The 565,279-nt window shown below is 44.2% G+C and overlaps 7 protein-coding genes across 25 annotated transcripts; 2 read left to right on the forward strand and 5 right to left on the reverse strand.

Moving 5' to 3' along the window:
• The first annotated feature begins 29,649 nt into the window (after nt 1–29,649).
• FGGY (FGGY carbohydrate kinase domain containing) lies at nt 29,650–348,273 on the forward strand. Of its 11 annotated transcripts, XR_012905873.1 has the most exons (19): nt 134,247–134,370; nt 140,703–140,799; nt 150,356–150,567; nt 156,642–156,753; nt 159,216–159,367; nt 178,295–178,383; nt 225,221–225,336; nt 242,417–242,545; nt 248,366–248,469; nt 274,465–274,572; nt 278,333–278,394; nt 283,035–283,182; nt 286,711–286,785; nt 291,902–292,022; nt 299,380–299,474; nt 316,151–316,813; nt 317,126–317,400; nt 320,880–320,993; nt 345,961–345,985. XR_012905873.1 is itself a non-coding variant. In XM_075936090.1 (16 exons), the coding sequence occupies exons 2-16, from the start codon at nt 150,367–150,369 to the stop codon at nt 347,582–347,584; spliced, it is 1,656 nt and encodes a 551-aa protein (XP_075792205.1). In that variant the 5' UTR covers nt 134,232–134,370; nt 150,356–150,366; the 3' UTR covers nt 347,585–348,273. The 11 variants fall into 11 exon arrangements, 2 of the variants coding, with proteins under 2 accessions (XP_075792205.1, XP_075792206.1); XR_012905874.1 differs by lacking the exons at nt 134,247–134,370; nt 140,703–140,799 and adding an exon at nt 29,650–29,671; XR_012905871.1 differs by lacking the exon at nt 140,703–140,799 and having other exon boundaries at nt 134,232–134,370.
• Nucleotides 348,274–350,594: 2,321 nt separating this feature from the next.
• Nucleotides 350,595–366,990, reverse strand: LOC102455665 (E3 ubiquitin-protein ligase RNF170-like). The gene is made up of 6 exons (XM_006133506.4): nt 366,858–366,990; nt 359,974–360,049; nt 355,887–355,995; nt 352,605–352,678; nt 351,984–352,094; nt 350,595–350,917 (listed from the first exon to the last, which is right to left on the reverse strand). The coding sequence occupies exons 1-6, from the start codon at nt 366,893–366,895 to the stop codon at nt 350,612–350,614; spliced, it is 714 nt and encodes a 237-aa protein (XP_006133568.1). The 5' UTR covers nt 366,896–366,990; the 3' UTR covers nt 350,595–350,611.
• Nucleotides 366,991–384,523: 17,533 nt separating this feature from the next.
• Nucleotides 384,524–438,644, forward strand: HOOK1 (hook microtubule tethering protein 1). 3 transcript variants are annotated; one of them, XM_075936094.1, is made up of 22 exons: nt 384,524–384,565; nt 395,993–396,078; nt 397,200–397,272; nt 398,385–398,435; nt 401,652–401,784; nt 403,729–403,796; nt 405,509–405,571; nt 406,926–407,009; nt 410,729–410,895; nt 411,530–411,670; nt 412,983–413,184; nt 415,185–415,295; nt 415,698–415,785; nt 417,634–417,694; nt 419,622–419,762; nt 421,340–421,427; nt 422,551–422,585; nt 430,006–430,088; nt 430,469–430,569; nt 430,899–431,000; nt 432,348–432,416; nt 435,314–438,644. In XM_075936094.1, exons 2-22 carry the CDS (start codon nt 396,056–396,058, stop codon nt 435,479–435,481), a joined length of 2,052 nt encoding a protein of 683 aa, XP_075792209.1. In that variant the 5' UTR covers nt 384,524–384,565; nt 395,993–396,055; the 3' UTR covers nt 435,482–438,644. The 3 variants fall into 3 exon arrangements, with proteins under 3 accessions (XP_075792209.1, XP_075792207.1, XP_075792208.1); XM_075936092.1 differs by lacking the exon at nt 384,524–384,565 and adding an exon at nt 384,585–384,778; XM_075936093.1 differs by lacking the exon at nt 384,524–384,565 and adding an exon at nt 384,623–384,778 and having other exon boundaries at nt 395,959–396,078.
• Nucleotides 438,645–449,602: 10,958 nt separating this feature from the next.
• LOC102460777 (cytochrome P450 2J2-like) lies at nt 449,603–476,897 on the reverse strand. Of its 2 annotated transcripts, XM_075936103.1 has the most exons (10): nt 476,768–476,897; nt 475,837–476,073; nt 469,643–469,805; nt 468,062–468,211; nt 466,893–467,053; nt 464,697–464,873; nt 463,146–463,281; nt 457,799–457,986; nt 455,599–455,737; nt 449,603–452,947 (listed from the first exon to the last, which is right to left on the reverse strand). In XM_075936103.1, the coding sequence occupies exons 2-10, from the start codon at nt 476,044–476,046 to the stop codon at nt 452,772–452,774; spliced, it is 1,500 nt and encodes a 499-aa protein (XP_075792218.1). In that variant the 5' UTR covers nt 476,047–476,073; nt 476,768–476,897; the 3' UTR covers nt 449,603–452,771. The 2 variants fall into 2 exon arrangements, with proteins under 2 accessions (XP_075792218.1, XP_075792217.1); XM_075936102.1 differs by lacking the exon at nt 476,768–476,897 and having other exon boundaries at nt 475,837–476,328.
• Nucleotides 476,898–481,938: 5,041 nt separating this feature from the next.
• Nucleotides 481,939–497,211, reverse strand: LOC142830554 (cytochrome P450 2J2-like). The gene is made up of 9 exons (XM_075936101.1): nt 496,975–497,211; nt 493,910–494,072; nt 491,873–492,022; nt 490,790–490,950; nt 488,350–488,526; nt 487,653–487,788; nt 486,457–486,644; nt 484,502–484,640; nt 481,939–482,505 (listed from the first exon to the last, which is right to left on the reverse strand). Exons 1-9 carry the CDS (start codon nt 497,182–497,184, stop codon nt 482,330–482,332), a joined length of 1,500 nt encoding a protein of 499 aa, XP_075792216.1. The 5' UTR covers nt 497,185–497,211; the 3' UTR covers nt 481,939–482,329.
• A 3,975-nt stretch (nt 497,212–501,186) lies between these two features.
• On the reverse strand, nt 501,187–516,648 carry LOC102446167 (cytochrome P450 2J2-like). Of its 3 annotated transcripts, none has more exons than XM_075936096.1 (10): nt 516,309–516,648; nt 515,552–515,648; nt 513,243–513,405; nt 511,751–511,900; nt 510,485–510,645; nt 508,713–508,889; nt 507,991–508,126; nt 506,703–506,890; nt 503,937–504,075; nt 501,187–501,724 (listed from the first exon to the last, which is right to left on the reverse strand). In XM_075936096.1, the coding sequence occupies exons 1-10, from the start codon at nt 516,338–516,340 to the stop codon at nt 501,549–501,551; spliced, it is 1,419 nt and encodes a 472-aa protein (XP_075792211.1). In that variant the 5' UTR covers nt 516,341–516,648; the 3' UTR covers nt 501,187–501,548. The 3 variants fall into 3 exon arrangements, 2 of the variants coding, with proteins under 2 accessions (XP_075792211.1, XP_075792210.1); XR_012905880.1 differs by lacking the exon at nt 515,552–515,648 and adding an exon at nt 504,246–504,301 and having other exon boundaries at nt 501,588–501,724; nt 516,309–516,611; XM_075936095.1 differs by lacking the exon at nt 515,552–515,648 and having other exon boundaries at nt 501,190–501,724; nt 516,309–516,607.
• Nucleotides 516,649–520,675: 4,027 nt separating this feature from the next.
• Nucleotides 520,676–558,066, reverse strand: LOC102449417 (cytochrome P450 2J2-like). Of its 4 annotated transcripts, none has more exons than XM_075936097.1 (9): nt 557,785–558,057; nt 555,141–555,303; nt 553,200–553,349; nt 552,367–552,527; nt 547,289–547,465; nt 546,566–546,701; nt 544,973–545,160; nt 522,912–523,050; nt 520,676–521,156 (listed from the first exon to the last, which is right to left on the reverse strand). In XM_075936097.1, the coding sequence occupies exons 1-9, from the start codon at nt 557,992–557,994 to the stop codon at nt 520,981–520,983; spliced, it is 1,500 nt and encodes a 499-aa protein (XP_075792212.1). In that variant the 5' UTR covers nt 557,995–558,057; the 3' UTR covers nt 520,676–520,980. The 4 variants fall into 4 exon arrangements, with proteins under 4 accessions (XP_075792212.1, XP_075792213.1, XP_075792214.1 ...); XM_075936098.1 differs by lacking the exons at nt 544,973–545,160; nt 546,566–546,701; nt 547,289–547,465; ... (2 more) ...; nt 555,141–555,303; nt 557,785–558,057 and adding exons at nt 524,843–525,030; nt 527,112–527,247; nt 527,816–527,992; ... (2 more) ...; nt 533,004–533,166; nt 535,350–535,600; XM_075936099.1 differs by lacking the exons at nt 520,676–521,156; nt 522,912–523,050 and adding an exon at nt 523,080–523,442 and having other exon boundaries at nt 557,785–558,066.
• Between the last annotated feature and the right edge of the window lie 7,213 nt (nt 558,067–565,279).

Here is a 565,279-nt window from a genome sequence, read left to right on the forward strand (position 1 = left end):
TCATATACTTTGGAACAATCCAGAAAGTGTACAATCTCTTCAGTAGCAGTCCTTGAAAGTGGGAAATTCTGAAGCAGCATCTGCCTGTTTCCCTGTGGCATGTCAACAACGAGATGGTCATTATGAATTGATGGCATTAAACCAATTGCACAGCATTTGGACTCTGTGAGCAAGGCTTTAAGTGAGCTTGAATCTCTTACTCTCACTGCACAGGCTCGTGCTAAACTTAAGTCAGTTTAGAAGTATACATCCAAATTTGAATGGATTTTAATGTTGTTCATGTGGATGAAGCTGCTAAAAATTATCTACGAAATTAATCTTGTAATTGAAACACACAATGCTACATTAGCTGTTGAGTAGGATAAGATTGAATGACTTCTTAAAGATATTCAAAAGATTTGTGATCAATGGGATGCAATCTTTTCTGTGTCCAAATCAGTAGCATAGGGTATCGACATTTCATCTGAATTTTCCATCAATCACAGCCTAACATCTCAATCTGATGCAGAAAGGCACTTTTGAATCAATGGTTTCTTTGGTTATTGTTGATTCCATCAGATCTGGTCTTACACGTCCATTTGGGTCACTGCAACAAATGTGTACCCTTTTGGATTCCTTTGCGAGTTCAAAGTGATGAAGATCTATATTCAGCAGCTGAACAGTTTCAACAAAGGTACAATGAAATTTCAAGAGATCTCTGGGACAAGATTGTCTTCCTGAAACGTATACATTCCTTCAACTTTAAATTGGACTGCAAGTCAAAAGAACTGCTTCAAGAAATATTCTATCACAGCCTGTTGACTGTATTTCTTAATATCACAATTGCATTACATATTTTTGCCAGTCTCCCTGCATCAGTGGCTTCAGGAGATCTGTCATAATGCCACACCAGTGAATCCTGAATTTACTATATCGCTGTCCTAAACTTCTAAAAAAAAAAAAAAAAAAAAAAAGTAAAGAACTATCATCATTCTACAATGGGACAAGAGTGTTTGAATGGGCTCACAATGCTTAACGTTAACAGCGATGTTGCACATAAATTAGATTTTTCTTCAATTATAAATGAGTTTGCACGCAACAAAGCCAGAATAGCATTCCTAAAATGAAGAGTTTTACTTGCAGTGGAAATTCACAATTAAAGTTACATTTTTAATATATGTGCTATTGGTATAATAACTTAATTGTTAATAAATAAATGTCTCAAATGTTCATTTTCATATATTCTTTGGTTTTAGTATGACCCTGCGGGTGAGAAGCTAGATACGTCAGAGCTGGAGTTGGGCTTCTAAACTCACAGTGGCCCAGGCCTTTGTCGTTCTCTGAGAGGGCCTGGGGACAATATCTGAACTGTCATGCTTTCATGCATAACCATTTGCCTAACAGGAAGGAGTTTCATTCAGGAAACAGAAATACCATACCATGGAGAGGCAGCTTCCTTCTATGAGTACCTAGCTTCTAAGGCAGCTGGTGCCCACCATAAGTGCTTGGTCTGCAGGTAGCAAACAGGTGCAGAGGCCGTAGGGATCCTTATGTGGTGCCTTGGAAGTGAACCCAAATAGCCTGTAATCTTGGCTCCAGAACACACGGGAAGGAGGCACAAAGTACATCCACCTCTTGTGGCAGACAACTGTGGCAGTCTCTAGGATACTGTCAATGGCATCAGGAGGTACCGCAGCCCTCTATACAAGACATACCCTTCACTAGTGGTTCTCAAACAGGGGCATGTGTACCCTTAGGCATACACAGAGCTTTCCAGTAGGTACATAAATTAAGCTAGATGTGTGTCTAGATTTACTGCAGGCTTTATAAAAAGCACTGGTGAAGTTAGTACAGATGAAAACATCACACCATGACTTGTTTATCCTGCTCAATATACTGTATCAGGTCTCAAACTGTGGGAGAATTCATTTTATTGGGGTTGCTGGAGCCAGCGTTAAACTCTCAGGGGCCAAGGGAAGAAAGCTGAAGCCTGAGTACCTAAGAGCAGGTCTACACTGGCAGAGAAAATTGATGCAAGATAGGCAACTCCCGTGCCCCCATAGCAGGAGGTCAACAGGAGAAATGCTCTCCTCAACTTCCCTTGCTCTTGTGACAGTGAGGAATACTGGCACCAATGGGGGCACCCTCAGCATTCAATTTAGCAGGTCTTTATTAGACATGCTAAATCGACTCCCAGAGAATCGATTGCCAGAGCATTGATCCTCCAGCAAGTGGAGATGTGGCCTAAATGAAGAGCAACTTGGGGTACACAAGATGAATCAGACTAATTTTTAATTAGAAATTTCAAATGAAAAGAAATGTGTGACATTTCTGCTGCACATTCCCAAACTGACTGTCTCCCATTGTAATAAATGCTGCTACAATAACACTGTTTGAGGGGATTGCTCCCTACTCTGCCAAACAGTTTTGGAGCCAGATCTTGTATCCATTATTACTCTTCTATCTGATCCTTCCTTTTTAAGTGTAGACCCACGGACTGCAAAGGGACTACTCACATGAGTAAAGTTTACTTCTATGAGTACTACATTCTGGGCAAGAAATAAAATGTTTGCTGCTAGAAAATTTTGCTTGCATCTGTGTGAAATCCTAAATCATAAGGCCCCCACGTCAGTTTGCTTGAACATAGATAGGCATAATAAATCCCATATTGCTTAATGCCCTTAAAACCCCCACCCCTTTTTCATCTTTTTATCTTAATCACACCTCGTCTCTTATTGACGGGCCTGATCCCGCTCCTGTGGGGAATTTTTGTGCATCAGGTACATGAGGAGGGGGGCTAACAGAGATTTAATGGTTTTCTGATTTTGAAATGGAGGTTCTAGCCTTAAAGGCAAATCTTCAGAAACAGCAGCATGAGATTGCATATCTATAATATTTTCTAACTACTTGCCCTGAGCACTTATTTAGGGTCTGAAAGTCCAACTTGGCTCTTTCTAGCGTACGTGTAACACGCTGGTCAGTGTGTGCTATGCATGTGGGCAGAGGATATGTGTCTGCAGTAGCTCTTTGGAGACTCATACTTTTAATTCTGGAAATCCTTGGCTCAAACCCTTGTGTTCACTGTCCTGTCCATAAGGGCTGTAACAGACACTGCTTGTGCATTGTGCTCATAATGGACTCAGCAGAGGGTGACAAAACTCATCCCAAGCACCTGTGGCCCAGAGCCATTCAAATCTACAGATGAACCCCCACTTATGTGATGGCATCCATCACGGCTAACAGCCAGGGCCATCCCGAGGGGAGCACAGAGTTTGGGGCAACGTCCCCGCAGGTTTTGCCCCGCTCTGCCCCTTCCCCAAGCCCTGTCCCAGCTCTACCCCTTTGACCCCTCTCTCAAGCAATGCAATCTGGGGGATTACAGAGAGTGATCTGACCCCTCCCCCATACTCATTATACGGGTGGTGGTTCCATCCCACTGTGCTACTTTCTCCTGGCCAGCTGCATTCTGCTTCCCTGTGGTGGTGGGAAATAGAGCACCCTCGGGCTGGGGCACTCTGTGTCCTGCCACCATGGAGAAGGGGAGCCCAGGAGGGCAGCACAGCGAGCTGATCCGGTTTCTGCTGCCTGCGTGGTGAGTATGGGGTGGGACGGTCCCTGCTGCTGCCCTGCACTTGGCCCCCATAATACCCCAGGCCCCCTTCATCCATAGGATGGTTGGGTTGGCTGCTGCAAGGCCCGCAATAGGTCAGGGCCTGGGGCAGCCATCCCAATTTGTCCTACGGATGGGACGGCTCTACTGACAGGGGAGATTGAACTGGGGACCTCCAGAGCTGAAAATACAAGCCTCCCTAGGAGAAGCTAAAGAGCCAAAGAGCTGGGACTGAAACAGATCTATATGCTTGGAGAGGTACACCCTAATATACACTGGTCAGTGAATTGCATAAGCACTGTCACTAGTGAAGGAATTTGCAGGCTCCCTGACTGAGAAACAGAAAGACACTCCCCACATTCCCCTTGCACACCAGAGGCTAGTGTGGTACAAGCTAGTAGACTCTGTGTGCCCCAGCCCTGTGGGAGAGCTGTAACACCAGTGCAAGCTTCCCAATGCTGGGGGGGGGAGTCCCAGGCCTTAGAGGCCAGATCCAACAGGTTCCCCTACTCTGTTAGATGGCATAATTTAAAGGTGATCGACACTGTTGTTCTCAGAGGAAAACGAAGTCTGCAGAATCCTTTCCTGCTGACTGATGGATAAGCCAGAAACACAACTCGGCTTTCAGATGGCAAGGAGAGTTTACAGGGTTAACCATCCGAAAAAATATCCTTGACTTGAGGACTGAACAAGTTTAGAATGAAATCACTGAGTCACAGGGATGGTGCTAGTTCACGGTTGCCTTTTCATCTCAAACCTTTCTTTAAAGCCACTGAGTAGCTCACTCTCTCACCTGATGTCACCTCCATTTAAAAAAGTGACGTATGACCGAGCCTGAGAATTGTAAAAGTAACAAAAGCAAAACACGTAGGTGTTATGAATAAAGTCATTTAACGTGGTATTTGTTTTGCACATTGAGTTCTGGAAAAAATGAGATTGTGGCTTTTGCCTCTCATTGGTACAGAACTGCAGATTTCTCACAGAACACATTCTATTCCTCACCTCAAATCAAATTGTGACTCAGTGAAAATACATGTCATTGAGATGTAGGATGAAGTGAGAATAAATGACAATGTCCAAATAAGAATCAATGACAATTGTTCCAATCCGTTGCAGAGATGTGACTGAGGGCAGAATTCTATGATCAGAATTTTTCTGTTGATGATGGACAGCAGCTGCAGAGACTATAGACAAAAAAAGTATTAAAATCTCCTTAAGTTAGATCCTCAAAAATCATGTGTACACTATATAATTTAGTTGGCCTAACTTACAACGGTATATAGCTGCCACATTCATTATGTCATTTGCATGTGTCTACACTTTGCTCCTTGTATTGGTGGTGCATGTTCTCACCTGGAGCACTTGCACCAACTGAACTGTCAGTGTGGCCTTGTCTGCATTTACCGATAGATCAGCACTGTTGCGATCAATGCCGCAGTGTCGATTGAGCGAGTCTAGAGAAGACCCACTAAATCGATGGCAAAGCACTCTCTGGTTAACTCTGGTACTTCAGATCCCTGAGAAGAGTAAGAGAAATTTGAGGGAGAGCATCTCCCATTGACCCTGCATAGTGAAACCACTGCGATAAGTTGACTTAAGCTACAACACATGTATCACATTAGAGGATGTACAGTTGTATGAACCCTTTATGTTGTGGCTTGGACCTAACCACATAAGCTACAATATCCGGAACTCATACAGTTGCACAACCTCTAATGTGATATATTCCATGAAATCCAGCAATACCCCTCTGCCATGTATATTAGCCAAACTGGACAGTCTCTATGACAAAGGATAAATGGACACAAATCATACATCAGAAATAACACACATAAACTTATAGGGGAACATTTTAACCTTCCTGGCACTCAGTCATGGATTTAAAAGTAGCTATTCTTCTACAAAGGAATTTCACTAACCAATTACAGAGAGAGTCTGCAGAACAAGAATTCATCTTCAGATTTGACACTGCTACCCTGGGCTTTAAGAAAGACATTAACTGGTTGGTGCATTACAAAGCCAATTTCTCCTGCCTCTAACATGCTCATTTTCACATCAAAAACTTTGAATGGGACATATCCAGCCCACTTAATTAACCTCATTAACACAGGTCTTAGCATTGACCGGTTCTGTTGTTTTATAGTTTTCTGTTATTTCCACTCCAATTCATCTGATGAAGTGGGTTTTACCCACAAAAGCTCATGATTCTATATATTTTTGTTAGTCTCTAAGGTGCCACATGACTACTTGTTGTTTTCATCCTCTTTGTGTTTAAATGTTGACACTCTGAATCACTCTTCTCCTACAGGAAGAGAGACAGGTGAGAAAGTGATGGGGGAGAGGGGATGTGGGAGGGTACACAGAACTCCTGACATGGGGAAAGTGAGAGAATGGGAAGATATAGAGCTCCTGACACAGGAAAAGCAGAATGGGGGAGGGGAAAGAGGAGATTGGGGAATAGAAGGGGAAGGGAAGCACATGGCCCCTGGCATGGGAGGTTGGGGGTAACATGCAGGCTGCTTAAAATGCAAGGACCTCCTGCTGTGGGTAATGATCTGTCTTCAGCTGTAATGAAGTGGATGAATGTAGAAGGAACTGTTACCTCTTGAGCACTCCCTTATATCAAAATGTGTCTCTGCTGTGGCCTGCCTCAGTTTCCATCTCTTAAATAGCCTCATTCTTACTTCATTAAATAGCATCCTCAAAGAGAAGCCAAACACTCCACAGCACTGTGTCTCCCTTTAATAAAGCTTGGTGAAACGAGTGCTCCTACAGTGGTTCAAAGGCTCTTGTCAAAGAGCCCAGATACAATTTAAATGGCCAAACAAAAGTCTTTCTTCTGCTATGGCCTCAGGTCTGTCTGCTTCCTGGAAATCTCTGCTGTCTTCCCCCTGTTTTCTCAGGGTCTCTCTGACCTCCCTGTCTGGAGAGCTTTCGCCAAATTCAGGCTTCCTAGGAGTTTCTCTCCTCTGGAGCTTCTGTTCTCAGGAGATTTCTTTCAACCGAGTTCTCTTAAGCCAGTGGTCCCCAACGCGGTGCCCACGGGCCATTTCTGTGCACCCGCCGAGTGAACGGGGCCGCCCCCGCCCCCGGGTGCATGGTGCATGGGCGGTGCCGGCCCCCTGGGTGCATGGCATATGGGCGGTGCCGGCCCCAGGCATGCACCACATGGGCGGCCCCGCCCCCCGGTTCACAGCGTTTGGGTGGCCCTGCCCCTGGGTGCGTGGTGCAAGGGCTGTGCCGGCCCCGGGCATGCGGCATATGGGTGGTGCCAGCCCTAGGTTCACGGCACAGAGGCGGCCCTGGCTGCGGGTGTGTGGCACAGGAGCAGCACTGGCCCCAGGCGCACAACACATGGGCAGTGCCGGCCCCGGGCGTGCAGCATTTGGGCGGCCCCGCCTCCGGGTGCACGGCGCAAGGGCTGTGCCGGCCCCGTGCGTGCGGCATATGGGCGGTGTCAGGCCCTTGGCGAGCGGCATAGGGGTGGAACTGGCCCTGGGTGCGCAGCACATGAGCGGTGTTGGCCCCGCCCCTGGGCATGTGGCGCATGGGCTGTTCCGGCCCCGGTGCACGGCATATGGGCAGCCCCACCCCTGGATGCGTGGCACAGGAGCGGCACTGGCGCCGGCCCTGGGAGTGGGGCGCATGGGTGGTGCCAGCACTGGGCGCGCGCCATGTGAGTGGCCTTGCCCCCAGGCATGTGTATGGCTCTGCCCCCGGGTGTGTGTGTGGCCCCGCCCCCGGGTGCCCGGTGCGTGAGTAGCCCCGCCCCTGGGTGCCCGGCAGCCCCAAAAGGTTGGGGACCACTGTCTTAAGCGTTTTACTAGGTGCAGGTGGTCCTTCCTTAACTGTCTGCTTGCCTGTCTGCTCCATAGGTAGTTATTAAATTTCCCCCATAGACCTAGGTTGACAGGCCTCATGAAAGGGAATGAGCCGCAGGTAGCCTTGGCAACAGACTCCAAGGACCAGCTCTGGGACACTGCCTCTCTAGTATATTATGTTTCAGCCCTGAAACATTCTGATAGTTTCAAGAAAAGAAAAAGTGGATTTTTCGTATGCAGCCCATTTAGGTTCTGTATTCTGATTTGTAATGAAAATGAATGTCAGAATATTGAATTTTCTTGCAGAACAGAAATTCTGGTTTCTAACTAGCTCCAGTAGATAGGACTAAATATGCACATGTCGGCCAAAGAAGTAAATGGTATCTTTTGGCTATCTCTTCTCCAGTCAAGGAGCTGATAGCAAAAGATTGAAGAGACAAAGCTTTCAGGAGATAAAAGAGCAGGGAAAAGGGGTGTGTGTGTGTGTGTGTGTGTGTGTGTGTGTGTTAAAGCTGTTTTTGAAACAGAAATAACACTGGTCATCACAGTTGCTGATCCCAATTGTTCAAAAATCATGATTTGGGCTCCCAAAATCATGATATGGTTTAAAAATTAGACTTTTTTAAAATGGTGAGTGTTCCCTCTGGTTGCAAATCTTTTAGGGTGCAGTTGGATCATGTTTTTATGCTTTGTCACTACAATACAGGGTATGTCTACGTTGCATAGTTTTTTCGGAAAAAGGGGTGTTTTTCTGAAAAAACTTCACTTACGTCTACACTTCAATCGTGTTTATTAGAAAAAAATCAAAAGCACAGAGTTTTTTCTGACATTGGTAAACCTCTTTCTACAAGGAAGAAGCCTTTGGAAAAAGGCATGTGTGGGCGGGAAAGAGGGAGTTCTTTCAGAAGAAGAGGAAAGAGGAAAAAGCACAGGTGCCTGGTGGCCACTCTGTCCATAGTAATCACAGCTTAAATGCAAGATAGCGTCCATTCAGTGTGGCTACTTTCTTTCGAAAAAGCAGATAACTTTTTCAACGTGCTTGGGCAGTGTGGAAGCTCTCTTTCAGAAGAAGTTTTTTCAGAAGATCTCTTCCAGAAAAGCTTCTTCCAAAAGGAGCATGCAGTCTAGACATAGCCACAGTCTAGAATCTTAATTTTATGGTGGTTAATGAAAGCTGAGGTTCTCACATAATCGTTAGCTTACAGAAGTTGTGTTTTTTTTTAAAGACACGACAAATATTACAGAGTTGGCAACATTGCCTCCAACCTGAAAATGTCAATCTCAGAAGTCAAACAAGAAGGCAAATCTTTTATGGTCATGTTTATAAAATGTCTCCATGGGGCTTTTTGCCCTTTTTATTAATTTATTTTTTAGAATAAATGCACTTTGTGCAAACTGTTTTGTGTAGATAAAATCAGCTTATGGTTATTCCTTACTAAGGGTGAGAAAACCAAATGAGCTCTGGTTGATACGCTTGCTGTAATTCTGAGCACCTTCACAGTGTTCTAAAAGACACTTTTGGGGCGGATGAGAGTAGGAGAATAAACCTGCGTTTCGTCATGCAACAAAGCTGGAAACTAGCCAAAATGCAATAGAAGTTACAGGAGGCCTCTGAACTATAGTCTGTCTGCTTCTCTGCCTATGATACATTGCAGGCACTGAGAAAGAGTGTTATATGGCAGCATCTGAAGAGTTCAGACCCCAAGGAACTTCACAGTTTAACTGTTTAACTCCTGGTTTGAATTGTCCTTCCTGAAAAAATACCTGAATATCTGTTTCCAAATATCACCTGAGAATGAACACTCTTCGACCGTCTTTTCCACGAGTTGTTAGGGAAGTCTTGATATGTTCACAGAACTACCAGTGTTTCAAAGAGCAACAACAGTGATCGAATCACTAAGCACTAAAACCAAAAACAAACGAGCAAGCCATATGGTCTGTGGAGGAGTTCAGACTCCTACATTCCTGATCTCGGGACTAACGTACAGCATCTGTGTGGGTTTGGGAATGGCAGTGATGTTGAAATGGGGAGAGGGGAGCCCCTAGCAAAACAGAGAAATGGTACTTGCATATTATAGGTAGGGACCTTTAGAGAAATACTTCTGATGGGCAGCTTTCCTAAGGCTGTAATGGTATGTCTACACTGAAATAAAGAACCTGCAGCAACTCGTCTCAGCACTCAGGTCAATAGACTTGGGCTCACAGGGGGGGCTAAAAATGTTCCTAATTCTGGGATAGGGGCTGGTTTGTCCCTCAGCACAGGCGGGGATGATCCAGATTTATAGAGAGGGGCTATTGAGGAAAATCGCCATCAAGCATGAGATTAGAGAAAAAGGTCATGAGTTCAGAATACTGTAGTTTTCAGACAATACCTCTAAGGGCTTATAGAGGTTATTTAACTACTCAATGTTTCACTTCACCTGCAGAATGGGGGTAATGCTACTAACTTATCTACCTCATGGAGGTATCAGCAGTTATATTTGGTTTGATATTTGTAGCAGGGTGTGAAGATGAAAATGCTATATAGTTGGAAGTATTATTATTTATTATTACCAGCAACTTTGGGAAGGTGTATCCAGGGTTGTGTGGGATGTGAGGTGATGAAGAGAATTAATTAGCCTATTTATTGTACAGTTCAGTAGAAAAATGAAGTTCCTATAGCAACCACCATATCATAAAGATATTTACTGTGCTGTACTATGAAGCATCTTCAGTGACCACTTTCCCATAAATAGGACTCTAGTATTTGCCACCTTAGGTAGCATGATAAGGTAATATTTGTGGTTGAAGAGAAGGTACTATATATGTGAGAAATATTGTTTGTTATTGCCACATAAGGCCACTGATCCATTAAATGTGGTATTTGCCTCTGGCAGTATATGGAACCTGATGGCACAGAGGAGACCAAACAGTCCCATAAATAATACGTGTTGAGAAAATAATTCCTTTTTGACTACTATGACGATCGGTATTGACCACAAACCATGAGATTAGATCTAAGACTTTGAGTTTTTAGGGGCCATTTCTATGATTTCTTAGAAAATAAGTAAGATTCTGGTTTGTCTTAGACAAATCTTGCCTGAAAAGTATCAATGCCAGGTGCGAGTATAGCTAGCATTTAGATTTCTGTTATTCATACCTATCCTTTGTGAATGTCTTTAAGCTCCCCAGATGGAAGACACTAAAAAGAATAAAATACGATTAATATTTTGTAGCAGTAATAAACAAAAATGGATTTCATTGTGGTTCAGGACTGGGAGGGGAGACAAATGTAGAGTGGAAAGTTTTGAGTTTAAGAGATGGATGATCAGGACTTCATCCATATTCAGCCCCATGCCATCATTTTCAAAGAACAGATGAAGGGCTCAGAATTATAAACAGTAAGCGTGCTGGCTCCCATTGTAGTAAATAAGATTATACCTTGTGGGAAGCACTACAGCAAGTGGGAGGTGTATACAGGATATAGCCCATTGCTTTTAAGAAATTCAGACTGATACTGTGCTGCACAATGGAAATGCTGGGGACCCAATGGAATCCAAATTCTGGTTCAACCCTTACTCTACTATTTATTACTATCCAATGGTAATAGTGCAGTTTCCTGCCTTTGTGAAGGAAAATACTGGAATAGATTATCAGTCCTGCCCCAGTCAGAGACCAAAAATCCCCAGCTGAGGTTTTCCTTGGTGTGGAGTCCCTATGGAAAGATTAATGCCACATATCAATAATATTTGACAAATCTGTAACCACCCGTGCTTCTTGATACCCAAAAAGTCTCCAGCTCACGGTTGCAGGCACTGTCAAATCATATAAGAGCAAATTGGTCATGAAAGAAGCCCTAGCTGCAGCAGCATAACCACAGGAATATAACCATTTAGGTCAATATGTTGCCATACAACCCCCAAAATGAAAAACAACTGGGGAAAGACATGACTTCCTAACTCTGTTGTTCTTTCCAGCTCTGTTTTCTGTGAGGTGATGGATTCCAGTTCTTTAATAGCAATGACTGTATGTGCTCTCTGTTGACCTACGTGCTGAACATGGAGTCTTTCTCATGCCCTTCTTTTTCTATGCACGGCTAGGATCTCTCATAAACTTTGCATATGGTACATGCTAATATGCATCCTAGCAAGGTAGTGAATTGCCCAGTCTTTTGTTTCAAGCACACAGCATGCACCCAGACTTGCTCATAAAATATCCATAGTAAAATCGTGTGATGCCTATCCCCCTTATGCATTTTTAAGAGCTATGCCCTAAATCCATGAAAAGACTGTGAAGCATGAATAGGGAGGAATAATCCCTTCTAACATATGGGATTGTAACAAAGGAGTCGGGATCAAGTGACTGCACATATAAAATGTACTATAGTGAATTAATTTCCCTCAGCTTCTGCTATGGAAGTTCAATACCTCTGACAGTGCAGCACTTTAGTCTCAATTATCAACAAGGCATTTTACCTTGTGGGAAGAAAATCCAGAAAGAGAGGGGATGGTTCGAAAAGAGGAAGAGGGGAAAGAGAAACAAAATTTTAGAAGTCCAAAGTCTGAGGCCTTAACATAGAATCAGTATAAACGTACTGTGGTATAATGAGCCATTACTTTCGAGCATAGGCTTGCTGCTTTTATTCTGGGAAGTAATCTGCAGAACTGGGCTGGATTTGCACAGATTTTTTTTAAATAGCTTTTGTTATTTTGCTGATGGTGAAAAATGCAGGAAATGTATCCATATCTCAGGTAAACAAGACTGGGATTTTTCAAGGGGCCCTAAGGAGGTAAGCATTCTCTTTCAATGGGAGGTGATTAATCCCCTCAGGCTTTGAAAATCACAGCCTCCAGCTCTCACTAAGCATTTGTTTATTTGTGTAGCTCCCAGCACAGTCACTAAATGGTTGTTCTTACCTCACTGAAATCAATGGCTACTGATTTCAGTGCATGCAAGATTGGTTATTAAATTCCTTTTCTTCTGTCAGCTACCATCATTATGGAAATGTGCACTCTGTAGTTGTGTAAGTTACTGGAAGAAATTGTCTTAATAGCCACATTAGTTATTAAAATCGGTTTAGCTGCACCGATGCGTAGGTCCTTAGAGTAGACATGTCCCCACTGAAATCTATTCAACAGTCTACCCTTCCATCTGCCTACTCCATCACCATTCTTGAATCCCTCTACAAAATAAAAACACTTGTGGAAGACAAAGCATGCTTGAACTTGTGTGCTGACTGCAGGATTGAGCCCAGGAGAAGAGGTAACATTTTCAAAAGAGCCTTAAGTCCCATTTTCAAAAGTGCCTTAAGTTCTTAGGAGTCTAAATCCCTCTGAGTTATGCTCCTACATTTTCAAGACACTTTTGAAAATAGGACTTGGGGAGACTAAGTCGCTTAGGTGTATGTGCAAATATTACTTAAAGACACTGCTTCCAGCTCATCTGTTGAATTGGGGTTTGCCCACGGAAGCTCAGGATATTATATATATTTTTGTTAGCCTCTAAAGAGCCACAGGGACTAATTGTTGTACTTAAAGACAGAGGCAATATGTATGTATAAGATGCAGACAGCCAACTGTATGACACATTTGACAACAGAGACAAATGTCCAGTTTTACACTTGTGAATGCATATCAGTTCAGCAATAGATTCTGCAAATTAAATTGGTTTGCTTGGGTTCTCATTTTTACATTGGTACCCCTCAGCTGAGTCTAGCAGAGCTAGCCCTGCTTTACACCAGGGCAGAATCAGTGCCTTTAGTTAAAAAATACACTGAGGAATAGACCGCTTCACATTCAATAAGGCTTTTTTCTAAAAACCAATCCCTTTCATTGAGGTGTCAGTACTTAATTGACGACAACTTTCAAAGCAAATTTACTGTAAACATTAATATGGGGATTTTTGTGTGTGTGTGATCCCCTTTTAAAGGGACTGGTGTGCTAGAACTCCCTGCTCAGTGTGTGACTCCCTTTCCTACTTTCTGTTTCTCTTTATGACTGCTCTCGCTGAAAGTCAGCTGGGGTTTTCTGCAGAAATAACCACAGTGTTTACCATCAAATATACAAGACCTTTTAAAGAAAGCTGACTGGAAGCAAATGTTTCTTTCCATTGTGTATCTGGGTTACTACTGTTGAGACAGGTTTGACAGATATAGTATATTTGCTTCAGGAGGGTAATCTGCATTGGCACCATAGTCTGGGCAGATGACAAATCATATTTAAGTTTTTTATTTTATACAGAAAATAATCTGTAACATTATTATTGACACACATTCCTATTGGAGGCTGTTATATGTACAGATCAACACATTGGCTACGTCTAGACTGGCATGATTTTCCGCAAATGCTTTTAATGGAAAAGTTTTCTGTTAAAAGCATTTTCGGAAAAGAGCATCTAGATTGGCACAGACGCTTTTCCGCAAAAGCACTTTTTGCGGAAAAGCGTCCGTGGCCAATCTAGACGTGCTTTTCCGCAAAAAAAACCCTGATCGCCGTTTTTGCGATCGGAGCTTTTTTGCTGAAAACAAATCTCAGCTGTCTTTGGTCCTTTCGGGCAAAAGTTTTGCGCAAAAGGGACTTTTGCCCGAACGGGAGCAGCATAGTATTTCCACAAAAAGCACTGATTTCTTGCAGTAGGAAGTCAGTGCTTTTGCGGAAATTCAAGCGGCCAGTGTAGACAGCGGGCAAGTTTTTCCGGAAAAGCAGCTGATTTTCTGGAAAAACTGGCCAGTCTAGACACAGCCATACTGTCTTATCTGCAGATGGTGAAGACCACATAATCAGCTAGGATTGGTTTGGCTTTTACAAGGTCCTGGCAGATCTGACCTCAGGAGAGAGTTGTAGTAGGACCATGGAAATGTTATGATTTTGGAGATCTATCCTACAAAGGAGCAAACCTCATTGTTATATTCTGTTCTATCACATATCCAAAGGGTGGGTAGGTGGCTGTTTTGGGGGTTTTTTTTTTGCTTCTTTTTTGCTTAGTGGTTTGCACAGTAAACTTCATTTTTCCATTCATTTTTAAAGTACTGTAGTTTACATCGGAGACTAAAGTTCTGTCAAGGCCAAGGCAGCAGGTGATCTCAGGTGCTTTTATCATGAACTTTTACCAAACCTAGCAGTTGACACTTTGTAGGCATTTAGGCTGGGATTTTCACATGTGCCAAAGGAACTCGAGTGTCCAAATTCCCATTGAAAATCCAGGGAGAATTGGATGCCTAAGTCCCTGAGGCTCCTGTGTGCTCACTTCTGCTGTTAGGTCTAGGTGTGTAATCCCCACTGAGAGCAATAGGAGTTGTGTGCATATATAAGGGGAGGGAGGTAGAATGTGACCCTTCATTTGATTCCTGCCATTAGTGTAACACACAGTCTCATTGAAATCAATGGAATCACTCACCTGAGACACGACAGCAGGATTGGACTCTTTGTTTGCAACTTGGGGAGTTTTAAAAACTGGTTTTGAGACAGATTATAGGGAGCTGGTACAATTAGGTGCCAAAGCTTAAAACCTAGCCCTGGTTGTCTTGTTAAGAGACCTCTTTTTGTCGGGTTTGAAGATGCAGTGTGAGTCCTGAAACATATTAAGACATTCAGTAGAAAAGGTTGTGCCTCTCTTATTCATGCTGAGTAATAAGTTACTTTGTGGGAAGTTTCACTGGTTTTGCTTGCTGTATGTTTGGGACAGAGCAGCCCTAAGTAAGTTGTGCCCTTAACATTTTTTTCCATTAAAATTGCTTTTGTTTTGGTTTTCATACAGTGTCATCATTGTCACTCTCAGCCCAGCAGCTATTCAGAATGGAGTGTTCTCAGGTTTTGTCTGTAACAATTTTTAACTTGTTGACCGGCAGGCCTATTAATTATGGATAGGCTGCTGCATTATTTAGGCTTGTTTCAGCAGATGGGTACTTATTACTAGACTGACATTTGCTAGACAGGTTGACAGATCGTGTTCTTTAAAAAAAAAAAAAAAAAATCTCACATTGCATTTGTACAGTCCAGGAGGGTAACTTCATCACCTCTTTCTGAACATGCAGAATTACTGGCACAGTAGTTTTGAGCATTAATATCTAACACAAATGTCAGAATCTTTGTTTCCTTAGGTTGTGGACAGAACCTTGATTATGTTGGAATTATGATTCTGGCAGCATTCAGTCCTCTGAAATACAGACGTCCTACTTAGTTGATCTACCCAAATCTTGTTTCTTAAGGTGCAAGGAATTGTTTTGTGTTTGTTTTTCCAAAACCTTCCCATTAAAAAGGAGCTCAATTCTTTACTGCTTGCTGTGCACTGTATTTCAGCACTTCAGAGACACAAGCATTTTTCAATTTGCATCTCTCAAAGAAGCATCCTTTTGATTCCAAAAGACCTACTGCAGTCATCTTGCCTCTAGATCCAAGATGAGACAAATCTAAACAAATTAGCTATTATTTAAAACATGCTTGTTGAGCATTGCTAACCCTTTACAACAGAAGAGTGTAAATTTAGTTGAGGCAAGACAAGAATTCATGCAGTTCTTCATTGCAATCCTATCAAACCCACAAGGGACAATGTGCAGTCACAGTTCAGGAACAAAGTCTGGAATATGACAATCTTATTTCTGTCTGCAGGCTGCCCTCTTCCTTTTTCCCAGTCTATTGTGTCTCGCTGTCACAATCAATTTACCTCTCATGTCAACAGCCCCACCATTCAATGAGCTGTTTATTGGACAGCAGCAAAGAGAGAAGAGAGGAAGGGAAGCAGAAGATGGAAAGAGGAGTCAACCATTTCAACAATCCATTAATGTGGATAAGCATTAGTTACTAACATCTAGGGAGAGGAGAGATTCAGCATACTACTTAAAAGCTCCATTTTTCAAAAGTGGCTTGTGGTCAGATTTTCAAAGTCGTTTCTCAAGATGCAGATTGGTGCCCAATGGGATTTTCAAAAAACTCGTAAGTGCCTTTTTAACAAGAACAGTGCTGAGGCAGGTGAAATCACAAAGAATTTTAATTGGGTTGTCACCCATGAAGATGGTAGAGCCCACAGCATGTTCCAAATGGTTGACTGGAAGAATTTTGGTTTTAACACCCCCCCCCCCCTCCCCGCCATTAATTTTCCAGCTGATTTTTGTTTTGTTTTGTTTTGTTTTGTTTTGTTACGGAGTTTTTCAGGTCTTTAAGTGGCACAACTCGCTTGGCCCTGGATTCAGTAACTACCATTTTGTCAGTGGTGAAAGGCAATGTGGGTGAGGTTCTTTTCATCAGGACATCAACCTAAACTGTATTTACTTAGAGAGATGGCATTGTGGAGTTCTGCAGGGGCAACGCATCCTTGTCAAATGCTGGACCTCATTCAGGAGAAGGTAGTTCTCTTCCCATTTACAGGACTCCAGCTTGAAGAGTGGTTGTATAGAAGACCCAACATTCTACAGGGCTTGTCAAGGAAGCCTGTGAGTTTCTAGATCAGCATAAGACATTCCCGGTGAACAGAGTCATATACAGCTTAGAATAGTGATAGAAATGTAGCCGTGTTAGCTTAGACATGCAATGTCCTTAATCTTATTCCTTATGATGTCAGCAGCCTAGGCCAACAAGACAGAATCAAAATCTTTCTCTGGCATGAATAGAAGAGTAATGTTATGATTGTTACAACCATTTCATTCGTTGCCTCTATGTTTCCAAAGTGGTAAAACAATGTATTTTCGTAATCAGATGGGACTGACTCTACTTGTGTTTTCCAGACGATAATGAACAGCTCTTGCAGCCAGAAAGACAAAGGGTCAGTGCTTTTTATCAGTTCTGCAGAACCCCACAGATTCCTGATAGAGATGTAGCCGTGTTTGTCTGGGGTAGCTGAAGCAAAATGCAGGACAATGTAGCACTTTAAAGATTAACAAGATGGTTTATTAGATGATGAGCTTTCGTGGGCCAGACCCACTTCCTCAGATCAAATAGTGGAAGAAAGTAGTCACAACCATATATACCAAAGGATACAATTTAAAAAAAATGAACAAATATGAAAAGGACAAATCACATTGCAGAACAGGAGGGGGATGCGGGGGGGGGGGGGGAAGGAAGGAAGGTAAGTGTCTGTGAATTGATGATATTAGAGGTAGGGAGAGTGGGATGCTTGTGAGTTAATGATATTAGAGGTGATAATTGGGGAAACTATCTTGGTAATGGGTGAGATAGTTCAAATGTTTGTTGAGTCCTTTTTGGAAAGTGTCGAATTTTAACATGAATGACAGTTCAGAGGATTCCCTTTCAAGTGCAGATGTAAAAGGTCTTTGTAGCAGAATGCAGGTGGTTAAGTCATTGAGAGAGTGTCCTTTCTGGTTAAAATGGCAAGAAACTGTTTTCTCTTTGTGATCTTGTCTGATATCTGTTTTGTGGGCATTAATCCTTTGGCGAAGTGTCTGAGATGTTTGTCCAATGTACATAGCAGACGGACACTTTCGGCACATGATAGCATAGATTATATTTCTGGATGCGCAGGAATATGTGTTCTTGATCTTATAACTCACTTGGTTAGGTCCAATAATGGTATCAGCAGAATGAATATGTGGACAAAGCTGGCAACGGGGTTTGTTGCAAGGGAAGGTACCAGGGTTGGTATTAGTGTGGTATGTCCTGTGGTGGTTGGTAAGAATCATCTTGAGGTTAGGTGGTTGTCTATAGGAGACTATGGGCCTGTCTCCCAGAGCCTCTTTGAGTATGGTATCCTGTTCCAATATAGGCTGTAGTTTATTGATAATGTGTTGGACAGGTTTAAGTTGGGGGTTGTAGGTGATGACAAGTGGTGTTCTATTGTTGGTTTTCTTGGGTCTGTCTTGAAGTAGATGGTTTCTAGGTATTCGTCTGGCTCTTTCAATTTGCTTTTTTATTTCTCTGGGTGGGTAGTTGAGGTTTATAAATGCTTGGTAGAGATCCTGAAGCTTCTGGTCTCTGTCAGTGGGATTAGAGCAGATGCGGTTGTATCGAAGGGCTTGGCTATAGACGATGGATCGTGTGGTGTGTTCTGGATGGGAGCTGGAAGCATGTAGGTAACTGTATGAGTCGGTGGGTTTTCTGTAGAGAGTGGTGTCTAATTTTCCATTGTTGATTTGTACGGTGGTGTCCAGGAAGTGGATCTCTCGTGTAGAATGGTCCAGGCTGAGGTTGATGGTGGGGTGTAGGTTGTTGAAATCTCTGTGGAATATCTCCAGTGTTTCTTGGCCATGCGTCCAGATCATAAAGATGTCATCGATGTACCGTAGGTAGAGGAGGGGTGAAAGGGGACGGGAGTTGAGGAAACGTTGTTCTAGGTCAGCCATAAAGATGTTAGCATACTGTGGGGCCATGCGTGTACCCATGGCTGTGCCGCTGATCTGGAGGTATAAGTTGTTCTCAAACTGGAAATAATTGTGGGTGAGAACAAAGTTACATAGGTCTGCTATCAGGTTGGCAGTAGTGTCCTCTGGGATAGTGTTTCTAATTGCTTGTAATCCGTCTTCATGTGGGATGTTGGTATCTCTCCCTACCTCTAATATCATCAATTCACAGACACTTACCTTCCTTCCTCCCCCCCCCCCCCCCCCCGCATCCTCCTCCTGTTCTGCAATGTGATTTGTCCTTTTCATATTTGTTCATTTTTTTTAATTGTATCCTTTGGTATATATGGTTGTGACTACTTTCTTCCACTATTTGATCTGAGGAAGTGGGTCTGGCCCACGAAAGCTCATCATCTAATAAACCATCTTGTTAGTCTTTAAAGTGCTACATTGTCCTGCATTTTGCTTCCACAGATTCCTGTCACTTATTTCACTTTCATTTCTTTACGGCTCTGTGGAGTTCATTGACAATGTATTCTCCAGAAGTGTGTGGGCAGAATGGGTCATCTCAGCAGCAGACTTATTATCAGAGTTCCCAAAAATTGGGTGCACATTTAACGGCTGGTGAAAATGTTCACTCCAGGATGCCACTTCTGCATGAATAAGCTGACCAGAATGGGAATAGATTGCACTAGATTGCACTGAGCAAATGACCTTTCTTGTCAGTGAGATCAATGTTGCCAATACCCTGGATGGCAATAATAAAGAACAAGCCTACCAAGCGTTGACAGTAATGAGGGGTCTCATTAAGAATGTCTTTAGCACACTGAACACCCTGGTAAATAGAGGGACAACACTAAGGGTAGATAAAAACTTTATCACTCAGCATTCTGACCTTGATTCATAGATTCTAAGGCCGCAAGGGAATATTGTGATCATTTAGTCTGAGCATCTGTGTAACACATTGACATAGACTCACAGGTCATGCTCACGCTTGGCCCATACCGTCTCTGTGGGGAATCTCCTTCAGTGTGACAGTCCTTCTCGGCATCCACTCTCTCTCGGGGGTTAAACCCCTCCTTCTCCTGGGACCACCCCTCTCAGAGTCTTCAGCATGCCTATCTCTTGCTGTGGGACATTTTCTATGCAAGGTTATGCAAAAGAAGTGCAGTAATCTCAACTCTTCTATACCAAAACACTACCCATGCTTTTTTGTTCAGGGCCATGCCTGGGAATTTGAAAACAAAGTGGAAACCAGTTGACTATTTCTTTCACTTTTTTACCTTCTCCCTCCTGCCCCCAATCCGCTCTTTATTTTGAAACCAGACCTTTAATAATTTCATTCATCTGAAGAAGTGGGTTGTGCCTACAAAAGTTCATGATACCATCTACATGTTTTGTTAGTCTTTAAGGTGTTGTTTTTAAAGTTTTGCCAGTTATAGACTAACTTGGCTACGCCTCTGAAGTTACAGAACGTCTATCTGCATTATAATGCAAAATGTAGACCATATCTGGCTATCTCAAAAGTATGTCTTTTAAACTTTTTGGTGCTGTGGATACTGACTTATAATGTGCAATACGTGCACATTTGTGTTTGCATTACAAAACCAAATCATGCTATCAGCTAGTGTCTTAGGAATTCATTATTGTAACACAAGTGTAGCTGAATTCTGGGTTCTTCTGCTGACTCCGTAAGAATATAAGAACAGCCATAGTAGGTCAGACCAAAGGTCCATCTAGCTCACTATCCTGTCTGCTGACAGTGGCCAATGCCAGATAGCCCAAAGGGAATGAACACAACAGGTACTCATGTCATGATCCTTCTCCTGTCATCCATTTCCAGACAAACAGGGGCTAGAGACACCATTCCTCCCCATCCTGGCTAATAGCCATTGATGGACCTAACTTCCAGGAATGTATCTAGCTCTTCTTTGAACCCTGTTAAAGTCCTGGTCTTCACAACATCCTCTGGTAAGGAGTTCCACAGGTTGGCTGTGCACTGCATGAAGAAAAACTTTCTTTTGTTTGTTTTAAACCTGCTTCCAATTAATTTAATTTGATGACCCCTAGTTCTTATATTATGGGAACAAGGAAATAACTTTTCCTTATTCACTTTCTCCATGCCAGTCATGATTTTATAGACCTCTATCATATCCCTCCTCAGTCTCCTCTGTTCTAAGCTGAAAAGTCCCAGTCTTTTTAATCTCTCTTCATATGGGACCAGTTCCAAACCCCTCATCATTTTTTGTTGCCCCTTTCTGAACCTTTTCTAATGCCAGTATATCTTTTTTTAGATGGGGAGACCATATCTGTAGGATGGTTTTATATAGAGGCAATAAGATATTCTCTGTCTTAGTTTCTATCTCTTTTTTTAATGATTCCTAACATTCCGGGTATTCGGTTTTTTTGTTTTTTGTTTTTTGTTTTTTTACTGCCGCTGCACATTGAGTAGATGTTTTCAGAGAGTACTTGAGTACTTGTGGCTAAATTAGTCCCCACCATATTGTATGTATAGCTGGGATTATTTTTTTCCAATGTACATTACTTTACATTTATCAACATTACATTTAATTTAATTTAATTTTCAGTGAGTGTTGGAGGCCTGCAGAGCGATGTCAAGTGAGTCCTGCTGACTCACAATAGCAGATGTAGCTTGATATTTTACTCTGGATACATGGAAGGTCAGAGAAGCACGCTAAATACAGGGATCTAAGGTATGCACTTCAGAAATATTAAGGCAGGGTCAGCCAGGAGACCAGCCAAGTCTACATGGGTTTAGGCTGAGATTTGCATAGTTTCCTTTTGAGTTACTTTGGTTTTTAAAAAAGTCAAATCTGAGGAAGTGGGTACATTTCATCCTGTACCGTGTATACAAGTTAGATTCTGGAGAATGCCAGTTTTTTTCTCACAACCATGCTAAAAATGCTATCCTGCTACTTATCAACCATAAATGCATTATCCTGCTGTACAGTGTTTTGACAATTGTGTCAGTATTAACCAAGGGCGTTGTGAGAACATTACTTTCTAAGTACTTAATGTACAGAGACATATGTTGCTTGTTAATGATAAATGGAATGTAAGAGAATTGAATTTGCAGGCTGGATGGTATTAACTGGTTGAGCACCATGCTTTTAGGTTCTGGTTATAATCAATGTGCTTCCATGGAGCCTCGTATGGACTTCTTTGTTGGTTTGACATTGCTGTCCCTGAATAGCTAAGTAATTGTATCTCTTGTAGCTTGATTGTCATTGTCCACAAAGCTTTTTCTAATACTGTACAGGAGAACAGCATAATATGAAAGCGTACTCGGGATCCCACCGTAACGACTATATTGATTGCAAATACCAGCTACTGTTGCATTCACAAAAACCAACGAGCTGTCCTGTGTCACCTTAAAGACTAACAAATTAAGTTTATTTCGGCATAATTCTTAAAGACTAAGCTTATTTGGGCATAGGCTTTTATGGGTAAAGCTGACTTCAGCAGATACACTGAAGCAACAAACTCTTCTTTCAGTACATTTAAATATAAATGTACCGAGCTGTTTAATGCAGTTCCAGTTTTCTTTAATGTTCTGTAATTTTGCTTTGACACAAATATCTTGATTTTTTTTTTAATGTTGGCATTTGATGCTTTGACACTGGATTCCCAAAGTGCTGAATGTTTTCAGAATGAGATAACATTTTCTGGTATTAGAATGTTTTATGATTTAGATATATATCATCTAGATCTCAGAGATACTTGCTTGATTCTAAAGAAGACTCCCCTCTTCTTTGGGGTTAACTGTATTTCAAAACCTCTCTTCATTGATATCAGGCTAATTTTTAATTGATACATTTAAATCAACATTTATGGTCAGACATCTATTCATTATGAACTCGTTTTTACACACAGCTTCCCTCCGTGAAAGCAAGCTAATATCATTCCCATCAGCAGTCAGGTACATTAGAGAAACACTTGCAATATGTCTTTCTCTGATGTGTTGTGATAGCACTCATTTCTTTGGGCATGCTTTTAGGTCTCAGTGATTTAGAGGTGTCAGCTATATAGCTGTAAGAAAACATTTATGATGGATTAACATTTATGATGGATTTATAACACTTGGGCTTTAACTTAGCATCCTGAAAAGAACTAAGAATTTGCTTTGGGGACAAAACTAGTTTATGTTGGGCTTAAAAAGTGCTTAAATTCTATCCTCTATATTTTAGTCAAACATTTTAGCTTGAATACAACTGTCTGGCTGCTGTTTATAAAATCTACAGGGCAGGGGTAGCTATTAAATTGGAGGGGAGAATACAGCTAACAGTGAAGTTCTTTTCTAAGATGTCATTAGAATTGTTGCATATAGAAGTTCAAAAGATGTCAGCATCTGTACCTATAAGGAATGTACAACAGGAGTTCCCTTATTAGGAAGTGCTAGAGATGTGTCAGGCAGTTCAGGAAAGATCACTGCTGATACTCTTCTTGATAGCAAATCAGAATTGTTATTATTCGGTTTGGTGTTATCGTTACTTCTGGATCTGGGCCCCAGACACTGGGCACTCTTCAGACATCTAGGAAGAGACACGCCCTACTCCAAAGAACTGACCATCTAAACAGAGAGTACTGACAAAGGATGGGAGCCCAGAAGGATCAATGAAAACATAAGAATAAATGAAAGTGGAATTCCGTAGATGAATCGCAACTCTGAGATCAAACGCTGGGGGCTCAGTCCTATTGTCCTCACTCCATCAAAAATTCCATTGTGCTTCTGACCACACTGCTCCCAGCATAAAGCTAATTAGGGTTTGTAAATACTTTATTGGACATGGATGTAGCTAAACATTATTTTCTACTGAAATTCTTTCCAAGTGGGGCAGCTTGTTCAATGGGACCCTTCACAGTCAGATCCTTAGTTCTGCAAAATGCCCTTATGCAACTAGAGCAGGGGTGGGCAATAATTTTTGCAAGGGGGGGCACTTAATGAATTTTGTTATGTGGTCACAGGCCAGCTTCAGGGCCCCTGGAAGGGGCAGGGCCTCAGGTGGAAGGGGTGGGGCTGTGGCCTACAGAAAGAAAGTGTGTGTGTGTGAGAGAGACACTGGGAGAGACAGACTTTGTGACACAGACTGAGTGTGTGACACAGAGATGGGCGAGTGTGTGAATGTGGCACAGAGACAGTATGACACAGAATGGGTATATAGATGCAAAGTGTGTGTGTTGGCTGCTGCTGAGTAAGTTTCTGAGAAAAGTCATGGGCTGTCTCTTTAAGACAGGGAAAGCTCCGGGGTGAGGAAGCGTGTGTGTGTGTGTGCGCGCGCGAGAGAGAGAGAGAGAGTGCGCACTGGACAGGCACTGCTCTGAGTGTGTGTGTGTGTGTGTGTGTGTGTGTGTGTGTGTATATGAGTGAGTGTGCGCGCGCGCGCGAGAGAGAGAGCGTGCACTGGACAGGCACTGCTCTGAGTCTCTTACCATCAATGCTTCAGACTGGAGCAGCTCCGCTATGTGTCTCCCTCTCCATGCTGTGCAGGAATGGGGCTATATGGACAGCGGGACACCTTAACTTCTGCACTCCATTCCCCTCTGTATAACTAGCAGGAGAATCTGCAAGCTGCTCAGCTGCAGGACTGAGCAAGGTGGAGGGAAGGGCAGCTGAACACACGCTGCCCAGCTGTAACTACAGCCGGTCCCCGAGTTGCGAACGGTCAACTTACGACCGTTCACAGTTATGACCAAAGCTGTCGTAAATGGTGGACCCCGAGTTACGAACGCAATCCGCGCTTATGAACAGCGCGGTCGCGTGTAACTCAATGGGATCCGACTTACGAACAAACCGAGTTACGACCAATTGCTTGGTCTGTAACCGGTTCGTAAATCGGATAGAGGCTGTATACAAGCTCTGCTAATCACCTGGGAAGTCCTGAGAGAACTGCATGGTGGGTTGGATCCAGCTGCAAAGCCTGATTTTTCCACCCCCTGAACTAGAACCATGAGAAATATCTGCAGTAAGCACTGAACAGTGGAATGCTCCATTTTTGCTTAGCAACTTGAAACTTGTTCTGCATTCATAGAAAGGTTTCCTGCATTTCCCTAGAGAATTGATGAGGTTGTGGTGAAAGCCATGCTGGACTGGGTTTCATACTATTTGGATTCACTTCTTAGCTTCACCACAGACTTCCTGTGTCTCTTTGGGCTAGTCATTAAACCTACCCCTCCCTTTCCTAGTTCCCTTTCTCTAATAATAGGGAAAACAGTACTTCCTTCTCAGGCAAGGGTGTTGTGAACATTTTATTCAATGAAGTTGAGTCGTGCTCAGATGCTGTGGTGAAAGGAGCTATAATAGACAGATCTGAGCAGATCTGGGATGAATTTCTGGACTGATCTCCCCCCAGTAAGTGCGGCTTCATGCACATGACTATCTCAAATGGGGTTTTGTACAGAGGTGAAATTATACATGCATGCGTTTGCAGGCTCGGCTCCTTCATTTGAGGACATTTTAAAATTTCTGAATTTGGTGCTGGCAAGTCAGAGGAACTATGGTTGGTGCAAGGCTTATCTGTCGGGGTCTGGAATGCCCATGATTGAGAGAACCCGGATTTTACTAATCAAAATCAGCCAAAAGCCTTTCTCATCCTCTTTGGTTTCTGTAACCTCTTCTATCTCATAAGAAAGATTTAGCTCCTAATGCAGGCTACACCCCAAACATCTCAAAGTACATCTCTTACTGTGCCCTGGGGAATTTACTGGTATATAATTAATTAATTAAGAACCAGATATGCTTCTCTTATGCAGAGCTGTCCCAAGGGGAGATGGGGAGAGGTGCAGGGCTGTTCCAAGGGGGGTGCAGGGCCTGGGGCAAACACCACTCAGTGCCCCTGATCCAGGACCAGGGCAACCCCCTTTCCACTGCAGGCCCTGCCCCTTCCCTCTCCAACCCTTGCCCCGGCTCTACCTGCTTCCCCCCTTGCCTCAGCAATACAGCCTGGGGATTATAGGGGGCCTAGTGTGGCAGCAGCAGGGTTTGCCTCCCTCCACACATCCCTGCCCACTCACTCGCTATGGACAGGACAACTCTGCCCTTATGAGCAAGTTCTCTGGTAAGCTCTGGACGAAGGGTGTGCAGCTGTGGTTTCCTGTCTCTTCAGAGAGACTGTGGCAGCCTATTTTCTGCTGGTAACTGTCTCCTCACAGGTGCCAAGTTCCCGAGGGCATGTCTACACAGCAGGGCAAAAGCTGAATTAAACTCTACAACTTGAGCTACGTCAGTTGCGTAGCTTAAGTCGAAATAGCTTAACTCGGCTTTTGGCTCTGTAAACAGCAGGGAGTTGAAGAAAGAACACTCTTCCTTTGACTTCCCTTACTCCTTGTGAAATGAGAGTTACAGGAGTCTGAGTAAGAAATCCTCCATCTTAACATTATTTTGAAATAATGGCTTGCTGTGTAGACACACTCTTTGTTATTTTGGAATAATACCAAAATATTCTGAAAAATTATTCTGAAATAACGCTGCTGTGTAGACATAGCCCCCTAGTTCATTAGCCTTAAGATGACAATACCTGTCTCATTTTGGCCAGGACAGCCCTCTGGTTAAGCCCAGTTCCAGACATGCTGACTTTTTTGGCAATACTGAGAGTTTGTCTCCAGGGGAGATGGGTGGCGCTCCCTGTGGAGGAGACTAGCCCACAGCTCTGCCCCGTGTCCTGAGCTTCCTCACTCCCGGAGGGACCCTAAGAGCCCACCTACCTCATCTGGAGGAGCCCTGAGCTGGCTGAAGGCCCAAGCCCCCTCCTATCTGCCCAGAGGAGGCTCAGGCCAACTGCAGTTGTGCTTCACCACCCTTCTCCTGACCTCAGTTGTCAAGAGCAAATGGGACAAAATCCAGTTTTTCCAAAAAAGTGAGGTGTGCTTCCTTCTGGGGGCCCAGGAGAAATGTTTGAGGTGGGGAGGGGAGCAGTGATGCCAGGCAGATCAAGCCATCCCCATGCGGGGTGCCATTTTCACTTGGGAAAATACAGTCACCCTACAACTAGTGTAGAAACTAGAGATTTTTTTCAAAAAGCACTAACACTTCCATTTTTCATTAACGTTTCAATGAAAATATTGTGGACATTCCTAAAGTTTTTTCAGTCTGTTTTAATTAATTACATAAAAGCTAAAGGCCTAGAATTTCTGGAGTAGCGGCTGTAGAACCACTCCTGTAGTGCAGAAATGCCATGTTAACATAGCTCTCCCATCAACCCCTCTCTGGTGTCTCCAAATGATGTATTATTACTGTCTTGTTTTTAACTTCCAGAAATTAAAAAGGCTTTGCTTCAGGGGAGAGACAGCCTAAAAGCTTGTGCTAATAAATGTATACAGGTTTAGTAGAGCTCAATGAAGATTCTGCTTCAAGTGCTTTTTAAAGGCATTATCACCTTTAAGTAAATACAATGGAAAACTGCCAAATGTCTCGTTGCTATTCAGTGTAAATTTATGCATTTATGTCTTTAATGCAATAAAACGTTTTAACTTTCATTGGATTTTGCTAACTGATTTGCAGATTGAACGGCAGTAATTTTATGCATTTATCAATTACCTTTTAAGTGGTTACTATAATATTTCTGTTTAGACAGGCAAAGCACATTCACTAAAACACTTCTCATATAAATTAGATTTTGTATGAAATCTTCAAGAAATCACACGAGTTGCCATATCCATACAATAAAGCTTATAGAGTTCCAGTAGCTTTTTGCTGAATTGAAAAATAATATGAATGTTAGAAATGTTTCTTGAGAATCTCTCAGTGTATTTATATATGTTAGGCCTACTTTTCCAAGGTAGTACACAGAGAAAGCTTTGTTATCCAGTACTCACTTAACCAGAAAACTTTAACTGGCATTGCCCCCAGCTACAACTTTGCCGTGTCTCAGGGACCTGTGCATGCCAGAATGGCAAGGGGATGGGCGGGGGCAGAGAGCAAGAGGGGAACAGACTGAGGACGGAGGCTTCAGCAGTGTTACTGAGCATGCTCAGTAGAAGCCAAGCACCAAATGGCGGGGGGGGGGCGCACCAACCAACCCCATGCGCCCTTCCTCCCCACACACACACCATCTCTATCCAGGGGATATTAAGGCACAGGAAAACTCTACTTTTTTGGCAGGCAACTTAGCAGTTAGTTGACAGGAGCACTATATCTAATTCCTATATAAAATAAAGAAAATTAATTAAATATTAGACCCACTTAGCTCTGACACTAGCATATTCTGACATCTTGAGGCAAGTCACTTATGGGACACTGTTTACCCTTAAAATGTTAATATATATTCTTACTTTGTTACTAGTTCTATATATATATATATATATATAGAGAGAGAGAGAGAGAGAGAGAGAGAGAGAGAGAGAGAGAGAGAGAGAGAGAGAGAATCCCCATCAGGATTCCTGGGCTCTATTTCAGCTCTGGAAGAGGAGTGGGGTCTAGTGGATTACAGCAGGGGGCAGATACATTTCAGCTTTATAGAAGAACATCAGAACAGCCATACTGGGTCAGACCAATGGTCCCTCTAGCTCTGTATCCTGTCTTCCAAGAGTGGCCAATGCCAGATACTTCAGAAGGAATAAACAGAAGAGGTAATCATCACGATCCATCTCTTGTTGCTTCTTTTCTGTGTTTTAAATCTGTTGCCTATAGATTTAATTGGGTCATCTTCTTGTGTTATTAGTGAAGGAATGAATAATATTTCCTTATTCTATTTTTCCACACCATTCATAATTTTCTAGACCTCTAATGTATCCCTCCACTGACATTTTTTTCCCAAGCTAAAAAGTTTCAGTCTTGTTAATCTCCTCTTATATGAATTTCTGTTGCCCTTTCTGTACCTTTTCCAAATCTAATATAACTTTTGTAGACTGGGTGACCAGATCTACATACAGTATTCAAGATGTGGGTGTACAATGACTTTATATAGAGCAATATGGTATTTTGTCTTATTGTCTATTTCTTTCCTAATGATTCCCAGTATTCTATTAGCTTTTTAGTTTTTAGACTTCCACTGTACATTGAACAGATGTTTTCAGGGAACTGTGCACAAGGTTCCAAGATCTCTTTCTTGAGTGGTAACAGATATTTTAGAACCCATAACTTTTGTATCTATAGTTAGGATTATATTTTCCCATGTACATTACTTTGCATTTATCAACACTGAATTCCATTGGCCCTTATGTTGCCCAATCACCCAGTTTTGTGATATCCCTTTGTAACTCTTTGCAGTCAGCTTTGGATTACTGTTTACTCCCTTTTCAAGAACATTTATGAGAAGTTTAACAGCAGAGGTCCAAATGCAAATTCCAGCAGCACAACACTCATTTCTGCTCCTCCCCCCCCCATCTTTTAAGTGGAGGACCCGGCAATGTTTTCATGATGATCTAGTGATCCTGCAATTGCTTGAATATCCAGCCTTTTGTTAGTCTTAATCACCCCACCTTCCTCTTTTTATAACAAACTCCCTGCTCTAAAGGCAAAGCTGCAAGCAGCTCAAACTCTGTGGCATTTAAGAACTGTCACTGGAGTCAAGACATGGGCTTTAAGCAGACCTCAAGTATGAAATCCAGGGGTTCAAACTTGGGGGTGTGGGCTACTGTCTATCCAGCCCCCCAAAAATGGCACCCTTGCCATGCTTTCAGGTACACAAACCTGACTCATGCCTGTCCAGCCCACCAGTGCGGGGCTTCTGATGACTGGTGCTGACAGCTGACATCATCACCAGGCACCTCCTTCCCACTCAGCCTGCCCTGAGCTGCTGGGAGCCAGATCTATTAGTAGGGGCAAGGGCAGAACAATAAGCTTTGTTATCCAGCAAATTCAATTACCCAGCAACCCTCCATTCCCCATGAGTGCCGGATAACAAAACTTTCACTGTACTTCACACGCTCATGCACACTTTTGCAAAGTGGTCATCAAATGCTGCCAAATCAGAATTCTTATGATATTTTTTATTTCTATTGCAGTTACACCAAAAGATGCCAGACTGATTGTACAAGGTAATGTACAAACATAAAATACAAAGAACAGCCCCTGCCCTGAACAGTTTTCAGTCTAAGAATGTTTATGTTTGAACTGAATTTTACTCAGGTGCAAAGAGCTCAACAAGGTGTAATGTTGGTTGGTCCCATGTACACCAAAGTAACTCCGGAGTAACTGCACTAAAGAGAGTGGGACTAGAGCAATGTAAATAGGTGAAAGATCAGCCTCATACCCAGTATGCTGACATCATCATGCCCATTCTCCATCAGTCAAGTGTTAGTGGATCAGATGGTCTATTCTAAACAAGTTGGCAGACTGAAGAGGAGGAGCTTTGCTCAAGTGTCAATGGCACTTTTTAATAGGATAAAGAATAGATTAAGCAGTAGTGATACTGAAGTATTGACAAGATCCTGAACAAACAGTATCTGGGTTTAAGAATAACTTTATAGAAAGTTCATTGTATTAAAATGGAAATGCTTATGTACTGTTGCGTGCTTGTGCAGAACTTCTTTAGCACAAAGACAAGATTAATACAGTCTCTGGAAGGTATAAAGAAGTTCCAAGGTCTTTTTAGAACAATAGGCATGAAGTGGATTTCCTAGGAAATAGCCTGAGGTGAAAGCAATGCAAATTCTCCCCCTACAAAGCCAACTTTTTGGAGATATGTCCTAGAACAGCTATGGGCAACCTAGGCTAGTGAGTGGGCCATATAAGTGGCCTTCCTTCATTTCAGCGGGCCGCAAGATTGTCATAACCAAGACGTTCTCCCAGAATAGAGTAGTTTTTGCTAAGTGAGTGCGCATACCTAGAATTTGCAGGTTGTGCCGATCGAATCATATAGGCACTTTGACTGGATGCAGAAGAAGTGCATGGCTCCTAGACTGCCATCAGCACACAACTCGCTCCATGTACCTTTGCTTTATGTGCATGTCATTTTTAGTAACACTACTAGGGAAAAAACTGCATGGACGGAAATCTGGCAACAGTGGGCAACAGTAAACAAAATGTCTCATGGGCCACACATCAAACCCCAGTGGGCTATATGTGGTCCACAGGCTGCAGTTTGCCCACCACTGACCTAGAAAGAGATGTCTTTATATACTAACTATCTTCTCCTGAAAACTCCCATTCAGAGTTCCCTGAACTGCATACAGAGGGTACTGAGCAAGTTATGAGTGTGCTTGTTTGGAGCTGAAGCTGTGATGAACAAGGTTGCTTCTGTAGGAGTGTGTGTTTCTGTGGGGGAAGCAGGAGGAGAGGTATTAAAAACCTTCACCTGCCAGAGCCCATGTGAGAATTGGGATGACCCTCTGGTAAGTTAATTAGCCCATGTGTATGTTCTTTTATTGGTTTTCATGTTTTCCTTATAGTGCATTATGCCTTAAGACTAAAGTAGACTTGCTGATAAAGAAATGTGTGGTATAACTTATATCTGTTATCGCATTGCTACCTGTTTCTGACGAGAAAGCTAGCAGGTGTCCAAGGCAAATTCGCTGCCAGGGAATGACACAGTGAAATCGGGGGAACTGTCCAAGTAGAGAATATTCTAGTCAGAAGGGAGAGAGATGTGTCTCACTCAAGAGAGGACAGCTGAGGAGCTGAAAGCCAGGAGTGGATGCCTTTGCTGATAAGTGACAGTGTGGGGCCATGGGCCAGGCAGCTGGGCACACCTTGGTGCCAATAGCTGGGGCAGAGTGAGGCAGGGGTTGGGCTCGCCCTAGGCAGCGCTGAGGGGCTGGAGGTGAGGGTGGGGACAGCTTGGGGGCCAGTGTCCAGGGGCTGTGGGGATGTTCCTGAAGTGAAAGGAATGAGGCGGGAGGGATGACCCTCATAAAGCGGGCAAACTTGCGGAAGTGGTGGGTTATTCATTGTGTGCCTACAGATGCAATGCAAAAGAACATGTGACCATGTGCCAAAAGTTTTTGAATGAGTTTGCTGGTTTGCAGTATAAAAAAAGTGGTTGGGAATCACTGGGGTAGGGCACCCAAAAATGTGAGGCACCACTGGATCTTATTGTCCACCCATCTGCCGCCGCCTTTGCCTGTTCTGTGGATCTGCTTCCTCTGGAGAGGGTCTAGTTAACTTACAAGTGAAAAAGCCTGACAGACCTGTTAGCAGAACACCAAACCTGTGAAAGAGCCATTCACACGGTAATGAAATTACTTATCAGGCATTTGCCAACCCCAGGTATATACTGACAGTTTCTGAATTTACTGCGTTAGTCGACTGTTGAAATTTTGTTTAAAAAAATATTTCATTCCTGTGTTGCTGAAGATGATAAATTCACATCTCTAAAGTATCATTGTCCTTCCCAGGCTGCCATTAGACATAGGGGCATCAGTTTAATAGTACTGTGTAGGCCCCCATAAATCCTAAGGATGGTCCCGATCCAGCTGGACTCTTTCAATGAAATGTATCGGCAATTATACAAAGCCAATTCTGGCATGATTTACCGCTCAGCGAGGTGGAATCAAAACAGGAATGTGATGCTTTATATAGGTATTTAAAGTTTTCAGTGTCTGTTTGAACCTAGATGTTGTTGAGTAGTTTCTACCATGATCCACCTACACTTGCACTGAGTCGCACCTTACTCTACACGCCGTCCTGCTACTTTCAGTGGCGCTTTTCGCACGAGTGAATTAGGAGGGCAGAATCTGCCCCATCAACAGGGCTGGTGGAACAATTAGTATTGTGGGGGTGCTGAGAGCGATGGAACCAAACTGTAAACACTGTCTATGATGGAAAGAATGTCAAGCAATGGGTGTGGCAGCACTCCTAATTCCAGCACCTGGGCCTGTCAGGAATGGTCCATCATTAAATGCCACATGTGTAAGTGAGACTGGTATTTGACACCATATTGGTTTGCTGCTCACTCAGACCTAGAAGAGAGAGTAGCTCACCCCCAGGGGCTAGTTTAGAAATCGCTCGGGTTTAGAGAGTGAGGTGGGACACCTGAAAGTGCTTTGGTTTCCAAAGCTATGCAGTTCCTGCTCTTATAGGTAAGGCTGTGAGTGAGAAAGAGAAAGGAAGTGTAAAACCAGTAGCTGGAGGTGTATCTTTACTAGCTCTTACATGCAAACCAGACTGTAAACCACTGTTTACAAATTGTAGTAAAATATTCTCACAGATCAAATGACTCACTAAAACTGAGATTATTTTTTAAAAAATTAGGTTTCTGATACACATCAGTAAAATCAGAAAATTCAGAGTGAAAGGTGAACATAATACACCTTCTCTAGGCTTGGCATACTACACTGTGTGCATGGTTCAAGTACTGCTCTTAGAGGCAGAGCTGCATCAGGGACGTGGGATCTCAGGCTTGTTTAGCGTTTTCCAAGTTAATGCTTTTCCATCGGAAAATGCCTTTTCATTAACACTGAAACAAATGGTGGGCACCTGGAGATTACAACAACATTTTATTAGGTCAAATTCAGTTTTGACACATTCAGAAAGGAACATTCTGTTTTATTTTTTTCATTTCAAACAGACTTATTAAAAAAATTAGTTTAAAAATAAAAGATTTTAAATGAAATGAAACCTTTCAGGGAGGGTTTTTTATTTTGTTTTGATTCGGAAGAGAATCCTTAGTGTGGCATTTCTCACAAAAATGGAAATTCCAGTTCCTGCACTGGTCTAATGAGAAGCAAGAAAGTGTGTTCACTTTTGAACAGTGATATCTGCCTTTGGACATGACCAACTGCACAGCCAAGGGGATTGTACATTTAGGGCCTGCTTTAGGCCAATTCGACCGATTCCCCTGAATCAGGACCCGTGCCTAAGAGGGCCCCACGCCCTGGCGTGCCGGGCACGCTGCAGGAGGGGGTGGCGGCCCCAGAGGAGGAGTGCAGTGGCTTCCCTGACCCACAGGAGGGGTGAGAAGAACGCAGGGGTTTCCCTGCACCGTGGGAGGTGGGGTTGGCCCTGGGGCTTGGTGGGACATGACTCTGCCCTGTAGCTGGAGATTTAAAGGGGCTGTGACTCTTTTTTTGTATGCAGTGGGGGTTTTTTCTGTTTTTTGTTTTGTTTTTGTTGGGCAAACAAAAACATCCTGGCTGTCGGGGCCCCGTCGAAACTGTTTGAATTGGGCCCTGCACTTCCTAAAGCCGGCCCTGTATACACTTAGCTATTGGGGAGGCATGAGCAACATACATAGCAAAATTAGCTTATCTAGAACTGAAGAGCTATCCTACACTCAGCTGAATTTAGGAGATCTGGGTTCAGTTCTTGTTTCTGCCATAAATTTCCTGCATTATATAAGGGCCGTCTCCATAGGTGTTCCACCCTTGGAGAACCCATGCAAAATAATTAGCAGGCACTTAACATCTACCAGGATTCAGCATCCCCCCCTCCCACACACACACAGGGTCTCCTGCCTGCTATGAGCAACTCTTTAGTGGCATGTAGGAGGTGCTAGAAGATGAGGTGGAGGAGCAGGAATGGGGTATACTTGAGGAAGGAGCAGAACTGAGTGGGAAGAGAGAGGATGGGTGTGGAGGAGGAGCAGGAAGAGGTGGGTCTTGGGTGGAGTCTTGGGAGGAAAGTCTGGAGTGGAGGCAGACCCTGGTGCTGAGTGGGGATTGAGCATTCCCAGGGAGAGGAGGAAGCTGGTGCTTGTGTTGTGTGATGCTGGGCAGGTCATTTAACATTAGAACATAAGAACGGCCATACTGGGTCAGACCAAAGGTCCATCTAGCCCAGTATCCTGTCTACCGACAGTGGCCAGCACCAGGTACCCCAGAGAGGGTGGACCGAAGACAATGATCAAGCGATTTGTCTCCTGCCATCCCTCTCCAGCCTCTGACAAACAGAGGTCAAGGACACCATTTTATCCCCTGGCTAATAGCCTTTTATGGACCTAACCTCCATGAATTTATCCAGCTTCTCTTTAAACTCTATTATAGTCCTAGCCTTCACAGCCTCCTCTGGCAAGGAGTTCCACAGGTTGACTACACGCTGTGTGAAGAAGAACTTTCTTTTATTAGTTTTAAACCTGCTACCCATTAATTTCATTTGGTGTCCTCTAGTTCTTCTATTATGGGAACTAATAAATAACTTTTCTTTATCAGCCCTCTCCACACCACTCATGATTTTATAGACCTCTATCATATCCCCCCTCAGTCTCCTCTTTTCTAAACTGAAAAGAGGTTTAGGGTTTGATTTTCAGATGTGTGGAGTACCTATAATTCCAGATGACAGCAGTGGGCTCTGAAGATGTAGGTGGCTAGGGCTACAGGGGGTTCAACCCCCCAACCAATCTTGGCTTGCCATTTTCTGAGCCACCACACTTCTTCCACACATGCCCTGTTTGGCCAGTGAAGTCCTGTGTCCAAGTTAAAAAAGCCAGGAACAGGGCAGGTCAGGCTGTGGAGCTAAGAAGTCCCTACCTGTGTGCTGGAATCCCAGTAGCTGGAGCTAGACTCCTCAGTTCCAGAAGAAGCACGGTCTCCGAAGCAGTGGTTTCTGGGAAGGCTGAAGTCTGAAAAGTGTGGTTGCAGGAGGCTCCACTGGGCAGGAAGGCTGGAGAACCATGTCTGGAGCAGGTCACAGAGGAAGGCGCGCAGTGATATCCACGAACCCCAGCAGATGAGTAAGAAGGACCTGTCGAGGGGCTTCCTGGGAGTGGGTTAAGATGGAGCTGGAGCTGGAACAGTACAGAGTAGAGGATGAGGTTCATTGTGACAGTCCTGGGAGAAGGGTAAAGAGTGTGTGTGAGGGGAAAGAATCGGTTCCTGATGGCAGGTAGGGAAGGGAGAGCTCGAGACTTGGCCTGCTGGCACCCAGATCAGGAAGGGGGCAAGGTGATGTGGGGAATGGCTCTGGTTTATGCAGCTCTGCTCCTCTAAATCTGGAAGAGGTGAGAGCAGGGAGACAGGCCCAGCTCCCTGGGAAAGAAGCTACTGTTGTAGGATGAGTGTGAGGAACTTGCTCCACAAGCCACCTATGGTTTACAGGTGCTCAGACACTTTGAAAGCAAAGCCCCTAATCTCTCCCTCCCTTAGATTCCACATCTGTGAAAAGGGTATGGTCATGCTTTGTTTCTCCCACGCCTTTGTCTGTCATGTATTAGAATGAATGCGCTTCCGGACAAAGGCTGTTTCTTATTATGTGCATGTACAGAACCTGGCAGAATGGGGTCCAGTCTCAGTTGGGATTTGTAGGTGCTACTAAGTTCATATGGTTTTGCAGCGAAAACCTAGCAAAACCAGGAAAAATTCTGGGCTACATCAAATGGTGTAAATCTATGGCGCTATGCTGATTGTCACCAGCTGTTGATCTGACCTAGCACCTTTCACTATCCTTTCGGAACCCTTTTTGTACTCTAGGCAGTCTTACATTTGAAAAACAGAGGTCTGCAAGGGTCATCATCAGTGATTTAATAGCCAATGTTTGGGTTTTGCCAAAAATAAAAATGTTTCACATATTAATAGTGTGGCAATGTCATGATGAAGGTTTTAAAATGAAAATTTCAGATTTCGTCTTGCATTTCCTTGCAGGACAGGAAAGCCACCACTTGAAATTTGTCACCACCTTGGGACAGAGATTCATTAAAAGGACTCTGATCAGAAAGTGAAAGTGATTCATTTCATTTCACCTGCTGGCCATGCTGAGTGAAATGCAATACTTCAAAAGTACCCATGGGGTTTTTTTGAAAACCCACGTGTTTTTTTTTTCTCAGATGTGAAAATTTCACTTTTAATAATCATTGTGGATTCCATAGTTGGAATGGAATGTGCATAGTTTGGATCTGTTTTCTGTCAACTGCACCTTGATTATTGAATCAAACTTATTTGTTTTGTAAGTGGATGCTCCAATGTGGGTATTTTACACAGGTGTCTTAAAAAAAAGAAACCCTCCTACCAAATACTCAGATCATCACATTGTCAGATATGATTTTTAAAAAGCCCCATTACTGTCCTAAAATGTAGTAAAATAATAAAGCCAATACTGAAGCACTTTCTAAAGCGATTTTATGTGGCTCTGCATTTTAATAATGTAAAATGTAACAAATTGGGCACAACAGATCTTCCTGATCTCTGGGCAATGGCAAGTCACTACCAAAGGGATCAAATATTCGCACTGAAAAGTACTTTATTAACATCAAGTTTTGCTCCAAGAAATGCTCATATTTAATTTTTTTGTTGATTTTATAAAGTGACACAATTGTCCGTTGAGGTCTAAACTTCCTAATTAAATGTAATTAAGTAAATGGATGCAGAGGAGAGGCTTCCAATTTGTTTTTAAAGAGCTAAAGGCCCACATTTTTAGGGCAAACCCCCTTGTCAGTGGATCACATGTAGATTCTGACCTTTCTTTGCTTGTCTGTGCAGGATGCACAATTTTAGAAGCAGTGATGGAAGCTGGGGGAAAGCAAAGCTCTTCTATATGCCCCAAATTCCACACATTAGAGAGCTGGGTTGCAGGGCCCATGGCAAAATAATTTTCCAGCTGTGTTTCCATACTAAATTAGCACCTCTGCTGCTGGAGCGATTCAGAGCCTTGTTGTGTAGCTGCAGCACTACCAAAATTTGACTCCATTCAGATGGAGGATTGGCTGCAGGCCCAACCTTAAGGCAAGGCGAGAAAGGTGGTTGCCTTGAGCCCCGCACCTTCAGGGCCCCATGCTGCCCAGTGCCCACCCGCCCAGCTGCTCGCTCGCTGCCCTGGCCACCCGGCCACGCGGTGCAGCCAACCACAACATGCCGCCTTGGGCCCCGCAAACTCTTTGGCTGGGCCTGGTTGGCTGGGTCAAATGAATTGGCCTACTGGAAGTCTGTTCCTGTGTGGAGTGCAGGATATTTTGCCAACTGCTTGACTCCAAGCATCACCAGCTTAATACTAGGTGGGCTAGACAAAGGGGAGACTCTCTAGCTAAGGAAGACCCGGGAACCCTATCAGCATGGGGAAAGTGGGAACCAGAATTTGCCTCCCTCCCCCAAGAAATATCTGAATTGGCATCATTGTGAGTCTCTTGTAAATACTTCCCTGAGATTTCTAATCTTACTTAAATTCAATTTACTTCTTTCTTCCATGAGCAGTGATAGCATCTTCTATACCAGCTTTAAGGGTATTTGCTATTTGAATGCAATCATGTATTCAAATAGCAGTCTGCTAGAACATAGTATCCCTAGGGGCTTACAGAGGAATTTGGTCTTAGAGCCCTATGAAAGTAGACCCTATGACCTCTGCAGAGGGGTTAATCTGATGAAAACCTCAGCATGAGCCCCAGCTCTGCTCTGTGTGCACTGAGGCTGAGCCAGGGAAGGCCCAAGCCAGTGAAGATATTCTGGCGTCAATTCTTGGAGGTTACAAGAACTGTATGTATCATTTTATATATTTTTCTTTTCATGTGCATATAATCACTTCCAGTGGCTGGGCTTGTGTTTTGGTTCGTACAGCCAAGCTAGGCAATTGACTTGGCTCTCTTTTCAAACCCTGTGGCTTGCTGGATGCCAGAACCTAAAACACTGAGTCGGGCTCCTCTTTGTACTCTCGTCCCATACAACTGGCTCGAACAATGTAGAGTTTCCCTGAACGTACACGTACAGCCATTAATCCAAATCAAATGCCTCTCGGAGTCAGGCATGAAGGTCAACAATGCAAATTGTTTGGTTCCCTAAACTGCCTTTCCTCCTACCTGGAAAAATTTTGTGGTACCCAAGTTTGATAAGTGAAGATCCAATAAAGCAAGAAATTTTAAAAAATGACACCAGCATTGGCAGGCCCTTACTGAAGTTCCAAGCTGACCTGCTTGGGACCTTGTTGGCCTCGCGTGATGGGGAAATGCCTTCATTGGAGGTAAGGGATTTGATGTCTTTCCTGGTGGATTTCCTTGAGGCTGCAGCCAGCTTCGCATTTCCAGGGAAGCTGGAGGGGCACTGCCAGTTGACAGCATTCATAAAGGAGTCTTGAGGGACTTTCTAATGCCAGCTCAGCCCTAGAGAGCAGCAGGGCAGAAAGAGACACATGAGCACTCATGGAATTAAAAAAAAAAATTGACGTCTTCAGACTCTGAGTTTTGTCTGGCATGGCATAGTGCAGAATTTTGCATCGGGAACAGCATGTGGACCAGCTGTACTCTTGCCCTAATTCTGTTACTTATACAATACTTACATTTCCTAATAGAAAAATCCTCGGATCTAAGAGGATATTGCTGTCCAAGGTCATATAAGCTCTGAGAAGCACTTTGTCCTAGCATGTATGCATTCCATAACCATGTGTATTGAATGAACATTCAGTACTCTGCAGCTCCAGCACATAGTGTTGGCTCTGATCCCTGCTTTAGCCAAACTGGTTGGCGTACAGTATGTTCTAAACAGCACATCTTGCTGTGTAAGCCTCTAGTTTACATCTGGGGTAGAGTATCTATGAAGTCCATCTAGAATTAGTTATCTATCCTTCCAGATTTAAGTCTGTGTCCCATGTGGTTTTGTTTTCTGAATCTACGTGTCTTGGGGCTTGTCCCATCCTCTCCCTAGCTTACTGCAATCTTCCCATCTAGATTTCCCTGATCCACACACAACACCCCTCCCGCCTGCCATATCTGTCCTCACTCCTGTTTCATCAGTGAAACCAAGTCCCTCCCTTCTGGAATCATCTTTTATCTTGTGCTGTGCTGAGCACACTGCAACTGACAAAAACCGGTAATAAATGGGTCAGCGTGATCCAGATAAGAAACCCATAGCACCAAGGGCCGCTGTGAACAAATAAGCACTCTGCTTCTCTGAAAGGCCACAGGGAGATTGCTGCCTCAGGAGGCTTGCATTCTGGGCAGGGCTTCGCTTTGAGTGGAAGTATATTGTTGAGAATGTTCCCAGGAGGACTGGGGGAAAGACTATGGGCAGGGAAGCAGAAGAAAAGGCCCAGCCACCCTAGAAGAAAAAAAGGGGAGAGCCTGGAATTGGCAGTGCTAACCCCTGGGTTATTCTGGATTTACCACACTGTCAGAGAAAGTTTCGGCTCAATGTTATGAAGGCTTTGTTTTCTTCTTTCCCTTCCCGAAGAGGAGAGAAACACAGAGAAGAAACCTAGTACTGTGGATTATTCTGAGTCTTTCATAGACCATATATGAGGCTCTCTGGAGGAGGGATTATCTCTTGCTATCTGTATAGCTGCTAGCAGCGCTGATCTCTGTTGGGACAGGCGGTTGCCCCTGCAAGGCAAAAGACCTAGATTTTCTCCTGGAGAACCGCACACACAAGGTTCTAAGAGCTAAGGTTCTAAGATAATACCTCTAAGAGACTTTCTAAGTAAAACTCTCTGGAGGAGAGCTAGAGCCCCTTCTTCGTGCTACATATGCTTGTGACAGCCTTTGAAGTGGAGGAGGAGCAGGGGAGCCAACAGGATCGCAAGATTCCTGGGCAATGGGTGGGTGGGGGGATGGCTCCACACTCCCGGAAGGGGCAGGGCTGGGGCAGCCAGCCTACAACTCCTCTCCCCCCCGGAGCACTCAGCATGGGGCTCCGGCATGTGTCACTTGTTGCTCCGGTGATTCTAAAGGACCCAGGGCTCTGGCAGCCACCACTGCCACAGTAGTAGCAGCCAGGAGCCCTGGGCTCTTTAAAATCACCAGGCCGCAGAGTAACTGACCCCTTTTCCACCCCCCTTGGCAGGCCTGAAGAGGAGAGTTGTCGTTTCTGTATTATTGGCCCCCTCCCGTTTCTCCCACTCAACACCCACCCCCTCGAGGATGCTCCTGACCAAGAGTACGGCAGATTTCTGGAGTAACTGGCTGCGGGTGGGAGAAGACGGAGCAAGAGGTGCCTCCCTCAACACATTGCCTCTTTGTCTCATCTGGATTTCCACATGGAGGCAGTTATGCTGGGAGCTGGTTAGCCTCCCTCTGAGTCCCCTGTAGGTCTGCTACTGAGGTGCATTAGCATAGCTACATGAAAAGGAGGCTGGCACACTGGGGAGCTCCCTGCCATAGCTCCTGGCTCACTGCAGAACAGGGTTCCCATCCCTGTGGCAATCTACAGTCTGCAGAGCAGAGATGCAGCACTGCCTCCACACTGTAGCCTCTCAAGCCCCTCCACTGTAGCCCCCTTCTGTTTTCCCCTTGTAAGAGAGGGCTGGTAAGACAGCTCTAGGAATTTCCTTTCTAATGGCTCCCCACCACTCCCATTACACCTTGACATGGATGTTCATCATCCCTGAGTACTGGAGCCAAGGGAAAGCAACTGGAAAGAATTAGAAGTATATGTTCAATTAGGGTTAGCAGGACCAGGCCAACTCCAGTCTCATGAACGTGACTTGAAGGCAGCCAGCTATCACTCTGATCCTGTTCTCAATGAAGACTGTGGAAGTTCTGGCAGAGGCTGCAGTGGGAAGAGGATCAGGATGTCTATTTGCTACATAAATATTAATAGACAAACATGCCTGGAGAGGAAGCTGAGGACTGTCTGCTGACACTGAGCAGCTATCTTGCCAAGATGCCACCTGGCAAGGTGCACGTACCACCCCCGGAATAGCATTTCACTTCTTAACTTGTAAATAAACCCACAAATAGATGAGGCAGAGCTGTGGCTTTTCATGCACAGCTGGTACAAGGTCGTACGTTTTCCCTTGTAAGCATGCTTTAACTAAATTTGTTCTTCATTTTCTGTGTCCAGGGTTTGAAGTATTATTAGGCTTTACACTACAAGTAGCAGCACTGTGAAATGCCACAGACCTTTTTCTGTCAGTGAGTGTCATGTGACCGTTTTACTGGGTGCGATCGCCCCCTCCCGGTGGGGCAGGGGAGTTCAGAGGATCCACCATCTACGTCTGACGTACATTTGTCCTGGGGCCTGCTCCCCGGGACGGGGTACGTGAGTGCGATCACCTGGAACTATGTCAGTGCTGGGGTTCGGCGGACTCACTGCCCCGCCCCTGTCAGGGATCCATGGGTCCTGTACGGAAGGGGAGATTCCGGGGGCCTGTTCCTAGGAAAGGTCCTCCCCGGAAGGGGGTAAGGGATGCCAAGCGTCTGGTTCGCGTTCGTGGTCACCCGGTTCCCCGGGAGTTGTGGGGTGACGTATCTACGGGGTAGGTTGAAGCGGCGGGGACAATGGGGGTGTGTGGGGGACCCAGGCCCACCCTCTCCACCGGGTCCCAGCCCGGGGCCTTAAGTGGGGGGTAACCAACACGTTCCCTCCACGACAGGTGGGGATAATCCCCGAAACTCACCTGCCCACGGGCGCCAAAAGCACTCTGCCCCGGGCTTCTTCCACTCCCCGCTCCCTGCCGCCCTGCTGGGGGGTCCGCCCAGGCCACTTACCATGCCCGAGCCATCGGCCCCGTCTGGCCAGTGTCCTGGATGCTCCGACGTCGCTCCTCTTGCCCTCCAGCGGGGCTGGATGCTCGTCCTTCTGGGGGGCGTTCGGTAGCTCCTCCCTGAGCCTCCCCCAGCTGTCTCACCCGTCTGCTTTTCAAACAGCCCGGGCAAGGATGCCGGGGGCACCAGCCCCACCCCTCCGGCATCTACATGCCCCATTGTGCAATGGCCGGGGCTCGGAGCTCTGCCCTCTGCCCTGCACGGCCCCGCGCAGCTGGCACGGTCGCCGGGCTCCCGGCCTGCCTGCTGCGGCCGCGTCTGGCCCCACCCTCTTTGCCACGGGGCCATGCATGTTCCCCCGTGCCAGGTCTCAGCCCGACCAGGGCTATTCTGGCTGTTCGGGCCATCTGCCTGCCCTCTCCGTGCCGGGGGAATGGTGATCCCCCAACCCGGGTTAGTGCGGACCCCGCTGGGTCCGTCACATGTCACCTAACAGATGACAATAATCAAAGAAGGCAGACAGTAAGAGACAGATCTGTCCATTCAGCCCATCCCCCTTTCAGTGCTAGAGTATTTCCTGCCATGTCTTGTTCAGCATGGTTTTGACTGGAGGTGATTCTGAGTTGGAAAGTCTGGATCGAGATTAGAATTTCCCCCTAGTTTACCCTGCTTCTTGAATCTTGGTTCGGTTTCTGGTAGGTTCTGAGAAATTATCCAGTCTCACCTCCTGTATAATCCAGGTCATAAAATTTCATCCGGTTACTCCTCTGTTGACTCCCTTTTGTTTGATTAAAGCATGTCTTCAAAGAAAGGCATCCAGTTTTGTTCTGAAGTCTTCAAGAGAATCCATCACTTCCTTTGTAGCTTGATTCTATGATTGCCCCTCCTCACTGCTAAAATGTTGATATTTTAGACTACTTGGGTGCATCTACACTACAACGCTATTTCAGGATACCGAAGTATCCCGAAATACCTATCCTGCATCTTCATAGTCAAGCCTTTATTTCAGGCTTGCTATTCCGATGTCCCTGTAAACCTCATTCTACAAGGAGTAAGGGACATTTCGGAATAGCACTTTATTTCAAAATTTGGCACTGTGTAGACAGCACCAAATGACAAAATAAGCAGTTTTGAAATAGCACTGAAATAAGAAATGCAATTTGTGTAGTTCAAATTGCATATCTTATTTCAAGTTACAGTGCAGTAACCTTCTGATTTCTTTTCAGCTCTGCTTCTCTTATTCCATGTGCTCCTCTTTAATGTTCTTCCTCCCTTAAACTTTTTTTTTAATTTTAAATCAGTGGCTGGCTTCTCTACTATGTATCTTCAATGGCATCAAGTTCACCTTCAAGTTGGCCTGGTTCACCTTCCATGCCTGTAAGACTGATTTCAATGGTGCCTTTACATGTGGGCACATCAAAGTGTTTTTAACCACTCATGGAGATGATTATGCCCTTCTATAAAATGGGTTATTTACTAAGGCCAAGTCTACATTGGCACTTTATAGCATTGCCACTTTCCGTCTCAGGGGTGTGAAAAAACACACCTCTCCCTCCAGCAAATCAAGTGACAGCACTTTAAACTGTTACCTGTAGACAAAGCCTAAGTCATGTACTGGTCTTTAAGGCACTGATTTTTGCCTTCCTCCTCCATCTCTGTTGCACAGGGGAACTCTCAAGATCCTCAATCTTAGTCTTCCGGTCTCTCACTTCAGCACTACACATTGTGAAGAAATATCCCTTTCTGTGCCGTGTAAGGTCACCAAAGCTGGCCACATGGCTGTAGAATTCTTTCAAATGCTGTCAGGTTTGTGTTGGGGGGAGAAATTTCACATCTGTATTGTCTCAGGTCCAATTGATGAAATTACACACAAGTTCCTAGGTTTGCTGTGAAGTTATTATGGGTAACCTGATAGGCACATTGTGGACTATGGAAGAATGATGAACACGAGCTTGCCCTGGCTGCCGTGCTCCTGTGTGTCGCAGCCGCCTTGGATTAGGTGCTGTATCATGTACACGCTGAAAGTTTCATTTGAAAATGACCTGATCGACTTGAAGTTGTGAGCTGGCGAATTCCTAGCCTACTGCCAAAACTAGCGATGGGCGAAATTTAAAAAGAATTTGGAGGATTGGTTGAGAATTCAGAACTCAGGTGCTTAAATTAAATGCCTTTGTAATGGGTGAAAGTAATTTAAATTTCTTATAGATACTGTCCTATCACAACTGTCCCTGGTGGGGGGAGGAGGGCTCAGGGCAAGGGGTTGGAGTGTTGCTATACAACAGTACCTGTAAAAATTTTAAATGTGGGGTGCAGTGTGGGGGAACTCAGGCAGAGGATTCAGCTGTGGAGTGTGCAAGAGTAAGGGCAGGGGGTTGGGAGTGGGGGGGGAGGCTTAGGGCAGGAGATGTGGGGGCGCGGGAGTCAGGGCAGGAGATGTGGGGGAGATGCTCAGGCTGGGGGCATGTGGAGGGGTGCAGGAGCTGAGGCAGGAGGCTGGGGGTGTGAGGTGAGGCTCAGGGCAGGGGGCTGGGCTGTGTATGTAGGTGGGAGTGAGGAGGCCTGGGGAAGTAGGCGGTGGCAGGGGCAATCCTGGTTCCCGCCGGGTTACCTATATCTGGCTGGTGGATGGGTCCCTGTTTTGCTGCTTCTGTTTACTGCATTGCCACAGGGGAGCTCGGGGCCAGCTGTGTGGGGGGCACTGTTGCAGAGAAACCAGCAGCAGCATGAGAAACCCTCCCGACCTGCCACTCCCATTCCCTGGCTTCTTTCCACAGGCCTCCCTTACAGCGCACCCCACGCCAGCCCCTTTCACACCTGCCTGCCTCACCTGGCTGCATGCATGGGGCCGTCAGAGCCAGCCTGCAGCAGGAGCCCCAGGAGCCCGGCTAAGAGAGCACACTACAGGCAGCCCTGCCCCCCACAGCCCGCTCTTATCGAAGTGGCGCACCAAGGCACACCACTTTACTTTCACCTCTGACTCGGGCACAGCTTCAGAGAGGGCATGGCTCCTCCACTTCAGGCCTCCATCTTTCATTCTGCGACACACGTGCCTGATCAGCAGGCAGCACTTGAATCTGCCATTCCCATCTGGCAGGTTCTTTGCTGATCACTGGACCGAGTTCTTCACGTTCCCTGCACTTCAGGGCTCTCCGGCGATGGTTAACCACAAAGTGCATTGCATGTTAGAATTGTACAACAGGGCAACCTGCCCCTTTAAACAGCTTGCCAGCCCCTTCAGTTACCCCTGCTCCACCATGCCTGGGCAGGGTGTGGGACTTAAAAAAGGAAGAAAGCCCAGCAGATGGGGATTGAATAACTGGAGAGAACTGGGGAAGGAGATAACTGGGGCCACTTGCATTTCCCTGAAGGCTAGACTTGTTTATCAAGGACTGGCTGAGGAAGAGACGCAGGGAAGAGCAGGGAGTCTCTCCACTGGAAGACCTGATGGAAAACAGGTGCAGTAAAAGAACTAGGTCTGTTTTGGCAGGGACTGGGGAAGAAGTCCAAGTAAGCCCAGAGCCAGAGGCCAGTGAGAGGGCCAGTGTATGGCCTGGCTACTGTGAACCCTTGGAACTAAGGTTGGGAGGGCAGAGGATTTCTCACAAACATTAGTGAAAGAGCTGCAGGGCAGAGCTGGAGTCAAGGGGACGCAAGGTGTGGTGTGTTCCAATGTGGGAGAGAACATAGAATTGACAGGGCCTGTGGCCTCCTTGCTCAGTGATTGACAGTGAGAAATAAAGGTACAATGTGAAATGCTACCAAGTACATGCTCCGGAGAGGGTGGGACTAGCTGTGACTTAGCCAGAGCACTAAATAACTGAAGCAGCCGGGAGGGTAATGGCAGCTGAACAGAGGTGTAGACTGGAGGACCAGGGGGAACTAAGGCAAAGCTGCTGCAGTGCCCCACTGTATAATGATGGGGCTGGTGAGTCTTGTAATGCCTGTAAAGCTGGAAGAGTGAATTGTCCAGGGTTTGTAGAGCAGCTGCTCAATCTGCTGAGCCAGAAGTGCGTGAGTGCCCTGTGAGGCTATACGGGCAGCTTATGTGTGCTGCTGTGAGGTTGCTAGTGTTGTCATGGCCTTAACCTAGAAGTGGGGAACCTGTTTTGGATCTAGGGCTGCTGATTCACAGAAAAATGAGTTGGGGGCTGCACAAAAGGAAGAAAGGGGAAAAAACCCATCTCACTGCCGTGGCCCCTGACTGAGAAGCAGAAAGACACTCCCCACATCCCCCTCGCATACCAGAGCCTAGGTGGGCCCATGCTTAGTAGATTTTGTCGTGTCCTCCCCCCCCCCCAAGCTCTGGGGTGGGGCCAAAAATGGGGCTAAAAATGCTGTGCTTCCGTTTTCTTGGCTAGGGGAAGGAAAAAGGGGAGCGGAAGCACTTCTGGCCCCAGCTTGCCCGATTCTGGCCTGCAAGACTTGGGTTGCCAGGTGTCTGGTTTTCGCCCGACTGTCCATTATTTGGGTCCCCGGTCTGGTAAAAAAAAAAAATGAAAAGTACTAGACATGTGAAATGTCTGATATTTCCTGTTCCTGCCGGATGGAAGCCCGGTAGGGACAATTTTTCCCTGCCGCATCTTTGCAACTTTGGTCTCCCCCCCTCTTTTTGGGAAGGCTTAACAACTTTGGTCTCCCCCCTTTTTTTTTCCCCAACAGAATTTTTTCCCATTTTTTGGGGGGGGGGGAGGTGTTGTTCAGTATTCTTTGTTAAACCATCTGGCAACCCTAGTTCCTCCCCCCACTCAAAGTGGGGAGCTAGTGATGGTGCTCCAGACCTACAGGGGCAGGGCTGGTGCTCCTGCACTGAATCCCCAGTGCTCTGTGGGGGAGGAATCCCAAACCTCAGGGGCCAGATACAGGCAAGCCGGTGCAACCTCACCTCGTGCTGTACTAGCCACCCTGACATTGGTGTCAGGGGAGCAATAGGTGTGTTACAGCGTTCCAGGGACCGGTTGAAATGTATCTCTTTTCCTTCCAGTTCTGCACTGCCATAAGGTCCACGTGGTTGCGCCAGTGATGTATGCTAGAGGTGCTCTCTGGCAGCTTAGGCTGGGGTCAGGTGTGTGTGTGAGAGAGAGGCAATCTACCCCAAAATGTGGGAAATTAAAAAGTGTCTCTTGTGGGGATCTAGTAATTGTTTTAATTTGATTAACAATCAGCAGAAGAGAGGTGATAATTATTGGCAGATAACAAACTTCCATCAATCTATCTCATGTTTATGGTTGCTGCAGTGTGAAGATTTGATGCTGAGGGACAAATTCTTCAAGATCTACTCTGGCAGCACAATGACATTGTAATAGACATCAGGCCTCCTGAGCAGCAAACTTCACTTTTGGATCTGACTTGAGCCCAAATTCCTGGAGTATTCTGAGCTGGAGCCTTGATTAGCTGCTGGACTGGAATCTTAGGGTTTATCTCAGGCCCAATATCTGCTCCAGAACATATTTCAGGGACTCTTTGTGTCCTGCAACACCAATTTTAGTGACATAGGGCCACCCCTGTGGTGCTAGTTTGTTTTTCATTGAGCGGTTTCTCATGGAGGGGAAAAAAGGCCCAGCAGTTGTGAAAGAAATTGCCTAACATCTGCTGGGAAGATGGTCAGTTAAGACATCCGACTGCTTTTTCTCTGCAAGAATTTATGAAGCAGAACCAGTTCCCATCAAGTTTAACATCTTGAAAAAATGGGTATTCTTGGTTCCAGACCCCAGATCTGTAATATGGGCTGCTAGTTTCCGACAATACACTATGTATAGGGACACACATTCTCTACTTCCAAAATGCAGCTAGAATAGAAGAGCTTTCCTGATTAATAATAATACATACTTGAGAGGGTTAAACGTTTCACTGATGCTGAGGTGGGTCATATTTGATGCAGATTGCCTAGATGGTAGATATGCATTCTGAAATCTCAGTTTGCAGTGGGGGATTCTAAAATCTAGAATCCAAACCAGATGTGCAACCAAGAAGAGCAATGTGTATTACAAAGTGTTGTGAAATAGCCCCAGGGACGCAAATAAGCAAAAACAGCCCTGTTCCTTAGCAACCTACACAACAAAAACAAACAGCCTGGTTGGCATTGATAGGGCAGGTTTTGCTCTCTGCTATGGAAAGGAAGGATGGGGGATTGCTTTGATCCAGTTGGGAGTTTTAGGTGACCAGGAAACCCCTTCCTGATTAGCATTACCGTTATCTGGTTCTTCTGTCTTGATCAGACCATCTCCTGTGCTTTTTATGTGGTTTCTAATTCTCATGCGAAAGTATAGGAGTTGGATAATAATGATGCACTCTGTTCATTTCCGCTGCATGCCTACATTCTAACCCAGTTGGTGTCCTTGAATCTCCAGTGATTAATAATAATAATCACACCTGCAGAGTCACTGAAAGTGAAAAATAAAGGCAAAATGGGTGTGAAATGCTACCAAGTCAAGACTTTCAATTGGTGTGAAAAACTAGACCAGATGCAATGGAGAATCGAGCCTCAGATTTCTAAGATTCATGGAAAATGAAGTGTTTAAAAAAGCAAGGAAAATAAAAAGTTGAAATATTTATTAATAGATAGTTTCAAGGCTAAACTCAAACTAATTTGCAGATAGCTTTCCCCTTGAGCACATACAGAATCTCCTTTTAAAATATTGTCAAGATATCCCAAGATAGACAAGATTTTTAAAAATAACGAGGTTAGGGTTCTTTTTACCTTCTGGTATTTCAGTCATGATTCATGTTTTCCAGTGTTTCTTCCCCAAATGGGGCTAAAAATGTATTTCTTTACATAAGACCCTGAAGCCTGGTGTACATTAGAAAGTGTTACTGACTTAGGAAGGTTAGTTGAGAGCATGGGAGAAAAAGCTCCAACACATCCTTATACTACACCACTTTTACTGATACAGCCATGTCAACTTAGGCTGGGATGGGTAAAAGGGCCTCCACAAGCTGGATCTGGCCTGCCAAGCGGGTGGATTCGGCCCATGGAGGCCCTGCTGCTCTCCCGCCCCAGGCTAGTTAAGGCCTGGGAGCAGGAGAGCGCATGAAGCCTCCTCCCGCCCTGCCATGAGCACATGATGCTTTGAAGCGCTGTGTGCTGCTCGCAGGGCTGGGGGGGGGGGGGGGGGGGAGAGAGTGGAGGAGGCTTCCCACACTCCCCTGCCCCCAGGCCCTGATTGGCCTGGGGGTGAGGGAGCATGCCAAGCCTCTTCCAGGGCATGAGTGCCTAGTGGGATGGGGGGCAAAGGGGCTCCCCCATCTCCAGACCAATCATGGTCTGGGGATGAGGTAGCCCCGCCCCTTCCTGTTTAGGCCACACCCCTTCTGGGCGGCCCAGGGCTACTTCAAACATTTTTGGTCTGACCTTTGGTCTGACCCAGTATGGCCATTCTTATGATTCGCCTCCTTGCCCAGGGGCCCACGGAGGCTGTTGGTGCCCCTGAGGAGGGAAGTGCAATGTTGGAATAAAGGCACACAGACAATATTTCAATGTTATAGGTGATTATAGTGCCGTCTGTGTCTCCTTCTCCTGCTCTCCCAATGCCTAGTCCCTAAATCTGATTTGCATGGAATTCCAGGTTCCTTCCATAGGCCGGCTACATTCATGTTCCTTGGAGCTAGCAAAATCTGGTGTGGTGGATAGCATGCAGCAAATGAGGCAGAGACAACTATTGCAAAGATGGTTTTCATTTCATTCATGGACCCATACAAGGATTTGGTTCTTTGAATACTTGAATAACTGTAAGACTGAATAAGGACTTAGAATAGTTCGCTCACTACAAAGGCAATTTCCCTCCTCTGCTATTCATTCCTCCCCTTCAGCTGCTGGGAGGCCCTTTTCAAACCAAAAAGCATCTGTACACACTCATGCTTCACACTCTTCACTTCCCCACCCTCATGTCCCGCCTAGATACAAAGTGGCAGGACCAATAGAGGGTGGGGAGCCCGGGGGGCCAGTCTTTTCTCCACCGTGGTTCCATGACCCACTGGGGACATTAGCTGGAGAATTCTCCACAGCACTGCGAGCACGGGCATGTACTTGGTGCAGTTCACCCCTGTTCCCGACACTTGCTCCTTCTGTGGTGTGAGGTAAACCCTGGTACACTTTTATCTTGAGTGCACCAGGTTACAGCCCCTCTTTCAGCTCCTCCAGAACCTTTTGTTGAGATTCTGGCTGCACTTCTCCCCTCACCTACTAATCTATGCACACCCCACCTGTGGCCCCACAATGTGTCGGGACCTCCTGGTCAACCTCCTCCTGGCTATGCCCAAGATGGCAATTTACAAGACCAAGGAGCAGAAGTTGGCTAAAGTAGGGGCCTATTTCCACTCCTGTGTCTGTTCACACATCCGTGCAGAGTTCCACTGGGCCATATCCACTGACTCTCTTAAGGCCTTTGAAGGGCAGTGGGCACTGTCCACGGTTCTCTGCTCGGTGTGTGGATGGCCCTTTGACTTCTACATCCATCCCTGTTTTTTTTTATTTGTCCCCCGGAATCAGTTGGAGTCTGGGCTTTTTGGATCCTCCCTGTAGGCCTGCCCACGTCCCAGACCCCAACAGGAGCTGTTGAGAGTAAGCCACATTCACCCTGACTGAATTGATCTCATTAAGCTATTAGTCTTTAAGGTGCCACAGGACTCCTCATTGTTTTTGCATATACAGACTAACACAACTACCCCTCTGAAACAATGGTTGATTTCGCTCTTTATATCAGGGTGGTTCCTATTACCAATGTGGGTGCAAGCTGACCTGCAGCCATACCTGTTTAAGAGCTTGTCTACTCATAAAAATGTTACCACTTTAACTATGTCAGGATTTTTAAAGTGGTACAGTCTCTCAAAAGTATACAGCTATAAAAGTGCCATATCCCAGTACAGCTGTCCCTGAAGATGCCAAACCCACATCGTTTATATCGGTACCTTTTAATTGTAGACCAGACCTAAGTTGTCTGATGCTGCAGGTGATGTTGCCATGAATACTTCCTTATAATTGGAAAATGTAATGAAAAATGAGTGTTTTCTCCATTACTGGTGCCTCTGACCCACAATGGTTTAAAGTAATTGACAGTGGCAGAAATAGAATTATTCCTTTTCAAATTGCCAAGGCTTTTACCATAAGCCTTGCACGTGCGGAAGAGGTCCATTACCATCTGAGTAAGTGGCAATTGGGGGTGAGAGTCACAGTCATAAGTGAAACAGAAGACAGCACTATGCAGTACTATTCTAGTCATAAGTGTTTCTTAGATCTGTTTGTAATTCACAACAGGCAGCTGTAGAATCCTGGGCCAGTATCTGTGGCAGGAAGAGGGGGACTGTGCAGCAGTAAGTTCTGAAGTACTTACATCCAGCAGCCTTTTCACAGCGTTTGGAATGGGCAAGGCATTTGCAACGAGCAATTCACCTGACAAATAGAGTCCATTGTTTGTGAACTAGCCTTAAGTTTCTGTTATCATAATAGCCCATTGAATAAGCCATGTGGACAGCCATACACACTCACATGTGTTTGCCTAAATCACATGGTATTATTTCTCTTCATTGATTGGATTGCCTAAGTTTGTAAAGAGGAGGCCCCTTTGAGGAAATCACTGGGGTGCTGAATCTTTCAGAGAGGGAGAACTTTAGAGGGAGCCAAATTGCTTAGTGAATTCTGGGATATTTTGTATCCTGTTCCTTTTTTGATCAAAAAAAGTATTATATTTGCCATTGTCAGTGCAAAGAAGGTATAAACATGTTTGGCTTTTCTTTCATGCTGAGTGAGGGAAATTGATACAGTAGAACCTCTCAGAGGTATGAACATCAGAGCTACCAATGGACTGGTCAATCTCTTTTGGAACTGGAAGTACACAATCAGACAGCAGAGATTTGAAAAAAAGCGAACACAGAATTGTATTAAACAAACTACTAAAAATAAAGGGAAAGTGTTAAAAAAAGATTTGGCAAGGTAAGGAAACTGTTTCTGTGCTTGTTTCATTTAAAATAAGGTGGTTAAAAGCAAAGTAAAGTAAAGTTTCAAAGCTGTATTATTAAGTCAATGTTCCGCTGTAAACTTGTAAAAGAACAACTATAATGTTTTGCTCGGTTACAAAAATTTCAGTTATGAACAGCCTCCATTCCCAAAGTGATGGTAACTCAGAGGTTTTACTGTATACAGATTTATTGGCTGTTTAACAGACAGCGTTTTCAGTTTTCTCTTCATCATTGATACCATGGCATTTCCATGCTCCCAGACCTTATCTTCTCTGATTGGGGCTACAGTCTACTAGATTGCCATTTCTTTCTCAGGCTTTAAGATTTTCTTCTTAGTAGCTCTTTGAGGAGAGCATCATGGTTGGAACTGTAGGAGAAATTGGTGGACAAGACTGACATGGTATGCAGAATAGAAGACGTGGATATTGATCCAATAAGAAAATACTCCAGTAGGAAGGACTAAAGTGATGAAAGGCATAAAAAATGAGGACAAGAAGCTATAAACTTAATGGAAGGTGAAGCAGGGGAAATGGATGAGGGATTGAGATGGGAAGGATGTGATCAAAGCAATGGGTGAGGAAGATGATCCCAATAGCCATGTTCCGAATGGATTAGCAAAGGTTAATAAGTGAATAAAAAAAAACCCAAAATGAGGACAATGTTATAGTTAAGGGTAGGTATGTTAAAATGTATTTAATGAAGTAATCATGTAGCTGCTGAAAAATTTAGCAGTTACGTAGGTTACATGCGGGGCAGACGGGGGCATTGGCAGCAGTGCTGGGGGGCAGGCTGGGTTCCAGGAGTCAATTCACATAGGAAGTCAGCTTTTGAACTGGCTCACCGTATGTACTAACTCCTGCCTGCCCTTCCACACTGCTGCCTCTGAATCAGAGGCAGCAGTGTTGGGGGAAGGCGACTCCTCAGGAGCTGGTACATGTTGGGAGCCAGCTTTTAAGCCAGCTTCCAACACATAGTGGGAGCATGTGTGTGTAATGGGACTGTTAGCCCCTTACTAAAACTCCGTGGGAGTTTTTGGTTCACCAGCTCCCAGTATCAAAAGGAGAAGGGTCCATGAGAAATCAGGGTCCTGAGACTGACAGACCCCAGAGACAATGGAAAGCAGCCAACACTCCAGCTCGGCCTGATTGACAGGTTGGACAGGCCAGTGAGGAAAGTACGAGGCCAGGCCCCATCCTCCGTGTGAGCTGGGATTTTCTGGGTCTCTCTGAGCAAGGAGAGAGAGCTGAGAGGAGCAAGCTGTGTGATGAGGCAGTCCTGCAGCAACAGAGCCAGGCACACACAGCCTAAGGAGCGCAGACCCTGTGTTGAGCAGCAGACTGGCAGTGCTCAGAGAACCAAAGGGGACAGAGAAGCAACACAAGGAGCTGGAGACTGGCAAAGCAGCACAGACTGCAGCTGGGTGTGGTGAGCACCTGGGACCAGCAAAGTGAGGGGAGAGGCTCTGGGCAGGGAGACACCACCATCCAAGACGCCCTGCAGGCCAGACTGGGAGAGGGGTCTGGCCACTTAGAGCCTGAGGCCGTGTGGTCACTGCCAGAGCAAGCGTGTCCAGCCTGCAGCCCCCCTGCAGCACAGCCAGAACCTATAAGGAACAGACTGTGAACTGTCCTTACACTCTGCAGACTGCTGTTTGTGATGTCCCCACGCTACACAGCAGGACTGTGTGTTCTCATTTAACCATTTTCATTTTTTCTTATTCTTTTCTCTTTGATCGGTTGACATTTAATAAATTGTATTTGCTTAGAACTTTATGAAATGATCACTGGGCCAAGAAAGCACGCAGTGTGAAGAGAGCATCCTGCCTAGCCTCTGCCCCAAGTGACTACAAGGTCAGGGATTAAGCCCCAGGAAACCTGGGCCCAGCCTTGTTGGGGTTTCGAGGACTCTGCTACTCAGGAGAGTGGAAGGGGAGCCCTCAGGGTCAGGGAGGCCGTGGGGTAAAGGAAGTGGGAGCGGGGACTCAGATCCTTTCGCTGGTCCATTTAACCGGGTGATATAGAAGCCAGGAAAGTTCCCCACAATAGCGGGACCATTCCCCCGCTTACACGTGTAACCGCGAAGGTTAAGTGATGCACCCAGGCTCATCAGTTAACCCTGTACACAGTTACACTTTCATATCTTTAGTCAAGAGAGGACATGACAAGGACTTGAATTAGAATATCCTGCACTGAAGGTTGGCAGCTTGGATTCAGCTAACCTCTAGATCTGGCATGCTTGTTTCTGCTTTCATGTAACCTGTGTTGACATGCAGTTGACTTTTGTCAGAACTAGATGCCGAATAAGCACTGTAAGTCCTGCCTATTAAAACCCATGCTTTGTGATCTAGGTTATACACATCTCTCACACCTAAATGAAGACTTCTCACTACCCAGGATATGAAATCGGGTCTTACCATTGGAGCGCCTTCTTTTTGGTTAGACTTGCTGTGGAAATTCTCCCCATCTGGAGCCTCCTGCCAATGGCTGCTGCTCTATCCCTTCAGTAATCCACTTCTTCCCTTGACGTGACCTTCTGCCAAATCACAAATTAGTCCACCCCTTCTGAGGTAAAAACAGAACTAAATAGTCCAGTGCCAATATAACAAGGCCGTCAGCCCTACCTTTTGGCCTGGTTGTTCTCACATGCGTCTGGCAGGGCTCTTTGTCATCCTTGTCCCCCTTCTCTAGACTTGCCAGTAGCTGGTGGAGGAACCCAGGCCCTCCCGCAACATCAGGTTTCAGCCTAGAGACCTTAAAATCAGCAGCCAAAGTTTGCTTCTTCAGATTCCTTGCTATTTCTAAGGACTTCTTCCTATGGTGCCTTTCTTGGGACTCCAGTTCTCCCCTGCAGCCTCTGTAGTTCACCTTTCTTTCAGGACTTTCTCAGAGCATGTCTACGCTGCAGAGTTATTTTGAAATAACTCCCCTTGGTTCAAAATAAAAGGCAAGTGTTCACACTATCAAGCCTGTTATTTTGAAGTAATAGGCTTGTTATTTCAAAATAATAACTCCTGCTTGGGAAGAGGAATAAACTTATTTTGAAATAGTTTTACTTCCGGAGTAATTATTTCAAAATCCCCTGGTAGTGTAGACATGGACATAAGAACATAACAATGGCCATACTGGGTCAGAACAAAGGTCCATCCAGCCCAGTATCCTGTCTGCCAACAGTGGCCAATGCCAGGTATCCCAGAGGGAGTGAAATGAGCAGATAATGATCAAGCGAACTCTCTCCTGCCATCCATCTCCACCTTCTGACAAACAGAGGCCAGGGACACCATTCCTTACCCATACTGGCTAATAGCCATTAATGGACTTAACCTCCATGAATTTATCTAGTTCTCTTTTAAACCCTGTTATTGTCCTAGCCTTCACAACCTCCTCAGGCAAGGAGTTCCACAGATTGACTGTGCACTGTGTGAAGAACTTCCTTTTATTTGTTTTAAGCCTGATGCCCATTAGGTTAATTTGGAGGCCCCTAGTTCTTATATTATGGGAACATGTAAATAACTTTTCCTTATTCACTTTCTCCACACCACTCATGATTTTATAGACCTCTATCATATCCCCCCTTAGTCTCCTCTTTTCCAAGCTTAAAAGTCCCAGTCTCTTTAATCTCTCCTCATATGGGACCCGTTCCAAACCCCTAATAATTTTAGTTGCCCTTTTTTGAACCTTTTCTAATGGCAGTATATCTTTATGGCCTTGGGGTCCTCCCATCAGGAGTCTCGTAGCAAAAACCCCAGGCTAAAAGAAGTATAAACTCAGACCCATGTCCAAATCCTGCACTTTTATCGAAACTTACCACTGGAGCAGGCTCTGTTCTTAGTGGCTGCTTTATCTCTCTTGGCCACTTGCCAGCATGTTCTATTGAATTAAGGATCCCAGGGCTAACTCAGTCTCCCGGCTTCCTACTCACAGACCCTGTGTTCCTAGGGTTTTGACTGCAGACTTTCTCTCTGCAGTCCTTTCTGCTACAACTTCCATCTCTTTCTACTAACCATCCTCTTTCTACACAGCTGGGCTTCGTGATCAGAGATGCCTGGCTCTCCCTCTGTGTGCAGTATGTGACTTGGCCTCTCAGGCCCCATTAATCAATTTACACACCCCATCACACAAGGAAATAGGCAGATTTGTGGATTCTCACCTCAAATTCATTTTCTCAAAGTGGAAAGTGGAATTTCTCTAATGTTGATAGTTTGAAACATTGCAAAGCCAGAAGAGACCATTGTATTATCAAACTGACCTCATATATAACATTAGATGATGACCATTACCCTTATATTAAGTCTATAATTTAACTACATTGTATGACTAAAGTGCATCCATCCAGTGTAGAAATCAAGAGCTGGAGAATCCACCGTTTCCCTTGGAAATTTTTTCCAGTGGTTAATACCCATCACCATAAAAAAACCAAACCCTCATTTGATTCTGTCTGGTCTCATTGATTTTTATTATATCGTTCTCTGCTAGATTAAAGAGCCCCAAATTCTCTTTCATATGTGTGTTCTACATGAGGCCAGGCTAGATGATCACAGTTGTCCCTTCTAGCTCTGGAGTCACTGCACATATCCCAGGATCGCATTTGCTCTTTTTGCCCCAAGATCACATGGGGCTGCTTGTCCACTGTGACTCCATTTCAGAGTCATGGCTTTCCAGGCTACAGGTAGGCTATTTTGGTAGGCAATCACTTTGCATGTGGTAGTCTAGTATTTCATTGATTCCAAAGCCAAAAGAGACCAGTGTGATCACCCACTCTCAGCTTCTTTATAGTATAGGCCCTAGAACTTACCCCAAAATATTTTTTAGAGCAGATCTTACACAAAAGCATCCAATTTTGATTTTAAAATGGTCTGATGGCTAGATGGTAAATCATCATAACCCTTGGTAAATTGTTCTAAGGTCTAATTACTCTCATTTTGCCTTATTAATTTACAGTCTGAATTTATGTTGTTTCAATTCCTAGCCATTCAGTTGTGTTATGTATTTCTCTGCTAGGCTGAATAGCCCACTGTTAAATATTTCTTGCCCATGTAGGTACTTACAGTCACACTTGAACCTTCTTCTTAAACTAAGCAGATTCAAAGAGCTCAGGCTCCATAAGTTTTTTTTCCCTAATCCCCTAATTGCTCTTGTGGCGTTTCTCTGAATCTTGTCCCATTTATCAATATCATCCTTGAACAGTGAGCACTGGAAATTGAACACAGTATTCTAAAGGTCATCAGTGCCAAAGATATAGGTATTAAAAAGCCTTTTCTTTGAGTGGGTCCTCTGAGCAAATCATCCATAAGAACATAAGAATGCCCATACTGGGTCAGCCCAAAGGATGGCTTAGAGTCCAGTGGTTCACAAACTTTTTGGCATCACGCCCCCTTTTTGATTTTTGAAAAACCCTCACTTCCTCCCCTGCCCAATAACAGCAAAACTTATTGAGTGCAAAAAAAAAAAAAAGAAAAGAAAAAAGGAACTGACCGGAGCGGAAAAACAAAAATAGCATCAGAACTTAGGGCGGGATTTAAAGGCGGGGAATGGATCTCCTCGCATCCCCCCTGGAATTTCTTCATGCCCCCCAGTTTGGGAACCCATAGCTTAGACCAACTATCCTGTCTTCCAACAGTGGCCAATGCCAAGTGCCCCAGAGGGAATGTAAAGTACAGGTAATAATCAAGTCCATCCCCTGTTGTCCATTCCCTGATCATTCCACCTGATTGTCTTTTCCAGATTGTTACGATTGTTATATTTACTTTCCAGATTAACAATAAAAGGAATAGGAGTGGGGCTAGAACTGAACCCCAGAACAACCCCAGTGGTAACACACCTAATCCGTTATGGTTCCCCTTTGATAACTATTGGTGGAATATGAATTCTGATGGAGTAAAAACTGTTAATTTCATATCGTGGTGATAACTGTGATATTCCCTGTCATACAATTTGCCTTCCACAGAAGAAGAAGAAGAAAGAAAGAGGCCAACTTTATTATTATCTTATCTCTGTCACAGGTTTTACCTATTGCATTTACCTCACCACGATCTCCTTTGATTTGCCTAGCCAGCCCTACAACTGTATATTCATTTCTGTCTTGGATTCACCTTCCCCTAAAAAATGGGTGAGCATAGTTCCAGTGTGGAACTGCAGGGCATTTCCAAACACCGCTGCCAGCCAATGGAGGAGGACAGTGTATGCATTTACATTAATCCAACCTCTGATGTTCCAGAAGCAACTTGACCTAAATGGAGGCATTAACATGCACATTTTCTATGGGTTGCTTCTTCTACCAACTGTCTCTGTAATGACAATACATCAAATTCTTTGTGGCTCAGGCAAAAAGAAACTTTAAACTGCCTTTCTTGGTTGTCTCTCGGGAGCCGAGGAAGACGTGTTATACATTTCATTTGTGGAGATGCATGTGGCCCCGGAGCCCAAAGGTCAAAGTACACATGCGTCTGCAAATAGGGCATGGGACGCTGGTTGTCAGGACAGGAGAGAACACAGCTCTATGTTGTCTTTCACATGCAGCTGCGAGGCATTGGTGGCGGTTGTCCTCAAACTTTGTCACTGCTTTTCTTGTAAGGGAACGCCAGTTAGTCCTGTCTTCAGCAGCTAGTTCAAATTGTCGAGGTTGAAGGCCTGTCCACTGCAAGTTGGTCTTCAGGTTATCCTTATACCTCTTCCTCGGGCATCCCTGTTTGCGAATACCACGTACCAGCTCCCCGTAGGACAGCTGCCTCGGGATCCTGCTTTCATCCATGTGGAGAACATGGCCAGACCATCGAAGCTGGATCTGAAGGATCTTTGCTTCGATGCTTGTGGAACTAGTTCTATCAAGTACTTCTTGGTTAGTAATTCGGTCCTGCCAGTGTACTCGCATGATTGATCGTAGGGAGCGCATGTGGAACTGCTCCATCCACTTGATGTGCCTACAGTACAGGGTCCATGATTCACAACCATACAGGAGAGAGGTGAGGACCACGGCATTATATACCTTGAATTTAGTTGACAGGCGAATATCTTTGTGCTGAAGAACTTTAATATGCAATCTCCCAAGTGCCTGACTGGCTTGCTGGATCCTCGCTGTACTCTTTTTGTCAAGGGATCCATCACTTAATATTGTGCTGTCCAGATACTTAGAGCTGTCTGCTACCTTCAGTTGTGTACCATCAATAGTGATACATGGGTGTGGAGAAGCATTGTTTGGTGCAGGCTGAAAGAGGACTTCTGTGTTTCCGAAGCTAATTGTGAGACCGAATAGTTTAGATGCTTCAGAGAAACTGTCAATGATGGTCGGCAAGTGGTCCTCTTGGTGTGCCATAAGGGCGCAGTCATCAGCAAACAACGCTTCGGTGATAAGCCTCTCCAGTGTCTTGGTCTTTGCAGTAAGGCGTCTCAAATCAAACAGTGAACCATCCAAACGGTATCTGATGTAAATACCAAACGGTATCTGATGTAAATCTAAGTCTCTGACAGCATGCACGAGGACTTGAGCAAAGAATGGGTTAAAAAGCACCGGGGCGAGTATGCAGCCCTGCTTCACGCCATTGGAGATGTTGAATTTCTCAGATGGCACACCATCCGAGAGTACCTCTCCTGTCATGTCGTCGTGAAACAGCTTGATGAGTGAGATGAACTTAGTTGGGCAACCCAGCTTCCTGAGGATGATCCACAATGCATCTCTGTTAACCGTGTCAAATGCCTTCGTCAGATCAGTGAAGACAGAGTAGAGGTTCATATTCTGCCCAAGGCACTTCTCTTGCACCTGTCTCATTACGAAGATCATATCGACAGTACTGCGATTAGCAGGGATTGATGAATCGTGGCGAAAGCCACTCGCCAGCATCCCACCACGCATGTGCAAGAGCCGCATTGCGAATGCGTGTGCCGCTGGTAAACAGAGTGCTGGACTAAAATCGACTCACCACGGGCGATACAATAGATTGTAGAGCCCTGTCGATTAGGAAGGAAACCACATTGTGACTCAGGGAGACTCACTTCTGAAACTGTCAAAATCAGCCTGTTCAGGATGATGCGGGCGAAGATTTTCCCAGCAATGGAAAGCAGCGAGATACCTCTGTAGTTCCCGCAATTGGCTCTTGTACCCTTATTCTTGTACAGAGCAACTATCACGGCATCATGGAGGTCAGATGGCATTTCTTCCTCTTCCCAAATACTGGTCAAGACATTATGAAAAATCTTAAGTGACTCCTCATTAAATGCCTTGTACAGTTCTGCAGGAATTCCATCCTTGCCAGATGCCTTGCCGCAACTCATCTGCCTGATGGCCTTTCTAACATTGTCAATAAATGGAGGATCTCCCAGGTCTTCAAGGGTTGGCTTCTGAGGAATTTGTTCCAGTGCTGACTGATGGACTGATGATGGACCATTTGGGAGCTGACTGAAATACTCTTTCCATCAGTTATTAATGCCAGCCTTATCCCTAATCAATGTGGTTCCATCTGCAGACAACAAAGGAGCAAAGCCAGACTTGGAAGGACCAAAGACTGACTTGATGGAGCTGAAGAACTCCCTTGAGTTATTTAAGTCAGCATAGTTTTGCACCTCTTCAGCTTTCTTCTCCCACCACTGATCGTGCATTTTGCGGATTTCTCACTGAGCCTGAGCCTGGAGGAACTTAAACCTGTCTTTCTTAGAGATGGAGCCCGGCTCATTCTGGCACTCCATAAATGCCTTGTTCTTCTTGGCAAGCAGGTCCTCCATAGCACTGTTATTCTCATCAAACCAGTCTTGATGATTGCGTTTCTTGGGGCCCGGCACTGACTTCGCTGTCTCCATCACCATTTCTCTAAACTGGCTCCACTTCTGAATTGGACCTCCAATCAATAGTCTGTTGGCAGTCAAGGTTTCATAAAGGTTTGACTGGAACTTGCGCAGATGAGAAGGCTGCTGGAGTCTGGCAATGTTAAAGGCTGTTCGAATGAGCTTTGGGTGCTTTGGGTGATGCTGAGCAATGTGCATTTTGAAAATAGCGCAGACAAGCCTATGGTCAGTCCAGCACTCTGCTCCTCACATGGCTCTGGTGATAAGGACATCCCGAATATCACACTGATGAACAATGACATAATCTATCATGTGCCATTGTTTCGATCTAGGGTGCATCCAGGTAGTCTTGTATTTGTTTGCCGTCTTGAACACTGTGTTTGTAATGAGAAAGTCATATTCTGCACATTTGCTCAACAGCAATAAGCCATTGCTGTTCATCTTACCAACACCATGTTTGCCTAACACTCCCTCCCATCGACTGTGGTCACAGCCAACTCGGGCGTTGAAATCTCCCAACAAGATCAACTTGTCGTTGGCCAGCACCGAGCACAGAATGGAACTGAGATCGATGTAGAACTGTTCAATTGTCTCCTCTGTGCAGTTCATGGTGGGAAAAAAATTGTTACTTCTGGAGACTACCTAGACTGCATTGGATGGCCATGTCATCTTAAATGCTCTGACATGCCCCTCGTACTCCACAGTGCACTGCTGTAACGCCTTCTCAGCCATTGAATCATAAGGATTTCCTTTGCCTGATCTGTCGAAGCAGTCTTCGCATACTGGGGTGAGCAAGTCCCTAGCTCACCGAGGGTTTCAGTCCCATCGGTTACCCTCACCGATGGTTTAGCCGGTCTGTCACAGCCATTGCCCGGGATGTGGCCATTGCTGCATGCAAAGCAACTACGTGGAGCCACAGGTAAGAGCTGGGTGCCGGTAAAAATCGATACTACCATGCAACCCCATACACCCCACAATGCATTGACCACTATGGGTCAGCTATCAGGGCTCAATGCTGTTCTCACATCAATGGAAATGTTGTCCATCTCTTTGAAGCAGACTTTATATGACCAATTTGTGTCTGTGTTTTAATAAAACGGTTACGAATCTTCAGGTGCACTGACTGCTATTATCTGTCTGTTCAGCTGTCCTCATTTACATCTGCTGGGGGAAGGGGGTCTGACCTTTCCGCATCCAAAGTAACGTATTGGGTACAATCTATTTGTTTTCCTGGAGCTGAGGTTGAGGGAAGGTGTAGAGAATCTTCTACTTACAGGACGTGTCTTGCTTTTTCAAGCTGTGAGATTTTAAGTGCCTAAATGCAGTGCTGCATCAGCAATTTTGAGCAAGGTTTTGTGTGTTTATTTGTCAGAGGGGTAGCCGTGTTAGTCTGAATCTGCAAAAGCGGTGAGGAGTCCTGTGGCACCGTATAGACTAACTGAAGTGTAGGAGCATAAGCTTTTGTGGGCAAAGACCCACGAACACCACTGGCCATCACCTACAGTCCCCAGCTAAAACCTCTCCAATGCATCATTAGTGATCTACAACCCATCCTGGACAATGATCCCTCGCTTTCACAGGCCTTGGGAGGTAGGCCGGTCCTTGCCCACAGACAACCCGCCAACCTGAAGCATATTCTCACCAGCAACTACACACCACACCATAATAACTTGAACTCAGGAACCAATCCTTGCAACAAACCTCGGTGCCAGCTCTGCCCACATATATACACCAGCAACACCATCACAGGACCTAACCAGATCAGCCATACTGTCACTGGTACATTCTCCTGCACATCTACCAACGTAATATATGCCATCATGTGCCAACAATGCCCCACTGCTATATACATCAGCCAAACTGGACAGTCCCTACGTAAAAGAATCAATGGATACAAATCTGATATTAGGAATGGCAACGTACAAAAACCTGTAGGGGAACACTTCAATCTCCCTGGACACACAATTGCAGATCTAAAAGTAGCCATCCGGCAGCAAAAAAACTTCAGGACCAGACTACAAAGAGAAACTGCTGAGCTACAGTTCATCTTCAAGTTTGACACAATCAACTCTGGATTAAACAAAGACTGTGAATGGCTTGCTAACTACAAAAGCAGCTTCTGATCTCTTGGAATTCACACCTCCAGATCAGCTGCTAGAAGTGGGCCTCATCCTCCTTGATTGGATTCACCTTGTCATCTCCAGCCTGATCCTGGCCTGCATATTTATACCTGCCTCTGGAAATTTCCACTACATGCATCTGACGAAGTGGGTCTTTGCCCACGAAAGCTTATGCTCCTACACTTCAGTTAGTCTATAAGGTGCCACAGGACTCCTCGCTGCTTTTGTGTTTATTTGAGCACTCTGCCAAAGCACAAGTTAGCAAACAAAAATTATTAATTTGTGCTTCTCAACACCACAGGAATAAAGTCACTTTATCGTATCAGAGGCTTTTGCACAACAAGAAAATACATCATCTTATTGCACAGAATAGTTCAACACACAACTTTATTTTTCAAAATATAAGAGCATTAAAGTTAGCTGGGCATGTGGGTCTGATCAATACCATTGGTTAACTATCCTGATACCACAGGAGAAAAAGAAATGCTTCTGAAGGCTAGGATTTAAAAAAAAAAAAAAAAAGTATACCAAAGGGAGTTCAATGAGTTTGTCTAATCCATCAAGAACCTCTGTGGTTCAAGTCTGTTTCTGACATATGTCCACATCACAGAACCAGAGTTAAAAGCTGCCCTACATACTGTTTTTTTGAGAAGCTTGGTAAAAAATGCTCCAACGTGGTCCCATTTACTTCAGTGGGTACACTTGCACAGTTGCCAATGAGAGCAAAATTCAGTCCTTTGTACTTTATATGTTGCTTTCATCTGCAAACTTGAGAAGGCCGTCTATCAAATCTTTATAAAATTCATGTGAAAAAAGCCAATACAGATGGAGAAGATGAGATGCAAGTGAAATCAAGTGTCCCGAGCAAGAGCACATGGTCAGATTAGAATTCAAGTCACGAGTCTGTTTTGTTCCCCTGATCTAACTAGTAGGCATACTGACTTTCATCCTCTTTGAAGGAAGAGCAAGAAATTGTATCAGAATCTCTGTTCTTGGGATTGTGAGCAAAAACATTTGTTTGAATAGCTTGAATATAGGCCCCTTGAAAAGTTGTTGAAATCTCATGGCTCTTCCTTTCTCATGTAGAATAGTGATAGAAATGTAGCCGTGTTAGTCTGGGGTAGTTGAAGCAAAATGCAGGACAATGTAGCACTTTAAAGACTAACAAGATGGTTTATTAGATGATGAGCTTTCGTGGGCCAGACCCACTTCCTCAGGTCTGGCCCACGAAAGCTCATCATCTAATAAACCATCTTGTTAGTCTTTAAAGTGCTACATTGTCCTGCATTTTGCTTCAACTTCCTTTCTCAGTGAGGCAGATGTTGCATCCAAACTAAACATGGCTGGATTCTCCTCCTCTGAGTTTTAAACACTGACAAGGATCCATGTTAAAATTGCCTCAGAAGGTCTCCTTTTCATCAGAAGAATTATTTTACCTGTGCTGCTTTGGCTGTTTAAAAAACACAGTAGATGAAGACGAGTTGAAATGAAGTCTTTTACCCCCATGAAACAATTACATTATTGCTGTTTGTCATACTCTTTAAATCAGTATTAATAATATTTGGTAAATTGAGTTGGCAACTTGGCCAAATCCCTAACTGCTAGTGTTGGTGTATTATAGCTATAGTTAGTATTTTACATTGACCTAGCTAACAGCTGTCTTGGATTTCTTCCCCACTAAAACAACTGCTGCTTTGCAAAGAATATAGGTAATTTTATCTTCTTTGACAGTAACAGATCAAGAGAGTCCTTTGCCAATACAAACTCATTTTTAATTTGTACAGTTTAAGTGAGAGTCCCTGTAAAATTTGTTGTTCTCTTTCACTGAATGCTTTGCAACTATCTAGTCTTTTTATTTTAACTGAAGCCTACTGGGTGGGATGTTTAGAAGGCAGGTATAAACAAACCCTCACAAAAGAACTGAAGTCAAAGGGAAGCCATAATGCAAAACAAAAGGGCAACAAAAACAAAGTATTTAAGATCACTAGAACAGTAAGAGTAGGAGTAAAGTGCCTCTGGAACAATGGATTGAAAAAAGCAACTGGATGCCAGGTACTAGATTCTCACTGTATTCCAAATTAATCTCATTGTCTATTGTCTCCATGACTCAGTATGGGAAGTGGTGTCCTATTGAAAGTGGAATATGTGATGTTGTGCTTGCTTTAAAGGCACAATGCCATTCCTGGGCAAGGACCTGAATCTTAGATGAGCAGTAGTTCCTGGTCCAACATGGAAGACATTTAAGAACCTAGTGCATTGAGATGTTTGGATGGGATGGGCGTTCATAAAATAAGAAGATATGAGTCTAATTTGAGAGTCCACAGAACATCTAAGTTGTAGAGCTACCACATTAGCTCATGTTATCCCTCTTGATGTACGTCTAATGGTTTCCTTGGAGTATAGGGCCATAGGCAGGGAAAATGTAGGTAACAGGAGAGAGTTCATGGGAACATGAAGAAGAGGGGCAGGGTAGGTTTGTTTTAGAATGCAACTGCTTACTTCTGCAATTGTTAAAAAGCAGAAGTGTTTTTAGTAAAATATTAACCGTTTTTAAGCAAAAAATGGCCCATTCCTAGTTCAAAATGGAACCTTTCTCTACAGAAAAAATTATTTAGTTGGAAATGTCAATAAAGCAAAATTTGGGAAATGTGAAACTGTGACAGTGTTTGTGTGAAATTCCTTTAAAAAAATCAACCAACCACCCAACCCCGTGAGTTACATATTGCTCAAGAGCTATTTTTTTAAAATTATGAAATGTATGTTAGATGAGGAAACAACTGAAATGCATATACCCTGAATAATCTAAAAACACTGTTCAAACAGTTTGAAGACTTAGCTTCCAGTGCTTTATATGCTGTTCATTTCCATCAGGTTAGTCTTTAAAATCCTTTAGCGAAGTAATGTGTTAATCTACCATCCAGAACTTTTGCCAGTTCCAAAGCATTTTTATGTTCATATTTTAGTTCTTGTATCATCGTAACTATCTTGACGGTTGGAGTCAAGACAATCTGACATTGGTTATTTTTTAATTAGTTCCCTTTATGGCTGTTCATCTCTTCATAGATATTACATGCATTGTGTATGTGTGTTCAGAAAAGCTTTCTTTAAAACATGCTGAGCAGGCTCTCAACCACCAATCTATAAGATTTTATGTTCTAATTTAAAAGGAAGAAGAAAAATGTAACTTTCGGTACTCTGTCAGGTATCATGGCAGTTTTAAAGGGAATTTATTGCAAATTGCACAGCTCAGCAGATTGGTAGTGGCAGAATAAGGAGTCTTACAGCAGGGAGGGTAAAATCCTGGCCCTCTTTGAAGTCAATGGAAGTTCTCCCTTTTACTTAAAAGAAATCAAGATTTCACTCTAAATCTCTGGTTTAAACGTGGCATTCCAGGTTCTGATCTTGCAAAGATTTATTCACCTGCTTATCTTAAATTCCCATGGAACTACTCACCTGTGTAAATTTAAGCATGTGTCTGAATCTTTTCAGGATTGAGCATTAGATGTTACTCCTGGATACACACCTTAAGACACTCAAAATCACTTTAATCAAAGAAGGACACTAACCAGAAACGTAGCTCACATCATGGAACAGGCCATTCAAATACTCTAAGGGGACATTTTCACTCGCAGTGCTGGAGATCAACATTCTGGCATTCGATTTAGCGGGTCTAGTATAGACCCATAAATCAAATGCTGAGGGCAGTTCTGGACAGTGCTTGTATGCAGTTGTGAGGAGTAAAGGAAGCTCATGGGAGCATTTTCTCATGTTGGTTCCCCAGTGTGGATGGTGCCACACTTGCCTTAAGGTAAGCTGACTCCAACTGCGTATTCTGCATAGCTGGAGTTGCGTACCTTAAGCTGACCTTCCATGTCTAGTGTAGACCTGGCCTAAGAGAACCTGCTTCAATACAGAAATAAAACCCAGTTCAACTACACACCTTACTTGTCACCTACCTCCCCACACTGGACCCCATACTCCATATTCAACGGGTAAACTCCTGAAAGAAATCTTTCCTGAATCCCCTCTTCTGGCCTTCAACCAACTCCCAAGCTCGTTCTCATAAGCAAGCTCCTCAAGGACCAGGACACACCAATTCAAAATGGCACCAGACCCTGCCAGAAAAACAGATGCAAACCCTACAGATGTACATCCACTAATACAGTGATCAACACACTCCCCACCTCAGCACACCTTTCAAGATCCCTGGTTCCTACACCTGTCTGTCACATGTGGTGGACCTCATCCAGTGAACTACCCTAACAGCAACTCTGTGGATGGAACCAATCAAAGCTCTTGAATGAACTCTCTCAGGAAAACAAGACAAAATCACCACATTATTTGTAGGTGAACACGTCTTACAAAGTGGTCTTTCTATCATAGAGTCATAGAATCATAGAGATGGAAGAGACCTCAGGAGATCATCAAGTCCAGCCCCCTGGCCAAGGCAGTACTAAATCAACCCCAACTATCCTTCCTTTCAGTCCTCATCCTCAAAGGAAACCCACACAGTACATTCAAAAACGTATGTCTGGGAGCTTACATTCATAACTTTGCTAGATACCAATAATCATGGCCTGAATAGAAATGTTGAGTTTATACCTTATTACAACACTCTGTAACCCACTAACAACCCAGCTCCCCTAGCTGCTTTGTTCCCCCTTCTTTTTTTCCCGATGATTGAAGAGGTGGTAACTGGCCATTACACCTTGAATTGTCTCTTGAAATATTGTTAACTTCTTATGCTCAGCAATCTGTTCCACCTTGTATTTAGCTCTGACACTCTTGACTTAGGCTATGTCTATGCAAGCACTTTTGTTGATAAAACATATGTTGCTCAGGAGAGTGAAAAAAGCACACACATACCCTGACTTACAAAAGTTATACTGACAGAGCCCTGGTCTACATGCTCTTCACTGATGTAGCTACCACTACATTCAGGCTTGTATGCAGGAATTTCGGGGGGAGGGGGATGGTGGCTGCCCCAGCTTCACCCCCACAGCTCAGCTCCACCCTCAGCCTCTCTCTTGAGGGAGGTAGGGGGGAATCAGCCCCAGGCTACCCCAGATTGGCCAGAGCACCAGGGAAGGAGGTTGGCAGCGTGCACCTCTGCTTTCCCAGACCGGCCGGAATCAGCCCCATGACAGACCATGAAGGACCATGGGAAGGAGGGCGTGTTTGCACCCTTCGCACCCCTCTGTATACCAGCCTGACTCTCTGAGAGTGGTTTAATTATGTTGATGGGGTTCTCTCTCCCTTCAGCATAGAGCAGCTACACTTGAGATCTTATAGCAGCACAGCTGTGTCGGCTTAGTATAGATATTGCTGTAGTTTCCCAGACCTAAACAAGAACTCTGTATTGCTCAAAAGCATGTCTTTCTCAACAATAGAAGTTGGTTTAATAAAAGATGTTACCTCATGCACCTCATTTCTATAGTATCCTGAGACCAACACAGCTACATCAACACTGCAACTTAAATTTTAAAACATCTAAGGCTGGGTACAGATGTAGTCATAGCACAATATGTTGACAACAAACAGAAAGAGATACTTATGAGTTTTTGAGCTTGAGTTCATAGTTGAGTTTAAGTGGAGTTCTTTACATACAATCACTTGTCTATCTGTTGCTTCTTAAGATGTCTTTAAATTGATAGCATGTTTCACCCACAAGTGTTTGTATTTGTCTTATATTGCCAAAAAGCATATTTGCACCTTAACCTGTGTCAGCTGGTTTATTTTCCAGTGCTTCAGCAGCTGAACATTACGGTTGAAAGTCTGGCTCCACTGGAGACAATAGAATTTAGATGAGTTTTTTAATGGGGCTAGGATTTCACCATGATTGGTCTTACAGCTTCATTCACCTTATTGCCTCTCCAGCTATGTCCCCACAAAAGAATTAGGATGAATAAGGGTATAATAGTGTAGAAAATGGAACATTTTCTGGAGGAGGAGGGCTTAGTCCAAACCCGAGGAAAAAATTTCCAGAGGAATGAAAGATGATCACAAACATACCATCTTTCACTCCAAGTACTAGGCACGCTCCTGTGACCTGCCTTGTCTAACAAACATGCAACAGTGCATACATTCAAACACACCCCAACTGTACAAACCCAAATATCATGTGGCACACATAATTGTCCCTTTGAGAAGAAGATGAGAGGAAAAAGCATGAATCCCACATCAGCTGTTTTTCTTGTCACTAAGGTATGGTCTACACTGTTGCGTAAGTTGATTTAGATTACGCTGCTTGGGAGTATGAAAAAAGTCACTCCTTTGAGTGATTTAACTTACATCAACTTAATGTTGTATCTACACCGCACTATGTTGGCAGGTGCATCGACTTACCTTCCATCTCTCAGGGAAGTAGATGGAGTACTACAGGTGACAGAAGAGCACTCTCCGTTGACTTATCATGTCTTTACCAGACCCCCTAAATCATCACCACTGTGATACCATAGTATAGACCAGCCCTTAATGTGTGAAGGCACTAAGGTAGTATCGTGTTGAGCACAGAACAAGAGCCTACTGAGGATAGAAATAATTTCAGACCCTCAACATCTATGAAACAAGTTACACACTCTAACTCAGTCAACCATGATGGCTTCAGATTTCGTAAGTTCTCCCAAACTCTTATCAATTGTACGATCAAAAAAATCGACCAGATATTTTGGTCTGCTTCATATTAAGCCTGTGGGCTGTGCAGTGAATTATTTCAGTTTGTTTTAGCTGGACCTTTGCATGTAGTCAGGAGCGGCCCGAGGCTGGCTGTGGCAGCTGGCGCCCTAGGCGGAAGGCGTAATCATGGAGTGCCTAGTTTGCCTAGGTCCACGGGCCGCCCCTGCATGTAGTTGGGCAATGGCAGGCTGTTTCATCAGAAAGTCATCTCCCACTGTAATCACTAAAGCTAGCTGTGGGTGTAACTGTAAGGAAGAGACAACTGGAACTAGGGCCAGATCTACACTACCACTTACTTCTGTATAACTTATGTCACTCGGGGGCACCTCCCTGAAAAACATAAATTACCCTGACCTAAGTGCTGGTGTGAAGAACTCGATGTAGGCAGGGTAGCTACCACCTCTTGAGGAGGTGGATTCATGATGCTGGCAGGAGAGCTTTCTCCTGTTGGCTTGGAGCATCTTCACCGGACATGTTGCAGGAGCACAGCTGCAGCAGTGCAGTATTTCTAGTGTAGACTAGCCTTGTATCATACAGAGGGTGTTTTGTTAGTAACCTACATCTGGTCTCACCAGGGCTACCAAAAGACTTGCTGGGACCCTAGGCAAAGTGTGGGGACCTGGTTCTAGGCCCCAAAAAGGGGTGGGGCCTCAGATGGAAGGAACAGGGCTAGGGGCTAGCCTCCCCCCAGCCAGCCCTTCAGAGCTGCCTGCCCCAGCCCCTGGCAGAGGTTTAAAAGTCTCAGGGCTCCAGCTACTGCTGAACTAACAGTGGCTGCATTTGGGAGCCCTTGGCCCTTTTAAATTTCTGGTGCTCTGGGACATCTGCCCCTTTCCACCCCTGTCCCCCACTGGCAGCCTTGAGTCTTGCTTATGTCATTTGCCTTTTCCATTTGTTTACTGCCTTCCCTGTTGTATTTCTAACTCTCCACAGCCCATTCTTCTAAGATATAGCAGTTGGTCAAACTCTTTGCTTTGTGCCAATCCCCAAATGTCCCTTCCAAGAAATGTATTGGGTACTGTATTATGTACCAGAGAGACATTTTGTTCTCTCATGTAAACATGTAATTAACTTGTTTCTTTACATTGGGTACCATTTCTATGTGCTTGGGAGGGTGCCAAGCTATCAGGTAAATATATAATTAGGCAACATTTTAATAACCAGTATTAGGTAGCAAATGTGTGGTTGTTGTGTAGCACCTGTAATGTAATAAGTGCAATGGATATTATATTGTCTCTGATTAATAAGCCTTTTGGGACTCTGTTCACTGGCCACCATTAGAAAGTCACCATCTGCCAATGGTTACCATGCAATGATACCAGAGATATCACAGTAGTTTTCTTATACTTGTCACAGCTGTTTCTTGTTCTTCCTTGGGCACCATCATTGCCAAATCATACCAGATGATTACTTAATTAAGACAACTGCATTATAACTCCTTCTGCAATTCATTATTATTATTTATTAAACCAGAGCTGCAGGCCCCACTGTAGGGTTTAGAAAATAACAAAGTTACTAAGGCTACTTCATAGACTGCTTGCAAAAAAAAAAAAAAAAAATCCATGCTGGAAAAAACAAGGGCTCAAATTCTTCCCCTGCTGCTCTGTGGGTGTTGAGTCTGGCTATAGCCCAACTACCTGGTCATGCTTGTTGCTTGTGGAATGCTGTTCCAGACCAGAAGAGAGAAGGCTGTCTGGCAATTGCTCACTGGGTGCTTTTCTGTGACTTTCTAGTCACCATAAAATAACTCAATTTCGGCTCCCTTTTCCCCATATTACAAACACACGTCTGTGTATTGCAGGGGGTTGGAACTTCAGGGGCTGGTTGTGGGGAGGGTTTTTCCCAGGAGACAAATTGTTATAATCTCTTCCTCTCCGGATGGAGCTGATAGCGCTAACAGGGAGCTGATATCCAGCAAGGAAGTGGGGTTCTGGGACTGTGCCACACTGGCAGGAATCAAGAAATGGAACAAGCTGATTTAATATTCTTTCTTACACCATCACCAATGAATATTCGAATTCTTTGAACGTACTAATTGCTCTAGATAACCCCAGGACAGCCTGCATGAATCATTCTTTTATACAGAGTGGGGGGAAAGGAGACTTGTTTCTGAGCTACCTTAAATAGATTAACCTGGATAATCTTCCAAGCAGCAGATACAGATTCACTTATATCATTTTCTCTTACAGACATTTTGTACATGCGAAATGTATTCAGTGCTTGTCAGTAGACACGGAGATCTAAATTGGGCAATTTGTGTCTATGGTGTAATACAGCACAAGTCCACTGCAATCAACATAGCTATGACAATTCACATTAGCTGAGGATTTCTGTGTGACTGCATCTCTTACACCACAGGACTCACTTTGGCCCATCATGTGAGATCTGTTATCAAATGTGAATTTCAAAGTGTGACCTTTTTATTCCATTGAGATTTAGGTAACACTGTTATAGAAGCATCTTTTATTCCCATAGGGTGGAAGCGCTGATCTCTAAATTTCTTCTGGCCACGTCTACACTACAGATAAGATCGAAGCAGCCTCAGTCGATCTTCTGGGGTTCGAATTAGTGGGTCTAGTGAAGACACACCGATTCAGACTGAGAGGGGTGCTCCTGTCGATGCCGGTAGTCCTGCTTCTATGAGGAGTAAGGGAAGTTGAAGGGTGAGTCTGCTCCCTTCGATTTTCCATAGTGTGGATGGTGCCAAAATTCAATTTAAGATACTTTGATTTAAGCTACGCAATTAAGGTAGCTGAAGTTGCGTATCTATTCAAACTTACCCCCTAGCGTAGACCAGGGGTTCCTGTACTGTGTGACTTGTACTTAAAAATGATAATTACTGAAGAGCACTGATTGCTTTTTGCTCGCAGAACCCTCACCTCCAGGGCATCTATGCTCTGGAAACAAGTGTTAATCTATTAAATTATTTGCTTATAAGCTTATTTGGTCTGACTCTCACAGGCTCCTGATTGCATGGGCAGCCAGGCTATTGGGAAAACAAATCCTGAGGAGACTGGGAATTAATTATAAAAAAAATTATAACTTTATTAATTTTCCCACCGCCCTCCCAGCATCAGTTATAAAACTCAGCCTCAGAAAGTAGCTAATTAATAGAGGATCGGCACACGGGGTAAATCTGTTGGAGCTGGGCTCTTGTGGAAGGAATTGTTCCAGTGTGCTGCCTTGTCCATTGGAGAGGTTTCCTGCTTAGAAAGCTGATACAGGAATGCAGTTTGGTTATGTCATTGTTCTCTCGGGCATGGAACGTCTTCATTGCCGTCCTCGCCCATGTCTGCGGAGGAAGCTCAGAGCCAGAGGGGAGGAATGCACAGTTTCCATTGATAGACAGGGTTTATCCTGGGAGCTCGAGCTAAATGAATGAAGACTCTTCCTTGCAGTAGGATGGGTGGGAGAGAGCATAGGAAACAGCTCAGTGAGAAACACCTTGGGAGACAACATTCTGTGATATGCCTGTGATATCCCTGGTAGTTTTATTCATCACCTTCCTAACAGTGTGGGGGGAGGAGGAAGAACTGGTGCCTGCTCCCTGGCCCCACCCCACCCTCATCAACCCCTTTCCCATGAGGCCTCACTCTTGCATCACATCTTCCCTTCCCCAACCTCTACCACTCGTCCTTATGGCTGATAAAAAGTGAGGGACTCATAGTCTTCTGTGCCCCCTGTTCCATTGCCCCTGCTTCCAAAATAGCTCCCGCCCTCTTTTTTTTTTTTTTTTTGGAGTCATTAAACACCGGACTTGGAAAAGCTTGTCCTTTCCACTCTGCCAAATACTTGCGGTGAAACCAACAGTTGTCATATTTATTTAAAAAAATGCCCATGGTATGAAATGGTAAAATAAATTAAAGTCTCTCTCTGAATAAGTACGCGGAAGCTGAAACTCAACCCCTTACCAGTGCTTCCTCTGCTGCTATGCCCCAAAATGATAAGGCATGCTCTTTCCCCCATATGCCTCTCAGTTATGCCTGTGCATCACTCATTTCTTCTGCACTGGCTGTTGTTTCTTCCATCCCTAATAGGAGCCTAATAGACCACCATGACTCACTGTACAGGAACTGAATGTCAAAGTTGAAAGAAAGTTTACTGCCACAGTTGGTGTGAACATGAATATCACCAGTGCAATCAGTGGTGTTGCTCTTGCAGCATGTATGTCTGGGGATGGGGGACGGAGAGAGGTTGTTCTGTTCTTTGGGGCGGGGGGAGGAGGCTCGATGTGGAAAATTTAGTAATGTCACAAAAAGCAGGATGGAATGTGTGTCTGTGTGGGGGTTTTATTTTAAGCTATTCCATTTGGGTGACAGAATTATCACTGACAGAAATCTGACTTTTTAACACTGGCATCATGCCCATTCTCCTTTATGGTAGTAGAGAGGTAGCCGTGTTAGTCTGATCTTGCTAAAACAAAAGGAAAAACTATGTAGCACTTGAAAGACTAACAAGATGGTTTAATAGGAGATGAGCTTTCATGGGCCAGACCCACTTCCTCAGATCACCTCAGATCTCCTTTATGGGGGAGTCATGGAAAGGTACCACTGAACTGATATGAACAATTCATTCCGAAGGGCATGCCTGTGGAAGATCTTCAGAGTCTATTGGAAAGAGTGTTTTCCCACACCAGGAATTCTAAGTAGAGGAAATCCGTCTAATAATGCATCAAAAATAGCAAGATGAGAATGCATATATTTAGAATGTACTTTAAGGGTGCAACCAACATGACTTCTACAGCAAGGAATAATATGAACACCACCTGGAAAGAGGAAAAAAAGGGCAAACTAAAGAAACATTACACAGAGCAATAAAGAGACTGGATTTAGACTTCTGAGTATCTTGTTGATGAACAGACCAGCCCAAGAAATACATGGTGGAAACTGGTGGATGCCCTATGCACCTGTGGTGACTGGAGGATTAAAAATACAAGGACGACATGGGATTCACTCAAAAGCCCTTTCTCCTCGAAGAACAAATGCAGTTAAAAGTTCAGATACACAGGACAAAGAGCTTTCACTCTATGCCCTCCGTGCTCTGGCACCTCCTGTAGTCAGGCTCTTATGCCGAGAGCAGAGCTTCCTTCCAGATACAATGAGGTGAACCTTGCCATTGTTCACACAGGTTGTAAAAGGGCCAGTTAAGTGAGATATAATACTTGCCCATAATTTGAAAGTTCCCACAATCATTCTGATTTTAAAACATTTATTTCTCAGGCCTCATTAGACCAGGATCCCCCCTAAGAGCTGTTGATGGATGTATACTTCTTGCAACACTCAGGTTTTTGGTACCAAGCAGACTCCATTGATCAGCCCTGATGTTGTTCCAGAAACCCTGTCAGTGAGACAGCCGTGCCCTTACTAGTAGCAGAGGTTACATCCTGAATGTTTGGAAAGCATCTAACACCTAGCGAGCACTATTGTAAATAACCGATAATACCGATGCTGTGATATGCTGAGTACCCTACTTCCGTGGGAGAACCGTGAATGGAGAGTGCTAAGGACTTTTTCTTCTCAGTTTGGTCTAAAGCTCCAGGCCCATCATCAGAGCCCCCTAAATAAAAGACTCACATTTGAAGAGGCCTCTTCTTGATAGTATTTATAGATCTTGACATGCTCCCCAGCTAACCTGAGTTCTGCAGCAAATACTTGTACTATTGTAGAAAGCAATAATTTCCTTTTAATGTGACAGCATTTCAGCAAGGACATGCTGGGTGCATGACCCAGCATAGGAAGTATGTAATGTCTTACATCAGCTGATATTGCTAAGGCTGTTACAGTCCATAAGTTCTCTCTAATTTTGCAATGTGTTACGTGAAGGCATCTATCTGTATGCCCTGCAGAAGCCATGGTAGTAGATAACAGAGCTAGGAGCAGTCCATTAATAGAAGACCACAAAGATAAAGAGCACAAAAGAGGTCCCTCAGCTGCTGCTCTAATTAGAATTAATTAAGCAAATGCTTCTGAATATAGTGGCCAACATTTTAAATACTCAGACTGGGACACATCTTGAGCTTGGGATGGGATAGGGGTATGTAAGAGTGGCACATGGGAGCATTTTATATTTGAACTGAAAGCATGTTGATGGGAGTGAATGGGAAGGTGCAGGTGATGCAGATTTAAGATTCCATATCTAATCCAAATATGACCTTCCCCAACATGGTCAAGTTTGGTGTCCGTATACTTCAAGAGAGAGAATAGCTTGATTTGTGATGTTCAGAACCAGAGCCCAACTTTACTTCCCCAAATTTTGTGGGGGGGAAAGGAATTTACAGCTGGTGTTCTGGGTCAGTTTCATCTCAAGTGAAGGTGTAGTTTTACTTCTCTTAGCTATTTCCAGCTTTCAGTCCACTTCCAGAAGAAAGTGAAACCATATCAGTCTTGAGATACAATGTGGATACTGCTCTTACCTTTCTTTTAACCACTTCTTAATCTCTGTTTTTCATGAGAGCTTAATAATAACCAATTCGTGTATCAAAACGTTGGAAACTAGAATTGTTTCCAGACTGTGCTGTATTGCTTTTGAATATCCAACCCTTGTGTGCAGGGTTCCCTCTAATTTTTCCATACATATGTGGAATAAATTTAATGTGCATGTGTGGATGTGCACCACCAGTAGAAACACATGCAGCTGGCTGTGAGCATTGTGGGCACTCTGCTGATCAGCTGGATGGCATTTGAGTCTCTCCAGGCTGGTCTCCCAAGTGCTCAGTTTACAGGGAACACTACTGATGAGTCATAACTGCAAATTACATGAGCTGGATTTCATTGGTGACTATGTGAAATTGCTTGGACATTTAAGGTGAAAAATGCACCATGAACTGGTGCTTTTTTCACTTAATAGATGACATGTGTGTGATTTTTTTCCCTCTCCCTCCTTTTGATAGTTTCAGGACATCCCCGTGTTCACTATGGGGGTCCTGGTAATATGAGCAAACCCCCCTGCTCGTCTCGATTTTATTTGCACGGTTACATATAAAAATATTCTGGCAACAATGTTTAGTTTCATGATTTTTGATACACCTAAACCAGTTAAAGGGAAGGGTAGGGAATTAATTTATCCGTATAACAGGAAGTTGGCAAGCAGAATGGCAGTGGGTCAGCATGGCACTGCTGAGCAATGATGGTGGGTGAGTCCTGACATGCACAAGTTGTGAGAGGCATGTAGCTGCCATCAGGAGTTTCCATGGATGCTGATTCAGGACACACATGTCGAAAGGAACACAACATAGGACATGTTACATTATCCACAACAATGGAAGGGTAGAATACTGTGAACAAGATCATATTTAAAGAAGACAAACACTTGATCTTTTGTAACATCTGACATACGCAGGGATGCTTGCTCATTTCTGCATTAAAAAATCAAACCAGAAAGTTCATTCCATGGGCAAGCAGCTACTCTTACTACTGTGAAGGGTTCTTCCAGATTCCAATAGAGGAGAATTCATGCCACATTGAAACAGTGCTTCTTCCTTCACTGCTGTAGCTGGCCTTTTTATGCTCTCTTTAACATTGTGGTGTTCCAAAGCAGACAGAGGCACCGCTAATGCTTCTTGTCTGGAAGATATGAATGTAATGTAAGACAGCTATTCAAAGGCTACGGCAGTCTGGCGAGTGATTTACGGTACACAGGAAAGGTTCTGATGTGTCATGCTGCAGGGGGAAAAGAAAGTAGGACCGGGGTCATGAACAAAAAGGAATTTGCTTATCCAATTTCCGTCTCTTTCTGAATTTGATTGGAACTTATAGTTGTCAGACTGTGTTTAAGCCTGGTCTTTACCAACGCCTCTTGAACTGTGGAAGGTCAAAACCAATTATTGTTTTGCCTCCAGGGACTTTCCTTCTTAAGAGAGACCTTACAGTGGATATTCTTTAAACCTTTTTCCTTTCAATTAAGACAGCAAAATCCATTTTCACAGGGTTTCTTTTTTTGATAGATTTATCAATAGCCTTGAAAAATCTCATATGACTCAGGAAGCTCGAAATCTAATTCCTTTCAAGGACTTTTTCACTCTGAAGTTTAAATCTGCCATTATATTACAGCAGGACTGGAAAGCCCCTAGTTTTCCCAGGCTAGAGTTTTTCTCCATTTTTTAACCCTCAAATATCTTTTTTTTTTAGAGTGCCTGATGTTTCACATTATTTCTCCATTTAAAGAATAAAAATAAATTGATTGTTGGTTTTGATATGAATAATACACCTTAAGCCAGAGGTGGGGAATCTTTTTCGGGTTGGGGACCACTGACCCAGAAAAAAATCAGTCAGGGGATGCACACAAGTGAGAAGCGGGGGAAAAACCCTCACTGTGGCCCCCAACTGAGAAAGATAAAGATGCTCCCCACATTCCCCTTGCACACCAGAGCCTAGAGGGGCCCAGCCTAGTAGATTTTGTGTGCTCCATCCTCCAGGCTGGCAGCAGGGGAGCTGTAGCACCGGTGCAGGCTCCCCAGTGCTGGGGGGAGAGAGGGAGTTGAATCTAGGGGCTGGATCCAGGCAAGCCAAGGGCCACATCTGGCCCCTAAGCCTGAGGTTCCCCTCCCCTGCCTTAAGCAGGGAGGGACTAGTGAGGGGCTGTTTGCACATGGAGCTTCTTAGCTTTGAAAAGTAATTAAGAGGCATTCCAGAGTTTCAGGGCTCATGGGGAGAATGCTTAGAGATGCCTCTTAGATTTTTTTTCTCTTTTTTTCACTCTTATTCTGTACAGTCTTATTGTTAGAGTTTAAAAACAGATAAATGGAAAACATCCAAGTAGGAACCCTGTTTGCTGCCATGCACTGGTACTTAGCTAGGAGTAGGCCAATTGATGGCATTATTTGTTTGTTTATATATATATTTATTTTTTCTTTGTCACTGATGCCCCTCTGATTATGCTGGTGGCAGATAATGAAGAGGTTAAAATGTTGCTTCCTCTCTTGTTCAAACATGCCATTTGCTTTGGGAGAAATGAACCACAAAGCAGATGGAAAATAATCTGTCCTGATGGAGAAAATCCACGGGGAGGTGAGGGTGGAAGGAATTTTAAATATAGGAAACAATACTTTGGTATTTTAAAAGGTATTGTTATTTCTAATATCAACATGGACTGAAGCCATAATGCTCCATATGAGACGTAACTCACTCAGACACTCAAATAGTACAGTGAATTCATACATGGGAAATAATGGGGCCTTCATTAGCTGTTACCACTCAAAAAGGGATCTTGGCATTATTGTGGATAGTTCTCTGAAAACTTCCACTCAACAGCCAAAAAGGAAACCGAATGTTGGGGATCATTAGAAGAAAGGGATAGATAATAAGACAGAAAATATCATATTGCCTCTATATAAATCCATGGATTGCCCACATCTTGAATACTCCAGGCAAATGTGGTTGCCCCATCTCAAAAAGATATACTGGGATTGGAAAAGGTTCAGAAAAGGGCAACAGAAATGATTAGGAGTATGGAATGGCTTTTGTATGAGGAGAGATTAATAAAACTGGTACTTTTCAGTTTGGAAAAGAGATGAGTAAGGGGGGGATATGATTGAGGGCTATAAAATCATGACTGGTATAGAGAAAGTTGATAAGGGAGTATTATTTACTCATAATACAAGAACAAGGGGTCATCCAATGAAATTAATAGGAAACAGGTTTAAAACAAAGAAAAGGAAGAATTTCTTTATACAACACACAGTCAACCTGTGGAACTCTTTGCCAGAGAATGTTGTGAAGACCAAGACTCTAACAGGGTTCAAAAAAGAGCTAGATAAATTCGGGGAGGATAGGTCCATCAATGGCTATTAGTTGGGATGGGCGGGGATGGTGTCCCTAGCTCCTATTTGCCAGAAGCTGGGAATAAGTGACAGAGAATGGATCACTGGATGATTACCTTTTCTGTTCATTGTCTCTGGGGCACAAGGTACTGGCCACTGTCAGAAGACAGGATAAATGGGCCTTTGGTCTGATCCAGTGTAGCCATTCTTATGTTCCTATGATTTTATGAATATACCTGGAGAGATGGCAGTGGATTATGCTGGCTCTGTGTTCCGAAAATGTTGCCTGCGTAGAACTCTAAAAGTAGTTTGTTTTTTCCCTAGAGGCTGGTGGAACATTTAATAACCTTAAATGGCATATATTAACTACTTATCTGAAGGAAGGCAGGAATATATCACTGTGTGTATATAGGGCAGCAGTGCGCTAAAGGACTAAAAATGGGGAAAGGAGTCAGGAGTGTTGGATTCTCATTCTTGCTCTGCCACTTTTTAGTTGTGTGAATTTAGGAAAGTTTCTTAAACTCTCTGTGCCTTAGTATCTCCACCTGTATATTACGGATAGTGGTCACACTTTTGTATTTGGTACCATTTGTAAATATTTGGTAAAGGGTTAATAAATGTTTTTAAAATGTCAGTTGTTGTAAATTATTCTAAAAAACAAGTCAATAATGTTTATTATAAACATCACATTGCTCATGTCTGTAATGTGTTTATCAGAATTCATTAATTATCCCTTTGTAAACAATGTATAAATAAATCTTGACTATAAAGTGAATAGGATAATAGTCTCCAACCTTTGCAAAGCATTCTGAGATCAAGAAGGAAAAAAAAGGCAGTGAAAATGCAGTTTTATTTAGTTGTGTTATGACATTAGCATACAGTCCTGAGTTCATGTCTGTGCTGTCACAGCTGTGATGTTAATGCTGAGAAGCTAAAGAAATATGTAACCATTCTAATAAGAAAAAACAGTGGTTAAAATTATTTTTCCTCCTTTTACCCAAGACAAGGACAAATTAGAAAATAGCACTGAGATCGGTTAGTGCCTGGATATTTTCACCTAGCTAGCCAAGAACAAATAGCTCACAGTAACTTTCCCTTTGAGCAGCTAATAGAGTGTGTCCCTAAAGGGGAGGGGGCATTTTTCTTTTGATAAGGTGTCTCTTGTGTCCCTTGCTGCTTAAGCTGTCTGAGTCAGCTCGGCACCATGTGACTGCAGGAAGATCCCGGTTTCAGCCGCTGAGTCACATGAATAACTGGAATAGTTCTTTAGAGCAGAATTAATTCCTAGAATCTCTACAGGCATATACCAGCAGCCATGTGCTTTACCTCCAGCAGTACTTTACCGTTTTATGATTTAGTGGAATGACTACAAACTGATATTGTTCATTGTGATTAAACCGGATTACCTGCTGTTACAGTCTTAAACCTTGTAGGTTTGTTGTTGACTCTTTCTTGCCTCCAAGAAGCTTTAAGAATAAGCCAGGGCATGACATAGCTATTAGGGTTATGCTCAAATTGACTATACTGACTCAGCGATTGTGGTGCTTTCAAACCAACTGTTGAGAAAACAAATCTTGTTATTAAATTAACCCTTCAAGAAACTAGTAATTCACCGAGAGTGCTTAGACACGAAGGGTAGCAAATAAGACTGTTTGCAATTTTTCTACCTCATTTATCATACTTAAGCTGCTGTAGAAATAAAATAACAGCGAGGAACACAAGAAGGGTGGTTTGTAGGGCAGCCCAGATTTCCTATTCTGCATGAGAGGGAAGCAGAGGGATTTGACCTTAAATACTAGTTTTTGGTTCAGAGACTCGTGAGGGCTGAATGTATGTCAGAAGAGATGGCTTTGCTTGGGAGAGGGAAATGAGGCAAGAAGGCCCAATAGCTCAATGAGACCCCAGGTACTGCTCCTGCAAGCTAATTGAAAGTATGCTCTAGAAGCTGAAATCCCAGCTGCAAAGGGAGAGGACGTACAAGGCTAGGGAAACAATGCAGAGTGTTAGTGGCAAGGATTTTGGTGAGAGAATATAGATGAGATGGCCACAGAGACACAAAGGAGAACAGGATGGCAAGGATACTGGTACTTCCACCTGTCACTCTTGAAGACACTGTACATTTAATGCAGGATTTGAGCAGGAATATGACCCGAAACCAGTTTGATAGAAGTCATTTTCATGGCCTCTATTTCTACTTTACCTCCATGACCCAGAGGATTAAGAGACATGACTAATTCAATCTCTCCTCCAAATACTTGCTGCAAGTAACCTTGAATGTGCCTGTCTTGCCATCTTACATGAAACCCACAGTTTTTCCTTCTTTTAATTAATCCAGTTTTGATAAATCCACCAGAACAAACTGAAATTACTGGTTAGCCATGAGGGACTCTGGATGTATGATAATATCTTTGCTTCTGTGATTGGAAGATGGATTGCAGTTGGTTTTTCTATATAACCAATTTCCTCCTACTTTCCCCCATCTTTTCTAGGAGACACTGGAATAAATTCCAGCCCCTTTTATGCTACATTGGCAGAGACACTGGAATGGCCTCTCGGGAAATCCCCAGGTGCAAACAGCCCTTTGTAGCCTTGGGTTCAGCCCTGCACTTGCCCAATTACCTGTAGTACCTTAAAATTCTACCAATCACATCTTATATGTCCTCTATCCCATATGGCTCTCTTCAATCCACAGCCCTCTGATTCCACCACTAATTATAGGATCATAGCATGGAAGTCCCCTGCACTCATGACAAGACTCAATGTTATCTAGACCAACCCAGACAGGTGTTTGTCTAACCTGCTCTTCAGAATCTTCAGAGATGGAGATTCCACAACCTCCCTTGGCAATTTATTCTAGTACTTAACCGCCCTGACAGAAAGTTTTTTTGGTTTAACCCAAACCTGTCTTACTGCAGTTTAAGCCCATTGCTGCTTGTCCTATCATCACAGGTGAAGAAGGACATTTTAAACTCTCCTACTTGTAATAATCTTTTATGTACCTGAAAACTGTTAACTCGTCCCCTCTGAGACGTCTCTTTTCCAGACTAAACAAACCCAATAATACATAATAATGATACATTTTTTCAATCTTCCTTCATAGGTCATGTTTTATAGACCTTTAATCATTTTTTTCCAGTTCTCTGGATTTTTTTTTTCAATTTGTTCACATCTTTCTTCAAATTTGGTGCCCAGAACTGGGCACAGTGCTCCAACTGAGGCCTAATCAGCATGGAATAGAGTAAAAGAATGACTTCTCTTGTCTTTCTTACAACACTCCAGCTAGCATATCCCAGAATGATGTTTGCTTTTTCTGCAACAGTGTTACACTGTTGACTCACTTTTAGCTTGTGGTCCAATATGGTCCCCAGATCTCTTTCTACAGTATTCCTTCCTAGACAGTCATTTCCCACTTTGTATATGTGCAACTGATTGCCCCTGCCCAAGTGGAGCATTTGTCCTTATTGAATTGTACATAAGAATGACCGTACTGGGTCAGACCAAAGGTCCATCTAGCCCAGTATCCCGTCTTCTAGCAGTGGCCAATGGAGTGAACAGAACAGGTAATCATCAAGTGATCCCTCTCCTGTCATCCATTTCCAGCCCCTGACAAACAGAGGCTAGGGACACCATTGCTATCCATTTTGGCTAATAAATATTGATTGACCTAACCTCCATAAATTTATCTAGTTCTTTCTTGAACCTTGTTAAAGTCCTGGTCTTCACAACATCCTCTGGCAAGGAGTTCCACAGGTTGACTGTATGCTGCATGAAGAAAAACTTCCTGCTGTTTGTTTTAAACCTGCTACCCACTAATTTCATCTGGTGACCCCCTAGTTCTTATGTTATGGAAACAAGTAAATAACGTTTCCTTATTCACTTTCTCTATACCTGTCATGATTTTATAGACCTCTATCATATCCCCCTTAGTCTCCTCTTTTCTAAGCTGAAAAGTCCAAGTCTTTTTAATCTCTCTTCATATGGGACCGATTCCAAGCCCCTTAATCATCATGTTTGTTAAATTTTATCCTATTTACTTCAGACCATTTCTCTGATTTGTTCAGATCATTTTAAATTATAATCCTATCCTCCGAAGCACTTGCATCCCTTCCCAGTTTGGTATTGTTGACAAACTTTGTAAGTGTAGTATTGATGCCATTATCTAATTCATTGATTAATATATTGAACAGAACAGATCCCTGCATGACCCCACCACTTATGCACTTCTAGTGTGACAGTGAACCATTGATAACTACTCTCTGGGAACAGTTTTCCAACCAGTTATGCACCCATCTTTTAGTAGTTCCATCGAGGTTCTCGTTCCCTAGTTTGTTTATGGGAAGGTCATGAAAAACAGTATCAAAAGCCCTACAAACGTCTTGATTATACTACATCTACCACTTCCTCTCCATCCACAAGGCATGTTATCTTATCAAAGAAAACTACCAGATTGGTTTGACATGATTTGTTCTTGACAAATCCATCCAAACTGTTACTTATACGCTTATTTTCTCCTAGACGTTTGCAAATTCATAGTTTAATTATTTGTGCCATTATCTTTCCAGATATAGCAGTTAAGCTGACTGGTCTGTAATTCCCTGAGTTGTTCCTATTTCCCTTTTTATAGATGGGTATTATATTTGCCCTTTTCTAGTTTTCTGGAATCTCTCCCATCTTCTATCACTTTTCAAACATAATAGCTAATGTCTCATATATCTCCACTTGGAGTATTCTAGGATTCATTACATCAGGCCCTGGTGACTCAAAGACATCTAACTTGTCTAAGTAATTTTTAAGTTGTTCGTTCCCTATATTAGCTTTTGATCTGACCTAATTTTCAGTGACATTTGCTATGCAAGATGTCCAATCATCATCAACCTTCCTGGTAAAAATCCAAACAAAGAAGTCATTAAGCTCCTCTGCTATTTCCACATTTTTTGTTATTATTTCCCCCTCCCCCCCCTCATTGAGTAAGGCCCTATCCTGCCCTGGTCATCCTCTTGCTTCTAATGTATTTGTGAAATTTTTTTGTTACGCTTTATATCTCTAGATAGTTTGATTTTGTGTGTAGAGTCCTGCAAATCTGCAGGTATCTGCTGTTCATTTTTCCAAATATACATGTGGATATAAATTTTTTATTGAGAGCCCTGCAAATGTGCAGATATCCGCTTTATATCCATGGATGTGGATGCAGATATCTGTGCCTCATTTTTTGTGGATATAGGATGTGGATGCAGGTACAAAATTTTGTATCCATGCATGGCTCAACTTGTGTGCATTTGTTTTTTCATTTTGTCCCTACCTATTTGTATTATTTGATTGTATTCATCCTTTGTAATTTGACCTAGTTTCTACTTTTTATAGGATTTCAAAAATTATTTTTAGATCATTGAAGATCTCCTGATTAAGCCAGGGTGGTCTTTTGCCATACTTTCTATTTTGCCTACACAGTGAGATAGTATGCTCTTGTGCCCTGTGGCAGGGTGTCTAGCCCTGCGCAGCTCGGACCTGGGGTCAAGTCCTTTACAAACAGGCCCAGCGGCCTAGTCCCTTAAACACAGGCCCTGAGGCCTAGTCCTTTATAGTATCCATGCTTACTCTGGAGTCTGGAAAGAAGGGGTAGGGGGGCCCGGGCCTGCCATCTGGTGCATCCACAGCTGGTGTGGCAACACCGGATAGATGGGCTGTATGGCGTGGCCAGCGTTGCGGACGCGCTCGGCCCGGGGATGGTAGTGGTGGGGGCAGCTGGCCCAGTGGCTCTTGCTCCATCTGCAGCAACTGTGGCTGTGACTCGTGCAATATTTCCTTCCGCTTCGGAGGTCAGCCCACACTGAGCTGCTTTGCGGGCTTTTATACCTAGGTTTCCCTGGGAACATGCCCAGCAGGGCCATGGGGGAGGGGCGTACTCCACCCAATAGGCTTGCCGCCCCCCCATGCAGTGCGGGGTGGGAAGACCCCGTCACATGCCCTTAATAATATCTTTTTGAAAAACTGCCAACTGTCTTCAGTTATTTTTCCTCTTAGATTAGCTTCTTATGGGATCTTATTTACCAACTCTCTGAGGGTACCTCCACACTACACAGCTATTTTGAGATACCAGAAGTATCCCAAAATAGCTACCCCCCATCCACACACGCCACTCATTATTTCAAAATATTCTTCAAAATAACGGGCGTGCTATTTCGCCATCCCGATAAACTTTGTTTCATGAGGGATAAGGGATGGCTCAAAATAGCGTGTTATGTCAAAATTTGGCATTATATAGAGGTGCCAAATTTCAAAATAAACTATTTCGAAATAGATTCGAGATAAAATAAGCAATTTGCATAGTGCGGATTGCATATATTATTTCAAGTTTAGGGTGCTGTGTAGATGCACTCTGAGTTTGCTAAAGTTTGCCTTCTTGAAATCCATTGTCTTTATTTTGCTGTTGTCCCTCCTACTGTTCCTTAGAATCATGGACTCTACCATTTCATGGCCACTTTCACCCAAGCTGCCTTCTTCTTTCAATTCTCAACCATTTCCTCCCTATTTGTTAAAATCAAATGGGGTATGTCTACACTGCAAAGTTAATTCAGAATAACAGCCGTTATTCCGAATTAACTTCCATAGCATCTACACAACCAAACTGGTACTTCGAATTAAATTCAAAATAGTGGGGTGCCTAATTTAGTTTGGTAAACCTCATTCTACGAGGAGTAATGCCAAACTCAAATTAGCTAATTCGGAATAAGCGTTGTATAGACGCTTAGTCCAAATTAGCTGGCCTCCGGCCTTCCCAGTTTCCCCTGGTGGCCACTCTGGGCCAAACCAGGAAAACTCTTCTCCCTCCTGCCAGCCCTGGAGCTCTTAAAGGGGCAGACTCTGGCCACAGTGCCTGTGCCAGCTCCAAGCCTGCTGGCCCACAGCCAGTAGTCACTGCCCCAACCCAGGGGCCTCAAAACATGAGCCAGCAAGCCACTGGCAACCAGCCCTCCACTACGCCCCAGGAGCAGTCTGCCAGCTCCCAGGAACCTGCCAGATCCCGGAGAAGGCGGGTGCCTTCCTGGTCCAGGGCGGAGATCAGGGTGGACCATACTCAGGTTTGTGCGGATGCCCCCAATGTCCATGATCTCCACACTAGACAGAGGAACGCAGCCATCTATGGCAGGATAGCTGTCAGCCTGGCCACCAAAGGCCGCATGAGAACCCAGGAGCAGGTTTCCATGAAAATCAAGTGTCCAGCAAGACCCCCAACCCTGAGTTTCTCCTCCCCCTTCCTCCCCTTGCTTCCCCCTTCCAGCTCCCTCCTCCCAAGTTTCCCCCTCCCCTCTCCCACCCTCATTCCCACCCCATTTTAGGTCAATAAAGAGAGTTTGTTTTTGGCAAGCAATGTGTTTTTATTTGACACCTGGAAAGGGGGGGAGGAGTTAGGAGGGGTAAGTGGAAGGAGGAAGGAATGAGGCACAAGTCCCCAGTGGGGTACACCAGGGAGGCTCTTAGTGCTCCTCAGGGAGGAAGCTCTCGTGCAGGGCCTCCTGGATACTGACAGCCCCCCGATGGACCTCTGGGATGGCAGTCTGCAGCAAGTGCAGCCAGGCTCGCAGCAACACATCCATGAGAAGCACCAGAGTACCCAGGGGCAGCTCCGGCTCCATGTTGGAGAGTGCTGTGGTGTCCCGAGTGAGGGTAACCAGAGCACACAGAGACACAAATGCTTTCCTGTTCCTTATCAAGACAGGCAAGCAAGAAGGGACACCTGAGAACCGGCTGCCCAGGGGGCGGGTGTGTGTGTGTGTGTGTGTGTGTGTGAGACTTTAAGCACAGGCATCAGATAGCCTCAGGCAACAGTCACACATACAGACACTCCTGAGCTGATGCCCTGTCTGACCTGGTTCTGGCTGGCCTTAAATCCGAGTCTGTGTCTAGTCAGTGTGGATGCAGTATTTTGAATTAGCAAAATGCTAATTTGAACCGCTTTTTGTGTGTAGACGCGTTAATTCGAATTAGCTTAATTTGAATTAACTACTTTGAATTAAGATAACTCGAATTAACGCGGTAGTGTAGACATACCCATGTAGAACAATGTCCACCCAATTGGTTTCTGCCACCTTCTGAAATAAAATAATGTTCTTAATACATTCCAAGAAAGTTGTTGAATAATCTGTTTCTATATATGCTTCTCTTACAGCAGAGCCTCCATTTTACAAATACCAATGTTATAACTAGCTGTTCCTATGAACAGTTTAATTCCCAACAGAAAAAAGACATGAGATAGGTGACGTCAATGAAGAACATGTCAACATCTTTAACATTTTGATGCCTACGCTGCATTGGCAGTTGCTTTGCAATGGTTTGAAGGGCAAGCAGAAAGTGATGCAGAGCAACATATTCCAGGGACAGATTAAGGTTGAATCGAGTGTGGGATGTTATAGTACTGGGAGGCCCTTACTGCATATTTAATTCCACCCTTTTACTGTTTTATGAGAACTCGTGCCTGATGCCAAACACTTTATGATCAAATTTCCTTGGTTATTTTAGTTCTGTTTTTTTTAAATGTGATCTCCCAATTGTAAAGCTGAATGAACATGAAAGAAAACAAAACCATGTAGATATTGACACAGAACTGGGAGTAATATGCATGGTGATGCTATGGTTTTCATTACCCAATTACCAGGGCGTACATTCACAGAGATTATTTCTTAGTCCCCCATCCCCTATGTATTCCTGCCCTCACACTGGATCAGGGCTTCTGGCTTTGGGGTGGGGATGCCAGGGCTTGGGCTTTCAGCCCCATGGGAGGAGATGGGGTTTCCATGGGTTTGAAAATATTTACCAGAGCTCCGCTCCTGAGGGCTCAGTTTGAATTTAAGCCCTGCTAATTACTTATAGCAGTAGTATTGAGTTACATTACTATAAAGGCAATGTCCAAATCTTGGAGGGCCAATGGGCACTTCAGGTGTTTGCTCTCTTGTGAGGCTGTCACCGGCCATGGATCACCTTTCAAGAGTGGTATGCCAGGTTTTATTGATTAATCTCAATATCGGCCACAGGCAGCCTGACTAGCTGGTGGCTAGAACAGTACGACTGGCATGTTTGTGATCAGCACTCCTTCTGTGAGGGCCAAAGGACCTATTGACTGTGGTGAATCTCAAAATATAGTTTGCGTGTTCTGGTAGATAATATTCCATCAGGCAAATAATTATAATTATACACAGTAACGCTATTAAATCAGCATGTTGATGTAAGCCGGGGCTGAATTACTGCATGCTATCACCCAGCTAAAGGGAGAGAGCTGCCCTGGGGGGTGGGTATGCTCACTCCAATTGTTTAACTCTGCATGATAATTAACTGTTACCTGTTGATATGTAAATACAGCTCATGCCAGGAAGGGGAAGGAATCCGAGGTGTGGCTAGGTAAATCCAATTCAGCCAGGGCTGATGGAGGATCAGTGTTGGAATGGAATGTGGTGTATTGTAACTAAGTTGGGGCTGTTGTGGAGGGTCACAAATCATGCTACCCCTAAATGTGGGAACTGTAAAATATGACACCATCATTGGTTGCCGGAGAGACACCATCACTGTAATAGGTCTCAGAGGAATAAGCCTCCCCCCTGCCAGAGTTGAGTGAATTGAGTTGGGGGGGAAAATGCTTGAGGTCTTGAGGCAGCCTGCTTCATGCATGCCAGGTGTCATACCTGTAAGACTGGCTCAACCTGCCCTTTTCCCCCTGGTTTTAAGGACAGACCTAAAGCAGACTTCATGAGGAGTCTTTTTGCTAGTTCAGTAAAAGCTGGACTCTTTGGCCAGTGTAGGTGGTGACTAAAGAGCTGAAATCACTGGTTTGGCTGGCAGCTAGACCCATTGCAGCCAGCGGTGTGACTGGCGGGTGGCTGGTGGCAGGCGGCCAGTGTTGCGGCTGGCGGGGACGCCCGGTAGGAGCGGCGGCAGGCAGCCAGTGGAGTGGCTGGCGGGGACGCCCGGTGGGCAGCTGGTAGGAGCAGCATGAAGGTGGCATAGCCTCAGGCTCAAGGAGTAGAGTCATCAGGATGATGTGTCAGGGTCTGCACTGACTGGACAGAGCTGTAAGTGAGGCGTTTGATGTGGGGTACAGAGAAAGTTTGGGTAAGTGAACGGAACCCTTACCTTGTTGGACTGGTGAGCCTGAGAGGCAAAAGACATTGCTCAATCCTTTTGAGCTGGGACAGTTACTCGTGGGGGAGGGGCCTAAGAACTCTGTGGTATTTTCCCAAGATAATGCCATGTGACTTCTCTCTCTCTTTTTCATTAAAAGTTTCTTTTTGATACTCAGACTCTGTGCTTGTGAGTGGGGAAGCATTGCCTCTCAGAGGCGCCAAGGCTGTGTGAATTTCTACTACTGGCTGGGGGCTCAAGCCGGTTCTGTGAGAGATGGACCCCAAGATATTGAACCTGGTCCTGGTTGCTGCCAGACCTACCTGGCGGAAGGGTTACATTAATATGAATTTGATTAAAACTCTAAATTTAAAATTAGAAGTTAAACACACAAGAAGTCAACAGACATGTTATTTCCCATTTCTCATTGCCTGACATTTTCTTACTTGCTTGCGCTTTCTCCCCTCTGCCCCCAAAAAGCCCTGCACAGTACACAATGAAGTGAACAAACAGAAGCACATCAATTACTGATCACTTTATGCTGCATGAATATGTGATTACACACATGATTAAAAGGCTCCTGCTGTAAATCAAACTATATCAATGCAGCTCAGCTCCAGTGTGTTAAAGCAAATGAAAAGTTTCTAAGTGAAATAAAGGGCATGACAGGAAGGAAAATGAATTGAAGTGCATCTTACCAGCTCCCTGGTCCCATCACTTTTGCCCTCTAGCCCTACTCCCCCATCTGCCCAGTTCAGCCAACTCTCAGCTATGATACCCCCAGCCTACTGGAGTTCTTCAACCCTTCTCCCAGGTCCGAGGAAGGGTCTGCAATAGGGGTAGGATCCTCCATCTGCCTTTCGGATGGGGGAGGGGGCAGCTCCTGGGGGTCTTCACTTCCTTCCCAGGCAACAGAGGGAGGGGGGAGGGTAGAGCCATTCCTGCTCACAGGAGGGAAATGGGGGAAGAGGAAGTGAGGCCACATGGAGCTGCTTTCTCCTCCTCCCTCCCTTGTTGTGATCAGGGATGGGTCCTCCCCTTTCTCTTCCTATAAGAATAGGCTAGGTTCCTGAAGGGTAGCGGGAGAGCACTGCTGCTCCCTGAGCAGCTCTGATTGGCTTCTGCTTCCCAGGAGTTGTGAAGGAATAGCTGAAGGTAGGGGTGCCATAGGGAAGATCCTCAGGGGATAAATCTGGCTTGCATGCCACCAGGTATGCCTAGGTATCAGGCTACAATGCCTAAAGTCCTTGCATGAATTTGTCCTGCCAGAGACTGCAACTTACTCACTGTATCTACACCCATGGTGAGATGTTTATTTTTTAAAACGTCTGGATTTTATGAAGTCCTCAATTCCCAGTGAGTTTGTAAGATGGGGTTCTGCTCTATCCTATTTTTATTATCTATCTGTCCCTCAGGAAAAATGACTCTGTTGTTAATCAAACTTGCTTTTTACAACCATCAGTCCTGAAAAGCCAGAGACAATAAAGGAACATAATCCCCCAAAGTTCAACGTAATTGGGAAATACTGAAACAAGAACTAAAAGCAAACCCCGTCTGAACTAGTGCCAACATGTTCAGACTTGGGTGTTTAAATTTTGTGCTCTGCCGGCAGATGAATCCATGCCACTTAACTGGGCTTAAAGGCAACATCTTTCACTGTGATGTATCCAAAATGAACACTCACTAACAACAATTATTATTTCAGAGCTGACATCTGCTGCTTGTTTGGATGGCAAATTGGCGAGGATTGAAATTTGTCATATTGGTCAGAAACAGAATAAACAGTCAAGTGGCCATGGAAACCATATACAGTTTTTTCCTGTTTCTTTCTTTCTACATTTTTAGTGAATTCATTGCTGGTGAATGAAGCCAGATTGGCAGCCCAGGAAACTGAGGCCCTCTGCTTAACCACAGGACAGGAGAAACATGGTGTAAAAGCAAATGGGCACTCTCTCACCAAAGTGCCATAAGGCTGCCCGGGAGTGGCCAGATTTAGTGGTGAGGAGGTGGTTCAATGGCCATGGTCAGTCAGTGTCTGGCTTCTCTGCAGAGGCTGCAGACAAAGATGCAATTAATGCCAGTTGTCTTTTTGGCTTGTGTTATGGACATCAGCTGACCAGGAACTAGACCGATACCAGGATGTCAATATAACTGCTTATAGTTTCAGTGATATAATCCTATTAATCTTTCCTCTTCCAGTATTCCAAAAACCAGATCACTGTGGAAGACCCAGGGCATGTATGCTGGCTGGTTTACAAGATGTTTGTTTTAAGGCTATGAGCATTTTGTTTGTCCAGTAGCTAGCACAATAGGGCTCATGACTGGGACTCTTAATACAAATAATACTGTGCTACTGTAATACAAATAATAAAATGTAGCATGCTTTCCAGCATGGACATGCCTGGCATACTACTTTATGCCAGAACCAAATCTACTACAGTCTATTTACATGAGGACATGGTGTTCCTTTGTATCGTGTAACAGTAATAACAAGTTGTATTTCTCTCCAAAGAGGACACAGACCATACAGTGTGTTGTCACATGAATCTGATGTACAACATCTTATTTTTCAATAACATGCTTTGTTAAATAATAGGCTGTCAAAAAATCTGGTGATAGGGCGTAATCCAAAGATGATGAATGCCAAAGGAAGTCTTTGGATCAGGTCCATAGTTATACACAAAATACATACATATATCCCCATCTCTGTAATTTCCACTCCAGTGCATCTGACAAAGTGCTTTTACCCACAAATGCTTATGCTCGGCTAAATCTATTAGTCTTTAATGTGCCACAGGACTCCTCGTTGTTATAGTAACAATGTTGCTCAAGGGATTGAGCATTCTCAAATTCCATTAAAATTGGTGGGCGCTTAAGCCATCTTCTAGGAGCTACTCAGTGCTTTGCAGGCTTGGTCCAATATTGTTCACAAAACATAGGCCCTGATACTGCAGCCAGTGAAATCAGTGTCAGTTTTTTGCCATTGACTTCAGTAGCACCAGGATTGGCCCTCAGATTTATACTCTCACCTTGTATGTTGTTAAAACCTCTACTTCATAAATGGAGAGGGACAAGAAGGAGGCTAAACTAGTGTGAAGTATTTTTTCCAAGCTCTTGCCCCTATTTTTTCTTTCTGATGCAGCAAAATTATAAAATGTGCATTTGGGTCTCTAATTAGAACTGGACGGGGATTGAATTAGTTAACCCACCTGTTTGCCTTCAGGAACTGCCAAAGTGCTCAGGAAGGGGAATCAGGTGAAAGTATGCAAATAGAAGCTCTATTTATTTATGAGTAGGATAAATCTACCTCATTGGAAAGTCCTTCAGAATTTAGGAGACAGTGAAATGTATTTTTTATAGTATTTTAAAATCAATTTAGAGGATACTCTGGGATGGATTATCTGAGCACCTCCCAATCTTTAATGCATTTAACCTCACAACTCCCCTGTGACGTAGGGGAAGTGCTATTATTGCCAATGTAGAGAGAGAGAACTGAGTCACAAAAAAACTTGCTCAAGGTCACATAGGTAGCATGCAATGGAGCAGAGAACTAAATCCATGATTCCTAAATTTTAGGATAGCAATCTAACCACTGGATTATCTCTCTCTCAGTTCTGTTAATGTTTGTGGTGACCTGTGAAATTTTCAGATGAAAGTCTTGAAGGGCCAAATATTAAGCTCTCAATTCATTTATTAATTGGGCAAATTCCCATTGCAAGTTTGCTTGAGTAAGAATTGAGAAAGCCAGTGTAGTTGCTGAGTAAGGATGTCAAGATTTGGCCTTACAGTCCCTAGAAATGTGCAGGGTCTGGAGTATAAGTGATGAATGTCACTTCTGGGACCGAACTGTCACTTCTGGGGCAGACCACACAGGCCAATCAGACTGGCACATGGGGATCCCCAAAGCGTGGGGGCCTGAGTGGTCACCCCAGTTCATCTTACCATAGGGATGGCTCTGTGTACAATATTGGATAGGAAGGAAAACTCAAAAGCAATTTTGATTTCTCTATATAAACTTGATGTGTGCACTCCAAATACTTTAATTAGATATGTAACACCCAAGGCTTGGATTTTCAGAGAATCTTAAAAAAATTAGACACCCAACTTCCATTGAATTTTCATGGGATCTGAGCACCTAACAATCCAGAGTTCTTTGGAAAATCCTTTCCTAGAATTTCTAGCATGCTGTTCTCTCAGCTGACACAGAGCTGGCCAGTTTCTGAATTCTCCCAACAGCGAGTCGACCAACTGCTCACAGGCAATCTTTGAAAAGCATCTCCTCCTCTCTGGCTTCAGCTCCCTTGACATCTGTTAGCAAGAGGGAGTTCACCACTCCCACACCTCACTCGAGTACTGAAAGCACTTGGCTCTCGGCAGCAGACTCACAAAAGGAGGCAGTGTTTTTCTTCTTATTTGTAGGGAAGAAATTTTTAGTGCAAAGATCAACAAGTGAAAAAATAATTGAAAGGTTGTAAGCAAGGCAGCAGGCAGCAGATGACTGCATTCAGACTGTAGTACACAGGAGAACTTTCCGATAGGTTTGTACATTCTGTTCTGCCACTATCTGCAATCCTGGGTAATTACTTGGGCTGAGATGACTTCACAACTCCGATACCAGAGCTAGCCAGTTTTAAAGCTAGCTCTGGTATGTCTGAAGCTATGTCACTAAACAGAAGATCGCCGCTGCCGCAATCAATCTTTCAGAGTTTGAGTTAGCGAGTCTAGTTAGACTCGCTAAATCAAACTCAGAGGGCATCCCCACCAGCTGCCAGTACTCCTGTTTGTATAATGGCGGGGAAACGCGAAACAAGGTATATCGACTCCAGCTACATAATTAACATAGCTGGAATAACATATCTTGCTGCGACGTTCCCTATGAGTGTAGACCTGGCTTAAGTGAGCTGCAGTTACACTCTGCCTTAGTGTTTCAATATATAAAGTGCCATCTTGGTTATACTTGCTCACTACTTATAAGGCCAATCCTAACCCACATTTAGACAGCCATGCAGGTGATGTAAACCCCATAGAGCTGAATAAAGAAGGTGTATGAGCCTGGAAATAATCCCATCTTGGGTTGGAAGGGTTCTTCACCTGCTGTGTGGACAGAAAGTATGGAAATGCCTGTGGGAATGGATATGGAAATGCCAGTGGGCTGGGAATTTACAGATGACATCACCCCAAACAGCATTAGATGATGCTCTACCATCTCTCCCTTTACTGTTGGTGCCCTTTTAGCCTTTTCCCCACTTATCAATCAGCAGGGGATGAACCCTTCTTATCCCAACCACTGGGAAGTTGGAGGCACTTTAATATATAGGAAGTCAGGTGACTCAGTCAGACTCTGTCCTTGAGGATGTAGTGGAATTGGGCAGCAACACAGGTGTTCTGTATCTGTTCAGAAGCGCGTTTCTTTCAGGGAGGAATTGATAGCTGCAAGTCCAGCCACTCTATAGAGCTGCTGAGTACTCCATGATGCACATGTTGCTAGGACCAGGGTTTGTGGAGAAGGGGGTGCTGTTGCATTTACCAGAAAGGGTGGAGGATGACCAAGTTGATGCATCCACCTGTAACCCACACATCTGCTGGGTGCGGTTCACTGACCCATGCAGTGGCACTGAGCCCACTTACAGCAAGAGAAAGAATGAGTTTGCTCTACAGCCTTAGCAGCGAGCCAGCTGGCTTTGAGCTCAAGCAGCAGAGGCTCATTCACTAAACTCCAGAGGGTCCAGGTTCAGCTCCACTTGTTGGAGTTACACACACACAAACATTTTCTTTTCAGTGCCATAATTAAGGATGTGTATTAATACTAACATACTCTTGCCATGTAGTGAACGTAACTCTAGAGCACACTGAAAAAGCAGCATCACGCTGCATCCATGCTTTAGCTAGGGTGGTGCAGCGCACCGCGAATATACGATACCGTGACTAGCAAATCCACGAATAGCAATGGCTTCCTGTATTTGCCATTGCACATACCCATTGTTTTCATATCAGGCTTTGCAACACATCTTATAATTGAAAGTGCTGGGTGGTTGTGCAGGACAGAACAGAGCTGACGTATGCCGTGGGAAATGGTGGCAGTCACAGATCTTAACATGTCATTCTCTCCATCAGCCACCCCCAGATCCAAAGGTATGATTATGACTCCTCATTTGAAAACAGCTCAAGGATGCAGTGAAATATTTTTTAAAGTAACTGTGCCTGACAGAACCTCTATTATTTTTTTTAACTGTGATAATGTACTTAGAGAACAGCAGAAGATTTGAGCTGAGTGTAACTGTGGGGAGTCAAATATTAAAGATGACTAATACCTACAAGGCATCTGACGTAAGCATACATCTATGAGAAAAACACTTCCCATACAGTTCTTACGCTACCGCTTTAGTTAAATATATTGGCCATGTACTCAAAATGTAAAACGTTTTGACAACATTGTCCTGATTTTTAATGTCAGAAAACTGGATATGTTATGAATATTGCTGGCTGTGCGATGAATAATATTGAGGCTAGAGCCAGAGGCACTAGTCCCACAAGAGAAATCACCCAGTATGACTAAGGACTGTAGGATGATAACCAGAGTGCTTTCAAGCTTTCAAAGCTTCAGAGTGTGCTGGTCTGTAACTGAATAAACTTAAGAAACAACAGTCTTGCAACACCTTAGAGACTAACCAAAAAATGTAGATGGTATCATGAGCTTTTGTGGGCACAACCCACTTCTTGTGCCCACGGAAGCTCATGATACTATCTACATTTTTTGTAAGTCTCTAAGGTGCTGCAAGACTATTTGTTGTTTTTTAAGTTTATTCAATCTTCAAAACACTGTACAAATATTAATCTGTGCCTCATCCCTGAAAAGTAAGATGGACAGAGAGCGATTCTGCCCCACTGAAGTCAAGGGGAGCTTTGTTACTGACTTCACTGAGTGCAGGATCAAGTCCTAACTTACTTGTACAGGGCTACACAGTGAGGGTATGTCTACACTACAGAAGAAGATCAAAGCTGCTGCTGTTGATCTTCCAGGGTTCAAATTAGTAGTCTAGTTAAGACAGCTAACTTGAAGTGATGCAGGTAACCTTGCTCCAGTTGATGCAGGTAACCTTGCTTTCACAAAGAGTAAGTAAGGGAAGTTGAAGGAAGAGTATTCTTCCTTCAACTTCCTAGTATGTAGACAGTACCAAAAGCCAAGTTAATCTACTTTGATTTCAGCTATGCAATTAACATAGCTGAAGTTGCGTATCTTAATTTGACTTTGTCTTGCAGTGTAGAGGTGCTCTGATCAGTGGAGAGCCAAAAGGAGAGCTCAGGAGTCTCTGGATTCCAGCCCAGTGGTCCATCCACCCGAGCACACCCCCCCCCACAAAGTGTATCACATGGTGTTCTGGAGAGAGTGTCAATCACTCAACAGTTCTAGTCTCTTGATGCACTCTAGAACTACTTGATAGCATTATAGCTTTAATGTGCTGCCTTGGGGCTAAAGAGTTTTAAATTATTTTCTTCAGCCTCTAGCCATAGTCAAGTGTCTGAGCAATTTCATCCTATATAGTGGTTGGGGAACCTCTGACCTTAATGAATGTATGGATGAGTTCTGCCCCCTGGAGGTTGGTACCCTGCAACACTCTGGGGTGGCAACTCCTCCTCCCCACCCTAAAGCTTGGTGCATCAGATCCCTTGGATATTCCTACAATTATGTTGGTGATCCACTATCACCATGGGGGTGTGGCTAGGAAAAGGGAGTGTGACTGGAAAACTACAGCACTCATCACTCCCATTGGCCATGGTTTGCTGTTCTTAGCCAATGGGAGCTATAAGAAGTGGTAGCCTGGCCCATGCCACTTTCCTTGGCTCCTAGTGGCTGGGAACAGAGAACCACAGCCAATAGGAGCTTTGAGCAGCCATTCCTGTGGATGCACAGGGAAATAAACTGCCCAACTAACCCTGGCAAACTGTGTCTGACCCACATCTCATTTCTTGCCCACCGCTGCTGTAGACATTTCCTATGAGGGTAGGGACTCCCAAAAACTTTATTCTGAAAAATATCAATCCATTAGCGGACAGCGGATAACTGTACATGCTTTCAGCCCTCATGACTGACATTACTTAATTTTAATCAGCCATACGATTTTGTGGTTCTGCACTTGAATAAAAGTGGCTCAGTCCACTCTTTTACACACATACATAATTCCCATTGTTGTTAATTACACAAGTTTCCACAAAGAGGCGACTTAATGAACTCCAAAGTTATTTCAGTCATAAGCGAATCGTTGTGTTCATTAAGGGCCTGATCCAAAGCTGATTGAAGCCTTTGGAAATCTTTCTGCTGACTTCAAAGGACTTTGGATCAGGCCCCAATGAATAGATTTTTATGTTCGGTTTAGTTTTGTATTACAATATGTCTCAAGTTGTTGGTTTATTGTTGAGCAATACTTGGCTTTCGAAACTATTCTTTTTCCTGCTGCGTCAGGACGGACAAGAAGACACTAGGAAAATCGTTAGTTTGCTGGGACTGAAACACAGCACATACTGTTGTTTCCTTTTTAGAAAAATTCTATTGACTAACCAAACCAAACCAGAGGGTAATCCAGTAAAATTGGAAGTCTGCTATGTAGGATACGCTGCCAGCCTTCGCAGGCTCCTGGGGAAGGTGAGGTCGGAAGGAATGGGGCAGGGGCAGCCAGCCCTCAGTGCTTCCCAGAGTGTGGCACAGCCCCACACAGCCCTTTGAGCCACACAAAGTGTGCAGCATGGAGTTCCAACAGTAATTTAAAGGATTTGGGGCTTTGGCCACCGTTTTGGGAACCCCAGGCCCCTTTGAAGCACTAGGCCCCGAGCAACTGCTCCCTTCTCCCCCACCCCTCTCCAGCTGGCCTGCTTCTAAGTAATAGGTCGACTTGGTCCTTTGATTGGCTCAGTTTGTCTCTTTCGCTAGTTACAGTTACTATGTGAAGAAAGAATGAATAAAGCAAATTGCCTTGGAAACACTCAGCTGTTTCAAAGCAACATCGTCCGGGACAAAGGCTGAACTGCTTCTTAGGTTAGTAGTATTATTTTTTTAAACATGTCTGAGTTACTCCAAAAAGGAGGTCCGTGTCATGGTGTTCACCACAGCGTCTGCTTTCCTGAAGAAACGTGTTCTGAAGGGGGATGGAGAGGAGAAGAAAGTGCGACTCCACACTGATGAGGGCATTCTTAGTGGGAAAGGCTGCAGGCCAGCTGTGAGCAGGGAAAAGACACAAGGGGAAGTGCCCCGGTGAGGGGGTGGTAAGCAGTCAGAGGGAGGGTTATTGAGGGGTGGTAACTGGATGTGCAGGCTGGGGCGGGGTTGTTGAAAGTCAGGATGGGGAGCCTGACTTTGATTCTCAGACGGTGAGAATCAGCCAAAGGGCAACGCAGGAGGGCTGTCACGTCCAGAACAAGGGGTAAGGAAGATGATCTTAGCAGCAGCATTTTTGGACATATGCTATGCCCTTTTAAGGCCCTCATACTGTAAAGCTGTAACCTGAGAGCCCCAGCACTGTAGTGTTGACAGGAGCAGTCACTAGAGTAGGAGCTGGTACAGAATGTGAAATGGACTGCTGGAAATCAGCCAGTAAAACTAGCTTGACCTGTTTTTCCAGGCAAGTACCTTGGATTTGCTTCCCACAAAATAATGCAGTCTCCTTTCCCTCTTCCTGACATCATGGGCAGATCCTGCGGCTACTTAATCAATGGCAATTTCACTCCTCTTTCCATGCTATTTATCTCTATGTAACACTTGCAACTGCTTGCTCCATTACCTATACCAAGGCTTGTTTCTTAGCAAGGATATTTATCAGAACACACTTGCTAGTGTCCAAATGGTTACTCTCTGAATAGTTGGTATTACCTAGTTATGGATATCTTTCTAATCAGACCACCATTTCATCTGTGTCGCACCATTTCATCTGTTTCTTCAAGCCTCGTCAAAGTAGTGGTCTTGCTGTTACTTTTAAATTTTAGGACCTGCTCCTGCTCCCATTAACAGCTCTGACTGAATTCCCATGGTAGCAAGATTGAAGCCAACCTTTAAACATCATTGTTAAAGTTTTAACACCCAAGGGATTTCCTTGAACACTTTATAGTTAGATTCCCAGCTTTGTCTTTGTTTCGCTGTCCATTGTTTACTGTTTTCCCTAATCCTCTCAGAGTTTTCTGGAGGTTTATCTTTGCCTTCCATTGACAGATACAAATTTATTGTTAGTCCCTTTAATGTACTCTACATATTGAGTTCTCTCTTCTTTCATGTTAGTAAATGTTCGGGCTTTTTTTATCCTTACAAAGTCTGAAGAAGCCACTCAACCAGTTACCCCAGTTCACAGCAGCTGCATTAAGTCTGAACTTCTAATTATTCTGTCATGTTGCTTAATTAGTTAATGTGTATTTAGAACCTTTAAAATGTAAAATGCTATATAAATACACATATAATTATTATGTTTTATTATTTCTGAACTCAGGTTTTTTTTTAGATCCAGACGACTTTTGACCCTTTTATGTCTCTCCAATGATATAATTCTAGTGTTCCTCACTTTTCTTCAGAAACCAAAACAATAGCCAAAATCATCCCTGGAAGTAACTTTATTTTAATCAGTGTAGTTCTGCCAGGAATTAACTTAACTCTGTACTATTAATCTCTGTTTGCACCTGAATTTTCACCCACTCTGACTCTCCTCTTGCTGTGACAATTTCATTTTAATTGGTTTGTTAAATGGAATTATATGAGACTTGTGCTTAATATGATTTATGCAGTCGACCCTAGTACAACCTACCATACATGCTACAAAAGTATTTACGATACACTTAATCTGATTTACACAATGAGAGGCTTGAAATCCAATGGACATTGATTGACTATCACTAGAGGATTATAGTTCCTGTGCTTTATCAGAAGATGTGGAAACATCTTTCTGTGAGGTAGACTTTATATGGGGTGGGGGGAGAGGCAGTTATTTAGTTTTACCAGGAGAGCTGATGAACTATTTCAATGAACAATTTATTCAGTTAATTTAGTCCCTGTTTCTTAATGCAAAAATAGTGAAAAAATATTCATTCTTATTCACATTCACTGTAAAGTAATAGACAAGTCTATGAATATGTTTGAAGCAATTTCAATTTCCCTTCAAAAGTTTTTTGCAATATTTGACCATAGTTTCTCACAAATGTAAATCATCTAGTTAACAGAAATATTCAGTCGTATGTGTATTCAGGGTACTCTAACTCTGAAATGTGGCAGAATGACAGTAGTCTTATTATATATTTTAGAAATGTGTGTCTATCTGTGAGTCCGTTTGTTCAAGAATTCCTCCTAAATGATAAAAGATAGGCTCACCAAATTTGGTATGCAGCTTCATCTTATCATAACTTAAAGCACAGTAAGGTTTTGGTTGTGCGAAGACAATGGGATGTTCTTGGAATTTGATAGTATCTCATAAAGTACAAAGAGAGGGGTCTGGTAGGAAGGAGTTGTATTGTAAAATGACCTAAGGGGGGGGGCAGCAATAGGCCAGAAATGGGGGCCAGGACAACTATAACCCCATTGGGTCAGCAGGGGTGAAGAAAGGGCCAGCTACCTATTATATATTCCAGTGAGTTTTTCTGTTTGTGTGTCCATCTGTGTGTTTGTCTCTCCCCACAACCAGGGGACATGGACCCCTCCCCTAGCTGTGCCTGCTGCAACTGCAGCGACCATGGACAGGCACTGTTCACGTGGTCCCAAGCTGTTGTGCTGAGAGCGGTCTGGGGTTGTCCTCTATGCCTGGGGCAGCCTGCATCCTGAACCCTGCATTCTGAACCCCTCATCTGCAGCCCCACCCAGAACAATTATTTTAATGAGGAAAAACAAAACTTTTTTGAGTTAAAGACCTGAGCAACACCGGGTAAATCTTCTAGTAATAAAATAAATAGTGGTGGTGATGGTATCCGGACTATTTCCAAGAATTCTCATGAAACAAAGAAAGTACGAGTCTTCTGATCTGTCTTTTGTGTGGGTTTCTTTTTCCTATGATATAGATCTAATGGCTTGACTCAAAGAACCCTCCTCCCAGCTAGGTCAATGGAACTTTGAATGAGTATTGAATATGGATGTCACAAGAAGTAAAATGAACATGTCTGACTGTTTATAATATGCATTAGAAGCAGTTACAAGTTCTCTGTCCCTAGTCTTGCTTGAAAAATTCACATTAAATCCCGCAATACATTTAATTAAATATATGTGTGTATATATATAACCTTCTCTTTCTAGCCAAAGTCCTTCAGTCATCTGCAATAAATTCATATTGCCTTCACCTCATTACCACTAACCCCTTTGAATAGTTTCAATTAAGTTTCTGATTACATTATAGCACAGAGGTAAGAACTCTCCCTGACCATTAATAGAATATGGGTAATGGAGCACCTCCTCCACCTCACATTCTTCTTTGATATCACAGCCCCTCTTCTGTAAAATAAGCCCTGAAATCCATTATCTGCTGGAGTTGCATGTTGAGTTAAGAAATGCTGTTCTGTGGCAATGCATGTTCACGTGTATCAAATTGCTACCAATTTGCCATGACAGCAAAATTATTTGTTAGGATTACTAAACTACATTGAAGCTAGATGGACATTTTTTTTTTTGGAGCCTCTGAGATTGGACAAGGCTAAATGGTATCACTATTCTGTAGTATGGCAGTCACCAAGAGAAGATTCCAAGTGACGCTTAGTGTACAATAAAAACATACAACTGATCATTGCCATATGGCAAGAAATGCTTCTCCTCGTGTGAACTTTTTGGAGTGTGCTGAAAAACAGAGGGTGTCGTTTCTCATAAAAGATTAGTGCCGTATCAAGTTCATTCAGATGCTGACATTCTAGGACACCACACAGGACAATCAGTTAATGAAACAGAATTTTAAGGACTGTTTATGATCCTATCAAATCCAAATAGTTTCTGGGTGGGAACAATATGTTTGGCAGTTGGCCAGATTTTTGTCAATCTGAATATTTAAGCCAGCTGGTTTTCTTTTCCTTCTTGCATGGTTGAGTCCATTTGTTCTTCTAATAATCTGTAGCTCTTTAGAATTTTATAGCTCTAGGCGTATATCATATGTCTCCCTCATGAAAGGTGCTTATTATATTACTTTAACGAGTGTGAAGGACCCATGCTCACATACCTCTTGGGCTCCATTCTTTGTGTACTCAAATCAGCATGTTCTTATAGTATAACTAATGGTACAATCAGATTTAGATAATAGTTGCCAAAACAAGTAGTTGGGAGAGATGGGGACAGTAGTTTGAGACTTCTGAAGGAGACATATCTCTATCTTGATTCTTGTCAATATTGCTGTCTCCATGGAGGTCTGAATGTTTCATGAATCCTCAACTGCCCCCTCCAGATTAAGAGGGTCCATAGATCAAAGCAATCAGTTAGACACAGATTATCTAAGGCTTTATATTTCAGTAGCAGAACTTGATCTATGCGAATGCTGACTGGAAGCCGAACCAGAATGGACTTAATGGACTAAATTCAAAGCAGATGTAAAATGGGTGCCACTCCACTGAAGATAACAGTGCAAAACACTTACACTGGGATAGAATTTGTCCTATTTACTTGATTCTATTTTTACATGAAGGCCTGGTAGAACCTCTTGGCTAATCTGCTACTGTTAAATGGATTCACAGAACAACTGTTATTCTCTCACTTATTCCTTTAACTGATGCTGGTACTTGGCTCTAGACACTGCTTTTAGAAGCAGTTGAGATCCATAGATAATGCACTGAGCCTGCATTATTTCTAGGGAGATGCTTTGATTTAGCTGCAATGGTCAGTTCCTCTCTTGCCTTCACCTATTTTTGTTTCTGTTAGAGCTCTGCAGGCAACTGTTTCAAGGGGACTTTTAAGAAAGTGTAGTTCTGGCCCCCAAGGGGGCTATGGACTATGGAGAGGACTTCAATAGAGTCTGTTGTTGTTTCACTCTTAGGCAGCAGAACTCAGGCTTCATCACTTTGCAAACTAAGCATTTATTTAACCTAATAGTAATTTGTATTTACATACTTCATATTGCCTCCATAGCCTCTCTGATCCTCCATTGTTCCCAGCCAGGTCCCCTCATTTATCAGCTTCCCCCATAGTCTTCTCCATGCCTTTCCTCCCGGGTTCCTTCTGCTTGATGCATTCTTACGTAAGTTGTCTATTGTAGCCCTCCCCACCCTCCACTTTGTCTATTTTTCTATCCCTCCTTAGATTAAGAGCTCAGGAATTGTCCCTTCCTGAATATTTGGAAAGGTCCCAGATTGTCCTGGCTGCAACCACAAACAAATATCAGAAAACCTCAGAGTGGTTTATTGTTGGTGCATCTATTATGCCATTTCAAAAATGGAGAAGCAGACACAGAGAAGTTAAGAATATGACCAACTCTTAAACAGCCTAGAAGTAAGGTTTCCTAGCTCTGTGTTCAAAACTGAGCATTTGGCTGTACACTGAGGCTTTCCCACAAAAGCTCTTTTTAGGACAGTTGCACCTCTTGAGTTTTTAGACTCTATGGCAGAGGTTTGCAAACTGTGGGCTGTGGACCAGTGTTTATTTACTGGCAGCTGGTGCTGTTTCTTCTCCTGCTTGATTGCAATAAAAGAAAGTTAAATATATGATAAATATTTTCCTAAGATTATTTTTCCTGTCAGAAATTATGCTGTCATTGCCATAGGGCTATTAGAATTAGGAGGAGAGTGGACCAGGAGAGAATTCCTGAACATGTGGTCCATGCTATGGAAAATGTCTTGCACCCCTTACCCATGGTGCCTCCATTCTAATCTATGGCAACTACAGCACAATTGCTAACAGGAAAAGTAATGTTAGGAAAATATTTAACGTTTATTTAGCTTTCTTTTTATGCAATTTAGCATGGGAAGAACCAGCGCCAACTCCTGGTAAATAAACACCGGTCCATGGCCCATGGTGTTTCCACTCTAATCTGTTTCAAGGGAACTTTTAAGAAAGTGTAACGTCACAGGCAGAATTCTCCTGTAGGAACGGTGTAGGAGAAGCAGGCCAGGCTCAGAAGAGTTGTGATGTGTCACTGTGGTACTCTCAAGTTCTGCCCCTCTTCCTCTCCTCACCCCTCCTATGGGGCTCCACTCAGCAGCACAGAGAGGGTGTGTCTAGACTACATGCCTCCGTCGACGGAGGCATGTAGATTAGACAGATCGGCAGAGGGACATGAAGCCGTGATTAAAATAATCGCGGCTTCATTTAAATTGAAATGGCTGCCCCGCTCTGCCAATCAGCTGTTTGTCGGCAGATCGGCGCAGTCTGGACGCGCTGCATCGACAAAGAAGCCTTTCTTGATCGGCACAGGTATGCCTCGTGAAACCAGGTTTACCTGTGCCGATCAAGAAAGGCTTCTTTGTCGACGCGGCGCGTCCAGACTGCCCCGATCTGCCGACAAACAGCTGATCGGCAGAGCAGGGCAGCCATTTAAATTTAAATAAAGCCGCGATTATTTTAATCGCGGCTTCATTTCCTTCTGCCGATCTGTCTAATCTACATGCCTCCGTCGACGGAGGCATGTAGTTTAGACGTACCCAGAGTGTCAGACTCAGTCCTCCAGGGGAAAGCAAAGGCAAAAGTGTCACCTGGCAGTGCTGGCTCCCACAACATGCATGGACCAAGTGGGCAGAAGGAGAGTATACCCATCAGCCCCTTCTAATCCAGGGCTGTAAACATAGTGTTGTGAGAGGGGCAGCCCAGAGGCAGTCTTGCATGGAGACACAGGTGAAATCGGGCACCTCCTTAGACCCTGCCCCCATCTAGCAGCACCAGCCCGCCCCTCTTTTTGGGCTATGCCTCATAAAAATGGCCATAAATTTCCTTTTGACCCCATGGGTGTAGTTTTAGGAAGAATGTGAAGGAGCCACCTCCCCCCTCCCAACTTTCAGCTTGAGGAGGACAATGCTGAATTTCTCCTCTCCTCCCTCACCTCCTGCCCCCCCCATCTCCTTGGAGGGGCCGATGGAAGGATAGGAGGGGACGGAGGAGAGTGCAGTCTCAGGCTATGTCTACGGTACAAAGATCTATCTGGAAAAGGTAAGCGCTCTGCAATTTGTGTACCTTTTTCTGATAGTTTTTTCAGAAGAGGCTTTTCCAAAATTTGGCCCATCTACACTGGGCCAAATTTTGGGAAAGCCTCCTCTTTCAGAAGAGCCCTTCTTCCTCATGGGAGGAGGAAGACAGGCTTCCGAAAGAGCATGCAAAAAAAAGTGGAAAAGCAAATGCGTCCCCTGGATGTGGCAGAATTTTTCCTGGATACCTCTGGTATCCTGGAAAACCCCTGTAGTATAGACATAGCCTCAGTCTTAGCTCACACTGTGTCCCCCACCTCACCCACTGATCAGTGCCAGGGAAGGGGCAGCTACAGTGGCAGCCCCCTGCCTCTAAGGGCTGCTCTGGCCCCTGTTCTGAAGAAACGGCAGACTGCTTGCCTGAGGGCAGAGCACGGGTGGGCGGGAGGGAGGGGAAGCTTGGCAGAACAGAGCTAGTTGGCCAGAGGAGAGACTGAGCTTTGGCCCCCTGCACCAACACTACCTCCTCCTTCCCCCACCATAAAAGTGTGAGGTATGTGGGGACGCTGGAAACATGACAGCCTTGTTAGGGACATGCCCTTCCAGCATGAAGGGCACAACAAGTGGGGTTCCGCAGGGGTATGTTTTGAGATTGGTTCAGTTCAATATCTTCATCAATGATTTAGATGACAGCATAGAGAGTACAATATTAAGTTTGCAGATGGTACCGAGCTGGGAGGGGTTGCAAGTGCTTTGGAGGATAGGGTCAAAATTCAAAATGATCTGGACAAACTGGAGAAATGGTCTGAGGTAAACAGGATGAAGTTTAATAAGGACAAATGCAAAGTACTGCACTTAGGAAGGAACAGTCCATTTCGCACATTCAGAATAGGATGTGACTGTCTAGGAAGGAGTAGTGCAGAAAGGGATCTAGGGGTCATAGTAGGTGACAAGTTAAACATGACTCAACAGTGTGATGCTGTTGGGGGAAAAAAAGCAAATGTGATTCTGGGATGCATTAACAAGAGTGTTGTGAGCAAAACACAAGAAATCATTCTTCCGCTCTACTCTGCGCTGATTAGGCCCCAATTGGAGTATTGTGTCCAGTTCTGGACACCACATTTCAAGAAAGATGTGGAGAAGGTCCAAAGAAGAGCAACAAAACTGATTAAAGGTCTAGAAAACATGACCTATGAGGGAAGACTGAAAGAACTGGGTTTGTTTAATTTAGAAAAGAGAAGACTGAGAGGGGACGTGATAGCGGTTTTCCAGTATTTAAAAGGATGTTACAAGGAGGAGAGAGAAAAATTATTCTCCTTGGCCTCTGATGATAGGACAAGAAGCAATAGGCTTAAACTGCAGCAGGGAGGTTTAGGTTGGACATTAAGAAAAACTTCCTTACTGTCAGGGTGGTTAAACACTGGAATAAATTGCGTAGGGAGATTGTGGAATCTCCATCACTGGGGATATTTAAGAGCAGATTGGGGATGATCTAGACAATGCTTGGTCCTGCCATGAAGGCAGGGGACTGGACTCGATTATCTCTTGAGGTCCCTTCCAATTCTAGGAGTCCATGATTCTGTGAAATGGGAGGGAACCGAAGGTGGCACAGGCTTGTGGTGGGGTGGCATGGCGAGCTAAGGAGGAATGCAGAGCCAGGGAGAGCCTTTGTGGCAGGAAGTTGGGGAGAGAGACAGATTTTGAGGAGGGAAGATGGGTTTTTTGAGGGAGAGGAGGTGAGGTGAGGGACAATAAGAGGGGTTTGGTGGGACAGCGAGGAATAACTGAACATTTGGAAGAAGGAGTCAACACAATGCTGTCAACTCTTGTGATTTTATCCCTGAGCCTTTAATGTTCTCCTGAAAGCCTTTGCTCTGGGAGTCATGTGATTACATGAGACTCTTAGCCCTCTTTTTTTTTAAACTAAGTTTCTAGCCTTATAATTGCAGAAAAAAACTTTAAAACAGTCATCCATGTTCATCTGAATTTCTTAGATCAGCGTTCTCCAACTACCAGTTGTGCCTCCCTAGACAGGCACAGGAATGTGTCAAGGGAGGTGTGAGTTGTGTGCTATTTTTTTTTCATTGAAAAGCTCTGCCTGCCGGCCCCGGATGGCTGGGGTTCATGCAGAAAGGCTCTGCACACTCCGGAGGTGGGATAAATGACACAGCTGGAGTCCTGCTACTTAGGCTTTCCTTTCCCTTCTTCCCTCAGTCCCTCACTAGGGGTGTGTCTAGACTACATGCCTCCTTCGACGGAGGCATGTAGATTAGCCAGATCGGAAGAGGGAAATGAAGCCGCGATTAAAATAATCGCGGCTTCATTTAAATTTAAATGGCTGCCCCGATCTGCCGATCAGCTGTTTGTCGGCAGATCGGGGCAGTCTGGACGCGACGCGCCGACAAAGAAGCCTTTCTTCATCGGCACAGGTAAGCCTCGTGAAACCAGGTTTACCTGTGCCGATGAAGAAAGGCTTCTTTGTCGGCGCATCGCGTCCAGACTGCCCCGATCTGCCGACAAACAGCTGATCGGCAGATCGGGGCAGCCATTTAAATTTAAATGAAGCCGCGATTATTTTAATCGCGGCTTCATTTCCCTCTTCCGATCTGGCTAATCTACATGCCTCCGTCGAAGGAGGCATGTAGTCTAGACACACCCTAGGAGGCAGCCTAGGCTCTTGCTCTACTTCCCCTTTTCTCCCCAATCCCCGGGCTTATGTCAATCGGGGAGTGCTTTTCTCCCATCCCTGACTGACAAAACTTTTACCAACACAAGCAATCAAAGCCTAAGTCTGCTGTGAGAAGTGAAATTGATGAATACCAGTTTCAATATAGCCAGGGCAGCCAAGAGAATTGTCTGGCCTTTGGTCAAAGTGGGAGGGCCCCAGAAGAGGTGGAGCCTCAGGAAGAAGAGACGGGTCTGAAAACTAGTCTCCCTCAGCCAGCCCTTAAGCACAGCCTGGCCTGCACCACCCAGGGCTCTGCCATGGGCATCTGGTAGCCTAGGTGGGGGAAGGCTTTGCCTTCCCAAACTGCCAGCCATGGCCCCGCCTATACTCTGCCCCCAGAACACTGTGGTAGGCATTCTGGGGGTGGAGTGTTGCCGCCCCCCCAGTGCCTGGCCTCCCCATGCTCTGGGGTGGGGAGGCTGGAACTGCGCAGCCTCCTCCTTCCCTGGTGCTATGGGGCTGCATCACGTGCACTCCTCCCTCCTCCGGTGCTCTGGGGCTGGGGAGTCTGGGGTGAACCCACGCCCACCTGCTCCACTCCCCTCCCCGTGCGGGGTGGGTGAGAGAGGGCAGGACCTCAGGAGAAGGGGCAGGGCTGGAGGTGGGGCTGAGGGCTTGCCTCCTCCAGCCCTCCCTTCACCAATCCCCATGGCTCTGGTGGCAATTTAAAGGGCCCAGGGCCCAGGGCTCCCATGGTAGCAGTGGCCAGGAGTCCCAGTCGTTTCAAATTGCTGGGCCCCAAGGCAGCTGCCCCTTTTGTCCTTGTGACAACCCTTACTTCTGTGCTGCAGTGGGCACATGCTGCCTTCAGAGCAGGGTGGTGGTCTGTGTACCTTGAGGGGAGGCTTAAATGACGAACGGCACACAGAAAGGGGGTTTCCAATCAAATAAGTTCAATAACCACTGGCTTAGCTCTTAGAAGGCTGATAGTATCCCTTTAAAAAATTTGTGAGCCCTGTGGTGGGGCTCACTACCAGTCGGCTAGGTCTTGCATTTGACGCCAAGTCTGCTGTGTCTGTGGGAGGAGGAAGGAATGCCAAGGAAATAGTTCCACTTTGACTCACCTTGAACACTGATTTAAGTATTTCTCAGCTTCGAAGATTGCTTCAGATACGCAGTTTGTAAAATGTTCCGCTGCATTTAAACAAGCCAGTTGCCTCTGTGGGTTCAGCCCCCTGCCTACCGTTATCCCACCTGACACTAACTCTTCCCTGCATGGCAGCTGCCACAGAGGCCACAAAGAATGAGTCAGCCTGTAGATGAAGCACCTTCTTGTTCATTGCAGCAGTCCCTCCAAGTAGGTCAGGAATGAGGCACAGGCAGTGTGTGGGAAGTGCTAATTGTCACTGCCTGAGCTGGGCCTCTTCTGGTATTAATGAGAGGGTTTCGACTCTACCAGCACTTTTTATTAGCACTGAGTTGACCTGAATAATTTAAACAAACCCAATACACAACCAATATACTTTCCGCTGAGGAAGTGCAATGCGCACCAAAAGTGTCAATGTTGCATCGTTTAATGTAGTGTCTGGTGAGGACGGGGGGGAAGCTGATGTACAACAAACCCATTGCAACAAAGCCCTATAGCAGGGAACAAATGACAGGCAAGCGACACATACTGTAACAACTCCTGCTAACTCTCTTGCACAGGATGCTTCCTAATCCCATTCACAAAGGGAAAAGCTGGCCAGTATTCCAAACCTCCTTCAGCTTGTGTAAGTGCAGCCTTTGGAGGGGATAGGACTTATTGCTGTACTTGGCCCTTCCTCAGTGGTTTACCTCAACATTGCTCAGTATGTGCGTTCCATAAATCAACTCGGGAGCAACTCTGTCAGTTCATGCTGCTGCTCTGCAGACATGCAGAAAGTGTTATTAAAGGAACAAATGCATAGCAGGGCCGATGTGCATTTAATTTTCTCTTGGCTTCAAAGATGGTCCCAAACCAGCCCCCCTGGATCCAATCCCTCCCCCCAAACTAGGAGCTTTCGGAATCCCAACTCAGATCTGAATCCAAATTCCTCTGCTGGCCCTTGTAAGAAGTGGTCTCATGTTGCAAGTGTAGGAGTAACTGCAAATGAAAAGACATAACGCTAATTTAGGAGTAGCTTATCCAAACAAATGTGTTAAGCCTCTGAGCTTGTGCAGCGTGTGTTAGACGTTGTCAGACCCCTGAGCAGACTCAGTGCGAGATGGATGCTTATACATTCAATATGGGTATTTTGCTTTCTTTCCCACAAACCTGACTCCTCAGTGTTAAGCATTACTGCCCAATTGTCTATAATGAGCCAATCCAGAATCCTAAATCTTAACTCATTTGGAATGAGGGGGTTAGAATTCTGGGTCCAAATTTTGTAGCTTAGCGTATTTCCAATATGCTTTTGCTTAATGTTCTTAATTAATGGTCTCTGAATGTCATGGCTTTTGTCAGAAGAGATAACAGTATTGTTACATGACCTGGCAGTGTAATTATTGATGGTCTACCCCTAATGGGTACAAAGTTCATTGAAACGAAGAATCACACCTTGTATATTGCTAAAAGGGAGCACACAGGAAGCTTCCCTCCAGTTGCAGCTGCTGCATTCATAGTTTCTATGTTCTTTATATTATTCAACACAGGTTTTATACTACCCTCATCAGGATCGTGTTTGAGAGCCTCCCCGTCATGCATGAAGTCATATGACTAATATCTGTCACATGCGGTTTGTTCTCTCCAAGGAGAAGGCGCACAGTGGCATGTTTGGCTGTGGGAGGGTTTGGGTTTGTTTGGTTTTTAAATGTACTGACTCACTTTTGTTAGTGAAGGCAAGACGAAGTGTGTTTTTAATTCAGCATGGAAGGGGGGTCTTGCTCTCTGTGGGAGCTTGTTGCACAGTCTTTGATAGCCTTCTGAAAATTCTCAACCTTTCTTGCTCAAATGAGCATTAGCCTATGGTATGTCTGAGAAATGGAATTGTTGACCATGGTCTCCATGTTGCAGTGTTTGATGCTCTTGTACATCTCCTGCGCTCAAGCCATTGAGACCCTTGAAGAAACATCCAATTCTGGGTGGTAAAATAGACAGGAGATTATGATGTCTAACAGCTTATGAGGTAAAAAGAGAGATCAGTTAGCCATGGGCCTGAATCAAAATCCTAGACCTATACAGATCAGCTTGGCATCCAAACTCTGCAGCCCAGTCCAATGTCTGATATTTACACAAACAAGCGCAGCAAGTTTAAGATGATACTTCAACATACAAAAAGTTGCAGTATCCACCAGTTTCCTCAATCTGACGCTGTGTCTAGACTGGCCAGTTTTTCCAGAAAATCAGCCGCTTTTCCAGAAAAACTTGCCATCTGTCTACACTGGCCTCTTGAATTTCCGCAAAAGCACTGACTTCCTACTGTAAGAAATCAGTGCTTCTTGCGGAAATACTATTCTGCTCCTGTTCGGGCAAAAGTCCCTTTTGTGCAAAGCTTTTGCACCAAAGGGCCAGTGTAGACAGCTCAGATTTGTTTTCCGCAAAAAAGCCCTGATCGTGAAAATGGCGAGCGGGGCTTTTTTGCGGAAAAGTACGTCTAGATTGGCACGGATGCTTTTCCGCAAAAAGTGCTTTTGCAGAAAAGCATCCGTGCCAATCTAGACACTCTGTTCCAAAAATGCTTTTAACGGAAAACTTTTCCATTAAAAGCATTTCTGGAAAATCATGCCAATCTAGACGCAGCCTGAGTGTATAAACCAAACACTAGCTGGTTTTACTGTTGTGAGTCCCTCAAGGACAGGGAGAAAAGACCCAGGTTTGATGCTATTTGTATGTTGTTTAGGGTAATATGCACACTATGGGTGCATCTACACTTGCTCTCTATCTCAAGATCAGACAGCTGATTCGAACCAGGAGTGCGCGCCGGGATGCATTAGTTCGAACCAAAGCCCTTGGTTCGAACTAACGTTATTCCTCAAAAAATGAGATTATGATGAAAAATGAGGAGCAACGTTAGTTCGAACCAAGGGCTTTGGTTCGAACCAACGCGTCCCGGTGCGCACTTCCTGGTTCGAATCAGCTGCGATTCGAACTAGCGTGCTGGGTGAGATCTTGCTAATGAAGCATGGGATATTTAAATCTCCATTTCATTAGCAATTTCGGTACACTACATTTGCATCCCTATCTTGATATAGGGAGCAAGTGTAGATGTACCCTATAATATCAACACACATAAGCAGTAGGTAACGTAATGCAGGCATAGAACAAGCACAACACTGTACGTGAGCCATGTGAGCTGACATGTTGGATCAGTGACACTGCAACATAAATCTCTTCCTTTTTACATTTCTGCTCTATTTCTATATTGTCAGTAGTTGAGAATGAATGACAGGGGATGGATCACTTGATGATTCCCTGTTCTGTTCACTCCCTCTGGGGTACCTGGCATTGGCCACTGCCAGAAGACAGAATAATGAACTCCATGGACATTTGGTCTGACACAGTATGGCCGTTCTTATGCTCTCCCAAGATACATTCTCCTACCAGCATGCAAAGGATTTTGTACTTCACTTCTGTTCACATGACTAGGAGAGATGCTTCGCACTCAGGCTATGTCTACACAGCAGTGTTATTTCCGAATAAAGGACGTTATCCCAAAATAACTTTGTGAGTGTCTACACAGCAAGCTCGTTATTTCAAAATAATTTTCAAATGGCCTCTCATTCTGAAATCTGTAACCCTCATTGTGCAAGGAATAACGCCTATTCCGAAATAGCTATTTCAGAACAGGGCATGTGTAGACAGGGCGGGTGCAGTTATTTCAGACTAGGGGGCCTTCAGGCCTTCCCACAGGTGTCCTGCTGGCCACTCTGGCCACACTCATCAAAACACTGTAGTTCCCCATCCCCGGCAGCCCTTCAAGCTGCAGCTACAGGGGAAAGGGCTTGTGGCTCATGGCAGGACCTGACAGTCATGAGCCATGCAGCAGCTGCCAGACTAGCATCTTTGGGTGACATGAGCTACCCTGTTGCTCCCACTGAGGCTTCCATGGCTACAAGGGAGCCAGCAACCAGTTTCCAGGACCCTGCCTGGGGACGGAAAAGGCACACACCTTTCTGGTCTGGTGCAGAGATCCTGGACTTCAATGAGCTCTGGAAAGAGGAGGCAAAACTCCAGGATCTCCACATCGGGTGCAGGAATTTGGACGTCTGTGTGTGGATGGCTGACAGCCTGGCCACCAAGGACCACATACGTACCCAGGAGCAGGTGTGCATGAAGGTCAAGGAGCTAAGGCAGACCTATGCCAAAGCCAGGGAGCACAGCTCCTGCTCTGGGGTGGTACCGCAGGCCTGCCGATACTACACACAGCTTAAAGCAGTCCCTTCTGCCCTCATTGGGGACTCAGGGTTGGAGATAACTATTGTTGCCCTCCTGGGGGGCACAGCCAGTGGGGAGGAGGAGCAGCTGGATGAGGCCAGCACAAGCTCAATGCCTGCCAGCCAGGAGGTCATGCGCATCCTGGATGTCTCATGTGAGGTGGGGGAATGCCCCTCAAGTGAGTGGAATTGCTGTCCCTAGACACACAGGTGGAGGTGACGGGCAGCGAGGGGCAGCTGCACGCTCCTTGCTCAGCCTTCTCAAGGATCTCTGGGGATCACGCAGCAGCCTGTGCATGTGGAGCACCACTCCAGTGCACGCAGCCCCAGGAGGCAGCAACAGAGGACCCCTGTGCTCTAGCTCACAGGGTGTCTGGAGAGACCTGCCTTACTCCCGACACCGTCCCACCACAATTCACCACACACACACACACACACACACACACACACCCTCTCTCAGGAGTGCCGCACATGGCACACAGACATGCCCACACTCTCGGGGCAGCATCTGCTACTGGGGACAGCTCAGTGAGGTGCCTCCCCTACACTCTGCCCCCCTCTCCTTCAGTGGCCAGGGATACAAGTCCTCTCCCTATGGAACACTGCCACTGCTGGACCCAGAGTGTGTGTGGCATGGAGGGAAGGCCAGCCGCCCCATGGTCCCCTCCTATCTGCAGGCTCCTGGTCTGGCTGGCACCTTCTCTTGCCTGCTTGTTCCTGGGACGTTGGGGATAGTGAGGCTCCCCATGGGGACATCTGTGCTGCCTGTGCAGGAAAGGGCCCACTGTCTAGGTCACAGATGGCTTGGCTTGAAGCACATCACCTTTGTCTGACCCGGGGCCTTTGGTCTTGGCTCTGAGATGAGGGCCAGGCTTCCTGCACAGTGTCTGCTGGGATGACTGCCCTTCTCTTTGTTCTCCACAGCTGGACTGGTTGTGAGTGGGGAGCGGTTGACATCTCCCGGGCCATCCTCCCGACCCCCTGTGATCCACCAGTGCAGGAGAGCCCACGAGGACCTCCGAAAGAGAAGCATAACACTGCCCTGCAAGCCCTACAGCGCTCCATGCACTGGCAGGACTGGAGACTCAAGGAGGACTTCCAGCTGCACCACAACACCTGGTGGGAGCTGCTTCAGCAAGGCTGAAGCGTCTGCGCAGCCTTCCACACAGTCATTGACCCTCCTGGTGGCGGCTCCTGTGCCAGCTCCCGCCTCTCCTGTTTATCCCTCTCCTCCCACCCCTCGGCTGCCAAGGGGCCAGCAAAAGAGGTGTTGGGATTCCCAGTCCCCAGTCCTGAGCCTCTCCTCCTCCTAGGGAACCCCACTCTGGCAGTTCAGTTCACCCACCTCCTTGGACAATAGCATGAGAGCATCTTACCTGCATGATCACGGCCCTGTCGGTCGATCTCCCCATGCCGAACTGGTTCCCGATGGATTGGTAGCTGTCCAGTGTAGTGAGCTTCCAGATGGCAATGACTACCTGCTTCTGAAGGGGGGATGGCAGGTCTCATATGGGTGTCCCATCACCGGAGGGCAGGGGCAAGCCACTCACACAGCTCCAGAAAGGTGTCCTTCCACATATGGAAATTCTGGAGCCATTGTTGGTTGTCCCACCGCTGCAGGACAATCTCGTCCCACTAGTCAGAGCTGGTGTCCAGTCGCCAGAAGCAGCAGTGCACAGTGTGCAGGGGAGGGCAGGTGGGGTCGAGCTGCATGAGCAGTGGCTAGAGAGTGGAGAGGAATTGCCCCACAAGGAGCTGGGGGGGCCTGTTCCTGCAGGGCCAGAAAGGCAGCCCACAGAAACTGCAGCAGGAGGTGCACCAGGACATATAAGTGCTGTCGATTGCTGGGAGGCAGGTTTGGCTCCATGGCTAGAGAGCTGAGGTGTCTGCAAGGGCAACCACAGCAGGCAAAGGAAAGGCTTTGCTGTCCCTCAAGGAGGTAGGCAAAAGAGAAGAGCCTGAGACACGGCTGTACAGGGAGGTCCCTTTAAGCTCAAGCCTCTGATCATCTCAGGCAGCAGCTCCAGGAAGAGAGGGCTGTCCTGATGCCCTGCCTGAAGTTCTGGCATGAAATGCAAGTCAGTGTCCAATGAGTGTGGAGGCTCTATTTCGAAATAGCTCAATGCTATTTCAATGGGCATTTGTTGTATAGACACGCTATTTCTAAATAAGCGATTTCCAAGTATTTCTTCTGAAATAGCTTATTCCAAAATAAGCAGGCACTTACAGAGCACGTCTACGCTAGGAAATTATTTCAAAATAACTAAATTCGAAATAATGATTCCCGAAATAACAACATCGAAATAGTGAGTTTCCCTCTACGGGAGAGCCTCGAAATTAGTCTGAGTCAGGCTCCGTTAATGCAGATGCACTCCCTCAACTTAGAACCCCAGGATGCAATGGGGAGTAATTAGTTCAAACTGGGGAGTTGTTATTTTGAAATAGCAGCGGTGGAGCATTCACACTAACCTTATTTCAAAATAGCTATTTCAAAAGAAGTGTTATTCCCAGAGGAAAGCACGAGTGCAGATTTTGAAATACCCAGCTCATTATTTCGAAATAACAGACTTAGTAGTGTGGCGACTCTGCTTATTATTTCAAAATAAGGGGGTGGGGGGCATTTTAAAATAACGCCCTAGTGTAGACCATGGCACAGACTTGTCATCCAATGCTAATGGGAATTATGTGAATGGGAATCAAGTGGAGAGTAGATCAGGCCAAACCATAGGCATTAGAAACTGCTTCAGGGCTTGCAGCTCTGTGCTCCTTTGGTACCTAACAGGCCAACTAAATCTTACCCTTTAGAAGCTGGAAGAAAAGGGAAATGGGAGGCTGTCATCCCTTTCTCATCAAGAATAGAATCAGCTGGACCAAATGGAGAAGCAGCTTACAGGTCTCTTTTCCCACAGCCTCTTGCGGTCTGGGTGTCTTCAAATGACAAATTCAGGAAAGAGTAATAGAATCCTACAACTGGAAAGGACCTTGAGAGGTCATCAAGTCCAGGCCCCTGACCTCATGGCAGAACAAAGCACCATCTTCTAGATCATCCCTGACAGATGTCTGTTAACCTGCTTTTAAATACCTCCAGTGATGGAGATTCCAAAACCTCCCCAGGCAACTTATTCCAATGTTTAACTACCCTGATGGTTAGGAAGTTTTTTCCTAGTGTCCAACCTAAACCTCCCTTGCTGCAATTTAATCCCATTGCTTCTTTCCCTATCATCAGAGGCCAAAGAAAACAATTTTTCTCCCTCCTCCTCGTAACATCCTTTTAGATACTGGAAAACCGCTATCATGTCCCCTCTCAGTCTTCTCTTTTCTAAACTAAACAAGCCCAGTTCTTTCAGCCTTCCCTCATAGGTCATATTTTCTAGACCTTTAATCAGTTTTGTTGCTATTCTCTGGACCTTCTCCACATCTTTCTTGAAATGTGGTGCTCAGAACTGGATGCAGAGAAATTGTGTGTATGTGGTGGGTTGAAAAAGAGGACAAACAACTAAAGAGAAAAGTCTGAGTATTATATGCGTTATCAACACCAGACAATAAAGTACTGAGATGAGCATTAAATATTGTACAGCAATAACCTGGGAAGCGCAGGCTGTGTGCAATGTCCTTTGAGGGTTAATTGTAAACTAAAAGTGGAACACCGAAGAGAAATGAAAATGTTGTTAGGAAACATGACAATGACTTGAGCCCTTAATTAAATGTCAATGGTATCTCAAAGTAAGCAATTTCCCATCGGATTATTGGAGAGATGTGAAATGAATGCTAAGAACTGCTTCACAGGCATTCATGGGCACACACACCTGCTTACAGAAAGGCAAAAGACAGTGCATAAATGTCTGGAATATCACATAAAATCTGTCTGGTAGAGCAAGCGGCGCAATTAAAATCCATCTCGCTTAAACGAACCCTGAGTGCAGGTCAAACAAATCTAATTTTTATAGTTCCTTAAGGAGATGTCTGTATAGGAGACAAAAGAGGAATACAGCAGCCAGGTTAAAAATCAAGATGCCTTAAAAATTAAATGTTCACAACAGTGCTACGGCAGGCTAGATAAATGATATATTGTGGGGGTGGTTTAAAACTAATTGATGAGTAATGGTGTAATGCATTCATAGCTACACTGATCTGTGATACATCTCGGTCCTGCTGAAGGGACACTTCAAGGAGAAAAATTGCTAACTCTTTTAACCTGATGGAACTTGGGGAAAAAATAGTTACTTCAAGTGATAAATTGGAAGGTTGTGACCCCCTAATGTACAGCTGGGTCTTGCGATGCAAAATCAAATGACCATTAACAGAATGGAATCCATGAAGGAATTAAAACAAGCATGATCCAGAGCAAAGGTTTCTGTGGTGAAAGGCAATGACACAGTCGCTGTCTGACTAGGGTTCATCAGCTAACCAGCAGTTTAATAGTGACATGATCAAATTTCTGAAAAACACCGAGCCATGGGGACAGCCTGGCTGTAGAACTGTTGTAATGAGCTGCTATGGATTTATATGACTTTAGAATGAAAGTTCATTCCATTTGGGACTGCAGGGAAAGTGTAATAATTCTTAGCATTTATACAGCAATTTGCCATCTATGTAGCAATTTACAAGTGCAATGCATTCTACAAACATTAACTAGTTCATAAATAATTCAGTGCTGAACATAATGTGGTTCTTGGGGGATTGGATGAACTTTTCCTCCTTAGTTTTGTCTCAGGCCCTCCTGGATTTTGTTCCCCTAGCTTTCCCTCTCCTAGTTTGGGGACTCAAAGCAAAAGTCAGCCAAGATTTGCTTGCTTTGCATGTCTAATTCATGAACAAACATGGAGGCCATACACTGGTGCAGCTTTGCTCCAGAACTTGGCTCGGGTTCAGTGAAGGACTCCTGTTACTGGGATATAACCACACTCCCGTCTGAGATAGAGTAGGTAGGATCCTCAGCAGACAGGAGGTGTCAAAGAGCAGAATATGTACAAGCTAGGGCAGGGGTGGGCAAAAGCTTCTCAGTGGGCTTTGATCCAGCCCTCAAGGCAATTACAGGCCCCGCCAGGGGGAAGTAGCTCAGTCCCACCCCCCATGCTGCTGCTGGAAAGAAGGCAGTGATGAGGCAGAGGTAGCAGCGCTTCCAGGCCTGCTCCAGGCTGCAGTAGCGGTGGCTTCTGGGGCTGGCCCCAGGCCACATGGCCATGGTGTTGGCGCCTCTGGGGCCAGCCCCAGGCCATGGTAGCGGCGCCCCTAAGGCTGGCACTGGACCGCTTGGCTACAGTAGCGGCACCTCCGGAACCAGCCGCATGGCTACAGTAGTGGTGCGTCTGTAGCTGGCTCTGGACCACAGTGCCTCTGGAGCACCCTGGAGCCACATGGCTGCGGTGCCTCCGGGGCCAGCTCCAAGCTGCATGGTTGTGGTGCCTCTGGGGGTGGCCTGTGACCATGGCACCTCTGGGCCAGTCCCAGATTGCATGGCCACAGCAGCGGTGTTTCCAGCCTCCAGGGTGGCCAGGACCTTGTGGTGGCAGCCGTTGCTTCAAGGGGGCACAAATCCAGGTACAGTTTTCCCTCATGTCCAGATCCCCGACCCCCACACCAATCCCATCACAGCAGCGTTATTTCAGAATAATGGATGTTATTCCAAAGAGCGTGTTTACACTATAAGCCTTAATTTTGAAATAATGCCCAGCTGGAGGACTTCTTACTCCAACTCCTGTAACCCTCATTTCATGGGGTATGTCTACACTACCCTCCTATTTCGAAATAGGAGGTTAATGTAGGCATACCGCAATTGCAAATGAAGCCCGGGATTTGAATTTCCCGGGCTTCATTTGCATAAGCGGGGCGCCGCCATTTTTAAATCCCTCGTGGAATGAGGAGTAACGGTAGTTCGAACTAGGAAGCCTAGTTCGAACTACCTAGTTCGTGCCGCGTGTAGCCGCGTGGCACAGGGTTCGAACGAGCGGGGATTTAAAAATGGCGGTGCCCCGCTTATGCAAATGAAGCCCGGGAAATTCAAATCCCGGGCTTCATTTGCAATTGCGGTATGCCTACATTACCCTGCTAGTTCGAACTAGCCGGGTAGTGTAGACATACCCATGAGGAGTAAGGGAAGCCGAAGGAAGAGTGTTCTTCCTTCAATTTCTTGTGGTATAGACAGCCATAAGCTGAATTAAGCTATTTCAAGTTAAGCCATGCAACTGACGTAACTCAAGTTGCATTACTTAATCCTTAATTCAACTTTAGCCCTGCTGTGTAGATATACCCGAAGTGACTGAAATGGAGTACTGGAAGCCCTACTGTGGGAAATGTTAGTAATGTAGCCCTCATGGTCACAGAGCTATTTATTGTTGTTGCAAGGTCATTACAAAATTAAGCTGGCCTTACCATAAAGCGAACTGAAGCGGCCGCCTCAGGTGCCAGACTGGGGGGGTGGGAGGGCACTACTAGGACCCAGAGTGTAGAAAACTGTGTCTGCTGCTGGTGCATATGTATTCTCTTTGCTCTAGATGCTTAGAGATGGTGGAGTGCCATGAGAGGAGTAGAACAGGAAGAAGGCAGAATTGAGACTTTTCAAAGTTTTGGCCCAAGCGAGGGGGCCTCATCTGAGCTCCCCTCCTCAGGTACCAAAATGTTGTGGGCCAGCCCTGTACAAAATAAATGTGACAACAACCTGCAACTGGAAATAACACTGTGTGCCATAATTGATACATAGGCTTCCCAGGAAAAGCTGTGATTAAAAAATTAAAACCACCACCGAAGTCCTTAGCTTTGCTCACTATCGCTGAACAGGTTCTTTTAATAAGCAGGAACATGATGACAGAGATAGCAATCTCACAATGGTGACCTCCACCCATTAGCAAGGCTTCTGTTTTCCCAGGTTTGAGGATGTGTATCTATAGCAAGAGCACATCGATTGGGTAGTAGCCAAGAGAAATTCCTCTAAGATAAAATAACCTTACAATGTGAAGGAAAATATGTGAAATTTGTATTTTTATGTTTTTCTTCTTGTAGTCTGTGGTAATTACTCTAGACAAGTATCTATATAGAATCTGCTGTTCAGTGTGTTTTATGCTTCCCCCACTGTGCCTAATCCAAAGTGATTCTGAGCCTGCTACAGCTGCTTCTCAGAAGACATAGGTGTTCAGCTCAAGGCTGTAGAGGCTAAAACTTTAGCTCTGGAAACCCTTGGTTCAGCTCTTTAAGGGGGCAGAAGACATTTTTCTGGTTTTCAAAATTCTGAAAATTGAAATTTTGTTTAAATTTCAAAATGTAAAAAATTCCAAGGAGGTGTGGTGGTTGTTACACATGCTAGAAATTCACGATCACAAGTCTGTCTGGTTAATTAGTAAATATTTATACATGAAGTGATACATGAAAAATAATGCCAATGGCTCTGAAAGGAGAATGTGGATGGAGTGCTTTTATTCAAATATTGCAACAAGACTAGCATAACATCTCCCCTGCCTCCTCAATAAAAGGTGGGTAAGGTGGTCTTTTTGTAAAGCTTAGCGTTGACCAAATGCTTCTTGGATGTTCATTGTTTTTAAGCGGAAAGTGCAAACAACATAGCTTTAGTTGAAATTGTTATCTCACAGTTGATTTAAGAGCCAAACCATACATACACAGAGAGGAGAAACTGAGTAATCTCCAGTGGTGGACACATCCAGTTACGCTAACTCTACCATCCGCTGGAAGAGATTACGGTAGTATTTTATGAAACTCAAGTTGTTCAGTGAAAATGTTTGTTCTGAACATCTCAATTACATATGAAATACCCAGTTGGAGGTCTCTTGAAGGACTGACAAGAACAGGCAAGATAAAGTACCAGGATATACATCGGGCTAAAAGGGAAACCGATATTCTTCTTCAGTGGAGGGAAGGATAGTGAGCGAAAGAAAGAGAGAGAGAGAGAGACTCTCTCCTCTATTGCTTTACCTTACTCAGTATTTCTTTTGTGGATCAATACAATCCAGATGTGTAATAGATCAGGTTCTGGATTTTCAGATACAGTCCAACAAAATTACACAACCTAAAACAGATTAGCACTCTATTGAATTTCTAAGCAATGCACCATTAGTGTTGTTTTGGGCTTCTTCTTTTTTTACCTGTTGCCAAATATTAGTTGTGGTGGTGTTTTCAATCCAAGGAACACGCTTTCTTCCTTTACTTCTTCAAGTTTTCTGCTATGATATTTTCTCCCTTCCTTAATAATATTAAGTTTATTGATGTCTGTAGTCTGCATTTGAATCAGGGATGTTCCATACTGTTCTTTTCTACATCCTTTGAAGTACTGCTGAAGCTGATAGAAAGCCAAGTGGAGTTCATTTGAGTCCCAAAGTTGCTGGCTACAGCTGCTCAGAAAAAAACCCAACCAACTATGAAGATAGTAAACCAGGGGAAAGAGAGAGAGGAGGTGATATGTGGAAGGGAAGCTCATCCCCTTAAAAATCCAGACATGAGAAGTGTGAAGGAAGTACTGATCAGTGACAGTTAACTTGTGAAAGTAGAAGTTTGTTCTTTTCTTTTCTTAATTAATCAACTTAGATTGAGAGCTCTTAGGGGCAGCAGTTCTCTTTGTTCTGCATTTGTACAGCACCGACCACAATGGGATCCTGTCAAGACTCAGGATGCCACACGCTACTGCAAAACAATAAATAAATAATGTAATACATGCACATGTGTGCACACACTATATTCACTGGAATTTTTAAAGAAATCCCTTTTCCCTTGACTTACAAAAGGAAGCTCTAGTGGAATGTAACTAATGCTCCCTGTCTGTGATTTTGTGCACTATGTTCCATTGTTGAACATTTTTGCAAGTTATAGGGCCATAATTTTCTATTTCTGATCTAGAAGTCTTATATATACGAATATATTTTGTAACCCATATAATTAATCTGTTATGAGGAAGGGTGATGGTAAGTTAAATAATTCCCATGTTATTTTGTTGCTTGACAAGAACCGTAATCAAGGAAAATGCTCAAATACTTATAATTTGTGTAAACAGCAATTACGGCAATTCTTTATAATGATGAAGTTGCCATTCTCCCTATTTCCAAAATTAATCAGATTTAAAGTCTCCTAAAATAAGAAAGGCTGCAATTTATTTTCTTCCTCGACATATTTTTCCTCCTTCATTACCACACTTCCCAGTTAAGGTTAAAATAAAAACACTGCAAAAAATATTTTTGGTATTTATGACATTTTTGTCTGCACTATTTATTTCACTTTCATTTTTTCAGACTGATTATTGCATTAAGGGGCTGAGTAAAGCCATTAGGGTTTATCATTGCTTCAGAAAGAAAAGCTTTATGATCCAAAGATTAGCTTCTGGAATGTGATTCTGAAGAATGCTTAAAGCATTTCTCTTCTGCTGCTTGTGCCTGACGCTGGAAGGAGCTCTGAATCTGTGACTGCCTTGTATGTCAAAATGCCTTTAATTTTTGCACATATCATGTAGTTTATTTTTCATAACTAAAATATTTTAAATTGTTGATTGCATTTGCTCCACATTGATTTGTAAAATGACTGCTTGCTTGTTATCTCAAAGCAAGAATGTGAGTGGGAAAGAATCAATTGTGTGTAGGCTGGTCAGTTTGAGGCCGATTACCATAACTGTGCTGATCAATAAATGTTCTTGATGTTAATACAAAGTGAAGAAGCTAAAAAAGATCACAATTCTTATAATGGAGCTCAGCAATGAGCTTGAGCAGATGCAGCATTCACCAGTTAACTTCTTGTCTTATTTTTCCTTCCCCTGCCTGAAGCCACTTTATAATATCAGAATATTTGCTCAGAGAAGGTGTTGAACTAGAATTGATATCTTTATCGTTCTAGGACACCAGATCCTGGACCCTCACTACAGTCACTTTGCACTTCTCTGACAACTGTAAAACTAGCAGAATCAGCTCCCTGAAACCTTTGCTGGTTTATATACCATAGGGCATGTCTACTCTCCAGGGAAGATAGATGCTGCCGTGGTCGATCTCCCGGGGTTTGATTTAGTAGGTCTAGAGAAGACATTCTAGATCGAACTCAGAGGGCACTCCTATTGGCACCGATACTCCTACTCCTTGTGAGGGGTTAGGAAAGCTGATGGGAGCTTTTGCTCCCATTGACCTCCCACTGTGTGAATAGAGATTTAAGATACATCAACTCCAGCTATTCAATAAACATAGCTGGTGTTGCATATCTTAAGTAGACCTTCCCCTCCGATGTAAACCAGGCCATAGTGCACAAATGCCTCTTCCCAGGACAGGGAATGTTCTCTGGTAAAAGCAAGCATAGCTACTGAGTTTTCTATATCATTACAGTCCCTGGTTTTTAGATCAGGCCGTTGAGGCCATAGACATTTGAATTTTAGCATAATCATAAGGTTGTCATATTAACACCAGAGATCAGTCTAGCCCTAAGTTTAAGTTAGTTTTACGATAGCTTACAACTGCAAGTGTCTCCTTTCACCTGGTCTTGCAGCAAGACCAGAGGATCTGGTGCTGTGTTTTTAGTTTCTTTCCCATATATAAGTTGTGATTCTTATCTCTTGTGCAACAGTGTAAATGCAATGAAGATTCACTCTATACGTGAGATCAGAATTGAGCCCATAGCATTTAAAATTGTTTTTTTTAAAGCCCTTGAATTAACATTCAATATTGTCTTCCAGGCTCCTAAGCAATACATTCAAGCTGGAAAACAGGTGGTGTTAAATTCATTACAGATTAAGCAGAATTTGCTGGATCCATACAATACTTCTTACTAGCCTTTCTGTAATTGTTGTATTAATGTCCTTGGGACTGTAGTATTTTCTGTGACCTCTTACCTATAATGTATATCTAAATAAGAGAGAAATAGCAACAGGTTATAAAATTTGAATACACACAGAACAGATTTCTAATGAATATCTGAATATTCTTAAATGCAATCATAAAATACAATTTAAAAAAACCAAAGCCTTTAGCTCTTTCTCTTACAGCCTTTCCCTTGACATGTTTTGGGGAAATCTTGGCCTAATTTAGGAGGAAACCCCATAATTGTCCCTTAAAAGTTGAGTTAAGTCAGTGTAGATAAAGACACAGGGCCAAATTCTGCACTGGTGTAATTCCATCAGCTTCAGTGATGTTACATCACAAATGTATTTGGCCTGTGGTATACAACTTGTTCCCTTGAGTCAGGCCTCTTGGAAGCAGTACTGTATTTTAATTATAAACAGACAATTTGTTTTGGATTGAATACAGAGCATGAAAACTTAACTTCTATGCTGTAGGAACTCACTACGTACATGGTGATTTTATTCCTATGTCTTCACTGCTTTTTAGTTTAATTGTCCAGGATTTGCAGGTGGCTAAGTGACCTTACAAGCTTCTTTTTTTATGTCTGAATGAGCCCCAGTTGTATTTAAGATTTCAGAAAATTATAGTGCTGGCAGAAACCATTTGCTGTACGTCTTGCAAACAATTTAGCCAAATGGCAGTTTATTATTTGCAAGGATGCTTTATATTTCAGTTAATCACCTAATCACTAGAAGAATTTTTTTTTTATAAGCTAACAGATGTTGTCGAAACTCTAACTTGAGACTCTGTTCACAAGTGCCCGAATACAAAAAGTCATCACAGGAAATGCATGATCTTCCCTGAAGGGGGAAAAAAAAGTCCCCCAGTCACTAAAGCAGTTAGAATGCTGTTTGAAATGCATCAAAGCCTTTTTCAGCCTCTTTTCTGTTTAACCAGATTTTGCAATCAAACAGTGGACAAATGGGAAATATGTGTTAAGTAGCTCTGATGTAGGAAACTTCCTGTAAAAAGTTAGAAATATATATCATTTATAGAGGGTATGTTTGAGGCAGATGGCAAGATCTTTGGATCATTCTTCATTACTGACAGGTTATTATGTTAGTACATTGTATGGTACATCAAAACCAAAATGACTGTTCTTCTTAGTGTATATACTATGGCTACGTCTACACTGCAGGCTTCTTGCGCAAAAAACATTTTGTGCAAGAGTTCTTGTGCAAAAGGTCTTCCACAAGAGTACATCCACACTGCCATGTGCTTTTGTGGAAGAGATGTGCTTTTGCACAAGAGCGTCCATGGCAGTGTGGACGCTCTTTTGCGCAAGAAAGCTTTGATGGCCATTTTAGCCATGGGCTTTCTTGCGCAAGAAACCCTGTTGCCTGTCTACACTGCCTTCTCGTGGAAAAGCTCTTGCACGAGAGGGCTTATTCCTCGTGGGGAGAGGAATAACTCTTGCGCTAGAAAGCCCTGTTTTCCAATGTTTTACTGTAAATTTACTTGCGCAGGAACGTGTGTGGTGTAGATGCTCTGCAAGTTTTTGCACAAGAACAACTGTTCTTGTGCAAAAAGCCTGCAGTATAGACATAGCCCATGTGTCTCAGATGGCATGTGGCCAGGATTCATCACCAAATTTGGTCTACTGATTGGATCATTAGCTTCCCTGCCCCAGGTATGGTACTTGGTCCATCAGGGATGGTACTCGGTCCTGCTGAGAAGGCAGGGGACTGGGCTCGATGACCTTTCAAGGTCCTTTCCCGTTCTAGGAGATAGGCAATCTCCATTATTAAAAAAAAAGGTAAGGAGGGGAGTGTGACATGATCACTGATCCATGCCCCACCCCGATAAATGTACCGACATGAGCTAGACATAATTTGTGATAACGGCCTGGGAAAATTTTGGATGAAAGTATTTTCCACCTTTTGTTGGTTTTAGTGCATTATGCAATTTAAAGAACTCAATCGATTTTCACAGCGTGGTTTGTGAAATCCATTCCCAGCTCAACAGCTTGGAAAACTGTAAAATCAGAGCCACATGCAAATATATAATATGATGTCAGCTGGTCCCCGAGTTACGAATGGTCAATTTACGACCGTTCGCATTTACGACCAAACCTCCCATTAAGCAGTCATAAAGGCAGTCCCGAGTTACAAATGCGACCCGCGCATATGAACAGCGTGGTCGTAATGTAACTCAATGGGGTCTGACTTACGAACATTTCGAGTTATGGCCAAGAGTTTGGTCTGTAACCTGTTCGTAACTTGGGGACCGGCTGTATAAAGCGACACAAACCAGGTGACTTGCGATTGAAGTGGCTAGAAGTTGCATGCAAATCTGTAGATTCACCATCCCATGGTTCATCTAGCATTGAGAAACAAGCTGAGACACCAAACTGCTGACAGCACTAGGTGGACAGCAAATGCTAGATCTTTCCATTGAACAAGAACATGTGGGGACCCACATGACTCAATTTTCCTTTAGATATGCTCTTACTGCACACTGGTGGACTATGATCAGGCCCTGTTTACTCAGCAAGAGATGATGGGTCATTTTGCTTCTGTGCAGCAAAAGCTGAATGAAGTTGGTTAGGTGACCACGTGTATGGAGATCGACAACCATGAATATGCATAAGGAGACAGTCAATCAAAGCATTAGTTCTACCTCCTGACGAGCAATGAGATCCTTCTCTGGTCTTGTGCTGTGATCTCTTCTTCCCTTTCCACAGTGCATGATGATGTAGCAGGCTTCCAAGAGGAGAACTAGCTGAGGAAAAAAATTCTAGCAGTTTTGAGGGCTCAGAAAGAAGGAATGGTGGTTGGTTTTCACTGGTGTTTTTAAGCCAGCCTGTTTGCTATCAAGAGCACTGGTTCTTGTAGCCTTTATACTGTGACTTGAATTTAAAAAAAAAGTCCCTTTGAATCCTTAGGTTTTGCATTCCATGGTCAGAGGAGGCCTGAAAACACACGTCGGTCAACACCTGGACCATGCATCATTGAGTAATGTGCCATCCGGCTACTGGTTAGGCTCCTCCCTAGAGGGTGGGGTGTAACAGTGAACAAGTGTCTGTCCAGGGAGACAGGTAGAGACAGACCATGTGTAAGATCTCATTGTTTTGGAGGATCTAGACATTTGTTGGATCAGTGCTCTGTTTATATCAGTTTGTGGTCTTTATATTCAAACTTGTAAATTCAGATAACTGAGCAGATGGATCTCACGTGTAGGTACTTAATCCTTATTTCCTCGGATAGAATTAAAACTGCATAAAGCGTTGGGGTTTCCCTTCTTTGTACCTTTAGTGTCTAAGAGCAAGTTAGATACATCTCTGAAAAATCCCTACAGGAAATGCCCTTTTTTCCCTGTGGTGCATTCCTACTATCTTACCATTCCACTCAAAATTCCTCTAGTTGTCTGACCTAAAGCCGTCAGGTGTTACTTCTCTCTTTTTTGCCTGTCTGCATGAATAGTTCAATGCTACTGATCCAGGAGGTGTATCATGCTAGATGCTCCCCAACCTATCCCTTGTGTATCAGGACTAGCCCACTTCCTGGGATTAAGTCCATAATAACCCCAGTCTCTGCTGGTAGTTTCACAAACTGCCTGAGTATGCAATTCTCAATGAGCCTTTATAAATTCTTTCTTCTCTTTAATTTTTGCCTGATTGTTATCCCAATCAATAGCTAAGTAATTGAAATTCTTCATGATCAAAGACCTAAGCTTTTTACAGGCATAACTTACCAGTAAAAGGGTTTTCTTAACTGCTTCCCTTCTGTTTGTAATTGCATTGGTTTTATGTCAGTTGCTCATGTGCATAAAAAGGCACAGCAAAGCTGCAGATAGTTATGGATACAAAGCCAAACAGCAAAAGTTGCACAGAGCAAACAAGATACTTATTTTCTGTATATGCAGAACTTGGAGTATTCACTTCCCTGCTAGATCTGGAAAGACAACGGGACACATGCTTAGCATCACTACCTGCTTTGAACACTGCCAAGCAATTCTATAGCCACTTTTACCAACCCCTTGAAGCTTCCACATCTGTAGAGGAATATATGGTTAGTGTAGAGTTGTGTTGCTGGTACTGTCACCCTGCTGCAGGGACGTGACTGAGGGAAATGGGCATGGTCGTGTGAAGGTTTGTGTGCCTTGACAATCCCTGATTGCTGGAACAGCTCTCAAACTGCTTTGGTTTGTATTGAAATTCTGACAAATGGAGATGAGTTCTAGGATGTGGGAGTCTGTGATGAGGTTTGCCGACCCCCTCTAACATTGGAGTAGGGATGGGAAAGACTAGCTTATTGGATAGTCGACATGCTAGTCAACTAGTCTGTCAGAAAGAGGCAGCAAGGGAGGTGGGGAAACAGAAGGGGATACTTCGAAGTGGCAGTGCTGCCTGGAGCCGGACTCTGGGCTCCACCCTGTGCTGTTGCTTTGAAACGCTGTGTGCAGCCCGGGACCCAGCAGGTGTGTCTCCAAACTGTACGCAGCGTTTCAAAGCAGAAGCACCGTGTGGAGCCTGGGATCAGCTGGGGACTCCCTCATTGACCCCGGGCCTCATGTGGCACTGCCGCTTTGAAACACCACGCTTCAGGCTCCTCACAGTGTTTCAAAGCAGCAGCGCCGCATGGAGCCTGGGATTAGCTGGAGACTCCCCCACTGACCCCAGGATCAGCTGGAGTCCCCTAGGGCTGTTGCTACACTTCAAAGGCAGAATTGCCCTACTGACTATTCAATTAGTCAATAAGTCGATATTTAACATCCTTACATGAAAGGAGAGGTGGAGGAGCATCGGGCCAAGAAGTCTCTGCAGCTGCCAGATGTATTCCCTACAGAAAATCTGCTTCAAAAGGGAGCTCTGGCAGTCAGGTGGGGGAAAGAGTGAGGGGGTGTTGCGTAAATTGCTAGTTTCGTCCCCTGGAGGCTAGTTCAATTTGCCTCAAGAAGAGAGTCATACTTTCAGGCTGGGTCCTACTCTATTTTATTGTTTGCAAACAAGTTCGGCCGAGGAGCTCAGTGCTCAAAGCAAGGTCGACCTTGAGCATCGCCTGAGCTGAAACTTTTATAGATTTCACATTCTTTCTGGTCAGCGTGTCGCAACGTGATTGGTCACTGCAAGTTTACTCAGTTCCCTGGCAGAAAGTTTAGCAGCTTCTAAGACATGCGCAATCAGCTAAATGATACGTGCTGTTTCGAGCTTAAGCAATGGAGGGGAAGAAGCACGTTTAGTTTTTACTACAGGGGCACTGGCTGCAGGAAGGCAGGCTGGCAGTAGCTGCTGAAGCAGAACAATCGAGGGGGAGAAGACCAGGATTGTGAGCAGGACTTGTCTAGAAGAGTGGAGGGCTGACCCACTTAGCAGATGCCCGTTCCCTCCTTTCATGTGGGGCTCTAAATTACTGAGCCTGTTCCAGGAGGCTGGGGCAACATCCCCAAACTGAAGGGAAACAGGGAAGTTAGAAAGAGGCCTAGGGAAGGCTGATCTGGAATAGCAACCAAAGGGGTCTGAGCCACATTTTGCCTCTCCCCCCTTGGCCCTGGGCCAGGACCCAATGCAGAGAAGGGCTCAGGTCTCCCTACTCTCCCTCCCCCCCCCCAGGCACAGCGATCCAGGAAGACTCCAATGTGGAAGTGATAAACAGGGCGTTGGCGTCCAGGTCCACTGAAATGCCCTAAAGAGCTGGCCCACGACTTGGAGAGACTGTCTGGATGTAGCCTGACCACTTGACTTGCTGGCCCTAGAGTGAAGCCTGCCACTGGGCCATAAAAGTGTCTGAAAGCCTCCATGCACATCCCCACCTATCCTTTGGTCTTGCAGTGAGTACAGTCTGGTCAGATTGCATGATCTTGCCTAGTGCCTGCATTGGAGAATTGTGGACTTGAGTGGCTGGTTAGTTAGAAGGTGTAGTTCCTGCCTATATGCCTAAATGTTGATAATTTTTCAAGGGATTTGTTTGTGATAAAGGGTCAGATCCTGCAAGCAGTCCCTCCAATGTAGCTCCCATTTACTCTTGAGGTGGGTCCCCTTAATCAGCCTTTCCATCGGCGCTTCTGTGGGCAATTTTGCTCAGCCAGTCTGCAGATGATTTTATTACTGATACATAAATAAATCTGTATGCACATATGTAGTCTTGCAGTGGTAGTCTCCACTGACAATGAACTGCAGCACTAACGGGCTACATCTACACTGGCATGAATTTCCGGAACTGCTTAAAACGGAATAGTATTCCGTTTTAAGTTTTTCCGGAAAAGGAGCATCTACATTGGCAGGCTGCTTTTCCGGAAAAGCGTCCGTAGCCAATGTAGACGCGCTTTTCCGGAAAAGAGCCCCGAGCGTCATTTTCGCGATCGGGGCTTTTTTCCAGAAAAGACTACTGGGCTGTCTACACTGGCCCTTTTCCGGAACAGTGTTCCAGAATAAGGACTTATGCCCGAGTGGGAGCAGAATAGTTTTTCCGGAATAGCGGCTGATTTTGTACAGTAGAGCATCGTTGCTTTTCCGGAAATTCAAGGGCCAGTGTAGACAGCTCGTAGCTTATTCCGGAAAAGCGGCTGATTTTCCGGAATAAGTGGCCCAGTGTAGACACAGCCATGGTGTGATTTTACACATACGTAGTGGGATTTTTAGTTCTGATTTCAGGATTGGACCTTTAATCCCCAACTTTTCCTCAGGCACACTAGGGAGTTTTCATTTTTCCTTTTTCTTCTAGACTAAGTCATTTATCTCTATGCCACCTTTGACCTTCCTCTTTGATTGCAGTTAATGGAACTGTCACCTTTATGTCCTCATGTTCCATTTCTCAGCCTGTCTGGACTTTGGCCTCTAAAGGTTACCACTGTTAGTGAAGTAATATGATTAAGTGAGTCCTTTTAGACAGATTTATGCAGAGTTTCTTCTCCAGCAAATGTCACATCTAGTCTAGTTCTATAAGAGAGTATTTCAAAGATGCCAAATGCCGCTGAAAAGCACTAAATTGTTCTTTAGAACTGGTTAAAATGACTAGGGGGCAAGATGACAGCAAGCCTGATTTACACGAGGATCTGCCCCCACTACTTTGCAAGAGTGGTTTTCTTTTAATAAAGAAACAAAGAAAACAGAACTTTTCTTCTATATTAGAAAGAAGAGATTTCATTTGTAACCATGAACTTGAAAGGAACAGTGATGTATTTCAAGAGTGCCTATCCATGGGTGCATGGATCGGCATTCACATTGTACTCCCTGCTAGTATCTGGACTGGACTGGGAAAGCTAATGATCTAACCAGCAGACCAAATTTGGTGATGTAACCTGGTCATGTTGTGCATATGCTCTGAAGTGCTTATCCATAATCCACCGAGGTTGGCAAGATTTTGAAAAATAAAGGGTAAAACAGATCTCATTACTGGTTTTCCTGAGTTATACCAGGTGTAACAATCAAAATAAAACAAAATTCAGTTGTCGTGCATGTCTTGCAGTACATTAAATGCCATCTTGCATAACAGAGGCAAATATCTATAGTATATTTTATGATTGGATAGTTACATTTTGAGATTCTGGAAGGTTCAGTGCACACACACCTGTGCTTGCTGGATTTGACATAAAACAAAAATATAATAATATTATGCACTGATTCCACCTCCCAACCTCGGATAGAATGGTCTTTTTAAAACCGTAATTCCTTCAGTTTCATAGAGCACTTGGTGTTGTCAACTTTTGTGATTTTATTGTGAACCTCACAAAAATTGGTGTTTTACTTAAAGCTGTAGAACTGGAGTTCTATGACTATGTGAGAAGCTTAACTTTCATTAAAAATGTTTCTAGCCTCCTAATTTTGAAGAAAAGCTTGAAAATGTGGCTCAAATGCACCCTACAGGTATGAAAATCGGAAGACAAATAAACCCAGATATTTTTATAAAAATCACGATTTGTAAGACAATCTCATAATATTGTTAGATTTGGTTCATGATGGTTGAATGTGTGATGTTGGTAACACTAAAGATATTGTTATCTCTATTTTATATATGGGCTTACAGTCAAACTTTCAAAGGTGGCCCCTAATTCTGGGCGTCTCCATTTTGTGGGTGCCCAACTTGACTTTCCTGGATATGTGAAACTGGGCACTCAGCAAATGAAGACACCAGGAGTGAGCGGTGACTCTTGAAAATATTAGTCTTAGTTTTATTACCAGTGAGTAATTCAGCAGTCAGAGTTGAAGGAGAGAGATCTTTATTAACAACACTGAAAATCCAATATTCTATGGAGAGCAAAAGAGAGAGAGGGAGACCTTGGTGGCACATTAAACTCATTGGATAGTTTCAAGATTTGTTCTCATTTGCAGAATGAAATAAATAAATTAAAAGTATAGAAATATTGATTTGTTCCCCAATAGTTTGATCGAAACATATTTTAACATAATGAAAATGTTTAGTTTTTGTTTGTCAGACTGGCCTTATTTATGTTGAATTAATTTGGCATTAAACTGAATTTAACAACTTGGCACATTGCTGCATTTCAGGACTCTGGCAGCCCCATTCTTCCCTCTGGGGTAGATGCCCTGGCTGTCCTACATCTCCCATGAGCTCCAAACAGAACTTGAGCAGAGTGAAGTCTGCATTGCATTATGGGAGATGCAATCTTTCAGACAGCATAGTTTGTAGGCACTAATGGGGATAAAAATCCCACAGTTCCTATAAGGCAATGTATTGATAAGGAAATGCAGTTTTATTGAACTTACTCAAAGTCAAAACACAGGGGCTGTGTCTAGAGTGGCCAGTTTTTCTGGAAAATCAGCCTCTTTTCCGGAAAAACTTGCCAGCTGTCTATACTGGCCATTTGAATTTCCGCAAAAGCACTAACTTCCTACCGTCTTTTGCGCAAAAGAGCCAGTGTAGACAGCTGAGATTTGTTTTCTGCAAAAAAGCCCCGATCGTGAAAATGGCGATCGGGGCTTTTTTGCAGAAAAGCGTGTGTAGATTGGCATGGACGCTTTTCTGCAAAAAGTGCTTTTGCGGAAAAGCGTCCGTGCCAATCTAGATGCTCTTTTCTGAAAACTTTTCCATTAAAAGCATTTCCGTAAAATCATGCTAGTCTAGACGTAGCCAGGCTGTGTCTAGACTGGCCAGTTTTTCCGGAAAATCAGCCGCTTTTCTGGAAAAACTTGCCAGCTGCCTACACTGGCCGCTTGAATTTCTGCAAAAGCACTGACTTCCTACTGTAAGAAATCAGTGCTTCTTGCGAAAATACTATTCTGCTCCCGTTCGGGCAAAAGTCCCTTTTGCGCAAAGCTTTTGCGCAAAAGGGCCAGTGTAGACAGCTTTTTTGCGGAAAAGCGCGTCTAGATTGGCACGGACGCTTTTCCGCAAAAAGTGCTTTTGCGGAAAAGCGTCCGTGCCAATCTAGACGCTCTTTTCTGAAAATGCTTTTAACGGAAAACTTTTCCGTTAAAAGCATTTCCGGAAAATCATTCCAATCTAGACACAGCCACAATGTTTTTGGCCAGTTCAAATTAAATATTTAAATTTTAGTCATACTGATCCAAAATGAAATAATCCATTTAGAGCTGCCTAGGAAAGTCCAAGCTCCAACCCCAATCCCCAGCTCCCCAGCCCTAAGACCCTGCTACACCCCCAAACCTCTCATCCCTGACCTCGCCCAAAGCCCACACACCCAGCTAGAGCCCATTTCTGTAGTGGTCTTATGAGGTTACAGTATTGTAGCTGATGGTAGAATTTGGGCTGCGTTATAATTTTATCAGTATTTTAAAGCCTACTTCTCCTCTTTCAATTTTTAAATAAAAGAGAAATATGTCTGTCCTAGTGACACAAAAATACTTATATCATTTGAATCCTTGACAAGGCATAACACACACCTGTGCTTCACCCAGGAGTGTAGCTTGACAGCTATATCTAACAACCAGCAGCAGATCCTTGTAAAAGAGTTCAAAACGAAGTACTATAACCAGCTCCGGAAGGAAAAACACACAGCACGGATCTTGCTGAGTGCTCAGCTGATTCAAAGACAGAAGGGAGAAAATTTCAACCAGTTGTGGCTGACGTTCAATGCACCAATCAGAAAATGCATTACAACTGTGCTCCAGCCAAGAGAAGAACATGAGGCTTTCCGGCAACTGCTAGCAGTCAGGAAATTGCCCTGTCAGGAAAACTGTGGTTTCTTTAAACTGCTGTCTGCGTCCCCACTGCTAGCTAATATCATATTTCAATTTGGACACGTAAGTGACCACTGTTCTCCAATTCAAACAATAATTAGCTGTGCAGCAAAGTTATAGATCACTAATGCAAACAACTCAGGATTTTTTTGGGGGGGCAAACATGTGCTGCAGGCTTTTTGCTGTTGTTCTGCTCTTAGTTCAAACCAGTGAGTTTTCAGCTCTGCAAAACAGAGGGCCCCTGGGGTACTTTTAAAGGCTTCTCGGTAAAAATGCGGTGATGATTTTTCTTTTGTAAAAAGTCAAAATGTTAATTGTGTGATGCTTAGAGAGAAAATCCAATGTCACTGCAAACTCTGATAATGTTTTCTACCTGGTCTGTGCATTTACTCCACCTTCTTTTACAACACCGCCTTCAGTGTAATATGGAGCACCTGCTTGATGTCCTCTGAATGCAGTGTGACAGTCTGTTTTAGTGAATGACTCTGTGGACTGTGAGATTTAATTAAAAAAAACAACCCTCAGATTGTTTTATGCCTTCCTCATATAAGATGTTTAAGTTTAAACCAGTATACAATATAAAATTCAAATACTAACAAGGGTTGGGGAGAGATTGCTTATCTGTCTGCATAACTGGAAATTATTCAAAGTGAAAAGATTTTTGAAATCATGGATGTGAGCTGTTTATTTCTTGCATGTATATTACTCAGGTTGGACTGTAAAATTAAACTAGATTGTTCTTAGCCAGTTTCAACATCCTGATGTCGTGCACCTAGCAAGATGAGTCAAGATGATTCAGGTTGTCATTTCCCCAAAAATTGTTTTTATTGACATTTGCTTAAAACACAGCCTCCTTACTGGGTGTAAGCTAATTGACAGTAGGCCTGATTCTGATATTTACTGAGCACCCTCATCTCCAATTGATTGATTTCAGTCAGAATCAATAATGATAGGAACCCCAGAGGAAGTCCTCCACATTTGGGGTGTGTGTGTATGGGGGATTTGGCTCAGTATGTCTTTAACCTTCACAATTATTTCTGTTAACAAAATCTGATATCCGAATAGTACTTCATATTAAGTTATCCTCAACTTGTTCCTGGTGTGTAAGTTGTGGCAGTTAGTTTTCAGCAGATATTAATTTCTTTGCAATGTTGCTTAGTAGATCCTTCTGATTTTGGGGGAAACTCCCAGCAATATGTTGCTTGTATATTGGTTCTAGTAGGATTTTCTTCTGAAAAGTGGAAACAGTCTGACACCTGGTTATAGGCATAGGAGCTGACGGCTATTTCATAAAATTAACCTGATAAGCCTGTAGCTGGAGACAGTTTAGAAGAAGGAAAATCTAAGGGAGTAGGATGAGAGAGTGCGAGATCTTGCTGAAAAGCTTAGAAAGGGCTGGGGTCCAAGATTTCTCCTAACTCTTAAAAGAGGTTAGTTGTTCCATCAGACTTCAATTTTCCTTCCTCCTGCATTTCCATCCTGTACGACCAGTCCTCATAATTTAGTAAAATATATGATTAAAACAATGCTTAAAAAGGGCTTTCCAAACACTTACTAGTTTCCTCCCTGACATAACACACCCTGGGATATGGGACAGAGCCCTTCTATTTCCCCGAAGCTTGGAGGTAACCCTCTATTGGATAGCTCCCACTAGTTTGGGATCTAAGATTTTGAGCTGAAATTAGTTGTCAGGATCAAAGGAGAGGAAACTAGAGCAATATGATGCCCATTGGATATGGAGCCTCACTTGCTTCTACGGTCCATGGCAGTGTTCTGTAGAACCTGGCCAGAGGAGACATGCCTGCGTGTTTTTGAAGAGCTGATCTTTTAGAAAATTATGGTCGCTTTGGACAAATATCCATCTTCTCTCCCAATGAGTGGCAGGTCCTCATTCTTGTGGCTTCTCTGTAATTCCTTTGCTTCCTTGTCCTTTTTAACAACCCTTCCATACAAATCTACCACTATTGGACCCATGTTCTCTCAGTGTTAGAGATGGAGCTCTGATTCTGGCCTACTTCTGAGCACCTAAAATTTTATCGCAGAAGAGAATTATTATATTCTGGATCCTCGTTTTACACTTGGGTCCTTCTGTGTATTTTAGGGTGGTATGCTACTGCCCATCACCATAGTTTCTGGGGTATAGATTTGCAAAGGTATTTAAGCATTATAACACTCAGCTTCAAATTAGGTCTCCAGGCTCCAGTGCATTGCCTGGGAGATGTAGGTGCCTAATAAGTCTCAGAAGCCAGCAAACTCATCTGGGAGCCTCATAAGTTAACCAGCTGTGACATGCAGAGAGGTGATCTAGAACGATCTTCGAAGCTATGTAGGTGCTGGACTGACTGGTTAAGTGAAGGTGCATCCCTCCACTCAGGAGTCTCAGCTGTGAATGTCTCCTGGGCTATGTCTACACTGGTGCAAGAAACGTCCACACTGCCATGTGTGAGCTGTGCTTTTGTGCAAGAGCACTCATAGCAGTGTGGACGCTCTCTTGTGCAAGAAAGCTCCGATGGCCATTTTAGCCATAGGCCTTTTTTGCACAAGAAACCCCTGCCGAGCGTACACACTGCCCTATTTTATAATGATTTGCTGATGTAATTAAACTTATGAGGCAAATTCATCCCTGATCTAACTACGTTATTTTCACTGGAGTTATGCCAAGAATGAATTTAGCCCATGCGTTGTCTGTTTTCTCGCTCCTCTTGTTACTGAGAAGGGAATAAGAACAACGAACACATTAAAATTCAGGAATCTGTCTATTTTGTAACTGTTTCATTGACTTTGTTTTATCCCTCCCCCTGTATAGATAAATTAGTCATCACAAAGCACCATCCTTTTCAAAACTGGTCCTTACTACCAGTAGGCTGCCCCCTGTGGAGCTGTGTTACTTAGGGTTTCTTCTCACCTCTTGGCCAATCTACAGGTTGCATGGAGCATTCAGACTGTAACATATCTTTTCACACAATAACCATTAAACCAGCATCTCCGATCTTGGTTCCAAATACACCATCATATCGCATAGAATAGGTTTGATTGCCAGCCACACTGCAACAGCTTTCCTAAGCATGAAGTGATATTTCATAGAATCATAGAATCATAGAATAATAGGACATAGAATAATTTGCCTTCCCCTTTCCTCCTGGCTCCTGGCCACAGCTCCTTAGATAGTGGCTTCATGCCGCTTTTGAGATTACAGGGGAACAGGAAAAGAGATGTACTTAACACAGCAGCCAGTGGAGCAGGGCTAAGGCTGAGTGTGTTATTTCTTCCTTGGGAGACAGTGATGGAGAAAGAACCAGGGGCATGCAAGGCCAGATCAGTACACACCCATAGCTCTAAAATATAGTATCCTCTCTCTGGTCTTCATCATTTAGTCTCAAAGAACTGATGTTGCACTGCGATTGAAGATTACAAATCCCTTTCTTTTTCCAGAGTTCTCCTTAGCCAGCTCTGTAGTTCACTTTTTTGAGAGCTACCTCCCCTGCTACAAATGGGACAGAAGGTAAAAATTAGGATGTAAGAGACTCATCAACTATCCGATAAGCATATGCTTATTGGATAGTTGACTAGTGACTCTACTACTTGCTTCCCCCCCTTGCTGCCTGTGTCAGAGAGAGGCAGCAAGGGGGGGAGCAGGAGCTGGTGCTGGGGGCTGGTGGGCTTAAAAGCCAGTTCCCCCCAGTACCCTCTCCATGGGGGGAAATGGGGTAGCAGGGAACTAGCAGTGCTTCCAGCTATGAAATGTAGCAAGAGTGTGCTACATTTCAAAAGCAGAAGTTCCACGGGAGCGGGGGGGGGGGAGGCGGCAAGTGGGGGACTCAAGCGGTCCCCACTCACCCCATGCTCCGTACTTTTGAAATGTATGGCTCTCCTACATTTCAAAAGTAGGGAGCATGGGGCTGGCCAGGGACTACTTGAGTCCCCTGCTCACCCCGTGCTCCCTGCGGTGCGTCTGCCTTTGAAATGTAGCAAGAGCCAGTAGGGCTCTTGCTACATTTCAGAGGCAGAGGTGCCCTTATCGACAAATCGAATAGTCGATGCAAATTTCATCCACTATTCGATTAGTTGATTAAACTAAATTTAACATCCTTGGGTACAAAAGGGGAAACCTTGGCCTTCCTAATTTGCTTACCAAGTAATACCACTAATTACTAAATCCTATTCCCGGTTAACTTAACTTTACTTCCAGGATGCTGCAAGAAAGGTGAACAAATTTACCAGGCCTACACCAATTTGCCCTTTCCCCAATGAAAAAATTCCTTCTTGACTCCTAAAATGGGCGATCAGTCAGATCTTCAGCATCTGCAAACACAGCACCACAGTTACCAGTATGGGACAGAAGCTGCTGAAATGGAACAACAAAAGACTCCATGGGACTTAAATTAATGAAAAGGGGAAGTGAGGGACCATTCTATTCCTTCTTCATCAGGTTGGCCATATCTGTCAGGGCTGACAAGAGTCTTCACTGGGCCACGGGGAAGCTGGCTGTGAGCCCCCAGAAAGGCTGGGGCCTTGGGCAGAAGAGGTGAGGACTGCAATTCAGTGCCACCAAAGTTCCAGGGCATGTCAGGTGCTCTGGCAGTGATCTAAAGAGCCCAGGATGTCTGCTGCTGCTGCTGCCGCCGAGGTAGCAACAGCTGGGCGCTCCAGGCCCTTTTAAATCACCGGGCCCCAGGACAGTTTCTCCTATTGGCCCCGATACCCAATGGTTAGATTAGAAATTTTGAGGCTGCATAGTTGTGTGGATAGAATATGAGACTCAGAGTTTGGAGGCTTAGGTCTATGTACAACTTTGCCATGGCAAATCTCTCTTTGCAACTTGGTTTTTCCATCCCTGAGGAAGTGCCTGGCTCACCCATGGAGCTTTACACATGGCTAAGCATTTGCAGTGAAAGAAAAAAGTTACGTTGAAGTGGAAGCTTCTATTTTAAAATAAATGAACAATACTGTGATAGAGAGTAATGGAAGAGTAAATGTGTTATCTCTTCCAGTTGTTTTTATTGTTAGCGCTCAGGCAGTCCCCAGAACTAAAGAGTTTATTGTGTATCCCATCTTTCTTTTGACACTGCATAGCTACGTGTACACTGGCATGATTTTCCGGAAATGCTTTTAACAGAAAAGTTTTCCGTTAAAAGCATTTTCGGAAAAGCGCATCTAGATTGGCAGGACGCTTTTCCGCAAAAGCACTTTTTGCAGAAAAGCGTCCGGGGCCAATTTAGACACGCTTTTCCGCAAAAAAGCCCCGATAGCCATTTTCGCGATCGGGGCTTTTTTGCGGAAAACAAATCTCTGCTGTCTACACTGGCCCTTCTGCACAAAAGTCTTTCGGAAAAAGACTTTTTCCCGAATGGGAGCAGCATAGTATTTCCGCAAAAGCACTGACAATCTTACATGAGATCGTCAGTGCTTTTGCGGAAATTCAAGTGGCCAGTGTAGACAGCTGGCAAGTTTTTCCGCAAAAGCAGATGATTTTTTGCGGAAAAATTTGCCAGTCTAGACACAGCCCATAAGTGGGAAGTAAGCCATTGGTGATAGCACGGCCCCTTGGGCATTCAACACATTGTGTAAAAACAGCAGTAGGTGTCCTGTGGTTTATCCCTCTCCTGCCCCATACGCGACTTTTACTCTGTCCTAGAACAGGGACTGAAGTAATTGCCGTTAAGAAGAAATCGTGATTACTCTGCCACCATAAATTGTTTTGTTGTTAGCTTTTTGTATCACTAAAAGGCCAACATAGAGTAGGGATGTTAATTAACGTTCAAAACGTTAACTGTTTGAACTCTAGGTTTAGCCAGGTAACCCTGGAATTGCCCCTGGATGCTCCACCCCAGCCTCGCTGCAGCCAACAGGGGCTGCTCTGGCTCTGGCCCTGGCCCTGTGATGGACTTGGGTGGCAGGCGCCCAGACACAAGCCATAGGACACAAGCTTTCTCCGCTGAAGCCTAGGGCAGGTAGGGGCTGTCCCAACCCTTCTGCAGCCCTGGACAGAGTCCAGCCAGCGAAGCCGGTTAACTGGTTATCTGGTAAGCAGGCCAATAAGCCACCTGCTTACCAGAAAACTGGTTAACCTGTTACATTCCTAACATAGAATTGCACTTTTGCCAGGTACAATATTGTCAAAGATACTCCTTCCATTTTATCTCCCTTTCATAAAGACTGTGACATTACCATGCAACTTTTGTTTAATCCCAGGGTTTACGACAGGTCCTTTCATATTTAGATTATGAAGCCTAATATGTTGCCCTGCTAATCTTTCCCCCTGTAATCCCTAGAAAAAGCACAGCTGCACTGCAAGCACTAAAATCATGCTATTTATACAGGATCTGTTGTTTTGGGCAGCCTGCTTAGTTCCAAAGATCAACTTTTTGACAGTCCTTTATAATCCGTATTTATAGCTGAAAGATATTTCTGCTGAGCCTTGGACTGTGTAGGTGCAGAATTTTCTGGTACGATGGCTTTCACCTAAGGGCAGTCTGATAACCGTAAAGAAAGGTAAGACAAGCAGAGCTCACGTCTTAATTGTAATTAAACATTTGTCTGGTTTCTTGGTCATTCCTTTTAAGTTTAAATAAACGGTTCAGGATTTTCTTTTTATTGAATGAAATGTTTTTGCGAAGGGCAGTTTGTTTATTTTTTTGACTGCCTATGTGGGAAAACGAGCACATTTGTTTAAGGACAAACTGAGAAGTGCATGCTGAAAACCACAGACATTTTGAATAATATTTGTACAGACTATTATTTAATAGACCGTATAAATATTTCTGATGTGCGGTAGCTCTTTGATCATAAGTACTTGTTTCAAAAGCTGTCCTGTCCCTGCTGCGACTCCTGAAAAAGGAGGCCTTATTACTCTGAAAGGATGTTGGCTCCAGGGCCTGTGTTTGAGTGACTGTGTGGCAGAGTGACACTCAGTTTGGTAGGTTCCCCCCTACCCCATAGCTGGTGTTTCGATGTTTCTGCTTGCAAAGTCCAAGTACTAACAACATCATTACAAAAACCAAAGGCCTTGATTCTCTGTGGCAAAGCTCCACTGAAGCTGAGGCTGTCCCATACAGCAGCAGGAAGCTGCCTGTTTGAAGTCTATTGAAGGATGGGAGGCTTGGGGTAGGGGGGTTAGATACCCCAGGCATCCTCTGTTCATAGTGAAGCAGGGGTTAATTTCAGCTCTGCTTATCTATCTCCGTGTGCTCAAGCAAGAACCCTACAATTGGGGGGATGGTAAAAAGTGAGTCTGTGGCCTTTGGAGGAAAGCAGGGCTCCATTCCCAGCGGTCATAGCAGTGGGTTGAACATCAAGAGGAGCAGTTTTGTTTCCTTTTCAGCTTGTATTTTATTTTGCTTCTTATTATAAACATTATTCCTGAGGAAAAGCTGTTGCTGACTGTGTCTGTTTTTCTGCTGTATCATTCTACACTGCTTTCCTCAGAATCAGGGATAAAATATAGGGCTGTCGATTACTTGCCATTAACTCATGCGATTAACACAAATGAATTGCAATTAAAAAAGTTAATTGTGATTAATCACACTATTAAATAATAGAATACCAGCTGACATTTATTAAGTAGTTGTGGATTTTTTCCTGCATTTTCAATTTTGATTTCAATGAGAACACAGAAAACAGCGTGTACAGTTCTCGCTTTATATTACTTTTATTACCAATTACCAATATATGCATTATAAAATGATAAATAATAAAAATAACGAATAAGTAGTTTGTAATTAAAAAAATAAACTGAGCTCTGTACACTGTATTCTGTGCTGTAATCATAGAACCCATGTCTTGTTCTATTATCAGGAGGTAAGGAGAAGGGAAAAATTGTAATAACAGCTTTCAAGTACCTAAGGTTATCAAGTTCCCTCTCAGGGTACGTCTAGACTACATGCCTCCGTCGACGGAGGCATGTAGATTAGACAGATCGGCAGAGGGAAATGAAGCCGCGATTAAAATAATCGCGGCTTCATTTAAATTTAAATGGCTGCCCCGCTCTGCCGATCAGCTGTTTGTCGGCAGATCGGGGCAGTCTGGACGTTCCCCTGTCGCCAGAAAACCCTTTTGTCGACCGCCCCGTTATGCCTCATCCCACAAGGCATAACGGGGCGGTCGACAAAAGGGTTTTCTGGCGACAGGGGAACGTCCAGACTGCCCCGATCTGCCGACAAACAGCTGATCGGCAGAGGGGGGCAGCCATTTAAATTTAAATGAAGCCGCGATTATTTTAATCGCGGCTTCATTTCCCTCTGCCGATCTGTCTAATCTACATGCCTCCATCGACGGAGGCATGTAGTCTAGACGTACCCTCAGTCTTCTCTTTTCTAGACTAAACAAATCCAGTTCTTTCATTCTCCCCTCATAGGACATGTTTTCTCGTTTTTAATTATTTTTGTTGCCCTTCTTTGGACTTTTACCAGTTTGTCCCCATGCTTCCTGAAATATGGCACCCAGAACTGGGCACAGTACTCCAGTTGAGGCCTAATTAGCTTGAGTAGCGTGGAAGAACTACTTCTCCTGTCCTGCTTATAACACTCCTTCTAGTACATCCCAGAATGATGTTTCCTTTTTTTTAAACAGTGTTACACTGTCGACTCCTTTTACCTTGTGGTCCACTATAACCTCTAGATTCCTTTCTGTAATACTCCTTCCTTTGTGGTCTCTTGCCATACTTCCTATCTTTCCTATTCAGTGGAATAGTTTGCTCTTGTGTCCTTAATGGTGTCTCATTGAAAAACTGTCAACTGCGCTCAGTTGTTTTTCCTCTTAGATTTGCTTCCCATGGGATCTTACTTACCAGCTCCTTGAGTTTGTTATTGAAGTCTATTGTCTTTATTTTGCTGCTCTCCCATCTATTGCTCCTTAAAATCATGACAGCTGCTCATTCATGATGACTTTCATCCAAGTTGCCTTCCACGTTCAAATTCTCAACCACTTCCTCCCTATTTGTCAAAATCAAATCCAGCTTTTGAATAAAAGGACATGTCTCCAATACATCTCACTAGAATTTGTTGGATAATCTGTGTCCCACTGTGTTATATTCCCAGCAGATGTCTGGGTAGCTGAAGTCTCCCATCACCACCAAATCTGTGCTTTGGATGATTTTGTTAGTAATTAAAACAAACAAACAAACCGCCTCATCTTCCTGGGTAGGAGGTCTGTAGTAAATCCCTACCATGGCCTCACCCTTGTTTTTGTCTTTTTACATCATTTTTTCTTACCCAGAGTTTCTCAACAAGTCTATCTCCTATTTCCTTCCCAACGTCAGTCCAAGTGTATATATTTTTAATATGCCAGGCAACCACTCTCTTGTGTCCTGCCTTTCCTTGCTGAGCAAACTGTACTCTTCTGTACCAATATTCCAAGGATGCGTATCATTCCACCAAGTCTCTGTGAGGCCAACTGTGTCATAGTTGAGTTTATTTACTAGCATTTCGAGTTCTTCCAGTTTATGCCCCATGCTTCTCACATTAGTATACAGACATCTAAGATCTTGATTTGATCTCATCCCCCAGTTCTGTCTTGTCTTCTTTATCCCTACTAATGCAGCCCATGCTGTCTCCAATTTCTCACCCTTTTCCTAGGTCTTCATGTTTCTGACTTATTTGTGGGCGTTGGTAACCTTCCCCCACAGAACCTAGTTTAAAGCCCTCCTTACTATGTTAGCCAGTCCGTATTAATGTATGCTCTTCCTCAAGAGGTGCTAAGAGAAATCAGCATATTGGAAAATATAGAAAACACTCAAATATATTTAAAATAAACGGTATTTTATTATTGTTTAACAGTGCGATGAATCAAGTTTAATTTTGAATTGCTTAACAGCCCTAATAAAAATTGATTTTTCAAATAAAAATTGGACTCTTTATTTTACATGAGATTCTTTAAACAAAATGCGGGTTTATTTATTAATGAAAAACTTCTTAAAATTAAATTTTAAATGACAGTCAGGACCTGAACCAAATTGTCCGCAGATCACATTCCAGTCAGCCCTGCTACTCCACCCTGTCTCCCCCGTGGACCCCACATGGTGTGGACACTGCAGTAACTTGATCTAAAGCATGAGCTTCTCCAATTATCACCTCTAATATCATTAGCTCACAGACATTTACCTTCCCTCCACCCCCCGCATCCCCTTTCTGTTCTGAAATTTGATTTGTCCTTTTCATATGTGTTCTTTTTTTTTTTTTTTAAATTGTATCATTTGGTATATATGGTTGTGACAATTTTCTTCCACTATTTGATCTGAGGAAGTGGGTCTGGCCCACAAAAGCTCATCATCTAATAAACCATCTTGTTAGTCTTTAAAGTGCTACATAGTCTGGTGTAGCTGAAGGAAAATACAGGACTAACACGGCTACATTTCTATCACAATTCCAGCTATGTTATTCATAGAGCTGGAGTTGCATTCCTTAGGTCTATTTACTGTGATAGTGGAGACCTATTCTCAGAGGGTATGTCTACACTAGCCCCCTACATCGATCTAGGGTGGCTAATGAGGGCGACCGAAATTGCAAACGAAGCGTGGGATTTAAATATCCCGTGCTTGATTTGCATATTCCCGGCCGGTCGCCATTTTAGAAATTGACTAGCCCGAAGTAACTGCCCGCGTCTGTACGCGGCAGCGAAATGGGATTCCTAAATAAAGCCCTAACTCGAATTAGCTGGTATTCCTCGTTCAGTGAGGTTTACCAGCTAATTCAAGATATGGGTTTATTTCGGAATCCCGTTTTGCTACCGCGTATAGACGCGGGCAGTTACTTCGGGCTAGTCAATTTCTAAAAGGGCGACTGGCCGGGAACATGCAAATCAAGCGCGGGATATTTAAATCCCGCGCTTCGTTTGCAATTTCGGTCGCCCTCATTAGCCTCCCTAGATCGATGTAGGGGGCTAGTGTAGACATACCCAAAGAGATAAGGAATTTGACTTTCAAGAGTCTGCTAATTGACTTACTCTAGGGCTGTGTCTAAACTACATCCTTTTATCGATAAAGGGATGTAGATTAGGCACGTCAATATTGCAAATGAAGCCGGGATTTAAATATCCCGCATTTTATTTGTATAATGGCGGCAGCTGCTTTTTTTCTAAACAGGGCTTTTTTGAAACCCTCTCCCCCCCAGCAGTTTAGATGGGGCATTTTCGACAGAAATGCCCCGTTTCTAAAGATCCTCTGTGCCTCACTTTTTTTAGGATCCTGTACTCCTCATTTTTTGAGGAGTACAGGATCTTTCGAAACGGGGCATTTCTGTCGAAAATGCCCCATCTAAACTGCTGGTGGTTTTTTTTTTTTTTAAAAAGCCCCGTTTTGAAAAAAAGCTGCAGCTGCCATTATGCAAATGAAGCGCAGGATATTTAAATCCCAGCTTCATTTGCAATATACACGTGCCTAATCTACATTCCTTTATCGAAAAAGGGATGTATTTTAGACACAGCTTAGGTGGCTGTCAATCAAATTGGAGAAGTCAAATAGTATTTGGTCATAGACTGTAATCTATATTGTATAGATAACTGAATAATCTGTTATTCACATGGCCACACGCATGTACTTTGTTTTGTTGCTTAGTAAGGGAAAAAGGTAAGTAAGACATTATATGGGTTGATTGGGTTCCATTTTTCAAATGCTTGTGGTGAGGATCCTTTGCAAAGCTATAATTTTAAGTGCTGAGTAGTGATGTATGATATAGCTTAATTTTCTAACATCTGTTAAAGTTGTCTTCATTGTAGCAAAAAAAAGTTAAAGATCTAAAATCAAGGCTGCCATATATGGAAGAGGAATAAAAATGATAAATAGTGGTAGAGTGTGTGAATTTCCATATTCTGTAAAAGACCTTAAAACACCATTTATCTATGTTAAAAGTAAAATCCAATTAGTTTTCTCATGGTTTTTACCCTTTTTTTTTTTTTTAAATGAGTCAGCAGTCAGAGACAATGCCAAAATAAGGCGGGGGGAGGGGGGGAATCCATGAGATAATATCAAGAATAATATAGTTAGTGATTTTTGTTAACAAGTACTTATGAACATGTGCTGCTAACTTTCTAAACTTTGTTTTAAGAAAGCAAGTGGGAACATTATCTTTTGCAGATGATGCCTAACAATCTGATCAACAGTCAAGGAATAAGTTGCAGAGCAAGATGCAGATTCTTGTAATGGGCATCCCACAATTGGTGTAGCTGTAGTAATAATTACTAGAATCAGTGAATATGACTTCCGTAATCAGAGATATTAATCTTTGTCATGTGGCTAGGGCCAGGAAGTAAAATCAGGTTTCTTCCAGTATGCTTAGGTATCAGATGGTTGTAAGAGTAGACCAAAGGCGTATCGTTACCATTATTGTGGTTTACCAGTCTTCACCTGAACAACTGTTTTGCATAGGAAGATCACTGTTCAGTAGAGCCTGTGTTCCTCCTGACCAGAAGAATTTGAAAACCAGCTGCAGATAGTGGGGCAGATGGTTCCCAGTCATTTATTTGAAGTCTTAGCGACTTTTCTTTGGGCATTTGTAAGGCATTAGTAAGGCATTTGATACGGTCTCGCATGATGACTTTAGTAAGGCATTTGATACGGTCTCGCATGATATTCTTATTGATAAACTAGGCAAATATAACTTAGATAGGGCCACGATAAGGTGGGTGCATAATTGGCTGGATAACCGTAGTCAGAGAGTTGTTGTTAACGGTTCTAAATCCTGCTGGAAAGGGATAACAAGTGGAGTTCCTCAAGGGTCTGTTTTGGGACCCGTACTATTCAATATCTTCATCAATGATGTAGATATTGGGATAGAGAGTACTCTTATTAAGTTTGCAGATGATACCAAACTGGGTGGGGTTGCGACTTCTTTGGAGGATAGGGACATAATTCAAAATGACCTTAGCAAGTTAGAGAAATGGTCAGAGGTAAACAGGATGAGGTTTAATAAAGAGAAATGCAAAGTGCTCCACTTAGGAAGGAACAATCAGTTCCATACATACAAGATGGGAAGCGACTGTCTAGGAAGGAGCATGGCGGAAAGGGATCTAGGGGTCATAGTGGACCACAAGTTGAATATGAGTCAACAGTGTGATGCTGTTGCAAAAAAAGCAAATATGATTCTAGGTTGTATCAACAGGTGTGTTGTAAGCAAAACTCGTGAAGTCATTCTGCCGCTCTATTCTGCACTAGTTAGGCCTCAGCTGGAGTACTGTGTCCAGTTCTGGGCGCCACATTTCAAGAAAGATGTGGAGAAATTGGAAAGGGTGCAGAGAAGAGCGACAAGAATGATTAAAGGTCTAGAGAACATGACCTATGAAGCCAGGCTTCATGAACTGGGCTTGTTTAGTTTGGAAAAAAGAAGATTAAGGGGGGACATGATAGCGGTTTTCAAATATCTAAAAGGGTGTCACAAGGAGGAAGGCGAAAATTTGTTCCTCTTGGTTTCTGAGGACAGGACAAGGAGTAATGGGCTTAAAGTGCAGCAGGGGAGGTTTAGATTGGACATTAGGAAAAAATTCCTAACTGTCAGGGTGGTCAAATATTGGAATAAATTGCCAAGGGAGGTGGTGGAATCTCCCTCTCTGGAGATATTTAAGAACAGGTTAGATAGACATCTGTCAGGGATGGTGTAGACGGAGCTTGATCCTGCCTTGAGGGCGGGGGGCTGGACTCGATGACCTCTCGAGGTCCCTTCCAGTCCTATTATTCTATGATTCTATGATTCTATGTCCTCACTTGCCACACCAGAGATTGACATTCTCGCATTTGATTTAGCGGGTCTAGTATAGGCACATAAATCGAATGCTGAGGGCAGCTCTGGCTGGCGCCAGGGAGTAAAGGAAGCCAATGGGAGTGTTTGCTTCCATTGTCCTTCTGCAGTGGGGACGGGACCAAGCTCGGCTTAAGGTAAGCCAACTCCAACTATGCATTCTACATAGCTGGAGTTGTGTACCTTAAGCCGACCTTCCAGGTCTAGTGTAGACCTGGCCTTCGAAACCAAGCACGCTGATTGGTGGGGCCCTACCAAATCCATGGTCCATTTTGATCAATTTCACGGTCAAAGGTTTTTTAAAAACCATCATTTCATGTTTAAAGTTTTTTTCAATCTGAAATTTCAGTGTTGTAATTGTGCTACTGGCCGAAAGGGAGTTGAGGGGGGTCAGAAGGTTATTTGTTCATAGGGAGGTTTCAGTATCAATACCTTTGCTTCTGCACTGAAGTTGGTGGCGAAACTCTCTTCAGAGCTGGGCAGCTGGAAACTCTTGGCTGTTAGCTGGGATCTCTGCCTTAAAGGCAGAGCCACCTCCAGCACACAGAAGTAAGGATGTTCTGTTATGGTATTGCCACCCTTACTTCTGCACTGCTGCAGCTGGGGCAGCGCCTTCAGAGCTGGGTGCAGAGAATTTTATTGAAAGCAAATGAAAACTAATCATCTATGATGGTCCACTTTGTGTTTGGATGGATTTTAAGATGTTGATTTTAATTGATAGAGCCTTAAATGCCTGGGACTTGCGGATTGCCTCTTCTTTATGCCAAATTGCCTCATCTGAGTTCTGAGGGGTGGTCAGACTTCTCACCTCAAGGGGAGCTAGATATGCAGCTCACTCTGCCAGCAGCATTACTTCTTAAGGTTGCTTTCCTACACTCCAAGATCATTGATCGGTTGACTTGCTGTGCATACTGCAAGGTAGGGATGTTAAATATCGGTTAATTTAATAGTTGAGTAACCTCATGAATTTTTATAGGTTAGTTGACTATTTTACAGTCCCTGGGGCGGGGCTGGCAGCTGCTGTATCAGAGGCAGCAGTACAGGGTGCCAAGAAGGACCTGGTCCACAAGGGGGAGCCCAGTTTAAAAATCAGCTCCCCTTCTGGACCAACTGGCCATTGCCCCATGCTGCTGCCTCTGAAAAAGAGGCAGCAGCGTGAGGTGGCAGCAGCCCCTGTCTAAGGGGGGGCGGTCTAAGCTCCTGGACCCCGCATGAACTGGAACCGATCCAGGCGGCCTGCCCACCTGGCTCATAATACACTTTAAATGCAGAGCTGCAGCAGGGGTAGGTTCTGGACCTGGCAGAAGCCAGAACTGAGCCGGGCCACTGGCCAACCAGCAAAAAATTTACTGGGAAGGGAAATGTGTGTAGTTTATAGCATTAACCTATAAGCTTTTGCTTATTGGTTAATCGACTACACTATTACATCCCTACTGCAAGGTTAATCTGTTTCGTTGGGCATCTGCGGAGCATGGGGGAATAATAATCTCAGGTGGATTGGCCTGGTGCTTTGTGGCTGGCTTGTTCTTAAAGGGTCTTGTTCTCTGTATTTATAAAACTGGTGGTGTAGTTCAGTGACAGCAGGATAACGGGAGGTGTTGAGTAGGAGGCATTTGTGAAAGGGAGTGGAGCCAGATGAATACGGGCTGGACAAGCAGGCAAGACATGTTTTTGTGGGGAAAATGCACAACACCAAACAAACAACAAAACCATGATTGCTAAAATGTGGCAAATGTATGAGGAGAATTTTTTTGAGCTGATTTTCTTTTTGTGGTGTGTACGTGTAACTTTTTGGTATTTTATTGTGACTGTACATGTGACTAGTAGTTTTGTTTTCTGCAAAATGAAAAATTTCACTCTTAATCATGAAGGTTTCTCTGGTGTGATACATTATTCAAATAGGCAACTAAAAATTCAGCTGCCTATCTGAACCTTGGAGCCATTTAGTTTAAACTATTATTTGCAATTCTGTCAGCTTGGCTGAGATAAGTGCTTGCCAAATTGGAGGAGTGGTCACGTTCCTTTCATGCACACTTTTGTTTGCAAAGTTAAAGGCTCCTTTCCAATGCCACTAAAGCTCAAGTACAGGAATGTCTGCAGAAGAACAACACAAGCCTTATGAGGACTGAAGAGCCAAATTCATTTAAAAATTATAGCGAAGACTTTCAAAAATTGTTCTGCTTTAATACCAAGCAGTCAAAATACCTACTACCCAGGATCTGCAGTTTGTTTTATGGGGCATAGCTTTTCTTCATCACTGTAAACATCATCACCACAATTATTCATGTGTAAAATGCCAGTTTGTTTTTCTTCTTCCTTTACAGACTTGTTGAAAATGCAGAGTAAGAAGCAGGATCCAGTAAATTATTATGTTGGGATTGATGTTGGAACAGCAAGTGTTCGTGCGGCTTTGATAGACCAGTTTGGGATGATACTGGCACATGCAGATCAGCCAATTCAAATGTGGGAACCTCAAACTGACCACTATGAGCAATCCTCTGATGACATCTGGGCTGCCTGTTGCACAGTCACAAAGGTATATGCAGTGGATTAAAAACTTGAAGGAATGTATGCTGCAGGCAGTATTTAAACTTCTACAGGTTGGACCTGTCTAGTCCAGCACCCTTGGGACCTGACAGGTACCAAATGAGAAAATTTGTTGAACCACAGGAGGTCAATATTTCCTCGCAACATTACCAACATTTCCATTGCTTACGGGGCTCTTAGGGGTAAATTGGAGCTAAATAACAGCACAGAACACTGAGAGCCAGGACTGGTGACTGTAAACCAACTTTATGGAACAGTGGGAAACCTGGTCACACCCATGCTAAGTGGACATCTGGCTCACTAAAATCATGCCGGACCATGGATGTTTGCGTGCCAGACTTGAGGGGTTCAACCTGTATAATGAGAGTCAGTCTTAATGGTCAGTGCCATCTACCTCCCCTTCGGTGTGTGTGCTCTACTGTAAAAAAACCCAAACAAAACCTTTTTGCACCAAAGTACTTGCTAGATACAGATGATGTAGCCTCTTCGACACTATCCTTATTTCACAAGGGAACTGGAAGACTGGAGAGGTTGCATGACTTATCCAATGTCACCCATGAATCTGTGAAACATTTGGTAATAGAACCAAGTGCCCTGATCCTGCGCTATTTTAAATCAGTGGGAGCTTCACCACTGACTCACTTCAGTGAGCATACGATCAAGTCCCAGATTTACTGATTCATTGGTCAAACCCTTGGGTGGGGAACCTAAGGCCCCCTGGTTTGCCTGGATCCAGTCCCTGAGACATGGGGCTCCCCTCCCAGCCGGTTCATGTGTTCTTCCTTCTGGCCAGACCCCACACCCTAAGCCTGCTTCCTGGCAACTTCCTCCCACACACTGAATTCCTCATTTTTGGCCCCACCCCAGAGCCTAGGGGAAGGCCACAAAATCTATTAGCCACCCTAGGGCATGTCTATGTAGGAAATTATTTTGCAATAACTAAATTCAGTGTAATAAGTCCCAATTTAACAAAATTGAAATAGCATGTCTCCACTGCAAGGAAGCATCAAAATTAGCCGGAATTATTTCAGAATAGCACGTCAGCACTGATAGGAGCTGCTTCAGTCTTAGAGCTCCCGGAAACATTCCTGGGAGGGCACTAGGTGGGTGGAGATTTCCTGTGGCTGCTTGGTCAGGCAAGCTGTGACGTGCTTTCAAGGGCTCCTCTCTAAGGCTGCTTCTCACATGCCCCTCCTCCACTGCCTCCCTCCTTGTGGGACACAAAAGGGACGCAGTGTGCTCTGGTTGCACTTGCAGAGGCCACAGCACTCACACTATGAAGCTAGGCTCATCGGTCTTGTGCTGCACCATTCATTCAAACTGCCTACATGCTGCTCCAACAGAACGAGGACCAGCCTGGACCACCGGTCCTATTCACCCAGGTCCTAGTGCGCCTGCTGCTGTGCATGCCCCTCAAGCCGCTAGACACCATGGAACGCCACTTCTAGTTGCAGAAGATGAGTTTGGCCTGGGGACCACATTGTCCTGCAGGTATGGGATGACCATCAGTGGCTGCAGAACCTCGACATGCAGAAGGCCACCTTCCTCGAGCTCTGAAGGTGGGTCAGCAGCAGCCCCTGACCCAAAAAAGATTCCTTATCTCTGGTCTAAGCCTTATCCACAATTATTTGAAGTGTTGGAGTAACCAGGATATGAAAGAGAAAGTTGACGTGACAAACTTTTTTTTTAATGTATTGGCCCAGCTTCTGTTGGTGAAAGACACCAACTTCCAGTCTCCACAGAGTAGTTCTTCAGGTCTTGTGGAGCTTGAACTCTTCTCTCTTTTACCAGCACATGTTTGTTCAATAAAAGATTACCTCACCCCCTTGTCTCACCTTATGCAAAAGACCATCCTCCCTTTTGAAGCCAAGAGTGCTCCAAACCTACTAGCATATGCAAGTGCCAGAGGAAGTTGTGAAAACGAGGACATGAACAGGGTTCAAGACAGAACTGGGTCGGGTCAGCAACCTTTCTGAAGTTGCGTGCCAAGATTTAACTCTCTTGCTGCTCTCAGAGAAGGGGGCAGGAGTTATCTCCACCTCACACCCCAGCGACCACCTGGGTCAACGCAAACCTTTCCATGGCCCATCAGTTGCTAAAGGAAACTCACCATTAATTACATAATTATGCCTGAGCCATTTTGCTAGTGCAGCAGCTAGGGAGAATGGTTTAATTTTAAATTATTAAAGAGATTAAGCGTTTTAACTTTCTCATGTTAGTTTATCAAACTTCATTTTAAATAAAGTAAAATATTATTTTTTGTCCAACATAAAAGATTTTAATGTTTTCTTCGTTTATGGCGGGGGTGGGGGAACTTTTTTGGGTCAGGAGCCACTGGCCCACAGAAAAATCAGTTGGTCATCACACAAGTGAGAAGAAAAAATATTCCTCCAAAACCCCCCAACCCTCACTGATGTGGCCTCCAACTGAGACACCTCACTCTTCTGGCACTCCAGCCCTCATGGGGTGAGGGGAAGAGGCAGGGAGGACTGAGGTTCAGGGCTTCCCATAGGCCAGATTTACTTTTCTGGGGTTCCAGAGTGAGTGGATTTTGTGGATCCCCTTAGGCTCTGGGGTGGGGACAAAAATGAGGGGTTCAGTGTGTAGGACAGGGTTACCAGCGAGTGGGACAGGGATGTGGGTACAGGATCTGGGTGGGAGGTAGAGTGCAGGAGGGGGTGAGGATGGATGGGTGGTGGGGTTCAGAAGCAGGCCGGGAGTAGTGTGTCTGGCCAGGAGGGAGGGCGCAGGAGCAAGGGAGGGTAAGAGGAGCAAGCTGGGGGTGCTGGGTCTTGGCATGGGGACAGAAAATAAGTGAAGGGGGGATTGAGGTGTGGGGGTCTGGGCATGGGGAGGGGCACTTACCTGGCTTTGTGCCCTAGCCACTCCCATTGGCAGTGCCTTCTCATGCAGGCTGAGCACCAGGCTCTTGGCCAGCTCTTGCAGCTCCTCGGGCCACAGGCGATAGTGCTATAGGCCTCCTGGGGCTAGACCACGTATCCGGTGCGGGTGAGCACGTCCCCCCAGGCACAGGCAGAGGCCTTGCTCGGCCTCCGCCCGCTTGGCCAGCTGTGAGCCGTAGATCTCAGCCACCAGTTTGAAGTTGCCGCTGCCATAGGCCACCTCGGCGACCTGCAGCATCTCGGCTCAGGGCCCTGCGTTCGGCTCCATGCCATCCGCTCCGTTCGCTGGCAGTTCCAAGGCACGGATGTCCGGGAGCAGCTCTACCAGCTTTTCCTTCAGAGCTGCCTGCTCTCCCCTACCCTGGCAGCAGTGGCGGCAGCCACTGTACCAAGCGGCCTATAGGAGAAGGTGGCGGTGTGGCCGGACTGGGGGCCCCACACGCCAGAGGCAGCCCAGCAGAAGGAGGGAAGGGACTGTGTGATGCGCGGTGTTAAGACAGTGGGTGGCAGAGTGGCTAGAAAACGCGTGCCACTGGAAGCTGGCCTGGCTGCCCACCCGCAAAGCTCCATTGGAGCCTCCTATACACTCTGCGGGGGGGCAGAAGGAGGCTGCTGGACCACACGAGGGGCAATGTCAGTGCACGGAGCCATTTCTCAATCGCTTCTTCCCTGCAAGTAGTGAAATATCCAGCGGGGCTTGCTGGGGCGTATGGTTGGCATACAACCGGCAGGGAGGCTCACGTGCCAGTGAAAATTGGCTCGTGTGTCACTTATGGGACACATGCCATAGGTTGCTGACCCCTGAATTAGATAAATTCATGGAGGTTAGGTCCATCAAGGGCTATTAGCCAGTATGGGTAGGAATGGTGTCCCTAGTCTCTATCAGAGGCTGGGAATGGGTGATGGGAGAGGGATTACGTGATAATTCTCTGTTCTGTTCACTCCCTTTGGGGCAGGTCATTGATTTACATGTTATGAAACTTGAATAAACTTTACTATGCTGAATATGTAAGAGATCATCTCTCCCACTCTTCTTTTGTATCTAGCAGGCAGGAATCTGAATTTATACCTCCCCTTGGCAAAAGTGACCTTAATTGGCAGTGAATGTAAAAAGGCACTTTTGTCCTTCTTAAAACGGCCACAATCGTAGACTGCTCTGTGTTCCAAGGTTGGCTCTTTAAATATTCATAAGATGCCTGGTAATTTCCAGATGGACAGTTCACCGTTCTCTTGTTATTGATCAGCCTTTTCAAACATTAATGAGCCTGGCTCTGCCTCAAGTGCCCTAAGATAAATAATGGAGGGAGAGAGGGAAGAGTGGCTAGTGGGATAAGCAATGCAGCCTTTTTTTTTCCTGCTTGCTTAATTTTCTCTGTCTTTATGAATTATTTTGCTGTTCCCCTCAGTCTTCCTTTTATCCCTAAAATATAATCTCTTAGCACTAAAGACCTTGGAGAGCCAGTTAAAGGGGAGGAGGTGTGATTCTTTACTACCAAGCAGCACTAAAGAAAATATTTTTCAATATAGTGTTAATTAAACAGTGGGTTTTTTTTATTGTTGCTGTGCAGGATCACTGTGTACGTCCACAAAGCATTTCAACTCCCACAGCTGATCTAAGTCTGCTTCCCCAGGCTAGGGCTGCAGAACTGCTTTGTGGACGTTTAGGCTATGGTTAGAGCCCAGGATCTGAGACCTTCCCTCCCCCCTTACATCATCCCAGAGCCTGAGCCCCAGTGTCCACAAAGGAGTTTTGCAGCCTTAGCCCTACAAGCCCAAGCCAGCTGAGCTGGGCCAGTCTCTTAATTGCTATGTTGGCGTACAGGCCATTCTCACTGTAAGTCCAAGATACTTTCCAGAAAACTTGGATTTATAGCAAAACAACTTAAAGCGGGGACTATTCTTCCCACGGCTGACTTCCATGTTGCAAATTGGGGTTTTTGCGGGGTTTTTTTGCATGACATAAGAGCGGGGAATGGGAGGACTTATAATGCATCAGTTCCTACAAGCATCAACAAGTTTAGTGTGGAACGGATCTATTACAGGGCGAGGATGCTCTGTTCCCATAAATTACCTCCTCTGAGGCTTCGCATCCTCACTTGTCATTTAGTCAGCGGGGGTGTCTTTTTTTTTTTTCCCCTTCTTTTTCTCTTTGCAATTCCACAAGCAAGCCACAAAGTTCAGTGTTCTCATAAGGCCAGGGGTCAGTGAGTTCCAGGGCTTTACCTGAAGCCTATTTGCTGGTAGCCTTTTGAAGGATCTGTGCAGAGCAGTGATATGAGTCCTAGTATACACTCAGGACCAATTTTACAGGCAGTCTTCTTCTAAGACAGTGTTTCCCAAAGGGGTCCATGAAACCACTTTCAGAAACCTGTTAACTAGCTGCTGCTGTATGTTTACTTACTGGCGCCGCGGCCACGGAGCCTCCTGGCTCCTATTGGCTCCGGATCACCGTTTGCAGCCAACGGGAGCTGTGGGAAGCGGTGGCTCAGCCCACACCACTTCCCGTGGCTCCCCTTGGCTGAAAATAGTGAACCGGTGCCAATGGGAGCCGTGTGGCTCTGTGGCCATGGCGCCGGTAAGTAAACATACAGAAGCGGCTAGTTAACAGGTTTCTGAAAGTGGTTTCATGGACCGCTTTGTGAAACACTGTACTAGGATATTCAACGGTGGTACGAAGCTAAGTGGAGTTAAAAACAAACACTGTGACATGTTTGGACCCCAAAATGGCACAGAGAATCAGGGCGCTAGTGGCCATGGTCTAGATGAAATAGGCACCCCCAACCTGCTTTTGAATCTCACCCAGTTCAGAATAAACCTTTCAGAAAGAAGATAAAATTAACATAACACGTTTCCCATTCTGTTTCCTTTTTGTGCATGCCTGCGCTTCCTGCTTCCAGCCAAGAGCGTAAAAAGCAGGTCTAAGAGCCTGCAAAAGAGGCTTTCATGAAACTGAGTCTAATTTTGCAGACCAAAGGAGTTTGCATATTTTGCATACATTTTGGGTTAGCATCCAGATTTTCAGGTGCTTAAGCAGACTGAATTTCAGAAGCTTTTTGAGCGTGCTTGTAATTCTGGTTTATAAACCCTTGTCTGTAAAGCTCTCGACTGTGCGTGCATTTGGGCATATTTGTGTCTAAGTATTTCTTGTGTATGTTCGCAGAAAGTCGTCCGAGGAGTAGACGTTGCTTGGATTCGAGGGCTTGGTTTTGATGCTACATGTTCACTTGTTGTGATGGATAAGCAGTTTCGGCCCTTGGCAGTTAATTATGAAGGTAAAGCTGCATCACAGAGTCTGAGTTTAGCACGAGTGTTTGGCCGCTGCCTTTAGCGGAGCCAGAATTTTACAACAGAATTCTCCTGTGTAAAGGCCGAATCCCATAGACATGGGTCTATATGAAAAGCCCCCTTGAATCACACAGATCTTTGTAGAATATTAGTTCTTTCTAGGGATGTAAATATTGTTTAAAATAGTACATGTTCAAGCTATTAAAATTGTATTGGTTAACCAGTTAGTCATTAACAAGTTCACAATCTACCCCCGCTTGGGTTGGGCACGCTGCTGTCTCTCCACAGAGGTGGAGTATAGAGAACTGGGAGGATCGTTTGCATGTGGATGGCTGGGAGCTGTGTGTCTTGCTCTGATCCTGCCCCTCGCTCTCCCTGCTACTAGGCATTGCCTAGAATAGCGAGTTTGTTCCTGGGAGAGCAGTGGTGTTAGGGCAGATCCAAGTATTTTGGCAGATTCAGGAGTTTCTGGGCAGACTCCGCGCTGCAGCCAGCCACAAAAGAAGCAGAGCTGGTGGAGGTACGGGGGGGCAGGAGGGTTGCCCCCAGTGGTGCCCTGTCTGTTGGGCATGGGCTGACCCAATGGTGCCCTAAGTATCCCCTGAGTAATGTGGCGGCATTGTTAAAGTGCACGTTAGATATTAATTACAAAGGTCACAATTATTTTGCCAGGCTGTTTGAAATGTTAACTGCAGTATATTAATGGTAAGATTAATGCTTGTCAGTTAATAATTCAACTGTTTAATATTTTACATTGCTAGCTCTCCCCAGATTTTCATCGTTTCACTTATAAAGCTAGATACAAACTAAGCTGGGTGTGCTTAGACAGCGAAAACACCCTCAGAGCTGGCCCAGGCCGGCTGACTTGGGCTCATAGGGTTCAGGCTACGGGGCTGGTTCATTGCTGTGTAGACTTCTGAGTTTGGGCTTAGAGCCTAGGCTCTGACCCCTTCCCTTACTCCAGAGCCCTGTAGAGTACAGGAGCAGCCCGAGCCCAGAGCTGGCTAGCTTGGGCCAGCCACAGGAGTCTAGTTGCTGTGTAAACGTGCCCTTACGGTTTGGATAAATACCTGATGTAGCATTCACTCATCTCACTTCTGATTAGGGATGTGAAGGACTAGTTGACTAGTCACTTCCCCACCCTTGCTGCCTCTATCAGATAGAAATGGGGGAGGAAGGAGAAGAGGAGGGTACTTCAATGTGTCAGCGCTGCATGGAGCCCAGGGTCAGCTGCTCTGTGTGGTGCTGCTGCGTTGAATGCTGCGTAGAGCCCAGCGTCAGGCTCCCTGCGGCATTTCAAAGTGGCAGTGCTGCGTAGAGCCCGAATCAGCTGGGGACTCCAGAGCTGATCCTGGGCTCCGTGCGGTGCTGCCTCTTTGAATGCTTTGAAATTGGCAGCGCTGCACGGAGCCCAGAGTCAGCAGGGGAGTCCCCAGCTGACCCCGGGCTTTGGCGCTTTCAGCTTTGAAGTCTAGCAACAGCCCTAGGGCTGTTGCTCCACTTCAGAGGCAGAGGCGCCTTATTAAATAATCGAATATTCAGCCCGGCTCTTGCTACATTTAAACTGCAGAGCCACAGCGGGGATAGTTCCTGTACCCAGCACAAACCAGGACTGAGCTGGGCTTGCTCAGTCCTGGCTCACACTAGGTCCAGCAGCCTGTCTGCCACTGTCAGTAGGAATTGGGGGTGTTAGATTGGTATCTTCTGCTTACTTAATGTGCCCCTGTTTGATTTAGAGAAGGCATTTTTCACTTCTGTTAGCCGTCTTCAAAGTGAATGCATGTCAGCAAATTATCTCTCATTTTTGGGGGGGGGGTGTTGAGTGATGCTTCTCATGGTAATGAAACATTGGGTAAGAGTCTGTGTAGGTGTCTAGCTGAGTTATAGAATCATAGAAATGTAGGGCTAGAAGGGACTTTGAGAAGTTATCTTGCACATACTTTGTTATGTGATTTGGGTTCTTGGGGTGAAAGGTTATATATTACAGCTTGATTTTTTTCAGAGCTCCTGAGCACCTGTTGCATCCATTGACTTCAACTTAGGTTGTGGTTGCTCAGCATGTCTGAACATTGGTTTCAGTGGAGCCAAGAATTCACCCTTTATGTCTATTATTTGGTGTTATTTCAGTGAGCTGTACCCAAATTCAGTACTCCTAAGTGACATTGCCAAGTGCAGGCCCGGCCTTAGGGCAAGGCGAGCAAGGCAGTTGCTTTGGACCCTGCACCTTCAGGGCCCTGTGCTGACCAGCACCCGGCCACTCGCTCACTGCCCTGGCTGGGAGCCGCCCGGCCACGTGGTGCAGGCAACCACAACATGCCACCTTGGGCCCCGCAAACTCTGTGGCCGGGCCTGGCCAAGTGGCTTGGCACCTGGGAGTTTATAATATTGAGGAAGAATTGAACCAAAATTAAAATAATTGTTTGTTTATGTTTTGTTTTTTGTTGTCAAGGGGAATGTAAAAGAAACATCATTATGTGGATGGACCATCGTGCAGTCAGTCAAGTGGACAGAATCAATGGAACTCAACATGGTGTTTTGAGCTATGTTGGGGGAGTGATGTCTGTAGAAATGCAGCCGCCTAAATTGCTGTGGCTGAAAGAAGTGAGTATGTTTTAAATTGTGACAGTTTTCTGGCTGATAGTTAAAGGCTTTGACACTGTTCATATCCTTAAGAATGAGATTTAAAAAAAAAACCATTCAGCATTGGGCAAACACTGCTTCTGGGAAGGCAGTAGGTGTTTCACCATTAAGTAGGGTAGGAGCTGAGGGAAGCAAATCTGGAATATTTTTGAAAATCCCACCCTAAGAGCTTCCTTTTTTTTTTTTTTTTTTTTTAAACTGACTGCTTCTAAATTTCTGTTTAATTCAATATTTTCTGTTTAGAACACATAATATAATTGTGTTACTGCCATTTTGGGATCAGATATTTTGTATATGCACTTTGTAAAAGGAAGACAGGATTACTGATAAATAAGGTATGGAAATAGATGAGACTTTAATTACCTGGGTATCCTGCCTATCCTACTTACTCTCAGGAGGTGTCAGTGATATTTCTGGGAGGGATCAGCAGTCCTCGTTATCTCAAAATTGATGTGTCTTGCCAGAAGGATGGTGTCAGATGCATTGCATCCAGGAGTGAAATGATTCAAGATGGCTTTGGTCACTAGTACAGAAATGGCTCAGTCAAAATCCTTAACACACTTGCAGGCCTCCAGAAAAGCACCTAACCTGTTCAGTCCCATCTGTAGGAACTAGCCCATATATTGGAAGAAGACACTCTATTGATAATGTAGAATTCTAATGCTATCTCTTATGCTTGAATTTTATATGTTGTAGGTTGACTTATGGCTTCTTAATAATAACTGTTAGATAAAAGAAAGAATGCTTGCCACTTGAATGTTACATAACCTCCACCAGTCTGGCTTTTACATTTGGTGTCAGTGATGCTTACTGTAGTCGTAATGAAGGCTAAATGTAAATTACATTGTCAGCTGTGAACAGCTGACTTTTCTTCTCCTTACAAACATGAAACATTGTATAGTAACAAGGTGCAGATTGGGGAAGATCAAGGGAGTTCCTGGCAGAAGCAGATACTGACAGATTAATATTAATAGAAGATAATTAATGTTTGTGGATGCTGTAGTAAAATATGAATATCCATCTATTAAATACTTTCCATTTCTGAGCCATGAGTAGCATGAAGCTAGTCATTTTATAGTTTGATATTTGCATTATTCTTTATGAAATTCTTAAAGAAGCACCCTAACACATTAGCCAGTGAGGACTGTGCAGCATGTGGTAAAAGGGTGATGTAAATTCACATTCTCTCTCTCATTGTGGGAGTATGGAAGAAATTGTAATTGAATTCACAGGGCAGTTTGCAGTGACACTGCTATGTACCGCTGCGGGTTTGGGGCTAGAAGCAAAAGCTCATTTTAGCCTGCAGTAAAAGTGAAATTAATCCCTCTTCAATGGACCTGCACCAATTAAGATCCATGGTAACCCTTATACTAGTGGAGACCTTTGTGCAGGCCTGCTGTAGTAGTATTAATAGTTTATAGATGAGTAAACTGGCACAGAGAAAATGAAATGCAATTATATTCAGAAAAATACCTATGGAATGGTATGAATCTGCAAGTTTCACAGTCACATCCACTTTTCTGATTAAAGATAAGGGCTTTTTTTAAACTCCTGTTAGCATGGCAGAAATAAGACAGAAATGGCAGAGTTAGCTAGATTCCAGCGGAGCTTATGCATGAAGTATGGTATTAAGTCCTGATTGCAGGCTTTTTCTTTTTTTTTTTTTTAACTATGAATGATGTACATTCCAAAAAGCTTGACTTTCAGATTCTAAAGCAGGGATGGGCAACGAAGGCTTGTGAGAAGGCTGCTTGATATGGATTTAAATGGTTAACCGGTTAATCAGTAAGCCCCACCCTCAATGGGTGAGGCTTACAGGTTCAAGTTAACTAGTAGGGGCTGGAGCAGCTCCTCGCCCACCGAAGGCAGGGGGCTGCTCCAGCCTCGCAGGGACCACTGCAGGCAGGGGCTGTTTTGGCTGGCAGGCCTGGCTCTCCCACACAGGTTACACACTGGATGGCCCCGCTCCTGGGGAGCTTCACTGCTGGTTCTGCAGTCTACAGCTTATATGTATTGTGACAGACAGCTGGCTAAGCCAGAGCTCTGCTACTACAGCCTGACTGAAAAGGGCAATGGAAGCCAGCTGAGCAAGCCCAGGCCTGAGGGGTTAATAGGAAGCAGCTGTGGGCCTCATTAGCCAGCGGGCTAGATAAGGCAGCCAGAGGGGAAGTGAAAAGGGAGGAGCCAGAGAGTGGCTGAGTGTGCTTCCCTGCTAACTAGAGAGGCTAGCTGATCTGGCTGCAAACATAAAAGCTCTGTAAATAGAAGGGGGTGGGAAATCAGCATGGACAATAAAAGGCACAGGTGATTGCACCAGAAAGGGGCTCCAGTTGATTTGTGACCAAAGAAGGGGTCCCAGGGCAAGGGCCTTGAACAAGGACCTTGCCACGGTATATAAGCTTTATAGCCTGTGGACCCTATCTTGCCCACTCCTGATTTGCTCTGACCTTCTCTGTATAACAGGACACCAGCACCACCCAACCACCAGCCTACTTAACCCAACAGCCAGAAGTAGACCAAAGTATTATGGCCTTCAGGCAACAAATCTGTGTGCTGCTGGTGGAGAGTAGGAGGAACCAAGCCCCACTAGTGCCCAAGGGCCCTGACATGGCAGGGAACTGATTAAGTGAGAGATACCCAGATGATCTTGGCAAGCAACCTGTGTCCCATGCTGTAGAGGAAGGCAAAAAAACTCCAAGATCACTGCCAGTCTGACCTAGAGGAATATTCTTTCCCAACCCTACATATGGGGATCAGACCCTGACCACATGAGCGAGACTATCCAGCCAAGCAGAGAGAGGAAAAAAAAGTCAGAACACCAGCCTAGTCCATCTAGCGTGCTGTCTCCAACTATGGTTATCTCTGTTGTCAGAAATAATAGAATGAAGTTATCATTAGAGAGAAAGCAAATACGTGTGGAAAGAGGGAAATAAATAAATAAAAACAAGAGTAAGCATGAAAGCAAAGTTCTTTCATCTAAGTATTCCTGCAAGCCAGCCTGTGTTCTTGGCTAGCTCTGTAAAAAGGGATTTATAGGGATTTTTTTTACGTTAAAAATTACACAATACATCAATTGTTCTCTTGATTCAAGCATCAAAACCATCTTTACTAAAGGCCATTGCTGTTCCTTCTCTGAGCTTATTTTCCATTTTGTGTTTCTTTGTAACTGCTAAGGTCTGTGCATAGCTGTTCATTCTTTGTTCTCCCTGAGAGTCTTCTCTCAGCAAGCATATTTCTTTAGAATATTTGCTAGATAACCTGGCGCTGTACATTAATCCAAATGATGTTGTCTCTGTGTAAGATCATTTGGGACACAACCCAGGGTACGTCTACACTACAACGTTAATTCGAACTAACTTAGTTCGAATTAGTTAATTCGAACTAAGCTAATTCGAACTAACGTGTCTAGAACTAAAAACTAGTTCGAATTAGCGTTTTGCTAATTCGAACTAGCAAGTCCACATTGAGTGGACCCTGAACAGGGCTTAAGGATGACCGGAAGCAGTGCCGGCAGGGCATCAGAGGAGGACTTAGAGCGTGGAGATGCTGTCTCAGGCTAGCCGAGGGCTGCGCTTAAAGGGTCCTGACCCCCACCCCGGACAGACAGTTCTAAGGGGTGCCCCGCTTGCAAAGCAGTCCTGGCTTGGATTGCCCGGAGTACCCACACTGGGCACATCACACCACTCGGACATCAGCCCGGCTGCACTTGCCGCAGGCTGCGATCTGGGGAGAGGGGGCAATCGGGGGGCTGCAGGAGAGCTTCCACCCCCAGAAGCCTGCAGAGCCAGCCCAGTCCTCCCCATCGGGGGCTCTTACCCCAATCCTCCCTCACCTCCTTCCACTTACCCTTCCCTAGCCCCCCTTCTTATTGATGTACAAAATAAAGATAACGTTTCTTCCAAGATTGACTCTGTCTTTATTGAACAAAACTGGGGGAGACTGGGAAAAGGAGGTGGGAGAGGGGAAGAGAAAGGCTGGGAGAGGGGAGGGCAACTAACATGATCAGGGGTTGGGAACAGGTCCCAGATGAAGAGAGGCTACAGAGACTGGGACTGTTCAGCTTAGAAAAGAGGAGATGGAGCGGGGACAGGATAGAGGTCTCTAAAAGCAGGGGTTGGGTGGAGAGGGTGCATTCATAAAAGTTCTTCATGAGTTCCCATAAAGAAGGACTAGAGGACACCAAAGGAAAGGAATGGGTAGCAGGCTTCAAACTAGTAAGAGAAAGTTGTTCTTCAGAAAGCAAAGAGTCAACCTGTGGAACTCCTTGCTGCAGGAGGCTGTGAAGGCTACAACTAGAACAGAGTTTAAAAGGAAGTGAGATCAAGTCATGGAGGTTGGGTCCATGGAGTAGTCTTAGCCAGGGGGTAGGAGTGGTGTCTCTGCCCAAAGTTTGTGGAAGGCTGGAGAGGGATGGCACGAGACAAATGGCTTGGTCACTGTCTTCGGTCCATCCCCTCCAGGGTCCCTAGGGTTGGCCGCTGTCGGCAGACAGGCTACTGGGCTAGATGGACCTTTGGTCTGACCCAGGACGGCCATTGTAAGCTCAGGGCTCAGGGTCGGGGGTCTCAGTGAACCCCCTTGATTTTCATGCACACCTGCTCCTGGGTGGCCAGGCTGGCAGCTCTCCTGCCCTAGACGGCCACTTTCCTGTGCCTAGTGCGGAGATCGTGGACGAGGTCCACGATGTCCCCACTAGCCCAGGAAGGTGCCCGCCTCTTGCGGTCCAGGGCAAGCTCCCGGGAGCCGCCAGCCTGGTCCCGGGAAGAGGGGGTGGGCTGGGGGACATCGGGTGGGTGGCTCTGTGCTGTGCCAGGTGCAGGGTCTGCTGGCTGGGTGCTGGCAGGCTTGCACCTGGCACGGGCACCGTAGCCAGCCCGTGCCCCTTTAAGGGGTCCGGGGCCGGGAGGGGGGCATAGAGTTTCCCTGGTGTTGGCCAGAGTGGCCACTAGGGAAACCTGGGGAGGGCTAGCCTCCCACTAGTTCGAATTAAGGGGTTACACACCCCTTAATTTGAATTAGTAAATTCGAACTAGGATTAATCCTCGTAAAATGAGGTTTTCCTAGTTCGAACTAAGCGCTCCGCTAGTTCGATTCAAATTCGAACTAGCGGAGCGCTAGTGTAGCGGCTATGAATGTTAGTTCGAACTAACGTCCGTTAGTTCGAACTAACATTGTAGTGTAGACATACCCCCCAGTCACTAACCATGAAAGAACAGACTATAAGTAGCACATGACTTTGTCAGACATCTACTAAAAAATTAGATGCTAAAATCTTGTAGGTGATCTTCTCTGGAGTGCAGTAACACCGGACTTTCTCTCTGTGGTGGCAAGATAAACAAGTCTCCAAAGTTCTTTACAACTTTAGAGCTCCTTTACCTGTTGCATTAGCAGTTAGATGTCTCTGTAAGGTGGAACTCTGTTCATTATTAGCCAAGGGCTGGGAAGCTCCATCTAGTTCACCTAATAATACGGGCCACATGGAGCCATGCAACCCTGGGATGCTGCAGAATGAATGCCTTCTTGAGTGCCAGGATGTTCACAGAATGAGAGAACTGCAAGGACGCTCGAGAGGTCATCAAGTCTGGTTCCCTGCCCTCAGGGCATTAACAGGCACTGTCTAGATCATTCCTGACAGATATTTTGTCTCGCCTGCCCTTAGGAATCCACAATCTTCCTGGGCAATTTATCCCAGTGTTTAACCATGCTAACAGGTAAGAAATTTTTCCTAATGTCCAACCTAAACCTCCCTTGCTGCAATGTAAGCCCATTGCTGTTTGTCCTATCATCAGTGTTTAAGAAGAGTAATTTTCTCCTTCTTCTTTGTAACACCCTTTTAGGTACTTGAAAGCTGTTATCAAGTCCTCTCTGTTTTCTCTTTTCCAGACTAAACAAACCCAGTTCTTTCAGTCTTCCCTCCTAGCTCGTGTTTTCTAGAGCTTTAATCATTTTTGATGCACGTCTCCGGACTTTATCCAGTTTGTCCACATCTTTCCTGAAATGTGGCACTCGCATGTTGCTACATCCATTTATCAGTTCTGATTAATTTATTCCCCCAAGTGGTGGCTGCTGGACAGTGCATAAGGAGGCAGAGAGTTGCGTCTGCGTCCTTCTCCTTGTCTTTCCGTGTCCTATGGGCGTAGGTGAAGGTAGGGCTGGGGGAGGCAAGCCCTCAACCCCTCCCCCAGCCTCGTATCTCTGTAAAGCCCCTCCCCCCACATCATGGGGTGATGGGTTGGAGCACGGCCCCAGTCTTCCTGGCACGTGGCGTCAGCCTCCCCAGCCCCAGAGCATGTGGAGGGGGCAGGCACTTGGGAGCAGCAACACTCCACCCCCAGGATGCCTACAGTAGGTGTTCTGGGGGCAGAGGGTGGTGGGGCTAGCCTGGCAGTTTGGGAAGGTAGTGTCTTTCCCCGCCTAGCATTCCTGCTACACTGCCCTATCCCTTTGTGGTTCATGCGGTGCACCACCAGAAGGAGGGGGAAGGAGCAGTCTCTGTGCTCCTCTGAGCAGTTTGACAATCTGCCTAGCTACTACTAGGGTGCTTCAGTGATGAAACAGGCCAGGTATAATTTTGTCTTGATAGAGGGTCAATGGCAAAGCTCACATCCACTTCAGCAGGACAAGGATTTTGCACCAAATTTTTGTGTTTCAATGTAGATACTGTACTTTTTTTGCAATCTTAGCAGAGCATTGCACAGAACATATACTGGCAATCCATAAGGTTAGTCACTGGGGAAATGTTTCTATTGGCTGGACTTTCAGCATAAGGAAACATTTTCTTTCGGATTTCTAATTTTTGTAGCTCATGCCCTCTTTCAGATTGTGTTTTTGGATGTGTTTTCTATTACTGATGCCAGTGCATTCCCATGTCTCCCATGTTTTATTTTTTTGCCCTGGAATACTGAGAGACCCGAACCACTTATCAAAATCAAGACTTTAAATATATTCTATTGTGCGGTATAATAGATTAAGGGAAAGAATCTTTTCTGGCTGACATAGGTATATATAGTTGTCTTTGAAAAATACTGAAGTGGCATATTGTAATGGGGCGGAACTCACCTCTTGTGAGCACCCCTCTTCTGACCGAGCGTGTGTGTCTGCGCTCTCTGTTTAAAAGCCTTCTTCAGCAGCTGAGCCCTCCATCTGAATCACATACATCTGGGGTGCAATCAAACACAAAACCCCTTCCGGGGTACACCATTAACAGGGGCCTGTCTTGGTACTCTCTCAGTAGTGCCTCTTAGTCTGTTCCCCTCGGTCTGGCCCCATTCCAGAGCAATGTGGGGCTGCCAGGACTTCCCCTCCTGGAGGCAGCATCCTTGTCCTTATCTCAGGCCTTTATCTTAGAGTCCCATAGTGACCTTCGGTCTCCAATGTGCTCTCCACCTGGAGCTATCCACAGTGCTGCTGCTCTCTCAGCCAGGCAGTCTCCTGCTCTGCCCACCTGGAGATCTCCAGAGGAACTGACTGCTGTCTGGTCCTACAGCTCCTTTTATAGGTCCTTCCTGGCCTGTGATTGGCTGCTTCTCCTACAGCCACTCTAGCTTCCTTGGAGGACTCCCCTATGGCTTATCTTCTGGGATGGGGCATGGCAAGGCCACAAGCCTCCAGGAGGGAGCTTCAGAGCCTGGTCCACCCTGTCAGACATAGATTCTTTTTTTTTTCTGTCAGTGTTATCCCATGCCGTGTCCCCATGTTATTTAAGATAGGAAGTATGAACATTGGCATGCCAACATTGCCAACTCTTCCAATAGGAAGTATTTTTCATAAAGTGCTAGATCTTGAATTTTTGATTTGTAAGGATTTCATCTTTCATTTTTTAAAATAAAGTAAGTGTAGTAAGTAGGTGTAGGATTAAAATCTTGAAAACATGACACACAAACACTTCAATTCCTGAAGATAATATATAAAATGAAGCCAAAAGTTATTTTTCTAAGAAACCTCCAAAAAACCAAAAATCCTCTTTCTTTTTATCACCATTCCCATGATTTTGTGAGCCTGACTCATGGTTTTTGATTGCTTTGGATTGGAAATACTGAACATATCAAAGGAAAGCAAACCCTGCCAAGGTTGAGATGCAGATTATCCCATTCATATCCAGTAGAGCAAACATATTTAGGAGGGATGATTAAATCAGTTAAATGATTTTGTATTAATCTTTTAACTCCAAAAAGAAAGATTAATAAATAAAAAGTTTGCTCTCGAGCATTAAGGGTATATCTACACAGCAGCGTTATTTTGGAATAACGTTATTTCGAAATAACAAAATGTGCGTCTACACAGCCATTATTTTGAAATAATGTCGAGATGGAGGACTTCTTGTTCTGATTCTTGCTCTGATTCCTGTAACTCAAGGAGTAAGGAAAGTTGAAGAAAAAGTGTTCTTCCTTCAACTTCCTGCTGTGAAGACAGTGCCAAAAGCCGAATTAAGCTATTTTGACTTCAGCCATGCAATTGACATAGCTGAAGTTGCGTATCTTAATTTGACTTTTCCCTTGCTGTGTAGACGTACCCTAAGAGAATAAATGCCTTGGAAGGCTGTTGTGTTGTATCACGGGTCAGATCAACACTACTTTTGTTACATTTGTTAACATCTGTGCCCTAAATACTTGTAGCAAAATACTAACTCACTGGTTCCAGCATGTACATATTCCATGCCTGCACAAGTCTTTGATGTTTAGTAGTATACTGGAATGCTATAACACCAACCTCTGGGCAACATACCAATCTTGGCTTTAATTAGAACATTTTCTGGGGCTGTAAAAATACTGGTATTTAGCAGTGTAAGAGGTGATGGCTTTGTAATAGTATGCATTTCCCAAAGAGCTGTCTGTTTAGGATTAGGATTCTAAAGCCAGTATTGTATTGTATCTGCCTATACTATTTAACTTTTGTGCATTTTAGAATTCTATCAGACTTCTTTTGGCACAAGAATGAATAGATGGAGCATAAATTCATTGGCAAAGTACATCTTGTATGTCATGGAAGCATAAAAGGATGTTATAAGAATATCTAGTGGAAGGTACAGTATAACCTCTAATCAAAACCAGGAAGTATTAGAACTGAAAAAGATTTGCTGTCTTGACTAACATTCTAGATGGTCTGTTGACTTTTCCCTGGTTCCATATAAGAGATGCTAGTTCAGCTCTGATATAGCACATGATCCTCTGCATTCCAATGCTTTTGCTCTACCACTGGTCCAAAACATTAGCAGCTGTGACCATTGACCATTTGCTTGCCAATACCAGAAGGACAAATTGGTTGGACACAATTGTCAGCAAAGTAATTCTGTTCAGATGATGAATTGGGGAGATAAGTGTACATTAGGTATGTAAAGGGGTAACCGGTTACCCAGGTGATGCTTACCAGTAACTGGATAACCAGTGGCCTGGCTAGAGTAGCCCCCCCCCTCCTGTGTTGTGCTACTGTTGGGGGGGGCTACTCCAGCCCAGCTGAGCCTGCCACATTGCAGCATGTGGAGGGGCCTGCTTTATGATTATGTGGGTTTTTTTTTTATAATGGAGATTGCCTATCTCCTAGAACTGGAAGGGACCTTGCAAGGTCATTGAATCCAGTCCCCTGCCTTCACAGTAGGACCAAGTACCATCCCTGATGAATTTTTGCCCCAAATCCCTCAATGGCCTCTGCAAGGATTGAACTCACAACCCTGGGTTTAGGAGGCCAATGCTCAAACCACCGAGCTATCCCTCCCCCCAAACTGGTGTTTAACCAGTTAACTTTTTAAACAACAGTTTACATCTTTAGTGTACTTGAGATATTTTAAGTAGAATTGGGTTAAAAGCTTGATGTTGAATCAAGTTCTGGGCCAACATCATCTTACTGCATATAAACTGCAGATTCATTGTGTACATTATACAGTAGTCCAAACTGTTCACCTTTTCCTTTCTGTTATGTTAATCTGACCACCTTGAGAAGCCATAGGAGCAAATCCTGTCTGCAGACTCCAGAGAACCCGTGGCAGACTTCTTTATTGTTGCTGGCCTGCCACCTCCTGACTGTAGACTTAAAAAAATGAATGTCCCTGGCTAGGAGACGTTCAAAGCAAGTAATTTTGAGTGACATTGCTAGCCTTCAGCTGGTGATGATATTTCCCAAAAGAAGGGGTGTCAATCCCATCATTTCCATAATTTAAAATTAAACCAGAAAAAAGCACCACTCAAGATTATACCTTAGGAAATTAGTCCTGTATTGGTTAGCAGTGGGGAGGGGGGAGGAGAGAGGCAAGATGACCTAATGGAACTTTTCTGCATGCAGTCTCTGACTCAGAAAAGGTGAAGTGGAAGATGACCTAATGCACCCGGAGGAATGAGATGACTGTATGGTTTGGGAAGTAGATGATGATTCCTACTTCTTGCTGGTTTCCCATTACTTTCAGGGTTGCTGTTTCTAGGGTGATGTTCTATTCTTCTCTCCAAACCTTAATTGGCTCATCTCCTTTTTACTTTGTGGTCTTTTGTTTTCTTTTCTTTTCTGAGATTTGTTTTCTTCTCCTTAAACTTCCATTTTCATATTCACAATCTTTGTGGCCCTTGCTCCCACTCCTACAGTATTACATGCTTTCACTTGGAACAAAGAAAAAGAGGAAAACAAGAGAGAGGACTAACAAGTTGAATCAGTGATGATCCGGGTGAGTCTGGTAATACTGTATAGGACTTCTTACTTCTGCATCACAGGTTCAAATGCAGTCTATTTAAGTAGCAGCTGAATGACTTGACTATCTGATAGCTGATAGTCTGGAATAGGGTTGCCAGGTGTCCGGTATTGACCCAGACAGTCCAGTATTTTCGCCTCCCGTCCGGTAAAATAAAAATTCAGAACATATCGGACACCTATAATGTCCAGTATTTTCTGATTATTTTCCCTTCCAGGAGGCAAAAATACTGGACACCTGGCAACCCTACAACACACTCAGCAACCGGGCCCACCTCCTGGTGCCCCCCCGACCTCCTGCCAGCCCCCCCCCCCCCCCCCCCCCGCTCTGCTTACCTGGTTCCGCAGGGGCTTGTCTTGTGGCTGGAACAAAAACAAAATGGCTGCAGGCAAAAAAGCCTCTTCTTAAAGGGCCATGCTGTCTTTTATTTTTGCTCAACAAATTTGGTCCCCCCCCTTTTTTACCCGGTGGCTTTTTTTTGAGGGGTGGGGGTAGGGGTGTGCTCAGTATTTTTGGTTAAACCATTTGGCAACCCTAGTCTGGAATTATTTGTTAGGGGTCTTGACCAAGTTTCCAGCAAGCAGGTATCCATGTCATAAAATTGACACCAACTATGGGTTAAAATAGAACTTTTGTTTCCGTCTCAGCTGCCTGTCCAAGGAATGACTGGCTAATCAGACTGAAATACTCCAAACCCATAGAAAGGCCTTGTTAAAACACGGTGAAAGCAAATTTGTGGGGGATTGCGGGGCACTGCGCTTGTCTCTTGCTTGTTCACTTCCTAGGGTTTTCATGGAATTTTAAAGAATTTGGTTTCCATAAATACTTGCATATATAACTTTGAAATTTGCTTGCTGTGAGCATTAGGGATGAGATAGAAATGGGAATCATGAGTAATTTTCTTTTCACATATAGGAATTTTCTTCTCCTCATATAGGGTTGCCAGGTGTCCGGTATTGAACCGGACAGTCCAGTTTTTGGGCCCTCTGGTAAAAAATTTCAGAAAATACAGGACATGTGCAATGTCCAGTATTTTCTGGTTTTCAGGATGGGCGCCCGAGGAAAGCTTGGCGGAGGTGGGGGAATGGCTGGGAGGCGGGGCGCGATCAGCGCTGGGAGCCTCTGGTTGCATGTGACGCCTTGGGGAGGAGAAGAAGCCCCGTATGTGCTCCTGAGCCCTGTTCAAGCATGTTGTGGAGCCACACCTGGACTCACTCGTGCTTCGCCGGGACCGTGCGCAGGACATGCAGCGTCTTGGGATATGCACGTGGTCGGGTAAGTCCTGCTCCCTGCCGGCCGATTCGCTCCTCCCTCCTCACCGCCCGACCCCCTCCTAGCGGCCGGTTCTTCCCCACTTCTCCTCCTGATCTTCCCCAGCCAGCCCCGCCGGTATTTTTTTTTTAACTCACCTGGTAACCCTATTCTCATGTACAAGAATGCTTTTTTACATGATGGATAAACAAGGCAAACAAATAAACCCTTCTGATTAAGTCACTAATATAACTCTAAATGTAAACCTCATTGGAAGTACTTTAAATATTCCTGGATTATATTCCAAATTCATATGAAAGATTAAAATAGGTTCTTTTTCTCCTTGTAGACAGTCTGAAAACAGACTCTTTCCTCAATTTACTCATTATTCAAAAGGATTTGACAAATGTTCTTGCACTATTTAACTCTGCAGTGGTCACAAATAGTACTCTGAGATGATGCTGTTTTATTTGTGGTTGTTCAGCTAAATTGCATGGTATTGTTTTTGTTCTCTAATTGGATGAGTGCAGAGGTGCTTATGGGACGGACATGCATGCATGGAAATTTAAAATTTGTTTTCTATGAATACTTACACATGCAACTTTGAATTTCACTTGCTTCAAATATTTATGTCAGCGCAACTCAACAGAATAAATGTTTGTGGAAGTGAACAAAACAAAAAAATGAGTATGAGCAAAATAAATTAATGCAATAGTTTGAGTGAGATTTGTTTGCAATGTTTATCTGGCTACCAAACTCTTATATTATGCATTTATTCTTTTCAGAGGTCGCAGAATAATGTTCCATATTTATTTTCTGCCTGAAAATTTTGCTGTGGACTGTGCCAAAACCCAAAGAATGGTGGTTACATTTTTCTTTAGATTAATGACCTTTCATTTCAGTTATTTTGTAAAAAATATTTTCCCAATTAAATCAGTGGTGCTGGAGCACATTTGGGTTCAGAGTAGGGGTGCACCGGGAATAGGTGTTTCTTCTGTAATTGTGTCCAAATGAAATGCATGTATTCTAAGGTGTTTCTTTCACACCTCATTTATTGTATAGGGAACAGAAGCAAAGAAGATACTCCTTTTAGCAATAATCTCTTAATAGAGCAAACTGCCAGGGTATAATTCCTTTGCAATTAATAGCTAAAGATGGATGTTTCTTGAATCATATTTCTTTTTCTTTTTCTGGATCATTGCCCAAGGCTCTCACTATATGCAACTGTTCAGTTTTTTCTTTTTATTCCTATTATTCCATCTTCCCATCCTTGGCTAGCAATAACCAGGAGAAAAGCACAACATCCGCCATTACAAATATGCTTGTTGGTCATGGAGTGAAGGCAAATGGCTGATGTGCTGATGGTCACAGAGCCAGCGACTACTTTATCCCATAGTCTCTGAGTTGCTCTCTTTACAGATGGCTTTTTGTTCTCCCTGTTTTAGATGGCTGAAAAGGTTATGTTTTTGCCAGAAAGTAAGCCAACTTCTGTACTGTAAGGGCGTGCCCAAGCTACGGAATTCTGATTTGACAGCTAGATTTCATGAACTTCACATTTTTGGAGAAGTTTGAACTTGGGTGTTTGATTCAGCCCACTTTTAGAGAAGATGGGCAGCCAAGGAAATTAGATCAATCACCTGGTTTGAACTAGGGTTATTTGCTTCTGGCCCACGGTGCCATTGGGGTTCTGATGGCACTGGCGGCTGGTTATGGGATATGAAATATAAAGCCTTTCACCGCTAGATCACTTAACCATTTTGGCAATGGGCCAGAGTCAGTGCCATCCACTAAGTATTTGGTAGCCTATTATATTGTTTTAGGCTAAAGTAACAATATAAAAAGATGCCTTTGCAAGAGCTCTAAGTCTCCCAATGCTTGTTTAATACTCGTATTATACAGGCAGTCCCCGACTTACGCGGATCCGACTTACGTCGGATCTGCACTTACGAACGGAGTTTCTCGCCCCGGAAGTCGGGGTGAGAAAGCCCCGTTAGTAAGCTGCTCCGGTGCCCCTGGTCTGCTGGAGACCGTCTCCAGCAGACCAGGGGCACCGGGCGGGTTCCCGCGCTTCTGAGGCTTTGCCAGAGCAAAGCCTCAGAAGCGCGGGAACTGCTGCTGCTGCCCCTTGAGACCCGGTGCCTGTGGTCTGCTGGGGACGGTCCCCAGCAGACCACAGGCCCCCGGACTGAAGCCGCAGCCGCGGGGGGGTCCCGCGCCTCTGAGGCTTTGCCAGAGCAAAGCCTCAGAGGCGCGGGGAACCGCCGCTGCTGCCGCTTCAGTCAAAGCGGCAGCAGCGGCGGTTCCCCGCGCCTCTGAGGCTTTGCTCTGGCAAAGCCTCAGAGGCGCGGGACCCCCCCGCGGCTGCGGCTTCAGTCCGGGTGCCTGTGGTCTGCTGGGGACCGTCCCCAGCAGACCACAGGCACCCAGACTGAAGCCGCAGTCGTGGCGGGGTCCCTCGCCTCTGAGGCTTTGCCAGAGCAAAGCCTCAGAGGCGCGGCACCCCGCTGCCGCTGCGGCTCTGCTCCCCATGTCCCTGGTCTGCTGGGGGGGGCGCAGCTAGTGTGCTCCCCCCCCCCCAGCAGACCAGGCTTTTGTTTTGGACTCTGGGGCAGAGCAGCTGGGGCGCTGTCGATTGGTCCTGCAGCGCCCGTGGGTACTACTGGACCAACCCGGCAGCACCCCAGCTGCTCTGCCCCAGGTCCTGATTCAGCCGCTGCTGGTCAGTTTCAGCAGCGGCTGAATCAGGACGTCTGGGGCAGAGCAGATGGGGTGCTGCTGGGTTGGTCCAGTAGCACCCCAGCTGCTCTGCCCCAGGCGTCCCCAAGTCAGCTTCTGCTGAAACTGACCAGCGCTGACTACAGGAAGCCCCAGGCAGAGTTGCTCTGCCCCGGGCTTCCTGGAATCAGCTGCTGATCAGTTTCAGCAGCAGCTGACTTGGGGACGCCTGGGGTTCTTAAGTTGATTCTGTATGTAAGTCAGAACTGGCGGTCAGTTTCAGCAGTGTCTGAATCTGGACGCCAGTTCCGACTTACATACAGATTCAACTTAAGAACAAACCTACAGTCCCTATCTTGTACGTAACCCGGGGACTGCCTGTACTCATCAACATTAAAAAGCAAACTTTCACCAGGAACAAATTAACTCAACTCAGCTATCCATGCAACTGTACAGGCAAACCCTGCAGGTCAAGGTGGAAGCATGCTGACAAGGCAGTGAGAGGAAAAAGCTTTGACTTCTGCACTTGTTCTGTGGACAAATAGTGGACTGTAGTCTTTGGTGTCATGGATATCAGCCAATCATTTTCCATGTGGAAAAACTGTTCGTTTTTGTTTTTTAAGAAAGAGACTCATAGGACTCTTGTTTCAAGACAGAAGCTGGTGTGTAGACACAGTGGCAGGGTAATATTGCTGTGCCAAAGAGCTAGGTTTGATTTGTGTTCCCAATCTTTCTTTCCTACTCTACTGGCCATAAGGTGCTAAGAATGCTGCAGAGGCAGTAAAATAAACACCCGAGGGAGGAGATAGCTTGCTAGTGTTCAAATGTGTCACCCCAAGCTGTTTCAGGAATGGTGTTTATAGGCTCCTCAGTGACAGTGTCGGAAAGAGGATTAACTGTGGCTTATGGTTTGGGTATGAAGAAAGGAAAAATGAATGGAGGAGAGACTAGAGGGGCCCCAGGAAAGCACAGGGACTGAATTTATTTTCTTTAAACATGAGTTTGGAGGATGAGTCGCAGGATATGAATATGGCATTGAGAATGTTCTTTGGACTTTTCCACAATGCTTTTAATGTGGTTGTGGATTCCTTCACTGTGACCGAAAATCAAATAGTGAACTTCAGCAAATGTAGAGAATATGGAGATGTTTATACTCATATGAAAAATGCATCAAGGAATTACAGTATATGATTTTTGTTGGTGCTAGCTAATACTGTAGTGACAGAGTTTCAACATGACAAAAGGATGAATCATTTGGACACTCAATGAGACACCGTATCATAGAGTTGCTAACCTGTAACTTTGTTGGGATTCATGAAATAATGAAATCAGGGCTCAGTGACGTTCTTTACTGAATAGTGAGGTTTGAGTTACATGATTCATCCTAGCCTAGTGTTTAGACAGAAATCCTACTTGTACCAGTAGCTTATGGTATGTATTGTCAAAATAGCCAGGCTGACTGACCTTCTGAATTAAAATGTAAAGGGCCAAACTCTCACAGGGAGCTAGGGCACGTCTACACAGGAACTAAACTCGAAATAAGCTACGCAACCTGAGTTACACTAATTGTGTAGCTAAGTTGAAATAGCTTATTTTGACTTTTGGCGCTGTCTACACAGCAGATATTTTGAAATGGAGCACTCTTCCCTGACTTCCCTTACTCCTCATACAATGAGGGTTACAGGAGTTGGAATAAGAAGCCCATTATTTCAAATTTATTTCAAAATAACAGGCTTGTTGTGTAGATGTGCACTGTGTTATTTTCAGAATGACTAATGATCATACATGTCTGGGAGCAAAGTGGTCTGAATAGACATCCAACTAGTGCTTTTTAGGATTAAAGACTGTGATTAAAGTTTTTGTTTTCAGACTTCATTAGAAGTACAGTCCTTTCTGTGAGCCCTAAAGGCTTGAAACCAGAGAAAACATGGAGATGTGTTCTTTGGATGTCCAAAGCCAAAATTATGCTCTTTTTTTCATTCTTTACCTGGCTATGTCTGTCTTTTTAACATTACATTTTTGCCATATTATTGGCTTTATAGATGCCACTCCAGTAACTTTCTGGGATTTTAAATTTGCCGTCACATAACAAACGTAGTCAAAAGATTATTGTAGTGTTCTGTGTTAAACACAAAGTTCAGCTGGAAGTACTTTTTATATTTATTTAGAATCAGGCAGTCCCCGAGTTACACGGATCCGACTTACGAATGGGGTTTTTCTCGCCCCTGCAGTCCCGCCGCCCGCGTCCTCCAGAGGGAGACGCGGAGCAGCTTTTCCTCACTGGTCTGCTGGGGGTGGGGCTGGAGACAGCAGACCAGGGAGACGTGGAGCAAAGCCGCAGAGGACCCGGGCGGCGGGACCACGGTGCGTCTCGGTCCGCCGCCCGCGTCTCCCTGGTCTGCTGGGGGGGGGCGGGGTGTGCAGCTAGTCCAGATTCAGCCTGTTGAAACTGATCAGCGGCTGATTCCAGGAAGCCTGGGGCAGAGCAACTCTGCCTCGGGCTTCCTGTAGTCAGCCGTGGTCAGTTTCAGCAGCGGCTGAATCTGGATGCCAGTTCCAACTTACATACAGATTCAACTTAAGAACAAACCTACAGTCCCTATCTTGTATGTAACCCGGGGACTGCCTGTATAGGCTTTCTGGACATTTACTATGTTTGTACATTTTTAGCACAATGGGGCCCTGATACTGGTTGGGGAACCTGGTAGCTACTGTAATACAAATAATAAAATGGTAATTATATGTATTACTATTAGTATTTAAGCTTTACTACATTTTAAGACACATGGCACTCCTAAAAGTTAACGCAGCTCTGCCAAAGCACCTCTGTCGAACCTGGAGCACCTTAAGCCTTCTATTCTACCTACATATGACTATTCTTCATCATTATCACTTTTTTCTAGGTGTCATGATTTTATTGCGAGTCTCCTAATATTTTGTCAAGTATCAGAGGGGTAGCCATGTTAATCTGGATCTGCAAAAGCGACAAGGAATCCTATGGCATCTTATAGACTTAACAGATGTATTGGAGAATAAGCTTTGTGGGCAAAGACCCACTTCGTGAGATGCATGTTTGATATTTTGTATAACTTTCAGTCACAATTTCTGAAGTCATGTAATTACATGAGAATCTCAGCTGTCATTTTTAAAAAAAGTAATTTTTGAGTCCATCTGGTTTTTGAGGGGGAAAAAGGCTCAAAAAGCAAGATGTGAATAAAAAGATACCCAATTTAATTTAAAAAATGTTGTGTGGGTTTTTTGTTGTTTAACACCACCTCATCATTTTGGAAAGCCTGGCTCATGAATTTTGAAAATTTGTGTTTGGCAGCACTAAGTTATGGTAATGATTTTGTTCCTACGATACTTAGAATTTGATAGATTGATAAGTAGCTGCTCGTGTGGGCCATTATATATTGTAGGCCAATGATCCTTGCACTTTTTTTCATAGTATATACCATAACTTAATGGAGAACAACGCTTGGAAAACTTCATTCCCATTCACAATTGTCCAGACCACATCCTCTCCCATTCTTTATCATTTGACATCTTGATGGCAAGTACAATGATTGCTTACATGGAAAAGTAATATTGAGAAAATATTTATTTAATTTTAGCTGTCATCTTCTTAAATTTAGAAACTGGTAACAAGGAGAAGAGCCAGCCTTACATGAACTGCCATCTTTATGCAGATTACCAGCAAGAGTTTATGGACCACCAGTGCTCCTTACACTGCACTTTGGGGCTCTCTGTAGATTATTGAGCCTGGGTCTTTAGGAATTTGGCAATGCTGTGCAACAGTCCTAGGCTTGTAGGGACCATACTCCTGCTGAGGTGATTTTGCTAGAACTGGCCTAGGTTATTGCACTTGATTGATTTTTATATTTCTTCTTGCATTTTGAAGTAAATGCAGCAGAGTTCCAAAGTGGAAACTGGTGCTGTTAATTATAACAGGTTAATCTTAAAGGGCTTCACACTGTCATTTTGAAAAGGATGCTTCTGTAAACCCAAATTTGGGGAAACTATTCTCATTAGCACCATCCAGCAAGTGAAAGACCCAACAACATAGTGATTTAATCATCTAAAGTCAGTGGAGTAGCTGCAGTCTGAAGAGCTGCATGATCAGAGTTTTAAATTAGGGGAAAAAATTGTAATTTTTTTTAGGTAACTGGCAGCTAACTTTGAATTTGTTTTTAAAAATAAAGGCAGACCATGATTGCAACTCACGTCTCTCTCTTTTTAAATTTTGTCAGAACTTGAGAGAGTCTTGCTGGGAAAAGGCAGGCTACTTCTTTGATCTACCAGATTTCTTATCATGGAAAGCAACAGGTGTCACTGCAAGGTATGTTAATTATAACTGCATGATTTGTTTTTCTTCATCTATTTTTCCTGTGCATGTTTCTGCCTTAAATCATTTTGACTGGACATGCTGTATGTACATCTGTATGTGATTTAGCCTATTCAGAAACATCTTGAACCTATCTCCGACTTCCAGCGTGCATTCCTGAACACAATCATTCCTGTGAGTGCTGTAATTCTCAAATACAGTATGTTGCTACAGCCATTAGTTAATTGATCTTGTGCTCCATTTTTTTGAACATAAGCAAGATTGCGTTACCCATTTCTCATTGTAGTCCACTGAAATTTGTTCTCGTTGACAAATGAAATTGCTTCAGTTTTGACAAAAATAATCTTCCCCCAACAAAACATTGTTTTCAGTCTTGAGTAAGATACAATAAGCTTTGTTTAAAAATGAACAATGGATATAAAATTGCAGTGGCCACATAACACCCCAAAAACATCTCAGCAAAGCACATATTTTGTTATATTAACCTCAAATATCAGCATATGTTCTGTGTACCCTAAGCGGCAATTAATAGTGTTGCCTTGAGATAATCTCTCTATATATACAAAATGTTTTCCTGCGGGGTGAAAGAGTGCCATCGTCATGTCACTCTGTGTTGCTCTGCCCCCCAGCTCGAGCTGAAACCCCAGAAGGGAAAGCAGAGCCCATGGCTTGGAGTTCCTCCAGCTCCTCCTTGGGGGCCACCCTGGGTTCCCCGCTGGTCCCTGGCTCCCCTGCAGGAGGACCAGGGGGTGGCAGAGCATAGCAAAGTGCCACTTCTAAGGCCCTGATGCTCTGGGACCCAGCGGGAACCGACACTGCCACCTGGCCTGCACTCAGGCTGCCACCTGCCTGGCTCTGCAGCCTCGAATCTCCCCTCCCTCCCTGCAAGATGACAGCACTAGCGCCAGCTTCCTGTGGGAGATGGGGAAGAGGAGGAAGCCCTGAGGCGCCACACTGGATTCCGCTTGTGGGGAAGGCGTGCGCTGCTGTGCTTTAATCTCGTGGGGGTAGGGCAGGAGAGGATTCGAGGCTGCAGTGCCAGGCAGGAGTCATAACTGTGCAAAACTAGTGCAAGAGGAGAATGAGGCCTGGCAAAGTTTTAGTGTATGTCTACACTGCAGAACAAGACTACAACAGTGAGCCTCCGAGCCTGTGTCAAATGACTTGGGCTGATGCTATAGGGCTAAAAATACCAGAGTTGATGTTCTGACTCAGGCTGTACCCTGTGCTCTGAAACCTAGTTTGGGTGAGAGCCTGGGCACCAGCCCAAGCTGGAACATCAGGATGTTCTTATCCCTGTAGTGCAAACCGGAGTCATTGGATCTAGGCTCTGAGACTCACTGCCCCAGCCTTTTTTTGCAGAATAGTTGCACCCACAGCTTCCCCAGGAATATAGGACTGGTCTCTTTATGTTCAACGTAGACTTTTGGTCTATCCATTTACTTCAGAAGAACCGCTAGTGGTCAAGAATCTCACTTCCAGGAGTGAGCCCGTCCTGGTTTGTTTAAAACCAGCCAACCAACCCCTGGCAACAAGCATTATTTACTGTAAGAACTAAGTGTTGTTACTTGTGATGCGGTAGCTCTGGTGAGCCCCGGTCACAGACAGGACCCCGGTTGCGATACAAGCAAAAAGATTCCCTTCCCCAAAGAGCTTGTCATCTGAAGTGTTCCTCTACGCTGTCCCACAGCATGTCTGACCCGCACGAGTGTCAAGAATGTGAACTCTAAGGTTTCAAACAGGGGTATCATGCCTTGTGAAATACGTGTGGCTTTTTCAGTTCTGCTCATTGACTTTCTGGCTGAAGACTGGACGAAGGGAGACACTGCTATTCTTTTCCATCTGCTCTACAGAATGCTGAAAATTATGGTCTTGGTTGTGCTTTATTGGCACATCCATGGGTGTGGCTTAGGGCAGGAGCCACCATCCCATAGACCACACAGTGAGACAGGCTTCCTCCTAGTGCTTTGGGATGCACAGAGTCTATATGTCTGTTGCCATCTCTCCCCTTATCCGGCTATAAATCCTTTCAGTCTTCCAGTGATTTTACCAAGCAAGCACGAGAGGATCATTTTGGTCTGCTTTTCACTGGGGTAGGAGCGCCCTCTGTAGCATTTCACCCCTGCTAACCCGGGGAGTAAGACAGCAGAGTGGGAATCAACCCCTCTTCCCCCAAATACCCTGGGCTCTACAACTAGACCACGGGGCCAGATGGTGAATGTTTTCAAAAAGACATGGGTAAAACATGAAATGTTCTTAGTGTCTTGAAGATTAAGGAAGTGAAGGAGACTGCGCTCCCTGTATTATCTGAACGTTGTGTGTAACCCTAACCCAGGGAAATTCTTGAAACACGGGATTTCCAGATAATTGTTAAAGAAGGGAGATGGTTTTAAATGGGGGTGGGTGTTAAGAAATCTATTTTTTACCTAGTTAGACCGAGAAATCCATAGCAGTGATGCATCAAATTACAGTACTCTCCAGTGTCTTCTTCCTCCCTCCCCTCTTTCAGAGTTGGCAAACACACTATGTGTAAAAGAAGTCTCTCTCTTTTTTTTTTTTAATGTTCTCTTCCTCTGAGGAACAACAGCCCTCGCTGTCTGGCACATTCAGACCCAGAAACTAGCTGCTTGTGCTGTAATTCAATCTTAACCTGACCCCACTAGGATACAGACTAACAGCTCTGAAAGTAGGAGGATCAAGTAACTGGTGTTCAGTATGTTGAGCCAGCAGTCATATCCCTTAATGACAGTCGTGTCTCCAGTTTAGGGATACGCAAGTTGGGCCACTCACCCTCCTCTTGGATAAACTCAGCAGAAAGTTGTTAAAGAAAATATTTCCATCCTCCCTTTCCCTCCCCTCCTTTGGTAACAGAATCGCTTAACCTCTAACCTTCTGCAACTTGGGAGAGCAGATGGAAAAGAACAGCAGTCTTCCTCCAGACTTAAAAGGAAAACTTCATGGTCATGCTGACTAATCCTTAAGTCTGTTGGGGAAACAAATGCTCTGATTAAATTGCAAGAGTTACACTGTGTATGCATCTAGCCATCCTGGTTGCAATACCTGATGGATCCAAGTGTTTAGCATCAACTGCTGCTGCAGTAGTGAGGAAGATTGAAGGAAAACAAGATAATGAGATGACAAAGATGCCATTACGTGTTAAAGCTTCTTACTGTGTCTTCCTTCAAATCACTCCTTAAAATTCACCTTTACTGTGATTTACACATAACATTAGACTGTGGATAGGCTGGTGGTTTGTTATGACAACTGCTTAAGGTTAGTATAGATAACCTTAGTCCTCTCACTTCTTTGTTCCAGCTACCTGTTATCTTTTGTTGGATAAGAAGTCTTTGTACTTGGACAGTCTTTCTGTGATCAGTGTCTTCCCCCTCATCCCACCCCACTCCAGACATTACTGCAATACAAATAATACTGCAAAGGGAGAGGGTTCTTATAAATAAACTACAGTATTCCACGCCAATGGGCCAAGCACTGCAGTAATGTTGTTATAAACTCACTGGGTGAAATTTTCAGCCTCCTCTCCAGCTTCTGTGCTCCAGGTAAAGAGGCTGGAAGAGGCAGGAAAGGAGTCTAACCCCGCCGAGTCCTATAGGAGAATTCTCCAGGTGCAAAAAGGAAGGAGGACAACATCACATAATAAATGGAACCTGGATGACAACCCAGTCATAAGAGGCACGGTAGGAACAGGGCTTGTGAGTGGGGATGTAATGTCAGGGGTGATGCTGTCGAATTTGTCAGCCCTAATATGCTGGCCACAGGCTGCCATAACATAAGTTAACTGGTGCTCTAAAGCTCGATTCTTCAGTCGTGGGAAGGCCCACTGGTGACTTAAAGCCGCTTTAGTCCCGTCTTTTCCTGGGTGGTGAATTCTGTACTAGGCTGCTTAAAGGCCCAGCACAGGATCTCACCATTTGTTAAGAAAGATACCATAGAATTTTGGTGTATACCCCAATATCCTGTGTATTTCTTATGTTCAAAGTGCTGTGCAAGGGCGAACAAAGCAAGGGCCAGATTCTAGCACCATTTTCAGTAGGACTAATTAGTGAGGCATGGTACTAGCCAGTTTGAATAAAAGTGGTAGAAAGCAGCTAGAATAAAGGAAGAATCTTGTAATTTTTTGCTGATGGATACCCTGGGAGAGTAACACTGATTCTGAAGGTATTTTTGTTGTGAAATGTTTCCATTTCTATTTATCCCACTGCTCCTGCTTTGTTACTCACACAGTTTTCCTTATCCCTTCCACACTTTAGGGACACCCACCCTTACCCAGTTCCTAGGGCTCAGGATGTGACTGCCTGCGAGTGTGCAGGATCTTTTGCCACTGAAGGAGCCTTACACAGTAATATTTTTATTCTCTATTTATTGACAGTTACCAAGCAAGCAGAATATACATGCTAAGCACACAGTGTCATACTCACCAATCCTGATAAAGGCAGGCAAACTTCCCCTGTTGGCCAGGCAAGGTCAGTCTCTTGGGATCCTAGCCTGGCAGCTCTGATCTTAGGCTGTGTCTTGGAGGTGAATTCTTCTTTTAGGTCTTTCCCCTTCTTCTTCTTGTTCCTTTCTTGCTTTTCCTTCTGGTCTTCTTGGACCCCAGTTTATATGGTGAAACTTGAGTCCTGCTTAGCCTATACTTTTAACCAATTATTTGAGTATAATTTTACTAACCAATCATAACATATGTAACGGAATTACCTAACCAATCACACCCCACCACCTTAGTTGATTTACACCTAGCAAAACTGATTATACAGCAGACTGAAACAGTTACCAGGCAGACAAAGTTCACACAAACAATAGGAAAGTGAGGACAAAAATAATAGAATGAGGATTCCACAACTTCAACTACAGGCAGTCCCCGAGTTATGCGGATCCAACTTACGTCGGATCCGCAGTTACGAACGGGGTTTGCTCCGCGTCTCCCTGGTCTGCTGGAGACCAGCAGACCAGGGAGACGGGGAGCAAAGCCTCTGAGGACGCCGGCAGCAGGACAGCCGCAGCGCGTCTGGGCTGTCCCGCTGCCCGCGTGCTCCGCGGCTTTGCTCCCCATCCCTAGCAGACAAGCAGACCAGGGAGACGCGGAGCAAAGCCACGGAGGACCTGGGCGGCGGGACCCCGGTGCGTCTCGGTCCACCGCCCGCGTCTCCCTGGTCTGTTGGGGGGCGCAGCTAGTACGTCCCCCCAGCAGACCAGGCTTTTCTCCGGACACCTGTGGTGGAGCAGCTGGGGCGCTGCCGGTTGGTCCCGCAGCGCTGCTCTGGGCGCTACTGGACCAACTCGGCAGCACCCCAGCTGCTTAGCCCCAGGCGTCCTGATTCAGCTGCTGCTGGTCAGTTTCAGCAGCGGCTGAATCAGGATGCCTGGGGCAGAGCAGCTGGGGTGCTGCTGGGTTGGTCCAGTAGCGCCGAGGAGCAGCGCTACTGGAGCAACCCAGCAGCACCTCAGCTGCTCTGCCCCAGGCATCCCCAAGTCAGCCGCTGCTAAAACTGATCAGCGGCTGATTCCAGGAAGCCCGGGGCAGAGCAACTCTGCCTCGGGCTTCCTGTAGTTAGCTGCTGGTCAGTTTCAGCAGCAGCTGAATCTGGACGCCAGTTCCAAATTACATACAGATTTAACTTAAGAACAAACCTACAGTCCCTATCTTGTACGTAACCCGGGGACTGCCTGTACTGATAAAGTTTCTTGCTTGTTAAGCTAAGTTTTCCCTACCCATCTTGATATCTCTTTACCTGGTAACAGTGGGTGCTGTCAGAACAGGATATCCTTCTAAACAGCCTGGTGTGGCAGTATTTTAATGCAATGTAGATGGAATGTGAGTATGTGACTTCAAACTTTACAGCTAATGGCTGCTGCTCTTTAATCTGGCTGCAGAGGAAGGCTTTATGCCTTCAGTTATGGCTACAGGCCTTCCAGTATGGCTATAGAAAACCCATATTGTTACAACTTCCTTAGCATTTGTGTAGTCTGAGGCCCTTCAGAGACTTTCACATGTATGTTATATACTGTGAGTAGCTCCTTTGGCTTCAGTGTGGCTACTCCCAGTATGTAGAGTTAAGCACATGTATAAAGTTTTTGCGGGATCAGGGAACTGTGTTCTTAAACAGTTCTTAGTGCATGTGTTTGTAATAGGCAGGGCTCAAAAAATCAGTGAATCTACTCGCCCATGGCGAGTAGATTTCAGCCCGTCACCCCACCCCGTTCACTGGTGGCGTGCGAATGCACAATGTGGGTCTTGCTCATGCGCGGTGCGGGGCTGGCGAGTAGATTTTGCCGCCATTTGTCAAGCCCTGGTAATAGAGATGTAAAATTTTGATTAATTGGCTAATCGAATAGCAATTTGCATCGACTATTCAGTTAGTCAGTAAGGGTGCCTCCACCTTTGAAGTGTAGCCACAATCCCAGGGCTGTTGCTACACTTCAAAGGTGAAAGCGCTGCGGGGAGCACACGGTGCTCTCCGCAGCATTTCAAAGCAGCAGCACCACATGGAGCCTGGGGTCAACAGGGCAGTCCCCAGCTGACCCTGGGCTCCGTGTGGTGCTACCATTTTGAAATGCCAGGTGCAGCCTGGCTGCACGCGGCATTTCAAAGTGGCAGTGCTGCGTGGAGCCCAGGGTCTGGTCCCAGGCTCCATGCGGCGCTGCTGCTTTGAAGCACCCCCTTCGCTTCCTCTCCCACTTGCTGCCTCTTTCTGATAAAGGAAGTAAGGGCCAGGAGCAACTAGTCAACTAGTTGTTCACATTCCTAGTTTGTAAGTTTGTTTGTATCTCTTTGGCCTTTGAGTAGTCTTTAATGGTTTGAATCCTCCCTCACTTCCTGTCTATGAGTTGTACTATGGACCTACATAAAATCCACAGAAATGTCATTATATGCTCCATACCTGAAGGTAGGCAGTTCAGGCATTTTCTTAGATTTGAACAACTACCTTTTGTCACTAGTTGTCTTGTTGATAAATACCATTCATCCAGTAGCTGCATAGAACTAGTTCAAAATTGTTGTAGAGATTTCCAGTAAACTCCAGCTGTTCACAGAGAATTATTGTCTGGGATCTTCCTTATACAAAAATTTATTCATTTTCTAAGATTCCTTCTTAGGAACAATGAAAAATAAGGCCTTTGTTCTAAATGGTGTGTAGCACTGCTTTTCTTAGGGTTGATGTGTTTTACCATCTGAGTTCTACCACCTTAAAAACTGGTGTGGATGCTTTTTTAATATAGAAAGGACAGCACCAGTCTTGACATTTAGATTTTCACCTGGCTTGTTTCAACAAAGCTATTGTGGGGGGAGAGGGAGGAAGAAGGAGAGAGTTGTTTTTCTCAGATGTGTCAGTAATGCTCTTCAAAGGCTCAGCATTTTACTCATGGTGAGTCTGACTCACCACCCTCCTCCTCCTCCTCCTATTACCTCTAACTTTTTCTTTATATGGTGGTTTGAGTAATGGTAGCTTAAAAATAATCTTCCATGAACAATTGGTCCAGCTACAGGTAAAATGTATTATGATAGAGAACTCTTGTTGGAGATACACCCCTCTTCTGCATGCTTGTGAAATCTTGTTAAGAATGCAACACAAACAAAAATGAGGCTGGGCAGCAAAGTCATATCTGGAGCCACATCCAGACTTCCCCAACGGGGGAATCATGATCCAGGATTTTGCTTCGGGGCCTTCTCTAATTACAAGCAGTTTGCTCATTAGAAAGATAGTTTGAGGTTCCACTGGGTTTGGTTTGCTTAAGATGAACTATTTAAAAAAAACTCTCTGGAAGAGGATTTGGAATCTTAGTTCAGAGTATCAACTAATCCATAATAGAAGTGGAGCAGGTCCAGTGTGGAACTGGGAGTGCTTTTAAAAGCAAGAATGCTGTTGTCTACTGTACATAGCAAGGTAGAAATGCTGGGAAAGTAAAAGTAAAAACTTGAGGAGTCTGGAATGGGATGAACAGACCAAAGGTTCAGACCCCATTTAAAAGTCTGCATGGTTCACTGAAGCAAAAAGATTGCCATGAAATTTGATCAGCTTTTTTTTTTTTTTTTTTTTTTTTTTTTTTAAAGACAGAGGAAGTGTTTTTAACCTACACAATACATTAATAGTTGTTTTGTTTTATGGATGTTGACCCATTTCCTACAGAAATACCCTGTTTACTTACTCTCTAGCTCTTCGCCTCTTGGAGTCTCTGGAAGAGAAAAATGGTGCCATGGAGGCATTTGGTACTTTCCCTTCTGTATAGGGTATGAGAGAGCTTCTGTAAATAGCTTGCTCACATGCTTCTCAGAATCTGAACCTGGCCCAAATTAAATATTTTCTAAAAGAAGCTGACTCATACATTTATGGGCATTGTCTACTTTACACAGTCCCAAAGGCAGATGTTTGTGGTCTTTTAATGTTGGGCGGTAGATCTTTCCAGTCATTATTTATATACAATCATGAGGGGTATGGAGAAAATTAATGAAGAGTTATTTATTCCTTTCTGGAACACAAGAACTAGGGGGTCACCAAATAATATTAATAGGTAGCAGGTTTAAAACAAACAAAAGGAAGTACTTCACACAATGCGTAGTCAACCTGTGGAACTCCTTACCAGAGGATGTTGTGAAGGCCAAGGCTATAACAGGATTTTAAAAAGAGTTAGATAAATTTATGGAGGATAGTTCCATCAATGGCTATTAGCCAAGATGGACACGGATGGTGTCCCTAGCCTCTGGGAATGGGTACTGTGGGGTGGGATGCCTGATGATTGCCTGTTCTGTTCATTCCCTCTGAGCCACCTCACATTGGCCAGTATCAGAAGACAGAATACTGGGCTAGATGGACCTTTGATCTGATCCAGTATGGCTGTTCTTATGTTCTTTCTTAACAAACATTGGTGATACATGGACAACTAATACTAGATTTCCAATTCGTAAAACAGACCAGGCTGAAAGAAGACAGATTTTCTTTTTCTACTAAACACCTGAATTTAGTTCCTCGTTTGGTATAAATTGAAAGAGATGCCAGTTTACACCGATGAGGATCTGGCCGTTTTATAAATTTCATCATTTTGCACATTAGGGTCAGATTTTGCTTCGTTACACAGCAGTAACTCCAAAGTAGCTCCTTTGGCGTTACTGGCGTTAATTCAGAGGTGCACCGGTGTAACAGAAGGCAATAGCTATCCCCTAATTTATTTGGAATAATGGAAGCTGTTAGTGAAACAGTAGAGGAAAGATGATCCAGTAATTATGGTACTAGCCAGTGACTTAGAAGAGCTTGGGTGTGGGTGTCCAGTCCCTTCTCTGCAACTGCCTTCTCATGTGACCTTGGGTAAGTTACTTATTTAATGCCTTAATCCCTCCTCTGTGAAATGTGGATAATGACACTGCTTTACCTCACAGACACATTGTGTGGATATGTTGATCCCAAGGGATGAGAGGCTGAGACTTATAGTCGTGGGTGACTATATACTGAGTACCACATCTAGGTAGGTAGATCAGTGCTGGAAAGTTGGAAAAAGAGAATTTGTGGGGAGAAATTGGTGCTTGTTAGAGAAATTGCTTAGTAAGAAGGGGTAGTGGAAGGTAAATGATTCTGAGAGGAGTTTGTGCTTTTTTTCAGGGGGTTAATAAGACGTATTCATTGGATCAGCTCAGAGACTTTTGGTCAACTCCCCTCCCCCTCCTTCCCAGCACTGCCATGATGAGTAATGAATACTCCTTGGCTGGGTTCTGGTATTTGGCTGCTCCTTGTTTGCATTTGGTGCCAGCTTCGAAAGGTGCCTGGTCTAAAAGCCAGACTTCTCTCTGAAAAGAAAAGGGCCTGGGCATCTTTCAGAAGGCTGCTCTGATTAGTATCGTGGTCTGTACCGCGGAGCCAGTACACTGCTCTGTGAAATGAATTTGGTGTCCTGTGTATACAATGAAACCCAAGACCTCCGATACTGACTCCTTTGGGAGAAGCTGCCAAAGAGGGGAATTTATTTTGGGGAGCAAGGGATAGTATTTTAATTTCATAGGCAGAACAGACAAAGTGCTGTGTACTTCCTTTGCCAGAGCCGACTGTATACGGCATATAGCCGAACCTTTTCCAGATGAAGAGAGAGCTTCCCTCTCTGTTGTGACGGTCTCAGTTCTCCTCACTTGCAGTGAATTCAGAGCATGGTCATTACAAACTAGCTCAATTGACCTTTTCATCACTGTGGAAAGCGGGACATGTTTCATATGGACGTGCTAGGGACCTAAAGTACAAAGCATACAACCCTGAAATGTGAGAAGACTGCCCCCCATTATCGAGGAAAGGGGTTTTGGTGACTCCTTTTTTTTGTGTGCATCTTTCTCTTCTTTTTCTTTCCATGAGCCTCTATTTTATAATTTATTTTTATGGCGGCATGTAAGATAATTATGTCCATAATGTAACTGCATGTGTAATGTGACATGCTGAATCTATACCTGTATAATGTGCACTGATGGATAGAGCACTAGCACGGGATTCAGAGGGCCTGTGTTTTACTGCTGTCTCTGCCACTAGCCTGCTGGGTGACTTGGGGCAAGTCACTTTCCCTCTCTGTGCTTTACTTTTCCCATCTGTATAATGGGAATAATACCAACCTTCTTTTTAAAGAAACATTGTGATCTGACAAAAAGCATGATATAATAGCAAGTGATGTTAAATTATTATTAGTGCTAGGAGAAGAGCTCTGTCTCCATGTCCAGTCTGCCCTTGGTCTGTCCATATTCAGGAAGTCTTTCATGGTGGCTTTTGGATGAGTTGGTGAACTGGATGCACCCCTGAAATTCTTTGCTTCTGTTGCATTTGTGGGATAATATAATCCCCCTCTCCCGAATGTCGAACTATTCACCTTAAGTTCTCATTAGTATTAATCAAAATCTGTGTAACTGGCAAACCAGACTAGGAAATTCCATTTTCAAATAAGGAAATTAAAGTACCAAAAATCCTTAGAGTAGTGATCATAAAGATATAGCCCTATTGTATTTCAAGACACTTATTACCCTGGCACTAAATGTCTATTTTATGGTCCCAATCTTTTTTATCAGCAACAGCATTTGAGATTTTTGTCACTGGTTTTAGCAAGAGCAGAATTCAGACCTTCCTGCAGAGGGGTTTTGTTGTTCTCTGTATTCCAAACTTTTCCCTCATCTTTTAAAAAGTTTATTTTCAGGTCGTTTCCCCCTCTTTCTTTCTATGCCAGTATCATGGCTGTTTGGAAAAAAAATCAAAATTAAAAGGAAATTGTCAACTTAAAAATTACACTGTATCCATACTGAATTTATTACAATTGCAACTAATATCTAAGATGTCTGAAAGAAATTAGAGAAGAATATTTATTACTAGTTATTTCAGCTTCTTTACTTTGTGCATTTGACACCAATTGGTATATAATCAGTTTCACTGTTTTCTCCTTTCATAGGCAGTTTCTTTCCACCTCCTTTTGTAAGCCCAGCAAGGGGGAAGATAAACATGTTTTAAAATATGCTTCTGTGTACACCAGTGGCATAGGTAGTCTGGGACCCTTGGATGGGCCCTGGTTTAGGGTGGGTGGGTAATGACAGGAGGGTGGGGGCAGGAGCCATCGGGGCCACCCTGGCAATAGATGCTCTTGCAAGGGCCCAGAATAAATGGGTGGGGATTGAAGAAAAATGCATCTCTACCTGTGCTGCTCCAGCACTCTTCTTGGGGAGCGGGATCAGAGCAGTGGGGCTCGCCCATTTCCAGAGGGGGAGAGGCATTCAGGGAGTGGGGTCCGAGAGCCGGGTCCTGCTGCAGGGGTATGTCCCGATTCCTCCTCCACGCGGCACTCATGCTGCAAAGTGGGGTTGGGCCTCAGGGGGTTGCGCCATTCCCCCCACCCAGCTTGGACCACCAGGACTTGCCTTGCTCCGGTGCTCCAGCTGGTAATGGCCCGCAAGCTCCCATACCCCAATTCCGCTCCATGGCAAGAGCACCAGGTGGGAGGAGCAGGCGAAGTCCCTGATCCATCTGCCGGTCCAGTGCTCCAGCCACGGAGAGTGTAGTAAGCCCCATGTCCTGACCCCAAACCTCAGCAGGAGCACAGGGTGGGTGGAATGGGGCGCGTCCCTGCAGCTCGGCTCCCTCTCCCCATCTGGAGCTGAGCAAGTCCCCACCCTGACCCCTCTCTCCGGCAAGAGGGCTGGACAAGCAAGGCAGAGCGAACGCTGGGCCAGGAGTAGAGCTGGGACGGGGATGGGCCTGGATAATAAGTGGGTGGGCCAGGGCTCTCTCAGGCCCACTCATGGCTATGCCCCGGGTGCACACACATTTGGCAGGGGACTCAAGGGCAAGTGCAGTATATGACACAACTTAATTTATTTTTCAGAACTGACTAGATTTCAATTGCGGCATATCCCTTTAAAAGACTGCGTCCTACTTTCCTTACTAAGTAGTCTGGAGGAGTTTTGTTTGTGTCTTGGCTATGAAAATTGTCAGCATGGATTGTGAAAGTTTGCCAGGAAGCGTGCAGGCAGACAGAAAACGCTAGCTATTGTTGTTGTACAAATGTTCTTTACAAAACATTAGCAAGAGAAACTGATGTCTTCAGATCTTTCCTCTTAGTAGGGCCTTAGTAATGTCTCCTTATATCTATGCACTGGAATGAAATTGCATTGCAGGTTTTTAACACCTTTTAAATACACCCTCTCAATATGTTCCACGGGTTTATATTCACGTCTTATGTAAATAGTTACTTCTATAAAGATTTTTTTTAAAAGGTGTTTGAGCTCACAATTAACAGTGACAGCATCAGGCCTTTAATTTTGTATTGTGCTTGTTTGCCTTTAGGAAAAACACGGCTAGGTCAGTCTAGAAAAGAAGTGGGGGCGGGAGCTGTAGTAGATGTATTACTGGCAGCTTGCCCTGGAGACACTGAACTCTGAGCCAAGCATGAAGTCATTTTGAACTCAAGGAGTCGCACTAATCCGAGGCAATGTGTCTTAATTTGACAAAGTAAAGACTGCTCGATAAGCAGCCCTGCTACAAATTCTGTTCAACAAGGGTGTGTGTAAGTTTAGATAGCAAATGAGAAATGTGGTGATGTGAAAGAATCCTCTTGTTTTCTGATGCTTACTCCCCTAAGCCTGAAGGCAGGCTTGGCTCTGCTATTCCCTGCAGTTTGGGCGATGCAGTGGCTTGATGTGAAATTTGAGAAACATATGTAGTTTTCTATTTCAGGAAAATGATCTCAGGGATTGAATGTGTGTTGTGTTGGCTGTTAAGCTCTGATCTTGCACAGTGTGATAGTGGTGTGTTCTTTCTTTCTAATGATGGGTAAGAAGTTACTAAGCACTTTCTAACTGAATTCATGTATTCACTTTTTGTTTATCATATTATTCCTTTCTCTTGGAAATGAAACCTCCTACATCATAGAAAGCATCCGAAGAAAGAAATTACTGCACCCCAGAAAATGACCGGATTCCTCTCATTTTCCCCCAATAGTCGTTTTGCATTTATTTCAGCTGAGTAGAAGATACTGTTTTCCATCAAGGAAAAGGAGCCCATATTTAAACAGCCCTTTCCTTGTTTATCATGTGCTGGAGCAATATATAGTCACACAACCATTTTAGCTCAGGGCCTGCTGCCTGGCCGATCACCTGGCCCTGCTGAGGCCACCACCGTGATGTCTTGCCGTGGCCACAGGGTTCTGCCACCTGCCAGCCCCTCCAAAGCCATGGTTGCTCCAGTCCAGCACGGCTGGCTGATGCTGGAGTTCACTGGCAAGGGCCGATTAACCAGTTAATTGGTAAGCAAGCCTCATGCGTGCCATTTAGCTGCTTAACATCCCTATTATCTGAAGATGAGTGACCAGGAAACTCCTATATTTACCTGACTAGGTTTCTCACCAGTGGGAGTGGGTGGGATTGGGGTTCTGGTGGGTGGTTGCCAAACCCCACACATTCTGGGGACTGGCAGGGAATGGCAGATCCAACCCAGTCAAGGGGTTGTGTTTTCACAGTGCTCTCTTCCCCCGGTGCTTGGGCTCCTTAGACAATGGGGCAGGAAGCAGAGATCACATAATTATTGTTACTGATTTCTTCTGCAGTACAGGCAGTCCCCGGGTTACATGGATCCGACTTGCATCGGATCCGTACTTAAAAACGGGGTGAGGCAACCCCGCACTAGCTGCTTCCCCCCAGCAGACCAGGGAGACACAAAGCTAGCGCCGCCCCCCCAGCAGACCAGGGAGACACGGAGCGACTTTTCTCAGCAGACACTTCAGCTTGAGAATAAAGGACTGAGGGAAGTGAGGTGTGGGAGAATAAAACTGAGCTCTGGAGAAATGTTTGGCTAGAGTTTCCCCTACAATATGTACCAGATCCGACTTACATACAAATTCAACTTAAGAACAAACCTACAGTCCCTATCTTGTACGTAACCCAGGGACTGCCTGTATTACCTGAGGACTCCATCATGGATCACATACTCGCTGTCCCTAGGCGCTGTACAAACCCTTGGCCAGCACATGGCTATGGCATCTTCTCTGAACCCCCGTTTGTACACACAGTTTGTACACAAATTTTATGGGTGGATAATTTGCATACACCCATCTTCATTTGTGAGCCCTCTTCTCCTTCAACAAGAGCAGAAGTACTGGTGTTGTGGCAGCTATTCTTGTATAGATTTAAAATAGAATAGAAAACAACTTTTTTTATATTTCTCCAGGAGCATTTTCAGTAACAATAATATGTTTATTTTGTTTATGTGTATACAATGCAAATACTCAGTAAATTCCTAAACTTAGGTTTCTAAGTATGATAAACCATATTCCAAAAGCATTTCCATCAATAAAACAAAAATATACTATAAAGTATTGTGTGTGTTCGCATGCATGCGCACGCTTGGCCATAATGTTTAAAGCAGGGGTGGGGATCCTTTTTTGGTCGGGTGCCACTGACCTACAGAAAAATCAGTCAGGGGCTGCACATAAAGTGGAAAGCAAAGTGAGAAGCCTTTGACTGAGAAGAAGAAAAACACTCCCCACATTCCCTTTCACACCAGAGCCTGGGGGGGGAGGTACAAGCTAGTAGATTTTGTGTGCTCCAGCCCTGCAGATGGGTGGACTGCAGGGGGACTGGAGTGCCAATGCGGGCTCCCCAATGTTGAGACTCTGGGGCCAGATCCAGGCAAGCCGAGGGCCGCATCTAGCACCCAGGCGTGAGGTTCCCCACCCTGGCTTTTAAAGCATTACCGGCTGCATGCATTAATTAAGAGATGATCACAAGTTCCAAATAAACCTAAAAGTAAATCCCTATTCCTTTTGTTCTTGCTATTTTTAAACCACGATCTTCTACAGGACCTTCTATATGAGTAAGTCTCACTGAATTAGGCCTTAAAATATCCATCTGAGTAGAGAAGAATTGCCCTGATTTTACAGTTGGGGAAAACGAGGCATAGCATTTCAAGGGTGAAATTTTCAAATATGCCTGAAGGAGCTGGCCATCCAAGTCTCACAGGCTTCCAGAGGGAATCGGATATTAGCTCCTGTAGGTATTTTTGAAAATCCCATTCCATGTGGCTTGTGCTACTTCACAAAGCAAGTCTGTGCCAAAGATTGGATTATGGCCTACTCTTGACCCCAAACCTATGCTTTTGCTGCTAATCCTTTCTCCTGTGTCTTATTGTAACACTGCATGGTTGTAACAATAGCCTTATCCTAGCATGCCATTTTGTAGCTGTTCTTTTCATGGCTAGCTGTCCAAAATCTGTTAATTTTAGTTAATTTTAGTCACTTTCCTTAGACTACGTTGGGGTTGTTGGGGTTAATTTCTGTTATCCCCTTAAAACAGCATTCCTTTTTTGCTTATTTATTTTTACATTCACTTTGCCCATAGAGGGCCTTTTAGCTGGTAACTATTCTAACAGCTCAAACTTCAAAGGCAGATCCCTCTTTGCCCACAATAGTGATAGCAGTTTTGCCAGTTCTGTGACCTTTAAAATAACATACTTTTATGTTTGACCTGTCATCTGCCTGTAAAAGTCATCATAGATCAAGGGCACATTGCTTTCAAGAATACATCTAACGAACACAGACATTTCAACTTATATGTTCTGTCATTTCTTGATTATGGTAGACCATCTGCCACCTGAAGTTCAAGTAAAATATAGTTATTGATTTGATGTAAGTGTCTGACTATAGCTTCTACTTACATTATGATTCTTCACGCTTTTACTGTATGATGCAAATTGATGCTCTCAGATAGTGAGGCCAGCATTATATAAATATATAATGTATTCTGTGAAATCATTGAGGATTGGCTTTTCTCCCTCCTTTATTCCTATGCCATTCCATTAATTTGCTCATTAGATGAAAGGTTGAAATTCATTTTTCAGAAGGTGAAATTTGTTTGCACTCGTGGAATCAAAGAAGTTTGGTGTTTATTTTTTATTCCTTGCTGCATACAATTATATATTAATTGTAAGGTCCGTCTGAGGTCATCCCCTGGAGATCAGTGAAGATAGTAGGGCAAGGCAGTAAAGAATAGAAGTTGTGTTCATTAGTGTTAACATGCACTGTCTGTAAAAGCAAAAACATTCTTCTGTGTGTGAGATGTTCAAAGGTTCATCTTATTGCCGAAGACTTACATAATCATAGAAGATTAAGGATGCCACTGCTTGAAGCAGGACAAGTCCCAACTATATCATTCCAGTCGGTGTTTTGTCAAGCAGGGATATCCACAAAGTGGTTGTTAAACACTTAACCCCTCCTCTCCCCCCCACGCCCACGCATGGTCTACATTTAAAACTCGTATCAGCAGGCTGTCTGTCACAGCCCACTGGTCCAAGTTTTACATGAAGACCATACAGGAGAGCCGCCTGCCACTTTGCAGCAGGCAGGAGCCGGTTTGTGTGGGGAGCGGGTTTAAAAACCCGCACCCGCCTCCTGCCCCATTCTTCTGCCTCTGGCATCCCACAGAGCAGCCTCTATTTGCCGCAAGTCCAGCTCACTGCAGACAGGGGAGTGCAGGTAGCAGGGGACTCCCTGGGAGTGGAGCTGGAAGTGCACCGGCTGCTGGCCCACTCGCAGGGAGGTGGGGAACACAGAATAATTGTGTAACTGCTAAGAATTTTCGCAGTTACATGATAATTGAAATATACTGTTTCTAACATACCTGTTGTCAACCCTGATCTTCAAAACCTCTAAAACGGAGATTTTAGCACCTCCCTAGGTAAACCATTCCAGTGCTTCATCACCCTCTTAGTGAGAGAACTTCTTCTAATACTCGATCTAAACCTCCCCTCACTGCAACTTGAGGCCCTTGTCATCTGCCACCACTGAGAATAATCTAGCCCCATACTCTTTGGAACCCCCTTCAGGTAGTTTAAGGCTGCTATCAAATCCCCTCTCATTCTTCTCTCTTGCTGACTAAGTAAGCCCAGTTCCCTCCTCCTTTCCTCATAAGTCTCACAGCCCAGCCGTGTAATTGTTTTTGTTTCTTCCACTGGTTTCTCTCCAATTTCTCCATGTCCTTTTTGTTGCGGGAGCCCCAAAACTGGACACAGTACTCCAGATGTGGCCTCAACAGTGCCAGATAGAAGGGAATAATCACGTCTATTGATATGTTGGCAGTGTTCATACTAATATAGCCCAACATGCCATTAGTCTTCCTGGCAACAAGGTCATACTGTTGACTCATAGCTTCTTGTCTAATCCCCAGGTCCTTTTCTGCAGAACTGCTGCTTTAGCCAGTCACTTCCAAGCCTCTAGAAGTGCATGGGATTCTTCCATGCCAAGTGCAGGATGCAGGACTCTCGCTTATCCTTGTTGAAAGTCATCAGATTTCTTTTAGCCTAGTCCTCCAGTTGATCTAGGTCATGCTGGACCCCATCCCAACCCTGCAGCATATCTACCTCTCCTTCCAACTTAGTGCAATGTGCGAGCTTGCTGAGGGTGCAGTCCATCCCCTCTTCCAGATCGTTAATGAAAATGCTGAACAAAACCAGCCCCAGGACCAGTGTTCACTCCAATGCTTTTCATCCATGTGTGGAATACATTTTGTTATGTGCTATGAGGCATGTGTGGATGTGCACCACCAGTAGAAAAACACATGCTGCCAGCTGTGGGCGCTCTGCTAATCAGCTGGGTGGCACCTGAATCTCTCCTGGGTGGCCACCTAAGTGCACAGCTTACAGGAAACATTGCCCAGGGCCAACCCCTGGGGCACTTCTGTTGATACCGGCTGTGAACTAGACATCACATTGTTGATCGCAACCCATTGAGCCCGACAATCTAGCCAGCTTTTTATCCACCTTGTAGTCCATTCATCCAAGCCGTAAATATTTAACTCATTGGAAAAAGTACGGTCAGAGACTGTATCAAAAGCTAAAGTCAAGGTATATCCTGTCCACCTCTTTCCCCATCTCCACAGAGCTTGTTATCATAGAAGGCAATTAGGTTGGTGAGGCGTGACTTGCCTTTGGTGACTGTACCCCGATCACCTTCCTCTCTTCCAAGTGTTTCAAAATGGATTCCTTGAGGATCTGCTCCATGATTTTTCCAGAGATTGAGTTGAGGCTTACTGGTCTGTAGTTTCCCTGGTTCTGACTAGGGATGTGAAAGGTTAACTGGTAGGGCTGGAGCAGAGCAGCCCCTGTCGCCAGAGCAACCTCTGCCTGCAGGGCGCCTGGGTCTACTGTGGACAGGGACTGCTCCGGTAGAGACTGGGAGCCAGGAGCCAGCAGCCAGACCCAGTGCAGGGCTGGGGGTGGGAGCCCTGGAGGCTGCTCCAACCAGGCTGGAACGGTCCCCAGCCTGGATCCCGCTTAATTGGTTAACTGGTTAATTGTTAGGACAGCCTAACATTGACTGGCTAACTCACCATTTGAATTTTACATCCCTATTCCACACCTCGTAACTCCAGCTCTAATCCTTGGCTCTGACCACTAGGCCTGAATTCAGCTCTAACCATGTCCCAGTCACTTGACAAAGGCATGCATACTGGTAATCAGAAAATAGGTTTAATAGAAGGAAGGGGTGAACATATTCAGCTTAAGCAAGAACTAACTCCATCTTTCTCTCAAAATGTTAACCCAGAGCTGATCTCAACTTCTGTAGAGGTTTTAAAAAAATTCAGAACTTCCCCCCCCCCCTTTATGGTATTTTCACTTTGACAGTGCACTCTCTGCTTTTACAGATTCGGGCTGGGTCTGTAAGAAGTTCTACTGTCATACTACATGCAAAGTGATGAGAAGGGTTAGGAAGTAGCAGTCCTCCCTTGAGAGGGAACCTGTTCACATGTGACATTCATCCCGCTCTTGCAGGAACAAGTAATTGGTTGAGATTCCAAACAGTGAGTCCCTTCAGTTAAACCTGAGCTTGAGCTCTGTCCTTTTGAAGTTGGCTTATCACTGGTGCCTGGCATGTAGTGAATGTAGTGATAGAATGTAGTGAGTGATTCTGGAAAAGTACCACTGTAGCGGGATCTTACTTGAATGAAAAACTTGGTGTGAGCATTTCCTGTCTTTGTCAGGTAACAGGGATCCCCATGGAGAGACTGGGCATGATGTGTTTTGTACATGGTTTTCAACACAAGGATTACACCAGAGTAGGGGTTCTGCTAGCATTAGCGGCTCTCTGCCAGTACTGCCCTCTCCACACTGGGCAAGGAAGGGTGCGATGGTAGCCCAGCCATGCTAGTGATCCCCTTTCTGCCTGACATTGCTGCCCACACGCACACAGGACAGAACACCACTGAGCAGGTGCAGAATGGAGTTGCGGCTCTGCCCTTTTTAAAGCATGATATTTGGAGAGGGGGTCTCATTGGGGTGTGTTTGTCCCAGGGATGTAAATCCCAGTTCCAGCCTGGCTGCTTTCAACTTCTTGCGGGGATGCTGACTGCCAGCCTCCATGGGCTGGGAGCTGGCAGCCCTGCACAAGGGCCTGGCAGTGCTGGAGCAGCCTTATACCTGCAGTGGTCTGCAAGCAGGGGTCTGCTCCCCAGGTATAGGTTAACCATTACCTAGGAGGCATCACCTGTTAGCAGCCCTAGGTTATCCCCAGCAAAATGAAGTTCTTTATCCTTCTCCCTATACATACTGACCCGATAACAGCAGATTTGGGTACAACCATAGAGCTCTTTAGATAAGAATCTCAGGCCACTGTTCTTGGTGTGCTTTCCACATTCAGTTCTATAGGAACTCTTCTTTTTGAATGCAAAGACAATTGACAAATACAGACCTAGAAATTCGCAGTGGGTCTTGAAGTTGTGGAAGCAGGCTCTTTGCTGGCCAGGCCTCTCGCGCGTATTGCCATCCAAGCAAAAGGTCAACTTCCCCTTGATGAAAACCCTTACACTATGTAACTTAAAGGTCAGCGACGAACAGGAACCAAAACCAGACCTAAAAAGTTCATGTAAAGTTCATGCTGGTTGTGCTGACTGTGCCATGCCCAATAAGGCAGAAAAGGAAAAACAGGAAACCATCTCACCCCCTTACCCCTGTCACTTAGCAGACCGGGTCTGCTAGCCTATCACAAAAAGCGCGCAAAAGCTCTCTCTATAAAACAGCTTCCCCTCCTGTATCAAATGGAGGAATCCCGAATAAACATTGGATGGCGGAATATGAGCCAGGTCCGAGGACTGATCACCCGAGGGCCAGCTCCCGCTCACTGAACCAAATGAGTTCCTGTAGAGCGTAACGTATACCAAACATAATGAATAGCAAATATGTTGTTGTTGTAGTTTGTGTGTCTGTTAAATGTAAGTATTGTTATTTGAAATTGTTTAGAGGTATTGTTAAGTAGTAGTGTTAAAAGTTTTAGATAAATGATTAGTCTTATAAGTAAGACTAATGTAACTGTTAATAATCCCTAGTCCCTTAACAACAACTATTGGGATTTAGAGAAACCTCAAGGAATTTTCTTTACTGTATTGCATTTTGCTTATTGGACATTCTAATAATTATTTGGTGCCTACGTATGTAAGAAATTGATAAAATCATAATTTATACATAGAAGCCCTTTAATAAAAGTTTAAAAGATATTTAGTAATAGTTTGCCTGTTTCTGCGCCTTCCTGGGACTAGCCACATTTCCGAACCTTCTACTTTAAACCACAGAAGTGCAGTGTTACTTCTGAGCCTCCTGTTGTAATAGCATAGGCCCCGATACAGCCAACCCTTACTCAATGCAAGAGTCTCACTGACAACAGTAAGGAGGGGTTTGCAAATCTGGACCTTTCATATCTCCTAAAATGCCAAGAAATACAATTTTATTCAAGGTTTTGTCCCTGTAAATGTCAAAGTAAAGCTCTTCATATGAAACACCAAACGTTAAAGAACATATCAAGTGCTTTTACTCATACTGAGTTGTGGGGAGGCAGAGAGAAGTGAAAACATAAATAGACACAACACAAATTAACCTATGAATATGATATTCACAACATTGATAGAAGTTACTCTAGGCAATTCTGTAAGGCATCATCTTCAGCTCTTTAACTTGTCAGTTTATTAAAGTGTGTGGTGTAAGTAGTATAATTTCACATTATGAAGTAAACCTGAAACCCTTCTTGAAGGAATACTGCTTCAAGGAAACCTCAGTGGGCTAACCTTTTGAAAGTGCAAACTAATTCAGAAAGTATTTAATATGTCAAAGCCTTAAGCCATCCATCTCTCAGTCCCTCAGAGCCATACCTAAAAAATTTACACAGTTGAATAATTGAGAGTTTTTAAAAAATATCTCTAAGAAATGCTAGTCTGAGGTTTTATTTTCTTAAAGTCTGAACTCCACATAACTTCTTTTTTTCAGAACTGTTTATCCTCACTCCAGACATGAACCTTGGAAAGGTAGCAGAAAAAACAAACAGCTGCTGTGTTTTTGGGCAGTCTGCATTCCTTTAAACGTTCTGAGATCAGACTTATGCCTAGCTTTTCAAGTTATTTGTCCTAGGGCTTAACCACTTTGACTCCTGCTTAAAAATGAGCTAGTTTGCCATTCCAGCGCTGGTGAGAGCTGTCGTGCAGAGCTTTAATGATTCAAGAACTAAGAATATATGAAGTGCTCTTGGGAACTTCTGTTATTTTTTAACTCTACCCACCTCCCCAGTCTTAGTATTTCCATGTTGGTGCCCTTTCCCCAGTCTTTTTACAAGGTCAACATTTAGATATCAGATCTTGTGATTCTGTTCCTTGATGAAGTTATTTCTTTTTAGTTTTCAGGGTAAATTAGGTGCTCATGAAATAAGGTAGTAGTGGACCAGGTTAGAGCCATTTAATGCATTCCTCAGAGTTTGTCTACACAGCAAAGTTATTTCGAAATAACTTTACTAGCATCTACACAGCCAAACCGCTATTTCTAAATTAATTCAAAATAGCGAAGCGCTTATTTTGAATTCGGTAAACCTCATTCCACAAGGAATAATGCCAAAGTTGAAATAGCTATTTCAAAATAAGTGCTGTGTAGACACTTATTTCAAAATAGGGGGCCTCCAGCCTTCCCAGAATGCCCTGGTGGCCATTCCAGCCTCAACCAAGAACACTCCTCCCCCTCCCCCCCTCCCCGGAGCTCTTAAAGGGATTGAGTCTGGCTACAGTGCCTGTGCCAGCTCCAAGCCTGCCAGCCCAGAGCCAGCAGTGGCCACCAGGGCCCCTGACCCAGTGGCCCCAAAACATGAGCCAGCAAGCCACTGGCAGCCAGCCCTCCACCGCTCCCCAGGACGAGTCTGCCAACTCCCAGGAGCCTGCCAGGGTCCGGAGAAGGCGGGCGCTTTTCTGGTCCAGGGTGGAGATCATGGACGTTATTCAGGTGTGGGGGGGATGCCCCCAAAGTCCACGATCTCCGCACTAGACAGAGGAATGCGGCCGTCTATGGCAGGATAGCTGTCAGCCTGGCCACCAAAGACCACATGCAAACCCAGAAGCAGGTTTGCATGAAAATCAAGTTGGTCCAGTGAGACTCCCAACCCTGAGTCCTGAGCTTCCTTTCTCCCTTCTTCCCCTTGCTTCCTCCTTCAATCTCCCTCCTCCCAGGTTTCCCCCTCCCCTCTTCCACCCTCTCTCTTCTCCTTTCCCCAGTCTCACCAGAGTTTCATCCCTCCTCCCACCCCCAGTTTTGTTAAATAAAGAGCATTTGTGTTCATGAAAATACGTGTATTTCATTTGACATCAGGAAGGGGGGTTTGGGGGGGGTAAGTGGAAGGACATGAGGGAGGAATGAGGCACAAGCCCCTAGTGGGGCAGAGCAGGGAGGTTCTTAGTGCTCCTCAGGGCATCCAGGAGAAGCACCAGAGTGCTCAGGGGCAGATCTGGCTCCATGTTGCAGAATGCTGTGGTGTCCCGAGGGAGAGCAATCAGATCACGCAGAGACAAAATGCTTTGCTGTCCCTCATCAAGGTAGGCAAGCAAGCAGGGAATCCTGAGAACTGGCTGTCCGGGGGGGGGGGGGGTCCCTTTAAGCTCAGACCTCAAATAGCCACACAAAGTAACTTCTGATCTGATGCCCTACTGGACCTGGTTCCGGCTGGCCTTAAATGTGATTCAGCGTCCACTCAGTGTGGACGCACTATTTCGAAATAGCAAAAAGCTATTTCGAAATGCATTTTGTGTGTAGACGTGTTATTTCGAAAGAAGCTATTTCAAAATAACGCTGTAGTATAGACAAACCCAAAGATCCACACTCTTAGGATCCCTACCGTACTTGTGTCTCCCATACAGAAAAGTAGGAGGGTCAGGCAACTCTCATGGCATCATTCGCTGGCTTCCTCCTGAGACCATGCAAACTAGGGTGATTGGGGCTTTGTTCCAAGAGGAGGAGGAAGCAGTAACTAGGCACACTGATGGGGGAGGAATTCTAAGGGATTTGTGAAGGGTGTAGTCCCCGCCTACGGATTTTCACAGAGGTGGGGGATTCAGTCCAATGTGTAGGGGTACAACATTAGTTTGCTACTCTGTCCCATCTTCCTCAAACCTGGCCTGCAGCACCTTGACTTTTTCATTCTTGGGACTGTCCTGAGCAAAGATCTCACTGACACCAAAGTAATTGGTATGTTTGTGATATGGGTGGCAGCTTTATGGGCCCCAAACTGAGATAAATGTGTCTTTGCTAGTATCTAGAGCTGATGTAAAAACAAAGCCAGCCATCCAGTTTAGACTTGCTGTTCAGTTTGCGTGTGTTCATGCCTCTCTTTAGAACCTTATCCAATAAAACATTTAAGCATGTGCTTAAAGTTAAAGCATGCGCCTCCTTTATTTTGTAGTTAAGTTCATTGGTCTAAACAGCCTTTGGGTTGTTTGAATGTGTGGGGGTCTGTGGCTCTTTTTATGTATACCTGCATGCAAACAAAAGTATTTGCTGTGCTTTGCTATGTACCTCATTCATTCTTTCTTTCCGTTGTCACCGAGTCACAGCAGAAATGATACCAGGTGACCTAGCTAGCCATTTGCCCAATACAAATAATAAGCAGTGCGTAGTTAAAGTGGAAAAGTTAGCAAACAACCTGTAAGCTGAAAATGGTTCAGCCAAATTAGTTATGGAAAATGGGAGCAGTTCATGAGCAACTCTCAAAAAGAGAACATTACACTCTGATGGTTTTGCTCATGATGACTATTCCAACCATCTCTCCAAACAGAGTACTTAAGGACATAGAGCCTTACTAGCCTATCCCTCTAATTTATCCAACTTCCTCTGGAAATTTTGAGTTTATTGAGTTCTTAATAGGTTCCACACCAGTGTCTTTTTTTTTAATTTTAGCATAGATCGGTATTGGCAATTGATAGATTGTTTATTTGCATACTTCCAATCACTGCACTGCTGTGATCCTTCTGCCTGCCTGTTCTCCTTATCCTCCCCGCACCCACCCATGGCAAGTCAGGACATGAAAACTCTCTCAGTAAAAGTAGGATCTAAGGATTTCTGCCTCCATTTTGCAGCAGTAGGGATGGGACATTAGTCTCCAGAGCCCTGTTAGAACATCAGTGTACTAGCTTTCTTTACATGTTATCTTCATTTCTGCATTAGCCTCAAGACGATGGATGAAGTATGCAAAACATTGAAGTATTGTGTCTGACTTTGATTATTGGGGGCGTGTGGTGCCTGTACACATATAATAAGATTTGCAAGACTCGGCCCAACCCTGCAATTGTTTACACTAACTATTTCTTCCATAAATGATTGCATTGACATCAAGAGAGGACTACTCAACTGAAATGACTCATTTGTGTAAGTAAATGTAAGATAGTACAATTATAGGCAGCCTTGAGCAAAGTTTTGAATTGCCTTGAAAAATAGTCTGTGGTCTTTTTTAATGCCCCCACTTCCCTGGAAATGCATGTGTGGAAATTCTCATGTTGTACATTGTTTGTTTAAAGGCTTTTCTTATCTTTTTCTCCCATTTAAAAAAGGGAATTTAAAATCGATGTTAGTGCCACATTCCTTTGCTTTTCCACTACTTGATTTTAATTAAGGTTTCAAGAACGGGGAAGAAAATGCTGTAAGTGATGTGATTAGAGCTGCCTTATAGAGGCACAAGAGGTTAGAATAGTGATGAACTCCACCCTTCTGGTTCATGCCTCTGACAGCACTTCGAATGAGACAAGTACAGGTATTACTTAACTCACCTGGGAGGCTCAGACCAGAGAGCACGGTGCATACACACTCCCCCTAGGCCACTAAATTGTTTTCAACATTAAAATTAAAAACCCTGATAATTATGTTTCTCATTAGCCAAGCTCCAAACACACAATTATTTTCACAACGTGTCTTCCAGATGTCCACCCATCAGAGAACCCATGGGTAGATGAATGGGATAATTATAGCGGAGCAGCCAGTGGCCCGCCAATCCAGTATCTTTTCTCTGACAGCAACAGAAGAAAGCACAAAAATCCGATTATGTACAATGATGAATTAACCTTCCAGTAGTGGAAGTTTTTTTCTAACCCCAGTCATTTGAAGGTTAGTTTACAGACGTATTCTATGGCCTCTTTAGGCTGTGTCTGCCCTATGCTGTGTGAGATTTCTTGTGTAGCTGCTCTATGCCAAAGGGAAAGAGATCTCCTGTCAACATAATTAAACCATCCTCAATGAGCAGCAGTAGCTATGTCTGCAGCAGAGTATCCTAGCTGACATAGTGCTGTCTATCCTAGCGCTTCTGTCGGTGTAACTTTTTGTTGTTCGGAACAGTGGGGATTTTTTCACATCCCGAGTGACATAAGTCATAGCAACAAAAGTGCTAGTGCAGACATAGTCAGGGCTGTTCTTAGGATTTATGGGACCCCACTCAGTACTATAAACTGGTGCCCCTATGCCTGATGGCATCTGGGAGGACGTGACGATTTTTTAGAGATGTGATTTTATAATCTTCAGCAACACACTATTGAAATATTTTAAAGCAAACTTTAAACTGTGCTCCTGCAGATTAATACAGTAAATTCAGAAACTGAAAGTATATAGCTGCGGTTGGCAAATGTCTGCTAAATGACTTCATTACCACTAGAATGCGTCTTTCAGAGGTTTGATGATCTGCTAATAGTTTTGGCAGGCCTTTTCACTTTGAAGTTAACTAGCTCTATCCAGAGAAAGCTGAGACACAGAACAGGGATAGGAAGAGGTGGGTGGTTGGACACTAAGACCCCAAATTTTCAGGTGCCCTGTGCAACTGCATATTCTGTGTGTGGGTAAGAATGGCCCTGGACATAGCCTCGCCTTATTTTAGTGGGCATGTTCACCTGTTTTAATCCTTCTTTGGTTTCTGCATAAGTCGTAGCTTCAATGAGATCTTGTGGCAGAAAGAGCCACACGTTGACTAGTTATTTTACACAATACTTTTTTTTCCTTTTCTCAATACTAAATATATTGACTGGATTCCATGGCTCTGTTCTGAACTCCTGCTTCTGTTTTATGAGAAATGTAAACATGAGCACCTGATTTGCCTTCTTGATAGCTTTCATTGTATTATGTCACCCCTTATTCTCTCTCCTGTGTTCGAATCATTTGCAAGTCTCTCTGTGCCACTAGTGGCTTTTGCCACCCATGTCTGTACCCCTTCTGCTATGTTTTGGCTCATTTATTTTTTGATTAAGTAGTGAGAAATTAATCCAGCAAACCAAGAAGGGGCACACTATTGATTTAACGACTTTACAAACAGTACAGTATAGTAGGATCTTACTAACCTACATATTTTATAATTCATCCTAAAGGTGTTTCTCTCCTTTCTTCTTAGCATAAATGTCATGTCCCAAGGGGCTATAAACTAAACTACATCAGTATTATGAAATGCATTATATAGCACTGGCATATCTGTTATGGATTGTTTATACATTGAACTAATCTACATACGTTGAACCCAATACATTATGGGTATGTCTACACTAGCCCCCTAGTTCGAACTAGTTAGGCTAATGAGGGCAACCGAAATTGCAAATGAAGCGCAGGATTTAAATATCCCACGCTTCATTAACATGTTCCCAGGTGGTCGCCATTTTGGAAATTGACTAGCCAGGAATAACTGCCCTCGTCTACACGCGGCAGAGAAGGGCAATTCCAAAATAAACCCCTTACTTCGAATTACCAGTTAAACCTCATGGAATGAGTAAGGAGATTTTCACCTAGCCCTTTAGCACACTGATAATGCAAGTGGATCTTGTGATGTAAGCAAATTGTTTCAAGTCTTTAGTTCTACAAAGTATCCTGATTTATACAACCTCCGATTTTTACATCAGAGTTTTGAAACAAGGAACAGATGAAAATCTGTCAATGGCTTTCATTTTCAGATTCTTAGAATAGGCATAACAAATGGGAGGAGAAGCTGATGCAATTCAATGAAATGTCTTGAAAATGAAAAAAGTTATGCACAGATTTTTGTTTTCTGGGAACTTTTAAACTGTTTTCCCCTCCTGTCTCATATTCAAATTCCAAAGTGCTGTTTAAAATGGCTAATGATGAGTATAACATTTTGAAGTTCTTATCAAGTGCATCTTGAGGGTTTCAGTTGTTTCCAAAAGGAAGAGACAAAATGCCACACTCACTTTGTGTTCCAGGAACCTTTGATACATATCTTTGACAGCTCTCATTGGCCTGGAGGCCAAACGCTGCCATCCTAAACTGAAATAAACCTTCCACAGACTTCACAACAGACATATATTTGCCTGAGCAAGGATTCAGTCCCATTTCCAGGTGTTTTAATGTTCATAAAGAATGCAGGATTGGGCCGATCTGCAACAAAATTTATAGAACTATTAAAACCTTCTGTTCTCTTTTTTTCACTCTAAATGTATGCACTGCTGATGGCATTTTTTCTGCTTCTACAAGTTCTGACTCCCTGGTGAGGCACCTGGCTGGTCCCAAACCAGGGAATTTGCCGGACCAGGGGAAGTCAATGCTGGTTCTTTGACTGCCACTGGCTACCAGGCTCCACTGGCAGCAGAGGGGCCGGCATTGACGAAGCGGTACTGGAAGGGGGGCGCTCAGGGAACGAGGCAGTGTGGCTGGAGAGTCCTGTGGAGCTGCACTGTTGTCCCCCAGCCATGGGGCTCCACAGCCACCCTGCTTCTTCCCCCCAGGCATTCTCTGTCCCCACTTCTCCCCACTCCCGCCTCGGGTTTGCAGTGCACCAGAAGCTCTGGAAGGGTGGGGAGGAGTTGCTGAGTAGGGGCTGTTTTTTCCCAGTGAGTGCTCCAGCCCAGGAGCACCTATGGGGATGCCGGCCCACAGATGCTGCTGAACTATAGAAATCCAGACAATAGAGATCAAACTCGTATTCAGGATTCCTTCCATTTTTGTTAGGCTGTCACTACATGATAACCGAGGCTCCGATTCAGCAAAGTAATTAAACACATGCCTAATGTTAAGTATGTGAGTAGTAGTCCCATTGACTTTAATGAGATTGCTCCATGTGCTGAAAGTTAGGTGTGTACTCAGCTTACAGAATAAATTCACTGTCTTGGAACATATACATTGTTCTCCTTTGAACATTTACCATCTTAGATTCCCTAAATCTTGGTAGCATAAAAAGTGTATTGATGTAGAGACTGTATTAAAAGAACTCTAATGAATAAATAAGTAATTTTTCTTACTTCTAGAATGGTGGTAATGGAGTTGGGGTTACGATGTCTTTACCTAATGTTACAGTCAACATTTAATTTACGAGCTCTTAGTATGAATTACCTCAAGGCAATCAGACAAGGGAACCTATCATCTATCTCTGATTATTTCAATGTTTTGGACAAGCTTGTGCATGTTGTAACACCCTGAAGAATGTCAGTTTTCTTGTTTTTGAGGAGCTCAGGGCTTTTCCTTCGTTTTTGTTTTAATGCATATTTTTAAAAAATCCTCTCTTTAGACATAAGCTTATATATATGCTTACAAAATTCTGCAATGCAAAAGAACCAATCACTTTTTTAAAAGAGTGCTCTAAAAGGACCTACATCTAAAATGTTGGCTGCCACCACACAATGGCCTCCCAGGTCATGGCTCTGGGTAGTAAGAACATATCTGCAGTTCTGTATTGGTCTTATGCTGGTGGATCAGGCAGCACAAACTTTTTCTCTGGTGGTACGTTGGCCATGGGAGAACCATGTCCGATACATATTTTATTGTTTTTATTTTTGTTTTTAAGTGAGAGTCACATGGTGAGAAGTAGCATACCTCATGTAGAGGGGAATCTTGCTTCTTAGCATTCACTGTTCCTATCAAACCAAGCACTGCCACTGTTGGAGAGACACCATCAGCACCAAGAGCACATCCACAGTGGTTCATTAGAAAACCACTCTTTGCAAGCAAGGGAGGAAGTTCTAATAATGACTCCAACGCTTAAGGAATGTTGCCTATGCAAAGGTACTCTCGTCCCTTTCTGTGTGCAAGATGGAGGTTTTAAGGAACTACTGGCCTCAGCTGCTCTACTAGATGTCTTCAAGCCATTGTGTTCCCCTCTCACCTTCTGCCATCCTCAAAGGGTATGCTGCTTCTACTTCTCACCATGTAGCTCTCGCTTAAAAACAAAAATAAAAGCAATGAACCCTTTATCTGATTGATTGGGCTTAAGATGAAATTAACAAACTAGGACTTAGCATGTAATGAAATATAAACCGAGATAATTTTGGTCGGGTCTGTGGTCTGCTAAACCAAGATTTGCCCAGCCTCTAACAGTGACACCCTCCCCCCACCCCCCCGCATTGGATATGAGTAGAGAACATTGCTACTGCCGTTCTGGTGTACAGCATTACATATTAGACCAGCTTCACTGAGGTATAGATGACAAAATCAGGCTAAGCAATTACTCTTCTTGGAGAGTGAAATGCATGCTTGGTGGGCCCCATTTAAATGAACGCAGTTACAGGAGCGATGAATTTGGCCCATTAATTAAGATATACAGAAGTTTTATAGTAGTCCGAGGCGACATTTTCAGCTTTAATTATTGAATAGTTTTAGCTGGCTAAAGACGGTGACAAGAGAATATATTTTTTTAAATGAGCCCTTTCATTAAAATGCATATTGGGCTCTTTAGTCCAGTCGGGAACAGATGAAATATGGAGCTTGAAAGAGTGCTTTTTTTTTTAATTAATTGAACTGAAGTGCTGCTGAAGTTGCATGTTGGGAGATAGTGTTCAGGATACTGGATTGGAAATCATGATACAGTACATGGACTTGTTGCCAGCTGTTTCATTCGTTTGCTGAGTAATCTTAGGCAAATAACACAGCGGAGCACAGACTATCGAATAAGTTTTCTTGGACTGAATTGGAGACAACTTTTTATTTCAGAAGGTTGAAAAAGCTACCAGGAGGGAAGCTGTTCTAGATTTGATCCTAACAAATAGGGAGGAACTAGTTGACAATTTGAAAGTGGAAGGCACATGGAAAGTTATCATGAAATCATAGAGTTCACAATTCTAAGGAAGGATAAAAGGGAGACCAGCAAAATAGAGACAATGGATTTCAGGAAGGCAGATTTTGGTAAGCTCAGAGAGCTGATAGATTAGGTCCCATGGGAATCAAGACTGGGGGGAAAACCAGCTGAGGAGAGTTGGCAGTTTTTCAAAGAGACATTATTAAGGGCCCAAAAGCAAGCTATTCCGCTGTGTCAGTGTGACGACGCGTTGGGGTCCCCCGTCTCCTGCACCCCCAAATGGCATGAACAGACTCCCCCAGCCAGTAGAATGGAGGTAGTTTATTGTTTCTCCAGCATATAGCACAGCACAGATGTAATCTGGTTACAGGAACAGGGGCTAAGAGGCCTAAAAAAAGAACAAGTTAAAAATCACCTAGAAAAGTTAGATACCTGCAAGTCACCAGGGCCTGATGAAATGCATCCTAGAATACTCAAGGAGTTGATAGAGGAGGTATCTGAGCCTCTAGCTATCATCTTTGGAAAATCATGGGAGACAGGAGAGATTCCAGAAGACTGGAAAAGGGCAAATATAGTGCCCATTTATAAAAAGGGAAATTAGAACAACCCAGGAAACTACAGACCAGTTAGTTTAACTTCTGTGCCAAGGAAGATAAAGGAGCAAGTAAGTAAGGAAATCATCTGCAAACACTTGGAAGGTGGCAAGATGATAGGGAACAGCCAACATGGATTTGTAAAGAATAAATCATGTCAAACCAATCTGATAGCTTTCTTTGTTAGGATAACGAGTCTTGTGGATAAGGGAGAAGCGGTGGATGTGGTATACCTAGACTTAAGTAAGGCGTTTGATACGGTCTCGCATGATATTCTTATCAATAAACTAGGCAAATACCACTTAGATGCGGCTACTATAAGATGGGTGAATAACTGGCTGGATAACAGTACTCAGAGAGTAGTTATTAATGGTTCACGATCCTGCTGGAAAAGGACAAAAAGTGGGGTTCCGCAAGGGTCTGTTTTGGGACCGGCTCTGTACAGTATCTTCATCAAGTATTTAGATATTGGCATAGAAAGTACGCTTATTAAGTTTACAGATAATACCAAGCCAGGAGGGTTTGCGACTAATCTGGAGGATAGGGTTGTAATTCAAAATGATCTGGACAAATTGGAGAAATGGTCTGAGGTAAACAGGATGAAGTTTAATAAAGACAAATGCAAAGTGCTCCACTTAGGAAGGAACAATCAGTTTCACACATACAGAATGGGAAGCGACTGTCTAGCAAGGAGTACGGCAGAAAGGGATCTAGGGGTTATAGTGGACCACAAGCTGAATGTGAGTCAGCAGTGTGATGCTGTTGCAAAAAAAGCAAACAAGATTCTGGGATGCATCAACAGTTGTGTTGTGAGCAAGACACGAGAAGTCATCCTTCCGCTCTACTCTGTGCTAGTTAGGCCTCAGTTGGAGTATTGTGTCCAGTTCTGGGCACCAAATTTCAAGAAAGATGTGGAGAAATTGGAGAGGGTCCAGAGAAGAGCAACAAGAATGATTAAAGGTCTAGAGAATGTGACCTATGAAGGAAGGCTGAAAGAATTAGGTTTGTTTAGTTTAGAAAGAGAAGACTGAGGGGGAACATGATAGCAGTTTTCAGGTATGTAAAAGGATGTCTTAAGGAGGAGGGTGAAAATTTGTTCATCTTGGCCTCTGAGGATAGAACAAGAAGCAATGGGCTTAAACTTCAGCAAGGGGGGGTTAGGTTGGACATTAGGAAAAAGTTCCTAACTGTCAGGGTAGTCAAACACTGGAATAAATTGCCCAGGGAGGTTGTGGAATCTCCATCTGTGGAGATATTTAAGAGTAGGTTAGATAAATGTCTGTCAGGAATGGTCTAGACAGTATTTGGTCCTGCCATGAGGGCAGGGGACTGGACTCGATGACCTCTCAAGGTCCCTTCCAGTCCTAGTATTCTATGATTCTAATATTCTTAACTTCTCTGTGCTTCTGGTTCACCTTTTGTAAAACGGGGATGGAACAGTAATACTTAATTGCCCTAGCAGGCATTTTTAAAATGTACAATGGAAAAGTACTATAATTTTATATACAAGGCTAATATTTTATTTGATGTTTCAAAGATTTCATTAACTTTTTTTTAAAACTTTCAAATGTTTAAACCTGATCAGCCCATATAGGCATTTGTAACCTGTCCATTGTCATGGTACTGTCATCAGCTTTAGAAACTCATAAGTTTATGATAAAGGATATAAGAGAAGACTATAAAATCATGACTGGCATAGAAAAGTGAATAAAGAAGAATTATTTATTCTTTCTTATAGCATAAGACCTTGGGGTCACCAAATGATATTAACAGGTAGCAGGTTTAAAGCAAACCAAAGGAAGTACTACTTCACACAGCACACAGTCAACCCGTGGAACTCCTTGACAGAGGATGTTGTGAAAGTCAACACTATAACAAGATTCAAAATAAAAACCTAAATAAATTCATGGAAGATAGGTCCATCAATGGCTGTTGGTCAGGATGGGCATGGATGGTGCCCCTCCCCTTTGTTTGTCAGAATCTGGAAATGGAGAACAGGATGGATCACCTCTTCTGTTTATTCCTTCTAGGGCACCTGCATTGGCCACTGTCAGAAGACAGAATACTGGGCTAAATGGACCTTTGGTCTGACCCAGTATGGCCGTTCTTATGTTCAATGATTTTGTGGTTAAGGCACTAGGCTAGGTCCCAGGAGCTCAAAGTTTGGTTTAGGACCCTGCCTAAGACGACTTCTTTGAAGTTCTGTGTGCCTCAAATCCCCTTCTTCTCAATAACAATAGTATTTCCTTCCTTCCATGCTTTGTCTTCTTTTTCTGTCTAGACTATAAATTCTCCATATCAGGGACTCGTCTTTTTTTGTGTTCGGACGGTGCCTAGAACCATGGGGTGGTAATCTTGTCTGCTTGTCTACAATACAGTACTGTAATATCAATAGTAAGTAACAAGCAAACAGATAACTATCTCTCCTTGCTTCATGACATGCCATCAGGGTATTTATTATTATTTATTTATTACTTTTCTGGTCTGATTGAACATGTTTAGCCAAGTTCATGGGCATAATGGCAATAATATCATTGAAGATCCACAGGGGGTTAATTTGACTTTTTATCTGGCACTTGAGATGGGTGTTTCCCTTCAGGAGTGTTGACATAATTTTTTCTAGGAAAACTGAAGAATTGTCTAGAATTGACTGTTTTGTTTTTGTGTTTTTGAAGGCTTCTCCCTGCAGAGAAACACTTTTTATTAGACATCACTGCAACTGACAGGGGAAGCAGCTTCTTGGCTCAGTGGAAGTGTGGCATATTTTCTTGTTGTATGAGTAGTTTGACACTTGCCCTATTCAACTTTTTTTTTTGACAGTTTTTAACTAGCAACAGCCACACCTCAAAAATACACCCTTTCTCCCCCACATACAGTGCTGTATGTTAGATGTGTACTGAAAGATGCATAGATGACTGTAAACACCGCTCACGCTAAGCCAGCGTTTTTATCTGTGTGGGTGGGACTCTTGCAGCCTTTTGGAGTGTCATTGAAGTTCTCTTGCGTGAAGTCTTACTGATGTCAGGGTACATCTGTGCAAATCCAGTAACAGGCTCACGACCCTCCTTGATTTAACACAGCATTTCTCAGCCTGTGGCTTGTGGACTGCATATGGCCCAGTTAGCGCACAGACGTGGCCTGGGTGTGTATTAAAAGAATTCGAAAATTGCCGCTTCGCTCTGACAGCGAGTGGGTCTGGCTCAGGTGGAGATCGTGTCTGACAGTCTGTTGGAGTGCTCCTGACAGCCTGGTACAGGAAAGTGAAACTCTCAGGTTTGCAGGTTGGGGCTCTGTGCAATGAGGGAGTCAGGGATTCTGGGAACTAGGAGTTTGCGGGCATGTTGCAGCACCAGCAAGTTATAGGTGGAGCTCTGCTCCTTGCCTGGTGCTCAGGATCCAGCTGTCCAAACCCATATGGCGGTGTCCTGGCGCCAGCTGTCCAACCCTCCACGGTGTAGTCTGGGGTCTGGCTGCCAGGCTCTGAGCTTATGGGTCTGCTCCTGGACCACACTCTGGAGAGGTCACTAGGTGGGGGGCACTGGGGCAGAGGGAATTGTCAGAATTTTTTTCTGGGGGGGGGCAGGCGCTTGTAATTCTCAACCTGAGGTCCATGTAACACACTGTGGGCTGCACACAAAGCCCATAATGATAAATAGGTTGAGAACCACTGTTTTAAGATTGTTTCGTGTCTAATTTCTGCGGTAGGAACATAGGAATCCCATACCTCTGGTCCATCTAGTCTATCAGTGTCCCTGAAAGTGGCTAACACTTGGAAGAGAGGTATAAGAACCCACACAATTTTTCAAATGCGAAATAATCTCCCTCCCCTCCCACCCCCCGGCACCACACACGCACTGAAGTATCTTGAACTCTAATAGTTAGCAATCCTCTTATACCATGAATTACAAGTATTCTGATATTTAGGAAATTGATTTCTGTAAATTGTGTGTTGCCTCTAAATTATATTTTAATAGAGTTATGTGGCAAATTTGATAGTAAACAAAGGTCACTTCCAACTTTGGGGTGATGGGCTACGAGAAACGTACTAAAGATCAAAGGATTGTATTTTTTCTAAACCTTATCTTGTTCTGTAGCTTTTGAAAACAACCCTGTTGGTCTCTTTCCATTTTTGAAGTGGTGTCCAGTGTAAAATATAGTATGGATCCGTGCCAGGGAGTGGCTACAATCAGAGAAGATTAATTATGTGTGTGGGTGTGGAAAATTGCAGATGGTAACTTATTCATACAATAAAATTCTTTCCTATTAAGTAAACAGCACACGCGCTTAGAAAATTGTCAATTTAATAAATAAATAAATAGATAAAAGCAACCTCCCCAAGAGTTGCAATATCAAAAGTAAGTAGGGCTCACAGTGTAGAGTTAGCTATTTTCCCCCCCTATTCACGGAAATAACTTAGTGTTTCAATTTTCGTAATGAAAGATTTTACTTCTATGCCATTAAAACAAGTTTTTTTTTTTTTTTTTTAAATCATGTTCAATGTAAGGGCTGTGTGGAGATTGTAGACCATCTTTACAGAGATATCCAGGGGCAGGGCTTATCTAAGTTTGTTACCTTAGGTGTAAACCCTGGAGCTCAGTATGGCAAGTCCAGGCCACTGCTTGAGTCGGCCTCTTGCCCCCTTCCCCAGGGGTCGGGGCTTGCAACTGGTGTCTGGGGTAGGGAACCCAGCTACTCCTCCTCGTACCCTGCCCCACGGTTCCTGTTCTAAAGTTGTTCTGGTTTACTGACAAACTCTCTCTCTCCTTCCGTCCTTTCACTCTCCCCCTCACCTTCCAACTGTGGAGGCTTTTAAAGGCAAGCCAGCAGTGGAGTCAACTGGCCCCAATCTGCCTAAGCCAGCTCGCTACCAGCTGCTTCTTAATGTCCTGCCGCCCTCTACTTCTGTGTAGCAGGTCTTTTACCCTTTTTGGGCTGCCTTTCTCCCACTCTGCAGCAGCCCTATGGCCTGACTCTGCCACATCAGAAACCATGATGATATGCTCTTTATGGCTTGTCTACACAAACATTCATTTTGTGGCCTGCTAAAGTGTCCCACGCTTAGATATAACTGACAGAGGCAATTCCAGGCCCAAGAAAATCTGCCAGGAGACTAGTTTATGATGGCAGTGTGGTTGAGGGAGGCTAGTATTGTAGAAAATTGTGTGGCACTGGCTGGTAAAATAGCAGGTGGGCAAGATAGCTTTGGAATGTATCAACATTTTGCTCTTTTGATGCAGCTTCTGTCAGAGTTAGACCCAGAGTTAGAAGTAGAGGTGTGGGGGGAGCTCCCAGGTTTTGCACCTGACATCCTTGCTGCCGGCTTGCACCCTTGCCATCTAAAGTCCCTGCCACCGGCCCTGCACCCATGCTGTCTGGAGTCCCAGCCACTGGGCCTTCCACTGCCTGGGGGCTCAAGTGCTGGTCCCAGGTCATGCTGGGCTGCAGGTCACCCTCAGGCACAACTTGTGCTCAGCTGCTGGCCCCAAAGTGCTGGCTGCCAGCCTGGGGTCTCACCAAGCCACTGGCCCCTTGGTCCCGCTTGTTGGCCCTAGCTCCAGCAGGTGGAGAGGGGTGCAGGCAGGGTAAGCAGGGGGTGCAGCTCAGCATCCCCACTACAAAAACTGTCCCAGCACCACTGGTTATAACTTCTCCTCTTCACAGTGGAAGACTAATTAAGGCTGTTCTTAGCAGAATCACCTGTCTGAGGATTGCTATCCTTTGAGGTATGTGGAGCATGCTGGTGCAGAGAGTGGAAATGTGAACCTTCCTGAACAAGCATAGTGCCTGATCCACTGAAGTCTACAAACTCTCCATTTACTTCAGTGAAAATTGGACTCAGCCTTAATGAATATGGTCTCACGCATTGACTCCTTTGATACTGACATTGGGAAACATTAGTGGAGTGCCTCTGTTAGTCCAAACCAGATATACGGTGAAGTAAACCCCTCAAGAATTATGCTGTAACTGCTGTAATAATCCAATAATACCAACTCCAGTAATCCAATAATTTTATCCTTTGTGGGCTTACCTTTGAATGCACTCTAATGGGACCTAAGAGGAAAAATTGTTCTACATTTTCAAGAAAAACTATGCTACTAAGTGATTGAGGGATTTCAGACTTTTCCAGATGTAGGACGAACAGAACTGGTAAAACAAAAGTTCACAGTTTCCATCAAGATTTAGTTTTGTTGAGTGAGAAGTGATCTCTTAGGGCCAGACAAGTTCACTGCATCAGCGAGACTAGAAAGAAGCAAAGAGAAAAGAAGCATGGTAGAAACTCAAACCAACCCTTAAAATACATTTACTTGAAGGGTTGTGAAATCTCTGTAAAATGCAGCACTTCATCATGTTTTTATTTGCCAGCATATAACAGAGAAAATCATACCATGGTGAAAGAAAAAGACCTATTGGTCTGAAAGGTAAAGAGACCATTGCCTTGTATTATCTATTCAAATTTAATTAATCTTCATTACATTTTGTGTACCTGAACTGTAGTTTACAAACTGTGCATGTTAATGAGCTAGTTAGATGGCAGCTTGTGCCAGATTCTCGCATCTTAATCCAGAGCTGCTCATTTGATATAGTTTTGGTATGTCTAGACTACAAAGTTAATTCGAAATAACAGCTGTTATTTCGAATTAACTTTAATAGCGTCTATATGTGCAAACTGCTATTTCGAAATTAATTTGAAATAGCGGAGCACTTAATTCGAATTTAGTGCTGTGTAGACACTTAGTTTGAAATAGGGGGCCTTCAGCCCTTCCCAGGGAGCCCTGGTGGCCACTCTGGGCACAACCAGGAAAACTTACTCTTCTCTCCCCCACCCCCGGAGCCATTAAAGGGGTAGACTCTGGACACAGTACCTGTGCCAGCTCCAAGCCTGCCAGCCCAGAGCCAGCAGTGGCCACCAGGGCCCCTGAGCCAGTGGCCCCAAAACATGAACCAGCAAGCCACTGGCAGCCAGCCCGCCGCTGCTCCCCAGGAGCAGTCTGCCAGCTCACAGGAGCCTCACAGGGGCTGGAGAAGGTGGGCGCCTTCTTGGTCCAGGGTGGAGATCATGGACCTTATTCAGGTTTGGGAGGGATGCCCCCAATGTCCATGATCTCCGCACTAGACAGAGGAATGCGGCCATCTATGGCAGGATAGCTGCCAGCTTGGCCACCAAAGGCCACATGCAAACCCAGGAGCTGGTTAGCATGAAAATCAAGTTGGTCCGGCGAGACCCCCAACCCTGGGCCCTGAGCTTCCCCTCCCCCTTCTTCCCCTTACTTCCCCCTTCCAGCTCCCTCCTCCCAGGTTTCCCCCTCTCCCACCTCCTTTTCCCAGTCTCCCCAGAGGTTCATCTCTCCCCCCCCCCCGTTTTGTTCAATAAACCCAGTTTCTATTTTTGAACATACATGTCTTTTATTTGACATCAGGAAGCGGGGCTAGGGAGGGGTAAGTGGAAGGACATGAGGGAGGAATGGGGCAAGAGCCCCCGGTGGGGAGAACCGGGGTGGCTCTGAGGGCTCCTCAGGGTGGAAGCTCTCCCACTGGGCCTCCTGGATCCTGACAGCCCCCCGATGGACCTCCCGGATGGCAGCCTGCAACAAGTGCAGCCGGGCTGATGGCAACGACCCCATGAGATGCACCGGCGTGCCCAGGGGCAGTTCTGGCTCCATGTGGCCGGGTACTGTGGTGTCCTGACAAAGACAGGACTGCTTTGCTGTCCCTCATTGAGGTAGACAAGCAAGCGGGGAACTCTGAGAACTGTCTGTCTGGGGTCGGGGTAGGGTCCCTTTAAGCATGGAGCTCAGTTAGACTCAGGCAGCAGCCCCACACATTAATTCCTAACCTGATGCCCTGCCAGCACTGGTTCCGGCCAGCCTTAACTTCGGTTCAGGGTCCGCTCAGTGTGGATGCGCTATTTCGAAATAGCAAAACGCTTTTTTGAAATAGGTTTTGTGTGTAGATGCATTAATTGGAATTAGCTTAATTCGAATTAACTTAATTTGAAATAGTTAACTCGAATTAATGCTGTAGTGTAGTCGTACCCTTTGAGACTTGTGGCCCAATCTTACTTCAGGGATCAAGGTCTTAATCACCATATGCAAATAGAAGGAAATCCAAGGGATACTCATATTTTTTGCCATCCAGAGTTTCTAAGGATTCTTATAGTCAGGGAGCAAACATTGATGTTGCTTTGCTATTAACTTTTTAAAAACCTAAACTTTAGGATGATTTTTTTTTATTCCGGCGGAGATAAATATAAAGGTTACACAGAGCTGTGGTAGAGAATTCCTGAAAATATTGGCTGTGCCAATACAGGCTACAGCAATTCCTATGCCGCCTTTCATTGGCTTCATTTAAAGCCTTAGAGCTGCAAAAGATTTGAACTAGGACCCCAGCATGCAATAGGAATGCACCTGCTATTTGTCCCAGTCTTCCCCACATGTCCTTTTTTTATTTGGTATATTTAAGGCATGACAAAAAAAAATATTTCAGGTTAAAGTCACATCTGTGGTAAGACAATGAGTTCAGACAAGCGGGGTTTTCTTTTTTTATGTCTTTTTTTTTTTTTTTGGCAAAGGGAACTAAATCTCCCTCCCTCAGATAACATGGTCTAAATATTCAAAATTTGGGGTTTAGACAGTTTAATATAGGAGTGGGGAACCTTTTTTTGCGTCGGGGGCCACGCATAAGTGAGAAGCAGAAAACAAAAACAAACCCTCACTGACGTGGCCCCTGACTAAGAAGCAACTCCCCCCATTTCCTTTGCATACCAGAGGCTAGGAGGGGCTGGATCCAGGCAAGATTGTGGTTGGGGTAGGGGGAGCTGCAACTGGCCCCTGGACCTTAGATTCCCTACCCCTGAATTAATGGATGGAACTGATGCTATTTGGAGAGCCTGCCATCTTTCAGTTTGTATAAATGCGATTAAAGAAATGGATTGGACCCAGACTTGTCTGGCCCTGTGGTTTAAAACTAATCTGCCTCAGAGATCTAAAGTAGCAACAGAATGACAACAGGTGCAGCTCTTCTTACATTGCTGTGAACTTAACCCACAGTTCTTTCTTTGATTCTCTTCACCAAACATCCCGCATGGGCAGCAGCTCATAAATTTTATAGCAGTGTGATACTGTTTCAAGGCTAAATGACTGAGTGCCAGATTTTCTCTCCTTCTGACAAAGAAATGTCACCTCAGGGTAAACCTACCCCCTTTTCCCACTCCCCACGAAGAGGATAATATGCAGTGTAGGCAAAGACATTGCTGTGTCAAGTGTAAACTATGTCTGTGTACGTAGCACTAATAATTTGGTTCCATTTCAGAGAGGTCATGAATTAACACGTATCATCATTGCCATTAAGAGGAACATATAACTATGTGTTCTCTTATTGCCTTCTGATAACCTGTACTGCCTTCTCTACCACCAACGCCCAGTACTTTTGACTACAAAGTATTGCTGGAGGGGATACATGTTCTGTATCTCTGTGTTCTGTCCAGGACATTTTTGTAAAAGCGAGTCAGTTTTATGACTGTATCAGAGCAGCAATGTTCTTGTTTCTGTAGAAAGCACTTAAGACTATGAGTTGGACTGTTTTTTGGGGGGAGAATACTAATAACTTTTACAGGTGACAGACCATGGAGAAGTTCAACTGAGCAGAGCCTCAGCCCTTGGTTTTTAGTTTGAATTAATCTATTTAATTTTCTAGTTTGCAAAATTAAGGGAAAACATGTTTTGATGTGGCAGTCACGCTTCACAGTCACAGGCTTTCAGAAGCTCGCACAGCTTGCTTTGTTCTTGAGCATTTGTGGCTTTAAAAATGCTTGCTTACAAACCACAGAAAGCTACTTTGTTCATCTGCACGCTACCTGTTTGGTACCTAACTGCAGTCTGCCGTAACTAGTATAGCAATTGAACGGTGGATGAAATCTTCACCAGGTGTATGTGAATGCAGCTACAGTTACCTCAGTGGAGGTACACCTATTCATATCCGCTTAGGGCTTGGCTCTATGTGTCTGTGTAGAACCTCTGCTTCAGAGTGTCTAAAGCACGGCTACTCAACTTTGGAAGCCCAGGGGGCCACAATGATACTCACAGCATATGCTGAGGGCCACAACTTAAGTGTGGCTGCATATACATGCAAATATATGCAAATAGCTTATTTCACACTGACAGGCATGAATATAAAGATTAAGGAAAGACTGTACAACACACAGGCCCCATTTAAGTCAGTTCTGCTGATATTAGTGAAATGCAATATTTATCCGATTTCCACCTATATGACAGCATGTTTAATGAGCGTCCAGGAATTTAGCTACTAAAACACACATCAACAGAAGACCATTATATTGACTACTTTTTTGTTTTGGCTCCCAGCCACGAGCCGCATGTAAACCCAAATTGCACTGCGGGCCGCAAACAAACGGGTCGCAGGCCGCATACGGGCCACGTGCTGAGTAGCCCTGGTCTAAAGGGTCATCCTTATCCTTATATAAATTGTTAAAATTGAGAGAGAATTCTGTTCATAGTTTTTTATTGCGACCTAGGGAGCAGTTGTGACATATTTACTCTGAAATTGTTGGCTACAGAATACATGTTTTGCACAGGTTTTAAGTTTCTCTTTGACTCCTTAGAACTGTGTTTCTCAAAGAGCTCTGTGGACCCACTATGAGAGAGCTGACTAGGCAGCTCCGGTTTGTTTACTTACCAGCTCTGCAACCATGGAGCCTCGCAGCTCCCATTGGCTACGGTTTCATGTTTGCAGCCAAGGGGAGTTGCAAGCCTGTGTGCCTGCGGAGCTGGTAAATAAACAAACGGGAGCGGCCCACTAGCTTTTGCAGACCACTTTGAGAAATGCTGCCTTAGAGCCATTGAACGAGATCCTTGTCCCATTAAAATCGGAGGCAAAACTTCCATTGGCTCATGGGATTTAAAGCTGACAGCTGATTTTCCATGCATGTTAGTTTTCTCTCAAACCCCAAACCATCTAGCGCTGGGGATGAACATGAAATACAGTAGAGGCCTGATCCTGCAAGTCATCTAGCTCAGGAATGCCACACATGGACGACTGATGGGTTCACGCCCTAGATCACTGTCCGTAGGAGGTTAGGCTTGGTGCCGTAGAGGTACCTTCAGGCACCACCCTTGTTTATAGGATAGGATGGGTCTGCATTACCCCACAAGCAGCACCAGGAAACAAACTTTGTATCCGTATCCAATCTGCAAACATGGTCTGTGGTTACAAAGTAGATATTCACAGATTTTCAGGATTGACTCTTGCCTCTTAAACTATTACATCTGGCATCTCAGTTGACCATAGCTACCATGGTAACATCCAGCAAGAGGGATTCTGAGATTGCCTTCACCCAAACTGTTTAAAGCTTTATGATTCGGTTAACTTGTTAACATTTACCTCGAGATGAATTGGTAACAAATAAAGACTGAGATGCACTTTACACTCTGGAGAACTTTGATTCTCAGCTGCATGTAGACCTTCCCAGCCTTGAGCTTTCCCCTATAAGTAAGCACTTCAGGATGTGCACTGCCATTGTGGCCCTTTGATGCCAGCACAATGCAGGTTGAGAAACTGCTTTGATGCTCTACCTAAAATTAGAGACTAGTCTTCGTGAGAAAAGCAAAACAGTACAATATTTAAGCATGTCGTCTGGTTTCCTGAGAAGAAAGGTTACTTTATCATTTGAAACCTGTATGTTTAGTTACTTAAAATGGTAAATTGCTTTGCACTGTCTTAGAAATGCATCATATAAATATTGTATTCTATCCTTAGCTTACATGTCATAAAGTACACATAAAGATTCAGTAGGAAATGCATTGGGTTCCTAGAGAGTTCAAAGCCTTATTACTTAGCTCCTATATAGCCCTCTAATCCCCGTTATGCTAGGTGCTGTGCAAAATGACAGTCCCTGCATCATAGAGCTTCCAATCTAAGTACAATACTAATAGACAGTAGATGGATACAGACAGACATAGATGAAGCAATGCAGATCAACAATGAAACAAAATTGGTCAGCATGATAGGCAGTGATCCCAGGACATTAGCAACAGCATATAGATCTCAAAGCATTTGTCAAAGTAGCACTTAAATAAAGAGATGTCATAATAATTAATAGCACAGAGAACTAGTTAAATCCTTAGTCATTTGCAATGATTGCGTGCTATGATTTGGTAATTACCATATTTGAGAAAGTCCTGCAATATTTGTTATTTGTTTACTTTCTATGTAAAATCTTCCTAAGATGGTGCGTAAGCAGGATCTGAAGGAATTCTCCCTGACAGTTAGCTGGAAGTGGGGAGAGACCCTGGGTTTCTCTGGTTGCCAAATTAATGCCAAATGACCTTCCTAGTTTTTAATAAAAGTTTCTTTTCTAGAGTCTATGCTTGTGAATTGGGAAGTACTGTCTCTCAGTGGCACTAAGGGGAGGGGTGTGAATTTCCAGGTTACTGGGTGGAGGTTCAAACCAGTTCTATGTTGGATGGGTGAAGAGGAACTCCAAGATACTGAACCCAGCCCTGGCTGCTGTTGGCACAAGGTTTAAAAGTGAGTCTTTTACTTAATTGGAAGGATCAGGCTAATTTTGGAGGAAAATATTTGGCTTTATTCATTATGCGCCTATGCAGAGAATTTTGTTTGTTTATACCATTTCTGACAACTAGTGTCAAGGAGGCTAACTCAACTTTGTCTTTTAAACCCGTGGAAATTGGAGTTCCTTATACCAAGAGTGTCATAGCTGTAGTTACATGTCATATACTTTCTGTTTTGGGGCATGTGTGTTTTCGTATCAAGGTGAATGGTAAAAGAGGGCAGATGCACAACTCACATGTACAGGCAGAATCTCGTTTGAACTAGCTTGTGTGGCAAGTAGTTTGAGGAAAGCTGGAGAACTCTAATCCCAAAGTGATCGGTGTCTCTCAATGTTTATGAGTATGTAATTAGTCATTCCAATTTCATTTTCTCCAGATGGCTAAAACACTTCATGTCATTTGTTGCAAACTATTGTACAAAAATAGAATGGAAACCATACATATGGGAAATGTCACTAAAACTAGAGTGATGTACCATTTTTTTACAGATCTGTTTTGTAAATAAGCATCATCGAGTCACTCAATTATAAAAACGTTATGGGAATGCTAAATAAATGGAATAAAATGTAACGTGATATTCTTCAGATGTGCTTTGGCTCTCTGCATAAGAAACCATACAAGGTCTGAGTAATAGGGACGTAAGGGAGTAGTCAGCTGGTTAACTATCTCATAAGCCTATGCTTATCGGGTAGTCGAGTCGACTACTATCTTCCCCCGCCCTTGCTGCCTCTGTGTCAGAGGCAGCAAGGGGGAGGAGCAGGAGCAAGAAGAGGCAGGGGGAATGGAGAAAAGGGTAGGCAGAGCTGCAGCAGTCCTGGAGCTGACGCAAGCTGGGACTGTTCAGTCCTGGCTCGTGCCACCCCCGGGAGCTAACCCCGCTGTAGTACTGCAGTTTAAACCCGGCTCCTACTACATTTAAACTGGAAAGCCGCAGCAGAGGTAGCAAGCACCCCTCTCCCACCCCTTATCAACTAATTGAGTAGTCGATAGAAATTCCATCTACTACTCCATTAGCTAATTAATCGCAACTTAACATCCCTACTGAGTAGGTTGTACTGTAGTTTTTCAGCAAAAGAGGGAAAATAACTTTGGCATTTATTTGCCTTAATCATTTATATTATAGCACATCTAAAAAACCAAGAATTTGATTTGTGTTTGGGAATGAGTAAAAAGTTGCCTCAATATTTGTTTCTTCAAATGTTTTTGAGAAAAAAAGGAAAACTCTCAGTTCCATTCCATTTGGGCCTATTACAATGCAGAATCTTATTAAATAGCCAGAGATTATTCTTAAATCCCACTTTGAAATGACTACACTTATTTTAGGAACTAAGCATGGTGGTAGGATCAGTTCAGATAGATTAAATCCATATCCATATCGGATGGACAGATAGACAGACAGATACACATTTCTAAAATATGTAGTAAGATTATATATAGTTTTAACTCCCCTTGCTAGAATGATAGGAACTTTTTGGGAGGAAGGAGTTGAAGAGAGAGGTTTGGGGGACGTTTATAACTTTTTTTTTTGTTTGTTTGCAAGGAGATACAGCAAAACATGCCATGATAAGTTGTATAAAATAGGAAAGGAGCACTTGTATTTTTTAACATTTCTTTAAATAATAGCATCACAATAAAAGTAATATTTCAACAGCAAATCTAAGCTAAAACACATGTATTCATAATTCATAAAATAAAATCTAAACAAAATATAATTCCCAAGTATGCATCTCTTGAAACTAATCACAGTGAACATGTAACATTTCATGAGACTTGGCACAACCCACTGGCACATAGCACTGCAATGGCACCTTCAGATCTACAGGTGGTTGACTTTTTCAATAGCACTTAGAATTATTAATGCCGTTTGGGTTAGCTGACTTTACAGAGCATAATAAAATATTATCTCGTAAAATGCCTTAATTTTCAGAAAGACAGCAGTCTGTTTGTTGCATGGCATCTTGTTGTGCTTAGTTATTCATGTTTTCTTGCTAGAAGGAAAGTTAGGGGAGGGGGAAAATCTATTTTACAGTAGATTATTAATTCTTCTTTATACCTATACTGTGTCCTTGTGACTGTGCCAACACACTGTCTCAAATAGTTTTCTCATCAATGTTAATTGAAACAGTAACTTAACATTGCACTGGATTGCATCACAGTGTATGTTATTTCAATATGTCACGAAACTGGCATCAAGGGTACGTCTAGACTACATGCCTCTGGCGACAGAGGCATGTAGATTAGGCTACCCGACAGAGGAAAATGAAGCGGCGATTTAAATAATCGCCGCTTCATTTAAATTTACATGGCTGCCGCGTTGAGCCGACAAACAGCTGATCAGCTGTTTGTCGGCTCAGCGCGATAGTCTGGACGCTCCCCTGCCGACATCAAAGGGAGTTGTCGACAACCCAGGTATGCCTGGGATGAGGCATACCTGGGTTGTCGACAACTCCCTTTGATGTCGGCAGGGGAGCGTCCAGACTATCGCGCTGAGCCGACAAACAGCTGATCAGCTGTTTGTCGGCTCAACGCGGCAGCCATGTAAATTTAAATGAAGCGGCGATTATTTAAATCGCCGCTTCATTTTCCTCTGTCGGGTAGCCTAATCTACATGCCTCTGTCGCCAGAGGCATGTAGTCTAGACGTACCCTAAGTTCTGATGAAATAGAATCAGTGGCACTGACACTTGAATACACACTATACAGAAGTGTTCCTAGTTGAGTCGGTCACTCAGTGGTCACTTTTGAAAATTTTGGCCCAAGCACTCTGTAGCCAGTCAGCTATCATGTTCCTCCCTGAAAACTTCCTAAGTTTCATGAACTAGTGTAAAAAGTATCCTGACTCTGGATTTATGTCTTTTCTCCTTAGGTCTCTCTGTCCATTGGTGTGCAAATGGACATATTCCCCAGACAAGGGCTGGGATGAGAGTTTCTGGAAGGTGATTGGTTTAGAAGATTTGGTGGCATATAAGTATGAAAAAATAGGTAAATGAAGTTATTTAAAAAAAATTAAATCCGTATGTTGTATTACTATTTAAGTATCAGTCCTTACTGAATCTGGAGAAAAATCTATACGATTGGATTCTCCCTTGAGCGGTATCTCTCCCAAGTATTGGCTGTACCTGTGGATGCCTTGAAATGTGGTGGAAGAAACCTTTTGATACAGAATTATTAACATTGCTAGAAGAATCACTGTGGAAAAGCTATTCTTAAAAACATGGGATCATCATGGACAGTCAGTCAGCCTTGTTGAATGGTTTGGTATCATTTACTGGTGTACCTGAATAGATTGTTGGGGAGCTGAGGAGAAGCACAGACACAGAAATTGGTAACTCCTGTAAACTCTAGCACTGATATCAACTTCTTTGTGGCTTTAGCAAAATCATTTAGGTCAAAAAGTTCAGATGTGTCCACTAATTTTTAAGTGTGGCAGAGTTTCTTATTCTCATCTTGACACACAAGTTGTCAGGACTTGGTTTTCTTCAAATGTGGTCATTCCTAACATCTCCCATCCACTTCACCTAGAGTTGTGGGTTAGCTGCACTCCTGAAAATCAGACCCAAATGGTTTCAAAATGGCCGCCCCAAAATTGAGCGATTTTTACAGCAGACACAGATGAAAACGAGAACCTAAGCACTTGAATTTTTTCAGTACATTTCTGACACTGGGACACCAGCGATTGGGCGATGAAGATAACGATAGTGGCTTTAGCAACTGTTATCATACTTGTGACATGCACCTACCATGTTGATGACAGATTTTGAGAGAACTTTTTTTGCTTTGTTAGGGTGTGTCTAAACTACACCCTTCTGCTGACAGAGGGATGTAGATTAGGCACATCGCTATTGCAAATGAAGCGGGGATTTAAATATCCTGTGCTTCATTTGAATAGAAATGACCGCCATTTTTTGCCGCCGCAGCACTTTGCCCGCAAAAAGCGTCAGTCTAGATGGGGATTGGTTGACAAGGAAAGCCTTTTCCGACTGATCCCTTATGCCCCACTTCATTTGCAATAGCGATGCGCCTAGTCTATATCCCTCTGTCGGCAGAGGGGTGTAGTTTAGACACACCCATAGTGTCTTCAAAGGGGCTGTTTTACTTATTTAGGGCCAAAATTTAATTTGAATGTTAACCATGTAACAATACCTACAGCAAATATTCATTAAAAATCCATAATGTTAATTTACCAGAAAATTTCCAAAGTAACTTTATTAGACTTTCTCTGTTAAGTTAATGGATTTTTAATGGATGTCCTAAGCAGACATGTCATTAACAAGAATATTATGGTACATGAATTAAAATGTGTACATTCATCAAAGTTAATCATCTGAAATTTCCTCTAGATTTTTTTAAACATCTGGCACTTTGAACAAGTTTCTACAACAGTTTCAGTGTAGTAACATGAAATAGAAATAATTTAGGAATGATTTGATATCATCAATTCAATATATAAATCTTTCCAATAGTCAGAAATGGATGCTTTAAGTAATTTTCAGGCCTCTTTGAAAACCTCCCCTGTATGGCTTTCAACATCTAGACTACTCATTAAAACATTTATATTCTGGTATAAACCCTGTTAACAGATTTGAGCATTTAGTATTTTGCAATTTTTAGCATAAATACAATTCCTATAACTCCAACCAGATGTAGCTTTTAGCAGATCATTACTAAGCTAAAAGAACACATGATGTAAATAAATGTTTGACCAGAAAATTGAACACCTCAGCAGCTGATGGTCTCCGGGAAGAATATTTTTTAAATAAATTATTTATGACGTGTAAGCTAAGGATTGAATACAATATTTATATGGTGCATTTCAAGGACAGTGTAAAGCAATTTACCATTTTAAGTAACTAAACATACAAGTTTCAGTTGATGAAGTAACTTTCAATAAAAAGGAAGGTTTGTAATGATGGAAACCACATAAAACTGAGCAGTAGTAGTACCAGAACTTAGGTTAAATTCTTAAATTTTCAATTAAATAATGTATACATGTCTCTTTTCTTTAAACCAGGTTGTTCACAGATGCACTAGATAGGGAATTGGAATCTGTTTTCTTAAAAAGAGTAGCACATCACTCTCCAAATGGTCCCCTTGGTTTCAGGAGGATGGCTGCCGGAGTCATGTGCTACTCCGTGGGAAGCAGACACACAAAATCTGGCCCAGATCATTTATAAGAAACTGTGGAATGGAAATCAATGCTTGTACCTACCACATATCAGGTGCAAATGTAAGAGTTCTTTTGTGCCAAATTCTTACCCTGTTGTTCATGTTGCATAGTGTTTGACTTCTTATGCAGTTACCTCGATTTTAGTGGGGGTATCCAAAGAGTAAAATGCTATTTAGCTTGATTAATAGTATCAGAACCCTACCTGAAGTGATCAGGAAGGCATGGCCACTCCCACAAGGTTTATCTAAATTATCTTTTAAACAAACAAGCAAGCAAACAAAAACTGTTGACCTTATTGAATTTAGCCCCATGTTAAAATCTAAGGGCTAGATACTGGCTTTCCCCATGAGTGCATGAAGGGAGGAAGTGGGATTCAGGAGCCCTCTGTGTTAAAAGAAACATGGAGGAAGGAATCCACCGCTCCTCTGCAACTGAAGGAAATTAATCGTATGGTCTGTGCTCATTAGATCTTAATGGATGGTTTCAGCTCAGTGCTTCAGGGCAGGTCACTGACAGTGTGGAAGGTGCAGGAGTCAGGGCAGGGCCTTGGGGATATGGGGGGCAGGGCAGGAAGCTGAGGGGGTTGAGGGGTGAGAATGAGGGTTGGGGGGTGAGGAGGGACTCAGGGCTGGGAGTCCCATCCAGCAGAGCTCCCACTCCAGCCAGAAGGGACCTTCTCTTTCCCCCACAGCCGCACCACTGGCAGGGGCTTTCTCTCCCCCTGTGCCCCTGGCTGGCAAGGGCCTTCTATCTCCCCCTGCCAGCTGACAGGGGCTTTCTCTTTCCGAGGCTGAGAGTGTGGCTCCTGTTGTCAGAATAGCAGTGGAAGCCTAATATTGAGGAATCTGCAATTTCCGCAGTATCACAAGTTAAGCAAGGCCTTACTTGTATGTATATAATAAAAGTTTCGCTTCACCCAAACAGGGGTGCAGAGAATAGGTCAAAGTATGCGTGCAAATTCAGGAGCTCTGGAGTTTGTCAACCAAGCTAGAAAGCAATAAGGATGGGACACGGTCAAATTCTAATTCAATCAATCAATCAATCGAATGCCTCTGCTCGAATTTCACATTTGCCCCAGAGCACAATTTAGCCAACATACCTCTGTTCAAGGTTTGTTTATCCCAAATTCTTATGTGAACTTATTTTAGTGCCTGTACTTTCCCACTGACAGGGAGATACTGGCACTTTACTGAGATACCTTTAATGCAGTGTGCTCAAAGTCTTAGCAACACTAAACTGTAATAATCATTTTGTTGTCAAAGAAAGAAAAAAAAATCAGAAGAAAATTAGCTGAGCCTTTTTTATTGTTTACAGAAGCATATATTTGTTACTGAAGCTGGAATAGGCAAACACAACATGTATTTCTAGTCTTTGATGAGAACAATATTACATCCTTTGAGAGGAAACTGTAGCTGGATAGTTATGATAGGAATATAAAATAAGGTTTTAGGAATATAAAACAGGGGTTTTATAAAGTGCCCTTAAGTTTCAGGACCTTAAAAAGAATTGGGAGAAATTACAAGAGAATAGTTACTGTATGTTCTGAAGTAGTGCATATTCTACAATGTGTTTTGAAAGGGCAAGGCATTTAATGTATCCACAGTGTTGTTTGTGGTTTCATGTAATACACTCTTTTTAGTTTCACTCTAGATTGACGTGACCTTGTTGATAAGGGACCCTCTTCTGTTGGCCTTTACGATCTCCCCTGAACTGTTCACACATCAAATGGTGGTTTCTGCTGTGAAAGTACCAGCCTTCTGACCTTTTACATTACACAGAGCGGTTGACTTTGCAGGGAATCCACACAGTAGGCTGCTGGGGTCCTTTCTGCATGTCTAGAATTTGCTGATCATATTCTTGAAGGTATAGATTCATGCTTAGAGTTGCTGCAAACTTTATTGACCCCATTAATGTAACCACTGCGAACAAAGAGTAGAAGCAAGCTTGCATTGAAAACCCCCGCAGGCAGTAACACTTAGCTGCTGTGGTGAGATTGCATGATGAGCATGTTTTTGCGGCATTATAAAACCTAGAAAGCCATCAGCAATTCTATGAAAAGGACTGTAATACGTGAACATTTAGATATTGAATTGTACAGTCTGTTGGGGGTGAGGGGTGGGCCTGATAAATTTTCACCACCATCTCCTACTTCAGGGGCTACTTAAGGGACTAAATAATTTTATATTGTAATAATTTATGTCTAACCTCCTCCCCCCACCTTTTATCCCTAGAAGATGGTGTATTTATCTCAGAGTTTTGGTACTGTAGGACAGTGTTTCTCCACCAGTGGTACGAGTACCCGTAGGGGTACTTGAGAGTAGTTGGGGGAGTATGTCAACACAACTGAAATTTGGAGAAAACTGAATTTCTGTTTTAAGTTTGACAGCGTTTTATTATTTTTGTATTTTTTACTCCCAAAAATTTCATTTCCCTCCTGGCTATGATTAAGTTGTTTAAATGAATGTGTTGCAATGGTAGAAAAAAAATTGTGTGTCTGAACACTGTAGGTACAGTGGATACTTATAATTTTTTTAAAGGGGTACTTTATAAAAAAAAAGGTGGAGAAACACTGCTGTATGTCTGCTGGTGTAATAACACATGTGTTTTGATGTTGACATTGCAGTTATACTTCATAAATAGACATTTATTGTCTTTTCATCTGTGATGGAGCTGCATGCTAATTTTACTATATTTATATTCAAACCAAACTTAATACTCTGAGACACAGTCCTTATGCCTGCTGAAAGATTATAAAATCCTATTTACCAATATGTTCAGAACCAGCTCTAAATAGGAACTTGTGGTCAGATATTCAAAGGTGCATAGGCACCTTGAGGCTATGTCTAGACTGCAGGCTTCTTTCGAAAGAAAAATCCGCTTTTTCGAAAGAGAGCACCCAGCGAGTCTGGATGCTCTCTTTCGAAGACGGCCTCTTTACATTGAAGAACGCCTTCCTTCGAAAGAGGAACTTTCAAAGGAAGGCGTTCTTCCTCGTGAAACGAGGTTTACCGCCATCGAAAGAAAAGCCGCGTTCTTTCGAAATAATTTCGAAAGAACGCGGCTTGAGTCTGGATGCAGGGGAAGTTTTTTCGGGAAAAGGCTACTTTTCCCGAAAAAACCCCTGAGTCTGGACACGGCCAAAGATTCACATTAGCACCTTGTGAGATTTTCAAGCAGGTTAGGCTCCGAAGTCTGATTTCAGTGTTAAGTGTCTAACCTGCTCAGAGCTCTTTGAAAAATCTAATAGGTGCTTAAGTGCCTTGGAAAATCTGGACTTTGCACAAATCACGGAACTGCCTTTCAGCCCAACTACAGAATAACATGAAGGGCAGGACTTTACTGAAAACTGATTTTCCAAGAAAGCTAACTTCACATCACTGGGGAAGACGAGTGGATAGAGAGGGATAACAGTAGCTGCTGGAATCAAGGGATACTGAGCCATGACACGTACAGAATCATTTATAAAAATGATTGTTGCATAATGCCAATGTCATCATCTAGGCAGGATATTATGAAAGGAATAAGGTTTTAGGATTAAAACATAAGACTGGGGAATCTGGAGATTTTAGCTTTATTCTTGAATTTATTCTTGATTTTACCCCCAGCTTTATATGGACAAGTTACTTAACTTCTTCTCTCCACCTCTGTTTCCTCATCTCTAAATAGAATAGTCCTACTTCTACAAAGGGTTCATCCTGGATTTCTCCAGTCGAGACTGAGACTGGCAGAATTCATTCATCTTAGATTTTTGACCCTATAGAGTATAGTATGAGCCAGAATACTGGCCCTTATGCTTTCCTGTATGTAAATGCCATCCTCCAAGTGCTCCACCCAGTGCCTTCTTGGCTGTGGTCAGCAAAGGAACGCTGTACACGGTTACACTTTCACTCCCCCAGTAACCATCTGTTCGTATTTGTTCACCGTTGCCTGTATTTTCTTAGATGCTTTTGTTTACATGCTTTTGTTTAAAAAGGTAGCCCTTTGGATTTTCAGTTTGCTTGTGGACACGTAGGAAGTAGTACACAGCTAACATCAGTACCAGCAGTGGTACCGTAACAAAAGAACCATAAATACGGAAAAGACTGATACTACCGAGGAAAAAATGGAGAACCACATGCTTCCTTGAATTTTTTCCCCCTCTCCCCAAAAGGGCAAGGACACTATCAGTTTGTATTTGCAGAGTCTTCTGTTCAGTCTTAGGTCTGGGGGAGAAGTAGTTCTGTTCTTACCTCCCATCCTCAAAGAGAGAAGGTGTTCAGCCTATCGGACCTTCCCTCCTCGGGCTAGTATTCAGTAGAGGACAGGGGCCATCTGTGCAAAGCCACTCTGTCTTCTCACTGCTTCCTGCTCACATCCTCACCCTGAGCCACCTCCTATTCCATAGGGGCTTTCTTTAGGAGTTGAGCTCTCCTAGCTCCTTTGCTGGCAGGCGACCTGACTTTCTTTTCCTCCGGAAAAGAAGTTTCCATTCTGAGCTGGGTGAATTGAACCATTTTATAATTGATGCTCCAGAGAGTTGCCATTCCATTGGCCCTGCCCCTTTCCACCCTTTTGAAGGCTACGAAGGCCAAACAGCACAGAACATACTGAGGACTGGTTTACGCTTCATGGGAAGGTCAAAGTAAAAGATACATTTCCAGCTAAGTAAACGATGTAGCTGGAGTCCACGTATCTGAAATCCCCGTCCGCACAGCAGGAGGAGCAGAAGTACCAGTGCCGACAGGTGCACTCTTTGAGTTTGATCTATATTACACCCACTAAAGGGAATCCCCAGAAGATCGACTGTGGCAAGGTTGATCTTCCATGTAATGTAGCCATGCCCTGAGGGTCTTCCTTGAAGGCCGAGAGAAGAGGAGCACATTCCTTTGTTCCAAGCATGTCTGATACCAAGCTCCTGGATTCAGCCATCTGCATACAGAACCAAAAAAAGAGAGCCTTAAATACAGAGCTTTTGCAAATGACAAAGAACAGAGAGTAAAAAAACGTTTTCTCAAAATAGATGGTCCTATTTACATTTCCCCCAATTAAGGTGTAATTAGCTGCAATTTCAAAAATATGTTAAAGGCTTGACTCACAGGATACTCAAGTCTTTTTACTGTCAAAATCCACTGAATTTACAAGTGAGTAGAGCTCCAAAAATGTCAACGTTTCTTTGGCTTCCTGCCGTTTCAGTCCATCCCTCTAGGAGTTGTAACAACTAGAAAGGGGATGAAGTTGGCACTATATAAAGGGGTACTTTCTGGTGACTCTTCCCTGAAAGCCTCAGGCACCTCTTTGTAGTCTGTGAGTCAGCAGGAACAAGTTGAGGAGAGAATTCTTCAGAGAAGACAGTGAGGGCTGATATCTCCTGGTAGGTGCTGTCATGCTGATGAATACACTGGAAGCAGAGAAGGAAGATTTAACTTAGTGTCGTGCTCTCATGAGCCTGAATCAACAGAAAATAGGGAAGCTCTGCCTAGCTGTTTGGAACTAGGCTGAACAGACTTTCCCTTGGAGTCCAAGCAAACAACTTAATTCATAAGAACATATGCTGTATTTAAACCGCTGTCTTGGAATTGCTTGTCTATAGATGGTGTCTTCATTTTTTATTTTTTGGAAGTATTTGTTCCTTCTGTATCTGACAGGCATGATTACTTTCTTTCTTTTCTCATGCAGTCACTTTAAGTGGTGTTTTTGCTCATATCATGCCAACTTAAACTTTCTCTTCCTGTTCAAAATGAAATCCAGGAGCTTTCTATACTTCTCATTTTCATATTTAGTAGACAGTGAAAGTTTAAATCAACGCTCTTAGCAAAACCTTGCTTAAAGCAGTTACTGCAGTAGTATTTTAACGTCGAACGATGTATGGAAGGTATAGAACGTGAGAGAATAGCGGGGAGAGTGTTTCTGGGGAAAGACTTCTCTTTGAGGAGAATAAGGTAATTGAGTGGAGTAGTTTATCTCTTGTTGCAATCTTAGTCCTTCCTGTTTCAACCCCTTTCTGTGGTGGTGGTCCGCTTTTATTGTCATGTCAGAAATCAGCCCCGATCCCGCACTTGCTGCTCCCATCTAGAGTCCTTATGAATTCAGTGGGACTCCATGTGGATGCAGCATCAGCTTATCTGTTATCAGGTATTTTCATAGGGCCTCAATTTGTTGGATGCCATTTGAGACAGGAATGTTTGCTGTTAGAAATGTGCCATATACCTCATATATGTGCTGTGAAATAAATATCAGGTGTCTCAAACTCCCAGCCTGCGGGCCAGTCCTGGCTAGAGTGTTTGTACCATCCATCCAGGGACTTCCAGCAGGCTGGGGTGGGGGGGGGGAGTGTATCAGTTACCTGCCCCAAAGCCCTGTCCCTTCCCACCATCACCCCACTCTCCCCCCCCCCCCCGTCCCCCAGCACTCAATCCCTGATCAACAGGGGGGGCCTGATGCTACATGATGGCATTGGTTGTGTCTCCCCTCCCCGCATTCTTGGAACCACATAGAAAGCTGATCGCACTGGAGTGAGGCACCGTGTAGGAGGCGCGACCACTTCCTCTGTGTGGTGCCAGGATCACCCTCCTCTCAGAGGGGTAGCCATGTTAGTGTGTACAGGCAGTCCCCGAGTTATGCGGATCCGACTCATGTCGGATCCGTACTTACGAACGGGGCTTTTCTCGCCCCAGAGGACGCGGGCGGCAGGACCGCCCAGACGCGCTGAGGTCCCGCCGCCCGCGTCCTCCGGGGCGGGAGAAGCTGTTCCATGTCTCCCTGGTCTGCTGGGGGGAGCCCCCCCAGCAGACCAGGGAGACGCGGAGCAAAGCCGCGGAGGACCCGGGCGGGACCATGGCGCGTCTGGGCGGTCCCGCCGCCCGCGTCCTCCGCAGCTTTGCTCCACGTCCCCCAGGTCTGCTGGGGGCCCCCCCCCAGCAGACCAAGGAGACGGGGAGCAAAGCCGCGGAGGACCCGGGCGGCGGCATCGCGGCACATCTCGGTCCCGCCGCCCACGTCTCCATGGTCTGCTGGGGGGGGGGGCACAGCTAAACCCCCCCCCCCCTCCCCCAGCAGACCAGGCTTTTCTCGCGGACGCCTGTGGTAGAGCAGCTGGGGTGCTGCTGGGTTGGTCCAGTAGCGCCGCTCCTCGGCACTACTGGACCAACCCAGCAGCACCCCAGCTGCTCTGCCCCAGGCATCCCCAAGTCAGCCGCTGCTGAAACTGACCAGCGGCTGACTACAGGAAGCCCCAGGCAGAGTTTCTGGAATCAGCCGCTGATCAGTTTCAGCAGCAGCTGACTTGGGGACACCTGGGGTAGAGCACCTGGGGTGCTGCCGGGTTGGTCCCCACAGCACTGAGGTGCGGCGCTGCAGAGACCTACTCGGCAGCGCCCCAGCTGCTCTGTCCCAGGCGTCCAGATTCAGCTGCTGTTGAAACTGATCAGCGGCTGATTCCAGGAAGCCCGGGGCAGAGCAACTCTGCCTCGGGCTTCCTGTAGTCAGCTGCTGGTCAGTTTCAGCAGCGGCTGAATCTGGATGGCAGTTCTGACTTAAGTACAAACCTACAGTCCCTATCTTGTACGTAACCCGGGGACTGCCTGTATCTGCAAAAACAACAAGGAGTCCTGTGGCACCTTAGAGACTAACAGATTTATTAGGACATAAGCTTTCGTGGGTCTTATTCATTTAAGCTTATGCCCTTATAAATCTGTTAGTCTTGAAGGTAGCACAGAACGCCTCATTCCAATAGTTGCAGTGGACTCCATGTAAATAGAAGGTCCTCCTTCCTTTGACACTGTACTTATGCATGTAGCTTTCCTAATTGTTCAGTCATTAGGGCTCTAGCCTTGCACTTTGGGGACCTGGATTTAATTCCCTGCTCCACCACCATTTTCCCGTGTGACCTTAACCATTTAGTTTCCTTTTTTCCTGTGTCCCCTATCTGCAAAAATAAATAAAGATGGGTATAAGAATACTTCCCTACCTCACGGTGTTGTAGTAAGGATAAATACATTAAAGAGTGTGAAGCACTTTTAGACTATTTATTAAAAGCTTTGGGTAAGAGAGATGTATTATTATTTAAAGGAGAAATCATTGTATTTTGATGATTTTTTAATGAATATAATTGGGAAATTTCAGTCTATGAGGGTCAAAAGATGGGATAGAACATCCTTTGGCCGGATTCATCTCTGAGGTCAGTGGAGTTAACACCAGAGATTAAATTAGTTTTCTGGTGTAAAGTTAATGGAGAAAGGAAACTTCTCCTGTGGGTTTTTTGCTCTTGTGTTTTTTTTTCTCAGTTATGCAGCCAAATACGATTAAGCATACAATGCACGACAGGTTAAAGGCTGCTCTTAAATGAGTGAATGTGTAATAGCTGAGTCAGCTGAGGCCCCCTGCTGTGCTTTCTTTTTGTTATTGAAAAAAAAAAGACTGGTAAGCAATAAAAAAGTCTGTTTCTGTTCAATATTAGTAAGATACTGTACTGTGCATTTTGCTTATGGAAGTGGACTAAAGACGTATTGTTGTCTGCTTCAAGTATTACGTCTGGTAAATAAGTGGTTGCTGTGGCAACTGCCAAAAAAGGGTGGTGGGTCATTGGTACCGCAAACATACTTTAAACAAAACTAGATCATAGCAGATTCCAGAGTCCGTCTTCAAGGACGGATGAAAGAGGAGGAAAGGCTTCAAACTGCGCTTTTTCCTTTTGAAAACTTTCTGCTCTACAGCAGGAAAAAGCCTTGCTAAAAATGAGTTATCTTGTTAAAAATAAAAATGTTGTGAATCAAGGCAGTGCATTGAGAAGGGGTCTGTGTGTCTCAGTGGAACAGTTGTATGAATTAGGGATGTTAAATATTGGTTAATTAACTAATTGAATAGTTGATGAGATTTCCATCGACTATTTGATTAGTCGGTAAGGACTAGCACATGTTCTGCTTTTGAAAAGTACAAGAGCCCCAGCTGAAGCTCTTGTGCATTTCAAAGCGAAATGCCGCTTCGAGCCCGGAGTCAGCGGGGGACTTCCTGCTGGCCCTGGGTTCCATGTGGTGTTTCAGTCTTTGAAATGCTCAAGAGCTCCTGTTGGGGCTCTTGTACATTTCAAAGAGGAAGTGCCACTTACACCCCTGCTCTGTCCCACAGAGCTGGAGTAGGGGTAGGCCCACTGGTCAGTGAGGAGGGAGAAACAGTAACAGGAAACTTGGAAATGGCAGAGATGCTTAATGACTTCTTTGTTTCGGTCTTCACCGAGAAGTCTGAAGGAATGCCTAACATAGTGAATGCTAGTGGGAAGGGGAGAGGTTTAGAAGATAAAATAAAAAAAGAACAAGTTAAAAATCACCTAGAAAAGTTAGATGCCTGCAAGTCACCAGGGCCTGATGAAATGCATCCTAGAATACTCAAGGAGTTGATAGAGGAGGTATCTGAGCCTCTAGCTATCATCTTTGGAAAATCATGGGAGACAGGAGAGATTCCAGAAGACTGGAAAAGGGCAAATATAGTGCCCATTTATAAAAAGGGAAATTAGAACAACCCAGGAAACTACAGACCAATTAGTTTAACTTCTGTGCCAAGGAAGATAATGGAGCAAGTAATTAAGGAAATCATCAGTAAACACTTGGAAGGTGGCAAGATGATAGAGAACAGCCAGCATGGATTTGTAAAGAATAAATCATTTCAAACCAATCTGATAGCTTTCTTTGTTAGGATAATGAGTCTTGTGGATAAGGGAGAAGCAGTGGATGTGGTATACTTAAGTAAGGTGTTTGATACGGTCTCGCATGATATTCTTATCAATAAACCAGGCAAATACAACTTAGATGGGGCTACTATAAGGTGGATGCATAACTGGCTGGATAACCATACTCAGAGAGATGGTTCACAATCCTGCTGGAAAGGTATAAAAAGTGGGGTTTCGCAGGGGTCTGTTTTGGGACTGGCTCTGTTCAATATCTTCATCAACGATTTAGATATTGGCATAGAAAGTACACTCATTAAGTTTACAGATAATACCAAGCCAGGAGGGGTTGAGACTAATCTGGAGGATAGGGTCATAATTCAAAATGATCTCAACAAATTGGAGAAATGGTCTGAGGTAAACAGGATGAAATTTAATAAAGACAAATGCAAAGTGCTCCACTTAGGAAGGAACAATCAGTTTCACACATACAGAATGGGAAGCTACTGTCTAGCAAGGAGTACGGTAGAAAGGGATCTAGGGGTTATAGTGGACCACAAGCTGAATATGAGTCAGCAGTGTGATGCTGTTGCAAAAAAAGCAAACATGATTCTGGGATGAATTAACAGGTGTGTTGTGAGCAAGACACTAGACGTTATTTTTCTGCTCTACTCTGTGCTAGTTAGTCCTCAGTTGGAGTATTGCGTCCAGTTCTGGGCACTGCATTTCAAGAAGGATGTGGAGAAATTGGAGAGGGTCCAGAGAAGAGCAACAAGAATGATTAAAGGTCTAGAGAACATGACCTATGAAGGAAGGCTGAAAGAACTGTGTTTGTTTAGTTAAGTAAAGAGAAGATTGAGGGGGGCACATGATAGCAGTTTTCAGATATCTAAAAGGGTGTCATAAAGAGGAGGGAGAAAATTTGTTCATCTTGGTCTCTGAGGATAGAACAAGAAGCAATGGGCTGAAACTGCAACATCAGAGGTTTAGGTTGGACGTTAGGAAAAAGTTCCTAACTGTCAGGGTAGTCAAACACTGGAATAAATTACCCAGGGAGGTTGTGGAATCTCCATCTGTGGAGATATTTAAGAGTAGGTTAGATAAATGCCCACGAGACATTTTGTTTACCATTGCCCATGCATAGGGTAGCCAGAATCTGCTGGTTTCCATCTGTGCAGTTTTTTTTTTCCTACCAGTATTGCTAAAGTGACATGCACGTAAAGCAAGGGCACATGAAGTGTGGTGTGTGTTGTTTGCACACAACATTGACTGTGAGAGCTGTGTGCTCCTTCTGGATACAATCAACGTGCTGCGACGGTTCAGTTGGCACACCCCGCAAATTCTAGATATGCAAGTGTAGTTAGCAAAACTACCGTATTTAATAAGACCATCTTGATTATGACAGTCATGTGGCCTACTAAGACAGAGGGCCACTCATGCAGCCCAGTCATTAGGCTAGGTTGCTCATTGCTTCTTTATAGACCGAAGACTGCAAACATTCTTTTTGAAAAGACTGTAAGAAGACTTAGTACTCCCACTGCTTGCCTCTATTTGCAGGGTTCTCATCTCTCTCTCTTCTACTCTGACAATTTGCTTCCCTTGCCTTGCTGAAAATATGAACTGTTACCTTTTGTTGGACCGGAAGTGTACGGTTGTTTAGAAGCTTTACTTGGGCTGTGATACGTTTTTGCCTCCTAAGCCAGTGTGTACCTTGTTGCTGTATTGCTCTTATAGGAGCCAACGTCATTCCTCAGTGTGGCTAGTGTCTTTATTTCAGTGGAAAGCCCATACTAATCATAGTGATAGAAATGTAGCCGTGTTAGTCTGGGGTAGCTGAAGCAAAATGCAGGACAATGTAGCACTTTAAAGACTAACAAGATGGTTTATTAGATGATGAGCTTTCGTGGGCCAGACCCACTTCCTCAGATCAAATAGTGGAAGAAAGTAGTCACAACCATATATACCAAAGGATACAATTAAAAAAAATGAACAAATATGAAAAGGACAAATCACATTGTGCTACATTGTCCTGCATTTTGCTTCATACTAATCATGTGTGCTATGCACATTTACAACCTTTGAAAGAATCCGTATTTTCAACAGTTATCCCACACTGGCAAGGTCTGACATCTCTCTCCCACCCCCTGTGCTCAGAATAGGAGATAAGCAGTTAATTGTGACCATTATGTTCCTATTCATTGTGTGTTTTACTTCACCATTATGGATTCTTGCCATACCAAATTCTATATACATTGAGGCTGTAGGAGCTAGGTTCTGGCTTCTCGCTTCCGGTGATTCTCAGCATGTGGATCACAATTCCTTCTCACCTTCCTGCACTTTGGGGATAGAGGCAAGGTTCTGCCCTTTCCACACCTCGTTACAGGTGTGTAGGTGGAAGAGCGAATTTCACTATGAGGGATAAAGTCATGTCCCTGTGGAGCCTGTTTCCCTTGCACCCAGACTCACTCTGCAGACAGGGTCCTGTGTGTGTGCAGCTCATGAATCTTCACTGATCTCTGTGGCCCAGTAGTTGAGGTAGAGGGGAAAATACAGCTTTCCCTCATTACTACTTTCACGGTCACCCAGCTACTGGATGACTAGGGGGGTGCTTTCTTTTTCGCCCATTATCCTTCTTGCTGTTCTGAAAGAAGTGGCTTTCCCCTCTTGTTTTCTCTTCAGCCTGTTTCATGTCACCCTTGCCTCAGCCTTCTTTGTCTTCTCCGAGCTGCTGGATCAGGAAAAGGAGACTTTCTTCTCGCAGCTGATGGAGAGGGAGAAAATTCATCTGATTCCTGTAGGTCCTGAGCACGCAGTTATCTTTTTTTCCCAAAGGGGGGTTGGTGTGTGCTTCTGAATGGCTTCTCGTTGCCTTTTCCCATAGGAGCGGGAGCAGCATTTCTGGATACATTTGCTCAGTGTTCCCCACAGTATTAGATTTAAAATGGGATTGCTTTTCAAGTTGGTCTTTCACTTGTTCTTCCTAGGTCAAGTGCAGGAAATCAGGATAGGCCTGAAATCAGGCTCCAGCAGAACTTGTAACATGGAAGTGATATAGAATCATAGAATACTAGAATTGGAAGGGACTTCAAGTGGACATCAAGTCCAGTCCCCTGCCCTCACAGCAGGATCAAGCACCAAGAACAGACCTCTCATGCTGTCAGGAAGTGGCTTCAGTTAGGGAAGAATTACTCATTCTTACTGTGACGACTTCTAAAACCACCTGAGAATGCTGTGGATTTAGTGCATTTTTCTAAAGCACAAAATGACGGTATCTGAAAGTCACAACACACCTATCTCCACACACTCAACTCCAAAAGGGAAAACCACAATGTAGACCAGATTTACGAGCTTTCTGTTTCAAAGAAATATATATGATCATTTTCTACTGTTTGCTTCAGGTAAGAGGAATATCTGTATGTCTAAAATTGTTCCCTAAAAGTACTTTAGTCATAGACTTTGTAATTGAATAACTATTAAGAAAATATATTGTTTAATAGTAGCCCAAATCTTTCTAATGGACTCTAACCAGTTAATAATTATGTCTCACAATGCCTGACCATTCAGACTGAAAAAACAAATGTGCAGTGGGGGTGAGTGGTGAAAGATTTTCCATCAGAATAATTTCATTGTACAGCTGTGCACGCTAAGGAGGTACAGCTGATTCTGAAGCAAAAGCTGTGGTTGTAGCTGTATGAACTTTCTTGAACCTCCTAGCTACAAGGTCTTTCAGTGTTGGGAGAAGCACACAACTGTCTTGCTCTAGTCTTACTTTCTCATATCTTTATGTTTTTAACTACACAGTTCTGAAAGAAAATCATCTTGCTGTCTAAGCTTATTAAAAGAGGTGAACAAGTGATATACTTGGAAAGTCAAGCATGATTTTTCTGTGCCTAAAAGCAATAACACATTGGCACTTGTCTTCTAGGAAGTGGAGGAGACCCACTATTCATTTCACATAAATCACTGAAAATAGTCACTTTTGGTTATTTGAATGAGCTAATTGGAAACCTTTGAGTAATCCATATGTGTGGATTTTAAATTCACAATATGATATTCAGACCAACTCAAGCATGAAACTTTGAAGGGAAGAGCATGGGGACCCTTGTCCCTGAGTGTTTTACAGCTTGGGTGATGATTTAACACCCAGAAGTTATGTGTTTGGAAGTGGGGGAAGCCTGTTTAATCTCACAGTACATTACATGTTTGATTTGTAGGTGAATTCTGATAAAGCATCCATAGATTCCAGGAGCTGTCAGTCCGGTCTCACTGATTTGTATCTACGTATGCTCCAGTTTATCCTAAGGAAAAATCTTTTATGTGAGATGGGGCTGAACCAAATCCCTGTTCCAAAAACACCTGAACTCCGAAGTGTCGGGGCCTGGATCCCACCATAGCTTGGGCCTTTCCTTACCTTTATTGTATTTGATTCGTTGTTAAAATAATCTTTCCATTTGAGGGGGGAAAAACAGCTGCATGTCCAAATTCCCCCCCCTGTGGTGTCAAAGAACATGGCAGAAAAGGCCCTGTTGCAGAATGCCAGATGAGTGGAGGAGGCTAGTTTGTGATGGTTAAATGTACCCTGCACAGCAACTAGACAACGTAGACTCAAAAGTGGGTGGTCCCAACTAGGTAAGAAATGTGGGTAGAAGGATTTAGTTGATTTAATGGTTCTCCTGAATGGCTGCTACTGGCTCTTATAAAGGCCTAAGGGACATTAAAGCCATCACTTGTCTGGTGGAACCCCTGAAGGACATTGGAGATGGAAACACCTCAGGGCCAACCATTCCTTGCTAGTGCAGGATGTGCAGTTTTTGCTTATTTGCCACAGTACAAGTGAATCTTCCCCTAAAAAAAATCTAATTTCTAAAGTACCGTACCTTTATTTTTTGCAGATATGTAGTCAGTGGCTACAATATAAAGTGTGAGCCGGAGAGTCTATTTACATGCCTAATAAAAAGATCACGCTGTGTTAAATTGAATTTTTATGGCTTACGGTAAAATTTGTTCTACGTGGCTATACTGGACTTTGAATAGTTATCTGTTTTTAAACAGTTATGAGCAGCATAATACAGAACAGTTATAGTTTAATATACATATAGTGCAATTGGTATTTGGTAAGTAAATGGAGTTAATGCACTTTTTTGATGGGCTACTACATAAAACAGTGGTGGGGGGAAATCCACTTTTTCAGGAAAAATCACGTTTGTTCTTCTGTTTATCAGACTGATGGGTGTTGGGTTTTTCTTGTGTCTGCTCAGGAAACCAAGTCCTGTCTCCTGGAGCTTCTGTTGGAAAAGGCCTAACGCCAGAGGCTGCAAAAGACCTCGGTCTTGTTGAAGGGACTGCAGTAGCAGCATCTCTTATTGACGCACATGCTGGAGGACTAGGTATTTGTATATAATTACTGTTCTCAGATACAGGGACGTTATTGAAATTAAAGTTTTGTGTGAAATATCCTTCACCCAGAGCCCCATTTTTTACAAACACTACTAACCAAGTAGCATGTTGCCCTCCTGCTGAAAGACCTGTTCTTACCAAGTAGCACCCTTGACAAAAATCTTTACGTCTTACTTATAGACAAGAGCGGGTGTCAACATCTCTAAAATCAATCTCAGATTTTCAAAAGTGTCCCCTTATTTTTGTTGCCTCCATTTTCAGGTTTTTAATTTGAGACACCAACGAACTTATTCTGAAAGGCTGAGCAGCTGGAACTCCCATTGAGCTTCCTAGTTCTCAACGCATTAGGAAAAAAAAATCCCAAGTACAAAATCAAGTAATCAGCCAAAAGTCATGGACCTGATGCAGGAATCATTCATGAAGTTCTCTGGCCTGTGCTATGCAGCGGGTCAGACTAGGGAGTCATAAGGCTTCCTTTTAACCTTAACATTTATGAATCTTTATAATTTTTTTTTAATTACATGGTTATACGCAGATCCCCGCCCCTGGCACTGCTGCCTCTGTATGGCTTTCGCTCCCTGCCCACATATATGGGATCCTGCTGCGCCATCCCCTCTGCACTTCTGGACCTCATTTTCATGTAAACACACATGCTTTTATCTTCTGTTACTGCGAGGGACAGATTTTCAGAAAATAAATGGCATTTTTGCAAGCTTCAGTTGTCAGTGTTTTTTTGTCCCCACAATTATTAGCACCTATAACTCAAGTCATTTAAATATCTCAGGTGATGGAAATCAGTGCTTTAGCTGGCTCAGTGAGACATGCTAAAATTATGTGTAAATGGTTCCTTGTCCGTGTGCTTTTGAAAATGGAGGCGCAGGTAAGGGTGGATTGAAAATTTGGCCTTAAATATAAGTAAAATTGTACCAGGGAAAATTAGAGACCACTTTTCAAATTCAGGTCTGTAATCTTGAATTTTACTTTACATTTGCTTAGGTTGATTAAAATGTATACTATTCTCTAAATATAGACAGGTAACAAAATATCCTTTCTTTATGGAGATAAAATACACACCTTGATTTTATGTGTAAACATGTATCTCTGAAGGCCTTTGTAAGAATTAAATCATGAACATTTAACCAGTAAATTTCTCCTTCTCTTCATCATCTCTTCATATTGTATATGCTAAACTAAAGCATTTATTTAAACATGGAGAATAATTTGCTGTACTCAAACTCTTTATGGTTTGTAGTTTGAATCTTAACAAAACTGCAGTAAAGGCCCAGCCTTTCCAGTATTAAGTATTGAAATCAGCAAGGTATCGATTATGTGTGGGGAATTATACTGATAGCTGAAAAACTGTGGGGAAAAATTATACTGATGACAGGGCTAATTCATATTCAGAGAAATGCACAGCTCTTGTTATCTTCACTGCCAGCAACTGTGAATACATGAGAATGGGAGCTAACTTCTCTGTTCAGACACCATTTTCCACAATGCTCCCATAGTCCCATAAAGGAGCTCTACCGATCACAGATTCCCTGTTAGGGCTCTATACGTTTAACAGAAACAGGGAAATCTAGTGGGCGGTGCTTGATTGTTTGTGCAGGGAAGCCAGTCACGTGGATGTCCCTTTATGTTAGTGCTGTAAAGCCCTGTTACACGTTACAAAATATGATGGCTTGAAAAAGCGTTGTCTCTCTGCGATAGAAGCTGATGTGTGGTAGTAGCAAAGAGTAATTACAACACTGGGACAAATTGAGTGCATATTGAGGAGAGTTCAAAGGAGTTTGTAAGAGGAGAGGATTTGTGAGAGATAAATCTACTGTGGTTGCCAAATATTGGGGCTGGTAGAGGAGAAGATGAAATAAGAAAAATGTGGATTGAAGAGAGAGTGCAGAGGGAAGAATGGGGAAGAGAAGGAGGGTATAGGAGAGCATGTGAGAAGAAGGTAATCAGAGAAGAGAGCTGTCTCTAACGTCGAGCTGCTCCTTTCTTCATTGCTGGTAGGGTGACTCCTGCCTCATTTCCACGTCTTCTTTAATCATAAAGTACAGGAAAAATAGTGGTGGAAGGACAGTATAGGAAATAAGAAACTAAGGGGGGAGGTGGAGGGTTTCCTCTGAAAATAAGTTCTAGTGAAAATGCAGAAGAAACTATTAAAACATACAGCTCTTATTTTAAAAGTACAAAAATATTGAAGAAAATATACAGAGGAAAGAAAATGCTGGGAGAAGAGAGAAAGCATCTGCACCAACATGATAAATGTAAATCAAGAAAATAATGAGAATAATTAACTGTTCTTTTTAATGAAAAATTACCATGTATTAAAAATGTGATGTGACGTATTTGGGGCATTTTCCCCATGCACTGACTTGTTGAGAGGAACAGCGTGTATATAGAAGATATGCTCCACAATACCTGCATATTATAGGTAACCCAGTTGTACATTATTTCTGTAGGATATCATAATTGTTCCACTGAAATATATTCTTCTGAGTGTATCAAAAATGGTCCACAAAGATGGAACAGTAAAAACAGCCCTGCAGACTGAGCCAAGGTGACAGGGTGGATGTTTAGTTTTTTCTAGCTAGTACATTTTGACACACAATCCATTTCTGCATTTGGCTAGGTATAAAATAGTTTTGGGTGTTGTGAGCCCTGGAATGTATGACAGCTTTGAAGTCTGTGAGCAGGGTAGGAAGGAGATGAAGAGTTATTTGATATTTACTGCTGCAGAGGTCTTGAGTAGCTTCCAATCTACTGCATCTGAAATCTGTTACTGAAAAACTGAAAACTGGAAGCTGAATAGATATATGCCCTTCATTCGACCTAGTCTATTAATTTAAACTGCCTAGAGTTAAAGCTGAGTGTGGGAGGTCTAGCTCTTCAGGCTGTGACCTCAAAAAGCTGGAATAAACTACCTGCTCCATTAAAACAGGCACAGCATTGTGTATCTCTTATTGTACAGTATTTTAAATTCTTTGTTTCTGTGCAAAAAACCTGAAATTAGACAGCTACGTGTTTTCTACCCTTTGATACTGTCTTAGGGTTTTGTATGGTAGTAAAGTTTGCTGTTTTAAGTTTGTCCTTTGGGAACTTTCACAGAAGAAATTGTGCAGAAAATGCAGGGAGAAGAGAGAAAGCATCTGTACCAACATGATAAATAAAAATCAAGAAATACTGAGAATAATTAACTGCTCTTGTTAATGAAGAGTTGCCATGTATTAAAAATGTGATATCACGTGTTTGGGGCATTTTCCCCATGCACTGACTTGTTGAGAGGAACAGTGTGTATATACAGGATGAGGCCCATGAGGCTATCCCAGTATACTACAGATTCTGACAAAAATAAACATCAAACTATTCTTAGTAGTACTTGTCCTAAGAACTGAATTAAATAACTTGACATCTATTTATAATTCCATGTTGTAGTTAATGTAGCTTATTCGTTATCATTTAATACTATTTTGCTTCAGTCAATCACAAATAAGATTTTCACTGACTAAAGTTGGCATAAACACTATGGCTACATCTAGACTGGCATGATTTTCCGGAAATGCTTTTAATGGAAAAGTTTTCTGTTAAAAGCATTTTCGGAAAAGAGCATCTATATTGGCACGGACGGTTTTCCGCAAAAGCACTTTTTGCGGAAAAGTGTCCGTGGCCAATCTAGATGCTCTTTTGCACAAAAAAGCCCCGATCGCCATTTTCGCGTTCTGGGTTTTTTGCGCAAAACAAATTTCAGCTGTCTACACTGGCCCTTTTGCGCAAAAGTTTTGCGCAAAAGGGACTTTTGCCTGAACAGGAGCAGCCTAGTATTTCCGCAAAACGCACTGATTTCTTACAGTAGGAAGTCAGTGTTCTTGCGGAAATTCAAGCGGCCAGTGTAGACAGCTGATTTTCCGGAAAAACAGGACAGTCTAGACACACCAAAGGGTCAAATTATGGTCCCACTGAAATCAATGGAAAAATTCCTAGTGACATCAACAGGGCCAATAATTCTCCTGAAGTGATGCAGGTTTCCTTAATGATTAACATTTCTTGAACTATGAAACTTAGTAACATTACGGGCAACATACAAAAAAATTTCTACCAGTCGCATTGACAATTCACACCTGAGTAGATTTGTATTCTGTAGTGGGTGAATAGTATTTTGAATGACCTGTAGTGGATCTAACTATGGTATTTCTTCATTCAGGACATTACCTGCTAGATTAAACTATGCAAAATCTTTAACCTGTAGTGGAGCATATCTCTGTCTGGAGTATTAAAAAAAATAAAATAAAATCAAGCATGATAGATAGCACCAACATTTTAAGGAGTCTGTTTATCCTTACCAATAATTGAATTCTGTATATGTGCAGAATAGCACACATAATCTCAGTCTTGTCTCCTGACATGTATATTTCTTGATTCAAATGGGATTCTGCATTTACACTGTGTACATAAAATGATTTAGGGTCACTTCTTGAAGGTAGTTAGGTGCCTAAAGATGCAGATTGGCACTTAGTTGATTGACCAGCGCTGTTGGGACACACACACACAGACACACACACACACACACACACACACACACACACACACCCCGATGCTGCAGTGGGGGACAAAGCTGTTGGGACACACACACACACACACACACACACCCCGATGCTGCAGTGGGGGACAAAGCAAGAAAACATTAAGGCACGTCTCTGTTCTTCAGGAGATTAAGGGACAATTACCAGCCCTTTCACAGGCTTCCTGTATGACCTTAATCAAGTCTCTTAGCCTATGTCCACACAGGAGCATTATTTTGGAATAACTGGAGTTATTTCGAAATAACATAGTGCAAGTCTACACACAAGCAGTTATTTCGACATAATGTCAAAATAATGTTGAGCTGGAGGACTGCTTACTCTGACTCCTGTAACCCTCATTGTATGAGAAGTAAGGGAAGTCGGGGGAAAAGTGCTCTGTCTCGAAATAACTGCTGTGTAGGCAGTGCCAAAAGTCAAAATAAGCTATTTTAACTTAAGCTACTCAATTAGCGTAGCTCAAGTTGCGAAGCTTATTTCAAGTTTAGCCCGGCAGTGTAGTCGTGCCCTTAGTCTCTTTGCAATTCAGCTCTTCATCTGTAAAATAAGGATAATGGGAATCTTAGAAGCATAGAATACTAGAACTGGAAGGGACTTTGAGAGATCATCAAGTCCAGTCCCCTGCCCTCGCGGCAGGACCAAGCACCATCTAGATAATTCCTGATAGATGTCTGTCTAACCTGCTCTTAAATATCTCCAGCGATGGAGATTCTACAACATCCCTAGGCAATTTTTTCCTGTGTTTAACCACCCTGACAGTTAGGAAGTTTTTCCTAATGTCCAACCTAAACCTCCCTTGCTGAAGTTTAAGCCCATTGCTGCTTTTCCTAATATTTCCTCCCCCCATAACTTTTCTCTATTTAGACTGTTTTAACTGTAAACTCATCAGTACGGGGCTGTCTTTTTCTACTCATTAGTTTGATGCCTGGTACAATGGGGCCAGGATTACTGTTGAGGTCTTCAGGCGCTGCTGAAATATAAACAAAATAATATTGTGTATAGAGTAGCATAAATGCGTAATGCCCTATGAATGGAAACAAGAGTGCATCCTTATCTTGTCAATGAAACAGTATCCACAGACACCAGCCTGGAATAGACTTTCTGATGGTGAAACTGGTCTGACCTATGTATAGAATGGGATCCTTTGCAACAATTTAAATGGTAAAGAACTCTGTTTTATGGAAGATTGGGTTATTTTTTAAGGTAAATTGTTTTTTGTTTTTTTTTTTAAAGGAGTAATTGGAGCAGATGTGAAAGGACATAATCTGCCCTGTGAAAATCAGCCAATTACATCCCGACTAGCTCTGATCTGTGGAACATCTTCCTGTCACATGGGGGTAGGTTGGATACATAGTCATGATGCCAGTTTTGTATAATAGCTAATGTCTCTGAAGAGACATTACACTTTTTCCCCCCATTTCACCCTCTTTTGTGTTACCATAGTGTGTGTGTGTGTGTGTGTGTGTTTATTCCTCCCTTCAGATATTAATCACACATTATGCATTTGCTAGCAACCAGGAGCTTTCATAGTAGTGGAAATCAATACTGGAAGAAAAAAACTGACATGAAGTGCAGAAGCAAAGTCGAACACAATGCTACAGAAGCTTAAAGAGAGCAGCATGAAATCGGAGCCGAAGACTCTGAATTTGAGTTATCCATGACAAACATGTCACTAATGTGTTCCTAAGTAGCGTCTTCAGAGAAGTAGTGTGTGTTCTCCAGCAGCCCTTCTCCCCCACCTCATCACTCAATCAATATAAATCCATCTCCCTCTGAGAGCTGCAGTGATCTATATAGAATTATGATAAGTCTGATGACTTGAAAAAAACCCTGATAAGCAATTTTTGCTTTGTTAATTTTTCCCAGTGAATTAACGAAAAAGCTTTTCCTTAGCTTGCAATTAAAATTTAGTGTCTGCTTTGGAAATTTATACCTAATTAAAATGTATGAGTCTGAAAGCATTCCATTTAGATAAGTACCCTTTTCTGCCGTATTTTTTATTTAAAACTCATTATGCTCTTAAATTTAGACTGATTATAACTTGGATTTTTCCCAAGTGAGCAAATTGGGGCGGGAGTGGGTAGAGGTTTTGCTCTCAAGGAAAGGCATCTCAGATCGTGAAAAGAGGGAGCTACTTAAATTACGTCTTTACTAAACTTAATAGAAGTGACTGTATCTTGTCGTCATGCTGTGTATTCATGGGTAGAGGCCATGTTAATAGCTCAATGACCTTGCCAGACATGCCACAGTTCAGCAAAAGACTTAAGTATGAGCTTAATTTTCAGCATATCAGTAATCCTGTCCTATGAAGCCAAAGCATTAATCTTATACTTTGTCAGTGGGATTTAATTATGTACTTAAGCATATGTTTAAACTTCTTGTTAAATCAGGATTTTAGGCCTAAAATTCTACCATCCTTAGCCCTGGTCTACACCTGAAAAGCTATTCTGGGATGACTGTGTTGGCCAGGGTGTTGTTTTGTTTTGTTTTTTTTATTGACTGCTATAGTTATATAGGTATATGTCTTTAGAGATGGTTACATTGATATCAAAGTGCCAAAATAAAGCTTCTTTTGCTTCCCAAATTTGTATACTGGTATAAATGCATCCACACCAGAGGTGGGGTACAGGGAGCGGGTTTGTCATAGCAATATCCTTAAAGCAGTAGAATTTTTTAGTGCCAACAAGTTGTAATTGGCATTGATTAGTACCCCGCTCTGTGAGTACAGTCTCTGTATAGTCCCCCCATACGCCTCGAGGAAAGCGAGGTAGCAGTTTAAGACTCTTAATGGTTTGAGCCCCAACTAGGAGAGAAGCATTTTCTGTGGTTCTTAAAGAAATTTAAACTGTTGGGTTTTTTTTTCATTCAACTCAGCATTTATTAAGTATTTCCCCCCTTCTCCCGTTTTGTTTTGTTTTGTTTTTGGAGGGGGGTGGGCTTAAAGGTTTGCTAGTGTGTGTTTTTACATTTGTTTCATTTTTAAAGGCACCACAAATTCCAATCAACAGACAACGAGCAAATTCAAAACTGTTCTGGAACAAATCTATGGAAGGCCTTTGGTTTAAGTGATCTTTATCTCTATCTGCTTATATTGTACTAAGTAAATATAAAAGACATAGGGCAACTGTGTGTGTGTTTTTAATGAGACGTATATGCAGCTGCAGTTGGTTGAAATTAGCTGTACCTTTTTTAAATTAGGGCTATAAAATGAAAGTTTATTATACTCATGTTTTGTTAGACATATATATTTTCTCTCTCTTGCTTCTTTGTACTGAGGGACCCTCAGGGCAATAGAGATTAATCATCGGGTTTAATTTAATGCAGTGGGAGAGAGACCTGTGTGGTCAGGCTGGTATTATAAAGTGCCTTTGATCTGCCTCAGGTGCATGGAGTCCCAGTGAGCCAGAAACAATAATACCTTTGTGAGATGATCAGAGAAGAGAGAGAGAGAGAAAATAGTCTGTGTGGAAACTCAGCGCTGTTCTTTGTTGTGGTTCTGGTGAACTAAAGAGCCAAATGTCAGGAGGAATTCAGAAAGCAGAAAGCAGGGTTAAAGTGCGGCGACTGGGCAGTGGATTTCTTTTAGGTCTCTTGCATGAAACTGTTCAGAATCATTTGCAGGATTATTAGTTTTTCTTTTGGCACTGGTATGAATGTTCTGGGTGATATATGTGTACGGCTATAATATTGCCATTATCAAGGCTGAACGCTCCTTGTGTCACAGAATTAGAAACTGCTTGAGAAGAGCATTTACTTTAAACTTACAAAGAAGCTCCATGACCCAGTTTTCATTACTGCAAGGAGTATAAAGAATTTGAACAAAAGACTTTGCTAATCACACCTTTGATACTTTACAAATTACAAGTTTTGCATATACTTTTTTCCTGGTGGCTCTAATAGTGGTAAAATTCCCATTTTTTTTTTCAAATTAGGTTTCTTTTTTTTAAATTAACCAATGGGTTTCTTAGGCATTCAGACTCCCAGGCCACTTTGTAAGACTGTTTCCACTGACAGGTTCGGATGGCTGGAGCCATGGGCCAAAGAGAGTTTCATAACTAATTAGTGTATTAGTTCGAATCCAGTTCTAGGTGAGTCATCACCAATAGTCACTATCATTTAAAGTCTGGTCTGTGGCTTTTGTAAACAAAGATTTTGGTCAGTCTGACCAATTATACACATCATGCAAGCCACCTACTCTGAAAGTAGTCTAATCAGAAGCCCATTCTCAGTCTGTTTGGCAAATGAGTTCTCTTTTTCAGAGGGGGTTTCGTCATGTCAGGATTGCTACTTGTTGCTTCGTGCTACAGTTACAGGATTAACTGCATTTTTTTCATCTGTCTCTGTCCAATTTGGCTACCTATAAGGACCAACAGGTCTTGAACTTGAATTGCTAAGTAGAGACACCTCCATGTTGCCACTCAGCAGCAGATATAACTACCTAATACTTCACTTACCCACTGTGAACAGAAAGTCCTCCTGCAAGGTCTGATAGGCAGCTTCTTTATGGCTTCTGATTGGCTCACCACCCATTTCAAGTGATAGACACAGCACCTGCACGTCTCTTTGGGCAGGTTCCCACAAATCACCCACTTTCAGACAAGGTCTCCCGGCTACCACAAGAGACTTCCCTTCAGCAACTGCAGGATCTCAGGAAAGCTTCTTCAAATCAAAATACTGTTTGTTTATTTGTAGGAAAATAGCAGTCAGTCAGAAAAGGTTTAAAACAACAAAAGGACTACCCAAAGATGGGAATGGAATACATTTGGCTTCCTCCAGACACGGTCTCTTCCCCTTTGACTTCTGGGGCTCAGTTTTTGAACAGTTCCAAAAGTCCTTTGTGGCAGTCATTCCCCCTGAAGCCCCAATGTTGTCAGGCATAGACAACTCAACTTGTTTCAGTCCACAGGCCACCAGGCCAATCAAAATTTTTTCGTGGACTTTGGACAATGTTCCTGTGGACTGCCGAAAAAGTCACCATGGACCCCTAGGTGAGAACCACAGCCTTAAGTCCTGGTGACTGGGGTTATCTAAGGCCAATGTCTGCTTTTCTGTAGACAAGTAAAACCAGGATAAAATTAACTCTTTGATCCTTGGTGGCCATCAGTGCAAAGCTAATCAAGTAAACAGAGACACACAAGACAGTCATCAAAATAAATAACATATTTCCAATGGTTTTCACAGCAGAGCTGTGTGAAGAGGCTTGAACAGCTGCTGCTTCAGTCCAGTGGATAACAGTAATGCAGTCTCCAGGGCTGTCAAACTGACATTTTTCACAAGCACCAAATTTATTCAAAGAAAACATGATAAACAACCTTTTCCAGGAAGTAAAAAATGTTTCTTAGATGGTAAACTATTTGGGATAGAAACCACACTTTCAGTTCTGTTTCTATAGTGTCAACACAGTGGGATCCTAGTCCCACCTGGGACCTCTGTCACCAGTGCTATAAAAATAATAATGCTGCCTTTTTTCACTATGATTTATTGGGGAAAACTGATTGTGTAATGGACAGTCAGACACATTCATTCAAAAGCTATACAGAGAAAAGATGCTATAAACTTGACATCTTTAAAACTGTTCACTATTGTTTTTAACAATGTTTGCACATGGCCAGAGGTTTCATTAATACAGAATATGCATCATATAGACATATTAAATGAAGGTCTTGAGATATTTGCATAAAACACTAGGGATGTGAAGGACTAGTTGACTATCTGATAAGCAAATGCTTATCAGAAAGTCAACAGGATAGTCTCCTAGTTGCTTTCCCCCCCTTGCTGCTTCTCTTGGATAGAGGCAACAAAGGGGGGAAACGGGGTACTTCAAAGCGGCAGTGCCGCTTGAAGCCTGGGGCCAGACCCTGGGCTCCATGTGGCGCTTTTGCCTTTGAAGTGTAGCAACAGCCCTAGGACTGTTGCTACACTTCAAAGGCGGAGGCGATCCTATTGACTAATCGAATAGTCGATGCAAAATGTATCGACTATTCTATTAGTCAATTACCTGATACTTAACATCCTTATAAAACACCTCATTCATAAAATATGTATAGGCTATTTCATAGATTCGTAGAACTGGAAGGGACCTCGAGGTCATCAAGTCCAGTCACCAGCCCTCATGGCAGGACCAAGTACTGTCTAGATCATCCCTGACAAGTGTCTGTCTAACCTGCTCTTAAATATCTCCAGAGAGAGAGATTCCATAACCTCCCTAGGCAATTATTCCAGTATTTAACCACCATGACAGGAATTTTTTCCGAATATCCAACCTAAACTTTCCTTGCTGCAATTTAAGCCCATTGCTTCTTGTCCTACCTCAGAGGCCAAGGAGAACATTTTTTCTCCCTCTTCCTTGTGACATCCTTTTAGATACCTGAAAACCCCTATCATGTCCCCCGCTCAGTCTTATCTTTTCTAAATTAGACAAGCTCAATTCTTCCAGTCTTCCCTCATAAGTCATGTTTTCTAGACCTTTAATCATTGTTGTTGCTCTTCTCTGGACCTTCTCCAGTTTCTCCATATCTTACTTGAAATGTGGTACCCAGAACTGGACACAATACTGCAATTGAGGCCTAATCAGTGCAGAGAATAGCAGTAGATTTCTACTTTTCGTTGTGAGCAAAGTTTAGCCAGAAGGCAGTGTACTGCCTTTCCTGTTTCCCAACAGCTTTTCCACTGTGCTTCCCACTTGTCATCCTTGTCCTAACATCTTTGGGAATTCACAACTAAAGAGAGTTTCCAGGGATGTTTTTATTAGGAGGCATTTTCTGGCCTCTAATTCATCTTAATGTGGGTTGGGAGCAGTTTGAATTTTCTAGCAGGTTGAATCTGGAATACGCAAGGTGTGGTGACCCTTTCGATTCAGGTTTTCCTTATTTTCCCTACATTAAATGACTTGACCCTCATGAAGTTTCTGTCATTTCCTGTCCCCCATGGTGTTGGCTCTTCAGGAGACAGTGCTTCTGATTTGTGGTGGTCAAGAAGTTTCCTCTCTGGCTTAGATGGGTTTTTTTCTCTCTCTTTTTGCCTGTCTGTTACTCCTGTGTAAGTTTTGATTCCTCTATCTTAAATAAGTAAATGGTACACACACAAGTTGGTAGTTAGGTACCAAGTCACCTGACTTGCACAAACATGAATGAACTTGTTTTGCGGAGTAGTATGTGTGCGCAGTGTACAGCCTGACTCTGATAATTTGGCCACTTTAATCCTGAATAGTCTGCAATAATGTATCTCTTGGGGGATTATTTTTTTCTCTCTTATGAGACTGTCTCCCATCAGGGATAGGAGTGAGTTTCTCTTGAGATGTCACTGAGCAGCTATATACATAGTAAAATGGGAGCTGTCTAAAGCCTTTCATTTTGCTGTCTTATCATTTACTATGTGCTATTTTAAAGTAATTTACTATGCTTATTTTTACTAAGCAGGGTAATTCTTTGTCTTCTGCTGTTAAAGGAATGTCAGTGTAATTAGCTTATTCTAAATTTGTTCATCTGATTCTCTGTGAAACACAATAGAGTTTCTTTGCTCCACAATATCCACACAGGCTGCCAGCTTTGTTCACACAAATAGAGTCGAAAGCACATTTCCAGCCCCAGAGCATGCACAGTACGTGTCCTTTGCAGTACATCCTGGGGTGGAGACTGCAGAGACACGCTGGCTCAAAGTGTTCTTGTAGCCTGATCTCTGTAATCTCAGTGGGAGCCAGACCAGCAAGTGGATTCAGTGTATTTTGGCTCTGGTACGAGAGCCTCCTCTTTAGAACATGCCACGTTGTTAAAGCAGCAGACTTTTGAATAGTTACTACAGAGGGACTCCTCAGCTGTTTGAAACTGTCTCCAAGAAGAAAACTTGCAGGAATCAAAGAGCATTATGCTCAACTTGCCAGCTCTAATTAATCTAGCCGGGTGGCACTAGGCAATTCCTTTCTGGCAAGTAGATCTATGGACTGTGCGCCAGATTTCAACCTTTCACTCTTCAGTCACTGCTGCTCTCATATTACCACGATGGAACGTGCAGTCTCTGAGGGGACACGGTTTGAAACCTTGGCCCATGAATCTGGATGCCAGCTGGCTGGGGTCCAGTATTTAGCACAGGCAACAATTTGTCCTCCTAACCAGAGGAGAGGTGCTGAGATGGGGAGGGGAAGGAACAGGCGAGTGCAGTAAAAAGTAAAAACAAAAGCAAAACTATTGAAACTAAAGCAGCTTGGGAAAGTTTTGAAAGGAGCTGTGAAACTGAGAGCATCCGCCCAATAAACCTCTGCCCTCCCTGCTTTTTAATATTCTTCTCTGCTAAAAGGCCTCTCCTCTGAATATGAATGACAAATCTAGTGTCTTTTGAGTGAGGGAAATAAATCAGTAGCACAGGAACCTCTCCCTTACTCTGTCCTCGTTCTGTTCAGTTTTGCTGCTTTATATATTGCATTTGGCAGCAGTCACAATGATGACTTCCCAGCTAATGAAGACATTTTAGATTCAGGGAGGGCTGCATGAAATGAAAACCACATTTATTTTACCACCCTGTCAGAGGTTGCCCATCCTAGCTATACCCATGACTCAGGCACTGCAGCTGAAGAAGGTCACAGAGCGTATTTGGATGCCATGGTACTATTTCTGTTCAGCACATGGCCTTACAGGGGTCACATTTTTACATACTTGAGGGAGTGAAGAGAGCACAACTCCTCAAGTATTTCTCTTATTTGGTTTCTTTCTTGAAACTTTCCCCCCTCTCTCTTGGCAAGAAGATCCTGGGTTGGCGTTAATTTGTCTGATTTATTTTTTGGAGAAGTGGAATATTTTCAGTAGACGGATGTATAAAAAGATTGGTTTTGAGCCCACTTAATTTTATTAATAAAGGTTAGCAAGATATTGGTGAGGCTTGGAGATCTCATGCAGGCTGTCTCCCAAATCCCAAGCACTTGCAGAACTAGAAAACCACAAAGTTTAAGATCTTGAAATGTAAATAGGAAGTGGAAGAGTTTACTTTAGAGCCAGCAGTGCTGAGCCTCCTGTGTAATGTTTACTTCAGCTTGCCTTCCAGCCTTTCCTACAGACTGGCAGAGATGAAAGGAAGGTACTCTGACTAAATTAGTTGCTAAGCTTTTGTGAGGAGCAAGGGTCCTTTGCTCATGGCCTGACATAATTCTACTCAGGTACCTCTTGGATTGAGAGAGTGGGAAGTTTCTCGTTAGCCCATCTGTCACCGAAATCCTGGTTTTACTCCCCAGTTCTTGGCCAGAACTCCACCTGTGCCTGAGAATGCAGGCGAAAACAGTATAATGTCTGTATTATATATAAGTAGATAATGAGTAATAACATTCACAGAAAACTCCCCTTGGGAACTCCTCTTGGGATTGGGCCATTCAAATTCCAAGTGAGAGTCCTGATACAGGTATGGACCTCTAAAACTGGTGAAAATGCATATCAGTGAAAATGCTTTGCTTTGAAAATTCTGTCAGATGCAGTAGTTTTCATTATGTGATTGATTGCAAGTTACCCTTATGTGACATAAAGCCATATATTGGGATATCTGATATATAATGCCATGTACATCTGCAATACCATCTATCTAAATGTCTCAAGGAACTATGAATGAATTAAGCCTCCTAGTTTCTCTGTGTAAGAGAGATAAGATTTATTCCAAATGTATATAAGGGAAACGGAGGTATGAAGAGTTTAGTGACTTTTTAAATGTTTGCCTCTTGAGATTTACAAGTTGCAAATACCTTGCTCTCTGGGAGCATATGAAACATAAATGATAAATGTTTCCCCCCAACCAGCAAGCATGTTTAAACATGACAGTCCTTATCCACAGTGAAAGCAAATGGTATTGAACATGGTATGTGTTAAATTTCTACTCAAAGAAGTATAGACAGGGCCTGACTCTGTGTCCAAAATTCATCTATTTCCTGAGCATTTCCTATAGACTTCAGGCTGAGCTTCCTACACAGCTAATTGTAGGATTTTTCCCTGCAAGACTCCTCCCACACTCCATATCCCATCTCTTTGCCTTAGAAAGAGACTCCACTTCTTATCCTCCAATGGTGAGACCGCTGAGAATCTAAACTGAAGGACAGTGCCTTGAGAGATAATTGTGTAGCTCTGGTTTCCTTAGGTTTGGAGCAAACGGGGAAGCAGAGGTGTTTAAGGAGGGAGAGGATGAGAGGAAAATGTAAATCGGATTGCTGCTAAGTTCTGAACTGTGTTTATATAGGTTCACCAAAGCACATAATTAGTGAGGGTATCCCATTGTAACTGGATATACTTAAGATCTAATAATTCACTATTAAATTCCTGTTTCTATGACATAAGCCAGAATTTTAGCTTCTTTTTTAAAATATTGTTTTTAAGGTGATTTTCCTTTGTTTCCTTTTAAGTATATTTTTGAAATGATTATCAGACTTGACAGGTACAACATTTCATCCAACCTCAAAGTATCGAGTTTTGTTACTCTTCTGATTTAGAAAAACCTATTAGTCTGAGGTCCACCATGTTGATAAAATCCCAGCTTCTTATCAGAATGGCTTAATACAATTGGGTAGAGGATTTCCTTCAGATCACAAGCAGATTTGTGTGTGTTTGTCCTTTCCTCCCCTGCTGGCCTTTTCTTCATGTGACTGGGCAGGAGATTATTAAGCAGTTCATTTTTTCCCCATGTGTCTAGACTTCCTGGTAGAGAGAAGAGGAGAGGTTACAATGACCTTAATATTAACTCCTTGAATATTGACTTAAACTATAATGAAGTGGCTAACATGTAGCTGACACAGATTTTGCTAAGATGGCTTTTTGACTCAAGACAGTCTAATAGATTTTCTTAAATGAATTTTTTAAAATTTCAATGAAATAAAAAATGCTTTAATTTTGTGTTGGTGGAATTTAAAATCTCAATGTTTGTAAGTCAGTGGTGTAAGATATGATATAGTGGTTACAATATACAACTTTTATACAGAACTCCTGGGTTTTGTTTATGACCATATCACTTACTTGCCATATGACCTCGTCAAACAAGTGCACATATTGCACCGTCCCGGTGTGTAATCATAGCATCCTGGTGAAGACTAGGATCCAGGAGTCTTAGAAGAAGACAGCCAGAACACTGAGAGGCAGGCAAGTTGGGTGGGGAGAGTGGAGAATGGAAAGAGCTACGTCAGAGAAGGAGAGAGGGAGATGGAAGAAAACAGAGGACAAGAGCAGATGAATAATTGAAAATGGTATGGAAACATATAAAGAATGTAAGTGTCAGATATGGAGAGATAGTGATGACAATAAAGAAATGAAGTGGGGGGAGGGAGGATGCAGGAGAATGCACAGCTATTCCTATTCCTGTTTCCCTAACAGAAAGGGGCATAGGAGACTAGTGCCCACGAGGGGTTGGGGATGCAGGGAGGGCCACACAGAGGAACAGGGAGAGAGCCTGAGGGAGCACCCCATTTAGCAATTCACATTTTGGCAGAGACAAGGGGTGGTACACCTCCTGGGTGCTACCACGAGTTGCCTATGGAAACTGGGGAGATAAGGGGCTTGGGAGCAGTCAGTTAGGATTCTGGAGTTGTGAAGAGAAGGCATTTGAAAAGGATTTTGAGACAAATAGTTATAGCAATACTCATAGCTGCTGGAATTATGTATGCTGGGGGTGCTGCCATGTATCCCCTGGCTTGAAGTGGTTTCCATTAAATATAGTATTTGCAGTTTGATTCAGTGGTTCTCAGCATCCCCACTACACATGTTATTTTATCTCTCCCTCCCCCCCCCCTTAATACTGCTGTCTCAGGAATGCTGGGAAGTTGCATTAATTGTCTATGAAGTGGATTGAGATCCTGGAGTGAAAGGTGCTATATATAGTAAGAGCAAAGTATTAAGGACTCTCTGCCCTACAGTATGATACAAATAATACATTTTAAATTTCTATCAACAGCAACAAACCACTAAATAAAGGAAAATTCCATTGATATGTGGCCAGGGGGTTTCCCACAAAGGACTTTCATTCTCCACTTAGTCTCATGCAGCCCTCGTGAAGCAATAGTTGTTTATCTGAGTTTCCTCTTCCTCTGCTGATATGTGTGGGGCTAAGGAAAGCACTAGCTGGGACAGGATTTATTAGGGAGAATGTATACTAGTTGTGTAGCCAAAGAACAATGACACATTAGCTGCTGTCTTTCTCTCCCTGTCAGCAGAGAATCACAGTTCACTCTGAGCTTGTTGTGGGGGAAATCCTGTGTATATGCAGTCACTGGAGGTTTGTCTCCATAATTAAGGAGCAAGTAAACACTGAATAAGGCACTCGGTATTTTGCCTGTTTTATTTTTCAGATAACAGCATCTTTAAAACACAGTGTGGGATGGCACTTCCTGTGTATTGTTGAATGCCCTTGCAATAACACTTACTGGGTGCAGTTAAAGTTTCCTCAAAAGCGGCGAGGAGTCCTGTGGCACCTTATAGACTTAACAGGAGTGCCACAGGACTTCTCGCCACTTTTGCAGATTCAGACTAATAGGGCTACGCCTCTCATACTTAAAGTTTCCTGTTACCTGTAGGTCAGATATTGCCAGTACTAGTGACATTCCCCATTACAAATATAGGGTGTGCCATCTCAAAACACTGATAGCTTACCTGGCTATCTTTTGAACTGTACTCCACTGTGCAGTCATTAGGCACATGGGACATTCACACGGGCTGAAGGAAACAAACCAGCCCCAATCCTGAGAGAGATTTTCCTTGCTATGTTTCTAATGGATTTCAATAGGAGTTGTGGGTGGTCACACACAAAGGCAATGTTTATTTTATCCTTGCAGCTTTGTGGAGTTTTTTCCTTCGGGGAGCTACATTTTCAGGGCACTTTATTCAGCATCTAAACTCCAGTTCATGCAGGAGTTTCGCCCTTCTCTGGGTGTCCTTCTGATCTGATGGTTTTCCCTGAGAGAGAACCTCAGGCTTTGGCTAGAACTAGAGGAACTACAAAGACAATTGGCAGCAGAAAGCCAGCTTCTATGGCAGGGATGGGCAGCCAAGAAATTTGATCTGGCCCATAGCCCACCGTGGGGTGGGACAGGGCAGGGATGAGACACTTTGTGAGCTCCCCCACCCCCAGGTCTGATTGGCTTGCGAGTGGGGTAGTATAAGAAGTCTCCTCCTCCTCATGCCCCCGCCAAGGGTGCACTGCACATGGATGGAGCCGTGAGCTGTGCAAAACAGCTGGCAGTTCCCTCTATGCACCGTGCCCTCCTGGCAGCAGGGAGGAGATTTTGTGCATTTCCCTGCCCCCAGGCCAGTCATCGCAGCTGAGGCAGGAGAGTGCGTGAAGTTTCTCACTCCCCGCTAGACACGCATGGTGCGTAGACAGAGCCGCCAGCTGTTTTGAACAACTGGCAGTTCCCTCTGGGCGCCGCGTGACCCTAGTAGGGGCCAAAAGACTTTGTGCGTTCCCCTGCCCGCAGGACCTGATTGGCCTGGGGAGGGGAGAGCCCATGAAATCTCTTCCCCCCCCCCCCCCAGGGGGACATGGCCCTGAGCAGCACATGGAGGGAACCCATGTGGCTGGGGCTGCTGCAGGAGGAAGCCTGCCTCAGGGACCCTGTTGGACTGCTGGCTAGGCGCCGCCTGAGGTGAGTGACTGCCAGCCAGAGCCTGCCTCTGGCACCTCAGCCCCTGCCTCTTCTTAACTCCCTGCTCCAGGTCATCACCCATCTCTGCCCTAGGTCACCACCCAATCTGCTACACACCGCCCTAGATCACAATTGCCTCCCAGACCGTGCGCCACTGGCCACACCCTTCTCACAGGTCAAAATTCACTTTCCCTCCTTCACCTAAACTCCCTCTCAGACCCCACACCTTCTCCTGACTAGGGATGTTAAATTTCATTTACTCAACTAGTCGACTAGACAATACATTTTCCATTGACTAGTCAATTCGTTGATAAGCAGGGAGCTGTAGCGGGGTTAGCTTCTGGTCCTGGGAGCTAACCCCACTGCAGTTCTGCCTTTTAAATGTATTAAGAGCCTATTGGCTCTTAATACATTTAAAAGGCTAACACGCAGTAGGTGGGACCTTTGGCAAGCTAAGCCAGCTGATTCCCATCTCACGCCGGTTCTCCTGCTGTGCACCAGCCTTAAGTGTGAAAAGGCTGGAGCCTAGCAGAGACCATGCATGAGCCAGGAATCAGCTGTCCCGGCTCACATTGGGTCCTTCGTCCCCCGCTGCATTTCAACCTTGCAAGCTCTTACTATATTTAAAAGGCTAAAGGGTAGCGAGGGGACCTGGCACAAGCCTGGCCAGCTGATTCCTGGCTCATGCAGCACCTGGGACTAGGTGTGGGCTCGCGCTCGGTCCCTGCTATCCCCTGCCCCCACGGAGATGGTGCTGGGGGGAACTGGCTTTTAAACTGGCTCCCCCCAGCACCATCTCCTGCTCTCTCCCTCCCTCTCCCTCCCCCCCCCCCCCCCGCTGCCTCTGTCAGGGACTAGTTAAAGGACTAGTCAACTATCCGATAAACTTTTGCTTATTGGATAGTTGACTACTCGATTAGTCACATCCCTACTGCTGACCCAGTCCTCTACTCCGAGCTTCCTTCTGCACCCAGCCTCCATCCCAAGCCCTGCACCCTCTCCATAGAGAAGTGTGGCCCTTGACCACTTTCCAAAATCTTGGAGTGGCCCCCGATTAAAATGTATTGCCCATCCTGTCTGTGGCATAACCTCCAGGAAGGGACAGGATGGCCTAGTGAGTCTCAGAGCCCAGGTGGACAGGGCTCGCTCTGTGGCACTAAAAATAATGATGTAGAGATACTGCTGCTCAGCCTGGCTCTCCGGCCCTGAAGCCCACTTTGCACCATAGGGTTCAGAGACCGAGCTCCAGCCTGAGCCACAACGCTGGCAGTTGTCACAAGCCACGTCTGCCAACCTGAGCTCTGAGTGTTGCAGGATACCCCTTGCTGAGTAGACAAACCTATGGAGAGGCCGTGTCCCTGTGCTGGCTCTGGCTCCTGGCATCACACCCCTGCTTTCAGGCAACACAGTTCCACAGCAGCCAGGCTGACCAATATTGTTCCTGTCTGGGGCTGCTCCAGAACCTGCGATGAGGAGGGGTCTGTGGAAAAGATAAGGTGCCCTGAGGTTCTGCTATCTTCTTCGCTCCTCCAGCCACACACATTTCCAAGTGTGTTCAAGAGACACGCATTCAAGCCCAGCCATTCGGCCTCTACTCCTCCCTTATTCCTAGACAAGTGGAGAGGCCTCCGTGAGGTCTAGGAGGGGTACGGTGCTGCTGACAGTCTGCTCTTTGGTTGTGTCTACATTGCACAGGGCAAGAGTGTGACCTTAACTCACTTTAGCAAAACTACATTAATTAATTCTGCTTAAAATAGCAGGTCATGGCTTTTAACTTGTGTTAGCAGCTCAAGTACAATCTCAGATTGCTGTATAGATGTTAACTCCAGCCGCAAACCCAAGCTGAATTTCAAGATACCATATTATTACTAACAAACCATGTAGATTGTTAGTCTTTAAGGTGCTACTAGATTATTTGGTTGGTTTTTTTTTAAGTTTTTCCTGTTACAGATTAACTTGGCTACCCCTCTGAGGCATATTATTACTGTTTTAACCTGAATGAAGAATATACTTTTTCCCCCCCAGTGTAGACATAACCTATGTGTGGTTTTATGAGTTACAATCTTAGTGGAAAGGTTTGGAATTAAAAGTACATATCCCAATGTTCTTTTGAGACACTGTCGATCTGCATTCGAGTTAAAGTCTATATTATAATAAGCAATCTTTTTTTAAATGCATTAGTCAGGCTTTTAACTTGCGGTTGTTAATGTTTCCTTTAAAAAAAAAATCTGGTACTCCAGTCCCCTATCTGACTTTCAGGCATGAATTATTTGGCTCTTTAGTTGATTGGAAATATTAAGAGGAATTAGTTCAGTTAAATTCCTGGGAGTTCATCACAAACATGATCTTAGTCATGAAGTATGCTATTTTAAAGATTACACTTTAGCATCAGGACAAATTAGTGTCTGTCTCAGGGTTACAATCTCCATAAAGAACAGCGTTTTTGTGATAATGGCTAGTTTTCTATCATTGGAAAAGGAGTAAAAATAATGGGGTGATACAAATTGGTGTGTAGTTCTATTGAGGTCTGATACCTCCGAGCGATTGCAAAGAGTGTAGGAATGGGAGTTATCTCTTGTGAGTCACTAAGCAGTATTCTTTTAGAACTGAACAAGATAACATTTCAGTTGAGGACTCTACTAGACTGTTAGAAGCTACCAGACAACCTTTCAGTCCATTTATCAAAGCACTCATTCCTATTTCAAGGCAGGCGACACAGTAAATATGATTTAAAAAAAAGGTTAATCTGTATCCAGACGTTTCATTAAATAAAATGATAAAATAAATCAATGCAGTAGTGCGGGTGCTTAAGTGCTTAGCAAAAAGCTTCTAAATCCATTAGGAATTTACTGGTTTTTTTAAACTCAAACAACAATTTAACAGATTAAAACTACTTTTCCTTTTTTTGCCAGTTGCCACAAGAAGCCTTGTCCTTTGGGAATAAAAAGAAAATAATTATGTGCCACAGTGGGCCTGGTATATGCCTGCCCACACCCAAGCTGAAGATGGATTAAACAGTCCAGCAATGTTGAAAAGAGGCCAGAGTAGAAGTGTAGGAAACAGGCATCATAAGACCAGGCAAAAGTCAGCTGGTTGTAATGTTTTTAATATCTGACAAGTCTCTCATGGGCAGGCTCTGACGGTGCTGGAAACTGTGGCATATTAGAGTAACAAAGAACAATAAGGAAATACAAATAAAGTATTTAAATGTATTCCTCTATTAAATAACATTGCCTTTTTAACTATAGCATGTCGTTTTTAAATAATGGGTAGAGAGCTTCGCCCTTGAGAGACACTGGTCACCATTATAATGCGGGGCTCTCCTGTCTCGGATGACAGAGAATCTCTCTCCAGACATGATATTGTTCATCATAAGGCACATACACCTCAGACTTTGCTGAAAAAACTGGAGTTGGCCAATGTTTCCTGGCCAGTAGGAAGAGCTGACCTAGGAGGGGCATGGCCAGCTCACCAAGGGAAACAGTGATGTACTATATCCTCAAAACTGCCTCTTTCAGATGGTCTCCCCCAAGTACAACTTAAAACTTTCCTTCCCTAGCAGGATAGCTGCACAAACATTGCCTGTCACCGTCCACATTTCCCTCTAATACCCTTATATCTCTTGCATTCCATCCTAAAGTTCCATATAAACTAAATGAAATGGGTGCTTTACGGCTAAACTTTTTTCAACCTTTTATTTTTCTGAATTTGAAATGTTCACCACGAAGGGTCGTTGGGTTTTTGTTTGTTTGTCTTTTTTAATAATCGTAGTTGAACTGTTTTAAACATTTCAACAAAAACTGGCTTGTTAAGATGTTGGTTACATATCTAATGCAATTAATATTTAGTGTGATTGTAGCTCAGTTAAATGTTGTGCACCACAGAGCTGCGTGCTCAGGGATTCTTTTGGTAAATTCAAACTGATTTCCTAATTTTTGAAAGTCTACTCTACATGATTAGTTCTGCACTCTTCATTCAGGTAAATCGCCACTGCAGCAGTCCTATCCTCCAATATACTCTTGATCATTCAGAAAGGAAAGAACAGAAGCATTCAAGACAGACAAATTCCACCATTTGCCCATTTTCCATATACTCTCTATTTCTGACTTGAAAAGGTGCCTTTTTTCAGCTGTACAATCATAATGAATCTTAAACATTAGGGACAACACTTTCAAACTCAAGTTCCTAAAGTTAAGCACCTAAATCCATGTTTGGGCACCAGCGTAGCTGATAGCTACTAAAATGCTGAGCTTGCATATTAATTGTAACTAGGAGCTCTTAGGATATCTGAAAATCAGACAAGTCACTTAAAGCGCTTCCATATCAATTCTGGCTCAGATCCTAAACTGATCTTAATCAGTTCATGTATACACTAGTTGAAAATTTGTCCCCCGAGTTTGAAAATATTAGCCTAGAATGATTTGCCTCTACATATGTCCCTTAAAAATTCAATCTAACACTTTCTGTTAGGTAAATCATTTGCTTTGTTAAATATAATAATACTTTAATTGTAATCTTAAAATTAGTGTTAAAATGTTTCCTTATTTAGCTTTTAATGAGCACATTATTGTGGAAAAAATAAAATTAAACTTTTTCTCTATTTAATTCTTGTTAGATATAATGCCAGACAGTACAGCACAGTGAGCTATTTCATAACTCACCTGAAACATTTGTAGAAATGAGACAATCAAGAACGTTGTTACTTTATTGAGCATTAATCGTACCTCCCTGTTTAGGTTTATTTCTGGAAGAACAGTTAATGCTTCATAGGAAGCTTAGAAAATGAGAAATAGTTCTGTACACGTGTCACTTTTTTTTTCCAATTCCTGTAAGTGCTGGTGTTTAGGATATTTACAAACAGGAACATTTAAGAGCTCATCTACTTCCGCCTGACAGTTCTCTCTCTGGATCTCTCTACACTGCATCCTTAGCTCGAAATAAGCTACACAATTTGAACTATGCAAATTGCATAGCTTATTTTGAGTTAATTTCAGAATAGTTTATTTTGTAATTTGGTGCTGTCTACACAGCACCAAATTTCAAAATAAACCACTATTCCAAAACGTCCCTTAATCCTCGTGGAACGAGGGACATCAGAATAGCGAGCCTGTTATATTTCGAAATAACAGGCTTGTTCAAAAGACGCGGAATAGCTATTTTGGGATACCAGAAATATCCTGAAATAGTGCTACCCCTCTGTGACATAATAATTAGAGGAGAGTCTGAATTAGAACTCTCCGTCCCAGACCCAGTTGTAGGGAATTTTTATATTTTAAACTTACTCTTGATCCAAATATGATGTTGGTCTATCCTCAATTCTTATAATTGCCATAGGAACAAGCTTTGTTCTCACAGAGGATTTGTGAAATAATAGAATCAGAGGAACAGTCAAAGTTCTTGTTTTCATACAAATGTATTTAGGCCAAATCCTGAGTTCCTTACTCTATTTTTACTCTCTTTTCTTCATTCAAGCAAATTCTCATTAATTCAGTTACCTGGATGGGGCTACTTGTTTACAGTTACTCACAAGTATAAATGTTTGCAGGCATGGTTCCAGTATCCTTACAATGCAACTCAGTTGCTGTGGATAGCTGTGTGATTTGACACCACAAAAACGGTGCAGCTATGTAACAAATCACCGACTGCTATAGGTTCTATGCTTTATGGAGAACACGAGCAAACAAAAACATCAGCACTGTCTGAATCACAGGATTTGTGCTGTGGAAAATATATACACCTCTAACCAACTTTGCAGTGAACATTTTCTCTTTCTTTTGAGTGCACTTCTAAGCTGCCATGTGTTAATTGGCTTTTTTAATCTTTTGCGTCAGGCTGCATCTTGAAACCCCATTACATTTTATTGAAGCAATTATTGATGTGATTAAATATATTTGTACAAGGTTAGTTTAGTTCTCTTTAACTTGGCCTTGTAGATTTGCCTCTAAGGCAGGGCTTTTCAACTTTGGAAGCTCTGGGGGCCTAAATGATACTCACAGCACATGCTGAGTGCAGCAACTTAAGTGTGGTTGCATATACATGCAAATATATATGCAAATAGGTTCTTTCACACTGATGGGCATGAAGACAAAGATTAAGGCAAGACTACACAACACGCAGGCCCCATTTAGTCAGTTCTGCTGATATTAATAAAATGAAACATTTACCTGACTTCCACCCATATGACAGCACTTTTAATGAGCAATGACAACTACTAAAACACATGTCGACAGAGAACCATTATATTGACTACTTTTTTGTTTCAGCTCCCAGCTGTGTGTTGAGCCCCAAGTAAAGCCAAACTGCACCATGGGCTGCAAACAAATGGGCCACGGGCCGCATGTGGTCCACGGGCCATGTGTTGAGTAGCCCTGCTCTAAGGGTACGTCTACACTGCACGGCTATTTCGGGATACTGAAGGTATCCTGAAATAGCTACCCCATGTCTGCAGAAGCTACCCCTTATTTGGAGGGATAAGGGATGGCTTGAAATAGCATGTTATTTTGAAATGTGGTGCTGTCTAGATGCTCCAAATTTCCAAATAACCTATTTCTAAATAGATTCGAGATAAGATACACAATTTGCGTAGCACAAATTATGTATCTTATTTTGAGTTTGGGGTGCTGTGTAAATGCACCCTAAGATTGAAAAGTAGTTCAATTTTTGTGTGCATTTAGCTCTTGGCCTCTCTTTGGTAGTTGCGCTGTCAACATCCAGGAGCTAGACAGTCTTTCTAAAATTAAAATTGGCCATTGATCCTCATTCATTCTTTGTCACAGAGGTGTGTTCACTTGGGTATATAGGACAACTCTGCTAGGAGCAGCAAAACAATAGAATACTTACTAATACCCATCAGTATTGATAATTAATATTCTTAATGTATAGTAAGGCATAGAATTGAAAGTTAAAAGACAATACACTAGTTAATGCATGTAGTTGGCTTATGGAAGATGAAAGACCAGAAGTGCAGACAGCATTTATTACTTGGTGATTGATACAGTATTGTTTTTTCTTTCTGTCCTGTGTCCCTAAATATCTTGGATTTTGCTACTTATCTACTTTACCCTAACAACAGCCCTAACAAACCTATTGTTCTGAATCACCATCTGTAAAATTTCAAATGGGCTTTCTGACCTAGCTCCTCATTAATAAGTATATTGAAGGCTCGATTCTGCTGTAATGTAGGCTAGTGGAACTACATTTGATTTACACTGAAATCAAAGACATTACTCCACTGTAAAACTATTATGAGTGAGAGGCGATTGCAATCCTGAGACTGTAATTCTGTTGCTTGTCACAGCGACCCCATTTGGATGGGGTAGTGAAAATGGAAAAGGATACACGTATAGCAGGGTACCCTATAAATACAACGATTTATTTTTCATGCGGTAGCCAACTTATCAGATAGTCAATGAAGGAATTCCTGTAAGGCTACACCATCAACACATGGAGTCAGCTAAGAAGGAACGTTCTCCTGGAATTCACACTTCCATAAAACTGCTCTCACCAGCATAGCCTGTTTTATTTTATCTTGTCTCTAATTACTGCAACATTTACATAAAACGGAGGCGGAAACATCTGTGCATGCCTGGTCAATTATGGCTGTTCTGGCAAAATAATACCAGCTAAACTAAGGGCAGGGCTACATTACGGGGAAGATCGACGCTGCGGCAGTTGATCTTCTGGTGTTCGAGTTAGTGGGTCTAGTGGGGCCATGATAAATCATTGACACTGGTACTCCTAGCTGTCGCGAGGAGTAAAGGAAGACAACAGGAGCATTTCTTCTGTTGACCTCACACAGTGAAGACTGGGCCCTAGCTTGGCTTAAGGTACATTGACTCCAGTAACATTATTTATATAGCTGGAATTGCATACCTTAAGCCAACCTTCCCCTGTAGTGCAGACCTGCCCATAATCTATGTTGTTTACCTCGTGACTTCATTTCCTAGATGAAGTATAGGCTAAGATGACTCTATGCTTCAGAGGTTTGTGTTCTGATCCATTCATTGTACCAAATGGCAGTGTGGAAAACTTACATGAGCTCAATTTGGGTTAAAGAGAATGACTCCACTGATCCACTTAGTTGTTTCAAGTTAGCTTTTAACTATAATTGGTACATAATTTGTTTCTTCCACATATCCACATATAATTTCGCAATTACGTTTGGGGGAGGGGGGTGTTAAGCCAGGCTAAAAACATTACAAACCATATGCCTGTACCATTTAAACAGGTCTTTTAGTACTGTAGCATAGTTCATAGCATCATATATTTTATAGCCTTTTTAAATTTTTGTGCATTGCCAGATGTGCTCCTGACGCCTTCTGATCCCAGATAGTTTGACATTGATTTTCCTAGCACACGCCGGGGTTGAAATCAGGTCTGTCTCTCATCCAAATGATCTATTCATAACAAAAAGTGCCTTCTGGCAGTTGTAACACAGCTGAATACTGTTAAACTGAATTCATCATTTCATTTGTTTCTGATCGCTCTATAATGTTTACATAGCTTACATATTAGTATAATCTTGTGTAGAGTACACACTGAGGTTAAACCCTCCCAGATAGAACTCTTTTTTTCTTTTATCCTCCCTGCTAGAAAATGCAGAACTTCTCTTTTACCTGAAGGGCAGAAATACAGAATCATAGAGCGCAGGACTAGAGATCATTTAGTCCAGTCGCCTGCACTCATGACAGGACTAGGTACTATCTAGACCTTTCCTGACAGCTGTTTGTCTAATCTGCTCTTCAAAATCTCCAATGATGGAGATTCACAACGTCTCTAGCCAATTTATTCCAGTGATTAATCATCCTGACAGTTAGGAAGTTTTTCCTAATGTCCCACTTAAACTGTCCTTGCTGAAATTTAAGCCCATTGCTTCTTGTCCTATCCTCAAAGATTAAAGAGAATAATTTTTCTCCCTCCTCTTTGTAACAACCTTTGATGTACTTTTGAAAACTCACGTCCCATGTCCTCTCTCAGTCTTCTCTTGAATAAACAAACCCAATCTTTCCTGAAATGTGTCACCTAGAACTGGATATGATTCTTTAGTTGAGATCTAATCAGTGCAGAGTAGAGTGGGAGAATTATTTTCTGTGTCTTGCTTACAGTACTCCCAGAATGATGCTTTTTTTTTTGGTAACAGAGCTACTCTGTTGACTCATAGGTAGCTTGTGATCCACATTGACCCCCTCCCCCCCATGTCACTTTCTGCATTATTTCTTCCTAGATAGCCATTTCCCACTTTGTGGATGTGCAACTGATTGTTCCTTCCTAAGTGGAGTACTTTGCATTTGTCCTTGTTGAATATCATCCTGTTTACTTCAGACTATTCTACAGTTTGTCCAGATCAAAATCCATGGGATATTTTCAGTCTTCCCAAACATTTTTGGTAAATGGGAGGGGGGGAGCATGTGCTTTTTGGGAAGACATGGACCATGCCTACACTAAAGGGGAAGATCGATTTAAGATGCGCAGCTTCAGCTACTTTAATTAACTAGCTGGAGTCAACGCATCTTAAATCACTGTCCACACAGAGGGAGATTGATGGGAGCAAACACCCCTGTTGGCTTCCCATACTCCTCATGAAGAGCAGGAGTCCCAGCATGGATGGGGGTGCCCTGTCAGTTTGAATTAGTGGGGCTTCACGAGACCTGCTAAATCGAATCCTAGAAGATAGATCACGGCGGCAGCAGTCTTCAGTAGAGAGGGCAGAAATTGTTCTCCAAAAGCAGCAGAGAACTTTGGTAAAGAACCATCACACAGAGAGAGGAGTAGTCTCTCTGGTTATGTTTAATCAGTTCAGTGAGTATAGATTGGGGCTGTGCATCCTCGTGTTGGAGCTCACCCTGCGCAGGAGTCTAAATCTGTTTCCTACCCCAACCCCCTAAAGTCTGTGCCAACAAATATCATGCAGTGGACTGGGAGCTACAATGACATGGCTTATGAGCAGGGCTCTGAAAATGATTCTGTAAGGGTACGTCTAAACTACATGGCTCCGTCGACGGAGCCATGTAGATTTGTTTGTTTGGCAAAGGGATTTAAATAATCGTGGCTTCATTTAAATTTACATGGCTGCTGCGCTGAGCCGACAAACAGCTGATCAGCTGTTTGTCAGCTCAGTGCGCTAGTCTGGATGCTCCCCTGTCGACATGAAAGCCTTTTATCGACCTCCCCGGTAAACCTCATCCTACGAGGCATAATGGGGAGGTCGATAAAGGGCTTTCAGGTCGGCGCGGGAGCGTCCAGACTAGCGTGCTGAGTCGACAAACAGCTGATCAGCTGTTTGTCGGCTCAGCGCGGCAGCCATGTAAATTTAAATGAAGCCACGATTATAATGAATGAAGCCGCGATTTGACAATCAGCCTAATCTACATGGCTCCATCGATGGAGCCATGTAGTTTAGACACACCCTAACTGAGGACATGTCATTTCATCTCCCTGGACATCAGTCTCCTGATTGGTAAAATTAGGTTAATTGTCTCAACCTACCTCATCAGGGAAGTACAACTGGACAAAGGTGATTTTGGTGTTATAAGTAATTAATCAATTTAGTTTGTAAGGTGCCTTTCAGACAAAAACCACGATCTGAATGCTAAGTCTCATTATACTGAGTAACAATTTAGGTGAGATATGAGGCAGAAAATCTGGGTCCCCCTCTGCCTACCTATTTCACCTTTCAAGATCAGAATGGTGGCATGTCATCTTCAGATTACAAATAAAAATCACCTATTCATAAATCCAAAATGGCTGTGAAGGCTAAGAATTTCTCCAAGCTTCAGAAAAACAAGTAATAGCACTAGTACTGATTTATCCATGCCAGCATGTGGGTGTGTTAAAAGTTAATGTGGAAAGGATATGGCGTTAGTGCAGGAAAATATTCTCTGATGAAATGTAAAAAACTCTGTATAGGGCAGAGCTGCAGCAAATGTTGCACCCTTTGCCCTGTGTAGGCCCATTTACTCCAATGAAGTTGCCTATGACGTAAGCTGAGACAGAATTTAGGCTTTTTTATTATGAAAATACAGATGGCAGCTGCAGAGTGGCTTGGAGGCGTCACACATCCCCCAAATCTTATTCATGGAAGGGAAATACCAAGCTATTTTGTTTACATTCTACATGCAGGTGTGGAAGATGATTCACTGCCCTGCTCTTCAAAGACTTTCAGTGTTTGTTCTGGTGAGTGACAACTCTCACTTTCCACTGAGACCACTATCTTCAGTTCCACTCCTTAGCTGCCTCGCCTGCCAAAGCTGAGAAAGTATATGAAGTTGTTCAAGGTGGGGGAAGCTGGAGGGAGAGAGAAATCTAATGATGCTGGGAAAAGGACAGCTAATCCTCGACTACTTTCCTTGCCCCACAGTAATTAAGAAGGAGAGGAAGGAGAAAGCTTTGCCCTGCAGAAGAAATAAGTCAGATCCCATTGGCTTTATTCACCAATGCACTCTCTCATTTGTGCCATACATGCGTTGAAAGGTTGCTGGAATGCATACAGATGGTATTTCGGTAGTAAGATGATAGGAAAGTCTCAGTGCAACTAGATATGAGCCAGTATGGAAACATCCTGTCCTGGCAAATTCCTGTGGGTATTTTCCAAGTACTCAGAATCCACTGCTTCCCCGTTCAGGCTTTTAATCCATCTGCTGCTTCTAGTCACTGCTGGCCGCATAGGGGACAGGTTGAGAATACTGGGGTAACAACTTGGGAAATATGGAAAAGAACAGTGCCACAAAAAACATGTTTCAGCTGTCCTGTAAGTTTTGTAAATGCCTTGCTTTCAGAGAGCCTTGTGCCTTGGCACCAGTGGCGGATATAGGGCAGGGTGAGCGGGGAGGCTGGCCCGAGCCCTGCGCTTCAAGAGGCCCTGCACATGTGCCATGTCAAAGGGGGGACCCCGCAAAATTGTGCTGCCCTGGACCCCGCAAAACCCTCATCCGCCCCTGCTTGTCACACTTAGCCTGTGCAGCTAATCTTTTATCCATAACTGGTAGGAGAATAAGCTCAGCAGTCTGAGTCCCTGGTTAGATTAGCTATCCTTTTTAGAACCGCAGGTTCCGCTCAGCCCTTCTTCTTTTCAAGGCAGGTAAACTGACTACAACTAAGTTTGGTGCATGAAGACTATTTTGGATCAGACTTTGAAAATCCAGGTCCTGTCTGCTCTTCATGGTCCTTCCCAGGGGAGCCGACAGCTTCCTGGGGTAGATGTTTGTGGGGCTACCTCTGTGCCCCTGGAAGGGGCGGAGCCTCAGGCAGGCGGGGTGGGGTTGGAGGCAACAAGTCCTCAGCGCCACTCAGACGCTGGTGCACCCCCCCAGAGCCACTTGGAGTGCATAGTGATTGGGAATCCTAGGCCCCTTTGAATTGCCAGGGCCTGGGGAAACTGCCTCATTTGCCCTCCCTCCCCCGCCCCGCATCAGCAGGCATGGTCCTTCCCCTCTTTGGAGATGCTGTGATGTCTTGGGTTAGACCAGGGAACTGTGAGTCAGGACTCCACTGCTTACCTACACTGACAGTTTTTCCATGTGTCCAGCCTAAACTGCCCTTTCTGCAATTTAAGGCCATTGTTTAAAGGGTCAGTGTTTAAAAACAACAGCCCTTTGTAATCTTTGTGATGGATCCAGCTGTTTGGCGTCCTGTGTGGCATGTGGAATTCAGCGGCAAGGCAGCCCTTTTTATGTGAGATGTCACTGCAGTCAGTTGTGCCACAATGTCATTCAGCACCAAAGATCTTTAACAAAAATATTTCAAAACAGCTAGGCTGATAGCGTGGGTACATTTGAACGGGATTCTCTCACACACAGTTGTGTTACTCCCCAGAGAAATCAGGGGTTGGGATTGCTGAGAAATACTTGGGAAGCCAATTTCTCTTCTTTGTTTTTTCTTATTTCATTTCATGTTACTCTTGAGAGTTGTCTGTAATTTAAGATGGCTTGAGAAGACTATTGTTTATGCAGAAACCTTTCAGTTGATATATTTACTAAACATTGGTGATGCACATATGCCAGTAAGCTTTGTCTAGTGGAGGCTCCCTAAACTTTCGCAAAATCTTCTACTACTTCTTAAGTTGTGGCTCTGTGCCCATTGAAGTCAGTGGGAATTCTGCATTGTGTTTACTAGGGGAAAGACAGGGACTTTTATTTATTGTGCGGACAAACAATGGGATAGTGGATGGTTATTCCCTATGGACCAGTGTTCCCTGTAAACTCTGTGCTCAGGAGGCTGCTCAGGAGAGATTCAAATGCCTCCCAGCTGATTAGCAGAGCCCTCACAGCTAGATGTTTGTTTCTACTAGTGGTGCACATTTACACATGCCCCAGTGCACATAATTTATTTTGCACATGGATGGAAAAGATTAGAGGGAACATTGCTATGGGCCGAAAAGTTCCATGTTGAATCTCAGCTGTGCAAAGGGAATTTAGGGTGGGTTTAATCAGTGATCAGTGTCTGATCATCAGCTGGCAATGGGAGCATCACCCCATTATAAAGTTCATTGAAATGAATGTATTTTGCTGTAGACATAAGACATGTTCCTACTTAACACTTTAACACTAAAGATTTGATCCTGAGAATTCTTCCTCATCTCCTCAATTGAGTCATTCCATTGGTGGGACTACTCACTGGAACAAGGGGCACTAATACGAGTGTTTGCAGAATGGGGTCTTAACTGCGGTCAAGCATTAGCCCTTGAAATTTGATGTCAAACAAAGGGCAACTAAAATAACTAGATCTGCTGTTCTCTTTCCAGATAAGTGATGCTCCCATTTTTGTACCTGGTGTTTGGGGGCCTTACTACTCAGCCATGGTGCCTGGATTCTGGTTGAATGAGGGAGGCCAAAGCGCTACCGGAAAACTGGTGAGTCTGCGAAGGCACAGATAGCTTCTTATAAACATAGGAACAGTTCCTCAGTTGATGTCAATCAGTGCAGCAGCAGTGCAGCCAGCAGAGCTATTCCAGTTTTTATCAGCTAAGGGGCTGATCCCAAACATCATCATGAGATCATAATCGTGAAAGTGCTGCAAATAGCACTCCACACGTGGGTGCTTGGAAATGCTAACTAGAGTCTGTTAATTATGAGAAAAGTAGGCGCAGCTGTTGTGTTTGGCCCTCGCTTGCAGAAGTAGGGGAATGAAGCCTTAGGGAACATCTCTCTCTCTTAATACCATCTCTAGTTCCAGGCACAAGCCTAGCCCCTTGTCACAGTTCTAGGGCTGCTGACAGGCACCTTCCAAGGTCTGGACACTGAAAATTCCTTAGGGTGTATCCATCAGCCTAAGCAGGGGTCTCTAGGGTACAAAACTGAGGCCAAACAGTGTACTTGAAGGGGAAGAGGCTTCTGACTCCCACTGCCATAGTCCCTTTAATATAGTCCCAGATACCCTAACCCCAGAAAGAGGTGCTTGGTACTACAATCTCCTACCCAGCAGCTTACTTGAGGCCTGCTGAACCTGTCTTACCAGGCTGGCACACTACTGCCATTGTCTCCTTGAGGACACAACTTAAGGGGGATTACTGAATTGCCTTTCGAAAGGAAGTTCCTCTGGAGGCTTCCAGGAGTGAGCTGTAGAGCCACTGTCTGTTCTCTCCCAAAACTGCTCTGCAACTCTCTGGGCCAGTTTGTTTCTAGACCCTTATCCTACTCCTGATATGATGCACAGGGGAGCTTTGCCCACGGCAATTCTTTAAGCCCTTCCTCACCAGTGTGGGGTTTATTCACCCTGTCACATCCCTACACTCAAGGGAGAAATTGAGAAGACTGTGTATTGTCCCAAAGTCTATATCCTACTCACATAAGTTATATTTCAAAACTGTGCTTACTGATGGACATCAATAAATAGCACACTTGGGCTACATCTACACTGGCAGTTTCTTGCTCAAGAACTCTTTTGTGGAAGAGTTCTTGTGCAAATCTCTTCCATAAGAGAGCATCTACACTCGCATGTGCTTTTGCGCAAGAGCATCCATGGCAGTGTAGATGCTCTTTTCCACAAGAAAGCTCTGATGGCCATTTTAACCATAGAGGCTTCTTGCACAAGAAATTCATGTTGCCTGTCTACATTGGCCTCTTCTGGAAGAGCTCTTGTGCAAGAGGGCTTCTTCCTGAGAGGGAGCATCAGAGTTCTCACGCAAGAAGCCCTGATTTTCTGCAGTACATCATCAGTTTACTTGTGCAAGAACGCGCAGCCAGTGTAGAAAGGCGGCACGTTTTTGCGCAAAAGCGGCCATTTTCTCACAAGAACGCGCCAGTGTAGACACAGCCAATACAGTATATTGGGGTAGAAACATGTTTTCATTATACTCTAAATTGTCACCTAAATCTCTCGTTGAGTGCAAGGAATATGACTTGGATATGCACATACAGAGGTATCGGTTTAATTTGTTAATAGATAAAGGCTTGATCTTGAACAGTTCCAAGTTTTCTCAGCTCCTAGTAGGCACTTGTTACCTCAGAAGATTGGTGCAGGTTTCAGGGCAGGAGGCTGGATGTGTGGGGAGCTCAAGGCAAAATGTGTGGAGTGGGTTTGGGGATGGGAGCGTGGCCACCATGCTGTCTGGCCGCTGGATACCTGGGGCTGGCTGGAGTGGCAAGGACCGCACTGCCCAGCTGCCAGATCTCCATGGCTGGGGCAGCAACCATGATGCCCTGTCAGCCAAGCTTCAGGGCTGGAGTCTGGGTGTGCTGTGGCTGCCCAGATGCTGTGGGTGCTGATTTGGGCCCACCAAGGCTGGAGCCTTGCCTTCCCACCCCCAGCTGTCTGGCACTGGGGCCAAGCACTAGGGAGGCAGTGGTTTGGGCTCTGGCTGTGGAGGATGGCAGCCAGAATGGGAGGGGTGGGCTGACCATGCCCAGCAGCAGCACGGTGGCTGGCAACACCCAGAGCCCTGCCCCTAGCTGGCAGCTCTCATATCAGTGCACTACAGCAGTGTGAACCGGCTCACTTTCACCTCTGGGCTACCATACAACCTGCCAAAGTCTGAAATGTGAAAAGAGGCCTGGACCCAGCACCATTAGAGGCTCTGCTTGTCCTGGTGAAAATTTGTGTTTTTAAAAGTAATTTCTAGGCCTTTGTGTTTTCAGAATGAATATAGGAGGTGGGGGAAATGGGACATTTAGGCCGTGTCCAGACTCAGGGGTTTTTTCGGGAAAAGTAGCCTTTTCCCGAAAAAACTTCCCCTGCGTCCAGACTCAAGCCGCGTTCTTTCGAAATTATTTCGAAAGAACGCGGCTTTTCTTTTGATGGCGGTAAACCTCAATTTACGAGGAAGAACGCCTTCTTTTGAAAGTTCCTCTTTCGAAAGAAGGCGTTCTTCAATGTAAAGAGGCCGTCTTTGAAAGAGAGCATCCAGACTCGCTGGGTGCTCCCTTTCGAAAAAGCAGATTTCTCTTTCGAAAGATCCGCCTGCAGTCTAGACGCGATCTTTCGAAAGAGGCTCTTTCGAAAGAAGCCTGCAGTCTAGACATAGCCAAAATGTATAAGGTTCAGTTGCATTAACCAAGAAATAAGATGTAATCATGAAATTTTGCATATCCACATGGGGCAGAGGTAAGTATACGCGACCGGCCTTAACTTGGTCATTTCTTGATATCCGAGTGTTTAATTATGCAAAACTTATTGTTGCATTGAAATATTTTTAAGTAAAATATTCATACATACACATACATGAACACATAACTATGTTTTATTTATTTGTGTATTTACTTTTAAATGTATAGACTGGTCCCATCAAACATTTTCTGGACAGATTTGCACAGTTCCTACTAACCAGTGTCAGCCTTGAATTGGCTTTTTCTGATGTTAACATTTCAGTCAGCAAACCTTGGGGCATGCCACAGCTCTGTTTCTAACACCATTTCTGTTTTTATAAATGGTTTTCTTTCATCTCCTACCCAAACTCCAGAGGGAATCAAGAAGTATTTAGTTCTTTCCCTGTATACAGATGTGTGTGCATAGTTAAAATAAATTTTATTATACTGTTAACACCCAAGCACCCAAACTAATGAACATTAAACACATGACTTGACTTGCTGCCAGCAGATCTTGCCAAATTACTTGCCTATTTATTCAGTACTCTGGGCAGCCATAGTTTTGCCTCATTACCTTTATGGGTGCCTCTGACAGGCATTATGGACTGGCCACAAAAGCTGCTAAATTACCACTGTGAAATTCCACGCAATCCTACACAAGGCATTTGTTTGTGCATAATGCTAGATACCTTTCCTTAGAGGTTCCAATTCTCACATCAACTCTACATAGGGTTTTTTTTAAACCAGAGTTAATTGATTTTTATAGCGAAGAAATATTTTTAGTGTTCTTGAATGCTTGGGGAGTGTCCACACTAGCCATTACAAATGTGTTAGCTACTTCAAACTATTATTTGAGAAGATGTAAGCTTATCATTCCTCTTATTTTTGATATATCACTGTTAAACTTTCTGATCCCACTGAAATTATGGAAGGTTTGCCATTGGCTTCAATAGGATCAGGTTTCAGTACTTCACGAGTAAACTGGAAGCTCTTTTGTCATTGTAGAATGATAAAGGTTCAATATATTTTACCAGGATTTAATCTTTAATTTATTTTAAGCTGGTTGTTTTTCTTTTTGTTCTTTTTCAGATCGATCATGTAGTCCGAGGTCACATTGCTTTCCCAGAGTTACAAGCAAAAGCTGCAGCCAGGTCATCATTCTTATTTCTTTATCAAAACATCATCCTTCCAAAGATCTTTTTTACACTATGCTGTATCGTCATCCTTGTGTTACGACATTCCCGTTTCAGAATGTGGGGATCAGGCAAGCTGGCTCTGAACTCAGTCCTCTGAGTCTGAACTGATTGGAAGTATTTACAAAGGCTTCTGTAATGATAATTCAAAGATCAAAGCTTTAAAAACCTAAATATCCACCCTTCAGTTTACCCAAATGGTGTGCCTGGCCTTTTGCTTTGTATGTCAAAGTCTTCTTTGAATCCAGCCTAATATATCTCTTGGAAGTACAATATAATCCTCATTTTGCAGACCTGGGTGCCTAAGGCTAGTTCTGTCTCATACTGCAGACGTGTAGTTGTCAGGCTCCAGGAATGAGGTTCAACTTACCTTGCACTATTGGGAGAGATCTGCTAAATGAAAAAAGACTGGGATGGTGGTGTAGAGAGGAGTGCAAACCTGGAATCTAAACTGGATAGCTAAAACCAAGAGGTGGATTACCCCTGTACCAGTCATGTTTTCCATGAGTTCAGCATGTCTGCCCTAAACAAATTCTAATACTGCATTGAATGAGAAAACCCTTGAGTGCTGAGGTAGAGGGAACTTTATTTCTTTACATACAGAATATAAAGCAATACAACTGTCCTGTGTGACACGGGTGTAGTATCTTTAGTTCTTATTTGAGGCTCATGCAGTTGGTAAAACTGTATAGGAGAGTGTTGATAAAGAGAGTCATAATATTTTATAGATTAATATACCAATGGCATTTCTATAATGCTTTCCAGACACTGCCATTCTAATGATATGTTTTCATAGCTATAAATTCAGTAAACAAGCCACTTAGAAATTCACCCTCCTCTCCATTCCCCTGAAGAAGTAGGAACTAACTTAAACTGACAGAAGCCAGGAACTTTGCAGTTCAGGTTGAAATTCCATCGTTAAGACATCACCTTATGCCTAGCTAGTATAGCATATGTGGCCTAAAACTTCACCCATTGTTGTGAGGCATCATCACAGAGAATTATATCATCTGAAATAGCCAAATAGAAGGCGGTTAAGTCAGATTCTTAATATTAATTTAGGATCTTGTTTGGGTTTGGGAGTTGTTAATGAGGAGGGAATGGTGAGTTACTAGCCTGCAGATCTCCTTGGAGTGTTTTAGGGCACCAGTTCTAATATAGTGGGCCTGATTCTTCATTTTGTCCAGTCATTTATGCTGGTCCAGAACATGTAAAGTGGGTATAAAATGCCAGCCCATCAGGCTGCACGGCCATGAAGAATCAGGTCCATTTTGTCTGATAGTTCATATTGTTGTTATTGAGAGTAAAATTCCACATATGCAGGCTAGCGGATGAACTCAAGAAAGGAGATGACTTTGTGATCTAAGCATCTTCCTTGAATCACAGTTTCTAACCCTGACGGGTTTGGGTCATCCAGTCATTTTAACATGGTGGACATACTAAGTTCCATGTAGCGTGCATTGTTTGGGACTTTCTGTAATGAGACCTTGAATAACAAAATCCCTGTGCTTGACATCGTAGAACTGATGGCAGATTTTGTAAGAGTTGTGTTTTGCCGTGGTGTCTTTGGGCACAGAATTTCCATAGCTTCCACTAGTGAGCAGTGTGTTGTTTTGGCTGCTGTTCTCCCACCTTAGAGAGAGCTGCTTTTTAGTAGTGAAGTGAGATATGTCTGTAAAATGCTTTGGTATCTTTGAAGCAATATATGATGATAGTATCTGGCAGTTCTTTGCATCTGTGGATCTTAGAGCCAGATTTTAAAACATATTTAGGGCCTAAAAGTGCAGAAAGGCATTTTTGCAAACCCCACTAGTGCCTAAGTGCCTAATTCCCATTTATTTCTGAAATCTGTCCCATAGTACAAACATACACTACTATTTTTTGCATAACTCCAGTAACATTTTTAAATAGTTGAAGAACAGCTAGCTAAATGACAGCCATAACCTTCAGCTTTGCAAAGCCCTAGAACACTATGTCTCATCCAACTGCGGCTGAAGTTAATGGGTGTCTTTTCCTTTTTTAAGATAGAAATCGGATTGGTTCAGAAAATAAGTAGCAGCAGCCAGGAACCCTGCTAGGCCCTTTTAAATCACTCAGGTGGGCCACAGGAATGGGTGATGAGTGAAACCCCCCTTTGGGAAGGCTAGATCCTAGGGAAACTAGCCCCTGGCTACACTCTTTCCACCTCGCCCTCCTCCCTCAGTCAGAGCCACAAGGGTCTGCCCTCCACCTGGAGAAACCCCTAAGTATCCAGCCCAGCCAGAAGCATCCTGGGCTGGCTGCAGCCCCTCCCCACATCCCGATAAGCTTCAAGTACCTCCCCTACTGGCCAGAGGAGCCCTAGGCCAGCCACAGCTGTGCCGCCCCTCCTTTCCCCAGACCCAACCTGCTCTGTGGAAAAGCATCTCTTCAAAGATGCATTTGAGATGCCCTGTGCAGGTTTTGGGGTGGCTGACTAGAAAATGCCCCTAGAGAAGAGAGGGGAGACGCGGCTGCAGCTGGCATGGAGCTCCTCAAGATAGATAGGTGGGGGATGGAACTTCAGTAGTTCTGCCGGTCTTTCCAGGCAGGTGGGGGAGAGGTTCCTCTGGGCAGGTGAGAGATGGGGCTGCAGCAGGCCTGAGGGTCCTCTGGCAGGTGTGGGGGGAAAGGCTCCTCAGGACAGGTAGGGGGGAGGCTTCTCTGTACAGATAGGGGATGAGGCTGTGGGCAGGCGATGGATGGGGCTGCACCTGGCCCAGAAATCTCCAGACAGGTGGGGGATGGGGCTGCAACTGGCCAGGGGATCCTCTGCTGGGGAAACGCGTGGGGTTTCTCCGGGTGTGGGGATCCCCGTGGCTCCAACCGAGGGAGGGGACCAGCAGGCCCATTGATTGTTCTGTCTTACGGCCTGGTATTGCTGTTGGTGGGCCTGGTAGCACAACACTGTCCAATAGGCTTGGTTGACAAGTAGCACTGGTAGGCATTTGGGGGAGCTCTGCATTTCACTCTAACCAGACATGGAGTTGTGGGGCTTAGATATACAGGAAGAGGAGGAGGGTGTAGCTATGTAACACTAGTCTATCTGCTTGCCTGAGAAGGCATGGTAAAATGTCAACCTTTGCCACACAGGGTTTCTGCTTTAGAATAACTTCTCCCACTGGGATTCCAAGTAACAAGAGGGCCAGATGGAAGCTCGGAAGTAGGATAGGCCTCACGTTTAATGAAGTTGCCCTCTTTCTTTTTCCTTCTCACCCCATAAAAGCAGGGCTTCTACTGGAAATGCAGTGACTGGTTATTAGCAGGTACTGTTTATAATATGATCTTTAGGGAGGCAGAAAATAAGGCTACTATATGAAAAAAGAACCATTGTAACTTTCAGAATTATAATTCGGTTCTAGGAAGGCACAGAAAGCACATTTTAAACAATGTGAATAATGATGTGAATTAGTTATTTTAATGTCTTCCAAGTGTACTTCATTTTGAGTGATATTCCCTGATAGTACACATATGGAAAGGTATAATTGAAAAAACATGCCACTGAATGGTTGAATGCAACGTATAAATATACAGCTGCTAAGAGGTCAGAAGTCAAAGTGGTAAAGCATATGCCAAATTCCCTTCGGGATCTCATTAGTGCACGATTGAATATACACGTAGAGGCTAAATGAATATCACTGTTTGGACCTACAATAAATGAGACAATGACTAATCAATTGTAATTAGGGCTAGATGCTATTATTGACCAAGATGCCAGTGTTCTACCCTGATTTCTTAGGGGTCGAGACCAAACATAAAATTATAAATTTGTTTATAATGGTACAAGAGTTATTTTAAGAAGTATTCTAACCCTAATTGCAACATATTTTAACTGGAATGTCAGGAAGGCCATAGCAAGCCAGAACACTGAAGAGTTTGTCATTAATCCCACAACCACTGTTGGCTCAGGAAAAACGTACTTGAATAACATGGAGATTGGTGTATTACAAGAACTTTGAGAAGACTAAATGTAGAGACCTTAATCACCTCCTCCTCTCCATGGTAGCATCTTTCTGTTCCCATTCTATCCTTACTTTTTTGTTTTAATTATGCCATAGGCTTGAATATGTTAATCAAGGAACTCTTGATTAACAAAATAAATTACTAACATTTGTAAAGTGATTTTATTTTCATTCTTCTTTGGGATTTTTTTTATTTTTTCACTCCCTCAGCTTAAATTTCTCTGTCTTCATTGTGCAATTGCTTTCCCTCCTCTCTGTGTTGTGGGCAAGGCAACAAAATGCCAGTCAGCTGCAGCTTCTGAGACTGGCCAGCAGGAGGCAATGCACCAGTAGTACAGCTGCTACTATTGCTAAAGGTCGGTCAGCTTTCACTGGGCCCACCTCCTTGCCCAGTGTGGGAATTCAGACCTTCTACTGGCTGACAGTGAGGTGGAATTACTCCCACCCCCATTCTCTAGTGCCACATGCCTGGCAAAGAAATGATTTTTCTCTCTTTAAAGTTTGGCTTTTGGGCCCCTTTTGATGATTTTCTTGTATTTGACATTAGAAGTGCAAATGTTTTATGTTCACTGAATAACCTCCCTCCCTCTTTTTCCCCCCAACTTGTTTTTCTTCTAGTGCTCAAAATATATATACATACTTGAACAGTCACCTGGATCTGATTAAGAAATCTTTGCCTGCGGGTTTCCTCACTGTTGATTTACACGTTTGGCCAGATTTCCATGGTAACCGATCTCCTTTAGCAGATCTGACACTGAAGGGCATGGTAAGAAACAGCATGTCTTTGCACAAAGGTCAATCTAGAACAAAGGGGTAATATTTAATTTAAAAAATGGAAGGAGCATTTTTATTTTTAACGTATTCCTCCTTCAGAGTGTCCCACAGGATTTGGATTGCTGGCTAAGGTTTGTTGTTGTTGTTGTTGAAATCAGCAAGTGTTTTAGCAGTATACCGCCAATCAGGATACTTCTAATATCACCAGTGCCCAATTTATCTGTTGAAAATACTAAGAGACAGGTCTTCCATCCAGAATATTTACTGGTAGTTCATGTTTTAGAGAGCTAAATAGCGCCATTCCTTATTTTTATGCACCCAATAATCCACTTAGTCTTGCATGTGGAATTGGTGAGTCTCAATCCAAAACTGGTTAGGTGTATTCAGAGATTAAGAATATAAAATACTAAGGGCTTTAGTCCGAACTAACGCATCCCGGCACTCACTTCCTTGTTCGAATCAGCTGTGATTCGAACTAGCGTGCCGGCGAGATCATGTTAATGAAGCGCGGGATATTTAAATCCCCGCTTCATTAACTTCTTCGGTCATCTCCATTTGCATCCCTAGTCCGAACTAGGGATGCAGTGTAGACGTACCCTAGGTGTGTTACACTATTTCAGATGCTTGTTGATCACTTTAAATCGAAGCTGGAAAGCTCCTGTGTAATTACTGGCAGTGGGTATGCAAGCGCTGATTTCAAAACAAATCAATTAATTGAATATGATACCGCCTGAATCTTTATTCATTTTCCAACACTGAGCTGAATCTGATCCCGATTTGAGGTTTGGAAATGTTTCTTCTGGAAGGGCTGAAATACTGTGAGAAAAAGCAGTTTTCACAATACTTCAATTTAGAACCGAGAAGTAGCAGCTTTAGGAAGGTCATGAGAGAACCTCTCCTGGTGAGATTTTCAACACGTGTCTGTGGACTCATGAGGGTCACATAAACTTCCACTTCTGCTATCTGAACCTGATGGAGGCAGACAGGCTGGATCATGTGTCAGAATGGTACTGTACAAGACCATGACTGAACAGGTGAATAAAGGTATAATCTGCGTGTCTTTAAGGTCTGATACCCTTTTGGATCATGAGGTCTAGTTCTGATTTGTGTCCTGTGTGGTTTATGGAATAACACAGCTTGAAATCGTCAATGGTTCCTGAGAGTTGGCAAATAAACCCAATGATACCTCAGTCATCAGCAGCCCTGCAACTGACACTTCAAACATTTGGGAGCTTCAGCTGTAATTACTGCTACTAAGCCCAGGAGGATTCATAGAGTATACGGGAGGTAGGGGGAAGGAATTGGGGAGCATTCAGGTGACAAGTGGATAGAAGTGTAAATTCTTGCACAATAAAATTAGGACCTAGCGGTTTGGATCTCCGTTTGAACTGACCTGAAATTCAGGGATATGAGGATCTGGGAGAATTGAATCAGGCTCATCACTAATAATTACACACCCCAAAAGGTCTACATCTGGTTACATTACTGTAGTGAAAAATCTCATAACCAGAAAAATATGGTGTTGCTAAAATATTTGAGTGGTTCTTTTCTAATGTTTTCAAATCTTTTTTTCATTGTCAACTACTGAAGTGAAAAGCATGGCATTTGCAGATACTGATTAATGACACAGGAATTCCTCCTTGAATCATCCATTCTGAGACTGCAGCAACATGCTGAAATATATCGTTATCGTAAAAGAATTTACCTGTTCAGTTACTCTGCAAAAGCCGTGAAACACTTTAAACCATGTCTTTACTGCCAGTGAAGATATATACAAAATAAGTTCCCAACTCAGTACCTGTGCTAGGAAAAGTGATATGCAATTGATGTAAATTGGTACTAATACTCACTTTGTTTTTCAGAAGCCCTACCTCTAAAGCACATTACTATGAATTGCAAATATACCAGTACTTTGAGTAAAACAATTAAGGCTCTTAGGTGCATTTGATAATCTACTGCTGTGGGAATGCCCCTGGAATATTTTGATCATTAGTAACACTGTACTAATTTTTGCAAGTACAGGCAGTCCCCGGGTTACGTACCAGATAGGGACTGTAGGTTTGTTCTTAGGTTGAATATGTATGTAAGTTGGAACTGGCATCCAGATTCAGCTGCTGCTGAAACTGACCAGCGGCTGACTACAGGAAGCCCGAGGCAGAGTTGCTCTGCCCCGGGCTTCCTGGAATCAGCCGCTGATCAGTTTCAACAGGCTGAATCTGGACGTCAGTTCTTACATACAGATTCAACTTAAGAACCCCAGGCGTCCCCAAGTCAGCTGCTGCTGAAACTGATCAGCGGCTGATTCCAGGAAGCCCGGGGCAGAGCAACTGTGCCTCGGGCTTCCTGTAATCAGTGCTGGTCAGTTTCAGCAGCGGCTGACTTGGGGACGCCTGGGGCAGAGCAGCTTGGGTGTTGCTGGGTTGCTCCAGTAGTGCCGCTCCTCGGCGCTACTGGACCAACCCAGCAGCACCCAAGCTGCTCTGCCCCAGGCGTCCTCATTCAGCCGCTGCTGAAACTGACCAGCAGTGGCTGAATCAGGACGCCTGGGGCAGAGCAGCTGGGGTGCTGCCGGGTTGGTCCAGTAGCGCCCAGAGCAGCGCTACAGGACCAACCGGCAGCGCCCCAGCTGCTGTACCACAGGCGTCTGGAGAAAAGCCGCGGAGCACGGGGGCAGCGGGACAGCCCAGACGTGCCGCGGCTGTCCTGCTGCCTGCGTGCTCCGCGGGTTTGCTCCCTGTCTCCCTGGTCTGGGGAGACATGGAGCAAAGCCGCGGAGCACGCGGGCAGTGGACAGCTCAGACGCGCCGTGGCTGTCCCGCTGCCAGCGTCCTCAGAGGCTTTGCTTCCCGTCTCCCTGGTCTGCTGGTCTCCAGCAGACCAGGGAGACGGGCAGCAAACCCTGTTCGTAACTGCGGATCCGACATAAGTCGGATCCGCGTAACTCAGGGACTGCCTGTAATATTTTCTACAGGAGGGTCTTTATTTTTCCCTCCTTGCCCCCGATTTGAGTCTCTTATGCAAATACTAGCAATGATCATGCATCTTTTCTGCCACATTGCAGAACAAAGTTAGGATCTCAATTGTTCCGATTTCAGTCCAGACGGAGTAACTATACGGTCTTCAGTGGAAGGAAATTGGATTTATGCCAGAGTAAATGAAATCATAATCTAGTCCTTAATTATTGTCTTTCAATGAAGGGTATGTGGGATTTTTTTTTTTTTTTTTTACTGTGTTTCATTTCATAGTGCAAGCCTCCTAGGAAAAAAACATAACATGTAAATCCCTTACAAAATGATATTTTGTTAACTGTTTCTTTGCAAGGGCAATTTCAGTTTCTATGGCTCCTATCCAGATCAGGAATAATATGTTTAACATAACAGTAGGTGTGCAGCTCACAAAAACAGGATTACAATTTGCATTTAAACCTGTAGCAACAAGAAAGCATGCCTTGTGCGTCTCAGAAAATGCTGAAATTTCACCTCTGCTAGATTTGAACATTTTCTTCTTGTGTTCTGTGCAGGTTGTTGGACTGACGTTGTCTCAGGGCCTTGATGAACTTGCTCTTATCTATTTGGCCACAATTCAAGCCATTGCTGTAAGCCATTTTAAAAAGTCTGCTTCTTATAAAAGCATGAAAGACTTACTTAAAGGAATTGCACTGTGTGTCACATTGCAGATTGATCATGCCCTCCTGTCAAATAGATTTCGAATTACAAATGAACTCACTAAATAAGTTCTTAAAGGAGAAAGATAAACATTACATGTATGGAGAGGATTACCCCCTCCCATGGAAGAATCCCTTAAGGGACCCTGATTGTAGAAAGGAAAATTCCCTAAAAGAGTTTTTTCCCCAAGTTGTTCTGACAAGGCAGAGGGAGCTGTCTCTTCTTCTGTCTGAGGTGAAAGATGGGTAAATATAGTCAAAAAGAGGGTGGTAAATGCATAAGGAGAAGAGAGACACAGGGATGGTCTACACTATACATTTTATATCAGCATGACCCCGCACCCCTGAGTGACACAATTATACCTACCGTAAGCCCCAGTGTTGACAGCACTATATCAGTGGGAGAGTTTCTCTCTTCAACATAATTACCATCTCTCGTAGTAAACACTTTTCTCTTGTGATGGCATTATCTTCAATGAAGTGTTCCAGGGGCGTAGCTGCAGTGTTTTAAGTGTAGTCTGCCCTTAATCCCTCACAACCTAGGAATACACTTCTGCATGAACTTGCGAGGTGGAGCTCTGTGCAGTCCAGAAGATATGCCTAGGTGTGAATAATTGTCATAAGTCGTATTATCCCCACCGAACCTGTATGGTGAATGTCAGAGACACTGTGACATGAGGCAGTGTTGATGGTGTGGATTATATGGAGTGGTGCTGCTTGGGTAGGAAAGGAAACCTGGATAGTACCAGAGCCCTGTGCTGCTACAAACCTCTCCTTCCTCATCCCTGTAGTGTGATGTCAATAATTTGCAGGCTGAAACTTCTGGTATTTTACTCCTGCAGTTTTTCTCTTGCAAGGCATGCTATTGACCTGTGGGGATGATTTATTTCCCCTCTCAGCTCCCGCCCCAGTTGGTTAAAGTAGCTGGAGAGATCACATAGCTCTACATCAGGGGTAAGCAATAATTTTGGAAGGGTGGCCACTTCACAAATTTCGGAAAGGGCTGTGGGCTGACCCAGAAGGGATGGGGCCTCGGGTGGAAAGGGTGGGGTGAGAACTATCCTGCTGGGAGCTTTGCTTGGCCTGGTGTCCCTGCCCCTGACTTCTGGCCAATGGAAGGGACCTGGAGCAAATGGGAGGATGCTGGGGGCCAGAATCCTCTCTGAGTTGTCTGGGGAGGAGGCTTAGAATTCACATAACAAGACTGGCAGCTCCTGGCCCTGCTGCTAGCCTGTTGCCTGGCAGGCACAAACCCTGTGGAACAGAAGCAGTTGAAAGGGCTCGCGCCTCCAGGACAGCTCCCAGGCAATGGGCCACTGGGACTGAGAGCTGCGAGCCCTTTCAGTTGCTTCTATTTAAAGGGCTTGCCACCTGCCGGGTGGCTGCCAGGCAACGAGCCCTTTAAATAGAAGCAGTTGAAAGAGCTCACAGGTCTCCGGCTCCCAGACAATGTGCTAGGGCAGGGTTCAGCGACCTTTCAGAGGTGGAGTGCCGAGATGCGACTTATTCGCCTCTGTGTATGGGTCTGAGTGCCAGTGATACTTTTTTAAAGTCAATAGTAGTCCTACTTACAGCAGCTTCGTTAATAAATAAATTAAGATGCAGATCTTACCTTTTAGTGCAGGGGTCAGCAACCTTTCAGAAGTGGCATACTGAGATTGAACTTATTCACGGATCTGGGTGCCAGGGAAGGCGGCAAGGGTAGTCTGGGTACAGTGACCTTATTATCTGAACCAGCTGCAGCTAGTGAGAACGGTTTAATTTAAATTATGAAACAGATTAAATACTTTAACTTTCTCATCTTAGTTTTATCAAACTTCATTTTAAATGAAGTAAAATATTATGTCCAACACAAAAGGTTTTAATGTTTTCTTTATTTATGGCAGCGGTGAGGAACCCTTTTTGGTTCGGGGGTCACTGACCCACAGAAAAATCAATTGGGGACCACACAAGTGAGAAGCAAAAAAAACTCCTCCTAAAATCCCAACTCTCACTGATGTGGCCCCAACGGAGAAACTTCACTCCTCTGGTGCCACAGCCTCACAGGGTGAAGGGAATTGGGGGAACTGAGGGTCAGGGCTTCAAATAGACCAGATTTACGTTTCTGGAGCTCCAGAGTTATTAGATTTTATGGACCTCCTTAGGCTCTGGGGTAGGGACAAAAATGAGAGGTACAGTGTGAGACAGTGCTGTCAGGTAGTAGGATAGGGATGGGGTGAAGGATCTGGGAGGGAGACGGGGTGCAGAAGCAGGCTGTGGGAGTAGGATGTCTGGCCAGGTGGAGGGAGCAGGAACAAGGAAGGATGCAGTAAGTGGCCAGGAGAGAGGGTGAAGGAGCAACATAGATGAAGGAGCAGGATGGGGTGTCTGGCCAGGAGAGAGGGTGCAGGAACAAGGGAGTATGTTGGAGCAAGCTTGGGGTGCTGGGTCTTGGGGGGGGAGGGAAGTGAGATTGAGATGGGGGTCTGGCCACGAGGGGGGACCTTTCCTGGCTTTGTGCTCCCTTGCAGCATGGCCATGGCGCCTCCGGTCACAGCTGAGGAGCCTCAGCCCCAGCGCTGTCTCCTCCCACCGCAGCCTGACCTGCTGCAGGGAGGAGGGAGCGCTCTCCAGCGGTCGTGTGGGGGAGAAGGGGCGGGGCTGAGCTCCCTCCCCCGTGCTGCTGAAAATTGGCACACGCCACGCGTGCTGTAGGTTGCCGACCCGTGCGCTAGAGGGCAGGCTATGGAACTGCCTCATGGGTTGGATCAAAGCCCTAGGCAGTATGGATCCAACACGCTGAGAGGTTTTTGCCCACCCCTGCTCCACATTAAACAAACACCCATGAATCTCCATTGATAGATGTATATGGCACAGGTGTGGGTTGTGTATGGGTGTGTGATTTTACTGGAATAAATTTACACTTATCCCCACTTTTCCCAAGTGACTTGTTTGTTTAACAACAGTAAAAAAAAATCTTTGTTCAAGTAGGGCAGTCATCTTGTATTGATAGATGCATATACTCCCTGTGGATCACCTATCTATAAATCTCTCTCTTTTCTACTGGTGCTTATTACAGTGCTATCTTTACACTTGAGCTCTTAGCTTTCTCAGTATTCCATTGCACAACTATACTGTGTAAGTGTAAACATACATTCCTGCAGGTACACTGTGCATAGGAGAGTGATTAAATTAATTATATTTCCCGCAGGGGGCAGGAGTCCAGCACGATGTGGATCTGTGTATGTATGAGGGGGAGGAAGCCAGGAAGGCAGGCATGTGGCTCAGCTGGGCTGGGGGGGTCCAGTCAGCCGCTGGTCAGTTTCAGCAGTGACTGAATTGGGGACGCCCAGGGCTGAACAGCTGGGGTGCTGCCAGGTTGGTCCCGTAGCACCGCCCCTCGGCACTGCGGGACTAACCTGGCAGCACCCCAGCTGCTCTGCCCCAGGCGTCCCCAAGAGCAGCTGGGGTGCTGCCAGGTTGGTCTCGCAGCGCCGAGGGGAGGCTCTACCAGACCAACCCGGCAGCACCCCAGCTGCTCTGCCACAGGTGTCCCCGATTCAGCCGCTGTTGAAACTGACCAGCAGAGGCTGAATCGGGGACACCTGGGGCAGAGCCGGACTATCGGAAGGGGGGCTATGAGGGGTCTGGGGTGGCATCCACCCCATCCCAAGCCCCTCATAGCCCCCCCTTCCGATAATCTGGCATATCTGATAATCCGGCACCCCCTGGGTCCTAGAGGTGCCATATTTTCGGACGTTTACTGTATTTTTCTTCTTGGAAAATTAACACACATTTGCTTTTAAAATTCCATTGAAACAGAAGACAATCATTGGAGCCCTGCACGAATACAACATTTGTATCCACATTTGTATCTGCAAAAATGAGCTGTGGATATTTACATACATATCCACAGATGCGGATACCCATGGATATAAAACAGATATCCACAGATTTGCAAGGCTCTAGCAATCATAATAAATAGAGGGAAATTCATGCCTGCCTTTTCTTGGTGATCTTTATTAAATATAAAATTAGTTTTTCAACCCTCACCCCTAATTTGAGCTTTATGTTTATTTCGTAACTCTAAAAGGAAAAATGTCCTGTTTCCTAGAGCTGGAGTTTTGTACTATACATTGACTTCAATGGGAGCAACATGAGACACTAAACCCAACATTAGCAAATGTGCAAACCTTGTCCAAACCCCAAAATTCCAAATTGTTCCCATGGAATATTAATCTCTAGTTTTCTTTACAACCAGAACTTAAAAATAATAAAACTTGCATTTCAAGACTCTCAATTTATATTTTCTCTAAGATTAAATTAATCCTTCCTACCATCCTTTATACCCAGAGAGGAAAAAGTCTAGTTTTAATGTAAATGTCTCTGAATCAAATTTTGCAGGCAGGTAAACACCAAATAATTTTCACAGCACGTTCTTTTTCAAAGTTTTTAGAGAGAGAAAAAGAGTCTGTCTGTCTTTCTGTGGTAAGGGAATTTGCTCATGAATTTGCATATCAGCAGCTGTGAATGCTCATGTGTCAATTCAATACAACAGGGAGACTGTAATGAATATAATCAGAAATATGATTGTCATTATCAAATCCAGTTTTTAGGAAAGGAACTCTTTTTAGAGTAATTTTATTTTTCTATAATTAAAATCATAACTATATGATTTGGGAAGTTAGTTCTCTCTGTCAGTAGGGAAATGATAGATTTAGTCAGCTATCCTCATGTCCATTTTAGCATGTCATAACTTCTTTTTCTTTAACCATACTACATTTCAAGTCCTATCCAAATATCTGCCACCTTTTCCCAATAAACATGCCAAATCTGACATTTACTCAATTGGTCTCAGCTTTTGGAAGTAGCCCAAAATTCAGCCTGGGTCTGACGAGGGGTTCACTGTGGATTTTAGGTGCATATGGTGCCCAAAATCAAGAGAAGGTGATGATTAACTGAATCCCTACCCCTATAGGCCTATTCCTTGCCTTCAGACAATCGTTTTGTGCAGGTTTCTTTCTGAGCAAGTTTTCCACACTCATCGGTCTTTTTTCTGTCTTTCAAGTTGGGAACAAGACATATTTTGGAAACTATGGAGTCTGCAGGACATCACATCAGCACCCTGTTTCTCTGTGGTGGGCTGAGCAAGAACTCCCTCTTTGTGCAGATGCATGCTGACGTTACTGGTAAGTTAGATAGAGGAAGTAGGGAAACGAGAACAGAAAACTACTTTTATTATTTTAGGTGTCTAAAAACCTTGTGTTTGGAAAAATAAATACTCTTTTTATATGGAACTTTGTTTTGTTGGTTGGCCAAAAACTATGTAATGAAATGTTACTTCCTGAAAGACTGAATTTCCTGAAGTTTAAAGACACTGAAATAACACAAAGACATGGTGTAAACAATCATCCCTAATCCATATTATTAGCAAATAGATTTCTAGAGAAACTATGTGATTTCCCACTTATAGACCTTATTTGCTGAAATTCTTCTAAAACAGTTCTATAGAATACAGAGAATTATAACCTTTCTATAGATTTTTTTTTTAAACCAGCCTATAGAGTTGTATAGCAGGGATTTTGTTTACTATTAAATTCTATACATTGGTTGAAAGATTCTATAGAAATTATTCTTTTGTTAAATAGAGCAGATCCTTAGCTGCTAGCTTTGTAAGTTTTTAGAGTAACTTTTTTATAGAACTTTTTCAGTTTCTATAATAACCCTGTTGGTTTCATCCCATTGGAATTTTAAAGGGCTTTCCCCTGCTTTCTGTTGCTTAGATGGAACATTTTCTTGAATATACAATGCCATATCTCATGTTGTTTAGATAATTTAGGACCCAACTCTGCAGTTTGGCTTGCGTACAGAGTGTCATTGACTTTGATAAGATTTCATATTGATGAAAGTGCCTGTATCTGTTGTCTATACTTGCAGGACTGATGTTCAAGCTTGCAGTCTATTTGTAATCTATGTTCCATCTTTATAGGTTGGGTATCTTTGAACATCTGTAAGTTAGTTCAGTATGTTTTCTTTAAAAATATGGAAAATAATGTCATTTAGTTAAAGGACTTCAAAAAAATCCGTGAACTGTGTTTGTGTTGGGACATATTTCAAATTAAGAACAGTCAAGATGTTTTGGATCCAGTATAAAGCTCCAATTTGAGGTATTTGGTGTGTAGATTCACATCATTCTGACATCAAACCAGACATTCTACCTTAATGCAGGAAGAGAGATGAAAATCTGTATCATGTAATTGTATTAAATGAAAGCAGAAATAGAGAACCAGATGACACAACCGTCATTGACCTAGGTTAGATATATACGGTATTACCACATTGGTGCTTTATATTTGTCAAACATGATTTTATCGAGTCCACACCTTCTCTTATCTGATTCAAAAGAAACATATGGTCAGTTTCATTGCACATATACTTGGAATTGAAAGCTGCTTTCTGATGTCTGAAATAAAAGATCTATTAATAGGTATTCTTGTTAAAATTTAAACTGGAGTCCTTTGACCATAACTAATGGCTAAGTACAATTCAGGACAAAAAGGCCCTTTTCCACTCTTGGAATCTCCCCATTTGTAAAATCTGTGACTAACGAGGGATGTCAAAGTTCATCTGGCTGAAATGGTCTTGCTTCTGTTGAACTCATTAGAGCCTATCAGATAAAATAACTCGCATTCCTAGATCAATCCCCCATTCTTTCAGGAAAAGAAAAAATTCTGAATATGTTACTGTTAGATACAAGTGCCATTACTCAGCCATGCAGACTGCCAATTGATAATTTCATAAATGGCTTACAAAGCATCAGACTCTTGTGGTTCAGCTTATAAGATGAATATGGTCATTCTGAGGACTCTTTTAAGAAAATATGCAGTAAAGTTTTAAAGCACACTGAAAGTTGCCCAGTGCTTCAAAGCTCTACAAACAATAATACTAGCAGTACCTTTGCTTTCTAGCTTATCTGGAAATATTCAGGGGCCCAGACCCAGACCCTGAGCTGTGGTACAGCTCAAGAGGGGAAATGCAAAGTGGGCTGATCCCCTCTAGGTACAACTTTTAGAAGTTTGAGGGATGTTCTAAGCAACGCTGGCTGGCTGTGCCCAAAAGGGGCTAGTCCAGCAGTGAAAGATTGCTGGGGAGCAGAAAGGCTGTCTGGAGAGCGGGGAAGTGGTATGGCAGCAAATATAGTAGTTCTGTGCCGTCCAGTGATCTCACTATCTTCGATAGCTGGGGCTTTGTATAAGTGGAGTGATGCAAAGATGTCTTAAGGTCACTGGTCCACAGAATGATGTGAATTATCCTTGTGCTTCCCCACTTCGGATGATGAAGGAGACTCCAGGAGCTGATGTTAATGAAGAGTGTCATAGCCCCTTTCCAAGAACGCACTGCACAGGAGTAGCAAGTGGCCTCATGGATTCAAGACCTCTAGATCAGCGTGGGCATCCTAGGCTAGTGAGCGGGTCACGTGAGTGGCCCTTCTTCATCTCAGTGGGCTGCAAGATTCTCTCAGCCAAGACAGTCTTCCAGGATAGTGTGTTTTTGCTAACTGTGCTTGTGTACCTAGAATTTATAGGGAGTACCGACTGTACCGTAGCAACACTATGGATACAAAGAGAACACGTGGCTCTCACAGTCAATGTTGTGTGCAATCAGCAAGCCCCTCACTTCATGTGCATGTCATTTGAGTAATACCACTGTGAAAAAAACCTACATAGAAGGAGAATCTGGCAACCTTGCACATGGGCAACAGGAAACAACATTTTCTCATGGGCCACACCTAGAACGTTGATTGGCTGTAGGTTACCCATCATTGCACTAAGTTACTTTAAGACCTTACAGTCTTAGGACCCAACCCTGCATTTTAATATCTTGAGTAATAATGCTCATCACTAATAATTGTATTGACTTGAATCCAACTGTTCACAGAAGGAAGCATTTCTTCCAGTATCCTTCCTTTGCGGTAATGGGCCTTTAATATGTAAATCCAGCCGCAGAATGCAAATAACTCAATGATCATAATCAGGGAATTCACAACAATGCCAAGTACTGCAGCAGTACTAAAGAATTGTTTAGCCTAATGGTTAATTAGAGCCTCCAGCTAGGAAAAACCATGGATTTGTGCCCCCTTTTTTGGTTTTTTTATGAGGTGTGAGGAAGGCTGAAAGGTTCATACTTTATTTATTTCACTTTTTTCCTACTTGTGTGTTGTTTGTTTGTTTCTGCTGAAAACCCTGCTCTTTTCTACTCCATTTTTCCTGGAAAAGACTGTCGGGTTAGAGAACTAATAGGTATCTGCTATCACAGGTACCAAGAAGGTAAATGCTAGGTGATAATTGTTTTTATATTTTATGGTGAGGTTTTAAATATCTCCTATTTAACACACACGTTTTACAAACTACATGTTGAACCTCTCTAGTTTGGCACCCTTGGGACCTGACTACACACACGTTTTACAAACTACATGTTGAACCTCTCTAGTTTGGCCCCCTTGGGACCTGACTGGTGCCGAACCAGAACATTTGCTGGACCACGGGAGGTCAATATTGTCTAGCACAGGGGGTCAACAACCTATGGTGATTTTCAATGGCATGCGGAGTGGGAGCTCAGCCCCGCCCCTCCTCCCCTGCACAGCCGCCAGAGCCTTCCCTGTTTCCAAGCAGCAGGTTAGGCCGCGGTGGGACGAGGTAGCACTGGGGCTCCTCAGCAGTGCCTCCGGGGCCAGCCCAGGACTGCATGGCTGTAGCAGCAATTCCTCTGGCCTCCGATCGCTCCGGAGGCACCTCTGCCGTGGCCACATGGTCCCGGGTTGGCCCCAGAAGCTGGAGTTACCTCTGCTGCAGCCGCATGGTCCTGAGCCAGCCCCAGAGGTGCTGCTGCAGCCATGCAGTCTCAGGCTGGCCTTGGAGGTCAGAGGCACTGCTGCTGCAGCCATGCAGTCCTGGGTCAGCCCGGCCGGGGAGCAGCCACCAACCGCCCATAGCCCTGAGCCAGAGCGTGTCTCCACCATGGCATTGAAGCAGATACAGAAAGCGAGTGTGGCCGCACCGGGCCCTGCCAGGGGAGTGACGCCTGGGGTGTACCATGGGGATCCTGGGCAGAGACACATTTTGGGAGGGGAGCGGCAGGAGGGTTCTGTTGGGGGGAGGAGCTGTTTGGGAGGGGGACTGGGGGGGGGGAATATAGCAGAGGGACTAGTGAGGGAGGATCTATTGTAGGGGAAGGCACAGGGGAGAGACAAGAACTGCAGGCAAAGGGCTGTACAAGAAGGCAGCTTGTAGGGGAGAGGGAGGGCCCCACTAGAAGGGAAGCTGATGGCAGAGGAGAGGGAGGATTGTAGGGGAAGACAGGCTCTATGGGCAGCGAGCTTTGTGAGGCCTGTGTCAGAGGGTAGCAGTGAGCATTAAATCTTGGCGGTAGTTCTGCTCCTTGGCGTAATGGGGTTCTCATGTCTTTGCTTATAGTGGGGATATTGATGGTTTATTATTGCTTCTGGGAGACTCTTCTTTGTTCCTCTTCCCCCCGGAAATGGAATGTCAGTCTGTGGGTTGGAGGAGGATTGCCAGTAGCACCCTACAGTAATGGTGCTGTCCAGCTGCATAACAGTCTGGATAAAGTTTAATCTTGTGCAAACATTAATCTTCACAAGGCCCACGCGAGGTGGCCAGCCCTGACCCTCAGTTCTCCCTGTCCCTTCCCCTCACCTCGCTAGGCTGGAGCACCAGAGGAGTGAAGTGTCTCAGTTGGGGGCCACATCAGTGAGGGTTGGAGATTTTTTGAGAAGTTTTTTTGCTTCTCACTTGTGTGGTCCCTAGCTGATTTTTCTGTGGGTCAGTGACTGTCCCTCCCCCCTCCCTCCTGACCCAAAAAAGGCTCCCCATCCCTCCCATAAATAAAGAAAACATTGAAACCTTTTGTGTTGGAGATAATATTTTACTTTATTTAAAATGAAGTTTGATAAACCAACATGAGAAAGTTAAAATGCTTAATCTGTTTAATCGTTTAAATTAAACCGTTCTTCCTAGCTGCAGAAAATATGGTCGCCATACCCATCCTGCGCCTGCTCCATCCCCTTCCCTCCCCTCCCGCCGGCACACAGACCCGCGAATAAGTTAAATCTTAGCACACGTCTTCTGAAAGGTTGCCAACCCTTGGTCTAGCTACAATACCAACACTTCCACTGCTTACTGGTCTCTTAGAAGACATATACGGGTAAATTAGAGCTAAATAACAGCATGGACACTGAGCACCAGGACTGGTGGCTGCAAACAAACTTTATGGGACCATAGAAAACTTGGCCACACCCATGATAAGCAGATGTCTGGCTAACTAAAATCATGCTGCACCATGGATGTTGCCAGACCAGAGAGTTCAGACTAGAGAGGTTCAACCTGTATTGGGAAAAAAAAATCTTAGGGTTCAGTCAGTTCACAGAAGCATGGGGAGAACTGCTAGTTTACCACTTCGGGTCTTCCAGCAACACAACATAAATCAAAACAAACAAAAGGGGAAAAGGAGAGTTGACATTGTTGATACACTTTTGTGGGAAAGGAGGAAGGACTCAAGCTGCTGCTCCTTTTTTTAATACCAAAGAAGGAGAAAATGATACATTCCCATTTTCCCTCTTGTTACCAGATTTGCCTGTGACTCTGGGATGTGCTTATTTATTAGGGTTACTCTTATGGGGGAGGGGGAAGTGCTGTGAGCATGCTGCTTGTGCTCTCATATGGAGCTGTGCTTATCCCTGCTGCCAGTTCCCTCCCAATGGAGCTCTTCTGCAGGAACTATGTGCCCCAGAACTGGGTTCTTCCCACCATAGAATCAGACGAACATACAGACACTCACATCCACTAACAGAGCATGTGTGAGAGGACGGGTTAATCAGCATTCACAAGCTGACCCCTTATGTCCCTGAACTCAGTAGGCTGCGTTGCACAGCAGTGCCAAGCTGTGATCCTCATGTGCCCTTGGACTTAGTGGGCTGTGTTTAACAGAACTTGAACTTACTAACCTCATATGCCCCCAGGTTCAGCACCTCCCTGTCCCCACTTTCACACCACAATCGTTCTGCTAGTAACCTACCTGATGAGCACAGCCCATAGGATTTTGGGGCGCTACAGGGATCTTTAGCTTAGGTACAGGAAGCGTTGTTTCAGAGTGAATGAGGAAGCCAACTCAACAGCCCCGAGGGAGTGAGAGAGAGAAAAGAGAGAGAAGCAATCAGCTTAACAATGACAGTTATTTATTTCTAGGGAGTAACCATACAAGGGGAGACAAACCAACAAAACAGTTACAATATTAAACTTAAATCTGATTGCAAATGTTAGGGCTAGCAAACCATAACTGATCACAGAAGGCAAGGTCAGGAGGCTATGCCTAGGGAGAGGTGGGGAGGGAAGAGAGGGGTGAGAGGGAGAGAGAGAGAGAGAGAGAGAGAGATATTTCCCTACTCCATGAAGTTTGAACTGATTGGGACTCCCAGATGGTGATGGTAGTTGGGGTCCTGAGTGTTGGAGACAGGCACAGCAGAGTAGAGCCCCCAGCACAATCACTCAGGAGCAGATGAAGTCCCAATGGAATTGATGCAAACTTTAGGTCCAGGCATCAGAACACTTTTCTTGAGCAAGGATAGGAGTTTTAGTAGGGAGATAACAATGGTTCACAGGGAACACTGGATTTGTTTATGGGGAAACAGAAGGTTCAAGGAGTATTCTAAAGTTTTGTTTAGGCTAAACAATAGAAACGGAACGTTCCTGACTATGGGTGGTGTTCCTTGAGAGAGCTCATAGCAAGTAGGCAGTTTCAGTATTTTGGAAATCAATAGAGGATCTATTACTACAATTGGTCTGATAATTACTGATTTGGGTGTGAATAGGCAGGGGTTCCTTATCATCCAGAGCTGAGATTTCCCATCAGGCAGTGCTTTCTGCTTTTGGTATCCCATAGTTCAGTGTGGTTCTTGCTTGGAAAGTGCTGTTCTTCATTCTGTATGCTAATGTAGATGTCTATCTGTTCTATCTTCAATGTAGATGAGGCTAGGGGTGTTTCCTTAATTCTATCACACGTGTCCAGAGGAGTTGAGATGCATTTTCCTCTGCCTTTTCATTGCTTTGTCTTTGGTTCAAGCACAGACCCGAGGGTGGAGATGGGGGTGTTCTCCATGAGTTTCATGCCCTAGCTCCCCAGAACTGGTAGGTAACACATTGCGGGTCACCTCTTAAGCAGAGGACTGATTCAGAGAGTGCGGATGGCTGATTTTAAAGATGTTTCCAATTGGGAAGATATTGTCAGATATTGTCATTTTTGTTCTTTGTAAAATCTATGTTGTGTGTTAATATTTTACTGAAATGTATGTAAATTCTGTATTTTACCTACAGCCTGGGATAGGTACTGCAGAAATGCTATTGCTTAGCAGTGTAAGGGGTTTGTGTAGTTGTCTGTTAGGCTAGAGGTTTATTCTTTCTCAGTTTAATTAGTTGTGTATTTAGCGCTGCACCATTTCATTTTCCAACAGAGGTGTGTTTGTTTCTTGTATAGGAAAGCCCATTGTGCTGTCCAAAGAGGTGGAGTCTGTTTTAGTTGGTGCTGCTATTCTAGGAGCTTGTGCTTCTGGCGATTTCGCTTCTGTACAGGTAGGTAATAATGGAAACTCCCAAATCCTACTGTTTCCAGTTTTCATTCACACTTTTATATCTGGCATCACACTCAGGTTATAATTAAAATGGAAGGAAAATGTAGGATCACTACTCAGCAAGGAAGATTCCAGTCTCCAGTGTATTTACCAATTATTTTCTTCCTTTTGTTATACATGTATTTCTCTTGTGTATTGGAGAAACTTGTCTTTGAGCTGTAAGGTGAGGCAAGCACAAATCACTGCTTGTAGCGTTCACCTAGGTAACAGATAAATAGGAAAAGTGTTCAGTAAGGCCCGGATCTTTCAGTGCACTCCAGGACGTGAATATGGCTGCACCTCAAAACAGTCTCAGGTCCTAGCATTGTAACCACTGCTAATACATCCACTCTTTCATCCCAGCCTATCACATTCATGGTTAGCCCTACTTCCACTTCCTGGCACTGGGAAATCTTAAACATAGACCACACTGTAAAACTTCCATGTTGTTATAAATATTGCAGTGACTGCCGCAGTGACTCAAGGGTCACTACTAAGGATGGAATTTAAGAATCTTTGTTCCAAAAACATCGACTCTGGCTACTTAACTTTGTTAACTTTAGTAGAAGTAGCATTCGAACTTTTATCTTTTGTATATCAGCTGCTAGAGGATGACATAGTCACAAACATTTAAACAGATGTTGCATGGTTTCATGCTGAGTTGTACACATTGTGCACTAAACCTGTGGTGTCCAACCAGTTCTGAAGCAGTAGCCATAGCGGACTAGCTACACTCAACCAGCCAAATAGCCACAGGTGGCCAGCGGCTAGTGTTGGACACCATCGCACTAGACTGTAAATTATAATGCAATTGCAAATACTCTTTCCAGGACAGCCTCTGCCTTCATTTTTTTAAGGCAAGCACAGAAATTGTTAAATGAAATTTTAAACAGAAACTGAATAGTGGGGCAGATCCACAACTGGTATAAATTAACATAGTTCCATTGAAGCCAATAAGCAGATTTACACCAGTTGAACATTTGGGTTAGTGTTCCAAATTTTTCCAAACAGATTCTGCTGAATGATCTGGATTAGCTGTGAATAGCCGTTTCCTTTCATGAGAATTCTCTCAGGCCAGGTCTACACTAAAGGGGAAAGTCTAATCAAGATATGTAACTCCAGCAACATTAATGACATAGTTGGAGTTGACGAACCTTAATTTGCGTTTCCTCACTGTCACTTTCTGTTGGCTTCCCTTATTCCTCAGAGGACCAGGAGTATTGGCCACCGATGGAGGTGCCCTCTGGGTTTGATTTAGCAAGTCTTAACTAGACACGGTAAATCTTCAAACACCAGAAGATTGATCACAGTAGCATCGATCTTCCCCAGTGTTTAGACATAGCCTCAGAAAAGTGAATCTTGCATCAAATTAAGAATCTTGTATTGTAGCGTACCTGTATTGTACCCTTGTGGTGCTTGCAATTAGAACTCTATAATTCTGAAAAATATAATTGATTTCAGTAAAAGCTTCTCGTGACAGGGCTTCATATTTAATTATTGCTCTTCCATTAATCTTTTGAAGATTATCTTCTGGCCTCAGATATATGGGTACTTAGTTTAAATTACGCTGTCATACACACTGATACTTGGTGAGTTAATATTTCAAAACGCACAGTACCATGTCTGGTTTTGTAAATGTTGGTAACTCCTATGCTATGAAGTTGCTCAGAGTCAGATGCCTTTTCTCATGTGTGTAGGGTTTTTTTATTTTAAACATGTCTCCTTATCTTGGCATACCCAAAATTTTTCAAAAAGTATAATCCACCCAGGAAAGTCAGAATAAATACCCTGTCAAATACTACAGTGCAGCAGACTCCTTCAAATACTTTTCTCCTGTAAACTGCAGCTGGACCCTTTCAGCCAATTACATCACAGATCTATTACATTTACTTCCTTCAGTGAAAAGATTGTGTTGATATCCCTTGGGGAAACCTCATTCTAGAAGCTTAAGTACACCCTTTTAAATTAGGAACACAGTAACCCCTGATGGATAACCTTGGACAGGTCATTTAAAATCTCTATGCCTCTGTTTCCCTATGTAACTAACAAGCTGATACTGACCTTTGAGATCTGCTGATGAAAAGCACTGTAAGAGCTAATACCTAGATCTGGGCTACTCAACGTTGGAAGCTCTGAGGGGCCACAATGATACTCAAAGCGCATGCCGAGGGCCGCAACTTTAATGTGGTTGCATATACATGCAAATAGATATGCAAATATATGCAAATAGCACCTTTCACACTGATGGGCATGAATACAAAGCACTTCCCACAATGCCTTGGCATCTCCTCCCTGGGGGCTAGAAACACCGACACCCTGTATCTATCTGTTCCAGCCAGCCAACCTGCCTGCATCTTTCAGTGCTCACCCCACTGGGGAGATGCCTAGCCATTGTGGAATGTGTTCCCAGCGGAGGCCATGTTCAAAGGATACAAACCACACTGCGGGCCAGAAACAAATGGGCCGCAGGCTGCATGTGGCCCACGGGCCACTTTTTGAGTAGGCCTGACCTAGGTCATACTGTTGAAATGGTACTTGTCGAGACGTGGCATGAGCACTTTTTGACTATCCTCATCAGTGTCTGTAGAATTTGAAATTAAGATTGTTGACTACCATAGTGAGGCAGACTGACCTCCCACAGACTCGGAGGAGGAGGAACCCCTCACGCAATCCTGGTGGGCAGAGCCAAGTCATATTCACCCCTCCAGCTGGAAGTCAGTGGGCAGGACAGGAAGTATAAAAGGTGGATCTGAAAGCTCAGTTGGGCTACAGCTGCAGGAGGAACCAGACACCTCCTGTTTGCTCCCAAACTGGGAAACTGCTGCTGACCATGGAGGGGCTGAGGACTGGCCAAAATAGAGGTTTGCTGCTTGACCCTGAGGACAGGCCCAAGCTACAAACTCACTGCCCTGCCCTGCCCTTCCCTGCCTGAGGGCCTGGGCTACCTATCTGCTTTGCTGCTCAACCTTGAATACACGTCCAAGCTATAGATTCTTGCTGCATCACTAATTCCCCACAACAGGTGATGCCCCTAGACGCAGAGAGGCAAACTGGCCTCCTATGAACCCGGAGGGGAAGGAACTGCACCACTGAACCACTACAGATACCTAAATATTTGGTACCTTCATCCATTCCTATGCACCTAAGTAAAAATGGTCTGGTTTTTCTGATGTGCTGAACACCTACATTACCATTAACTTCAAATGTTCAGAAATGTTTCTGAAGGTGCTGTATTGTAATATTTGATACAAAGTCTTTTGACAGCCTATCTGAATCAGCTATTGCATTCCTGAATCAGTCAGTGGCTCTCACTGAAGCATAACATTCAAAATAATACATTTGATCCTTTGATAAAGACATTGCATGATGGCATATGGCCAGTCATCAGTTGCAAACTATGCTTTTCTGCGAGGAGACTTCATCATGATCAAAATGCACATGCAAAAAAGAATTAGCTTATAAAGTCAAAGACTTATGGCTCTCATTTAAATTTCAAATGTGTGATGTTCAGTACTGCTAAGGTGCAATTATGTTGTTAATTTACAAGTGTTGTTGCAATTGCATGTGCAACTTGACATTTTCGCACGCCAGTGGCCATTAGATGCATATCTGGCATTTTGAGTATAAAAATAAGTTATTTGAATGAATAATAACAGTAATTGTGCACAAATTTGGCATATATAAACTGGTGGGAGAATTTAGCGAAAAAAACAAAATCACATTCAGCAATGCTTTTTCATTCTTTAAATAAAACAGTTTATGATAAGGAATGAATAAAAAAGTAAACATAGCAGATAAAAGAATGATGGGAAAACTCCCTGGTCTGAAGTTCAGTCCAGTCTTATGACCTGTAGAACCTGACCCTTCCTAAAGGCAGCCTCTTTTTCTTGTCTTCCAAGTATTCACTCTCATAGGGTCTGATTCAGACCCTGTTCATGTCAATGGCATGGTTTCCATTGACTTTAATGAGCTTTGGATCAGGAACAAGTCCATAGCAGTGCCTTAAAAAGCCCCTGTACATGTGAGAGGGGGAAACTAATCTGTCTCTCTAGGTATTTATATCATCCTCATTACCATGGTATCTGAGCATCTTGTTCACTAGGGAACAGGTCGTGCACTTGAATCTTGTCGCAGCACGCAGTTATATTCCTGTAACTTGGGAGAAAAATCACACCATAAATGTTTCCACAGAACACATTTTCAGAACATGCTACTGGTTAAAATATGTTACCTGCAACATACAGTAATACTAGTTGCACAGCGCTAGAGACCATTTACATAATTAAAAAATAGTTTTAATGGGGAATCTATGTATTAACTATGCTACAATTAGAAGCAAGAAGCCATGTAAGCCCCATACTCTTGATTAAACTTATATACAGTGGGGTAATCTGATTTTCATTAACTTTATCTCCTTTCTCTCACACACCCTTTTGCAGGCCTCTTCCCACCTAATACCATTCTCAGTGCTGCTGCCATAAATTATGGTTAGCTTTATTATAATGTTTGCCAATAGAAGACATTATTATTGACTGTTATGATAGTGATGTAGTGTAGCTCTTTTTTCAGAGCTCTTTGTTTGTCCAAAATAACAAGGAGGCAGATTATTGTAAGGCCTTTGCTTGATTTTTACATAGTCCTTACCCAGTCATTCATTTAAGTGGGTGTTTTGATTGGATTTGTCCTAGTAATTTTGGCAACTTGTTAAAAAGTGATTTTGGAATACCTTGGTTTCTGATTTCTCAGCACGAAGTACCTTAAAGTGGTCTGAGGTGAAGATTGGGCTTCTTTAGAATGTCACAAGTTAGACATCCAACTAGGCCATCCAAAATTTCTAGTCCTCTTTTAATCCTGGCCTTCATTTGTAGTGCTCTGCCACCCAAGGTGTTCATTGCTAAGCAGAAAGTTAAAATAAAATAAGAACTAGTAACTACAGTTGAACTTTGCCTATGTCTGTCTCCTCATGACTGGAAGAAGCATTGGAACTCGACTCTGCCTTCCTTTCTTGTTCACTTTGCACTCTGTAGAGCCCCAGACATGTGGCATACCTTCTTCAGGTTCCATGATCATGGTGCTGCACAGACAGACCTCACAGCTGTGGGGTGATCCTTGATCTGGAGGAGGGGGAACACAGAAGTACAATAGTGATATCGTTTAGAAAATCTCTAAAGAATACCATTCCTTATGCAGGGTAGTGAATTATCTGTATGTCAATATATTTTACCCAAAAGCCCACTTAAATGTATAGGAATCTCTCCATTGACCTTCCTGGGGTTTTGATCAGAGTCATTATTTATATTTACTGCAGCAATTATGGTTTCTTACTTGAAGTAGCTATACTGTAGCCCTAAGCATGCTTCTTCTCACAAAGCACTAAGCACCAGTTTATCGCCGGACTTTCTCTCCGCTTATACAGTAATACTCTTAAGTGCTCTTTAAGGGGTACACTGCATAGATTTTTTTCCCCCCCAAAAGCAGTCAGATTCCAACTTTTAAATCTTGCAAATTTTTTCTTTTGATAGAATATTTCAAATAAAGTATTGAAATCCTATCTTAAAGATGAGAGCAAGTCACCAGGAATGCATTAATGACTCCTGGATTAAAGGGGATTTCTTTTAAAATATCATATTGCCCTTTTATTCATTATCTTTATTGACCACATCTGTGCTAACAGAGTTTTCAGAATACAGAACATCTTGCAAAGAAATGTTTGAAATGAAGGTTACTGCAAAATTTGTAACAGCCCATGTTACAATCTAATTTGCCAGATTCCAGTGTGGGGTTAAAAACCCATGTCTTGATTCAAAACTTCAATTTCATCTTTAGGTAATTCTACCAAGAAAAGATTTATAACATCCATCTCTGATGCCTGGTCACCATGTGTTGTTCCTTCAAAGAATGTTGAGTTCCCTATTTTCCTCTTCATGTATCCCTTCTGTATGTGTTTTTTTCTTCTCTTTGGTAAAGAGGAATTAAAACAATGGGTCTACCCAATAAAAGAATGCTCAGCATGATCAAAATTTCCTCCCATTTCGTCCTTGATTATGTAAATCTCTAGAATCTCCTGAGGGGGAAAAAAGACTGTTTTCCTTTTTTGTGATTTGGTTTTGTCTTTTAATTTGCACCAGCTATGCACTGTTTTCTTTTAGCTGGTTAGTTATGTTTCTATAGCTGCAAGCTATAAAAACAGCCCACCTGGCTCAGCATTGACACACAGGAGACAATGCATGGTGGTGGTTCATTGCCATATAAAATTGCAGGGTGTGAAGGATTTTTGAAATGTATATGTCCGTGAATGAAGTGGCCTTAGCACGGCTACCACGATGAGCCAGTTCAGGGCTGGGGAACCTTTTCTAGGTCAGGGGCCACTGACCCACAGAAAAATCAGTCAGGGGCTGAACACAAGTGAGAAACAAACCCCGCCCCCCCAAACAAACAAACAAACAAAAAATCCTTCACTGACGTGGCCCCTGATTGAGAAGAAGAAAAACACTCCCCACATTCCTCTCCCACACCAGAGCCTAGGGGAGCCCAACCTAGGAGATCTTGTGTGCTCCAGCCCCACAGTGGGGTAGTGGTGGGGCCGGAGTGCCAGCGCAGGCTCCCCAATGCTAAGGGCAGCCCTTAGCCTCAATCCAGGCAAGCCAGGGGCTAGATGTGGCCCTTGGGTCTGAGGTTTCCCACCCCTGATTTAGAGGCTAATTGAGCATGAGGGTTCCGCTTCGCTGTCTATGCACATTGCTGTGTGATTGTTTTGTATAGAAAAGTTATTGTTTCCAGTTTATATCAGCAATTCCTCCTAGGTAAAAGTGTTCAATAAATAAATGTCAGAGTTTCAGTACTTGGAAAGTATCTAAGCATGTTGTGAGAGTGACTGCAAATAAATAAGAACATAAGAACGGCCGTACTGGGTCAGACCAAAGGTCCATCTAGCCCAGTATCCTGTCTGACGACAGCAGCCAACACCAGGTGCCCCGGAGGGGGTGGACCTAAGACAATGATCAAGTGATTTGTCTCATGCCATCCATCTCCAGCCTCTGACAAACAGAGGCCAGGGACACCATTTCTATCCCCTGGCTAATAGCCTTTTATGGACCTAACCTTCATGAAATTATCTAACTTCTCTTTACACTCTGTTATAGTCCTAGCCTTCACAGCCTCCTCTGGCAAGGATTTCCACAGGTTGACTATGCGCTTTGTGAAGAAGAACTTTCTTTTTAGTTTTAAACCTGCTACCCATTCATTTCATTTGGTGTCCTCTAGTTCTTCTGTTAAATAACTTCTTTATTCACCCTCTCCACACCACTCATGAGTTTATATACCTCTATCATATCCCCCCTCAGTCTCCTCTTTTCTAAACTAAAAAGTCCCAGTCGCTTTAGCCTCTCTTCATATGGGACCCATTCCAAACCCCAATCATTTTAGTTGCTCTTTTCTGAACCCTTTCCAAGGCCAAAAGATCTTTTTTGAGGTGAGGAGACCACATCTGTACACAGTATTCAAGATGTGGGTGTACATAGTTTTATACAGGGGCAGTTAGATATTCTGTGTCTTATTTTCTATCCCTTTCTTAATAATTCCTAACATCCTATTTGCCTTTTTGACTGCCGCTGCACACTGTGTGGGAGTTTTCAGAGAACTGTCCACAATAACTCCAAGATCTCTTTCATGGTTTGTCGTAGCCAAATTAGCCCCCATCAGACTGTATGTATAGTTGGGGTTATTTTTTCCAACATGCATTACTTTACACTTATCCACATTAAATTTCATTTGCCATTTTGTTGCCCAGTCACTCAGTTTGGTGAGATCTTTCTAAAGTTCTTCACAGTCTGCTTCTGTCTTGACTATCTTAAACAGTTTAGTATCATCCGCAAACTTTACCACCTCATTGCTTACCCCTTTTTCCAGATAATTTATGAATAAGTTGAACAGAGTTGGTCCCAGGACTGACCCTTGAGGGACACCACTAGTTACCCCTCTCCATTCTGAAAATTTACCATTTATTCCTACCCTTTGTTTCCTGTCTTTTAACCAGTTCTCAATCCATGAAAGGACCTTCCCTTTTATCCCATGACAATGTAATTTACCCAAGAGCCTTTGGTGAGGGACCTTGTTAAAGGCTTTCTGAAAATCTAAATATACTATATCTACTGGATCCCCCTTGTCCACATGTTTGTTAACCCCTTCAAAAAACTTTAATAGATTAGTAAGACATGATTTCCCTTTACAGAAACAATGTTGACTTTTGCCCAACAAATTATGTTCTTCTACATGCCTGACAATTTTATTCTTTGTTATTGTGTTGACTAATTTGCCTGGTACTGAAGTTAGACTTACCAATCTATAATTGCCAGGATCGCCTCTAAAGCCCTTTTTAATAATATATAAATAACACAATAAGTGTGATCAGTGGGCTACATGTGCATCTACACCTGTGGATTCCTGAACATATGCATCTCTCTCTCTTCCTGTATTCCTCCAGTGCTTTGTAGCTCTATCTCTCCTCCACCCACTATTCTGTGTGTCCAACTTCCTCTGTGTTCTCACCCCTTTGGAACCAGACTCCCCCAGTAAGTTGTGTCCCCCTCCAAGAAGTACATTGCTCCCCATTTTGGAAAGAGGGCCAGTAGTTTCCTATAGCTTCTCCAGTTCTGTGGGGGGAGAGAATGTGCTTCCTGTTGTTCTACTAGAGCAATGCTGAACTTCTGCTTCTGGCTCCTCCTGCAGACTGAGTATGATGTTGCCTCTGTCCAGCACATGCAGAACTTTGATCTCTACTTACCAGCTCTTGGGCAGCCCCACAGATGAAGAAGTGTTGAGCCTGCCTGCCCCACAACAGCACTCCAGGGTCTAGAATGGCTTCCAGTTCCCTCCCTCCCTGACCTCTCCTCCACCACACTGGCAAATTTGAGGGAGAAAGTTCCCTTCTCATTCCCCTTGGGTGTGTCTAGACTACATGCCTCCTTCGACGGAGGCATGTAGATTAGCCAGATCGGAAGAGGGAAATGAAGCCGCGATTAAAATAATCGCGGCTTCATTTAAATTTAAATGGCTGCCCCGATCTGCCGATCAGCTGTTTGTCGGCAGATCGGGGCAGTCTGGACGCGATGCGCCGACAAAGAAGCCTTTCTTCATCGGCACAGGTAAACCTGGTTTCACGAGGCTTACCTGTGCCGATGAAGAAAGGCTTCTTTGTCGGCGCGTTGCGTCCAGACTGCCCCGATCTGCCGACAAACAGCTGATCGGCAGATCGGGGCAGCCATTTAAATTTAAATGAAGCCGCGATTATTTTAATCGCGGCTTCATTTCCCTCTTCCGATCTGGCTAATCTACATGCCTCCGTCGAAGGAGGCATGTAGTCTAGACACACCCCTTATGATTATGCTTTCATCTGCGATCCATTTTTCGCATGTCTGAAAGGGATCATTGGCTCCCATTTCTGAGCCTCACATTCTGTTTGCTCCAGTAGTGAGATCATAGTTTTGAATTGACATCTGTGTGTTGCCATGGAAATAACTCTGATGTCTGTGGTTAAATTAAGAGTCAAATATGGGCAGAAATCTTTGACCTATAAGAAAAGAACCCAACATTAAAACACACAATGGAGTTGAATGGAGTTGATTTTTAACTATGATGTATGTGAGATATTCCACATTTGAAAGTAACTTGTGAAATCGTTTGCAGTTTTTTTCTCTGCTGTCTCTGAGAGGTAAGCGGAAAGCTATCTAGATGCTGCTGTGACTAGCACTGTATAATTACTTAAGAAATTGGTTGCCTCATATAAACAGCCATTGTAGTTGAGCAGCTGAGCTACCTGTAGACATCAATTGAATGTCCCCTGAAGCATTCCCATTAGCCATATGGACATAGGGCATCTTAATATTCCTTTAAAAATGATGGATATGTGAGTAAAGTCCATAAGTACCAAAGGGATGTGTTGCCTGCTTGAAATTATAATAGTAATTATGACATGTTTGAAATGATTAGTTCATAATTCCCATTTACAAGAACTTGAAATTGTTTTATTCATGCACTGCTTGGATCTTCTAAATGTAGTGGAACCATGTAACACATGATGTGCTGTAAGAGCACACGTCATAATTGCCTGGCCTGGGGAAGAGGCTCATATTGGCTCACTCAGAGAGGAATAAAGCTCCAGATCATGTTGTTTGAGTCTTTGAACCAGCTCCTCCACTGGCATAATTTTGACGAGGAGTCCTGTGGCACCTTATAGACTAACTGAAGTGTAGGAGCATAAGCTTTCGTGGGCAAAGACCCACTTCGTCAGACGCATGTAGTGGAAATTTCCAGAGGCAGGAATAAATATGCAGGCCAGGATCAGGCTGGAGATGACCAGGTGGATCCAATCAAGGAGGATGAGGCCCACTTCTAGCAGCTGATCTGGAGGTGTGAATTCCAAGAGAATAGAAGCTGCTTTTGTAGTTAGCAAGCCATTCACAGTCTTTGTTTAATCCAGAGTTGATTGTGTCAAACTTAAAGATGAACTGTAGCTCAGCAGTTTCTCTTTGAAGTCTGGTCCTGAAGTTTTTTTGCTGCAGGATGGCTACTTTTAGATCTGCAATTGTGTGTCCAGGCAGATTGAAGTGTTCCCCTACAGGTTTTTGTATGTTGCCATTCCTAATATCAGATTTGTGTCCATTGATTCTTTTACGTAGGGACTGTCCTGTTTGGCCGATGTATATAGCAGTGGGGCATTGTTGGCACATGATGGCATATATTACGTTGGTGGATGTGCAGGAGAATGTACCAGTGACAGTATGGCTGATCTGGTTAGGTCCTGTGATGGTATTGCTGGTGTATATATGTGGGCAGAGTTGGCACCGAGGTTTGTTGCAAGGATTGGTTCCTGAGTTCGAGTTCGAGTTATTATGGTGCGGTGTGTAGTTGCTGGTGAGAATATGCTTCAGGTTGGCGGGTTGTCTGTGGGCAAGGACCGGCCTACCTCCCAAGGCCTGTGAGAGCGAGGGATCATTGTCCAGGATGGGCTGAAGATCACTAATGATGCGTTGGAGAGGTTTTAGCTGGGGACTATAGGTGATGGCCAGTGGTGTTCTGTTGGTTTCTTTCTTGGGCTTGTCCTGTAGCAGGAGGCTTCTGGGTACACGTCTGGCTCTGTCAATCTGTCTCCTCACTTCCTCGTGTGGGTATCGCAGTTTACAGAATGCTTGTTGAAGGTCTTGTAGGTGTAGGTCTCTGTCTGAGGGTTTGGAGCATATGCGGTTGTACCTCAGTGCTTGGCTGTAAACAATGGATCGTGTGGTGTGTCCGGGATGGAAACTGGAGGCATGCAGGTAAGTATAGCGGTCGGTAGGTTTTCTGTATAGGGTGGTATTGATATGACCGTCACTTATTTGTATCGTGGTGTCCAGGAAATGGACCTCCCGTGTAGATTGGTCCATGCTGAGGTTGATGGTGGGGTGGAAGCTGTTGAAATCATGGTGAAATTCTTCCAGAGTCTCCTTCCCATGGGTCCAGATGATGAAGATGTCATCGATGTAGCGTAGGTAGAGAAGGGGTGTAAGTGGACGAGAGCTGAGGAAGCGTTGTTCCAGGTCAGCCATAATTCAGACTAACACGGCTACCCCTCTGGCATAATTTTGTGTAGCTCCATTGCCTTCAGTATAGCTACACTGATATACATTAGCTAAAGATCTGGTCCTATATTTTTCCACCATCCATAGCCAGTTTGGTCAAGGACTGATGTGAGACTTATCTGCTTCTCTGTTTTTAAAAAGGAAAACCAGGGGAAATTGGGGAGTTATAGTTCTTGCCTTTGAAAATGTTAATAACGGGGTAGACAACATCAACAGAGGAAATAAAATGACTTCTCCCTGTTGAGGTAGACAAGTCTCCTTCCCTCATCTCATTAAAAATGAAGAGCACTCTTGTTTTTAAGCAGGGTAAATTAGTAATTAAGTGCTATAATCAACTTGTGTAAACAGTATGGAATGAGAGAAGCAAATTAATCATTTTGTTGGCTTGCTTTTACCTTATTAATGCACCTTTTACTAAGGGGCTTTCTGCAGTGTCAGGATATTTTTTATTCCCAAATCTTTTAATCAAAGCAATTTTGATAGGGGAAAAGAAGGTTTAGATGGCTATTCTGAGGCAACAAGATGTTCAGGAGGAAATGGTTTGGGGTGGTCTGATCTTGTGGCTTTGGTCTTCAACAATGCCAAAGGATTTCGGATAAATTCACATGCTTGAAGTTTGAGTCCACAGTTTACTGCAGATCATGTGGTCTGGTTCCTGGAAAAGGCAGGTGATTACTTCTGATTTATATTATATAAGTACATTTGGTTTTTGAGAGACATGCCTCTCCACAGGGAGAAGTCATCCATTTATCCACAGGAAGACATGGTGTAAGAAGAGTTAGTTCAAGTTTCAGTTACACAAATGTATCCTTCGCTGGGAGCACCATGTTAGAGTAGAAGATAGCTGAGTCTTCATAGCCATTCAGTTCTTAACCTCTCTGCTTTGACTGGCAACAAATAGGTTATATAAAGTCATGGATGAGGCCTCTTGCACCCACTTGGTACCTCACAAGATTTTGAGTCAAATATTAGAATTATATATAATTAACTTGGCGCACATTAAATAGATTAAACACTGGCTCCCAACTAGGTCTCAAAAATAACTGTAAATGGGGAATTTGTCATTGAGGTGTGTGTTTCCAATGGTGTCCTATAGGAATTAGGAAATGTTAGAAAGCGTGTAATTGAATAGTTGTGTAACTACGTCAAATTTTAGTGGTTACATGATTATTCGATAGTCCCTGGAGGCGGGGCCAGCAGCCAGTGTGCTCCCGGCCTCTCTCCCAGGGAGTCCATTGCCATGCCATGCTGCTGCCTCTTTGTCCAGGGCAGCAGTGTGGGGGGGCAGGCAGGAGCTGGTCCGCGAGGGGAGCCAGTTTTAAAAAAAGCTCCCCGCACAGACCAGCTCTCTCCTGCTGACTGTCTGTGCCAGGCCAGACTGGCAGGGGACAGAGGCTGCTCCATAGGATCCCAGAGTAGCTTTTGTCTGTGCGGCGTTCAGACCCCCCTTGGGCAGGGGATGCTGCGAGCCCAGACCCACCACGGATAGAGGCTGCTTTACAGCAGTCTCTCCAGAACCGTCCCCCACTGCTGCTTCTGATAGATGCAGCAGCACAGGGGCAGGCAGGCAGGCAGCACTGGCTCCTGCCTGCCTTCTCCCTCCCGCTGCCTCTGTAGGAGGCAGCAAGGGGTAGTAGGCCGGTCTATGGAATCGGCACACGCGGGGAGCTAGCTTAAAAGCTGGCTCCCTGTGCATATCGGCTCTAGCCTGCTCTCCTCACCCTCCATGGTGCTGCCAAGGGAGATTGGGAGGAGAAGCAGGGGAGAACTGGCTGCCCAGGAGAGGGTTGGGGGAAGTGGGGCTGGACAGAGGCGTAGCGGGGGGAGCAAGGGGGGGGGGAATGAATCGGCCTGCAGGGAGCAGGACTGACCCGGCCATATGTAGATCTTGGGGCGCTGCCCCTCTTCCCCCTCCCCCCGCAAAGCATGAGTTAGTCCGCACGCGCGCGCGCACACACACACACACACACACACACACACACACACACACACACACACCCTCGAGTAGTTGCGAACTGCCTGTCTGGTAGACACGCTCATGCAGCCTGAGCACATTTACCAGCCAGGCAGTTTGAAACTACAAACTGATACATCTAGTAATAATACAACTTACCTAATGAGAAAATACCAGACATGTTATATGTCTGGTATTTTCTCAGTTTGTTTTTTATGTGTTTATATTTTTGGGCTGCAAAAAAACAGTACTGAAAAAAAAGGATTCCAACTAAAGTAAAAAGTTTGGGAAACCCTGGTCTAACCAGCTTTCTATCTGTCTTACAGTCTATTTATCCAATCCATATTCCTTAACCTTCTGGCAAAAATATTGGGGTGACCATATCAAAAGCTTTTCTAAAGTTGGCACTGGGGGTTTTGGGAGGACCAGAAACAACTTATTTGAATATTCATCATTTGATTAATGAATATGCAAATATGCAAATGAACGTTACAGGTCCTCCAAAAGTTCGTGAATGGATTTACTGGTCCCCATGGCAAACAGTTTGGGAACCCCTGATGTAGATCATTTGGTAAATTCAGTGTTCGCAAACCATATGCATTTTAATAGGCTAATTGTCAATGTCTGCTTCTAGGAACAAAGAATGAAGGCCACACTTATTGACTGGGGGACTCTATCTTAGGAAGCAGTGACTCTGGAAAAGATTTGAGAGTCACGGTGGATAATCAGATGGATATAAGCTCCCAATGTGAAAGAGCTAATGCCATCCTGGGATGTATAAACAGGGGAGTGTCGAGTAGCAGTGAAGAGGTCATTTTACCTCTCTATTTGGATTCTGGAATGCTATGTCCAGTTCTGGCACCCACAGTCCAAGAAGGATGTTGACAAATGTGAAAGAGTTATGAAAAGAGCCAGAGAATGATTAAAGGCTTAGAAATCATGCCTCATAATAATAGACTCAAGGAGCTCAATCTGTTTAGCTTAATAAAGAGACAGTGACGGGGTGACTTGATTACAGCCTGTAAGTATCTACACAGGGAACAAATATTTAATAATGGGCTCTTTAGTCTTGCAGACAAATATATAACACAAGCCAGTGGTTGCAAGTTGAAGTTAAACAAATTTAGACAAAGTAAAGTATACTTTTTAAATAGTGTGTTGAGTTACCAGTAATTAATGACCATTAAATTAACTTGTTTAAAATGGCAGTAAGTCTGTGGAAGTGTTATTTTTTGTTTTAAGCGACACAAATATTTACATGTTCTAAAGATAGTTTTTAAATCAAAGATGGGATGTTTTTCTAGGAATTATTTTGGGGGCGTTTATGGCCAGTGTTACACAAGAAGTTTGATTAGATTATCACAGTGGTCTCTTTTGACCTCAGAGTCTGTGAATAAAGTATCAGCCTCTTTCCCAGAGGCTGATAAGGTATCACATGGTAATGGTAGTCACTTTTAGCCAGGACCAGATCCAAAGCATTGAGTTAGTGGTGAAAGGGTTTGTATGCTGTTACCAGTTTCTTAGTCTCCCTTTCTGAAATGAAAATGAATCTCTTCCTATGAGAAAATCTTCAGTGCATAAAGAAGTTGGCTTTAATACGAGTTCTTGGCATGTGTGAAACCACTAAAAGACCAGCAATAGCTTCAGCCTTTGTACATTCAAAATTGCTTTAGAGAAATAGAGATGAGAGAGAAAAATGAAGGGACAAAGATTTGGTGGCCTCTGTCCATTTCCTTATGGACCAGTGGTGTTCACATTACAGAAAAATGCCATTTTGTTTGGCATATCTTAACACCCTTCTCAGAACTGTCAGCAAAGAGTACGAGGACTGAATGGAAACCCAGCTACTCTCTCACCCCTAACGATAATTGCTGGGTAAGACTGAGACACACAGGTTGGGGGAGTTTACTGTACCACTTAATAAAGGGCTGAGGTTCCAGTCATTGAATTCACTTGTTTAAAATGGCAATAGGTCTGTGGAAGCAGTATCTTTTTATTTTAGGTGCCAAGAATATTTACCTAAGGTTGAATCTCATCACCTGGCAGTAGTTCAATTTAAGGAAAACCCCACCACCAAACAACTGGGATGTGGCAGTCAACAATAGCTGTGATGTTTTCATTAAAGCCTTAAGATCAGTAGCCTCCTATGCTATTAATGTTTACTGATATGTGATGCCGGTTGACATCTGTTGCCCTGCTTGCTTGACAAGAGCTTGCTTTGCTTACTCTAACATTTTCACATTGCTGTGCTGCTGAAATTCACCGATACAAAAATCCCCACAGAGTCCCCTCAATCATTGTATGAAAAGCAGAGCGTTCATTGTTTGCTAGGCTTGGCAGCAGCATCTGGCCCACATATCTTCACGTTAGAGCTGAGTGCTGAGGAAAAAAACTATCTAAGAACCCCACCACTGTTAAATATTTTAAGTCAAATGCCATCTCATGTTATATGCTGCCCTCTGTTTGATGTATTATCAGCTCAATACATGCTGTACAGCAGTGTTTCACTCGTTGTCACGTTAGATGATTTGTCGTCATTCCATATCACTAGAAATTATTACAGGTAAAAACTTGTTTTGGAGAATGTGAGAGTTTGTTGCTGTGGATTATATAACAAAGTGACAGCTAATCCTGGGCTTCGGTACAGGGCTAGATTTGCAACTAGTGTAAACCACCAAAATTCCACTGATTTAATTGAAGCGACACCAGTTTACATCAGTGTCCTGATCTAGCCAAAGATTTAACCATGTGCTTAACTTTAAGGGTGTATCTAAACAACAGGGGGGTTTTTTTGGAGAAAAGTAGTCTTTTTTTCAAAAAAAAGTTACCTGTGTCTAGACTACCGCCGCATTCTTTCGAAATTAAATCGAAAGAATGTGGCAGTTTTTTCGATGGTGGTAAACCTAGTTTTACAAGGAAGAACACATTTTTCAACAGAGATCTGTCAAAAAAAGGTGTGTGGGGATGCGGGGAGCCAGTTTTTTCAGGGGGGGAAAAAAAGGCCTCCAGGAAAAGCGTTGGTGGACAGTCCATCTGCATGCCTTGCACCTCTATTGTTCTTGTCTGCAGCCATGTTTTAAAGGGACAGGCACCCTGCCAGTCGTTTGTGACAGGAAGTCAGCCAGAGCACACGACTCTTCCTGTCCCACAGGATCCCAGCCCTGTCACAGGGAGGCACTTACAGGGAGACTTCTGAGGACCCACTCAGGGGCTCCAAACGCCGGGCACCGGCATGGTCAGGGCCAGAAATCAAGAGTCTTCTGGAGCTGTGGTCTGAGAAGGAATCCTTGCAAGCCCTCCACTCATGCCGCAGAAATGTGGAAATTTATGGCCGCATGACCCAGGCACTGGCCTGGAGAAGGCACCACCCCCGCACCCAGGACAAAGTGTGGGCTAAAGTTAAAGAATTGCACCAGGAGTATGCAAAGGCCCGAGATGAGAGCTCCCACTCTGGGGCAGCCCCACACTACTGTCCATGCTATGTGGAGCTGGCACACATTCTCGGCAGTAGGGAAGCCCAGACTCCACTGCGTCTCGTGCAGTCTGGGTTATCAGACCCTGTCATGGAGGAACCAGAGTGGGAGCATGAGCAGTCCAGGGAATCTGGAGAGCGAGACCTGGTGCTGGAGGAGGAGGAGGAGGAGGAGAACACTGTGACCCTCACCCTGGAGCCGGTCACCCAGACCCCAGAGGCCTCCCAGGTGTCTTAGGACAACAGGGAAGAACCAGCAGGTGAGTGCTGTGAGGTTGTGCCACACACAGGGTGGGGGAGATGGGTGCACAGTGGCTGATGCAGAAGGGAAGCGTGTAATGTTCAGCCTGAACATCATGAAGCTGGCCGTGCATGTGCAAACACGTGCAGCGGTAGCGTCTGACACGTGGGTGTGCGCCACATGGTGCCAGGAGCCATTTCCAGAACACACACGGGTGGGTTGGCAATCTCTGAGTCCCCTGTCTGAAGGTGAGTCCCTTACAGCGAGGGCATGCCCTCATGAACAGCAGTTGCATGCATGATTGATTGTCTCTTCCTCTTTTCCTCCACAGACAGACCACCCGTGCAAGAGGGCCGCAGCAACCCAGGCCTACCTCCATCCCAGGTACATGGGAGCCGCAGGCACTGGCGTGTCTATACTGACATTTTGAAGCAGCATGTGGCGGTCCTGCAGGATCTCAACAAGACCCTGAAAGAGAGGACGGAGGGAGAGGCTCTTTGGCACTACCGCCTGCTGGAAGAGCACGTCCAGCAGCGCACTACCATTTGTGCCATGATACGGGAGGTCTGTGGCATGCCTGCTCCCATCCCTGGTACCGCTCCTCCGGTACGCCATGACCCTGCCCCACCAAACCTCCCTTCCCCACCACCCCCTTCCCGCTTTGCACCTTCCTTGCCCTTTCCTGATAGTCCCCCCTTTTCATCTCCCCCCAGAAGTGATTGTCTCTCTAGAGTGACTTACCTCCATCAAGATGGACCCGATAGTAGATCTGCCCACACCAAACTGGTGTCCCACCGAGCGGTAGCTGTTGTGGGTTGCGAGTTTTCACAGGGCAATAGCAACCCTCTTTTCCAGGGGGATGGCAGGCTGTGGGTGGGTATCATGTTGTTGGTGCGCAGGGGAGAGCCAGGCACACAGCTCCTGGAACGTAGCTTTCCACATCCGGAAGTTGCGGAGCCACTGCTGGTCATCCCACAGCTCCATAACGAGCCGGTCCCACCAGTCGTAACTGGTGTCAGGCCTGCAAAAATGCCTCTCCACGAAGAAGTTTGGAGGCAAGGGCATTGGTCCTGCATCCTGGGCAAAGCTTTCATATCTCTGGTCCCGGTCCAGATGGGGAAAGAGCATCATGACTGTGTCATGCAGATGCAGCAGACGCTGCAGCGTGATGGTGTGGGGCCCTTGCTCCAGTTCCATGGCCAAAAAAACAATGAAAAACAGGAAAACAAACCATAAAAAAGCTCCTGTGGTGTCCAAGAAAGCAGGGCAACCAGAGCAAGCACTGCAGCAGCTTTGCTGCCCCTCTAGGAGGTAGGCATGCCAGAAGCCGGAGCAGAGCAACGGCTGTCCAGGGGGATCCCTTTAAGCATATGTCTCTGCAAAGGGCATGCAGCAGCACCTGGAAGTAAATGCTGCTCCCATGCCCTACCAGAAACAGTTCAGGGTGCCTTTTTTCAAAAAAGCGGATCAATTTTTCGATCCACATAATGCTATCTAGATGCTGTTTTTCGAAAGAGGCTTTTTCAAAAGATACTTTCAGAAAAGCCTCTTTCGAAAAAGGCATGTAGTCTAGACATAGCCTCAGTGTACAAGACTCCCATTAAAGACAGTTGAACTTCCCACACATTAAATTAGTGCTTTGCTGAATCAAGACTCTGCAGAGGGTCTGGCCATTAATTCACTTGTAGATGGTATATCTTGAAGTGATAAGTATTACTACGGTTTCTGCTGTTGGCTCATATAATAATACCCAATAATACCCATATAATAATACCCATTCAACAAGCTGTGATGGGATATGTTGGAGAGCGGTTACAAAGGTATAATATTTTATTTTTTGTTGCTCTTCAGAAATTTAGCCCACCCTGTTTTAAAGGTCATTCAGCATAGGATTGGGATTCAAATTTATAATTTCTCTATAGCTATGTAATAGACAAAGAAAGCCAGATCCCCAGGTAATATAAATGCATGTAACTCCATTGACTCCCAGGAAGTCATGTTGATTTACAGTGGTTGGATGTCTGGTCTGGTCCAAAATGCTCACAAGTGGAGCCACAGACTTAGCAATACTTACTAATATGGCTATATTATTTTTTTTCAAAGTAAATGATTAATAAAATACCATACTCATAAAAAGAAATAATACGTTATGTTCTCTTTAGATGTCAATGAAAGGGTACGTGTTACTGTTTGTTGGGCAATCAGCTTGACTTACCTGTTTATTATCTGTCTGAGAGCAGCGATAAAGATTTTATTACGTATCACTTACATTTATGAGAGTGGATTGGAAAGACAATTAATTCCTTCAGGAACAATAAAATGATCCAAGAAACCCACTCTTTTATTCTGTTTTCATGAACAATATGTGGCCAGATAGAGAAGGATAGATCCTCACAGCTGGTTAAATCACTTGACTTCAATTGAGTTACAGGGCTGGCCTTACCATGAGGCAAACTGAGGTGGCCACCTCAGGTGCCAGACTGTGTATGTGGGGAGGGCGGCACCACTAGAGTGGAGACCTTTCAAACTTTTGGCCCAAGTGAGGGAGTATGGGAGCATCATTTGAGCTCCCCGCCTCAGGTGCCAAAATGTTGTGGGCCAGCCCTGTTGAGTTATGCTACTTTACATTCACTAAAGATTTGGTCCATAGCATTTTGAGAAGTTCAGTGTTGTCTTCATTGATCTAATCCAAAGATCATTGAGGGCGATGGAAGGATTCCTGATACTCTCAATGGCTCTTTGATGCTTCATAGATCCTCTCAGAAGCAGCATCCACTAAGCATGTAGCATCTCTGTTGTTAGTAGGTTTGATATCTATGTTTGTAATCCTGGTGATCTATAGTAAGAGACTCTGATTTTCCACCAATTAACTTTTAGTAATCTCTATCAGATGAGATTTTGGCATTGAATAGAATTTGCTGGATCAAAAGTGAGACTTCTATGACAGTACTACTGATGTAATCTGTCAGCAAGTCTGAGAGGCGGAAAGCAAGAGGAAATATATTGGTTAGAAGAACAAGTACAGTAGTACTCTTCTTTTTTTTCAAGTTACAGAGCCTTTTAAACATGATTGGTTAAAAGAGCTTAATCTCTACTGCTGAGTCTTTTCATAGCAAACCATGGGTATGATTGCCCATTGGAGTTCAGTTGGGACACCCATAACCAATTGGTAATAATTAAGGATGTTAAATTTTGATTAGCTAATCAAATAGTTGATGGGATTGCCATCAACTATTCAATTAGTCAATAAGAACTTCAGCATTCCGCCTATGAAATGTACAAGAGATTCAGTGCGGGCTCTTGTGCATTTCAACACAGCATGGAGCTTGGGGCCAGCGGGCAGTCCCACTGATCTCTGGCCCCATGCAGGTGCTTCTGCTTTGAAATGCACAAAAGTCCCAGCAGGGGGCACTTGTACATTTCAAAGCAGAAGTGCTACGTGGAGTCCGGGGTCAGCGGGAGGACTCAGTCCCGCAGTGGCCCTAGGCTCCTCACAGCGCTTCCGCTTTGAAATGAAAAAGAGCCCCCGCTGAGGACTCTTGAACATTTCAAAGCTGGTACCCTCACGCAGCCCAGAGTCAGCAGCCAGCAGGGAGTCCCCCCGCTGATCCCAGGCTCCACGTGGGCGTTTCTGCTTTGAAATGTACAAGAGCCCCCGCTTTTAATCTGGCTCCCTCCAGCATCCCCTCTTCCCTCTCCCTCTGCTCCCCCTTTTCCCCGCTGCGTCTTTGTGATAGAGGCAGCAAGGGAGGGAAGCGACTAGTCAACTAGTGCGTTGACTAGTCGCTTACATCCCTCGTAATAATATGTATACATGAGAAAAAAGATATGAAACAACATGCAAAGTAACAGTATGTTAATAAAGCAGGACTTGGTACCACTGTGTAGTGCCTTGTTGGTCATTCTCATTCTGTAACCATGGTGTTTTTAAATAGACAGTTTAAATCAGTTGTGAAAATCCCATTTTGGAATAAATCAATTTTTGTAAGCAGATTAAGATTCAGTATCATCTTTTACAATAAATTGTGCAATAATAGGGCTACCTTATGCTTATTATAACCCAGGGCACTGTTTTCTCTTCATAGATTTGTAAGGAAACTGTAAATGTGCCTTTGGGACTTCTTAAAATGTATAGCCATCAAGATCCCTCCTATTTTGGGACCTGGTTATACCCATAGATACACAAGCACAACTTGCACGTAAGTCATTTGGTCCTTGGGACCATTCTTTGGGGCATATGGGGGGGGGGGGAAATGTAGCAACAACAGTTTTTGGGAAAGATGAATATGTGGGACTCCTAGAGATTCTATATAGCCAGTGGTGTCCTTTTCAGTATGTGCCTTGCATAAAGATCTACAGGATGTCAGACAAATTAAGTCTCTCTCTACCCTAACCTCCTTCCATAGCCAAGCAGAACAACCTTCAAGCTATGCACTAGAGAACTGAAACTCAATCAGGCCAAACTGTGAGATTAATTTTCCATCTGGGATTTGAACTCCTGCTGTGTCAGTAGAGCAGATCGGACTGTTCTGTAAGGAAGGACAGGCATGTAGAGTCACAGTGTTAGCTGTCTGAAATGCCTGGGGGTTTACAATGAATTTCTCAAAGGACATTGTGATTACTTCGTTTGGGGATTTGACACCAGTGGTTTGAAGCAACAGAACATATTTTTACCACTCTAGAGCTTCAGAGGCATTGCTCTCTCGCAGGGACACCTTTCGGCTTTTGTACTGAAGGTAACACTAAAGTTTTGTTCCCATAAAATTAAGATAATTCTGCCATATCTGGCTAATAAACACAACTCCATTCACCCTGGTGCCTAGGTATTTTTTAGATCCCCTTCCATAGCTAAGCATGAGTGGAGATTTCTTTGTTGCCTTTTATAAATAATAGAGGGAAAGTCTGAAATCTTCAGAACTTATAAACAATTTAAAAACAAGTTGATTTTTATTAACATATTAACTCTCGTCATCCTCAGACTTCAAATGCATCTCTCACTCTCTCCTGTCTATTGATCAACCTGATGTGTTTCACCTCCTTGCTGTCTAAGTGTCAGACACAGCTATGCAATCATCACCCACAATTCTAGAAATACAAAATTCCTGCTTCTTGGTTCCCTTTCTGCTTTTGTTGTGTGTCATCTATGTTCTGGGCTGGTGTTGCGATGCATGGTTTGACTTGAAAAGCACAGGGCAGCAGCCTATAGAAAGAGCCTATATGAAATGGGTTGGTGGTTTCAATGAATTTCCACGAGGACAAGTATCCATACCATCATTGGCACTCCGATAATTGGCAGTCCTGTGGGGAGACTCAGCATAAAGGCCAATGACTCAGTGAGCATCAAGGCTTAGCTACCACCTTATTCCGGGGATTGTTCCTCTGGGTCAGGATTTAGATGAACTGGGAGTACACTTGGTAGAAAAGCTTGCACTGCCCTTGACTTGTGCCTTTCCTAATTTGTGGATCGATGGAGAATGGGCTGCATTTATTGCACCGATATTAGTCTTTATACATAACACGTACTGAACCATCAGGGTCTGGCCCTGAGAGATGCTGAGCATCTCCTGTGAGGTAATGAATGGCCTCCATTCCACATTATCCTGTCTAGGATAGGGAGAGGGTATCCACTCCTCATCATAGCCAAATAGGCAAATAGCCAAATGAATCCACACATGCCTGGCTGGGGGAAGAGAAGAGGGTCATTGGAGCTAGGCTACCAGGGAACGTTGCCAACTGATTTCCAAGGGCCAGAAAAGTTATAACCATTCCAAGCTGTATTGTCTCTACTGGGGGGTTTCTGTCAGACTGGAAGGTGCACAGGATTGGTAGACGATGCCAATTGCCTCTGTCCTACACACTTGCCACCTTCTTCACCTCCCCAGCGTATAGCTAGCCACCTAAGATGTTTATAACATGTGGCTGCTGTGCCCAGCCAGCTCATTTCACTCACTTGACTCTTAGTTAACCTTCCAGGACGTATTTCCGTGACAAGTTACTTCCTTTAGGTTGGCATGAAACACCTTATAATCTCTATTAATTTTTCACAGAATACACATCGAACCCTGTATCTTTGGACTGAGGGAAAGCTGTGCTTGAATATCTTAAAGCCGATAAATTGGTTGTATTTTAGCCTCTGGTTTGGGAGCTAGCTCTTCGCTTAGGTAAAAGAAATGAATAATTGCCTTAAAGATGCTAAGTTGTTTGAAGCTCTAGTAATAAATGGGGTCTTTGGGGGATGAGCTGTTCTCACTTTTGTAATATTCTGCATAAAAGCTTTGTATGTAGAAACAGCCCATTACTCACGATTTGCTGGTAATGGCAATACTGCAGGCTGTTTAATTTTGCAATAGTCCCACCTAGGGGATGTTTCTTGTATTGCACTAATCAAGAGGAGGCTAAGTTAGCTCTGCTTTTTCAGTTTGCTTTCATGTTCTCTGCTACTTTTTGTTATTTGTGTGTCCGTGGAGATGAATGTATTGGAGCAGCAAAGACATTGCCCAGAAGAGACAACACGTCCAGAATTTTAGTTTTTTGAATTTGGTGTGTGTGTGTGTGTGTGTGTGTGTGTGTGTGTGTGTGTGTGTGTGTGTGTGTGTGTGTGTTGGAGTCATTTCCCTCTGATGAGACACAGAAGTGGAAAGAGCATAAAAGAAGCAGAAGACAGAAAGAAAAAGGGATAACAGAGGCTATCCAGAATGTTCACTTTTTTTTTCGTGTGACACCATTAACTTTCCTGAGTCATTTGGCTATTTCTCTAAACTACTTTTCCTTTTTTAATTTTCTTGCAGTATTAAGCAAAGAGTTGTAACCTGGAGCAAAGGAGTATAGAGGGCTTGGGTGATGGCCTGGGGCAGGGAATTGCAGGGGGGAGGGCGGGCTGATGTGCCAGAGGCAGGATCTGGCTGAGAGGCACTTACCTCAGCAGCTCCCAGCCAGCAGCCCTGCAGGAGCCTGAGCTGCAGTCACAGGCTGTTTCACATGGTTTTGTAATGGGCAGGTGGGAGGAGAGAGAGAGAGGAAACTTCACACGCTGCCCCTGCCCTCAGCAAAATTTCTTAGCTCCTATTGGCCAAAAATTGGCCAATGGGAGCTGAGAGATTTTGCCTGGGGGTGGGACAGCATGCAGTTTTTCTCCTCCCTCCCTAACGTCCAGCGCACGAAGCAGCAAGCCTTTAAAGTGGCTGCAGCTGCTCTCTGCCAAAGGATCCTGGTGAGGTGGCCATGGACCGGATCCGATGGCTTGGTGGGCTGGATGCAGCCTGCGGGGCCGCCTCTTGCCCACCCCTGATATAGATCCTCATACTGCGCTCCTCATCGTCATATCTGAGTCTTTCTCAGTAGTGAAGTAACGAATGCGACTAACATCTGCTCTCTCATCTCAGCAGAGGGAGAATTGTGTGCTGGGAAGTGTCTTGTTGTGGTAGTGAAGTTATTTTGCTTTTTGTTGATGGTATGTATTTGCTAGATAAGACAAGGTCCAAGACGGGGTTATTGTGATTGTTCTTAGTTCCTAGAGAAGTTCACTCTATAGTCTGAGACCAGCCTCTGACAGAGTTCTACCTCCTGCACAGATGAGCTTTACCCTGATTGCAGAAAGTTTCACTGAGCCACAGGAACAGAGTTGTTGACCAAGGTCTTCATCCTAGAGATTTAGCCTGTCCTCTAGGTATCCTGAATCCAGACCATGGAGCTCCTGGAAAATTAAGGACTATGACTCTCAACTTGATTTAATATTCTATTAGAAACCAGTACTCAGAATGATGGCAGGTGACATGCTACAGCATTTTGTGCTGGGTGAAATATCCTAAGTACTGAAGCCTTTTTGCTCATTTATATCACATTACTGAACTCCAACCAAGAGGTGACAGAGGTGAGATTCACTGAGACGAGACCATCAACCTTCTGGGTGGGACAAGCTCTCCTAGGCAGCGGAAGGTGACAGAATGTGTTCTTTGTAAATGCTACAATGTGATCACTTAGTGCCAGTGAGGCTCTGCTACGTGGTGAATTGACCACTTGTGGGTGTGTACCTCCAGCCAAGGGAGACTGCCATGCAGCTGCCAACTTCTCAAAATGCTTTTCTTTGCCCACCAGCTTCTCCTCACTCTTGCTCAAGTTCAGCTTCAGCATCAGCTAGTTGTTCTTGAGCTGACCTTGTCTAAGTACTGGACCATGTTGGTCGCAGTGATGTGGTAGTATGTGGTAAAGGGCACATAGAGTGGCATGTTATCTGCCCTTGAGTCTATGTCTCCTGAGCAATTTGCCTAGTGCAGTGATTAACCAACCTTTTTCCCATGGAGGAACCCCTAAAATAATTTTTCATATCCCAAGGAACCCCTACCTATGAAAATGTTTGCTTGGCCAGAAAAAGTTGACAGCAGGGACTGGAATTCAATTACTGCTAAATTTTTTCAAGAAAATGTATTTGTAAAGAGCTTTTGTGTGTGTGTGTGTGTGTGTGTGTGTGTGTGTGTGTGTGTGTGTGTGTGTGTGTGAGCTTACATTGTAAGAAAAAAAATTGGAGTATTTTTCCTGTCTTTTTTGTATTATCTAATCTTTTTTTTCAAATATTCTCCTCCTCTTGCCTCGCTCTCTTTTTCTTCTCCTCCCCCTTCTGCCTCACTCTCTCTTTCTCTTCTCCCCCTCCTCCTGCCTCACACTCTCTTTCTTGTCTCCTCCTTCTCTTGCCTCTCACTCGCGGAGCCCAAATGGCCACTTGCTCCCACATGGCAGGCCGGCTGAGTGGTGCAGAAGTCAGCCGAGCGCCAGGGCAGGAGGCGAAGGGCATGACAGAGGCTCCAGGCCCCCCCAGCTGAGCGGCGCAGAAGTCAGCCGAGTGCCAAGGCCGGAGGCGAAGGGCATGACAAATGGTCCAGACCCCACCCAGCATTATTTATTCCACGATTTCTCGCGGAACCCCTGGTGATGGTCTGCGGAACCCCAGGGTTCTGTGGAACCCTGGTTGGGAAACACTGACCTAGTGGCTGCATGTCGCTGTTGTAAGGACAGGAGGAAATTGATCTCCATGGAACACCCTAAATGACGGCTTTTGTGGTGAGGGTTCAGTTTCCTTTTATTATTAGGTGCATCTCTTAAGAAAGACTCAAAGCACATGAGCATGGATCCATACCACCTCTCTTGGGAGGGACAATAGTATCTACATGCTGAATGCTGCAGAGAGGCCTAGGAGGATGAGTGTCTTCCCTCCTCGCATTAAGAGGAAGAAATCATACACTATTCCAGTTCTGTATTCTGGCCTGAATCTAAATTGTGCTAGGTCTACATTGTTAGCTTCAGATGGATGAGTTTATAGTTGGCCTTTGGCTGTTTATTTTGTGAGCTTGCTCAGAAATAGGAGGTTTGACACTGTGCGGTAGCTGGCTAAAACTAATGTATCTAGCATGAGTTTCTTCCTTGTTGGTCAGAGCCCTGTGTGCTTGCAGTAGTAAGAGAAGATTCCTTTTCTGAACAACACTTTGGCTATTTCATTCAGGAGTTGCGCTCATTGCTTATTACTCTCTTTCATCAGCCAGGTCGGGCATGCATTGGATTCAGAAGTCTTGATCCAGAACTCCTGTAGAGTGTGCAGCGTTTCTTTGTGGATGAATGAACTGCACTCTGGGAATGCAGAGCTGGTTGGTGGGTGCAGACAGAACACATCCATGCTGTTTGAGAAGACATCCTGAATATGTGAAATAGGATGATAGTATTTTGCTTGGTGCTCTACTCTGGTGCCGATTGTGGGCTTTTAAGGTTGATCAAGCTGTTTACTCCCCTGGCTAGCAAATGGGGCAGGATTTCCCAGCCTCTTTTGACAGGCTGACGGGAATCATCTCTTGGCCTGTAATATAGTCTCAGCATAGGCTTGGGGGACTACATTACATTTCAGCCTGTCTGTATAGCCTCTGTTTCCCACAGTCAACACTCACATTTCCACTCCTCTCTGTTCATATGTCACAGAGTGTCAGAAAACCGTGAAGATCTGGGTACGTGATAAGAAGGAAGGGGCTATTTGAGGGGCCAGTATGTGAGTGGTCAAGGCTGGCATACAATTATAATGATTCACCATGTCCTCGGCTTCTTGTTCTTGTGCTGTTGTTCTTTGGCAGGGTTTAGACTTTGTTGGAGCCCTTGAGTCTTCATGGTTGAATCAGGATCATTGATGTTTCTTCCTGCCTTGGTTCTGCCCATTATAATCTCATCTAAATGGCCTGTGTTCTTTCCTTATGGCTTTTCCTTCCTCAGGAGCTCTAGCTAAACACACAGAGAGGGGAAGGTTCAGTTTATGGCCCCTTTGCTGTGCAGGCCCCATTTTAACAGGCCAGGTCTGGCCCCTGAGTAGTAGCACATTGGTCAGTGCTCATACAGACTTCGTTTTAGATGTGACATTATTATGATGATACATTCACAAAGCAGTGCTGCTGACTGGTTACGGTCGAGGCTTCTGGACTCTGGATTCATTCCAATGAATGCAAGCTTGTAGGGGCCAACACTGTGTAAGCAAAATAAAGATCATTGACTAGCAAGACCACCTGTCTGGGATGGCAGAGAGCTCCAGAAAGGGCCCGTCTTCTAAAGCAAGGAGCCAGGAAAAGTAATTTATGTTAAAACAAACTCTGTCATGAGTCATTTGACTTCTCCTCCTCCTGCATGCACAGTTTGTCTCAGAACTTCTAAGGCCAGCAGAACATCTGATACTCTTTAGGCTGAGTTGACATGAATGTGAGTGGATTATACAATATGCCCCTCTCAACCCCCATTTAATTTGCAGCTTATGTTTACCGGCTGTAGCTATTATTTACTTGTTTTTATGATGATGGAAGGGATCCTGCTTGTCCATGTCTCTGTTGCAGCCATGTCATCAAGTAGCTCAGCAAGTAGCAGAGAGACTGGTCTCTGCTTTATGCAACTATTGTTCCTCTGAGCAGCTGAGGCTGCCTCAGCCCCCTAGAAAAAGTACAACATAAAACCAAATGGAGGGAGGAAGCAGCAGATGGAGGGAATTTAACATTTATTGATACAACCACTTCTGATGAGCAAAATGGTTAACTGTACACTGTGCTCTGTGTATGGAGCAGCACGTAGCTGCATTTTTCCAGGAGCAGACCAGAGAATGAGTCACAATTCCTTCCCACTTACTCCAAGGGAAAGGGAAGTTACTTCCCCCTGTTCTGGGGAGCAGCACTCGCTTACTTTGGTCAGTAAGTAAGGGTGTTGCTAGGGCTCCTTCCACTCCCTAGTCCTTTCTACCCACCTACTTGCAGAGGGGAGTTATCAGACTAGAAGCCTTTATATCCCCCTTACAGCTGGAGTTGTAATTGAAGCAGGTCTGAGTAAGGATGAAGGATCTTACTCCACTGTGCTGTAAGTGAGGGCTGTGATTATCCAGACATTTATGACTGTTGACTGCTAAGACAACGTCTGCCTGTTTACATTTTCCCTTCCCATACTGTCTTTTGCCCTAAATTATCATATTTTCACCAGACACCCAAAGTAGGCTAACTGGGTTTATTGCATGTGGAAAATCTATATGGGGAAACCCAAGGGCCTATTTTGCAAATCCAGTTAACTACTTATGGCCATGGGGTATAAAATTGGAGAAGTGAATGTGAATTACTGCCTATGGTCAGCAAAGTTTTATTGTATTGGAAAGGGTACATAGCAAAAGATCCAGCATTGAGCAACATTAATAATACATAGCACTTTTCGTCTGTAGATTTTAATGTGCTTTACAATTAAGGTCAACTTCATTATCCCCATTTTTCAGACAGGGGAAACCAAGGCACAGAGCAGTATGGTTATTTGCCAAAAGTCAATCTGCAGGCTTGTGGTAAGACCAGAACCTAGAGCTTTTGAATCCTAAGCAAGAGCCCTGTCCACTAAGCCATAGTGCTATTAGAAAATGATTGGCTCTCAGGGCACACTGCCAACAGCAGTCTTTCCTTAATTATGCAGCATGACACCAGTCCTTCTCTAACAGTTAATTCTAAGTTGCATATTTCACCGGCACATTTTATGTGGCTACATTTGAACATTTCTGCCTAGCTTTTCCTTATCCAAATTCATAACAGTATTTTCTCAGTCTCTTTCAAACCTGTGATATTCACCATCTTTTCTATTGTAGCTTCAAGAATGTTAAAAATGTTAGGGAATACATTTATTTTTTTGGTCTGGGATTACATAAGTGTAATGAAATTCTCATTGTAACTTCTCGTCAGATATGCACAAAAATGAGTACCCAAAAGGGAGTGGTCCTCTTGCTCGGTCAGGCTTCCTGGATGTCCCTGAGGACATATTTGCACTTTAAGTTTAAGGAACAAATAAAATCTCTTAAGACTGTATTATATAGGGTCAAAGGATGTGTGGCTTTCACTGGCATAGGATACATAGGGGTGTGTTTTCCTGTGTACCTGACTAGCAGAATAGTAATAGGAAATAGTGCATGCATATTGGACCAGGTTCTGCCATCAGGTGTCTTAAGGTATGTGTACACTTAAACAGCATGCAGAATATAGACCTATAAATACCAGTACACGCCATAGGCAAGTAGAGAGAATCTGAACCAGCCTGAACCCCTAAAGCATATACCCTATTTCAGTTTCTACATACCCAGCATCAGGAAGGCAGCAGTAAAGGCTCTGTCAGGCAGCTTCCTGCTTTCTCCACTACCAAAGCCTTTCATTGCCACAAGTGTTGACACAGCCACCTATCACTGTGGGATGTAGCTACATGTATAGCACCTGTACTCGACTCACTCTTGGAAGTGTAGACAAGGCAGTTCGGTACATCCAGCATAAATGGACTGTAAGCAGTGAGGTGTGTAGCTTAATTAAAGGGAATTAAATGAAAGGGGCAATGTAATTGCTTGATGGTATTCATTACATGTGTCTGGTGGAGTCAGGAGTAATAGGTTGAACTCACAGGCAAATAGGTTATGAGTAAAATCAACAGTCTCAGTTTTTCTACATGTGGAAACAAGCAAATGGTAAGGCTGAATCCAATCCACTGTCCATGCTTTTGATTACATCGTAAGCAGCTCTGAAAGACAGCTCTCACACATCATCAGCACAAGCCTGGCTCGGATGTTTGTGTTTAATATTATATTTGCATTTTTGAACACTTCAAAATGTATTTATGGTGAAGTGGACTACAGTGTAATAGCAAAATATTTGCAGAGTACGCAGTGTTCCTGATCATTATAACAAGTTTAGATGGGAGTATAGAGACATCAGATCGTAAAGCAAAGATGCACTCATTTTGCTCAGCTGATGGCTGCATTGGCCATGTTGCAGAAAGCCAGAGGCCATGCATAAGATAACCTAAAGCCATGTTTAAGCACCTAAAATAGGCTGATTGTTCCAAATACCAAGCATTCTAAATTCAACTGAACATCACTGAGACGTGACCTCTGAAAATCAGACTGGAACCTCCTATTGAATACAATGGGGCCAGTATTTGGCACAGTCAGAACAATCAGTGCTGCCATAGGTAGCAGTTACACCTAGAAGTACTGAGTCTTTTGGACTCATATCTGAAACTGTTTTGTGTCATCTTGGATGAAAGAAACATAAAACGTACAAGTGGGTGGCCAGAATGCCTTGTTACTGTCTCCTGTCTCTTGCCTGGCTTGGTTCTATTTGTGTTTAAATTAAATTGCTAGACTCTAGACAGGCTTGAATTTCTTCTGCCCCTATAAAATGAAACAACTGACAGTTTTCAGGTTCAGATGCCCCTGTAGTTCCAGTTGTGTGGTGGAACATTGGGGGAGGGTAGTTCTGCCATGGTTTTGACACACAAAGGAAAGATGGCTAATACAGGATGAAACAGCTTGGTTAAAATAATTAATATAATCAAATTGTTATATAAATCTACCCGAAATAACCCAAAAACCAAGACAACAGAGCGAAGTTAGAGTAACAGGAACGTATTCCTGTAACAATTATAAAAGAGGATAGTTTTCCTCAAAGAATGGAGTTGTTAATTCCTCTCCCCATACCAATCTTGTCACTGACTTAGAAGTACCTTTTGAATTAAAACTAGCTATTTTTTAGATGTTGCAGTAAACAATTTCATAGCTGCTAATGGGAAATCAAAACAAATCTGGGATTTAGCGCTCTCGCAGTATTTGTGCTATTGACTCATCCTTACAACAGGAACATTAATCTGGAAATGACAAACAAGTACTAATAAGGAGATTGAAAGCTGTAAATACGTTATTACTTGGAGGGCTTAGCATTCGTACACCTTCCGCACTTCTTGGCTCATTTTGAGTAACACTGTGGATTGCTGTAAGCGACGTGGATTTTTACTCCAATTTCTGCTTATATCTCAGCAAGATGTTAATTTTCATTCATTTCATTTGCTTTTCTAAAGGTGAGTTCCATGCAGAGTAGAACTGCCATCCTGCTAGCATCTACACATAGTTATCTTTATTTATATTCAAAATATACTGGGCTCGCGCTCGCCATTCTGACGTCCCTGTAAACCTCATTGCAGGAAGGTTAAGGGACATTTTGGAACAGCACCTTATTTCGAAATTGCATAGCTTATTTCAAGGTAAGGGTGCTGTGTAAATGCTCCCTATGTGAGCTCACTAGAGCTGCACTATGAAAAGCTTATTTACTCCACTTGTGTTTTGACAGAATGGGGTTAAAATTCCTCATTAGAGTGAATGGAATCTGCTTCACCCCACAGGTAACATTCCAGCTGCCAGCATGAAGACCAGGCTAATGATGTGTTCTTAGTGAAACAGAAAGTGGCAGGAACAGTGAAGGATCATGTAAAAAAAGAGGAAAGGAGAGTAGCCTGGGTTTTCAGTGCATTATGTGCAGATTTGAGGACTGGGGAGAGAGAGGAACTCACCTCTGCTTAGATATAAGGGAACAACTTAAAAAAACTACAAGTCCAGCCTGAATCAAAATATCCTGCCTACTGAACTCCTTTCTGCAAAGTCTAATCCTAAACGATAACCCCTGAGACGAGATGGTGCCATATTAGATCTCAGCCACCAGCCAGCCAAATCCTGCGACCACTTGATGACTCACTTGCACACGAACTGCGCTTTTAATTCTGACCTGTACGGTTCAGACAGAACTGTGTATTGTTTTGGACATAGCCAGTTACACACTCGGCTCTTTCTCTCTTTACCAGATTAAAATGAATGCGCTTTGGGGGTATGTCTACACGGCAATAAAACACGTACGCTGGGCCTGGCTAAGCTGACTCGGGCTCACAACCCTCAGCCTGAGGAGTTATAAAATTTCAGTGCAGATGTTTGGGCTCAGGCTGGAGCCTGGGTCTGAGACCTTACGTGGGGGGCAGGAGCCAACACTCCAGTCTAAGCCCGAATATCTGCTCTGCAGTTTTATAGCCCTGTAGCCCAAGCTCCATGAGCCTGAGTCTGCTGACACAGGCCCACTGCAGTGCTTTATTCCCATGTAGACAGACCTAAAAGGTCTCATGAGGAAGGAAATGCCTCAGACCTTTTAAAATTGCGACTTGCCAATAAATAGAGATGTGAACAAGTAACCAGTTAACCAGTTACCCAGTAAGCATCACCCTAACCAGATAATGCTTATCGGTACGCAGCTCCCTGCCTGCGGCCTACCATGGGTGGAGGGCTACTCCAGCCCCATGGGGGTGGGAGCTATGTCCCCCCCCCATGTGGGAGGGGCTGGGAGCAGGAGCTGGCTGTCCTGTGCATGGCCCTGTTGGCTCCTGCTGCTGGGAGCCCTGTGTGCAGGGGGGCTGTGAGCTGAAGCCAGCCCTCCCAAAAGTGGGTGGGGGGAGATAGGGGCAGGAATGGGATCCTACGTAATCAGTTAACCAGGTTTTTAATCCCTACTAGTAAGACAGGTTTTGTAATATTACTCGAATCAAAGACTCTTTTGTAGCTTGGTGATAGATGGAGATTTAATAGTCTGGTTTCGTATATAAAAAGAAGTCAAGCTTGATTGACAGCTAATGTGATGGGCACAGGAGGGCTTGCCATTTGTTGACAAGGATGGCTAGCTTCCTCCTAATATGATCAAAAAGTTGACTTGCCACGTTTTATTGCTGCAGCATGAAAGGCTATTGAAACACAGAAAGACACTGTAAGTGTAAAAAGATATCCAGCGACACAGAGGTTTTAGTAACAAAGAGGGCTATATTTCTCATTGGCAGACCCTCTCCAAGAGATACAAGCCAACGTTTATAATTAGCCAGAGGAGCAGAACTGGACAAGTTCACATCTTGAAAGCGCAGTAGACCATAAGGAGTTTCCTTAAATTTTATTCTCATTTCAGAATGGCTGGATTCAGTTCTACAATCTTAGGAATGTGTGTGGTGTAGTCTCCTTGCCCCCAAAACACCTGCAAAGCTCCTCATGCTGCATTTCTGAAAACAAGCCGAGCCATAAACAACATAAACCAGCCAACACAGTGGGCTACCCTGTAAGCAAGAGCAACTTGTCTGATTCCCCAATCAGAGTGAGCAAAGCTGAGAGGGGCAGTGGATCATTGACAGTCAGAAACAGAGAGATGATAGCCTCGCCACAATCCCGTAGCACATTACAAACATCCAGCCTCCCAGATTTGTGGAAGCACTTGTCAGTGAGAGGGAGGAGGTGTCAAGAGAACTAACAGTAGGAATAAGGGTGTGTCTCACTGCGGAGCGCCTGCTTCCTTAGTAGAAAAGCCTGAGGAGATCAGAAGAGGCTCTTCATCACTCTCTGTCCCTGTCATACTTGATCCCCTGTGCACCCAAGAGCTTTGAGGCGCTTTTTGGCTGCATCTCCCTTAAGCATTATGTTCTTTTTTTCCCCTGGCTCCCCCACTGCAGTGGAATGTCCTTCCTGAGGTGGTTCACTTAGCTACGACAATTTCCTTCCTCCCAAAGGCTCAGCTCTTCCATTCAGTCTTCAAGAAACTAACAAATTGTGACTTGGCTGGTGTAGGGATAAGGGGCTGCCCCATGACACCTGTGCTCTGGCTGCCCACATTATGTAGTAACACAGGAGGGAAAACGGGCTCCACTCCACAGAGCCACTGCGTTCCCTCCCTGGGCGAGAGCGTAGGGCACACACTCAGCAGTTGCTTCAGCAGCCTGATCCTCCAGCAACACAACTGTACTAGTGCAGCACATAGCACACAAGGTGCCTAGCATAGCTGACTCCTTCCCTGGAGCAGCAGGGAAACCAGAAGGGAGACTGAGACTCCATGTCACAGTCTACCTCACGGACTGCTTCAGAGGCAGCACATCAGTGCTCTGCCCCTTCCTGCAGATGGATCATTAAGTCCCAATCAACCTTAAGTTATTTGTTGAATGAGTGAGTCAATGGAGGGAATGGCATGCCAGGAGGAGGGCTGTAAGGAGACTCAAATGAGATGCACTAGAGGGATGAATCCCCAAGCCAGCAAAGCATTTAAGTTTGTGCTTATATCAAAAGGGCTTAAATGTAAGGTGAGATGATATGCTCTCCAGGGCAAGAATGGTTTAAACAGGACCTAGGACATTTAGCACCAATGCAATCTACGTATTAACATTAATAGTCAAATGATTTGGATAATTACAAATAATGAATAAACTTGTCAAAATCCATAGTTTGTGAACAGGCACAAGGACTCTGTTTGCTGGCTTCTTTGGTCACCATGCAAAGGTCAGCCTTTCTCGGAAGGACGTGCTATCGCAGTTTTGCACGGTGTCAAAAAGACAGTTACTTTGTGTGGAACAGGTCGCTGTGCTCTTTGGCTACTTATTTGTCACCTTGGTCAACATGAATCACAATGTTCTCGTCTCTGTACTTACCTTTAAAAGGACAGGATTCTCTCTTGCCTCCAACGGGAGTGCATTTGGCAGCCGTACCACCCTTCCACCTGCCAGTTCAAGCTTCATCAGTCATTCAATAGTCAAAAGGCTTTTTAAATATCTTACTAACATGTGTCCCCCATTTTGAGAATAGAGGGTTGTATGAATTCGGTGCTGACAGAATTGAGGGAGTGTTCTTTTTATCCCCAGTGAACTGTCTTTATAGTGGTTATATAACATCAGCCAGGAAATCAAGAGAGCTACTGACTTGAACAGTTGACTTCTTTCCTTCTGCTGTGCCTCCCAGTTCTAAATTCCCCACTGATTTTCCAGATCATAACTCTTCTGGGTTCTACCTCTTGCCCCCTAAAAAACAGCATACTTTGCCTGGTGATACTATGCCCCCTAAACGGGATGTTAAGTGAGCTTTACCATAGAAATTCGGTACACTTGTCACACGTGGAGCACTGTGGCTACTTTCATACTCTCTCAGTCCTGACATCTCACTCTGACCCTTGTTTATTACAACAGAAGATATTTTAAAGGCCTCTATTTTTTTATATGAGCAATGATCCTGGTTAATTCCCTTAGTACAGTACAGTCTGTAGAAAGTGAGTGTGTTCCTTGGATACTCGCACGTGCTTTCTGGCATTTCTCAAGCAACTGTAACTAGAAAAGAAATAAACACAAATCAAAACTTACAGCTGGGATTTCACACCTTAACCTCCTTACAGACCCTGGAGTGTAGTGAAGAATGTACTTGAAAAATGGGAGGCGGTGAAGTCCATTCAGCTGGTGTTGGAAAGATGTGAGTGAATAATTGGCTGCATTCACACAGAGAACTCAGGAACTGTTGAGAATATGACCGTTTTCTTAATGCAATAATAGTGAAGCAAAGTGGCTTCAGAAATTGTTCTGATGACAAAATCCCAGCTGAATACCCCAGGACTGTGGCTGGAAGGCACGGTGTGGAGACTAGGGTTAGGGAGGTATGTGTATAGATTGGCTAGAGCCAGAAAATGTTATGAGAGTAAATGAACATATGGAATGAATTGACCAAACCCTCCTCTTCACCTGTAAAAATGCCTTAGCCATAGCTCATAAAGCAAATACAGATGCAAAAATAAAATTAAAAATACAGTTACCAGATGGCAAATAAAAATTTGAAGTAACGGGGAGGAAAGCTGTATGTACAGTAAGAATGTGACAAGAAATCAATTGAATAAACCTGCATCCTACACCAGCAAAAGCCTGTATCAATTCTATAGCCAAGTGAGGAGATGCCAATTTCTAAATCTCTTTCTCCCATCCCCTCCCAAGAGGAGGCCTGCTGATTTCTCAATAGCTCCATTCATCATATAGATAAAAAATATTAGTGTACAATCCAGGGGACCCAATCCCATACATCTGCTGCCAAGGGCCTACAGAGGTGAAATGACTTGACCAAGGTTACAAAACAGGTTAGTGGCAAAGCCAGGACTAGACCTCACTGGTGCTCTTGCCATTGGACAATACTGCCAAACAACGTAAGATATCAAAGTCTGGTACATGGTATCATAGACTCCTTTGCAATTTCAGTTAAATACAGTATTCTTTTTCACTCTTTCTCCTAAAATATTCTGATAGTGCTGTTACAATAGCTGCTTCATTCCACCCCAGAAGCAGCCACATTTCAGGGAAGGGTGATACAGTTACTCCAATGCATGTATATAGCTAGTTTTATACACACAGAAAAGGACTTCTGAGCACCACTGTAGGGGTAAGGACTGCTGATGCACCGTTTAAAGACAACTGAGTCACTGCACCCAATGCCAGTAATTCTTGGAACTGAAACAAGAGCTCAACTGTTGGACTTTTCCCACTACCCATGTAAACTGAAACCACCACTAAGCTGTCAGACTGGCATCTGATCTGCTGTGGGCACAGTGTGGTGCCAGCTATAAAGCTCCCACAAAGCCAGCTGCTTAATTATTTGTTAGTCACATGCAACAGAGATGGGTCACAGAAATGCACTGACTCAAATCAACAGCAAAATAATCTAAAATGAATAACAGTGTGGCCAGTACATAGACCCAAACCAACTGTCCAGTTGGTAGATGATAGGATAATGAGAATTGACCCTCATTCCTGTTCTAAATTTGACCTCCTTCAGCAGCAGCTGCACTTCCACTGCTGCTCCTCTTATGGTTTTGTCCATCTGCTTGTCCAGTCGGGTGAAAGAGCAGGTTCCCTAGGAGACAGCGCTGTGGTGGGTACATTTCATCAGTGCTAGTCATTGAATAAGAGCACAGCTAAGTGCTTAGGAGGAGGAGTTGGCAGTAGAGCCATTTCTACATTTGCCTTTGCTACTACCATATACCATTTATACATCTATTCTTCTCCTTTCTTGTACTAGCATCATATTTATTGTATTATTGTAACACTTAGAGACCCCAGTTAAGATGGAGACCTTGTTGTCCCAAACATATAGGCTGTGTCTACACTGGGCCACTTATTCCGGAAAATCAGCCGCTTTTCCAGAATAAGCTGCGAGCTGTCTACACTGGCCCTTGAATTTCCGGAAAAGCAACAACACTCTACTGTACAAAATCAGCCGCTATTCTGGAAAAACTATTCTGCTCCCGCTCGGGCATAAGTCCTTATTCCGGAACACTGTTCCAGAAAAGGGCCAGTGTAGACAGCCCAGTAGTCTTTTCCGGAAAAAAGCCCCAATCGCGAAAACGGTGATCGGGGCTCTTTTCCGGAAAAGCGCGTCTACATTGGCCACCGATGCTTTTCCAGAAAAAGGGCTTTTCCAGAAAAGCAGCCTGCCAATGTAGATGCTCCTTTTCCGGACAAACTGAAAACGGAATAGTATTCCGTTTTAAGCAGTTCCGGAAATTCATGCCAGTGTAGACACAGCCAGAGTGGAAGATATTCCCCGCGCTGAAGAGTTTACAGTCTAAGAATATGTCTACACTGCAATTAAAAACACAGGCTCAGGGTAAGGAACTGTATTTAGTAGATGTTCCATCCTGGACTGCAACCTGAGCTTTGGGACCCTCCTTGCAGATTACTAGCACTTGGGCTTCAGCCAGAGCCTGAAGGTCTGTACTGCTATTCAACTGCCCCTTAGTCCAGGTGAGCTGGCTCAGGTCAACTGCAGGTTTTTAATTCCAATGTAGTCATAGCCTAGACAAGACAAACAAGAGCTAGGTGAGAAGGAAGAAGTTCTGTGCCCTGGCTGCCCATTTTATAGACAGGCCGCTAAGACAATTAAAAATTAAACTACATGGCCACAGTCGTGCAAGGAGTGTGTGGCACATCTCATGTATTCCAGTCCAGTGTCTTAACCACAAAACCATCCTTCCTTGGGATGGACAGCCCAAACAAGGCCTATGATCCAAGCCCCTCTTCACTCCTAATATCACCCTTCCCGAGCAAACTTGGTTGGATTTGTTAAGGTTGTTATACTTTTGGGTTCATGTTTCCTTCTTTCCTAGCAGCTGAGGAAAAACTTTCACTCTTCTCTCTAGCCTCTATATAGTCCTCCAAACCAGAGTGCCTCACAGTTTTTAATTGTTGTATGCAGTGGAGTTGTAGCTGTGTTGGTCCCAGACTCTACCTCGAATTGTCCCTTAGAATATACGTTAACTGTTAATAATAAACTTTCGGTTAAACTTTGCATTTAGCTGTGACACCTTCACAAAGCTGTGACCTTTCCAAGTCCTGAAAAGGAGCTCTAAGCAGCTCAAAAGTGTATCTCTCTCACCAACAGAGATATTATTTCACCCACCTTATTACACACTTTTTAATTAATTTCTCCTCCCAAAATGCCTCTGTGGTGAGAAAGTGCTAGTATCCACATTGGGCATTGGGGGACTGAGGCACAGAGAGGCTAAGTGACATGCCCAAGTTCACACAGGATGTCTTTGGTAGAAAAGAGACTTGAAAAGTCTCTGAAATTGCAGGCTAGTGCCTTAGCCACTTAACCATCCATCCTTTCGATTTCTTCCTCATCCTACCATTGCCTCTCCTGCCTCTTACTTGCATGCACAAACATTTACAACCAAAGATACCAGAAGTCTTAGGGTTACAAACACAAAACAAAGCAGTTGTATGAAACTTTCCAGCTTTCCACTAACCCAATATAAAGTCAAATGTTCACACTTTGGTCTTAAGTTTGAAAAGTTGGTGTAGCTCTAATATTTATACATAATGTGGTTTGAAACTTGGCTTGCTACAATCCAAATGCCACAGGGAATTGAGTTATGGACTTTAGACTTTGTACACTGTGCCAAGATCTGTCCCTGCAACCCAAACAAATTTGAGAAAAAAGAAGACTAGCATTAATATAGTAGACAGTCCATCACATACTTTCTTCATATAGTCATATACCACCAAAAAGCAATGTTCTGGTAGGGATGTTACATGACTACATTTATTTGACTCCTATAAGCACAGATAATACAAATTTGGATCACTAATCTGTCAAACAAACTGATCCCTAAATAAAAGTCCATAGGAAACAGCATCTCGCTTAGCATTCTTACAAGGACAACTTTAAAATAGTTCTTAACCATCAGCATTACAAAATTACTCTTTCCCCTCAGTAAATGCTTCAGCAGGGACTGTGCCCAGAAACTATAATGCAGGTTAAATGCAAACAAAAGGAAACACTTATTCATAGAGTGCACTGTAAATCTGTTGAACTTATTTGCGGCAGCATCTTTTGAAGGCCAAAATTATACCTGGGTTCAAAAAAGAGCTAGATAAGTTCCTGGTCCGTCAACGGCTATTAGCTGATGTGGTTGTGAATACAAGTCTAATCTCGAGGAAACCCTAAACATCTTATAGCCAGAAGTTAAGGGTGAATACTTCAAACTGCTCTCTTCTGTACCTTCTCCCTGAAGCCCTGGTTGACCACTGCCAGAGACAGATTATGGCTGTTCTTATGACTTTCTGGCCCTGGGAGACCCATGTTCTGAAGTATCTCACATCCTGGCTGAGTGCTCTAACTTCTGGATTAAAGGGCATAAGGGGACCAACCCACTACTCATGTTTCACGTGGAGTCTGATTTGTTAGGTATATTCTTACGCCGACTCCGAGAACACCTAGCAGATCTGGTCCCACAGGCAAGAGAGGCAAGGGAAAGCCATATTTGTGGATCCTACTGGTGGGGAAGCTCTGAGTAGGTTGGCAGCATCAGGGCTTTAGTGGCTTTGCACATGCCTAGTGGCAGAAATGTAGGGGACTTTCCCAATGAAAAGTTAGATGCTATGGGAATGTAGACGCCTACCAAGTGAGGCACCAACTCAGTAAGTTGTAAATTTTTGACTTAGGCATCTAAAGTGGCAGCTGTACCCCTTTGTAGCTCCAGCCCAGAGTACCTACTGGCATGTCTACGCTGCCACAAAAGACCCATCCAGCTGACTTGAGTCAGCTAGCCCGGAGCAATACGTCTTTCATTGCCAGGGCTTGACAAACGGCGGCGAAATCCACACGCCATCCCCATGCTGCGCATGTGCAAGACCCACATTGCACATGCATGCGCTGTGGTGAACAGGGCGACCGGCTAAAATCTACTCGTGACGGGAGAGTAGATTCAATGATTTGTCGAGCCCTGTTCATTGCAATGTAGATGCAACCCAAGGAATTTTGAACATTCAGGGTCTGTCTACATTGCAGGGCTTAACTCAAAATAAGCTACGCAAATTAAGCTGCGTCAGTTCTGTATCTTATTTCAAAATAACTTATTTTGAAATAGGGAGTGTCTACACAGCACTTATTTTGAAATAGAGCCCTCTTCCTCCGGCTTCCCTTACTCCTCATACAATGAGAGTTACAGGAGTCAGAATAAGAAGTCTTCCAGCTTGACAGTATTTTGACACTTTGGAAATAACTGCCTGCTGTGTAGATGCGAACTAAGTTATTTCGGAATAGCACTAGTTATTTCAAAATAGTGTTGCTGTGTAGACGTACCCATAGACTTAGGCTCCTCACTCCATTAGCTGTTTTTCAAAATGCTGCCCAATGTGTATAAAGCTTTACTGAGCTACATCCCATTACATCTTAGCTTTGGAAAGATTATTTTTCTTTTTTCTCTCATTTTTAAAAGGGCAGAGGTTAGAATTTGCCTCATGTTTTATATACTTTAAAACAGTGTTTTCTCTGGAAATTGGGGTTATGGTACCAATGGACAATTCTGCTCCATGTATAGTTTTTAGGTCCCTTTGCAGGTTCAAAATAAGCTGTTTGAATAATATACATTCTTGTTCGTATAAATCACTTAAAGGTTTATCACTTAGATACGTCAGTGATGGGCAATGGTTTTGTGCACCCAGCAGACCTCACCATGACATTATTGGGGGATCTGTTGTATACTGAGGGCAGTATATAGTCCTAAATTTATTACTTGACCTATGGACCATGCTTAGAAAAGGAATTCAGCTCAATCATTAATCATTGCAGAGTGAGTTTGCTCTGGAAATAGTATAGATAATACACTTTAGACCTCTAAATACAAACAGGCATTACTGGTATTATTTACCACAACATTGTAGTTCGATGTCGTCCTGTGAAACATTGTTGGTGTTTAGAGAATTGTGTCCGCTGGCCTTGTTTATCTCTTACCCACATACAGAAGTGGGCATTGCCATTCTGCTATATTTCTCATTGGTAAGCAGGGGTGTTTACTGACTTGTATCTGCCTCAGCTTTGACACTATAACAAAAGGGGGTTAGTAATCATGAATGCATTCTTTTATTTATGCTCCACAGTGCCTCTATTTTTTTCTGCATAAACCCTTCACTTGCCTCTTGCCCAGCCTTTAGAAATGATGATCAAGTGTGAACTTTCATGGTTTATTTATAGTGTAGCTTTTATGGGAAAAGAGAAAATGATTAAAAAGCAATTTTACAAAATATTTTGTTTTAAGAGAGAATTCATTGTGTTTAAATCACTGTATTCATTGTAGAGTCTAGACTGGCGAACAAAAGAACTTGTATCGTCATTCAAAGTAAGAGCGCACAATTCTTGGTGACTGGCATTATGGATTTGGATGCAAACCTCAAATAAACTATTTCTGAACAGTAGTATTATGATTGTGCTATATTTAAGGCTGTGTTGGAGACAGGATATTAGACTAGATGGACCATTTAATCTGTTTCAATAGAGCAATTCTAATATTCCTTTGTTTCTGTTTTCATTATAAATTCATATTTTAGTGTGTTTTTTCTTTTTTTCATAACTGCTGAATAACATCTCTTCTGAGGGTAAAGTATTTTGATCAAATTAACAACAGCCAACCTGACTTTAAACAACAACAAAGTATCAGTGAAATACAAAGAGAGAAGAAGAAGAAGAAATTATAGCAAGTAATCAGTTGAGATATTTTCAGCATCCTAACATGGATGAAATATTATTTGGAAATTGCTGACTGGCCAGTTTAAAAATTCTCTTTGCTGTGTTGTCATGGCGGCTATGATCAGTTCACTGTAGCTCACTAATATGTAAATATTGATTAACGTGACTCTGACGTATTTAAAAAGACAAAAGTATTTGTCTAATAGACTAAAAAAGGCAGTTTGGGTGCTAGTTTCCTCTGTGTTTTAAAAAATATAAGAAATGTATGTCAGTGGTGGTGAATCAGTTCAGAAAACTAAGCAGCAAGACAGACCCTGTTTTCTGGTTTTGTGAATAAGGACACCTTACTCCATCCTGCTTTTTGACTCCCATTATAATCAGGTGCCTTCCCCACACAAGCCCAAAGGGGCCATACAGCCACACTAGATTACATGCTCAATTTAAATTCACTTGTGCTCAAGAAGCAGCAGGTATGCCTGTATGTCAGTGAGGGGCAGCCTATGCTAGTGAGTGGGTCGCATGAGTGGGCCTCCTTCACCCCAAGGGGCCGCAAAATGGTTGTAACCAAGACGGTCTCTGGGAAAGGTTAATTTTGCTATCTGCGCTGTGTCCCTAGAATTTGCGGGCTGTGCCATTTGAACCCTAGCAGCACTTTGATTGGGCAGAGGGAGCACCCAGCTTGTGCAGTGTTGTGTGCAGTTAGCATACCTAATGTGCCCTTTAAGTTTAAAGAACTACATGGAAAAAACCCAGCAGAATCTGGCAACCCTGGGCGTGGGCAACGGTAAACAAAATTTCTCGTGGGGCACCCACAGAACCCCAAGGGCCGCAGGTTGCCCACCAGTGCCATAGATGCTAGAACCACACGCCTGGCTTGAAGTGGTTTCCATTGTATACGAGGTTTCCAGTTTTGTTCAATGGCTCTCAGCACCCCCACTCTACAGATTATTCCAGCAATTGTTCTATTTAAAAATAGGGGAAGTCATGGGAAGGACAGAAGGAAACTCAACTCTGAGGAAGAAGGGAGACCTCCAATTTTGACTTTAGAGTGCTTATCCCAACCTGTCTAGAATTAGTACAGCCTCTCCCCAAGCTACGAACGAGTTACGGACCAAACACTTGGCCATAACTCAATCCATTCGTAACTCGGACCCCATTGAGTTACATGCGACTGCACTGTTCGTAAGCGCAGGTCGTGTTCATAACTCGAGGACCGCCTTTATGACCATGGGAGCTTTAGTCGTAAGTGCGAACGGTTGTAACTCGACCGTTCGCAACTCGGGGAGTGGCTGTACATTGGGATTAATTACTTTCTCTACTCCAGCTCCTGCTGAAGTCAATGGAAAGATTCCCATTAATTGCAGTGAGGGGAATTAAGCCCATGTTGCCTCAAAGTGTCCTGGGGCACGTTTAAGGGCATGTGGCAATACACAGGCCTGCCGAAAAGTACCTGCCATCTAACGCTCAGCCTGCACTGGGATCTGCACCATAAATCAAAATATATGCAGTTTGAGCTACGTAAATTGTGTATCTTATTTCGATGCTATTTCAAAATAGCTTATTTCATCAATTTCGAAATAAAGCACTATTCTGAAATGTGCCTTACTCCTCGTAGAATGAGGTTTGCAGGGACATTGGAATAGCGAGCCCGAAATAACAAGCTTGCTGTGAAGACGCAGGATAGCTATTACAGAATACTCCAGTATCCCGAAATAGCGTTGCTGTGTAGATGTAGCCTTAGGTGAATAACAGCTTAAAAATAAAGCCTGCCTACAAGTTGAACCTTTCTAGTCCAGCACTCTTGGGACCTCACTGGTGCCGAACCACAAGAGGTCAATATTGTCTAGCAGCATGACCGATACTTCCACTGCTTACTGGGCACTTAGAAGACATTTAGGGATAAATTAGAGTTAAATGACAGCACAGAACACTGAGAGCCAGGCCTGGTGGTTGTAACCAAATATTATGGGGCTGCAGAAAACTTGGCCACACCCATGCTAAGCAGACTTCCAGCTAACTAAAATCAAGCTGGACCATGGATGTTGCTGGACCAGAGTGCTGGACTAGAGAAGTTCAACCTATACATGAAGCCTGGATCCAAGGAGCAACCCATGGCTTTTTTATTACTGAACAGCATACAGGGCTATAGCAGTTCAAAGAACAGGTGGGAGGAGGGTGTGTGTGTGTTGTGCTTTCATTTCCCTAGTATAGTATAGCTTGTAAGAGCAGTTAGCGGTATGTTTTGGACTCGTGTCACTTCACTGAGTTAATTGCTTGTACTTTTCAAAAGTGCAGTCTTTTTTCCCATGTTCACTATTCACCTGCAGTTGAATTGTGGCTAGAAGTAGAAACCTGTATAGTAATACAAACAAGGTTGATGCAAAAATTTTAATCCCTTAAAATATTTCATGATTGTGTGTTTATACTGTACTTAGGGGGGCAGAGCTAACGTAAGAGGGAAAGTATTCTAAATTGAACCAGAGGAAATGCTTTTTATTTAGTATCTTCTTACTGTTCATTCATTTCAAATGGACTATAAACGCTCTACAACCTTTGTAGAAACTGATGGCGTTTGTAAACTACAGGCTCCGTAATCCCAAGCAATGGTTAATATCCTTTGTTATAGAACAGGAAATAAGAAAGGAAAGTAACCCTTTTTTTTACATAAACATGGACTTAATTTTTGTAACCAAAAAGGACATCAGATTTCCCGATAGAATCATAGCCTGGAGCTGTGTGTTGTGGTTTCTGAGTCCTCATGAGTGTGTGGGAAGAGAATGCATCAGCTCTTCAGAAATGGCACCTTTGAGGTGTTCTTTGAGGATTCATTCTCAGAGTGGTAGCCATCTGCTTATTGTTTGGGGAGATTCAATTTGTGTAAGAACTGTCTACGTTGCCTTTGCTTTGTGTGTATGCAGCTGAAGGATCAGAGATGAGCCAAAGTAGTTTTGATCAAAACATACTCTGCTGGTACAGATCCCCAAAAGGGCTCTGAGCCAGGACCCGGTGGAGAGAGAGGGCCCAGCAAGGCCCGAGTTGAACCAGGACTACAATGTCTTTGGCCAAGGGGAAGGATCAGACATCTCTGCCCCTTTCTGCCTGGGGAAACAAGAGAATGGAAACTGGAGGGGGAACTAACCACTAGACAACCAAGGCTTCTGAGCACAGAATTATAGGCAGTAATAACAGGGCAGATTTAGGCTTCTGGTTGGGGAATTAAAAAGCCTGCAATATTCTGATTCGATCTGTATGATTCTTTGGCTTGTTGACATTGATCTGCCTGTGGACGGTAGCTCTAATGCTGTACTATGAAATAGTACAACCCCTGATGTTTTTGTTTCCCTCAATCATGAGGTAATGAATCCAGCTAACTCCAATAGGACTACTCTTGTGAGTCTCCCAAACTTACCCCTCAGTCCTGCAAAACGATCCTTCTTCCATGGATACTCTGACACCTGCAGCGAGTCCTATTGATGGCAGCATGACTGTTCAAGAGGAGCCTCTTTCAGTCTCCACACCTGGCTTTGCTTTGGCTTTTAGCAGATCAGGATGGTGCTCTACATACTGCAGCTGAATACTAGAAAATGAGGAGAGCCATGAGCAATGTTGCAACATTTCATGAGTTGCATTTGGCTTCTGGAGCACACTTTGGCCTGCCTCGCTTCAGGAAATCCATACTTCAGAAAAAGGATTAAGAGATCTCTTCTAAAATACCACTTTATTAGAAAAACCAGCTCCCCAGGGAAGTGTGCAACATTTCCTGTAGTTGCCATAAATAATAAAAGACAGTCTTCTCTTTTCCAGAGTCTTACTAAGGAAGGGGAACAGATTTTTCCCTGGCTGAGGGTCCATAGTACTTTGTTCTCTGCTATATAATGGGATCGAACATATTTTAAAACATCGGTCTGTTAACCTGAAACAAAGTACATTAGCAGTATTCTGATCAGTCTTTTTCCCCCAGAAACACTTTGTTCTCGTTAAAAAGTATTTTAAATTGAAATTGGCATTTCCAGCTTGTATTTCTCTCTTAACAGGAGGCCATGGAGAGAATGGGAAAAATTGGGGAAATCGTGCGACCTAACCATGGGGATAAAAGGTAATTTTGATTTTTGATTTGATTTTTTTTAATGAGAGAAACCACTTCAACCAAATAAATGCCTGTCTCCTTCTAGGCCTGAGTGCAATGACATCTGCCTCCCTATTTGCATTGTAAGTTGACAGGGAAATGTCACAAAGTGGTAAAGGATATGGAGTAAAATTTTCAAACACGCCTAAATGATTCAGGAGCCTAAGCCCCATTTTCGGAAGTGATGTAGGCTCCCAAATCACTGAGGTGCTTTGAAAATTTTACCCATTCTTAAACTAGCTGTACGATCTCCATGTATTACAATTGTCTTCAGGTAAAAGATAAGGACACTCAGCATTTCAGAGGTGAAGAAGTAGGTAGGGCCCTGTATTATGGTGCTTTATATGTTACGTTGGAACAGCTCCAGTCTAACCATGGACCCCTCACAATTGCATCAACACTCTAAGCTCTTCCACTGAGTAAAAATGCCTAACCCTTATCATTGTGTGTTGGGGTTAAATGTGAATAGTGGTAGCAGTAGCCTTCAAGGAGATGGCAGTTCTATAGTGCAGGCCATGAATGTGCAGAAGTGTGTGAGCTCCACCTGCAGGCCTGTTAGAAGATCCACATGTACACTGATAAGACTCACTTTGGAGAGACTCAGATCCATGTACTATCCAGAGCCTGATTTTTCAGACAGTTTAGCAACTGAAATAAGTGTGTGCCAGCAGTTTCTGAAGGAAAACAGGCAGCCAGAGGTAAAATGCAGTACAAATCAAAACGTTAACAGTCAGTCAGAGGGAGCAGATCATTTTTCTGTGAGCAGGGGAGCTATAAATTATTGTACATAATACAGCCACTGCTTTAGTTTTCTCCAGGCTTGCAGAGTGAAAATCCTGCTTTCTCTCAGCTTCATTGGCAGCTGGGAGTCACCGGTATCTCTTAATGCGAGACAGCCCAAAGAATAGGGAGGTTTTGACTAAATGTAGGAGAGGCACTAGCAATGATTCCTGTAAGCTGAGCAATTGGGTGGCCACTCAGGAGAGATTCAGATGCCACCCAGCTGATTAGCAGAGTGCCCACAGCAACTACAACTAGTGCCTCGGTGCACATTTCACAATGTTTTCCACACATGGATGAAAAAATTAGATGGAACATTGGGCATTAGTATATTTGAAAAAAATTAGACCTGGGGACTAAATTCTCTCTGTTGGTCAATATAAATGGGCAATATGTCATAATATGCAACGGACTTGCCTTCATTTACACCAGCAGAGAATTCTGCTATAGGGGAGAATGTCTGAAAATCAAAATTAGGTATAGGGTAAGTAAAAGGCTTAATTATAACTTGAAATCACGTGTCTGGGTAAAAACTAGCTCTGGCAAAACACAGGAATCTACTGCCAATAAAACTTGTCATTTATAACTGAGTTAAAGCTGCTTGCCTGGTTAGAGTAAACATGCAGATTTAAACCTCAGAACTTTAAATGTGTTTCATTCTTTTAAACAGATTTTATGACAAGAAGTATGAAGTGTTTTTGAAACTTGCTGAACATCAGAGAGAGTATAAAGCCATCATGCAAGGCGTATAATCAACAGTTGTAGAGTCTGGAAACTACAGGGATTGTAGATTTTTCCAGAGGTTTACAATCGAAAGTTCGTAAGAATTTTGTCTCATTGTGTCATTCTGCTGAAATCAAAATTGTTCTTTTTAATTAAAATCTTGAACACGCAACATAAACTTGTCCATGTGAAAAGCAAGATGTCTCCAAATCAATTCCAACTTTACGCTTTGTCAGTATACGTACATTGTTGAAATATAAGTTGACAGTTGATATAACTGAGGTGAGGAGCCTGAGAGAAAGGAGGGGGAAGGAAGCCGCGTGCCTTTCGCCAGCAACCGAGCTAACCCTCCACTTCCTTGTCCCTCCGCCAGCCTTAGTGACTGGTCCCGCCACTTCCCTCAGGAAGCCGCTTCTCCCCACACTGCCAAGCTCTGTGCAGCCCCGGAGAGAGGCGTTGGTGTCTCATCTCTTCCCTCCCACACAGTGCCGGCCTAACCCATACTTGCGCAGCGGGCACGCAGCGCATGCATGGCTCCACCCCCAGGTGCACGGTGCTCCTTACCACTTCAATCAAGTGCCCTCCATAGGTTGGCGCCCTGGGCAGCTGCCCAGCTAGTCCCCCCTTAATCCAGCCCTGCTCCCACAGTACCTTAAAACCTTCTCCCGGATAAAAGGTTATCCCATGCAAAGTTTGGTTATAGGGTGTGTCTAACCTACATGGCTCCGTTGATGGAGCCATGTAGATTAGGCTAATCAGCAGAAGGAAATGAAGCCGCGATTTAAGTAATCGCGGCTTCATTTACATTTAAATGGCTGCCACGCTTTGCCGACCAGCTGATGATCAGCTATTTGTCGGCAGATCGGGGCAGTCTGGATGTGCCGCTGTCGACAAGGAAGCCTTTGTCGACCGGCGCAGGTATGCCTCATGAAACTTGCGCCGGTCGACAAAGGCTTCCGGCAATAGCTGATCATCAGCTGCTCGACAGAGCGTGGCAGCCATTTAAATTTAAATGAAGCCGTGATTATTTAAATCGTGGCTTCATTTCCCTCTGCCGATCAGCCTAATCTACATGGCTCCATCAACGGAGCCATGTAGTTTAGACACACCCATAGTGTCCAAGTTATTAGCACACACACATACAAACATTCTCCTTTATATATTAGATTTGTGTATTTGTTCTTGTTTTAATACCAGTGCCCAGCAAGTTAGGGCTTTAATCCTGTTTCAGAAGCAAAGGAGACAGCACTCACCATGAAGGGGAGAATAGAGAGTAGTTTAGCAGCCTTAAAAATCATACAACAAACCATGAAAACTAATTATGGCTCTGTTTTAGCTCACCAATAACAACATTTTTCACTCCCACGCTCTCAGCCTGTTGTTTGGCCACTCTCACACTGAGCCCTTACCATATAATAGCAATAACCTGTAAGCACATTTATATGAAATATGACCTTCAGTTTTATGCATTTGGCTTAATAGAAATTCCATTCTTTAGTAACGGCACAGAGTTATATTGTCACGCCAAGTTACATGCAAATAATGATACTCGGAGTATTTAAAAAATAACAGCCAGTTTCTTTATAAAAAATGAATGTTAGTAGTAGTTGGTAGTGCTCCAAAACAGCTGGTGACTTTAAAAAAAAAAGAAAAAAAAGAAACAATATGCTTCCTGCCTTGGAACTTATGGAAAATCAATTGTTGCCCTCACTTTAGTACTTAGTATGAGTAAAGATTTCTCTGTTTTCTGCATTCATAATTAAAAATAATGACAGTATAAGGTTTTAAAGTGGGGGAACACAATACAGTAAGTAACAATGGAGAAAAGTGGTGTTCAGTATTGGTATATCTGAGCATGAACTTCGAGAGAATGATAAAAATTATGTCAGTTGAATATGCTCCCTCTTCTCCAATCCAATGAATATGACTATTAGAGACCACTGTGTTGTGAACAATAAATATTCATATTTTATATAGATATAGATATATATGCATATACACATTTATATACAAGTAACATGTGAAGTGTAGTTCCATTAGTCTCAGTACATATCACAGATTATCTATGTACAGAAGGCAGTGTTTTCTTTCAGTATCCCAATAATTTTAACTACTTGCAAAAAAAAATCTGTCATGGGCTTCCTACAATTTATATAATAAAAAAATCGGTCTTGATTTTTTTTTTTTTTTTGCTGACCTTTCAAGGAAACTACAGGAAGAACACAAAGTTTACAGGAACTGAATAACAATGTTGAATTTGTTAAAACTGAGGTGCACAGATTATTTTAGCACACAATACTAAAACTTGTATCTTGTGTTCATTTATTTGAGAGTTGAATAAAGATTTGTTCAGATTTCTTGCAAAATCCTTTCAAACCCTTTTTATGTCACTCTCACTATAGTACTTTCATTTTGTATTTTGATTCAGACTAATATTATGAACACATTCTCATTGTTTTAACATCAAGATTATCATTATTAGTCAGATGCCTGGGAAAGTTTATAATCCAATGGATTTCTTATTGTAATAAGCTTTGGTGGCACAAAGCACCTACAGATAGCCTCTTAAAAAAACCACCTAATTGACATTTTATTCCCCATACTGCACATGAGATGTCTTAACAAGTTTTATTGTAATAAGACTATCTAGGTTTTCAAAATTACATTTTGTAAAATAAAACTGGATGTAACTAGTTTCGTGTAAAGAGGCTTCTTAAAAATTGTTCAGATACAAAGTGACTGGCTTTGCAATTTTAGACTTTGTGCATAGCTCCCAGACTCTGTCATTTTAGGTGCTGTATGTTAAGGGAAGTCACATAAAATGCTGCTCCACTTTGCAGGAACTTAGTAAATACATGGTTGTATTAAAACCTAGTTTTGTGAGCATTTGCACAAATTAACTACTTGACCATGACAAGTGTACTGATTCTTTCTCCACTGTAAGTTAACATTAGAATGTTCTTCAAAAATCAGTCCATCTCACGCTGTCTCTGGAGTCCTAGAGCAGCCTAACACAATCTGGTGAAGGTCCATGAAGAAGTAGAAGTTTGAGACTATCAGGATTCTGACAGCATGCTCTGAGTTGTAGAACTTTCCATATTTACACCTTCTGATTCCATTTGTTGGCAAATATTAAACATGCAAATTAAAAGGAGGAAAACGACAACTAGGTCATCAACTGCTGCAAGGATTCTACAAAGAGGTTCTTGCATGACGTCAAATCGGGAAGTTAAGCACATGATGGTCCCAAAGGCACAAACAACAATTCTTAGGAAGAAAATCCATACAAGACCACCCAGGGTGAAGATTCCTCTTAAGGCAAGATTTAGGAGTAGCGGCATGTCATAAAGGTAATCTGCAAACTAAATATTCAGTTGCATTAGATTAAGATATTATTTTCACTCATTCTAATTCGTGGTTGCCAGATAAGCTTCTAATTAAAGGTTTTAGTCTAAAATTACTTAAATGCAAAATTTACCTCTAATTCTAAGTCTAACTACATTATTCAGTTAAGGTATGTCTACACTGCAGCACTATTTCAGGATACTTCCGGTATCCCAAAAGAGCTATTTTGCATCTTGACAGCTCACTCATAATTTCAAAATATCTTTTGAAATAATAGGTACACTATTCCAACGTCCCTGTAAACATTATTCCACAAGGATTTTGGAATAGCTGTTTATTTTGAAATTTGGCACTGTGTAGACAGCGCCCAATTATGAAATAAGGTATTTCGAAATACACTTGAAATAAGCTACACAATTTGTGTAGCTCAAATTGCGTAGCTTATTTCGAGCTAAGGGTGCAATGTAGACACACCTTCACTTTCCAATATTCAGAGACAGCGTTTTCCAGCAGAACTCAGCTTCCACTCAGATACTAAAAATAAAGACTAGACTTTCAAAATAACACATTATGTGCAGTTTGTGCCCTTTGGCGATCCCACCATAATGGTTGTATTGACTGCTGATCGCTTTTGAAAACGTGAGTCAGGCCACATCCAAACAGAAAGATGACCATTCCTTTCTGGTTTTGGATCTGACTTAGAAGCACACACTTAGAAGCAAGCAAAGATTTTGTGGGAGTTCAAAGCTTAGCCGCATATTCCTATGTGGCCCATTTCTAGTTCAGTTTTCTTTCCCTTGCTTAATCTCCCCACTTTTCCCCTCCCTTCCAGAATGACAGAAAGGTGCCCCACAGAGCAGAGTCCTAAGCACCTTGGTCAAATGCATCTAGCGTGGAGCACCTGGCTAAGAGGAGTGTGATCCCTGCTGTCGCTGACTTCCTTACAAAGCTACAAACAATGTGAACACCCAACAATGGAACTCCCATACTTTGACAAATTTGTTTACATTGTTTAGTCTCATTCAGCTCACTGCAGCTTAGAATAGGGCTAATTTAAGCAGACGTCGAAATATCTGTACTTACATGTCGAGGTTGTCCAGAGAACCGCTTGTTGTAATCTCTGATGTCATGTACAATGCGTTTGCTTGGCTTATCTTGTTGATTTTCACAAGAGGCATTACACAGAAGAATCACCTTCCCATGGTAAACAAAAATGAGTATTAGAGCAATACATCTCAATGTAAAGCAATGCAGGTTTTTCAGCATTAAGAAAAATACCCTTCTGCAATTTATTATGCCTCTCAATATTGTCATCATAACCTTTGCCTGGCTCCAAGTTTCACTTCATTTCCTACATGCAAACGCGCTCCTTCTGAAAGGAGAGCATGTTCTCTCAATATAATGTGCAGCCTCTGGCAAGGGTCAGACGGGGATAAGAAGTTCTGTCTTGGCTTTATGAAATATTTATGCCAGATATTCAACAAACTATATGGGGGAAAGCACTGGAGGCACATTCGATATTTTACAGCATTCCCTGATATGACAGGCATCAAATGATAGAGGCAAATGACTCCAGTGCCTTTCCAGCCTACATTGGTTCTGAGATGCTAGAAAATAAGAGGCTGCACCAATATTACCCTTGGTATTTCCTCTCAATTCTCTAACCGTCAAAAAGCAGATTTATAGAATAGCAATTACTCTTACTTTTTGTCTGCAGAGAGGACAGTTTATTGCTCCTAACCAGGAACCATGTTTCCAGTATGTAATTAGACAGGCACCTACAAAAAGAAGATTCAGGTGAAGCAGATTTACGGGAAGGCCCCCTAAGTGAATATCCCCCTTTACTCCTGTCATATGTGCCTAGACCATCAAAATGTGGCTCCGCTCTGAAAAGTGACTGTGTAAAAATGGCACTGTTCCTGCTCTGTGTTCAGACCCATATATCCTCTTTCAGGGGAGACTCTGAAGATCTGACTCCCAAAGAGCCCCTCTGGCCGCCACAGGACCACTTTTGGAGTAAGCTGTCCATCAATGTGAATAAGAAGATGAGAAACTGGCTCTCATGGCTAAGAAGTTTTGTATTCCTCTGTACTGTGGTCTTCTCTGTGGAACTGCCCCAGCTGCTGGACTCAATTCTGTCCTCATCATCTTGAGAATGGGTAAGTTCCACCTGCATGGTTATCAAGGCAGCTCCTCTGTCCTTACATCCCCAGTTTCATCTGCACAACTTCCCTGAAGACTAAGGATTGTACAAATATAACTCAAAGTACAGTTTGAGGTCACAGCGATTGCACAAGCGCTGCTGAGGGCAATATCTGAGATGCAGAAACGCTATTAGGGATGTTAAATTTGGCCCAAAAGTCCAAAGTTTTTTTTAAAGGACCCTTACTTCAGTTTCTGAAACAATGGCTGCAATAGTTTACATTTGTTTTTGTTTGAATGTAGTTTATTTTATTTTTTTTTTAAATGCTGCTGCTTCTTTGCATGTGCAAAAGCTCAGTTTTGAAAACAGACTATTTAATCCTTGTACTGCATGGACAGATTGCTCTGCCCAGGCAAGTCCTCCTGAAGACAATGGAATCTCAGTGCACAATCAAACAAACCTCAGCTTTCCAATGGCTTTTAAAAAGGCAAACTGGCCATTAAAAATGTTACATGCTGAATCGTTTGTGAAGGATCACAGGAAGGGAATGGCCCCTCTGAAGTTCAGGTATTCATGTGTCAGTTTGTTTTCATAAATTAGACCAAATCCCATTTTAATCAAGTTTGCTATTCTGCTTTTTGAGGGAGTTCATGGAGCTCCAGTGAAATATTTTGTGGTTATTGGTAATTAGAAAAAAAAATATTGGTTCAAGATCAGTTTTCCTCTTAACTTCCTGAACATATGGTTCAAAATGAGTCTGCAAATGAAAACTCAGAGGAGAACTATATGTATTACCAATAATAATAAATTCAGACTTTTCTGTAAATCTCCAGTTAATCCTCTTAAAACGCTATGGGATGGCCAAATTTAAAAAAATAAGATTCTGCATCAGAGTGGGATTCATCAAAAGTGCTCAGCATTGACCTAATCCTGTTTTGATGGAAACTAGGTGAGCATTATAGTCAGAGCAAATTTAGACCTATGCTGCACTTTTTTATAACCCCACCCTCAAGTTTTATTCATGTAGGACATGAAAAGACAATACTGTACAAGATTTGATTCTATATAAGTACAGGTATTTCACAATATGTGCAGTCCATTAGGTGGGATCACCTTTCTGAAGAGCAAAGAATGATACAGGAAGGAAAATCAAGTCTAGAGAAAGAAGGAGAAATAAACCTCAGGGAGAAGAAAATATGATATTATTCTTCACTGCTATGTCTTTCTCCTCATTTGAAAATCTGTAGAATGCAGCATGTCTGATATTAGGTGAATCATGTTTTGTGGCCATATGTTTTGCTCATATTTGTTCCAGCTTGGATCGAATTCAAGATCTTTTTCTCAGTGTGCATTTTATAAACCATTTGATGTACACCAACACAGGAGAATCCTGAAGTATTCCCATGTAGACTTTCATAATTGGTAATTCCTATTTGCACTGTGCTTTTTATTGTGGAGATGGAAGTAGTGTTCTTGAACAAGTTGCGCAGGATGATCTATAGAACAATGAGACTTTCTAGAAACAAAAATATGTTTCTGTAATAGAAAATAAATCTTCCAGCACGTTTTCATGCATCTCCCTACATCTATTGCTGAGATCTCTTTTCTTTCCTAAACACATAGTAGTTGTTATATGATGATGTCCTAAGACAAGATGGTCCCATTACTCTCTTCAGCAAATGCTTATGACAACATTAGTGTCTGATTGTCTTATTCTCATTTACACTAAAAATCTCTTTAAACAATTCTGGTACTGTCAAGGGAGCTTAAAGTATCAGTTGGATACAAATGTAATTTGCATCTGCTTTAAGGCCCCTTTACACTGCCAGAACAGAATAGTGGCACAAGTTTTCTGACTATGCAAATATGGAAGTATATCATGAAATCAGTTAATGGAATGTTCCAGTTTTATACCTGTATAACTCTACTGAAGTCAATAATTACATGAGCATAAAAACTGAATTAAACACTAGGGAATCATACCTGGTATTTCAACTTTTCCCTGATCTTTAAAAAAAAGAGGGAAATATAAAAACTTGCATTTACGTAACAGTAGGGTTACCATTTTATATACTCATAAGACATCCAGAAGTGTTCAGATTCTCCTAGTAATTTTAACTTGCCTCATGGCACACATTGGACCTGATTCTAATCTCATGCCAATTTTATACCAATGTGAACATGATCAGAATAATTCCATTATGAATGGTGGATTTAAAAGTATACCCACAGAGAGAGATGTTTTCTTAGCTATACAATTGTTTTCTTAGCTATACAGAGGAAATTCAAGTGTATTTCAATGGCAGCAGTATAGACAGTTGTAAGATCAAAATTAGGGCCTATGTGTGCAATGTATGTGAGTTAACATTATAAATTCAACTTTTCATTTCTTAGCTTCTGTGTGAGCTTAATTTAGCATTCCTATAAAGTTGTAACATTATAAAAATGTAGGATTTGTACTCTTAGTTGTCACATAATTATTACAATCTTTCTTTACTATTTTTTTTCGCATGCGATGGACTCCATTGCAACTGATCAATATAAGATGGCTTCTGAGATATAGCTGTTGCTTGTTTATTGCCTCGAGACTTTCTGGGCATTTCAAACCTTTCCACCACCTCGGGAATGTAAAGGCAGTGGGGAAACAAATATGTTGTTGCTGATTTTTCCAGTGATTTAAAATTAACAAGAGTGGGCATGATGCTACTTGCAGTGGCAGAATTCCCATGGATCCAACGGACTCTGGCATGGGTCCACATGTATGCTTTCTGAGATTTCAGTAATGTGTGTGGTATACATACTAATTTACACTAGCATTGTGCATGCTAATCTGGAAAACTTACCACAAAATAAATGTCCACAATTGGTTTCTACTGGGAAAGTAGCAGTTTGGAGACAGATTGGGCAGTTCAAATCACTGTGGTAAGAGGGTTGCCAATGTCTGAAAGCTTCCTAAAAGAGAAAAAAGCCAAAATTTTGTAGTGGATGCACATTTTGAATGACACGTTCAGTTTATTAATAACTTATTTAGCCTTCAAACAACTTCATAAACATTAAGTACACCACAGCCATGTGAAGAATCATCTCCACACAACAGATGCGGAAAATGAAGCAAACTGAAGGTAAGTGACTCAGCCACTGTCACAATGGCATTGGTGTCAGAGAAAGGATTAGAACCATGCCTATGTCCTGCAGGCTCTAAAGGATGTAGTCCATTATATTGCCCAGTTCAGCGTTGCTGCTAACTCAAAGCCCTAAATTCTTCCTCAGTTGCTGAAATATTGTTTGGCCCTTCTCTGCCACTGTTGTTCTCCTTCATCTTCCTCAGTAACTTTTTAAATATATTGGAATGAACTAGTTGGGGTGTGCATGTACTACTGCTTACTGCAGGATGGCATCATTACCTGTCAACTGTGTGTCATAGATACTTTATAGCTAATACCACATGAAGAGTCTCCATTTGCCAAATAGAGGACATGATTTTAGAGCAGCATGATACGAGTTCTACCTTTGTCATCAGTGACAAAGTATCAGTGTGATACTCCAGAGGAGCACTGTGAGGGCCTAGGTAGTGATTCATTTACTACAATATCTCTAGAATATTCTAGCCTACCATTCTAATTTATGAAGATCATAAGGCTTACCTTGGTTTCCAGATGTTTGTTTCAAAATTACTCACTTTCCCATTGCTAAAAAGCCAATATACCTGACATTATACTCATATCTTCTATGTTTGTCTTGGGCTACATCTACACTGCACAGTTATTTTGGGATAAGCTATTCCAGAATACTTATTACAAAATAGCTTATTTCGAAATAGCATGTCTGTACTGCAGAGAAGCCTCAAAATTAGTCTGGGGCAGGCTTCCCTAATGTTGATGTGCTATCTCGATTTAGAGCCCCAGGAGGAATAACTTAGAATGGCCCTGGTGAGGGGCTATTTCGAAATAGCAGAAGTGGAGCATCTACACACACATTATTTCGAAATAGCTGTTTCGGAATAGTCATTATTCTTCATAGAATGAGGCTTACAGAAGTCAGAATAAACCATGTTATTTCAAAATTATTTCAAAATAATAGAATTGCTGTGTAGACGCTCACATAGTTATTTCAGAATAACGGCCGTTATTCAAAAATAACTTTGCTGTGTAGACTCACCCTTACTGAATAACTGGCAAGGAAGCCACTAACCTGTGATTTTTTTTAAAACCACATATCATCAAATCCTTGCTATCATTGAAAATTTATTCCAACTTCACTTATTCAGATTTATTAGCTGGTTTGTAATGGATCATGAGAAAGTATGTGCGTGTCACATACTGTTTAGACAGATCAATGAAAATCTTGCATTTAGTTAATTACCATCTGTCCTGGCTACTCTTAGATCAGCCAGTGACATAAATCTAATAAAAGTGCAGTCAATCTGTCCTCCTGGAAATGAAGTTATTCTAATTTTCATATCACACCTGTTGAATTTGGGAAACTGCTCCCACAGAAGTTCATCTTGCTGAAAGAGGGTAATACCATTTGCCTTTCACATTTTACGTACTTACAAAGGGTACAGAAGGAGAACTACTGTCAATTCCACAATTTCATTTTGAATTTTGATCAGAAAGTGGTGTGAAGTAACTGTGGGTTATGCTGACGGACAAAATTTGGATTTTTTTCCACAGAGAAAAATCAGGGATAGATATGATTTTTATCATGAGATCACCGTATGCTTGTCATATCTTATTGCTCAACAAGATGATCAGTGCCAATATTCTTGTTTGCTCTGGCCTGTATTTCAAACACTACCTTGGCATACACTTTCCTGACAGATCAATGAACCCACTTCCACACATATTTGATCTATTTATGGAAGATTTGATAAAGGGGGAAAATGGAACTTAGAACCTTGAATGCCAGACATCAGCCAGAGCCAGAGAAATGAATGACGATTCAATCACATTTAAAAATCAGGCATAGGTTTAATTTTTATGAATGTAGCACTTCTAAGAAAAAAGAAACCATCTAACATGCATTTCTGCAAAACAATGGAGCTTGAATCCAGGTATCCATGCCACAGTGCGGTCTAAAATTATCAGTATGTTGCATTAATACATTTAAAATCAGCACCCTCTAAATAAGGAGCAAAGGGGGGCAATTGAACAGGAGCCCGGTGAAATTAAGAGGGTCTGGGGCTGCTGTACGGTAATGGCAGCCCTGATCTGGTCCTTTTAAATAGCGCTGCTGTAGTAGCATGGCAGCAGCATCGGGGAGCCCCAGAGCTCGGATTCGTGGAGCAACAAGGCGGGAAGGGAGCCCAGAGTTCCTTGCCGATTTAAGCCCAATGTTCAGATCAGTAGAGCAGCAGCAGTGACAACGGGGGAGGGGGGGTGGCAGATGCTCCCTGCGGCTTTAAACCCTGCACAGATCCACTGAGTAGCAGGGAAGAGCCAGGCTGGGACTGGAGGAGAGGGCCAGGATGGGAAGAGAAGAAGGGAGCCAAACTCTGGGGGTAAAGCTGGGCATGGGAGTGCAGGGAGCGAGGGTCCAAGGGGCTTGAGGAACTGGGCTGGGAAGGGAAAAGAGCAGAAGGGTGCAAGCAGGGGTAAGCTGGGAGAAAGGAGCTGAGAGGGGGCACAGGACCACTATGGGGCAGTGCTGGGCTGGATGTGGGGGGCACCTCAATGCAGGTGGGGGATAGGGCAGCTACTGACCAGAGGGTCCTCTGATTTAGAGGGGGAGCTCAGGGTTTCTCTGGATGGAGAGCAGAGTGGCTTGTGGCTCCCTCTGAGGGAAGCAGGTGGAGGCCCATTGATGTGTTGTCCTGGGGCCTGGACTGCTAAGAATGCATTTTTAAAAATAAAACATCAAAACTCTGGACAAAATCTTCTTTCATCTTAGTCATGATACTGTAAATGTGTCTGGCACGTGTCTTCTACAGGCAGTATATGAATTATTTCACCCACTACTGAAATGCAGCCACCTCTGGAGAGGAATAACAACGCACAGCAACATAATGTGTTTAGGACAGGAAGTGTCATATACCACAGTTACGTGACAGAATAATTTAAGATGGGGAGAATGTTAATTACCCAACGAGAATTTGTCCAGGTTCCTGGGAACAACGCTTGAAAAAATTACTATGGATAGTTTTATTGACCACAAATGGCAAGCCTCTCTGTTTCTCCTCTTATCAGAACAGACTTCTCCAGCAGGACAGAGCACTCTGGAATGGTACTAGTTCAACAGTCTAGGAGAAGACTGCCACCCAACAAAAATCCAACACTATGTCATGGATCAGTCTGGGTTTGCCTTAAAGATCACCTGTCTAAGTGCTGACCAGGATGCACCGTGCTTAGCTTCTGAGATATTGAAAATACGGTAGCCCAAGAAGGTAGGGGAAATGGAATTACAAACAACTGCAGCAGCCACAACCCTGAAAAAATTGCCTCGTGGTAAACAGATTTTAACACAACAACTTAAAAAACACATGAGACATGGCACATTAACGTTGCTGCGCCCGCCATGGTTCATGGGGGGTATTTATACACTGTTATTACATCAAAGTTTGACTTTAAAGGGGCAGAGCCTCAACTGATGTAAATGGTCACAGCTCCATTGATAGAACTATGACAGCTGAGGATTTGCCCGAAAGTCTGTAGTTTTTTTTACACGTTGCATATCTTACCTAATTGGATTATGTATCAGCCTTTAGTCTGAAAAGTAATAAAATGCTCATTTCTTTAAGCTTTTGTCTCATACAAGAAAGGGAGCAAATGTGTTTCTAATTGTGTAACTGAGCTATTGAATCCAGGGAAACCCAGAATTCCCAGACCGTAACTGATGGAAAATCTGAAATGCTCTCCTGACCTCTGGAATCTCAACAGGTATAAATTGCCTAGATATTTTATATTGAAATATGTTTTAAAATAATGAACTTACAATAGGATTCCTAGGAGGCAAATGTTTACATTCTTTTTCCAGATGACTCATCTTCTGCTGACTTAAATTAGCAAACCTGTAAAAAACAGTTTATGCCATTTAGAAAATGATCGACTTTGATGTTACCATATTGTCAGGCAATGTTAGTCCCAATTTCCGAGCTGTGTCATTGCACAAATAGGTGCATAAACTCATCAAGACATAGGCTTTTTTCTAGCAGGAGCTACCTTTCAATGTCAAGTTGAGACATTGAAAATAATAGTCACTATATTCACAGCATGACGTGTATCATATTTAGAAAAAAAACAAAGTTAGATGACAATTTGACAATGATTCCCCCTTAAGGACATATACATAAAGCAAATAAATTTAATACATTGCTACCAAGCAAGCAGTTATTTATCTTCTCGTGATATTTACTTTTGAATGAAGGGAAAGGCAAGATTCTCCTATTCCTGCAATGTTATCTTACCACAGAAAGATTCATGTGTTAACTTTCGTGGTCCTGATCCTGCACGTTGCTCTTCATAGGCACTCCCTGGCATCTATACAGCCTTCTTGGTTTCCCAGAAGCTCTATACCATTCATACATCTACCCACATTTTGACAATTGCAAGACTAAGATCCCATTTTATTTCATTGTATATTTCATGCAGTATGAGAAACTTCCCACCAAAAGAAAAGGCCAGAATAGAATGGCAGCAGCTTTACTGAGATAAAAACCCTAATTGACATCACTGGTTTCAAAATGCGGAAGGCTTGCACGATTTAGCCATATATTGTAAAAATCTTAGACGTATACAGAAGTAGAAACAAAATCTAGTATCGGTCTTTAGATATACATCTTAGAATAGAACTGCTGTGTAGGGTGTAGGTCTAGGCTTTTAGTAATCATTACAATGGCTTTTTCAATCCCCCTTGATCATCTTTTGGCTTGGTGAATAGGTCCGTAAAAAACAGGACATTTAAAATAAACTAAAAATAATTCTGATGAGCTTTTGTTGCTTCCCTGCCCTGCCCAGCCTTTGGAATTTATCAGATTGTACATATTTATCCAGAGGAGGACCGTGCTGATGATGGCTACGATGGCTTTGACTTTTCCCTGGCACAGTCAAAGACTGAGGGACAGGTTTTGAAGCTGCCAGTGGAACTGCCCCAGATTTATACTGGTGTATCGGAGACCAGAATCCATGCCTGAAAGATGTTACTGATCCTTGATCTAAATGTTTGCACCTGCATTTTGGGAAAGAAGACTAGGGCTTTCTAGAACATGAAACTTCTATTCATTGGCTACAAAGAGAAGTGTTTGGGATAGATTTTGTAATTTTTGAGTGGTAAAACTGTGTAAGGCATTTAGAAACTTTGTTCCTGTTACAATTAATGGGAGCTGGACATCCCATGCCCCTAAGGCAGCTGGGGAGGAAAAAGGCTGTCTGATTAACAACTAATTAGTGAATTTTGTCTCATCACATGGGGCTTCCATACTTCTAGGGTATGTCTACACAGCAGGGCTTTACTCGAAATAAGCTGCACAAATTGAGCTACATCAATTGTGTAGCTTATTTCAAAATTGGGAGTGTCTACTCAGCACTTATTTTGAAATAGAGCATTCCTCCTCCAACTTCCCTTACTCCTTGTACAATGATGGTTACAGGAGTCGGAATAAAAAGTCCTCCAGCTTGACAGTATTTTGACATTATTTCAAAATAACTGCCTGCTGTGTAGACACCGACTAAATTATTTCAGAATAATGCTAGTTAATTTAAAATAATGTTGTTGTGTAGCCATCCCCCTAGTGTGGTATATGGCATAATTATTTACACAAGATGAATAGATGCTGACAGGGACAGATTGAAAAATACCATATTTTATATTCAAAGATGTTTTAAATCTATTTAATATATCGGTACAAAACCACTTTTTCTTGTATGAATGTTCTTGTATATGTCTACATGAGATACTGAAAGACCATATACTATCCTTTCCAAATAATGGAGTCAGTGATCTAATAAATCTTATCCACTCTAAGACCTTGTCTCCACTTACTGGGAGATCGATGCTTCAGAGATCGATCTTTCAGGGTTTGATTTAGCAGGTCTAGTAAAGACCCACTAAATTGACTGCTGATCGCACCGCCATTGACTCGAGTATTTCACCCAGTCATGAGGAGAAAGTGAAGTTAGCATGAGAGTTGCCCGTCGACCTCCCGAAGTGAGGACATGGAAATTCAGACTAAGGTATGTCAACTCCAGTTATGCTATTCGCGTAGCTGGAGTTGCATATCTTAGTTCGACTTTGTCCCCTAGTTTAGACCTGACCTAAGTGTTGTGATCTCATGGTCATCCTCAGACTGTACATTCGAGGTAACAAAAGAGGATGCTTGACCCTGTTTCTGAGTTCCTTTTGCAGTGGTATTTCTCCAAACTTCCTATGTTTAGTCTAATTATATTTATAGAAAAGTGGACTGGGATTTATAAAAGAGATCATAAAAAACAAAATTGATATCTGTCATGGTGAGCAGAGGGCTACTCACAAATCTGCCCCCGAAGGGAAACAAATTTGCTTTTTTGAAAAATTCATGGGCCTGTGCTTGCTCACATTGAATTCAATGTCCTCAAAACTGCAGTTGACTCAGATGGAAGTAGGAACATACCCTACACATAATGTAGCTTGTGAGTATCAATCAATTATGCAGCCTTTATACATGGACAATTAAAAGCACACCTTTCTGAAAGGAGGACTCTGTGGGCAATGCAGGACTCATTGATATAGAAATAAACTGTCATCGCTGGGAAAGGAAATAAGTATCTTAACTTATCTCACTCTTCCGGTAGCGTCTCTTCCTCTCTTGATACCTTTTATTGTCATTGTTAAGAATTAACCTTTTTTAATGATGCACAATGTTTGAGGCAGAGGCAAGGTTCAATTTTACTGTTCAATACAATAAAAATAGCGTCCTTATCATAGAAGTATTAACAGCAACAAGGTAGAAAGTCAATTTAAAAAGGGCAAATTATATTGAATATTGCTCACGTCACGTGGGCCTATGAGATGTTTGGACTCTGCTCCTGGAAACAAAGGTGGGCATGTATAGCACTACTCAGGTGAATTGTCCCTGGGAAGCAGAGGTGAAAGTAAGCTGATGCACCCATGCAGTGCTCCAGCAAGAAACTGCAAGGGGATGTGTGGCATACTCCCAGCCTGGCTTCTGGGACCTGTATGTGCTGCTGCAGCCCCTTCCCTCCTGAAATGCTGCCTTTGCCCAATATCCTGCACATACCCTTGAACTCCCCAGACTCCTACCTTGAGTTCCCTGCCCTGAATCCTGCACACCCCACATCCTGAATCCCTTTTATCCCCAAACCTTTTCTCCTGCACCCCCATACCTCCAGCTCCCTGCGCTGATCCCCTCCCCACAGCTCCCAACCTTGACTCCTGCTTACTCCTTCCGCATCTCCAACCCCCTGCCCTGACATCACCTCCCCCCACAGAACAGCGCCTGTAACAAACTTAAATTACTTTCACCCCTGCTGGGAAGTATCACTGCTGTCCTGAGAAAAGCTCTGTATCTGTGTTTGCAGGATCTGGGCTGGTTTTCCCTGGGTGGTATTTGAAACCACTCATTAAGGGATTGATTGTCAGACTGCATGCACACGGGCTAAGGTGGGAGTCTGTGAACTGCTAGCAGTGCCTGAGGCACCGTGAATGTGATATATTATTGTGCTGTAACTAGAGCTCTGTGCCTGGAGGTTTAATTCTAGTCTAAGTGTTTTTGCAAGTTAAAGAGAAGCATCTTCTAGAAGCTGGTTGGATTGCTATAGCGATCGTGCTAAAAATGGAAATATGAGGCCCGGAATTGGGCAGGTTTCAGCTGTGCAAAGGGCTGTGGATAATGGGGCCAGCCTACTCCCATGAAAAGTGAGTTGAGAAAAGCTGCCTCCTTATCTCTGACCTGAGTCTCCCCTTTGTAGTTTAAAGTGACCATTCGTTTAAAAAAAGAAACAGAGCTGCCATCTGTTTAAGTTGAACTAAATCCAACATCTATAATAGGTCTCAGCAAAAGGGAAAGAGTTGGAATGTGACAAGGGAGTCTGTCACTGACCTGCACATGTCCTTGTTAATACAGTCCTCCAGGTTTATCAAACTCATCAAATTGCATCATAATATACCTAGTAACAGTTAATTCCCAAACCTTGCAGGTTAATTCTTCTATTTGCTAGCCTCGTTTACTCCTTACCCATTTTGTTTATGTTTATTCTATTTAATTATTGTTTCTATCCCTCTGGGAAGTTTAATTTAAGACAAGAAACAAAATAAAACATAAATCATAGTTATATTCTTATTCTAAGGTTATTTTAATTTATTTTAACATGTGAAATAGGGTTGCCAGATGGTTTAACCAAAAATACCGAACACCCTCCCACCCCCAAAAAAAACCACCGGGAAAAAATTCTGTTGAGGGAAAAAAAAGGAGGAGACCAAAGTTGTTGAGGAAAAAATAAGGACCACAACAGCAGTTATTAAGCAAAAAAAAAAAATTTAAAAAATAAAAATATCAGCCTGGCCCCTTTAAGAAGAGGCTTTTTTGCTGGTGGCCATTTTGTTTTTCTGTTCCAGCCACAAGACAAGCCCCTGCGGAACCAGGTAAGCAGGGGGGAGGCATCCGGGGGGGCTTGGCGGGGAATCCAGGGTGCCGGTATGGGGTCCAGGGAGGCAGGGGCTGGGCCCGGTTGCTGAGTGTGTTGTAGGGTTGCCAAGTGTCCAGTATTTTCACCTACTGGCAAGGAAGAAAACAGAAAATACTGGACGTTTTAGGTGTCCAGTATTTTCTGAATTTTTTTTTTACCGGACAGGAGGTGAAAATACCAGACTATCTGGGTCAGTACTGGACACCAGGCAACTGTAATGTGAAAAACTGGTAATGATTGTCCTCTTGTTGCTGGACATCACCAGGAAACCAGAGTCAGCCAGCCACGTGGGGGTATACATTAGAGGCAGAACCAAACAATCCAAGGTCTTTGACGTGGGGTGCAGATGAATGCTAACTCTTGTCCCAGAAGCTGCCAAAACATGGGGCCTTATTTTCATCTGACACTAGTGTAACTTCATTAACTTCAAATATGTTACTCCCTAATCTATACTGGTGTATCTGAGTTCAGAATCAGGCCAGTAGTATTTGCTATGAACTCTAGCCACAGAAGGACAAGGTGCAGAGCAGTAAATTGTTTAGTGACCACTAGTGGCAGATACACAGTGAGAGATCTTCAGCTGGTATGAATAGGAGAGATCCATTTGGGCATCAATAGAGCTTTTACAGTTTATATACCAGCTGAAGATCTGTCTTACAGTAAATTATTGTTTTATAGCAGACACCTCAGCTTGAGAATAAAGGACTGAGGGAAGTGAGGTATGGGAGAATAAAACTGAGCTCTGGAGAAATGTTTGGCTAGAGTTTCCCGTACAATATGTACCAGTTCCGACTTACATACAAATTCAACTTAAGAACAAACCTACAGTCCCTATCTTGTACGTAACCCGGGGACTGCCTGTACAGTTATTTTAGATGCCTACATACAGATTTAAGTTGTGAACATTACAAGCCCAAGTGAGAAAATACAGGCTATGATTTTTAACCATAGTATGTCCCTTTTAACAGAAAAAAAATTGATGATAGCTCTAAGAGACTTTCTAAGTAAAACTATTCCTTACTGGGGGAGAGCTAGAACCTCTTCTTCATGCTACATATGCTTGTGACAGCCTTTGAAGACTATTATATTAAAAATACAAGAAGTATACGCTGGATGTTGATAATATAGTGCTTGCTATCAAATCTTATAGTTGCTACAGGTTTATATGGGTTGGTTTAGTTGTTCCATTTTAAAAATTGTCCTTATAAGTCAGATTTTTAAATGAGTTCTACTGACAATTAGGCACCTAAATAAGGGCCAGATTTTCACAGATGTTCAGCCTCCAGAAGCTCCCAATATGATGCTTAGTGTCAGATTTTCAAGACAGCTGAGTTATTTTTACAATCTGGCCAACTATTTTAGGGTCTAATGCAAACAGAGCTCTTTGGTGGAAAAATTTGCTCCTGACTGTGGGTACTGACAGATCTCTGAAAATCTAACTCGTACTGTTTAGCTGTCATTGTTGTGCTTTGCATATGGTTAAGAAGAATGCACCCATGAATTGTCAACTAGTTATTAGAGCTTGATTGGGGAGGCAGAATTTCTAATCCTTTCTCTGTTTCAGTGGTCTTGGGAAAGGCATTTAATCTCTCAGTTTCATATATGCAATTTTTATTTAATCTGAAACAATCAATGATAATATTTGCCTATCTCTAAGGGCATTAATTAAAGTTTGCAAGCTCTATCTAGATGAAAAGCATTAACTGTTAGTGCTTTCTGTAAGGAACATCTGACATGATTGAGTATTAAAATACTCCTCACTCTGAAGTTTAAATTTGTTAGAATTTATAGTACAATCTTATCTCAGGGTCAAACCAAACCCCTGTCACACATGAGCTGTGGCTGTGTTTAAAGTACGGTGCTTTTAAAATTGCTGCTGTGGAGGCACATAAATAATAATACAATGCAAGAGCTGATTGTACTGGGCTGCAAATGAAAACATAATTTTCAGCAATTATACAGAATAACTATTTGACAGTAAATATTTGACCGTACATATTAAGCCTGGCCACAAGCAAATTAAAAATATTAGACATCTTGTAAGGAAGGAGGAATTGGTTTGTGCCAAAGTTCCTCTTTTTCAAAAACAGATTTAAATTTGGGTTTCCAGTAATTAAAATACTATGGATCTTTTTACATGGAATGTTTACTCCAGTACAAAAGAGCACAATAATCATTCTAAAGCATGCTTCCTACCTGGGTTCCGAAGGTCTGCATAAAGTATGGCTTAGCATTTCTACTTTTATTATAGTTGTGTGAAGGAAAGTTTAATAGCTAGACGACCTGTCTCTTCCGCCCGTTGACAGAGAAGTGTCATGATGTGCGGTCATCACACACAATTCACTGAGGCAGGTTTCAGCTCAGTTAATGATTAACCGGGTTGCCTAATGACAAGAGTTTTTTAGGTTGTCTAAATTCCACTGAGGAAAGAAACCTCTTTTCAAATAAAGCAACTTAGCTCTTTTTTTAAACCTCCCTCCCCCAAAGTCCTCTAGACTTTTAACAAAGATTTTTTAAACGTGATTAAAAAGATACACAAATGTAACTGCAATATTGCATTGCTATTTTTTAAATATTAACTCAATCAAGGTCATGCCACTAGTGTTGTGATCATATGATACAGTAGGTGCCTATCTAGTGTATAGATAAGAGATTAGCTAGAATTCTGTGGTGAAACAGGCTTAATACTTGCCAGACATTTGATAGCTTAAAATTGCATAACTATTTAAATAAATTCTGCAGCACACTATACTATCCAACTACTCATGTGATTTTTTTTTTTTTTGTCTAAAATAGAAGAAATAATTACCTCAAAGAATTTTAATGGATAGACATGCAATCTTCATAGAGGATTTCTCTCTTTTTCTGGTATAAGCCTTTCAGGGAAAGGTCTGGCTAGTCTAAGAATACATTTTAATTCCTACGATGTAATGAGCAAAACAGAAAAATTAATAAGAAACTGTATTAAAGTCTCAAACCTGCATAGTGCTGAGCACTCTGGCCTTGATCTAGCAAAGCATTTAAACACGCACTTGATTTTTCAGCCCTTCAGTAGCCCCACAGACACTTATGGAGGAAAAATGTCAGCAATGTTACAGTATAATAGCACAGCAAAAAAACTGAACTTTAAATTGTTCTTATGAGTGACATCCTTCCAGCAGTTTTGATGTGGCAAACAAAGCACTTCCCTGGAGATTAATTACCAAACGGGATTAGTGCAATAAACAGTGGTTTGTGTAAATTACTAATCTCTTGGAATGCTCATTTTGATCATTATTATATATAATGATTATTATATATATAATATATAATGGTGACAAACTATATACCTATGTGTGGCAATGCAAATACACACGTACCTGTGTTTGTCTCTAATGTATATATCTATAATTTGTTATTTGCCGCTTTGTGCATACAGATATATAATGTGAGTTAATTATTTTTGAAAGGTGCCAGACTGACAGCTGTAGAAGCTGAAGTCTGTTTATCTATGGAACAGACACTGCACAAACAATGGCAATGCAAGCGTCCCCCATGCTCCTCTCCCAACATGCCTCAACCCTGACATAAAGATACTACCACCGCTAGGAATCTGAAGGTAGTTCATGCTCCCAGCCCCTCTGGCAGCAAAGCTGTCTGTTGTTACTGATTGTGATCATGTTTTTGAGCTGTGTATGCCTATCCACATGGGAACTGGACAGAAACAATCAAAGCCATTTTAGTTAGGTCACTAAGTCCTGGTCTACTTGGGCACTATTTCAAAAATAATAAGCAGAGTGTCCATACTATCAACCCCGTTATTTCGAAATAACGGGCTGCTTATTTTGAAATCTGTACTACTGCTTTCATCAGGGAATAATGCTAATTTTGAAATAATTATTTCAAAATAGCATTAGTGTGGATGCTCTGGTGCCACTATTTCAAAATAATTACTCCCCAAAGTAATTCGAACTAATTACTCCCCAATTCTTCCTGGGACTCTAAGTCGAGGTAGCACATCCACATTAATGGAGCCTGCCTCGGACTAATTTTGAGGTTTTCCCATAGTGGGGATACATTAGTTCAATTTTGTAAAATTGGGAGTTAAGTTGAATTTAGTAATTTCAAAATAATTTTGTAGTCTAGATATGCCCTAACTATGGTCACATTTGATCATCAGTAGCTAAAGCAGGATCTGAACTGTTTTTAACATAAAGGAGAAAGATTTTCTCTCATTTAAACAAACAAAATGTAACAAAAATCTTCTGAAATGTCTGAGAAAAAGCAACCTTTTTCTAAAGTGACACTAACTTGAAAGTCCCATCACTAAGTGAATGGTTCTGTAACTGCTAAAGTAGTGCTATAACTAACATCTAACAGTTTTAGGAATGGAATGATAAATTATGCAATGTTTCTTTGGGCTGAAAAGTTTGATTTATTTCCCTTTTTTAATCCCACCAGGCATTTGGAATTGATAGTATTAGAATGGAATTTATGGTTTACATTTTTCCTCTTACATTTTCACTTCATTGCTTAGGTGCCGGCTTAGTACAAAATACCATCCTTCCATTAGATATAGTTATATGCTAGCAAACCTTCATTCCCATTACTATAGAATATACTATCAGTACATAGATTATGGACAAGAAAACTCCTTAAAGTTGTATGAATATTAAAAATAAATTAACAGTTAAAACATGACTGTCAACTGGTAACAGCTAGGTGGGTGGCAAGTTAGGACATGTGCAAAAACATGCTTGTTTTATTATTGCTTAATCCTCCCATCTCCCACGCTTCTTATTTATTTCATTAAACTTAGGTGTCTTGGTACAAACGTAGATGGTAAGTTTTTTAGGACACAGTCTGATGTGGGTGTTTTTCATTACAGGTTTGTACAGCATCTAGCATCTCGAAAAGGTCCCAAGTCACTATCAAGATGCAAACAATAGTGATAGTGATAACAATGATGAATTTGTTATTTTTACATTAGGTTTCTGTAGGATCAAACCGTATGTGCCTGAGTTATTTTATTCACTTAAGTAAATCAGTACACTTGAAACCAACAGACTAGTCCCATGTAATATCAAGCCCTTAGTTTCTAATTTTCTACATCAGTGTTTATAAATTATATTCTAGGTAACAAAACTAGGGTCAAGAAGTCTAAGAATTTGAAATAACTTGTCCTGGCAATGCTTTCAATGGAGATGAGCACAATGGCAACCTATAGGTTTTATATTGGAGATGGAGTTTCATATTAAAGACCCTCTCAGGTGTTCAGGATGTGACCTACTTCCATTCTGGGAAATGAGTGTGGAGAGTGCTGCTTGTTGTTTACACAGACAGGCCTTACAGTATTTTGCTTGAAAGCAACATCTTAGCTATCAGTGCATCTATTAACCTAATTTCCATGCAAGAGCAAAACATGACGTACTTGCTGTCAATGGACGTGGATGATGAGAGCAAAAGATGTATCCATTTTAATTATTAACAAAACATGCCAGCCTGCTAGTAAAATCTGAGCAACTGGAGCCTTTCTCATGAAAATAATACAGATGTAAAACTGGTGACATGGGGTTTCCCTAAGTAAGCTCATGATCAGGGGCGGATATAGGGCAGGGCGAACGGGGCAGCCGCCCCGGGCCCCGCGCTTCAGAAAGCCCTGCGCATGCGCCGTGGCACCGCCGCGCATGCGCATGGCATCACTGCGCATGCGCCGTGGCAAAGGGGGGGCCCCGCGGAATTATGCTGCCCGGGGCCCCGCAAAACGGTCATCTGCCCCTGCTCATGATCCTATATATTTTAAAAGCTTCAGAGAGGTAGCTGAGTTAGTCTGTTACAGGAAAAACTTAAAAAAACAAACAATAGTCTAGTAGCACCTTAAAGACTAAATAGTTACAAGAAGCTGATGAGAACCATTAGTTTGCATAAGAATTAAACTTGTGAATGAAGTAAAGTGAAGGAATTGGTCTGACCAGTTCCACAAGCCAAATACACAGAGAAAGGTTGCAACTTAAATTGGAACAAGGTTAATTCTTATGCAAATGCTTGCACAATATCTTCCACACCTTAATGACTTAACCAACTCGCCAAACAATGAAGGAGCTAGTGGTTCTTGATGTCTGTGTCAAATCTGGTGTTGGTCATCTTCCTTTCCAAGTGTTTTGTTAGTCTTTAAGGTGCTACTAGAGTATTAGTTGTTTTTAAAGTTTTTCCAATATATTTTTGTGAGTCTCTAAGGTGCTACAGGACAACCCATTTTTAAAGTTACAGACTAACATGGCTACCTCTCTGAGATAGTTTTATGGAAATGCTGATACAATAGTTTAGAATAAGTATATAGAATAAATTCATAGAGTGACCTCTCTTGTGGCTGGTAGTTTGGCTATTTCACTCGCTAGAATAGATATATCAAAGGAACCTTTAAGCATCCATGAAAGTATGGACCAAAATGCTTGAGCAAACTCACAATAAGAATAAAAATAAAAGATCATGACCTTGGTGAGCAAGAATGATGAAATCTTGAACCAAAGTTGGCAGAAATATGCCAATTTTATTCATTATGCAAACGATGCCATCTGCTGTGTCACAATCTAGTATGAGCTATGAGTACATTGAAAGGTAACATTGCAAAACTTCATTTCCTGAAAGGAAGCATCCTTTTAGAGTTATTCTGTTCCAGTAAGTAGGAAGGAAGCATACAAGAATAGGAATATTTCTAAATTTTCTAGAGCAGAAAGTAAAACTCATTTTAAAGAAATGTGTGTTGCTCTGGCATCGGTTTTGTTCCACCACCAACTGGAATCAACTCTACTGAGTTTAGCTTTATGCCCTGAGTAGTACTATTGATTTCAATGGAAATGTATACTACTCGGTACATGAAGTTAACAATGTGCATACATTTTTCCATGATCAGGGACTAAGTGCTCCATGTTGTAGTCAGACATAAATAGTCAGGTGGTATCTAGATTTGAAATTGGGAACTTACATTCGTTTGCACAGGTCTCTATGCCCCCTTTGAATCTCACTAACAGACCACTGTGTGTCACGCAGAATAATTTACCAGCACTGGTTCAGATCACCCTGGTGCCCAGAAGATTTTTTTTTGTCACTGACACAAATAGTCAAATTTTAATGCATAGAAAGGATTAAAAATAGGGACTGCAGACCCACATTATGTAAACAGTTCTGTTAAGTCAACTAATATCAGCTAGGGACATTGATTTTTTTAAACTACCAAATTCTTTTTTATTCATGACCTGACCTCAGTCACAGGAAAAAAAAGACTGAAGGAAAGAGAACCAAAATAGAAACAGAGATAACAACAAAAAAGTAAATAAAAAGCCAGAAATAGAAAAGCAGAGATAGGGGTATTAACAAAGCCATTGGGGAAGGGATAGAAAGAGGGGAAGGAACAGAAGTGAGGGCTACAGTCAAAAGCTGGGGGAGGATGGAGATAGCATGCTGAAATATGACTCTAGTGTAAATCTACTATATATTTTAGAGAGTTTATTTTTTCTGTTTGATCAAGAACTCCTCCTAAATGGGAAGAGCTAGGACCACCACATTTTGTATAGAGCTTCCTCTTTTCATAATTTAAAGCAACATCAGGGTTTGGTTATACCAGGAAAACCGGATGTGCCTGGAATGGGAGTGCTTCTCATAAAACCAAACAAAAGAGACAGAACCACCAAATCAAGTGCAGTCCTCAAAATTGACATGACCGAGCGAATGTTAAAAGAGACTGAACCAAGATGAGCCAGAAAAAGAGGATGAACCTGGAATAAGATTGCTTCTCAATAAACCATACAGAAAAGAGAGAAAATGGAGAAACCTAGAATAGTGTTCTTTTTTTAAACTAGAAGACAATATTGATGATAGCTCTTTTTTTGTTAAAACATAGTGAATGATTAGATTTTATAGGGATGAAGTAAAATACATTTGATGGAATTCCCATTTTAAAAAGTTACTTAAAAATGGACAAATTTCAACAATCCTTTTTTTAAGAAATCCAAAATAAAGTTAACTTCATAAAAATAACACTGTATTTTTGAAAAATACAATAATTTAAATAAAGCATGTACACTTTCCTTTTATTTAAAAAAATGAGTTAAGGACCCAAGAAATGCCAAATAAATCTGCTAGTATTTTATAATTCTAAAGTTATTGTAGTTGTTCCCAGTTCTCTTTAACACTTGGTTGGGTCAGACCATGCTCCATTCAGCTGATCCACGTTGATGATTTCCTGAAAAAGTTAATAATTTCTTTTGCTGCTGTATCTCCCACAGGCTAAAAAGTACAAGCACAAAGATGTATCCAAAGCATTTTGGGTACAAGCAGCCTTTTATTTTGTAAGATTCCTAAGTGTGACCCAGATTGTTCCTCTTTAGTCTTCTGTGGAGGGAACATAAATCTGGCACATCTGTCTTAGGGGTATAGAGAGATGGGGGGAATTTTGGCTCTGTGGCATTATCTCATCCTTTCACCAGCACTGTGGAAGCCCCTCATGAGTAGCCCATGGGAATTAGGTAAGGAGGAGGGCAGGTGGTAACTGTTTGGTCTGCTACATTTATCCTTCCCAATCTGAAAGGAATGCCCATGTAAGGTAATGCTAACTCAGTTCCTCTCCCCCGCCCCACCACCACCTGGTTCCTATTTCACAAATCAATTCTACTCCTCTTCACAATCACAAACATTGAGAGCTTGCCCCTTAGACAAATAATATTAGGAAAGTATTTCACACATTTATTCTTGTCTTTAAGGCAATACATGCTTTGTCCTTTTTGGAAAAAAAATAGTGATGCTGTTAGCAGGAGGGAAAGGATGGACTTCTGGTTAGCATACAAGCCCCAAGACTTGTGAGATCTGTGTTCAATTCCCTGCTCTACCATAGACTTTCTTTGTTGACTTGGGCAAGTCTCTTAATTTTATCTCATACTCTCAATCTGTAAATGAGGTTAATTAAACTTCCCTATCTCAGAGGTGTGTTATGAATATACCCATATTAACACTATACTATAATGAAGTGAGGTGGGGTTCACATAAGTATTTAAGGTATCTAGACTATCTTCTTGTGATTTGTATTTCAACTTTCCCATCCATTTTCTCAGCTGGAAGCAAGTAGGAGAGACCAATCACTGTTCTCAGATCTCTCACTCAAGTGAGCAGAGTCCTAATCACAAGACCACTCCTCATGCTGCCCAACAGACACAAGGCAATACGGAATACAAACTGATCGCAGATTCTGGGATCCCTTCCTGTTCTACCTAATAGCCAAGAAAGAGTTCCCTGTAAGAAAGAGTTTGAATGTTTGATAAAAGACTGGCAATTATTGCCTGGCCCCAACCAAATTATATACCTTCACACCAGAATAATTACATATTTGTATTCAGTTCCTGTGGTGGAATGAGTCTTGAAAGGAAAAAAAAAGATTCTTTCTGTAGAATTTCGTAGAACAGTCTTTATCTGAATGTAGGGCTTACATGATTATAAGATCTTCAAAGTTGATCAAATGTGGGTCCAAAATAGGTGGATACCTTTCTAGTGGTGACAATATCAAAACCTCAATTTAGGTAGGTAGCCTTAATTTTATCTGCTTAGGACAACGTTAGAGAATATATAGAAGGCCAGGGGAGACAATGTTGTCTAGTGGTTAAGGTAGGTAGTGGGAATCAGGATTCCTAACCTATTCACAACTCTACCAATGATTCACTACTTGAATTTAGGTAAATCAACTAGTTAATCTTTAGCATGCAAATTCATGATGTCTACCTCACATGCTGTTATGAGGCTAAATTAATAGTTGTAGTGTGGCTTTCAGTCTTTGAAAAAATGCCAGAGAAGTGTAATCAGCATTAACCAGGTTAACAAATATGATAGCAAGACTGTGAAATGGATAATTTTTCATCTAGTTGTAAACCTTTTCAGATGTATTTCAGGAGAGAGAGGAGGCTGTAAATTACATAACTGGCCACCTAGTGTCACTGTTTGGTTTTTACATTTACTGTTTCTACATAAATGTAAAGAAAAATGTACTAAGTCTACTGTTCTGTATATACAGTATATTAGCTATCCTAAACAGATTCTTCAAAATTTTAAAAAGACTTCTTTGTATAGCATTATGATTAGGGACAAATCACTGTCTTTGTTTTTGTGCAATCAACCAACAGTTAAAATATGAACTAAAAAATGAATGTCTAACTTATTGTTATGTAATCCCTTTGATTCAGAAGTTCAGAAGATTTACTAGTTAGATCTAGTGTCAAGAGCAGCACTGCAAGCTGTTGTACTAGATAAAAAGCTAAACATCTAACAGAACTTGATCTTGAATCCTTTCACAGTAAAGAATCCCATTGAAATCAGGGATGTCTCTTAAGAGACTTGCACCGTACAGTAAAAGAGAAAATACAGATAACCTACTACTTCTATGGAATCAACTATCTCTTAGCAAACAAAAAAATTAAATTAGTAAGTATATATAGCTAGAACTATTTAGTTTGCTTTAAAGCTGGCTTCAAAAGGAGTATCAGTAGAAATTAGACATCACAAGGTTAAATCACAGTGACTGCTGACAGTGCCAAATCACTCTTCTCCCTATCTGGAATGTTAAAATAGGTCAAGGTGCCTATAATCATGATTGGCACAAAAACACAATCTGCTGATATACCATCACATGAGCTGGACCACATGATGAGGTTACTAGCAATGTCTGTGACCAAGGAAAACTGGAATGTAACTTTTTCAGAGATTAGAGTACTTCCTTTACCATCACCACTTTAATCCCACTGCCCTATTCCTTCATGTGCTACAGCCTGCTAATGCATCCATAGGTAACAGCCGCTGGGAAGATAAAACATAGCTGCATAGTTTGCCAGGCATAGGGTAACAATTTGAATTTGTAATTTTGTCTCTCATTTATAGCTGCCAAATATACACATCACATATGCAGAGTGTCTAATAACGTTGAAGACAGACTGTGGGCTAATGTGTGTTTACAGGTACACGATTGACAATTATATACACAAGGGTATGTCTACACTACCACCCTAGTTCAAACTCGGGTAGTAATGTAGTCAACCGGCATTGCAAATGAAGCCCGGGATTTGAATTTCCCGGGCTTCATTTGCATGTTGCCGGGCGCTGCCATTTTTAAATGTCCACTAGTTCAGACTCCGTGCCCCGCGGCAACACGCAGCACGAACTAGGTAGTTCGGACTAGGCTTCCTATTCCGAACTACCGTTACTCCTCGTGGAAGCCTAGTCCGAACTACCTAGTTCATGCCGCGTGTAGCCACGGGGCACGGAGTCCGAACTAGCGGACATTTAAAAATGGCAGCGCCCGGCAACATGCAAATGAAGCCCGGGAAATTCAAATCCCGGGCTTCATTTGCAACTCCGGTTGACTACTTTACCACCCTAGTTCGAACTAGGGTGGTAGTGTAGACATACCCCAACTTTCTGACTCAGCTCAGCCCCACATGCCAGCTTTCTAGCATAGCCTTTATCTATCACAGCTAATCTATTAATTCCCTGACTTTCAGACATTTTCTTTGCCTCAAATCTAGCAGGGATATTGGTGCTTGGTTATTTCTGATTAACCTCCCTCACATACCCTATTATGCTTCACAGCTTTCTGTGGCACTGCTTTTTATACTCATGAGAACAGCTGACTTACAGAAAGACTCATATATGCAGCATAGCCTCAAGGAAAGCGAAGACAACAGAAGATGGCTCTAGATGCATCAGGCCTGGAGAAAGTAGGGGCTGAACCTGAGCAGAGAGAGAGGTAAAATCTGGAAATTGGCAGGAGAGATGAATAGAAGAAAAGAAAGTTTGAGTAAGAGCAAAAGTTAAGAAATAACAGATACCAGCATGTTACACTTCTTGCAAGGGAAAATGGAAGGAGGTGGAATGGTGAAGGCAAGATTGTTGGGAGCATATGAAAACTGGGATAAAGAAAAAATTAGCTAAAAAATTAAAATAGTTAATAACGAGAACAAATCTTAAAAAAAAATACTTAAAACAAGGACTATGGCAGAGGAGGATAAGGAACAAAATAAATACAAGGCAAAAAAAGAATCTCAGAAGGAACACATCTATAATTGGTAAGAGGAGAAATTAAAGAAAATAAAGAAGTTATAAAGCATTTTAGGAAAAATATTGAAGAAAAAGTATGTATAAAATGGAAGAGCAGGAAAAAAAGACAATAAAAACAGGAGATTAAGCTGTTTCAACATTTTTAAATATTACTGTTAATTATTTTCCATGACAAACTTAAAAAATAACTAATGATCCTGCAGTACCTTACATATAGTTCACAAAAGGCAAAATCATTTTATGTAGATTTCCCCTTTCACCCATTAGCAGCCACCCCATAGCTGCCCCTCCACTTCTCCCCAGCACACGCATACACACTCGTTTCCCACTTTCCAGGGTTCATAACATCAAATTTAAACTTGTTTTCACCTTCAAATACCTACTTAATTAGGTTCTTTTCTACGTCCCTGATCTTATTTCCCCAATGCCTCCTCTGTTCAACCAACGCCTCATTTATCTTCTTCTACCTACTTTGATCTGACATGCTACTACCCTCCCTTCATTGAAAAGTAACTCTTGAAAACTCCCTTTCTTTGCAATGCTTCTCGTGACTTATTTTAACTGATTTTAATTTATTCTGTTTTATTTGCATACTTTTTCAATTATCCAAGTGCCCTACACTGAGTAATCTTGTAATTATATTGTGGTAACCTTTCTCCTTTCCTATCCTGTTCTCTGCCTATAGCCTTGCTTCCTCAGATACTGCATCAAGCATAGTTTACAATGTAAATTATTTGGGGGCAAAAACTACGTCCTCTTTTATTAAATGTCTAACATGCTTTTGTGTTCTGTAATGCAATAATAATAATAACTGATACCTCTCTTTTACCCTCAAAAAGGGTAATTACACATGGTTCTGAACAATCCTGAGAACACTATCCATGTCATCTAATTAAAAAATTATATCCTAAACCTAACACAATCTGGAATCAGACCAGGGACATTAACAGTTTTAGTGGTTCTGGTAGGTAATTTCCTGCTGTCAGTACAAGAGGAAGGGTGACATACATGCTCATTCTCCTGGACCTCTTTACAGCAGTTACCACCATTGACCAGGAACTACTGTTGTCCTTGAGTGAGAGATTATAGGGATTTCAGGGAAAACACACAGACTGTGTCTAGACTGCATCCCTTCATTTGCATAAACATGGCTGCCGCTTTTTTCCGGCTCGGAGCTTTGCCAGAAAAAAGCGCCAGTCTAGACGTGGATCTTTCAAAAAATAAAGCCTTTTCTGAAAGATTCCTCTTAGGAATAAGGGATATTTCGGAAAAGACTTTATTTTCCGAAAGATCCGCGTCTAGACTGGTGCTTTTTTCTGGCAAAGCTCCAAGCCAGAAAAAAGCGGCAGCCATTTTTATGCAAATGAAGCGGGGGTATTTAAATCCCCGCTTCATTTGCAATTGCGATGTGTCTAATTTGCATCCCTTTTATGGAAAAGGGATGCAGTCTAGACACAGCCACAAATAGTAGTGATGAGAAACTGCATATCCATGATAAAACCTCTTATGTGTGGAATCCCACAAGAATCTATTCTCTGTCCCATTCTGCTTAATGTTTACATATCTAATACTTCATGAAGACTCATACTTGGGGCAGCTAGCCTGTTCTACTGCTTGCACTATGCTTCTATTTTTAGCATTCTAGCTTGATCTGCCCTACTCTATTTGGACTATAAATTACACCTTCAGCTCTAGTATTGGCAACTCTTTATTTTATCCTGGCAGACAATGACCTGTCCTTGGTTACAGATGCTTTCATCACCCACCCATCTGAACTATAGCAATGCAGTACACCTGGGCATGAAGCCATCAACACTTAGGAAACTTCAACTAGTACAGAGTGCTGCATCACATCTCAGCACCACACACTCTACAGTGAGCACAATAGATCTGTCCTCTCCTTTGTAGACTGGCTTCTCACAGAATACTGAGGTTTTGTCTATACTGGTAATTTAGCAACAAAGCTTTTGTTAAAGCGGCGAGGAGTCCTGTGGCACCTTATAGACTAACTGAAGTGCTGGAGCATAAGCTTTTGTGTAGACATGCCCTAAGATTCTCCTCTCCTGCTGGGTTTTAAAGCCTGGGCTACAGCCTGAGTAGGAATGGCTGAGTCAGTTAACCTGGGTTCTGAGACTTGCTGCTGCAGGTGGGAGTTTGGAGTGTAGATGGACCCTTTATACACTATCAGACGGTACTCCAATAGTATGATGATAAGGGTACTATAAGAACTTAAGAACTTTTGTACAACACAGCAGAATTAACAGATGCATAATAAAATGGTAAAATCAAACAGTACAAGAGATTTTTGGAGATGGCAGTGCCTGTATTCCTATGGGGAAAAATAATCATAGCTAAGATCACAGGGAACTGAGTACATCTTCCTTATACGTCTTCACTGAAAAAATAAATCAATAACTCTTAAATGTTATATATCTAAGTGTGCACAAAAAAAGTAAGTAGTCCATCTATTCCCAGGTTGTTTTGAATGCTGTCTGGGCAGTTATCTAGCTACCCGTGGTGACTTAGCTGGCTGCACTAGATATTACCATATGAAGAGGAGTCTTGAGTTCAAGAGTAGAAATTCAATTCTTCTCCTCTCCAAACTCTGCCAGAGAACATTTCCACTTGTTTGGGCAAAAAGCAAGTGAACAGATTGTGTCACTCTTGAGACCCTACAAATTGACAGTCTTTAGCATTAAGTGCTACATTGTCCTGCATTTTGCTTCAGCTACCCCAGACTAACACGGCTACATTTCTATCACTATTTAGCATTAACTGCTGCCTCTGAAAAAGATAAGATATCTGTCCTCTGGCTATACAGTGATGCTGAGTACTTGCTTATAGACATTAAAGAAAGCAAGAAAAAAAAAAGATAAGCCAGAATGAAAAAGAGATGAGAGCTCTGTAACTATCCTCAGATCTCCCTGCACTGCTTAGGAGAAGTAAGACGCAATATTAGACTTAACTAGAGGAGTTCATCTATATTGTACTCCTTCAGGTATGGAATTTTTCCAACAATACTTAAGCAGGTTTTGTACTACATTTAAAGAGAACATTTTATTTGCTGATATAACAATTATAGCAAACCAACAAAAATTTATTATTGTACCACTAAGACATAATATCCAGCCTTTAGTCTCTTATCTCCAGATTCAAAGAAGTCAATAATTCATTCACTTAATTAAAAATACTTTCATTAGAGTAAAAGACAGCAGCATAAAAAATTAATCAAGTTGCAAGCTTGAGATTTCCTTCTTGCAGGCTACTATCTGTTCTATTCCTTGCTTCAACCAAGTTACAATATACTACCCAGTTTTGACACCCTACTCCAGATCTATACTAGACCTGGAAGGCAGTTTAAGGCACGCAACTCCAGCTACATAAATAATGTAGTTGGAGTCAACATACAGCCGTTCCCCGACTTACGACCACCTCGACTTACGACCATCCGCACTTAGAACCAACCTCGCAGCAGCACGTTGTGTTTGCGTGTCTGCGGTCGGGCAGCATGTTTACGTTTCATTCCCTCACAGTGTTTTCGGTGTTTGCTTGTGGCTATCACGTCAAGTAAAACAAAAAGGGCTAGTGATAAGGGAGGTGATAAGAGTGGTGAGAAAAGAAAGAGAAAATCTATTGATTTGGAACAGAAAATAGCGATAGTGAGACAATATGAAGGGGGTCAAATAGTGTCCTTCATGTCGTGTAAGTTAGACCTATCGAAATCCACAGTCAGCACCATTATAAAAGATAGCGATCACATTCGTGAATCAGTGAAAGCGTCTGCTCCTATGAAATAAAAAATTCTAACAAAGCAAAGAGCGGGTTTCATCCTGGAAATGGAAAAACTCTCAGTACTTTGGTTGGAAGACCAAATTGAAAAACACACGCCATTAAGTCTCATGACGATACAAGCTAAGGTTCGTAGTCTTTTTGAAGACTTAAAAAAAAAGGAGGGGTATGATTATGACCAAACTTTCACTGCCAGTCACGGTTGGTTCAACCATTTCAAGATGTGTGCAAACCTTCATAATGTGAAATTAAGTGGGGAGGCAGCCAGTGCTGATTTGAAAGCTGCAGAAACTTTCGTAGAAGAATTGGATAAGCTGATAAAAGAAGGAAATTATTTTCCAGAGCAGATCTTTATTGTTGATGAGAGAGATCTCTTTGGAAGAAAATGCCCGAACGTACCTACATACATAAGGAAGCAAAAACTATGCCTGGTTATAAGGCTTTCAAAGATCATCTAACAGTTTTGTTAGGAGGCAATGTTTCTGGGTATAAATTGAAACCCCTCTTGATTTATTGCTCTGAAAACCCTAGAGTCTTCAAGAATATCAGCAAGGCTACTTTACCAGTCCATTATTGCGCTAATAAGAAAGCCTAGATGATGCTTGCACTTTTTGAAGATTGGTTCATGAACTGCTTCATCCCTGAAGTAAAGTCATATTTTCTGGGGAAAGGAATTCCTTTCCAAATTTTGCTTATTTTGGATAATGCTCCAGGTCACCCTCAATACCTAAATGACTTACATTCCAACGTGAAAGTGGTGTTTCTGCCTCCCAACGCCACATCTGTTCTCCAACCCACGGACCAGGGGGCCATAGCTGCTTTCAAAGTGTATTATCTTCGCAACACATTTTCAAAGGCAGTAGCTGCCACAGAATGTGAAAACGGCAAAACATTACATGAATTTTGGAAGGACTACAACATTCTGCATTGCATAAGGAACATTGCTGCAGGGTGTGAAGAAGTCACTCCACAATGTATGAATGGCATATGGAAGAAAATCCTAAAAAGATTTGTGGACTGTTTCAAAGGCTTTGAAAAAGAAAAGGCACTGGAAGACATTTCTAATAACATTGTACAGCTGGCGAAAGAAGTGGATCTGGAAATGGATAATGAAGACATACACCAACTGGTTGAGGATGTTGGGGAGGAACAGACCAATGAAGATTTAATGCAGCTCTAGGCGGAGAGGGTAGCAGAGGAAGAGAGACAAACAGCCCAAGAAGAAGAAGAACCCCCCAAAAACTTTGTGATGAAAGAAATGGCTGCATCTTTCAGCAAAATAAGTGAAGGAATGCAAATGTTTGAAAAAATGGACCCTAATGTTACGAGATTCTCAAAGATGGATCGTTTAATTCAGGGCACCCTGGCTTGGTATAAGGAAATTTATAACAGGAAGAAAAAACAAATTGTCCAGTCCAAAATGGATATTTTTTTAAAGAAAGCCCCTAGCAGTGCTGCCCCCCACACTGAACCAATGCCTTCTACAAGCAAAGGAACTGCTGAAGAAGAAGATGAATCTGTTGATGATGTTGTTACTGTAATTTTTTACTCCTCCGAATCCTCATCCAATTAATTCAATTCACATTACTGTATTTAAATTGCTGCATTGTGTTTTGTATTTCATGTTCATGTTTGTTAAATACAGTTTGCTATTGCTGCAGTACTGCTGTTTTTTTCGTGTGTTTCTATTTTTCGTTGTTGATTGCTGTGTTTTTGGTGCTTGGTTACACTTCGAGTGCTTCGTATGAGGTATTTCCAACTTATGAACAAATCAAGTTACGACCAGCTATTCAGAACGTTACCTGTTCGTAAATCGGGGACCAGCAGTACTTTAAGCCGAGCTTGGCACTGTCTCCACAGCAGGAGGTAGACGGGAGCAAATGCTCTCATCGGCTTTCCTTACTCCTTGCACAGAGGAGTACTACCACTGACTGGGAGCACCCTCGGTGTTCGATTTAGCAGACTCTTACTAGACCTTCTAAATCAAATGCCAGAAGATCAGTCTTCAGCATGACAATTAGAGACATGGCTTAAGAGTGCTGTAACCTAAAAGTAAAACCACCCATTCTTAAAAATTCCAACTATATCAGCCTGATTCAGCTTTTAATTAAGTTTATCCCATTTTTTTCTTCACAGTTTATTGGAAGCTTTGCACAACATACAGACCAGTGGATAACATACAGAAGTTGTTTCTATTTCCTTGTTCTATAACTTGCTGCATGACCTTAAGCGAGTAATTTAGGACAATTTTGTAAAGTTTGGACCTTTGATTTTGGTTGCCAAACTTGACACTTATGACCTTATTTTCAGAGATGCTGAGTAGACATAACTTCTAATGAAATTAAATGGAATTATATGAATTTTAGCGCTTCTGAAAATCATGTCCAAGAGTCTCCAGTTTGGTTTCCAAAATCAGTGGCCACTTTTGGAGAATGTGAGCCTTGTTTTCTGTGCCTTCCTATCTTAACCTATAAATGGGCACTAATGTTTGATAAAACTTTAGTGAGAAACAAGCTGGGTAAAGTAATCTTTTATTGGACCAACTTGTGTTGGTGAGAGAGACAAGCTTTTGAGCTATACAGGGCTCTTTCTTAGGTCTGTAAAAAGTATTCAGTATTCATGCTGATGAGGTGGCAGAGGTTGTAGTTGGTAGGGGCGTGGTGTTGGGGAAGGAGCCTATGGGCACAGGGTGGTGGTGAGGGCGGGAGGTACACTGGCATCTGATGGGTTGGGGGCCGTGATGGAGGACCTCGGGTGATAGCTAGGTAGGGGGTGCTGATGGAGCAGTGGGGTATGGTGTGATGGTGCTGGTGGGGAGGGGGAGTATGGCGGTTGAGGAGATAGAGGCATAGGAGCAGGGAATGCACTACAGTGCTTTGGTGGAGACAGGTTTGGTAGTGGCACAATGGTTGCCAACTCCCCCGATCGGATAGACTGAATGCCACTTGCCGCCCTGTCCATACATACAATATGATGGGGACTAATTTAGCTACAACTACTGAAGAGAGAGATCTTGGAGCTATTGTGGATAGCTCACATCTTGAATACTGTGTACAGATGTGATCGGCTGGTTTCAAAAAAGTTATATTGGCAATGGAAAAGGCTCAGAAAAGGGCAACAAAAATGATGAGGGGTTTGGAACAGGTCCCATATGAAGAGAGATTAAAAAGACTTGGATTTTCAGTTTAGAAAAGAGGAGACTAAGTGGGGGGGGGGGAGGAGGAGGGAGGGAAGAAGGATACATAGAACTCTATAAAATCATGACTGGTACGGAAAAAGTGAATAAGGGAAAGTTATGTATTTATTCCCACAACATAAGAATTGTGGGTCACCAAATGAAATTAATAGGTAGCAGATTTAAAACAAACAAAAGGAAGTCAACCCGTGGAACTCCTTGCCAGAGGAAATGGTGAAGATTAGGACTTGAACAGGGTTAAAAAAAAGAGCTAGATACATTCATGGAGGTCAGATCCATCCATCATTGGCTACTAGCCAGGACAGGTAGGAACAGTGGCCCTAGCCTGTTTGTCTGGAAACAGGCGACAGGGGCGGGATCACAGTGATGATTACTTGTTGTGTCCCCTCCCTCTGGGACATCTGGCCAGGCCACTGTGGGCAGACCGGATACTGGTTTAGCTGGACCTTTGGTCTGACCCAGTCTGGCTGCTGGAGAGCTGGTAACTCCAAGTGGCGGCCTGCAGGGGGCGCAGGAGAGCCGGGCGGGGCGCTGGTGCTGCCCCATCTTGGGACGGTTGTTCCCCACCAGGGGGACTCTTCCGCCCACACGTCCCTTCCCCCCCCCCCCCCCCCGCCCTCCGAGCGTCAGCCGCTTCCGCTTCCTCTTGCGCCGCCCCCCTCGTTGCTCGCTCCCCGGCCGAACCTCCCCCCCACGCCTCTGATTGGCGCAAAAGCGTGGAGGCGGGGCGGGGGGAGGGGGAGCGAGGCGACTCCGCCTGCCCTCCCGCTGATTGGCGGGCTCCCACGCCCATCCAAGCCCCGGCTCGTGGGCGGGCGTGGTTTGTGTGACAGGGGCAGGCAGGCAGGTAGGTAGCCCGGCAAGGCGGGGGTGGGAGGGAGTTGTCACGTAAGCTGCGCATTGTGTTGGGCGTAGGTGCGGTTAGTGCATTGAGCGGGTTACGTAGCACGAGCGCTGCGGCAAGAGAGCGAGAGCCGCCGGCCAGCGCGCGGAGGAGGCCGCCGCCGCCATGGAGGCGAAGCCCAGCGAGCTGCTGCTCTGCGACAGCCTCATGCTGTGGGTGAGTGAGCGCGGGGCGGGGCCCGCTCTCCTGTATAAACGATCCTCCCCCTCCCCCCCGCATAACGTGCCCCTGGCACAGCCCCCCCCCCCCGTGCACCTGCCCCCCTGTACCCCTCCCTTGCAGCCCCTGTCAGGGCCCGGAGCGCGGCCCCCTCGCCCGCGGGCTCATACCGCGTATAACGCCCCGCGCTGCAGCCCTGCCCGTGTCCCCCCGAGCCCCGTCCCTCTCCCCGGGGCCCCGTTATTCGATCTCTGCCTCCTAGGCAATGCCCTCTTCCTCTGCTGCCCTGTGGAAAGTCCTCTCCCCGGACCCGCCCTGGGGAGTGCGCCCACCGCCTGCCCCAACCCACCGGCCGAGCGCTTGCTTTACGAGCCTGTGCTTTTTGTAATGTGATAGAAGCTGGAAATACTAGCGCCGAGCTCGTTCTTTCAAGCCCCAAAAGGTGAAGAGGCTCGTGCTTTGACTAAGTGGCCAGCCTAAGCAAGCCCCCAAATCTTGTGAGCATCACCATCGCCACGCCAGCGCTGGTTAGTTTCACAGGGCAATTTTTAAACCCCCCCAAAGAATGGGATTAAAAACAAGGAGTTGTCCTGTGGCACTTTAGAAACCAACCCCAATCATGAGCTTTCTTGGATAAAACCCACTTCATCAGATGAATTGGCGTGGAAATAACAGAAACCAAGATAGTATATATAATGTATACACAGCAGAAGAAATACCTGTCCATTGTAGGACTCTGCTTACTGAGGCTAATTAAGTGACTTGATGTGTCCCAAACATAGCTTTTGATGTGGAAATGCAGATGTTAAAGACAGGCTTTACTCTTATGCTTTAACCTGCTTTGAGGTTTGGCTTGAACTCCAGTATCACCTAATCTGTGGCATCCAGAATTTTGTGTTTGCTATTTTATTTTAAGGTTTTTCTTTCCACCTCTTAAAACAGCAGACCACAGTCTAGTTTATTAAGGTGTGATTGAAGAACCTGATCTGCTCTGAGTGTCTCTATCAGGAGAATGATGCCTTTATTCTCAGATTCACTTTAAAGCCATCTGTTTCCCTCTGATGAAAGACTGTGCTCTTCTGTGCTTTAATTAAGCATTTATAGCTAAAGCTCCTTCTAAAATAAAATTTCCTCCCAAGTGACTTTGTTTAAAAAGTGGTGATTGTAGGTTTGTCTAAGTATTATTTAGACTATCCTAATATGTGTTTGTCTAATATGCTCTTAATCTCTAATGATGGAGATTCCACAACCTCCCTCAGCAATTTAGTCCAGCACTTAACTGCACTGACAGGAAATTCTTCCTAATGTCAAACCTAATTTGCCCTTTCTGTAATTTAAGTCCATTGCTTCTTGTCCTATCTGCAGAAAATAAGGAAAACAATTTTTCTCTCTCTTCCTTGTAATATCCATTTATGCACTGGAGAACAGTTTCCATGTATCCTTTCAGCCTTCTCTTTTCCAAACTAAACAAACCCAGTTCTTTCAATCTTCCCTCATAGGTCATGTTTTCTAGACCTTTAATCTTTTTTGTTGCTCTTCTTTGGACTTTTTCCAGTTTATCCACATCTTTCCTGAAATGTGGTGCCGAGAACTGAACACAATACTCTGCACTGATTAGGCTCAATCAGAAGTAGAGCAGAAAAATTACATGTCTTGTTTAAAAGTGACATGCTCCTATATCCCTGACTGAAGCTTGCTCTTTTTGCAACTATGTTACACTATTGACTCTCATGTAGCTTGTGATCCACTGTGGCCCTGTGATCCCTTTCTGCCTTACTGCTTCCTAGACCCATTTTGTATATGTGCAACTGATTGTTCCTTCCTAACTGGAGTATTTTTCAATTGTGTTGTTGAATATCATCCTATTTACTTCAGACCGTTTGTTCAGATCATTTTGAATTTTAATCATACCCTTTAAGGCACCTGCAACCTCTCCCAGCTTGGTATTGTCAGCAAACTTTATACATTTGCTCTGTCTATACCGTTATCTAAATCATTGATGAAGATACTGAACAGAACCAGACCCAGAACTGATCCCTGTTGGACCCCATCTGATATGCCCTTTCACTTGACTGTTAACCAGTGAGAACTATCTCTTTTCCAGCCAGTTATTCACCCACTGTATAGTTACTTCCTCTTGGTTGTATGTACTTAGTTTGTTTGAGTCATGTGAGACGGTATCAAAAACCTTACTAAAGTCAAGATATACCACATCTACCAATTTCCCCTAGCCACAAGGCTTGTTATGCTTGTTCCTGGATCAGGAAGCAAATTAACTGGGACTGAAGCTTATTATAGGTAGAAAACTTGCTCTTATGTTGAAGTTTGCATAAGAACCAAGTGACATTGCTTGTAACCATCAAATCATTTTTGCAATAACAATGGTTTTGGAGCAGTGGGAAAACGTGACTGTTCTCAGATACCAATGTCCTGGTGGGTCTAATTTTTATTTTTTTTAAAGTGCAAGCTTAAATTGACACAAGCAAAAATGTAAGATATTAAGATATTTAGTATAATAGTTTTCAAACTCTTTGAAAAATTTGCATGGCTGCATGTGCAATAAACAGTTTAATTAATCAAAACTGAACATTCCCCTTCCACTTCGCTCATATTTTGGCTGATTTCTTGTCTCTCTAATTCAGGACTTGTCGGTTCAGAGTGACCTCATCAAAAGATTTTTGGTGGAACTGTATTGTACCAAATACTGAGAAACTAGCAATAGGACTCATATAATTGTTAGTTTATGCCAGGACTATCTGGTCCAGAAGATGCAGAAATACTAGCCAGTTGGTGGGTGCCAAATGGGAGTGGGGGAAGGGAATTAATCACCCTTAAGAGGTAATTTAGAAATGCAGGGATAAAAAAAAAACTGACAGGAATGGCTTAGCTGTACTTATAGGAAGGGGGAACCCCATTTCTTACTTCCATCAGTAAGTTCAAACTGTGTGTATGCATATGTGTATAAGTTTTTTTGTTTGTTTTTTTTATTACGGGGACATGATTTCAATTTCTTATATAATAGATTTTTCACTCCACTTCTGCTAGCACATGCATAGTGTTTTAAATGTTCAGCGTGTTGTACAAAAAATTATATTCTGTATCTCTTCTCAGTTTGCTTTTCCTTCATCCTAGCATTGTTTGTTTTTTCTATTACTATACAAATAAAAATAGCCTATTCTAAGCCTGGCTGTAACATAGATAAGAACAACTTGTACATATATCCAAATTCCACAATTTTTTTCTCAGTGCTGAAAGGGGGATGTCTAACGTATTTTTATTAGTACGGCATTAGACATTATGTGCCTAACTCTCTTTTATACCTTGGTTGCTTTATACAGGTCTAATCATGGCAAGGGACTTTATAATAAGTATAATTATAGCTTATTTCTACATAAAGATCCCTTTAAACTGCTAGAGCAATGTAAAGAGGGCTTAATGAAAACGAGAATCAGACCCTGTACATTCAGATCTCTAACTGTGTTGCTATTGCAAAGTGTATATATTACTGAATATGTGGTGGTGTGCGTTGTATTTCTTTTTCCCAGTCGTTCATTTCACTGATGTGTAATTCATGAGTTAGTGAAAGCTTAATGTTGTTGTTAGCCACTTTAATTTTCCATAACTATGCCTCATATAGAATTCTCTTCTAAAATAGCATTGAGGTGAAGGAAGATGCTTTGTGTTTGAAGGAACATTTAATAGACACTTCTAAGCTATAATTATCTGTAATATTAAGTGGTTTCAATTATTCTTGGTAGGCATGAGAGAGAAACTCAGGTAGTTTGTATCCTCATTAGTGCTGCAAAGGGATATTCACTTTATTTATAATCTTCCTTTTGGTTATGCATTTTATTGATTAAGTTCCTGTAGCAAAAATATGTATACTCCATTGCAGGAGGCGAAAATGTGAATTACACATGTTAACTAATATTTGTACACATTGGAAGCCTTTTTAATATTTCAAGACATCACAGGATTAGACAATATGTTCTTCAGTCTGCTGTGTCATGGAATACTGTATTTTCAAATATAGAAAAGTTAGGTGAGCCAAATTTAAGAAAAATAGATACACGGACAGGAGAAACTGAATTTCTGTAGCTTAACACTATTACTTTTACAATAATCCTCAAACTTAGATTTTCTGAATTTTGACCCCAGAAGGAGATCCTTTATTCCCTTCATATTGGAAATCATAATACTTTTTACTGAGATAAAGATAAGAATGCAAACAATACCTGCAGCAGCCTTCTGAGAGAAACTGTCTTTAGAGTAGGCTGTGTCATGGACAGCTGTGTCAGTGTGTAATGTATTGAAGTACCTGGAATGATTGTGTCTAGATTGAGTCGTAACATACTAAAGCAGTTGCTTCTCTTGAATTTCCTTTGTCTTTGTACCTTTTTTAATCAGGCAATGCATGTGGCCAAATTATGATTTTACATAGTTATTTTTAGACTTACACCAGAATAACAGCAGAATTTGCCTATTTTTTAGTAACTTGACAAATGTATATCCAATGAACTGTTGTGCCTCTTAAAATGTCCAAGCTTTAGTTACACCTCAGTCTTGCAATGACACAAACTTCACTTCAGACACATGTGTAGGATTGCCAGGTGTCCAGTCTTCAACTAGAATGCCCAGTCGAAAAGGAAACCTAGTGGATCTCATCACCATCAAGTGCGCCATTAAGTGTCCGCACATAGGTTGGCAGCACATAGGGGTGAAGGTAGGCTCCCTGCATACCTATCTCCATGTGATTCCCAGAAGCAATGTCCCCCTCCCCCGTCCCGCCCCAGCACAACGGTATAGTGGCAGCCAAGGGGCTCTGCGCACTGTTCCTGACCCAAGCCACAGCTCTGCAGTTCCCATTGGCTAGGAACTGCAGCCCATGGGAGCTGCAGAGGGGGCAGTACACAGAGCCATCTAACTACACCTCTGCCTGGGAGACAGAAGGGGATGTGCTGCTGCTTCTGGGAGCTGCTTGAAGTAAGCACTGCCTGGAGCCTGCACCCTGAAGCCCTCCCGTGCCCCAGCCTCCTTCTCCAGCCCTGAATCCCCCTCCTGCCCTCCGAACCTTTTAATTCCAGCATGGAACAACCTGTTCTCCTGCAACCCTTCATCCCCCAACCCCACCCCAGAGCCTGCACCCCCACCTGGAGCCCTCATCCTCCTACAGCCCAGTGAAAATGAGCGAGTGAGTGAGGGTTGGGAGAGTGAGAGACAGAAGGAAGGGGGATGGGGTGAGTGTGGGACAAAGGCCTTGGAGAAGAGTTAGGATGGGGTAGGGCCTCAGAGGACATGGTGAGGCTGTTCAGTTTTGTGAGAGTAGAAAGTTGGCAACCCTGCACACGCGTGGTTTTATTATCTCAATGGGACTGCTCATGTGCCCACAGTTGACTTATGAGCGTGTTTACCTCTCACATCAAGGGTTCAGATTCACGCCCATAGTTAGTAACCTAATTTCCTAGTTCTGATAACAAAACCTTTTTTCCCCCATCTGTTCAGTGTGTGTACTAATGCCATTTGGAAGGTTTTCTTGAGCAAATCATAAAACTTAACTCCTGTGATCCCAAAGTTGTATGTGCTTGAGACAGTGAGTACCTAAGGAAAAAGCTAATTGCAGCCTGTACGTGCTCCTACTACCTTTTATAAGCAAATCAGAAAAAAGTCTTGGATGTCCAGAAGAGCTATTTCATCCTCTCAAATTCTAGTGAATGGTATTACAAGTATGGAATAATTCTGGCAGATGAGATTGATCATCATATTCAAGCCATCTTTCTGAGTTTAAATCTTAAAATCATATTTAGACCTCCACGTATCCAGAGGAAGATTCAGATATGTTCTGCGCTATGGAATGTTGAATGGCTGCCTCTAGGGAAGAATTCCTTATTTTAAGATATTCTGTGCTTGTAGTTTCTGCCATTTGGAACTGATAAACGTTCAAGGTGTTGACTTCCCCTGTATGAGTGGTTGAATTATGCTAGTTTGATCATTTTCTTATAGCCCTAATCTTTCCTTTCTTCCACTGGTAATTAAAAAAAGATCTGTAAACATTTCTATTCACAATCTAAACCTGTAGAACCTGTCTTCACAGCTAAATTAGCTATGGTAGCAGCTGGAGAGACTCCAGCCTGGATCCTCAAACAGAAATTCAGGGTTTTTTTCCATTCATCCAAGCATAAAAAACTAGAAACCTATCTGATAACTAGATATGAGTATGGTCCTGCTTAAAAATGTATGGCTTTTTAAGTGGTGGAGCATGCAACATTTTAGAAGAAAAGGCATTAAGAATTATGACACAAAATGTGTAATACATACAAGCAGTCCCCGACTTACGCGGATCCGACTTACGTTGGATCCGCAGTTACGAACGGGGCTGCCCCAGAATACACAGACTGCGGGACCTCGCGGTCCTGCCGCCCGTGTACTCTGGGGCTTTCTCTGCGTCTCCCTGGTCTGCAGACCAGGAAGACGCAGAGCAAAGCCGTGGAGGGGCTCGGGCAGCCCAGGGGTGCCTGGGCTGCCCGAGCTCCCCCCCACCCTGCGGCTTTGCAAAGCCATGGGGAAGCCAGCAGCGGAGCAGTCCAGGCGCGCCTGGGCTGCCTCGCTGCCCGAGCCTCCCCCCCCCCCCCCCGCAGCTTTGCAAAGCCGCGGGGAAGCCGGCAGCGGAGCAGTCCAGGCGCGCCTGGGCTGCCTTGCTGCCCGAGTCCCCCCCCCCCCCCCGCGGCTTTACAAAGCCACGGGGGGGCTCGGGCAGCGAGGCAGCCCAGGCGCGCCTGGACTGCTCCGCTGCTGGTTTCCCCTCGGCTTCGCAAAGCCGCGGGGGGCCTCGGGCAGCGGGGCACCCCAGGCGCACCTGGGCTGCTCCGCTGCCGGCTTCCCCGAGGCTTTGCAAAGCCGCGGGGGAAGCCGGCAGCGGGACAGCCCAGACGCCCCGCGGCTGTCCCGCTGCCGGCGTCCTCAGAGGCTTTGCTCCCAGTCTCCCTGGTCTGCTGGTCTCCAGCAGACCAGGGAGACTGGGAGCAAAGCCGCGGAGGACCCAGGCGGCGGGACCGCGGTGCGTCTCGGTCCGCCGCCGGTGTCTTCCTGGTCTGCTGGGGTCGGGGGGGCGCAGCTAGTACGCCCCCCCCCCCCCAGCAGACTAGGCTTTTCTCCGGACGCCTGTGGCAGAGCAGCTGGGGTGCTGCCGGTTGGTCCCGCAGCGCCGCTCTGGGCGCTACTGGTCCAACCCAGCAGCACCCGAGCTGCTCTGCCCCAGGTGTCCTGATTTAGCTGCTGCTGAAACTGACCAGCACTGACTACAGGAAGCCCAAGGCAGAGTTGCTCTGCCCTGGGCTTCCTGCAATCAGCTGCTGATCAGTTTCAGCAGCAGCTGACTTGGGGACGCGTGGGGTTCTTAAGTTGAATCTGTATGTAAGTCAGAACTGGCATCCAGATTCAGCCGCTGTTGAAACTGATCAGTTTCAGCAGCGGCTGAATCTGGACGCCAGTTCCGACTTACATACAGATTCAACTTAAGAACAAACCTACAGTCCCTATCTTGTACGTAACCCGGGGACTGCCTGTACTTGCAAGCATATGCAATGCAGCAGCCCAATAAGGCAGCTTCTGAGGCAGATACATTTTGCCCCACCCAATGGAGTGGGAAGCAGAGGTAATTTACATTTGATTCTGGGCTTATACTGGGTGCTGAAATGTGCCCCAGAACAAGTGAGAGCTATTCCTGCATGTTATAACTTGCAACAGTCTGATTGCCTATGGACTGCAGTGCCTTTATGACTCCCATGGGTTGGGGGATAGAATTTTGCCAGTATATATTTCTCTTCACAATATCAGTTTATCTACATTCATATCACTTTTCTATAAATTATTCTACTGTAAGTAATGAAGGATGCTATCCTGTTTCCACTGAAGCCAATTGCAAATCTCCATTGTCTTCAGGAATCCAAAATCAGTCTGTAAATCTAGGAAAATTATTCAGACCTGTATAATATTAAAACCCTTGCTATTTAATTTCATATTACCATTGCCAGCAATAATGAGTTAAAACATGCAGAAGTTGGCTTCCCTTTAGGCTAAACTAAACTACATTTATATTAGCATACCTATAAGCAAAGTCAAATGAAATACTTGACACAAAAATCCTCTCAGGCAAAAGTGAGTATAGCCTCATAATAACATAGGCAACTAAGAAAATCCGTTTGTTCCTCATAGCTATCAAAAAGTGACCTTGTACAACAAAGAGGAACCAAGAGCAAGTTCTTTGTGGTGAATGTGTCTTTCCTCTTAATCCTAATGAGCTACTTCTATTCCAGGAAATATCAGCATGGATAAAATAGCACTCTTGTGTCAGAAGGTTCACCAAGGTCTTGTTTACCTACTTAAACAAGAGGCTGAAGATCTTTATAGAAGTGAAGTGGTATGGCACATTGATTTGCATAGCAATCTTTAGGTGTGAATGCCCATACACTGAAAATTATATTCTCCTAGTATAGTATCATTGGCGGTCTGAATTCAGACTTGCCCGAGTGTGACTCCTAGGCTTGTAAGTCTATCCTTATGTTGGGCTGCTCTCTTACAAAGTTGAGACTAGAGATGTGGAAGTGTGATCATTTACAGTTAGCTGATGAGTCTGGGCTCACTGATTAACCTTCATGGTTACACACAGGCTCCCAGTCCTGCAGAGCCGACTGCTACTCCACATGTAACCGCTGATATTTTTAGTGGTTACACAGTTATTTAATTAAACACATTTTAACATCCTTAGTTGAGACTATATCACTTACAACTGTTCTAGGGTTACTTTACCTAACTTGCTTTTTATGCTATGTGGGACTGTTGACTTATTGCTTACCTACCTATTGCAATGTAGGGTAAGAACCACATCTTAATGTAAAACAGTCTAGTTGTGAACCACTTCTTAATGTAAAACAGTCCAGTTGTGCCCTCTTTGTGCTTGACCCATTTTCTGCCTGCTTATTTCAAGTTAAACACAAAATCTAATGTTCTGGGCACATGGACAAAATTTTATAAAACACAGTGCATAACAGTTGTCTCATGCTCCCACAGTTTGAAACAGCCCCCCTACTACACCTACCTGAATAATCATACCTCCCCAAAATCATGGGAGAACAGATGCATGAATCAATATTATCCAAAGGCATTCAAATACATGCTTTGGAGAATGAATATCAGAAGCAAATTACTAAATGGAGGACCCTTTCCTGAAACAGTTTTGATATAATTTGTAGAGAGGTCTGTAAGGTAACCAGGATCTTGCATACTTTACAGCTTTATAAATTGAAATCCACAGCTACCAAGTGTTTGATCATCTGCTTTCTGGATTCCTACTGTGGCTACAGATTCAAAGATAGTACTTTTGCTCAATGCTCTGAATGGCTTCTAGCTAACTTCTGTGTATAGTTTACGGCTGTGGTTTCTAACCGCTGGGCTGTGGCCCACTGCCGGGCCACAGACTCTGGCTGCTAGGCTGTGGTGGCTCTGGGTGTTGGAGCTGGAGTACACCGCTCTTGTTACTGTTGGGAGAGGCGTGTCCTGCACTGCTTCTGAGTCAACCAGTTCTGGGCGGGGGGGGGGGGGCCTTCCAGTGCCTACTGACACTGGTTGGCTGAGAGGCGGGGCAGGAGAGTGCCCCAGCCCTGGGCCCCAGAGCTGCAGCTACATGGGCAGCAGTGCAGGGTTATGTGAGGGGAGCAGGGCAGATGCTGGGGACTCCAGGAGCAGGACTAGTACTAGGGAGCTCTTGAGGCTGAGCTAGTAGTGGAGGAGGAGCTGTAGGGACAGGGCTGGCACTGGGGGCTTTGGGGAGGAGGCTTATATTAGAGGCTGGCATTGGGAGAGGCTCTGTGGGGGTTGGCTTCAGTGGGGCTCTGGAAACAGGAGGCTGGTGCTAGGGGGTTTGGCGGTGTGGGGAGCTCTAAGGGTGCAGGGGGCTGGCACTGGGGGCATTGGGTGCTGGGGACTCGGGTCAGTGGCTTAGGGTTAGTGAAGGGGTGGGGGGTTCTAGGAGTTAGAGCTGGCTTTGGAGGCTGGGCTTTTGGTGGACTTTCAACACTTTATGTACATATTTGCATAATGAATATGCAAATAAAATGTTACCAGTCCACCAAAAGTTAGTGAATGGGTTTGCCAGTCCCTGGCATCAAAAAGGTTTCCCCGCTGCGCCTCTGCCTTTTAAATGTAGTAAGAGCCACCCATCTACTACATTTAAATGGCAGAGGCGCAGTGGGGATAGTGAGCACCCCCCCTATGCCTTTATCAACTAATCGAATAGTCGATGGAAATTCTGTTGTCTGCTAGATTAGCTGATTAATCAAAAGTTAGCATCCCTAATTCAGCTATGAGAGACTAAATGGGAAAAGCTTCTTCATATGCAACCATTAGGAATGTCAAGTGTTCATTGTCTGTATTTCTCCTGGTCTTGTATTCCAGCTCTTGGTAAAAATTTCAAAGTGGTATCTATTGAAGAAGATTTCCATGCCTTTTAATTGTTTGATATGGAATTCAGAATGTTAGGATGACTTTGGAATCTCCCATGTTTCAAGAAAGTGTATTTCCAATGTGCAATATTTGCACATTAAGAATATGAAAACTAAGAATGACTGTAGAATGTGATAAATATTCTATGTCTATGTTTTTCCCACCCCAAGATACACATTTCCATCTGCTTTTTTGTGATTTTTATTTTTACCAATAATCTTAAAGGTCTTAAGGGAGGGAAGTATTTATATTAACATACACTTTTGTGAAAGATTGAATTGGTATTGTTTGAAATTAGAATTTTTCTCTTGCTGTCTGCCTTATTATTATTTTAAGAGAATTTTTGTTGAGGGTTTTAAACCTCCAAAGTGAAAGGCATGGCACAAAATTTTAAGAAAAGTAAATGTTACGCCAACCTCTCAGATTCATGTTATTCACAGATTTAGTTTACAATCAGAAATGGGAGTAGCGCTGTTATGGAAAAACACTAGATCAGCATATTTGAACATTTAAATGCTTTTCTGTCAAACAATTGAGCAGGAATAGTTTATTGGGTTAGTTTACAAACTTATTTACTTGATGTAAGGGATGTTTATGTTCCATACTACTTAGAGGCATTTTACTAAAGGTTGATACTAAAGAAAAATAGAAAATTATATCTAATTCCTTATGTCTTTCAGTATTGGAGTGGAAACATTGTTTGCCTTTCTTTAGTTGCAGACTTTTAATACTCCTGGACCCTGCAAAGATGTTCAAGACTTGACAAATGGTGTTGCAATGGCACAGGTACTTCATCAAATGTAAGTTGATAGATAAGTTCAAAGAGTGTATATCACATTACTCTTGAGTTCTTTCTTAGGTTTCACACTCTTTTTCCAAAGTACCAGGTTCACAGAATAACAGTTTATCCTCCTAGAAAATGTTACACATCACAATTTGTATGATCCAGGCATTATAACTCAGGAAAAAACATGGCCTTACAATATCATTGAGTTGATACTGACTGAATATTAATCACATGGTAGAATGTGTGGTTTGCAGTTATTTCTTCACCCTCTTTCTCTGGGAGATTTTTTTGAAGTTTTTCTCTTATCCCATTGATTGTTCAGAACTAGTAAGCTATGGGAAACAGATCTATTTCAGAATATGTTTGCAGTATTGTTCTCGTTGTATTGCTCCGAGGATATGAGACACAAGATGGGTGAGTTCATATCTTTTATTGGCCCAGTTTCTGTTTGTGAAAGAAACAAGCTTTTGAGTTCCACAGAGGAGTTCTTCACAACCTGACAGCTTGTCTCCTTCACCAACGGAAGTTGATCCAATAAAAGATATTAACTCACCCATCTTGTCTCTCTTATTATCGAATAGTCTAATGGAAAAATGTTCTAGAAGCATACATTTACTTTTTGGTGTGTCTTATTGTTTATAATGGGGGGAAATAATATGGGGAAAAAATTAGTTATCACTGTTCTCTTTTCTGTTTGTCTTCATCAAATGCCTTTGTTTTCTCAGTTAATTCATTGGGATAAATTATCCCTACATTCCCAATAGCAGTACTCAAGGAATTAGATGCAGATCAGAATGTTCAAGGAGTGCAAAATCATGATTAGTTTCTCTTTGACACTATTTCCAAGCACTACTTTCCTTTAGAGAAATGAACTAGAAACTCAGCCTGCATGTCTTTGTGTAGTACTGCTGTTGGATTTGCCTGAATTCTTGACCGTTATGTTTTAAGGGTAACTGGGGAGCTTTTGTAATCCAACTATTGAAGCTGTTATGGGGGAATCCCTATTTTAAAACTGGGAGGGATATTAAAAATATTTTTCTGTACTTCAACTAAGATTACAACAGTGAATTGGGATTGGTGGGGAACAGAGGAGTCCTTTTAGTGTTTAGTAAATGCAGTTTATTTTTATTCTAGAGATGTGGCCTGGTTTGATGAATCATGGCTAAGCCGTATTAAAGAAGATGTTGGTGACAACTGGAGAATAAAGGTACCAAAAATGAAAACTGGCAAAAGCTATTTGAGGTTTAGAATGACGTTCCTGAGTTTAGCTAATATTACTGTTATAGTTTGGGGTGGATCAAAAATGGCAATAATTAACACGCACATTTGAATTGTATGCAGATGACTTAAACGTGTTTTGCCGTGATCCATGGTTCACATGCATTTCCTCTCTCATCTTAATTCTGTCCCACCCTCATTGCATATTTTTGTCATAAAACCGCTGTGTAGACAAGTGGTGGGCAAGAGGCGGCTAACAGGTTGCATCCAGCCAGTCAAGCTACCGGATCCGACCTGTGGCTGCCTAGTTGGGACCCTTAGGCACAGTGCATCTGCAGGTGCTTTAAATGTGGCTGCTCTAGTAAGGGAGGCTTTGTGCTCTGTCCTATCTTCCAGCAAAATCTGTCAGCTCCCTCCCATTGGCCAGTTTCTGGCTAATGGGAGCTGAGAAATTTTACTGGAGGCAGGGGCAGCCAATGAGGCCTTCTCCCTCACCCCATGCTGCCTGGAGCAGAGCCACATGGAGCAGCTTGCAACTGCAGCTCAGGTTCCTGCAGGGCTGCTGGTTGAGAGGCATCTAGGTAAGCGCCTGCCAGAAGAACCAGCCTCTGCCCCCACTCTCCTTTCTTCCTCCCCTCCTCCCAACTACTGGCTCCAGGTGAGCAACCAAACCCTCTGTACCCGTTTCTCACTGTCACAACTCCATCCCAGACCCTGCAGGCCCTCCTTCATCCCTCACCAGGCCAGAATCCTTTCCTGCACCCAAACTCCCTTCCTGACCCCATTCCCCAAGTCACAACCCATCCTTCACCTGAACTCCCTCTCAGACTCTACACACACCCTCCTGCACCACAGTTCCCTACTCCAAGTTTCCTCCTTCACCCAATCTCTGTCCCAGATCCCACACCCCCTCAGTAGAAATGTGGCCCTTTACTACTTGCCAAAATCTTGGAGTGGCCCCCCATTAAAATTTATTGCCCACCCCCAGTGTAGATTTTTAAATTAAGAATAATATGACATTGTGTTAAATTTTGCTTTTTTAATCTGAGAAAAATATCACTTAGTAGTATATAATCAATGTTGTCTTTTATACACCGTTAGGCCAGTAATCTGAAAAAGGTTCTTCAAGGAATTATGGACTACTATCATGAGGTATGGAAAAAATGTCAGTTTGTTGTTTTATTCAAATAACAAATAAGGATTGGTCTTTTTTTACGAAAGCTGATCCAGACACTAGAAAAATACTAAACTGTTTGTATAATGATACTCTTTTTGTGAAATGTGTTATAAATGTTACCCATCTGGTATAAATAAAATGTATCTCGGTATAAATAAAAATGGACAGCTCTGGGGGCTGGGGTCAAGGAACACTGCCTAGTGCCTCCCCTCCCACTGTGGCTGTTGGAAGTAGCATGTCCTGCCCTGTCTCTTAGCCAACCAGTGCCGGGCAGAAGGTTTGCTGTGCAGCGGGAGGGCTGCACAGAGCCCACACTACAGTCTTAAAGTAGCTGCGATTCGGGCAGCAGTGCTCAGCTGGAGACTAAGTTGGGGGGGGAGGGGAGCAAAGCAGGTGCTGAGGGCTCCAGGAGCGGGGCTAGTGCTGAGGAGCTCTCCAGGTGGGGAGATTCTAAGGGGGTGAGGGGCTGGCACTTGGGGGGGACTCTGGAAATGGGGCTAATATTGGAAACTGGGAGCTGGCACTGGAAAGGGCTCTAGAGGGGTTGGGTGTGGTGGGACACTGGAAACAGGAGGCTGGCACTGGGAGGGTCTGGTGGTGGGGGGTTCTAAGGGATGGGGGGTTGGCACTGAAGCGTTGAGGATGAGGGACTGACACTGGAGGTCTCTGAGGGCAGGAGACTGGCACTGGGGGGTTGGTGCAGGGGACTCTTCAGTCAGTGGCTGGCGCTGGGGGCTAGTGAAGGGGTCGGGGATTCTAGGGCTTAGCGCTGGCACTAGGGGGCTCTGGGGCCGGGATGTGCCCTAGCCCCCAGAGCTGCCACAAACAGCCAACTTCAGCTGCAGCAGCTGCCCACCTCATGGCAAATGCTGGAGTTGAAGCTGGTTGTTCTCAGCAGCTATGGGCACTGGGGCTTTTGGTGGGCTAGTAACATTTTATTTGCATTCATTATTTGTATAATGTATATGTAAATAAATGTTACCCATCTGCCAAAAGTTTGTGAATGGATTTTCTAGTTCGTGGTATAAAAGAGGTCGGGAACCACTGGTTTAGTCTATTATGTTCTGGTAAACTTTCAGGGAAAGGGCAAAAAACTTGAATACATTGATCAGATACTTAAATGCACGTGCAGATTTTGACAAAATAACTTGATCATAGTAAATATTCTGATACATTGTAGGGATGTTAAATAGTGGGTAAGAAGCTAATCAAGTAGTTGATGGAATTTCCTTCGACTACTTGATTAGTCGATAAGGGGGTTCTCTTTGGCTTTGCTTTTTAAATGTGGTAAGAGCCCGGCAGCTCTTGTTAACTTTTAAAAGCAGAGCTGCAGCATCTGTGACCCAGAGAGAGCAGGGACTGCTCAGTCCCAGCTTGCACTGTTTCCCCATTGCGCTTCTGCCTCCCCAGCTAAGGGAAACTGTTTTTTAAGCAGGCTCCCCACAGCACCTGCTCCTGCTACAGAAGCAGCCAGGGTTGGGAAGTGACTAGTCGAGTAGTGACTCGATTACTCGATGAGCAAAGGCTTATTGGGTAATCGACTAGTCGTTTACATCCCTAATACATTTTGTTAAGAAAAGGATACCAAATGTCAACTGTTAGTACAATATCCAACTTTGAGCCCTGAATTGCTATAACGTGAGACAGTGTAAAGTTAGGATTCCCAAAATAATCCTAATTTTGCCCACCTGAAGACTTTTTTTTAAACAAAAAGGTATTTCATTCTGTGATTCCATACAGCATAACCACCTTTCTTTTCACAAATGCTGTATAATAACAAAAACAGACTACTTTTTATGTCCTCTTCCACAGAGGCTACGTCTAAACTACACCTCTCTGTCGGTAGAGGGGTGTAAATTAGATATATCGGAAGTGCAAATGAAGCTGGGATTTAAATATCCCGTATGTCATTTGCATAATGGCAGCCGCCACTTTTTTCAAAACGGGGCTTTTAAAAAAACCTGGCAGCTTAGACTGGGCACTTTCAACAGAAATGACCCATTTTGAAAGATCCTGTACACCTCATTTTTTGGAGTACAGGATCTTTCAAAATGGGGCATTTCTGTTGAAAATGCCTGGTCTAAACTACCGGGTTTTTTTGTTTTTTTTCGAAAAGTCCCGTTTTGAAAAAAGTGGCGGCTGCCATTATGCAAATGAAGTACGGAATATTTAAATCCCGGCTTCATTTGCACTTTTGATATATCTAATTTACATCCCTCTGCCAACAGAGGGGTGTAGTTTAGATGTACCTTAAGATAATAAATTGTTTATTAAAACACAGAAAAGGTACTTTGTATTATTGTACACCTGTTTCTGCAACGTGTCACTAGTGATCATATAATACTTATGTGCAAGGGGCTGAGCAAGTAAAAAATCCTGAATGTTTTACACTTAGTGCATTGCTATTGCATATTCATTTTAAGGAACCTGTCACTGTAGTATCTTGGTGTAATGTAGGCCTTTTTATATTAATGTATAGTATGACACATTATTTCATTGTGTGTGTTGCCTGCAAGTGCTCCTTTAAAGCTTTACATCCCTCTAAATATTTTGTTTTCCCTAGTCCTTTTCAAATTTCTTATTTTTCTTTATAGTCTCATTTCTTTAATTCATTAGTGCAGTGGTTCTAAACTTGTTTCAGTCCACGAACCACCAGGCCAATCAAAAAATTTTTGTGGACCACCTCCAGCACATGTAGCACAGGACAAATGACATGGCAACCGCTCAACACAACAGCAGCAGCTACACTAATGCTTAGAGCCTCAGATGGAAGTTACTGGCAACACGGTGCGGTTGTGTCCTAGGTGATGCTATGGATGATGCGCCACGTGCTTGTGAAAATGGTGTAAAACAGCCTAACGGCAGCGCCTGCTCACACCATGTGACTTAGGACAATGGTCCTGAAAAAGTCACCATGGACCACCAGTTGAGAACCACAGCATTAGTGCTACCTGAGTGTGTTACTATTAATGAAAAGACTGGATGATAGACTAGCTAGTTTGTATGTGTATAGTAAGCCAAAGTAGCATCCAGGGCCTTTCGTCATCTGTCTCGGGTTTACTGTAGTAATATCTTCAGTTTTCGTTCAATCTGTGTTTCCTAGTCCAGATCTTTTTACATGCAGGGTGAACATGTATATTATCTTCATGACATTTCATAAAATTGAAATGCCAAACTTTTGTATTTTGCAGTTTTTGGGTCAGCAGATTTCAGAGGACCTTCTACCAGACTTAAATCAGATATCTGAACATTCAGATACTACAGAGCTGGGCAGGTTACTGCAGCTTATTTTAGGTTGTGCAGTCAACTGTGAAAAGAAACAAGGTATGTGCTATTTTCACCTGTTGAAAATATATCTAGGAACAACTGACGTCCTGAGGCAGCCCTTACTGTAGGAAATAGCAAACACATACAGAATAAGGTAGCATTGATGCCACATTTAAAAATACTTTCTGTTCCTGAATGAAACGTACATGTTTGCACCTTTCTACTAATGTGTTGTACAATATTATCATAAACTATTTAAAATTGGAGTTTGTAAAAATAGATGTCTATAAAATCATGACTGGTGTGAGGAAAGGAGACAAGAAAACGTTATTTACTCCTTCTCATATCACAAAAATAGGGGTCACCAAATGAAATGAATAGGCAGTAGGTTTAAAACAAACAAAAGGAAGTATTTTTTTTTTTTCACGCACAAGTATGTTTTTCATAGTCATCCTGTGGAGCTTTTTGCTGGAGGATGTTGTGAAGGCCAAGACTATAATAGGGTTAAAAAAGGAACTAAAGTTCATGGAGGATAGGTTCATCAATGCTTATTTGCCAGGATGTGCAGGGTTGGTTTCCCTAGCCTCAGTTAGCTAAAAACTAGGAATGGGTGACATGGTATGAATCACCTGATGATTCTTTGTTCTGTACATTCCCTCTGGGGCACTTGTCATTGCCCACTGTTGGAAGACAGGATACTGGTCTAGATGGACCTTTGGTCTGAGGCCATTCTTATGTTCTCAATAATAACTTTGAGAACCTGTATGCAGACATACTTTCTAGACTGGCTACACTTTTTTGTTTTGTTTGTTTCTTTGGTTTTTAAAGGTAGACTGGAAAGTGGCTTTTATTTGATTTATTATGTATATTATTTAAAATCCCAGCTAGATAACAGACTGTGTCCAGTACAATTTACAAATGGATACACTTTAAAACTGATATATATGAGTTGTCTTTAACTATCTGTAAAGGGTAAAATTTAAGATTATTGCTTTTTGTTTGTTTAATGCCCACACAAGCCCATAATAGTGCAAGAAAACCACTTCAATTATTCTATTAAAAAAAGTCATGTAACTAACATCTTTTGCATCAGTGAGTATTTAGGAAACTAGATGATATCATCAAGCATTGAACATTAAAACATTTGTGATGACACTTGATCTACCACACTTCATGTGCTATCTCAGTGACAAGTTTTTCTCCACCAAAAAATTTGAAAACTAAAATAAACCAAGTGAAGTTAACATAATAGGATAAAGTGTAAACTTGCAAAACTTTGAAAGTGTAGCTTTGTTAAAGGCTTTTCACTCCTTTGTAAATACTGTACATTTTAGAAGTCCCTTCTGGAAACCATGTGTTAAATTCTTTTAATGTGTTGGCAAACTTACAACATGTATACAATAATGAAAAGCCTTAGTTTGAATTTTTGTCTTTTTTGAGTTCAAACAAAGCCTTTGTGTCTTAAATTGTAGTTTAATTTTGTATTGTGCAATGCTGTAAATAGAAATTACTGCTTTTGTTATGCATAACAAAGCTGTAATCTGTGCTATTTGCGTTTGTGGAAAAGATTTGCATTGTGAAGATTTAGATCTGGTCATTCTTGTTTGCTAAGTTTAGCAATTTAAAACATTTTGGGTTAATATTCTAGTCCTAGGACTTTACTTCAAAAGACCAAATTCTCTCTGAGCCATATGCCTACCTCAGAAGGAAAAAATTGTTCTCAAGCATCTAATTTTCATATGATATAACCCATTGAAATTATGTGAGTAAATGTATGAGAGAATTTGGCCTACGTATATAGGGCATTAATCCATATTTACTTATATGTCAGCATCTCTGAAACTATAAGAGCAGTAACTTTTTGGAAATGATTTGTTCTAGAGCTGTCACGTTCTTTAGTATAAATTGATATCTGCTTTGTGGAAAGGGCAGAACGTATGCCACTTCAAACCATTTTACAGTAAATGTCGTAATTACTGCAAATATTTTTCCTTATTCCAGAACATATACAAAATATAATGACTCTAGAAGAATCTGTTCAACATGTTGTTATGGCTGCTATTCAAGAGGTAAGTAGTAATAATTTATGTATACATAGCCCAAAACTTTCAACAGGAAAGCTTGAATATAAATATGTAGAGCGGACCTTTATGCCTGCCCCTCTTTCCTCTTCAGCTGTTTTGCACTGATCAGCCAACAAAAAGAAACTAGAAAGCTTCCTTGAAGGCAGTTGAGCATTCCCCTTGTGTGTTTTAAATACCTCTGTGCTATTTGGTCTCAAATCAGTTCTTGTGCTAGAGCACACTCTTTATTCTGAGGATCCTCCTTTGAAAGTTGGCCCTTAGGAGGCTGTTAAAAACAGGTACAGTAAAACTCCAGTGGTCCGGCACTCCTGACCAGCGGCTGACTCAGGAAAGCCAGGAGCAGAGCAGCTGGGGAGCTGCCGGGTTGGTCCTGTAGCGCCGCCCTCGGTGCTGTGGGACCAACTCGGCAGCACCCCAACTACTCTGCCCCAGACTTTCTAAGTCAGCCGCTGCTGAAACTGACCAGCGGCTGACTCCGGGTTCGTCCGGCAGCGGCAAGGGGCGCATCCCCCCCCACTCCACCCCAAACCCCTCATAGTCCCCCCCCCTTCCAATGGTCCAGCATATTTGATAATCCGGCACCCCCTGGGTCCTAAAGGTGCTGGATTATCGGAAGTTTGTATAAGTTAGGGGAGCCCTTAAGCACAGGACTAGCTCTTCTGGACTCCTTTTTCACATGAGACCTTACCTACCAGTTCTCTGAGTTAGTTAAAGTCTGCTTTTTTTGAAGCCTGTTTCACTTGAAGTCTCTTCTAACCCCTGTCTTGCACTGAAAATATATCCAGTAATATAACCTAATACAGTGGTCCCCAACATGGTGCCCGCGGGCGCCACGGCGCCCGCCGGGGCATTTGTGTGTGCCCGCCAACAACCTGAGCCAGCCCCGCCCCCGGCGCGAGGTGCACTGGAGGCGCCGGCCCCAGGCGTGCGTCATGCACCGGCGCCTGGTGCGCGGCGCTTGGGCGGCCCCAGCCCCGGGGCACATGCAGGCGCGCGGCGCTGGTGCTATTACAGAGAAAATATATCTAACAATAAAAGAACTTTCATGCATGCTAAAAAGTTTGCCAGTGGAAACTTCCAACTCCAGTCTCAAGCTCTGATAGATTTCAGTCCTTTAAAAACCACAACTGTGTTTTCTCTGTGGTTACAAATTCATAGCTGTGTCAGATTCAGAACCTTGACTGGGCAGTTTATTGTTTCTTACTATACTTTGAGCCTTTCATCTCCTACTTCTGGGAACAGATAGTCAGCAGACATGGCCCACTCTTTAGGCGTAGTTTCAGAAGGCTGAGGTTTTGCACGAAGGGGGGAATGTGCATTAATCTCTCCCTAGGTATTTCCCAGGAAATCACTTCCTTTCTCAAAAGTCCATTTTTGTCTGGCATATTTTCAGTGCAATTCTTTGAACTCCCAGGCTTCACATCATATTTCTCTCCCCCTACAAAAGCTATGTAAAGTTCTGGCTCACAATAAGATGCAAACCTTTCACTTAATAAAATGGACATCAAAGATACCTAGCCTTAATTCAATATGGTTTCCCAAAGATATGCAGGAAACTGCTGTTTCTATCACATTAACAACTACTGAAGTTAAATGGGGGAGAGATGGAATCCAATTTTTTATTCAGTAACAGAAGTCACTAGTTCTATAGTATCTGTGTTTGTGTTGTTTTAATCTGTGGCACTTTTGCATTTTAGCTCATGAGCAAAGAAATACTGAGTTCTGTCACATCTGATACAGCTGGTGAAATGGAGCAACAGGTAATTTCCTAGTGTGTTATAATACTCAAAACAATGTTAAGATTTTCAAAAAATGATTCACATGCCATGCTTGCAGATTCAAAGAGTAGACACAAAGGTGCCTCTCCCATCATCTCCAACAAAAGAAGTTTCAGTCCTTCATCCATACAAACTAACTTGCTTCTTGCTTTATACAGCCAGTGGTTGCTTCCCACAGACCAGCTTACAGAAATCCGTGCTCGGACTTATCTGTCACAAAGGGCAGAGCAACGTGCTGATACTAAACCAGGACATTAAAGTAAATTTAACTCTTATCTTTCATTTTCTCCTATAGTGCTAGAGATAGGTGAATAGCTGAGTAAAACAGTGTAAAAAAGCTTAGCTTTTTTAAAAAAAAGATGTGAAATGGCTGGTATCTCTATTGCCTGACTAGAGACTGCAAGAGGATATGACAAGAAGAGCAAAGTGTACGTCTATCAACCTTGAAAGTTCAGACGTACTGATGAGTGCATACTAGCCAAGTGATCTTGGAAAATATTTGAGTTCTTTGTGACACCTAACACCCAGAGTAATGTACTTGGAGTAGAAAATATTTTAAAAGCACTCTACCCCAAGAAAGATTCTTCCCTTGTAATGACCTTCATCTCCCTATTGCCACAAGAGGAAGGATGTTTAATGGCTTGAGTGTTATCTTTTATGCTGAAGTCTCAGATTAATTGCTTTGTCATGCTACATATTCTTTGTGATATTACTCAAGTCCCTTAAAGTATGTCTACACTAATTGTTTGGCTTTTTGGTTTTTTTGCAAATGCCCCTGTGGCAACAGGTCTCAGAACCTGGTTTCACAGTTTGTCTGGTTTTGCAGCATATATGTTCTAGGGATGTAAATGACTAGTTGAGTATGTGACTAGTTGACTAGTCCCTCAGTCATTCTCCCCACCCACCCTTGCTGCCTCTAATAGAGGCAGAAAGGCAGGGGAGCAAGAGCCAGTGCTGGGGGGAACTGGCTTAAAAGCCAGTTTCTGCCAGCACCCTCTGTGGGAGGCAGGGCTAGCAGGGACTGAGTGTGAGCCAGGAATCAACTGATTCCCGACACACACCAAGTCCCAGACACTGCCTCTGCTTTTTGAAGCCACTAGGCTCTTAATACATTTAAAAGGCAGAGCTGCAATTGAGTTCATTGCAGCTCTTCTACTTATTGACTAATCAATGGAAAATTCGACTAGTTGATTAAACTAAATTTAACATCCCTAAGATGTTCCTTTAGTCTCTGTCGTATCTATCATATGTCATTCCTTGTACAAATGGGGAATATATAAGTAATCTAAATTTCACTATATCGAACTAGCATTAAATCTATCTTTTTTTTTTAAAGATGAAAAAAGCCCTGGAAGACCTTCAGGAAGCACTTGCAGAAAAAGAAGAACTGAAGCAAAGATGTCAAGAATTAGACTTGCAGGTCAGATACACAAACTTAATTTTTCAAATATGTGACATGCAGAAGTAGAAACATAGAAACTCTGTTAAACATTTGCAAAATCAAAAGTCTTTAGTGGTTACATTTCATCTAGTAGTTCTTAGCCTTATCAGTTTATATTGAAACAAAGCTTACACATATTGAAGTGCTTCATACATGTGATTATTAGAAAACTATTCTTTAATGTAAATCATGTTCAATTCTCCTACAGTTACTGAAAATATACTGCTTGTTCATAGTACGAAAGATTTGGAGTAATTACTTGAAATCTTGCAGTTATAAGCAGTCGTTGCAAAATTATAGCTATGAAAAGTCATGGAAGTCAGAGATACCAGAAGACTGGAAAAGTGCAAATATGGTGCCCATCTATAAAAAGGGAAATGAGAACAAGTCAAGAAACTACAGACCAGTCAGTTTAACTGTCAAACCAATCAGCTTTTTTTTGATAGGATATCGATCCTTTTGGATGCATGTGACGAGGTGGGTCTTTGCCCACGAAAGCTTATGCTCCAACACTTTGGTTAATCTATAAGATACCACAGGACTCCTCAGCACTTTTATAGAATGGGATGTGATTGTTTAGGAAGGAGTACTGCAGAAAGGGATCTAGGGGTCACAGTGGACTACAAGCTAAATAATGGGTCAACAGTGTAACACTGTTGCAAAAAAAAAAAAAAAAAGATTCTGGAAAGCATTAACAGGAGTGTTGTGAGCAACTTGATCCACTTGCTTGTCCAGACATATTGCAGTAAATGTTTTCTTATAATTGTAACCACTGTAAATATATGATGATTCTGAATTTACCAAATATCAAGGCTAAAGAAAGATTTTACCATGTAACTTTATGCCAGCCATTTATGCCTGTCCAAAATTGCCCTTTCTGGTTTTGCTATGGCACCTCTCGTGCCTAATTCTGAGAAATCAGAACTATAGGTTTAACTTAACATGGATATTGCTGTACCAAAGAATCTCGGCTGGGCCAGTTCAGAAGCGCAGCCTGGACTAGGCCGGCATAGTGGGGAGCACAACCTCGGTCAGAGCTGGCGGTGAGGAGCGCAGCCTCAGTCTGGGTTGGAGGCACCAGAGCCGCTGGCTAGGAATGCAGCCTCAGTCGGGGCTGGCACGGTGGGCAGCACAGACTCTGCTAGGACTGGAGGCAGTGAGACCAGCAGCAAGGAGCGAGCATCGCAAACCTGGGGCTGGCGTCAGCAGGGCTGGCAGCTGGGCATGTAGCCCAGTCCTGGCCAGGGATGGAGGCAATGGGGCTGGCCTCTGCCTGGGGCTGGTGCGGTGGGGGGATGCAGCCCTGGCCAGGGCGGGCATGGTAGGTGGCAGGGAGCCCAGCCAGGAGCACAGCCTACAGCTAGGTAGGGAGTCTTCACCTTCCCTGGTACGGCAAATTCTATGATTCGGGACCAATTTGGTCCTGAGGGTACTGGATCAGGGAGGTCCGAACTGTACCACACAGACCTTATAGACTTCTGTTTGGGGCAGTTAACTTTATGGTAGTTCCCACAAATCTGGTTGGTCTGCTCTTGCATGTCATGAGAAGGAGCTGTTGTTAAAAGTACAGTGAGAGCTCTGTTATCTAGCACTCAGTTAACCAGAAAGGTCAACTAGCTGGTATTTCTAATACCTTGCAACACAAGTCTTCAGTCTACTAACCGGAGCTAGTATACTGCCCAGAACATTATGCAATTACATATTCTGCACTGTTATATGAAAGAGGCAGAAGACAAGTGAGCAAACTGAGATCAGGGATTTATTCAAAAAAGCAGTGTCCAGGGCTGTCATAGGGTCAGGTCACTACAATCTGCTCAATCTTCTACACATTCTACCTCTGCAATGATAATTTTTGTTGATGATGATGATGATGACCCTGAGGTATTGCAAGATCCTGAAGTGCTTTCTGAATAGTTTAAGATTAAATTATATTCAGTATAGTTTTAGTGTTGAGTGTATTTTTACTGATCTGGGTATATGCCATGTGCTGCCCATAGTGGCATGTGGTGTCATAAGAGAACGTACTATATAGAAACTTTACCTGTGAAACCAGCCACTCTGCAGAACACAACTACTACTGGATTGGTGAGTACCTATATACTGTTTTATACTTCATTTATTTTATTGTATTCTAATTTTTTGAAAATTTGGTGTTCTATGGGTAAATAATAACTCATTCAACCAGAATATTTATTAACTGTGCCCCCATTTCCTCAACTTGCTGAATAACTGAGCTTTTATATTATGTACAGTTGAGTATGAATGTACAAATGGTAACTGAAGTTAATGGAAAGTATATTTTGTAAAATGTGTGTCCATATATTTGAAGTTACACAATACATAATTGTTGATTTCCTCATCCAGTGGTGCACCATGGTTTCAGTATAATGTGTTTGGCTGTCACCTGCTTCATTTCAACACCAATGTGACTTCAGGGACTTGAAAGGAGGGCGAAGGATGAGAGTCAGATGTTCAGTTAATAAACATCCTGTTTTCTGAAACTGTGTAATTTAGAACTGATTAGGCCTTGCACAGGGAGACACATAAGGCAGTGATGTTCTCACGGTCTGAAAATATAAGTAAACTGGTTTCCCAGAGATTCAGAGCATAGGACCTTAGGGGCAGTAAATACTCAGTGAAGTGTGGTGAGAGGGTGCTGTTGGTTTATTTTACATCTCTTTGATTATAGGCACTGATATTACTATATAATCACAGATTAAAAAAATATTTTACTATTGCACCAATAAGATTATTGTTAACTTTATATCTTATTAAATATTGCAACCATGATATGCTGCACATGTATTGAAAGTCATAATAATGACTGATAGTTCTAATTTAAACTAATTCTTAATAAATTCACTTGTAAGGTCTCAGTCTTCCTTGATATTTTCCGAGAGTATAAGAAAGGTAGGTTTCCTTTATGATTCAGGAAAACATAACCCAAAGAGCACATTCTGCTGTCTACGTGCCAATTAACTAACACATGCTATGTGCTCTGATGTCTGAAGTATTAAAATTAACACATCTTTCGCTAGAAAGAGCTTAAGGGTTCCATCCTTTTAATCCTTGCCCATTTTATGGCTGTGGAGTATACTTACCAACTTAGTGTAATGTTGTGTTCCCACTTGCTTAGCTGTGAACACTCTAAAAATCAAACTATTTAGTCACTGAAAAATGCATGTCCTATTTGATGCTGTCTAGGTTTTTGTGTGTGCGCTTATTAGCTTATGGCTCTTGGACCTGCTTTTTGCACAATCATCCATGGCTGAATGCACGGCAGTGCAGTGTGAGTGTGCTAGCCAGTGTCATTCTGCTTTTTATTGTTAGCGCACAAGCCAAATGGGGAGTATCTTCATCCTACTACTATTGTTTCTGTTTAGTTTCTATGAATATCATTTTATTGAACTAATTGTAACATTTGTTTCCCTTTGTTCATAAAATGTGGAAATAGCAGTTGCCCCTCTGCATTTATTACTTTGTTGAGTCCTCTAAAAGATAGCTTTAATTTACAAAACATTTCATACTCTAAAGCAACTAGGTGCTTATGGGTAGTCTATAAATCACTTCCTACATTTTTCAAATACTCAATTTTTATGTAATAAACACATTATTTGGTAGCATCTTATCTATTATCTTGGGATTTTCATGGTCATTGGATAGGATCTATACATTTAATGTTGTGTTATGTACACTAGGTGGCTGCCCTTCAAGATGAAAAGAACAGCTTGATGTCTGAAAATGAGGTCATGAATGACAGATTAGACCAGTTAGATGGATCTCTTGATGATCCAAATAGTGTTGTTACAAAAAAATATTTCCATGCACAGCTTCAGTTAGAACAACTGCAGGAAGAGAACTTCAGGTATGAAATAACTTGTAGCTTTATTTAATTCTCCTTCAAAATGTCATGTGATTGGAATTTATTCTAAATAGGTAGGATTTTCCTTCTAAGTTCACTTTTCTATTGACTGTTCTAAAAGCTTCTTCCTGTCATTGAATTAATATAAACTATAGTTTTAAACTTAGATTTTTCCCCAAATTACTTTCGTTTTGAATGATCACTGAGACCATTTATGCTTTCTTGCTATCATTTTCTAAAATATTGTGGGCTCTGAGAGAGAGGGGGAATGGGATGGGGAGAGAGGACCAAAGATAAAAAACAAATGACATGTTTCCTGTGGTGATTTGTACCAAAAAATATCTGTCTGTGATTGACACTTCCTTTTACAGCAGTTGTAAGTGAATCAGACACTCCTTCATGTAAAATATTAACACAGTAAACTAAGAGCTCTGTTCATACCATATGGCACATTTGTGGTAAATAGCCCTTGTGACAATTCTTTAGTTATTTTTTACAGGCTTTAAATACCTTTTTTATTCTGTCACATTTATGTATTCTGAATTTGTTATTGTTTCAATAGAAGGTGGATCATATTAGTTATGTGAACAAAAGATAGAAAGGAAAATATATTTTAACAGCTTCTTGTTTACAAAAGGCTTGAAGCTGCAAAGGATGATTATCGTGTTCACTGTGAAGATCTGGAGAAACAACTAATTGAGCTGCAACATAGAAATGATGAGTTAACCTGTTTGGCAGAGGAATCCAGGGCCCTAAAAGATGAAATTGACGTTCTTAGGTATGTAGTAGACCTAGTAGATACTCAGACTGAAGGTTCTAAATGATAATGCCAAGGCTCTAGTGAAAAATAAAAGTGGAGGGTGACATGTGAGTTCATGGCAACAGTAATTATTCTACTTATCAACATTATTCTGCAAAAAAAAACCTTCCACATGAAGCAGGACTAAGAGAAGCTTTTTGCTCCCGGTATAAAAAAACAAAATACCCCAGGAAATGAGTGTTGCAATCATGATGGATTTTATTACTAACAGGATATGTTTATTGGCAAAGGCCCACCTCTTCTAATACAGGAAAATATTTAATTGTCCAAATGTAAGTCTCAAATCAAGTGAAAATGAAACTTAATTATCTGCATGAGTGTTTTAGCTAGACTGTATGTTCAGGATTACGAAACTAAGTAGGACCAAAACATGATGAAAACTAATCCTATTGAGTGCATTTCAACATATGTCAGTTAAACTGGTTATTTAAAAGTACAAAAAATAAATACAGTATTTTCCTATCGTCTTTCTATAAATATGCCCATGTAAATAACTTTGCCTGTTATACGCAATTTAATAAAAAATAAAATGTATTCCAATCTTGTATTACATCAAGGTTCATAGAAGAGCATTAAGTATAAGAAACTGAATATTGGAATTATTCCTATGATAACTTTTAATTTTCGAAGATGCCAGACAGTAAAGTGACTCAACATTTAGTTTAAAGATTTATTAATAATAGTTTTATATCAGTGAAATGAAGGTCCATTTCTGTATCAAAATACCTTGATATTATTTGGCCAGAACACTTTCTGATCAATTTGTCTTCCTTGGCCATGCCTCCTGGCAAAAATACCCTTAGGATAATAATCTGCAAGCATATCTACATAGTATTGTACTGTAGCTTTGTATCTATTCCGGCTAGATAGCAGCATGAGTATTTTGCAGGCTTACTCAGCTTCAAGATCAATATTTAGGCCAGGACATAGTTCATTTGTATTAACTCCAACACCATGAATCCATGGGGTCACTTAATATACTAGACATATGTAAACACACACTTTTGTGGAACTGCACCTCTACAATGTCTACTTTTAAAACTAAATATTGCACATGAATCTATATCAACCCAACAACTAAAAGAATTAAATTATTGTTTTAATTTTAAACAGACGTAACACTAGCCTTGGTTACACGCATGCATTTCCCTGTCTAAGCTAAATGGAGCTATGCTTGCAGATGAGGGCAGAACTTGTTAATTTGTTTGGTTGTAGTTAGTGTGAAAACTACATCTTACTGTTTCCATAATTTCTATTTGTGTCCTTGTAGAACTTTTGCAGATAAGGCAAATAAACTAGAGTCAACAGTTGAAGTATATCGTAAAAAACTGGAAGACTTGAATGACTTCCGCCGACAGGTGAAATCTCTGCAAGACACAAACATGATGTATATGCACAATACGGTCAGCCTAGAGGAAGAACTAAAGAAGGCAAATGCAGCACGTGCTCAGCTGGAAACATACAAAAGGCAGGTAAGGCAAAAACAGTACTCGGTATCTTAACTCTTCTCAGGTGTAATTTTATTAACTATAATCACAGTTGACTGGAAAAAAAAATGGGAGCTTGATCTAATGGTTATTGGGGCTAGTGTCAAGATAGCTTGTAAGGAAACTTTCAGCTCTGCCTGCCTGCCTTCTCTTCCAAACTCTCACCAGATGGCTTAACTGAGCTCATTTTTTGACCTGCAGTTCAGGGCACACTGTGTAACGCATCAGTTCACTGAGTTGAGTGGTGATCAAGTATTTTGTTTTTGTTTCATGTGTAGCTAACATCCTCAAGGTATGCTATACTGTCATAGTGATTTTTAGAATCCTTTTTTAAAAAAAAAAATCTTGTCTTCATTTTTGGAAATGCACAAAAATTTGCTTTTCAAAGTTCCAAACTAATCACTGGAATTTCTGTAGGCCTTAAATATAAGGGGAAAGAAGCTAGTGGCCAACATGAATCGTGTGTTTGTTACGTTTATCAGAGAAACATTTTACACTAAACTTCCGGTAATCTGGCACCTTTAGGACCCGGGGGTGCCAGATTATCAAATATGCCGGATTATCGGAAGGGAGGGCTATGAGGGGTCTGGGGTGGGGTGGAGAGGGATGCCACCACGAACCCCTCATAGCCCCCCCTTCCGATAGTCCAGCTCTGCCGCAGGCGTCCTGGATTCAGCCGCTGCTGGTCAGTTTCAGCAGCAGCTGAATCCAGGATGCCTGGGGCAGAGCAGCTGGGGTGCTGCCAAGTTGCTCTGGTAGCGCCGCCCTTTGGCGCTGCGAGACCAACCCAGTAGCACCCCAGCTGCTTTTGGGGACACCTTAGACAGAGCAGCTGGGGTGCTGCCGGGTTGTTCCCGCAGTGCCCAGGGGCAGGTGCTACGGGACAAACCCGGCAGCAGCCCAGCTGCTCTGCCCCAGGCGTCCCCAAGTGAGCTGCTGCTGAAGCTGACCAGCGGCTGACCAGAATCAGCTGCTGGTCAGCTTCAGCAGTGGCTCACTTGGGGACGCCTGGGGCAGAGCAGCTGGGCTGCTGCTGGGTTGGCTCCGCAGCCCCGAAGGGCAGCACTACGGGACCAACCTGGAAGCACCCCAGCTGTTCTGCCCCCAGCTTCCTCAATTCAGCAGCTAGTCAGTTTCAGCAGCGGCTGAATCGGGGAAGCCGGGCATTGAGCAGCTCCAGTTGTCGAGCAGCCAGAGCACTTCTGGGTTCCTGATGGTGCCGGACCATCAGGAGTCCCGGAGCATTGGATGCCGGACCAATGGAGTTTTACTGTAGTTCTCACTAGGTTACAACAACCATGAAAACCTACTTTATTTACATGTTCTCAGAAACCTAATAAAGAACTACTTTAACATAATCTCCTTCCTCTTCTTAATCCTACTGTCTTCCCCCCCACCCATATGAGTGCCAGAATTAAAAAAAACAAAAAACAAAAAAAAACACTGTTCTAAGATTGTATTACAGTAAACTTCAGAAAATCCGGCACCTTTAGGACCCAGGGGGTGCCGGATTATCAGATTTGCCAGACTATAGGAAGGGGGGGCTATGAGGGGTCGGGAGTGGAGTGGGGGGGGTGCACTCCTCAGTGCTGTGGGACCATCCCGGCAGCACCCCAGCTGCTGTGCCCCAGACTTCCCCGAGTCAGCCGCTGGTCAGTTTCAGCAGTGGCTGACTTGGGGAAGTCTGGGGCAGAGCAGCTGGGGTGCTGTTGGTTTGGTCCCGCAGCACCGAAGGGCGGCACTAGGGAACCAACCCGGCAGCACCCCAGCTGCTCTGTCCCCGGCTTTCCCGATTCAGCTGCTGCTGAAACTGACCAGCGGCTGACTCCGGGAAGCCGGGGGCAGAGCAGCTCCAATTGTCTGGCTGCCCGGAGCACCTCTGGGTTCCAGATGGTGCCGGATCATCAGGCATGCCGGACCGTTGGATGCTGGACCAATGGAGTTTTACTGTAATATATATAACACCCATGTCATTATCCTGCCAGGTCCAGGAGCTTCATAACAGACTTTCTGAGGAGTCCAAAAGAGCTGATACATTAGCATTTGAATTGAAGCGACTTGAAGAAAAGCATGAAGCTTTAGTCAAAGAAAAAGAAGTAAGTTTTATGCATGAGTATTTACTCAAACTGGCTAAAATGCGACGTACGTACGTGTGTGTGTGTGTGTGTGTGTGTGTCCCTGCCCGCCTGCCTGTGCTGGCCTGGTCAGAATTTGTCACTTATCATCTTGAAAACCATTTCTCAGGTGCTCTTACGCCTCAGAAATGCTATCATAGGTATGAGACTTAGTACAAGAAATTATATATAGTTGCTTTAATATAGTGGGTTTTATAACTTGATAAAGGTCAACATTTGGTATAAATCTTATCAAAAGCCTTCAGCATTTACCTGATGTCCTGAAAATAGTGTTACAAATGATCTTTCATTCCTAATGTAATGTGCCAATGTGAAACACCTTTGTATTATTTCCACCTTAAATATTCTTTGACTTTTTCATAGAGAATCATAGTACAGCGTGATGCTCTAAAAGAAACTAATGAAGAGCTCCGGTGTTCTCAGATGCAACAGGATCATTTGAATCAAACAGGTACTTTTTTGAGGCTGTTTTGTTACTGGGAGACTTACCTGGCATTACCTGGGCCCTTCTGGGCAGGGGGCTGATAGTGTGGGGCAGTGTTCCCTCTAAGACTTTCCATCCATGAGCAGAGTGAATTTTGTCTTGTGTACCAATATTGATGTCATGTGTGCTTGTTTGCATGTGTGCCACTGAAGCACCCACCAGTTACTAACAAAAAATACTAAAAGAAGGGATAATTTAACAAGGTGCATGACCCTGCATCCACCCACCCTGAAAACCAACCAGCTTGGCATCCAGTCTCATTCCCACCCAGCCTTGCTCCCACTGTTCCTACATTCGTAGACTCCCCAACCCCTGCACTCCCATCTTGTGTACTCTTTATAACTATTGTAACATTTGATTTCACTAGACCGATTCTGTCCCCCTGCCTGGGGGCCACACAGCTTAACACAGAAATGAAACACTATCACCCACACCATATCACGCACAAACGAACACAATACACTGCTGACCCACGTTAACACAATCTACCTAGGTTGTGCACTACTATGTAGCTCCATAACACAGCCTGGGAACTGAAAGACACACAAGCTCACACACTGCACAGATGACAACACATACTGCCACAAACTTGTACAACACACACAGGGAAACTAATAATGTACACTAAAAATTCTCACACTCACAACACACTGATGGAAACAATATACACATTAACACAACCCCTTACAACACACATACAGAGGCATATACCTCAAAATACACAAATTTCACATTCTCTCGGCCACACACAAATGCAGGTCTACAATCTGAAACAGACACAAATGCATCGACACTAAATAAGAGGAGCCTTACATAAAAGACCCAGGCTACCCAGCTTTACAGCCACCATACATAAATAATGAAGAAAACAAATACACCAATGACTGTTAATAATCCAGTTACAGTAAAACCCATCACCAATGTTCCTGGTCCTATTTATGAACAAATGAAGGTAAGAGGAGCTGACATTTTTTGAACAGTCTCAGTAACAGCTAATGGTCATTTCTTAACATTCACATACATTTCCAGGGCACACAAGTACTAGTTCAAATACCCTACCTCATCTAGCAGGTGGCAAACTTTTTGGTTTTGGGAGTGCAGGAAGAGATTCAAATACGAACCAAGACCGTTAAGAAATCTGTATGCAGCACCTTGACACTTCCAGCCCAACCATTCCTAGAAATGTTAGTTCTAAATGGATCAACCCTCTAGACTACAGCCAATGAGATTACTGAGTGTCTGTTTATGTGTGTGTGATTCAATGCATTTCGATTGTGTAGGCGGTGTGGGGTTTTTATACGCACACGGAGATGGGACAGGGACAGGTTGTTTGTTGCTCCTGGTAAACATGCAGGTGTCATTTATTGCTACCTAATATATGCAAATATGTGTGTGTGAGAAATTAGACATAAAAAGAATAATGTATATTGAGAGGAGTGTGTTTACACCGATTCATACATTAATTAATTCCAGACTATTAGTCTATTGCACCCCTGATTGCTCTCACATCTCTATCTGATGTATTTACCAGTGCTAGCTTCAGCAAGGCCCTGCTGCTAACATGCCGCGGCTATAGTCTTAGAGAGCACACTGGTGTGGGGGGTGCAGGAGTCAGGGTGCAGGTTTGAGGGACCATGATCTTGCTTTAAGATAAGAGGAATCTGCATGGCAAATGTAGTGGTCCTAGCTATTACTGTTTAAGAAGAATTCTTGAATAAATAGGTTCACAGATAGACAGACAGATGCACATGTCCAAAATACATACATAGATGTTATCTGGAAGTGAATTTTGTCAACTTGTCATGCTTTTTTCAGATGCATCTGCTGTAAAAAGTCATGAGAATCTTGCTGCTGAAATTCTACCAGTGGAATACAGGTAGGGAAGGAACTCACTTTGAGCAATATCCATCTCTTGCAAAAGCTCAGCATCTCAGCTTGCTGGACAATTTACATCTTTTCAACTAAAAAACTATAAAAGTTTGGAGATTTGTTAGCAACACTATGTAGTAGTTTGACATTCTTATAGGGAAGATGCTAAAATGCTTTAGAGATATTAAGTTACCTTATACAGTGTATTGAGACAGTTAAGAAGGTATCTTCATTTTGCAGATTCGCAAAGTGATTAGGAACTTGCCATGGTTTTATGGAAAGTCTGGCAGAACCAAGGATAAGTAATCACATGGGACTTGCTAAGTACGGATTTGGCCCTGAATAATGTGGTGGCATATGTCTCGCTAATACAGTAAATGTGTTTTTGTTCTCATAAAGGAATTGAAGGAACAATCTGAAGACTTTTAGAAGTTGTGTTATAGGCAGGGCTGGTAATACCACATATTATTAAGGTTACTTAATGCTTCCCATTCTAAGATCCTGTTTTCAGTTGACCATTCTTTAACTATTTGAAATGAAACTTTATATGCAGGGCTATTGGTTTATTTTAAGTTTTCCAGTTTCTAAGAAAGAAACTGGGGAAAGTACAACACTTTGGGACTCTCAGTGAGCCCCAAGGGGGATACTAGGGCTGGCTGGGCTAAGGGACTGGAAATAGAATCAGAAGCCCAAGTGAATACTGGGATGGGGTAATCAAGGAGAATAGGACTAGGACAAGAAGGCAACGGTGGGGAAGATATGGGAGTGAGACTGATCAGAGAGGATGCAGCAGAAGGGGTCAAGTTTTGTGGAAATTGGCAGAAGTCTGCTCTCTAGAGAACACTCCCTTCTGAGGCCTGGAATGGAACCCAGGATTTCTAAGGCTTACCATGCTTTCACTGCGAGCAAATTGTCAGTGAGTTCATCAGCTAAGTGTCTTAACCCCGTCTCGCACACATAAGGGATGACTGTTTCCATTAGTTATTCTGGCTACGTTTACAATACAGCCTGGAACAATGCTCTGAGATCAGTGCATCTGTGGTCGATTTCCCAGGTCTGGTGAAGACCTGCCATATCTACTGCCGAGTGCTCTCCTGTCAACCCTGTTACTCTACTCTGGCTGAGAAGAGTACCCCCTGCAGTGTTTGGCCCCTGCAGTAACTCGACTTAAGGTACATTGACACCAGCTACATTATTCACATAGCTGGAATTGTGTAGCTTAAGTGGCAGAGGTGTGAGTGTTAGGTCTAGAGAGAGGTCATCAGCAGGATTGCAAATCAATAACAGGATGGAATTTCTGGGTTTTTTTAGTTCATTTTTTTTTTTTTTTTAAACAAACTTAGAATGATGTATGGTCCTGTATCAAAAATAGTGTCTGATCATCTAAGTAGACTGCATTATAATGCTTATAGATAAGAGGGCTGAGTTAAGGTTGCACAGGCAATCTTAATTCTAGCATTCCCTAACTTTTGAATACTTGATTGTGCAATATTAATAATGTGCTCGTATTAAGATTAATCATATCAAAATTAATTGATTTTTGATAGTTTTATGTCAATTACCAGGGCTCAACAAACAATGTAATCTACTCACCCGGGATGAGTAGATTACACCCTGGAAGTGCCGGCACAGAGCGATCTGCGCATGCGTAGAACGATCTGCACATGCACAGAGCGCAGAACTACATGGCTGGGGAGTGGGGTTCGGCGAGCCCTGAAATTACCTTCAATTAAAATAAGCATATTTGGCTTGGTGTGTATTCTCTTTGTGGAGAAATCCACTGCATTTTGAGTTCTGCTGAAACTATCTGTACGTATGCTATGGTACTTGTTACTGAAATACATTCAGTACATTGGCATTACTCTTCTTGGTTAATCAAAAACTATTTATATAAGCTCTTTACAGAATAGAGACTATTTGTTTTTGACCCACAGAGAAATGTTTATTCGACTGCAGCATGAAAACAAGATGCTTCTCTTGCAACAAGAGGGTTCAGAAAATGAACGCATTGTAGAACTTCAAGAACAGCTAGAGCAAAAGCATCGGATGGTGAATGAACTGGAAACAGAAAAAAGGTGATTTTTCTTGATATTTTTTTCCTTTTTGTTAATCTTTTTTTAAAAACCTGAGAATAGTTTGGCGTAGGCACCAGTCAGACAAAACAGCAGCTAATCACTCTGCAGAAAATAATCTCAGCACTGCAGGGAGATAACGTAGCTTGCCCTACTGATTGAACATTAGTTGAATAATCACTTATCCTGTCCTTTGGCTAAGGGAAGCATTGAGGTTCCCATTGCAAAGAGGAAGGGATGAGGAAACTACAAAGACCATAAAAAGCGTAAACCTGCAAAGAAGATGTCAGGAGGCCAAATGCAGCTGCTCCATGTTTTGCTGTACTTTGGAAAGGATAGTCTGTAGAACTCATCTCTGGGTGATTCTTAATAGATCTAGATTGGGTCAAGAAAATAACTCTATTTTTACGTTGTTAAAACTGTAGATCTTTGGGCAAGATGGCCAAAGTTCTGATACTGGGTGAATTTATCCACTGCTTAAGAAATGCAGTTAATATTCGGTTATAATTTAGGAGTAATTTAAGTTGCTAAAAATTGTAAGACTTTTACTGAAAACCTAAGAATATATTTATGATGCGCAAACAAACTATATGTAGGCCACTTAAAAATGTTCCAGTCTTTCATTCTTGCTATGTATGCAAAGGTATTTTTAATGGCATTTAAACTTTATTTAAATTGTCTCATCCCAGAAACTAAGTTTTCTTCAAAACAAAGTGCATCAACTCACACAATCATACCAGATTGAATATTAAGTATTCAAATACTTAATATTTCAGTAGCAGATAAATTGTCTACAACAGCAAGAAAAATATACCCACCATTTCCAGGCAGGACGCTTTGTCTGCTCACTTGGCAGACCAGTGCCATCAACAACTGAAATCTGCGTTTTCATTTAAAAAAATACTAACCCATATGCCTTTGGTTAATTTTCATTCTTGTTGTTCAGAACACTGTGGGCACCAATGACATGGTCAAGAAGCATGTCCAATTCACTGCTCTTCTCTGGAAAGCTCCAAACGTAGACCAGCATTGAAAGCAGTAGAGGTTGTGAGGGGCTAGATATTAGACACCCTCTGTAATAATCAGAAGGAGATGAGAGGTAGAGTAGTAGAGACCCTGCCCATTGTTAGAAGCCAAGAAGATTAGCGGTATGGAGCAGAGTGCTCAAGGTAAAAGCAAAGGAGCAAGTAACTTCCCTTGTCCTGTAGCTGGAAGGAGTTAGTATGGGGAAGAAGGACTTGGAATTTATCAGATTCCTGTTAGCCAAAATGTGATACTGAAGATGAAGCCCTGAAATAGAGTCCAAAGGCAGCACCCTAGCCAGAATCCCAGTGCTTTTTCAGGTACCAACTACACAGACAAAGTGTTATCCCACTGGTGAATAACTGTCTAGTGAATGTTCTAAGCACCTACTTGAGCAGTTGTGATTAGGCATGATACATAAAAAAAACAGATATTTATTTCAGACACTACCATGTGTAACCCCATTGAAGAATTGTAACCCAAGTGTATAACTTCACTCTACATATACTGATTATTCAAAGACGGATTGGTGACTGAATTCTTTTACATCCCAACAGGCTAGGCAATGAGCGTATTGGAGAGCTGCAGCAACAGATTGAGGATCTCCAAAAGACTTTGCAGGAGCAAGGATCCAAGACTGAAGGAGTAAGTGAAAGCTAGTGGACCTCTTACTAGTTCTCAAAATGCTTGTGTTTTAGCCTCAAACTTTCTTTAAATATAATACAAATTATGCCCCATTTCCCGTTCAGTCTTGGTGATGCAGATAATTATTATAATGGCAATAAAGCTGTGGCTTGGTGGGTTTTTTTTATTAGCCTAAGATTTAGTTAGTCAAAATTATGGCACAACAGTTGTGGCGTGTGGTTTTATTTATTTATTTATTTATTTATTTATTTATTTTTATTTATATATATATATATATATATATATATTATTTTGTGTTTGAATGACAGGCTTTCATCATTCTAAAGAATTCCCTATTCCAGAATAATTTCCTCTGGATTATTTTCCCTTTGAGGTTGGAGAGATTTTCTTCCTGTGGAAATGGAAATAGTTCTGTCTTCAAATCCTACTGGTTACAGAATCTGGGAAGATCTATGCTGCCAATAAATCACCATGACAAGTTTATATTGTTTGGCTTTTTAAAGTTAATCACATTAGCCTTGCTATTTTGAAGCTGAAAGCCATGCCAAGTTTTTGAGTCTGTAGTTCTCCCAAAGTTAGTGTTTTCATAAATTGATGGACATTCAAAACTTAAATGGAAATCCTATGAATTGGCTTCCTTTGCTTTCGTGTTTGTTTTGTGTGGAGGAAGAGGTTAGCTTTTTGTTTTGTTCTAACCATTTATGAGGGAAATATTTCAAATATATGAAAATAAATCAGTTTTTAAATTCTAAATGTTCTAATAGTCTAAGTAGTAAAGTTAATGAAAAATATTTGGAGTCTGATTTTGTGATCATGTCGTCTTTATTTCCTACTTTCTGACTCCTCTGTCTCTGCCTTTTTACTTTTTTGTCAAATGATTCTATAATAAGTATACTATAAAATCCAGAATGTCAGTTATGCAAAGAATATGCATAAAGTGTTATGAATGCATAAAGACTATTACACTTCCAAATTGTGCAGTAAAATATGCATGTGAAAAGTAAAACTTTTAAAAACAACTATTTGTAGAAATTGGAGCTCTTATTTGTATGTACATCACGATTTATATATTTAATTTTCTGGGCTATAAAGCTAAATTCATTTTTAATTCTTACTTTTGTAGTCCAGCAAGCTGAAGCAGAAGTTGGAAGCACATATGTAAGTAAAACTACCTGATATTTATATACAGTGGGTGGGGGGAAGAAACTGACCTCTAAATTTAAGTTTGGTATAAACAGAGATGGGAAATTGAGTTAAAACTGCCACTCTGCCCTTTGGTCACCTCATCAGGGCTCCCAGGTGTCACGTATTGTGTGTCAGTCACACCTGCAGCTCAGTCTTTTGGTCACCAAGTCCACTGCTGCAGTGTTGAGTAGTCAGCCAAGCGAGTATCTTTTCTGTGCCTCCTCACTGTGCTGGATTTTAGTCACAAAGTAGTTCCAGGATGGGCAGTGGTTCTCAGCCCCACAAGCTCCCTCTAACTTTCTGCTCTCTCCTGTGTTCTTGCAGCCAGCTACACTGAGTTCGCTCTACTTCCTGAACAGCAGCCCCTTGTACCCCAATAGCCTGTAATTCCCTACTTCTTAAACACCCCAGCACTTACCTATAGCAGCCAAAGCTGCCAAATTTTGCATAGTTCCATGTCCTGTCTCCACCATTTCTTGGTGCAGTCTGTGTTGACCACAAGCTCAGTTTATGATTATATGCAAATTAGCTCAATAACAGTTGTAAACAACATCTGCACAAAACTTGAGAGCTGTGCTTCATAGTGACGTGGTGTTTTTGCAAGTCACTGTTCTGAGATCCCTTGCAAAACAGTGTGTTAAGCAAACATGGTGAATGTTCATCTTCTCTGTTAAGTGTTGCCTATATTGATCCCCCACTTTTGCAACATGTATATGTAAGTTTCAACTTTCTGAGAGTCTGAGGGTGGACATAGCCTTCAGAACTATTAGCGAGGCTTAGTACTGTGCCCTTAAGCTTGCACTGAAATACCCTGCCTTCCCGTCACCAGAGGCTCTCTAACTATTGTGATTTCATAGTTTCTGTTGGCTTTCAGTATTTGTGCATGTATACAAGGCTGCTGTAGGTCCATTTGTGCCAATGCATTCAAGTCCGAGACCCTTACTAGCAGTACTAGCAGGTAGTGCTTGCACCCTGCCATCTTTTCATGCAGAGGCAAGGGCAAAAAGGCATGGTCATTACCTCTGTTGTAGTTCCTTCTTTCCACTAATGGCAACAGTTAGAGCTCCCCATTGTGCTTGTGCTTTGGTTTGTTTAATGTTACTGGGGGGGAAAAAAGTCTTTGTGTACAAAATTTTTAGAGATTTTTAACATTAGTTAGTGTTAGAGCATAATTGGCTATGAGAGTAGTTTAGGTAGCTCATTCATTGGTGCTGGGTTTCTTTCAGCAGAGATCCCCAGCATTTAAAAGATTTCCATTAAAAGCATTTGCGGAAAAGAGCATCTAGATTGGCATGGAGGCTTTTCCGCAAAGCCAGTTTTTGCGGAAAAGCATCCGTGCCAATCTAGACGCGCTTTTCCACAAAAAAGCCCCGATTGCCATTTTCGCGATTGGGGCTTTTTTGCGCAAAACAAATCTGAGCTGTCTACACTGGCCTTTTTGCGCAAAAGCTTTGCGCAAAAGGACTTTTTCCCAAACGGGAACAGCATCATGCTTCTGCAAGAAGCACTGATTTCAGACAGTAGGAAGTCAGTGTTCTTGTGGAAATTCAAGCGGCCAATGTAGACAACTGGCAAGTTTTTCCGCAAAAGCAATTGCTTTTGCAGAAAAACTTGCCAGTCTAGACACAGCTGTTAAGAATAAATGGTCTGTTTATTTCCTCTTTCCTGTGAGAACGAAGAAGCAAAGGGACTTCTGTCTAAAGGCACATTTATTGGAAAAGCATCCTCTTTCAAAGCCTGACCCCAGCCATGAAAAGATGGGAAGATTATTTTTTTTAGTGCCTTTCTGGCTGCTTTCAGTCTCAAAGCTGAAATCAGGAGAAAAGTGATATTCTCCTCCTGTGACTTTCTCAAAGCCTTCAAAACAGTCTTCATCTTCCAAGGCTGACAAACTGTCCAGGTCATCATCGCAAAATGGACAAATCTGCAAAATTTCCTCCAGTGTAGGAATGAAGGTCTGGTCATAAACATCAACCTTGACCAGTAGTCTCTGAGGCAGCAGCATCAACTCTCAAACTCCAGCAGGGTCATTAAGATTGATATAGCTGGCAGAGAAGGTGAAGCTATCTACAGCACTGGCACCATTGGTTCCAGTGCCACTTGCCTTATCTAAGCAGCAATTATCTCCAATATCGGTACTGTGAATGTCCCTGCAGCAAAAAACTTCATGCGCTTCCCTGCTCTGGACTCTCCTTTTCATCACCACGTTGTACTGATTGCTGTAGCTTTAACTACACTGTCATGAATAGCATCATTTATTTTCACTGTACCATCAACACACTGTTGCCAGCACAGCTGCTACCACCTGCTACATCATTCTGCATTCCTTAGCTATACTGGCTCCCAGTGCACTATCCTCTCTGCAGTGTTGGAGCAAATGACCTCCTCCGGTGCTTGTGTCTGTCAGAGAACATTTTGTCTGTCAGAGAACATACCTAATTTTGGAACCAGAAGAGGAAGAGTAATCTAGTGATGAACCCCCACAGGTCTTTGTTTTCACATTCTTCTTTCCCACAACTTTTAGTCATCTTCACCACTGCCTGGAGACTTCAAAGTCTCTCAGGACCGCACAAGGGGTACATCTACACAGCAATGTTATTTCAGAATAACTGGCATTATTTTGAAATAATGCGCATCTACACGACAAGCCTTTATTTCAAAATAATGGCAATTTGGAGGACTTCTTACTCCAACTCCTGTAATCTTCATTTTATGAAGAGTAAGGAGAGTTGAAGGGAAAGTGTTCTTCCTTTGACTTCCTGCTGTGTAGACAGCAGCAAAAGTCAAGTTAAGCAATTTTGACTTCAGCTACGCAATTTACATAACTGAAGTTGTGTAGCTTAATTCAGCTTGAGCTCTGCTTAGGTGTAGACATACCCGAGATGTAAAGTAGGAGTGTAGCCAAAGTTGTGCATGGCAGCCTGCACAAGCTTTTAGGTATCTTTTACAAGCTCCTACCCTAGCAAGGGTTTTCCTTCCCATTAATGAAGCTATTTCAGATCCTGCTAAAACCTTTTGGCAGACCCCAGCTTTCTGTTCCACCTACTGCCAAACACATGGACAGGTGTTGTCAAGTTCCCTAGCAAGAATATGATTTTTTTTCCCCCCACCTACTTTGTCCCAGGCTTCTTGCTAATCACGATAGTGATCACAGAAGTCCTACCCCAAAGAACAAAAAATGAGACTTTTATATACAACCACAAACTTTCAAATAAGGATGCCATATTATCAAGCGTTGTCCAGATACATATGTTAATTGGTTAGTATTGGCAAAATTTGCAAGTTGCCTGAAGAATATAAGGACCAGTTTCTGGCAATAGTCTCAGAAGGGCCTATCTCCAAGTGTCCATCAGTGCATCAGATACCACTTTGCACTCAATGGCTGCAGTCAGTTCAGTGAGGCAGTCTTGGTTACAGGTTTTGGGCATCCCTAGAGAGCTGTATGACACAATCAAAGATCTTCCATTTGAAGATTCTAAAATGTTTCCTTGAATGACTGAAAATACCATGTTCTCCCCCGTCCTTCCCTCCTCCCCCCTCCCCGCCGCCGCCCCTTCTCTGGGAGTTTATATTCCAGTAACAAAAAGACAATAGCTCAAACCTCAGACACACTATTGATCCTCATTCTGTCAACTCGGACTTCAGGATCCTTCCTAGGAGAGATCTAAACTACCTAGCTGTTGGACATCAGTTTCTTCATCAACAATCTTGTCTCACCAGATGTCTGCATTGAAACAGTCATTTTGATACGTTGACAAAGGACAGCATGTCAACCACATCTCAGCTAGAGCAAATGCCTCTTCGTGGGAGGTGCTTCTCAGTCTCCTTTGCCATGCATGGGCTGAGTTTATATCAGACAAATGGGAGCTCAGCAGTGTGAAAGAGGGATATGTTATCCATTTGACTTCCCTTTCCTCAATCCATCTTCACTATCCCTTTTCAGTGACTGGTACAGGAACCCAGGCCTGTACTCTAAACTGGTTCCAGCCCAAGGACCCGATGACAAGCAGCCTTGGTTCCTGTGGGTTCCCTACTGGGTTTCCTGGGCTTCTTCCTGCTTACCTAGCTTCCCCCTTCTTGGGCTTGCTAGTCTCCATCTCCCACCATCCAGTGAGCCATTGCAGATGACTTCCCTGCAGCCTTTCTCAGCAGTAGCTGTCTCTCATATGTGAGCAGCTACCTGGCTTTATGCAACCTGCTTCACCATTCCTGCACAGGTGAGCCTATATTTACTACCTGCTTCTAGCCCAGAGCTCCCCTGCTTACAGACTAATTAGCTTATTGAATCCACCAGTCCTAATTCACTGCTGGCTGGGCTGGTGTGGGCATCACACCCCATCACAACATGACAGTGCTCCCCTTTCTATCCTCTCTTCCAGCCATGAATATGGTAGAGTTGCATGTGCTGCCTGCTGTTACTGCTAGCAAAAAGTCTCTAACTTGAGTTCATTGGGTGCATAAGTTAGGGATGTCAGCATGTAGATGACTACTTGATTAACTGATAAGCCCAAACTTATTGGTTAATCCTGTGGACTACATGCACTCACTCCCTTCCTTCCTCTCTGTCAGAGGCAGCAAGGTGGGAGAGGCAGGAGCCCGTGCCTGTGGGGAGTCAGCTTTTAAGCCACCTCCCCACGAGCACCAGATATGCCTGCCCTCTCCACCCCCACCCCTGTGTTGCTGCCTCGAATAGGAGCCAATACATATAAGGAGCCAGCTTTTTTCTGTGTGTGCCGGCTCCATGGACCTGCCTGCCTCCGCCCTTACTGCCTCCTACAGAGGCAGGGAGGACTGGCAGGAGCCAACCCTCTTCTCTCCCTCCCCTCCCTCCCCCCACTGCACTGCTGCCTCTATCAGAGGCAGCAGCGCAGGAAGGCAGGCAGGGGAGGCTGCCATGGCAGCAGCCCCTATTCACAGTGGCCTGGGCTCGCTGCAGATAGAGGCTGCTCTGCGACAACAGCCTGTGGCTACGGGGGAGATCTGAGCTCCCCATGGACAAAGGCTGCTCCACATTCCACAGAGCAGCCTCTGTCCACGGTGAGCCTGGGCCTGCTGCAGACAGAGGCTGCTCCATGGTATCTGTCCCTGTTGGTAGGGGGTCTGAGCTCCCCGGGGACACAGGCTGCTGCCTCCCTGCACCTCTTCATCTGTATCTGTGGCAGCAGGGGGCTCCCCCGGAGTGGGACTGAAGTGCACTGGCTGCCAAAATTCAAAGTCCCTCCATCCCCGGGACCATCGAATTGCTGTTTAACAACTAAAATTTTATGCGGCTACGTGACTATTCAATTACTATTTAACATCCCTAGCACAAGGGCCTAAGTGGAATATCATAGAACACTGGAACTGGAACAGACTTCAAGAGGTCATCGAGTCCAGTCCCCTGCCCTCATGGCAGGACCCAGTACCATCTAGACCATCCCTGATAGATGTCTGTCTAACCTGCTCTTAAATATCTCCAGAGATGGTGATTCCACTACCTCCCTAGGCAACTTATTCCAGTGTTTGGCTACCCTGACAGTTAGGAAGTTTTTCCTAATGTCCAACCTAAACCTCCCTTGCTGCAGTTTAAGCCCATTGCTTCTTGCTCTATCCTCAGAAGCCAAGGAGAACAATTTTTCTCCCTCTTCCTTGTGGCATCCTTTTAGATATCTGAAAACCGCTATCATGTCCCCTCTCAATCTTCTCTTTTCCAAACTAAGCAAGCCCAATTCTTTGTCTTCCTTCATAGTTCATGTTCTCTAGACCTTTAATCATTCTTATTGCTCTTCTCTGGACCTTCTCAATTTCTCCACATTTTTCTTGAGATGTGGTGCCCAGAACTGGACACAATACTCCAATTGAGGCCTGATAAGCACAGAGTAGAGCGGAAGAACGACTTCTCGTGTCTTGCTCTTGTTAATGTATCCCAAAATCATGTTTGCTTTATTTAAAAAAAAAAGTGTCACACAGTTGAGTCATATATAGCTTGTGGTCCACTATGACCCCTAGATCCCTTTCTGCAGTACTCCTTCTTAGACCGTCATTTCGCATTCTGTATGTGTGAGATTGATTGTTCCTTCCTAAGTAGAGCACTTTGCATTTGTCTTTATTAAACTTCATCCTATTTACCACAGACCATTTCTCCAGTTTGTCCACATCATTTTGAATTATGACACTATTCTCCAAAGTACAGTAAATCTCCAATTGTCCGGCATCCAGTGGTCTGGCACTCCTAATAGTCTGGCACCAACTGGAACCCGGAAGTGCTCCCATCAGCCTGACAATTGGAGCTGCCCAGAGACGGCGGTGCTAGAGAGGGGGCAAGAGGCAGGCAGCTGTTTTAGGAAGGCAGGCAGATGGGCGGGGGTGTCAGCGGGGGACTGCATGGCGAGGGGCGAACCCTCCGCTGTGTTGCAGGGAGGTGGTGGAAGCCCCGCGCAGCTGGCTTGCAAGTGGGGAAACTTGTAAGCAGCAGCAGTGGAGAGGAGATTAATTCCTGCCGACTGCCCACCTTAAATAGCTACCTGCCTCTCGCTTCCTCGCCACCGCCGCCTACAAGTTTCCCCACTTGAAAGCCAGCTGCGCAGGGCTTCCACTGCCTCCCCACAACACTGCAGAGGGTTCGCCCCTCCCCACGCCATTTCCTGCTGATATCTCTTCCTCCCGCCCCCCCCCCCCCCTCCGCTCCATGCAGTGCGGGTCCTGGCAGATCTGTCACGGCACCCCGCCGGAGTATACTCTCGCATATCCGATAATCCGGCACCCCCTGGACCTCAAGGGTGCTGGATTATCGGAAATCTACTGTAGTTTGCAACCCCTCCCAGCTTTGTATCATCTGCAGACTTAATAAGCGTACTCGGTATGCCAATATTTAAATCATTGATGAAGATATTGAACCAAACCGGTCCCAAAACAGACCCCTGCGGAATCCCACTTGTTATGCCTTTCCAGCACCGATTGTGAACTGTTTATACACATTCTCAGAGAGTAGTTATTTATATGTGCATAATACATTTCAAAGTACAACATGTATTATACAGATATGTAATTGTCCTTTTTTAGGACTTTTTTCTTTTATTAATATAGCTCTTTCTTTTTTTCCACTGCCATAACCATTCTGAAAAGAACTCTTTTCAGCCTATGTAGTCTCTGTCCATAGGAGGATAGTATGCTCTTTTTAAGTCTAGGTTGAAGAATTTTTCCAAAAGTGTCTCAGCTCAGAGATGTTGACTTTTTTTACCCCCCCTTTTTTTTTTCATTTTTGAGTTGAGAGAATATCTTGATATTTAAGCAACAACAAAATTCTCTTACCTGTATCATTTTTGGATATATTTATTATCTGAAGAATTTTCAAGATTTCAGTTGGGTGTGAAATTAGGAGCCTAACCTCTGGATCCAATCTCTAAATCCATAGAGAAAAACTGAATGAAGTCCATGATGAACTGCAGAAAAAAGAGGCGCTTTTTGCAGAGCTCCAGCCAGATGAAAATCAGAACTGTAAGTATCTTCATGGGGTTACATCATAATTGCTCCTGAACGTACCTCTGTAGTTATAATTCCCTCCAGTAAAGACATACCATTTTCAAACCAGTTTTAACTTGCAAAATTAAGGTAAACTTGAAACAGAAAAAGAAGTGTCCCTCTGTCCCCATTAGCCTGCTCCCTCTGTTCTCTCTTTCCCTCAAGGCATTCAGGGAACTGCAGCTGCTGGGAATCCTGTAGCTTCCTTCATCTCTCCCCAGCTGGTTCTTTTACGTTTGACCTGGGCTCTGCTGGGACATTAATGTTAATCAGCAGCACTGCAAAATATTAATGAAGTTTTAAAAATACCTGATCTCTCTCATTTTGGTGGGTTTTTTATTTTTTTTTCTAAATAGCTCAAAAGATTGATGAGCTGGAGGCAGCTTTGCGTAAAAAAGATGAAGACATGAAAGCAATGGAAGAAAGATATAAAATGTACCTGGAGAAAGCCAGAAATGTGAGTGGTGTATTTCAGAAACAATAGCCTTCTCTCTCCTCCCCTTCACTCTGCTTCTATGAATCAGTGAGGCTGACAGACTTCTCAAATATCAATTGTGGGTTTAGGCCAAATTCCTTGGTTACTATAACTTGCATGCAGCATAGTGTAGAATATAACCTCAAATATGAAAAGCTGTTATTGACACTTCCATACTAATTGGTATCTTCTGTCATATTGCTAATACTATGTCCTTCATTCAGATGTCACCGTGGCATATTTCATTTCCATCTGAGATGTGATTGCTGAAGATAAATCATCAAGCATAATTTTTTTTTTTTTAAATACAGGTGATAAAAACCTTAGACCCCAAACTAAATCCAGCATCAGCAGAAATTATGTTGCTAAGAAAGCAGCTAACGGAGAGAGACAAAAAAATTGAAGCACTGGAGGTAAAACTTCTTTTTCTTTTTTGAAATCTTGTATGTCTTAAGTAGAGCTCTCACTTGTGTATGAGATGCTGCAAAGAGTCTTGGATTCTTCTGTTTTCCTATTACTTGTACTGCACAACCCATCAAACACAGAGATTTTACCTTGATTTGCCGACATTCTGTCCTGAGGTGAATCTGTCAAGACTGTTCTTGTGTATATACATACTATACAAGATGTTTATTTTTAAGGTTGTTTTATTCCTTATGAAAAACAATGTATTTTAATTTTAAGCTTTCCAGAGGAATTTAAATTAAACAATAGCTTAAATATAGTTCTGTCAGCACATTACAGTAATTTGGTAATCTGTAAATATCATGGATTGTTGAATGCAACATATGATTTAAGTATATTTTAGACTGTTCTGCGTAATGATCTATTTTGATATAGAATTGTTAAAATAATATTAGAGAAACTAAAATATTACATGGGTAATACTGAAAATGTTGTTCCTAATGATAGCTATTGGGGTAAATATAAAATTTCTAAATACAGTTCTTAAATTTTAAGGGCTCATCCTGCACTTGTGTACTCAAAATTCCCATTGACTCTTCTATATACAGACAGTAGACTAGGACCCTACATTATTAAATCAGTGGGGATAATTGCTTATTTATGGCTGTTAAGACAGTGGATTTATCACTTTCTGCAATATTTATACTGAACATATTCTTGATTTATATATCCACAAAAAAGCTTCTTGTTTTTAGTGATGCATTATTTAAAAATGTTATCAGTCTGTCTTATTAAAGATGGTTCCTTTTCTTGCAATAATCTCTTGTAGTAATAAACAATGTTATCACTTTTATAGTCACTTTTGAAAATACAGGCAGTCCCCGGGTTACATGGATCTGACTTACATCAGATCCCTACTTACAAACGGGGTGAGGCAACCCCGCACTAGCTGCTTCCCCCCAGCAGACCAGGGAGACGCGAAGCTAGCGCTCCCCCACCCCAGCAGACCAGGGAGACGCGGAGCAGCTTTTCTCAGCAGACACCTCAGCTTGAGAATAAAGGACTGAGGGAAGTGAGTTGTGGGAGAATAAAACTGAGCTCTGGAGAAATGTTTGGCTAGAGTTTCCCCTACAATATGTACCAGATCCGACTTACATACAAATTCAACTTAGGGACTGTAGGTTTGTTCTTATCTTGTACATAACCCGGGGACTGCCTGTACATATAATCATTTACACGGTTTTAGTTGCAATATTTGTATATTGCTCTACTGAACGTGTTTCTTAGTCAAGTCCTTTAAGGAGAGTGGACTTTGATAAAGTTGATTCCCTTGTCTGTTTAATTTTTCTTTCTAGAGTGAATGTAAGATTGCCAAGTTGCGTGATTATGAAGAAAAGCTAATTGTATCTGCATGGTATAACAAGGTGGGTGAAAGCAATCCATTTGTCGGTCAGTATGGTAACTTAAGTCAGAAGGTACTCAAGGTGATCTTATACACAATTTGAAACTATCATTTTCTTGCTGCCTCGATCTATGAAACATAAGAATGGCCATAGTGGATCAGACCAAAGGGTCCATCTAGCCCAGTATCCTGTCTTCTAACAGTGGCCATTGCCAGATGCCCCAGATGTGCATCAAATGATCCCTCTCCTGTCATCCATTTCCATCCCTTGGCAAACAGTGGCTAGGGACACCATTCCTACACATTTTGGCTAATAAGTATCCTCATGAATTTATCTAGTTCTGTTTTGAACCCTGATAAAGACCTGATTGTTACAACCTCATCTGGCAAGGAGTTCCACAGGTTGACTATGTGCTGCGTGAAGAAAACCTTCCTTTTGTTTGTTTTAAACCTGCCACCAATTTGGTGACCCCTACTTCTTATGGAAACAAATGAATAACTTTTCCTTATTTACTTTCTCCATGCCTGTCATGTTTTTATAAACCTCTATCATATCCCCCCATCAGTCTTCTCTTTTTTAAGATGAAAAATCCAAGTCTTTTTAATCTCTCCATCTGGCACCCGTTCCAAACCCCTCATCATTTCTGTTGCTCTTTTCTGAACCTTTTCCCATGCCAATGTATCTTTTTTGAGATGACCACACAGTATTCATGCGTACCATTAATTCCTATTGAAGCAATAAGATTCTCTATCTTATTCTCTGTCCCCTTTTTAATGATTCTTAACGTTCTGTTTGCTTTGACTGCCACTGCACATTGAGTGGATGTTTTCAGAGAACTATCCACAGTGACTCCAATATCTGTCTCTTGAGTGGTAATACAAAATAATGGGGACTAATTTAGCTATGTGTAGTTGGGATTATTTTTTCCAATGTGCATTACTTTGCATTTTTCAACAGTAGAATTTTTTTGCCATTTTGTTGCCCAATCACTTAGTTTTGTGAGATCCTTTTGTAGCTCTAGACAGTCTGCTTTGTTCTTTACTATCTTTAGCAGTTTATCATCTGCACATTTTGCTACCTCCACTGTTTACCCCTTTCTCCAGATCATTTATAAATAAGTTGGATAGGATAGATCTCAGGACGGACCCTTCAGGGACATCATTAGTTACCTCTCTCCACTGGGAAAACTGATTATTTATTCCTACCCTTTGTTTCCTGTCCTTTAACCCGTTATCAGCCCATGGGAGGACCTTTCTTCTTAGTTCTCAAAGGATAACTTAAGAGTCTTTGGTGAGGCTTTCTGTTCAGCTAACCTCATTTTTGTGTGGTCCCTCTTTCTGAATTAAATGCCACGGTGTTGGACTGCTGAGGTGTTTTTCCCACCACAGGGATGTTAAAATTTATTACATTATGGTCACTATTTCCAACCGGTTCAGTTATGTTTATGACTTGAACCAAATCCTGTGCTCCACTTAGGACTAAATCAAGAATTTCCTCTCCCCTTGTGAGTTCTAGAACTAGCTGTTCCAAGAAGCAGTCATTTAAGTATCAAGAAACTTCATCTCTGCATTCCGTCCTGAGGTGATGTGTACTGAGTCAGTGTGGGGATAGTTGAAATCCCCCACTATTACTGAGTTTATTTTTATAGCCTTTTTAATCTCCCTTAGCATTTCATAGTCACTATCACTATCTTGGTCAGGTGGTCAATAATATATCCCTACTGCTATATTCTTATTATTGGCACATGGAATTACTAGCCATAGAGATTCTGTGGAATATTTTGATTCAGATAAGATTTTTACTTCATTTGATTCTACTTTTTCTTTCACATATTGTGCCACTCCCCCACAAGCATGACCTGGTCTATCCTTCTGATATATTTTGTACCCTGGTATGACTGCCACTGCACATTGTCCTCATTGATTGATTGTCCTCATTCCACCAAGTTCCTGTGATGGCCATTATATCAATATCCTCCTTTAATATGAGTTCACCCATCTTACTTATACACAAATTCTAGAAGTTTAAAAAATATTTCAAAAATTTGTCACTGTTTATCTGCCATTTCCTGATGTGTTTGAATGCCACTTTTTGTGATTTGATTTCTCTCGTCTGAACTTACCCATATTTAATCATCTTCCATCTTTTCCTCCTTACTAGAACATAGAGAATCTCTATTAACAGATGCTTCCCTAAGAGATGTCTCTGTCTGATCCATGTGCTCCTCTGCACCTATTGGCTTTCCACCAGCCCTTAGTTTAAAAACTGCTCTGACCTTTTTAATATTAAGTGCCAGCAATCTGGTTCCAATTTGGTTTATGTGGAGCCCATCCTTCCTATATAGGCTCCCACTTTCCCAAAAGCTTCCCCAGTTCCTAATAAATCTAAACTCCTCCTTCCTACACCATCGTCTCATCCACATATTGAGACCCTGCAGTTCTGCCTGCCTTCCTGGCACTGCGTGTGGAACTGGAAACATTTCAGAGAATGCTACCTTTGAGGTCCTGGATTTCAGTCTCTTTCCTAGCAGCCTAAATTTGGCCTCCATGACCTCACTCTTATCCTTCCCCGTGTCATTGGTACCTATATGTACCATGACCACCAGCTCCTTCCCAGCACTACACATAAGTCAGTCTAGATGTCTCAAGAGATCTGCAACCTTCACACCAAGCATGCAAGTCACCATATGGTTCTCCCGGTCATTACAAACCCTGCTGTCTAATGATCAGATCCCATTACTAACTCCTACCTTTTCCTAATAATTGGAGTTTACCCCAGAGAGAGATCCTCAGTGCAAGAGGATCCACAACCTGTTTCACTGATAACTACCATCATGTTTTTGAAGCCTGCATTACTTTTCCAGTTACTTTTGATGATGCGAAAGAGCTGTCTAACTCACTTACTTGATTTCTTCCCAGAGCCTGGCTTTTCAGAAGCTCAGCATGGAATCCAGATTGATGAGCAGCAGTGCCTGCAAAGACCCTGGGTCGTGCCCTCCTGGACGCTCTTTCCTAGCACAGCAACGACATGTCACCAACGCCAGAAGGAATCTCTCTATTAAAGTACCTAATGCAGCGTCGGATTAAATGACAAAGGAAATGTTTACACTGAAGTGTCCTTAAAATATTTTGTAGCTTCCATTGTAGCTACCTGACAGAGGAAGAGATTGTGAGGCTCGGTCTCAGCTATTTTAACATCAAAACTTTATTGAATACACAATGGTAAATTAATTTGGTGAATGATTTATAAAAATCAACACGTGTAGTTCTACTAAGAACTGTTGCACCAGCAACCTTTTCTAAAGAGCAGCACCTAAATGGAAGCAGATTTGAATAGCTGAAGTATGTGTTTTCAAGCACAGCTTTAAAGATTTATATTTATCTTCATAGTATATTGTACATAAATACAAAAAAATTGGCAATATATATTCTGTTTAATATTTTCAGTCAGGATTTGACTGGTTTTTATAGCAGAAGAACAGTTTTATGGAAAACATCAGAAAAGTGATAAGTCTGGGTATTTTTGTTCAGTTCTTTATAATTTAAGGAAAAGTCAGATAAATGTACAAGACATCTGCTATCCCAGACCTCAAAAGATGAACATAGCTAAAAGGTGTGACATTTTATCGGGATCATTGAATTGATTAACCTTAATTTGGGATAATGCACATTATGTATTTTATGATGTTTAAATAAGTCTTTGTAATCTTGGATCATTTAAGCATTATACGCAGATGGAAGTGGCTCTTTCCTAAAATCTGTGTATTAGATCATTTTAACATTAGCATTAGCACAGTTTTTCACACCTATTCATAAAACACTTCAATTGACATTTTACAAAATCATTTTTTTCACATTAACTTACAAAAAAATCACTGTTTAAAAATAGTTGTGGATTTTCCATAATCTTTATAAACTGCCTAGACCAGTTTGTCACATAAATAGTAAAATAACACAGTGAATAAAACCACAGCAGACTGAAAAGAAACCTAATCGAGCAAACTAATTTTAAAGATGAAAGGCTACTGTACCTGTTTGTAGCCTAATATGGTAAACACAATCACGTGCTTAGATTAGAAGAACATGTGTAACTTTTCAATATTAAAGCCATATGGATTTGAGAGCTGGACTCAATTTTTCTTGTGAAATTTAAAAATAGGTGTGTCTGAGTTTGTAATGCAGTATGAATTTTGAGTAGCATTTTTTTCCATTAGGTACTTCACAAGCCTCTAATAAGGCTTATCCTTTGATATCTTGCTACCCTAAGGTCCTGAGAATTCTGGAATTTGACCTGCATGATTCCAGAGGAAAAGTGTGTCTGCTTGTAGCATTTGTATTTCTTCAGAAAGTGTTTTATTCTCTTTACAGTACAGTATTATAAATTTAGGCATTCAATTTGATTTCCTCAAAATATTTATCAGAGAGCTTCAATTATTTGTAATAAATATTCTAAATGAATTGTTATTTTATCTTTCAAGTTCTGTCCTGCAGAATTCTGTGCTTCTGTTGCTGTCTTACTGATGCAGTGATATTACTGGGCTGTGTTTTTTATGTTTTCCTAGCTTTAATTGCTTGTTAATATTATTAAAATGTTTGGGTGGGGTGATAACTTCTGCAGATATTTTAGCATGACTCATGTTTAAAAAGTTGTGTATTTCAGTATGTTTTGTCAAATGTGGGACAGAATTATCACTAGTAGCATTGAATAGGTGTTTTTTCCCTGTAAATGCGATATCACAAACACAGTAATTTTTGGGCTTTCTTTTGAAAGCACTCATCTAGAATATAGTCCTAATGGATTCTGTCATACTTTATCACATTAGTGGTGCAGTGTCAATATCAAAAGTCAGGTGCTAGTACAAATAACCCTCCCACTAACCCTTTTCAGAACTGCAGACAGCAGTTCCAAAGAACTTGAATGAGGAATATAATCCTTTTTTAATTAACTGAGGCTGTCAGCTAAATATTTTAGTGGTTATTCAAGGTCAGCTTGGATTTTCAGGGACGGATTATCTGTACCAGGTGTTTCTGGGATGTAATTTTACTTAAAATTATTGGAACTGGTAAAGCAGTATGTAACTTCCTTAGCATTTATTCAACACTAGTAAGAAATTGTGAAAGTGCTATTGTCGCATGTCTCATTAAAGTTGGACCTCCACCTTTGTGTGAAGAATTGATCAGCAGACCTCAGTATTTGATCATGAGCCATTAATGTGCTATTCATTTCCACTTGTTTTAAGGTGGTATAATAAAAGGTACAGTAGGATTAACCTTTTGAGCATGTTTTGATAATCTTTATTGATGTCATGCTCTTTAGAAAAGTATTGAATTATTTAGCTACAAATTACTGACCTATGTATAATTGTTGTTTCTCAAATTTACTGAGGACAACTGGGGTAATCCAAAGACTGAGACTATTTGCGTCTCGTGGTAAATCTAATTTATGTTGTCCAGTTGTCACAGCTATAAATGCGTATAGATTATTAAATGAGGTAATTGACTCCTGCTGTATTTCTCCAGTATAGCTAATAATGTTGGGAAAAAATAACTGTCTAATAAAGCTGGTAATATAGATCCCATGATGAAAGGAAAAAATGCCCTTTTGTTCCATATGTTGTAAATTACAAGAGGTTTATTTCATTAATAGGTTTAGGGATACAGATTTTAGCTATCTTGAGACTAGTTAATTTAAGATATTTGTATGAGATTAACGCTGCTACTTTGGTTGAAATATGGCTGTTTTGGTGGTTTTTATTAATAATCCTAATTTTGGATTATTAGTTTTTTGTCATTCCTAGGTGTTTCAGGTCACTTTAACACACCCGTATTTTAAAATTTTAAGAAACGTTCAGTGAAATTATTAAAATTTCACCCTATATTGATTTTTCTTAGCAAGAAATATGCACAAGTATTTTATTTTCTATTGTAAGCTTTTACTTGGTGACAACTAGTAAAAAGCAATACTAAAGTTTTATTTAAGCCGTCATAAACAGAAATTTTTAGAGAATAACACATACTGCTTGGCTACTGATATCTAGAAGTAAATTCCCCAAACCTTTTACTTTTCTTTCCACTAGTCCTGCCAGGTTTTAGATTTACAATGTATCAATGTCTACATCTTCTGTTTTAAAAACAAATGTAAAGACTGTGTTATTACATAGAACTGGAAAAAGTTGCACTAACTTTTAAACTGGCTGTATTCTTTCTCTGGAAAAATTCTTTTATATTCACATAAAGATTTTTAAAATGATTGGAGTGGTCTCTTTATTTTAAGTACAGGCAGTCCCCGGGTTACGTACAAGATAGGGACTGTAGGTTTGTTCTTAAGTTGAATCTGTATGTAAGTCGGAACTAGTACATATTGTAGGGGAAACTCTAGCCAAACATTTCTCCAGAGCTCAGTTTTATTCTCCCACACCTCACTTCCCTCAGTCCTTTATTCTCAAGCTGAGGTGTCTGCTGAGAAAAGCCGCTCCGCGTCTCCCTGGTCTGCTGGGGGGGGGGGGGGGGACGCTAGCTTCACGTCTCCCTGGTCTGCTGGGGGGAAGCAGCTAGTGCGGGGTTGCCTCACCCCGTTTGTAAGTAGGGATCCAATGTAAGTCAGATCCATGTAACCTGGGGACTGCCTGTACTGCATTTAGTAGTCTCTGTACCTTAAGCTCTTTGTGATAGGATCTGTCTCTGTCCCTACATTTGTAGATGTACTGACCAGCACCTTTTAGGTGTTATCATAATTACTGTGCTTAAAATGTTTGAAACTTACAAGATATAGATTATTTAAATCAACCTTGAGGTCCCTTGTTCTTGCCATCAAAGTCCTGTCTAACTGAATTCCTCCTACCTTTCTGCTTATTTTCATTCAACTTGCATTACTACCTTTTCTTCAAGGGATTGTCCATTTGTACTTCAGTTTTAGCAGCGCACACACACTTCATACACATGAGATTAGGTTATTTTGTTAATTTGGGGCTGCACCTCTACCCTTTTTGCCTCCCGGTGTTTTGTAGCCAAGGGTATAAAGGACAGACTGGCCACAGCTCCCCTTCTTGCCTCCCAGCAGCACTGAGATGGAACCCTGCCAGCCTCCACATCTTTGTGCAAGTGTTTTCTAGTTTTGACTCTATTAATCCTTGGGATACTGGACCTTTTTTTTTTATTTGTGTGCTGGAAAATTGAAAATAAAAATCTTGCACTTCAGAAGTGCGTGGGTTCTGGATCTCTAGTTCCTAAAACATCTCAGTCTAAATCTACAGGATTTAAATTAGCAGCCTTGCAGGAGGGACATACTCATATTAATCATGGAGAATCAAGGTGTTGCTTCTGCCTCACTGAAGCATATATAGCCCCATAAGTGCTTAGTGTTTGTTTGGTTTTTTTTAAACAAAAGGGCACATACACAAGGAAATCCTTCCAAACATGTTTTTCCTAATGGAAAGATCTGAGAATTTATCTTCTGTGCTAGATGGCTGCTACTGCTCAGTTGGCACCATACTTTACATAATTATGGAATTGCCAAGAGTATCCAAACCCTTCTCAATGCAATCTTCTGAAGAAAGAGGAAGGGAAGAGCACTGCTCAGAGTGATAAGTCTTGGTACAAAAGACTCCCCAAAAACTACTGACCTAGGTTCAGGACCAGGTCAAAGTTGACAGCATGAAGAATAGTAAGTAAGCCCCCCTTTCCATAAGGTATGGGGTGGTAACTAGGCAAAAGAGGGTGGCAACCTGGTATGTAAAGAGGTGATATAAGTTATTTGTACGTGTCTATAAAAGGGCACCCCACAGGGTAAGCTCCGACTGACCCTGGACCTTTATGCACTTTTGTAGGCAGGGGTGTTATCAACATTTACAGGATGCACAGGGGCTTAGCATTGAGACTTTCTGCTAACAACTGTTAGGCTGCGTCTAGACTGGCAAGTTTTTCTGCAAAAGCAAACGCTTTTGCGGGAAAAACTTGCCAGCTGTCTACACTGGCCGCTTGAATTTGCGCAAGAACATTGATGATCTCATGTAAGATTATCAGTGTTCTTTCGCAAATACTATGATGCTCCCGCTCGGGAAAAAGCCCTCTTGCGCAAATGCTTCTGCGCAAGAGGGCCAGTGTAGACAGGTAAAAACTGTTTTGCGCAAAAAAGCCCTGATGGAGAAAACGCTGATCGGGGCTTTCTTGCGCAAAACCACATCTACATTGGTGTGAATGCTTTTCCGCAAAAAGTGTGTTGCCGCAAAAGCATCTGTGTCAATCTAGATGTTCTTTTCCGCTAATGCTTTTAACGGAAAAACTTTTCCGTTAAAAGCATTTGCGGAAAATCATGCCAGTCTAGACGCAGCGTTAATGTATAGCACTTGGTAACAAACCTGCTTGATTGGTTTCATCCTTGCCTGAATCTCTCATTTCTGGGGGCTCTCTAAGATCTACTGTGTTGACCCAACTGCACAGGGTCTAATGCACATTGAGCAACTGTCCTTCCTCCCCTGATCTGCGTACGGTCCTAAATTACGATCTGTTTGCACCCTAGTTTAAACCTCCCATTTCAAACAGCATCTGGTTATCCCCTGCCTGCAGCCTAAGCAGCCCCTTCTGCACATAGCCCCTAGGTAGCCCCTGCCTGCACTTTGCGCTATACCCCTCTGCCCAGACCCTGAGTGCCCCTTTGCACACAGCCTCTAGCTAACCCTTGCCTGCACCCTGAGTGTCACCTCTCCAAGCACACTGCCCTAGCTCCACTTGCCTGCATGCTGAGCTATTCCCTACCCCCACTGTCCTAGCTAGCCCCCTGCCTGCACCCTGAGCTATACTCTCCCCCACACACAGGTCCAAGTTACTCCCTGTCTGTACCCTAAAGCACCCCCCTAAATGGTGGCACTGTCAGATATTATGCTGAAGGGTGAATTAGAAATCAGTGGGGTAAAAGGAGCTGAAAATGGACATTACTAAAACAGCAGCAGATGGGAGGGACTAGGGAGACAGATGGTGCATGAATTTCAAGTGAGCCCAGTGTAATTTGAAGAGGTCAGTAACACTGAGTAAAAGCAACTGGACTGCTTAGGAAGCCATAGTATCCTTACATTTATTTTTTATTTTTAGTGACAGAAAAATCTGGGAGGGCACCCATAGAAGAAAAGACTCCTAAGGTTATATACATCAGGCAAACAGTAGACATGCTACGGCTGTTTGACCTAATGATAAACGAGTGGGTGAGGATGGTAAATAAGTTAGAATCAAGCAAAAAAAATCAATACAGGCAATTATTGTAATAAACATTGAGCATGCTTGATCAGGTAAATGTCAGCAATGGTCATATTAAAGCCAAAAAATGTGGTTGATGTGTATAGGTATATAGAGGACACAGTCAAATGTTTTAGTAGTTAGCAGATTGGTCATGGCCAGGATGGTGGGGCTAGCCCAATTATGTTTTTAGGTGGCTGCATTGTTTCAGCTCAGCATTTCAAGAGCAGCTAACAATGCTGGTAAAATGTTGCAGTTTTATATTTAGTTTTTTTATTTATTTTATTTTATTTTTTATTATTATTACTGTCTTGTACGCTAGACGATTTAGCTGATGTGGCTCGGGTCCTTACTTCAATTAATTCATTTTTATTTTTTGGGAAATAAAATGAAAATGGACCTGTTTCATTTAAATCATTGGGCTGGAGCTGAGGGGTTCGGGATACAGGCTGCCCCAGGGAGAGAGGACTACTTTAGCCCTCTCTCAGCATAGCCACTTAGGGCCTGTTGTGAAGCACCTCTCTATGGCCACTGCAGCTCCAGGGGGCACAGCTGGGGGAGGGTGGCATGTTCCCCGGCTGGGGCAGGTCCAGGTCCAGGTTTTTCTGCTCCCTGCGCTCCCCAGCCAGTGCAAGGATGGCAGGAGAGAGATCGCTTGATCTTTACCTGTTGGGTTCACTCCCTCTGGGACACTTGGCATTGGCTACTGTCGGCAGACAGGATACTGGGCTGGATGGACCTTTGGTCTGGCCCAGTATGGCCGTTCTTATGTTCTTAGCTTTCCCCTGTGGGCTCATGGCCTCCAGTGGCCACTCCCAGTATTGTGACCCTCTGAATAGCCCCTCCCTTTCCATGTTACGGAAAACAGTTCCTTTCCAGGTGCTTCCCATTGTCCTGGCACAACCACATCTGGACCTTGCTTTTAGTTAGGAGAAGAGGAAGCTGCATAACAAACTTGGTGGCCCTGCTCTTCCCGTTTAGGAGGTGTTCTTGAACAAATGGACTTACAGACAGACAGACTGACACACAAATCTCCCAAATATAGCTATGGATATAGATTAGATTAGCATTGACACGGATTTTTTTAGAAGGCTGCTCTTATTAAAACAGCAGCCTATCTCTGGCTAGCTGTTTTTTGAAAAAGATTTTTCTCGTTCCTGTGCCTAGGTAGCATCATAAAAATAAAGAACGGGAAGGAGCCTTGAGAGCTCATCTAGTCCAGTCCCCTGCACTCATGGCAAGACCAAGCACCATCTAGACTAGGCCTGGGCAAAATACGGTCCACAGACTGGATCCGGGCCACCAGCTCCAGCCCACAGACACAGTGGGGAGCCCAGGCAGGCTCCCTACTTGCCTCCCACCTGCTCGCTGCTCAGTAACGTGGCTGTTGAGTGGTTTTCCTTTATAATCTGTGAGCCTGGGAAGGCCTCAGGAACGGCGGTAAGTCTCTTGGCCAGAGCCTACTTCCCTCCCCCAACCCTCTGCCCCCCCTCCTGTCCCCTACTTCACATATCCAAATCCTCTGCCCCCCTCCTGCACCCATATCCCCTCCCAGATCTGGCACCCCAATCCCCTTGCCCCAGAGCACAGTTCCCTCCTGCCCTAGCTTACAACCTAAACCTCTGAACTCCACTCCAGTGCCACAGGTCACAACTGCCTCCTTCACCCAAACTCGCTCCCTTTTGCACCTAACCTCCTTCCCAGACCCTGTATCTCCTCCATTAATAAAATGGAAGACTGCAACCCTCGACCACTTTCCAAATTCTTGGAATGCCCCCCCCCTAAAAAATTATTGCCCACCCCGATCTAGACCATCCCTGACAAGTGTGTGTCTAACCTGCTCAATGACAGAGATTCTGCAACCTCTCTAGGCACCTTGTTTCAGTGTTAAACCACCCTGACAGTTAGGAAGTTTTTCCTAATGTCCAACCTAAATCTGCCTTGCTGCAATTTAAGCCGATTGCTTCTTGTCTGATCCTCAGAGGGTAAGAAGAATAATATTTCTCCCTCTTACTTCCTTTTAAGTACTGAAAGCTGTTATAGACTCATAGACTTTAAGGTCAGAAGGGACCATTGTGATCATCTAGTCTGACCCCCTGCACAATGCAGGCCAAAGAATCTCACCCACCCCTCCTAGAATAATCCTCTCACCTATATCTCAGATACTGAAGCCTTCAAATAGTTTGAAGACCCCAAGATGCAGAGAATCCTCCAGTTGTGATCTGTACCCCATACTACAGAAGAAAGTGAAAAACCTCCAGGGTCTCTGCCAATCTACCCTGGAGGAAAATTCCTTTCTGACCGCAAATATGGCGATCAGCTAAACCCTGAGCATGTGGGCAAGACTCACCAGCCAGACACCCAGAAAGTTCTCTATAGTAACTCCTATCATCCCTCCATTGACCTATTTACCACTGATAATGAATGGTCAATTAGTCACCAAGATCATGTTATCACATCAAACCGTCCCCTTCATAAACCCATCTAGTTTAATCTTGAAACCAGATAGATCTTTTGCCCCCACTACTTCCTTTGGAAGGCCGTTCCAGAACCTCACTCCTCTAATGGTTAGAAACCTTCGTCTAATCTCAAGTCTAAACTTCCCACTAGCCAGCTTATATCCATTTGTTCTTGTGTCCACATTGGTATTAAGCTTAAATAATTCCTCTCCCTCCGTGGTATTTATCCCTCTAATATATTTAAAGAGTGCAATCATGTCCCCCCTCAGCCTTCTTTTGGTTAAGGTAAACAAGCCAAGCTCCTTGAGTCTCCCTTCATAAGACAGGTTTTCCATTCCTCAGATCATCCTAGTGGCCCTTCTTTGTACCTGTTCCAGTTTAAATTCATCCTTCTTAAACATGGGAGACCAGAACTGCACACACTATTCCAAATGGGGTCTCACCAATGCCTTGTATAACGGCACTAACACCTCCTTATCCCTACTGGAAATACCTCGCCTAATACATCCCAAGACCGTATTGGCCTTTTTCACGGCCATGTCACAGTGTTAGCATGTCCCCTCTTTATTTTCTCTTTTCCAGACTCAACAAACCCCAGGCTGCTGATCTTACTGCTCTTTTGGTTGAGGAGTTGGGGAATGTGCTTATGTGTGTGTTAAGCACCTCCTGCAGTGGGCTGTGAGTATGCTTAGCACTGACTGGAGATAGTAATAATAATTAGACTCCTCTCCATGGCTGCGTCTAGATTGGCATGATTTTCCGCAAATGCTTTTAACGGAAAAGTTTTCCGTTAAAAGCATTTTCAGAACAGAGCATCTAGAATGGCACAGACGCTTTTCCGCAAAAGCACTTTTTGCGGAAAAGCGTCCGTGCCAATCTAGACGTGCTTTTCCGCAAAAAAGCACTGATCGCCATTTTTGTGATCGGGGTTTTTTTGCGGAAAACAAATCTGAGCTGTCTACACTGGTCCTTTTGTGCAAAAGGGACTTTTGCCCGAACAGGAGCAGAATAGTATTTCCGCAAGAAGCACTGTGTTTAACATAATTATGGTGATGCAAGTATAATAAGAGATTCGGCAATTACAAAAGAGTAAATCCCAAAAGCACACACTGTATTTTACCTGTGCAATGGTTCATACCTCCTTGTCCCCTACTTCCAAAAATCCAGCAGCCTCAATAATGTACAAGTATGAAACCTGTTTTCAAAGGGAGGCAAGATGGGCTTTTAAGATTCTTGATTTGGCCTTGGAAAATCTGGGTTTGGTTCACTGCATTGCTACCGACTCCCAGTGTGACCTTGGGCAAGTCATCTGTAAAACAGAGGTCCTTTCTTCCTGCTGCTTTTTCCCAGTCAATGTTGGAGGGCCTCTCTGACAGAATGAGGCCCTGATCTGAACTGTGATGGCAATACAACTAATAAAGTTGATGATGATGTCACTTACGCAGTCTAACAGTTTGGCCCAATGGCTTTCTGACCTGTTGTCAGTACAGATTGAACCGCTAGAATCCAGAACTCTCTGGTCAGACCATGGATATTGCTAGACCAGAGAGCCCTGACTGGCCAGGTTCAGAAGTGTAACCTGGGCTGGGTTGGGCTGGGCTGGTGGTGGGGAGTGTAGCCTTGGCCGGGGATGGCAGTGGAGAACGCAGCATCGGCCAGAACTGGAAGCAGCTGTCTGGCAGCCCCTAGCCAGGGCCAGCCCCCAGTCGAGACTGGAAGCAGTGGGGCTGGCAGCAGGGACTGGAGCCCTGGCCGGACCATGATCAGAGCCCAGTGGCCAGGACTGGCATCTGAGAGCAGGGCTGACAGTTGGGCGGGGAGGCTTGACCTGGTCTGGCAAACTCCGTGGTTTGGGATCACTCTGTTCCCGAGGGTGCCAGATGAGGGAGGTCCCACCTGTACCTCAATTTATATGTTTCATAATATTTTGTCAAAGCTACTAAGCAATGGCTTTCCTATAACTTCTTATTGCCACCCTTTTTTTGGCCTCAACAGCTAGCCAATAGACAGGAACTTGCAGGGTGTTTCCATTTGGAGAAGAAATTGATCAGGTAGGGGTTGTTGTTGTTGGTTGTTTTTTGTTTTTTGAACATGTATTTATTTATTCATTATACAATCCTGTTTATTTGCAGTGAATGTGAAAATCCTATTTCCTTAAATACTGGATAATCATACAAGTAATTTCCTTGCTCATAATTTCAAGGCTGCCTTCTAGTTTGCACTCTGCCCAAAAAGCACTCCCGTCTTTCTCTTCCCAATGACTAGTGCTTCGCTGGCTTTGTTTTCTGGTCCTCACCATTTGCTTTCTAGCTGCTTCTGATATAAAGACACACACCTCCACCTCATTAATCCCTAGCTCCCACATTTGTATTCAGTCTAGTTTTTGTGGGAGGGGGCATTCAACCTAAAGAATGGAAATTAGTGAACAATGGAAATCATTATTCAAATGGAACTACATTTTCAATTAGCCTGAATGAAATATAGCTGTTATGTTAAACAGCTTCAGGAAAATCTGGGACTTTCCCTAGAGCTAAGATCATGCTGCGAGCCACCCCCAGTTTAACATTATACTTAATATTGTAGGTGCGTATCCCAAAGGGCAGTTCTGAGTCTCCCTTGTAAAATGCTGTACAATGATACGTATATTAAAGGCTTGCGAAGATTGTACCAGTTTACTTTAGGGAACTTGTAAAATAAAACCACACCTAGCTAATAAACTAAGAATAAACTAGGCCTTAAATAAATAAAACCACACCTAGCTAATAAACTAAGAATAAACTAGGCCTTAAATAAATAAAACCACACCTAGCTAATAAACTAAGAATAAACTAGGCCTTAAATAAATAAAACCATACCTAGCTAATAAACTAAGAATAAACTAGGCCTCAAATAATCTGTTTAAATGTGCACAGCGGACTCTCAGTCCTGGACCACATGCTGAATAACGGATGATGTTGATGTTCAGAGTAGGTGTAATCACCTGCAGGATTTAAACCTGGGATCTCTAGAGCTTCGAATAGGAGCCTCTACCTTTTGAGCTAAAGGTCAGCTTGGTCTCACCAGTTGCTGTAGATGTCTCTTGATCTTATCTGTTGCCGTGGTCTAGGTGCCACTCCATGTGACAGTGAACCACACTCAAGTCAGACGTATGCAAATGAGGCTAAGCGTGGAATATCGCCGAGACTCATTTGCATACCTAATGAACTGCCATTTTTGCAGAAGAGGCTTTTGCGCCAGAAGGAGGTATCTACACTGTCCCTTCTTGTGCAAGAAAAACCCTCTTGCGCAATGCCGTTATTCCTGAAAATAATTGGCATAACGGCATTGCGCAAGCGGGTTTTTCTTGCGCAAAAAGAGGCAGTGTAGACAGCTCTTTCTGGTGCAAGAGCCTCTTTTGCAAAAATGGCGGTTCATTAGGTATGCAAATGAGGCTCAGCGATATTCCATGTTTAGCCTCATTTGCATACTTCTGATGCAAGAAGCCACAAGTGTAGACCTAGCCTAGGTGTGTGGGTTACATACGCTCCCGGGGGAAAGGTCAAATGCTAACTACAGACTTGCAGTTTCTACTAATCAGAATGAGAGGGTTGGAGACCTTGAGTCAGGGCGTCTGAGATATACTTAGTCATAATAGACTTCTATTGGGAATATTTTGATGATAACTTTGTTTATTGAAGTTGAGAGAGGTGATGAGTCCGTACAGGTCACTAGGAGATGTGTGTTGTGTAAAAGTTATAAAAAGACTAGGCATCAGAGCGTGCTTTGGAGCAGTTCTCTGCAGCTATCCGGAGAGATTTTTCTATCACATTCCCCAGCAGGGAAGAGACCAGCCATTGTGGACTTGCAGCTAATTACTCAATACCAGCTCAGATTCTAGCTAATTATCTGGCATGTTCTAAACCTATTGCTTATGTGTGAGTCTGCTTAAATTTAATGAAATGTACTCTTAGATAAGAGCACTCGTATATAATTTTTTCATCAGCTAGAAGTGCTGCATTCTCATTGATTTATTCCTGACACCACCTGAGGGAAGACAGTTAAGTGAACATTGCTTTGGGTTCTGAAATCCCTGGGTATCATAGGACATATTCTTTGTGCTCCAGGTGCAATTAAATAAATGCACAGTGAAGTACATCAGCACTAAGTGAAACAAGCAGCAGGGGAAAAGGCCTGGAGCCATAGTCAAGACTTGCAAAAGACACATGCAAACAAACAACCTGTTGGAGATTATTTTGCATATAACCTGACCTCATCTATCCCTCTCCTGCTCTCCCACCTCCCCAGCAAGCTTTTGCAATTGTGTGTTTGTTTACCTCTTGTGTGACCCAGTTTGCCCCCTGCAAATGTATGTTTAGAGAGCACAAAGGAGTAGAGCTCATGGTTCTTTGGCTCCAGCAGATGTCCCCCCTGTACTCTGAGGGCAGGGAAGGTATAACAGATGAAGTTGCAATGAGAGCTCCCATGGTGCAGAACACCAGAGGCTTCAGCTTTCTTAGGACAGATGTATGCTGGGACCTGCGTTTGCACCTTCTGGTGAGCTGTGTCTACATTGGCACCCCTTTCCAGAAAAGGGATGCCAATGTAGCACTTGGGAATAGGCAAATCCGCGGAGGATTTAAATATCCCCTGCGGCATTTGCATTTACATGGCTGCCGCTTTCTTCCGGCTTGGGGAAAAACCGGAGAAAAGCGCCAGTCTAGACGTTATTCTCCGGAAAATAAAGCCTTTTCCGGAGGATTTCTTATTCCTACTTTCAATTCCTTGGGAACGTTGGTGCCTGCCCTGAACCTGGGCTTGATACTCTTCTATGTTGTTAGTACAACTCTCAATAAACAAATCATAGATATAAATAACAATAAAAACAAATGTTCCTTATGAACTTTAAAAATAATTTTGGCAAGAAAGTGACTATAATGGATCTTTTTAATTTGCAAAAAAAATAACATTTTCTTTTGCTCTTAGAATTTCTTGAATAATCACTTTTCAAGGATGATAGGGCCAAAACCCAACATCGCTCAACAAGTATTTTTAAACTACCTGTGAAAATAATATCCACACTGCAAAATAAGGGGTGTAAAGTGCACTTAAACTGATCCAGAGCCAGCCAACAAAATACTTTTTTTGGCCTAAACACCATAAAATAAACATGAAAGGTTAAAATTATGAACCACTGTAAATTTGCTTATGAAATGCCCAGCTCTCCTTTGTTGAACTACATGTGCACTAAACCAAGCCGATCAGAAACCCACAAACTGGAACAGTACCTATGTTAACACAGGTTGAACCTCTATAGTCCAGCACTCTCTGGTCTGGCAACATCCGTGGTCCAGCATGATTTTAGTCTGTAGGATGTCCACTTATCATGGGTGTGGCCAAGTTGCGTAATGCTGGTACGCAATCCTGACCTCCCATGGTCTGGCAAATTCTCTAGTTCAGTGCTGGACAGGACCCCAGGGTGCCGGCCTACAGAGTTTTGTGGTTCGATTTATTTTAGATCCGAAGGAAACCAGGACACTCCAGAGAGACTTAACCACTTTCTTATTTATTGCAAGCTTTAAGCAGTAAATATAGTTAAGTTTTCCAAGCCTTATAAACAAGGACTATACAATTTAAACCTTAAGTACTATGAATTTTACAAACAATTAGTACAACACAAAACAATACAAAAGCAATTAATAGAAGATTTATTATTATACACTGTTTAAGCCTAGTTCACTTACACTTCACCCGTATGCCATCTACAGTACCAGGCAGGAGGTTAGTGGTCCCTTTGACTCCCATGCTTTGGGACGCCATGCACTGCCATAGCCGGTGTGAAGGGTCTAGTTACTTCTAGTTACAATGAGCAGGATCTGTGGTTCAATCTTGCTCACTACTTCCCATCGATTCTTCTTACTACGCCCATTTCACAGCAAAGCGGGACTTGGTTCTAATAATATCTACCAATTGATTGTGTTGTGTAAGATACCTAAAATGCCCAATGCCCTTGTTTGGGGTACAGCCTGCTACTCAGGATGTTGCAAAAACTACGTGCTTGGTTCATAGTTTAATGGCTGTATCTTGAATTTTTGCTTATCGGTACTAGAATGTACCAGTACACAGTTCCTCCCGGTGTTCTTGGTGTGGTCTCACTGTACCATGCTGAATCTGTATGATTGTGCAAACAACAACAAAACGGCCTTTTCAAGCTCCCCCCAGCCTTGCCTGTGTGCTTATGTGTACCAGACTTAAGACAGGCCTGGGTTGCATTGTTAAAGATCCATACTTTGGGCAAGGCAGACATTATGATTTCAGTTAAGGCAGGCCTGTCCAGGGTCCCCTACAAGGTTCAACCTGTACTCTGCCTTCTCTTTCTTGCTTGGCATCTAAACGCCATGTGGTTTCTCAGCCTCTCTCATGGCAGCAAGGTAGAACCCATAGGCCAGGAGTGGGAAGTAATTTTTGACAAGGGGTCACACCAAGATTTTGAAAAGTGGTTGAGGGCCACACTCTTCCATGATATTAATGGAAGAGGTGTGGGGTCTGGGATGGAATTTGGATGCAGACAGGAGCTTGGGGTAAGGGATTGGGGTGCAGGATGGAGAGTGGGGTTTGGGAGGGAGTTTAGGTGAAGGAGGCAGTTGTGACCTATGACCGGGGACTAGGGTGCAGGGTGTTGGAATGTGACCCAGGGAAGTGTAGGGTTGCTAGATGGTTTCAACAAAAATACTGGACACACTTGACATTACATCATAATCTACATTACATCTTATTTAGAAAATACTGGAGATTTATATTTTCCCATTAATATTTTCTCAATTTGTTTCCTGAACAGAAAGCTCAAATACTGGACTGTTCGGTTCAAAACTGGACACCTGGCAACCCTAGGGAAGTGGACTAGAGTACAGGGGTTTGGGTTGTAACCTAAGGTAGAAGGGGATTGTGATTTGGGGCATGGTATTGGGGTGCCAGATCTGGGAGGAGATATGGGTGCAGGAGGGGGGCAGAGGGTTTAGGTCTGTTGAGTGAGGGGGCAGAGGTTGGGGAGGAAAGGGAGTGACCAGAAGACTTACTACCCAGCAGCCCAACCAGCCTGCCTTCCTACAGAGCTAAGTGCTTGCAGAACTTAAAACATTTCTCAGCCAGCCTGCCTGCCTGCCTGCCTCCACAGGCTGCAGGGCCATGTGCTTCTGTGAATTACTGAGCTGGAGGGGAATGGGGAGTGGTGCTTCATGTGCTGCCTTTTATTTAAACAGGCAGCTCCTATTGGCCAGTTTCTGGCCAGGAGCTGGCCAATGGGACTGTACTGGGGGTGGGAGTTACACCTGCAGCCTCCCCCCACCCCACTTGGGCTCACAGTTTTAAAGATAAAAGGCTCTGCAGATGCTTTTCCAAGCAGTGTGTGGGGCTGCAGGGCAAGCAGGGGTGCCTGCCTAGGGCTCCCCGCTGTGTCTGCTGGCTGGATCTAGGAGCTTGGTGAGCTGGATCCAGCGCATGGGCTATATTTTGCCCAGGCCTGCCATAGGCTATCAATTCAAATCCCCATATGGGCAAGTTTTAAAAATATAATAGTACTAACATTTGTAAAGGCTCAGAAGTTCTCTCATCACACCCTTGTTGTTACTTAAAGTTACCAGGCTGTTGCTCACATTAACTCACTGGCCAGGCACATTAAATGTGAGTGGGAGGAGTGGAGACTTCTCTCAGTCAGGCCTGACATGCCGATCTTGACAAGACGAGACCCAGAGATTAATGAAAGACATCCCATCTTTCACAGGACTTTTCTCCCAGTCAGGTGCATACATTTTGCTGTGTCAGCTCTTAATCAATCACTATCAGTGTTGTTTAACATCTGTTTATCTGGAAGTTGTTTTACTTTGTCATCTGACATCAGTACCTTAGTGCCTCCTTCCTGCTGCTTATCTAAAATGGGTGCTTGCTCTAAACTCCAACGCCATCTATATATCCTGCACCAGTCTGCCTTATATTGGGCCCAATTTATAGTGCCTTGGCACCCCTTAGTCTTCTGGCTTCTTTGACCATCTGGACTCTGAAACTGCTGAGCTTTCAAGGTATCATCTTTCTTCAAACACTCCCATTCCAAACTCATTCATGCGCCTTCCCCAGGAACTACATAATTATTTCATATGGGAAAAGGGATATATTTGCCGTAGTAAGGTATTAATCTATTTCTAATACAAACTTTCTGTTAGTACACACTTTTAATCATTCATGATATTTTCTTTATAATACAACCTGTATTCTAATTACTTCTAAAAGCAACAGTGTGATCATGCTGAATCACAAGGATCCTTCTGAGCTCTTTCAGTTTTAACATCAGACAAAGACACATGCAGTCTGCCTGATGCATCTTTATTAGGGGCCTAGAAGACTGTTCTTCCCTGCTAACCAGAGAAGGGCAACCAGCAGAGTTATAGTTGCTTAACATTTATTGTCACATTCCCCATTAAGCATATTACAGAAAACATTATAAAACTCTGTTGTCTACCTGCATACACAGGATGCTTTGGTAGGGACATCAGGAAGAATGACCATCATGGTAGGATATATCATAATATCTACAGTTCCTTCCAATAACAGGTTCCCAAATGGTCCAATGGCTGATATTGTAGGTACAGCCCTATATACAAGCACAGCAAATACTAATTATTTTCAGAAATGGGTCAATGACGAAATTGGTGTGGCTTTCCCTACCGAGACAGCGCACAGATCTTGTATGGCTGCGGAGAGAGAGCAACTCCAACTCTGAACTCAAGGCTTAGCTTTACGCCCTTTGGAGCTTGGAATGTGAATTTCTGAAGGAGGGTGGTGAAGAACAGGAACAGCTCTGTTCTAGCCAGCTGCTCGCCAAGGCAACCCCGCTTTCCTGAAAAGAAAACAGTTGTGCACATCAGCCAAAGGTTCTTGTCAGAACAGTATGTCTCATGACAAATGAGGTGTTAATTTTCCATGGCAGCAATTCTGGAACAGTGAGGAAGAAGAGATGGCTTTGTCTCACCGCTTCCGATTTACCATTTGCTGATTTTAGTACTAAAGTTTCCTTCATTCATAACTGTGGATGCTAAGATTTGCATTGATTACAGCAGTACTTCAGTAATTCCTTCTCATAATAGAAACAATGATGTTTGATAATGCCTGGAAAACCAACCACATCTCTGCATGGCTACCGAAGCCCTGATTTACACACATTTTTATATCAGTACAGATTGCACTTCCCTGGGGCAGCACCCTCAGGACCAGACCAGGATGAGGGATTTTGCCAGACCAGGGCAAAATTTGGCTCCCTCGCTGCTTGCCTCCTCCCCTGCACTGCACACCCGCCCCCCAAACCCATGGCCCAGCTGAGCTGCAGGCTGGCTCCCACCCCTTCTGCCTCACAGTCTAGCTGAGCTGCTCACCTGAGTTCCCAGCCCACTACCTCCCCCTCACAGCCCAGCTGAGCCTGTGCTGGACAAGAGAGTTCCAATTTATAAAAGTGCAACCTGTATAACTATGTCATTACACTAGTGCCTTATTTCAGTATAGCTTATTCCCCAAGCCATAACTGTATCCACATTAGAAAGGCTGTGATGTTTTCACTTATACTGATTTTAAAAATCACATACTTAACTGACTATGATTTCTGTGTCTAGCTGATGTCTTACTTCCCTAACACATCCACTGCACACCGCTGTATTAATTCTTGATTGAAAAGTTAAAATAACACAAGTCAGGTGTCATCTGTCCCTGACCTAGCTTCTCAATGACGTAACACATGGACCACTGAACACAGGCAGCTCTACCCAGCAGTATGTCTAAAGAAGGCACATTGGTAGCCCTGACTCTTAGTTTATAGCTACACAGCGTAAAAAGAGAAAAGATATTGCATACTTTACTTAACCACACCCAGACACTGCTAATATTGCTTGTTCTTTTAAGTTGCAAGAAAGTATTGATAGACCTGTGTATAAACAAGACTTGTATAGAACTGTATAAAATCCCTGCTTCACACACCGTTTTGTTTCAGGAATTTTTGTTTGTGAAATCTTTTTCTCTTTCTTTAAATTTAGCATATAATATCAGGTGAAAAAACATGTTCTTTAAAAAAATACACAAAACCACCAGTTTTCATATGCATTGAGGTGAAAATTCATCTTTGAATGAAATTTTGAATTTCAGCACTTTTTTTGATGCTCTTGGTCATGTGTGCAAAACACAAAAATCTCTAATTGGCAAGCCTTTCGAGCAAGAAATAATCACAGAGAAGCCTGATCTGCAAAGTTTAGCTTTATAGCTGAACTTCCCCAGAATATGTGGGGCTATTCTGAGGGCATCAAATCTACTCTAATAGGGTGCATTTACACTGCAGAGCTTAATTCGAAATAAGCTATGCAAATTGAGCTATGACAATTGTGTCGCTTATTTCAAAATAGTTTATTTCAAAATTAGGAGCATCTACACAGCACCTATTTCGAAAAGGAGCATTCTTCCTCCAACTTCCAGTTCTGCTTGTACAGTAAGGGTTAAAGGAGTCTGAGTCCAGCTTGACAGAATTTTGACCTTATGTTGAAATAACTGCCTGCGGTGTAGAAGCAGACTAAGTTATTTTGAAATAACGCTAGTTATTTCAAAATAATATTGCTATGTAGACGTACCCTTAGAGAGAAATGGGACTAGTTGAAATGTTTATATCCTAAATCAAACTTCTACGGAAGTCAGGAGTGTTTTGGTTTAGGGTTTACTCCAATAGTATTAAAACAACATGCATGGGGGTAAGTATGCAAACAGATTTTCCTCTGTTCTCCCCCCACCCCACTCCCGATTTTTAAAGCGGGAAGAAACCATTAGATCATCTAGTCAAACCTCCTGCCTACAACAGGCCACAGAATGTCACAAAGAGATTGCTACATCATGCCCAGCATTCTGAAATCCTCCAATTTTGATTAAGGGTCTGATCCTGTGTCCAAAGAAGTTAATGCTAAAGTTCCTATTGACTTAAACAGTGTGCAGTCAGGTCTTTCATGAATTGAAGGGATGGAGAATCCACCTTGTCCTATAGTAAAATATTCTAATGGGTCATTTTTTAGGAGGGTGCTCCAGGGATTTCCCACACTTTTATCATCGTCCTCATGTTTTATTCCCCATGCTGCCTCTTCCACTAAGTGAAAAGGAACAGTGAAAGGTGAGGAGGGCAATTCCTGTCTTCACTCTAATGTTCCCAACAAGTGAGGTAGGCTACTTCCTCTTTCTACCCACTTTTGGTTATGTCTACACTATTTTTCCTTTGTTGCTATTGTTGTGTCTAAGTCTGTTTTAGGAGAGAGCACTTGTTCATGAATGACCTGCCCTCTACCTATGAAATAACTGTGCAAGCTGGACTGGGACACGAACACTGCTCATGAGTTCCATTTCTGAATTTTCCACATTCCATTGTGCCTCTGTCTCTAATAAACGCTGTGGGTTTTCCCTAATCTGAAAAAGAAGAGAGCCCAAGACTTGGTGCTATAATGCTAATGCACAGTGTCAGACACATCTCACCTGCAGAGAATGGCAGGAAAGCTTCTCTCTTCTTGAATTGACCATCCTCTAGGAAATGTTTAGGATTGAAAGTATGAGGGGTTTCCCACTCATTCTTGTCAAATAGCACCGATGTCAAATTGGGAATCAAAGCGGTACCCTAAAGAGAGAGAACAAGAGGAATTTACACTTTCCTTGATTCCATTGTTAATTGTGACTTACAAAGGTAAAAAAGGAGGAGTCATGGCCTTTCTTTTTAATCTTTTATGATATATATAAAGAAGGGCCAACAGGATTATTTTTAAAGATAATTTTCCAGCCAGTTCTTTACATTACATTTATCTCAAATTTCAAATCTGACTTCCCTTGGTTTTGCTGGAGGAATCAGAGTGAACAGAATGGGAGCCATCATAGGCTGTGGGATGGAGGTTGGATGCAGGAAGAAGCGCATGGTAAGGGACTGGGATGTAAGCTCTGGGAGGGGATCATGATCTGGGTCAATGGAGTGGAGTGAAGGAGGGAGTGCAGGGCCTGGGAGGGGGTTATAACTGGGGGCAGGAGTGCAGGAAGGAGTGCAAGGCCAGTGGATTGGGGTGCAAGGTCTGGGAGGGGTTTCTGACCTGAGGAGGGATGTAGGAAGGGATGCAGTGTCTGGGAAGGTGTCTGGGGGCTGGAAAAGAGTGCAGCAGGTTTGGGTTACTTGGGATTGGGGGGTGGCAGAAGGGGAACAGAAAGTTGGGGGAGGGAGAGAATGATATGCCAGAGACAGGCAGTCTGTGGCTGAGAGACCTTCCCTGGCCCCCAGCCAGCAGCCCAACAGGTTTCTTAGCCAGTGTCCCTGCCTTCCAGGAAGCTGCAGGGGCCATGTTTACTGCTCTGAACTGAATGTTGTAAACCTGAGGGAGGAGGCGCACTTCACATGCTTCCTGTCCAGAATCAGCCAATGGGAGATACCGGGGGCAGGAGCAGCATGAGAAGCCTCTCTCCAGGCTCTCAACATTCAGAAACACACACGGCCCTGCAGCTAGCTTTCCTGAATGCCAAGCAGGGCAAAGGAAGGCAGGGAGCCAGCTGAGACACTGGCAGGCTGGATTCAGCCGCTTGGTAGGCCAGATACGGCCCTCAGATCATATTTTGCCCAGCCCTGCGATAGATCTACTAGTTCTGCATCTCCTAGGAAAAACAGGTTAGACAAAATTGAATTTCTGATATAAAAACAAGCAGGAAAAATGAGAAACTCCCAGGCATTCTTTATACAACATAAAGAGTCCAAAAGGAGCAAACCCCACCCACCCACCTTTCTTTTTTAAGAGCCACATTCTCTCAGATGTGGTGGCTGGTCTGGAATGATGAACGTGTGTGCAGAACAGCAATGGGCAACCGAGGCTAGAAAGTGGGCCGCATGAGTGGGGCTTCTCCATCACAATGGGCTGCAAGGTTGTGGTAACCAAGATGGTCTCCGAGGACAGGGTAGTTTTGTTGACTGCGCTTGTATGCCTAGAATTTATGGGGTGTGCAGACTGATCCATAGCAACTCTTTGATTTGCTACAGAGGGCGCTCCTGGCTCTCAGTCAATGTTGTGTGCAATCAGCACACACCTCACTTCACATGCCCTTGGGGGCTCCTGTGCATTTCAAAGGGTAAGTGCCCCCGGGGAGCCTGGAGTCAGCGGGACTTCCTGCTGGCCCTGGGCTGCGCGTATTGTTTGGCATTCCTCATTTGAAATGTACCACCGGCAGCTCTTGTACATTTCAAAGGAGGAACTGCCTATCAACTAGTCAAGTAGTCAATGGAAATTCCGTTAGTTAACAGCATTAATCCAAGAGCCTGGCTGACTTTTCCTGAGCAATAGCCACAGTGGTGAACTTGTGCTGGACCTAATTCCTAGTCCCTTTACTAGGGTTTCATGCAGTTAAAATAAATCACTTACATCATGTTTTATGAAGACAGATGCAAAATTCTGATCTGGATTTCAACTGTCTCAAAGCTTAGGAATGTGAGTATCAAGCTTTTGGTTAGGGTTATACCCAATATTTAAAAATAGGGGCCATTATTAAAATGCAGATTTGTATCTGGATTGGGTCCCAAAATAGGTACAGATTTGGAACGGGATCCTCCTCAGGGCAAAGATGTATCTGTCTGGGATATTGGGTTGGGCTCATCTCTATTAAGTTCTTAAACCAAGATGAGAAATGAAAGATACATTTCCTTCCAGTTTACTTTTGGCACTTGGTATCCAGCCAGTGTTGTGTCCCTTGTTGCCATTCTGATCCCATTTAAAGGCACGATGTTGCTTATCCTTTGCACTTCGTGAACAACTGCATTGGTGTACGGCATGTTGTCCCTATCCTCTAGGGCTGGCTGTCGAGACTGGCCAATCACTGTGTCAATCTCTGCTTGCACTCTCTCTAGGAAAAGAGCAAAGTTCATCAAGGGTATGAAAACAAACAATATGTTCATGGAACAACAGGCTTAAACTAGGCAGGGTTTAGAGTTCATTGATTTTAAAGCTATTCACCTCAAAAAAGATATTTTGGCCTTGGAAAGGGTTCAGAAAAGGGCAACTAAAATGATTAGGGGTTTGGAACGGGTCCCATATGAGGAGAGGCTAAAGAGACTGGGACTTTTCAGTTGAGAAAAAGAGGAGACTGAGGGGGGATATGATAGAGGTCTATAAAATCATGAGTGGTGTGGAGAGGGCAGATAAAGAAAAGTTATTTATTAGTTCCCATAATAGAAGAACTAGAGGACACCAAATGAAATTAATGGGTAGCAGGTTTAAAACTAATAAAAGGAAGTTCTTCTTCACACAGCGTGTTGTCAACCTGTGGAACTCCTTGCCAGAGGAGGCTGTGAAGGCTAGAACTATAATAGAGTTTAAAGAGAAGCTGGATAAATTCATGGAGGTTAGGTCCATAAAAGGCTATTAGCCAGGGGATAAAATGGTGTCTTTGGCCTCTGTCTGTCAGAGGCTGGAGAGGGATGGCAGGAGACAAATCGCTTGATCATTGTCTTCGGTCCACCCTCTCTGGGGCACCTGGTGTTGGCCACTGTCGGTAGACAGGATACTGGGCTAGATGGACCTTTGGTCTGACCCAGTACGGCCATTCTAATGTTCTTATGTTCCTAAGAAAATTCTATTTATACACTGAAAACAGTATCGGTGAGCAATGAAGAGATCTGAATGTACAAATACGTAAGAAAACTGCAGCTGATTAGCCCAAGACTAGTGAAATGGGAGGGAGATGAGAACCATTTTTAAATGTCACTAAGGCATAATAGGAAAACCTGCTTTAATACCTACACAGAAGGCAAGAGGCATTTGCTCCACTTCTCAAAATCAAATGTAAAGGCATTAGCAATACATATTTTGCACCTGTTCAAGAGAGCAAAGTCAATTACTGGGCTGACCCAAGGGACTCTGAGCCTGTGAATATTTATCTGCTGTCAGGCAACACTCTCCAATTGTTCAGGCAGAGGGTTATCCAGCAGCTTGCCAAGAGTCCAAGGATCACACTTATTTTGCACGACAGGAAGCAGATTAAATCTGCCATGATTTTCAACACAGGCCCCCTTGTTGCCTCCTAGCTCACATTTGAAGGCTGAAGAGAATATTGCCCATGGTCCACCTTTAAAAATCCAGAAGCTGTATTTACAGGCATGGAAGGGTTAAATGAGGTGCCCAGTGTCACACAGGAAGTCTGAGGCAGAACCTGGACTAGGATTTGGGTGTTTTGAATCTCAGTCCTATGCATTAGCCACAAGGCCAGTTTCCTCTTTAATCAAGCAGGCTTGTATGCCGGGGGGTACCAACGGTGTGAACGCAACCCCCCCCCCCCCCCTTTGGTGACCCAGGAGCTCTTGTAATGGCTAAGCAGGGTCTGGGACTGCCCAAGGGAGGGGAAAGAAATCAGCGTTTGAAAGGGAAAGGGAAGACGCCCTTCATACACAGACGCCTGCCACACTGGGACCTCCAAGCCCACCAGCATCTCCTGGACGCTGGGTTCGCCAGTTAACTAGAGAACTTGGAGTCGCCCCATGCAGGGCCAGGGATCAGTGGCTGAGCGTGCAATGCGCAGCTCCAGGGGAAAGGAGATTCAGGCAGCAGGTGTTTGCACTGCGCTCCCAGGCGAGCAGCCTGTTCCCTCGCAAGGCGGGGATGTGCCCAGAGCCACTGAAATGGGATCATAGATTGGAACGGGGAAGAGCAAAGCCCCCACCAGCCAGTCTCTGGGGCATTACACCCTCCCCTGGACCCTGCCTGTCCTGCAATGGGGGAGGGAGCCAGTTAGCACTGCAGGTCCAGGGCTCCGGCATCCCCGTGGAATGCACGTGACTGGGTGTCACAGAGCCCAGCTCCGAGCCCACAAGCAGGCTCACCGGGAAGCAGGCCCCGTGTTCCCACCACCATTGTCTGGGGAGACGTATGTTCCTCCTACCTGTCCCAATGCACTAGCTCCCTTGGAGCCCTCAGTGAGCCCCTCGGGCTGGGATAAGAGCAAGGGGTGCCTTGGGTGCAGCGCTGCAGAGCGAGAGGGGCCGGAGCAGCAGAAGCAATGGTTTCGGCACAGTGTCCCAGCAAAGCTGGGTGCCTGGCGGGGGAACGAGGGTTTTTCCTAGGGTGGGAGCGAGCTTGGGCTCACTGTGCTCTGGGCTTCAGCTGCTTCCCTGGGGCAGGCAGCTAAACAGCTCCCTGAGGTCACTAGCAGGCAGCAACATGCACAGCTTGCTGGGCCTGCGCTTGGCTTTGCGCCTCACCTTAAACCTCATACGCATGTCCCTGAGGGTATGTCTACACTACAGCGCTAGTTCGAACTAACTTAGTTCGAATTAGTTAATTCGAACTAAGCTAATTCGAACTAACGCGTCTAGAACTAAAAACTAGTTTGAATTAGCGTTTTGCTAATTCGAACTAGCAAGTCCACATTGAGTGGACTCTGAACAGGGCTTAAGGATGACCGGAAGCAGTGCCGGCAGGGCATCAGAGGAGGACTTAGAGCGTGGAGATGCTGTCTCAGGCTAGCCGAGGGCTGTGCTTAAAGGGACCCGACCCCCACCCCGGACAGACAGTTCTAAGGGGTGCCCCGCTTGCAAAGAAGTTCTGGCTTGGAGTGCCCGGAGTACCCATACTGGGCACATCACACCACTCGGCCATCAGCCCGGCTGCACTTGCCGCAGGCTGCCATCTGGCGAGAGGGGGCAATCGGGGGGCTGCAGGAGAGCTTCCACCCCCAGAAACCCGCAGAGCCAGCCCAGTCCTCCCCATCGGGGGCTCGTACCCCATTCCTCCCTCACCTCCTTCCACTTACCCTTCCCTAGCCCCCCTTCTTATTGATGAACAAAATAAAGATAACGTTTCTTCCAACATTGACTCTGTCTTTATTGAACAAAACTGGGGGAGACTGGGAAAAGGAGGTGGGAGAGGGGAAGAGAAAGGCTGGGAGAGGGGAGGGCAACTAACATGATCAGGGGTTGGGAACAGGTCCCAGATGAAGAGAGGCTACAGAGACTGGGACTGTTCAGCTTAGAAAAGAGGAGACGGAGGGGGGACAGGCTAGAGGTCTGTAAAAGCAGGGGTTGGGTGGAGAGGGTGCATTCAGAAAAGTTCTTCCTGAGTTCCCATAAAGAAGGACTAGAGGACACCAAAGGAAAGGAATGGGTAGCAGGCTTCAAACTAGTAAGAGAAAGTTGTTCTTCTTCAGAAAGCAAATAGTTAACCTGCGGAACTCCTTGCTGCAGGAGGCTGTGAAGGCTGGAACTAGAACAGAGTTTAAAGGGAAGTGAGATCAAGTCATGGAGGTTGGGTCCATGGAGTAGTCTTAGCCAGGGGGTAGGAGTGGTGTCCCTGCCCAAAGTTTGTGGAAGGCTGGAGAGGGATGGCACCAGACAAATGGCTTGGTCACTGTCTTCGGTCCATCCCCTCCAGGGTCCCTAGGGTTGGCCGCTGTCGGCAGACAGGCTACTGGGCTAGATGGACCTTTGGTCTGACCCAGGACGGCCATTGTAAGCTCAGGGCTCAGGGTCGGGGGTCTCAGTGGACCCCCTTGATTTTCATGCACACCTGCTCCTGGGTGGCCAGGCTGTCAGCTCTCCTGCCCTAGCCGGCCACTTTCCTGTGCCTAGTGCAGAGATCGTGGACGAGGTCCACGATGTCCGCACTAGCCCAGGAATGTGCCCTCCTCTTGCGGTCCAGGGCGGTGCCCTCCTCTTGCGGTGCCCTCCTCTTGCGGTCGGGTGGGTGGCTCTGTGCCGTGCCAGGTGCAGGGTCTGCTGGCTGGGTGCTGGCAGGCTTGCACCTGGCACAGGCACCGTAGCCAGCCCGTGCCCCTTTAAGGGGTCCGGGGCCGGGAGGGGGGCATAGAGTTTCCATGGTGTTGGCCAGAGTGGCCACCAGGGAAACCTGGGGAGGGCTAGCCTCCCACTAGTTCGAATTAAGGTGCTACACACCCCTTAATTCGAACTAGTAAGTTCGAACTAGGCTTAATCCTCGTAAAATGAGGTTTTCCTAGTTCGAACTAAGCGCTCCGCTAGTTCGATTCAAATTCGAACTAGCGGAGCGCTAGTGTAGCGGCTATGAATGTTAATTCGAACTAACGTCCGTTTGTTCGAACTAAGATTGTAGTGTAGACATACCCTTAGTGAGCTACAGCGTATGTGTGTGTGCACGTGTGCGATCACCATAGCCTGCAGTGGGGTGTGTGTGTGAGAGAGATCAGTGTGGCTTGCAGTGTGTGTGTGTGTGTGTGTGTGTGTGTGAGAGAGAGAGAGAGAGAGAGAGAGAGAGAGAGAGAGATCACCATCGCCTGCAGTGGGGGTGTGTGTGTGAGAGAGAGATCAGTGTGGCTTGCATGTGTGTGCGTGTGTGCGAGAGAGAGAGATCATCATAGCCTGCAGTGGAGGGGGGGGGAGTGAGATATCATAGTGGCTTGCAGTGTGTGTGTGAGAGAGAGATCACCATAGCCTGCAGTGGAGGCGGGGGGGGGGGGGGGGGAGTGAGAGATCATAGTGGCTTGCTGTGTGTGTATGTGTGTGTTTGTGTGAGAGAGAGATCACTGTGGCTTGTAGTATGTGTGTGTGTGTGATGATGATGATGTGGCCTACAGTGTCTGTATGTGTGTGTATGTGTAAGTAACAAAATCATTTTACCAATCACTGTTACCACTTAAATTTTTTCATTAACCTCTCTTTATGCACACTATAGCATGACTATTTAGCACTCCTTTATATTTAAAAAAAATTGCGATCCACATTTACAAAATAAGCATTTTTTCACACAGAAATTTCTGCATATGGACCTGGCAAGGCTGTCGGAGCTGCGGCTTGCACTCCTTATCCCTGTGCTAGTTGTTGGAGGTATAACTGAGGGGGAGAAAAAAGGAAAAGCATGTCCAATAAAGGGAAGGGTTTCTGAATGGGGGGAAATGGCAAATGCAGGAAGAAAGCACCTTTGCACAGATGGTTAATAAAACAACATTCTAAGTTCTGTGAAAAACCAGATGTGGCAAGGGTTAAGGGCAAGAATTAAAGAGATATTATGAGCTTAGAAACATAAACCCTTACCATTTACCTTGAATCTCTGGATTTGTGGCCATGTACAGCAGAGCCCAGCGGATGGTTGAAGATGTTGTTTCAGTTCCAGCAAAAAAAAGATCCAATGTGGAAAATAAGAGATTTTCTTCATGGAAAGTAGGGTCAGCATCCGCCTTAGAACAAAGACATAAAGTTGGAAATATGACAGCAATATTCATTAGTATTATACAAAGCCATGGAAACATCATTCCAGGCTCAGGTATGCAAACCACTGGGTTCCCTGCAGGTCCACTGCCTTCAGAGAGATTTGAGCAAACACAGCCCCTCAAAGGACAGCACCATCATATATATAGTAGCCCAGTGTCTGAGTCTGTAATGCCGAAATGCTGGCTGTTCCCTCTGGGCAGCCCGTGCTGCATGGAGAGTGCAGGGCACAAACGGCTGCTTGTGCCGCTTGCTCCCCTGCGGTGGCCCGGCTGAGCGGCGCAGAAGTCAGCCGAGTGCCACGGCCGAAGGAGAAAGGGGGCGGGGCGGTGACGTACATGTCCAGAGGGTGGAGCCGAGTGCCACAGCGGAAGGGGAAAGAGGGCAGGGCGGTGACGTACATGCCCAGGGGATGGGGCCTGGCCATGTATGTCACTGCCTCGCCCCCCTTCGCCTCCTGCTGTGGCGCTCGGCTGACTTCTGCACCACTCAGCCGGGCCGCCAAGGGGAAGCCCAAATGGCTACTTGCTGCCCCTCTGTGGCCTGGCTGAGTGGCGCAGAAGTCAGCCGAGAGCCACGGTGGGAGGCGAAGGGAGGCGGTGACGTGCGGCATGACAGCGGCTCCAGGCCCCGCCCCCTGGCCGTGAACGTCATTGTCCCCCTTCGCCTCCCGCTGTGGCGCTTGGCTGACTTCTGAATTGCTCAGCCAGGCCGCCGCATGGGAGCAAGTGGTGCAAGTGACCATTTGGACTCCGCGGTCCCCCGAGTGAGAGGCAGGAGGGGGAGGAGAAGAGAAAGAGAGAGACAGAGAGAGAGGCAGGAGGCGGAGGAGAGTTGAGAGAGACAGAGGGGGAGGTAGTAGGAGGAGGAAAGAGAGAAAGAGAGAGATGGATCGAGGGACCGGAGGCTCAGGAGAGAAAACCAACGTGGAGGAGAGACCTGAAAATCCCATCTTATGACAGGCTAATTGTCTAGTTAGATAGAAACACTGTGCTTTGGGAATCATTTTTGAGAATGAAAAGTTTGAGCTGAGTTTAGGTCTGAGCACAAGGCCTGCTGGTGTCGCTGAAAGAGTCCCAGGCACTTTAACTGGCTTTTTGGTCTGGTCCCTAGAACAAGGCAAACCCTTACATTTTTAGGCCCTAATTCAGAAAAGCATGTGAGTAGGCCTACTGACTTCAGTGAGCCTACTCTTCCCTGCTTAAGGCAAAGCATGGGCTTAAAGGCTCTGCAGAATCAGCCCCTGAGGTTTCGAACTGTTCACTAATGGAGGGTCAGATGCTCATACAACTCAGCTGGAGATCTCTGTCACTGTAGTTCTACTTCTAATTTTTAAAATAAAGAAGTGGATTGTTCCAGTTTGCTTTGTTCTCTGGTCTCTTACCTTTGCCATTTCCTTCAGATAAGAGTCAATGAAGTCTCTGATTTCTGAGGGATTCCAGTCCTCTTTGTGCTTTGCAATAATTTCCCGCACAAAACACTTCAGTTTCTCCCAGTTTTTGAAAATGGTGTGATGGGGTCCTGGGATCCGCTTCATTAGGGTGGGGAAGGCGTTGTACAGCTTTTGACATACAAACACAACTCAATGTATTTTCGCCTCGTTTTAGAAAAATTCAACTTATGATTTAATGTACCCCTATGCATTCTTCTGGAGACACCACATTTATTAAACCACCCTAATACATAATTTCATTATGGATGTGCTCAGAGCCCTTGGGGAGAGCAGCAGCCCAGCATACTAGGCACTTCACATCTTCATACCAGACAGTCTCTGACCTGAGCAACCTAGAATCCAGAGACAGAGCAAACAAAGGGTGGAAGAAAGGATGAATTAACATCATTTTACCTAGTGAGAATTGAAGCAGCAAGAGATTAAGGAATTGGGCCACGATTGCACAGGCATCTGTTACAGAGCCAGAAAGTGCGAACACTGTTTTAACCACCAGCCCATTCTTTCTTGCTAAAATATTCACTCATTTCTCTCAGCCCTCTGCTGGGCTGGTTATTAGCCACTGCTCCCATTGCTTTGTCACCCCTACCAGATCCTGTGCTGTATTGCCTGAGGCAGTGCGGTAACAGGAACTTCAGAAGGCAGGAGGCCACCTTGTTAATGATTTGTTGATTGACAAGCTTGGAAGGATACAAAAAGGTCATTACCCCAGAAACTGGCCTCACATGTGGACACATGATGTTGATACTATTGATGTTACCACAGTTTTTATCAGAGGTTGGACTTTGGTATTGAAGGGTTGGTAAAACACATGGGAAACTGCTTAGGCCCAGCACCATGAGTAGATGGACATAGGCACTGTGCTTTGCCTCTCAACATGACTGCTGCTGTCTGGCAGGGTTATGTCTCACCCCCACCACTGTGCGGTGCTGAACTGAGAGGCACCAAGAGGAGAAAGGTCCAATCGCATTTGGGTAACAATGTGTCCTTGGAAAGCTGGGTTTGAGGCCTAGGTCTGTGATCCTGCATCATTATGAAACATGGTGCTTTGTCCCTGCAAATGGAGCCACCTGAAGGAGCTGCTGGCTGGGTGAGTCCCTGACTTTGATGGCCTCCAGGATCATCTCCCACCTGGCCTGTTGCACAAAGACACCCTGCCACCCCCACGGCCGCAAGAGTATCCAGCAAATCTACGACGCCGAAAAGTCTTTGAGATATCTCTCCCCTGAGCAGAGTTCAAGGCACTGGGAGACAGCCAGGAAGGGTGTTGCTTGGGAACAGTGAGGGTTTGTGACCCTTTTACCTTCCTTGCTCCTAGACACACCTCCCTGATGCCCACTGAAACAGTCCATTGGATCTTCATCCTCATTAGACATCGCACTGTGTCAGGACTACTCAACACACAGCCTTTGGGCCAAATGAAGACCGTGGCCCATTTGTTTGTGGCCGACGGTGCGGTTTGAATTTACAGTGCAGCTTGGGTAGTTGTGTGTTTTAGTAGTTATGTTCCTGAATTGTTGTGAAGCCAAAACGAAAAAGTAGCCAATATAATGGTTTTCTGTTGAAATGAGTTTTAATAGTTAAATTCCTGGACTGTCATTGCTCATTTAAAGTGCTGTCGTATGTGTGAAAATCGGGTAAAAATTGCATTTTATTAATATCAGCAGAACTGACTTAAATGGTGCCTGTGTGTTGTGTAGTCTTGGCTTTATTCATGCCTGTCAGTGTGAAATAAGCTATTTGCATACATATTTCCATATAGATGAAACCACACTTAAGTTGTGGCCCTCGACATGTGCTGTGCGTATCATTGTGGCCCTCTGGGCTTCCAAAGTTGAGTAGCCCTGCACTATGTGCATGTGGGGAGGTAGCACTGGCACAGAAAATTGAGGCTAGAGGATCTGGCAGGATTACCTTCAGGGAGGCAGGATGGAAGAGAATAGCTAGAGGGGGAACTGAGGTGGGGAGAGATTTGTTGGGAAATAGGACAGCAAAGATGCCCTAGCCAGGCTAATGTCAGTGTGAATCTGGGATCAACATGACTTTGTCACACTCAGTGCTACCACTGAAACTACTGGGAGCGTGGCCCTTGAGTTCATGTGGTTAAAGGCAAAATCTAATGAGCTCTACCTGGCTCCAAATACTTCCCTCAAGATATGAAATCTCATCAATCAACCGTAGTAACTTCTGGAACTGACTGTCATGATATTCAAACCGGTTCCCGAATGTGATGGAACAGATAATGTTGGAAACAGCATTGTTAATTTTAAAATGAGGATCAAAAGGTTGCCCTGGAAGAGAAAAGGGAGAAATTGGGGTTCTTCTGGCTTTTGTAGAAAAGGGGAAGAAAGTTGTTGACAGGCATAAACTATCTGATATGTATGAAATCCATTCTCAACATGTGCATCTATCACACTCCCCTGCACATGCTCAGATACATCCCTTCAGCAACGGTTGCTGCATTGTCACCTGAGTATTGAAAAGCTATTAAACACGTAGATGGGATGAGCTGCTGTTTGATGCATGCAGCAGAACTGCCGGTTTAAGTCCGATTTTGCTCTACATAGAGACATTTGTATATTTCCACATAGGTCTCTACCTTTGTTATAGTTTGGGACGTTCAACATGTATGTGATTATGAACCACTTTCTCTTCCTAGTCATTAATCTTGGCAGTGAACACTATTGTGGGATGTTTTTGTTAATCTGCGTGGCAACCCGGAGGCTGAAAAGACAACTCAGCATTTAGTGCCATTTCTGACATATAAAGCATGAATCCCAAAAACCTCCAAACTTTTGGATCTGTATCCAGATATGGTGCATGTATGCCGAATGGGCTAAACCAAATCCCGCATCTGAGCTGAGCGTTAGGAAATATCTGGATTCAAACATCATATTTCAGGAACATCTCTATTATTTTACATTCATAAATACAAGTTTTGATAGAACACTTAGGGCACATCTACACAGCAGCTTTATTTTGGAATAACTAATGTTATTCTGAAATAACATAGTCCACATCTACACTACAAGCAGTTATTTTGACATTATGTCAAAATAATGTTGGGCTGGAGAACTTCTTACTCTGACTCTTGTAACCCTCATTTTATGAGAAGTAAGAAAAGTTGGAGGAAGAGTGCTCCTCCTCATACTTTCTGCTGCATAGACAGAACCAAAAGCTGAAACAAACTATTTCAATGTAGGCTACGCAATTGAAATAGCTGAAGTTGCATAGCTTAATTTAGATTTAGCCCTCCTGTGTAGATGTGCCCTTAAAGTGTCATTCTCTCTCATCCTCACCTTTTTCTTCCTCTATTGTCTCTGTGAAGTATCTGATCTCCTCCTGTATGCGTTCTTCTAAGCTCCTCTTCCCCAGGCCAAAGTTTCTTAGAGTTGATAAAGTAAATCTTCTTTGATGTTTCCAGCTATGACCATTGGACATTATTAATCCTGGGATGAAAAATGACAACTGGTGTATTGTAATGGTCAGTACTTTAATACTCTCCTTTTTCAAGTTTAAGCGAGGCCTGCTTATTTTTCCAGAGGATATTATCTTCTGTTCTGTTCTGTTCTCTTCTGTTCTGTTCATCATGCTCGTCACTGGAATATCTGAGAGCCTGGGCTCTAGGAATAGTGGGGTCATGTCTGACATGCAGAAGCTACATTTCTACAAAAAGGTGTATAGAGCTGAGGTTGAATAAAGTAGGCTGCAATGCCGACTGCGAATGATTCTGGAAATGCAATTTTGAGGGATTTCAGAAGCCTAAACCCTCCTATACTTACTCTTGCTGAAGGCAAACTTGCGAAGGAACATGAAGGGTGGAAATCCATTTTAGATGCCACCACAACTACGTGGTAGCCATGTGAATTTCTTGCTGCTGCTGCCAGGGCTATCACAGTTGGGATGTCAATATGAGAAGTCAAAAAGACATGAGAGCATGTGTAAGTATTTGCAAAGTTGAGTCAAGTTATTAAGGCCCAGATTCTCAAAGGTATTTAGGTGCCTAACTTCCATTGATTTCACTAATAGGCATGCGCTGGGAGTGGGTGTATCAACCCTGCACTGGTATAGCAGGAGCTAAACTTTCTCTCTTGGCTCAGGAGGCCACACCCTCTCAGCTCCACTGGGCATGCTCAAGCTGCACTCAGAATATAAAAGGCAGCAGAACAGCCAAATCTGAGCTGACCACTGGAGAGAAAGGAGGTGTCCTGCTGACTCCTGTGGGAGGACTGCCTTCAGTACAGGTTGTGGAGCCTAGACAGCTGGAGATTGACCCGCTATACACAGGCTTGAGATACCACAGAGAAGGGAGAGACTGTGGAGACCTGGAAATGGTGAACTACAAAGAGTCCAGTAGGAAATAACCAGGAAACTTGGTGAAAAAGCAGTTAAAGAACTGGAGACAATTTCAGTAAGATTCAATAGGAATCCTGCCTTGGGTTTAGAACCTGGTGCAGAGGGAAGGTATGCCCCCAGCCCTGTCACTCTGAAACTGGTGGCCCAGCTTGCTAGCACTGTTGACTCTGACCTCTATGCTGCACTCTCCTGATGGTGGGGGTCCATATAATTGACTCCGAATGCTAGGCTGTGTTGCCCTGATGGCAGAGATCATATTACTGACAGGCGACAGGGCCATGCAGCTCTGAGATTGGGGGCATCCCCAGAGATGCAACCACAAGGCTATAACACAGCCCAGCCACAACCCCCAGAGGGTGACAGGGGTATCAAACCCACGACAGCTAAACACCTTTGAGAATCTGGGCCTAAGATATTACTGTAGTGCAGACTTCAGTTCATATGCATAAAGTGTAACCCATTTGCAGGATCAGGGCCTTCATTATTAAAAATGGTACTTGAGACATGCTGGAAGAAAAACTCACCAAATGTCTTGAAGATTTCATGGATAAGAGGAATATGTGGGCGATCAAGAAAGTCATCACCCTGATGGACAAGCACTTCCTTCACCAGTTGGAATCCATTTACAATCACATATTTCAGGTTACCAAACTGCACGCTGAAAATGTTGCCGTATTTTTCAGCAAGCTGGAAAATTAGAGCATGTTCATGAATTCATATTTAATTTCTTTGATAACAAGAACTAGAGCCCAGGTGATGACTTCTTACTTTTGGGTATGTCTACACTAGAAAGTTAGTTCGAACTAACGGACGTTAGTTCGAACTAACTTTCCTATGCGCTACACTAGCGCTCCGCTAGTTCGAATTTGAATCGAACTAGCGGAGCGCTTAGTTCGAACTAGGAAAACCTCATTTTACGAGGACTAACGCCTAGTTCGAACTAGCTAGTTCGAACTAAGGGCTGTGTAGCCCTTTAGTTCGAACTAGTGGGAGGCTAGCCCTCCCCAGGTTTCCCTGGTGGCCACTCTGGCCAACACCAGGGAAACTCTATGCCCCCCTCCCGGCCCCGGACCCCTTAAAGGGGCACGGGCTGGCTACGGTGCCCGTGCCAGGTGCAAGCCTGCCAGCACCCAGCTAGCAGACCCTGCACCTGGCACGGCACAGAGCCACCCACCCGATGCCTCCCAGCCCACCCCCTCTTGCCGGGACCAGGCTGGCGGCTCCCGGGAGCTTGCCCTGGACCGCAAGAGGCGGGCACCTTCCTGGGCTAGTGCGGACATCGTGGACCTCGTCCACGATCTCCGCACTAGGCACAGGAAAGTGGCCGTCTAGGGCAGGAGAGCTGCCAGCCTGGCCACCCAGGAGCAGGTGTGCATGAAAATCAAGGGGGTCCACTGAGACCCCCGACCCTGAGCCCTGAGCTTACAATGGCCGTCCTGGGTCAGACCAAAGGTCCATCTAGCCCAGTAGCCTCTCTGCCAACAGCGGCCAACCCTAGGGACCCTGGAGGGGATGGACCGAAGACAATGACCAAGCCATTTGTCTCGTGCCATCCCTCTCCAGCCTTCCACAAACTTTGGGCAGGGACACCACTCCTACCCTCTGGCTAATAGGACTCCATGGACCCAACCTCCATCACTTGATCTCACTTCCCTTTAAACTCTGTTCTAGTTCTAGCCTTCACAGCCTCCTGCAGCAAGGAGTTCCACAGGTTAACTATTTGCTTTGGGAAGAAGAACAACTTTCTCTTACTAGTTTCAAGCCTGCTACCCATTCCTTTCCTTTGGTGTCCTCTAGTCCTTCTTTATGGGAACTCATGAAGAACTTTTCTGAATGCACCCTCTCCACCCAACCCCTGCTTTTAGAGACCTCTATCCTGTCCCCCCTCCGTCTCCTCTTTTCTAAGCTGAACAGTCCCAGTCTCTGTAGCCTCTCTTCATCTGGGACCTGTTCCCAACCCCTGATCATGTTAGTTGCCCTCCCCTCTCCCAGCCTTTCTCTTCCCCTCTCCCACCTCCTTTTCCCAGTCTCCCCCAGTTTTTTTCAATAAAGACAGAGTCAATGTTGGAAGAAACATTAGCTTTATTTTGTACATCAATAAGAAGGGGGGCTAGGGAAGGGCAAGTGGAAGAAGGTGAGGGAGGAATGGGGCACGAGCCCCCGATGGGGAGGACTGGGCTGGCTCTGCGGGCTTCTGGGGGTGGAAGCTCTCCTGCAGCCCCCCAATTACTCCCTCTCCCCAGATGGCAGCCTGCGGCAAGTGCAGCCGGGCTGATGGCCGAGTGGTGTGATGTGCCCAGTGTGGGCACTCAGGGCACTCCAAGCCAGAACTTCTTTGCAAGCGGGGCACCCCTTAGAACTGTGTGTCCGGGGTGGGGGTCGGGACCCTTTAAGCGCAGCCCTCGGCTAGCCTGAGACAGTATCTCCACGCTCTAAGTCCTCCTTTTATGCCCTGCCGGCACTGCTTCCGGCCATCATTAAGCCCTCTTCAGAGTCCACTCAATGTGGACTTACTAGTTCGAACTAGCAAAACGCTAGTTCGAACTAGTTTTTAGTTCTAGATGCGTTAGTTCGAACTAGCTTAGTTCGAATTAACTAATTCGAACTAAGTTAGTTCGAACTAGCGCTGTAGTGTAGACGTACCCTTTGTTATTGTACTGGTACTCTTACTAATTTGTATTACAATAGCACTGAAGGGCCTGGCTGTTCAAGCATGATTCAAAAAGCCAGTGCCTGAGAGCTCACAACAGGATAAAACAGGGGAATGAAGCATTTAAATGGGGAGAGGAATGAGGTTACAGTAAAACAAGCATATCTACGGACAATGTGACTTTTCCTGTGGGATGTCCAAATAAAACAGGCCTACTGGTGAATAAAATAATAATAAATAAATACATAATAATAATGTGTCATCTGAAGAAGTGACAAAAGCTCATGATACCATATACATGTTTTGTCTTTAAGGTGCTACTAGACTATTCATTGTTTTTCAAGGCTTTTTTGGGTAAATAATAGCTATTGACAACTGGCCTACTCTGTGGTAAGCAGAACAGACACTTTCCCAGCTGGTCGCATTATAGACTGCAGATACTTTGTTCCTATGTAGTGAAAAAACTCAAACATACCGGTTTAAACAAAACACCCTCCAGTTTCATCAGAAGCCAACACCCACCTCATAATGGACTATGCATCTCCCTGGGGCACTCAAAGGGTGTGGCGGAAAGCTGCACAAAACAAATTACTGACTTCCATCGAGGCCTATTTGAAGGGAACTCATTCTAGTCCTTGAACGGAGATGACACTCAAAAATAATGTTCTAAACTTTTTTAGGTTTTAAAATTTACTTTGTAACTCTGATTACCTCCCTCTTAATCACATCTTTCCTCATTTGCCAGGGAGGTTCCACCTCTGGCCCAACTCCCCATGTGCCTTACAAGTTTTTACTAACTCTTCATTGTTAGGAAACTCATTCAAAGCCCTGTAAAACAGATATCAGACAAGATCACAAAGAAAAAACAGTTTTTGCCATTTTAACCAGAAAGGACACTCTCTCAATGACTTAACCACCTGCATTCTGCTACAAAGACCTTTTACATCTGCACTTGAAAGGGAATCCTCTGAACTGTCATTCATGTTAAAATTTGACACTCTCCGAGAAGGAATGAACAAACACTCAAACTATCTTACCCATTACCAAGATAGCTTCCCCAATTATCACCTCTAATACCATTAGCTCACAGACATCCCACTCTCCCCACCTCTAATATCATCAATTCACAGACACTTACCTTCCTTCCTTTCCCCCTCCCCACCGCATCCCCCTCCTGTTCTGAAATGTGATTTGTCCTTTTCATATGTGTTCATTTTTTTTAATTGTATCCTTTGGTATATATGGTTGTGACTATTTTCTTCCACTATTTGATCTGAGGAAGTGGGTCTGGCCCACGAAAGCTCATCATCTAATAAACCATCTTGTTAGTCTTTAAAGTGCTACATTGTCCTGCATTTTGCTTCAGCTACCCCAGACTAACACAGCTACATTTCTATCCCTGTAAGTAAATTCCTACAAGCTGTTTTGCATTGTCACTGAAGACTCCTTGTCATTCTTGCAAGCTCCTGCCCCATCTAGTTCCTTGTGAGCTCCTCCAATCCTAATGAGCACCAACCTTATACCGTACACGAATCCCTTCCCAATTCTCAGTCTTTCTATACTTGGTAACTTTTTATGAGCCTCTTTTCACATGGCAAATGTTTACGGGCCTGCTCATCAAACTGCCCAACCTCCTTCACACAGTGCAAGCCTCCTGTATAGTCACAACTCCCCACTGGCTGGCTCCTAACCATGGGGCACTGTGCACTCCCTCAGACACTGCCACTCACATGTAATCAGGCCTTAATTCATAAGCTCATCAAGTCTAATTTAAACTGTGCCCCCCGCAGAAAGCAGACATATGTCCGGAAGGTCCTACCTTCTGAGGATTTCCATGTGGAAAGTAGGGATGTAAGTGATTAGTTGTCTAGTCAACTATTGGAAAAGCCTGGGCTTATTGGTTAGTCGAGTCAAGTACTCGAATTGCTCCCACCCTTGCATCAGGCAGTAAGTGGGGGCGCAGGACTGGAACTGGTGCTGGGGGAATGGGCTTTAAAGCTGGTTCCCCCCAGCACCATGTCTGCTGTACTGCCTCCTCTGCCCCTGCTCTGTCTATCAGAGGCAGAAGCGCAGGGGACAGGGGAGAGGAAGAGAGAAAGGGAGGCTGCTGCAAAGCAAGCTCTGCCCATGATGATCTCAGGCTTGACATGTGCAGAGGATGGTCGGGCAGCAGCTCCTCTTCCCGCTGGGATCCCCTGCAGACAGGGGCTGGTGCCATGAAGCAGCCCCTATCCTGAGAGTCTGTGGGAAGAGGCTGGCAGCAGCCCCTGTCTGTTGGGAATCCCAACTCCCCGCTGGGACCCTCAGCAGACCGAGACTGCTGGATCCAGCATGAGCCAGGGCTGAGCAAGCCCGGCTCAGTCCCGGCTCACACTAGTACTGGGAGCTCCCCCTACCGCTGCTCTGCAGTTTGTGTAGTAGGAGTCCGCCTGGCGATTACTACAAATCAATTGCAGAGTGGCTGCATGGGAGTAGCTCCCAGACCTGTTGGAAGCCAGGACTAATCACCTTCCCCTGTCAATTAATCATCTACTCGATAAAATTCTATCGACTATGTGATTAGTGAAAAACCCACTTCTTAACACCCCCCGTGAATAGGAATCCACAACTGGGACCCGCACCTTCTGCACATGGCTGAAGGTGTAGGGAAGCCTGAACAGCTCTGCCTCGACTACAGTGCAGACCCCTCAAAAGCAAACCCCAGGCCTGGTTCAAGACTGGTGCACCCAAAGCATGCAGGCAAGGCTTGGGTTACTACGGGAGCTCTGAGAGTCAGGAATTGTTTTGCATAACAATGCAGATTAAGCTTGGTACAGCGAGAACAAGTCAAAAACACACAGCATAAGCAGCCTTGTACTGGTACTTTTGCAAAAATTATGGAGTACAAACTGTTACTTGTGCATATAGTTATAGCAATATCCTGCATGGCAGAATGTACTCTAAATATGAGCATAGTAGGTGGCTTATACAGCATGTAATTACCATAATCGATTACATAATTACGTAATCGATTAGTAGAGATGATTAGAAAGACCAAGTCGAGTATAAATATAGGTGAAGAACACATAATTGGTGGAAAGGATGGGGTAAGGAGTCCCCACTACCTTACTCACTACAATTAAGAAATGCTGTTCCTACTGGCAAATGCATTATGGATGCCTCTATGCATGGAGAAAGAAAGAGGCCATGACCTTCTGTCTGACAATTGTAAGTTGCCAACGGTGGAGCTGTATGCGATTTATAGCAATAAGTACATGTATGCTGATATCTCTAAAGTTAAATATCTTGTGCACTGTCCTAGGTGTAGGTGTTATAATATTGTCTGTGCTACCTATCCCATTCATTGGAATGAATTCATGTAACTCTGCATTTCTTTCCTTTCCTTTTCTGTGTACAGGCAGTCCCCGGGTTACATGGATCCGACTTACATCGGATCCCTACTTACAAATGGGGTGAGGCAACCCCGCACTAGCTGCTTCTCCCCAGCAGACCAAGGAGACGCGAAGCTAGCGCCCTCTCCCCCCCAGCAGACCAGGGAGATGCGGAGCGGCTTTTCTCAGCAGACACCTCAGCTTGAGAATAAAGGACTGAGGGAAGTGAGGTGTGGGAGAATAAAACTGAGCTCTAGAGAAATGTTTGGCTAGAGTTTCCCCTACAATATGTACCAGTTCCGACTTACATACAGATTCAACTTAAGAACAAACCTACAGTCCCTATCTTGTACGTAACCCGGGGACTGGCTGTATAATAAAGTTAGAGATCTAGTTTATCTTTAGTGTTTACTGACTCCTCTCGTATCTAATATCCCAGAAACACAGAAGAGGGAAAAGGAGCATGACCAAAGGTGTCCCCGTGCTCTGGTGATCCTGGATAGCAGGTGTCTGAAACTGCACACGGGACAGCTAGTAACTGGTGCAATTCAGAAGAACCCTGAGATCCTGGCAGTGCAGAAAGCTGCTGCCATGAGCTGTGCCATACATTCCTCAGGTGCAGCGGAGGGTCTGACCCACTGTCTCCAGCACTGTTGCAGACAGCGCTCCTTGTGCTCGCTCGTCTCCCTCTGCTTACCTTCTGAATGGCGATATGCGGCTGTTTTGCATCCATATGGAGTACATTGCCCAGGAAGGGCAGGATCAAAGGTCCCGGAGGGAAATTCCTCGGTCGTCTCCTTTTCATGACATCGGAAATCAGCAGGAACAGGCCCAAGAACACGGCCAGCGTCTGAAAGGGCACAATCTGCCAGAGCCACAGTAACCCAGGGGCAGCCTGCAGCGACATCTTCCTTGGCCAGCTGTGCACCTGCAGCTGAAAGAGGGAAGTGAGGGCAGAGAGAAACCCGGTTGCAGCGGGCACAGCCCCACCCTCCTGCTGCTGGTGCCAAAGGAGGACAAAGGTTAGAAGCCAGATGAAAACAACTTGAAATAAGTAAACAAGAGCTTCCCATGCCAGAGTCTTAACCCAGAAACTCTGCTAGGCCCCCATATTGTGGTTCCTTAAACTCATCAACAAAGATCTGTCAGATTTTTCTTCCTTAGATCTTGTTTCTACCAAGCTGTTTTTAATAAATCATTTACAGATTCTCTCCTCCCCCATTCTCTGTTACAGGAGTGAGCAATAACTTTCGGAGGGGAAAGGGAGAGGAGGTGCCCAAATGTTGGAGAGTGGTCATGGGCTGCATTTTTCTGTCGGGGTCTAGGATGGAGGTTGGGTGCAGAAGGGCACATAGAGTAAGAGACTGGGGTGCAGGAGACAGTGTGAGATCTGAGAGGGACTTTGGGTGAAGAAGGGGTTGTGACCTGGGTTGGGATTGGTGTGTACGGCCAGGGAGGAGGTCTGGATGCGGGTGAGGATTCTGGCCTGGGGAAGAGGTGTAGGAGGGGAGGGAGCTGTGACCTGGGGCAGGGAGGAGCAGAGGGTTTGGATGGTGACCTGGGGCAGGCAGTTGAGATGCAGGAGGATCAGGGGTCCCTGAGGCAGGTTTTGGCTGAGAGGCACTTACCTACGCGTCTCGCAGCCAGCAGCCCTGCAGTGCCATCAAAGCAGGCTGGGCTCCCTGCCTGATGTAGCCCAAGACCACTTGAAACTGCAGGCTACTCCTTCCATGTGACTCCCAGCTCCGGAAAAGGAGAGAGGCTTCTGCTTCCCCCGTCCTCCAGGCCAATCTCTCAACTCCTTTTTGCTGGTTGTTCCCAGCCTATGGGAGCTGACGATTGGGCTATGGGAGCTGACGACCAGTTGCTTCCCCCACCCCTTGCTGCCTCTATCATTAAGAGGCAGCCAGGGGGTGGGAAAGAGAAGGGGAAGCTTCAAAGTGGCAGTGCCACCTGGAGCCCAGGTTCTGCTGCTTTCAAAGGGCACGTGCAGCCTGGGTCCCCGGCTGGCCCCAGGCTGCATACAGTGTTTCAAATTGGCAGCGCTGCGTGGAGGCCAGGGTCAGCTGGGTACTCACCCACTGATTCCAGGCTTCATGCGGCGCTGCCGCTTTGAAATGTCGTGGGGGGCAAGGATCCAGCAAGGGACTGCTTAAGCCCTATGGCTGTTGCTACACTTCATAGGTGGAACAAAAAACAGGACTGTGTAGCACTTGAAAGACTAACAAGATGGTTTATTAGGTGATGATCTTTCGTGGGCCAGACCCACTTCCTCAGATCAAATAGTGGAAGAAAATTGTCACAACCATATATACCAAAGGATACAATTAAAAAAATGAACACATATGAAAAGGACAAATCAAATTTCAGAACAGAAGGAGGATGGAGGGGGGAGGAAGAGGAGGAGGTAAATGTCTGTGAGCTAATGATATTAGAGGTGATAATTGGTGAAGTTATTTTTGTAATGGGTAAGATAATTAGCGTCTTTATTCAAATTTGAGTGTAAAGTGTCGAATTTAAGCATGAATGACTGTTCAGAGGATTCTCTTTGAAGTGAAGTCTTAAAAGGTCTTTGAAGCAGGATGCAGGTAATCAAGTCGTTGAGACAATGTCCTTTCTGGTTGAAATGGCAAGAAACTGTTTTTTCTTTGTGATCCTGTCTGATATCTGTTTTGTGGGCATTGATCCTTTGGCAAAGTGTCTGAGACGTTTATTCAATGTACATAGCGGACGGACACTTTCAGCACATGATTGCATAAATTATATTTCTGGATGGGCAGAAATATGTATTCTTGATCTTATAACTCACTTGGTTGGGTCCAATAATGGTATCAGCAGAGTGAATATGTGGACAAAGCTGGCAACGGGGTTTGTTGCAAGGGAAGGTACCAGGGTTGGTACAGACATTTCCCTCCCCACCCTTCCTCTCCTCCATCCCCCTTTTGTTCTGAAATTTGATTTGTCCTTTTCAGACTAAACAGTCCTGTTTTTTGTTTCAGCTGCACCAGACTAACACGGCTACATTTCTACCACTGGAGGTGGAGGTGCCCTTACTGATAAGCTTGGTGGGACAAAGCGGCATGCAAGATGTATCTTTCCCACCCCTAGACTAGAATGTGGACTTCACAGAGGGACTGAGGATGAGCATCTTGAGGTGCGAAAGGAGGCTCTTGCGTTGGGGGTATCAGGGCTAGGGAATGAGGGCTTACTTGGACCAGCTCTTGGTCAGTGGTGCAGGAGGGTTGCTAAGGCAGACCTCCTGCCACTCCTGGCTGCCAAGCTGCAGGATGCCGATCCCTGCCATGCTTCCATCAGCTGCCAGCCTCCTGACACTGGGTTCCTGACACTGGGGTTGTCTGGTACAGGAACGTCCATGGTCCTTCTGGATACACTTGTGTAAACTAACTCAAATAAGGCAAATGTGATGACAAAATGCTAATGAAAGAGCCATTCGGAGACTGTTTTGAAATGTTCTGGTGGGCTGTATGAGACCTCATTGCTTGGTATGGTGTTACAGCTGTCACTGCTAAGTTGAATTCAAGTCAGCTGATCATCTAGATAGAATGAGGACTGTCCCTATCTCCTTTGCTGCCCTGTGCCACATCTGTCCCTACATCCACTGTGTGTTTGGGGGGGGGGGAAGAGAGGGGGTCTGATCTCACAGAGGGGGATCTAGAGGGAGAAGCTGTGAAGAGCAGGCCCAGAGCTGCAGGCAGGCGGGAGTAGGGCAGGGAGGCTTTTCTGAGGAGAGTGGCACGAGCCTTCAGGCTAAAGGAGGAACAGGGGCATCTGTGAATCTGTGTGCTCCTCTTTTCTCCCCTCCCCAAGCAGCCACTTATCTGAGGCAGGCCCAGAAGAGTGACAAGCTCAGCACCTCTTCTCTCTACCTGAGGCAGCAACTGGCATCAGCCTGCAGCCCACACCCTCGGCAAAGTTCCCAGCTCCAGAAAAGTTCTTACAGGCAGCTGAGCCATTCGGGTGCGGCTCCGCTTTGGGGCACACTGCAGTGAATCCCCACTTGCTCCCCCTGGAGCAGGAGAGTGGACAAGGGGGGGCCACTTACCAGAGACATTGGAACCTGCGCTGGCAGGAAGAGGGTTCCCAGGCCTTAGAAACGGCCCCCTCCCTCAAGAGCGAGGTGGCAGCTAAGCCAGAGTGTCCTTCCTCTCTGGAGGGTACTTCTGGTGGGGGAGCACAGCTGCTGGCTGTTTCGCCAGCCCAGAGGCTCGCCACGACTCAGTGAGTGACAGCTGGGTGCAGCCAGTGGGGGGCTGGCTGAGGGATGGGACCGGCCATCGGGCTAAAATGCAGCATGCAGCTGCCTGGAGGGGTACCACAGAATTTGGGGCAATTTGGTGCCTCAAATTTCGTAGTGCTCTAGGCAGCTGCATATTTTGTGTGCATAGGCCTGGGTCTGGATAGACCCCAGAACCTACTCTTCCAAAATTCAGATGTTCCCCCCACTGCCTGAGGTTTAAGAAAATGTGGAGCCTACCCACTCAATCCCTATAATTATCAAATAATTGACCATATACACTATTTCCAATGCTATTGTAACCCCTTTGGTATTTAGGGAGCATGGCCCTTTAAATCTTTTTCCTGGGAGGGGGATAAAACAGGCAATAGTGGGTCAAACTGAGTAATTTTTTAAGCAGAATCAATTGGAAAACCACAATGCAACTTGACTGGGAAGAAAAATGTTCTGTACACGAGTGCAATTTCGCTGACTCCTTGGGTTTTCTGCAGGTATTTGAAAGGGAACAGGAGGGAGGGAACTAGTGAAAATGGCAGGATTCATAAACCACCACTCACAGAAAGCTGCTCCTATTTCAGGAAGTAGATGTAAGCGGGGGAATGGTCCCGCTATTGTGGGGATCTTTCCTGGCTTCTATACCACCCCGGTGAAATGGACCAGCGAAAGGATCTGAGGCCCCGCTCCCACTTCCTTTACCCCACGGCTTCCCTGATCCTGAGGGCTCTGCCTCCACTCTCCTGAGTAGCAGAGTCCTCGAAACCCCAACAAGGCTGGGCCCAGGTTTCCTGGGGCTTAACCCCCGACCTTGTAGTCACTAGGGGCAGGAGTTAGGACACGAGGTGCTCTCTTTACATGGCATGCTTTCTTGGCCCAGTTATCATTTCATAAGGTTCAAAGCAAATACAATTTATTAAACATCAACTGATTAAAGAGAGAAGAATAAGAAAAAATGAGAATGGTTAAATGAGAACACACAGCCCTGCTCTGTAGCACAGGGACATCAAAACAACAGTCTGCAGAGTGTAAGGACAGTTCACAGTCTCTTCCTTAGAGGCCCCTTAGAGGCCCTGGATGTGCTGCAGGGGGGCTGCAGGCTGGACACACTTGCTCTGACAGTGACCACACACCCTAACCCTCTCCCAGTCTGGCCTGCTGGGCCTCTTGGCTGGTGATGTCTCCCTGCCCAGAGCCTCTCCCCTCACTTTGCTGGTCCCAGCTGCTCACCACACCCAGCTGCAGGCTGTGCTGCTTTGCCAGTCTCCAGCTCCTTGCATTGCTTCTCTGTCCCTTTTGGCTCTCTGAGCACTGCCAGTCTGCTGCTCAACACAGGGTCTGCGCTCCTTGGGCTGTGTGTGCCTGGCTCTGCTGCTGCAAAACTGCCCCTCAGCACAGCTTGCACTCCTTAGGCTGTGTGTGCCTGGCTCTGTTGCTGCAGGACTACCTCATCACACAGCTTGCTCCTCTCAGCTTTCTCTCCTTGCTCAGAGAGACCCAGAACAATCCCAGCTCACAGGGAGGACGGGGCCTGGCCTCTCACTTTCCTCACTGGCCTGTTCAAACTGTCAATCAGGCTGAGCTGGAGTGTTGGCTGCTTTCCATTGTCTCTGGGGTCTGTCAGTCTCATGGATCCTTCCCCTTTTGATACTGAGAGCTACCAAACCAAAAACTCCCACAGAGTTTTAGTAAGGGGCTAACAGTCCCCTTACATAGAGCAATATTCTGAGAAAACATTGGAAGGCACAGGCATGCCTGCATGCTCACAAGAAATGGAGGGAGGGGGAAAGAATGAAAGAATGAATTGAAAGGAAACTGCTTCTCAAATAATATTGATTATATTTCCTTGAACTAAGTAGGGAGGTGAATGGATAACTGGTTAACTGGAAGGGGTTAGGAACAGCCCCTCCACCAGGGGAAGCAGAAGCCGGCCTCTTTTGCACACTGGGCTGCCGGCTCCTGCTGTCTGTCCCCTAAGTCGGGAGTGGGAAGGCCAGGAGAAGGAGATGGCTCCCCTACACGTGGGCTGACATCCCCCTGAACATGGGGGCAGGGCCAACAAGGAAAGCCCAGCATATGGAGGTGTGAGTGAGATTCCGCTTAATCTATTAACTGTTTTACCAGAGCTTTATATCCCTAGAACTTAGCATCTCACATACGAAGTGCAGAATAAATGTTCTTTTCATGTAGGCAAAGATTTGGGAGCCAGGCGATGTGGATTACACTGCTGAATACCTAGCTAGGAGAGTGGAGAAGTGCAACGTGCTTTTTGTGTTCAGTGAGTGTTGTGTGGGGCTGGAGAGGCAGAGGTGCAGCGGTCTGGGACCCAGGAAGTCCTGGGACTCCTCAGGTCCTGGTTGTGCTGGGTCCTGGTCGTACCCCGTTGCAGTTCTGCCTTCTAAATGTACAAAGTGCTGGGAGGCTCTTACTACGTTTAAAAGGCAAAGGAGCAGTGGTCTGGGATTCGGCGTGAGCTGGGACTGCTCAATCCTGGCTTGCACGAGGTCTGGTAGGAAAAATCCTGCTTTCTCCTTTAAATTCTCCTAACCCTGTTTAAAAAGTGAGAAAAAACTTTGTTGTTTCCACAGAAGCAAAATTTATTGAACAAAGCTGTTGTGTCATGAAAAACTGCAAATGAAACATGTTCCTTTTGAAGGCATTCATGAAATACATTTACCTTTTTTAAAACCCAGGTTTGCAGATTCACAGGGCAGTAGGAATGAAAAGGCTGTTCTGAGTTTGCATACACAGGCTGCTTTGGGAGGGACATCAAGACTAACTGCCAGCATGGTAGGATGTATCCTAACTGCTATAGTCCCTTCCAATATCAGGTTCCCAAATGGTCCAATGGCTGATGTTGTAGATGCAGCCCTATACACAAGCAGGGTAAATACTAATTATTTTGAGAAATGCGCCAATGACAAAATTGCTCTGACTCTCCCTACCGAGACAGCGCACAGATCTGGTATGGCTTCGGGGAGAGAGTAGCTCCCATTCTGAACTCAAGGCTTAGCTTTACGTCCTTTGGAGCTTGGAATGTGAATTTCTGAAGGAGGATGGTGAAGAACAGGAACAGCTCTGTTCTAGCCAGCTGCTCGCCAAGGCAACCCCGCTTTCCTGAAAAGAAAACAGTTGTGCACATCAGCCAAAGGTCCTTGTCAGAACAGTTTAGGTCTCATGACAAATGAGGTGTTAATTTTCCATGGCAGCAATTTCAGAACTGTGGGGAAGAAGAGATGGTTTTGTCATCAGTTCCACCCCCTTTCTGATTCACCATTTGCTGTATTTAGTACTAAAGTTTCCTTCATTTATAACTGTGGATGCTAATATTTGCATTCATTACGGCAGTACTTCAGTAATTCCTTCTCATAATAGAAACAATGATGTTTGATAACTCTTGGAAGATCAACCGCATCTCTGCATGGCTATTGAAGGCGCGATCTACACAGTTTAACTATGCCACTACACTACTACCTTATTTCTGTATAACAGATTCGCCTTGCCTTAACTGCATCCACACTAGAAAAGGTGTGATGTTTTAATTTATATTGATTTTTTAAAATCACATACCTAACTGATAGAAAACTATGATTTCTGTGTCTAGCTGATGTCTTACTTCCCTACCACATCCACCACACACTGCTGTATTATTTCTTGATCGAAAAGTTAAAATAACACAGGTCAGGTGTAAACTGTCCCTGACCTAGCTTCTCAATGACATAACACAGGGACCGCTGAACACAGGCAGGTCTAGCCAGCATTATGCCTAAATGGGAGGCCTTGACTCTTAGTTTATAGATATACTGCACTTAGATGTGGCCTAAGTTTTCTTGAAATAACGCTACTTATTTTAAAATAATGTTGCTATGTAGATGTATCTTAGCTGGCAAGACTTTTGTACAAGAAATAATCAGAGAGAAGTCTGATCTGCAAAGTTTGGCTTTAAAGCTGAACTTCCCCCAAAAGATGTGGGGCTATACTGACAGAGTCAAATTTATGCCATTAGAGAAAAATGGGCTAGCTGTAAAGTTTGTATCCTAAATCAAACTGGGTTTAGGGGTTGATACTCCAGTAGTGTTAAAATGACACCCAGGGATTGCTACATCATGCCCAGCAATTTGTGATAATCATAGAGCACAGCATTTTGAAATTCCCCAGGTTTGATTTAGAACGTGTTCTTGTGCTCAAAGAAGTTAATGCTAAAGTTCCTATTGACTTAACAGTGTGCGATCAGGTCCTTAATGAATGAAAGTGATGGAGACTCCATCACATCCTATAGTAAAATATTCTGATGGTTCGTTGTTTTTAGGAGGGTGTTTCAGGGATCTCCAACATTGTATCATCTTCCTCATGTTTTATTCCCCATACTGCCTCTTCCAATAAGTGAAAAGGAACAGTGAAAGATGAGGAAGGCACCACCTAACCTCACTCTGATGTTCCTAACAAGTGAGGTAGGCAAATTCCTCTTTCCACCTACTTTTGGTTACGTCTACAATATTTTCCCTTTGTTGCCGTTGTTGTGTCTAGCCCTGCTTTAGGAAGGAGCTCTTGTTCAAGAATGACATGCCTTCTACCAATGAAAAAACTGTGCAAACTGGACAGGGACATGAACACTTCTCATGAGTTTCATTTCTGTGCTTTCCATTTTCCATTGAGACTCTGCCACTAATAAACACTATGGCTATGTCTAGACTGGCATGATTTTCCGGAAATGCTTTTAATGGAAATTTATTAAACATTAACTGATTAAAGAGAGAAGAATAAGAAAAAAAGCGCGTCTAGATTGGCAGGAAAAGCACTTTTTGCGGAAAAGCGTCCATGGCCAATCTAGATGCCATTTTCGCGATCGGGGCTTTTTTGCGGAAAACAACTCTATGCTGTCTACACTGGCCCTTTTGCGCAACAGTTTTTCAGAAAAAGACTTTTGCCGGAATGGGAGCAGCATACTATTTCCGCAAAAGCACTGACAATCTTTCATGAGATGGTCAGTGCTTTTGCGGAAATTCAAGCGGCCAGTGTAGACACAGCCTGTGGGTTTTTGCCTAATGTGAAAAAGGAGAAGGCCCAAGACTTGGTGCTATAATACTAATGGGGAGTGTCAGACACATCTCACCTGCAGAGAATGGGAGGAAAGTTTCTCTCTTCTTGAATCGACCATCCTCCAGAAAATGCTTAGGATTAAAAGTGTGAGGGGTTTCCCACTCATTCTTGTCAAACAGCACTGATGTCAAATTGGGAACCAAAACAGTACCCTAAAAAAAGAGAACAAAAGGAATTTATCGCTTCCCTGATTCCATTTTTAATTGTGACCTACAAAGAGGTGAAAAAGGAGGCGCCATGTTGTTTCTTTTTAATCTTTTATGATATACAAAGAAGAGACAACAGGATTTTTTAAAAGATAATTTTCCAGCCGGTTCTTTACCTTATATTTATTTCAAACCTCAAATTTGATTTTCTCTGGTTTTGCTGTTAGTATTTCTGGAGGAGCCATTATGAACAGAATGGCAGACATCACAGATTTGAAGGAAAGAGAGGAGTGTTAATCTTTGACAAAAGAGAGTATTTCTTCCAACTGTTTTTAAGCATTTTTAAGCATTTCCTTCGTAGGTGCAATAGTATAAACCTACTAGCTCTCATGCATTTCCTAGGAAAAATACGGTCGGCAGAATTGAATTTTTAATTAAAACCAATCCAAAAAAGTTAAATACTCTCAGGCATTCTTTATACAACATAAAGATTCAAAGAGGAGCAAAACCCACCCACCCACCTTTCTTTTTTAAGAGCTAAATTGTTCTGAATGTGGTGGTAGTTGGGCTTACATGACGTTTTTGTGCATAGAACAGCAATGGGCAACCTATGCTAGTTAGTGGGCCACATGAGAGGGCCTCCTTCATCTCAGTGCGCTATGAGGTTGTTGTAACCAAGATGGTCTCCTGGGATAGGGTAGTTTTGCTAACTGCACTGGTTTACGTAGAGTTTGTGGGGTGTGCCAACGCATCCATAGTGGTATTCTGATGGGATGAAGAGACAGCATACGGCTCTCGGTCAACGTTGTGTGCAATCAGCATGTGCATCTCACTTCATGTGCCCTTACTTTATGTGCATGTCACTTCAGCAATCCCAGTAGGAAAAAAAACTGTATGCCTTATACAATGCACTTTCCTTCTGCTATTGTGCACACATTTCCTTTAAGTTGCATTAATGAGGGGTTTGTGTCGGGAGAATGGAAGCTCGCCACAAGCAATGGTTTCTTACGGCCCACTGACTGGTAGAATGGTTCTCTGCCTGGCTCAACTCCGGAATTCCCTTGAGCTTGGGTGTGTCCCAATTTTTCTGAGCATCAGTCTACAAGCTGGAGAAGAAGAATGTGCTCAAAGGTTAGGACCTGAGGAGATCCTCTGCTAAACAAATGCTGGGAACTGAGTTAGAAATTCCAGCCTGCTCCCTTCCATGGGGAGAAATTGTGGCTCAGCATCATGGCGAGGTGGAGTCAGAAATGCTGGGGCTTGAGACGAAAGAAATTCAGAATTCTGGAGCTGCTGAAGATAAGATATTCCCCACCTTTAAATACAAATCACCCCCTCCCCTCTCTAAACACCAAGGCCCAGACCCCCTAAGGTATTTATGCATGTAACTTCCACTAGTTTCCAGAACATTTAGGTGCTCAAATACATTTAAATTTCTGGGTCCAAGAGCCTGTCTGACCTTTCTTGAGGAACAGCCACAGTGGTGATCTTGTGCTGGACCTAATTCCTAGTCCCTTTACTAGGGTTTCATGCAGTTAATATAAATCACTTACATCATGTTTTATGAAGATTGCAAAATTCTGATAGGGATGTCAATTGTCTCAAACCTTAGGAATGTAAGTATCAAGATTTTGGTTTGGGAATAGCCCAATATTTTAAAGTGCTGCTCTGTATTTTCTTTGCTTCCCAAAATAGGTACAGATTTGGAACTGGATCTTCCTCCGGGCAAAGGTGTATCTGTCTGTGGTACTGGGTTGGGCTCATCTCTATTAACTCCTTAAACCAAGATGAGAAATGAAAGATACATTTCTTTCCAGCTTACTTTTGGCACTTGGTATCCAGCCAGTGTTGTGTCCCTTGTTGCCATTCTCGGCACATTTAAAGGCACAATGTTGCTTATCCTTTGCACTTCGTGAATAACTGCATTGGTGTACGGCATGTTGTCCCTGTCCTCTAGGGCTGGCTGTCGAGACTGGCCAATCACTGTGTCAATCTCTACTTGCACTCTCTCTAGGAAAAGAGCAGAGGTCATCATGGGTATGAGAACAAACAATATGTTCATGGAACAACAGGCTTAAACTGGGCAGGGTTCAGAGTTCATCTATTTAAGGTATTTCTAAGAAAACTCTATTTATGCTTTGAAAAGAGTATCAGTGAGTAATGTAGATCTAAATATACAAATACATAAGAAAACTGCAGCTGATTAAGCAGAGACTAATGCAATGGGAGGAAGATGAGAAGCATTTTTAAGTGTAACTGAGTCATAATAGGAAAACCTCCTTTAATACCCACACGGAATGCAAGAAGCATTTATTTACTCCACTTCTCAAAATCAAATGTAAAGGCATTATCAATACAAAGAGAAAAGTCAATTACTGGGCTGACCTAAGGGACAACTGAGCCTGAAAATATTTATGTGCTGTTTTTCTTGGTCAGGCAACATTCTCCAGTTGTTCAGGCACAAGGTCAAGCCAATAGCTTGCCAAGAGTCCAGGGATCGCACCTATTTTGCATGACAGAAAGCAGGCTTAATCTTCCATTATTTTCAACACAGGCCCCTTTGTTGCCTCTCTAGCTCACATCTGAAGGCTAAAGAGGACACTTCCCATGGTCCACCTTTTTAAAATCCACAAGTTACATTTCCAGGCATGGAAGAGTTAAACAATGCACCCAGTGTCACACAGGAAGTCTGAGGCAGAATCTGGACTAGGATTTGGGTGTCTTGAATCCCAGTCCTATGCATTAACCACAAAGCCAGCTTCCTCTTAAATCAAGGTTGTTACAGCTATGGTTTCCACTCCTTAGCCCTGTGCCAGTTGCTGGAGGTGTAACTAATGGGGAGAAACAAGGAAAAGCAGGAAAGGTTTCTAAATGCGGGGAAATGGCAACTGTGGGAATAAAGCACCTTTGTACAGACTGTTAATAAAACAATATTCTGAATTCTCTGAAAAACTTGATGCGGCAAGGGTTAAGAGCAGAAATTCAAGTGATATTAAGAAATTATCTATGTCCATTTACTTTGAATCTCTGGATTTGTGGCCATGTACAGCAGAGCCCAGCGGATGGTTGTAGATGTTGTTTCAGTTCCAGCAAAAAAAAGATCTAGTGTGGAAAATAAGAGATTTTCTTCATGGAAACTAGGGTCAGCATCCACCTTAGAACAAAGACATAAAGTGGGAGGTATTAAAACAGTATTTATTAGTATTATACAAAGACATGTAAACATCATGCCAGGCTCGGGTATGCAAACTGCTGGGTGCCCTTAATTTCCACTGCCTTCAGAGAGATTTGAATAAACACAGCCCCTCAAAGGACAGCATCATTAGATAGAAACACTGAAAAGTTTGAGCTGATTTTAGGTCTTAGCACAAGGCCTGATGGTGTCGCTGAAAGAGTCCCAGACACTTTAACTGGCTTTTTGGTCTGGCCCATAGAACACAGGCAAACCCTCACGCTTTTTAGGCCCTGATTCAGCAAAGCACTCAAGCATGTGAGAAGGCCTGCTGACTTCAGTGAGCCTACTGTTCCCTGCTTAAGGCAAAGCATGGGCTTAAAGGCTCTGCAGAATCAGCCCCTGAGGTTCCTAACTGTTCACTAATGGAGGGTCAGATGCTCATACAACTCCGTTGGAGATCTCTGTCACTGTAGTTCTACTTCTAATTTTTAAAATAAAGAAGTGGATTGTTCCAGTTTGCTTTGTTCTCTGATCTCTTACCTTTGCCATTTCCTTCAGATAAGAGTCAATGAAGTCTCTGGTTTCTGAGGGATTCCAGTCCTCTTTGTGCTTTGCAATAATTTCCCTCACAAAACACTTCAGTTTCTCCCAGTTTTTGAACATGGTGTGATGGGGTCCTGGGATCCACTTCATTAGGGTGGGGAAGGTGTTGTACAGCTTTTAACATACAAACAGAACTCAATATGATTTTGCCTCTTTAGAGAAATCCATTTTATGATTTCATGTACCCCCCTGTATTCAACTGGAGGGACCACATTTATTAAACCACTCTAGTACATAATTTCATTATGGATGTGCTCAGAGCCCTCCACACCTTCACACCGTCATTTCAGACAGTCTCTGACCTGAGCAGCCTAGAATCCAAATAGACAGAACAAACAAAGGGTGGAAAAAAGGATGAGTTAATGTCATTTTACATAGCGAGAATTGACGCAGAGATTAAGTGACTTGGCCACGATTGCTCAGGCAATCTGTTACAGAGACAGACTGTTTTAACCATCTTACTAAGATATGGACTCTTTTCTCTCAGCCCTCCACTGGGCTGGTTATCAGCCACTGATCCCATTGCTTTGGCAACCCTAGAGCAGGGGTGGGCAATAATTTTTGGTGGTGAGGGAGGGCACTCCAGGATCTTTGAAAGTGGTCCAGGGCTGCTCTTTTCTGTGGATGGGTGTGGGGTCTAGGATGGAGCTTGGGTGTACAAGGATGAACAGGGTAAGGAATTGGGGGTGCAAAGGATGGTGTGAAGTATGAGAGGGAATTTGGGTGAAAGAGGGGGTTGTGACCTGGGTCAAGGTATTGGGGTATAAGGTCAGGGAGGCAGTGTGGGAGCATTCTGGCCTGGGGAGTGGTGTAGGAGGTGGTACAGGGTCTGGAAGAGAGTTGTGACCTAAGGCAAGGATGTGCACAGGGTTTGCGTGGTGACCTGGAGTTGGGGTCTGTGAAGGGAAGTGATGCCAGTGGCAGGTTTTGGCTGGGAGGTGATTACCTAAATGTCTTCCAGCCAGCAGCCCTGCAGCATCTCCCAGGCAGCCCCAGTTCACTAAAAACTGCAGGCTACTCCCTCCATGTGGCTCTCAGCTCCAGAAAAGGAGAGAGGGTTGCACTGCCCCCGTTTCCCAGGCGATTCTCTCTCTTTTTCTATTGACTAGTTGTTTCCTCCCAATGGAAGGTGACGATTGGGTGGGAATGGGGAGACCACACAAAACTTTCCCCTTCTTTCAGAGCAGAGAGCTACAAGGAATAGTTCTACACTTCAAATAGCAACTTCTGTGTGACTGAGCATCCCGGCAGGGGGGGTCCGCACGCTGGGTCCCATAGCTGGGTGTACTGGAAGCAGCCCGCAGGACATATCTTGCCCACCCCTCCCCCACCGGATCATGTGCTGTATTGCCTGAGGCTACGCCATAGTAGTCACTTCAGAAGGGAAGAGACCACGTTGTTAATGATTTGTTGATTGAAACGCCAGGAAAAATACAAAAAGTTCATTACCCCAGAACTTGGCCTCACATGCCGACACATGATGTTGATACTATTGACATTACCGCAATTTTTATCAGAGGTTGGACTTTGGTATTAAAGGGTTGGTAAAACACATGGGAAACTGCCCAGGTGCAGCACCATGAGCAGATGGACCACAGGCACATGACTGCTGCTGTCCCGGCAGGGTTATGTCTCACCCCCGTCACTCTTCAGTGCTGAAATGAGAGGCACCAAGAGGAGAAAGATCCAACCTCATTTGGGTAACGTGTCCCTGGAAACCTGGGTTTTTCGTCTATCTCAGTGATCCTGCATCATATTGAAACGCAGTGCTTTCTCCCTGCAAATGGTGCCACCTGAAGCAGCTCCTGGCTGGGTGAGTCCCTGATTTTGATGTCAGGTTGACTGTGCCTGTAGGGTCATCTCCCACCTGGCCTGTTGCATAAAGGCACTCTGCCACCCCCACTGCCGCAAGCAAATCAATGGCGCCACACAAATCTTTGAGATATCTCTCCCCTGAGCAGAGTCCCAAGGCACTGGGAGACAACCAGGAAGGGCGTTGCTCGGGAACAGTGAGGTTTGTGACCTTTTTGCCTTCCTTTCTTCCAAGGCACAACTCCCTGATGCGCGATAAAACAGTCCACTGGGTGTTCCTCCCCATTAGACATCGCACTATGTGCATGGGGGGAGGGGACACTGGTACTGAAAATGCAGGCTAGAGGATCTGGCAGGATTACCTTCAGGGGGGCAGGGTGGAAGAGACTAGCTAGAGGGGGAACTGAGGTGAAGAGAGATTTGTTGGGGAATAGGACAGCATGGATGCCCTAGCCAGGATAATGTCATGGTCAATCTGGGACCAATAGGACTCTGTGATGCTGAAACTACTGAGGGCGTGGCCATTGTGTTCATGTGGCTATAGGCAAAATCAAATGAGATCTACCTGGATCCAAATACTTCCCTGGAGATACAAATTCTCATCAAGTAACTGCAGTAACTTCTGGAACTGACTGTCATGATATTCAAACCGGTCCCCAAATGTGATGGAACAGATAATGTTGGATACAGCATTGTTAATTTTAAAATGAGGGTCAAAAGGTTGCCCTGGAAGAGAAAAAGGGAGAAATTGGGGTTCTTCTGGCTTTTGTAGAAAAGGAGAGGAATGGTGTTGACAGGCATAAACTACTTGATGTGTCCAAAATCCATTCTCAACATGTGCATCTATCACATTCCCCTGCACACACTCAGACACATCCCTTCAGCAATGTTTGCTGCATTGTCACATGGGTATTGACAAAACTGTTAAACACATAGATGGAATGAGCTGCCTTTCCTGCATGCAGCAGAACTGCCAGCTCAAGTCATTTTTTTTCTCTGCACAGAGACAGTTGTACATTTCCACTCAGGTCTCTGCCTTTGTTATAGCGTAGGGAAATGCTACACATGTGTTATTATGAACCACTTTCTCTCCCTTGTCATTAATCTTGGCAATGAACACTTTTGTGAGACAGTTTTCAAATCTGGGTGGCTACCTGGAGGCTGAAGAGAAGCTGACAGCTCAGCTGTTAGGGTATGTCTAGACTACATGCCTCTGTCACCAGAGGCATAAGTGAGCGGTCGACAAAAGCTTCCCTTGTTGTCCAATCTGCGTCTTGACTTGTGCGCTGTGCCGACGATCAGCTGAGCCAGCACAGTGCGATAGCCATTTTTATTTTAATGAAGCCGAGGATATTTAAATCCCCTCTTCACTGACTATGGCGGGTAGTCTACACATACTCTCTGTGTCATTACTGACAGATATAAAAACATGAAATCCAAAAACCACCACACTTTTAAATCTGTATAGAGATCTGGATGACAGCAAGGTGTATGTGTGTCTAATGGGCTAAACCAAATCCCTCATCTTAAATGAGTGCTAGAAAAGATCTAGGTTTAATTTCATATTTCAGGCAAATCTCAGTTATTTCACATTCGTGGCTATAATTTGTGATAGAACACTTAGTGTGTCATTCTCTCTCATTCTCACCTTTTTCTTCCTCAAATGCCTCTGTGAGGTATCTGTTCTCCTCCTGTATGCGTTCTTCTAAGCTCCTTTTCCCCAGGCCAAAGTTTCTTAGAGTTGATAAAGCAAATCTTCTTTGTTGTTTCCAGTTATGTCCATTGGAGAGTACTAATCCTGGGGTGAAAAATGACAATTGGTGTATTGTAATGGTCATTACCTTAATACACGCAGTTCCCGGGTTACATGGATCCGACTTACATTGGATCCCTACTTACAGACGGGGTGAGGCAACCCCGCACTAGCTGCTTCCCCCCAGCAGACCAGGGAGACGCGAAGCTAGCGCCCCCCCCCCCAGCAGACCAGGGAGACGCGAAGCTACACCCCCCCCCCCAGCAGACCAGGAAGACATGGAGCGGCTTTTCTCAGCAGACACCCCAGCTTGAGAATAAAGGACTGAGGGAAGTGAGGTGTGGGAGAATAAAACTGAGCTCTGGAGAAATGTTTGGCTAGAGTTTCCCCTACAATATGTACCAGTTCCGACTTACATACAGATTCAACTTAAGAACAAACCTACAGTCCCTATCTTGTACGTAACCCGGGGACTGCCTGTACTCTCCCTTTTCAAGTTTAATTGAGGCCTGGTTATTTTTCCACAAGATATTCCCTTCTGTTCTGTTCTGTTCCCCAGGCTCATCATTAGTATATTAGAGTGCCTGGGCTCTCTAAAAGTGGGGTCATGTCCGACATGCAGAAGCTACACTTTTACAGAAAGCGTATAGAGCTGAGGTTGAAGAAAGTAGGCTGCAATGCTGACGGTGAATAAGTTTGGAGATGTAATTTTGAGAGATTTCAGAAGCCTAATCCTTCCACTACTGACTCTTGGTGAAGGAAAACTTTCAAGGGACCATGCAGGATGGAATTTCATTCTATATGCCCCCATCTGCTGTTGCTTCCACCAGGGCTATAGCAGTTGGGATGTGAACATGAGATGTCAAAGAGACATGAGAACCTGTGTAATATTTGCAAAATCGAGTCAAGTTATTAAGGCCCAGATTTGCAAAGGTATTTAGGTGTCTAACTCCAATTGATTCCTCTAGTAGTCAGGCACTGGGAATGGGGTGTATCAATCCTGCACTGGTATAGCAGGGGTTAACCTTTCTCTCTTGGCTGAGGAAGCCACACCCCCTCAGCTCCACTGGGCATGCTCCAGCTGGAGAGAGGATATAAAAGGCAGCTGAACAGCTCAGTCTGGGCTGATGAGGAAGGAGGTGTCCTCTTGACTCCAGTGGGAGAGCTGCCCTCAGTGCAGGATGTGGAGTCTAGACAGCCAGAGATGGACCCCTACACACAGACTTGAGATGCCACAGAGAAGGGAGTTACTGTGGAGACCCAGAAATAGTGAACTGCAAAGAGTTGGGTAGAAGGTAACCAGGGAAACTTGGTGATGAAGAACTAGAGACAAGCTCAGTGAGTTTTGGTAGGAAACCTGCCTTGGGTTCAGAATCTGGTGGAGTGGGCAGGCATGATTCCCACCCTGTCACCTCAAAACTTGTGGCCTTGCTTACTAATAGTATTGACTCTGGTCTCTATGCTGCACTGTCCTGATGGCAGGGGTCGATATGATTGACTCTGGCTGCCCTTATTGCAGGCATCGTATCACTGACTTAGGCAACAGGGCCATGCAGCCCCGAGACTGGGGACATCCCTAGAGAGGCAAGCACAGGCTATAACGCAGCCTAACCGTAACCCATAAACAGTGACTGGCATCTGACGAAGTGGCTCTTTGCCCACGAAAGCTTATGCTCCTACACTTCAGTTAGTCTATAAGGTGCCACAGGACTCCTCGTCGCTTTTGCAGATTCAGACTAACACGGCTACCCCTCTGATAAGTGACTGGCATATCAACCCTGTGATAGACACCTAAACACCTTTGAGAATCTGGTCCTAAGTTATTACTGTAGCACAGACTTCAGCTCATACACATAAAGTGTAACCCATTTGCAGGATCAGGGCCTTCATTTTCAGAAACAGTACGTGAGAAATGCTGGAAGAAAAACTCACCAAATGTCTTGCAGAATTCCTGGATAAGAGGCATGTCTGGGCGATCAAGAAAGTCATCGCCCTGATGGACAAGCACTTCCTTCACCAGATGGAATCCATTTACAATCACAAATTTCAGGTTACCCAACTGCATGCTGAAAATGTTGCCATATTTTTCAGCAAGCTGGAAAAATTAGAGCATGTGCATTAATTCATGTTTATTTTGTATGATAACCAAACTAGAGCTCAGGTGATGACTTCTTACTTTTATTATTGTAGTGCTACTCCTACTAATTTGTATTACAATAGCAAGGAAGGGCCTGGCTGTTCAAGCACTGATTCGAAACCCAGCGCCTGAGAGCTCACAACAGGATAGAACAGGGGAATGATGCATAGAAATGGGGAGGGGAATGAGACAACAGTAAAACAAGCATATCTAAGGACAATGGCTGCCCTGAGCCTTTCCTAAGGGATGTCAAAATAAAACAGGCCTACTGGTGAATAAAATAATAATAAATAAATAAATACATGATAATAATATGTCATTTGAAGAAGTGGGCTGTGCCCAGAAAAGCTCATGATATTATCTACGTTTTCTCTTAAACATGCTAGACTATTCACTGTTTTTTAAGAGTTTTTTGTTTTTGTTTTTATAAATAATTGCTATTGACAATTGGCCTCCTCTGTGGTAAGCAGAGCAGACATGTTCCTGACTGGTTGCATTATAGACTGCAGATACTTTGTTCCTATGTAGTGAAAAAACTCAAACATACTGGTTTAAACAAAACACCCTCTAGTTTCATAAGAAGCCTACACCTACCTCACAACACACTACCTACCTCCCTGGGGCACTCAGAGGCTGAGGTTGAAAACTGCACAAAACTAATTACTGACTTCCACAAAGTTTGTGAAGGGAACTCATTCTAGTCCTTGAAAGGAGATAACACTCACAAATAATGTTCTAAACTCTTTTAGGCTTTATAATTTACTTTGTATATCTGATTACCTCCCTCTCCATCACATCCTTCCTCACTTGCCAGGGAGGTTCCACCTCCGGCCCAACTCCTCATGTGCCTTGCAAGTTTTTACTAACTCTTCATTGTTGGGAAGTTCATTCAAAGCCCTGTAAGTAAATTCCTACAAGCTGTTTTGCATTGTCACTGAAGACTTCTTGTCATTCTTGCAAGCTCCTGCCCCATCTAGTTCCTTGTGAGCTCCTCCAATCCTGATGAGCACCAACCTCCTACCGTACACGGATCCCTTCCAAGTCTCAGTCTTTCTATACTTGGTTACTTTTTATGAGCCTCTTCTCACCTGGCTAATGTTTACGGGCCTGCTCATCAAAGTGCCCAACCTTCTGCACACAGTGCAAGCCTCCTGTATAGTCACAACTCCCCACTGGCTGGCTTCTAGCCATGGGGCACTGTGCACTCCCTCAGACACTGCCACCTTCATGTAATCAAGCCTGAATTCATGATCTCAACAAGTCTAATTCAAACTGAGCAGAAAGCAGACATATGCCTGGAAGGTCCTAACTTCTGAGGATTTCCATGTGGAAAGTAGGGATGTAAGCGAGTAGTTGTCTAGTCAACTATCCAAAAAGCCTGGGCTTGTTGGGTAGTCAACTACTCGCATTACCCCCACCCTTGCAATAGGCAACAAATGGGGGGGCAGGTACAGGATCTGGTGCTGGGCGAACAGGCTGTAAGCCAGTTCTGCTCAGCACCGTCTCCGCTGTATTGCCTTCCCCCTCCCCACTCCGTCTATCAGAGGCAGAAGCGCAGGGGACGGAGGAGAGGGAGAGGAAAAGGGAGGCTTCTGCAGAGCAGGCTCTGCCCATGGTGGGCTCAGTCTTGACACAGGTAGAGGCTGGTTGGGAAGGAGCCCCTGTCCCTCTGGGATCCCCCATAGACAGGGTCTGGTGCCATGAATCAGCTCCTATCCTCAGAGGCCTGGGCTGGCTGTGGGCAGAGGCTGATCTGGCAGCAGCCCCTGTCCATTGGGCGTCCGAGCTCCCCACTGGGACACCCAGCAGGCTGAGACTCCTGGATCCAGCATGAACTGGGACTGAGCAAGCCCAGCTCAGTCCCGGCTCACACTGGCATGAGGAGCAAACCCTGCTGCTGCTCTGCAGTTTAAATGTATAGGAGCCCACCCGGCTCTTACTACAAATCAACTGCAGAGCTGCTGAGTGGGATTAGCTCCCGGACCTTGTACACGCCAGGACTAAGCCCCTCCCCCTGTCGATTAATCATGTAGTTTATAAAAATTCTATGGACTACGTGATTCATTAAATACCCACCCGTGGAAAGGAATCCACAACTGGGACCCTCACCTTCTGCACACGACAGAGGGAAAAGGAGCATGGCCAGAGGTGTCCCCGTGCTCTGGTGATCCTGGATAGCAGGTGTCTGGAACTGCACACGGGACAGCTAGGAGCTGGGGCAATTCAGAACATCTAGAATGGGCTCTCATTTAGGCCAGGGGCTAGCGCGGCACCAGGAGAGCCCTGAGGCCCTGTCAGTGCAGAAAGCTGCTGCCATGAGCTGTGCCAAACATTCCTCAGGTGCAGGTGAGGGCCTGACCCAGTGTCTCCAGCCAGGGCCAGACTAAGGGGTGGGCAAGCCGGGTAGTTGCCCAGAGCGCTAAACGATGGGGGCGCCTGATGGCAGCCGTAAGGGGCGTGCGTCGTCCCTTATAGCCGCCATCAGATGCCGTTTGCCCGGCTTCCACAACGTTGCCCTGCCCCATCCACGCGGCGCCGGCCAGCAGCGCCCTTCCCCCATGGCCGCGGGGCCGTGCACGGCTAGGCGCTGCGCACCAGCAGTCGTGGGGGGGGCCGCGCTGAGCAGCGCATGCACCGTGTACCCCGGGGGCGGGCCCCAGGCTGCGCGCCAATGGCCGGGCCGGGCAGGGCATGCGCCGTTCGCACCAGGGGAAGGCCTGCGCATGCGCCGTGCGTCCCGGGGCGGGTCTGTGTTCCCTGGGGGGTGGGCAGCCTGGGGCACCAAAATGGCTCGGGACGGCCATGTCTCCAGCACTCTTGCAGACAGCACTCCCTGTGCTTGCTCCCCTCCCCCACTTACCTTCTCAATGGCGATATGACGCCGTTTGACATCTAGGTTGAGTAGGTTGCCCAGGAAGGGCAGGATGAAAGGTCCCGGAGGGAAATTCCTCGGTCGTCTCCTTTTCATGACATCGGAAATCAGCAGGAACAGGCCCAAGAACACGGCCAGTGTCTGAAAGGGCACAATCTGCCAGAGCCACAGTAACCCAGGGGCAGACTGCAGCGGCATTTTCTCTGGCCAGCTGTGCACCTGCAGCTGAAAGAGGGAAGTGTGACAGGGGCAGAGGGAAACCCGGTTGCAGCGGGCACAGCCCCACCCTCCTGCTGCCAAAGGAGGACAAAGGTTAGAAGCCAGATCAAAACAACTTGAAACAGGTCAACAAGAGCTTCCCATGCCAGAGTCTTAACCCAGAAACTCTGCTAGGTCCCCATATTGTGGTTCCTTAAACTCATCAACAAAGATCTGTCAGATTTTCCTTCCTTAGATCTCGTTTCTACCAAGCTGTTTTTAATAAATCGTTTACAGATTCTCTCCTCCCCCATTCTCTGTTACAGGAGTGAGCAATAACTTTCGGAGGGGAAGGGGAGTGGAGGTGCCCAGATGTTGGAGAGTGGTCATGGGCTGCATTTTTCTGTGGGGGTCTAGGATGAGGTTGGGTGCAGAAGGGCACATAGAATAAGAGACTGGGGTGCAGGAGACAGTGTGAGATCTGAGAGGGAGTTTGGGTGAATGAGGGGTTGTGACCTGGGTAGGGATTGGTGTGTACGGCCAGGGAGGCGGTTTGGATGCGGGTGAGGATTCTGGCCTGGGGAAGAGATGTAGGAGGGGAGGGAGTTGTGACTTGTGGCAGGGAGGTGCAGAGGGTTTGGATGGCGATCTGGGGCAGGCAGTTGAGATGCAGGAGGCTCAGGGGTCCCTGAGGGAGGCTTTGGCTGAGAGGCACTTACCTACGCGTCTCGCAGCCACCACCCCTTCAGTGCCACCAACGCAGGCTGGGCTCCCTGCCTGAAGTAATCTCAGACCACTTGAAACTGTACGCTACTCCCTCTATGTGACTCCCAGCTCCGGAAAAGGAGAGAGGCTTCTCCTTCCCCTCCACTCCCCCGGCCAATCTCTCAACTCAACTTTTGGCTGGTTGTTTCCAGCCTATGGGAACTGACGATTGGGCTGGGAGTGGGGCGACCACATGAAGCTTCCCCCTCCCTCCAGAGCACAAGAGCCACGTGGAGTAGGGATGTGAACAACTACTTAACTAATCGACCAGTTGCTTCCCCCACCCCTTGCTGCCTCTATCATTAAGAGGCAGCCAGGGGGAGGGAAAGAGGAGGGGAAGCTTCAAAGCGGCAGCGTCACATGGAGCCCAGGGTCTGCTGCTTTCAAACGGCACGTTCAGCCTGGGTCCCTGGCTGGCCCCGGGCTGCATACGGCGTTTCAAAGTGACAGCGCTGCGTGGAGGCCAGGGTCAGCTGGGTACTCCCCCACTGATTCCAGGCTCCATGCGGCACTGCCACTGTGAAATGTCGTGGGGAGCAAGGATTCAGCAAGGGACTGCTTAAGCCCTATGGCTGTTGCTACACTTCATAGTTGGAGGTGCCCTTATTGGTGGGACGAAGCGGCATGCGAGACGTATCTTGCCCACCCCTGGACTAGAATGTGGGCTTCACAGAGGGACTGAGGAGGAGCGTCTTGAGGTGCGGGAGGAGGCTCTTGCGTTGGGGGTATCAGGGCTAGGCCATGAGGGCTTACATGGACCGGCTCATGGTCAGTGGTGCAGGGGGGTTGCTAAGGCAGACCTCCCGCCACTCCTGGTTGCCAAGCTGTAAGATGCCGATCCCTGCCATGCTTCCGTCAGCTGCCAGCCTCCTGACACTGGGTTCCTGGCACTGGGGCTGTCTGGTACAGGAACGTCCATGGTCCTTCTGGATACACTTGTGTAAACTAACTCAAATAAGGCAAATGTGATGACAAAATGCTAATGAAAGAGCCATTCGGAGACTGTGTTGAAATGTTCTGGTGGGCTGTGTGTGACCTCTGGGGCCATAAGTTACACATGGACCCATTGCCGGGTAGGGTGTTACAGCTGTCACAGCTATGTTGAACTTCAAGTCAGCTGATCGTCTGGATAGAATGAGGACTGTCCCTATCTCCTTTGCTGCCCTGTGCCACATCTGTCCCTACATCCACTGTGTGTGGGGGGGGGGGGGGAAGAGAGGAGGTCTGATCTCACAGAAGGAGATCTAGAGGCAGAAGCTGTGAACAGCAGGCCCAGAGCTGCAGGCAGGCGGGAGCAGGACAAGGAGGCTTTTCTCAGTAGAGCGTCACGAGCCTTCAGACTGAAGGAGAAACAGGGACATCTGTGAATCTGTCTGCTCCTCTTTTCTGCCCTCCCCACGCAGCCACTTATCTGAGGCAGGCCCAGAAGAGTGAGAAGCTCAGCACCTCTTCTCTCTACATGAGGCAGCAACTGGCATCAGCCTGCAGCCCACACCCTCGGCAAAGTTCCCAGCTCCAGAAAAATTCTTACAGGCAGCTGAGCCACTGGGGTGCGGCTCCGCTTTGGGGCACACTGCAGTGAGTCCCCACTTGCTCCCCCTGGGGCAGGAGAGTGGACGAGGGGGGGGCACTTACCAGAGACATTGGAACCTGCGCTGGCAGGAAGAGGGTTCCCAGGCCTTGGAAATGGCCCCCTCCCTCAGGAGCCAGGTGGCAGCTAAGCCAGAGTGGGCTGGATAGTATCCTTCCTCTCTGGAGGGTACTTCAGGTGGGGGAGCACAGCTGCTGGCTGCTTCGCCATCCCAGAGGCTCGCCATGACTCAGTGAGTGAGAGCTGGGTGCAGCCAGTGGGGGGCTGGCTGAGGGATGGGACCGGCCATGGGGCCAAAATGCAGCATGCAGCTGCCTGGAGGGGCACCACAGAATTTGGGGCAATTTGGTGCCTCAAATTTCGTAGTGCTCTAGGCAGCTGCATATTTTGTGTGCCTAGGGCTGGGCCTGGATAGACCCCAGAACCTACTGTTCCAAAATTCAGATGCTTCTCCCACTGGCTGAGGTTTAAGAAAATATGGAGCCTACCCACTCAATCCCTATAATTATCAAATAATTGACCATATACACTATTTCCAATGCTATTGTAACCCCTTTGGTATTTAGGAAGCGTGGTCCTTTAAATCTTTTTCCTGGGGAGGGGGGGTCAAACTGAGTAATTTTTTTAAGCAGAATCAATTGGAAAACCACAATGCAATTGACCGGGAAGCAAAATGTTCTGTACTTGAGTGCAATTTCACTGACTTCTTGGGTTTTCTGCAGGTATTTGAAAGGGAACAAGAGGGAGGGAACTAGTGAAAATGGCAGGGTTCATAAACCACCATTCACAGAAGGCTGATCCTATTTCAGGAAGTTGAGCAATCTTCTGAGAGAAAACATTCGAAGGCACAGGGAAAGAATGAAAGAAAGAATTGAGGGAAACTGCTTCTCAAATAATCGTGATTATATTTCCTTGAACTAAGTAGGGAGGTGAATGGATAACTGGTTAACTGGAAGGGGTTAGGAGCAGTCCCCCCATCAGGGGAAGCAGAAGCTGGCCCCTTTGCACACTGGGCTGCCGGCTCCTGCTGTCTGTCCCCTATGTCGGGAGTGGGAAGGCCAGGAGAAGAAGCTGGCTCCCCCACATGTGGGTCTACATCCCCCTGAACACGGGGGCAGGGCCAACAGGGGTAGCCCAGCATATGGAGGTGTGAGTGAGATCCCGCTTAATCCATAAACTGTTTAACCAGGGCTTTATATCCCTAGAACTTAGCATCTCACATACGAAGTGCAGAATAAATGTTCTTTTCAGGTAGGCACAGATTTGGGAGCCAAGTGATGTGGATTCCACAGCTGAATACCTAGCTAGGAGAGTCTGGAGAAGTGCAAAGTGCTTTTTGTGTTCAGTGGGTGTTGTGTGGGGCTGGGGAGGCAGAGGTGCAGCGGTCTGGGGCCCAGGAAGACCTGGGACTCCTCAGGTCCTGGTTGTGCTGGGTCCTGGTCATACCCCGTTGCAGTTCTGCCTTCTAGATGTACAAAGTGCTGGGCGGCTCTTACTACGTTTAAAAGGCAAAGGAGCAGTGGTCTGGGACTTCGCGTGAGCTGGGACTGCTCAATCCTGGCTCGCACGAGGTCCGGTAGGAAAAATCCTGCTTTTTCCTTTAAATTCTCCTAACCCTGTTTAAAAAGTGAGAAAAAACTTTGTTGTTTCCACAGAAGCAAAATTTATTGAACAAAGTTGTTGTGTCATGAAATACTGCAAATGAAACATGTTCCTTTTGAAGCCATTCATGAAATACATTTACCTTTTTTAAAACCCAGGTCTGCAGATTCACAGGGCAGTAAGAATGAATAGGCTGTTCTGAGTTTGCATACACAGGCTGCTTTGGTAGGGACATCAAGACTAACTGCCAGCATAGTAGGATGTATCCTAACTGCTATAGTCCCTTCCAATATCAGGTTCCCAAATGGTCCAATGGCTGATATTGTAGATGCAGCCCTATACACAAGCATGGTAAATACTAATTATTTTGAGAAATGGGCCAATGACAAAATTGGTGTGGCTTTCCCTACCGAGACAGCGCACAGATCTGGTATGGCTTCGGGGAGAGAGTAGCTCCCATTCTGAACTCAAGGCTTAGCTTTACGTCCTTTGGAGCTTGGAATGTGAATTTCTGAAGGAGGATGGTGAAGAACAGGAACAGCTCTGTTCTAGCCAGCTGCTCGCCAAGGCAACCCCGCTTTCCTGAAAAGAAAACAGTTGTGCACATCAGCCGAAGGTTCTTGTCAGAACAGTTTAGGTCTCATGACAAATGAGGTGTTAATTTTCCATGGCAGCAATTTCAGAACTGTGGGGAAGAAGAGATGGTTTTGTCATCAGTTCCACCCCCTTTCTGATTCATCATTTGCTGTATTTAGTACTAAAGTTTCCTTCATTTATAACTGTGGATGCTAATATTTGCATTCATTACGGCAGTACTTCAGTAATTCCTTCTCATAATAGAAACAATGATGTTTGATAACTCTTGGAAGATCGACCGCATCTCTGCATGGCTATTGAAGGCCCGATCTACATAGTTTAACTATGCCACTATACTACTACCTTATTTCTGTATAACAGATTCCCCTTGCCATAACTGCATCCACACTAGAAAAGGTATGATGTATTGATTTTTTAAAATCACATACCTAAGTGATAGAAAACTATGATTTCTGTGTCTAGCTGATGCCTTACTTCCCTACCATGTCTGCCATACACTGCTGTATTATTTCTTGATCGAAAAGTTAAAATAACACAGGTCAGGTGTAATCTGTCACTGACCTAGCTTCTCAATGACATAACACATGGACCGCTGAACACAGGCAGGTCTAGCCAGCATTATGCCTAAATGGGAGGCCTTGACTCTTTGTTTATAGATATACCACACTTAGACGTGGCCTAAGTTTTCTTGAAATAATGCTAGTTATTTTAAAATAATGTTGCTATGTAGATGTATCTAAACTGGCAAGACTTTGGAACAAGAAATTATCAGAGAGAAGTCTGATCTGCAAAGTTTGGCTTTAAAGCTGAACTTCCCCCAAAAGATGTGTTATACTGACAGAGTCAAAATTATGTCATTAGAAAAAATGGGCTAGCTGTAAAGTTTGTATCCTAAATCAAACTGGGTTTAGGGGATAATACTCGAGGGCTACGTATACACTGGCCCCTTTTTCGGAAGGGGCATGCTAATTTTTAAAGTGGGAATAGGGAAATCCACGGGGGATTTAAATATCCCCCATGGATTTAAATAAACATGTCCGCCGCTTTTTTTCCGGCTTGGGGAAAAGCCAGAAAAAAAGCGTCTAAACTGGCCCGATCCTCCGGAATAAAGCCCTATTCCGGAGGATCTCTTATTCCTACTTCAAAGGAAGTAGGAATTCAAAGTAGGAATAAGAGATCCTCCGGAATTGGGCTTTATCCCGGAGGATCGGGCCAGTCTAGATGCTTTTTTTCCGGCTTTTCCCCAAACCGGAAAAAAAGCAGCGGTCATGTTTATTTAAATCCGCGGCGGATATTTAAATCCCCCGCAGATTTCCCTATTCCCACTTTCAAAATTAGCATGACCCTTCCGAAAAAGGGGCCAGTGTAGACGTAGCCCCAGTAGTGTTAAAATGACATTCATTGGAGTGAGTATGCAAACTGATTCTCCTGTGTTTTCTTTCTTCCTTTTCAGAGATTTTTAAAGTCAGAAGAGACCATTAGACCATTTAATCAGCTCTCCTGCCTACAACAGGCCATAGTACATCACCCAGAGATTGCTATATGATGCCCCACAATTTGTGATAATCATAGAGCATAGCATTTTGAAATTCTCCAAGTTTGATTTAGAACCTGTTCTTGTGATCAAAGAAGTTAATGCTAAAGTTCCTGTTGACTTAACAGTGTGCGATCAGGTCCTTAATGAATCAAAGTGGTGGAGAATCCATCACATCCTATATTAAAATAGTCTAATGGTTCGTTGTTTTTTAGGAGGGCGTTTCAGGGATCTCCAACACTGTATTATCTTCCTCATGTTTTATTCCCCATACTGCCTCTTCCAATAAGTGAAAAGGAACAGTGAAAGATAAGGAAGGCACCTCCTGTCCTCACTCTGACATTCCTAACAAGTGAGGTAGGCTACTTCCTCTTTCTACCTACTTTTGGTTATGTCTACACTATTTTTCCTTTGTTTCTGTTGTTGTGTATAGCCCTGCTTTAGGAAGGAGCACTTGTTGAAGAATGACATGCCCTCTACCTATGACAAAACCATGCAAACTGGACAGGGACATGAATGCTGCTCATGAGTTTCATTTCTGAGCTTTTCATTTTCCATTGAGACTCTGCCACTAATAAACACTGCGGGTTTTTGCCTAACGTGAAAAAGAAGGCCCAAGACTTGGTGCTATAATGCTAATGGAGAGTGTCAGACACATCTCACCTGCAGAAAATGGGAGGAAAGTTTCTCTCTTCTTGAATCGACCATCCTCCAGAAAATGCTTAGGATTAAAAGTGTGAGGGGTTTCCCACTCATTCTTGTCAAACAGCACTGATGTCAAATTGGGAACTAAAACAGTACCCTAAAAAAAGAGAACAAAAGGAATTTATCGCTTCCCTGATTCCATTTTTAATTGTCACCTACAAAGAGGTGAAAAAGGAGGCGCCATGTTGTTTCTTTTTAATCTTTTATGATATACAGAGAAGGGACAACAGGATTTTTTAAAAGATAATTTTCCAGCCGGTTCTTTACCTTATATTTATCTCAAACCTCAAATTTGATTTTCTCTGGTTTTGCTGGTAGTATTTCTGGAGGAGCCAGAATGAACAGAATGGCAGACATCACAGATTTGAAGGAAAGAGAGGAGTGTTAATCTTTGACAAAAGAGAGAATTTCTTCCAACTGTTTTTAAGCATTTTTAAGCATTTCCTTCGTAGGTGCAATACTATAAACCTACTAGCTGTCATGCATTTCCTAGGAAAAACAGGGTAGGCAGGATTCAATTTTTTATATAAACACCAATCCAAAAAGGTTAAATACTCTCAGGCATTCTTTATACACCATAAAGATTCAAAGAGGAGCAAAACCCACCCACCCACCTTTCTTTTTTAAGAGCTAAATTTTCATGAATGTAGTTGGGCTTACCTGACGTTTTTGTGCATAGAACAGCAATGGGCAACCTATGCTAGTTAGTGGGCCACATGAGAGGGCCTCCTTCATCTCAGTGGGCTGCAAGGTTGTTGTAACCAAGATGGTCTCCTGGGATAGGGTAGTTTTGCTAACTGCACTGGTTTACGTAGAGTTTGTGGGGTGTGCCAGAGCATCCATAGTGGTATTCTGATGGGATGCAGAGACAGCATACGGCTCTCGGTCAACGTTGTGTGCAATCAGCATGTGCATCTCACTTCATGTGCCCTTACTTTATGTGCATGTCACTTTAGCAATCCCAGTAGGAAAAAAACTTCAGTAGACTTCCAATAATCTGCCACCTTTTTTACCTAAGTGGTGCAGGATTATCAGATTTCCCAGAAAATCAGGAGGTCCGGTACAGCTGCATGGCTTAACAGCTGTCCAGGACTCAATCTCCCTCCCTCTCCCCTCCCCTTTCCTCTTCGCGTTTCTCTCCTCCGTGCTGTAACCAGATCCTCCTCCTCCTCCCCTTCCTGTCATGTTTCCCCTTTGCTCTTCTCCATATTGTAACACGATCCCACTCCCCCCACTCCCAACCTTATGCTCCTTCTGGTTACAGCCAGCACGTGTGCTGAGCGGCAGTCTTTTTAATTAGCTGGTCAGGAGCGCTTGGCATTTTGATGCCGGAGTATCGGGAGTGCCGAACAGATGGAGGCTGGACTATCGGAGTTTTACTGTATATGGACTATACAATGCACTTTCCTCCTGCTATTGTGTACACGTCTCCTTTAAGTTGTATTAATGAGGGGTTTGTGTCGGAGAATGGAAGCTCGCCACAACCAATGGTTTCCTGCCACCCACCGACTGGTAGAATGTTTCTCTGCCTGGCTCCACTCCGGAATTCCCTTGAGCTTGGGTGTGTATCAATTTTTCTGAGCATCAGTCTACAAGCTGAAGAAGAAGAATGTGCCCAAAGGTTAGGATCTGAGGAGACCCTCTGCTAAACAAATGCTAGGAACTGAGTTAGAAATTCCAGCCTGCTCCCTTCCATGGGGAGAAATTGTGGCTCAGCATCATGGCGAGGTGGAGTCAGAAATGCTGAGGCTTGAGACAAAAGAAATTCAGAATTCTGAAGCTGCTGAAGATAAGATATTCCCCACCTTTAAATACAAATCACCCCCTCCCATCTCCAAACACCAAGGCCCAGACTCTCTAAGGGTATGTCTACACTACCACCCTAGTTCGAACTAGGGTGGTTAATGTAGGCAACCGGAGTTGCAAATGAAGCCCGGGATTTGAATTTCCCGGGCTTCATTTGCTTGTTGCCGGGCGCCGCCATTTTTAAATGTCCGCTTGTTCGGACTCCGTGCCAGCGGCTACACGCGGCACGAACTCCACGAGGAGTAATGGTAGTTCGGAATAGCAAGCCTAATCCGAACTACCTACTTCGTGCCTCGTGACGCCGCGGGCACGGAGTCCGAACTAGCGGACATTTAAAAATGGCGGCGCCCGGCAACATGCAAATGAAGCCCGGGAAATTCAAATCCCGGGCTTCATTTGCAACTCCGGTTGCCTACATTAACCACCCTAGTTTGAACTAGGGTGGTAGTGTAGACATACCCTAAGGCATTTAGGCATGTAAATCCCACTAGTTTCCATAACACTTAAGTGCTCAAATACATTTAAGTTTCTGGGCCCAAGAGCCTGACAGACCTTTCTTGAGGAACAGCCACAGTGGTGATCTTGTGCTGGACCTAATTCCTAGTCCCTTTACTAGGGTTTCATGCAGTTAATATAAATCACTTACATGATGTTTTATGAAGATTGCAAAATTCTGATAGGGATTTCAATGGTCTCAAAGCTTGGGAATGTGAGTATCAAGCATTTGGTTTGGGAATTATATCCCAATATTTTAAAGTGCTGCTCTGTATCTTTGTTGCTTTCCAAAATAGGTACAGATTTGGAACTGAATCTTCCTCCGGGCAAAGGTGTATCTGTCTGTGATACTGGGTTGGGCTCATCTCTTTTAAGTTCTTAAACCAAGATGAGAAATGAAAGATACATTTCTTTCCAGCTTACTTTTGGCAGTTGGTATCCATCCAGTGTTTTGTCCCTTGTTGCCATTCTTGGCACATTTAAAGGCACGATGTTGCTTATCCTTTGCACTTCGTGAATAACTGCATTGGTGTACGGCATGTTGTCCCTGTCCTCTAGGGCTGGCTGTCGAGACTGGCCAATCACTGTGTCAATCTCTGCTTGCACTCTCTCTAGGAAAAGAGCAGAGGTCATCATGGGTATGAAAACAAACAATATGTTCATGGAACAACAGGCTTAAACTGGGCAGGGTTCAGAGTTCATCAATTTAAGGTAATCCTAAGAAAACTCTCTTTACGCTTTGAAAAGGGTATCAGTGAGCAATGTAGCTCTAAATATACAAATAGGCTATGCCTACATTGGCACCCTTTTCCAGAAAAGCGATGCTAATGAGACACTTGGGAATTGCAAATTGTAAATGGCTGCCGCTTTTTTCCGGCTCAGGGTTTTGCTGGAGAAAAGCGCCAGTCTAGACGGGATCTTGCAGAAAATAAACCCTTGAAAGTAGGAATAAGGGATCTTCCGGAAAAAGGTTTATTTTCCGCAAGATCCCATCTAGACTGGCGCTTTTCTCCGGCAAAACCCCGAGTCGAAAAAAAGCGGCAGCCATATTCATGCAATTCCAAAGGGTCTCATTAGCATCCCTTTTCCGGAAAAAGGTGCCAATGTAGACACAGCCATACATAAGAAAAGTGTAGCTGATTAGGCAAAGACTAATGCAATGGGAGGGAGATGAGAAGCATTTTTAAGGGTAACTGAATCATAATAGGAAAACCTCCTTTAATACCCACACGGAATGCAAGAAGCATTTATTTACTCCTCTTCTCAAAATCAAATGTAAAGGCATTATCAATACAAAAGAGCAAAGTCAATTACTGGGCTGACCTAAGGGACAGCTGAGCCTGAAAGAGTTAAATGATGCACCCAGTGTCACACAGAAAGTCTGAGGCAGAACCTGGACTAGGATTTGGGAGTCTTGAATCCCAGTCCTATGCATTAGCCACAAAGCCAGCTTCCTCTTAAATCAAAGTTGTTACAGCTATGGTTTCCACCCCTTAGCCCTGTGCCAGTTTCTGGAGGTGTAACTAATGGGGAGAAAAAAGGAAAAGCAGGAAAGGTTTTCTGAATGCAGGGAAATGGCAACTGTGGGAATAAAGCACCTTTGTACAGACTGTTAATAAAACAATATTCTGAATTCTCTGAAAAACTTGATGCGGCAAGGGTTAAGGGCAGAAATTCAAGAGATATTAAGAAATAATCTATGTCCATTTACTTTGAATCTCTGGATTTGTGGCCATGTACAGCAGAGCCCAGCGGATGGTTGTAGATGTTGTTTCAGTTCCAGCAAAAAAAAGATCTAGTGTGGAAAATAAGAGATTTTCTTCATGGAAATTAGGGTCAGCATCCACCTTAGAACAAAGACATAAAGTGGAAGGTATTAAAACTATATATATTAGTATTATACAAAGACATGTAAACATCATGCCAGGCTCAGGTATGCAAACTGCTGGGTGCCCTTAATTTCCACTGCCTTCAGAGAGATTTGAGCAAACACAGCCCCTCACAGGACAGCACCATTAGATAGAAACACTGTGTTTCGGGAATAAATTTTGAGAATGAAAAGTTTGAGCTGAGTTTAGCTCTTAGCACAAGGCCTGCTGGTGTGGCTGAAATAGTCTCAGGCACTTTAACTGGCCTTTTGGTCTGGCCCATAGAACAGAGACAAACCCTCACGTTTTTAGGCCCTACTTCAGCAAAGCACTCGAGCATGAGAGTAGGCCTGCTGACTTCAGTGAGCCTACTGTTCCCTGCTTAAGGCAAAGCATGGGCTTAAAGGCTCTGCAGAATCAGCCCCTGAGATTTCTAACTGTTCACTAATGGAGGGTCAGATGCTCATACAACTCCGTTGGAGATCTCTGTCGCTGTAGTTCTACTAATAATTTTTAAAATAAAGAAGTGGATTGTTCCAGTTTGCTTTGTTCTCTGGTCTCTTACCTTTGCCATTTCCTTCAGATAAGAGTCAATGAAGTCTCTGGTTTCTGAGGGATTCCAGTCCTCTTTGTGCTTTTCAATAATTTCCCTCACAAAACACTTCAGTTTCTCCCAGTTTTTGAAAATGGTGTGATGGGGTCCTGGGATCCGCTTCATTAGGGTGGGGAAGGTGTTGTACAGCTTTTGACATACAAACAGAACTCAATGTGATTTTGCCTCTTTAGAGAAATCCATTTTATGATTTCATGTACCTCCCTATATTCAACTGGAGAGACCACATTTATTAAACCTCCCTAATACATAATTTCATTATGGATGTGCTCAGAGCCCTCAGGGGATATCAGCAGCCCAGCATGCTAGACACTTCACATCTTCATTTCAGTTCACTTAAAACTGCAGGCTACTCCCTCCATGCGGCTCTCAGCTCCAGAAGAGGAGAGAGGGTTGTGCAGCCCCCATTGTCCAGGCGATTCTCTCTCTTTTCTATTGACTAGTTGTTTCCTCCCAATGGAAGGTGACGATTGGGCAGAGGTGGGGAGACCACACAAAACCTCCCCCTTCCTTCAGAGCAGAGAGCCACAAGAAATAGTTCTGCACGTCAAATAGCAACTGCTGTGTGACTGAGCATCCCGGCAGGGGGGTCCGCACGCTGGGTCCCATGTCTGAGTGGGCTGGAAGCAGCCCGCAGGACATATCTTGCCCACCCCTACCCCACAGGATCATGTGCTGTATTGCCTGAGCCTATGCGATAGCAGACACTTCAGAAGGGAGGAGACCACCTTGTTAATGATTTGCTGATTAAAATGCCAGGAAAAATACAAAAAGTTCATTACCCCAGAACCTGGCCTCACATGCCAACACATGATGTTGATACTATTGACGTTACCGCAAGTTTTATCAGAGGTTGGACTTTGGTATTGAAGGGCTGGAAAAACACATGGGAAACTGCCCAGGCCCAGCACCACGAGCAGATGGACACAGGCACTGTGCTTTGCCTCTCAACATGATTGCTGTTGTCTTGGCAGGTTATGTCTCCCCCCACCACTGTGCGGTGCTGAACTGAGAGGCACCAAGAGGAGAAAGGACCAACCTCATTTGGGTAACGTGTCCCTGGAAACCTGGGTTTTTCGTCTATCTCAGTGATCCTGCATCATTATGAAACACGGTGCTTTGTCCCTGCAAATGGTGCTACCTGAAGGAGCTCCTGGCTGGGTGAGTCCCTGATTTTGATGGCAGGTTGACTGTTCCTCCAGGGTCATCTCCCACCTGGCCTGTTGCATGAAGACACCTTGCCACTCCCACTGCCGCAAGCTAATCAATGGCGCCACACAAATCTTTGAGATATCTCTCCCCTGAGCAGAGTCCAAGGCACTGGGAGACAACCAGGAAGGGCGTTGCTCGGGAACAGTGAGGGTTTGTGACCTTTTTGCCTTCCTTTCTTCCAAGGCACAACTCCCTGATGCGCAATAAAACAGTCCACCGGGTCTTCATCCCCATTAGACATCGCACTATGTGCATGTGGGGAGGGGACACTGGTACTGAAAATGCCGGCTAGAGGATCTGGCAGGATTACTTTCGGGGGGCAGGGTAGAAGAGAATAGCTAGAGGGGGAACTGAGGTGAAGAGAGATTTGTTGGGGAATAGGACAGCATGGATGCCCTAGCCAGGATAATGTCATGGTTAATCTGGGACCAATACGACTCTGTGATACTGAAATTAGTGGGAGCGTGGCCATTGAGTTCATGTGCTTAAAGGCAAAATCAAATGAGCTCTACCTGGCTCCAAATACTTCCCTGGAGACACAAATTCTCATCAAGTAACCGCAGTAACTTCTGGAACTGATTGTCATGATATTCAAACCGGTCCCCGAATGTGATGGAACAGATAATGTTGGAAACAGCATTGTTAATTTTAAAATGAGGGTCAAAAGGTTGCCCTGGAAGAGAAAAAGGGAGAAATTCTTCTGGCTTTTATAGAAAAGGGGAAGAAAGTTGTTGACAGGCATAAACTATTTGATGTGTCCAAAATCCATTATCAACATGTGCATCTATCACACACCCCTGCACACACTAAGACACATCCCTTCAGCAATGTTTGCTGCATTGTCACATGAGTATTGACAAAACTGTTAAACACGTAGATGGAATGAGCTGCCTTTTCCTGCATGCAGCAGAACTTCCAGCTCAAGTCATTTTTTTCTCTGCACAGAGACAGTTGTACATTTCCACTCAGGTCTCTGCCTTTGTTATAGCGTAGGGAAATGCTACACATGTGTTATTATGAACCACTTTCTCTCCCTTGTCATTAATCTTGGCAATGAACACTTTTATGAGACAGTTTTCAAATCTGGGTGGCTACCTGGAGGCTGAAGAGAAGCTGACAGCTCAGGAGTTAGGGTATGTCTAGACTAGATACCTCTGTCACCAGAGGCATGTAAATTAGGCTACCCGACATAGTCAATGAAGCCGGGATTTAAATATCCTCGGCTTCATTAAAATAAAAATGGCCGTTGCGCTTTGTCGGCTAAGCTGATCGGTGGCACAGCACATGAGTCAAGACACGGATCGGTCGACAAGGGAAGCCTTTTTCGACAGCTCCTATAAACCTCATTTCACGAGGCATAAGGGAGCGGTTGACAAAAGCTTCCCTTGTAGACCAATCTATGTCTTGACTCGCGCGCTGTGCCGACGATCAGCTGAGCCAGCACAGCGCGATGGCCATTTTCATTTTAATGAAGCCGAGGATGTTTAAATCCCCTCTTCACTGACTATGGCGGGTAGTCTACACATACTCTCTGTGTCATTACTGACAGATATAAAAACATGAAATCCAAAAACCACCAAACTTTTAAATCTGTATACAGATCTGGATGACAGCAAGGTGCATGTGTGTCTAATGGGCTAAACCAAATCCCTCATCTTAAATGAGCGCTAGAAAAATTCTAGGTTTAATTTCATATTTCAGGCAAATCTCAGTTATTTCACATTCGTGGCTACAATTTGTGATAGAACACTTAGTGTGTCATTCTCTCTCATTCTCACCTTTTTCTTCCTCAAATGCCTCTGTGAGGTATCTGTTCTCCTCCTGTATGCGTTCTTCTAAGCTCCTCTTCCCCAGGCCAAAGTTTCTTAGAGTTGATAAAGCAAATCTTCTTTGTTGTTTCCAGTTATGTCCATTGGAGAGTACTAATCCTGGGGTGAAAAAATGACAACTTGTGTATTGTAATGGTCATTACCTTAATTCTCTCCCTTTTCAAGTTTAATTGAGGCCTGGTTATTTTTCCACAAGATATTCTCTTCTGTTCTGTTCTCTTCTGTTCTGTTCCCCATGCTCATCATTAGTATATTAGAGTGCCTGGGCTCTCTAAAAGTGGGGTCATGTCTGACATACAGAAGCTACACTTTTACAGAAAGGGTATAGAGCTGAGGTTGAAGAAAGTAGGCTGCAATGCTGACGACGAATAAGTTTGGCGATGTAATTTTGAGAGATTTCAGAAGCCTAATCGTTCCAGTTCTGACTCCTGGCGAAGGGAAATTTTCAAGGGACCATGCAGGATGGAATTTCATTCTATATGCCACCATCTGCTGTTGCTGCCACCAGGGCTATAGCAGTTGGGATGTGAACATGAGAGGTCAAAGAGACATGAGAACCTGTGTAATATTTGCAAAATCGAGCCAAGTTATTAAGGCCCAGATTTGCAAAATTATTTAGGTGTCTAAATCCAATCGATTTCTCTAGTTGTCTGGCAGTGGAATGGGGTGTATCAATCCTGCACTGGTATAGCAGGGGTTAACCTTTCTCTCTTGGCTGAGGAGGCCACACCCCCTCAGCTCCACTGGGTATTCTCCAGCTGGAGAGAGGATATAAAAGGCAGCAGAACAGCGCATTCTAGGCTGATGAGGAAGGAGGTGTCCTCTTGATTCCTGTGGGAGAGCTGCCCTCACTGCAGAATGTGGAGCCTAGACAGCCGGAGATGGACCCCTACACACAGACTTGAGATGCCACAGAGAAGGGAGTTACTGTGGAGACCCAGAAATAATGAACTGCAAAGAGTCAGGTAGAAGGTAATGAGGGAAACTTGGTGATGATGAACTAGAGACAAGCTCAGTGAGGTTTGGTAGGAAACCTGCCTTGGGTTCAGAATGTGGTGGAGTGGGCAGGCATGATTCCCACCCCGTCACCTCAAAACTTGTGGCCTGACTTACTAACACTATTGACTCCGGTCTCTATGCTGCACTGTCCTGATGGCAGGGGTCCATATGATTGACTCTGGCTGCCCTTATTGCAGGCATCGCATCACTGACTTAGGCAACAGGGCCTTGCAGCCCCGAGACTGGGGGCAACCCTAAAGAGGCAAGTAGAGGCTATAACGCAGCCTAACCCTAACCCCAAAAGAGAGACTGGCATATCAAACATGTGATAGACACTGTAGCACAGACTTCAGTTCATACACATAAAGTGTAACCCATTTGCAGGATCAGGGCCTTCATTTTCAGAAACGGTACGTGAGAAATGTTGGAAATAAAAACTCACCAAATGTCTTGCAGAATTCATGGATAAGAGGCATTTCTGGGCGATCAAGAAAGTCATCGCCCTGATGGACAAGCACTTCCTTCACCAGCTGGAATCCATTTACAATCACAAATTTCAGGTTACCCAACTGCATGCTGAAAATGTTGCCATATTTTTCAGCAAGCTGGAAAATTAGAGCATGTGCATTAACTCATGTGTATTTAGTATGCTACCCGGAACTATAGCCCAGGTGATGACTTCTTACTTTTATTATTGTACTGCTACTCCTACTATTTGGTATTACAATAGCAAGGAAGAGCCTGGCTGTTCAAGCACTGATTCTAAAGCCAGCGCCTGAGAGCTCACAACAGGATAGAACAGGGGAATGATGCATAGAAATGGGCAGGGGAATGAGACAACAGTAAAACATGCATATCTAAGGCTGCCCTGTGCCTTTTCCTAAGAGATGTCAAAATGAAACAGGCCTACTGGTGAATAAAATTATAAGAACTAACTAAATACATAATAATAATGTGTCATCTGAAGAAGTGGGCTGTGTCCACAAAAGCTCATGATATTATCTACGTTTTCTCTTAAAGCTGCTAGACTCTTCATTGCTTTTAAGAGGGTTTTTTTTTTATAAATAATTGCTGTTGGCAATTGGCCTCCTCTGTGGTAAGCAGAGCAGACATGTTCCTGACTGGTTGCATTATAGACTGCAGATACTTTGTTTCTGTGTCGTGAAAACACTCAAACATACTGGTTTAAACAAAACACCCTCCAGTTCCATCAGAAGCCAACACCCACCTCAGAATACACTACTTAGCTCCCTGGGGCACTCAGAGGGTGTGGTTGAAAACTGCACAAAACTAATTTCTGACTTCCACAGAGTTTATGTGAAGGGGACTCATTCTAGTCCTTGAAAGGAGATAACACTCACAAATAATGTGCTAAACTCTTTTAGGCTTCATAATTTACTTTGTATATCTGATTACCTCCCTCTCAATCACATCCTTCCTCACTTACCAGGGAGGTTCCACCTCTGGCCCAACTCCCCATGTGCCTTACAAGTTTTTACTAACTCTTCATTGTTGGGAAACTCATTCAAAGCCGTGTAAGTAAATTCCTACAAGCTGTTTTGCATTGTCACTGAAGACTCCTTGTCATTCTTGCAAGCTCCTGCCCCATCTAGTTCCTTGTGAGCTCCTCCAATCCTGATGAGCACCAACCTCATTCCGTACACGGATCCCTTCCAAGTCTCAGTCTACCCAATACTTGCTTACTTTTTATGAGCCTCTTCTCACCTGACAAACGTTTACCGGCCTGCTCATTAAACTGCCCAACCTCCTGCACACAGTGCAAGCCTCCTGTATAGTCACAACTCCCCACTGGCTGGCTTCTAACCATGGGGCTCTGTGCACTCCCTCAGAAACTGCCACCCACATGTAAGCAGGCCTGAATTCATAAGCTCAACAAGTCTAATTCAAACTGAGCAGAAAGCAGACATATGCCTGGAAGGTCCTAACTTCTGAGGATTTCCATGTGGAAAGTAGGGATGTAAGCGAGTAGTTGTCTAGTCAATTATCTGAAAAGCCTGGGCTTGTTGGGTAGTCTGCTACTCGCATTACCCCCACCCTTGCAATAGGCAACAAATGGGGAGGGGGAAAGGTACAGGAGCTGGTGCTGGGCAAACAGGCTTTAAAGCCAGCTCCACTCAGCACCGTCTCCGCTGTATTGCCTTCCCACTCCCCATTCCGTCTATCAGAGGCAGAAGCGCAGGGGACGGAGGAGAGGGAGAGGAAAAGGGAGGCTTCTGCAGAGCAGGCTCTGCCCATGGTGGGCTCAGGCTTGACACAGGTAGAGGCTGGTCGGGAAGGAGCCCCTGTCCCTCTGGGATCCCCCATAGACAGGGTCTGGTGCCATGAAGCAGCTGCTATCCTCAGAGGCCAGGGCTGGCTGTGGGAAGAGGTTGATCTGGCAGCAGCCCCTGTCCATTGGGCGTCCGAGCTCCCCACTGGGACACCCAGCAGGCTGAGACTGCTGGATCCAGCATGAGCCGGGACTGAACAAGCCCAGCTCAGTCCCGGCTCACACTGGCACCAGGAGCAAACCCTGCTGCTGCTCTGCTGTTTAAATGTATAGAAGCCCACCCGGCTCTTACTACAAATCAACTGCAGAGCTGCTGAGTGGGATTAGCTCCCGGACCTGATGCAAGCCAGGACTAAACGCCTTCCCCCGTCGATTAATCACGTGGTTGATAAAAATTCTATGGAGTACGTGATTCGTTAAATACCCACCCATGGAAAGGAATCCACAACTGGGACCCTCACCTTCTGCACACGACAGAGGGAAAAGGAGCATGACCAGAGGTGTCCCCGTGCTCTGGTGATCCTGGATAGCAGGTGTCTGGAACTGCACACGGGACAGCTAGGAGTTGGTGCAATTCAGAACAGTTAGAATGGGCTCTTATTTAGGCCAGGGGCTAGCGCGGCACCAGGAGAACCCTGAGGCCCTGGCAGTGCAGAAAGCTGCTGCCATGAGCTGTGCCAAACATTCCTCAGGCGCAGCTGAGGGGTGGGCAAGCCAGATAGCTGCCCTGAGCGCTAAACGATGGGGGTGCCTAATGGCAGCCGTAAGGGGCATGCGTCGTCCCTTATAGCTGCCATCAGATGCCGTACACCCGGCTCCCACAAAGCTGCCCCCCCCCATCCCCACGGCAACAGCCAGCAGCGCCCTTCCCCCCATGGCCGTGGGGCCCTGCACGGCTAGGCACTGCTCACCAGCAGTGGTGGAGGGTCCGCGCTGAGCAGCGCATGCACCATGCACCCCAGGGGTGGGCCCTGGGCTGCGCGCCAGCGGCTGGGCCGGGCAGGGCATGCGTCGTGCGCACCGGGGGAAAGCCTGCGCATGCACCGTGCGTCCTGGGGCGGGTCTGTGTTCCCTAGGGGGGTGGGCCCGCGCATGCGCTGTGAGCCCTCTGGCGGATCCGCGTGCCTGGGCCTAGAGCGCCAAAATGGCTCTGGCCGGCCATGTCTCCACCACTCTTGCAGACAGCACTCCCTGTGCTTGCTCCCCTCCCCCGCTTACCTTCTCAATGGCGATATGAGGCCGTTTGGCATCCAGGTGGAGTAGGTTGCCCAGAAAGGGCAGGGGCAAAGGTCCTGGAGGGAAATTCCTCGGTCGTCTCTTTTTCATTAAATCAGAAATCAGCAGGAACAGGCCCAAGAACACGGCCAGTGTCTGAAAGGGCACAATCTGCCAGAGCCACAGCAACCCAGGGGCAGCCTGCAGCGGCATCTTCCCCGGCCAGCTGTGCACCTGCAGCTGAAAGAGGGAAGTGTGACAGGGGCAGAGGGAAACCCGGTTGCAGCGGGTACAGCCCCACCCTCCTGCTGCTGGTGCCAAAGGAGGACAAAGGTTAGAAGCCAGATGAAAACAACTTGAAACAGATACACAAGAGCTTCCCATGCCAGAGTCTTAACCCAGAAACTCTGCTAGGCCCCCCCCATTGTGGTTCCTTAAACTCATCAGCAAAGATCTGTCAGATTTTTCCTCCTTAGTTCTCATTTCTCATTTTCACCCAGCTGTTTAAAAAAAACCATTTACAGAGTCTCTCCTCCCCCTTTCTTTATCGTGAAAAATATCTAGTAGAACCAGATTGTCTACAAATCCAGTAGTCAGGAATGGAAAAGATCTTCTTACCGTATATTTTGAAAACACCGTTCTCATCTCCCCCATTCTCTATTACAGGAGTGGGCATCACTTTTGGGCCACTCCTAGATGTTGCATAGTGGACATGGGCTTCATTTATCTGTGGGGGTGTAGGAAGAGGTTGGGTGCAGCAGGGCACATAGAGTAAGGGACTGGGGTGCAGAAGAGAGTGTGAGATCTGAGAGGGTGTTTGGATGAAGAGGGGTTGTGACCTGGGTCGGGGGATTGGTGTGTAGGGTCAGAGAGGGAGTCTGGATGCGGGAGAGAATCTGGCCTGGGAAAGAGGTATAGGAGGGGATATGGTCTGTGAGGGAGTTGTGACCTGGGGCAGGGAGGAGCAGAGGGTTTGGATGGTGACTTGGGACTGAGAGTTGAGGTGCAGTAGGCTCAGGGGTCCCTGAGGAGGTTTGGCTGGGAGGCACTTACCTACGTGTCTGCTGGCCAGCAGCCCTGCAGCACCGCCAAGGCAGGCTGGGCTCCCTGCCTGATGCAGCCCCAGACCACTTGAAACTGCAGGAAGCTCCCTCCATGTGACTCCCAACCCCAAGAGAGGAGAGAGGTTTCTGCTTACCCCATCCCCTCGGCCAATCTCTCAACTCATTTTGGCTGGTTGTTCCCAATTTATAGAAGCTGAGGATTGGGCTGGGGGTGGGGCAACCTCATGAAGCTTCCTCTTCCCTCCAGAAGACAGAGCCGCATGGAGTAGGGATGTGAACAACTACTCAACTAATTGACCAGTTGCTTCCCCCACCCCTTGCTGCCTCTATCATTAAGAGGCAGCCAGGGGGAGGGAAAGAGGAGGGGAAGCTTCAAAGCGGCAGCGTCGCATGGAACCCGGGGTCTGCTGCTTTCAAACACAATGTGGAGCCCAAATCCCTGGCTGGTCCCGGGCTGCTTGTGGCGTTTCAAAGTGACAGCTCTGCGTGGAGCCCAGGGTCAGCTGGGTACTCCCCTGCTGATTCTGGGCTCCCTTTGGGGCTGCTGCTTTGAAATGCCGTGGGAACCACAGGGTCAGTGTGGGACTGGTTAAGTACCCAGCTGGCCCCATGTTCCACGAAGCACTTTTGCCATTGAAGTGTAGCAAGAGCCTTTGGTCTGTTGCTACACTTCAAAGATGGCGAGACCCTTATTCACTAACTGAATAGTCAAAGCAAATTGCATAGACTATTCAAATAGCCAAATAATCTCAATGTAACATCCCTAACACAGAGCAGTCCTCCGCTTAAAACAGCAGCTGCCGTGTGACTGAGGGTCCCTGCAGAATGATCTGCGAGCCTGATCTGGTGACTCGGCGGGATGGAAGCGGCCTGTGAGATGTATCTTGCCCAACCCTGGACTAAAGTGTGGGCTTCAGAGGGACTGAGGAGGAGAGTGTTGAGGTGTGGGAGGAGGCTCTTGCTTTGGGGGTATCAGGGCTAGGGCATGAGGGCTTACATGGACAGGCTCTTGGTCAGTGGTGCAGGGGGGGGGTTGCTAAGGCAGACCTCCCGCCACTCCTGGCTGCCAAGATGCCAGCCATGCTTCTGTCAGCTGCCAGCCCTCCTGGCACTGGGTTCCTGACCCTGGGGCTGTCTGGTACAAGAACGTCCATGGTCCTTCTGGATACACTTGTGTAAACTAACTCAAATAAGGCAAATGTGATGACAAAATGCTAATGAAAGAGCCATTCGTAGACTGTGTTGAAATGTTCTGGTGGGCTCTGTGTGACCTCTGAGGCCATAAGTTACCCCATTGCTGGGTAGGGTGTTACAGCTGTCACAGCTAAGGACAAGGAGACTTTTCCGAGGAGAGCAGCACGAGCCGTCAGGCTGGAGGACTCAGGAGGAACAGGGGCACCTGTGCATCTGTCTGCTCCTCTTTTCTCCCCTCCCCATGCAGCCACTTAACTGAGGCAGGCCCAGAAGACTGAGAAGCTCAGCACCTCTTCTCTCTACATGAGGCAGCAACTGGCATCAGCCTGCAGCCCACACCCTCGGCAAAGTTCCCAGCTCCAGAAAAATTCGTACAGGTAGCTGAGCCACTGGGGTGTGGCTCCGCTTTGGGGCACACTGCAGTGAGTCCCCACTTGCTCCCCCTGGGGCAGGAGAATGGACAAGGGGGGGCACTTACCAGAGACATTGGAACCTGCGCTGGCATGAAGAGGGTTCCCAGGTCTTGGAAACGGCCCCCACCCTCAGGAGCCAGGTGGCAGCTAAGCCAGAGTGGGCTGGACAGTGTCCTTCCTGTCTGGACGGTACTTCAGGTGGGGGAGCACAGCTGCTGGGTGCTTCGCCAGCCCAGAGGCTCGCCAGGACTCAGGGAGTGAGAGCTGGGTGCAGCCAGTGGGGGGCTGGCTGAGGGATGGGACCGGCCATGCGGCCAAAATGTAGCATGCAGCTGCCTAAAGGGGCACCACAGAATTTGGTGCAATTTGGTGCCTCAAATTTTGTAGTGCTCTAGGCAGCTGCATATTTTGTGTGCATAGGCCTGGGCCTGGATAGACCCCAGAACCTACTGTTCCAAAATTCAGATGTTCCTCCCACTGGTTGAGGTTTAAGAAAATATGGAGCCTACCCACTCAGTCCCTATAATTATCAAATAATTGACCATATACACTATTTCCAATGCTACTGTAACCCCTTTGGTATTTAGGGAGCGTGGTCCTTTAAATCTTTTTCCTGGGGAGGGGGGTAAAACAGGCAATACTGGGTCAAACTGAGTAATTTTTTTAAGCTGAATCAATTGGAAAACCACAATGCAACTTGACCGGGAAGAAAAATGTTCTGTACACGAGTGCAATTTCGCTGACTCCTTGGGTTTTCTGCAGGTATTTGAAAGGGAACAAGAGGGAGGGAACTAGTGAAAATGGCAGGATTCATAAACCACCATTCACAGAAGGCTGATCCTATTTCAGGAAGTAGAGCAATCTTCTGAGAGAAAACATTGGAAGGCACAGGCATGCCTGCATGCTCACAAGAAATGGAGGGAGGGGGAAAGAATGAAAGAAAGAATTGAAGGAAAACTGCTTCTCAAATAATCGTGATTATATTTCCTTGAACTAAGTAGGGAGGTGAATGAATATCTGGTTAACTTGAAGGGGTTAGGAACAGCCCCCCCACCAGGGGAAGCAGAAGCTGGCCCCTTTGCACACTGGGCTGCCGGCTCCTGCTGTCTGTCCCCTAAGTCGGGAGTGGGAAGGCCAGGAGAAGGAGCTGGCTCCCCTACATGTGGGCTGACATCCCCCTGAACACGGATAGTCCAGCATATGGAGGTGTGAGTAAGATCCTGCTTAATCTATTAACTGTTTAACCAGGGCTTTATATCCCTAGAACTTAGCATCTCACATATGAAGTGCAGAATAAATATTCTTTTCATGTAGGCACAGATTTGGGAGCCAGGCGATGTGGATTCCACTGCTGAATACCTAGCTAGGAGAGTCTGGAGAAGTGCAAGGTGCTTTTTGTGTTCAGTGGGTGTTGTGTGGGGCTGAGGAGGCAGAGGTGCAGCCGCCTGGGGCCCAGCAAGACCTGGGACTCCTCAGTTCCCGCTTGTGCTGGGTCCTGGTCCTACCATTGTTGCAGCTTTGCCTTCTAAATGTACAAAGTGCTGGGCGGCTCTTACTATGTTTAAAAGGCAAAGGCGCAGTGGTCCGGTACTCGGTGTGAGCTGGGACTGCTCAATCCTGGCTCGCACGAGGTCTGGTAGGAAAAATCCTGCTTTTTCCTTTAAATTCTCCTAACCCTGTTTAAAAAGTGAGAAAAAACTTTGTTGTTTCCACAGAAGCAAAATTTATTGAACAAAGCTGTTGTGTCATGAAAAACTGCAAATGAAACATGTTCCTTTTGAAGGCATTCATGAAATACATTCACCTTTTTTAAAACCCAGGTCTGCAGATTCACAGGGCAGTAAGAATGAATAGGCTGTTCTGAGTTTGCATACACAGGCTGCTTTGGGAGGGACATCAAGACTAACTGCCAGCATGGTAGGATAGATGCAGCCCTATAAACAAGCACGGTAAATACTAATTATTTTGAGAAATGGGCCAATGACAAAATTGCTCTGACTCTCCCTACCGAGACACTGCACAGATCTTGTATGGCTGCGGAGAAAGAGTAGCTCCCATTCTGAACTCAAGGCTTAGCTTTACGCCCTTTGGAGCTTGGAATGTAAATTTCTGAAGGAGGATGGTGAAGAACAGGAACAGCTCTGTTCTAGCCAGCTGCTCGCCAAGGCAACCCCGCTTTCCTGAAAAGAAAACAGTTGTGCACATCAGCCAAAGGTCCTTGTCAGAACAGTTTAGGTCTCATGACAAATGAGGTGTTAATTTTCCATGGTAGCAATTTCAGAACTGTGGGGAAGAAGAGATGGTTTTGTCATCAGTCCCCACCCCCTTTCTGATTCACCATTTGCTGTATTTAGTACTAAAGTTTCCTTCATTTATAACTGTGGATGCTAATATTTACATTCATTACGGCAGTACTTCAGTAATTCCTTCTCATGATAGAAACAATGATGTTTGATAACTCTTGGAAGATCAACTGCATCTCTGCATGGCTATTGAAGTCCCGATCTACACAGTTTAACTATGCCACTACACTACTACCTTATTTCTGTATAACAGATTCCTCTTGCCATAACTGCATCCACACTAGAAAAGGTGTGATGTTTTAATTTATATTGATTTTTTAAAATCACATACCTAACTGACAGAAAACTATGATTTCTGTGTCTAGTTGGTATCTTACTTCCCTATCACGTCTGCCACACACCGCTGTGTTATTTCTTGATCGAAAAGTTAAAATACCACAGGTCAGGTGTAATCTGTCCCTGACCTAGCTTCTCAATGACATAACACATGGACCGCTGAACACAGGCAGGTCTAGCCAGCATTATTCCTAAATGGGAGGCCTTGACTCTGAGTTTATGGATACCCGCACTTAGACGTGGCCTAAGTTTTCTTGAAATAACGCTACTTATTTTAAAATAATGTTGCTATGTAGATGTATCTAAATTGGCGAGACTTTTGAACAAGAAATAATCAGAGAGAAGTCTGATCTGCAAAGTTTGGCTTTAAAGCTGAACTTCCCCCAAAAGATGTGGGGCTATACTGACAGAGTCAAAATTATGTCATTAGAGAAAAATGGGCTAGCTGTAAAGTTTGTATCCTAAATCAAACTGGGTTTAGGGGCTGATACTCCAGTAGTGTTAAAATGACATTCATGGGAGTGAGTATGAAACTGATTCTCCTGTTTTCTTTCTTTCTTTTCAGAGATTTTTAAATCCAGAAGAGACTATTAGACCATTTAATCAGACCTGCCTACAACAGGCCATAGAACATCACCCAGAGATTGCTATATTATGCCCAACAATTTGTGATAATCATAGAGCACAGCATTTTGAAATTCTCCAGGTTTGATTTAGAACCTGTTCTTGTGCTCAGAGAAGCTAATGCTAAAGTTCCTATTGACTTAACACTGTGCGATCAGGTCCTTAATGATGGAGAATCCATCATATCCTATAGTAAAATATTCTAATGGTTCGTTGTATTTTAGGAAGGTGTTTCAGGGATCTCCAACATTGTATTATCTTCCTCATGTTTTATTCCCCATGGTGCCTCTTCCAATAAGTGAAAAGGAACAGTGAAAGATGAGGAAGGCACCACCTAACCTCACTCTGATGTTCCTAACAAGTGAAGTAGGCTACTTCCTCTTTCTACCCACTTTTGGTTATGTCTACACTATTTTTCCTTTGTTTCTGTGGTTGTGTCTAGCTCCGCTTTAGGAAGGAGCACTTGTTCAAGAATGACATGCCCTCTACCTATGACAAAACTGTGCAAGCTGGACAGGGACATGAATGCTGCTCATGAGTTTTATTTCTGAGCTTTTCATTTTCCATTGAGATTCTGCCACTAATAAACACTGTGGGTTTTTGCCTAACGTGAAAAAGAAGGCCCAAGACTTGGTGCTATAATGCTAATGGAGAGTGTCAGACACATCTCACCTGCAGAGAATGGAAGGAAAGTTTCTCTCTTCTTGAATCGACCATCCTCCAGAAAATGCTTAGGATTAAAAGTGTGAGGGGTTTCCCACTCATTCTTGTCAAACAGCACTGATGTCAAAGTGGGAAGCAAAACAGTACCCTAAAAAAAGAGAACAAAAGAAATTTAACACTTCCCCGATTCCATTTTTAATTGTGACCCACAAAGAGGTGAAAAAGGAGGCACCATGTTGTTTCTTTTTAATCTTTTATGATATACAGAGAAGGGACAACAGGATTATTTAAAAGATAATTTTCCAGCCAGTTCTTTACCTTATATTTATCTCAAACCTCAAATTTCATTTTCTCTGGTTTTGCTGTTAGTATTTCTGGAGGAACCAGAATGAACAGAATGGCAGACATCACAGATTTGAAGGAAAGAGAGGAGTGTTAATCTTTGACAAAAGAGAGAATTTCTTCCAACTGTTTTTAAGCATTTTTAAGCATTTCCTTCGTAGGTGCAATACTATAAACCTACAAGTTCTCATGCATTTCCTAGGAAAAACAAGGTAGGCAGGATTCAATATTTTATGTAAAAACCAATCCAAAAAAATTAAATACTCTCAGGAATTTTTATACAACATAAAGATTCATAGAGGAGCAAAACTCACCCACCCACCTTTCTTTTTTAAAAGCTAAATTGTCATGAATGTGGTGGTAGTTGGGCTTACATGACGTTTTTGTGCATAGAACAGCAATGGGCAACCTATGCTAGTTAGTGGGCCACATGAGAGGGCCTCCTTCATCTCAGTGCGCTGCAAGGTTGTTGTAACCAAGATGGTCTCCCAGGTATAGAGTAGTTTTGCTAACTGCACTGGTTTACGTAGAGTTTGTGGGGTGTGCGAAAGCATCCATAGTGGTATTCTGATGGGATGCAGAGACAGCATGTGGTTCTCAGTCAATGATGTGTGCAATCAGCATGTGCATCTCACTTCATGTGCCCTTACTTTATGTGCATGTCACTTTAGCAATTCCAGTAGGAAAAAAAACTGTATGGCTTATACAATGCACTTTCCTTCTGCTATTGTGCACACATTTCTTTTAAGTTGCATTAATGAGGGGTTTGTGTTGGGAGAATGGAAGCTCGCCACAAGCAATGGTTTCTTGCGGCCCACCGACTGGTAGAATGGTTCTCTGCCTGGCTCCACTCCGGAATTCCCTTGAGCTTGGGTGTGTCCCAATTTTTCTGAGCATCAGTCTACAAGCTGGAGAAGAAGAATGTGCCCAAAGGTTAGGATCTGAGGAGACCCTCTGCTAAACAAATGCTGGGAAATTAGTTAGAAATTCCAGCCTGCTCCCTTCCATAGGGAGAAATTGTGGCTCAGCGTCATGGCGAGGTGGAGTCAGAAATGCTGTGGCTTGAGACAAAAGAAATTCAGAATTCTGTATCTGCTGAAGATAAGATATTCCCCACCTTTAAATACAAATCACTCACTCCCATCTCTAAACACCAAGGCTCAGACCCTCTAAGGTATTTAGGCACGTAACTCCCACTAGTTTCCAGAACACTTAGGTGCTCAAATAAGTTCAAGTTTCTGGGTCCAAGAGCCTGGCTGACCTTTCTTGAGGAACAGCCACAGTGGTGAACTTGTGCAGGACCTAATTCCTAGTCCTTTTACTAGGGTTTCATGCAGTTAATATAAATCACTTAAATCATGTTTTATGAAGATTGCAAAGCTTGGGAATGTGAGTATCAAGATTTTGGTTTGGGAATTATATCCCAATATTTGAAAGTGCTTCTCTGTATTTTCCTTGCTTTCCAAAATAGGTACAGAGTTGGAACTGTGTCTTCCTCATGGCAAAGGTGTATCTGTCTGTGGTACTGGGTAGGGCTCATCTCTATGAAGTTCTTAAACCAAGATGAGAAATGAAAGATACATTTCTTCCCAGCTTACTTTTGGCACTTGGTATCCAGCCAGTGTTGTGTCCCTTGTTGCCATTCTAGCCACACTGAAAGGCAAAATGTTGCTTATCCTTTGCACTTCGTGAACAACTGCATTGGTGTACGGCATGTTGTCCCTGTCCCCTAGGGTGGGCTGTCGAGACTGGCCAATCACTGTGTCAATCTCTGCTTGCACTCTCTCTAGGAAAAGAGCAGAGGTCATCATGGGTATGAGAACAAACAATATGTTCATGGAACAACAGGCTTAAACTGGGCAGGGTTTAGAGTTCAATGATTCAAGGTATTTCTAAGAACACTCTATTTATGCTTTGAAAAGAGTATCAGTGAGCAATGTAGATCTAAATATACAAATACATAAGAAAACTGCAGCTGATTAGGCAGAGACTAATGCAATGAGAGAGAGATGAGAACCATTTTTAAGTGTAATTGAATTATAATAGGAAAACCTCCTTTAATACCCACACGGAATGCAAGAAGCATTTATTTACTCCACTTCTCAAAATCAAATGTAAAGACATTATCAATACAAAAGAGCAAAGTCAATTACTGGGCTGACCTAAGGGACAGCTGAGCCTGAAAATATTTATGTGCTGTTTTTCTCAGTCAGGCAACATTCTCCAGTTGTTCAGGCACAGGGTCAAGCCAATACCTTGCTTAGAGTCCAGGGATCGCAGCTATTTTTCATGACAGAAAGCAGGCTTAATCTTCCATTATTTTCAACACAGGCCCCTTGGTTGCTTCTCTACCACACATCTGAAGGCTAAAGAGGACACTTCCCATGGTCCACCTTTTTAAAATCCACAAGTTACATTTCATAGACTCATAGACTCATAGGCTACGTCTAGACTGGCCCCAAATTCCGGAAAAGGGATGCAAAGCAGGTAAGTCAGCATAGGGAAATCCGCGGGGGATTTAAATATCCCCCACGGGATTTAAATAAACATGTCCGCCGCTTTTTTTCCGGCTTGTGGAAAAGCCGGAAAAAAGCGTCTAGACTGGCCCGATCCTCCAGAATAAAGCCATATTCCGGAGGATCTCTTATTCCTACTTTTAAGTAGGAATAAGAGATCCTTCAGAAAAGGGCTTTATTCCGGAGGATCGGGCCAGTCTAGACGCTTTTTTCCGGCTTTTCCCCAAGCCGGAAAAAAGCAGCAGACATCTTTATTTAAATCCCGTGGGGGATATTTAAATCCCCCGCGGATTTCCCTATTATGAAGTTTAAAATTAGCATGCCCCTTTCGTAAAAGGGGCCAGTGTAGACGTAGCCTGTGTGCTGTGGGGAGACTGGTGCTGTGCTGCGGACGAGTGCTGAAATCACTGTTGCTGAGGGGAGCCTGGCGCTGGGCTACTAGCAGAGCAGCTTGCAAGGGACAACCAGCAAGTGCAGGCGGACAGCAGAGTGGTTTGCTGGGACGACCGGTGAGTGCAGGACCTGCGGCTGAGTGCAGGACCTGTGGCTGGTAGGAGCGGCAGCAGACAGCCGGCGGAGCAGCGGCAGGAGCCACCACCGGACCACGTAAGGTGCATGTAAGGTGCATCGATCCCCACCCCTCCAGGTTGGGATGGTGAAACTCTGCCGGGTGAACTTTTGAACCCTGGGGCAGCACTGACCCGGGGCAGAGACTTTTGGGGTGTTGGACTTTTGGGACTTTGGGGGGATTTGTGGCTGGGGGGAGGGCCTTTCCTCATGTTTGGTCTGTAAATCCGAGTTGTGGTGTTTCCCCAATTTAGTGGTGTTTCCCCAATTTAATGCAGATGTTGGTTACCTCATGTTATTAAAGGTTTGCTACTATACAGAGGCTCTGTGCTTGCGAGAGGGGAAGAATTGCCTCTTTTGAGGCACACAGAGGTGTATGTAAGATTTCCCAGGTCACTGGGTGGGGGCTCGAGCCGGTGTTGTATTACCTTGTTGGGAGGAGACCCCTAGATACTGAACCCGGCCCTTGCTGCTATTTACTCAGCCTGGCAGAAGGGTTACATATGCATTAGCCACAAAGCCAGCTTCCTCTTAAATCAAAGTTGTTACAGCTATGGTTTCCACCCCTTAGCCCTGTGCCAGTTGCTGGAGGTGTAACTAATGGGGAGAAAAAAGGAAAAGCAGGAAAGGTTTCTAAATGCGGGGAAATGGCAACTGTGGGAAGAAAGCACCTTTGTACAGACTGTTAATAAAACCATATTCTGAATTCTCTGAAAAACTTGATGGGGCAAGGGTTAAGGGCAGAAATTCAAGTGATATTAAGAAATAATCCATGTCCATTTACTTTGAATCTCTGGATTTGTGGCCATGTACAGCAGAGCCCAGCGGATGGTTGTAGATGTTGTTTCAGTTCCAGCAAAAAAAAGATCTAGTGTGGAAAATAAGAGATTTTCTTCATGGAAACTAGGGTCAGCATCCACCTTAGAACAAAGACATAAAGTGGGAGGTATGAAAACAATATTTATTAGTATTATACAAAGACATGTAAACATCATACCAGGCTCAGGTATGCAAACTGCTGGGTGCCCTGCATTTCCACTGCCTTCAGAGAGATTTGAGCAAACACAGCCCCTCACAGGACAGCACCATTAGATAGAAACACTGTGCTTCGGGAATAATTTTTGAGAATGAAAAGTTTGAGCTGATTTTAGCTCTTAGCACAAGGCCTGCTGGTGTCTCTGAAAGAATCTCAGGCACTTTAACTGACTTTTTGGTCTGGCCCCTACTATTTTTAGGCCCTACTTCAGCAAAGCACTCGAGCATGTGAGAAGGCCTGCTGACTTCAGTGAACCTACTCTTCACTGCTTAAGGCAAAGCATGGGCTTAAAGGCTCTGCAGAATCAGCCCCTGAGGTTTTGAACTGTTCACTAATGGAGGGTCAGATGCTCAGACAATTCATCTGGAGATCTCTGTCACTGTAGTTCTACTTCTAATTTTTAAAATAAAGAAGTGGATTGTTCCAGTTTGCTTTGTTCTCTGATCTCTTACCTTTGCCATTTCCTTCAGATAAGAGTCAATGAAGTCTCTGGTTTCTGAGGGATTCCAGTCCTCTTTGTGCTTTGCAATAATTTCCCTCACAAAACACTTCAGTTTCTCCCAGTTTTTGAACATGGTGTGATGGGGTCCTGGGATCCATTTCATTAGGTTAGGGAAGGTGTTGTACAGCTTTTGACATACAAACACAACTCAATATGATTTTGCCTCTTTAGAGAAATCCATTTTATGATTTCATGTACCCCCCTGTATTCAACTGGAGGGACCACATTTATTAAACCATCCTAATACATAATTTCATTATGGATGTGCTCAGAGTCCTCAGGGGATATCAGCAGCCCAGCATGCTATACATTTCACATCTTCATTTCAGACAGTCCCTGACCTGAGCAGCCTAGAATCCAAATAGACAGAACAAACAAAGGGTGGAAAAAAGGATGAATTAACGTCATTTTACATAGCGAGAATTGACGCAGAGATTAAGTGACTTGGCCATGATTGCTCAGGCAATCTGTTACAGAGACAGACTTTTTAACCATCTTGCTAAGATATGGACTCTTTTCTCTCAGCCCTCCACTGGGCTGGTTATCAGCCACTGCTCCCATTGCTTTGGCAACCCTAGAGCAGGGGTGGGCAATAATTTTTCGTGTGTGTGGGGGGGGGCACTCCAGGATCTTTGAAAGTGGTCCAGGGCTGCACATTTCTGTGGATGGGTGCAGGGCCTAGGATGGAGCTTGGGCGCACAAGGGTGAACAGAGTAAGGAATTGGGGGTTCAAAGGATGGTGTGAAGTATGAGAGGGAATTTGGGTAAAGAGGGGGTAGTGACCTGGGTCAGGGGATTGGGGTATAAGGTCAGGTAGGCAGAGTGGGAGCACGAGAGGATTCAGGCCTGGGGAGTGGTGTAGGACGGGGTACAGGGTCTGGAAGGGAGTTGTGACTTGAGGCAAGGATGTGTACAGGGTTTGGGTGGTGACCTGGAGGAGAGAGTTGGGGTGTGTGAAGGGAAGTGATGCCAGAAGCAAGGTTGTGATTACCTTGGGAGGTGATTACCTAAGTGTCTCCCAGCCAGCAGCCCTGCAGCATCTCCCAGGAAGGCTGGGCTGCCTGCCTGCTGCAGCCCCAGTTCACTTAAAACTGCAGGCTATGCCCTGCATGTGGCTCTCAGCTCCAGAAGAGGGGAGAGGGTTGCGCTGCCCCCATTTCCCAGACGATTCTCTCTCCTTTTCTATTGACAAGTTGTTTCCTCCCAATAGAAGGTGACGATTGGGTGGGGTTGGAGACCACACAAAACCTCCCCCTTCCTTCAGAGCAGAGAGTCACACGGAATAGTTCTGTACTTCAAATAGCAACTGCTGTGTGACTGAGCACCCCGGCAGGCGGGTCCGCACGCCGGGTCCGATGGCTGGGTGGGCTGGAAGCAGCCCCAGGACATATCTTGCTCACCCCTACCCCACAGGATCATGTGCTCTATTGCCTGAGCCTATGCAATAGCAGACACTTCAGAAGGAAGGAGACCACCTTGTTAATGATTTGCTGATTAAAATGCCAGGAAAAATACAAAAAGTTCATTACCCCAGAACCTGGCCTCACATGCCGACACATGATGTTGATACTATTGACGTTACTGCAATTTTTATCAGAGGTTGGACTTTGGTATTGAAGGGCTGGTAAAGCACATGGGAAACTGCCCAGGCCCAGCACCACGAGCAGATGGACACAGGCACTGTACTTTGCCTCTCAACATGACTGCTGCTGTTCTGGCCGGGTTATGTCTCAGCCCCGTCACTCTTCGGTGCTGAACTGAGAGGCACCAAGAGGAGAAAGGTCCAACCTCATTTGGGTAACGTTTCCCTGGAAAGCTGGGTTTTTCGTCTAGCTCAATGATCCTGCATCATAATGAAACACAGTACTTTGTCCCTGCAAATGGGGCCACCTGAAGGAGCTCCTGGCTGGGTGAGTCCCTGATTTTGATGGCAGGTTGACTGTTCCTCCAGGGTCATCTCCCACCTGGCCTGTGGCATGAAGACACCCTGCCACCCCCACTGCCGCAAGCTAATCAATGGCGCCACACAAATCTTTGAGATATCTCTCCCCTGAGCAGAGTCCAAGACACTGGGAGACAACCAGGAAGGGCGTTGCTCGGGAACAGTGAGGGTTTGTGACCCTTTCACCTTTCTTTCTTCTAAGGCACAACTCCCTGATACGCAATAAAACAGTCCACTGGGTCTTCATCCCCATTAGACATCGCACTATGTGTATGGGGGGAGGGGACACTGGTACCGAAAATGCAGGCTAGAGGATCTGGCAGGATTACCTTCAGGGGGGCAGGGTGGAAGAGAATAGCTAGAGGGGGAACTGAGGTGAAGAGAGATTTGTTGGGGAATAGGACAGCATGGATGCCCTAGCCAGGATAATGTCATGGTTAATCTGGGACCAATAGGACTCTGTGATACTGAAACTACTGAGGGCGTGGCCATTGTGTTCATGAGGCTATAGGCAAAATCAAATGAGATCTACCTGGCTCCAAATACTTCCCTGGAGATACAAATTCTCATCAATCAACTGCAGTAACTTCTGGAACTCACTGTCATGATATTCAAACCGGACCCCGAATGTGATGGAACAGATAATGTTGGATATAGCATTGTTAATTTTAAAATGAGGGTCAAAAGGTTGCCCTGGAAGAGAAAAAGGGAGAAATTGGAGTTCTTCTGGTTTTTGTAGAAAAGGGGAAGAATGGTGTTGACAGGCATAAACTAGTTGATGTGTACAAAATCCATTCTCAACATGTGCATCTATCACACTCCCTTGCACACACTCAGACACATCCCTTCAGCAATGTTTGCTTCATTGTCACATAAGTATTGACAAAACTTTTAATGAGCTGCCTTTTCCTGCATGCAGCAGAACTGCCAGGTCAAGTGATTTTTTTCTCTGCACAGAGACAGTTGTACCTCATGAGAGGTCTCTGCCTTTGTTATAGTGTAGGGAAATGCTGCACGTGTTATTATGAACCACTTTCTCTCCCTTGTCATTAATCTTGGCAATGAACTCTTTTGTGAGACAGTTTGCAAATCTGTGTGGCTACCTGGAGGCTGAAGAGAAGCTGACAGCTCAGGAGTTAGGGTATGTCTAGACTACATTCCTCTGTCACTGTGCCTCTGTCGCGCCGTGCCGGATCAGCTGAGGGAAGCCTTTGTCGATCGCTCCTATAAACCTCATTTCACAAGGCATAAGGGAGCGGTCAACAAAAGCTTCCCTTGTTGTCCAATCTGTGTTTTGACTCGCGTGCTGTGCTGACAATCAGCTGAGCCGGCACAGCGCGATGGCCATTTATATTTTAATGAAGCCGAGGATATTTAAATCCCCTCTTCATTGACTATGTCGGGTAGTCTACAACTACCCCCTATGTCATTACTGACAGATATAAAAACATGAAATCCAAAAACCACCAAACTTTTAAATCTGTATACAGATCTGGATGACAGCAAAGTGCATGTGTGTCTAATGGGCTAAACCCAATCCCTCATCATAAATGAGCGCTAGGAAAGATCTAGCTTTAATTTCATATTTCAGGCAAATCTCAGTTATTTCACATTTGTGGCTACAATTTGTGATAGAACACTTAGTGTGTCATTCTCTCTCATTCTCACCTTTTTCTTCCTCAAATGCCTCTGTGAGGTATCTGTTCTCCTCCTGTATGCGTTCTTCTAAGCTCCTCTTCCCCAGGCCAAAGTTTCTTAAAGTTGATAAAGCAAATCTTCTTTGTTGTTTCCAGTTATGTCCATTGGAGAGTACTAATCCTGGGGTGAAAAAATGACAACTAGTGTATTGTAATGGTCATTACCTTAATACTCTCCCTTTTCAAGTTTAATTGAGGCCTGGTTATTTTTCCACAAGATATTCTCTTCTGTTCTGTTCTCTTCTGTTCTGTCCCCCAGGCTCATCATTAGTATATTAGAGTGCCTGGGCTCTCTAAAAGTGGGGTCATGTCCGACATGCAGAAGCTACACTTTTACAGAAAGCGTATAGACCTGAGGTTGAAGAAAGTAGGCTGCAATGCCAACGACAAATGAGTTTGGAGATGTAATTTTGAGAGATTTCAGAAGTCTAATCCTTCCAGTGCTGACTCTTGGTGAAGGAAAACATTCAAGGGACCACGCAGGATGGAAGTTCATTCTATATACCACCATCTGCTGTTGCTGCCACCATGGCTATGGCAGTTGGGATGTGAACATGAGAGGTCAAAGAGACATGAGAACCTGTGTAATATTTGCAAAATCGAATCAAGTTATTAAGGCCCAGATTCTCAAAGTTATTTAGGTGTCTAACTCCAGTTGATTCCTCTAGTTGTCTGGCAGTGGGAATGGGGTGTATCAATCCTGCACTGGTATAGCAGGGGTTAATCTTTCTCTCTTGACAAAGGAGGCCACACCCCCTCGGCTCCACTGGGCATGCTCCAGCTAGAGAGAGGATATAAAAGGCAGCAGAACAGCTCAGTCTGGGCTCATGAGGAAGGAGATGTCCTCTTGACTCCTGTGGGAGAACTGCCCTCAGTGCAGGATGTGGAGCCTAGACAGCCGGAGATGGACCCCTACACACAGACTTGAGATGCCACAGAGAAGGGAGATACTGTGGAGACCCAGAAATAGTGAACTGCAAAGAGTCGGGTAGAAGGTAACCAGGGAAACTTGGTGATGAAGAACTAGAGACAAGCTCAGTGAGTTTTGGTAGGAAACCTGCCTTGGGTTCAGAATCTGGTGGAGTGGGCAGGCATGATTCCCACCCTGTCACCTCAAAACTTGTGGCCTTGCTTACTAACACTATTGACTCTGGTCTCTATGCTGCACTGTCCTGATGGCAGAGGTCCATATGATTGACTCTGGCTGCCCTTATTGCAAGCATCGCATCACTGACTTAGGCAACAGGGCCATGCAGCCCCGAGACTGGGGGCAAACCTAGAGAGGCAAACACAGGCTATAACGAAGCCTGACCCCAACCCCAAAACAGTGACTGGCATATCAACCCTGTGATAGACACCTAAACAACTTTGAGAATCTGGTCCTAGGTTATTACTGTAGCACAGACTTCAGTTCATACACATAAAGTGTAACCCATTTGCAGGATCAGGGTCTTCATTTTCAGAAACGGTACATGAGAAATGCTGGAAGAAAAACTCACCAAATGACTTGCTTAATTCCTGGATAAGAGGCATGTCTGGGCGATCAAGAAAGTCATCGCCCTGATGGACAAGCACTTCCTTCACCAGCTGGAATCCATTTACAATCACAAATTTCAGGTTACCCAACTGCAGGCTGAAAATGTTGCCATATTTTTCAGCAAGCTGGAAAAATTAGAGCATGTGCATTAATTCACGTTTATTTAGTATGATAACCAGAACTAGAGCTCAGGTGTTGACTTCTTACTTTTATTATTGTAGTGCTACTCCTACTTATTTGTATTACAATAGCAAGGAAGGGCCTGGCTGTTCAAGCACTGATTCAAAAGCCAGCGCCTGAGAGCTCACAACAAGATAGAACAGGGGAATGATGCATAGAAATGGGGAGGGGAATGAGACAACAGTAAAACAAGCATATCTAAGGACAATGGCTGCCCTGAGCCTTTTCCTAAGGGATGTCAAAATAAAACTACTAGTGAGTAAAATAATAATTAATAAATAAATAAATAAATACATAATAATAATGTGTCATCTGAAGAAGTGGGGTGTGCCCACAAAAGCTCATGATATTGTCTACGTTTTCTCTTAAAGCTGCTAGGCTATTCATTGTTTTTAAGAGGTTTTTTTATATGTAAATAATAGCTATAGAGAATTGGCCTCCTCTGTGGTAAGCAGAGCAGACATGTTCCTGACTGGTCGCATTATAGACTGCAGATACTTTGTTCTTATGTAGTGAAAAAACTCAAACATACTGGTTTAAACAAAACACCCTCCAGTTCCTCCAGAAGCCAACACCCACCTCACAATATACTATCTAGCTCCCTGGGGCACTCAGAGGGTGTGATTGTAAACTGCACAAAACAAATTACTGGCTTCCACAGAGTTTATGTGAAGGGGTCTCATTCTAGTCCTTGAAAGGAGATAACACTCACAAATAATGTTATAAACTCTTTTGGGCTTCATAATTTACTTTGTATATCTGATAACCTCCCTCTCCATCACATCCTTCCTCACTTGCCAGGGAGGTTCCACCTCTGGCCCAACCCCTCATGTGCCTTACAAGTTTTTACTAACCCTTCATTGTTGGGAAGCTCATTCAAAGCCGTGTAAGTAAATTCCTGCAAGCCCTTTTGCATTGTCACTGAAGACTCCTTGTCATTCTTGCAAGCTCCTGCCCCATCTAGTTCCTTGTGAGCTCCTCCAATCCTAATGAGCACCAACCTCATACCGTACACGGATCCCTTCCAAGTCTCAGTCTACCCTATACTTGGTTACTTTTTATGAGCCTCTTTTCACATGGATCCCCCACAGACAGTGTGTGGTGCCATGAAGCAGCTCCTATCCTCAGAGGCCTGGGCTGGCTGTGGGCAGAGGTTGATCTGGCAGCAGCCCCTGCTGCTGCTCTGCAGTTTAAATGTGTAGAAGCCCACCCGGCTCTTACTACAAATCAACTGCAGAGCTGCTGAGTGGAAGTAGATTCCGGACCTGGTGCAAGCCAGGACTAAGCGCCTTGTCCCGTCGATTAATCACGTAGTTGATAAAAATTCTATGGACTACGTGATTCATTAAATACCCACCCGTGGAAAGGAATCCACAAATGAGGCCCTCACCTTCTGCACATGACAGAGGGAAAAGGAGCATGGCCAGAGGTGTCCCCGTGCTCTGGTGATCCTGGATAGCAAGCGTCTGGAACTGCACATGGGACAGCTAGGAGCTGGTGCAATTCAGAACATCTAGAATGGGCTCTCATTTAGGACAAGGGCTAGCGAGGCACCAGGAGAACCCTGAGGCCCTGGCAGTGCAGAGAGCTGCTGCCATGAGCTGTGCCAAACATTCCTCCGGCACAGCTGAGGGCCTGACCCAGTGTCTCCAGCCAGGCGTGCGTTGTCCCTTATAGCTGCCATCAGGCGCTGAGCGCCCGACTCCCACAACGCTGGCCCCTCCACTCATCCCCGCAGCGCCGGCCAGCAGCGCCCTTCCCCCCACGGATGCAGGGCCCTGCACGGCCAGGTGCTGCTCACCAGCACTGGTGGGAGGGGCCGCGCTGAGCAGCTCATGCACCATCCTCCCCAGGGGCGGTCCCCAGGCTGCGCGCCAGCGGCTGGGCCGGGCAGGGCATGCGCCGTGTGCACCGGGGAAAGGTCTGCGCATGCGCCGTGTGTCCTGGGGCGGGCCTGTGTTCCCTAGGGGGATGGGCCTCCACCCCAGGGGTGGGCCCGCGCATGCGCTGTGCGCCCTCTGGCGGATCCGCGTGCCTGGGCCTGGAGCACCAAAATGGCTCTGGCCGGCCATGTCTCCAGCACTCTTGCAGACAGCACTCCCTGTGCTTGCTCCCCTCCCCCGCTTACCTTCTCAATGGCGATATGAGGCCGTTTGACATCAATGTAGAGTAGGTTGCCCAGGAAGGGCAGGATCAAAGGTCCCGGAGGGAAATTCCTCGGTCGTCTCTTTTTCATTAAATCTGAAATCAGCAGGAACAGGCCCAAGAACACGGCCAGTGTCTGAAAGGGCACAATCTGCCAGAGCCACAGCAACCCAGGGGCAGCCTGCAGCGGCATCTTTCCTGGCCAGCTGTGCACCTGCAGCTGAAAGAGGGAAGTGTGACGGGGCAGAGGGAAACCCGGTTGCAGCGGGCACAGCCCCACCCTCCTGCTGCTGGTGCCAAAGGAGGACAAAGGTTAGAAGCCAGATGAAAACAACTTGAAACAGATACACAAGAGCTTCCCATGCCAGAGTCTTAACCCAGAAACTCTGCTAGGCCCCCCCATTGTGGTTCCTTAAACTCATCAGCAAAGATCTGTCAGATTTTTCCTCCTTAGGTCTCATTTCTCATTTTCACCAAGCTGTTTAAAAAAAACCATTTACAGAGTCTCTCCTCCCCCTTTCTTTATCGTGAAAAATATCTAGAGGAACCAGATTGTCTACAAATCCAGTAGTCAGGAATGGAAAAGATCTTCTTACCGTGTGTTTTGAAAACACCGTTCTCATCTCCCCCATTCTCTATTACAGGAGTGGGCATCACTTTTGGCGGGGGCCACTCCTAGATGTTGCAAAGTGGTCAAGGGCTTCATTTATCTGTGGGGGTGTAGGATGGAGGTTGGGCGCAGCAGGGCACATAGAGTAAGGGACAGGGCTGCAGGAGAGAGTGTGAGATCTGAGAGGGAGTTTGGATGAAGAGGGGTTGTGACCTGGGTCGGGGGATTGGTGTGTAGGGTCAGGGAGGGAGTCTGGATGCAGGAGAGAATCTGGCCTGGGGACGAGGTATAGGAGGGGATATGGTCTGTGAGGGAGTTGTGACCTGGGGCAGGGAGGTGCAGAGGGTTTGGATGGTGTTGAGGTGTTGAGGCGCAGGAGACTCAGGGGTCCCTGAGGAGGCTCTGGCTGAGAGGCACTTACCTACGTGTCTGCTGGCCAGCAGCCCTGCAGCACCCCCAAGGCAGGCTGGGCTCCCTGCCTGATGCAGCCACAGACCACTTGGAACTGCAGGAAGCTCCCTCCATGTGACTCCTAGCCCTAATAGAGGAGGGAGGTTTCTGCTTCCCCCATCCCCTCGGCCAATCTGTAAACTCATTTTGGCTGGTTGTTCTCAATTTATGGAAACTGAGGATTGGGCTGGGGGTGGGGCAACCTCATGAAGCTTCCTCCTCCCTCTAGAGAAAAGAGCTACATGGAGTAGGGATGTGAACAGCTACTCAACTACTCGTCCAGTTGCTTCCCCCATCCCTTGCTTCCTCTATCATTAAGAGGCAGCCAGGGGGAGGGAAAGAGGAGGGGAAGCTTCAAAGCGGCAGCGTCACATGGAACCCGGGGTCTGATGCTTTCAAACACAATGTGGAGCCCAAATCCCCGGCTGGCCCTGGGCTTCCTGTGGCGTTTCAAATTGGCAGCACTGCGTGGAGCCCTGGGTCAGCTGGGTACTCCCCCGATGATTCTGGGCTCCCTGCAGTGCAACTGCTTTGAAATGCCGTGGGGACCACATGGTCAGTGAGGGACTGGTTAAGTGCCCAGCTCTTGGTCAGTGGTGCAGGGGATTGCTAAGGCAGACCTCCCGCCACTCCTGGCTGCCAACATGCCAGCCCCAGCCATACTTCTGTCAGCTGCCAGCCCTCCTGACACTGCGTTCCTCACACTGGGGCTGTGTGGTCCAGAAACATCCGTGATCCTTCTGGACCATGGATGTTGCCAGACCAGAGTCCCAGTTCAGGGATACACTTGTGTAAACTAACTAAAATAAGGCAAATGTGATAAGAAAATGGTAATAGAACAGCCATTCGGAGACTGTGTTGAAATGTTCTGGTGGGCTGTGAGGGACCTCTGGGGCCATAAGTTACCCCATTGCTGGGTAGGGGTTACAGCTGTCACAGCTAATTTGACCTTCAAGTCAGCTGATCGTCTGGATAGAATGAGGACTGTCCCTATCTCCTTTGGTGCCCTGTGCCACATCTGTCCCCACATTCCTCAAGAAGATATCCACTGTGTGTGTGGGAAGAGTGGGGGGGCTGTTCTCACAGAGGGGGATCTAGGGGCCGCAGCTGCAGAGGGCAGGCGGGAGCAGGACAAGGAGAGCAACATGAGCCTTCAGGCTGAAGGACTCAGGAGGAAGAGGGGCACCTGTGTATCTGTCTGCCCCCCTCTTTTCTCCCTTCCCCACACAGCCTCTTATCTGAGGCAGGCCCAGAAGAGTGAGAAGCTCAGCACCTCTTCTCTCTAAGGGTATGTATACACTACAGCACTAATTCGAACTAACTTAATTCGAATTAGTTAATTCAAACTAAGCTAGTTCGAATTAGTGCATCTAGACCTAAAAACTAGTTCGAATTAGCGTTTTGCTAATTCGAACTAGCATGTCCATATTGAGTGGACCCTGAACTGAGGTTAAGGATGGCTGGGAGCAGTGCTGGCAGGGCATCAGGTTAGGACTTAGAGTGTGGAGCTGCTGCCTCAGGCTAGCCGAGGGCTGTGCTTAAAGGGACCCGACCCCCACCCCGGACAGACAGTTCTCAGGGGTTCCCCGCTCAATTGTCTAACTCGATGAGGGACAGCAAAGCCGTCCTGACTTGGAGTGCCCTGAATGCCTGCACTCGGCACATCACAGCACTCGGCCATCAGCCCAACTGCATGTGTCGCAGGCTGCCATCCGGGGGGGGATTAATTGGGGGGCTGCAGAAGCGCTTCCACCCCGAGGAGCCCGCAGAGCCACCCCAGTCCTCGTATCCCATTCCTCCCTCAATTCCTTCCACTTACCCCTCCCTAGGCCCCCTTCCTGATGTACAAAGAAAGGACACGTGTGTTCAAAAATAGAAACTCTCTTTATTGAACAATACTTGGGGAGACTGGAAAAAGGAGGTGGGAGAGGGGAAGAGAGAGGATGGGAGAGGGGAGGGCAACTAAAATGATCAGGGGTTTGGAACAGGTCCCATATGAAGAGAGGCTAAAGAGCCTGGGACTTTTTAGCTTAGAAAAGAGGAGACGGAGGGGGGATAGGATAGAGGTCTATAAAAGCATGAGTGGTATGGAGAGGGTGCATAAAGAAAAGTTCTTCATTAGTTCCCATAATAGAAGGACTAAAGGACACCAACTGAAATGAATGGGTAGCAGGCTTCAAACTAATAAAAGAAAGTTCTTCTTCACAAAGCAAATAGTCAACCTGTGGAACGCCTTCTTGCAGGAGGCTGTGAAAGCTAGAACTATAACGTTTAAAGAGAGTTTAAAGAGAAACTATAGAGTTTAAAGAGAAGTTAGATAAATTCATGGAGGTTGGGTCCATGGAATGGTATTAGCCAGGGGGTTGAAATGGTGTACCTGGCCTATTACCGACCACCTGACCAGAACAGCGATACTGACATAGAAATGCTGAGGGAGATTAGAGAGGCTACCAAAATAGAGAACTCTATAATAATGGGGGATTTTAATTACCCCCATATTGACTGGATACATGTCACCTCAGGAAGAGAAGCGGAGATAAAATTTCTCAATGGCTTAAATGACTGCTTCTTGGAGCAGCTAGTGCAGGAACCCACAAGGGGAGAGGCAATTCTCAATTTAGTCCTGAGTGGAGTGCAGGATCAGGTCCAGGATATAACCGTTACAGGACCTCTTGGGAATAGTGACCATAATATAATAACATTCAACATTCCTGTGGTGGGAAGAACACCTCAGCAGTCCAGCACCCTGGCATTTAATTTCAAAGAGGGGAATTACACAAAAATGAGGAGGTTTGTTAAACAGAAATTAAAAGGCACAGTGACTAGAGCCAAATCCCTGAAAGCTGCATGGAAACTTTTTAAAGACACCATAATAGAGGCCCAACTTAAATGTATACCCCAAATTAAAAAACATAGCAAGAGACCTAAAAAAGAGTCACCGTGGCTTAACCACCATGTAAAAGAAGCAGTGAGGGACAAAAAGGTATCTTTTAAGAAGTGGAAGTCTAATCCTAGTGAGATAAATAGAAAGGAACATAAACACTGTCAAATCAAGTGTAAACATGTAATAAGAAAAGCAAAAAAAAATTTTGAGGAACAGCTAGCCAAAAACTCAAAAAGAAATAACAAAACGTTTTTTAAGTACATTAGAAGCAGGAAGCCTGCTAAAAAGCCTGTGGGTCCCCTAGATGATCGAGCTATAAAAGGCGCAATCAAGGACGATAAAGCCATTGCGGAGAAACTAAATGATTTCTTTGCTTCAGTCTTCACGGCTGAGGATGTTGGGGAGATTCCTGAATCTGCACCGTCCTTTGTGGGTGATGAATCTGAGGAACTGTCCCGGATTGAAGTGTCATTAGAGGAGGTTTTGGAACAAATAGAAAAACTTAATGTTAACAAATCTCCGGGACTGGATGGCATTCATCCAAGGGTTCTAAAAGAACTTAAATGGCAAATTGCTGAGCTATTATCTGTGGTTTGTAACCTATCCTTTAAATCGGCTTCCGTACATAATGACTGGAAGGTAGCCAACGTGACACCAATATTTAAAAAGGGCTCTAGAGGCGATCCTGGCAATTACAGACCGGTAAGTCTAACTTCAGTACTGGGCAAATTAGTCGAAACAATAGTAAAGAATAAAATTGTGAATCATGTAGAAGAACATAATTTGTTGGACAAAAGTCAACATGGTTTCTGTAAAGGGAAATCCTGTCTTACTAATCTATTAGGGTATGTCTACACTGAAAAGTTAGTTCGAACTAACGGACGTTAGTTCGAACTAACTTTCCTAGGCGCTACACTAGCGCTCTGCTAGTTCGAATTTGAATCGAACTAGCGGAGCGCTTAGTTCGAACTAGGTAAACCTCATTTTACAAGGATTAAGCCTAGTTCGAACTAGCTAGTTCGAATTAAGGAGTATGTAGCCCCTTAATTCGAACTAGTGGGAGGCTAGCCCTCCCCAGGTTTCCCTGGTGGCCACTCTGGCCAACACCAGGGAAACTCTATGCCCCCCTCCCGGCCCCGGACCCCTTAAGGGGGCACGGGCTGGCTACGGTGCCCATGCCAGGTGCAAGCCTGCCAGCACCCAGCCAGCAGACCCTGCACCTGGCACGGCACAGAGCCACCCACCCGATGTCCCCCAGCCCACCCCCTCTTCCCGGGACCAGGTTGGCGGCTCCCGGGAGCTTGCCCTGGACGGCAAAAGGCGGGCACCTTCCTGGGCTAGTGCGGACATCGTGGACCTTGTCCATGATCTCCGCACTAGGCACAGGAAAGTGGCCATCTAGGGCAGGAGAGCTGCCAGCCTGGCCACCCAGGAGCAGGTGTGCATGAAAATCAAGGGGGTCCACTGAGAGCCCCGACTCTGAGCCCTGAGCTTACAATGGCCGTCCTGGGTCAGACCAAAGGTCCATCTAGCCCAGTAGCCTGTCTGCTGACAGCGGCCAACCCTAGGGACCCTGGAGGGGATGGACCGAAGACTGTGACCAAGCCATTTGTCTCATGCCATCCCTCTCCAGCCTTCCACAAACTTTGGGCAGGGACACCACTCCTACCCCCTGGCTAAGACCACTCCATGGACCCAACCTCCATGACTTGATCTCACTTCCCTTTAAACTCTGTTCTAGTTGTAGCCTTTACAGCCTCCTGCAGCAAGGAGTTCCGCAGGTTAACTATTTGCTTTGTGAAGAAGAACAACTTTCTCTTACTAGTTTGAAGCCTGCTACCCATTCCTTTCCTTTGGTGTCCTCTAGTCCTTCTTTATGGGAACTCAGGAAGAACTTTTCTGAATGCACCGTCTCCACCCAACCCCTGCTTTTAGAGACCTCTATCCTGTCCCCCCTCCATCTCCTCTTTTCTAAGCTGAACAGTCCCAGTCTCTGTAGCCTTTCTTCATCTGGGACCTGTTCCCAACCCCTGATCGTGTTAGTTGCCCTTCCTTCTCCCAGCCTTTCTCTTCCCCTCTCCCACCTCCTTTTCCCAGTCTCCCCCCAGTTTTGTTCAATAAAGACAGAGTCAATGTTGGAAGAAACGTTATCTTTATTTTGTACGTCAATAAGAAGGGGGGCTAGGGAAGGGTAAGTGGAAGGAGGTGAGGGAGGAATGGGGTACGAGCCCCCGATGGGGAGGACTGGGTTGGCTCTGCGGGCTTCTGGGGGTGGAAGCTCTCCTGCAGCCCCCCAATTACCCCCTCTCCCCAGATGGCAGCCTGCGGCAAGTGCAGCCGGGCTGATGGCCGAGTGGTGTGATGTGCCCAGTGTGGGTACTCCGGGCACTCCAAGCCAGAACTTCTTTGCAAGCGGGGCACCCCTTAGAACTGTGTGTCCGGGGTGGGGGTCGGGACCCTTTAAGCGCAGCCCTTGGCTAGCCTGAGACAGCATCTCCATGCTCTAAGTCCTCCTCTTATGCCCTGCCGGCACTGCTTCCGGCCATCCTTAAGCCCTGTTCAGAGTCCACTCAATGTGGACTTGCTAGTTCGAATTAGCAAAACGCTAATTCAAACTAGTTTTTAGTTCTAGACGCGTTAGTTCGAATTAGCTTAGTTCGAATTAACTAATTCGAACTAAGTTAGTTCGAACTAGTGCTGTAGTGTAGACGTACCCCTAGAGTTCTTTGAAGGGGTTAACAAACATGCGGACAAGGGGGATCCAGTAGATATAATCTACTTGGATTTTCAGAAAGCCTTTGACAAGGTCCCTCACCAAAGGCTCTTGTGTAAATTACATGGCCATGGGATAAGAGGGAAGGTCCTTTTTTGGATTGCAAACTGGCTAAAAGACAGGAAACAAAGGGTAGGAATAAATGGTAAATTTTCAGATTGGAGAGGGGTAACTAGTGGTGTACCCCAAGGGTCAGTCCTGGGACCAATCCTTTTCAATCTATTCATAAATGATCTGGAGAAAGGGGTAAGCAGTGAGGTAGTAAAGTTTGCAGATGATACCAAACTGTTTAGGATAGTCAAGACAGAAGCAGACTGTGAGGGACTCCAAGAAGATCTCACCAAACTGAGTGATTGGGCAACAAAATGGCAAATGAAATTTAATGTGGATAAGTGTAAAGTAATGCACATCGGGAAAAATAACCCCAACTATACGTACAGTATGATGGGGGCTAATTTGGCTACGACAAATCAGGAAAGAGATCTTGGAGTTATCGTGGACAGTTCTCTGAAAACTTCCACACAGTGTGCAGCGGCGGTCAAAAAGGCAAATAGGATGCTAGGAATTATTAGGAAAGGGATAGAAAATAAGACCCAGAACATCTTACTGCCCCTGTATAAAACTATGGTACACCCACATCTTGAATACTGTGTACAGATGTGGTCTCCTCACCTCAAAAAAGATATTTTGGCCTTGGAAAGGGTTCAGAAAAGGGCAACTAAAATGATAAGGGGTTTGGAACGGGTCCCATATGAGGAGAGGCTAAAGAGACTGGGACTTTTCAGTTTAGAAAAGAGGAGACTGAGGGGGGATATGATAGAGGTCTATAAAATCATGAGGGCCTCCTTCATCTCAGTGGGCTGCAAGGTTGTTGTAACCAAGATGGTCTCCTGGGATAGGGTAGTTTTGCTAACTGCACTGGTTTACATACAGTTTGTGGGGTGTGCCAGAGCATCCATAGTGGTATTCTGATGGGATGCAGAGACAGCATACGGCTCTCGGTCAACGTTGTGTGCAATCAGCATGTGCATCTCACTTCATGTGCCCTTACTTTATGTGCATGTCACTTTAGCAATCCCAGTAGGAAAAAAACTTCAGTAGACTTCCGATAATCTGCCACCTTTTTGACCTAAGTGATGCAGGATTATCAGATTTGCCAGAGAATCAGGAGGTCCGGTACAGCTGCATGGCTTAACAGCTGTCCAGGACTCCATCTCCCTCCCTCTCCCCTACACTTTCCTCTTCACGTCTCACTCCTCCGTGCTGTAACTTGATCCTCCTCCTCCTCCCCTTCCTGTCACGTTTCCCCTTTGCTCTTCTCCATATTGTAACACGATCCCACTCCCCCCACTCCCAACCTTATGCTCCATCTGGTTACAGCCAGCACGTGTGCTGAGCGGCAGTCTTTTTAATTAGCTGGTCAGGAGCGCTTGGCATTTTGATGCCGGAGTATCTGGAGTGCCGAACAGTTGGATGCCGGACTATTGGAGTTTTACTGTATATGGACTATACAATGCACTTTCCTCCTGCTATTGTGTACACATCTCCTTTAAGTTGTATTAATGACGAGTTTGTGTCGGAGAATGGAAGCTCGCCACAAGCAATGGTTTCCTGTGGCCCACCGACTGGTAGAATGTTTCTCTGCCTGGCTCCACTCCGGAATTCCCTTGAGCTTGGGTGTGTCCCAATTTTTCTGAGCATCAGTCTACAAGCTGAAGAAGAAGAATGTGCCCAAAGGTTAGGATCTGAGGAGACCCTCTGCTAAACAAATGCTGGGAACTGAGTTAGAAATTCCAGCCTGCTCCCTTCCATGGGGAGAAATTGTGGCTCAGCATCATGGCGAGGTGGAGTCAGAAATGCTGAGGCTTGAGACAAAAGAAATTCAGAATTCTGGAGCTGCCGAAGATAAGATATTCCCCACCTTTAAATACAAATCACCCCCTCCCATCTCCAAACACCAATGCCCAGACTCTCTAAGGGTATGTCTACACTACCACCCTAGTTCGAACTAGGGTGGTTAATGTAGGCAACCGGAGTTGCAAATGAAGCCCGGGATTTGAATTTCCCGGGCTTCATTGGCATGTTGCCAGGTGCCGCCATTTTTAAATGTCCGCTAGTTCGGATTCCGTGCCCGCGGCTGCATGCGGCACGAACTAGGTAGTTCGGATTAGGCTTCCTATTCCGAACTACCGGTACACCTCATTCCACGAGGAGTAACGGTAGTTCGGAATAGAAAGCCTAATCCGAACTACCTAGTTCGTGCCGCGTGTAGCCGCGGGCACGGAGTCTGAACTAGCGGACATTTAAAAATGGCGGCACCTGGCAACATGCAAATGAAGCCCGGGAAATTCAAATCCCGGGCTTCATTTGCAACTCTGGTTGCCTACATTAACCCCCCTAGTTCGAACTAGGGTGGTAGTGTAGACAATACCCTAAGGTATTTAGGCATTTAAATCCCACTAGTTTCCAGAACACTTAGGTGCTCAAATAAGTTGAAGTTTCTGGGTCCAAGAGCCTGACTGACCTTTCTTGAGGAACAGCCACAGTGGTGATCTTGTGCTGGACCTAATTTCTAGTCCCTTTACTAGGGTTTCATGCAGTTAATATAAATCACTTACATCATGTTTTATGAAGACTGCAAAATTCTGATAGGGATTTCAACTGCCTCAAACTTGGGAATGTGAGTATCAAGCTTTTGGTTTGGGAATTATATCCCAATATTTTAAAGTGCTGCTCTGTATCTTTGTTGCTTTCCAAAATATGTACAGATTTGGAACTGAATCTTCCTCGGGGCAAAGGTGTATCTGTCTGTGACACTGGGTTGGGCTCATCTCTTTTAAGTTCTTAAACCAAGATGAGAAATGAAAGATAAATTTCTTTCCAGCTTACTTTTGGCAGTTGGTATCCATCCAGTGTTGTATCCCTTGTTGCCATTCTCGGCACATTTAAAGGCACGATGTTGCTTATCCTTTGCCCTTCGTGAATAACTGCATTGGTGTACGGCATGTTGTCCCTGTCCCCTAGGGTGGGCTGTCGAGACTGGCCAATCACTGTGTCAATCTCTACTTGCACTCTCTCTAGGAAAAGAGGAGAGGTCATCATGGGTATGAAGACAAACAATATGTTCATGGAACAACAGGCTTAAACTGGGCAGGAGTCAGAGTTCATTGATTTAAGGTATTCCTAAGAACACTCTATTTACGCTTTGAAAAGAGTATCCGTGAGCAATGTAGATCTAAATATACAAATACATAAGAAAACTGCAGCTGATTAGGCAGAGACTAATGCAACAGGAGGGAGATGAGAAGCATTTTTAAGGGTAACTAAATAATAATAGGAAAACCTCCTTTAATACCCACACAGAATGCAAGAAGCATTTATTTACTCCACTTCTCAAAATCAAATGTAAAGGCATTATCAATACAAAAGAGCAAAGTAAATTACTGGGCTGACCTAAGGGACATCTGAGCCTGAAAATATTTATGTGCTGTTTTTCTCAGTCAGGCAACATCCTCCAATTGTTCAGGCACGGGATCTTTGCAATAGATTGTCAAGAGTCCAGGGTTCGACCCTATTTTGCATGACAGGAAGCAGGTTTAATCTGCCATTATTTTCAACACAGGCCCCTTCATAGAATCATAGAATAATAGGACTGGAAGGGACCTCGAGAGGTCATCGAGTCCAGCCCCCCGCCCTCAAGGCAGGACCAAGCTCCGTCTACACCATCCCTGACAGATGTCTATCTAACCTGTTCTTAAATATCTCCAGAGAGGGAGATTCCACCACCTCCCTTGGCAATTTATTCCAATATTTGACCACCCTGACAGTTAGGAATTTTTTCCTAATGTCCAATCTCCTTGTGACACCCTTTTAGATATTTGAAAACCGCTATCATGTCCCCCCTTAATCTTCTTTTTTCCAAACTAAACAAGCCCAGTTCATGAAGCCTGGCTTCATAGGTCATGTTCTCTAAACCTTTAATCATTCTTGTCGCTCTTCTCTGTACCCTTTCCAATTTCTCCACATCTTTCTTTGTTGCCTCTTTAGCTCACATCTGAAGGCTGAAGAGGACACTTCCCATGGTCCACCTTTTTAAATCCACAAAGTTACATTTCCAGGCATGGAAGAGTTAAATGATTCACCCAGTGTCACACTGAAAGTCTGAGGCAGAACCTGGACTAGGATTTGGGTGCCTTGAATCCCAGGCCTATGCATTAGCCACAAAGCCATCTTCCTCTTAAATCAAGGTTGTTACAGCTATGGTTTCCACTCCTTAGCCCTGTGCCAGTTTCTGGAGTGTAACTAATGGGGAGAAAAAAGGAAAAGGTTTTCTGAATGCAAGGAAATGGCAACTGTGGGAAGAAAGCAACTTTGCATAAACTGTTAATAAAACAATATTCTGAATTCTCTGAAAAACTTGATGGGGCAAGGGTTAAGGGCAGAAATTCAAGAGATATTAAGAAATAATCCATGTCCATTTACTTTGAATCTCTGGATTTGTGGCCATGTACAGCAGAGCCCAGCGGATGGTTGTAGATGTTGTTTCAGTTCCAGCAAAAAAAAGATTCAATGTGGAAAATAAGAGATTTTCTTCATGGAAACTAGGGTCAGCATCCACCTTAGAACAAAGACATAAAGTGGGAGGTATGAAAACAATATTTATTAGTATTATACAAAAACATGTAAACATCATGCCAGGCTCAGGTATGCAAACCGCCGGGTGCCCTGCATTTCCACTGCCTTCAGAGAGATTTGAGTAAACACAGCCCCTCAAAGGACAGCACCATTAGATAGAAACACTGTGCTTCGGGAATAATTTTTGAGAATGAAAAGTTAGAGCTGATTTTAAGCCTTAGCACAAGGCCTGCTGGTGTCGCTGAAAGAGTCCCAGACACTTTAACTGGTTTTTTGGTCTGGTCCCTAGAACACAGGCAAACCCTTACATTTTTTAGGCCCTAATTCAGAAAAGCACTCAAGCATGTGAGAAGGCCTGCTGACTTCAGTGAACCTACTCTTCCCTGCTTAAGGCAAAGCATGGGCTTAAAGGCTCTGCAGAATCAGCCCCTGAGGTTTTGAACTGTTTACTAATGGAGGGTCAGATGCTCAGACAGCTCAGCTGGAGATCTCTGTCACTGTAGTTCTACTACTAACTTTTAAAATAAAGAAGTGGATTGTTTCTGTTTGTGTGGTTCTCTGATCTCTTACCTTTGCCATTTCCTTCAGATAACAGTCAATGAAGTCTCTGGTTTCTGAGGGATTCCACTCCTCTTTGTGCTTTGCAATAATTTCCCTCACAAAACACTTCAGTTTCTCCCAGTTTTTGAAAATGGTGTGATGGGGTCCTGGGATCCGCTTCATTAGGGTGGGAAAGGTGTTGTACAGCTTTTGACATACAAACACAACACAGTGTGTTTTCTCCTCATTTTAGAAAAATCCATCGTATGATTTAATGTACCCCCATGCATTCTATTGGAGACACCACATTTATTAAACCTCCCTAATACATAATTGCATTATAGATATGCTCAGAGCCCTCAGGGGATAGCAGCCCACTATGCTAGGCACTTCACATCTTCATATCAGACAGTATCTTAGCTTAGCAGCCTAGAATTCAAAGAGAGAAAACAATCAAAGGGTGGAAGAAAGGACGAATTAACGTCATTTTACATAGTGAGAATTGACATAGCAAGGGTATGTCTACACTACAAAGTTAGTTCGAACTAACAGACGTTAGTTCGAACTAACTTTAATAGGTGCTACACTAGCGCTCCGCTAGTTCGAATTTGAATCGAACTAGGGGAGCGCTTAGTTCGAACTAGGTAAACCTCATTTTACGAGGACTAACGCCTAGTTCGAACTAGCTAGTTCGAACTAAGGGCTGTGTAGCCCTTTAGTTCGAACTAGTGGGAGGCTAGCCCTTCCCAGGTTCCCCCTGGTGGCCTCTCTGGGCACAACCAGGAAAACTCTTCTCCTCTCCCCCAGCCCCGGGCCCTTAAAGGGGTAGACTCTGGCCAGACGGCACTGGAGTCAGCCAGCCCTGCCAGGAGTCTCTGCCCCGAACCAGTGGCCCCACCATGAGCCAGGCAGCCAGTGGGAGTGACATGTCCCCTGCCCAGTCCCCCAGCACCCAGGGGCCAGCCAGGGGCCGTAGACGGCGCGCGGCCTCCTGGACTAGTGCGGAGGTCATGGACCTCATTGAGGTTTGGGGGCAGGCCCCCAACGTCCATGATCTCCGCACTAGGAGGAGGAATGCGGCCGTCTACGGGCGCATAGCAGCCGCCATGGCCACCAGGGGACACAGGCGCACCCAGGAGCAGGTGCGCATTAAAATTAAAAAGCTGCGCCAGGCGTACGCCAGGGCCACCAGGGGTGGCGCCACAGCAGGGGCTGCCACCTGCCCCTACTTCTCTGCCCTCAACCGACTCTTGGGGGGCAGGGCGGTCCGTGCCAGCCTGGGGGACAGCGAGCCGGGACTGGAGGGCCCTGACCCGGGCACACCGGAGGGGCCACCGCAGGATGTCCCAGCACCGGAGTCGGCAGGGTCGTCCAGGGAGACCGTACCGGGTAAGTAGTTTGAATTAAGTAGTTCGGGGGGGGAGGTGGCAGGGAGACCAGGGACCGCGCGCGTGGGCCATGCCTTCCACGGATCACGCAGACACCTGTACACGTGCGAGCACGTGCCATGCCACCCTTGGGCAGGTGGCTCCAGCTGCGTGACACCCAGGGGCCATTGCCCAATAGGCACATGCTTGTGCAAAGAGACGTGACATGCTCCCGACCCCGGGGCAGGACCCAGCAGGATGATTTCCCTTCACATGTCCCCTCTACACGGAGGCAGGGGACATCTCCCCTTTCCCCCCACCGCCCCGGCCACACTATACATGGCACAGGGACATGGGTGCGGTCTTGGGGCAGCTTCCAGTCCCGGGGAGAGCCAGACATCCTGACCATGGCCTCTGTACAAGCACAGCGGCTGTGACGGTGCAGGACATGGTCACCCTCACGTTGCGGAGTTGGGGAGGGGGCTGGGCATCATCCTCTGCGTCCCCAGGGAGAACTGACCCCTTCTCTTCTTTCTCTACAGCTGCACCAGCTGCTCGTGCAGGGCGCACCACCCCGCCTGGGACATGCTCCCGCACCCGCGGCCTGCTCCGGACTGCCAGCACGGAGCAGGAATACTGGGACCAGCACCTTGGGGCCCTGCAAGCCCTGGACCGCACACTGCGGTCATGGATGCAGGAAGACCTGCAGGTCCGCCACGAGCTGCTGTCTGAGGTCCGAGGGCTGAGCACCAACCTGCAGCTCCTGCTGCAGAGCATGGTGCCCCGTGCTGATCCTGCACCAGCTGTCCCCCCAACTGCTGTCCCTCCTCCCACTCCTGCTCCCCCTCCCACCTCTCCCTCCTCAACCCCCACAACCTCTTCCTCAATGTCCACACCCCCCACCTCAACCTCCGCACCCTCCACCCCATCGCCCCGGGGACGCCGAGGCCCCCTCCCTCGCTGTACTGGGAGGCGGTCGGCCCGGCGAGACCCCCACCCCTGATCCTTCAGTTTCCCCACCCCCTCCTTTCCCTTGCTTCCCCCTTTCAGCTCCCTCCTCCCAGTTTTCCCCCTCCCCTCTCCCAGCCTCTCTCTTCCCCTCTCCCACCTCCTTTTCCCAGTTTCCCCGAGTTTTGTTAAATAAACAGAGTTTCTATTTTTGAACACATGTGTCCTTTATTTTGTACATCAATAAGAAGGGGGGCTAGGGAAGGGTAAGTGGAAGGAGGTGAGGGAGGAATGGGGCACGAGCCCCCGATGGGGAGGACTGGGCTGGCTCTGCGGGTTCTGGGGGTGGAAGCTCTCCTGCAGCCCCCCGATTGTCCCCTCTCCCCAGATGGCAGCATGCGGCAAGTGCAGCCGGTCTGATGGCCGAGTGGTGTGATGTGCCCAGTGTGGGTACTTCGGGCACTCCAAGCCAGGACTGGTTTGTAAGCGGGGCACCCCTGAGAACTGTCTGTCCGGGGTGGGGGTCGGGACCCTTTAAGCGCAGCCCTCGGCTAGCCTGAGACAGCATCTCCACGCTCTAAGTCCTCCTCTGATGCCCTGCCAGCACTGCTTCCGGCCATCCTTAAGCCCTGTTCAGAGTCCACTCAATGTGGACTTGCTAGTTCGAATTAGCAAAACGCTAGTTCGAACTAGTTTTTAGTTCTAGATGCGTTAGTTCGAACTAGCTTAGTTCGAATTAACTAATTCGAACTAAGTTAGTTCGAACTAGCGCTGTAGTGTAGACGTACCCCAAGAGATTAAGTGATTTGGCCACGATTGCACAGGCATCTGTTTCAGAGCCAGACAGTGAGAGCACTGTTTTAACCACCAGCCCTCTGCTGGGCTGGTTATCAGCCACTTCTCCCAAATTGCTTTGGCAACCCTAGAGCAGGGGTGGGCAATAATTTTTGGTGGGGTTGGCCACTCCAGGATTTTTGTAAGTGGTCCAGAGCTGCACTTTTCTGTGGATGGGTGTGGGGTCTAGGATGGAACTTGAGTGCAGAAAGGCATAAAGAGTAAGTTATTGGGGGTGCAAGAGATGCTGTGAGGTATGAGAGGGAATTTGGGTGAAAGAGAGGGTTGTGACCTGGGTCAGGGGATTGGGGTATAAAGTCAGGGAGGAAGTGTGGGAGCACGAGAGGATTCTGGCCTGCAGAGCAGTGTAGGAGGGGGTACAGGGTCTGGAAGGGAGTTGTGACTTGAGGCAAGGATGTGCACAGGGTTTGGGTGGTGACCTGGAGTTGGGGTGTGTGAAGGGAAGTGATGCCAGTGTCAGGTTTTGGCTGGGAGGTGATTACCTAAGTGTCTCCCAGCCAGCAGCCCTGCAGCATCTCCCAGGCATGCTGGGATGCCTGCCTGCTGCAGCTCCAGTTCACTTAAAACTGCAGGCTACTCTCTCCATGTGGCTCTCAGCTCCAGAAGAGGGGAGAGGGTTGGCTGCCCCCATTTCCCAGGCGATTCTCTCTCTTTTTCTATTGACTAGTTGTTTCCTCCCAATAGAAGGTGACGATTGGGTGGGAATGGGGAGACCACACAAAACCTCCCCCTTCCTTCAGAGCAGAGAGCCACAAGAAATAGTTCTGCACTTCAAATAGCAACTGCTATGTGACTGAGCATCCCGGCAGGGGGGTCCGCACACCGGGTCCGATGGCTGGGTGGGCTGGAAGCAGCCCGCAGGACATATCTTGCTCACCCCTACCCCACAGGATCATGTGCTGTATTGCCTGAGGCTATGTAGTAGTAGACACTTCAGAAGGGAGGAGACCACCTTGTTAATGATTTGTTGATTGAAACGCCAGGAAAAATACAAAAAGGTCATTACCCCAAAACCTGGCCTCATATGCCGACACATGATGTTGATACTATTGATGTTACCGCAATTTTTATTAGAGGTTGGACTTTGGTATTGAAGGGTTGGTAAAACACATGGGAAACTTCCCAGGCGCAGCACCATGAGAAGATGGACACAGGCACATGAATGCTGCTGTCCTGGCAGGGTTATGTCTCAGCCCCGTCACTCTTCGGTGCTGAACTAAGAGGCACCAAGAGGAGAAAGGTCCAACCTCATTTGGGTAACGTGTCCCTGGAAACCTGGGTTTTTGGTCCATCTCAGTGATCCAGCATCATTATGAAACACAGTGCTTTGTCCCTGCAAATGGGGCCACCTGAAGGAGCTGCTAGCTAGGTAAGCCCCTGACTTTGATGGAAGATCGACTCTGCCTCCAGGGTCATCTTTCACCTGGCCTGTTGCACAAAGACACCCTGCCACCCCCACTGCCGCAAAAGTATCCAGAAAATCTACGGCACCACACAAGTCTTTGAGATATCTCTCCCTGAGCAGAGTCCAAGGCACTGGGAGACAGCCAGGAAGGGTGTTGCTTGGGAACAGTGAGGGTTTGTGACCCTTTCGCCTTCCTTGCTCCTAGGCACACCTCGCTGATGATCACTAAAACAGGCTACTGAGTCTTCATCCCCATTAGACATCGCACTCTGTGCATGGTGGGAGGGGGCACTGGTACCGAAAATTCAGACTAGAGGATCTGGCAGGATTACCTTCAGGGGGACATGGTGGAAGAGAATAGATAGAGGGGAAACTGAGGTGGAAAGAGATTTGTTGGGAAATAGGACAGCAAAGATGCCTTAGGCAGGATAATGTCACAGTTAATTTTGGACCAACAGGACTCTGGCACTGAAACTACTGGGAGTGTGGCCATTGAGTTCATGTGGTTAAAGGCTAAATCAAATAAGATCTACCTGGTTCCAAATACTTCCCTGGAGATAGAAATTCTCATCAATCAGTCGCAGTAACTTCTGGAACTGACTGTCATGATATTCAAACCGGTCCCCGAATGTGATGGAGCAGATAATGTTGGAAACAGCATTGTTAATTTTAAAATGAGGGTCAAAAGGTTGCTCTGGAAGTGAAAAAGGGAGAAATTGGGTTTCTTCTGGATTTTGTAGAAAAGGGAAGAAAGCTGTTGATAGGCATAAACTATTTGATGTGCATGAAATCCATTTTCAAAATGTGCATCTATCACACTATCCCCCCCACACACTCTCAGACACATCCCTTCAGCAATGTTCGCTGCATTGTCACCTGAGTATTGACAAAACTGTTAAAAATGTAGATGGAATTAGCTGCCTTTTGCTGCATGGAGCAGAACTGCCGGTTCAAGTCAGTTTTTTCTCTGCATAAAGACATTTGTACATTTCCACACAGGTCTCTACACATGTGTTATTATGAACCACTCCCTAGTCATTAATCTTGGCACTTTTGTGAGACAGTTTGCAAATCTGTGTGGCTACCTGGAGGCTGAAGCGAAGCTGACAGCTCAGCATTTAGTGTCATTACTGACATATAAAAGCATGAAATCCCAAAACCACCAAACTTCAATATCTGTATACAGATCTGGACCATGACAGCAAGGTGCATGTGTGTCTAATAGGCTGAACTAAATCCCTCATCTTAAATGCGTGCTAGAAAAGATCTCGATTTAATTTCTTATTTCAGGCAAATGTCAGTTATTTCACATTCGTGGCTACAATTTTTCATAGAAACTTAGTGTGTCATTCGCTCTCATTCTCACCTTTTTCTTCTTCAAATGCCTCTGTGAGGTATCTGTTCTCCTCCTGTATGCGTTCTTCTAAGCTCCTCTTCCCCAGGCCAAAGTTTCTTAGAGTTGATAAAGCAAATCTTCTTTGTTGTTTCCAGTTATGTCCATTGGAGAATACTAATCCTGGGGTGAAAAATGACAACTGGTGCATTGTAATGGTCATTACTTTAATACTCTCCTTTTTCAAGTTTAATTGAGGCCTGGTTATTTTTCCACAAGATATTCTCTTCTGTTCTGTTATGTTCCCTATGCTCATCATTAGTATATGAGGGTATGTCCTCGCTTGCATCCTAAGTCGAACTAGGGCTGCAAATGTAGGCATTCCAAATTGCAAATCAAGCCCGGGATCAAAATATCCCATGCTTGATTTGCATGTTCCCAGCCAGGTGCCATTTTTTGAAATTGACAATCCCGGAATAACTGCCCGCGTCTACATGAGGCAGTGAAACGGGTATTCGAAATAAATCCCTAGTTCAAAATACCTGTTAAACCTCATTGCAGGAGGAATAATAGGTATTTCAAACTAGGCCTTTATTTCGTACGCCCATTTCACTCCCACATGTAGATGCGGGCAGTTATTCCGGGCTTGTCAATTCCAAAAAATGGAGCCCGGCCAGGAAATGCAAATCAAACATGGCATATTTAGATCCCAGGCTTCATTTGCAATTTTGAATGCCTACATTTGCAGCCCTATTTCAAATTAGGATGCAAGTGTAAACATACCCCCAGAGTGCCTGGGCCGCTAGTAAAAGTGGGGTCATGTCTGACATGCAGAAGCTACACTTTTACAGAAAGTATATAGAACTTATAGAAAATAAGTTTGGAGATGTAATTTTGAGAGATTTCAGAAGCTTAATCCTTCCACTACTGACTCTTGGCGAAGGAAAATTTTCAAGGGACCATGCAGGATGGAAGTTCATTCTATATGCCCCCATCTGCTGTTGCTGCCACCAAGGCTATGGCAGTTGGCATGTGAACATGAGAGGTCAAAGAAACATGAGAACCTGTGTAATATTTGCAAAATCGAATCAAGTTATTAAGGCCCAGATTTGCAAAGGTATTTAGATGTCTAACTCCAGTTGATTCCTCTAGTCGTCAGGCACTGGGATGGGGTGTATCAATCCTGCACTGGTATAGCAGGGGTTAACCTTTCTCTCTTGGCTGAGGAGGCCACACCCCCTCAGCTCCACTGGGCATTCTCCAGCTGGAGAGAGGATATAAAAGGCAGCAGAACAGCTCAGTCTGGGCTGATGAGGAAGGAGGTGTCCTCTTGACTCCTGTGGGAGAGCTGCCCTCAGTGCAGGATGTGGAGCCTAGACAGCCGGAGATGGACCCCTACACACAGACTTGAGATGCCACAGAGAAGGGAGTTACTGTGGAGACCCAGAAATAGTGAACTGCAAAGAGTTGGGTAGAAGGTAACCAGGGAAACTTGGTGATGAAGAACTAGAGACAAGCTCAGTGAGGTTTGGTAGGGAACCTGCCTTGGGTTCAGAATCTGGTGGAGAGGGCAGGCATGATTCCCACCTCGAAACTCGTGGTCTGGCTTACTAACAGTATTGACTCTGGTCTCTATGCTGCACTGTCCTGATGGCAGGGGTCCATATGATTGACTCTGGCTGCCCTTATTGCAGGCATCATATCACTGACTTAGGCAACAGGGCCATGCAGCCCCAAGACTGGGGGCATCCCTAGAGAGGCAAGCACAGGCTATAACGCAGCCTGACCCCAACCCCAAAAGAGTGACTGGCATATCAACCCTGTGATAGACACCTAAACACCTTTGAGAATCTGGTCCTAGGTTATTACTGTAGCACAGACTTCAGTTCATACACATAAAGTGTAACCCATTTGCATGATCAGGGCCTTCATTTTCAGAAACAGTACGTGAGAAATGCTGGAAGAAAAACTCACCAAATGTCTTGAACATTTCATGGATAAGAGGCATGTCTGGGCGATCAAGAAAGTCATCGCCCTGATGGACAAGCACTTCCTTCACCAGCTGGAATCCATTTACAAACACAAATGTCAGGTTACCCAACTGCATGCTGAAAATGTTGCCATATTTTTCAGCAAGCTGGAAAAATTAGAGCATGTGCATTAATTCATGAATATTTCGTATATTAACCAGAACTAGAGCCCAGGTGATGACTTCTTACTTTTATTGTTGTACTGCTACGCCTACTAATTTGTATTACAATAGCAATGAAGGGCCTAGCTCTTCAAGCATTGATTCTAAAGCCAGCCCCTGAGATCTCACAATAGGATAGAACATGGGAATGAAACATAGAAATTAAAATCTTTATAGATATGGGGAAGGGAATGAGACAACAGTAAAATAAGCATATCTAAGGACAACGGCTGCCCTGTGGTGTTTCCTATGGGATGTCAAAATAAAACAGGCCTACCTGTAAATAAAATAATAATAATAATAAATTAATAATGTTTCATCTGAAGATATGGGTCAGGGCCACGAAAGCTCATGATACCATCTAGATGTTTTGTCTTGAAGTTGGTACTAGACTATACATTGTTTTTAAGAGGTTTTTTTATATGTAAATAATTGCTATTGACAATTGGCCTTCTCTGTGGTAAGCAGAGCAGACATGTTCCTGACTGGTCGCATTATAGACTGCAGATACTTTGTTCTTATGTAGTGAAAAAACTCAAACATACTGGTTTAAACAAAACACGCCCCAGTTCCGAGAGAAGCCTACACCCACCTCACAATGAACTATGCATCTCCCTGGGGCACTCAGAGGGTGTGGCTGAAAGCTGCACAAAACAAATTACTGACTTCCACAGAGTTTGTGAAGGGAACCCATCCTAGTGCTTGAAAGGAGATGACATTCACAAATAATGTTCTAAACTCTTTTAGGCTTTATAATTTACTTTGTAACTCTGATTACCTCCCTCTCAATCACATCCTTCCTCACTTGCCAGGGAGGTTCCACCTCTGGCCCAACTCCCCATGTGCCTTACAAGTTTTTACTAACTCTTCATTGTTGGGAAGCTCATTCAAAGCCATGTAAATAAATTCCTACAAGCTGTTTTGCATTGTCACTGAAGACTCCTTGTCATTCTTGCAAGCTCCTGCCCCATCTAGTTCCTTGTGAGCTCCTCCAATTCTGATGAGCACCAACCTCCTACCGTACACGGATCCCATCCAAGTCTCAGTCTCTGTCTCCCTATACTTGGTTACTTTTTATGAGCCTCTTTTCACATGGCAAATGTTTACGGGCCTGCTCATCAAACTGCCCAACCTCCTGCACACAGTGCAAGCCTCCTGTATAGTCACAACTCCCCACTGGCTGCCTCCTAACCATGAGGCACTGTAAAATCCCTCAGACACTGCCACCCACATGTAAGCAGGCCTGTATTCATAAGCTCATCAAGTCTAATTCAAACTGTGCCCCCAGCAGAAAGCAGACAGATGCCTGGAAGGTCCTACCTTCTGAGGATTTCCATGTGGAAAGTAGGGATGTAAGCGAATAGTTGTCTAGTCAATTATCCGAAAAGCCTGGGCTTGTTGGGTAGTCAGCTACTCGCATTACCCCCACCCTTGCAACAGGCAACAAATGGGGGGGCAGGTACAGTAGCTGGTGGTGGGCGAATGGGCTGTAAGCTCCGCTCAGCACTGTCTCTGCTGCATTTCCTTCCCCCTCCCCACTCCGTCTATCAGAGGCAGCAGCGCAGGGAACGGAGGAGAGGGAGAGGAAAAGGGAGGCTTCTGCGAAGCAGGCTCTGCCCATGATGGAATCAGGCTTGACACAGGTAGAGGCTGGTCGGGAAGGAGCCCCTGTCCCTCTGGAATCCCCCACAGACAGGTTCTGGTGCTATGAAGCAGCTGCTATCCTCAGAGTCCTGGGCTGGCTGTGGGCAGAGGTTGATCTGGCAGCAGCCCCTGTCCATTGGGCGTCCGAGCTCCCCACTGGGACACCCAGCAGGCTGAGACTCCTGGATCCAGCATGAGCCGGGACTGAGCAAGCCCAGCTCAGTCCCGGCTCACACTGGCACGAGGAGCAAACCCTGCTGCTGCTCTGCAGTTTAAATGTATAGGAGCCCACCCGGCTCTTACTACAAATCAACTGCAGAGCTGCTGAGTGGGAGTAGCTCCCAGACCTTGTACACGCCAGGACTAAACGCCTTCCCCCATCGATTAATCATGTAGTTTATAAAAATTCTATGGACTACGTGATTCATTAAATACCCACCCGTGGAAAGGAATCCACAACTGGGACCCTCACCTTCTGCACACGACAGAGGGAAAAGGAGCATGGCCAGAGGTGTCCCCGTGCTCTGGTGATCCTGGATAGCAGGCGTCTGGAACTGCACACAGGACAGCTAGGAGCTGGTGCAATTCAGAACATCTAGAATGGGCTCTCATTTAGGCCAGGGGCTAGCGCGGCACCAGGAGAACCCTGAGGCTCTGGCAGTGCAGAAAGCTGCTGCCATGAGCTGTGCCAAACATTCCTCAGGCGCAGGTGAGAGTCTGAGTCAGTGTCTCCAGCACTCTTGCAGACAGAACTCTCTGTGCTTGCTCTCCTACCCCACTTACCTTCTCAATGGCGATATGAGGCTTTTTGACATCCATGTGGAGTAGGTTGCCCAGGAAGGGCAGAAACAAAGGTCCCGGTGGGAAATTCCTCGGTCGTCTCCTTTTCATGACATCGGAAATCAGCAGGAACAGACCCAAGAACACGGCCAGTGTCTGAAAGGGCACAATCTGCCAGAGCCACAGTAACCCAGGGGCAGCCTTCAGCGGCATTTTCCCTGGCCAGATGTGCACCTGCAGCTGAAAGAGGAAAGTGTGACAGGGGCAGAGGGAAACCCGGTTGCAGCGGGCCCAGGCCCACCCTCCTGCTGCTTGTGCCAAAGGAGGACAAAGTTTACAAGCCAGATGAAAACAACTTGAAATAGGTAAACAAGAGCTTCCCATGCCAGAGTCTTAACCCAGAAACTCTGCTAAGTTTCCCATTGTGGTTCCTTAAACTCATCAGCAAAGATCAGTCAGATTTTTCCTCATTAGTTCTCATTTTCACCCAGCTGTTTTAAAAAAATCATTCACAAAATATCTCCTCCCCCTTTCTCTATCATTAAAAATATCTAGTAGAACCACATTGTCTACAAATCTAGTAGTCAGGAATGCAAAAGATCTTCTTACAGTGTGTATTAAATGTTTTGAAAACACCATTCTCTTCTCCCCCATTCTCTATTACAGGGGTGGGCAATAACTTTTGGTGGAGAGACCACTCCTAGATGTTGGAAAGTGGTCAAGAGCTGCATTTTTCTGTTGGGGTCTAGGATGGATGTTGGGTGCAGAAGGGCACATATGGTACGGGCCTTGGGTGCAGGAGACAGTGTGAGACCTGAGAGGGCATGTCTACACTGCAATGTTAATTCGAAATAACAGTCTTTATTTCGAATTAACTTTAGTAGCATCTATACATGCAAACCGCTATTTCGAAATTAATTCAAAATAGCGGAGCGCTTAATTTGAATTTGATAAACCTCATTCTACAAGAAGTAACGCCAAATTCAAAATAGCTATTTCGAAATAAGTGCTGTGTAGACACTTAATTCGAAATAAGGGGCCTCCAGACCTTCCCAGTTTCCCCTGGTGACCGCTCTGGGCCAAACCAGGAAAACTCTTCTCCTCTCCCCCAGCCCAGGAGCCCTTAAAGGGTAGATCCTGGCCAGACTACACGTGCCAGAGCCAGACCTGGCAGCAGTCTCTGCCCCTGACCCAGTAGCCCTATAATGAGCCAAGCAGCCAGTGCTAGCCAGCTGTCCCTGACCCAGTCCCCCAGCACCCAGGGGCCAGCCATGGGCCGTATAAAGCGCACGCCCGCCCGCCTGGAGAGATCCAGGTGCAGAGATCATGGACCTCATAGAGGTTTGGGGGGAGGCCCTCAATGTCCATGATCTCCACACCAGGAGGAGGAACATGCCCGTCTGTGGCTGCATAGCGGGCACCATGGCCCAGAAAGGGCACAGGTACACTCAGAAGCAGGTGCTCCTGAAAATTAAAGAGCTGCGGCAGGGGTTCCCCAGGGCCACCAGGGGCGGTGGCGCAGCAGGGGCTGACACCTGCCCCAACTTCCCCACCCTCGACCACATCCTGGGGGGCAGCGAGCTGGGACCAGAGGGCCCTGACCCAGGTGTGGCAGAGGGACCAGCACGGAGGGTGCCACACCAGCGGGATCCCCGAGCTGTCCCGACACCAGAGTCAGCAGGATCATCAGGGAAGGCCACACCAGGTAAGTGCCATTACGGTCTCCTACCCGGGCGGGCGGAGACAGGAAGGGAGACCAGGGACTGTGCGCATGGGCCATACCTCCCACGGATCATGCAGCCACCTGTGCACATGCAGGCACGTGCCGTGCCACTCTTGGGAAGGTGGCTCCAGCTACGTGCCACACAGGGGCCATGGCCCGATAGCCACACGCAAGTGTGAAGAGACCTGTCATGCTCCCGACCTCAGGGTGGAACCCAGCATGACGCCCTCCCTTCTCACGCCCCCTCTACACAGAGGCAGGGGACATCTCTCCCCTCTCCCCCCGGCCTCGGCCGCACTATACATGGCACAGGGGCATAGGTGCGGTCTTGGGGCAGCTCCCACTCCTGGGGAGAGCCAGACATCTCGACCATATCCTCTGTGCAAGCACGTTGGCTCTGATGGTGCAGGGCACGGTCGCCCGCACCTCACAGGGGGCACTGGGCATCATCCACTGTGTCCCCAGGGAGAACTGACCACTCCCCTTCTTTCTCCACAGCCGCACCAGCTGCACGTGCAGGGTGCACCATCCCGCCTGGGACATGCTCCTGTGGACCACCATCACGCAGCAGGGGTACTGGGACCAATACCTAGGGGCCCTGCAAGCCCTGCACCTCACCATTCTGGGTTGGGTGCAGGAGAACCTGCAGCTCCGCTGGGAGGAGCTTGCCAGGACCATGCCCTGTGCTCACACCTGCAGATCCTGCTGCAGAGCGTGCTGCCCCGTGCCGCCCCAGCACCTGCTGCCCCCCCCAGCTACTGTTCCTCTTCCCACTCCTGCTCCCCCACCTCTCCCTCCTCACCCCTCTCCTCAATCTCCACACCCCCCACCTCAACCTCCACACCCTCCTCCCCATCCCCCCAGGGACACCGAGGCCCTCGCACCTGCCGTGCTGGGAGACATGTGGCCCAATAAGACCCCCCCACCCCTGAGTGCTGAGCTTCCTCTCCTTCCTCCCCTTGCTTCCCTCTTCCAGCTCCCTCCTCCCAGTTTTCCCCCTCTCGTCTCCCATCCTCTCTCCTTCCGTCTCCCGCCTCCTTTCCCCAGTCTCCCCAGAGTTTCGTTTCCCCTCCCCAGTTTTGTTAAAAAAAGACAGTTCATGTTTATGAAAAAAAGTGACTTTTATTTGACATCAGGAAGGGGGCCTAGGGAGGAGTAAATGGAAGGACATGAGGGAGGAATGCGGTACGAACCCCCAGTGGAGACGACCGGAGTGGCTCTGAGGGCTCCTCAGGGTGGACGCTCCCCCGCAGGGCCTCCTGGATCCTGACAATCCCCTGATGGACCCCTCCGGATGGCAGCCTGCAGCAAGTGCATCTGGGATGTTGGCAACGACCCCACGGGATGCACAGGTGTGCCCAGGGGCAGCTCTGGCTCCGTGTGGCCGAGTGCTGTGGAGTCCTGAGTGCGGGCACTCATGGCACTCCAAGACTGGTCTGCTTTGTTGTCCATCACTGAGGTAGACAAGCAAGTGGGGAACCCTGAGAACTGTCTCTCTGGGGCGGGGGTAGGGTTCCTTTAAGCACAGAGCTCAGTTAGCCTCAGGCAGCAGCCCCACACACTGGCTGCATCTAGACTGGCATGATTTTCCGCAAATGCTTTTAACGGAAAAGTTTTTCTGTTAAAAGCAATTGTGGAAAAGAGCGTCTAGATTGGCACAGATGTTTTTGCGCAATCTAGACGCGGTTTTGCGCAAGAAAGCCCCTATTGCCATTTTCGCCATCGGGGCTTTTTTGCACAAAACAGTTTTTACCTGTCTACACTGGCCCTCCTGCACAAAAGCATTTGCGCAAGAGGGCTTTTTCCCGAGCGGGAGCATCATAGTATTTGTCGAAGAACACTGTCAATCTTACATTAGATTGTCAGTGTTCTTGCGCAAATTCAAGTGGCCAGTGTAGACAGCTGGCAACTTTTTCCGGAAAAGCACTTGCTTTTGCAGAAAAACTTGCCAGTCTAGACGCAGCCACTAAGTCCTAACCTGATGCCTTCCCGGCACTGGTTCCGGCCAGCCTTAACTTCGGTTCAGGGTCCACTCAGTGTGGATGCGCTATTTTGAAATAGCAAAATGATATTTGAAAATAGGTTTTGTGTATAAATGCATTATTTTGAATTAGCTTAATTCGAATTAACAATTTTGAATTAAGTTAACTCAAATGAACGCTGTAGTGTAGACATACCCAGAGGCAGTTTGGATGAAGAAGGGGGTTGAGACCTGGGTCAGGGGATTGGTGTGTAGGGTCAGGGAGGGATCTGGATGCGGGAGAGGATTCTGGCCCGGGGAAGAGGTGTACGAGGGGGTATAGTCTGTAAGGGTATGTCTACACTACCCCACTAGTTCGAACTAGCGGGGGTAATGTAGTCATCCGCAATTGCAAATGAAGCCCGGGATTTGAATTTCCCGGGCTTCATTTGCATAAAGCCAGCCGGCGCCATTTTTAAATGCCGGCTAGTTCGAACCCCGTGCCGCGCGGCTACACGCGGCACGGAGTAGCTAGTTTGGATTAGACTTCTTAATTCGAACTAGCTGTACTCCTCATTCCACGAGGTGTAAGCTAGTTCGGATTAGAAGCCTAATCCAAACTAGCTACTCCGTGCCGCGTGTAGCCGCGCGGCACGGGGTTCGAACTAGCCGGCATTTAAAAATGGCGCCGGCTGGCTTTATGCAAATGAAGCCCGGGAAATTCAAATCCCGGGCTTCATTTGCAATTGCGGATTACTACATTACCCCGCTAGTTCGAACTAGCGGGGTAGTGTAGACATACCCTAAGGGAGTTGTGACCTGGGGCAGGGAGGAGCAGAGGGTTTGGATGGTGACTTGGGGCAGAGAGTTGAGGTGCAGGAGGCTCAGAGGTCCCTGAGGAGGCTTTGGCTGGGAGGCACTTACCTACACATCTCCTGGCCAGCAGCCCTGCAGCACCCCCAAGGCAAACTGAGCTCCCTGCCTGATGCAGCCCCAGATCACTTGGAACTGCAGGCTGCTCCCTCCATGTGACTCCCAGCCCCAAGAGAGGAGAGAGGCTTCTGTTTGCCCCATCCCCCGGGCCAGTCTCTCAGCTCCTTTTGGCTGCTTGTTCCCAATTATAGAAGCTGAGGATTGGGCTGGGGGTGAGGTGACCACATGAAGCTTCCCCCTCCCTCCAGAAGACAGAGCCACATAGAGTAGGGATGTGAAAAGCTAGTCAACTAGTCAACCAATTGCTTCCCTCATCCCTTGCTGCCTCTATCATTAAGGGCAGCCAGGGGGTGGGAAAGAGGAGGGGGAGCTTCAAAGCGGCAGGGTCACATGGAGCCTGGGGTCTGCTGCTTTCAAACTCCATGTGGAGCCGAAATCCCTGACTGGCCACGGGCTGCATGAGGTATTTCAAAGTGGAAGTGCTACATGGAGCTTAAGGTCAGCGGGGTACTCCCCTGCTGATTCTGGTCTCCATGCGGCGCTGCTGCTTTGAAATGACGTGAGGAGTAAAATGTCATTCAGGGACTGGTTAAGTGCCCAGCTGTAAACTAACTAAAATAAGGCAAATGTGCTGAGAAAATGGTAATAGAACAGCCATTCGGAGACTGTGTTGAAATGTTCTGGTGGGCTGTGTGAGACCGCTGGGGCCATAAGTTACCCCATTGCCAGGTAGGGTGCTACAGCTGTCACAGCTAATTTGACCTTCAAGTCAGCAGATTGTCTGGATAGAATGAGGACTGTCCCCACCTACTTTGGTGCCCTGTGCCACATCTGTCCCCACATCCCTCAAGGAGACATCCACTGTGTGTGGGGGCGGGGGGTGCTGTTCTCACAGAAGTGAAAATAGCAGACTCTCTGGGACAATACCGGACACCTGGCAACCCTACACACACTCAGCAACCAGGCCCAGCCTGCCCACCCCCTTCCCCACTTACCTGGTTCTGCAGGGGAGCAGTCAGGTCCAGAGCAGGGAGAGACGATGGCCGCCGGTAACCTGGTAGGAGAGGCAGAGCCCAGCCTCTTTTCTTGAAGGGGCCATGTAGGGTTTTTTTAATTTTTTATTTATTTTTTATTTATTTAGTTTGCTTAGTAACTCTCCAGGTCCTTTTTTTTCCTCAACAACTTTGGACTCCCTCCCCGCTTTTTTTTTCCACAGAATTTTTTCCCCGGGGACTGGTGTTCGGTATTTTTGGTTAAGTCATCTGGCAACCCTATTGAGACCAAACCCTGCAATGAAAGCAAATGTCTCTCTTTGTGCCATTAATGCCTCCCAAAGCTCCTTCAGGTTTATATTGCATCCATCATCATGGTCTTAAACTATTTTATCTCACCAATCAGTTCAGGAGCAGGCTGAGGAATTTTTAAAGCAGAATCAGTTGGAAAACTACAATGCAACATGTGAGCCATTTCGCTGACTCCTTGGATTTTCTGCAGGTGCTTGAAAGGGAACAGAAGGGAGTGAACTAGTGAAAATGGCTGGCTTCATAAACCACCATTCACAAAAAGCTGATCCTACTTCAAGAAGGCGAGCAATCTCCTGAGAGAAACAGGGAACGGAGGAGAAAGAAGGGAAACTGCTTTTCAAATAACGGTGATTATATTTACTTGAACTAAGTAGGGATGTGATCGGTTAATTGGAGGGGGTTGGAAGCTGCTGCCTCCTTTCCCCCCACTAGGGGAAGCAGAAGCCAGCCCCTCTACACACTGTGCTGCCGGCTCCTGCTGTCGGTCAGATGTAGGGCTGGCAAGAGACTTCACCAGGCTCTGGGAATTATGGGGGTTATCCGGGCTTCCTGGAAGGGGCTTGGCATAGGGTGGAAGGGGCAGGAGTGGGGCAGCCAGTCCACAGTGCCACCTGGATGCACCAAGCCTCCCCAAGCCAGCCCTCAGCACTGCCTGGGCCATGCTTTGCAGGGCTCCAGCGACAATTTAAAGGGCCTGAAGATCTGGCCCCTTCTAAATCATTGGGCCCCAGGGCAATTGCCCCCCTAGCAATGGCCCAGGACAGGAAAGTGGGAATGAGAGTCATGTTATTGGATTTTAAGGGGAGCAGACAGATCACTGCTGCGGCCATGGATGGGAGGGAGTAAGGGGCGTTTGCCCCAAAATCTATACAAAGGAGTTGACGTGAGGCGTCAAATGAAAGCTTATGGTCTACTGATTCTAGGTATGCTACTCGTGTACTTGTGTGATGCTTGTATGTGGAGTTATAAATATGGACTCATACTTATACTGTATGTGTTCTCTGCCTGAGACAGAGCGATGGACCTGGGATGCCTGTTGTAAAGAAGGATTGTTTAGTCAATGACTATGCAATTTAGCACGGCCCCAAGGACCATGGCTCTCAAGATGGCCAATACACACCTGAGGAATGAGTCTGGAAACCTGCAAACCAGTCAGATCTAATGACTGCTGGCAGGGGCCACAGAGATAGGTCACTTGACCATGTAACCCTCTCCAGCTTGGAAGGCACCAGGAATGAATATAAAGTGCCACCAGGCAGATTCCGTTTTGTCTTCAATTCTGCTTCTGATCCCAGATGCAGCCTTGTGAGGGACAGAGAGCCAGGAAAGATTGCTGACCCATCCTGACCCCAGAGACCTTTAAGGATGTACACCAGAGACGTTTAAGATAGCAGTTTATATCATCTCTGCTGAGCGCCTGTGTCAAGGCTTTTTCCCCACTCTGGCACGATAAATGCAAAAGTGGGGGCCCACAAAAGTACCCCAAAACCTTATCTTTCTAGACTTTGGTATAAAGCTTTCCCCAAAATCTTAAAAGCCTAGATTTTGGGGATAAAATCCACTGCCACCACCCAAGTA

Source organism: Pelodiscus sinensis, chromosome 9 (genome assembly GCF_049634645.1).
Source record: "Pelodiscus sinensis isolate JC-2024 chromosome 9, ASM4963464v1, whole genome shotgun sequence".
Lineage (NCBI taxonomy): Eukaryota > Metazoa > Chordata > Testudines > Trionychidae > Pelodiscus > Pelodiscus sinensis.

Bases quoted from the DNA above. Each gene is read 5' to 3' on its own strand.
- FGGY (XM_075936090.1), top strand. From the start codon at position 150,367: ATGCAGAGTAAGAAGCAGGATCCAGTAAATTATTATGTTGGGATTGAT. The intron at 150,568-156,641 runs GTATATGCAGTG...GTATGTTCGCAG, and splicing joins CCTGTTGCACAGTCACAAAG to AAAGTCGTCCGAGGAGTAGA. The intron at 274,573-278,332 runs GTGAGTCTGCGA...GTTCTTTTTCAG, and splicing joins AAAGCGCTACCGGAAAACTG to ATCGATCATGTAGTCCGAGG.
- LOC102455665 (XM_006133506.4), bottom strand. From the start codon at position 366,895: ATGCTAAGCCATACTTTATGCAGACCTTCGGAACCCAG. The intron at 360,050-366,857 runs GTAGGAAGCATG...TGTTTTTTACAG, and splicing joins TGCAGACCTTCGGAACCCAG to GTTTGCTAATTTAAGTCAGC. The intron at 355,996-359,973 runs GTAAGTTCATTA...TTTCTCTTTTAG, and splicing joins TGCCTCCTAGGAATCCTATT to GAAGCTTTCAGACATTGGCA.
- HOOK1 (XM_075936092.1), top strand. From the start codon at position 384,728: ATGGAGGCGAAGCCCAGCGAGCTGCTGCTCTGCGACAGCCTCATGCTG. The intron at 415,296-415,697 runs GTAAGTTTTATG...ACTTTTTCATAG, and splicing joins CTTTAGTCAAAGAAAAAGAA to AGAATCATAGTACAGCGTGA. The intron at 415,786-417,633 runs GTACTTTTTTGA...TGCTTTTTTCAG, and splicing joins GGATCATTTGAATCAAACAG to ATGCATCTGCTGTAAAAAGT.
- LOC102460777 (XM_075936103.1), bottom strand. From the start codon at position 476,046: ATGTCGCTGCAGGCTGCCCCTGGGTTACTGTGGCTCTGGCAGATTGTG. The intron at 467,054-468,061 runs GTGAGGATGAGA...TTTCTCTTCCAG, and splicing joins GACAATAGAGGAAGAAAAAG to GGCAACCTTTTGATCCTCAT. The intron at 455,738-457,798 runs GTAAACTGGAAG...CTCTCTCTTTAG, and splicing joins CTGGATACCAAGTGCCAAAA to GGTACCGCTTTGATTCCCAA.
- LOC142830554 (XM_075936101.1), bottom strand. From the start codon at position 497,184: ATGCCGCTGCAGTCTGCCCCTGGGTTACTGTGGCTCTGGCAGATTGTG. The intron at 490,951-491,872 runs GTGAGAATGAGA...TTTCTCTTCCAG, and splicing joins GGCATTTGAGGAAGAAAAAG to GGCAACCTTTTGACCCTCAT. The intron at 487,789-488,349 runs GTAAGAGATCAG...CTTTGTTCTAAG, and splicing joins ATCTGAAGGAAATGGCAAAG to GTGGATGCTGACCCTAGTTT.
- LOC102446167 (XM_075936095.1), bottom strand. From the start codon at position 516,518: ATGCCGCTGCAGGCTGCCCCTGGGTTGCTGTGGCTCTGGCAGATTGTG. The intron at 513,406-516,308 runs GTAAGCGGGGGA...CTAATTTTCCAG, and splicing joins CTCATATCGCCATTGAGAAG to CTTGCTGAAAAATATGGCAA. The intron at 508,890-510,484 runs GTAGAGCTCATT...GTATGTCAAAAG, and splicing joins AGGGAAGTATTTGGAGCCAG to CTGTACAACACCTTCCCCAC.
- LOC102449417 (XM_075936097.1), bottom strand. From the start codon at position 557,994: ATGCCGCTGAAGGCTGCCCCTGGGTTACTGTGGCTCTGGCAGATTGTG. The intron at 553,350-555,140 runs GTGAGTTTTTCT...TTTTCACCCCAG, and splicing joins TGAAATGTTCAAGACATTTG to GATTAGTATTCTCCAATGGA. The intron at 545,161-546,565 runs GTAAATGGACAT...CTCTTTTCCTAG, and splicing joins CACAAATCCAGAGATTCAAA to AGAGAGTGCAAGTAGAGATT.